General features: G+C 30.9%; 24 protein-coding genes, 2 long non-coding RNA genes and 2 other non-coding genes across 86 annotated transcripts; 16 read left to right on the top strand and 12 right to left on the bottom strand.

Annotated features, from left to right (window-relative positions):
• Window positions 1-5,920: 5,920 nt before the first annotated feature.
• LOC129918368 (uncharacterized) lies at window positions 5,921-30,721 on the top strand. The gene is made up of 2 exons (XR_008772948.1): window positions 5,921-6,307; window positions 30,492-30,721. It is a non-coding gene; the product is annotated as an uncharacterized LOC129918368 (long non-coding RNA).
• Window positions 30,722-30,754: 33 nt separating this feature from the next.
• Window positions 30,755-40,996, bottom strand: LOC129918369 (uncharacterized). Its single transcript, XR_008772949.1, has 3 exons — window positions 40,780-40,996; window positions 39,908-39,948; window positions 30,755-30,858 (listed from the first exon to the last, which is right to left on the bottom strand). It is a non-coding gene; the product is annotated as an uncharacterized LOC129918369 (long non-coding RNA).
• Window positions 40,997-98,242: 57,246 nt separating this feature from the next.
• LOC129918345 (integrator complex subunit 8) lies at window positions 98,243-113,846 on the top strand. Its single transcript, XM_055998819.1, has 14 exons — window positions 98,243-98,435; window positions 98,498-98,731; window positions 98,804-98,923; window positions 104,053-104,173; window positions 104,226-104,685; window positions 104,744-104,992; window positions 107,226-107,457; window positions 107,519-107,781; window positions 107,844-108,089; window positions 108,143-108,546; window positions 108,602-108,720; window positions 108,781-108,953; window positions 109,009-109,179; window positions 113,673-113,846. The coding sequence occupies exons 1-14, from the start codon at window positions 98,321-98,323 to the stop codon at window positions 113,790-113,792; spliced, it is 3,027 nt and encodes a 1,008-aa protein (XP_055854794.1). The 5' UTR covers window positions 98,243-98,320; the 3' UTR covers window positions 113,793-113,846.
• Window positions 113,513-113,585, top strand: Trnak-cuu (transfer RNA lysine (anticodon CUU)). Its single transcript has one exon. It is a non-coding gene; the product is annotated as a tRNA-Lys (tRNA).
• On the bottom strand, window positions 113,842-116,695 carry LOC129918347 (flap endonuclease 1). The gene is made up of 6 exons (XM_055998820.1): window positions 116,601-116,695; window positions 116,457-116,522; window positions 115,885-116,402; window positions 114,491-114,709; window positions 114,284-114,433; window positions 113,842-114,223 (listed from the first exon to the last, which is right to left on the bottom strand). The coding sequence occupies exons 1-6, from the start codon at window positions 116,680-116,682 to the stop codon at window positions 114,116-114,118; spliced, it is 1,143 nt and encodes a 380-aa protein (XP_055854795.1). The 5' UTR covers window positions 116,683-116,695; the 3' UTR covers window positions 113,842-114,115.
• Window positions 116,696-118,923: 2,228 nt separating this feature from the next.
• On the top strand, window positions 118,924-126,602 carry LOC129918497 (protein DEK). Its single transcript, XM_055999085.1, has 12 exons — window positions 118,924-119,055; window positions 119,487-119,655; window positions 123,427-123,896; window positions 123,962-124,136; window positions 124,199-124,438; window positions 124,505-124,608; window positions 124,671-124,826; window positions 124,888-125,052; window positions 125,131-125,230; window positions 125,291-125,406; window positions 126,166-126,318; window positions 126,390-126,602. The coding sequence occupies exons 1-12, from the start codon at window positions 119,014-119,016 to the stop codon at window positions 126,402-126,404; spliced, it is 1,905 nt and encodes a 634-aa protein (XP_055855060.1). The 5' UTR covers window positions 118,924-119,013; the 3' UTR covers window positions 126,405-126,602.
• Window positions 126,603-130,354: 3,752 nt separating this feature from the next.
• On the bottom strand, window positions 130,355-132,493 carry LOC129919194 (uncharacterized). The gene is made up of 3 exons (XM_056000044.1): window positions 131,553-132,493; window positions 130,684-131,463; window positions 130,355-130,613 (listed from the first exon to the last, which is right to left on the bottom strand). The coding sequence occupies exons 1-3, from the start codon at window positions 132,414-132,416 to the stop codon at window positions 130,362-130,364; spliced, it is 1,896 nt and encodes a 631-aa protein (XP_055856019.1). The 5' UTR covers window positions 132,417-132,493; the 3' UTR covers window positions 130,355-130,361.
• Window positions 132,494-136,960: 4,467 nt separating this feature from the next.
• On the top strand, window positions 136,961-137,641 carry LOC129919075 (NTF2-related export protein). The gene is made up of 3 exons (XM_055999905.1): window positions 136,961-137,082; window positions 137,143-137,229; window positions 137,289-137,641. The coding sequence occupies exons 1-3, from the start codon at window positions 137,074-137,076 to the stop codon at window positions 137,610-137,612; spliced, it is 420 nt and encodes a 139-aa protein (XP_055855880.1). The 5' UTR covers window positions 136,961-137,073; the 3' UTR covers window positions 137,613-137,641.
• On the bottom strand, window positions 137,631-139,882 carry LOC129919074 (gastrulation defective protein 1 homolog). The gene is made up of 3 exons (XM_055999904.1): window positions 139,626-139,882; window positions 139,383-139,519; window positions 137,631-139,312 (listed from the first exon to the last, which is right to left on the bottom strand). Exons 1-3 carry the CDS (start codon window positions 139,747-139,749, stop codon window positions 137,675-137,677), a joined length of 1,899 nt encoding a protein of 632 aa, XP_055855879.1. The 5' UTR covers window positions 139,750-139,882; the 3' UTR covers window positions 137,631-137,674.
• Window positions 139,883-147,449: 7,567 nt separating this feature from the next.
• Window positions 147,450-152,664, top strand: LOC129918746 (death-associated protein 1). The gene is made up of 3 exons (XM_055999458.1): window positions 147,450-147,668; window positions 151,981-152,069; window positions 152,141-152,664. Exons 1-3 carry the CDS (start codon window positions 147,623-147,625, stop codon window positions 152,294-152,296), a joined length of 291 nt encoding a protein of 96 aa, XP_055855433.1. The 5' UTR covers window positions 147,450-147,622; the 3' UTR covers window positions 152,297-152,664.
• Window positions 152,665-153,139: 475 nt separating this feature from the next.
• On the top strand, window positions 153,140-153,226 carry Trnastop-uca (transfer RNA opal suppressor (anticodon UCA)). The gene has a single exon. It is a non-coding gene; the product is annotated as a tRNA-Sec (tRNA).
• Window positions 153,227-153,645: 419 nt separating this feature from the next.
• LOC129918747 (coiled-coil domain-containing protein 103) lies at window positions 153,646-154,182 on the top strand. Its single transcript, XM_055999459.1, has 2 exons — window positions 153,646-153,931; window positions 154,008-154,182. Exons 1-2 carry the CDS (start codon window positions 153,783-153,785, stop codon window positions 154,108-154,110), a joined length of 252 nt encoding a protein of 83 aa, XP_055855434.1. The 5' UTR covers window positions 153,646-153,782; the 3' UTR covers window positions 154,111-154,182.
• A 4,490-nt stretch (window positions 154,183-158,672) lies between these two features.
• Window positions 158,673-202,951, top strand: LOC129917838 (sodium-dependent neutral amino acid transporter B(0)AT3). Of its 3 annotated transcripts, none has more exons than XR_008772885.1 (10): window positions 158,675-159,039; window positions 183,572-183,804; window positions 183,893-184,467; window positions 187,749-187,896; window positions 187,966-188,327; window positions 188,393-188,555; window positions 188,619-188,819; window positions 189,303-189,371; window positions 200,292-201,095; window positions 202,155-202,291. XR_008772885.1 is itself a non-coding variant. In XM_055998016.1 (8 exons), exons 1-8 carry the CDS (start codon window positions 158,763-158,765, stop codon window positions 202,341-202,343), a joined length of 2,148 nt encoding a protein of 715 aa, XP_055853991.1. In that variant the 5' UTR covers window positions 158,673-158,762; the 3' UTR covers window positions 202,344-202,951. The 3 variants fall into 3 exon arrangements, 1 of the variants encoding a protein (XP_055853991.1); XR_008772886.1 differs by having other exon boundaries at window positions 200,292-201,099; window positions 202,155-202,274; XM_055998016.1 differs by lacking the exons at window positions 189,303-189,371; window positions 200,292-201,095 and having other exon boundaries at window positions 158,673-159,039; window positions 202,155-202,951.
• Window positions 202,952-206,735: 3,784 nt separating this feature from the next.
• LOC129918680 (tubulin glycylase 3B) lies at window positions 206,736-208,757 on the bottom strand. Its single transcript, XM_055999361.1, has 2 exons — window positions 207,549-208,757; window positions 206,736-207,499 (listed from the first exon to the last, which is right to left on the bottom strand). The coding sequence occupies exons 1-2, from the start codon at window positions 208,657-208,659 to the stop codon at window positions 206,760-206,762; spliced, it is 1,851 nt and encodes a 616-aa protein (XP_055855336.1). The 5' UTR covers window positions 208,660-208,757; the 3' UTR covers window positions 206,736-206,759.
• A 1,219-nt stretch (window positions 208,758-209,976) lies between these two features.
• LOC129919475 (uncharacterized) lies at window positions 209,977-212,460 on the bottom strand. The gene is made up of 2 exons (XM_056000360.1): window positions 212,092-212,460; window positions 209,977-212,017 (listed from the first exon to the last, which is right to left on the bottom strand). Exons 1-2 carry the CDS (start codon window positions 212,239-212,241, stop codon window positions 210,146-210,148), a joined length of 2,022 nt encoding a protein of 673 aa, XP_055856335.1. The 5' UTR covers window positions 212,242-212,460; the 3' UTR covers window positions 209,977-210,145.
• Window positions 212,461-216,028: 3,568 nt separating this feature from the next.
• On the bottom strand, window positions 216,029-224,531 carry LOC129917950 (serine/threonine-protein kinase VRK1). 4 transcript variants are annotated; one of them, XM_055998201.1, is made up of 6 exons: window positions 224,434-224,531; window positions 223,152-223,624; window positions 219,177-219,332; window positions 218,554-219,113; window positions 216,535-218,488; window positions 216,029-216,189 (listed from the first exon to the last, which is right to left on the bottom strand). In XM_055998201.1, the coding sequence occupies exons 2-6, from the start codon at window positions 223,474-223,476 to the stop codon at window positions 216,116-216,118; spliced, it is 3,069 nt and encodes a 1,022-aa protein (XP_055854176.1). In that variant the 5' UTR covers window positions 223,477-223,624; window positions 224,434-224,531; the 3' UTR covers window positions 216,029-216,115. The 4 variants fall into 4 exon arrangements, with proteins under 4 accessions (XP_055854176.1, XP_055854178.1, XP_055854174.1 ...); XM_055998203.1 differs by lacking the exon at window positions 224,434-224,531 and adding an exon at window positions 224,066-224,264 and having other exon boundaries at window positions 216,029-216,377; XM_055998199.1 differs by lacking the exon at window positions 224,434-224,531 and adding an exon at window positions 224,066-224,264.
• Window positions 224,532-230,723: 6,192 nt separating this feature from the next.
• On the bottom strand, window positions 230,724-231,427 carry LOC129917949 (cytochrome b-c1 complex subunit 7). The gene is made up of 3 exons (XM_055998198.1): window positions 231,267-231,427; window positions 231,094-231,141; window positions 230,724-231,028 (listed from the first exon to the last, which is right to left on the bottom strand). The coding sequence occupies exons 1-3, from the start codon at window positions 231,304-231,306 to the stop codon at window positions 230,781-230,783; spliced, it is 336 nt and encodes a 111-aa protein (XP_055854173.1). The 5' UTR covers window positions 231,307-231,427; the 3' UTR covers window positions 230,724-230,780.
• A 16,030-nt stretch (window positions 231,428-247,457) lies between these two features.
• Window positions 247,458-255,567, top strand: LOC129918483 (lipoyltransferase 1, mitochondrial). The gene is made up of 4 exons (XM_055999065.1): window positions 247,458-248,889; window positions 254,649-254,756; window positions 254,923-255,276; window positions 255,340-255,567. The coding sequence occupies exons 1-4, from the start codon at window positions 248,281-248,283 to the stop codon at window positions 255,502-255,504; spliced, it is 1,236 nt and encodes a 411-aa protein (XP_055855040.1). The 5' UTR covers window positions 247,458-248,280; the 3' UTR covers window positions 255,505-255,567.
• Window positions 247,461-247,970, top strand: LOC129918484 (uncharacterized). The gene has a single exon (XM_055999066.1). The coding sequence runs from the start codon at window positions 247,461-247,463 to the stop codon at window positions 247,644-247,646; it is 186 nt and encodes a 61-aa protein (XP_055855041.1). The 3' UTR covers window positions 247,647-247,970.
• A 6,863-nt stretch (window positions 255,568-262,430) lies between the features above and the next one.
• On the top strand, window positions 262,431-283,685 carry LOC129918960 (uncharacterized). The gene is made up of 7 exons (XM_055999729.1): window positions 262,431-263,580; window positions 267,761-268,185; window positions 280,349-281,257; window positions 281,321-281,669; window positions 281,737-282,327; window positions 283,095-283,333; window positions 283,406-283,685. The coding sequence occupies exons 2-7, from the start codon at window positions 267,820-267,822 to the stop codon at window positions 283,478-283,480; spliced, it is 2,529 nt and encodes an 842-aa protein (XP_055855704.1). The 5' UTR covers window positions 262,431-263,580; window positions 267,761-267,819; the 3' UTR covers window positions 283,481-283,685.
• Window positions 283,686-286,165: 2,480 nt separating this feature from the next.
• On the bottom strand, window positions 286,166-295,962 carry LOC129918859 (tyrosine-protein kinase Shark). Its single transcript, XM_055999602.1, has 8 exons — window positions 295,612-295,962; window positions 295,462-295,541; window positions 294,994-295,404; window positions 290,508-291,068; window positions 289,667-290,448; window positions 288,980-289,605; window positions 287,121-287,292; window positions 286,166-287,059 (listed from the first exon to the last, which is right to left on the bottom strand). The coding sequence occupies exons 1-8, from the start codon at window positions 295,688-295,690 to the stop codon at window positions 286,735-286,737; spliced, it is 3,036 nt and encodes a 1,011-aa protein (XP_055855577.1). The 5' UTR covers window positions 295,691-295,962; the 3' UTR covers window positions 286,166-286,734.
• Window positions 295,963-298,876: 2,914 nt separating this feature from the next.
• LOC129918673 (very-long-chain enoyl-CoA reductase) lies at window positions 298,877-308,241 on the top strand. Its single transcript, XM_055999301.1, has 5 exons — window positions 298,877-299,009; window positions 299,076-299,437; window positions 307,320-307,536; window positions 307,617-307,732; window positions 307,798-308,241. The coding sequence occupies exons 1-5, from the start codon at window positions 299,004-299,006 to the stop codon at window positions 308,000-308,002; spliced, it is 906 nt and encodes a 301-aa protein (XP_055855276.1). The 5' UTR covers window positions 298,877-299,003; the 3' UTR covers window positions 308,003-308,241.
• Window positions 308,242-310,447: 2,206 nt separating this feature from the next.
• LOC129918675 (dystonin) lies at window positions 310,448-506,425 on the bottom strand. 50 transcript variants are annotated; one of them, XM_055999327.1, is made up of 38 exons: window positions 506,245-506,425; window positions 493,076-493,400; window positions 411,064-411,125; window positions 403,063-403,080; window positions 399,222-399,281; window positions 398,691-398,780; window positions 398,411-398,581; window positions 381,488-381,767; window positions 380,511-381,424; window positions 380,076-380,444; window positions 378,802-378,825; window positions 377,728-378,649; window positions 376,835-377,465; window positions 376,574-376,709; window positions 375,603-375,686; window positions 374,890-375,111; window positions 353,590-353,720; window positions 342,862-353,428; window positions 340,233-340,379; window positions 331,053-338,542; window positions 330,869-330,880; window positions 329,249-329,474; window positions 327,226-329,185; window positions 326,978-327,161; window positions 326,546-326,608; window positions 325,232-325,276; window positions 324,888-324,959; window positions 324,463-324,634; window positions 324,285-324,402; window positions 323,987-324,216; window positions 323,790-323,907; window positions 322,562-322,672; window positions 320,864-321,027; window positions 319,185-319,458; window positions 318,943-319,120; window positions 317,839-317,901; window positions 317,444-317,551; window positions 310,448-311,304 (listed from the first exon to the last, which is right to left on the bottom strand). In XM_055999327.1, the coding sequence occupies exons 2-38, from the start codon at window positions 493,170-493,172 to the stop codon at window positions 311,151-311,153; spliced, it is 26,667 nt and encodes an 8,888-aa protein (XP_055855302.1). In that variant the 5' UTR covers window positions 493,173-493,400; window positions 506,245-506,425; the 3' UTR covers window positions 310,448-311,150. The 50 variants fall into 50 exon arrangements, with proteins under 50 accessions (XP_055855302.1, XP_055855304.1, XP_055855278.1 ...); XM_055999329.1 differs by lacking the exon at window positions 403,063-403,080; XM_055999303.1 differs by lacking the exons at window positions 493,076-493,400; window positions 506,245-506,425 and adding an exon at window positions 423,380-423,859.
• A 4,024-nt stretch (window positions 506,426-510,449) lies between these two features.
• On the top strand, window positions 510,450-519,157 carry LOC129918560 (sorting nexin-17). Of its 4 annotated transcripts, XM_055999170.1 has the most exons (8): window positions 510,454-510,852; window positions 511,111-511,257; window positions 511,318-511,877; window positions 517,869-518,031; window positions 518,089-518,295; window positions 518,357-518,551; window positions 518,609-518,710; window positions 518,783-519,157. In XM_055999170.1, the coding sequence occupies exons 2-8, from the start codon at window positions 511,195-511,197 to the stop codon at window positions 518,936-518,938; spliced, it is 1,446 nt and encodes a 481-aa protein (XP_055855145.1). In that variant the 5' UTR covers window positions 510,454-510,852; window positions 511,111-511,194; the 3' UTR covers window positions 518,939-519,157. The 4 variants fall into 4 exon arrangements, with proteins under 4 accessions (XP_055855142.1, XP_055855143.1, XP_055855144.1 ...); XM_055999167.1 differs by having other exon boundaries at window positions 510,450-510,852; window positions 518,609-519,157; XM_055999168.1 differs by having other exon boundaries at window positions 510,450-510,852; window positions 510,958-511,257; window positions 518,609-519,157.
• An 80-nt stretch (window positions 519,158-519,237) lies between these two features.
• On the bottom strand, window positions 519,238-522,922 carry LOC129918559 (uncharacterized). The gene is made up of 6 exons (XM_055999166.1): window positions 521,727-522,922; window positions 521,489-521,659; window positions 520,325-521,431; window positions 520,132-520,258; window positions 519,957-520,071; window positions 519,238-519,783 (listed from the first exon to the last, which is right to left on the bottom strand). The coding sequence occupies exons 1-6, from the start codon at window positions 522,920-522,922 to the stop codon at window positions 519,359-519,361; spliced, it is 3,141 nt and encodes a 1,046-aa protein (XP_055855141.1). The 3' UTR covers window positions 519,238-519,358.
• Window positions 522,923-527,646: 4,724 nt separating this feature from the next.
• LOC129918695 (uncharacterized) lies at window positions 527,647-532,679 on the top strand. Its single transcript, XM_055999392.1, has 3 exons — window positions 527,647-527,737; window positions 527,816-528,896; window positions 530,814-532,679. The coding sequence occupies exons 2-3, from the start codon at window positions 527,822-527,824 to the stop codon at window positions 532,526-532,528; spliced, it is 2,790 nt and encodes a 929-aa protein (XP_055855367.1). The 5' UTR covers window positions 527,647-527,737; window positions 527,816-527,821; the 3' UTR covers window positions 532,529-532,679.
• Window positions 532,680-534,950: 2,271 nt separating this feature from the next.
• LOC129918384 (bromodomain-containing protein DDB_G0280777) lies at window positions 534,951-543,278 on the bottom strand. 2 transcript variants are annotated; one of them, XM_055998874.1, is made up of 5 exons: window positions 542,834-543,278; window positions 538,415-538,782; window positions 538,148-538,348; window positions 535,868-537,951; window positions 534,951-535,773 (listed from the first exon to the last, which is right to left on the bottom strand). In XM_055998874.1, the coding sequence occupies exons 1-5, from the start codon at window positions 542,963-542,965 to the stop codon at window positions 535,751-535,753; spliced, it is 2,808 nt and encodes a 935-aa protein (XP_055854849.1). In that variant the 5' UTR covers window positions 542,966-543,278; the 3' UTR covers window positions 534,951-535,750. The 2 variants fall into 2 exon arrangements, with proteins under 2 accessions (XP_055854849.1, XP_055854848.1); XM_055998873.1 differs by having other exon boundaries at window positions 535,872-537,951.
• Window positions 543,279-548,044: 4,766 nt separating this feature from the next.
• Window positions 548,045-556,837, top strand: LOC129919144 (glycosylphosphatidylinositol anchor attachment 1 protein). Its single transcript, XM_055999994.1, has 5 exons — window positions 548,045-548,317; window positions 548,381-548,731; window positions 548,789-548,980; window positions 555,501-556,597; window positions 556,665-556,837. The coding sequence occupies exons 1-5, from the start codon at window positions 548,140-548,142 to the stop codon at window positions 556,791-556,793; spliced, it is 1,947 nt and encodes a 648-aa protein (XP_055855969.1). The 5' UTR covers window positions 548,045-548,139; the 3' UTR covers window positions 556,794-556,837.
• Window positions 556,838-576,716: the final 19,879 nt, after the last annotated feature.

Below are 576,716 nucleotides of genomic sequence, written 5' to 3'. Positions count from 1 at the left end.
CAACTGATCTGATTTTTGGAGGAGTTTCCATTTTTTTAATTTGGATTGCATGAATACACTTTACTGGTTTATTTAGTTGAAAAAATCTATTATATTCAATAAAATATTTTGATAATCGTAAATTAAATTAACACAAAAATCTTAAAAGTAAAAATAAAATCCGATTGAATTAGTATGCAAAACTAAAACCCTTAACTAAAAAATTAAGTTATTTATAAAGTTATTATTCCATTAAAAAAAAACTTTCTGCAATATCATGAATCCTTATGATAGCAAAGTTCTTTTTCAATGCCGTTCAAGTTACATTTAAAAGGTCTGAGGTCAAATTTATTATGATTTGAATAATTCAAATTAATAATCAATTAAATTACAATAATAGTTGCCGAGTAACTATGAAACAATTTATTTATTTATATTGATATGAGGGAAAAAATATCTTAAGTAGGCATTACACTCTTACAATTGATTGATTTGCATTGAGGTATTTTAATTGATTATTTTTATATTAAAGTGGTTTTTTTTAATGGGTTTTATAAAGGGTCCGGCTGGTCAGTTTAACTTATTCAAGGAATTGCTGTTTTAATTAATTTAATACATTGATCACAAAATGTTCAATAAGTAATAGAACTAGTCCACTTCAGACAAGTCATCATTTTCAAATGATTGAATTTATGTTTTTCGGCGTTTATTGTTATATTTAAATTCTAAAATCGATCATATTGACATTTTTTTGGCTCTAATTTGTAAAAATGTGTCGGTTACTAAGAATTTATTAAATTCTGTCATACCGTAAGTTCTTTTTTTTTTAATCTAATTTGAGTTTGAAAAAGTTGTTGATGTATTAAGCTAACTTGTTCTTACGTTTTTTATCTCTGGTGTTGATTCAATAATACTTAAAGTATAAAAAAAAAAAAATTTTGGTGAATAACATTAAAACTAATATTTGATTAATATAATGCATCACGACAAAAGTCATACACAATTTCCTTTAACCCTTTCGAACCCAAGCTATGAAAATCAATATTAAAAAATGTTTTTTTCAGTATTATCATGTCAAACACATCACAACTAAGAAATATGAATAGCATATAGTTATGATCCAAAATAAAAAAAATAATGTGTTATTCTCATGTTACATGTAAGTAACATACACTGCCTATGACCACCAAAAAAAGTCGGACAACTGAGAAAATAACTTTTATAGAACAATAATATATGCTTCTTCTTCTAAGCCAAAAAGCAAAACACTTTCTGGATTAACATTTTTATATCTTTTTTTCAAAATTATAACCATATATAAAAAAAAATTTTTTGCAAAAAATAAAATAAAAAAAAATTTCGATAAAAAAAAATTAAAAGTATAATATTTGACTAACTTTTTGTATTAATCCAGTAACTAGGCATTATTATCTTACAATTAAGCCATCGAATCCTAAAAAATTATTTGATGGAATATTTTTTACGAATTTTTAAAGATATGTTACATGAGAGTAACGCTGGTACCGAAAGGGTTAATAGAAGCCTTTAACTAAATGGTTTCCAAAATATTGCATATCCAATATCGTCAAATTTTGATGCTCGAATTATTTTTCAATAATATACCTATATAATGAAATTTCTTTAGAAATTTAAAAAAATTGGTGCACAAAGTAATGGTGATCAAATAAAAAAAAATGTGTTTTTAAAGTTTTATTGGAAAATTGTACGTCAAATGTTATGTATTTCGGTTGAGTAAGTAAAATAAAAATACAAAATAAAAACTTATATATAAATTTGTATCAAGGATTTAAAAATAAAAAAAAAATAAAATGGGTCGCACGAACTTGCTCTTAGCGTTCAAGTTAGAAACATTTTTACAAGTAGGTATTGATATAAAAACTTATTTGAAAAAAAACTTTGAGTTCAAAACAAGTATGCAAAATCATTTTTTTTATAAGTAAGCATTTTTAGAAAAAAAAAATTCAAAATCGTTAGAGTCGTATAAATCATTTTTTGAAAAAAAAAAAAATAATAAAATTTGGATTCCATTTTGAAAAAATTACCAATTAACATCATAAACCAAAATTTCAAAGAAATTTATGTCCGGTTTTCGAAAATTTGATTTTTCAAAAAAAAAAAAAAAATTCTATGGCAGGTTAACGGTGTAATGTAAAAAAAAAAAATTCATGAAAAGATAGACCTTGTCTTAAAACTTACACTTGAATTTAACAAAATCGTTGGAGCCGTTTTCGAGAAGTTTAAACCAATTTCTCTCTTTTCAAAACTGAGCGAAATATTAAATGGCATTTCATTGTGTTGGATTTGTGATTTCGATTCTTTTGCGATCGAAATGCATAACATGGACGATGATTAGTTTTGTTGCCAGTTACTGATAAAAATACTCGGCAGATGACGACATCAAGACCGAAGGTACGTGGAAGTTCGATAGAAGTAAAAGTGAGTCCCATGTGTCTGTTCGTCTATCTCAATCTCGAGCTGCAGTCCAAACCACTTTAGCGATTTGATATAAATTAGTTAGGTAATAGTTTTGAAAACTTCTCTACACTGAATGGAAAACCACTTTGATTTCACTATTTTTCGGAATGATTTCGCGTTGAAGACGATAATTTTAAAACCAAAGTAGAACGACAAATTTTTTAAAAAGTTATACTATCAAATATGCGGGCTTCATGTAGACCTCCAACCATGAGTAATTTGTTGTTTTATCAAAAAAAAAGTCTTACAAAAAAATAATTACAAGTGATATAATTCGACTCAAAAGTACTCAAAGAAAGAAAATATCCATTTGTTTCAAATGGATATTTTATTTCAGAAATAATAATAACTAGCATTTGCCCAAGCTCATTGTCATTGCATTCTATTATTCCTTCAAATTTTTTGCAGACCTTACAACATGTGATATATAACTAATTTAATTTCGTGACTTAAATAAAAGAAGAGTCCACAAGAAAATAAAATGCACGACTGGGGTCGCACGTACTTGCTCTTGCAGTTCAAAGCACTTTTATGTTAGTCTACTTGTAGATTATAAGAGCTGCCTCTATATATGTATATTTTTAAGAAATTGGGTTTATGTAGAGGAAGAGCCGACATGGAAACTAAAATTTGTTAAATAAACATTTTTTTTTGTTATTTGACTTTTTTGAGAAAAACAAAAAATGCAGTTTTATTGCAATTGCTTTGAATATTACGTATGCATAAATTAATCAAAATCGTTAGAGCCGTTTTCGAGAAAATTGCAATAACTAATTAAAGATTTAAGGGAAGAGCCGACATTAGTGATTAAAAAAAAGGAAATACCATATTTCTATTATCCGTATTTTTAGAGAAAAACTAAAAACGCAGTTTTGTTGGAACTTTGTATAGCAATATGTGTGTTAAATTTAATCAAAATCGTTAGAGCCATTTTTGAGAAAAGTGCACTAACTCAAAAATTTTGTATGGAAGCTATACGTTCTAAGCGAGATATTAAAAAACAAAAAAAAACCAACCTTGGAAATTACGAAAAAAACATCTATACCAAATTTCAAGAAAATTCGTTCACCCGTTTAGGCTGTAGCTACTTGTACAGATGGACGCACCGACGCACAGACCGACGGACGTCATGACGAAACCCACTTTTTTGGACTTCTCCATCATCGTAATGTTAGTTTTGATTAAAACCTCGAAATTTTTTTTTGACACGAAACCAATAGGGCAAGTACCCTATTGAGCAAGTAAAAAATTATATGCATACTTAATTAAATAATGTTTGCTTAAAAGGAAAATTATTAAAAACACATATTATTTAATTCAAGGGCATATTGCCTAATAATAAATCTATTGTCTCAAAAAGGTAAGTTTTCATTTAATACAAATATCTTAGCTTAAAAAAAAAATAAAATTAATACTTAATGATACTTGTGTCATTCTTTTACAGATTTGTTGGACATGTCCCAAGCGTCTATTGCACTTCAAATTTCTGCTTCTCAAGAAATTCTTTTCAATAGGGTTTTTACTCGAACTCGAAAACCGATTTGCTTTAAACTTTTGTAATAGAGAATTTTGTCTGATAATAATGAAAATTCATTTTTTTCAAAGGAGCAAACTTGAGGGTATTTTTCATGTGGCCAAATTCTCAAAAAGCTGTTTACTGTCGCAAATAACCGGATACTCTTGAGATAACAAATATCTTTTTTTAATCTTCTTAACGGTAAACCCGATTTTGTTTTTGTATCTGATTTTCTAATAAACGACTAATTTCAAAAATCGTATTTTTGGATTTTTTAGAAAAATGTATTTTTTTATTTATTCACTGAAATGATGCAGAAATTAATATTTTAATAATTTTATTTTTGAAAGTTTTTATAATTAATAAAATTGCTATTTTGTTATATCAAATTTAAAATCAAATTTTATAGTTTTTCGCTTTTCTTATAAAATTAAATTAGAATTATTCTTTTATTAATTTAAAAAAAAAACCTTAGCAACTTTTATAATAAGAGCATTTATGATATTTTTTTCACTAAGTTAATGAACATTCTGCCAACGAAAAGAGCCAGCAGCGTAGCAAGTCCCAGATTCGTTAAAAATATTACAAATATGCAGCAAACGAGTTTTGATTGCATTTGGAAATTACTAGTTTGTGAATGAAACAATTAGTTTTGATTCCTAATGAAGTTTTGGCAATGAGCGATTAGATTTTTCAAAGGATATACAGATCGATAATAGAGGTTGATTCCTTTGGTTCGAAAGGGATAATGGAATACAGACTTAATTGTAAATGTAATAAAAAAAGCAATATAAAAGTATAAAAATATATTAGACAACTATCAACAACTTCTCAAAATTAAAAAAAAATGGTTTTCATAATCAAAATTCATTTGCAAAATATGTTTCGAAACTTGTTTTTTGATAAAATATAATTTAATTTACTTTAATAGTAAAAAAAACCTCTATTCGTATACAATTTTTATTTTACCTCCCAAAAGTCATATATTTCGATAAAAAACTCAAATGAACTTTAACCACTTATCTACCATTTTTTAAAGCATTTTAAACTTATGTATGTTTTCGAATACATAGTTCTTACTTTTTTTTAAATTTAATTAAAAAAAAAAATTTATTATGAAAAAAAGTAATCTGTCCCGATTTTATCTGCTTCTTTAAAACTTTTAAAACCCGAAATAAGTATTAAAATTTTTCATTGAATATATTTTTTATTTTACCTTTTAAAAAATCCTTTACCTGGAAATTAAATATATATTTAAAAAAATATCAAATAATGTTTGGCATGCAAAAAAACTCCGTCGGCAATGTTGTTTTGTTGAATTTGTATGTTTTTCGAAGAGATATATTATAAATGATGTATAAGAACTCGGACGACATCTTTACCTGACAGTATTAGAGTTTAATAAACACATCTAATGCTGCCCGGTAAGATGTGAACAGATGTCCTTTTTGTAAAAAAAAAAGTAAGCCAATATCTCATTCCGAAAAAAAAAACTGTTGATCGTCATCCGGTTAGAGAATCCATTTTTATTTCGAAATCCAAAAAATTTGAAATAATTTTTCACTAAAAATGTCACAGTGTCACAAATCAATCAAATAAATGTCACTTTTGATTTTGTTTGTTATTTAATTAAATTTCACTAAAAATGTATTTTTTTTTTTTATAAATAAAATTAAATTTAAGTTAAATAAAGTATATAAATGAGGTAGTCACTTTATATTGTTAATATGGCCGACAAAAGGTGACAGTTTGTACTTTTTTGTTTTATTTTTATAATTCGAACTCGAATCTAATTCAATTCGATTTAACCGTCACTACCGATTCGATTGATCGCATCAGGACAAATGATTTAAAAAAACCTACACAACTCTTGTCGATCTACATAATTTCCGTATGTGAATGCAAAGAACTTCTATATGTAGGTAATGAAAAATCAATTTTTTTTTTTTTGTATTTAACTATTATGTATATGTCTTCCGTTAACGGCTGCGCGAAGCCGAAAAACACTAACATCCGAGCGCGATGTTGTTCACACGTCGAGTCCCGGAATCCGTATAAAACCCGGCGCGATCCGACACTGCTGTGGCTGTCGTGTATTATAATTCTGCGCTAGCTGGCTCGAGGCAGCGCCACCGTCCAAATGAGCGAGTGGCATTTTTGTGGAGAAGATCGAAGTGCATGTTGCCTTCGTTCGTGCGCGTTCGAATCGAAACAGAAAAACTACAGCCATGCCAGAAGCAGCGGTGGCGGCCGGTTCGTTTCGATCGGGGATCGTGTATAAAATAGCTTCTGGTTCTGATGATGTTAAGTAGAGAGGTATGCATTCGCTCCCCTTTTTGGATGAATGCTGATGATGATAGTGTGTGGTGGTATATCAATATTCTTCTTTTTTTTTCCATTCACACACATGTATATAAATAATGTCTCGGCGAATGTGGAAGCGATAATCGATATCAAAAGTCAAAATCGCGGCCATCTATTGGTTAATAACAAATAACGAACGAAGACTTACGGAAACATTAGAAAAACACACTCATATACTGTTATACTGATATAATACAAATACATTTTCAATTAGAGTGAGTGTGTTTCTCTCAATATTCTCAAATGAGAATTTATTTTCTTTTAATGAAGACGAAAATGGGGATTGGGGAATTGGAGTTATTAGGTATACTCTCAGTGTTTCAATTCCATTTTATTTTACGAATATTGAGAAAGAGAGAGAGAGAGAATGCGAGAGCAAGTCAAAAGAGAGAATGTGTCTGTATTTGAAAATAGAATAATCACTTTCTATATTATAGATAGTCTATCGAAAAACCTTAGAAAAACCGCGACAGCAAGAAAAGTGAAACGAGAAAGTAGATTCTTTCTATTTTCGGTTTTGTATAGATGTTCGTAAATTCGAAAATCGATTTGTTGATCGATAAACTTTGAATATTCGAAAAAAATATGACACAAGTTAAAGTTTCGAACTCGAAAATTTCAAAAAAATAGAATTTTTGAATAAATTAAACTCTCATAAATTGATATTAACTATAATTTTAAGAAAATCGAAAATTGTTAGGTGCGTATAGTGTGACCATAGCTTTAATAATATCGGCACTAGATATTGGTTGACAAGCCAACTTGGAACGTCATGTTATCTACATACGTTTAAGATTAGGTACTAGTGAAAAATATTTACTAAATAGTGAGAAACCTATAAAAAAGAAGAATTTTTTGTCAGTTTAAGCAAATCTTTCATTGGATAATTTATAGATGATTGAAAATCGAGCATAACTAAATGTAAAAATTATAAAAACCCCAAAACAGAGTGTCCTCAATTCTTTCCATACTAATTAACTAATAAAATAGCCTCTAAAACAGTCTTGTTCAAATCAAGTTAATACCTACGAGGTAAATTTCGAAATTTCGAATTCTTTAATTTTTGAATAATTTATCTATTTAGATGAAGGGTTTTAAATTATTAATTTAATTTGCTTCTAAATGTGATATTTATACTTTACACAAATATTATTATTAACAGCAGGTGCTTAAACTATTTTTATTTCTTGGACTTTAGAAATAAATAGTCATTTGGAAGCATATTGTTTGATTAAAATTGATTTGACATCGAAATTAATAGAAGAATTAACAAAGCTTAGGCATGTTTTGTGGATCAATATTTTAGGTCATGATTTTTTATTTAAATATTGCTGATGAATATAATTTTAAAATGTTATTCATTAAGGAAGATTAAAATGCACCTATATCTTTTTACATCTTCGCTGTCACATGACTAGAAAATGAAGTGGTTTTTAAATATTTTGTCCGACCGTTAAAGTAAGTAATGCAAATTATAACATGTTTATATATAGAAGAGCTTTCATCATCATATAATTAAACGGCGAGCATAGTTTTTGTGGTACAAATTACCGGGCCCCCAAAAACCGAAGGGGCATAAATTATACACGGAACGAAAGAGAATGACGCGTAGATGTGCAGAATCACATTTTTTTTTACTTTTTATTAACCGAAATAACGAAATTAAACAAATTAAAATTCGACACAAAATAAAAAAAAAACAAAACAAAAACAACTGGAATTCTATTGGAAAATTTCCAATCGACTGGAATGAAATGTCATTCATGACTGAATGAATGAATGAAAGCATTCAGCGAAAATCAAAAAACATTAAGGTGGGTTCACATTGGTGCGTTGTTTTAAGATCGCACGTAAACTATGGTTAACTTTCATTGTTTTAGTTATCTAAGTTTAGAAAGTAAGATGTTTGTTTTATTACCATGAATTTTTTTGTTAAAATCGAATTCTATTAAAATCAAGTCTATTACTTTTGTAAACACTTTTGATACCAATGAAATCTATTTTCGTTCTTTTCTCTCTTGAAAGAACATAAGAATTTGTCAGCAATTACATGAAGCCTCAAGAGGCGCGACTCTTTTTAAACATAATGAGTGCAAAAGAGAAAAAAGATGAAAGAAAAAATTATCCGACCGGAGAGTCGTGGGTCGTGAGTCCGAGACTCTTTTTTGACGTTTCTTTTTCCACTTTTTCTTTTTTCAACATTCCCTCACATTTCTTTTTGCTTCTTGGTGCAATACAACAACAACAAATTTTATTTCAAAAGATAAATGTCAAATTTGAGTCCTTGACTCAAGAGGCATCGTGTAATAGTCCGCGCCTCACAGAATGATTACACACCCGACAAACAATTTTGGTTCTATAAAGCTTAACAGATGCAATTGTTGCTTCTTTAAAGCATCATAGAAGCAAAATTGTTAGTAGGGCAGCCACACAAAAAAATATAAAAGTTCTGACCTGGGATTGCGACTAAATTTTTCATATAGTTTTTGGGTCGCTGAAACCGAATCCTAATTCCGTTTTGCTCCATCACGTCAGGTTTTCGAGATAACCTCATTAAATGTCACGAAAACAAAAAATTTGTTTCTCTGATCTGGATGTGCGAATATGTTAATCATATAGTTTTTGGATCACTGAATCCAGATTCGAAGTCAATTTCGCCCTATCACGTCAGGTTTCTGGGATATCCTCAAAAAAAATGTCAAAACCAAAAAAACAAAAGTTTTTACCTTTGGTTGCGACTAAATTTTTCATATAGTTTTTGGGTCGCTGAAACCGAATCCCAAGTCTATTTTGGCGTATCACGTCAGGTTTTTGAAATATCCTCAAAAAATGTCTAAACTCAAAAAAAGTTCTTCTCTGACATTTTTTGAGGATATCTCAAAAACCTTACATGATACGGAAAAATAGAGTTCGAATTCGGTTTTAGCAACCCACTTAGACGCAACCCCAAATAAGAAATTTAGTTTTTTTGGTTTTGACATTTTTTGAGGATATCTCAGAAACCTGACGTGATAGGGCAAAATTGACTTTGAATCTGGATTCAGTGATCCAAAAACTATATGATTTACATATTCGCATATCCAGATCAGAGAAAAAAAAATTTTGTTTTCGTGACATTTTTTTAGGTTATCTCGAAAACTTAGTCGCAACCCCAGGTCAGAACTTTTTTTTTTTTTTTGTGGGTGTGTTATCAAAAGAAATTTCGAAAAAAGAGTCAAGCCTCTTGAGGCTTCATGTAATAGCTGACTTTGACAGTTCCTTTACCATTTTAATAAGTTTTCACTTTTAGACGTTTACATTTTTGCATAAAAGGCACTAATATTTTATCGCCGCATGGCAAAGCGTTTTTCATATGAGGTTCAGGGAAAACTAACAAAAACGTCTTTTTTGTTCCTTATCTACAATAACCTAAAAAGTGAAAAAAAAGGGAAATTTACAAAATTAATTTTTTTTTATTTCTTTCTAGCGCTATTTGTTTTTGTTTATTAAAGCAAAAAATAAGCTTTTTGCATCATTATTTTTGATTTTAAGGTAAGAAAAACTGTCAAAAAATGAATTTGAAAATTTTGTAAAAAGGAGTTAAGGTATAACTACAACGGCCACTTTTTGCAAAAAGTCAAAAAGTGATAAATTCAAACTCATTTTATGACAGTTTTTACGTTTCAAAAAAAATGTTTGGTAGTTTTTTCCAAAAATTAAAAAAAAAAACAAATATTGCTAGAAAGAAATAAAAAAAAAATTAATTTTGTAAATTTCCCACTTTTTCACTTTTTAGGTCATTGTAGTTATGGTTTTAACATAAAAAAAACGTTGTTGTGCGACGCAGTTGTCGTGGTAATGCCTTAAGAATTTATTTGTTTGATTAAAAAATGTCGCTTCTCACCACATAGTACCACGGATTACCTTTTTACTACTGTATATTATGAAGATCTACACCTGAACGCACCTTTAATAAATGTGAACATATCTTTAATCATTATTAAGTGTCTGAACGCATTCATTAAAATTTTCCTGGAAGATTTGACATTTCTCAAACGTCAAGCTGAAAGTTTTCTTCGTATTGTTAATTTGAGAACACCAACTTCAAATAAAGAGTAAATTCTAATTGAATATCGTTTTTTTATTGCGGAAAAATATAAAATAAATAAAAAAAAAACATTTGCGATCAAAATATATTTTTTCCTGGCATAGTTATTGTGAAAAAGTCAAATTACTGTGACTTTTCTTCCCGTGATTGTCTTCAGGATATTTTGTCTCTGTAAAACGACAGCATACGGCCAAAATAATTAACTTTCTACTTCATCTTCACTCAGATCTTAATAATATCTGCAATTTCCTATTGATTTTGATTTAATTGAAATTATATTACCGAAGAAAATAAACAAAATTATTGATCAAAGGAATCTCTGGTTTTATTTTGCAGAAGTTGTTTTGATTTCAGATTGACGTACGTGTTAAAATTGTTGTCAAAGGACACATACACAATCGCAAAAAGAACTCGGTCTGTTTTCATGTTCCTACAAGCTAAATGAAAAAAAAAATGGTGTGAATGACAAATTTGAGTGAAGTTGGTGGAGGTTGAATGATTGACGGATATAATTTGAACGAATGGAACATGAAACAGGTTGAATTGAATTGAAATGCAAGGTGCAAACACAATGCACTTAAGGAGATTACACTTTGCATTTTCTTTTTCGATACTTTTTTTAACGTAGTTGAGCGTAGTTAAAACTTAGTTCAACAATATCTAAATCAGGTTTAAAATATATCAAAAAGTAGGTATATTATATATTCCTGTGTAAAAAGTGAAGTTAATCGTAAGAAAACAACAACAAATACTATAAAAAATAAAGAAACTATTTTGGTATTATTGTGTTCAAAATTGTTGCAAATAAAAAAAAAATAAAGAAATTGGCACTCGAATTTCGAGGGCTGGGTCGGCTAGTATCTGTAATTTCAAAGAATTCACATTCCTCTCAATTTTGGGTATGGTTTATAGAATAGGTTCAGTTCAGTTTGGTTTAGTTTACTATATTATGGGGCCCAACATACAAATTTTAAAATTTCCCTTTTTTAATGGCGACTTTAAATTTAATGGAGTGTGAATAAATTGGACCTAAGTCTTTAAAGCATTTAGAAAACAATGCTAGAATATAAAATAACAGAAGAGATAAAAGTTTCATGAGAAACTTCAGAGTATGATATTTTATATTTAATGGTTTAACAATTTAAAGTTAATTAAGCAGACACGTTCCATAGAAATATAGAAAAACTTTAACATTGGAGTTTAAATTTTAATTTTCCAAAACATACCTACAATCTTATGTTTACGTTTTTGGAGAGTTTATAATTTAAAAATGTGCACTGGAAAACAAAACAGTAGTCAAGTTTTAAGTCCAAACCACAATGTTTATTAATGTACACCGATTTTTTTTTTTTCAGTTAAATTTAAAAAAAATTAAATTAGTTTATTTTTTGTATGCTACGTTATTTTCGAAAAACATTTGACAGTTAATCTGTCAAAAAAAAAAAAAAACTTGAAGCCGATAACACACAATATTGTTTATCCTATTATATTGTTACCGATTCCGCATACAACGGTATTGTTTCTTTTTATTTAACGAAAAAAAAAATCCGAACGCCAATGCCCGATCAACTGTAACGGAAAAGTGAAATCCGAAGACTGACTTAACTAATTTGAGCCAAGTCACAGTTAAGTCAGAACATAAGCCCGATTCGCCCGATTTTTTATGTCTGCATTCTCGTTCTTTTTCTTATCGTTTTTATTTTTTTCTATTGCTTTTTCAGTTTTCTCCTTATGTTGTGTTTTTATCTTCTTATAGTTTTTGTTTTATTATTTTTTCTTATTAGTTTGCGCAGGTTGATTATGATTTTTCAATTTTATGTTGTATTGGTTGGTTAAAATGTGTGAGTGGTTGGTTTGGTTAGTGTGGTGACTCTGGCTTGTCCGTTAACTGAGCTATAAAAAAAGGCATGCGTTTACCTTGCATTAGGTATGCTTTAACTATGTGACAGGTGAGAGAGGAAATAAACCAAAGGCATGTCCAGTTAGTTAATAAGTTTGATAGTGTACGATTGGACTGTTAAGTATTTTTGGAGCGACGCAAGTTGAAGCATTTTTCTTGAGTGAACATTAAACAACCATGATCGCAACGATCAGCGACGATGATCTCTCGACTCGACGACAACAACGGATGATGATGGTGGTGGCGGCATATCGTCCGTGTCGGTCGTCGATCGGTTAGGCTCTCGGGGATCGTTTCATTTTCGATTCATTGCCTTACCATTGAACCCCTCTCGGGCCCCCATCACACGAATACGAATGTCACACAATCATCATCAATTTCTGTCTGTCTCACTCCCTTGTTCTTGAGAAATGATTCTCTTTGCGCGCCCGATCGTTTCGGTTTCAGATCGGATCGGACGTACATATGTATGTAGAAAAATCTCTCTCGATCTCTATACTCGCGCCTCGATTGCTTGTCATTTTATTACTTCGAGTTCGAGTGTAGATAAAAATTCAAATTTTATTCAGGCGTTTTTTTTTTTTTTTTTGAATTTCGGTTCTTTCTTGATTCATTAAGAAGATAGCTGTCCGGTCTACCTATTCTATTCTCTGATTTTTCTTCCCTCTTATTTTATAAAATTTAATTCCACTGTCTGTCGTTTATATGCGCGATTGTGGTTGACAAACCAAAAAAAAAAAAAAAAAATTATTCACTGTGGGTATTTTAGATTCTTTTTCGTCTTTTTCAAATTTAGATTTAAATTTTTTTTCTCTAGATATATCTACTTATATATTGGTATTGGTTATTTTTTTTTTATTTTTATTTTTTTCGAGGAAGAAATTAATGAAATTTCGAAAATACCTGAATAACTTTGTGCCACTGGTTATAGAATGGGTTGGCATTCATTGTTATATAGAAGGCACACAATCCACATTTAGGCATGGAATGAGATAGAAAAACGAAGGTAGGAAGTAAGTGCCAATCACAATTTTTTTTTTTCTTCTCTTCTACCTATTTTTATTTTATATAAATTGATTTTGGTCTTAAGTGATAATTATATGTTTTATTAATTAATGATGTTGTTAATTATCTTGAGGGTTTTGAGATTTTCGTTTATCGGTTAATAAGATCGATTAGGTTAAGTTAAGTATGTTGTGTTTTAGAGCATTAACATTAAGATTTTTTTTTTTTTTTTTAGAATAATTATAATAAAAAAGATTATCTGGTTTTTGGTACAACACACTCATTTATTTTTAAAGAAGGTTAATTTAAATACATTTTTGGTAGATTCAACTTTAAAACTTGTTCTTATTTCTATCATTAAGTTTAGGTATGAACAGTTCTAAATAAGTAATAAATTAAAAAGAAAATACTTAAATAAATTTAAATTAAAGAACCAAATTGTTTTTTTTTTTATTTCTATATGAATCTGATGCACAATACAATCAAAACAGGTTTGGAAAGAGGTTCTTTATAAAACTAATCTACAATAAAATGTTTTAATGTTCACAGATAAGTTCGTTGCATGGTATAAAAAGAGAAGGTATGATCATTAGAAAAAAACTCAGTATCGAGAACTGTCAAAACTTATGGCTACTTAAGGCTTTGACAGCTCAGCCCATTGAAATTGTTGTTGTAAACAAATTTGTCTTGGAAATTGTTGTTGCTTTTGACTTTGCCAAATGCCAAACGTCAAAACCTTATTACCCCATTTTGTAAGATGGCGGCTCTAATGATCATACCTTGTCTTTTTATACCATGAGTTCGTTGTTCTGATCGAATCAATTGGAAAACTTCACTATTGTTAGCGTACTACAAGAAATGGAAGCTTGAGATCTGAGTACCAAAATAAAACGAAACTTCTAATCAAAATATTGAAAATTTCTAGAATTCTGATTTTAAAAAGTAACGAAATATAAAAACTACCAATATGCCAATCCAATCCTATAATAAGCAACCTAAACTATAAATCTGCTATTCCATGCAAAAATGGTGAGTATGAAACAAATAATTACACTCCCAAAACGACAGCGAATGCAATAATGTGCTGCTCTGCTCAGTTCAAGTTATTGGACACAAACGGTTTGAAGAAATAGCTTTTGAAATATTTTATAACCCTTTCGGGATTCAATTCAGGTAATGAAGCTACAGAATAAACTGTAATCGGTGAATAGAAACTTATCGCTCAGTGCTTCAACTGAACGAAAGTGAAGGGAACAGCGCCAGCGCTAGCACTCAGCTGAAGGAAACTTATTAAAGCGTCAAAACAGAATTGATTTGGATCCGTTTCGATTATTTCATTGTAGGTAACTTAGCTTTTTGACTTTTCTTAAAGAAATTTGACGTAGGATTTTGACATTAGCTTCGGACTGTTTTCTCTAATTAAAAAACCGCGAGAACTATTTACCATGGAGAAATAGAGGAATATTTCACTTTTTGAATTAATGATAATTTTACTAATTATTTGAACTAATAATGTTTAAGTTAAATCGGGCTTTTTTTGGTCACTTCCTTCTATATGCAAATACAAATTTTTATTTGACACTTTTTCCCTACATAAGTCGGGAAAAAGTATGATATTATGTCAGATTCGTTTCGTACAGAAACTTTGGTTAGATTGGTAGATATAATGATTTTAAAGAATGCGACAAAAAGTGGGGTCCATAATTCTGAATGTGTGTATGTCTTTGTTATGAGCCAAATTATAAACGGATGGACTGAATACCTCCTCTCATAATTTCTCCTAATAGCCTTTTTTAATTTTTTTGTTAATCAAAAACGAAAGTTTAATTTTCTCAAAAACGGCTTCAATGACTTTGTAAAAAAACAAATAAAATGTCAGTTTTAAGACATGGTCCATCCTTTGATGAATTTTTTTTTCGAAATTGTGTTTGGAACCTACCAAATTCCCTTTTTCCTATCAAAAACATTGCTTACCTATATAATGGCATTGATACATCTTCAATACAAAGCAAAAATAAAATTTTTGGATTAAAAAACATATTTTTTTTATCCAAATTTTCGAAAACGGGACATTGCTTAGCTTCTACAAAAAAGCATACCCATTTAGGGTAAAAGCGGGTGAGATGGCATACCTTTTTTGTTTTTGTCATATTTTACAAAGTAAACCACATTTCATATTTCTAACAATGCAAAAATGTTCTATATTCAATATCCAACGTATTATTTGGTTTACAGAATTTTATATTTTAAACTTATATTTTTAAATTAATATAGAAAAAAAGTTTAAAAAAAACCATCTCCCCCTATAGGGTGGGTGAGATGGCGCATGAGTTTGTTTTAGGTTTCTATTGCCAAATTCATTGCACAAATGGTTGAACGATGTGAAGGAGTCAAGCACCAATGCATGCCATATAATAGATTGCAACTAGTCGTGTTTTTCATAAAATTTGAGCTTGGCTGAATTACTTAAAAAAAATATTTTGAGGGTGATATGGCACATGCTAATACTATACTCAATTGAAAAATTCTTGTACGGAATGCGCCATTTCACCCGCAAAAAACTGCGCCATCTCACCTTTTTTCGCATAATTAATATTCGTAAGCACCCATAAAAAACAGATAGAACTAGAGCTCAGATTTTACGCGCAATCCATAACTTATACTCTCTTGTTTGTATTGGTGTATCAAGGGCATCTAAGATCCCAACGACTCACAAAATATCGGAACAAAAAAAAGAGTGAAAAAAAAAAATTCGAAAAAAATCATCACATGATTTGCTTTCAAATTTTTTTTATTTTTTGTATCAAAGACAAAGAAACGAATACTGGCTACTTCGATTTAAAATATTTAAAGAAAGCTAAAAATATTTTTCATACATTTTTAGAGCAATAAATGTAAAAGATATTTAAAGTGCGCCATCTTCCCCGCCGCGCCATCTCACCCGCTTTTACCCTAAAAAAAAAATTAAAGAATTATTTTTATAAAAATTCTTGATCTTGATCAATCTTGGCGATGTGTTAATTTAGGCTAATCACATTGATCGGAAAACTTTGTTGAACCCTCCGAAAACCATATAAAGACACGATTAAAAGCTGATGGATTTTTTAGTTCGTTATTAGAATGCATATGATGGCTATAAAACAGAATACTCACACATTTTGGTTATAACTAGTGATGGGAACTATCGAATAAAAACTATCAAACTATCGATAGTTGTAAAATATTCATTCATTCGATACCCGAGTCGAACTTTATGTACGAATTTAGTACTCAAAGTAATTAATATAATCTATTTAAGTACTTTTCGTTTTAAAACAGACCTAAATATGAACTTTGTACACTTAGTAAACTCAGTAACTCCTAAAAAACCTTCACGGCGGATAATTAGCGATTTTTAAAACTGAAAACACTTGTTTAGTCCTAAATAATCTATTTGTGTCCAGAATTTTTAGACCTTACTATGCACTTGTAAATCTCTTTAAGCTTGGTAGACACTATTAACACTATTTAAGCTAGGTTGAGACTCTTAAAACTCAAACATTTTGTAAGTGCTAAATGTTCTTCAGGTGTCTAGAATATTAACCCCTAAATATGTACTCTTTTACCTAGGTTGAGACTATCAAAACTCCAATTTCTAGTTAGGTCCTAAAAGTACAAGTTCAGACAGGAAACCACCTTGGTCATTGTCTCGTGCACTTGTCACTTTAAAAAGGGCATTCGAAGTGGGTCATTTGGCAAGTGCGGTTCGGTGCCGCGTGTTGACCAATTTCAATCTCGGTCTTAGTTGCAAATTTTATTTACAAGAAAAAATTTTTCGTGCGTTATTTTTTTTTTTTTTTATATATAAAAGAAAGAGATAAAGTGTTGATGATTGCGGCACTCGGTCAAAATGGCGAGTTGGTGCTTACAATAGTATCATTTCAGCAATATTAAAATCACTTGTTAGGTATTCTTTATTTTTCAAAAAGTAAATTTAGTGTTCAAAATTATTCGTGTCGCGTGTTCTTTTTAATTTCTCTGTACAGGACAATTATTAGTTTCGTACGAAACACGTGTTAAAAAAATTCGAGATTTTAAACAAAACTAAAAATACGATGATGGAGAAATCCAAAAAAGTGCTTTTTGTCATGACATCCGTCTGTGCGTGTCGGTGCGTTCCTCTGTCGGTGAGTCGGTCGTTGGTGCATCTGTACATGCTGCCTAAACGGGATTTTCTTAAAATTTAGTATGGATGATTTTTTCGTAATTTTGTAATTGTGTTTTTTTTTTTTTTTATTTTGTAATAGGTATGTGTATCTCTTATAAAAAGTATACCTACCAAAAAATTACATTATTAAGTGAATTTAATTCAACGGATAAGCCAATTTTATTCAGATGTTTCTTATCATTTTGTATTCTAAAATATGATAAAATTTTCAGAAAAATATTTAGTTTTTGTAAAAAGGATTAATTTTTGACCTAAACATTTTTTTTTTATTTTTCTTCGGAAAACTTAACCAAATCTTCAAATTCCGATAGTTATTTAGATACTTAGAACTACAACAGCAAGTAAGTGTGACCCAGTACTAGATTTTATTTTTTATATTAATAATATGTAGCTATGTGTAGCAACAAACAATAATTATTTTTATTCTATAGCTTAACAACATTAAAATCACATATCATTACGAATTAAATCTAAATTTGCACTTCAACGTTCCACGTTTAGTAAAATTTCAGCATAATTCATAATAATGCATTGTAAATTACTCATTTTATTTAACCTGAAAATATATTATGAATGAATTAGAATTTGTAGAACCATGTTAGAATATTTAGACCCTGATGAGATCAAAAAGACCTATAGAAGTCTTAAAATGTAGAACTAATAGGACTTAATGAGTTTATGTAGAATATTTAGGTTCTATAAAGTTTTTAACAATAATATTTTAGCTCCTAAATAACTACCCAAAATGGGATTTTTTCCGATAACCGACTATTTGAGGTCTTAAGTAGAGGTTATTTTCTTTAGAAATTAAGTGATATTTATGGTCTATTTAATCTTAATAGAGAATGTTTCGGATTAAAATATGTTTTAAATAGTACCAAATGTTCGACTCGGGTAGTTTTAAATCATTCATTTAGTTACTATTTTTATTCGATAGTTTTTTATTCGATAGTTTTTTCATTCGAATAGTTTTTTTTTATTCGATAGTTTATTAATTCAAATAGTTTTCTTATTCGATAGTTTATTCATTCGAATAGTTTTCTTAAACGATAGTTTTTTCATTTGAATAGTATTTTTATTCGATAGTTTTTTTCATTCGAATTGTTTTCTTAAACGATAGTTTTTTCATTTGAATAGTATTTTTATTCGATAGTTTTTTCATTCGAATTGTTTTCTTAAACGATAGTTTTTTCATTTAAATAGTATTTTTATTCTATAGTTTTTTCATTCGAATAGTTTTCTTAAACGATAGTTTTTTCATTTGAATAGTATTTTTATTCGATAGTTTTTTCATTTGAATAGTTTTTATCCGATACTTTATTCGATAGTTTATTCGATAGTTTTATTCGATAGTTTTTGTTCGAATGAATAAATGAATGAACTATTCGATAGTACAAATAATTCAGTTACTAACTATCGATGGTTGGAATCATACGATAGTTCCCATCACTAGTTATAACTCCACTCCCAAAATTTGATGTGGACTCTCCGTATACTAGATTTCTCACCTCAAAACCAAAAAAAAAACATCACCATATTGCGTTTATCTTAAAATCTATTTTCAAAGAGAGTACAACGTGTTTATGCGGAAGCAGGGACAAATGTTTTCAACTTAAGCCTAGTATGCATTTAAATTTTTCGATATTTGTATCGAAAAATATGTATCGTTGAAAAATTTTGTTTTGATTTAACTAAAAGAAATATTGTTCCTTAATTTTCATATAAAACATTTATAAATAATTCCAAAGAAAAAATTTTATAGCACTTTATTAATAAAATGGATTTTCAAACGTTTATTAGTTTCCGTATAATCTATTATTTCTGTTTAAAATAATCTGGTGACAATAGCCAGCGTGACCCTTAATTGATTTATTACACTAGAAAAAATACAATCTTATCCCTAATGCATTCTAGATTGGTGCTAACTACCACACCATCCCAAGACGAAAAGAATAAAAAAATATCAAAATAAAACATCTTTAAGTGACACTGAGCCCCCTAAATCTGTTTTTGGTGATGTCGATTTTTGAAAATACAAACATAAAATCTTTCAAAATGAAAGTTGAGATAAGAGCCTTTATATTCGTATTTACTTAATTATTGATTCATATATGGACATTATTATGAATATAATTTCCTATTTAAAATTCTTTTTTCTCCATGTGTGTTCGGCCATAATGTTTTGGTGTGGATTAAAGTTCAACTGATAGCGCACCAACAAACCGTCATTATTTTTTTTTTTTAAGAGTGTTTATTTAAATTGAAAATAATACTCATAAACATACCTATGTAGAGTGTGTATTGTATATATTTTTAATTATCAGGGAGTATTTTCTTTTTTTTCTGACAAGTGTTGCAGCAACACTGATAGCAAGCAGCAGTTTATCGAATGTCATAGGTCACTAAAAAAACTGAAAACATTTATGAGTGCTTATTTTAGTTAATTTATTTGGTGGCAACTTCATTTCATTTTATGTGTTAAGTAAGTTAAGAGATTAAAAAAGTAATAATTGTTGCTTATCAAAATCAAAAGATAACCTTTGAGGTTTTTTTCCAGTCAGAAATATATATTATTATTTTTTTTTTTTTTTTCTTTCAAATCACTGATAAAATTGAATTCGAATTTTAATGTATAGCCATAAATCTGTCATGAAAATTATTTACAGTTCATTACTATGAGTTCTTTTCAATTTGTTTTATCTTGGTAAAGTATTTTTGAATAGTCATCATCATGATTACTTTTATTTCTTTTTCATAGTTGCAGTTTAGTTTAAAATTTAAAATCATACAACTTCTATACCATATAATTGCCACTATTTTAAATAACTCATAATGAATTTTGTCAAACTTTATACGTTTTTGTTTTAATCTTCATCATATCATTTTGAAACTATGTCGACATTAAAACAACATTCTTAAAAATGAACGCATCTCCTGCTTCTATTTATAGCAAATTAATAAATCTTCTTTAAGTTTTGTATCACCGTGTTGTAAAACCAACATTATCGTTTAGTCTGAAACTCCAAATGTTGTTCCACCTACGCCTAGCACATATAATTTCAATCACCTGGAGAGTAACACCGTTTCACCAAGTCACTCAAAGACAATTAGCATTTATATCTGCTATTAGTATAGAAATGTAAATTCATTAAAAATTATATTTTAAATAAGAAAATACTCATAAAAATGCATTTTATTTTAATTTTCAACACAACATAGAATGAGAATGTGTGTTTTCGTTTTCAACAAGTTTGTTTCTTGTGTTTTTAGAATAACATGTTTAATGATTTTTGAAAACATCATTTGCCAAGTTATGACTTGAAGTCATCAATCATATTTTTGCGTCAAGTGTGTTGCTTCGTTGCAATATTATTGAAAAGTCGAGTGAGTGTAAATTAAAATATAATTTTTTCATAAAAAAAAAAAAAAACAAACAATATGGAAAATTATACTCTTTGATGATTGAAAAAGAAAAAATGTGCTAAATCATTTTGAAGATCAAGAGGTGATCTTCGGAAATTAAAAAAAATTAAATGCTCACGACTGGGTCGCATATACTTGATCTTATATAAAAAAAAACAGCTTGGTTAAATTTATTCATATCAAAAGATAATAACTGTAGGTAAATAAATGACTAAAATATATTCTTAAATTGATTCAATCTTCAAATAAAATTTATCAAGGATTTTTACAAAAAATAAATAAAAAATATATGTATGTATGTACCTAGGTATATTTCGTTTTGAAATAATTTAGCTTTTAAATTTGGAAAATATGTATTTACGTAACGTTTTTCGAAAAATAGATTTTCTTTTTCATCCATACTTTTTTTTAATACTTTAAAGCAACATACCTACATTTTGTTCTAATGTAAAAAAAAATTTATTGAAGTCGTTTAGCAGAAATTTAAAAATAAAACAGAATTAACAAAGATTTTTGAAAAAAAAATCATCAAAAGTAAGATGTCAAAAGGTTTTTAGTTTTTGGATTAAATGAAATGTTAGTAGGCACATATATCTTTGTTTTAATTTTTAATTTTTTTTAGCCATATAAAGTTATATGTTATTATTATGTTTATATAAAAAAAACTGTCTGTTACGTAAATTTTAAAAAAAGTTATTAAAAATGGCTTACCGATAGTTTGCGCGGCGAAGCAATTGCTGTAATTCGGCTTCCGCTATATGACTATCCAAAGTTTTGTAGTAAAATTGCCTGTAAACTTTGGTTTACCATTCTGTAGTAAATATTAGTTAACACCTGACACTGAAATTTTTAAAGAAAACAGTGTTTTACAAAGCAGATTATCAATAATAATAACACTGGTTAACAAAATTAAACTTTTTTTTTTGTTGCTGAAACAAAAAATTGACTTTTCTGAAGGTTTTCGGTGTGCTGAATTCAAATCCGAAGTAAAAAAAAAAAATTAATCAGCTCCCGTTTTTGAAAAATTACCGTTAGAAAATGCTGTACTTTGCACCTTATTTTTTATTTAAGGAAAATTGTTTGAGCATATTTAGTAACGGTTTCTCTAAGAACTATTTTTCATCTTTCAAGACCTGTTTAAATCTTTCCGATATCTTTTTTACAGCCAGAGATATGGTTAGTTGTTTGGCATTTACTATCTATAATAGAAATTTTATAACGCCATTATCTCTTTATTATAGCCGTGTTTTATTGGTACTCAGTATTTTACTGAGTAAACATTTTATGCTGTAAACAACAACAATTGATTAATTTTATTTATTAATGATTATTATTGTTGAAGGATAAAAAATGTTTAAGTTTAGAAAAAATTTGTGTCTATAAACCAACAAATAAAAAACTTTTGTTTATCCTTATCCTTGTTGTTGTTTCCCGTGTATAATTTTACTGAGTTAAGTACTGAGTTACCAATGAAACACGGCTTATATATGAAGCCAAACCCATTTACTTCATTTTAAGATATCTCGGGCAATAAAAAATACTAGCCGACCCCGCACTCAAAATTCGAGTGCCAATTGTAACTTTTATTTATGCTCAAATAAGCACACTATATAAATCACTTTATTTACTACTAAGAATATGCAACACTTAATTTTATTCGAAATTCGAGAATGTCTTCGAAGGTTCTCGTCTTTGCTTTTAGAAGTTTTCACTTCCAGAAGGGAGAGGGCGTGGTTCAGCACATTTGTTTTTTTTTTCCTCAATTTTAATTTATTGTTTTTATCTATTTCGGTAAAAAAAAATAAACAAAGTATACATTCTGCACATCTAGATAAAATTTTCTATCGTTCGGTATATAATTTATGACCCTTCGGTTTTTGTGGGCCGCGTATTTTGTACCACAAAATAAGTGTTTGCCGTTTTATTATATAATATTGAAAATATTTAAAAAGGTTTTGAAGGATGGAAAACAGTTTTTTTTAGAAATTGCTACTAAATATTCTAAAACAATTTTCCTTATATAAAGGAATAAGGTCCGAAGTACTCAAAATAACGTTTTTTTTTTTCTAACGGTAATATTTCAAAAACGGAAGTTTATTTTGTTTCTGCAACAAAACCCTTGTAAACCAGTGTAATGAATTGAAAATCGGGTGGGTGCAAAACGGAGACTTTTTGCATACCACACTCTGAAAAAAAATGGACTAACCGAGAGCTTTTTTCGGTGAGCTAAAAATAAATGTGTTAAAAATGAAATGGTAATGGAGTTACGAATAACAGAGTTACGCGCGATAGAGTTACGGCCGTCAAAGTTACGCTAAACCGAAGTTACGAAAAACTAGAGTTACGAATTCTAAAGTTATGTTAAGTTATGACATGTGATTTTCGGGTTGGCAACAATTGCGAGGAATTATGGAAACATAAATAAGAGAATATCGATACGTAGGTGCAATATTAGTTGGACAAAGAAGAAGTTAATTTCAATTATGTCCCCCAAACTTACATAAGTATACTTATGTTTTTTTTTCTATTTCAACGTTTTTGCGATTTTCTCACAAAAACAAAACCATATTTGTATATCTATACCTATCCAATCAAAATTTTACAAGATTAAATAACACCTATTTTCGCCTTACTCATTTAGTTCTGACCAATGAGAAAAATGTTAATCTCTTGTTTGTATTTCCATAATTCCAAATCATTCCTCGCAATTGTTGCCAACCCAAAAATCACATAACTTTAGAATTCGTAACTCTAGTTTTTCGTAACTTCGGTTTCGCGTAACTTTAACGCTCGTAACTCTGTCGCCCGTAACTCTGGTATTCGTAACTTCGTCGGTTTCCCGTTAAAAATAACATAGTCTTAGTTAAAAACTACATACATAGTTCTTGTTGCTTAAATAAGTTAAATTGCTTAAAATTACCATTTAAGAAGGTTATTTTAACCGATCAACTTGTTTATATTGATCAAGAAACTTTGTTAAAATTTGAGATTTTAGTAAAATTTTGACGAGACAGTGGGTAAGATTAAAAAATTTAGAATAACCAAGTAGACTCGTGTAATCTTAACCCTCTGTTAATTTTACACAAGTTTTACGTTGTTTTTAACAGATTTTTCTCCCTCCATGTCTTACTTTGTGTGCAGACTTGAATCTATAAAAATATTATTTTTAATGTAAAAATTTCGTAAAATGTTTTCTTTGAATAATATATACTCAAAGTTTAACCAAAAGTTTTGGAGTCGTTTTGATAGGTATGTCATTTTCAAGTGGGCAGGTACCTACATGATCATTCAACATCAACACCTAAAACTAAATTTTGAAAAAAAAATAATATTCTGTTTGATATTTTTTTGGAAAATATGTACCATGTAATTCCCCCGCACCACACCCTTGCATAGATCTGACGTCTATCCGTTTAAAGTTATGTTCCATATTTTTTTGCATTTGGTCTTGAATATTTTTTGAAGCGCCATGTCTAATGCAATGAACTTTCTTGTGACTTATTCTTTATTCAAAATAGAGATTATATTAATCTGGGACTTTTTGTTTGGATTGAAAAAAAAACTCCACCATCGATTGGTCTAAATGTGATTTTAATGAATTCGGTCACGTATACATTACGTTACGGATTTGAATTCTTGTGAACATAAATCGAACTGTGAATCTTCGATGACAGATTCTTGTAACGTGCTACTTGAATGCACATATATTATGTATCTACTAGTAACATCAGGCAAAAGATACAAATACAAATTGTATGCACTTATGGAATTCGTATGATACCTGCTTGGAATATCTAGTCAACTCATCTGACAAGTTCTATATATATACTCCTCATTAGAGCCATTCAAATAGCCTTAACTTGTGTGTCTCTCCACTATCACAATACCTTACCAGGATTCCATGAAGACGAGGAAGAAATTGAAGAAGAATTACACGGGGTAAAATAGAACTACTATGTACATTTTTCTTGATATCGAATTACACTCACTTCACTACCTACCTACTCGCGGTGGAATCGGTTGGCTATATTGACAAGTTGACTTGTCATAAAATAGTTTCGCGTCTTAGCGCACCTCCCTATGCATTCATTACTATATTCTTTTTTTTGTTGTTTTTCTTTAATACAAACCAGTAGCTAGTATGAAGAAGTTGCAAAAGCTAGAAGGACCGGAAAACTCCTTCTTTGAACATATTTTCTGTTCGAATTCTTTTTTTTTTTCTGAGATTTTGTAATAACTTTTTTTTTTCAAAAAGTCTATTTTAGTTTTGTATAACACACCCCGTGCTGCAACCTCTCGCCCTCTGCTGGATAATGAAGAACTATGACAAACAGTATCCGTTAAGAGTCCGCATTTGTGAAGTTATACAAACTCAAACGTGATGTGTATTTGCTTATGGACAGCAGCAGAACAAAGTTGACAGTTTTCTTCTTTTATTTTTACCTCATCACCATCATCGGTCTTCAGAAAGATGATACTTTTGAAGTAGTCTATTGATGAAAGTATATGCATATATGCAATCTATCGATGATAGGCTTTAATGGTGTGGTTTTTCTAGACCACACGGTTTATGATATATATATTTTCTGTTTTTGGTTATGTTTGCCTATAATTTAATACCTTTAACAGGAACAGTAGAGTAAAGCAACCAGTGCTGTCGTTTTGGGATTTTTTTTACACAAGTAATTTAATCAGCAATCAATAGGCTTTTCACCGATATGATGGCCAAAAAGGTTTGTACAGACACGTTTAATCATTTAAATAACTACAAAATTCTGTGACAGTGATTTTAAGATTAATAGTACCTTCGACAGCACTGATCAAATTCCTTTATTTGGGAATTTATCTACTGGTTTTGGGGTTAATAGGCACACTCACACAAGGTGAATTTAAAATAAACTAGATTGACAAGACTGTCTCAGCTAAATGTGACATTGATGACAACAACAAAAAAAAAAACTACTCCCTGCTATCGATAGTTGCTATACACGATTTGCCACTACAAAGTTAATACTTTTTTTTACAAACTATTCGGAATGGAAATTCAATTTCCTGACAGTTGTAGTTCATAATAATGCTATTCAATAATTACGAGTGCAACAGCTTACATGCCACACTGCAGCAAGTATTCAAATTATCGAAGAAAAATCATTTCCACTTTAAGTGGCCACCTGTTGCCTTAAATACTCACCTTCATCTCTATTAGATACAGGTAGTTACTTGAGATACATGTTTCTAAAATTTCCATATTTATTCACAACTTCTATATGTATAACAAAGTAAATCGATTTCAAATTAAAAAAAAAAAAAAATAGAAAAAAAAATATGGCGCCGTTTTGCAAAAGTATGTCATTTGCATATAAAATTTCCATTTATAGCGTGAATATTTAGTTACCATTTATACGGCAAAACTAAACACAAAGAATAAAAACTATATGGAAACTATACCTGGGCGAAGTCATATTAAATAAATTAATATAAAATAATGCTTCTGAAGTCTTGTGAGATGTGAGTTTTAATTAATTTGTTTGACTCATATGAACAGGTGTTTGGGGTTTGCAATATGTACGATATGTATCTGCAAACAACTATGGGCTCTCAGATAGTTGATAGTTGTAATTAATTGAGATAAATATAGTGTAGGTGTTATGTTAATTGCGCTTAATATCTATGCGTACAATTGCAGTAGGTATATTTGCTTATCGAGAACGAATCAAAAATTAAATGAATTGCTTATGTCAAGAGACTAGAGCATTGGAATTGTTTAATGGTGTGTGTTAAAATTAATATTTAATAATTGACAAATGTTGTGAATACAAAATTAACATGTTCTATAGTTTATTTGACTTCTGATCAATTAATATTTTTTTCCATTGTGAATAATTCTTATAGATGGTAACGGGTTTTCAATTAAATTGATTAATATTTGCAACAGGTGGTAGAAGTGGAAATTTAACATTACTGAACTCAGAGTATCCAGACCTTCTGGGACTTGGAGTTTTCATCATGTTGAAGAAAAAAATCTCATCAAAATTAATTATTAAACTAAGCTAATATTGAATTAAATTTTTAAAACGCTTGGTATAGCGCTTTTTTACTGAGATAAGTCAAGTTGGTAACACCTACCATACTGTTTGGTCATTTTAGACAACGAAAAAAAAAGAGGTGTGTTATGGATTTTCAAATAATTTCCCAATATGCTGAAAACTCTAAATATTTAACATAGGCAACCTTATAATGTACCTTCTTTCTATATTTTCTTTGCTTATGCCTGTTTATTATTGTTGTATTTTTATTTTTTTGGTTGGAGTTTTGAAAAAAAAAATGAATTTACTTTCGGATAAATTAGAAACTTGAGACTAACACCATGGTTCAGAATTGGGTAATAAATAGCAATGCTTTAAATTAGCTTCAATATTATGAATTGTATGGTCAAAATAACAAGAAATTCGACGAAATTCAAAAGGGAGCGGGTCATAATTCTGCTTGTCAAAATTCTGTACGACAAAATTCTGTAGGGTCAAAATACTGTAAGAACATAATTCTGTACGTCATTATTCTGTAAATACAAAATTCTGTACCTCAAAATACTGTATGGACAAAATACTGACTTGCAAAATTCTGTTTTGTAAAATTCTGTACGGCAAAATACTGTATTTTCAATACAGTATTTTTAAAGAAATTTCCTTTGATAAAAAAAAACACTAAAAAGTAACTTTAAATATAATTATTGACAGTAAAGTTGTAATTTTATACAAACATAATTATTAAAGTAAAAAAGTAAATCAACTCTAGGAACACAAATCAAACTTTTCTTAAACATACAAAATACATTTTACAAAAAAAAATGTCAAAATCAATATAAATTTAATTTTTTTTCAATCCGTTTTAGGTATGCAACGGGATTTAATTCAGATTGTTTTTTTTTTTTAATAAGTGTAGTTCTGTTTTCTCTCTCTTTTTTCCGTAGCTCCTAATAAAGTACCTAGATTAATCAGCATTAGAAGCTTGCCTCTTTATTAAGTTGATCTGTTAGAAATTCATAGTAAACCCTCTTTTAAATATATCTGTATTTCAAAATTCTGTAAAAATGCTGTAAAAAAAACTTTTTTACATTATCAAAACGATATTTTTTACAGCATTTTTTACAGTATTTTGATGTACAGAATTTTGATGTACAGAATTTTGAAATACAGTATTTTGACCAACCAGAATTTTGCTATTCAGAATTTTGACTTTCAGAATTTTGTTCGTACAGCATTTTGCACATAAAGAATTTTGACATACAGTATTTTGGCATACAGTATTTTGAATACAGAATTTTGCAACATACAGAATTTCGACCCCAACCCAATTCAAAAAAAAAAAAAACATATTTAATGTGAGCATTAAATTTGCATTGAATTTTTTTAATTGCAGACATTTATTTATTTGCAATAGCATTTTTTTAATGCAAAAAATTTGTATGTATTTGCAATAAAAAATTGTATTGCATTATTTTATTATATAGGTATTAATAAATCCGTTGAAAATAAAATGATTTTTCACAACTCTGTAGAGTGTAGAGGATATAAGCCCTTAAGCAAAAAAAAAAAGTTTAAAAGCCCGAAGATGGAATGTTAATTGCGAAACATGTTGCCATATTTTTAAATATAAGTTGTGTTAAAAAAGATTGAGTTATATTAAAATAACCATTTAAATATTTAATTTATTGTATTTTATTTTATTTTATTTTATTTTATTTTATTTTATTTTATTTTATTTTATTTTATTTTATTTTATTTTATTTTATTTTATTTTATTTTATTTTATTTTATTTTATTTTATTTATTTCATTAAAAAAAAAGAACAGCCTAAACTAGTAAATCGATTTTCTTAAAACTTTTTAATTAAAAGTTTTGAATGATTCCCTAGAAGGGACATTGATTTATATTAGTACTAATTGTACCTGCCATTATAACGAAAATAGAAAATTTAATTTAAATTTAAATTTAAAACGCCTGTAACGATTTTGATTAAAATTTTCGTTGTAATGTTACAAAAATAGGACCCAACTTTTAAAATAAAAAAACAAAGTTTGAACCGTTATTAACGGTACGGCTTCTGAATATTTCATACACGACAAACCTGATTTCATTTTTACACAAAAACGTTTGAGTGACAGTTATATTAAGATTTTAGAAAATTTAAAAAAAATACATTTTTGGACTTTTAAAAATATTTCAATTTTTTTTTTTTTTTTTAAATATCAATTTGCTGAAAACGGGTTAGAAAAATATTTCCAAAAAGTGTTATTAATTACACTGGTCAACAAAATTTAACTTTTTTTTTGCCACAAGAACCCAAATATACTTTTCTAGTAGTTTTTGGGGTGCTGAATCCGAATCTGAATTCAGAAAAATTTGATTGGCCTTCGTTTTTGAAATATTACCGTTAGAAAATGTCAAAAAACGTAATTTTGGCTGTTTTCGAGGTTCTGTTTTTATGTGGGGTAGTTCATTATAAACAAATTTGTAAAGATTATTATAAGAACAGATATTCTTCTTTCAAAAACTGTTTAAATTTTCCCGATATCTCTTTTATTGCTCGAGATATCTTTAGTTTCATTTAATAAGTCAAAGAGAAACTAAATTTAATCTAAAGTTTAAGTCACTGGCCACAGAATTTTTGCCACAAGAACCAAAATATACTTTTCTGAAGGTTTTTGAGTTGCTGAACTCAAATCCGCAATCGGAAAAATTCTATTATCCTCCGTTCTTGAAATATAACCGTTATAAAAAAACCCTTTTTTGCATTTTATAACGGTAATATTTTAAGAACGAAGGCTAATAAAATTTTTCTGATTGTGGATTCGAGTTCAGCAACCCAAAAACCTTCAGAAAAGTATATTTTGATTCTTGTGGCAAAAAAAAGTGTAATTTGGTTGGCCAGTGTTGTTTCTGATTCAAAGACCGCTACTTAAATTTTAAATATCTCGGGCAATAAAAGAGATATCGGAAAGATTTAAACATTTTTTGAATGAATAAAACTAGCTCTTATTGGCACCGTTACAAATTTATTCACAATTAATTACTCCACATAAAAACATAACCTCGAAAACAGCCAAAATTACGTTTTTTGACATTTTCTAACTGTAATATTTCAAAAACAAAGGCCAATCAAATTTTTCTGACTTCAGATTCGGATTCAGCACCCCAAAAACTACTAGGAAAGTATATTTTGGTTCTTGTGGCAAAAACCTTGTTGACCAGTGTTATTTCTTCAATTTTTTTTTTTTAATGATAGAAAACTTTTATTTTCAATTTTTTTTCTAAAAATTTCTTTGCATACAAGAAATCACATCGCATATTTCGTTTTGTGATCAAAATCATTAAAAACGTTGTTTCATTAATCATATTATCAAAATGCTTTAGTAAAATCAAATTATAATTTTCCCTAATTTTTTTTTTTTTTTCATAAAAAGCTTTAAGTTTTTTTTTTGTTTTATTTAAACAATTTCTTTTTTTTTATCTAGGTAGCATGATTCGCTTCACACAAAAAGTGCCGGAGAATCAAACCACCATCAATTCAATTCATAAGATTGGCTGAGATACAATTTTACTCAAATCAACATTGACTGGAGAGTCATCCAAGTGACCGCTCTATTTTGATTACTTGAGGAGATATTCCAGATATTTTTAAAATTAAAGTTGACACAAAAAGAACTATGAATTCTGTTCTTTTTTGGTATTTTAAGAATGAATATTTTTTTGTTTGTTTTCGAATTTGCATAAAAAAGAATATGTATTGTCTTTAATCTTGTATTTTGACAACTTACCCATTCTTTAAAATCCTTCAGCTATTGGATACAGCAACTTCGAAAACCATCAAAGAAATTAACTCTGAAATAAAAACATAGGTAAGCTCAAATTATTTTTGTAATAAAATCAAAACTTAACCTATGTATGTTATTAAAATGAGAAAATCGTTTAAAAAAATAAATACAACAAACTTGTCGTCTTCGTTTATAGTTGTGAACAGGAACTCACAACATAACATCACTAGCAACTAGCTAGAATCTAGCAAACAAAATAGCAATTCAAGTTTATAAATAACTCAAAGAAACCATTAAAATGTTAATCGTCATCGTCAGCCTCGCACACGCCTCCAAAGTAAATATAAAATAATATGTAAAAAAAACCTCAACTAACTTATACAAAACAATAATAATAAAAATATACACTTCGCGTCACTTGAATAGAAACAACAATTTTTCTTTAGAAAATACCGATTGGCGCTTCGGTGAGGTAACTTAGTAGATTTTTGGTTTTGCATTTTCAAAGAGGAACTTTTAATAAACAATGTTGTAAAAACAAAAAACCCAAAACAGAAACCGTATGGCTACTAGTTGCGTGTTTTCGCATTACTTCACAAAAAACAGTGTTTTTTTGCGTCACTTGAATAGAAACAAGCTCTTAAATTAGATAAAAATGATGAAAAATCATGGACAACACTAATTTTAGTAAAGCAGTCTTAAACTTTGACATTATTTGCACATTATAACCAATTATGGGCTACGAGCTACCATTAGGCATCACAGAAAATGCATAAATAGAATTAAACATTGAAAATGCACTTGTACTGTACACAATCGTGGACCTAATTGGAGAAAGTGACTATAGTGTTTGGTAACTTCTTACAAATTAACAAAATGACATTTTCTACAATAATTTAAGGTTTGAATAAGTGAAATAAACTTTCGTTTTCATCTGGAATGCATCTGTTTTGTTTCTATTGCGTTGTTTTTTTCTCGAACTCTCCTTGTGCAATCTCTAAGAGGGTTGTTTTTCCACGTTCCTAAACTTCCCAAGAGCTTCTTCCATTATTTCTTTGTAAAAGTTTGCATCTTTTTTCGAAGCGTGAAGCTTCAATTTTCCTATTGCACATCATAAAAACAAAGAGTATTACTATAACACATTTTATTGCCCTTTATTGGCGATGCGATAAAAGTTATTCTTTCATAAACCAATGAAATAGGACTAATATTAACGTGGTCCATCTGAGTTGGTATGTTTTCCTTTAAAAAACCACTCTTTACCTCACTTCTTTTCAGTTCGAATGCAACTATAAAATAGTTAACTTTTTTGTAATCTTAGTAGAACTTAAAATGTTGTTATTTTGCATTTTGAGTCTTTTTAAATGTTGTGCACCTTTTATAACTTCCATGATGGAACAAACCAACACATTACCATCGCACTAACACCACGTTTTTGACCGATTTTAGCGGCAAGGTGAAGGAAATTGCTGCTAGTTTTTAAATTATTTTTTTCTCTGCTCTTGATTTAGGTCTCACCTGTCTTATTTTTTTATTCAATCACTAGTTTACGATTTTTCAAAAATATTCTCATACAAATTTGGCAATTTTTTCAATATCTTTCGCGATTTTGCATAGTGCAAGTGCATTTCCAATGCTAGCTGCTATTTATGCATTTTCTGTGATGCCTAATGGTAGCTCGTAGCCCATAATTGGTTATAATGTGCAAATAATGTCAAAGTTTAAGACTGCTTTACTAAAATTAGTGTTGTCCATGATTTTTCATCATTTTTATCTAATTTAAGAGCTTGTTTCTATTCAAGTGACGCAAAAAAACACTGTTTTTTGTGAAGTAATGCGAAAACACGCAACTAGTAGCCATACGGTTTCTGTTTTGGGTTTTTTGTTTTTACAACATTGTTTATTAAAAGTTCCTCTTTGAAAATGCAAAACCAAAAATCTACTAAGTTACCTCACCGAAGCGCCAATCGGTATTTTCTAAAGAAAAATTGTTGTTTCTATTCAAGTGACGCGAAGTGTAAGAAGGTAAATTTCAACTTGAATTCAAAGTCTAACAAATATGTATACACGAATAAGATGACTGCATTTTTATTGATGATTCTATCTTTAAGATATTTATCATCATTATTGTAAAGGATCAATTTTATTGGTGGCAAGTTCTCAAGATCACCAAATATTATGGTTGCCACTATGTAAATTTTCTGAAAATTTGGAGTTACACACTTTTCTGGTTTCAATGACGATATTCAAATTAATGAGATAACGGTGAAAAATTTTTTAGCATATAGAACTTTGATTCAACATTAATACGCATGCTGATAATATTACCTTCCATTTGATGTATCACACATAACGGTGCGTGTTCTACAAGTTACACAATTAAAAATTGAAAAACTTTAAAAATACCTCAAAACACCTGTGTAGATGAATAGCCACCAGTGTAGGAAGTACCGTAATCTCAGTTTGAAATTTCGACACGGTTGGCTTTAAAAAATTCTTACTTTTTTTGTACGCATCGTAGAAACATGATTGAAGCGTCATATTAAAGGTGAAATAAAAAGCTTTCAGATGATGTAAAATTTATTATATGTTGTCATAAAAAAAAATGGATTTAATGGTGTTAGAAGAAAAATTGTTTTGAATAAATTATTTTTATACTTTTTGCGCATTGTAAAAATTTAAGTATACCTTTATTTCTTACGAAAATTTGTGAGCTTTTTAATGGTGTATTTTTTTAGGTTTCACTTTTACCACGTGTGAATTGCACACATGATTTTTTTTTTAGTGCACCTTAAATTATATTTTGAAAAATTCTTCTACGGAAACACTCCTTTATGAACATAGATACATACGAGTGTATTGATAATTTTGAACTTGGCGCCTTTTTCTTAGCAGCATAAATAGATACAAACTAATGCGTTCCATTTGATGGGACACACCCCTTCATCTTCTTTCAGAAAAAAAACGACTGGGCATTAACCACACAAAAAAAAAAAACAGAAACAAAAATTATATGTTAATCCGAAAATGACATAATGCGATGGCATTACTTGACACATTTTGAAAGATCTACCACATCGTGTAAACTGTGTAGTAAGCTATAAGGTAAGGTACACATAAGTGGTGTCTGTCTACTTACTCTATACAGCGAGACATAGAGCACGTTTTCGACCATGTGAGAGATCGTCATCATCAAGATCAGCACGACCATCATATTGCACCACAGAAGTAAAAGATCCAACACCGATAATAAATATAATACTACCACACAACGAACATCACCACAAGATACTCACTCATCTGTAATGAGTTTTTGAGTATTCTCAAGTATAAGCGCTAAGCGCCCATAAAAATAATGAAGTAACGACGACGACGACGAGAGTGGCGCGCAAAAAATATCTTTCTAGCGTATCTTTTCAAACATTTTGATGCCAAACGCATTTATTTATTTTTATATTTATTTTTATGTTTTTTTTTTTTAATTTTTTTTTTAGTGGATGTGGTTGAACAAAATGCTTTTTGTACTATTATTTTTTTTTTAAGAAAGAGAGATGGCGGGGAACTTTGCTTCCGGAATAATGTTTGGATATTGTTGATATTTCATGTTACAAAATAGACAGAATTGTTGTATTTTTTTTTAGTTCAGGAGTGAGTCAAGGGGGTCTCTTTTTCTTTCTAGAATTGAGGTTAAGTGTTTGTAGTGTAGACGACGTTTTATGTGAATATCTTCTTTATTTTTTGCACTGGGTTAAGTTTATTATGATTTTATTTTGTCTAGAAATTGTTCGAGTGGATAATTAAATATTGTTTGTGAATTCATAATAGTAGTCCAAGAGCTAGTGGCACATTTGACTAAAGTAGCTCTTGTAAGGCTGAAAATTCTTACAGTGGTCATTATTTTGGTCTGGCAGACCTCAGCGGTGCACATCATATATATATATGACCTTGAAAGTGTAAAAAAAAAAATTAAAAAAAAAGTTTCTCTTGTAAGGCTGAAATTTTTATAGAATTTAGTTTACCCATCGAGAAGATCAAAAAAAAAATTGCCAGACTTACAGTTATAAGTGATACTTTTTTTAAAAGCTTAAATTGTACACTTAATTTTAAATTTTAAATCAAAATATTTAAATTAATCGTTTTTGAAAAATCCAATTTTAAAGTTAAAATTAGGAAAAAAAAATGTAAAAAAACACATTGCATAATAATATTGCCAATACTGTGAATTAAGAGGACATTGCTCTAATAAATTTCCTATCAAACACTGAAAACTACATGTCTCTACGACTTCTAGTTTTTGAGTAAATTGTAAAATAAGAAACCCATTTTTGTATCAGATTTTTATTTTTTTATTTATATTTTTAATATTTTCTTATATTTTCTTATTTTTCAATTTACTCAAAAACTAGAAGTCGTAGAGACATGTAGTTTTCAGTGTTTGATAGGAAATTTATTAGAGCAATGTTTTGTATCACTCAATTTTGCTCTCAATTCACAGTCTTGGCAATATTATTATTATTCAATGTGTTTTTTTTTAATTTTTTTTTCCTAATTTTAACTTTAAAATTGGATATTTCAAAAACGATTAATTTAAATATTTTGATTTAAAATTTAAAATTAAGTGTACAATTTAAGCTTTTAAAAAAAGTATCACTTATAACTGTAAGTGTTACCGTTGTTTTTAAATATTTTTTTTTTTGATTTTAAGTCATTTCTTAGAAAGTTGCATCTTTCCACTCACCTAACTAGGACTTATACTGGTCAGAACCGACTGTAATTGCACAGTTCCTCTTAAAATCGCTTAGACAAACACATATATAAATTTCGACTTTACAGAATAAAGTTTCGTTTAATGCATGTAAACTGCACACCTTTAAGTTAGTCTGGCAGGCACTTGTGCACCTCAAAAAAGTCTGGCAATTTTTTTTTTTATCTTCTCGATGGGTAAACTAAATTCTATAAAAATTTCAGCCTTACAAGAGCAACTTTTTTTTAAAATTTTTTTTACACTTTCAAGGTCATATATATATATGATGTGCACCGCTGAGGTCTGCCAGACCAAAATATTTTTACTTAGCGTGCTAAAAATGACCACTGTAAGAATTTTCAGCCTTACAAGAGCTACCTTAGTCAAATGTGCCACTAGCTCTCCTACTAAGGTACCAAATTGCAGAAAAAGAACATATTTTTGCATTTAACTTTTTTAGATAACAAAATGATTAAATATGTACAATACATATTGATCTTTATGAATTTTACAAATTTTTGTACGGCCTCCAACTAAGAATAAATGAAGGCCTAAAACACTCCTGGCATTATAAAATACCGATGTGAACGCCAAAGTGCCACACTAGACTTTTATTAACACGAATCAATAAAATTGATCCTCAGAAACTATAGCTGTAATTAGAATATTAGAATCTAAAATTAGTTTAAGTTCTAAACTTATTTAAAAATAGACATGTTATTTAAATTTTCAAAAAAATATACGAATTTCAAAAGTTTAACTTAAAACAAAAGATATCGCAATTTGAATTCAACAAAACAGGTTTTTTCGAACTACGCCTTTCTTACCGACGGGCATTTTTCTACCTAGTGATAAAAAACAATTGCTCTTATGAATTCTCAGAACTTCGATAAAGATTAAGATTTTTTGTGAATTAAAACAAATGTTGTTTAAATTTTGTAAATTAAATGATGTCAAAAGACGGAAACAAAATGGGAATGAGAGACGGACTTTGAAGCGGTGTACCAATTTTCTCAAAAATTGACTTCAAATATTTAAAAAAAAGTATAATGATTAAACGGCAAGTGAAACGGAACTTATTCTTAAAATCAGAATTTTGAAAAAAAAAAACAAAAAAAAACTAGTAGGTAGTTGTTTTTTTTTTTTAATATGTAAAATTTTTTGCTTTGCACAAATTTTTTGGAAAAAATTGTTTTCTGGGCCGTACACACCATTGGGGCAAGCGGAACGAAGTCTCGGGCCCCCCGACCGACACCAGGATCCTGACTGAAGGCAAAAACGAATAACATCAGGCGCTCATAAAAAAAAGTACTATGGCGTATACGTAATTTTTCTCTTTTTCTTGATCTGATTCTTTTTGTTCACTAAAATCGTAGTTTTAATAATAAAAAATAATATAGTAGCTTTAATTATAAAACTATATTATAATAATTATAACTAAACTAGAAAACAAAACTATAAACAAGAATTTTTTAAATGAAAGTGAATAATGTCATTGAACTCAACACTTAATTAAAAAACAAAAAAAAAAAAAGAATTAGCATTGACGTGTTATTATGCCACATACACAACATATCTAATAACCCGCTAAACAAAAATATTCGTAGGTACCTAAATAATGTTAAGGTGTTCATTGTCAAATATCCAAACAATAGCATTCTGTCAATTTTGATAACAAATAATCCAATAATAATCTCTCACCTCGATACAAGTAGATACTAGGTAGGTACACTTATGCAATCAAACATAAATATCGACTTCCCAAACTTCTGTTACAGATAACTCAATTTTTTTTTTTACATAATTTTTATTCTCAATAATATAGCAGTCACGGCGCACCTGAAGGTAGTGTTTGTACAGTTCAGTTGTTAAAACATTGCTGCTTGGGATAAACCACCATAAAACACCATGTAGGTATGGTATACGTGCTACTAAACGGTAGACATGGTAACAAGAAAAATGTGGTAGAATTCTTCGAAAATTGTGTACGCGCCAAGTTCGTTGGAACAACATTTTTTTTTTGAATGTTCAACAAGCTGTTGAACATTTTTGAAGACTTGATGGTAGACACTGTTTTTTTTTTTTTGTTTTTTTTTTCTTTCTAGAGGGGTGAAAAAATATTATTATTGATTTAACACTTTTGATAAATGTGTGTCATTTGAATCAATAAAATAATGCAGACATCAACAAGATTTTTTTTTTCATTAGAATAAAAACAAACAAGTGAAATTGATAAATTTGGTGTTTGAAATAATTCAATTTTCATGTTACTTTATTTTATACATGGAATTCCTTTGACATTAAAGAGCTAGTTAGGTATATCACACATGAAATACATTAAGTTTTTTTAGGGAAAGTGAAATCCTGAACGGGAACGGGTCGTTATTCTGTATTCCAAAATTCTGTATGACCAAAATTCTGTATTTCAATAAAAAATTCTGTATGAACATAATTCTGTTTTCCATTATTCTGCTTTTCTATTATTCTGTATTTTAAAACTCTGTAAATCCAAAATTCTGTTTCAAAATTCTGGAAATCCATTATTCTGCTTATAAAATTAATTGGGGAGGTACTTAACTTCAAAGCATTTTCTGCAAAGAAAATACCAAAAATTTGTACTCCAAAATTCTGTAAATGATAAGAGAGTTTTTCATTATCAAAACAATTTTTCTTTTATCATTTACAGAATTTCTTAGTACAGAATTTTGAAATCCATTTTAAGAATACAGAATTTTGAATTTACAGAATTGTAATATACAGAATTTTGGAACACAGAATTTTGAAATCCGAATTTTGGCACATACAGAATTTCGACCGCAACCCATCCTGAACCCGGATCTCATACATAAAAAATCTGGTATAGGAACTGCGCTCACATACCTAAATAAATGCGTGAAAAACTGCAGTGTTTTAAGGCTGTGATTCTCAAAAGATTGTTGTGCATAGATGTCTGGTTTTACTAGGACCTTTTTTAGTCTCACTTTGAAGATATATTTCAAAATCTCTTGCTTTGTTCGGTAACGTAAACAAGGTTCTTCTTCAGCCTTCGATTTTTTAGTGATAAGGGGTTTACTTTACTATTCGAGCTGAAAAATTCCAGTTTTGTATATAAAACGAGAGCGGGTCAAAATTCTGACTTTAAAATTCTGTTTTTCAAAACTCTGCTTTTTTATATTCTGTCTTTCAAAATTCTGCTTTTTGAAAACTGTTTTTTTCATTTTGACAAATGAATTTTGACCCCCCGGCAGAATTTTGACACCAACCAATATAAAACTTATGTTTCGTCAAAAAAGTTTTTACAAACGTTTCTAAAAAGAAAAAATTTCGAATTTTTCACAAATGCAAAATTTGGTTAATAAATTTTTGAAAAAGGATCTAAAATTGCTTTGAAATTTTACTTGTAGGAGTTGACTCCTATATAAGAAAGAAAAATATATATTTTGTTTGTAATATTTGCATAGCAGGAGGAAATCTTTGGGATACAAACAAATTGTTCTTCAATGAGTATTGCAAATCGTTATGGTGACCATTTTATCTTTATTTTTAAAAGTTGTCTGTCAATTAAAAAATGTCTTAAAACAACTTCTAAAGGGTTGCAAAATATTTGCATGAATACCAAAAAGTACAATTAGGCTCTTATATTCGAAAGAAAAGATGTATTAAAATGTTATTAGAAAATCAAACCAATTCACTCGATACTCGTATCTCCTGTCATGAAAACGTAATTATTATAAAATCATCGTAGTCGGTAAATTTTTAAAATATATCAAGTATGGTCACCATACTACATCAATATGTACCTACATATAATTCAAAATCATAAATCGCACTACATTTGACGGTTGAACACATGAGTGTTGGATATGTACTATATCGTGCTAACTACACCACTTAATTCTCCAGCATCGAACGTGATCCGTTCCGACAACATGTTTTGCTAATTGAATGGGAATTCTTCATTTTTCGTTGCTCTTCCGATGATGGCAAAAGAAAACACACATGGCACTCTGTATGATGGCAGAGACACACAAATATCGCTCTTGAAGATATCACAGCAAAAAAAAAAAGAAGTATCTGCGAGATGAAATTAATGAATATTGTATATAAATTTTATATTGCTACTTCTTCTGGAAAATCAATTAAAATTTCCGGGTCTTAGCAATTTGTTCGTTTTTATTTCACTACATCAAAGTATCATGCTGTGTGAAAATTACTATGTAGATTGTAAGTACAAATATCTCATCTAATTGTATTAAAAACTATGAATGAATAATTTTTCCATTTCCCGCTACATTTATTTTGTCTTCGATGAAGTCGAGCCTTTAAATGTTTGCATACCAAAATTGTAGTTAATAAAAATGTTTCTACATACCTATGAAAACCCGAAAGGAAGATTCGTCAATCGATTGTACACTGAAAGAAAAATTATTTTTTGTTTAACAAAATTGTCTTCAAGTGTGAAAAATATCTTTTAAAATACATATTGTTAAATTTTTTTTATAATGCATTAAAACCTTAAAAACATTACACACAAAAATTTTTAACATATTTTGGAAAAATCTATAATCCAAAATTAAACCAGAGACCGTTTATTAAAATTATTAGGTATTCTAATAAGTAAATTTACTAATATTTTTTAGCTTCTTAAAAGAATATTAAGAAATTATTATTAAATTCGCTTTTATTATTAGACTAATAGTTTTATGAAACGGGGCCCAGAAATCTTTACATAATTTTGAAAACTAGAGTTATAGATCTCAAGAATTTTCAAATACAGAACTTTAGATTTAGATACATAGTTTTGTAATGCAGAATTCTGAATTTACATAATATTAAAATACAGAATAATAGAATAGCAGAGTAATGCAACACAGAATTATGTTCATACAGAAGTTTTTACGCAAATATTTACTAAATTTTACCCAAACAGAATTGTGTGATTCTGATATGGACCAATTTTCAATTAAATACTATAAATGTTATATCTCCCTTGTATAATATTTTAAAAACGATCACTGGCACAGATAAAATTATTTTGCATTCAAATCAGCAACAGATTTGAATTCAGAATACCAAAAACCTTAAGTAATATATAAAATTATCTTGAAAACGAAAACATTGTTGACCGTTAAGAATTTTTTGATACAGAAAACTTCCAACAGAATTTCGGAGACTAGAGGCTTTCAGAGCTAATCATTCATAAAATACGGAGAACTTCTTCCAAGAAAAAAAAAACTTACATACTTTTTGTTTTTCTTTCTAATTTTCATTTGTTTTGTCTGCCTCTCTTGTCCCTTCTTCCTTTTTCCTTCAACTTTGTGTCTTTTTTTAATATAGTTTTTAATTAGTCACTGTATGCGCATTTCCTTGTAACCAAGCGCATACATCAATAATAATTTTCTTTACAAATAGGGAAATTTTAAAATTAATGCCATTTTTAGTAGTTTTTTGATCAAGCAAAATTAAGCTAGAGCTACATCGAAACACAAAGTGAAAAAAAGTATAAAAAGTAAACAAAAGTACAAAAAAACAAAAACAAATTCATTGACGTGACATTTAAAAATTTAAATTATTTGAAAAATAATAAACTTTTTTTACTTTTTTTCACTTTGTGTTTCTATGTAGTTCAGGCTTTAAGAATTTTTCGACACAATTTTCAAATTAATAAATTTAGTTTTCGTACTTTTGCAGGCTTAATTCTATTCCAATTTTTCAGTTTTTTAGCAATATTTCACACGGAGGGTAAAAACAACTTAAAATCAACCTAAACCACTTTGGATTTTACTTATTTTGGTAATTATCTTGCGTTAAAAAAGAGAAATTTGAAAGTTGTTTTTAATGAAACCAAAAATATAGAATCAAAGTTTTTTAACTTGAAACAAAAATAACACATATAAAACTGGTAGCTAGTTAATTGATTCTGCGCTTTACCATGCACCCATAATGGCTTCATACTACATACCAAATAAAGTATGAATTATTATAAAAATGTTTATTTCAAAAACCTGACGAGTTAAGAAAATTTTTTTAATTTGATTTATTCTTCTTGGTCCATGAACGGACAGTTTGCCTAATATGAAAATACAATTTACTTGCAATTAAAGTTGAAAATTTAATGAATAAATATACTGAAATGACTTAGATTTTTTTAAGTGTATTTTTTTGTTATATCTTATTTCTTGCGCGCCCTTTTATTATGTTTTCTTTATTTTGAATATATTTATTTTTACGCCATTTTTTTACTCACTATCAGCATTTTCAAGATATTTTAGTTAAATTCAGATGACGACAACTCCGACGGCAATGTCTATAATATGGTCTGGGATTTGAAAAGAAACAAACCAAGTTCAACCACATAAACGATAAAATTTCGCATTGTGTGAGAAAATTTTGATTGCAGATATAAAATGTGTGTATTTTTTTTTTTATTTTTTTTTGAAGTGGAAATGCGGTATTGTATATTTATGTAGATACAATCTTTAAGTTCCTTGGACGTTCGTCCGTCCTAGTCGTGTCGTTGAGTGTTTGGACAAATGAACTCAATTGAAATATGATTTGAAATAGAAAACCATAATACCACAAAATCCACAAGCTTGTAAAATGCTGATAAAAAAAAATTTGTCAAAGAAAGCAAACACTTGCAAACAGTTACAGAATTTGTTTTGGTTTTGGAATAGATATGGAAATATAATCACTTACTTTGGGAAGCAAAAAGTGTGGGAATTCCTTCTTGGACAGGGAGTCTTTAAAGGAATTTAGGTTAGGAGGTATGTTTTCAACAACTGTGATGACGAATGATATTTAATAAAACTGGAAAAAGAAATACGACTTGATCTCTTTTTTTTTTAAGGAAGTGACTTGAAATGAAGAGAAGGCTTGTCACAGTTTGTGTGTAGATCAGAAAGTTGATGTTCCCTTTCAAGTAAAGGGTGATTAGACTCTAGCGTCTCTAAGCCATGGGTGCCGTCATGGTTTTTTTTTCTAAAGGACCTTTACCGTCTTCAATATATTTGTGTTTGTAGTGGAGATTGACTCTTAGATAAAACTATTATATTTCGGCATGCCTCAAAAGTATATTCTCTAAAATAAAGTACCTACAAATTACACATAAAAATTCGTTAAAACAAAAAATTTATTCCACGTCATTCTTTCAGTTTTTTTTTTAGAAACAAACGAAAAAAGTCCAAAACCGTTTCAGCTTCTATTTTATCGTAAATTACTCATCATCTGGTTTCCAAATTCCAATTCCTTATAATTCACTTTTTAATTAACTTCGACACATTAAGGATCATTGAACTCTTAAAGGTTGCCCTCTATACGTAAACTAGAGTACCAAACTATTTCCTACAGCATTTCTCCTTTTAATTCTTTTAAATTTGGATTTTGTTCAAAGATCATTGCCCGAAGTCTCCGCACCGATCACACAAACCGATTTCTATCGATTTGCTATATACGAATTCATTAACTCGTCCGTTGCTCATTATGTGTATAATGTTTTGTCAACAAAAACATATAGGAATCTCGACAAAACCTAGAATCTGTAACATCCAAATATGTTATTTGGGGTTATTGATCGTCGTCGTCGAAGAGGACGTTAAATAAAAATCACGAGTCTCTCACGAATGAAACAAAGCATTTTCTTACAACAATCAAGTGACAACCATTTCTGAACGTAAACTTAGAAATTATTTAAATGAAGAAAGTGTTTTTAAGAGACAACAACGCGTCAGTGTTTGTTGGTGCCGTTGTCGTTTTCGTCGTCAGTCCATTACGTATTTTGCTTCCTTTGTAGACGGATTAGTTGACATTCTAGCGAAAGAAAATTCTTTTAAACCGTAAATGTGACGGTAAACTAACAACACTATCGATGAAGGTTGCCAGATGTTAAAAAATTAAAAAAATTTCTTAGCGAACTAATATAAGGTGACCGTTTCTCGAGCTTGAAGAACAAAGTCAAAATTCTGAGTTTCGGCTCAAAATCAAAATTTTTGGATTCCTCTTGTTTTTGAGCGACTTGACATCTATTAAACTTTGAAAAGAAGTGATTCCGATCTTTAAAAGTAAAATCGAGTTAAAAGTCGCACATAAACAAGTCGATCATTAACGAAGTTTATTTCTGTACAAAAAGTCAAAAAATTCATTTCATTATGAGAGCCATTGGCAACCATGTTGTGTAATGCAAATCTTCATATAAATAAATGGAAGAAAAGAAAATCACTTTCCTTTCGTTACTTTTTTTTCAGTTTTTTTTTTGTAAAGTAAAAGCAAAAAAAAAACATCAACATCACGTCAGCCCCTCTTCGTCTAATTTGACATTCTCAGTCTATGAGTCTCTAAAGATTATACACACATCGACACCACAATTCTGTATTGACAGCATTTAAGTCAACCGAACGGACTAAAATAGATAAAAATAGTAAAAAAAAAAGCAAAACAAAAACTAAAGGGATTCTTTCTTATACTCGGGTCTGATTTTTTGAGATTTCAATTATTTGACATTTTGAAGACGACGACGGGACACGGTAGCGTCAATCTATTGGGATGCGACAAGCTTTTGGCTGCTTGTATAGTTCTTTAATTTGTTTTTTTTTTTTTACCAAGATTCAATCGACAAGCTTAGAAGTTGAAAGATTTTTTTCAAGTATGTATTTATTTACATTATAAGAGAGAAACCGGGAGAAGCCATGCTCTATTTTTTTTTTTTTTTTTTTTTTTTTTTTTTTTTTTAAGGAAATCGAATTTTCATAAAATAAATTAAAAAAAAATTGTTTTTTAAATTAAATTACATTTGTTGATGGATTACTAAATATTACTTTAGGAGCCCCAAAAAATATGACTTCGGGGCTCCAAAAATATTATATGAAGGGTCCCAAAAAATAATTTTTCAGGAACCCCGTTAATCTATTACTAAGGACCCCAAAAATATTCATTAAATTTTCTGATGGCATGACAAATATTATATGAGGATCCTCAAAAGCTATTACTTCAGTGGTTCAAAACAATCAAATGGAAAATTAAATATCAATTCAGGGGCCCCAATATAAATACATCAGAGCCCAAAATAAAAACATTATTTTATAGGTGGCATTTCGAATATTACTTCAGAACAGAGGCCCCAATACCTATTAATTCTTAGCTCCAAAAAAATTATATTATATTTTATGGGCCTCTAAGCACTCACTTTTGAGACCCCAAAAATAGTTTTTCAGGGACCCCAAAATAAAAAAAATTATGTCTGGTGACGGAAAATCAAATACCTAACCTATAGTATGTATTTATTACTTCAAAACAGAGGCCCCAAGAACTATCAATTCTAAGCTTCAAAAATTTTTTATTTTAGGGGACTCTAAATATTTAATTTTTGGGGCCCCAAAATTAATTTTTCAGGGGGCGCACAGTAAAAAAAAAATTATGTTTAATGATGTAAAATCAAATATGTACATGTTCATATTACTTCAGAATAGAGGCCCCAAGAACTATCAATTCTAAGCTAAAAAAAAAATTATTTTAGGGGTCTCTAAATATTCAATTTTGGGGGCCCCTAGTACAAGGATTTGCTACTTTTATGATAAAAATTTTAAGTAAGTAAAGCAAAGTGCATTACGAACATAATAAAACATTAAAATAAACCTAAAAATAAATAAGCCATACAAAAAAAAATGTATGGCGTATACGTACTTTTGTTTTTGTATCTAAGTGGCCCCCAAATATCAAAGGGGCCCCAAAATTTAGTCTTGCCCCGGGGCCCCGGCAACTCAACGTACGCCACTGCTTGAACATTTTTCGTTTCGCATCTTAGAGGATAAAATATATGGCTTGTGCTGTTAGTTCCGTGAAGCTTTTATAGAGGGCTCTAGTTTCTTTCAGTTTTTCGATGAGTGCATGCCTCCATTTTATTTTCATTTGATGGCTGTCATTAACAAGCGTGTTTATGAACAGCTGCGGAACCGAACTCTCATTAAAAAACGAAGGCAGCGACCCCTATCCATGCATATGGCGTTACAATGTATTAGGTATAGGAACAAGCACTCCATATATTATATCCTCTAAGTTTCGCATGAGCAACGTAATAGTCTTAAGGCTTAGTTCATCATGAATTCAGGTAATCACATTATCGCATCCCTTTCTTTAAAGACACTAGGTTCCTTACACTAGGTGTGTTTTTTGTTTATCTAAATAGATTTTGTGCAAAAAAACGACATCGAGATATTTGAAATCAAAACAATTTACGTGTTAAAAACAACAAAAACTTTAACTGTATAGATTTTTGAAAAATCCAGATAATTATTCAGATTTTACTTTCTCTAGATAAAAAAAGTAGTGCCAAGGTACTTTATTTGTTGTGTTATAGATATTTTATACAGAAATATGTAAAAATATTAACAAAAAAAGAGGAAAAATAGGATTTGAAAAAAGCTCTCAGAAAAAATAATCAAAAATTTGTTTGACATGGTTGCATTGAAATGGTAATATTTCGAGATATAAGCAATGCACTTTTCAGATAAAAGTCTTAAATGGATTCTCATAAGATTGTTGAACAAACACACATATAAAATTACCAAAGTTTTTTCGAAAAGTTAGAAATAAAAATAAAAAAGTTTCCACGTTTGATTTTAAAAAAATCGAAAAAAAAAATCAATATAACTACCTTCAAACGCTTATAACACAAGAATGACGCAACTTATGTTAATGGTAATGGTCTTAAAATGTAGATAAGAATATACAAATGAATTTTGGTTCTTTTGTTAAAATTTTTTTTTTTTAATTCAACATGGCTGCAATGGCCATACCACTACGGAGTTAAAAAAAAAAACATGAGCACGGCACAGTTTTGACAGACAGCTGCCAAACTGTATGTACTATGTACAGTGGTGCCAAACATTTGGACGGATTTCAAAAATCCCGATGTCGTTTTTTTGCACAAAATCTATATAGGATATACATATATGTAGATAAACAAAAACACACACCTACTACTACCTATGTAGTTCTGAGAACTACATAGGTAGTTCTCAGAACAGGCACGACTCACCCCCTTCTCACCTCCCGCATATAGTTATACATTAGCTGTGTTTTATTTTCCTCGAGATCATTGATTTATTTCCGAAACAATAACAAAACATTATCCTGCTTTTGTTGCAAAGCTAATAAAAACAATGATCTGATCCGGTTCACGAGGAAAATAAAACACAGCTATTGTTAGCAAGGAACCCTTCCAAGAAGTATTATAGATAATAATTGAAATTGTTATAACACTTCGTTGTAGACAATAATTTACAAACCAATTTAAGGAACGGAATTTATAGTATTGACAATGTATAGACATTATAATCAATAAATATTACAAAATAATAATACATTATGCGAAACGAAAATTTTATTAATTGACATAAACAATTAAGGGCCAGTTATAGCTTGTTGAAATATGCATTATTGAAATGTTTTTTTCCCGATTTGAAGACAATGTAGCAAGAAATAATTGCTATAAATGGATATCAAAATGACGATTATGAATGACTGATAGAAAATTTTAACTTAAAAAAAAAAAACTTTTCTTAAAATCCAATTTATCATTTTACTGATTGCAATTGATTTCAATTAACTGTTGTTTATTATTTCCAAAGGTGGAAAATAAATCGTTTCAATGAAAAAGTTCGATATATTAATAAAAATATTATATTATATTTGTTTTATTGTGACTATATAATAATATAACAAAAAATATGCACCCTTAAAACTAATTCAAAATAAATCTTGCTTTAAAAATACCTTTATTTTACAACTATCATATTTTTATCAAATAAATGTTAATTTAAAAATTTATAATGAGCATTAAAATTCATGACAAGCTTACGAATACAAAATTCCCATAAGCATTCCTCGAGACTGAAAATTTCAATAAAAACCACTAAATATTTTTTATTTACATATCTACCAATACCAACCATAGTTTTGTGAATTACGACAAAAATCTTTAAGCTTTCTCCCGTTTTTAAGTTCCAAAAGTTATAAAGAAACCTGTGTTATTTAAAATTCAAATATCTCGTATATATTTAGGCTCCCCTAAACTTAAAATAAGTAGATAGGTTTATGCTTGAGCATAAACTTCTGATTAATATCAAATTTCATCTCAATAAAATGGAATATGTTTTCAAAAAAAAAATTTTTATACTTGCTTTGTGGTCTCAAATCTCAATTTGCGGTTAACATTATTCAACAAAAAATTTAAAACAAAAAATTTAAAATGGAAACATTTTCATTTGTTCAAAAGAAATAAAATTCAAATTAAAAACTTAAAAAAAAAAAAACAACACAAAAATTATTTGTATTTTTATGAATCGATTTTTCATGTGACTTAAATTTAGTTTGTATTTTATGCAAATGGCATCGATTATCTACCGTTATTCTCTATCGAAGACCAACAACACACAAAAAAAAGGAATCTAGGTTTATTGGTTTATTCGATTTTTGACTTAATGAATATTTATTGATTTTTGTATGTCATTAGCTGGAGCTAGATAAACACAATGGAAAACATCAAACTGGTGATGGCTATGGTATATTTAATAGCCATTTTGATGGTTGACAGTTGGCACGTTCTCTTTTTTTTAAAGTGTGGTGTGTTTCTTGTCGTGCTATACCTTCCAAACAACGATATTAACTTGGGAAGTGCTTTTAAAATTTATATTCAAAAGTTATTTTCACTTGTCACGGAGTTGTTAAATTAGTTTATAGAAAAAAAAAATGGAATTTATAAATAATATACACTCTGTGCACTTTACCTGTGAGAGATAACAAATTTAATTTACATTTTTTTCCATCTCGAATCAATATAATTGAACTAAAGCACCTGCTATGATAAAATTAGATAGATATTTAAATTTTAATTATTGGTCAATATAGCACAGATTTGTTTTAATTAGCCTTGGGGTTTTGAAGTCACAGGTCAGAATACCCATCCACAAGTTAAGGTGGAGTGAAAAGGGAATGAAATCTAGAGTTGCTTGACTTGTTTTGCAAAAGAATAACCAATCGAAGAGTTATGAATTTGAATTGTACTTTTGCTGTAAAAATATGATTCTAATAAAGAATTCGCCTATTTTTTATTGGCTCTTACAATGCATTTAAATATTTGGAATGATAACACAAAAATTATACTTTTTTTTGATTGCCGAAACAAAAATACAATTTTCTGAAGGTTTTCGGTGTGCTGAACTCGAATCTGAAATTTTGAAATATTACCGTTAGAAAATGCAACAAAAAAAATGATTCATTTATATAAGGAAAATGGCTTGAACAAATTAAGTAACGGTTTCTACAAGAACTGTTTTCCCTGTTTAAATCTTTCCGATATATTTTTTACTGCCCGGGCATTAAAAGTAAAAAGTTACGAGGATTTTAAAACAAAAATTCGTCGCTTGAACAATTTTTGATTTTGATTTAACACTTTAAAATTCAGCCGACAATATGCACTTTCACCAATCAATTAGATAACAAAACCCACTTCTTATATTTTGTTTAAATGAAAGTAAAATAATTTTACCCCGAAACTAAGTTTAAGTCGTTTAAAATTAACAGTTTAGAATTTTCAATTAAAAAAAAAACACTCATACGCTACAGTGACCCTTCAAAAATTTAAAACTAATCATATCTGACTAAATAATAAAATAAATTGACTTTTGTTGACCATTTCTGTCAAAGTTTTATAGTTGTTCAGTAAATTATACTTGAGGGATTTTAAGATATCGGGGATCTTTAGTAGGTAGGTACTTACAGTGAGGAGGAAAAATAGAAAATTTTGTTTGCCTTTTTTTAAACTTAGGGCCGGTTTGTTCATACTCGATTATCTTTTAATCAAGGAATTACCTTGGAGTAATCCTTGATTAAAAAACAATCGAGTGTGAATAAACTGGCCCTTAGCCTAGTTCGCTTTTTATTTGTTTTAATTTTGTATATTATAATACCATTTGTGTTCTTAATTTAAATTAGAATAAATGTTACTCTCCACAAAAAAAAAGAGAGGGTTAAATTGATGCTATAGCTTTTACAAATTCTGTTTGTTTTGGAATAAAAGGTTATGTTTTCATATATTTGTAATGATGCATATATGTACTATCTATGAAATTGTGCATAAATTATTTGGAAAATTGATCGTATTTAAGCTTAATACAATCCAACCATTTTTTTTTTTTAAATTTTCAAGAGATTTTGCTGACCATTATCAAAAATTTCTAAGTTTCCAAAACAATAGTTCATAAAAGAATACATTTTCACAAGTTTTTTGGCTATATTATTTGATAGTTTGATATCATTTTAGATTAAATTGATATAAATTTATTTTGATACTTCTATCTTTTCCTCTATTTTTGCTGTCGTTAAGAATAATTTTTTTGCTATATTTTATGCCCTAATTTTTTGAAAATCAAAAATATTCCAGAAACCACTTAATAAATAAAACGTGCCACATTGTACAACTACCAAAATAGCTTAAAACTGAATCAACAGTCAAAACTTAAACTCATAACCTTGTTTCTATGTGTATTCTCAAAAACCAGGTTTGATACACAATAATATTTTATATTTACAAAGCTGCCATCTGACTATAATATTTTTTTTTTTTTTTTCCTATCAAATATGTATTCGATTTTAGGTTTTTAAGTTTATTTAAAAATATTAAAAACATTTACCCAAATAAAAAAAAAGTAAAAATGCTTACGTTTCAATTTTGTATATATTTCCTTAAAAATATGTTTCCCGTTTAACGACAATCGCAAACATCGCATATGATAATCGAATTTGTATATAAACAACAGTGGTTGTCGAATTGAAACAAGTGTCCCGTCCTGTGTGAGTTCCAAACCAAACGCACCTTAAAAAACCAGTGAAACTTGTTTGATCTTGAGGAACCAGAATCAGATTTAGTATCTTTGTTTTTGTATTAATTTTTTTTTTAGCTTTTTCCTCATCGAAGATATACACTTAATTCTTTAGATACACGTCAACGGAATAAATGTTTCATTTCCTTCATGTAATTTATTTGTAACCCTGCGCCGCCGCTGTCTTAGTCGACGACGACGTTACTCCGTTGTCACACAGCTCCGACCCAACCCTGTAGCTGACCGATGCTGTTGCTTGTGCAGGTTTTGTTGCAGCTCAGTCACTTTAACACGCAATCCATATAAACCGAAGCAGGGCTGTGACACGCCTTCAAAAGGCTCTCCGTGTCCGCTCAAGTTGGTTGTTTGTAGACGTCATTGCCAGCAATAAAGCCCAGATGCATGCATGACACTGACTCCCAAGTCCAACAATATTTGTATCTAGTTTGAGCGAGTATGTTGTGTGCACTTTTGGCGCATATCTATACTTTGTGCCTCGTGCAACAAAAAAAAAGGGGTTAAAATCGTAAATTTGTTGTACCTGGGTAGATTAATAACGAAAGAAGGACAAGCACCTGTTGATAATTACATTCGTATACTTGTTTTTAGTTTTTATTCTTATTAATTCTTTAACCCGCTGCCAGGGATGGACTCACTGACTTGAGGGCCTTTGACCATAAAATTTAATTCCTTAGAATGTTTTCCTCCTTCGATATTACGGAGCATGAAAAATTATCACAAATTCTCCTCCGAAAGTTTTTTGGGAGAGTCAGTAAATATTCCGTGAAAAAATGGGCCCTTCAGATTCTCAACAGGGCCCCTTTTTCAATTTCTTAAGGAAAAACTATTCAAATATTAAAAGCTACATAATTTTGTAACAGTTTGTAATAGTAACCCATGATGAACATAATGGGCCCCATATTTTAAAATTCCCCCCACAATCTTTATTAATAATCCAACCCTGTCAACTTAACACTCTTTTAGACTTGTTCTCGGGCCGGTCTCTCGCTTAGTCTCGACGGAGCTCATATGCAAATTAACTTTTTCCACTTCAGTTGGTTATGTAATGCACTGCATGGTCGCCGTGATAGTGTTAAAAGGGGTAAAGGGATTAAAAAGTTATTAATAAAAATTTGAAGCTCGCATGTATGTAATGGCATATCGTATAGTGCAGTTGTACGTATAGTTTTTTTCTAAATACAAAAACAATACAAAAAAAAAGAAGCTACACCAACCCATCTACCAGCCATCAGCCAACGATCAGCAGCATGCCTAGCAAAGAGAGAGGTGGTGAATCATAAAGTAATTAATTCTTGTCACTGTTTTTATCGTAGAGTTTTTCTTGCACACATATGGCAGCCGCCAACTTAGTGCATGCGCAGTTTTTATGTTAATTTAATTTTTTTTTTTGTATTTAAAGAAGAATAAATTTCAATTATTGTTTTTTTGTAGGGGGACAATTAAATTCGATTATAAATATGAGGCGTAGCCAAATGCGGTCAAGTGTACCAAACATGCCAGGTTTATATTTCCCAAAAAAAAAAAAAAAATTAAAAAAAGGTGAAGGAGGTTTGAGAAAGATTAAGTTTTTATTTATTTGAAATATATGAGGAATGATTTGGATAAATTTATTTATGATAAGGGAAGAATTTTTATTGGGTTGCAAATCCAGAGTTATATTGTTTTTTTTTTGCTTTTTTTTCTGAAAAGGGTCAGAAAAGCAAGGAAGTTTAAGTGTAGAAAACAAGTTTAGGATTCAAGTTTGACTCATACATAACTGTTAATAGCAGTCTGTTATAAGTAGTCTGTTATAAGTTGAATGTGGTTTTTTAAACTTTGTTATCTATTGGTATTTCAATTAAAATGTAATATAAATTCTCGACTGAAAAGGTAAAGTATCTTAAGTCGACTTAAGATGTTTCCCGTTTTTTTTGTTGAACCTCATTGCCACTTTTAAGGCCTATAAAACAATTTTATCTTATGTTCAAAAGACACATATTCAAAACCTTCAGTAGACTTAAGATTGTATTGGTTTTCGAGTTAAATCAAAAAAACTAAAAACGGACGACCAGTGTGGCCGTGAACGAATTTGTTCCATTCAAAATGGTCTATTCAACAGACTATAGTAAGAAATGGATTTTGAAAATAATGGTTGTATCCAAAATGAAATGCTCCTGGGCTCAACAAATTTAATCCAAAGTTCAATGAATTGTGTTAAAATAAAAAATTGAGAGTAAGATAAAATATCTGTCTGTTAATATTGTAATGTTTTGTTCCGGGTTCACAATAAAACTTATTTCGATTTATTTAATGTCCACTTATTTTCCTTTCAAATAAAAACACACTTTATTTCAACTCAATTTACTTTTATTATTCGCTCAAACTTCGAAGGTTCTCGTCTTTGCTTCTCGAAACTTCCTTTCCAGGAGGGGGCGCTTCATACTTCCAGTCTAGTGAGGTATTTTGGGATGTGTACCATTACTAATGGTACTGATCCTGGACCGAGCAGCAATGCTCGGGTCAGAGCTAGACGGATTCCGGGGGCTAGCAAAGTAATGCCGCAGATAAGACAGAATCTGAGAATTGCGAGTTGGAACGTTGGGACTATGACAGGTCGAAGCTTCGAGCTGGAAGAGATGATGATAAGAAGGCGAGTAGACATCTTGTGTGTCCAAGAAACGAAATGGCGTAACACGGGAAATAGGGCTCTTTTCTTGGATACAAGGACAAAAAATTACAAGATGTTCTACTATGGAACGGAAAAGGGTAAGAACGGAATCGGAATCATCCTTACAAAAGACCTCTTAGGCAGCATATTATCCATTTCGAAATCCAGTGACCGTTTGATGTCCCTTAAATTGGTGATTAAAGGAAAGTTGTGGAATATTGTCACTGCATATGCTCCCCAAATTGGATGTGAGCAGGTGGAAAAAGATGCATTTTGGCTTGATTTTCACAACCTACTTAAGGACATCCCAAAGGAAGAGTTTTTGTTCGTGGGCGGAGATTTAAATGGACATGTCGGGAAAACAAACGAAGACTATGAAGATTGCCATGGAGGCCTCGGATACGGCACTAGGAACTCTCCTGGTGAAGACATCCTGAGCTCGTGCAAAACATATGGTCTTATCGTACTAAATACCATGTTCATCAAACAAAGCCGACACCTGGTCACTTACAGCAGTGGTGGAAATGAGACCCAGATTGATTACCATTTGGTATCTAGTTTCATGAAACCTCGGGTCAAGGATTGTAAAGTGATACTGGGAGAAGCGATCGCCCACCAACACCGTCTCCTACTGACAGAATTTTTTATGGAGACAGTGAACGACAACAAACAGACAAAGACTTTTAGGAAGATCAAATGGTATAATCTGGATAAGGAAAAAGGCGAAGCTTTTATTTCGAATATGCAAAACTATCTGTATAACAACACCAACATTTTTCGAAATGAAGAGAGTACAGCACAAAGTATGTGGGACCTCCTACAGCGAACTTGCATAGAAAAAGCCAAAACACTGTTAGGGGTTTCAAAAGGACACAACCAACAAGGCAAAGAAACATGGTGGTGGAATGATGAAGCTAAAGTAAAAAGAAAATGGCTTTCAAAGCTTGGTCGAAGTGCCCCTCTAATAATACAGAGCAAAAGTCACGCCTCGAAGTGGAATACAGAAACTGCAAGAAAGAAGCGAAGAAGATATGTGCCCAAATTCAAGCCAAGAATACGGAAGACCTATATCGGGAGCTAGATGAAATTTCTACCCCGACTGCTGGTGCTATTCAAGAGCTACGACAAAACGTGAATAAGGGCGCAACCATTTTCAAAATAGCCGCTCAAAGAAGAAGAAATGCTCAGGAGATCTGTTCGCCGAAGTTTATTAACAATGCTCAAGGCCAACTACTTGTGGAAAACGACGAAATCCTCCACAGGTGGCGACAGTACTGTGACGAACTTCTAAATGAACAATTTCCAAGGCTACACTTTTACGCACACCACTAATTTTTTAACAATTATCGACAATTTTCCGAGAAGAAACACGAAGAAAATTTGTTATTTTTCAATATTATAATTTTTTCAAATGACATTTTATAAATTAAAACAAAAACAAATTTCCTGTTTACTGCGATTGAAATATAAAAATTAAAGAGGCGTACGTTGAGTTGCCGGGGCCCCGGGTGCAAGACTAAATTTTGGGACTCCTTTGATATTTGGGGGCCCATTTGATATAGAAAATAAGAACAAATAAAAAAGTACCTACGTTCTACTTTTTTTAGGGGTCCCTGATGTATCATTTGTTGGTCGCTAAGACTATTCAAGTAACATTTTTTGGGGCCCTAAGACAGTATATAACTTTTTTTTTTTTGGGCCCCTTAGGTAATATATTTTTTTTTTTTTTTTTGAGATGCTATATTATGTGCCGACAACCAATTCATTATGCATTACCAACACTGAATAATACAATTTGTCTCTCCGAAGGGATTCATGTCAAATATCTTATCTTTTTTGCTTTGTTACTTTTATAAGTATGGAACTTTCTGCATTGTCTCCAGCCCGGGCCCTGGCGTGTGGGGGGCCCCGGGACACAGCCCCGCTTGCCCCAATGGTTTGTACGCCCCTGTATGGTGCCTATTTTTAACAAACAATTTGACAACGGAAGATATTACCTTATTATGTGGACCTACATCCTACAGTGACAAGTAGGTACCTACCGTTAGTTTAAGTCCTAAAAAACAATTTAAATTTGTCCTCTAGGGAATCACCCAAAACTGTTAACTACCGAGTTTGAATAAAATCGCTTTATTAGCTTAGTCTGTAACTCGAGGTAAACATAGACAGACAGACAGAATTGCCGGACTCATGTTTGGCATTCTCCATCATCGTAATGTCATGTAAAATTGCTATCTCGAGTTCGATTTTTTTTCCGAATCCTAAACTTGTACGAATTCTATAGTATCTACCTATCTATATCGCAAGTAAGAAATTTAATTTGTTTTTTACTTTTTTTGTAGGCTAAAAAAATTAGTTTTCGTTTAAGTTCAATCAGCATTAACAATCTGTTTCTGAGCAAAAGCATTAAAAAGAGATTATTTGTCACCATTTTTTTCAATTATAAAATTAAAAACGGGACTTGATACGAAAATTATGTCTTGTTTCAAGATATAGATATACATAAGAAGAAGTTGAGTTGTTTCAATTTTAAATTATTTAAAACAGCCAGGAACCTTTCTGAACTGTTCCATTCAGGTTGATATTATGAAAAACATAATAATATTAGGTATACAAAGTTGTTCCGAATTGTAACATTTCTGTAAGAAACAAATTAACATGACATTATTATTTGTTTTTGACTATTTGTTGTTGTTTTGATTTTAAAAAATTAATCAAAGCAACAAACGTTTTAAGTAATAGTCATAATAAATAGCCAATTTAACTGAAGGCAAATATGCTTGCACCTGCAAAAGAGTCTAGAGTTCAAAAATAAATTAACACTTATTCCAGAGTAGTTAAAGATCAATTACCTTGTCGCTCTAATTGAGTCTATACGACGACGACGAGTATGTTATTTTTAAGCCACGTGCGTGCAGCAAAAACATTTACAAACTCAAGTCACTCCATCTTAGCGTTAGCACTCTTGAACATCCGAGTTGCTATGAAATCACGTTGACCAACTTTTCCGTTTTCTCTTATTTCAAAAATATTTTCTAATTAGCAGTCCCAGCTTGGTAGCAAAAAAAAAAAAAAAAAACAGCAAAATAACACAAACCTTCACGGAAACAAGTCAAAACCTTCAACTCACGTTTCGTTTCGTCTCTTGGTTGTTTAGTTTAGCTATAATGGTGGAACGATCTTTAGACCCTCTTCAGCAACTCATATTTCCTCGCAGAGTCAGCGCAATTTGCATTCACTGTCAAAGTGGGCTCTTGTGCAAAAATGCAAACGTTAAAAATAAGCGAAACAAACTTTAAACACACTGGAGTGCCTTTTCCACCAGGTAGGTAGTTATACAGTGGATATGAATATAACTCGTACAACGTCACATCTCTAAAGTAAATAAAAATGACCAAAGTACATACCCCACTTACAACAGGTGTAAAGTATGTGGACTGTGCGCGGCCAGTCTCCTGCACCCGACACGGCTTTCTGTCGAAACGAAGACATCAAGCCAGACCGGATGCAAATTATGAATACCTGTTGCTGGTTCCAAGCTCGAGGACCGGACTCAGCCCAGGACGAACCAAGTATATCCACCATTACGCTGCGTTGCGTCGGTCATGGTGAAGTAAATAATTCTGGAATAAACTTTTGCCTGCGAATTGGCAATAATTTGCGTGGATTTGTTACAGTCATCCTGTTACCGGTTGTCTGGCTGATGGGACTTGGCTGGCAGGCTTTACGGACTCAACTCAGCTTCAGCATTTAGTAGCGACCGCATTGCTAATGTATATACCCAACTATTAAACACAAATGTGTGTAAAGTTGCGTATATATTTATATTATTTGCATAAGACAGTAGCACATTTAACTTATTGGCCATATTAATTTTAATTTTCTGTTTGCCATTGGGCAGGAATAAGTAAGATAAAGTAACAGAATCAACATAAAAGTTCAGGTTGTTAATATTTAACTATAAATTTATTTTTAAATTTATTAAAGTGTATCAAAATTTGTTTGATTATGATTTTTATTGATCAGTGTGAGTGGAGAAGATTTATTTTATATCTTGTACAATTGTTGCTTAAACAGTAGCTACACATAAATTTGTATGAACTTTAAAGCAGATTAACTAATAAATGAAAATTAAAAATTTCACTTTACCAATTTTTAAGATAATACAAATTGAAATATAAATTTGAACTAAACCTTTTATGTGAGGAAATATTTTTCTAAAAGTTTTATTTTTTTGATTTTAGCAAAAATAAACTTTGTAGTAAACAAGATCAAGGGCAAGTATTAATTTCGAGTAAAAAGACTGGAAACTTATTTAGGTATTTTAAACAATTCCTAGTTGGTATTAAGTCACTGTATGACAATTTTTTAAAACCCGTTGCAAAAATTATTTTTCGGGTTTGCTAAAAAACTTCGGACCAATCTATTAATTGGGGGTTGCGGTCAAAATTCTGCTTTCAAAATTCTGCTTTACAAAATTCTGCTTTTCAAAATTCTGTTTTTCAAAATTCTGCTTTTCATAATTCTGTTTTTTAAAATTCTGCACAAAACTAAAAAAAGGGTTTGGAAAATGTTAAAAAAGCGCGCGCAGAATTCAGTAAAATCATCTTCTTGAAAAATGATCCCTAATTTTATTACCTACCTTTATAATTTCACATTCTTTGAAAGCATATTAATTTTTGTTTTATAAATGAATAAATTTGAAAAAATTAAAAAAAAGGTTTTTAATATTAAGCACTTACGAAAATGATTAAAAATTTATTAATTTATCAAATAAAAATGAATATTTCCAATTAGAATATATATTTTATTTGAGGAAATTCAGTATTTATGCATTTTAAAAAATATTTGCGACACTTAAACAAAAAAAATTTACGAAAGTACCAATGTTAAATTACATTAATGAATGTATTTTTCTTTAGCTTTATGCGCTATGCTATAAAAAAAAAACAGAATTGGCAGAATTTTTTTTGTTCAAATATAATGCTGGCAGAATTTTGAAAAGCTGAATTTAAAAAGCAGAATTTTTATAAAAACAGAATAGAAAAAAAGCCGAATTTTGATAAACAGAATTTTTGCCAAAAACATAAATTTAAAAAATACTCTAACATTTTTTTTTTATCTGTTCATGTTAGAAATATTTTTTTTAATAAATTTAATAAATGGTAATTACGGTCAAGAAACTCATTAGTCATAATTTTACCGATAGCACAAAATTGACTCAATTCGGAAAAAAAAAATTACTAAAAACCAAGGGTTACACAAACAATAACGTGCTGTACCTTTTTGGAAAGCCAAAAACTAGATATGCATTTTATTATGTTTTTATAAAGCGTTTAATAGACTAGTTTTTGAAAATTTAATTTTCAAAATCATGGTTTTGAAGAAAAAAAAAACGGAGACAAAATTCAAAATTTTACGCAATCAAACACAAATTTAGTTTTCAAAAATCAATGCTCTTATTTCTTACTTCAACGGTTAAACTTCATAACCTTTTAAGTCGTTTTTGCTAGTTTTTCAGAAATCGAAAAAAACTTGTTAATGGAAAACCTCGTAAGATTATTTTGTTTTTTTTTTTTTTAAAGTTACTTTTTCAAACTAAATCAGCTTTATTTAAAAACAAGATATACAAGAACAAGTTTCTGGCTTTACAAAAAGGTACATCACGTTATTGTTGCCAATAATTTTTTTCCAAATTGAGTACATTTTTTAGAACATCTTGTTTAGAACAGAAAACATATTCCACTATTTTAGCCGAAAGATAAGTTATAAAATAGGTTTATCAAAATACCAAAAGTCATTTATACAGAACCATCTATCCGAACTCTATTATTATATTTTTGGAGGTTTATTATTTTGAATAACCACCAACATGGAAAATACATAGTTTTCAACTTAAAGGCTTGGCCACACCGGAGGGTATGCGGTAGAGGTACGGGTAGCGGTAACGATATTTGTATGAAAAAAATTCCACATCTGAACGTTGATATGTCAGTTTGGAATTTTTTTCATACAAGTACCGTTACCTCTACCCGTACCGCTACCGCATACCCTCCGGTGTGGCCAAGCCTTAAATAAAACTGTATCAAAAGCTACATCTTTTAAAAAAATATAGGTATTTAATTAAAAATGTATTGCAAAACTATTATTATCTTTTAATGTTTCCAACCGCCACAATTTACAAAAGATCTTAAAACTAATAAAATGCACGACTGGGTCGCACGAACTTGCTCTTAGAGTTAAAGTTGCTTAAATTTTTAAGATTTCTTATATAGAAATTTGGAAAAAAAAAATAAAATTCGTTTTTTAAAACAATAAAATAAAATCTGAAATTAAATTGAACTCCAAAACAAGTATGCAGTTTTGATTGATATATTAAGATGCACTTTTAGAAAAAAAAATTTCAAAGTCGTTAGAGCCGTTTTTTAAAAAACAAATTTTTTTATAAATAATTTTTTGGAAAAAAAGTTTTAAAATAAAATTGGTATGCCATTCTGTAGAAATCACTAATCAACATCTAAAAACAAAATTTCAAAAAAATTCAATGTCCCGTTTTCAAAAATTTGATTTTTCAAAAAAAAATTTTCAAAATTTTTTTCAAAATTTTATTTTTGGCTTATATTTCAATTATATAAATGCTCCTTCACAAAAAGTTTCGTTTAAATCGAATAAGCAGTTTCGGAGATAATCGGATTTGAAAAAACGGTTCTATGGCAGGTACCGTTAATAATGATTTTCAAACAAAAAATTTTTCATTGGAAGATAGACCTTAGTTTAAAACTAACATTTGAATTTTTTAAACAAAATCGTTAGAGCCGTTTTTGAGATATTTCAATTTTACTAAAATCGGTATATGACAAGTACCGTTATTTTTGGTCCAAAAAAATTAATTCCAAAAACCCCTCTGGAGAGTCGCCAAATAACGCTACATACCAAGTTTGACATTAATCGGTTTATCCGTTTAGGCTGTAGCTCCTTATACAGACAGACAGACGGTCTTCCGGGACCCACTTTTTTGGCATTGTCTACCATCGTAATGTCATGGAAAAATGTTATCTCAACTTTTTTTTTTTGTACGAATGCATAACTTGATATATAGTACCTATATCGCAAGTAAAAATTGTAACCAACCCTGCCTGCTCTATTAATAATAGGCCTGATCAAACAATTAAATACCCACTGAATAATCTTTGCACAAGTTTGTTACACAAACAACTATAGGTACCTATATTTTTTTTAGAATTAAAAAAAAAAAAACATTAAGCCACACTAACTTCACATTATCTAACAAGATAATGGCGCAAAACAAATACAAGCGTGTCTCAGAACAGCTGTTCACATTCTAGTTAAAGTATAAGCAAGTTTAAGTCGAGTGCGTAAGTGTTTTTCCTTTCGACATGTGCCTGTCAATAAAAATACAAAACGGGTCATGGTGGTGTATACGCAACTTTTTTTTTTAATAAATGCAAATTCTTTCGAAGCAGTGTAATTTATGAAAATTTTTGATTATTAAATCTTCAGAAGCAACCTCACCCACCTAGTTAACATGAGCATTAGTACTGGTTATATATGTAGGTACAAAAATAAATGTTAAATGTGACATTTCTATGATTTCAGTGGCATTAATTTCATATAGATTTTCTTTTCTTTTTTTTTTATTCTATTTATTTATTTATTTTTTTTTATTTTTATTTGTGATTCTCTTCCATAATACCATCGTATTGCCAAAGCATTCATGCGTAAATTAGGTCGAACCTATAGACTTTGCATGTTTGACAATTTGTTCAACATTTGTTTTAAATCGTCGAAGGTGTAACACGAGAGGTAAATTCTTTTCTGCTTCTATTTTCTTATTAGATTCAAATGACTTGAAATGACGGCGGCGACGGGGTTGGTTGTAATAGAAAATATATATGACAAAACAACTTGTAATAATCTGATTACTTTGGATTGAGATTGACAAATGAATCCCTACACATAAATAACAAGTTAAAGTTAAAAGCTTGGCTAGGTTTCATAATAAGATACGAAATTATTTTAAAGACTATTGGTTTGTTTATTGGTTGAAATAAGGTTAATTGTTTAACGGTTTTAAAAGTTTGTTATGACTGAAATGTATGTTTGTACTTTAACTTATGATTCAAACTTTGTTGGCATCGATAGAAAAATTAATAGTTTTCTTAAGTGATTTGAAGAATTGGGAAACAACTTAAAGGCTTAATCTATACATTTTTGAGAAGAGTCTCATAGTGTATCATTGGTGAGGACTCGGTGACAAGTTGCACAGGGCATGAGACGTTTCGCAGCTTCCAAATTGGGTGTTAAACGATCTGAAATGAAGACAAATTGAAGTTTGTTAGGCGTGTGAATTAGTTCTTGTCCAAACACTGTCAAATGCCTTTTCAATGTCAAAAAACAATGTCAAAGAACAGTAACCTGGGGTCGAATTACGGCATACGTTCGTTAACGTATGGTTGCTATGTGTCCCTATCTTTTTCTACTAAATAAATAGAGACACAAATAGTAAAAACGTTAACGAATGATCGTAATCGTATGCTGTAATTCGACCCCTGGTGAAAGTTCAATAAGAAAGCCACGTTATGTTAAATGCAAACCAGTTTTCATTTAGGTAGAAGCAATCAATCTAAATAATTGCAATCAATTATTGAAGAATTTCCCGATTTAGACCGATTTTAACCGACTTCCAAAAAGGAGGAGGTATTCAATTCGTCTGCATTTTTTTTTCTTGATAAAAATAATTATTTTGTTAATGTTTGTTACATCATAGCTTTGGCCTGTGTGAACCAATTTTGATAATTCTTCTGCATTAGGGCTGTAAAAGTAACGACAAAATGAGTACCCGCATGTATACGTTACTTTTGATACTAGTACCCGCATCAATAATATCGTTACTCGTTACTTTCGTATGTTTCGCATTTTTCGCATATTTCGTATGTTTCGCATGTTTCGCACGTTTCGTTACTTTCGTTACTTTCGCATGCTTCGTGTGTTTCGTACATTTCGTATATTTTATGTATTTGATACGTTTCGTATGTTTGGTATTTTTAGTATGTTTCGTACATTGGTATAAGGGTGTAAAATTTTTTTTTTTTGAAAAAAACCAAAAACAATTTCTATAATCTAAGCTACATTTTAAGGTCATAAACATTAAAATTAGTTGCGGCATTCTCATGTAATAAGAGTTTAAAGGTAGCTACATTGAATTTTTTTCGTTTTTTTTTTAATCAAACGTGGAAACTTTTTTGATTTTTTTCCAAATTTTTCGACAAAACTTTGGTAATTTTTTGTTTATATTCGTTGAGTAATCTTATCACAATTCTTTAGAGACCTTTATTTCAAAAGTACAATGCGCAGATCTCGAAATATTAACTCTTCAATACAACCATGTCGAACAATTTTTCATTTATTTTTTCTATTGAGAGTGATTTTCAAACCTCGTTTTCTCTGCTTTTTTTGTGTTGAAAATTTTGCACCGAAAATAAACTAATTTTTTGAAAAACCAAAAAACTTTTGTACATTCTTTAGCTAAATATCAATACAATTAACACCATGGCCATAAACAGATTGGTTGCGTCGTGGATATACATATTTCGGCCAAATAGAGAAAATACAAAAACGTCTCTTTTGATATTTCTGCATAAATTATCGACAACACAATGATTATTGAACCTTGGCACTACTGTTTTAATAGAGACAAAAGTAAACTCCAGATAATTATCTGCAGTTAGCATTCTGACTATGGTTACGATACCGACACGAGATGCGAAATGCGACAAATTGAGTGTATCACTTCATTTCGTATCTCTTACATCGGATTTAGTATTGAAACTGGAATCGCGTCGTTACTCGTATGTTTCGTATCTCGCACGTTTCGTATGTTTCTTTACTTCAGTACCCAGTAACGAAACATACGAGTAACGATACTGTTTAGAAAGTAACGTTTCGTTACTCGTTACTGAAGTGAATACCCGCATTTTAGTAACGAATACATACGATTTGCTACAGCTCTATTCTGCATTCGAAAGCTGGTGCCTGCAGTTTGGTCCTATTTCAAATTCGTTCATTTTAGACCAAAAAAATAAAATTTTAATATAAAAACACCTCAAAGTAAGCGTTCTCGGGATAACTTTTAATTGATGTAAGCTACTTATAAATGACTAAACTAACTAAAACTAACTTTTAATATAGGTACATTTAATATATTTATATAACGTTGATATAACGTCAACTTTAAAAACGACTTCCAGCGCCATTTGTTAGATGATTAAAATTTTGACACTTTAAGATAATTTTTAAGATGCCGTAATTATTACTTAAAATTATGTTTTTAAGCCATTTGAACTACAGTTTTCGAGTTATGGACGTGTCCGGGAACGCTTTTTTGAGATGAAATAAAAATTAAATGGAAACTTTTCTAGCAAAAATATATATCGTCGCTGGTTTAGAAAACTGGCATAGTTCAAAAATCTTAATTCTTCAGAAAAGCTGTTTTAAATTTCCAGGTTTGTCAATTTTCCATACTATTTTCATAAATTGCAGAAAAAAAAATTAGCTGTGTGATAGGATGCAAATCCTTTTAATTTGTACCGAGTTTACAAAAAAGAAGAATGTATTGTTTCCAATATAATTGCATTAATAACTCAAAAACCAGGATTTTTGATTTATGCCGGTTTTCTTAAAGAGCGACGATATTTTCTTTAATGCGTGCCTATTATTTTAATCGGTAAATAAGAAAATTACTTAAATTAAATCTTGTTTTCATATTAAAATATGCCTGGACATATGCCTGGAAAATATGCCTGCACATCAAATTTTCCACCTCCATTACCTATGTATACAAAAAAGTTCCAGCTAAGTAGCATAAAATTGAACTTGGAACTTTTTCGGAAATAAATACATACATTCTGTTAACTTTTTAAAGAGCTCAAAGTACATAAGCAGTTGCGTATTGAGGGGGGATATTTTGACGTCGAGTTACATGACCGTAAATTTTGAAAAACTTCTTAAACAATCTAAAAACGCCATATTTGATCGTCTTGAGTATATTTACTTTTTTTTAAATAATATTTTTCTCATTGGAAATATAAATTTTTTGATATACCTCAAAATCTAGATAGTCAACAGGTTTCTTTAAGCAAATTCCAGTTTGCGATTTGGATTAAAAAAGCAACACATTACGAAAAAATATAAACATTTATTTCGGATTAAAAATCAAAAAGAATTTCATTAAAAATAAGTTTTTGAGACTTCCACGTTCTGCATTTCACTTTTTGCGCATTCACTTGCTGAAAGTGAAATAAGTTGTTCTGCATTTTTTCACTCATTTTGATTTTCTGATCGAATTCAATTCACTATGTTTCTATTCGTGAATTTTGTTTCTTTTTCAATGAATCTGCATTTGAAAAAGCAGCAGTAATTTCACTTTAGAAACAAAATAAAAATGGAATATCTTTCAGTTCTGACAGTTCGAAGCAATTTGGAAGTTCTCCAAATCGATCGAAACAAAGAATATTGATATTTCATTTCAAGTTAATTTGAAAAGATATTTGAATTCACTTTTGGTAGAATTGCGGAACATGGGCGTATGTATCGAAAATAGTGATGAGTTTAGCTCAGTTTTGGATTCAGCACATGACAAAGTTCGAACGAAATGAAGTGTTTTTTTAAGGATGACTCAACTCCTTGCTGTTTGTGTAATATGTTTGGGACACAAGAACTTTGAGAAAACACTAGGTACTACAGGAGGAGACAATAGTATGAATCCAATCTGTCGAGAGCAGTAAAATGCTACTATACCCCTTTCAGTGTCGCAGCACAGCGCTTCACTATCGATCAAAGATGAATAAAAATAGAGAACAATTTTTCGCACATTTACCCTCTAAAAAATTGTTAAAAAATTTTCCTGACCCTCCAACATTTTTTCTGGATACGCCACTGTGCATAAGTTATATATTTACTTTCAGACAGATAAAATGACAGATTATAAAAACTCAACAATAAATTAAAATAAACGATAAAACTCCCTAGATAAAAAGTTATGCTATTCAATGATATTTTTTAAATTTGGATAATTTGCATATCGCAGGTGTTTTTATTTTTTTCATTTTCCAAACCACTGCAGCAACCATAAATTTATGTCCTGAACACAATTATACCAAAACAAACTCCAAAAAGACCCTATGAAAAGCGTCTTCCTTGCACGATAGGTACCTTCATTTCCTTTCAAGATTCAACTAATTAACCCAGATAAACTTAAACCTAAGCACGAGTTCCGAATGTAATTAAAAAGTTTCCCAAAGAGGCACTCATAGTCTTCGTCGACGTCGTCGACGTCGTATCGGTCGTATATTAAAAATTCTCTGCCCCTACAAAACAAAATGTACAAACTTCCATCATTCGTTTATATACTTGGCGCATTTCTCTTTCTTTGGTCGCAGGGGCGGACTGGCCCACCGGGCATTCTGGATTTTTCCCGGTAGGCCCTCGGGCAAGAAAACATTTCTTAAAAGCACTTGAAATTCAATTTTTAAATTCACTCACGTCATGCTTCAAGTCGGTTTCTGGCCTTTTTAATCAGTATAAATCTATTGTGCCCCTTATGGATCTTTCGAGACCTAGAGACCTATAGAATTATGCTTGTGAGCCCCCTATGTATGTTTCGAGGCCCACAGAATTATGTTTGCGGCATTTAAGTCAACGTAGGCCTCCTGTGGATCTTAATGGGCCTACCGAATTCTGTTTGTGGCCCCCCTATGGATTTTCATGGGCCCCATATGGATATTTCGAGGCCCACTGAATCATGTTTATGGCGTTTAAGTCAATGAAGGCCTCCTATGGATCTTTAGGGGCCTACCGAATTCTGTTTGTGGGCCCCCTATGGATTTTCAGAGGGCCCCATATGGATCTTTCGAAGCCCACAGAATCATGTTTATGGCGTTTAAGTCAATGAAGGCCTCCTATGGATCTTTAGGGGCCTACCGAATTCTGTTTCTGGGCCCTTTATGGATTTTCAGGGGGCCCCATATGGATATTTCGAAGCCCACAGAATCATGTTTATGGCGTTTAAGTCAATGAAGGCCTCCTATGGATCTTTAGGGGCCTACCGAATTCTGTTTGTGGGCCCCCTATATATTTTCAGGGGGCCCCATATGGATCTTTCGAGGCCCACAGAATCATGTTTATAGAAGGCCTCCTATGGATCTTTAGGGGCCTACCTAATTCTGTTTGTGGGCCTCCTATGAATCTTTGGAGGCCTACCGAATTCTGTTTGGGGGCCCTATATGAATCTTTCGAGGCAAAAAACAACAAAAACTTTATCTGTATAGATTTTTGAAAAATCCAGATAATTATCCAGATTTTACTTTCTCTCGATAAAAACAGTGGTGCCAAGGTACTTTATTTGTTGTGTTAAGCCTGAACTATCAAAACACAAAGCCAAAAAAGTACAAAAAAGTAAACACGATGTTTTTTCTTCTTCCCCTTAGTAGCTTGTTTGTATATCTCTCTTTCATTTTAAAAAAGCTTGAACAAGACCAAGCTTTCGATTTTCACAATGTTTTCAAAACAAATACATACACTGAAACAATATTTCATACCCTTTCCGTAAGGTAGCTCTTCGATTTTGACAAACAATTGAAATTTCAAATACATTCGATTCCCTATAAGTCATACTGTATCACTAACGATTCTCGAGCTACTTGTATTGTTTCAACCGTCCTTTGCTTCAACAGTACCTAATCTCCCCTAATTAGAGATTTAGGTGACAAAATTTTGAAATAAAAGTAACAAATTGAGTTTTTAAAAAATATTGAACTCTTAATTGATTTGCAGCAAAAAATATTTTGATTTATTAATTATTTCTTATTATTAAGAAATGTTTTAGTGAAAGAATTGTAAAAAACAAAAATCTATTATGAGCGGAGGGAGCAAAATACAGTTGCAAAGTCGGGACTTTTCGAAATTACGCAAAAACTGCATTAAATCGAAAACCGTAAGAATTTGAGATGAACAAGTTACCAAATTCTGAGAGTCCTAAAGTTAGCCTATCAGCATATTTCGTTTGATCCATTACTTTTGGGACACCCTTTGTATACAAAATATTTAACAAATTTTTAGCAAACACGAGTTATGGTATAATTACGGTGAGTCACCGTCGGTGACCATATTTCTGGGAGCAAAATCCGGGACAAAAAACATTATAAAATCGTAATAGAATGCATAGATAAAGTTGCTTAGAATATCAAAGCTTTTTATGTACCTGATAACTCACAAAAATATTTTTAATTTAATTTTATAAGAATTTTAATATCAATTTAAAAAATGATATAAAATTTAATTAATTTGTCGAAGTACCTAATTTACCGGTTCAGTAAAAGGTACTGTTAGTAACTGTTAGAAATATTATTTTTTTTTTTGTAACATGTAATTAAAAGTTTTGAAATTTTAAAGGGTTCATTATTCAAAAAACTTTTTCTTGTGAAGCTTTAACATGACAAACAAAAGCACTGGATAAATTCACGAAAACTTTTAAAAATAAATGCTTTTATTTGAAAAAATAAATGATTTTTAGCATTTACATTTTCCAAACTTGGTCAATTAATTTAAAGTAGGTACAATTAATAAAAAGGACTATCACCGACTAATTTCTATAAGTCAGTTAATGTGGTTGCAGTCCTCGTAAATTGCCACATGTTCCAAAAAAATAGATAAAACGTCCTTAACAAATATTCCTGACAGACCAAACCCCTTATATTTTAGAAAAAGAAGGTGCAATAAAGACGAAATCGTTAATAAAACATCAAGCTCTTCAAATGTCTCTGTTAAAAAATAATTCTAATATTTTTTATTTATATTAAGAACATACATACATTTTGAAAAAAAAGAGCTTGTTTCTAATTATTTTTCGACCACTGTATATGTATAAAAAAACAATTTCTGCATATCAACTTTTATTTTTAAATATTTCGAGTAAGTAAATAATTATGTAAGTATTTTGTGGCCCTTTTCCTAAAAGTCCCGGAAGGCCCTTTGACTCCCAGTCCGCCCCTGTTTGGTCGTTCAACTAAAACCCAATTCAAACGTGAACGTCAACAAATTTCTTTAGCTTGGCTAAAAGGCTGGATAGGTATAAAATAGGGAAGGGTAAGGTAATAGGTAAAGTAGGTTTTCCATGCAATAAAATTAACAATTCGATGCCACAAGACCAGACCAGACGAGACCACGTTTGTGTGTTTTATCGTTAAATTTACATAAACGGAAACACGGCCTAAACTGCTTCTCTATAGAAATATCTTCACGTTACACAACGAAAAACGCAATTTTTGTCATCAAAGTGTATCGCGCTTTTCTTAGCTTAGACTTACAACTTACTTTGTACACGAAGAGGCTTCTAAAAAAAGGGTTGTTTCTGGAATCAGAACTTTCCTTTAGTTGCTCCTTTGACATCGTGTTATATGACCAATGCCCTTTTTGCGCGGTTGTTTCCATTTCAAATACATTTTTATATCCCTGCATTAGTCCTGTTCCTGTTTTCATCATGATGTCACATTGCAAAGCACAAAATGTGCTCTAATTGTTGGAAAACAGAGCCCCCAAAACGAGACCACATTTCCGTCGCAAAAAGGGAAGTCTGCTATGTCTTGGCTGTAGAAAGAAAAAAAAAAACAAACTGAAAACCACAAATCAACACGCTTTGTATGCAACACCACATTAAATTAAGTTGGCTTTATAAAGAAGCAAGACGACTGACGACACGACAACAACGACAACGACAACAACGACAACGACGACAAGAATCTTTGTTTTGTTAGGAAATTGTTAGAAAAGTTACAATTCCAATGGTTGCAAACTGAAATCGATACTTGAAATCTGATAGTTCTAACCTCAATGAAAGGGGTTTTTTTTTTCTTGTTGTTGTTATATCGAATATACCTTTCGCGATAGCTTCTTACTGAAGTTAATCATATTTTGTTGATTCAATAAAAATAAAAATAAATAAATAAAAAATATTGATACATATATGAATTTATGTGTAAAACGATAGGGGGTTGATGCTAAGTTAGGTAGAGGATGATGCACGAGCCATGATGCGGAGGAAACCTTAGTGGAATAGTGTGACTTGAGTTTCATGGTTGAAACTACTTACCACCGTTATAAATATATATAATTATGTCGACCTCACCCACTGCGATTTGATTACTTTTAATAAAATATAGGAAAGTTTTGTTGACATCGAGCAGAAGTGAGTTGAAAACTATATTGGAAGTTTACCAATATTTCAAAACTATTCTTACGCGTAAAGTATCGGATCCTGAATGATCTCCAACATTATAAATGGGCACGTTCAAACATCTATCGGATAGGCTATCTGGGATACCCGTATCTGGAATATCTTTTTGAATGAAGAGCTATCCAGATAGCTTGCCCAAGTAGCTACTAAAAAAATATGTAAATGTTGAGAAGAGGAAACTGTTTCTTTTGAGCAAATTACATTTTTTTTATTGTTGAATAGTACTTGCACAATCGCTTTGACTTTATTTCTTGCTAATTTGTATTTATTTTTAAGCTGAATAATCCCCCGAAAAGTAATCAAAATAAAAAACGCTAAATGTTTATCAGCTGATCACTCGGATACCTGAGGTATTACAGAAATTCTCGGATACCTTCAGATTATTTTTTGACAGAAAATGGTTCGTTTCCTTGCTAATTTTTAACATTGTTTACAACAACAAAAAGCTATCCGATAGCATTATCTTAGCTCTTTGAACGTGCCCAATGATCACAACAAAAGAGCCAAGTTATCATACCTATGCAAAAATTATGCTCGCACAAAAAGTACTGAGATTGAGATGTAAAATCAAAGTTGACGCCTATAGTTTGCGCCGTGCAATGTACAGGTCCAGGAAATCATCTTAAATCCGTTAGATGATATTAGTACGCATTGCATGAACCTAAATTTATTTTTTTTTTAAATGAAAAATAAAAATTAGAAATCAAAAAAACGAAAAAAAACATGTTTTTTTTACAAAGAAGTAGTTAAAAAAAATATTTACTGTACAAATTTTATTCAACTTTTAGGTTTATGTTGTGGCCAATGATTTAAGGAGTAATTTGCTTCAAATTTCAAGTCGATAGCTTCATTAGTTTTTGAGTTACATTATGCACGGCGCAAACTAGAGGCGTCAACTTTGAAAGGCTCCAGAGCCGCCATTTTGTTATTTTTTCATTTAAAAAAAAATTTTTTTCAATTCTTGATAATATCAGTAATATCTTGTCTTTTTCCAAATTTCAATAAGTGCTTTTAGTTTTTCATAAAAAAAATAGTGAAAAAGGTGTCGTCCGGAGGGATTTCCCCCCTTAAGAACTTGGTACACTTTTACTTAACTTAAGAACTTCTTAAGTTTGGTTTTTTGCATCAGTTATATTTTGATTGCTTACTTGACAATTTTTCTTTAAATTATCGATTTTTAAGGTTATTTGAAAAATTGCCAAGTAAACAATCAAAATTTTTATTTAATAAAAAATTAAAAACCAAACTTAAGAACTTGGTATTTTACATCTCAGTACTTCTTGTGCAAGCATAATTTTAGCATTTGAGAACTTGGCTCTTTTTTTTTACAGTTATGTTTTTGTTGTGATTTCACTATTTTTTGCAAGGTACATGCCTTGCAAAAAGGCAAAGGGTGTAAAATTCAAAATCTATATACATATTATTTGGTCTTTCCAGCACCTTTCGATAGAAAATCTTAAGCTTTAGATATTTGCTAATTCTTTTGTTGTGCAGTTGTTTAATTGTATGGAGTACCAGTCTTTTATATATTTCGAATGTCGAAGGGTTGGGACCACGCCCTCTGATTAGAGAATGTCTATTTCTTTTGCATCATATTCTTCCAAGGTATATAAGATTCTATCAGAAGTACCACGCCCCCTGGTTAGAATTCTCTAATTTTAAATTTTTTTATTTGTATAAAGTACCTACCAGTTTTACCTTTTTACCAAGTTTCAAGATTCTACGATAATTAGAAGTGCTCTAAAATATTTGATCAAAATTCCGCAAAAATGGGCGGTTACCACGCCCCCTTCAAATTTTCGATTTCTCCATAATTTTGATGATTTGTGAGTGAGTGAGTCAGTCAGTCAGTCAGTTACGGTTTTTGGGATTTTTGAAGCTCTATATCTCAGAAACTACTCATCCTAAGTAGCTGAAATTTTATAAGGAGTTTGTTTTTGACTAGTTTTACAAATAGAGCGAGTTTGAAATTTCTGGCACATTTGGTATAGAAGTTAGAGGGGAGCCGAAAATGGCCTAAGTTGTTTCCTATAAATAAGGGTGTAGTGCCAAAGTTGCTAGAGAACTTGGCTGGGCACTACCGTGCCACTTGATTTGTTCAGAGCCATATGCGGTTTCTGGTAGCAATCAATGTAATGTAAGTCGGAAGGGTATTTGGCAAATTTGTATGATAGACACATTTAATCAACGACAATGAGGTCTTTGTAATTTTCTTTTTCAATGGATTGCCCCTTCAAATAAGTCTAACAATACTTAAGGCCAATTTGATAGCATTGTGAAAGATTTTTTTTTAGTGAGCAATTTCAGCAGCCGCATACTTTGGAATAGCCGCACCTAATTTTAAAGTAGTTCTTGAGATCAAATTCGAAGGGGTGTTCTCTATTAAAAATCAGAAAAACGAAGAAGTCTTTGATAATATAAAAGTTAAAATTTAAGGGTAAAAAATCTTAGTTATGAAACGATACGACTTGGTAGCGTTACATTTAAAATAGTCTAGAATGTTGTATTCATTTTATACATATAAACACATCGTTAATTAATATAAAGGATATTAATATGAAAGCTACATTAGGATTTCTAATCAAATATCCGCATTAATTTTTATTTTTTTTAGATATACTTTTATAATGTTTGAACTGTTTACAGCATTGAGCTGTGCCAATAGGTTGTTTATTAATATAATTAATGTATCAAGTAGGTAAGCATAGCGAATAAGATAGTCTAAGAGCCTACAGCAATTTTTGGGAGTGAAGGTAAAACCAAAAATGTGAATATGCAGTTTTATAGCCTCATGCGTTCTTATTACGAATCGTATATTGTTTCCAGGGTGTTAAAAAATGTGTGTTTTCCAATTCATAGCTAAATTCACTTTTTTACCTAATTTTGCAAAAATATACTTCATCTTATTGACATTTCTAATAAGCTTCCATATATTAAATTTAAATATAACCGTTATTTTTTGCGTTTTATGGCACTGGGTAGTATTCCAATATTTTGGTTCTTGTGGCAAAGTTGACCAGTGTTATTTTTGAGCCAAATATTTATTTAAATTTAAAATATCTCGAGCAGTAAAAGAGTAATCGGAAAGATTTATTACTCAATATTATTATGTTCTATAACATTACCATCTATAAACTACAATTTGATTTATGTAACTGTACTGATAGATAAAAAGTTAGTGGTTATTTAATACATGTTTGAATCAAAAGATGGCACTACCGGATATTCGTAATCGTAATTTTTCTATACCCTAACTTCCCGATTAACAATTTTGCTTCTATAAAGCTTTACAGATGCTATTGTTGCTTCTGTAAAGCATTATAGGACCAAAATTGTCTGTAGGGTTGGGCTAGTAAAACGTTTTTTTGCACTTTTAGTCTCGTGTATTCGTTTTTCAGTTATAAATAATAATAGTTTCTTTCAATATGGCCCTCTAAATTTTTTTTAGAATGGCCCAAGGGGCAATAAAACAAGAGTATTGACTTAGCTCATTTCTGGAAATCATAAGATTCCGAAAAGGAAGCCCTAGAGAAGCTTTGTGAGAAGTAAAAGTATGAGATACAAAAAATTGTCAAGATGTTTCTAGTTCCCAGATTTTCATTGAAAAATGACTTAATTGATAACGGTATTTTGTAGAGGAGTTCAATACAATCATTTTTTTACTATGGGAGGGGTGCGTAATTTTTTTATTTTCAATTTTCTCAAAAACTAGAAGGCATAGAAGCATATAGTTTTCAGAATTTGATAAGAAATTAATTTAGGCAGTTTATTTCATCGATTGATTTCATATTTAAAGTCACACACAGTCTTGGTAAAAATAGTATTTAATGAGTTTTTTTTTTTAATTTTTTTTCCCAAATTTTGGCTTTGAAGTTGATTATTTTAAGAACAATTAATTGAAATAATTTGATTTAAAAATTGGAATCAAGTGTACAATTCTGGCTTTTGGAAAAGGTATCGTTCATAACTGTAAGTGTTGCCGTATTTTTCGTTCTATTTTAATAAATTGCCCGTCCCGCCTAAACGGGGGGAGATAGACCCCCCCACTCCCATAGTAAAAAATGATTGTATTGAACTCCTCTACAAAATACCGTTATCAATTCTTGTCGCCTAAGTTATCGTACTCTCCCCAAAAAATGTATTGTTTGTAAAGTCAGTATTATATGTAAGCAAAAAAAAGCATTGAGCTGTCTCAGGATTCGAACTCCAGACCTCTGGTTCAAAGACATATCGTTCAACGCTTTAGCATCATGGTCTGCTGATTCTATACACTTAGGTATAGCTCTCTTAAGTTGGACATGGAAAAACTCTGAAGAAACTTTAGCTGCACTTTTTGGGCCAACACCGAGAAAGAAAGTACTATATTAACGACTTATCTCGATGAGGCAATAATTCAGCAAAAATAAGGAGAACTCACAAAAAAGTGCTGCAAAATAAAGAAAGAGTGAGTATTGCTCTTAAAGATCGTAATGTTGCTGATGTTGATGTTGCTGCTAAAGATGTTGCCGAATTAATTGATGTTGCTAATGTCTCTGCTTCGGCTACAAATGCTGCAGATGCTGATGCTCTTGCTGCATTAAACACTAGAACACAAATGCATGATTCAAAACAACCAAAACGTAGACCTCAAGGACTTTACGGCAGTAAGGGGCAATGCGAAAACCTCAAGGTAATACGCAAAGTCAAATGTTTTCATTTATCTGGTTTTCATCCAAATACAACCGCCGGCGCAATTATTGATTACATTGCTTCTAATTTACGTATGCATACAAATCCTTCCGGTTTGTCTTGTTTTTTGATTAACCAAAAAAAGGAACATAAGCAAAGGTCCATAAACTTTAAAATCTGCGTTCCAATAGAGTACACAAACTTGGTTTATGATGCACAATTTTGGCCAAGTGGGGTTACAATACGCCCTTTTGTTTACATTCCAAAAAACGATTAAATATTTCACCAATGCCGTCCTCAAATTCATCAAACCAAACAACATCTTTACATTTTGAGAAAAAAAACTTATCTTTTTACTATCAAAATGTAGGTGGGTTGAGAACTAGGCTAGATCAAGTATTTCTTTCATTTTCTGAATCCAGTTATGATATAATTGTTCTTACTGAGACTTGGTTGTCCCAAGATTATTTAACATCAGAATTATTTTCTAATAACTATACTGTATTCAGAAAAGATAGATGCAAAATAAAAACAGGAATGGAAAGGGGGGGAGGAGTGTTGGTTGCGATTCGAAATTCTTTGTCATGCAAAGAAATAAAATTAGAATCATATTCCTCTTCTCCTAGCCAAGATATTGATCAACTAATTATTTGTGTAAATTTAAATGAATCTGAACTTTATGTTCTAGCAAGCTATATACCGCCTAAGAGCTCATTAGAGTTTTATAATTTACATTTGCTCAATTCTAAAATAATTTTAGATAATTTAAATAACTCCCAGCACATTGTTTTCGCTGGTGATTTTAATATTGGAAATGTTAAATGGATTTTAGACTCCGAGGAAAAATATTTAATTCCTTTTGATGTTACAACCGAAATTGAATCATCTATTGTTGATTTCTTGAGTCAATACGATTTAATACAAATTAACTCTCTAAAAAAATGATTTAAGTCGCATTCTTGATTTAATATTTGTGGATAAAGAATTTCATTTTTGTATAGAAAAATCTGAATTTCCTGTAGTAAATAATTCGGTTCATCATTTTGCAATTGAAGGAGAGTTATTGTTTTATAAATATTTAAAAATCAAAAATACTAGTGATATAACTGAATACAATTATAAAAATGCTAACTTTGATGCAATGGTAGATTATCTGTCATGTATTTCATGGCAAAATGTTTTAACCGTTTCTGATTTAAAAAATGATTACGCTATCTTTATATCAATTTTAAAAACCGCGATTGAAAAATATGTTCCAAAAAAAAATGTTAAAAAGAATTCTAATCCTATCTGGTTTAATAGAAGGTTAAGTAATTTGAAGAACCAAAAAAACAAAGCATATAAAGCTTACAAAAAAAATAAAGAAAATCTAAGTCTTCGTGCAATTTATTTGAACTGCCAACGTAATTTTAATTACTTGAATAAATTTTTGTATCAAAACTATATACTTTCAGTTGAAAGTGATCTTAAAACTAACAGTAAGCGTTTCTGGAGTTTTATTAATCTTAAACGAAAATCATATGGATTACCTAGTTGTATGAAGTACTTAAGCACTACATCTAGTAAAGTATCGGATATTTGCAATTTGTTTGCGAAATATTTTCAATCAGTGTATTCTTCAGAATCGCTGACAAATCAAGATTTGCCTAGGGTTAGTCAATGTGTTGATATTGGATCACTTATATTTAGCAAAGATGAAGTAGAAGAAGCTTTATTAATATAAGTCTAGATCTTAATAAAAGTGATGGGCCTGATAACATTCCTCCTATTCTTTTAAAAAAATGTGCTGTGGCGATAGCTCAACCACTAACAATGATATTCAATTTATCTTTGTCAAAAGGAATTTTTTTAGATGCGTGGAAAATGTCTTTCTTGTCTCCGATCTTTAAGTCTGGATCTAAGCAAGACATAACTAACTATAGACCAATTTGTAAAATCTCAGCTATACCAAAAATATTTGAAAAAATAGTTTATAAAAGAATATCGGGAACAATTCAAGAAAAAATATCAGTTTACCAGCATGGTTTTGTTGTGGGCAAATCAACTGCAACGAATTTAACGATTATGACGAATGCCATATTAACAAATATGGAAAAAGGTTTTCAAACAGATATTATCTTTACAGATTTTGCTAAAGCCTTTGACAGGGTAAATCATAAAATTCTTCTGTTTAAACTCAAATGCTTTGGCATTCACTCATCTTTGTTAATGTGGTTAGAGTCTTATCTCACTGAACGAGTGCAAGTTGTTAAAATTTTAAATTACCAATCTGATAATATATATGTTCCATCTGGCGTTCCACAAGGAAGTCACTTGGGACCATTGCTTTTCCTTATTTTCATTAATGATATCCCCAATTTTTTTCTTAGTTCGCAGTGTCTTCTTTTTGCCGATGATCTGAAACTTTATCGTAGAATTTCAAACAAAGATGATTGTAATCTTTTGTTAGCTGACTTGGAATGTTTGGTCAAGTGGTGCAAGACAAATTGCCTTGATCTCAATGTGGCCAAATGTCAAGTTTTATCATGTTACAGAAATCGTAGTCCAATTACTTTTGAATATAATGTTAATAACACTGAGCTAGAAAGAGTAATGCAGAAAAAAGATCTAGGAGTTATCTTTGATGTAAGTTTGTCATTTAATCCGCATTATGACTATATGGTTAATAAGGCAAACCAAATGCTAGGTTTTCTTAAAAGAAACACTAGGGAATTCAATAATACTTTTACATTGGTAAATTTATTCAATTCATTAGTGAGATCTGTGCTTGAGTATTGCTGTACAGTTTGGAATCCATATTATTTTAATTCTTCGGTAAGAATCGAAAGAGTTCAAAGACATTTTACGAGGTTTGCATTTTTTAAGTTAAATTGGAGAATTCCTAAACCTTCTTACGAAACCAGATGCTTATTATTTGGAATAAAAACTCTGGAAACAAGACGGAAATATTTTTCAGTCATGTTTGTTAGAGATATTTTAACCGGTCATATACAATGCCCTCCTTTAAAAAACCTATTTTTTGAAGGAAATGCACCATCTAGATTAACACGTGAACGTTTTGTAATATATGAACAGTATCATCGCAGGAACTATGGGCGCAATGAACCTATTTCCCGTTGCATCAGAGAGGCTAATACTCTATGCTCAAGAGTAGATTTTTTTATGATTTGTACAAGAGATACTTTTAAATCAATTGTGATATCTCTTATTTAATGTTATTTATATTTTTTACCTGTTTTACTTTGTTATTTATGTATATTCAATTTTAATTTGTATAAATTCCTATGTTCCTTTTTTGTTTTGCTTGTTACAAAAAAACTGTTATAATTGTTAAATAAAGTATAGCATTATTAATTTTTTTTATAACCCACCTACTAAAATATTTGTTAATATGTATATATTAGTCTGTAAGAGTTTATATCTCTGATTGATGAAAATAAATAAATAAATAAATAAATAAATATTGAATTGTTACTTAACAAATATAAGTTAAATTGTATGAAGAACACACGGAAATCTGTTAAGACTTAAGCCTAATACGTAAATCGAGCTAAACTTAAGCTCCAATACAAATCTCTCCCAAAATTAAGCCGCGCTTAAATTAAGTAGGTACCTACCTACACGGAAAAATGTAGGTAGGCTCGATGCTTTTGTGACATATTCTGTTCTCGTACTCCCATCTTGTTTTGTTATGAACAAATTGTTGTTCTTATTTTAATAACAAAAAAAATTAAAAAGCAAATTGTTCTCTACTGAAAAAAGCTATATTTCCCATTTAGTAACAAGTTAGTATTATTTTATATTCAAATTATTATTTTAAGGTCTATCTATGTTTCATAACTAATCTTCGTGATTTATAAAACCTTCACAAATTAACATCAAATACCTAGATTTCAACAAATTTCACAGACAATTAGTAACACTTGATGCCTACACACCAAAATTTTTTTGATTTTCCTAACAATTAAAAAAATAATTTTACCTCATAAATTATGCACTAAAACCATTAAACAAATCATTTTCTACAACAGCAACAACTACAGAAATTAGAATAAAAACTGAAACAACTTAAATCTTGTTCATTATAATGAAAAAAAAAAAAATAATATAACTCTATGATCTTAACAAACTCTTCATCTAATTTACACAAGAAAAAAGCATAATAACCAACGCCCACTTACCAAAAAAAAAAACCAAAATTTATATTGCATGCATAATTGTGTGTCCAAAGTATTTCTGACGTAGTTTTTGTCTAAACACCTGCAGCTTTGGATTGCTTTCGATGAAGATCGGATCCATTTGATGAGGGAAATTAAAAAATCTTGATCTCTCTTTATGTGATATTTTTTTTTCTCAAATAAAAAACAACGGAATGGCACACAAAAGTCATAGGTACACTTGGATATTTTTTTTTTTTTTCTAGATTTCTAGAAACCTTGAAGTTTTTATTTTTTGTTTTTAATTCTTAATTTATTGTTTTTATAGCAAAGAATAAAAAAAAAACAAAAATTTTTTCGTCAGTTGTTAAAATTTTTTTTTTATCACAACAATGTCATAAATATATCAACAAATATTTGACACTAACAAGCAAATTCAAAATTGTTGCATACAAAATGTTAAAATGGTGAAATTGACATTTTATTTGCACTTAAAAAATGGCGACGTGTATCGCTCGACAACCGGTAAATAACTGAAAGATAGTATTTTGAAATCCGGAAAAGACAAAGTGTATTTTTTTTTTTGTTGGTGAAAATAAGAAGTCTACCTTAGGGGTTTGTTTTCTAACAGTAAAAAAAGCACTGTACTACATTTCACTTCAAAAGTTTATATAAAAAGAAAAAACCTTTGTAACGGGGATAATTCAATTGGGGGTAGTTTTTTCAAACATTTTACACTTATTTTTTTGTATTCAAACTTTAACTAAAATTTAGGCTTTTACTAGTGAAGTTGACAGTAAATACAGTAATTCTGCATGTCCGTGGTGTACTTTTTAACGTGCCTTATCCATGCGGGATTGAAAGTCTAATGAATATATATTTTTTTTAGAACCTTTATAGTCAACTCGCACGCAATATTCAGTGTCGGCGGGAGAAGTCTTTGGTGTTTTTACAGTTATAACTATATTTGTATTTGTATATCCTTCAAAAGCATACAGAATGCAAAGTGTTCATATACATACCTTGGTAAAAAGAAAAGTGTGGTAAGGTTTTCGCTTTTCACCAAATGAGCTTTTACCATTCCTTCGAAAAGAATATAATTGTTGTTTTTTTTTTTTCTTTTTTATTTATTTTAACTTTTATCAACAATCATATTGATGTCACTGTCACCAGGTGCACTGCACTATTTTTTCTTTCACATGCTATTTTATACACTACTCATCAGTTGAATAGGCACATCTTGAAAAAAAGTCGTAATACTTTGATTGGAAGATAGATATTCAAACCATATGAAACTCGCATTACTTGTTGAACAAGTAAAAATAAAGAACCTTATAAGTTTTCAGGTACTTACATAGCATGAGAACTTTCGGTGATATAAGGACTTTCAAAATCACAAAAACCTTAACTCACTGAACTTACTTACAGTCTACAGATCATCAAAGCTGTGGACCACTTCCAGCTATCGTGGAAACTTTAAATTATATTAAAATTTGTAGAAAATATCGAAAACACCTACACTAGCGCCTCAATGTCAAAAAGTACAATTAATTAGAAGTTTTACGATTCCACGAAAATGGTCCATTTAGTTTCCACACCAACTTAGAATTTACAAGCAAATTTTCACAAAAATTTTAAAATTATTAACAAATTCTGTTGCACCAATTTTTAATTTCATACAAAAAGTTACAGCTAAAAAAAATTGCAAAACATATGTAAATAAAAATTCTTGGGCTGTCTTGGTTGGTATATTCGAAACCCAGAATTCTGGTGAAAAAGACAAATTATTGAACGTTTCAACCACCTTGATCTGCTGACTCCATAATCCATATACATACGTATGTATGTCTTTCTAAAGCTAGACTTGGCGAGATATGACTTGGCTTTTAAGATGAAATTGCAATCTGCTAACAGACTTAAGTGGAACGTAGGATGAGAATAAACATCACGTACAAATTTAAGATGAGAATATTTTCTTATTTTATACCTTTTAGAGTGTGGTTTTGAAGTAGGTAAGGTAGTCAGGTTTTAGGTTTGAAATTACTTTTTATTTTAGATTTAAAAAAGAACTTTGTATCAGCAGCACCCAGTATTTACCTTACAACCCTTTAAGACAATGCAGCCTGCAAAATAAAAGTTAACTGCAATATAGTAGTGATGAAACGCCCTTTACAAATCTGATTCTTGTACATATAGATCTTCGTATTTAAGGTTGAACTAAAGGGGACACACCGTACAGTGTATCGTATCCGTTATGTCAATGCTGAGACAACGTTTTGAACCCTTAGGTAAAGTTTTGATGTTGATGGTTAGTTATGTTGTACAGTTAAATATTAAACAGACTTAGAGACAGACAGAATTGCGAGGCCCCCTTTTTCACATTCATTATCATCGTTAAATAATTTCTTACAAACTTTCGCGTCTTTCTGCAAGATTGCGATGCAGTCACTTATTTTATTTGTTGAAGGTGTATATACTTATCAATTTGACATCTTGCTTTAAACTTGTTTAAATTTAGTTGATAACTATGCTTAAACTTAGGGGAAAATTTCCTAAAATGACCCCCCAAAGGAAAATGTCTCATTTCTAAAAAATTAACATTCAAATTTAAATGTTGTTACTTTTCAATGTTTAATCAATAACTACTGTCACATTTTTTTGTTTTACGAGTTAAAAAAGTTCCAAAAAGTATTTAATTTTTAAAACGTAAAATGACGGGTAAAATGACGTACTGGTACGCAAGTATCCGAGTATCCGAATATCCGTGTATGTGAGTCGAAACATACTTGACTCTAAAAGCAAAAAATAGTCAAGAGCTTCTTTTTCATTTCGTGAAAAAAGGGTGCTAAATCTTCCTAGACATTTCTGTGAGCCATTCAGAATTTTGTTTTTGTTGGTTGCTCGTCTTTTTAGAGTAGTTTTTGGAACTCCGAATGTTTTGGATGCTTTTTCTAGCTTATTTCTTTATTTTTATGACAGCATCAAAGGCTTTTGATAATGCATCCTCAGTTCAGGACTGCCTCTCTGTAGAGTGTAGATTATTTTTATTTACCAACCATTTTACCCGAATAATAAGTAGGCCATTTTACCCGTTTTGGGTTCTTTTTGTTAAGTTTTTTAATACCGAAAAAACTGAAATAGTAATATGCCAACTTATTTCAGTAAATTGATAAGAAATCCTTCATGCTACCATACATTAATTGCTTTCTCAGAAATTCAATGTTTTAGGAACATTTTAGTGGATCTACTTTTAGAGTTGGCTAGAGACGGATTGGCCAGGTAAATTTCAAACAATAGCTTGAAGTTGTTCAATTTCGTATATGTTGGTGCTGCCAGATAAAAACTTTCTAATTCTCTTCGATTCTAGGCATTCTAGCAAGTAAACTATTTTACATTCGGGGCCATTTAAAGCCACTTTCCCCTAACCAATTTTGAATTTACCTACATAAAATTATTTGGATTTTCAAAAACAAATGAGTTGGTATATGTAAATATTTCAGTACATAATCAATTGAAGAGGATTGTATTTATAAAAACAAAACCCAACGTTGAAGATAAAATCTAAGTAATAAAATAGCAACATAAAAAAAACAACACAACAGAAAAAAAATCATGAGGGGGCGTTGAAACAATAAGAATGTGGTTATATTTTCATGATAGTCTTCTTTTTTTTGTCTATTGTATGGTTTGTGTTATGGGGATGACTTTTTTTATATGCTTACCCCTAAATTATATCTAATTAATTATATGAATCCATATGTTGCAATATCTTGAGCTACATTTAGCCAAACTTTATTTTTTTTTTTGTATGTTCAAATACATAACACACGTGTCCAATATTTGTGTGTCACGCAAACCAGCATAAGAAAAGTGTATATCTAACTCCAAAATATTTGTGAAGGTTTGAAGATTATGACAAATGTTAAAATGCGTTAAATGAGGGTTAAATTTTTTTTCTATCATAGGTATACAAAATACATAGTTGATTGATTAAGATTTGAAACAATGCTATAGATGTCAATTTGTGAATGAATTGTCGAATTTATTTTTTTGTTGTATTTAGTTTTATTAATAGAGAGGGTTGGTTTTTGTTATCTTAATTGAAAGAGTTGAAATGAAAATTGAGATATATTCGATTATTATAAATCGATTTCGTTAAACTGTTATTAGGTTGAGGGTGGTTCTTCACAATAATAATCGTACATAACCAGTGGCGTATTGAGGGGGGGGCTCAGGGGGCTCAAGCCCCCCCCAAGCCTTCCAGATCATGTTATTTTTTACATAATTTCATTGTAATGTATATGCTTCACTGAAACTTGTTCGTAAATCTTATAGATTTAGAGGCAGCTCAGATGCTCGAGCCCCCTCCAAGTTCTGAAACGGCTATTTGTGTTTGTTTGAGTAAGAGCCTTAGCTGTAGCTGGGGGTTGGGTGGTTTTTTTCGGATTTAAGTCCAATTCGAAATTCTTCAGATCACTTTTTAATATAATACGTACGTCGAATATCATCACCGTGTAATCTTGCAAAAGTTCTTATGCAATCTCGATAAACACTTTTTTCAAAAATTATATACTTCTCAAAGCTATTGGAAATAGAAATATTTGATATCTCAAAATCTTAGTGGTCAACATATGTAACTAATGGTTTCTTTCAGCAAATGCCAGTTTGGACTTCGAATTCGGATTATAAAAGCAACATATTACGAAAAAATATATATTTCGAATTAAACATCTAAAATAATTTAATGGAAAATTAGTTTCTAGACTTTCACTTTCTGCATTTTTCACTCATTTAGATTTTCTGATCGAATTCAATTCACATTATTTCTGTTTGTAAATTTGGTGCCTTTTTCAATGAATCTATAATTTTTGGACAAAATATTATCATAACTTATTTGTGTCTCCTTATTTTTTCTCTTGAATTCTTCTTTTTTTTTCATTAAAATTGCCGATAAAATTGCATCCAGCAGTAATAATTTAACTTCAGAAACAAAATTAAAAAGGATGATCCTTCAGCTATGACAGTTCGAAGCAATTTCGAAGTTTTTGAAATTGATCCAAATGAAGAATATGATATTTTATTTCACGTGAAATCTAAAAGTGATTTCAATTCACTTTCGGTCGAATTGCGGAACAAGAACTTTAAAAACAGGAGACAGCAGTACGAAGCTGTCGACGTCGAGAGCAGTTAAATGCTACTATACCACTTTCAGTATCGCAGCACAGCGCTTCACTCTCGATCAAAGGTGAATAAAATAGAGAGAAAAATTTTTCGTACCCCTCTAAAAAATGTTTGCCTAGCCCCCTCCAAATTTTTTTCTGGATACGCCACTGTACATAACAATTTAGGCGTTTTTGTTTTCTTTTTTTATCAAGGTTTTGTGTCACCTGTTGTTAAATTATAGCTTTCGAAATTACTACAAATATCCTTAAATCACTCATTCCAAATGAAAACGACGAGGACGAAGGAAACAGTTAAGTTATAATTAAAAAAATAATTACGCTTTAAGGGTAAGTCCAGGGTATGTATGTTGGCGACAAGAGTGACAGGGTGATAAAAGCGACAAGATCGAAAAGAATGACAAGAGCGACAAAATCGATAAGAACGTCAAGAGTGACTAGAATGGTAAGATTCAAAACAATAAGAACGACAAGAATGACAAATGTGACAATGGTGACAAGAGCAACACTCTGTGACAGGCTATAGCACTTTTGATTTTTTAATGCCTTTTGTGGTTAAGTCTCTAAATGTATCCATGTCATAAAGAAGTGTATCATGCTTTAAGAAAAATTAAGGTCCCTTCCACTCACATAAAACACAACTTAACAGCTAACTTGGAGCGAACTTCAATGCACCAATATTATGGTCCTTAAATTTTCTCAAGACTTCAAATGATCATACAGGAAAGTAAGTAAAAAAGCAGGCATATTGTGGAACGAAATAAAGGAAGGCTGATTTTTTCAAATCTGAAAGAAGAGTAGAAAGCTTAAGTCCTAGTTTTCGGGACGCCACCCCCTGGCGAAATCCGTCATTTTGAAAAACGTGAATTAGTCTATATCTCCCAAACTAATGGCTTCACCGAATAAGTTACTTGACCAAAGTTGTAGGTAATATACATAAATATCTTTTCTTGTATAAATCCACTGTTTTTCAGCGCCAATAGTTTGGGAGATATAGAGCAATTTGCGTTTTTCAAATTCACAAATTCAATTTACTTTGTTTTCTTTCTTCCAGGATGTTCTTTTTGCTACTGGAGGATTATTATAAGTCTACAATGAAGTGCATCATACCTGCGTTGCTCAATTCTAAATACATAGACATTCTTATAAGGTATTCTGATCTCTGGACCAATTGACTACAAGTAATTGACTGCAAGTACTTGCCCTGTGCACTGTGCTGGTGTTTTATACACTCTGCAAACCCATTTCGCCATCGATAGCTGTCCATAAAGTCGAGGCACACGTAACGAAACTTTATGACATCTACAACAAACTCTGTACCCGGATCGAATCATCACTATTAGATATACCTTAAAGAAAGCCTAGTACGCAGATCGAACGAAATTTTAGCTCCCATACAAATTATAGAAAAAATTTAGCCGAGCTAAAAATTTAATCATGAATTTCAACGGAGTTGTGCGCAGCTCCATACATTAGTTATCTGTCACAATTTAGTGCATGCAAAAAAAAGTGAAGAAAAACGGAGATACTAAATGTCAGCTAAAATTTATCTAGATCTGCTTACCAGGCTTAAAAAACAAAAACGAACATAGAAACTCATCTCGGCGCTGAAATCGGAATAAATGTAAGGATTTTCACCAGGTTAGAATGGCTTAAATCTACACTTAGGAGCAAAAAAACGGAATCAAATAAATTATTTATATTAAAAACAAAAAATGCAATGGATAAAATAATGTTTCTTCAAGTCTCATGGTCTCATCTAAAAGCTTGAATTTTTTACTTTGAATTGTTGGTAAAAACATAAAAATGCGTACGATAGTATCATCGCTGTCTGTCAATAAATTGCACTTCATTTTTTTTAATGTTAAATTTTCTTGATACTCTCTGCTTCAACTTCAGTTTTTTTTGCTTACGTTACTATTGACGTTATCTGTCAATAAATTGCACGTAATTTTTCTTAAATGGTAAATTTTGCAGATACTCTCTGTTTCAATTTCAGTTTTTTTTTTCCTCACATACTTCATTTATGTTGATTGGAACTTTATAAAGTGAACGGGTTTTTAATTTCCTAGCATTGATTTAAAGCTTTTGTTTTAAGCTTTTTAATGGTGCAATTAACATTTATGTGTGTCAATTGCATCCTCACCAATTATCGTTTTTACAGAACGCAAAGTTTGATTCTTTTTTTTGCTCCTAAGTGTATATACTACGAGTATCACTTTTGATCTGTAAGAGCTATTACCTGGTGTTTAAGAGTGCCACCATGGACCAGGGCCTTAAAAGGATCTGCTTATCTGCCATTAGGGACCTCACTATAGTACCTACTGATCTGAAGAACCACCAGGAGCTTCAGTAGTACCTTCTCATCTATACCAAAACTTTGACATTTTATTCAAGTGCTAATGTATTTCCGACCTCAACGGTATCCAAAATCGTTTGAAAGACACCAGGACCATATACAAAAATAGATGTCAAAAAACACAGCACAACCTTCAGCGGTTTTGACTACAAAAATTTAAGTGTTAAGCAAAAAGTTCTTTTCAAATAAAGTAGATGTTTTCTTTTTTGATTTTGTATCAGGATGATTTTGTAGGATCGTGTATTAAAGTTATTTATATTATAAATAAAAAAAAGATCCAAACATTGTTCAGCAGGCTTACAGATAACCACCAAAGACCTATAACAAAATATACCTGCTCATGATTTATATTCTTCTACATTTTCGTAATAATGCACCTGCTGGTTAAATAAAATAAACAAAACTGTTTTTGTTTTTTTTTTTCGAGATCCATATAAATATAAAGCTATTTATTTAACCTACCTTAACCCTGTGTGTCACAAAATATAAGCTCAAACCCCTTTGAATTCATTAACCGCTCTGCCTAAATGCCATTAATATAATAACCAAACCCCCATTCCACTATGATAATACCTTTTCTTCAACTATGACTTCGCATAAACTTCACCACCATCTATAACCATTCTTATGAGTTATACTGCCGCAAATAACCTATAACTAGCTTCATAGCCGCCACAAAGTTCAAGGAAGTTCAAATTCTTTCTAAAATGCTTCCTAAGAGAAAAGAAATCGAAAACTAAATTATTAAACTGAAAGAAAAAAAAAAAAGTATGAAATTCCTAACGACCTTCAATCGTGAACATTTCTCACGAAACCTCCATTCAACCACCTCAAATCAAACGATTTACCTTTCAAAAGGCTTTGAATAACTATACAATTCCGACACGCTAAAAAGCGTCAATAATAGTGGTGTTTTAAAATTAAAACTTTTGTCCTGCTATAGGTTTTGTGTCTAAATTCTTAGACAAGTTTACAAAAATAAAGACTTTGCTGAAATTCTAAACCATTTCATAGCTTTGCAAAAAGATATACTGTATACATAAATGTATAAAGCATTGTACAGAGTTGAGTGACACACCCTTATTTTGAAGAGGAAGAGAGGTGTAACGGATGCGCTGTATATCATTTCCCTTTATGTCATTTTTATTGACCATTGTCGCGCAAATGGTGTATAGTATGGCTTAACATTACACCCACCACCCATATCACCAGGCACTAGCAACACCATCTTTTTCCGTATTTTCTTCGGTCTGTAAAGTCTAACAAATATGGCGCCGGCGCTTTTATGACCTAGTTGCTTTTCAATTTTCCAAAGGGTATGAAAATCTTTGTCGAAGAATGTATCATGCAGAAAAGTGGCGCCAAACTTTGTTCCAATCCACCGCACCGACATCGGGGATTGTGGTGAAAAGCTTAATTTACACTTATGTCTTTCACATTTTCATTTGATTTGGGGGTGAGAGATTCACCCTCATAAGTTTTTGGGTGGAGCCTTCTATGTAAATAGAAAAATAATAATTAAATGTAAGTACCAGCAAGAAGAAAAAAACAATATTCTAAAAGAAACAATGATAAGTAAACCTTAATCTCGTTAGTATTCAAATGTAAGAAGAAAGGCTTAATATTATTCAGCGTTTATGGGAAAGATATAGGGTCATATCCCACAGGCACAAAATTTACAATAATATTTTACCTTTGATCAATTTTGGTGAGCTTATTGCTCCTAAAAGTCTGAATCTCTATCTAAAGGTAGAAATACAATACTGTCACCCATAACTTTACTGAAGTAGATAAAAGAAAACGAAAAGATTGCTCAGTACAACAACAAGTTAGTTGCCGACAAGATCAATCAGAACCTAATTTGGGTGGCGCATAAGTCCCAGGGACACAAGTCTTGAATTTTTTTTCGAGGCTAATGTCCCACTTTACTGGGTCATAAGTTCCGAATCAAATTCGGGAATAAAATAAAAACTATTTTATAACATATTATTACTATAAATGTTCATATTAAATAATCCAAAAGATTATTTTTTGGTGTCAATAAATACGCTATACGCCCAAGTGAAATTAGGCAGCCTTTCGAAAATTGGCCTAATTTTAATTTTCAAAAAAAAAATAACGCCAATTTTCAACATTTGGCTTTATTTCTTTTCCACGAAAAGAAATAAAACCATCTTATTTTCAGAAAAAAAAAAAAAAACAACTGTGCCTCGTTTCGCTTTATTAGCGAAATATTACCAAGATGATTTTATATAATTCCAACTTTGTAAAGAATAAGTTTTATTTTAAATTTGTTTTATGTTTCATCTCACTTTGCCAACGAGTAAAAAAAGAACTCAAACTTCAAAGATATTTTGCCACTTTAATGTTTGTTCCAAAGATATATATAACTCGGTAGCGGAAAAAAATTTCTCACATTCGAATCACTTTAATTTTGCCCACTTGAAAATCCATTTTGAGGTATGTGAAAATAGTTTGGGTTGTGCAAATTAAGGAGATTCGCATGTGAAAAATTTTTTCCTCTTCATCCTGGTAAAAACTCATATCCGTTATCACAAATTTCAATTATTAAACTTTCACTTTTTTACTTTTGTTTATATTTTGCCACGATGCAATTTTGACTAACCAATAAATTTGCAAACTTTGCTTTTATTTTCCAACAGTTGTTACAAGCTGTACCGTACGTACTTTATATTGGAGTTGGTACTACGGAAAAAAAATCGAGGGAACAATATGGTTCTATTATTTCGTCAGCTGTGGTCTCTTTAAATAGTCTCTATAGATATACAATACTGGACAAAATAAAGTACGCACTATCCGAACTTTCACATTTATGCTGTTCTCGCTCCCCGAGACATCAATAAACTATCCCTAAGTAGTGACTAAGAAAGTCTATTACTATCCTTATGCTCCTTTCGAAATAATGTCAAAAATGCTTGAAACGAAAAAGAAAATAATTTAAGTTCTTAAAAGGGTCCATTTTAGGCTGGACAAAAAAGAGCACGCAATGCAATATTTACAAATAATGTATTTGAATCTCAAAGCTTCAATTCTTATTCTTTGGAGCTGAGAAGTTAGCCATTACCTTTATTAATGTCTCAAATGTTTTTTTCAATTAATCATTATTTTACTAAAAGACTATAGTCAAAAAAAGCACACAGTGACAAAAATGAAAAATCATTAAAGAGCATTAAATAAATCAAACTGCATTAAAATAAATTCCTAAGAAGTTTAAAAAAATTAAGTACAACTGGTTATAAGGTCGGTTTTGGGAGAAAACGAAAAACAAATCAATTTGATGATCGTCGAATTCTCAAAAAAAAATAAGAAAAATCCGATGATTAGTTGTCTCAAAGTAGTAGAGAATACAAGACTAAACATTTCTAACAAAAATATCTGTAAAAGACTTAAAGAAGCATGCTGAGAAAGCAGTTTCACACAATGACGCGCTTTGGTTTGAAAGTCCAATAAAATCAATCATCTCGAATTTCCAAAAAGTAAACCGCATATGTGTACCAGGCCTTAAAACCAAATTTTAAACGCCGATGAATAGTACAATTGTCATTTGTTCGAAGGTGAGTACAGATGAAATCACAGGCGCGAGCAAACGGGCGTGCGTTTTGTCCATTTTCAATTTTCTCATAATTATATGTGAAGTAGTTAAAAAACAACCATAACCAAAGAAACTAAATTAATATACTTTAAATTTGATGTGAAAACTTTTCCAAACTTGAAAATACATTTCAAACACTCTGAAATGCTTCTTAAACATTTTTTTCTGAAATTACAGAAAATAGACCAAAAAAGACGAACATTTCTTAATGCTACATTTTGAGACCTATTTCACGCAATATTTCTGTTTGACTTCTATGAATAAACTTTCTAGACTTACAAAATTAAAAGCATCAAGTTACTGTAGGTATGCTCATATTACTATATCTTTTATCATACAGCTCATCTTATAAAGTGTGTGCACTGTGCACATTATAAATGATTTCCTCAAGGATAAATGAATACTCCTTGTTCGTGTGATATGTTGTTCTTTTGTTATTTGTTCATAGCATAAAACTACCAACAAGGGCACCTAGTTTTCCCTTCCGCATTAAAGGGTGTGATAGAGTATAAAAACAATGGTGTCTCGATTAAATTTTGCGCCCTGGGGCAGGAATTGAATGTCCACGGATGATATGTTGTTACAAATTAATGAATTTAACACCCTTTTAATTATCAGGTTCTTTTACAAGCATCTTAATCAATTCTTTATCGTCATTTTAGTAAGTTAACGATATTATTTTATAAACCCTTCACAAAAAAAAAATGTAGACCCTTCATTTTACATATTGGGACGATTTAACTCTGTATCAATTGTACCTACTCTCCAAAAGTTCTAAGATTTTTTTTCATCGATTTTCTATTGAAAATTTGCTAAACTCGAGCCTAATTTAATTATAGACGAACTTATTCTAGTAAACTCTGAACTGAGAAACTGCCAAAAAGAATAGGTAAGACTTTTTTCGCCTACTTTTTTATATCAAAAAAGAGCCGCTCCTGAATATAAACACAATTTATATTGTATCTCTACACAATTAGTATAATGAAAGCCCTCAATATTGTTCTTCATACGTGTCTCATGTGTTCATGTCCTAGTTAAGTTTCTTTTTAACTTTTGTTTCCTAGATTCATTGTGACATATGACATAATCTAATTAGCGCCCAAAATTACGAAAAAAGGACCAAGCCATACGTAGGTAATGAGATCCTTGAATAATACAATACAATTTTAACTTCATGGGCGTGAGTAAAGTCCACTTAAAATTGGAACTGGGTGCAGTTTCAATGTTATATACTATTTGATATGTTTAAAAGATACCTATGTATGCCTTTTTAACTAATTTACATGTAAATTGTAAATATGTTATTTCTTTTTTTAACTATAAAATGTCAGTTATGTATGAATGGGGTTAAAACTAAGAACAACCTATATCAGTAACAGAAATATAGTTGTGAAACATTGCACTCAATTCCAAAATATTTTGGGAGATGGGGAAAATTAATTTTAAACTGGTCTTAATTATAAAATTCTAACTGATAATCTTAAAGCCGAAATTTATGATGCACTTCAACTCTTAACTAAGCCAAGTTCGATTTGATGTCGAAAGTTCATAAGAAAGAAAATATCAGCTTTTATTCTGTTTATATAAATTTGATATGTGCTCCCGTGGTTTTTAAAGAGTTAAAAAAATGTTTTAAAAAGTGAAAAGCGTTACTATTTTTTTTAACAAGCTTGGTTTTCTGTTCTCACTTGTACCTCAAAATCATGATACTACAAAACTTTATTATTTTTAACTCATCTCTTAAGTAATGAAAAAGCTCCCCAAACATCTCCCATTTGGTATTATGTTTTTTTTTTGCACGACTTATGATTTAACAAAAAGGGTCACTGTGACGTATGCGCAACTTTTTTTTATATTACATACAAATCTCATACTATATTCTTGATAAAGTGCGACGGTTCAAAACAAGAAAATTTTTGGAGAGCATCATATGTGTTTATTAGGGCGTTCGTTATTTTAGAATCAAGTTCCTAAGTGGAAAAACTGTTTCTAAATAATAAAAAAAATCCCCTAAATTTTTCGGATTTTGATTTTGACGCTAAAGTTTTATTTTCATTTGAAATAGGTATACGTTGACTTATGATGCCATTTTTTAAATAAAACCTTGAACCAAAAATTTTGATGAGGTTCCTGTCTTCATTAAACACCATTTTCAAAAAGGTATAAACCATTGTTCTAGGAATAGGGGTTTAATCAGGATATGCATGTTCGTTATTTTTGAATTAAGTTCTTTAGTAGAAAAACTGTTTCTAAATAATAAAGTAAAAATCCCCTATTTTTTCAGATTTGTATTTTGACGCTAGATGGCGATGGATGGCGCCCCAAGAGGGTTAAAATTTTTTTCTCATTTGAACTTGCTTAGGAGCTTGATTCTCGAAAAAACCTAAATAACGAACGCCCTAGTGTTTATACATCAAATATTTTGATTTATGCAGTAAAAAGGAATACACATTTTTCAACGCATTTATTTATTTTTTCCCTTTGAAACGACTTTATTGGAAACCCCTCTTAATTATTGCCCTGATAGTTCCCAGATAATGTAAAAATTCATGACAAAAATTAATTTAATGAAAAACAATGAATATCAGAAGCAGTCTCCTAACATTATTATTAACTAAATTATCCTCAATTTGTATGTTTATCGAGAAGGTGCATGAAAGAACAAAGAACTTATTCCAATCATAAAATAACCCTCACTCAAAAACTTCATTTGCCTGTAATGATTATAATCATAATAAATAAAAATTATTATTTGACAAAGCAAAAGTTTCAACGGAAACCTATAAGCTGATAAGCAATAGCAAAAAAAAAAACGTCAATTATATAGATATATCAAACTAAAGCTCACTTAAATTTATTAATCCTTAATTATAACCCTTATATAATGACACAAAACGGTTAATATGACGGTGGGTGACTTTAATAGCTAGTGTTTATTATTGTACCTTAGTGCGTATGAAAAGTAGGTACCACACCTTTCAAAAAATACCCAAGTGTCACTTTAGTCCATAAAGTTAGGTACTTAAAAAAAAAACCAACATATTTTAAGGACACAACTATTTAACACGCTTCAAATGATGTCGAAAAAACGAGTTGAGTAGAATTGTTAATAAGACTCAGAGGTAGTAAAAAAATACTAAAGGAACTAAAGAGTGAAATAAATTTTTTTTAACTAACTAAAACCGGTACTGTCGATAATGGATTCAATACCCTCGGGGTACCTTTTGACGTGTACTTGGGAAATAAATCGTCACTAGTTTAGGTAGGTACTATTACGAAATTTGTTGGCCAGGGAATTTCAAGAAAAGCTTTTATATATTTTTAACTCTATTCGAGTTAATAATAATAAGAAATAAAACAAAAAAGGCATACATACTTAACCTGGGGAACGCTAAAACTAAAACACCAAAAGGCACTAAAGTCATGATAGAAACTTCATCACCAGTCATCATAAATCTGAGTTTTATTTTTGCATTAAATTAATAATAACTTATGAAGAGCCAATACTCTTATACTAAAAAAAAAAAAAATGCCAACCACATCCTTATATAAAAATACATAATTTCATTGGTTGAAAATGAAAAAAGGTGATAAATAAGGGATTAACGCTTAAATTTGGCAGCATCCCTCATGTTGGTACATGAATCAGCCAATATAAACAATCCACTCCCTTTGTTGAAATCTGGTGGGATTTAGGGTGAATTTCTATCTAAGTTTTCATTGGATAAACAAACATAGATTTTCAAAATCTTCATTTTCTTTTGATGCCATTATTTAAATAAAGAGGGTAATCTTAAAATGATGGCTGATGATGGCGCTTCTTATAACAAATGGGAACCTCTACACTGAAAATAATAAATTTCGTAAAATTACGAAAATCGTTTCATACACTACATTTTCGTTGGCCCAACTATGTAATTTTTCGTAATATGAAAACCTTCATCACTTAATGAAAACGTTTCATACACTTTTTCTCCCTTTTTAGTGCCAAAAAATCCAATTTAATGAAAAGATTCATCATTTAACGAAAATATTCATACTCATTTTAAAGAATAAAAAGAAGAATTTTTTCCTTACTTTATCAAAACTTTAATGAACTAACGAAAATCTTCATCATTTTATGATAGTCGAAGTCACAAGCGGGGAGACTTATCACGCGTAATAAATAAAACAAATAGTGTGTGCTGAAAAAGTTGAAAGTAATAAGTAAAAATAATAAATTCATTAAAAAACAAAAGAAACTATTAAAGTGTTAAAAATCAATCAAAAGGCCAAGAAGTAAGAAAAATAAGTGATGATTATAATATTGCAAGCTCCCAGGAAGCTGATCCTAACCAAGAGGCGTTAAACGATGAGATATTGGAAAGTAAGTACCATTTGATTGTTATAGGAAATTTTATGAAAAATATTTTTGCTTTTTGAAGTATTCTGACTTTTTGTTTTGTTTTTCTATTTCTTTTTTTCTTTCAGATTCCAAAGATGTCATTCTAAGCCATGGTATAAAAAGACAAGGTATGATCATTAGAGCCGCCATCTTACAAAATGGGGTATAAGGTTTTGACGTTTAATATTTGGCAAATTCAAAAGCAACAACAATTTCCAAGACAAATTTGTTTACAACAACAATTTTAATGGGCAGCTGTCAAAACCTTAAGTAGCCATTTTTAAGTTTTGACAGTTCTCGATACTGAGTTTTTTCTAATGATCATACCTTCTCTTTTTATACCATGATCCTAAGCTACCTTATGGATGGGTATTTAATTCAAATTAAAGGACAATAACCATTCCTGATTAGCATAGGAGAGGAAAACAAATTGTTTGCTCCATGTTTTTAATATCCCCTCCCATTATTAAAAAAGAGTGTGTGTACAGTGTACACATGTACACGCGACTGAAGTTATACTTCTAATTCAGTATATGTAAATGAATTTCATTTGATATTTTTAATTTCTATTATTAAATTAATTAATCCACACTTCGTTTTTTTACATTTTTATCAAGTGAACAATAAATTAATTCTTTCATCCTCCTTGCGTCCATGTTGTTTTCAATTTATTCTGTGAAATTTACTTATGTTGTAATATGCAGGGTTGCTACAAAGCTCAAAAGTGAGCTGAGCTCAGCCCACAGCTCAGCTTAAATTTTGAGTACCATGTACCATAGCTCAGCTCATTTGAGCTGAAAGTGAGCTGAGCTGATGGTTGAGCTGAGCTGAGCTGTTGGGTGAGCTAAGGTAAAGTAATCTTATAGCTGTGATGGGTGAGAGGATACATTGATTTTTATTTGGAAAGTATAATGAAATATGAAGATATTTTAAACTTTTATAAAACACCATAGCTTAAGATGTTTGGTTCTAGTTATTAATGGAATTATTTTAACACATGGATATTTTTATAAATAAAACAGATAATTTTTCGTGATCTTTTCTCTTGGATTTTTTTATAGTAAATATATTTCTATTTTTTTAGTAAAATATTTCTTTTTTTATCATAAAAAAAATTTCGGTACAATCCGGTTTTTCGACTTTTTTCAAAATTCCGAGAAAATCGCGTTTGAAAGTTGGGGTAAAATTTTTTTTCGAAAAATCCCCGAATCTTTGAACGCTCCTGGAAGCTAAACCGCTTGAGAGCAATTTTTGGGAGTGATGCCAAATGATAGCTTGTGCCATGGGCCTACGCTTTGCACATTGTCAGATTTTTAAAAAATCGCCTTCCATGTTAAACCGCCACATCATGCCTATTTTTTCAGAATCGTGCCTATTTTTTTTTTACTTTTAAATTCTCCCGGTTTGAGAACGCGTGGACCTACAGGGATGGGAGTTGTACCCAAATGTAGGTTAGAGTCCCCGCTACCTAAAAAATTTTTTTTTCATTTTCTTCAAAATTCCGAGATATAGGCGTTGGAAGTTGGGGCGCTCACTTTCAGCTCAGCTCAAATGAGCTAAGCTATGGTACCTAGCTCAAATTTGAGCTGAGCTGAAATGTGAGCTTTTTGCAACCCTTGCAACTTGCCACATGGAAATTACCACATGCAACTTGCCACATGCAGCTTGCCACATGCAACTTGCCAAACGCAACTTGCCACATACAACTTGCCACATGCAACTTGCCACATGAAACATGTAACTTGCAACGTGTTGTGTGTTTTATGTTTGCCGTACTGCGGCGAACTGCATTTTTAAATACTAAAGTACTGCCTACTCTAAAGGTGAAACGACAGCCCTGCTACCCAGGGTGATCGCGTCATAATCCCTTTGACATTCTTGTCAAAAAGTAAATTTTCATACTCACCCTCCCATAAGAAGTATAACTTCAAAAATAAAAAGTTTATAAATGTTTTTGTCTTTAATAGTAAAAAATGTTCGATCCGCTCCACTTTTTTTTAATTTCAGGTTTTAATTCCAAATTTTTGGGAACAAAAATGAACGAAAAATTTCGTAGGCTTACGAAAAAATTGTAGGATTACAAAAATAAAGTAAGTATAATCTACAAAAAGAATAATTAATACAACGAAAAGTTTCGTTAGCTAACGAATATTTTTTCGTAATTTAATTAAAATATTCATAAAATTTACGAAAAAATTCGTTAGCTTACGAAAGTTTACGTTAGTTGATGAAAAAATTTCGTAAAGTGATGTAAAAATTCAATAATTCTTGATCAAAAATTTGTATGAAAAATTTCATTAAAATACGACAGTTTTCGTTAATTGATGAAGTTCTTCGTTAACGTATGAAAGCCATTTCGTTGAGCCAATTAAATTTTTCATCGACTGAAAATTAATTAAATTTTCGTTGCCTCAACGAATTTTTTCGTTGTATTTACGTAAGGATTTGGTTCAGTGATATCCATACGAGCAAACCGGAATGCAGTTTTTTAATTCAAAATTGAAATACAAAATTACCCAAAAGGTCTATAAAATTGTTTTTGTACCACTACAAATTATTATTTGGCTAGCTACAATTTATGAGATTAGTTTTTCTTCCGCCAAAGTGAGGGACGTTAGGTTAGGGGTTCGGTAGAAATGGCTGTCAGGAAAACAACTGACACACTTAGACCATTTATTGGTCCGTTGTGATACCATGATTTTGTAAGGAAATTCCTCACTAATTAAACCAGTTGGAGCTTTTAATGAAGCGGTGAAGGTTGAAGATGTCAGTATTGATTAGTTCACTAGTATCTTCTAAGAAATATTTTTCCAAGTATTTTTTACGTCTACTGGAAAGGGCAGGACATGAGCAGAGAAGATGTTGGATTGTTTCTTCTTCTTCCTCATCAAGGCAACTTCTACAGAAGTCGTTAGAGATTACGCCAAGTCTTATGGCGTGTCTACCTATGAGACAGTGTCCTGTTAAGACACCTATTACAGAGCTGATATGCAATCTACTTAGAGACAATAAATTTTTTGAACGTTTTGGATCTAGCCTAGGCCAGATCTGCTTGGTCGTTTGGCAAGTTATAATGTTTGACCATCGTATGTTTGTTGCCTCTATAGCTTCTTGCTTCAGCATGAGCTTGCACGTTGCGATTGGTATACCAATATTTGCCTTATTGGGTGAAATTGGTATTAGAGTTCCATTTCTGGCGAGTTCGTCTGCTTCACAGTTTCCCAGAATATCTCTGTGACCCGGCACCCAAAAGAGGTGATGTTAAACTGTTCTGACATCTCCATGAGAGATGATCGACAGTCGCGGGCAGTTACGGAGTTTGTGGAAACCGAAGCTAACGATTTAAGGGCGGACTGGCTATCAGAGAAGATGCGGATATCCGATGAAGATATCACGTTTTCTTTGAGCCAAGTCAATACTTCTTTAATCGCCATTATTTCCGCTTGGAACACGCTGCAGTGATTAGGGAGACGGAAGGAGAGACTAACAGTAAGTCTATCTGAGTAAACCCCGCCACCCACTCCGTCATTGGTTTTAGAACCATCTGTGTAGAAATGAGGGACGTTATAATTTTGAAAGTTCTGTTAAGGCTTGGCCACACCAGAGGGTATGCGGTAGAGGTACGGGTAGCGGTAACGATATTTGTATGAAAAAAATTCCACATCTGAACGTTGATATGTCAGTTTGAAATTTTGTTCATACAAGTACCGTTACCTCTACCCATACCGCTACCGCATACCCTCCGGTGTGGCCAAGCCTTTAAATAATTTTGTGGATCTTCGATTTTAAGCCACAGTTCATCTCGTTCTAAGGTTTCGAACATACTACTCAGACTATATTTTCTGTTCAAAAATAGTTATTCGCAACAAGCAATCTGTCTTTGTATTTTTCCTTTCTATCATAACTGTTTATTAAAGAAGTACAAGAAAAAACCAACCAATCAAATCAAAGCAATTCTGAGGAAAACAAAAGCGTACATGCATAATACACGGCACTTTTCCTCAGAATTGAAATGTCAAAAGTTTTTTTTCCGTTTTTTTTTTTTATTTTTTCTTCGACACTGACGTTTGGCTTAAAAACCCAATTGTAGTTATACTTTTTACTCACAGAAATTCACTCATTAGGTTCATACCATAACAAAACTATTTCAGAAGTATGAGCACTAGATGGTGCTACTAGCTACACTTGGTTATCCCTTTGACAATATCTTATCATAACGTAAATTTTCATACCTCAACGCCCCAAAAGAAGTACCCATAACTTCAATAAAACACGGCAAAATATGCACTTTTCCTTATTCCATACACAAAAATTTTGATGCCTACTTGATACATTTTCAAAAATCTATTATTCGATCTAGTGTAAACTGGGCATTAATAATTTCCATTTAACTTCAACGGCAACGCGAAACAAATTTTCAACCTGTCATAATGACAGCTCGACATCTGTCATTCAAATTTTGTTTAGCATTTTTTGTTTTCCTCTCCTCAACAAATTCAACAAATTTCTTTTCAGAAATACGAATTTTATTTTTAATTCAACTCAAAATATAAATAAACAAAATATAAAAAATGGATGATCCACTACGTCCAAAGGCAATTCCCCTAGCTGCAGAAACAGTTTTATGGTTTGAATTTCTCCTCGACCCTAATTTATTAACAAAACATCTTCACAAACCAAATGCCGGTATGAAAAATTAAAATCTAGACTATTTATATTTTTTTTAATAATTCAATCTTTTTTTCTAGAGCCAAGCCCAATAGAATTAATAAATCAATTTATTGCAATGTCACCTGAAATGCAACAAATTACCCAAATCGATCTCGTTGGTGATACTGCTGCAGATATTCTACGCGGTATTCCAGTTACACCAGGAACTGGGAGTATAATTCCATCAGGAGACACAATTCGATTGACCAGAAAACAATTTGCTTTAAAGATACTTACCTTGAAGGTTGCGACATTTCTTCGATGGGATTTGGGTAGGTTATGATAAGATTTAAAATATTTATCTTTTGTTATTGTTTTTATTTGGCGATGTTATTTTATTATAGATCTCTTTGAGAAACATCTAACTAATATCAGACAAGTTTCACTACTCAGAGATTTGTGTACTATTTGCTTTGGGAAGCCAGTTCCGATTCCAATTCCCTCAGATTTCAATACAACAGTCAGTAAGTTATTTCATATACACTCCTTTTCATCAGAATAGGTACCGTAGAACCGGGTGATTTTGGCCTGGCGGGTGACTTTGACATGGACACTTTTTTAAAAAATTGTTAATATATGAAGGACTTGTTTGATTTCTTACAAGTTTCTTTGTAAATTCGTATAATTTGATGAATTCAAAAGTGATCATACTAGCTTTATTTAATTAAAATTAGATAATAATTTATACTAAAATTTAGTTTTCTTAAAAATGCTAAAAAAAAAAAATCACCTGAAAATGTTGGATGGTTTGAACATGTTGAAGAAATAGGATTGCAAAATGACTTTAACTCCGATATGTGTATTGTTTTGCAAGTTGAATTACTTTTATTCTACCCTTGTAACTATTTCACAAAAATTAATTTTAATTTGTTTATAAAAAATGCCATATGGTAGGGTGACTTTGGCCGGCATATCGGGTGACTTTGGCCGGGTGGCCAAAGTCACCCTCTTAATTTTTGCACTAGACTTAGTTTTTATATATTGGTATATGATTTGTTGACAAAACTGATATTTGGCAATATAATTAAAATGTTATCAGATCATACATATCAACATTTGGTAGCTCAACCACTAGACGTAGCCTTCTTTCGGCCTCTTAAAATATTATGGATGAAGACCTTAACAGCGTATAAGATGGCAAACTCGAAAAAAAAACAGTGCCGAAAGATGTGTTTCCTAGGCTTCTAAAATAACATTTTACTTCGGCTGCATCTTAAATGTTGATATCGATGAGGTTACAGTGTCATTCCTGCGAAGAGGTGCTGGGTACAGCTTCAGAGAAAAAAGACGTTGCACAAGTCACCAAAAGTGATCTGGAGAAGAAACTTCCTATTCCAATGGTTGACCGCAGAGAGAGACTATTTTTTCCATATCCTTTGAAGGATATCAAAATTTATGCTAATTTTAATTTTTTGTTTTTTTTTTTAATCAAATAAAAACCGACAATTCTGTGCACGAAAATAAAAAAAATACCCACATGTTTTAAAAAATCTGCTCTTTCATTTGGGCTGGGTTAGAATGACGTGCTACTTGTAGTTGAACTGGAAATATAGCAAACGTCCTACCGGCCAAAGTCACCCGGAATGGAGGGTGACTTTGGCCACCCATATTTTGGCATTTATCTATAGAACTGTCGGACAGATTTCTTCAAGATTAATCATACCTATAGAATGAGCGAAGTAGGTAAATTGGTTGAAATCTTCATTAAAAAAAAAATTATTGCAGAAGTTATTCACATTTGAATTTGAAAACGTGCCAAAGTCACCCGGTTTTACGGTACACAAGCTTTTAAAAATGTTCATCAATCGTTTATCCCACTTAGTGCTGCGTAACCTTATAAGATTTTATTGTTTAGGATGTTGCAAAAAGCAACGGTGAAGATTATTTCAAAAAGGACCATAACTTTCCCATTAGCTTCCCTATAAAGTATTTTTTAGGGAAAAATTAATTTACATTTTGTACATCACAATAAGAATAGGTAGGTACACTAGGGTGGGTCAAAAAAATCGAAATTTTTTTTTTGATTTGGTACTCCGAAAAATCGATTGCTAGACCCCTCTAGAATATACACACCAAATATGAGCTCTTTATATTAATGGGAAGGTCCTCCGCTTTGCAATTTTCCATTTTTACATCAAGCTTCTACTAAAAAAAAATATTTTTTTTATTAATTGACTTTTTAGCAAATTTCTTTTCAGATTCTTGTAGGAAATTGAACGCTCTACAAAAAAGGCCTTATAAACTTTTTTCGTTTATCTAACCGTTGAATAGATATTTGAGGTAAAAAAATCGAGAAAATCTTTAAATAAATCGTTTCTTGGTCTTAATTTTGTAACAAACTGAAAAATTATAATCATCAAACGCGCAAGACATATTCTTGTTGGAAATTGACTGCTCCACAAAAAAGGTCTTGTTAACTTTTTTCATTAATCTAACCATTCTAAAGATATTAGAGGTCAAAATTAAAAAAAAATATAAAAACTTTTTATATTTAATAAAAAATTCCAATTCACTGAAACTTCTAAACGGTTAAAGCAATCAATTTGATGCCAAGGAATTTTTTGTAAAACGTTTAAGCTCCTACAAGATTACGTCTTGCTAAATTGAAAATATTAAATTTTCAGTGAACTGGAAAATTTTTAAAATATAAAATGTTTTCATAATTTTTTTAACTTTGACCTCGAATATCTTTAGAATGGTTAGATTAATGAAAAAAGTTATCAAGACCTTTTTTGTGGAGCAGTCAATTTCCAACAAGAATATGTCTTGCGCGTTTGATGATTATAATTTTTCAGTTTGTTACAAAATTAAGACCAAGAAACGATTTTTTAAAGATTTTCTCGATTTTTTTACCTCAAATATCTATTCAACGGTTAGATAAACGAAAAAAGTGTATAAGGCCTTTTTTGTAGAGCGTTCAATTTCCTACAAGAATCTGAAAAGAAATTTGCTAAAAAGTCAATTAATAAAAAAAATATTTTTTTTTAGTAGAAGCTTGATGTAAAAATGGAAAATTGCAAAGCGGAGGACCTTCCCATTAATATAAAGAGCTCATATTTGGTGTGTATATTCTAGAGGGGTCTAGCAATCGATTTTTCGGAGTACCAATTCAAAAAAAAGAATTTCGATTTTTTTGACCCACCCTAAGGTACACCCTTGTTATCTTTAATGTTTTTGTGGATTAAGGGAAAATCTATCGTTAAATCCATTACCTGGAGTTTTCTAAAAGTAATTAACAAATTAGATTAAAAATTTGAAAACTATTAGATTAATTCCATGAAAAAGTGGACACGAATTTTGAACAAATTATGCAGACTATTATTTTTCCCAATAGTAAATAACTATTTACGTATTTACAAACGGCAATTCTTAATGCAAGTTGCAAAAAAAGATTCTTTGCTATATACCCTTATTGCTGGAAATTAAATTTAGGGAGTATAATCTAAAGAAAACAAGATTAATCTAATAGTGACAATATCGCATTGCAACTACTAAAATAAATTAACATTAACGTTACACAATATTTGTTTGTAAAATTAATTTTATGAAAATGCATCCGCTGTTACCGTTTTGGTAGAATTCCACCAAATTTGGTAGATTTTAATTGTTCTGGTAGGTTGGTAGACTACAGTTCAATTTGGTAGATTTCTATCCTTTTGAACGAGAGCTCCTGAAAATGATTCAATTTTAAAGTTCAAGTGACATCCTAAAAATGTTTAGCTGAAATTCAAATTTGTTTGAATATTCCAAATTTGTATATTGAATATTTCGAGCTAACCCTGTTAAGATTTGATTTGGAGGATGATATAAGTCTAAAAAAAATTATCTCTGGTTACACCTTACACCACAAAAAGTTTTATCCAGTGCAGAAGTTGCAATCATAGATGTCTGCTTTTCAACATTTAATTTAATGTGATACTAAAACAATTTGAATACAATGGAAGCTACTTAGATTTTTTTTTAAACAGTTTGAGCTCTTGAATATAAATTAATACAAAAAAATTGTGATTCGCTTTTAACTGCATTAATTTGTATCAAATATTGAGTCCAATTAATTTTTTGTATATTTTAATATACAGCAATTGAAAATTATATCTTTGTTTTTAATAAATGTGATTTTTCTTTGAGTTGGCAGATTTTGAAATATTTCGAGGTAGAAATTTTTTTTGGAGAGCGGCAACCGTGAATGCATCTATTCTTTATTTTTGCAACAGTAAATGGCAGGTAGCATGAGTTACTTAATTAATGTTACGTGAGTTACCAAAATATTTTCAAATTTTTCCTCGAAGTATTGAACAAATTTTTAGTTTTGTCACTAATTTTAAAAGCTTGTAATTTTTTATGTATGGAATCTTCATTAAAAACAAGTTAAGATTCTTAATATCACAGAAAAACTTCATACTGCCGTACTCTTAAAACTCGTGTCCGATTTTCGTAACGTGAGTAACCAACATACTGACTTTTATTTTTTTTAAGCAAATGCTTAAAAGAAAGACAAATGTTTTACTTATTTATGAAAGTAATAGTTATGCTTCATTCATGGACAGTATTTTCGTATCAATTTATATTAAAATTGACAAAAAAATCTATTTATGTAATGGAAATTTTTGTGAATGTAACGTGAGTTACCATGGAATTGCCCATTAGTGGATTAAAATCGCTAAATTTGGGCAAAAACACAGTAATAATAAAATAAGGAATAAAGGATTCACCAGACATGGTATGGTTAAAAAAAATTAACGAAGTGTTACTGTGATCAATTCCCACTTCAGATACAAATACTCCGGGGGTAAAAAAGACATAAACATGGTAAAAAAAACTGCAAAAAACCACTCATAAACAAATAAATGCTTTCGTTTGCTACCAGTTTCGGTGGACAAACGACAAGATAAAGAGCGAAAAAAAGTTATTATTTAAAAAGCTAGGACAGTAAAATGTAAAGTAAAATGGCCAACAGTTCCAATTCTAAACCAAGAACAGAATTGTATGCGATTGAAGTTTTTGCAATCATATACCACATGGAAAGTTGAAGTGTATTTCTTGGTATTTTTGAATCAAATTACATTTTATTTTGATGTCCCTGATGAGTGAAACCATCACTTTTACGTTCTGAAAAAGTAGAAAACATTTTGAGCCGTACTTCATAGTTAAATAAAGAAGTGTTAAGGCATAGAAGAAGGTAGTCTTCTATGATGCTATTGAACTTGAATTTCAAATGTGAAAAATTCTCACCTCTACTTGTAAATGAATATTGAGGAAACTAAAAAGAAATGGCTAGCCCATACCAATAAAGTTTGTGATCGTCGATTTTAAGACAAAAATTCTTTCTAACCCACAATTTCAAAATTTAGGGAAGAGGTTCAGATAGATTGCATAAACAGGAAAATAACCACACGTTTTGAATCATTTTTTTTTTTTTTTTTTGATTCTGCTAACATCTTAAACAATGACTTGGCATCAAAAAATTATTATTGTTCCTACACTGTAAAGAAAAAACGAATACTGAGCATTTGAAAAGTTGTGTACCCATTCTTAAGAAAAAGAGTGTATGTTTGTCCTCCCCTTCAAGAATCATAGCCTTCTTTCCATTTAGCTGCAGAAGGAAATGAAAAAGCATCAAAATTTGCTTTGACAATCTACCACCGTTGGGTCCTGCGTTTGCAAATTATCAAAGATATTGCCAACAAAGCCTTACGACCACAACTTCATAATAAGTAAGTTCATATAATAAAAAAACAAACACAAAATATATAAATTATCTTTAAGCTTTGTTCCCATTGAGCCAATGCATCCTCCTTTCGGAGCCGACATTCCCACTGAAACCAGCATCGAATATCTCAAACAGCTCTGTCAATCTTCTGATCCCTTCTATGTGTGTGCCAATGACACCTTTGTTCTCATTCATCCCAACTCGGAAACCAATTCGCAAAACTTTGAGGGCATGAAGCAAATATCTCCAGCTGAATTAAGAACCCAAATCTTCTTCGATTTTGTCAATTTTTATCTATACACTAAGCAGTATCGCCATGCCCAAGAAGCTGTCATAGAGTGTCGGAAGAATCTTTTAGAAATGAAAACCGAATACAATAAAAGACCTAAGACAGAATTTATATTCTGTCATTTAGATGAAAATGAATTAGAGGGCTATTTAATGGCATGTGGAGTAAGTGATAGATTAGTATCGCTAATGGAAAAATTCAGTGCTTCTACATTGAACAACTATAAGGTAAAATTATATCATTTTATTGTGTTTCAGTATAAACAAGTACATTTTCTTTTGATAGGACATCCTTGAAATTCTAAAAGCTGATAATAAATTTCGAGAAATTCCTCTCGTTAATCGAAGAATTCTGGAATTAGACATTGAAGGAGCTATTTCGCAGGGACTTCTAAAAGAAAATCGAGAACTGGAGATGAAAGTTGCTGCTCTTAATGTCGTTCGTTGTATATTTGAAGAGGAAAATGTATTTGCCAGTGTAGATTTCTTTGAAAAATACAAGAACTTTAATAATTGCTTTGCTGCGATAGCTGATGTAAGTATACTTCACAAAAAACACATATAAAACATAAAAATTACCAATAAATCATAATCAGCTATTTTCATTTTATTCAAATATATTTTATCCATCGATGCTGCATTACCTTACTTTAAATATGTGCTTGTTTGGGGCAAAATGATAGAAAACTCTCACACCGGCTCTAGTCGATGTAGAAGGTTGGCAGACGAAACGAAATACTACTTTTGGCATTGCTCCATTATTGTTATGTTTTCATGCTTGGGCTAACTTAAATCCTGAGATAATTAACGTTCGTGGCGTTCACTACTACTCTTCAATTGACTTGTTTCATGTTCAACTGTTTTAAGACATCTGCAATTCCGTCATTTTTTTCCAAGTTTAGCCCAGTGTGCTGCTGAAGCGAAACGAAAATTTTCTTCCAAAACCAGCACAACTTAATCGTAAACGAGAATTTTGTTTCACAGTTCTCAGCTAGACCAACGAAATTCTTTACTGTGGTAAAAAATTTGGAGAGTTTTCAATCAATTGTCACTAACATTCAATTTTCCACGTCATTTTTTTTTTTTTTTAACATCATGGGTTATGAAGTAAATTTAAAATACAAATAAAGCGTTTATAAAGAGTGAAGTACGAAAAACCAACTATTTATTTGTTATTTTATAGCTTTAAGAAATAAAAACTGAATTATAATTTTCACATCCCTTGAAAATTTTTTCAATAATATTAAGACTGGTCTATTAAGGTTTGGGACAAAGTATCATATAGAAGTATGAATTTGCTCACTTTTATTAAATGTATGTAGCATTTTACATTCCACACATAAAAAAGCATTTAAAAAAAAAATGTTTAATAATATAAATAGCACGGTTGCTCAAACGTTCCTGTACCTAATTTTGCTTTGAAACCGGTTACGAGAAAGTAAGAAGTCAAAAAAACGGTAAACATGAGAGCGACCAACAAATGAGCGAATGGACGAACAAATGAAGTTTTAATGTATTTCTAAAGTAAATTTTTTAATAAAAACTCTATTAAACAGTAGCAAAGCAAAGTAACTAAAGTTCAAATTTTTCAACAAAAAAGATTACATTTTAATATCTAAAATAAGAAAAATATGAAAAACAAATTGGTCGTTACGAATTAAAGTTTGTTCGTACGTTATTGGTTTTCTCACATTTTTCTTATTTCAGAAATTGAAATGTTATAATTTTCTTTGAAAAAATTAAATAGTAGTTAGCTTACTTCAGTTTAACACAGTTTTTGTTAAGAAAAATACATTAAATTTCATTTGTTCGTTCATTCGCTCATTCGTTGTTTGCTCTCATGTAAACAGTGCTTAAAGGTTCGAAAATTTATTTTCATTATTTCAAACATGCATTATTAAAATCTTTAGATCCGTTTTTGACAAAAATATACTATTTACCTACAACATACGCGTAATTATCCTTAAGCATTAAGCACACCTATCTGGTGTGAGCTGGCCAGTTGTCGCTTCCTGGGTCCTAAAAGCTAAACGTTTTTTGACCTCATCACTTGATAGCTGCTGCTGAAAAAGTTGAACATTCGAAACTTGCCCAGCTGCTGATAAATACGTTCAATTTGTGACACATTTACAACTTTTTGAAGACGATGTCGCTAGTGTTAAAGGTTTTTTTATACTCCGTGTGCTTATTACCTTTACAAGTTTATAGGAGCTTATGAAGTCCTTCATGTTTTTTTTTTACGAAGATTGTCATGACCTCGACAAATGGGTCATATGGATAAAAAAATAGTAAATGCTTTTACTTGAAGAATTGTAAAGTTTGAAATGAAACCAATGCAATTCCCAAATATTTGGACAGAAGAGCGCGAGTAGATCTAGTAGTAAATGTACTAGCGTTTACCATTTGAAAAAGAACAGGACTGGTGCTGTGTTTTGTCCAAGGCGGTATATTTAACGAGGAGATTTTTTCGGATGTTTTTGCTTCTTATTTGACCAAACTGTGTGGGCTACTTTTCGATCACAATGTTTGATGTCGTCATCACAAGATGCTTTTATATTTAGTTTTTTGCAATTGGGAAGCACTGTTCTATTTAAATAAATGTCCGGAATAGGTCCGTGTTGATTTATAAAGCATTACCCTTTAAAAATTCACACATTTGATGATATTTATGTACATATATTAAGTAATCTTGATGTCAAAAGTTATTAAATACAAGGTTATTTTGAATAAACTAGTCACAATAAAACGTTCAAAATGTTTATTTTTAGGGAATTTTTGATGTCCTAAATCACTGTTCCCTAAGGGATCGTAATAAAGTGAAAGAATTTCTAGTTGATTGCATTTTAAAACATTCAAATGGAAAACAATTGCTTCAAATAATCGAGGTTATTGGGTTGTTCTCGAGTCTAGAACTTGAAGACCTAAAAAGACAAATAACCGAAGAAGAAATCTTTGTACCAACGTTGGCAATACAAACTGATTGGAAGATAACAGCAAGGAGTAAGTAGAATTAATTCAATTTATTATTCTTTATTAATATTTTATTTTGCTTAATTTTAAGATCGCATCGATCCATCTGCTGTAGATCGTATTGAAGTTGGTTCATTAGAAAGACAATTGATTTCATGTTCAAATGCCAATGCTGTTCGAAAGCTTTTGGTTAAACTTGCTGCTACAAATCCAACAAAGCCACTATTTACTGTAAATCCTAGCTGGCAAATACCAACTCCAATTAATTCCCTCCTTATGTCGATGCCCAGAGGATTTCTTCAAGATTTTGCTTATGTTCTTCTTGGAAAGGCTAGAGAAATGGCTGCAAAGAATGTAAGTTGGTCTAATTTTGTTATTATAGACTATTAATGAAATAATTAATTTTTCTTTAACAGGACTATGTGGGGGCTGTCTCCATGTTGAGTGTTCTTAAATCAGAAACTCAACGTCAGGAACTCTCCAATACGTCATCTGTCGCAAAGCTAGGCAAACTTGTGAATTGGGAAATCCTTCTGATACAAATTTGTCAGTGTCTCGAAGAGTGGAATAAAAAGACTCTTGATTTGCAATCACTTGGAAATCGGTGCAAACAGTGTTTGAGTTCTCTGCAGAGTGGTGACAATATTATACCAAGAATAGAGGTTTTTATTAAATAACCACTTTTTTACTCATCAATTCAATATCTATTTTATAGATCATTGACCATTGCACCATTATGCTGCTTAATCTTAGTGAATGGTCGACCCTGATGTTTTTAGACAAAAGACTGCCTCAGCTTGAGTTGTCTCTAGCATTTGCCACCACCTTCCTAGACATGGAAAAAATGAAAGGAACAAAAAAAGCATGTCGAGATGCATGGGATATTGTATTGCCAATGTTTAGTAATCAGACCAAAAGAGGAGGTGGTGGCAATTCTAGAAACTCACCCAGTTTAGCAGTTAATTCAGGATTGACACCTTTCTTGAAACGAATTCGTGATCAAGGGTTATTTTCTTTGGTTATTTCACTTCTTGGTAAAATTCACAACATTCTTAAGGATGATGCTAACTATGAACTGAATGGGGAATACATTCAATTGTGGCCAACAAGTATAAGCAAGTAGGTTATCCTCAAGTGATTATTCAGATTTTTGTATTGTATTTCTCTCTTGCAGTCCCTTAGGTTATAGTATTCGTTCAGTATCGGAAACACTCAATTGGCTCCTTAAAGAAGCCCTTAAATATTATCCACAGGCAATTACGTGGCTAAAGATGAAAGGTGATGTTGAATTAGGTAATTATTAATGTCTTTAATCGTATAGTTCCGAATTTTTGCAAAATTTTCTTCTTAAAGCAATTGGTAATAACGAGGCAGCAATGAGATGCTATGTAAATGCCTTAATCACTGGAACTGAATATTGTACAATCCCTCTGCAAAGAATGATTGCCGATGATTTTGTGATAAGAAAAATGATTAGATGTTGTTCGAATTTGGGATGTTATATGCAAGCTGCTGTTTTGTGTCAGGTATTTATAATTTATTGTTTGTATTCTTGAACAGTAATTCAGTATTGAATTTTAGTTCCTTGATGAAATCGATTATAGTTTGGCTTTTAAGAATCTTACTGAGAAGTCTTCGAACTTTACCGATGCTATGGATGCGTATTACGGATGCATATGGGATACAACGCTTTTGGAGTTTATTGTTAATTTACATGCTAAAAAGGGTGAAAATACAAGAAAACTTGAAGCGGTAAGTTATTATATTAAAAAGCTATGAAGGTTCATTTTTAAATAGAAAATGACTTCAGCGATTTTCTTTGTTTTAAGTGATTCCCTCGAGGAGAAATTGACATTTTTTTTACGACCAAAACTTCTTCTTCTTCCTTTTTCTCGGCGCTGTTATGATCTCGATGTCGAGGGGATCATAACCTTCCCACGTTACTGCTTCACACTAGTGATCCGCCTGTGGGGTTCGCCGGGTTGACCTCAGAAATCGGCGGCAAGCCTCCCGGTTTTGTATTGTTCCGTTTCTGAGGCCAACTGAATGCTGGTGTTTTTGCATTTGCTTGTACCAGGAGTTTTTAGGCCTACCTTTCTTTTTATTTCGTGTTGGAACGTTATATGATATTGCTTTTTTGACGGGGTTCTCAGGATCTCTCCTTTGAACATGGCAATACCAACTGAGTCGGTCGTGTTCAATTTTTTGGGAGATGGTATTTTTAACATGAAGGCTTCCTCGGATCTTTGTACTTCTAATTCTATCAAGCTTTGTTACTCCTGCTGTCATGCGAAGCATCTTCATCTCAGCTGCCGTTAACTTACTCTCATACTTTTTGTACATTGTCCAACATTGTGAACCGTATGTGAGTGCTGGACGCACAACTGCGGTGTAGAGCCTTCCTTTCAGCTTAGGGGGCATTTTTCGATCACAGTAGATAGCAGAATTTTCCCGCCACTTCATCCACCCTACGCTTACGCGATGATTGATATCGTCATCACAAGTACCTTCGTTATTTATCATAGACCCCAGATATTTAAACTTTTCACACTTGGGAAGCATAACACCATTCAAATAAATGTCAGGAATAGGCCTGTGTGGATCAGAAAATGGGCAGCAAAGGTATTCTGTCTTTTTCGCGCTTATGCGGTACCCACTACCTTCTAGAACATCCACCCATACATCAAGTGCTCGTTGCAGGGATATCGGGTCTTCACTTATGATGGCTCCATCGTCAGCAAAGAATAACTGATGCACTTTTGGGTCCGTCACTTTGCCTTCGAGCAGGTAATCAAGAACGGTAATAAAGAGCAGAGGACTCAAGACGCTTCCCTGGTGTACACCTACTGTGATTTCGAATTCTTCGGTGACTCCAGCTGCACATCTTACTTTAGTAACTGCTCCATCATACATGTCCATAATTATCCGCACATAGGTTTCCGGAACTCCTCGTTGTCTGAGGGCCACCCATATCAGATCTCGTGGTTGTCGATCGAATGCTTTTTCAAAATCAACCAATACCACATGCAAATCCTCCAAGGAATCTCGATGTTTTTCCATAATGATTCTGATACTCTGGATTGCATCTGTGGTTGATTTACCCGCACTGGTCATCAGATAGCCTTATTATTTTTCGCAGTCGGCTACCCAAGACTCGCTCAACGATCTTCATGGTGTGTGACATCAGCTTAATCGAACGGCAATTATCACAGCTTCGAGTATCACCCTTCCCTTTGTATATTGGAAGAAGATAACTTTCCCTCCATTGATTAGGCATTCGATCACCTCGTATAAGCTTGGAAACAAGAACCATGAGCCATCTAGACCCGATGTCTCCCATCTTTTTCCAAAACTCTGAGGGTATTTCGTCTGGCCCAACAGCTTTTCCCTTTTTGGAGTATTTTACAGCCTCACTAACTTCTTCGACTGTGACATCGGATACTTCGCTTAAGTTAGGTGAAGCTATTGGAAAGTGTAGCCTTGGAAATTGTTCATTTAGAAGTTCGTCACAATACTGTCGCCACCTGTGGAGGATTTCTTCGTTTTCCACAAGTAGTTGGCCTTGAGCATTGTTAATAAACTTTGGCGAACCAGCAGTCGGGGAAGAAATTTCATCTAGCTCCCGATACAGGTCTTCCGTATTCTTGGCTTGAATTAGGGCACATATCTTCTTCGCTTCTTTCTTGCAGTTTCTGTATTCCACTTCTAGGCGTGACTTTTGCTCTGTATTATTAGAGGGGCACTTCGACCAAGCTTTGAAAGCCATTTTCTTTTTACTTACAACTGCTTTAGCTTCATCATTCCACCACCATGTTTCTTTGCCTTGTTGGTTGTGTCCTTTTGAAACCCCTAACAGTGTTTTGGCTTTTTCTATGCAAGTTCGCTGTAGGAGGTCCCACATACTTTGTGCTGTACTCTCTTCATTTCGAAATATATTGGTGTTGTTATACAGATAGTTTTGCATATTCGAAATAAAAGCTTCGCCTTTTTCCTTATCCAGATTATACCATTTGATCTTCCCAAAAGTCTTTGTCTTTTTGTTGTCGTTCACTGTCTCCATAAAAAATTCTGTCAGTAGGAGACGGTGTTGGTGGGCGATCGCTTCTCGCAGTATCACTTTACAATCCTTGACCCGAGGTTTCATGAAACTAGATACCAAATGGTAATCAATCTGAGTCTCATTTCCACCACTGCTGTAAGTGACCAGGTGTCGGCTTTGTTTGATGAACATGGTATTAAGTACGATAAGACCATATGTTTTGCACGAGCTCAGGATGTCTTCACCAGGAGAGTTCCTGATGCCGTATCCGAGGCCTCCATGGCAATCTTCATAGTCTTCGTTTGTTTTCCCGACATGTCCATTTAAATCTCCGCCCACGAACAAAAACTCTTCCTTTGGGATGTCCTTAAGTAGGTTGTGAAAATCTAGCCAAAATGCATCTTTTTCCACCTGCTCACATCCAATGTGGGGAGCATATGCAGTGACAATATTCAACAACTTTCCTTTAATCACCAATTTAAGGGACATCAAACGGTCACTGGATTTCGAAATGGACAATATGCTGCCTAAGAGGTCTTTTGCAAGGATGATTCCGATTCCGTTCTTACCCTTTTCCGTTCCATAGTAGAACATCTTGTAATTTTTTGTCCTTGTATCCAAGAAACGGGCCCTATTTCCCGTGTTACGCCATTTCGTTTCTTGGACACACAAGATGTCTACTCGCCTTCTTATCATCATCTCTTCCAGCTCGAAGCTTCGACCTGTCATACTCCCAACGTTCCAACTCGCAACTCTCAGATTTTGTATAATCTGTGGCATTACTTTGCTAGCCCCCGGAATCCGTCTAGCTCTGACCCGAGCATTGCTACTCGGTCCAGGATCAGTACCATTAGTAATGGTAGTGCCTGGCGGGGTAGTGTCATTTCTTTGGACGAGTACTTCCATAATGCTTCAGTTCACAAAATCTTGCGAAACGTTGTTGTTGTTGTTTTGTTTCGACGCGTGCATACTCCAGTTTTGTATTTGATCTCTCTTTAACAGCACCGGTGATCTCCAGTCGTGCCAACCCAGGGACTGGCATGCACACTTTTGGGAAAGTTTACAGGTGTTAAGTGTCGCTAGGTTCACCTTGGTGTTTGTGACTTAGATAAATTTGCTCCTTTAGTCGCCTTTTACGACAAGCGGGGAGGCGCTGCAGGAATATTCTAACCCGTCCCTGCACAGGGTTTTTTACGACCAAAACTAAAATAAAAAAAATATAAAATAAAATAAAAGTTATTTTTTTTTTTTCAAAAACGGCTCTAACGATTTTGATTAATTTTTTGTATTTTTTTTTTTTTTTTTTTTTTTTTTTTGTATTACACACAATAGCAAACTTTTGAAATAAAAAAAATATTTTTTGTACTGTTATTAACGCTACCTGCCCTAGAACGGTTTTTTGATCTATGAATATCCGATTTCAGCCAAAATTTTTATTCAGAAACTTGAAAGTTAACAATTATAATTTTTTTTTTAATTTTGAAAAAAACACGTTTTTGGATTTATAAGAAATTTTTCATTTTTTTTTTTATTTTTGAAAACGGGTTGATGAATTTCATCAACATTTCAAAAATGGCATACCATTTTTTTTTTGAAAAAAATTAGAAAATATGTAGGTATACAGCATATACATTTATGCATAACGTAATTTGTGTATAAAAAAATATTTAAAAAAAAAAAAAAAAAACAAAATACTCTTTTTTATACTTGATTATACTTATGAAATTCCTTAAAAATATCAAATTTTAAATTTTATTCAATAAAAAGCTTTAACATTAGAGTTACTTTTACGATAAGAGCAAGTTACGTGCGAGCCCAGTCGTGAATTTTATTTTTTAATCAGTTCAGTCTTCCAAAAGCTAAAAATATTACCAAAAGAAAAATGAAAAAATTAAAAGTACCACAGGGTATCACGTACTTGCTCTTAGTTTAATGAATTTGAAAAAAAAGATAAAATTCGTTCTCCATAAAAAAAAACAACAACATTTTGTGCTTCAATTTTATTAATTTAACCAAGTAAGTATTTAGACAGATGTTGCAATAAGTGCCCGGCTAGCTCAGTCGGTAGAGCATGAGACTCTTAATCTCAGGGTCGTGGGTTCGAGCCCCACGTTGGGCGAATAAATTTTTTTTATTTTTCTTCTTTTTTTATATTATTGAATATTGATATAAGTTTTAATTATGTTATTTTGAATATCATTTTCAGATAGCTGTAATGAGTACCCTAGAACTTAATGCCAACAACAATGATGAAATAAAAAGAGAAGCAGCTGCAATAAGAAAATCAAAATTCCTGCGAGCACTTGCAAAGCAGTATTTACTTTAAATAATTTGTTTCGTATGTGACGTGTTTTTGTAAGAAATAAACAATCAAATATAATATTGAGTTAATTTATTTCTATTTCTTTGAGTCGCCCGTCAAACAAACAGGAATAAAAAAAAACATTTTATTTTGGTTTGTAGTTGTATTCTTAAAAAGGTTATAACAAAAAAAAAAAAAGATGATTTCTTGACTTATAATGGATTTCTTATGATTAGGAAATAAACTCGAAAAATAAAAATCTAGAATATACAAAATAAAGAACGATTACTCCTTGTTATTTAATTTTTCCAGATTGGGATTCCGAGACTATATGTTAAATGCAAAATTTACTTTGGTTTTCTTCCTCGTGGAGTTGATGTTTTGGCTTTCTTAGCAGAACCCTTTTTTATATCTTCAGCCTTACGTTTTGGTGTGGTCATTGTAGATGGAAGAACCTAAACATAAAACATTAAAATGTATCAAAGTTATTTAAAATTTATATTTGGTATCCTTACCTTAAAGAAACTATCCAACCTCCCTTGAGTAGATGTATTCTTTGATTTAAGAATCTTTTTTGCTCCTCCTCGTACACGATCCTCACTAAACTGTCGATCACCACACATGAACTTAACCAAACCTTCTTCATCAGGATCTGTCCATTTGAGCTAGAAGATAAATAAAAATTTTAACAACATTTTTACTAAATCTTTCTTTAATCTTACATCAATCTCATCTGGATTTGTGACATCTGGAGTAACAAACAACTGTCTGGCAACCTCATAGTTCCAATCTTCTGGAATTGTGTACTTTTTTCTATCAATGTTCTCCAAAATAGTCTCGATATCTCTATAAGTGTTAATCATCTCAATAGCACGTTTTGGTCCAACACCTTTAATACTGTCACAGTAATCACACCCAAGGAGGATACAAAGATCTATAAACTGTTGGAAACAAATCAAATTATCATTACTTTTTTGTTCAAAAATTTATTTTTTACTAAATGGAGGGTGCTGATTCCGAAAACAAAACTAGTTATTTTTCATAGCAGCTCTAGTTTTTTAAATTAGATATTCATACATGAAAAGACATGCAAATTCATACAATTTTTTTTTTGTTCATTTTTTTTTATTTAAAATTTTTTGTTTGTATTTTTATTATATGTAATAAAAATTTCGTTTTCGATTGGACTTCAGAAGCATTCTGAAACCATTTTATTGACATGAAAATGACAGCTAGAACTTTAAAAATTGTACACAAACACAAAAAAAGCAGAATAAGTAGAAGCGATTCCAACCGTTTTATTGGATTTCAGAATGAGTGAAACCAATCGGAAACGAAATTTCTGAACCGAAATAAATTTTTTCAGCAAAACTTTTAAAACACTTGTGATAATAAAAACTTAAAAAGAAACTCTAAAACAATAGAGCTCCTAGAAAAGAACCAGTTTGATTTTTAGGATTAGTGAACACAAGGTTCGATAGTAAATTTTCTGGAAAATGTTAACAAAAAGTTAAAATTTACATAAAATTAATACGAAATTACCCCCAAAATGTGGAAAACTAAAATATTTCAAAAAATAGAGCTCTAGAGATAAATGGATGTGATTTTTAGGCTCATTGATTTTGTTCACTAGAAGTCGAACAACTTGGGGATTTTTATCTACAGGCTTTTCTGTTTAATTTAATTTATATAAATATCCTAGGGATATTTTTTAAACTGAAAGTTGACCAACTTTTCTTTTACAAACTCGAGAGCTGAGAAAACAATAGTGAATAAAATCATTTCTCAGCTTCTGTTTTAACTCTCGAGTTGAAATTAACTCTCAAGTTCGTCAACTTGAGAGTTTGCTTCAAGTTGAGCAATAGTGAACAAAATGGCAATAAGTTTAATATACATTTTTCTGGAAAATTTTTATAAGCTCTCAAAATAAGGGAAACTTAAAAATTAATACGAACTTTCCCCCAAATATGAAAAAATATTTCAAAAACTAGAGCTGCTAGAAAAAAACCAATATGATTTTTGAGCTTACTGAACCCAAAATCTATGAAATTTGATAGACCTAAATCTTTCTGGGAGATTTAAAAAAGTCGAAACTGATTGACCAGTGTATCTTTACCTCTTTAGAAGACAATTCAAATCCTTTGAGAATCTTTTCATAATGATACTCTTTTACTGGCATTTTTCTTGCTTCACTGAAGGTTAAATGCCTCAACATTATAGTTGACCCAAAGGTCAGGGCATCCATATCTTCTGTAGCAGTAGCATAAACTTTTCCAGCTTTAACTAAAGCTGCACACTGAGCTTCTGCTTCACATGGTGCTTCAACATATGGAACACCCATCAGTTTCAAGAGCTCTTTTGCTTCGGCAGCATGTTCTTTAGTTACACGAACTAATCTACGATTGAATTTATCCATATCAGCTTCATCACCAGCTTCGGTAGCTTTATCAAGAGCTTTTTGAGCTTCTTCACGTCTTTCGGCACGTTTTGCCAGCTCCCCGGATTTTAAATCTGGTGGTTTGCCATCGAACACATAGACTGGCTTAATACCGTTTTCAAGTAGTCGGATGGTTCTGTAGAACATTCCCATTAAATGAGAAGTTGTTTCACCATCGACTGTGGTCAACTGGGCACCTATAAAAAATGTTGTCATAAACTTGTCTCAGGTTGATAGTTGCATTTTCCTACCTTCACTTCGCACAGCGATTAGAAATTGATACAAGCACATAGAAGCATCAATGGCGATTTTGCGACCTGTTTTAAATCATCATTAATTTATGTTTATCTTAACTTTTATTTATAATTGAACTATTTCTATTTATATAAACATACCAAAGAAATTTTTTATTTCTCCTTCTTTAATTGCGAATGGTGCAATGTCAGCGATAAGTTTTGATAAGCCTAGAATTCCCATAGTAGTGTTTATTATTCAAATTATTATTAAACAAATAACTAATAAAATAAACAAATTTATAAACAAATTAACACGTTTTAATGGAATAAAATAAACCGCCAATATCTGAAGAAAGATGCTTTTAAAAATTCTGTTCGAATTTTGACATTTCAAGTTGACAAATGAGAATTCGCATTCGAAATTCGCTAAGAAAAAATCCTTGAGGGAACAAATTTTGGCACAGCAATAAAATTCCCAATAATTAAACCCTCATTTACACTCGACGATTAATGCAGCACCGATTTTTGTTTGAACGAATTTAAAGGCTTGGCCACACCGAAAAATATATGCGGTAGCGGTACGGGTAATTGTATGAAATAGCCCTGTTCTATTTGGAATTTCGCTCATCTGTCAGTACCAAAAGAACAAAAGAAAATAGAAAAAAATATCTCCTAAACTGGGTGAAGATCAAAACAAACCAAATTTTTCAAGGACGCGCGCAATTTTAAAGAACTGTTGTTTGTGAAAAAAAAACTCATACAAATCGATTTCAAGTGTTTTTTTGGTAGTAACGTTCTACTATAACTTAATTTAGTGTCTAAAAATCGAAAAAATTACGGAATTTAAAATATATTTCTATGCTGTATTTTTTGCTTTTTTGTTTTGTTGGTTTGTTTTTGCTGGTTTGTTTTGATTTTCGCCGAGTTTAAAACGTCAAAATGGTAACTGTAAATAGAAAGAGAAGACAAGGACAAATGTTCGAACTTCCCTATTGGAGGTGGTAGTTTACTACAAGTTGATGTTTTGGTTTTAAACTAGTACTATCATCTACCCATGCTCTTCTTCCCGAGTAGATACGATTTGTATTGAATTCGTTAAAAGTGCGTTCCATTGAAAATCGCTAGTAAACTACTAGTAGTACTTTGCCACCTCCCAAAGGAACAGGACTAATATTCAACACCTAAACGTTGTTGTTTCAGATCCGGGACAAGTCCAGGACATGTCCGGGACAAGTCTGGGACATGTGCGGGACAAGTCGGGACATGTGCGGGAGAAGTCCGGGACATGTCTGGGTTAAGTCAAGGACATATCCGAGACAAGTCTATTACATGTCCGGTACATGGATATCACAGTACACATAAAAAGGTAATATATTCCGAACTGACATTGGTCGTCAGATTGTCAAAAAATGGCACTTTGGCGACCAATGTCAGCTACCGAATTCTTAATTGTTTAAAATACCGACGAAAAACGCACAAAAACCGATAAACCACGCACACCACTAATTTTTAAACAATTATTTACCATTTTCCGCGATGAAACACGAAGAAAATTTGTTATTTTTCAATTTATAATATTTTTAAATGACATTTTATAAATTAAAACAAAAACAAATTTCCTGTTTACTGCGATTGAAATATAAAAATTAAAGGCTGACCTGACAGATTGGTGCCCATTTTTGACAAACAAATTTTGACAACGTTCGGAATATATTACCTTATTATGTGTACTGTGCATGGATATCACCAGTTATTTCAAAAAATATAAAAATATTAAAAATAGAAATAAAAAAAAATTAAAACATCATCAGAAAATAAATTTAAAAAAAAATTAAATTTCTTTCAAGGTTTGGTGGTGTTAATTTGTATGCGCACTAGGCTTAAACATGAAGAGAAGCTTCTCAGGATCATTAAAGTAGCAAAATTGTTATTTGGGAAATCCGCAACAAAAAACAGGGACTCAAATCTGCTACACAAATATTCGACTCAAATCTGCGACTCAAAAATACGAAACAAATGTGCGAAAAAAAAATTTGACGTGACATAATCTCAACACGACGGGACAATTCGTAACAAACGTGACATATGATAAAGACACGACATATGTGTCTTTAAGATGCGAGAAGACGCGTCAATTAGCAAAAAGACGATACTTGGAATGCGGCGAGTAGACGATATAATTTCTACGGTGCTGAAGTGCTGATGCGAAACGATAAATCACATAAAACAACACGTCAGTGAAACCGTAGTCTAGACAAAAGTTTTTTGCATCTAAAAAAATTTGTCTCAAATTCGTTGTTTTTTTTTATATATAGCAAGTTATTTAGTTTTCATCTATTGTTTTTTATTTTTATATCCATGCAACAAATGTAGTTTCACCATTAAAAATAGAAATTTTGCAATAATGCAATCCACCCACAAAATATCCCTTTTCGACCAATCCAAACAGCCACCCTTCAAAAAAGGCATTGCCCACATTGAAAATTTCATTTTGCGTGTCAATTTTGGTCGCCATTACTGTTTTACTAGAAATTTCCCTGATACACTGGACAAATACAAGTTTTCCATAACCATGTCGGCTGACGGTGAAAAAGATAAATCCATTGAAAATATGGTATGTAAATTATTAAAAAGTGATAAAATATATTAATTAATATATATTGAGTGTTTGTGAATAAAAAAATTATAAAATATCAATCGATTTTTGGCAAAAAAAGAGAAAAATAATGTTCGAGCGCGTCACAGCAAAACCATAAACATGGCGTCAGTTTGTGTTGTCAAAAAAAGTTCACGTATATTTTCCGAGGCGACAAAAAATTCCCAACTATTCGATTGAGCGAGAGCGAAATATAACTGACGATTTCGGTTTTAACGCGGTTTTTTTTTTTTTATTTCATATAAAATTATTTTTTGTTATAATAAAATAAAATAATTTTTCATTGATTGGCATTGATTGCATTTTTTTTAAATTCATATTGGAAAAGTGCAACGTAGTAAAATTCTGACAAGTTTTTTTTTTTTCTTTATTTTTTTGTTGGTTTTTAGGAAAAAGAGAAAGCAGCAGGAGGAGAGGATACAGCAACGGATTCTGCAGAAGCATCAGCGGCCACCACAGCAACAGCCAAACCTGACGCCGATGACAAGTCCGAAATTGAGAAAAAGTCGACTGCAAGTGATTCCGCGGAAGATAAAAAACTCGATGGCGAAGAATCAGGTAACTAGAGCAATAGCAAATGAATTGCGTTAGAAACACACAAAAATGTGTTGTTTTTATTTGGTGTGAGTTTGTATTCGTATGTGGTATGTGCCGGCTTGGTGCTAAGCGTCTACAGCTTGGGTGATTTTTACTTTGTACTCCAGTGGTTTGGGGTTCGATTCCCAGCCGAGGTCGATTTAATATAATAATGATTTTTATAATTATTTGGTATACCCTTGATTTGTTCATACTGAATCCTGAATAATATGGTTTAGTTTAGTAATATTCAAGGGATAATAAAAGTAATCTCAAGTTTTTCATTGTTGAATTGTTATTTGTGTGACAATTCAACGTTCCAGACTTGTGAACAAAAAAAAAACATTTTATATTTTAAATTTGTAAAATAAACGAGTGTAGGTATTATTTGGCTTCTAGAAAATGATAAACGATTAAAAAGCTTTGCGATTAAGAATGAAATTATCGTTTTTAAACACGTTACTTGATAATTTACCTTCTGAAGGTAAAAATAAATTAACCCGTCATGCAATATTGTTATCTACGTTCGGGAATATTAAGAAAGTATGTAGCTTCAAATGTGTTTGAAATGTTGGTCTTATTTCAAATTAAGTATCTACTAAGTTCATAATAGGTATTTATCAAGAAAAAAACAACTTCATAAATGAATTTTAGCTCCCGAAAACTAAGTAGCTTGAAGCTTGATGTCTTCTATTAAGATGCATTTTTAATAGAAAAGTCGTGTTTTTTTAAATTCAATAGGTACTTTACTCAGTAAAATTTTTCGCGGCAAACACCAACAAATGGTTGCTAGGTATAAACAAAATTACAAAAAAAAGAAAAACATTTTTCTAAATTTATAAATTTTGATCCTTCAACACATGGATTATCAATAATCTTTATATTTTATCTATCTGTCTTAATTTAGAACCGTTATATTTTTTTTACCTATAAATTCCAGAATTGAACATGATATAGGTACTAGGCACATAATTTAAAAAAAGTTTAAAGGGCGAATTTCTTTGATGGCTTCGAGCTCTTAAAAATACTAAAACAATTTCTTAGTACCTAAAAAGCTTAAAATAAGCAAAGTTCTCTAAATCTTTAATAAGTATTAAAATTAGTTAAAATGAATGATTTTTACAAGTTAAAATTAATTATTTTTTTATTTGAGTTTTATTTTAATCAACAAAGTTTTTAAAACAAAATCATGTGAAAATATTCATAAAATGTCAAAATTATCAAGGTTTTTTTTTATTTGCGAGTGTATGCTTTTATAATAATTAAGATTTTCAGAGATTTGTACATACAGGGTGTCCGCTAAAGAATGAATAAGTCTAAAATAGCTGATAGCTTCACTCATGACTGTTATAAAAAAAAAAACAGTAGACAAAAATTCTCTCGCAACCAGTTGTAACTCAAAATTTTTTTTTGCTTAAGGTGACATCATATTTTACACAATAAGTTTATATTTATACATCTTATATTTTAAATAATTGCCAAATAGTAAATTGCATTATTTTTTTAAAGGAACTTGATAAAAAAAATATTTTTTTATAATTTGGAACAGTTTGTAAATAAACATTTTTTCACTGATTCAGCGAGAATTTGTTTGGGCTTTTTCGCCCAGTGTACTTTGTAATTCACATCTTACGTTTTCGTGCACCACAAGCACAAATTAATGAATTTTATGAATTGCTTCTTTTTATAATTTTCTACAATAATTGACTCATTAGAAAAGCAGTTAAAAATTTTCATAACTGTTGCTTCTTTTCCTTAAAAAAAAAATCATTTTTTTTTTCAATAATTCTTCTAATACATTACCGTTAAAAAAATATTATAACTTCGAACAATGGTTATACCAAAAACATAACTCTTTGGGCCAACGAGATCAAAAACCGCAATTTTGTATTAAACCGATATCATAAAGATGTGAAAATTTAGAACCAACTGTTCCGATGGACAATTTTATGCCCAACCTGAAAATAAGCAAAGAATTTTTTTTTCTACTTTGCGTTAAAAAAGTATTTTATTTTTATAACCAATGTTCAATTGTTATAATATTTTTATAATGTTAATGTATTAAAAGAATTATTGCAAAATAAAAAACGATAGAATTCATTTATTAAAAAAAAAAAACAAAAATAAGATTATACATTAAAATAATTTATTAATTTAATACGGCGAGTTTAAAGAAAACAGAGGTCGAACTACGGCATACGTTCGTTAACGTATGGTTGCTATGTGTCCCTATCTTTTTCTACTGATTAAATAGAGAGAGCAATTGTAAAAACGTTAACGTATGATCGTAATCGTATGCCATAATTCGACCCCAGGTCAGCAGCTTAATTTTGAATGAAAAATTTGTTTTATTCTTACATTTTATTTCTTAAATAATTTTTTAAATAATGTACACATTACTATCATATTCGTTGTATTTTCTCCCATTTAACTTATACATACAACACCCCGTATTTATAAACGTTGTATAAATTTATACAACTGTTTAAATTTGGAAAATGTGATCAAAATCCTTGTTTATTGTTTACTTAGAGCTGTCAGACTTATATACTTAAACGCGAACAATGTAATTATTATTTTTATTAAATAAAGCATATTTCCAACAATTAGAAAAAAGTTATACAGTGTATAAGTAGACAAACATGTAATAAATACGACTGACAATGTATACATATTTAAATGTAAAATGTATTAAATAACTCTCAAAAGTTCTGACTGTGGGCGAGTATCGCGAAATTGTTTCATTTTATTTCTCCTATCTATAGACGTATTTATAAAAGAAAAATTTTAAAATCGTTACACCGGCGCAGAAAAAAAAACAAGTCGCGTGTTCAACTAACCAAAAATAGGTCAAATAAAAACACAAAAAAAAAAAAAATATTTTAGGTTTTTTTTTTGTTTGACCTGTACGGACCTCAAATTGGGATTCAGATTCAGCGCATCCAAATACATAAATCTACAGCTGCGATAAAAAACAAAATAGCAGTACATCGAAAATATAAACATATAAACAATACAGAAAAACTCCACTCCAACCTAACTCCAAATATGCAAACAAATCAAAATCGAAAATTTTGTAGTTAGTATAGCCTTTACGAGATTATGGGCAGAATAACTTTCGAAAAGAACTCCTTTTTTTCTCAAGATAGACCTTGGCCGCACACTTGTTTTTTTTTTTTATCGTTATACCTAATTTTTTTTGAGAAAATTATTCTTTTTTAAAATTGGTAGGTATATCACAGGTTTCGTTAAATATGGTACAATCTCAAAAAACTGCTACACAACAGGTTTAGGCTGTTGTTTCTTATATAGTCAGAGATTTGAGTCACGCAGGGTCCTAGGTTCGATTCCTGTCGGGGCCAACTTATTTTTTTTTTTTTATTTTTTTTAATTTAAAAAAATTAAAAAAATTTCGCCATTTACCCATTTTTGTAGTTCTTTGCATTTCACTGAAACGGATTCAGGTTATTCAGGTGGAGAAAAACGTATAAAATTCGTATTCACTCGGAAGACGGGTATTCGAAAAACTGATTAAAAAATATACAATTTGCTTCAATCCAGAAAACATTTATCACAAAATTTGGTTTTTGAACAATTTTAAGACAATGATCAAAATTAAATTGAAATCTGTAAAGTTGTTCGCGAGAAATTTTCAAATAAAAACAATTAGGACTTAAAATAATATTTCCAGAGATTATATTATCTTTTATTTGATTTAGGAATGAAAGTGCTAATTTTTTTTTTTAATTTTAGCTGATGAGGAAAAGGCTGATGGTGCAAAGAAAGAAGCTGCCACTAACGACAAGGAGAAGAAAGACCCAGAAGACGATGCCGATGAGGATGAAGAAGCTGACGATGCTGTAGACGGTAAAGCCAAGAAAGAAGATGCACAAAAAGATAAGAGTGATGCAGAAGCTGAGGAAGATGAAAATGACGATGAGGACATGAATGATGATGAAGATAAAAAGGAAGACAAAAAGGACGCTAAAAAAGAAGTAGTCAAAAAAGAAGCAAAGAAAGATGCTAAAAAGGCAGATGCAAAAGAAGAAAACGGAACTGATGCAGCTTCCGATGATAAAAAGAAATCAAAGGACGATAAGAAAGATGACGAAGACAAAGAAGATAATGAAAATGACGAGAATTTGGTTTCATTGGCTGATTTTCCTAGAATCTTTGACAACATCAACAAAACTAGAGTTGATGGTCTTCAAACATTGCATATGGTTGGTATTTAATAATTCAATGGTAATTAGTTAAAAACTAATTAAATTCATTAAACCTTTTTTAGATTTGTTTTGGCAAACAAGGAAAAAACAATGTTGTCAAGAAAAACATTCGATCGTTTGCTGGTTTTGAATTCGAAACGGATACTAGTGAATATAAAAAGAAATTTGAAACGATTAAGAAAGTCGATACAAAGACTCTTAAGAGTATTTGTGACATTTTGTCGTTGGATCGTAAAGGTGGGTTATATTTTTAGAATGTCGAATACGATTGTTAATAAATGAACATTTTTAATTAAAAGGAACTAAGGATGAAATCGCAGAAAGGGTCTTGAAATTCCTATTGGAACCAAATGCCGATTTGATTGTTGAACCAGTTGAAGATGAGGAGGAGGAAGAAGAGGAAGAGGAGGAGGAAGAAGTTGCCGAAGAAGAGGAGGAAGAAGTTAGCGAGGAAGAAGATAAGCGCAAACGTAAACGACCAAACCAACGAGGTGCTAAAAATTCCACTGGACGTCCAAGACGTGCTACCGCTGGCAAAAGTATGAATCTATTTTTTTTTTTGTTTAACAGAATATCATGAATAAAACAAACTTTTCCTTTCCTAGAAACCTCGGCGTATGTAGACTTTTCCAGCTCCGAGGAGAGTGTTAAGAAAGCCCCTGTCTCAAAACGTCGACGAAGGAATGATGATTCCGAATCTGGTTCGGATGTAAGTTTTATCCACTTATAATGTTGTGATTGTATAATAGAAAACGTTCGTTTTTTTTTTAGTATAACCCATCTGGAGCTAATTCAGAATCCGAAGGTGGTCGTAAACGCCAAGCAGCTCGTCAAAGCGGACGAGGACGACCAGCTGCAACAAGAAAGGGTCGAAGAAGAGGTTCAGATTCGGAAGAAGAATCCGAACTTTCTGATGCAGATAGTGATGTAAGTTAATAATGACAAAGAAAAAGAAGACAAATTTAAGATTAAATCATTTCATCTTCAGGCGGCACCTAAAAAGAAACGTTCTGCACCAACTCCTAAAGCTGGTCGTGGCAGACCACCAGCAAGAGGAGGTAAACGTGGTTCCACAAAGAAGCGTAATGATTCCGAAAGTGAAGAAGAACCATCAGATGAAGAAATGTCTGATGCCGCTAGTGATAAAAGTGAGGTGAGTGAAACCCAAACAAAATTATTTTCCTAATGATTTCTTTAATATTACATTACATTTTTTTTATTTTTGCTTTAGGATGATTCAAAGAAAAAGAAGCAGGTAAAAAAACCATCAACACCTGTGGCAACACCGAAAAATAGCAAAACTAATAATAAATCAAAGACGCCCTCAAAACGTAAGTTTAAATAAAATAAGATAAAAGCTTTAATTGTTAACGTTTTTTCTCAATTTTTAGCTTCCTTGGCTGCAGCTAAGCCGAAGAAATCGAAGAAAACTTCATCTGGAGAAGATGAAAAAGATGAATCCGAAGATGAGCCGCTTACAAAGAAAGGAAAATCAGCTTTCCCAACGGTATGTGGTTTTCTTTAATAAAATAGATTTTATTAGCTTCAAGTTTGAACGGCTAGCGGCAGAATCCTGAGTGACAAGCGTTGAATTGTCCATATATCAGCAACTTTAAAACTACGAAAATTCGATAATATTCGACTCACACGCTGGGGACCTCGGTTCAATTCCTATCGGCATATTTTATTTACCAGTTATTGAAATAAAAAAAAAAATTGGCATCGAAAGGAATCGAACCCAGAACTTCAGTGTAAAATTTGAGTCATACTGGAGTCCTAGGTTCGATTCCTGTCGGTGCCAATTTGTTTTTTTTTTTGTTATTTTTTTTAATTAAATATTTATTAAATAATTTTTCTTCTCAAGAAACCATAATTTACGCCACAAATAAAAGTGTCCCGGTTAATTAAGAATATAATGTAGTTCGCCGCTCAGGATTTCAATAAAAATATAACAGAACTCAGCGGCGCCGATCAGTGTCTACGTGGTCGCTCCTATTCATGTTCATTTATGTTTTAATTTTATTTCACCGCTCAGGATTCACAACGTGGCTTTTACCTTATTAATCCCTAAAATAAATGTTTTTTTATGGTGCCTATTTTAAGCTCGTACCGGTTTGTAACAAAACAAAAACGTGTTGGTTTCTTTTTTCTAACAAATTGTTCCGTTTTTATGGTTGACTTCAATTAAAAAACATATATTTTTTTCATATAATGATTGCAAACAAAAATACAAATAAAAAATGTTTTTTTTTTTTTCTTTATTTAGGATGATCAAATTAAAAACTATGTGAAAGAAATTTTAGACAAAGCCAATTTGGAGGAAATCACAATGAAAACAGTATGCAAACAAGTTTATGCTAAGTACCCAGATTTCGATTTAACAGAAAAGAAAGATTTCATCAAGTCCACTGTCAAAGCGGTATGTTTTTCTTCCATTGTAAAAAATATATGACTTACTAAAAGTATCTTTCAATTTTAATTTTATTTTAGCTGATTGCGGCATAAAATCAAACGTAAAGTGTTTTATTAAAAAAAAAACTTCCTTTTTCTATGTTTTAATATATAAAAAAAAAACTGTTTCTTTGAACTGTACACACACACATTATTCAAAAAGCGACACACCAACATTATATTTAAAAAAAAATAATCTCGTTTCGAAAAACACAAAAAAAAAAAAAAACAAAAAAACCTATTATTTTTCTCTGGCTAGTACAAAAAAAAAATTTAACATAACGATAAAATATAACACAAAAATATATTTTTAATATTTCGACACGCGCCAGAGATAAAAAAGAAGCGTATGAGAGTAATTTTTTTTTTATAGTTTTGAAGAGTTTATAAATTATTATTGATAACAAGAAGAAGAAAAAACTTATCTTTGTTTAGTTTAAACAAAAAAATAAATCACATTTAATTAAATAAAAAAAAGAAAATTCAAATCTAATATAAAGATTAGATATTTATATAATATAATAAAAAATAATAAATAGACTTAATGTTAAAACAAGGAAAATGGTGTTTTAAAATAATGTAATATTAAATCTAAAAATCAATGTGTAAAATACATACGATGCGCGATAAATAAACAAAAAAAAAAAAAACAACTATTAATTAATTCACTAGACCACTAAATTAAAATTATTATAAACAATTAAGTATTTTCTATTTGTTCTCATTTATATTCTTCTGATTGAAATCATTTTCCTTGTTTGTAATTTTGGTTAAAGTATTTCTATATCATTTATTTAATTTGAGTATAAAACTAAACTAAAATATAAAACGCTTCTTGGTGGTGCTCCTCTCTTCAGTGTGTCAGCAGAGAAGTTTTGTTTTTCCTTTTTTTTTTTAATAGTCTTACAACTTAGGTTTAAATTTATAATTATTTTCTTAAATATTCTTTTTCAATTGCAATAGATTATTGTATAAAGAAATAAATATAAAATTCCCAAATGCGTGCATGCAATTTATCAATACATACACAAACACACACATTTGTAAAAGAAAAATAAAAAAAAAATAAACGTATTTTGAATGAGAATGGATCAATGTCCTATACAATACAAAGTGTTTTCTCGTTGATGATTCTTTGTTTAGTTGTAAAGAATGAAAATTTTTCGATAATGTCCGCGCCTGGACTCAAAATTTATATATATATATATACATAAAAAAAACATTACAATTAAATGAAAGAAAAGAAGTTTTTTTTTCATTAATTTTAAATTAGTGATGTAAACATCGGATAAATTTGTTTTTAAGTAATCCTATATGTTTCACTGAAATAAAATGGATATTATAATATAAAATTATAAAATTGCTTCCAGTATTCAATTGCAATAGATGTAGACTTGAAAATAGCTTATCTTGAAAACCCAGTTGGTATTGCCATGTTAAAAAAAGAGACGTTGAGAATCTAGCCAAACCCGTAATATCATACACTTTTGCGATACGACCACGAAAAAAAGGGAGGTTGGCTTTGAACCTCTTATTAAGAAAATGCGAAAACGCCAGCATTCAATTGGGCTCAGCAACAGAACACAAAAATCGGGAGGTTAGTCGTCGCATTCTGAGGTCAACCCGGACAAACCCCACGAGTGGATCACTTATGTGAAGCAGACACATAGAAGAATTATGATGATCTTTTCAACAACATAACATCGCCAAAGCAGTATTCTCAAATCCAAAATATGGTCTCGAAAGTTTTGCAGTGAGTATTTATGTATTATCAATCACAAAAAAAGAGGTCATTAAATACATATGAGGCATTCAGAATAATAATGGATCAAGTCCACTTCTCTATAGGTTGGAGGTTTTAACGTCTTAAAATTTAAGGATTTTGTTTTATATGTAATAAAATGAAATAAATAAATTCTTATTAGTAAGTTAAATACATGGGGAATGAAATTTACATTTCGTCGGCCTTATAAAGAAACCTCGTAAATCCCAAAATCAAAATTTTACAGAAGAGACGAAAGAGTAGACAGTCAACAGAGTAGTTGGGAGTAACGTGCTCGGAATAACTTCAATTTTTCTGAGTTGCTCCGCTGACATATTTTTTAAAAAATGGCTTCCAAAAGTCATTTTCGAAAAAAGGTGGAGTTACGAAGTTTCCTTGTGAGGCCGATGATTTGTTTTTTTTTTTCTCGAAGTGGACTTAAGTTATTTTTCCCTTGGACTCTTCATACGTGTTCTTATTACTTTATTCACAGAAAAATTGAAAACGAACAAGTTTGATTATTGCTTTAGCTTAGCATGTTTTATTTTATGCTCGTTGCTCTTGAAAACCTTTTTTTTTTGGTCCATCGAAACGGGTTCAAAATAATCCTTTTTTTATTAAAATACATTTCTAATGAAAACGTTTGAAGAAAAATAAATTGCACGACTGGGGTCGCTCGTACTTGCTCTTAGAGTTAAAGTTGCTTAAATTTTTAAGACTTTTTATATGTATAGAAATTTGGAAAAAAAAATTCGTTTTTTAAAAAAAATAAAATTAAATCTGAAATTAAATTGCCCTCCAAAACAAGTATGCAGTTTTGATTGATATATTAACATGCATTTTTAGACAAAAAATTTTCAAAATCGTTAGAACCGTTTTTTAAAAAACTAATTTTTTATAAATAATTTTTTGGAAAAAAAGTTTTAAAATAAAATTGGTATGCCATTTTGTAGAAATCACTAATCAACATCTAAAAACAAAATTTCAAAAAAGTTCAATGTCCCGTTTTCGAAAATTTGATTTTTCAAAAAAAATTTTCAAATTTTTTTTAAAAATCCAAAAATTATTTTTTTCAAAATTTTATTTTTGGCTTATATTTAAATTATAAAAATGCTCCTTCACAAAAAGTTTCGTTGAAATCGAACAAGAAGTTTCCGAAATAATCGGATTTGAAAAAAACGGTTCTATGGCAGGTACCGTTAATAATGATTTTCAAAAAAATTTTTTTTCATTAGAAGATAGACCTTAGCTTAAAACTAACATTTGAATTTTTTAAACAAAATCGTTGGAGCCGTTTTCGAGATATTTCAGTTTTACTAAAATCGGTATATGACAAGTACCGTTATTTTTTGTCCAAAAAAATTTATTCCAAAAACCCCTCTGGAGAATCGCCAAATAACACTACATACCAAGTTTGACATTAATCGGTCCATCCGTTTAGGCTGTAGCTCCTTATACAGACAGACAGACTGACAGACTGACAGACAGACAGACAGACGGACTTCCGGGACCCACTTTTTAGGCATTGTCTACCATCGTAATGTCATGGAAAAATGTTATCTCAACTTTTTTTTTTTTGTACGAATGCATAACTTGATATATTGTACCTATATCGCAAGTAATATATAGTACCTATATCGCAAGTAAAAAATATATTAATCCCTATTGCTCGAATTTCTCTTTAACTCGAACCATTTTTTGTGTCCCGTGAAAGTTCGACTTAGAAGGAGTCGACTTACCTCCCAAACGATTTAACCGATTCACATGAAATTTTTGTTATTAGCTATTGCGTTATGAGAAAAAAAAAATTATTAAAAATTTCGTCGCCGGGAATCGAACCCAGACCTCTCACGTGGCATTATTTGAACCTTGAACACTACCTCCTTGATCATCGCCATGTTTTTTTTTTAAACATAAAATTCATTTTATCCTTTGTACTAAAGTTTCCCTATTTAATAAATAAATACATTTTTTGATTACAATAATATACCCACTTTTGTATTTTTTTTTTGCATTTCGATAAAAGTGATTTGTAGAAAGACAGAGAGCGAAAAATGTAGAACCTAGCTGCATATAGATCTTTGAAAAAAAGCAGTTTTCGAGTTCATAAATGGAACTATTATCTTTTTTTTAAACAACAAAACAATGTGATTCAGTTTTTTGTCATTTGTTAAATATTCTTTCCAGATTTGGTTGCTTAAAAAATGATTAGAAGATGTATTGACAAAAAATGTATTTATTAAATTTATTCAATATGAAAATTCCATTTTTTGTTTTCTTTGCCTTCTATCCCATTCATCCTTAGCATGAATATACTCTCTAACTTTCCATGGTCTAAACATATGAACATCATTCTTTCTTGCTGGTAAATAAGCAAAAAATACATTCCTTGGTGGACCTTTCGAACATTGATATGGCCTAACAGCTGCCCAATAAATACGCGAATCTTCAAGAAGACTTTCTTTGAAATTATCTTGATAAATGTCTTTTAAGAAATTAGTCTAAAAAAAGACACCTTTATAGTTTATACCTATTTGAAACAAAAAAAATATATAATTTGAATGATCTTACCTTTTTAAGTAAATAATCTTTGCAGCCATAAGAAACTAAACGCTTTCTTGACAAATCATCCAAATGAGGAATTCTAACACGTAACGCATTATTTCGCAAAACTTGAAATACTTTTTTCGTCCGTTTAAAAGTTTTTATTTTCTCTTGCCTTGTATAAACCATCCCATAGCGTTTTCTTATCCATTCTTTCAGAATCGGAAATTTATGTGCATCAGGCAATGAAGCTAAAACAAATTTCTTATTTTTCTTTATTTCTTGAAGTGCTTTTAAGAGAAGCGATTGCATTAGTTTAGTGTCGCGAGGATCAAAGTTGCCCTGGTTCAATTCAAAAACATCTTGTTGCAACTGTGGACTCTCCTTTTCCTTGGATTTTTGTTCTTTCTTATAGTTTGAATTATAATTTTTAACTTCCTCAGCCCAAATTTTCTTGCAACATTTTCTAATTGCTCGGCTATTTTCGATTGACACATTCTCACTACTCTCTGCATTTAACACAAACGCTATGGCATCTTTTACTGGATTTTTAGCACCAAGATCAAATATTTTGTTATAATTGAATTTATATGGCTTGTTTGTTGTGGGGGCTTCAAAGTAGTTACATTTGGTATTAAGAACAGCGTCATGACCAAAATCATACAAGTTTAAGTTTTCTTCTTGGATCTTATGCGGAACTTCTTTATCAGCGGTGGTTCTTAAGTTCTTATTAGCAAATTGTGTTACATTTTCAGCAGCTTTTGTAATTTCAGAATTTAACTCATTCATGACACGTTTTAAAGATTTCTATTGAAAAAATATTAATAAATATTGAATTAAGTAGCAATGGATGATTTTTCTAACAAGATAAGCTCAAAAAAGGACTATAAACTTACATTTTTAAAATGTCCATTAATATCGAAATATTTTTCACATTCCTTCCTCTTCAAGACTTTAAGTTCATTTGCTATTGACTCTTTTAATTTCTGCATATTTTGATGATGAACACAAACTGTTAGACTTTCTTGTTCTTCGTTTTTATCTAACTCTTGGTTAAAAATTGTATCAATTTGCTCCTTAATAATTCCATTTGCAATCCGTTCAATCTTTCTTAATTTATAATTTGCAAACCAACGGCTAGCCTCATTAGGGACAATATAATTTGGATTGCGATACTTTTCGTATTCCGAAAAATTTGCTTTATTGTCAATTTCATTCATAGTTAAACTCTTGCCATACAAAATTGGTCTTGGTTGTTTTTGAAAATATGGAAAAGTAACAACTGACTTTATTACTTTTTTCTTCAATGTCTTCTTGGTTTTAATCTCTTCAGCTTTCTTGGGAAGCAACTTATCCAATTCCCTTAAAGTTGGAATCGTATCCAAATAAGCAATTACAGTAATAAAGATTTGTTCATTAACAGAATATTTCTTATTATGGCCGCCGACTTGAGAACTGTTGCGATAATACAACTCCATTAGAAACCACAAAAATGCCATGTCATTTCCACGGCTCAGCTGCATGACAAACTTAATTTTTGATGGATCAACTGGAGGTTCGATTCCGATTCGTCGGAGAGCATCCCTAACTCGATGGGAGGTAGCTTGTTCACAATCATCTCGAATGCAATTGAGCAGAGAATCAGCAGCTTCTCTTTGAAATGTTGATAAACCTCGAAACCAATCTGGAAGATCTCTTTCATTCATAAAATCATTTATTATTTTTTGTTCTTTCAAGATAACATTAATATCTTTCTTCATTTTGAATTTTGGAATTTATTTGAATTGGTTAATAATTTGGCATTAAATTTGTTAAACAAGTTAATTCTATAACAAAATTAATAAAAATAAAAAATGATTGAATCCTCTGATGTTATTAAAGATTTTTAAATTGTTGAGCCTACAGTTGTTTTAATGCGTCTAAGCTAGGGTGTATGTTGCAATTGTATCAACGGTTTATTAGATTCAAAGTGTTTTTAAGCCCCCTTGGACGTGTATTTAGCATGCACTTAAATCGCAGGCTGTTCTGAATAATATTCGTCCCCAGCAAAGTATCCGTCGGAACGGAAAATTCTCCGATTTTTGAAGAATCATGCTTCGATTTGTATGAAATCTGCCGAATTAACGCTCAGATGGCTAGCTCATTAGGGCCGATTATGTTATAGGCAGTCATTATGATTAACGAGTATCGTTGAAATAAAACTATTATCGTAAAACGAAGTCGCATTTGAACGAGAACGAAGTAGTTCAACGATACTCGTTAAACAAAATAGCGCCGATTTTCATAAGAAAAGAAAATAATTTCGCAAATTATGTCATGTGGAAGAAATTTACGATTTGACATTAGAAAGGAACTAATTTTGCGAAATTATCTCCTCGGTGCCTGGCTACACAGTGATTTTCCAATCGCCTAAACAGTGAGGTTATAGACGAGGGATAAGGATTGTTCTTCTATTTGTTCCTAAAAATGTAAAATTGGAGCGTGATTGGGCACAACACTGTGTAGCCCCAGCCTTGGGCTCTAGTGAAAACATTCTATTGGAACTAGAATCTCCATTCCAATTTTTTTTTAGAATGAATACCTGGGTTGGAATGATTAGTCTGTTTTTATCTATTCTATTGAATATTGATTAAAAATTCTAAGGGCTCTGATACTAGTACAGGAAAGATAGACTTTTTCGTGGAACGAAATACAGGACGGCTGAATTTTTCAAATCTGAAAGAGGGGTATTAGAAAAGCTTAAGTCCTGGTTTTCGGGACGCCACCCACCTGGCGAAATCCGCCATTTTGGAAAACGCGAATCACTCTATATCTCCAAAACTATGGGTCCTATACAAATGGTTATTAGACCAAAGTTATTGGAAATTTAATTATCTTTTTCTTTGTAGTACATTATTTTTCTGAGCGGACAATAGTTTTGAGGTTATGTTGTTTTAATTTATTTTTTTTTCGGTTTTTCAAAGATTTTATTGTTCCCGGGTATCAGCTACATGATTTTTTAAAAAGTAAAAGTTACAGACCATCAAATTTCCAATAATTTGGTATATTTTTGAAAGTCATGCGATGTATAAGTTGAAAGTTATTGATATGAAAACTATAATCTAAGTGCAGGAAAATTAGTAAAAAAAAAACAGGCATTTTGTGGAACAAAATACAGGACGGCTGATTTTAACAAACCTGAAAGAACGGTATTAGAAAAGCTTAAGTCTTGGTTTTCGGGACGCCAACCACCTGGCGAAATCCGCCATTTTGAAAAACGTGTATTGGTCCATATCTACTAAACTTTTATCTTGACCGAATAAGTTACTTAACCAAAGTTGTAGGTAGGTAATATAAATATCTATCCTTGCACATGCACTCTTTTTTAGCGAGGACAACGCTTTTGAGGTTATGTTGTTTTATTTTCTATTTTTTCGTTATTTTTTTAACTTTTCTCAGTCTCTATGATGAAACATAAGCACCATTAAAGTTGTAGAACATCAAATTTCTATTAATTTGGTATACTTTTGAAGATTATATGACTTTTAAAACCAAAGATAAGGAACTTTAAGAGCAATCTCTCTCAATATTTTCAAAAAATATACCCACTAATACCTATATTTTTGCATAAAGTATTTTTGCATAAGTATAAATCGTGTACGTTCTGTAAAAACAAGAAAAATATGATATGAGAGGGATTTATTAAGGTGGGTAATGGTAAGACTTATGTAAAATATTGTGGTACACATATTTTGTTTTAAGTCAAACATCCAACTTTTATATTTCTATCATAGAGACTGAGAAAAATTAAAAAAAAAACGAAAAAATAAAAAAATAAAACAACAAAACCTCAAATGTGTTGTCCTCGCTGAAAAACAGTGAATGCACAAGGAAAGATATTTATATTACCTACAACTTTGGTTAAGTAACTTATTCGCTCAAGCCAATAGTGTAGTAGATATAGACCAATTCACGTTTTTCAAAATGGTGGATTTCGTCAGGTGGTTTTCGTTCCGAAAACCAGGACTTAAGGTTTTTTAATACCCTTCTTTCAGATTTGAAAAAATCAGCCGTCCTGTATTTCGTTCCACAAAATGCTTGTTTTTTTTACTAACTTTCCTGCACTTAGATTATAGTTTTCAGATCAATAACTTTCGACTTATACATCGCATGACTTTCAAAAATATACCAAATTATTAGAAATTTGATGGTCTATAACTTTTACTGTTTAAAAAACTATGTAACTGATACCGGGAATGATAAAATCTTTAAAAAACCGAAAAAAAAATAAATTAAAACAACATAACCTCAAAACTATTGCCCGCTCAGAAAAATAATGTACTACAAAGAAAAAGATAATTAAATTTCCAATAACTTTGGTCTAATAACCATTTGTATAGAACCCATAGTTTTGGAGATATAGAGTGATTCGCGTTTTCCAAAATGGCGGATTTCGCCAGGGGGGTGGCGTCCCGAAAACCAGGACTTAAGCTTTTCTAATACCCCTCTTTCAGATTTGAAAAATTCAGCCGTCCTGTATTTCGTTCCACAAAATGCCTGTTTTTTTACTAACTTTCCTGTACTATACGTTTTACTTTCCGAGAGTGTAGATCACATTCGAAACTGTCCGTTTTGCTATTGAATTGATTTATTTGTAAACCTTGAAAGCTTTTACGTGTAAAAATCCAAGTAGAAAATGCAGCCCCATCGTGAGTGTCATGTGAAGAAGATTCCACCCTGAAAAATTAAATTTCACTTTTCCTTTATAGTAAGTTCCGAGCGATAAGTTGTTCACGCTTGTAGGTATTTTGTATTTTTTTAGGCACTATGCGAAGTAGTTGACAGCTCTTTTTTCTGACTTCAATTATGGTGGAGAACAAGAAAGCGTATATGAAAATCCAGTGGGTTCTAATCCGTTTTACTTTCCGAGATTCGAGCACTTTCGAAAGTACTCTCCGTTATGCAACTGTATGGGTAAACGAAAAACCACAACGGAAAGTTATGTGATAGCGGTAAGGATCGTTGTATGAAAAAAAAAAATTCCAAACAGGAACGTCAACGTTCATGTGTTAAATTGTGTTCATACAATTACACGTAGAATTCTAATTTTATGAAAACAATTCCACACCTGAACGTTGACGTTCCAGTTTGGAATTTGTTTGATATACGGTGTCCCATATCTTTAAACTAACAGCGTTCATATAAGTATCATACTTTATTACGGAGATCTATCGGGAACCGATGATAGATCAGAAGCAAGAAAGACCGACAGAGTGTGAACCATCCCTTATACTCACGAGTCGGTTTTTGCCGTGCGGTGAAGCTTTTCGACTCGTGTGAACGTAAGTCGCAGGCAACTAAAGTGACATTCCCCACAGAAAAATCCTAGTCGGCCGACATATCGTGCGGCTAAAATCGACTAATGAAAAGTTGGCATTAGTCTGATCTGAGTTGTTGGAACACCCTATACAACCATCTATATTGGGCACGTTCAAAGAGCTAACATAAAGCTATCGGATAGCTTTTTGTTGTTGTAAACAATGTTAAAAATTAGCAAGGAAACGAACCATTTTCTGTCAAAAAATAATCTGAAGGTATCCCAGAATTTCTGGTATACCTCAGGTATCCGAGTGATCAGCTGATATACATTTGGCTTTTTTTTTATTTTGATTACTTTTCGGGCGATTATTCAGCTTCAAAATAAAAAAAAATTGCAAGAAATAAAGTCAAAGCGATTGTGCAAGTACTATTCAACAATAAAAAAAATGTAATTTGCTCAAAAGAAAAAGTTTCCTCTTCTCAATATTTACATATTTTTTTAGTAGCTGCTTGGGCAAGCTATCTGGATACCTCTTTAGGGGGGTTCACATTGACTAACTTACCGGACAGACCAGCCGCCGTTTGGTCTGATCTGATGCTGTTTTGATAGTGTGAACACCCATCCGACGACCTGTCCGGTTTGCCGGATGGTTTTCAAAAAATTTTGATTTTTTGGTGGTCGGACGGACATGTTAGTCAATTGAACGACATGTCTGTCCGGCAGACAGTGATAATCCATTCTCTTGAATTTGAGAGCAGAATATGTGAAAGATACATTAAAAATAAGATGAAAAATGGGTTTTGATGAAAATTGTCTGATGAGTGTGAACGAAAAATATAATTCAGCCATCAGGCCAAATGACAATGGGTCTGTCCGGTAAGTTGGTCAATGTGAACCCCCCTTTTGTTCAAAAAGATATTCCAGATACGGGTATCTCAGATAGCCTATCCGATAGGTGTTTGAACGTGCCCATTTCAACTGAATGCATTCATTTAAATGACAGACACAAACAGCAAAACAGCTGTCATTTTGACAATTCAAGTCAACCAAAGTGTGAACAAACAAATTCTGCAGAATTTTTATTTCTTTTTCAAAATATCTCGAAATTACTTTAAAATATGGATGCTGTAAGTAAAAATAACATTATACTCATGCACTTAATTAATCATACAAAATATTTATTGAAGGAACTCCGCGGAAAAATCGAAGCATGCTGTCGTACAGCTGAAGAATTCACAAAACTTTACTACAAAAGTTTCGATAAAAGTCGACATGTGAGTGTTTTCTAAAAATTATAAACTCCTTTTAATAAAAAATTTTATTCAACTATCAGCAAATGAATCGTCTCTATCTTGACACTGGAGTCTTTGTTTGGAATGGCAGTGGTGCTCTCGGCAAAGACAATATACAAAAACTTCAAATTGAATTGCCATCATCCGAACACAATCTATACGCTTTGGATGCTCAGCCAATCATCGATGACGCTGTTGCCGGTCAATTAACTTATGCTATTCAAACAGGTGGAACAGTCAAATATATGGACAATCCAGTCAAACAATTCCAACAAACATTCATAATCACAGCACAAGGTGATAAATGGAAAATTGCCAGCGACAGTTATCGCCTTCAAGATGCTATTGCAACTGCAGATAAATGATTTACAAAAATACAATATGTTACATTTGTTTTTTTATTTTATTTCTAAAAATTATTTTTGTCTTAATCTGTTTTGGGCTTCTTAGCGTCTGGTTCTTCTGAGAAAATTGGTTTCGGCTGGGTTTTGTTATAAGCTGGAGCTACCCAGTATGGATTTTCTGCTGCATCCTTTGCATATTTTAATATAGCTTCACGTGGATCTTGGTCATCATCGACCCTTTTACTTAAACCTAAATTCCTAATAACATAAGAACTTAGAGTTCCACCCGAAGAAGCAACTCGACCACCTTGCCCAGAGGTAATTGGCAAATCGGGTCTCTTCGACTTTACCGGATCCAGTCGATCCTTTTCCAACTTTTTGCGACTTGACTTAGATTTTTCTTGTCTAAACATTGGGAGTGCATGTGGGGTAATAATTTGAGTAACACCAATCATTTCTGTATGCTTCTTCTTGCGATAGGTTTTTACTACACAGAGTTTAGCTCCTCGGAAGCTCCTTCTTTCATCGTAGAAACACTTGACAACCCCATTTCCGCATCCAACAAATATTTGATTCAGTTTTGGATGCCATAATGTTTTGATAATGTGTGACGTGGTCACGGGAATAGTTTTTACGCACTCAAACGTAACTGTGTCAAAGAAATGTAAGTTGGCTTCCTTCTGTCCTTTTGGCAGGGATTCACCTGTGACAAGCATGCGATCATCTGGACTAAAACAACAGTCTGTGGTGTCATAGCGAGAGAACAACCCATCCCAGGAATGCAAACATGTCTTAAGCGAACGCAAATCCCATAACTTCATAGTTTCATCACACGATCGAGTCGCAATCTGATGACCAAGATATGAGAAGACAATCGAAGAAATCTCGCTTCCTTTCTGATGAGCATTTCTGGCACAATGTGTAGTATTGACAAACATCTTCCTTGTATCCCAAGTCTGAATAGATCCATCCACACAACCAGCAGCAATCAATGTAGCATCTCGATTGTATGTACATGAAGAGGGAATTGTTCTGAGTCCTCCCAGAGCCCGAGTTTTAATAACAATCTTTTGTTCTTTAGATCGGAAGTTATTCCAAATTCTTAGAGTAGCATCCATAGAACTTGTAAGAAACTCTTCACGGGTAAATGGATGCCAGCAGCCAGCTGTCAATTGAGCTGTATGCCCTTTTGTCTTGGACATGTCTGTGATATATTGATCGCCTTTGACACATTCCATCTTTTCAAATCCATCACGGTCAAGGATTTTTGCCTGTGAGTTACCCGAGACTACTAAAATCATGTCTCCTGTAACAGAATAGTGAAGAGCACGAATCGGATAGTTTTCGCAAGGTTGAATTGTGCGAAAACTTCTCATTGAGGAATCCATTCCGGCAAAGTCCCAGAAACACATATCGTAGTCGATTGATCCAGATACAACACGGCCACCGGAGGGATCGCCAGCGAGAGCGAGAATGGCTTTGGTTCCGTGTTGCATTTGGACTTCATGGGTGTCTGGAATTTTATTCTCCAAGTTGTCATCCTCGTCCTCAGAGTCATTATCGTCATCTTCACCATCAGAAGAGGGTTTTTCTTTGTTACCATCGGTTTCAGGCAAAGGGCCAATAGTGTCACTTTCATCATCGTTTTGATCATCTTGACTTTTGTCATCGCTAACTTCTGGTTTTGCGGGAGCACTTTTACGTGCTCTCTCAATTTCTGCCTGGAAAGATTTATAAAAACGATGTATGACATATATATATACAGAGATTTGTGTGTAAATCGTCACTTACATTGATATCAAAGGTTTTAGCTTTCCTGCCAAAACCAGAAATACCCATGACATCTTTTAAATGCTGAGACTCAAGATCATCGGTCACATTTTCAATGTGACGTTGCATTTGATCTTTGCCAATTTTTTTGAAGCCACCTGGAAAGGGAGAAATGCAACAATGTTGGATCCATTTTTTGGGGTGTCGAGGTGGTCTTCCTTATGCAGAGAAACTTTTTTATTTGTAAAATTACTTTGTATGTACCTTGGATTGGTGGTGGTGATGTTGTTTGGGATGGTTCTACATTATTTTCGGTTTCACTTGTAATCGTTTGTGCTTTGTTAAGATTTAGATTGATTTTGCCAAAAGAAATTTTTGGACGATTCATGATATATTGTTTTTGTAGATTATTGAGTTGTAATTTGTTTATTATTCAGTTATATTTTATTTCGGATGATAAAAACATTTCCAAAATAATCCGGGATTAAATTTTTCATAGAAATCGTTTTGACAGTTTATTTTACCAAACAGCTGCATCAAATATTTGAGTTGCCGCTGTACAGAAGAACTTTTCCTAAGGGTTCTGTCACACTAGACAAAAGCTCTTTCCTTAAATTATCCCCACTTTCACAAGATATAAGACGGTGCACACACTAGCCCGTATGCATAATGATGAAAACATACGTACAGTTTTTTCCTGCAGCAAACACGGGCTCTTATGGGAGACAAATCTGCATTCAGCGCAGAGCTGCATCATGTCCCTATTTCTAAATTTCATTGCAGCCACAACAAGAAACAACAGAAATACAAAATACTTGCTATTTAACATTACTGATATTGGCAGTTGACACAACCTATCATTCAAAAATTCAAATAACGTTCGTTTTGATTTTCTTAAAATGGAAGTGTTAAAGTTCTTTCGATGACGTTTTATTGAAACAACCGTTTAGATTAATGGTTACAATCGGACTCTCTGCAGTTCCATAGACCAACCTGGAACTTCTTTAAGAACTTCCAAAATGCATTACTCAGCTTTGACCTACTGAGTTGCATTCTGGAAGTTGGCTTGGCCCACTGAGCGTTGCGTCACATTAAGTGTGACACACAACTGCCATTCTGCATAATTAGTATGCAGTAGGAACAGTGGGTTAGGTTGTAAGGTAATGTGGGCATAACATTCCTCCCCAGTTAGGAAGCTCAAGCCAGGTCTCTGGAACTGGAGTGTTTTTCTTTATTTAATTCTTACAGCTTAATTCTAACAACAATTTACAATTAATTCTTTTTTTTGTTTATTTAAAAAGGGTTAAATAAAATCTTTTTTTTTTTTAACAGTGCTTATTTGTATCTTTTTTTTATCTTTTAATTTCAATACAACTAACATGTTTGTATTTCTCTTTCTGTAAATTTCTTTTTTTTAATTTAATTAATTAGTTAATATTTTGAATTAATTTAAATTTATATTTTTGCTCGGTCAGTTTGTTCAAGTTTGGTGTTGTTTAACGGCTTGCTGCGGAGTCGATGATTGTCGTTTCCATGTAGGTACTGAATTATTAGCCTTGACTTCAGTCTGCTTAAGCTTCTAACACATTTTTATTATTGAAGTATAACAACAATTCTGGGTTGATGATGTTGAAGTATAAACATCTTCGAAGGGTATTGATTTATTTGATCGAAGTTGAATGTTTCCAGAAGGTATTTTAAGCAGGACCGGGATCGCCGACATCAGCACTGTTGCCTATTAGGTGACTGTTGTGCAGTTCGACATGTAATCTCGGCTTTGAGTCAAACTACATTTCAACTAATACGGCTGAGCTTGTCATCTAGTATGTTGATGCTTGTAACTACTTCAATTCGAGTAAAATATCCCTTAGATCTTACAGCTTCCTGGCATGGGTGAAACATCATTGTGGTTAAATGTGGTGAGCAATAGTGTGTGTTTGAGGCAGAGATAAAGATAGGCGGTTCCCCTCCCCACCTGGAACTCGATTTTGTATCTCTAGTACTGGCAGAACATTTTATGTACATTGTACAGTCCACAGCACCTTTCCCAAACATAAACTTGACCATTATTTTAAATTAGTTTTTATATAAAAATTTCACTTCAAATTTAGAACTAGTTTACGTACGTAATAGTTTTTTATTTAATATCTTTTTTTTATAAAATTTAATACGGAACTTTTATTTTTTTTTTTTTTTATTACACTATTTTCACATTTCATAATATTTTTGCTTTTTTTTTTTAATATTTTTTTTTTTAGTACTTATTACGTTATAGTTTCATAAAAATTTAATATTTGAATTTGATGTTTTTTTTTATAAAATTTAGTTAGTATATAATTATAAAAAAACATACATATGTATGTTTGTATTATGTAGATTTACATATGTTTATTAGAAATTAATATGTTGTATATTTTTGGGTAATTTTAAAATTCTTTGCTTTTTGGACTCTAATTGGTTTTTAATAATTTTTTTTTTTAGCTTATTTTTTTAATCGTTTTACAACATTATACGATTGATATATTTATAAGTCTTTTCATTTTTGTTACCAATTTTTTATTGAGCTAGCTGTCATCAGAGAAAAAAAACTTCTATGTTTCCTGAAATGAAAGAATTCATTATAATTTATTCCAAACCAAAAAGTTTTAAATGCAAATTTTGAAAATATAAGTATTTGAATAGAAATTACTTTTTTGGGTTTTTGTTAGCAACTTTGTGTTTACTTTTATTTACTCTTTTTGTTTTTCTATCAAATCTTATTTTATTAGTCAAATCTCCGCTGCCTGACAGTTTCGGTTTTGGTTGACCATATTTTGAACGTTTTGAATCTGCCCCTTTCTCGACAAGGATGAGTATCTTACTTGCCTTGACAAATGGCACCGGCAGTTCAATAAACACTTTGTACTTACGAGTGTTTTTAAAGTATTCTTTATTTGTTTTCTTCTTCTTGATAGAACGATAAAGAAGTTTAAACTTTTCTAGACATAAACGCCAGAGATACAAAAATTTTAACCCAATACACTCTATCAAAACAAAATAAATATTCATAATGAGTAACCATAGATCAAACTGACCTAGGTTAAATTTTGACCCATATGTTTTCTGTTTCATTTTTTGTTTTGATTTAGGAAACGAAAAGTAATTTGACACTATAGAATGAAGTTTTGCATTCTTTTTTTGTGTTTGCCGTTTCTCGTTGCCTGAGTTCAATGCTTTGCATTTATTAATTTCAAAAGTGTCTTCAGATTTAGTGTATGATATCATATGCGGTGCTTGACTGCATAATTTTGATGATATCATCATTTGTGAAGAGAGACTTTTTGGCGTTGTAATTTTGGAGGGCAAAGTTTTCGGGGCGCAGTTTAAAGGTTTTAACTGGCCATCTAATCGTTTAACTTTGAAATATTTTCTCTTAGAGAAACAATTTTCCTCCAAATGCCCCTTCCTAGAACACCACATGCACTTAACTTTAGGCACTTTAGTTGTTTGCGTCACTGTTTTTTGTGCGCCGGGACAACTATTCTGTGTATGCTCAAAAGTTCTGCAAGTGTAGCAGAATGATGTTCTGTAACGTATTTGACAATTAATATAGGTGTGGTTTTGTTTTCCACAGAACTCACATGTAATGAAATCCTTTGAGAACCTATTTAATTGTCTACTGGACTGGGGGGAGTCGTCATTCAACCGGTTGTATGTTTGTTTAAAATTTACAAACTTTGTTTGTTTGGATCGTTGATTCAATAAAGAAGATCCAACAACTTTAGCATTTTTTTTACAACTCATTTTAGTATTTTGTAGCAAAATTATAAAAGAGACAAAAAAAATACAATACTTACCTGCACACAATTTGAGTCTATCCTTTAAGTAGTGTATTCTGCTGATATAAATATATGTATAATTATTTTTATCTGTTCTTGCACACCACCTGATATTGATTTTATTTGTGCGTACTCTTCACGTAAGTATGAAACGTCATACAAAACACTTTATTTTTTTTATTATTTTTTTTACGAAGAAAAAAAAAACAAAAAACAAAAAAAAAATTTAGTTAGTTCGCGAGGTAAAATGATTAAAAACCGAGGTTCGCGGACCGGCTGCGCCAATGTTTAAGTATTCTTTCGATGACGTTTTATTGAAACAACCGTTTAGATTAATGGTTACAATCGGACTCTCTGCAGTTCCATAGACCAACCTGGAACTTCTTTAAGAACTTCCAAAATGCATTACTCAGCTTTGACCTACTGAGTTGCATTCTGGAAGTTGGCTTGGCCCACTGAGCGTTGCGTCACATTAAGTGTGACACACAACTGCCATTCTGCATAATTAGTATGCAGTAGGAACAGTGGGTTAGGTTGTAAGGTAATGTGGGCATAACAGAAGAACTAAATGAATTTATAAAAAAAAACAACCATAGGTATCTTGTTTTTTTTTTATAAATTAAATTATTTCTTCCATTTTAATTGCTTATAATCCATTTTTATAGTTAAATTACAAAAAAAAAATAATAAATGTCAAGGTTATCAATTTTTTTGACAGAAATCGGCATCAATAATTTAAAAAGTGATGCACATGTATTTTGAGTGCAGCGATGCGTGCAGATGCCGGGCTACACGGTGATTTTTCAATCGCCTAACCAGTCAGGTTGTAGGCAAGAGGCGTGAGGATTTTCCTCTTTTTGACGTTTGTTTCTAGAAAATGTGAATTGGAACGTGATTGGACACAACACTGTGTAGCCAGGCCCTTACAATTTTCCAAGTAAAAGCATTTACTATTTTTTATGCATAGCACCCACTGTCTGCTTTTACACGCAAGACGCAATCATTTTCTACGAAATTCTTTTTGATTCCGTGCGTCGCGTGATTTTTTTCAAGATTCACGCATACAAGCACACGCACTTCCTCACACACTCCCGTGTTTGACATTTCGCTGCCTCAAAACTATAATGTTCTATGTCGAAGAAATGGAAAAAATGACTTTTTTATATCAAAATTTTCGTCTTTTCAATGGCTACAAGACTGTGTCCACAAAAATTTTAGTTTTGGCTTAATACAATATTTATGGCCAAACCAAATATTCAATTTTCGGATATATATAAAGTTCTTAGTTGACATAGAACAATTTGCCTCATTTCAACCCCATACAAAAATGACTACTTTTAAGTTACATAGAACATTTTACATTTAAAAATTATCTGCCGGACTCCAAAATAAAATCCTTTAAAGCAATATTGAAAATTCATGCGGCAAGTCGATTATGGCTTTTTTGAAAAAGTTACTGACAGTAATCAGCAATAGTTTGTAAGTAAGGTTCACTTGAATGTTTATTTAAATAATTGCTGTGTAATTATATTTTTTTGCTAATTTCTTGGTAAATACTAATTTGAAATCTTTGAACTTGCTTGGGCATGATGCACTTCATTAAATTTATGGTTTTTAATAAAAAAAAAACAACAAAAAGCTTAAAAAGCAATATAATTACTCCAAAAATATTGTTTGTCTTGACTGTAAGTTGGTTATTTTCATATACCATACTCATTACTATAATGTTGTATGTCGAACATAGAACAAAAAAATCAACTCGAAATGCAAGGAAATGAAATAAATGTTCTATGTCAAAAGAGAAAAACGTTAATTAAACAGATTTCCAGCATCAAAAAAGAAATTTTAGCGTTTGAATTGATAGATTATCCAGCTACGGTAGTTAATTTTCTATTTTCATGCAAAAATACATACATAAAGCCTGGTACGCTGCTCGCGCTAAATTTTAGCTCCCATACAAATTATCGAAAATTTTTAGCCGAGATAAAATGGATCCCATACAAGTTATCGATAACTTGTATGGGAATTTTATCTCGGCTAAAATTTAGCGCGAGCAGCGTACCAGGCTTTAAAGGGTGAAATGTTGATACTCCAAACTTTGTAGTCGATTTTCTCGAAACATTTTTTTTAAACATAGAACATAGTCTGAACATTTTGTTGTTGTTTTATTTTAAAAGGGTATTTTTTTATACGCACAGATTTCGTACACAATTACAAAACTAGATTTCATATTAGGGGTATTCACGATCCGGTGCAACGAAAAGGTGTAAAATTGCTAAATTTTATTTTTCTACTACAACAACTACAAAAGACAAATTTTACACCATTGTATTTTATTTTTGCAATAGGGTTAAGCCTGGTACGCTGCTCGCGCTAAATTTTAGCTCCCATACAAATTATCGAAAATTTTTAGCCGAGATAAAATGGATCCCATACAAGTTATCGATAACTTGTATGGGAATTTTATATCGGATAAATTTAACGCGAGCAGCGTACCAGGCTTTAGGGTATAGCAAAAGTGTAAAAAAATGTTGGTCTGTATATTTGGCTGTTTAAATTAAAAAAAATGTTATACTTTTACAGCGATACAAGACCATTTGCATCGAATTGTGAATACACACCTATTCTATCTGAGATTTTTACACAAAAATCTCAAACCAAATATAAAACGACATAAATGAAAGTGCAGTGGTCCGTTCTTTTATTGAACAATGTTAACTATTGTTGTTATGTCAAAAAAATCGTTGTATTTGTTTTTGTTACATTTTGTTACAAAATGTCAACTTTGATTTAGGAACGACTAAATGTTACATTTAGAGATGCGCAAAACAGTTCCAAAGCCGGAACGAACATGGAACGGTTGTTTTTTCGGTCGGAACTAGTTCCTGGAACTAGTTCCGCGGAACTATCAAGGATTTGAGTTTTTTTCAGGAAAATGCATCGAAAAAAGAAATAGTATGATATTGAATATTTTTTCCTGGTGGCCGTTTAAAGCGACCAGAAAAACTTAATATGTCAGTTGACACAAACTTAATCTACCTACTAGTTCCTGGAACTAGTTCCGCGGAACTATCAAGAATTTGAGTTTTTTTAAAGGAAAATGCATCAAAAAAAGAAATAGTATAATATTGAATATTTTTTACTGATGGAAGACATGGAACTGGAACTATTAATGTAGTTCCATGTCCGTGAGCATGATTCATAAGAGTGTAGTTGTGGTTTTGGTTTGTGAATTTTTGGCGCTTAGCTCGTACGCATCCATGTGTATTGGCTTTGGATGAGAATTCTATGACATGCGTGTGTGTATTGTGTATTCCAAACAGAGACATGTTCGCTTTCGTTTTGTTTCTTGTTCCTCTTCTTCTTTCTTTCTTTCTTTCTTTCCTTTTTTCTTTCTTTCTTTCTTTCTTTCTTTTGTGTGTGGCTGTGTCGGAACGATGGAACTGTTTAAATTAATTTTGTGGAACGAGTGGAACTAGTTCCGAGTGAGGAACTAGTTCCAGGAACTATTTGGCTCTGGAACTACCCATCTCTAGTTACATTTTGTTGAACTGTCAAAAGAAAAATTTTTGAGATTAATTTTATGAATGAATAAACAAGAAAAAATTAATTTGGTACTGAAATAATTCTTTTTAATTGAATTCTAAGCAAATTGAAACAAAAATCTGTGGCCTCAATCAATAACCGCTCCGCATTTTTTAATTTGCCTCAAAAACAACTCAATCTTTTCTTAACTCGATCTAGATAGTTTTAATCTATCGTTTTTAATAGTTAAAAAATTAAAAAGATGTAGATTTAGCATTGGGTAGCATCATAAAACCTCTCAAAAAATTTTATCTTAACTCACTTAAGCGGTTATTGGTTGTGGCCACAGAAATATGCATTCAATAATTTCAAATATGGAAACAAACAAGAAATTCTCTTCTCACATCATCCCCTCTCTTCCCCATTTAGTTGTGTTTGACAGATTAACATTAAAACTCAAGTCCAGGAGCTGAGTTTGAAAATGTAACAAAATGTAACTATTTGACACTTCAACACTGGATTTAGGAACGATGTTGTGACGTCACGATGTTACACTTTGTAACTTTTTTCTCATTTAGGAACGATGAAAGTTAACTATTGTTAACAATAGTTAACATCGTCGAATAAAAGAACGCATCACAGGCCAAACCTAAGAATATTTTTTCTCAAAGCTTTTTTTCCAGTGGTCCTCAAACCTATTTTGTTTTACTTTTCCTTTTCGGCAAAAACGAAGAACCATGATAAACATTCCCAACAAAACGTAGCCAGACTTGAAATCGTGTAGTCGTGTCCAAAAACTTGTTTCCAAAAAGAATAAAAAAGAAGAAAAGAAAAATTTATTTTATTTTTTCTAATCACATTGAATATTATTAAGTTTTGATAAATAATAATAGGATTAATTGATAATCCAATAAAATAATGGCAGATGAACAGCCTAATCTCCTCGCCGGTCATCCTCCAGCAGGTAAAAAAAATAATATTGAAAAAAATGTGTTTTTCCTTTTTTTTTGTAATCAAGAATAATCGCTACTTAATCTATTAAACTTGAATATTTTGTATTAATTTTACAAAAAATACAAAGCAATGCATTTTTTTCTGGTGCATTGCCCAGCCTTTTTTTTCCAATAAGAGACATTGAACTGATAAGAATTTTAACTTGCATGGAAACGAAAGACGATATTACAACGATATAGAACGTCGCAATAAATTGGTCAATTTGTATGCAGGTGTGAGGATTCCATAACAAAAAAAGTTGGCGTCATCGAAGTTCTTACCTTGAATTTATTTTTGTTTTTTTCTATTTAAAAGTTACACCTTTTTACTTTGTTAGCTGATATTGCCTATTTTTTACTTTATAATCTGTATAATTTTTTTTTTGAGATTCATAAAGAGCAATCTTCCACTTTGATCATCTCATTTTCCTCATTCTCTCAAGTTACCTTTCCAAAAATAATGCTCAGCAGGTTTTGTTTTATTTTGGTTTTCTTTTAGGGGGCTAGGGATAGGGATTTTTTTTTGTGGATCATACTTTCTTCCGGTTTTTGTTATACCTAATCTATTCTTGATGGCTTGCATTCACTTCGACCCTCCCCCTCTCTTCAATAAAAACTTGAACTGAATTTGAACATTCCATTAGACATCACAGATATACCTAACTACTCAACCGGTTAGAGATGTGTTGAAGGTAGAACAGCAAGAATAGAAAACAATTTGAAGAAATTCAATGACCGATGCCACCCAATCTAAAGCAATTCTTTTCAGAATTACTTATTTTTTTTTAAACCAACATAATTGTATTCAACTTTTTATCTGGCATCGAAAAAAATATAATAATAATATAATCATATCGAATTATTAATCTTTGGAATATTATTTATTTTTTTTTATTTTGTTGGTTCCCAACACCTAACTCATAAAATTATCTTTAATTTTTTGTGAACAACACAATTTGATGTGTGCTAGATTGTTGATTCTATTTCTGTTATTAAAAAAAAATTTGTTGTCGCAGCTTTGTAAACAAGATAAAAAAAAAACGACAATCTCTTTTTGTTTGTTCTTTTCTCATTAAATAATGAGTGTTTTTTGTTTTGTTAACTAGATTCGTTGGTTTCTATACTATCTGTTTGGAAAAGATTCCATTAGTTGTGAAGTAATTTTTAATTAAATTGATTATGATATTCGATGCTTTTCAATTTCTTCTTTAAGGCTAATTCCTGTTCGTAAAAAATGCAAAGCCAAGATAATAAATAAATATGACTTTTCGATAATAGAGAACTGGGTAATTTTGGTAAAATAAATTACAAGTTGTTACTTGTGTACATGGACAATGCATTATACAGATAGGCATAGTTTTGAACTGAAAGCCTATTTGTATAATGCATTGTTCATGTAGTCAAGTAACAACTTTTCAGTAATTTTGCCAAACATTTTTCATTTTATGTAATTTCATTAAAGAGGAAAATGGCTTGAGTTTGAAAAAATTAGTGGGTCATTTATTAAACATTTTGGAATTCTTTGAAAGTTTCTGAAAATGTGTCTTTCGCGGCTGTTCTGATTTCCGTTCGAATTCTAATTTAGAGTTTTCAAATTTTAGCTGTTCCGATTTCCGTATTCGAACACATTTTGCGAATTCATAGGTGTTCCGAAAAATGAACGGACCTACAATTGGACAAACTTTTGTCGCTTTGAATCCGGGTAGCAAAAAAAAAAAACGAACGGAAATCACAACATTTTCAATCCGTTTATGAATTCAATTAGTTAATGAAAATGGGTCGAAAAAGTTGCCCGTGGAAAGACAACTTTATTTCTTCAGCAGCAAAGGGATCTTAGTTTAAAAAACGAATAATGTCTGATATTAGATGGGAGATTTAATGACGCGAATAATACTCCAATATAGACCTACTAGACTTTTGGCTTCTTTGTCGGTTGTGTACCACACAGTCTAAAGTGTCATTCATATGGAGATGCGAATTGCGAAAGGTGGCTAAATTTGACATTTCATTCATATGAATGGTCACAGAGAGCTGCGAACTGTAATACTAATAGCGTTTTCGTTTGGTCGTCCGGGACTGTCCGGAATTCTCCCGAACGATTCTGAAACTGATCGTTTGGCACTCAATGACAGTTCTAATTCTGAAAAGAAGAGAAAATCGATTCCGAATTTTGAGGCAGAATCAAAACCAGAATCACGCACACATGTTAACACTTAAGACCTCAAAGTAATGAAATGTCATTCTTTGTTATTCATTTCTCAATTTCAAGATTTTTAACTATGCACAAACTTTAAACTATATTAAAATAATGTGAAGAAAGAAAACAAAAAAAGATAACTTAATGATAATAAAAAAAAAAAATAAACAAAACAAAACTTTCATCAGACGTTCGCATTTGATGTTTCACAAATACAAAGAAACCCAAACTTCAGAATAAAAAAAAAGTATCTAACTCTGATCGTTTGGCATTCCGGATCGGACAGTCCCGGACGCTTCTAAGAATTCCCAAACGAAAACGCTATAAAAGTCAAGTTAAATTAAGATATTCTATATGTAAAGATATTCTATATTAAAATTTGTAAATATGATAACTTATTCACTTTATTAAACCATTAAAATAAGCATAAGTTGATGTTTGCTTTAGAAAAATCGCAAAGACGAAGGTCACAGCTCATGTGAATGACATTTGAGAGGTGATCCTGTTTCGTTAGCTGAGCGTTCGCTTTTTCGTCTTTCTGATCTTATGTAGTAAAAAAACTGGACTGCAACGAAAAAAGAGTTTGAAGTTTGCTAAATCCGAATCGGAAGCCAAAATTTCACAAATTTTCACTTCACGTTTTTGAAATACATTCAACTCCTTCTAAGTGAAATTTCGCTGACACATTTTTTTTTACAATTTTTAATGAAAACATTTGAAGGAAAAAGATTAAATTAGTTCCTAGAACTCGAACCAATTTTCGGGTCCTGTGAAAAAGTGGATTCTACGAGTACTTGAATACAAATAGAACGAAAAGGGTTTTTTGGGTACTTTTAACATCACCGTTAATTTTTTTTTCGCCAACTACTTCTGTAATCGGTAAAAACCATATTTTGTGTTTTAAAAAATGTTTTCTTAAAAAATTTTCCATACAAAATTTCGTTGACGAAATCTTGAACGAAATTAAATTTGTTTTGTTTATGCTTTTAAACTTATTTTCTGATGTTTTTTCTTGAATTTTATTTGTATTTTTATTATTTTTACTTTGCTATTATAATCGATGGTATTTTTTTTGTTAACATGTTCGCTATTGACTTTGGAGACTTCAAAATTTTTCGTTTCGCTTCAACAGCTTACTGGGCTTAAAGATACTGAAAATAGAAATTAATGATTTATTTCAAAATCTTATTGGTTAATATTATAACCAATGGTTTTTTGAGTTTTTGAGTCTTTATAGCAAAAAAAAAGTGATAGTGTAAAAGCTCAAAAACTAGACGTGATAGAATAAATCTGTAATCAGTTGTAAATACAGAACACTGATGTACCTGAAATTTTTTAAACTATCATTTGAGTATTAGAACCTCTACCCAAATTAATTCAAATGTTTTTTCCATACTGACTTTTATAAATTTGTAACATCATTTAGTGGTTTTACTAAAACCAGTTATTAGGTCTGTTTAATAAATCTGATCCGCTTTGAAAAGAACAGAAAAGATCCGAAAAGTAACAGGTTTGTGAGTTTCAAGGAAGAAAACCTTGCCCCACACTTTTCTACAATCTGTTCCATGAAATTGTCCAGCACAGTTAAGTAAGTAGTAGTTTTTATTTTAATCCGTCAAAAAGCTGATTTTGACAACTTTTGCGTTTCATTGAACAGTTATCTTGATTGAGTATAATCAATTTTGCAACACAGTGCAACAACACCAATACAATTTTCATCCATCAGTTTGATAAATGTAGTTTATAAATTCTTTATTTTATTTCGATTGTGCATTTATTGTGCTTAAAATAAAGTAAATAATTCTTCTTAAAATAAAAAAAAAAAATTTCTTGGCTTCAATTTTTATTTATAAATCTCTATTTACCAATGAGAAACCCCATAACTCAAAAATCAAGTTTATTGAGATAGTACGTTGTAGTTTGTATTTTGCTAATAAAAAAAATTTCTAAACCTTCAACTAAATGATTTGTTTGACTGAATATTCAACACGAAAGAACAGTTTTTGATACTATAGTTTTGTTTGAATACCAATTTTATTAAGATATTAATTTTTTTAAACTTATAATAAACCTTATATAATTTTTAGTCAAAGCTGGCGGTATGAGAATTGTGCAGCATAAGGCGCCCAATTCAGAGCGCCCACCAAAGGATGCTGAAGATTGCACAGGATTGACTGTAAATATTTATAAATAAATCATTTTAAACATTATTATAAACTAAAAAAATATATATTTGTTTACTTATAGCAACCCGTTAGTGTTAACAGTATGTCAGTAAGTGGTGCCCCTGTTAAGGGTAACTCTGATTACTCACCCCAAGCGGCTCAAGTTGCTCATTCACCAAAGCCCCCAGACAATTTCGCTGTTAAGCACACAATAAACATTCAACAACCAAGGAAGTAGAATTAAATAACAACTATGTTATTTTCAATTTTAAACTATATCAACACCAACAACAACAACAAACACAACCAATAACCAAACGGTTAAAATATTTTTGTACATCGCACAATAGGACTTTTATCAACTTGTTATAAACTCTCTTTATTCTATGGTTCTATTGTTGACAACAACTAATTATTTGCATTCCTTTAAAACTGTATTTACTTTGAAAAAAAAAAAAAAAAAATAATTGTTACTTTGTATTCCACAGCAAAAAAAAAAAATGAATTAAATTGTTTTAATTAAACAAAAAATAGCTACAATGAATTAATGAATATATGCAGAGCTTAACTTAAAATTAAATACATTTTTTTTAATATAAAATTAAATTTTAGTTTTTTTTAAGTTGTTATTTTATACAAAGTTCTGAAAGGAATCTATTTAAGTCGACTTTACTTTCTTTGGTGTTCGGATTCGGAAGTTCAAGGCAATGTTCCTTTCTACAATACACTGCGAATCGAATATGTACTAGTTCCGCTTCTTTGAGTCTTTCTTATAACGACAAAAAATCCGTTTTACGAGAAGAGCTATTCGATCTTTGTATGATAAAGAAGTACTCAATGACAGTTCTAATATTTGTATCGATGGAGCCCGCAGTTAGCAATAGAAATCATAATCAAGACCTTTTTAAATTCCAAATAAACATCAACTTTACAATGCCTTCTCTATTACGATCGGCTATAGAAATCGTTGCTAGTTTAACTTTAATGTAAACTGCACTATTTATGACTTTTAATTCAATATAATTCACAGTATTTTTTTCGTCATTATTCTGATAACATCAAAGTCTTAGAATAATATGTTGCCCTACTGAGCTTCGGTGGTCCGGGGTGCAAGCTTCAAACTTGTAGTCGATTAACGTCGAAGTGGTTCGATTCCACCTGGAGGGCGAACTTTTTTTGCTAGATTCTTTTTGGAAGGAAATAATATGGTTTTAAATGTTTTTTTATTCAGTATTTAGCTTCTTGAAGTGCAAACCCAGGTAAACTTGTACCGCTGACGCTGAGCTGCTAGATGAAAGGGTGAATATTCATCAACCACATATTCCATCATGGTTCGAAGTTGATAATGAGAACAAACTATGTAAATGTGGGTGGATTTCTAACTTAAATTTGAGATTTAATTCATTTCTATCAAAATCACACTACAACTTCTGTTTCCGATTACATAGATTTCGATAAGACACAAATGTATAGATGAGACTTCTTCCAATCTTATCTATTTTATCTCTTTGGAATAGATAATTGTTTCGATTTTGTATGAGTATGCGCACAGAAAATACAAATTCACTGTGCAAAACGAAAGTCAAACAAAACTTTGAATCAGTCTATCGACCAAACAAAACAACAAAAAAATAATAATAAAATTATATCTACATAGGTACCTCATAATTTCTTCGAGTGCGAGTACCTGAAGATAATCTTGTTTTATTGTTCTTTTCGAAATAATGTCAAGTTCTTTGCCAATAAGCGTGGAAGATTTAAATAATCTCCAGGAGGAGTGTCTCGGTCGTTTGAAGAATGATGAACTACATCATTTACGGAATGATGCAAAGCTGCGTGCAGTATATACTAGCAAGTCTTATGATGAGTTTAAGTAAGAATCATAATTAATTTTAATTTGGACATGAAAGTTGTTTTTCAAAATTTAAATAAACTATTTCTATTTATAGAGACATAGTGGACGCAGCACATTTAAAACCTATCACTCGGAAAGATAAATCTGATGCAACAACTCGTTCTCGGTTATGGAACTCAGCTGCAAAAGAAGATTAACAAGTTCAGATTGAGTGTTATTTTGTAACATTCCCTACGCATAGTAAAAACAAATAAAAAATTTTGAAAAAATTGGACTAAAAAAACTTTATTACAAAACTATAGGCAATCAAAAAAAAAGACTCCAGAAAATAGATGGATGTTTTAACAATCGAGTGAAATGAAATCGAAAAAAAAAATTCGAGTGAAATTGATTTCAGTTTTATGTATCTTCCGATCAATTGTAATTTTTATATTTCATTAATAATAATTGAGGAGTGAATAAACAAGGGGCCTTATTTCCATCTAAACAAATTATTCAGAAATCGCAAAAAAACTGACAAAAATAGGTGTGTCCGGTTTGCATAAAATTCAGTTTTTTGAAGAAATGAGGCGTTTAAGCAGTTTCAATTGAAGCCAATTGTTTAGTTTTGCCTTAAAAGCCGATTTTATTAAAAAAAATGGAAAACACGAAAGTGGAAAACGGCATTTGTATTCACTCATCAATTGCAATAAATTCCTCACTTTTTTTTTGTTTTATTTTTTTTTAATAATTACCTATGAAATGAAATGAAATCGATAAATGTGAATAATTGAAGAACTTCAGATTTCATGTTAGATCGATTTAACTCAATTTCGTAGAACCGAACTCAGCTGCATTAATTAGTAATGATTCTGGAAAATATTAACCCCTATTACGATTGTCAACTATCAATTGAGTTGATAAATATTGAATTTTAGTGCATATTTTAAAACCTTATTTGTTTCTAAATCAGTCAATAATATTTTTCAATTTTATTCCAATTCTAGATGGTTAGAATTAATAGGAATGTCAAAATTGAGACATCGAATTTCAGTATTTATCAATCATCAATTAATAGTTTACAATCGCAATAAGGGTGATTCTGATTATTAGAAAATTCGATAAACTGAGAGATTATATTAAGTTCCTTAACATGGAACTATGTGATTTGTTTCTCCATGTTTAGCACTTTTTTTTACTTGCAATATGTATATATGTAGGTAAAATAGGGCAAGTTTGTTATTCTTAAAAAAAATCGAACTCAAGATAAAAATCAGGCATGGCTTTTATAATAGAGAATGCAAAGAAAGTGGTTCTTGTGATTCCCTAGATGGAAATTTGAAATAATTTTTTTGGATAAAATTTGACGGTAGGTACCTACTTTGCCATATGACAAATATGGAAAAGTTACATGTAATTTGTCAAATAAAGGCGTAGGAACTTTTAAATATAAAAAATATTTTTTTTTTTACTTTATTCAAGTTACCTGATATAGAACCGATTTCTTGATGTCTGATTTTCTAGTAAACTACGTAACCAATCTCAACGAAAACTTTTGTACAAGAAGGGTTTAGTAACTTTAATATTAAAATTAATGCAAATTAAAAAAATTTTTTTTTTTGTTGAAAAATCAATTTCTCAAAACGGATCAATGAATTTTTGTCAAAATTTTTTTTCTCAGTTTTCGCAAAAATTGGCGAAATTTTTGAGAGAAACTAAAAATGCCGTTTTGTTACTTTGTTACTCGCGACCTAGACGCAACCGCAACGGGACGAAGACACGTCCTAGATGCGACCTAGACGCGACCAAGACGTTACCTAGACGCGACTTAGATCCGACCTAAACGTGACCTAAATGCGGCCTAGACGTGACCCAGACGCGACTTAAACGCAACCAAGACGTGACCAAGATGCGATTAAGACGCGGACTAGTCATAATTTACTTTGTATTTATTAATTTCTATTTATTCATTTGTTTTTTTTTTTTAATTGAATCAAAATCTGAACAATAATTGATTCACTGTACATTCGATTACATTCCCAGTGCAGAATGGTAGGTACCTATCATTTAAAAATAAATTTGCCACAACCCACATCTTTTTCTGACTGGAGCCTGTTGTTATACTCATTTTTGACATTTACATTTAAGGTTGATTTTTTTTTTGTTTAAATTTAAATTTCTTTTTATTGTTAAATGAACTCAGCATGAGAAATCGATTTTTCAAAAAAAAAAAAAAACAAAAATAATTATGAAACTTAAAATTTATAAGGAAAACCACCCAAATTAAATTTTAACCATTTCCTAAAATACTTATACCATCCCTTATTGTTCACCATCACATCATCCCTTTAAAAAAAACTTGTGTTCAACAAAAAGTTTAACCTAACCACCCTCTCCTACTCCAAACCTCGTCTCTAAAATGTTTCATGCTAGGTGTTTTTTTCTACTTTACCCCAAAAATAGTCTCATTCAAACATAAAATCTATTGCGTATCAAAATCAAAGGGCACACAACAAAATGCTCTCACAAAACTGCCGGCAACACTAAATTCAAATGTAACATAGGTAGGTAGTTAAGTAAAAGATAGGGTAGGTAATACACACAATACCTCCTATTCGTATTGTCGAGCTTGAGCTCTGGCTATGTTAAAAGGTATAAATTCTCTCTTTTATTATTTGCAACTATGTATAGCGATTTCTTAGGTGCATTTTAGGTTCGTTTTCAACCAAATAATACTCTGCGAGAGAAAACTTTTTCAACTGACATATAAAAAAAAGGAATACAAAAACTACAACAACAACTTTCTGTTTTCTTCTTCGCAAACGCAAACTTTTAACAACCCTTAGAAAATTAAAAAAAAAAAAAAAAATATATACCACAAAGCGCCACAGATGGGTACAATTGCGCTTGTCACAAGAGAAAATTGGAACTTCATGAGAAAAACTTAGCAATTCATATTTTAGTCCACTACGGAATGTTCTAAAAAACGGTCGTGAAAAAGAGTATTCATACGCATACGATAGTTTGAACTGAATAAAAAAAAAAAACAGTGTGTTTTTTTCTACTATTACTTTTTTTCTCTCCTCATGTATATAAGGAAAACCCCATTTCCATTTGTGTATCAATTTTTTTCCCTCCTCTTCAATTCAATTTCTTTTGATGAATTTATATTACAAAAATAAATATTATTTATTGATAAAATAAATCATTTTCCATTGACGCAAATTCAATGTTCAATTGAGTACTAATAGTGAATAGTGCACTACCTATAATCTGCATATTTCATAATGTGAATTACTTTACTATACCTTCCTAGCCTAGAATATCCTTGAGAGATTATAGAATCTTATATGAAAATTTTCTTTTTTTCCTGTTGAAAATTCAGGCTAATTCATTTTTGGGTGGATGGGACAGGACATGAGAATATAACCTATGTGTACCTCTATGTACTAGCTTCTTATATAGTATGTACTTGAGCTTCACATTCAAACTTTGTTTATCGATCCAACTTTTAAAGGATAACATTTTCTGTCTTTCTTTCTTTTTTTTTATATATTTTTGGGGGAGGTTTATCATGATAAAGGTAAAACAAAAAAAAAAGATTCAATCGGAAATTTAAAGGAAATGATTTTGATTAAACTTTAACAAACTTAAACTTAATAACGGATATTAGTTTAAATTTTAAAAATTAAATTTAAACAAAACAAAAAAAAAAGTGATAGACAATGTATGCTCAATATAATTTGGTCACAACATCATTTCTCTTTTGAATGATACTATCTACATATATGTGTTGTTGTTGTGTTTTCTATGTAAAACATGATTTGCGCAAGGAATATAATGGTAAAGTGTTTTTGAAAATCGGTCGAATTGGCTTATATAACCGACATAAGATTTTTTTGTTGTCCATAAAAGGTGGCTCTTTTCATAAGTTCAAATTATATCCAAGAATAATAAAATTCAAGTGTATAATTTTTCGGGATTTTGCCAAAAACAAAATTCCTTGAATTTAACGGTTTTGCAAAGACGTACAAAAAAAAATTTAAATTTCAATGTGACTGAACCGCTACTGTTGTAGATAAATAATTTACGTCACGAAAATATATTTATACCTAAAATAGGTAGATAGGTATCTTTTGCACATAGAAAAGCCGTGAGAATATTAAAATACCTACAAAGAAATAAACACAAAAAATGATTATGTATGACGCAAGTATAAGAAGAAAGTGATTCCTTAAGTTTAAAAAAAAAAAATTGTACAAATGAATCATTCATTCACATTTTTCTTTTTGGTTGCATTTGAGGAAGATACATTTGTATCTTTGTGAGCCAAATATTTCGACAAGTTTTTTTTGGTGAAAGATTACATGAGTCGTGTGCGGTAATTTGTTTAAATTATAAACAAATATTGATCAAACAAAAAAAAAAAAAAACTATATGCACATAGATTTGTTTATAGAGTACTTAATGTGCAAGGAAGTCATTAAGTTCAAATGCAATTGAAGAATTAAAAGCTTTTAACAATTTACGTAGGAAATTTAATTTTTTTTCTTTTGTTTGTAAATAGTTTTGTTTTAGGGTAAAAGACATGAACGGAGAATAAGGAAATAGTAAAAAATAAAATAAAACAAAAAAAAAAAAAAAAAAATAAAATACGGTGTAACCACGTTACGCGGTTTGTGCCGAGTATTTTGTATTTTTTTTTTGAATAAAAAAAAACAATTAATTATACATCAAAAAATATTTATTTAATTTAAATAGAGAGCTCAACTAAAAGTGAATATTAAAAAAAATTAAAGTTTTAATTAATATTAATTAAACATAAATTAATAAAAAAAAAAACAAAAAAATAATATAAAAAAAACTTTTGATGGCCGCAACGAAAATTATAGACGTCCCTAGTGGGCCTAGAAATGGCCATGAAATGGCACCTCTTAATACCAGAGCACGAGGTGATGGTACCCATGGTGTAACTATTGTCCTAACTGCTCCCCAAAGAAACTCTGTTAGTTCAGTGGATATACCAGGTGAACCAGAGAGGGCGGCATGGTCTGGAAAAATGCAATTCTTTCTCAGCATTATTGGATATTCGGTAGGATTGGGAAACATATGGAGATTTCCGTATTTGTGCCAACAGAATGGTGGTGGTAAGTTATACCCTCCTCTTATATCTTTTATACCTTTTGTTGTATATTCTTTGTACATACCCCTTACTACTTACATTACATACATACATTTATATAAATTTACCTCCCTCTCAATATAGGTACATTATATTGACATTGAATTGAAATAATGTAAATAAATAAATAAAAAAAAATAATCAAAAATAAAAAGAAGAAAGAAGAATAATTTTTACCTTTTAGATACTCTTAATAAAACGCATGACTGATTTCGTAGAAGCAGAGAAAATCTATTTCTAACTTTTTTTTTGTGTTTTCTTTTTTTTTGTACATTGAATTGAAATAGTTTTACTATACAAAGAACTTTTCAAAAATAAATTTCTATTAAAGCACGTGATTGGCGCCTGTAAGCTTAAAATGGAATTTCTAATTGCAATAAAAATATCTTACAAACAAAAAAATAAATAAATAAATAAAATTGAAAAAAAAAAATAAATTCCAAGATGCTTTGCTTAATGTTATGAAATCCTTTTGTACATATATGGTTTGGCGCGGTATATGTGATGTCAACGTTATATACAAATATACTACCTAAATGTGTATCTTTGTTTTCTTTTTTTTTTTATAAGGCATATATGAAGTTTTGATGCGATTGATCTTCATTGACTTATCGTCATTGCACTTGATTGTCGTTCTCAATGTTCTATTCACTTAATGCATTGATTGCGCTCCAGTAGGGTAATGTACAGGGGCGGATTTGTGTTTTTGTTGGTTTAAGGGCCGAGTTCGTTAATGATAAGGAAGTTACTATTAAATAGTTCTTGAAGAAAGTAGAAATACAAATTGTCAGATTTTCCAGGTTATGCTACAGTCATATCTTCCTCAGCTACTTAAAATTAGGGCCCCTTTGAATAAGTTTTAATTCCTGTGTTCTTTAGTTTCTCAAATTATAGTAACAATAAGAATTTTGTTTAGCAGGTCTTTGCATATTTTTATAAGAAAAAGGTAAATAAATAGACTAACAAAACATTAAGTTTTGACACCATGCTGTCCGGAGGGAAATTTATGTTTAAGAACGTCAATATCTCGAACAGTTGTAATTTATAAACCTATGTAACGAAAAGATTTTGGTGTCATTCGAATCATCTTGAGTGCGGATTTATAAATTACAATGTCACAATGGCCGGTAGGCCATCGTGCATTCGCTATCAAAGCTTCTTTTATGAGTGAGAATTCTTCCGTGAACGCGCGACCAAGTATTTGGTGCATAAAGGTTTAAACAAATTGCTTTTTAGCATCCACATCCAGGGCCAAAAGAACATCAAGGATCCACGAAAACATAGGTAATGAATGCGGAACAAACGGAATTATCGGGACCTTTTTTTTAATTCCAGAGAACAGCTGATAAATGTGAACTGCTTTGGAGATCGTCCGGGGCCACCAAGGTCTCTGGACTTAATTTTTTATGGATTTTATTTCAAAAGTAAAGTGTACAACAATAATCCGCAAACTGTAATGGAGCTGAAAGAAAATATCCAACGTGCAATTAGCGGGCCAAGCCTGCTAAAGCGCGTTGCACGAAACACAATGGACCGCTTTCAATAGTGTGTGCGACTAAAGCCAGAACTATAATTGTCAGATCGCCGTATGAAAACGGAGGGGAACAGCGCTCGCAACCGCACTCGACGGAAGAAAACTTGTCGAAAATACAAAGAAAACAACAACAATTGACAGTAGCTTCCGACTCCATCCGCCAATTATGGTTCTGCCTTAAATGGACAGCATTTGGATGATTGAATTTTCAAAACATAAAATCCGCATTCTTCATCGAAATAATTTATAAAATATAACAGCACCTTTCATAGTTTTTTTTTTTAATTTACGTTTGAAAACATTAATTTTGCACCGGACACCCTTTACAAACAAATAACTGCACAAGAAAATAACGCCCTATATAGAGTCCATCGCACAGTTAAAAGATAGGATCATAAAAAATTAATTCATGATGTTGTATGATTTTTATCGATGCAGGATTTTATAGATCTAGACTCCCCTATTGTAAGCTGAGTTAAAAAAAAAAATGCAAGAAAAATGAGTTGCATGGACTTGCTCTAAGTGTAAAAGATCTTTGGAATGTGTACATGTGTAAATAAATTGAATTTCAAAATATAAATAAAAAAATAAATTTTGGATGTCAATATGACTAAAAATATATACATAATATGTATAACAATTTGAAATATTTTTCACGTAAAACGAATAATGCATTCTTATTTCTTAAATAATAAACACTTAAATAATTGTACAGAGCCAGAAGTCCTAGCTACTTGAGCTCTTTTTTTTTTGTTGCACTTAATTCAACTTTGAGAACGTTTAAATCTTTCTGTAAGCTGCAATTGTAGGGTACGTTTTAAAATAATAAACCAGTGTCAAACCATGTGACAGTACACAGGACCGTAAATAAATATATCTTTTAACCCTAAACTTGCCTTTTAGTACCTATATCGTAATATCGTAAGAAAAAACGTAAACAAATGCTTTTATGTAGGTAGTTGCGCACAGAAATACACCCTAATCATATATGTATAATATACTTCTTTTGCTCCGAAATAAAGTTTGAATTATGACACATATCTAATTTTTCATTTCCCCGAAAAAAAAACACCCTATTGTGTGTATTTATGAATGCTTTTGATTGTATAGATTCTCATGAAACAAGCAACAATTTTGCCATATTTCATAGGCATTTTACTCACAGGGTATCGGTATATCAATGATATCTAGAAAAGCACGGCGCTCAAATAATAGGTCATTTCAAACATCGTAACAGAGTACAAATTTTACAAAAGCCAAAAGAACAGTTTCATTCTCAAATAAAATGAATTGTTATGATTTTTTGTAGAGCTTAATGCAATAGGTATAGGAGAAAGATTCCAATTCCAATACTATTACAAGCTCAAAAATACTATTTAAAAACCATTTAGTTTGTGAACAAAAAAGTATTCCTATAAAATATTACGACTTATGAGGTTTTTGAATTGGCCGACTCACTTTATACAACAGATATTTATGTGTCAATGGCCCTGTTTTTCATTTGCAACGGGTGGCAATTTTCTTTGATACCAAATTACCAATAGCTAATCAAATTTCAGCAATTTATTGTTGACATGAATTTATCCAACAGACTGCTTTGAAATTAATTTCTAAGCACGAGAGTGAGAAACTTGTAAATTAAACTTAGCGCTGAAAAATTGCAACGTCATACATTCCATACGGTTACAGTATAATGGATTAGTTTATACAAAATAAATTAAAAAAAAAAACTATTGATGGATCGTAAAAAAAATATTACTTGGTAGAGTCAATGATAAACATTTTTGTTCGTAAACAAAATCAATTGTTTATTTTTTGAAAACCAAACAGCCGTCATAGACCAATTTCATTATTTGTTTACAAAAGTCCAAAGAGCAGACAGATATCAGTTCATATAGCTATGCTTTTCTTAGTAATATTAAACTCAGCCATTGACCTTTTTCTGGATGGAAATAAATAAAAAGTCCAATATTTATGAATCTAATGATGACATAATAAGGAATTTTTTTGTGGCTAAAAGCAAATTGTTTAATTCGTTTCTTCTTTATTTTTCACTTATTAAAAGTGATTTTTGAAAGTTTTTCCTATAATCTATTGCATGTAAATACACCCCTGATTTTAGTACACAGCAATTAAATGCAAAAAAAAAAACTGTATCTTTGAAAAATATCAAAGAGGAACATTATTTGACGCGTGCTCAATGATTTGTATGGTATGTCGGTAGCTTATAAATCAAATCAATGTAAGTATAGGTAAATATCTGCGTTCTAACAAATTGAAATAAATTGTTTAATAGATTTTCTACCAAACAAATTAGTTTCACAGGTTTGTTCTTATATGAGATTTATGAACGTTATTTATAGTTAAATAAGATTCATTACTGGGTCGCATGTAGTAGCTCTTAGAAAAAAAAATTAATTAAATAACACTATGACTAAAACTAGTAGTTATATTTTAATTTTGTAAACTTATTTCCGATGAATTTATATGAAGCAATTTGTTTTTTAATATTAGCTCAGGGAAATTAGTCAAAATATGGACATGAAATCGCATTTTTCGCGGGACAAAATTTTTTTCATGAAATGTGTTCGGGTGGTTGTCCTTATCATAAAAGTCAATTTGTTGGGATAATTGGAGGTTGGAAACAGCCGCCATCTTGGAAAAGAGATCGGTATCGTTTTTATTGAATAGCTCCATTGTTATTGATTTTAACAAAAAATGACAAAGGTAAGACTTATTAACAATAAAATTATCTAAGAAATGATATACAAAACAATTCCGTGAGTTGATTAAATAAAATTTTATAGTTGGTCAAAGTGCGGGTTTGTATCGCAAGGTTGGGACAAAATGACATTTTTTCATATATCTGACGAACTTTTGATTTGTTTGGATAATTCTTCAAGAATGAATTGTAGTACTTATAATTACCTATATAATGAGCCCACAATCGTTATTGTCACCATCGTATTGTAGAAGTAATCTAACTCCGAATCTCTCCATGTACTAGTCAAAAGTAAGAAAAAAGCTGTTTTTTTGCTAGTAGGTCGAGAAAATTTTGGGAGTAGAGGTATAACCAAAATATAAGTACGCAGTTTTGCAGCCATACGCGTGTTAATGTCGATTTCAAAGGTCTGACAACTCTAATTTTGTGCTTTATACGGTTTTTGGGGGGTTAAATAATGTAAGTTTTCCAGTTAATGTGAATGGGCTTAATTTATACTATTTGAAATTATAAATATACAAGCTGATGCTCTATTATTTTTCCTAAATCTGAACACCCCAATCTTGAGGATGTAACCAATAGAACTATATATAAGCCGTTTATACGATTATGTTTTAGAAGCTTTTTTTGTTTAGATTTTTGTTTGTTTATTTGAATTGAAAAGCCTGATATGGTTAGTTAAAAAATCTTATATCGTGAGTTCTATTAACCCCATAGCCGAAATTGAGGTGTCCAGATTTAGGAAAAATAATAGAGCATCAGCTTGTATATTTATAATTTCAAATAGTATAAATTTAGCCCATTCACATTAACTGGAAAACTTACGTTATTTAACCCCCCAAAAACCGTATAAAGCACAAAATTAGAGTTGTCAGACCTTTGAAATCGACATTAACACGCGTATGGCTGCAAAACTGCGTACTTATATTTTGGTTATACCTCTACTCCCAAAATTTTCTCGACCTACTAGCAAAAAAACAGCTTTTTTCTTACTTTTGACTAGTACATGGAGAGATTCGGAGTTAGATTACTTCTACAATACGATGGTGACAATAACGATTGTGGGCTCATTTTATAGGTAATTATAAGTACTACAATTCATTCTTGAAGAATTATCCAAACAAATCAAAAGTTCGTCAGATATATGAAAAAATGTCATTTTGTCCCAACCTTGCGATACAAACCCGCACTTTGACCAACTATAAAATTGTATTTAATCAACTCACGGAATTGTTTTGTATATCATTTCTTAGATAATTTTATTGTTAATAAGTCTTACCTTTGTCATTTTTTGTTAAAATCAATAACAATGGAGCTATTCAATAAAAACGATACCAATCTCTTTTCCAAGATGGCGGCTGTTTCCAACCTCCAATTATCCCAACAAATTGACTTTTATGATAAGGACAACCACCCAAACACATTTCATGAAAAAAAATTTGTCCCGCGAAAAATGCGATTTAAATTACTAATTTCCCTGGGCTATATTTTTTTTTTCATTAAAAATATTTATTTATTTAAATCCTAGTCAGAATTTTCCAATTTAACATTATTGAAAACCTTCTCTGAAGTTTCAAAGATGTTAATAGACGTTCAGGTTTATTTATTTATGCATCTTGAAAAATAGTCTCAGAGAAATAATTCACGGTGTTACAAAAATGAGGTTTTAAAATAGGTATACGCGGGCGGAGACCTATCACGTTTTGTAGAGCTAGTCGCACTGATTACGAAACGGTATTTAAAAAGTCCCTAACACCCCCAAAATCTGTTTTTTGACATTCACCCATTGAACAAAATCTAGCTTCGTCAAATTTTTACCCATTTTCGATTTTTTTAACAGTTTCTGATAGGAGATAAATATACCTTCTCAACAATGTATAAAACATGTAGGTTAAACCACATAGAATTTATAAGCTGTCAAAGTTAAAAAATTCCATTTTTTTGTCATTTACCCAACTTCGACATCAAATTAAAGTATAAATTTTCACGAAAACATGCTGCTTGAAAAATATTTTCTAAATCAAACGAGGTTTTTATATGAAAATGAGTTTAAAATTGGCTTAGAAAAAAAAATTTTACGATTTCAACCCAGATACAGAAATTCAAACTTTTAGGTATAGAACAAAAATGTTGTTTTGGCACATTATAGGATAACTTGGGCGCCAGGATTTGATAACGGGTTTTTTGTAGAGGAGTTCAATAAAAACATTTTTTTCTTTGGGAGTTGGGTCTATCTCCCTCCGTTTAGGTGGGAGGGGCAGTTTTCTAAAAAAAATTATTAAATACAACGGCAACACTTACAGTAATAAATGATACCATTTACGAAAGGCAAAATTGTACATTTAATTTTAATATTTAAATCAATATATTATAACCAATAGTTTTTGAAATAATCGATTTCAATGTTAAAAATAGGCGAAATGGGGAAAAATTTGACGAAGCCAGATTTTTTTCAATGGGTGAAGATCAAAAAAACTGTTTTTTGCCCATAACTCCAGATTTTGGGGGTGTTAGGGACTTTTTAAATACCGTTTCGTAATCAGTGCGACTAGCTCTACAAAACGTGATAAGTCTCCGCTCGCGTATATTTTGAGTGTTACACCGTGATAATTTTTTTTTTTTGAATGCATAGTTGCCTTTAAGGTATGTCTGTTAGTAGTAAAATTGCAAATTTATGTTTTGTAGCAGTTTTTTTTTTTTGTTTTTTGATAAATGACACTAAAAATAAAGGTAGCACATTCTGTTATCAACTTGTAAATAATTTGTTTATAGCTCACGTTTTTTTAATACGTGTGAACTGCATATATGACTCTTTCTATTTTAGTATAGTGTAAGGTTAGGTTAATAGACCATTAAATTAAAACCAGAACAAATATCTTTACAAATCTCTGAGAAAACAAAGTTCGAACACATTAAAACAAACAATATGAGCAAAGTTTTGCTTCTGTATATTTTAATTGCATTTTTCACCAGGAATTGCATTTTAATAATAAAGTGTTTCGTTACCAGTTCCAAACTCTCACATTTGACTCATGAATGTGTTTAAGACACGAATTTAGACAGCGAATTCCATTTTCTTAATTTAGAGACAATCTACCATTAAACTTGGTTTCTATTTTACAATAATGCTGTCACCACCCTTTTAATTGTATATATTTTAAATTATGACACAAACTTTGCACATTTTTGGCACACTTCCCGTTTAAATTGAGAGACCATCTGCGCACTATTTGATTTGTCAATTGATTATATTTTTCAGTTTCGTGATAGTAAATTTGTAAGTATGTCAGTCTTATTATACCCAATGATACTGTCAAAAGTAAGAAAACGACAATATTCTTTAAAATGAGTCAAACAGCAAGAACGAACAATATACAAAGGTTCTAGAGTAAATATCGATTTAAATAAAATGCATAATGCAGTACGACTGAGTCTGTCGTTCATATTTGCAATTCAAGTTCAAGTTGTTGAGAATCTTAAAGGTTTATACAGTGCATTTCGCTTATTGGAAAATATTTATTTTAAAGAAATAAACATTGCAGAAGCCTTTGTAAACAGCAGTACCAACCAATTCAATAAAATCAAGCATTCCTTAAAAAAAAATATTTTAGCAGTAAACTAATTAAAATCTATTCAAATGTTTCTATAGAATATAATTTTCCATTTGAATTTGTCTGGCTTAAAACGCTGAATAAAAGAATACAAAATTAAGGAAGTATAGGTTGCTACCTTCAATAAAAGAAACAAAGGTCAGTTTGTTTCAATATTTGGTTTAAATTTTATCGTTCACCATGGTGTATGCGTAACATTTTCTTGCATTGACAAAACTTAAGTGTTAATAAATATATTTCTATCGCTGACCTAATAATGAAACCAATTCACCTTTAATATCCATTTATTGACCTTTTAAAATTACATTGTTGGTTATTCGAAATGTCATTTTTGGGATACTATCATCCTAAATCAATAGCTTTCGCAGAAAAGACGTTGTGTTCTTTTTGTAATTTTTTTTTAATAATAAATCAAATGAAGTAACTTAGTCCTTAAATTTTGCATAAATATTTCTTTTAGAAAGTCATTATTTCTTACATAAGTTAAACACAAATGTAAAAATATGTTTGAACTAAATTAAAAAAAAAAAATAATCCCATTTTTGAGATAAATAATAATTTCATAATTATTTATTTTTAGAATTTCACATTTTTGAAAAGCTTTCGCTCCAAAAATATTACATCGTGTATCATCTGCGCATTTAATAAATATTTAAAAACACTTCAAATTTGCGTTAAGGAATGTTAACCTTTGATTTCAAATTCTATATTTAAAACTATACTTTTTTGGATAGCATAATAGCTAATAGAAGGTCAACTTTTTATTTGTTAGAAAAAGAATATCAACAAAGTTCTTCTATTAACTGTTTAATTGCATTACACAGTATTTCATTTTGATCAGAAAAAGGGTGATTGTGAAAATTGTATGACGACAGCATAAACTTTTGTGTCGTTGGTTGAACTGTAACACAAGTACATATATATTTACAAATTCAAATGTAAACATAAATAAGTTTTTCCTATATGCTCTTTGTACTATATACGTTTGTCAATAAAAGATTTTTTGAATGAGTAAGGGTGCATTGGTACCTACACCTACACCTACAACTACCTACTTTTTAAAAAGTTGACATAAATGAAATTCATATGCTTTTAGAACTTTTGCTAATGGGTCTAAAAATAAACAATTAGTCTTAATGTTTGTGCATTTTACACCCCCAACAATAAGTTAATGTTTCTAATGGATGACTAAACTTGACTATATGCTTAGTTTGACATTATGTATTTTTGTGATACAAAATGGTACCCTCAGTTTTAGCTGTTTTATTTTTTATATGAGGGTTGTCTTCTGTGCCTGTGGTATATAACAATGGAAATTGAAATTCAAAAGTTTGTTGATTAACAGCTGTTTGTTTAATTCGATGTCACACTTATTTGTAAAAATTGAAAACTTAAATCAAATACCCATGATTAAATTTGTATGAACCTTTCTATATTTAATACAAAAATTGTGTACGAATGTTGTCTTCTTCAAATTTGACTTTCTTAAGGTTGTGCTCAATGTCCACGATAAATCTAGGCCTAAACCTATAAGCTTCTCCAACCGTTCTTTTTATAACTGATATCAGTACAAATTCCTTATTTCCGACAGTACTTTTCTAGTCAAATTTTTACCAAAACTTGAAACAGTTTGTTTCCAAACCAAACTTAGTTCTTGTTTTTAAAGTACTATTCGTATGTTATCAGTATATTAAATGCAATGGTTTATTGATTAAATTTTGCATGAATATTTTATTGATAATCCCAAACAGGAAATGAATTAGGATGTGTGTTTTTCTTTATATTGCAAGAACGGTGGTAGCATAACATTTTAAGGCCTAATTTATTCACACTCCATTAAATTAAAAGTCTCCATTAAAAACAGGATATTTTAAAGTTTGTATGTGATTTGACAGATTTATTATTTTTAATGGGGTCTTTAAATACAATGGAGAGTGAATAAATTGGGCCTAAGTATTAAGTATATTATATTAGACATATACTTAAGCCCTGGGAAATTGAAATTGAAAATTTAATCAGAAGAAAATTATAGAGACATAAAACGTCAATACGTTAACGTACGTATGCCGTAGTTCGACCCTTGATTTTTCAATCGTCAGTTAGACTACCAAAAGAATAAATGTCAATACAAAAAAACTTGGGTTTATCTGGCTATTGAAAAATTGGCTCTAAGGGCCAATTTGTTCGCAGTTGATTATCTTTTAATCAAGGATTATTCCATAGAAAAATCCTTGATTAAAAGATAATTGAGTGTGAACAAACCGGGCCTAAGTGAAATAAAAACATCTTAAAAATGAAAAACAGACTGTACCGGAAACTTAAATCGATAATCAGTTCTTATTGATACAAATTAGTCCAGTTTTTTTTTTTTTTTTTGAACTTGATTTAGAAAAAAATTTCCTCGAGCTAAGATTTTACCAAACTCAAATGATCGTTTTATTTTCAAATTATGAATAAGGACTTCGTTTGGGCAAATGCTTAATATTTCTCAACTTACTAAAAGTTGTACTCCATCAAAGAATATAAATTTCAACTTAAGAGTTTACGTTCATCTTAAATATCTGTGGTGTTTGGTATGAACATGATAACTGCCATAATGGGTATTTTTTATTAAAGGTTCTCAAACGTTTATTAAAATTTTGCTAAACCACTTTTTAGAATTCTTTGTTATATTTCAGGTAATTTTTGAATTTTTTTTTAAATTTATTTTTATATCGGCTCTCCGGAAGCGTCCGGAATTATTCAGAAACTGTTTTATTCACACGAACATGACAGAAAGAATGATTCTCAGAATAAAAAAAAACGTCAAACCAAATTTCCTAGTAGAAAAGCAAAAAATTTTTATTTGATTTATTCACCAATACCAATACATAATTTCAGAATTGAGTGGAAGCGATTTAGATTGTTTTATTGGATTTCAGAATGAATGAATCTTTGAGTGAAACCAATCGAAAACGACATTATAAAGTTTTAGTAACTCCATAGTTTTTTTGAATACCACAATTTGCAAGAATTAAAAAAGAATGGAAATGTGGAACACTTCTTTTTTGAGAAAGAAAGTATTTTTATTAATATTCCCACGCCTCTTCCCCCCCCAGATACCGCACGCGCTAGGGTCCATTTTCACAGAGTACGAAGTCATTTGCGGATGATTATCGTATCGGCACTTTTTAGTGTTTTTTAAGGTAAAAACAAGTATTGCTTTTAGTAGGAGAGCTAGTGGCACATTTGACTAAGGTAGCTCTTGTAAGTCTAAAAATTCGTACAGTGGTAGTTTTTAGCATGCTTAGTAAAATAATCTTGGTCTGGCAGGCCTCAGCGGTGCACATCATATATATATATGACCTTGAAAGTGTAACTTTCAACTGTTTTTGCCCAAAATTTGACTTTGAAATCGATTATTTCAAAAAGTATTGATTAAAATAACTTGATTTAAAAATTAATATAAAGTGTAATTTGAAAAATGTATCATTCATAACTGTGTTGCCGTTGTTTTTAAATATTTTTTTTTTATTTTGAGTTACTTTTCTTTCTTTCTCAAACGGGGGGAGATAGACCCGCCCTCCCATTGTAAAAAATGCTTGTATTTAACTCTTCTACAAGAATCCGTTACTAATTTTCCCCGCCTTAGAAAACCATTTTTGGTTCAGATTTTTATTTTTTTATTTATATTTTTTGGCGATATTAAGATAACTACCGTAGAACCGGGTGATTTTGGCCTGGCGGGTGACTTTGACTTTGACATGGACAGTTTTTTAAAAAATTGTTAATATATGAAGGACTTGTTTGATTTTTTACAAGTTTCTTTGTAAATTCGTATAATTTGATGAATTCAAAAGTGATCATACTAGCTTTATTTAATTAAAATTAGATATTAATTTATACTAAAATTTAGTTTTCTTAAAAATGCTAAAAAAAAATCACCTAAAAATGTTGGATGGTTTGAACATGTTGAAGAAATAGGATTGCAAAATGACTTTAACTCCGATATGTGTATTGTTTTGCAAGTTGAATTACTTTTATTCTACCCTTGTAACTATTTCACAAAAATTAATTTTAATTTGTTTATAAAAAATGCCATATGGTAGGGTGACTTTGGCCGGCATATCGGGTGACTTTGGCCGGGTGGCCAAAGTCACCCTCTTAATTTTTGCACTAGACTTAGTTTTTATATATTGGTATATGATTTGTTGACAAAACTGATATTTGGCAATATAATTAAAATGTTATCAGATCATACATATCAACATTTGGCAGCTCAACCACTAGACGTAGCCTTCTTTCGTCCTCTTAAAATATTATGGATGAAGACCTTAACAGCGTATAAGATGGCAAACTCGAAAACAAAACAGTGCCGAAAGATGTGTTTTCTAGGCTTCTAGAATAACATTTTACTTCGGCTGCATCTTAAATGTTGATATCGATGAGGTTACAGTGTCATTCCTGCGAAGAGGTGCTGGGTACAGCTTCAGAGAAAAAAGACGTTGCACAAGTCACCAAAACTGATCTGGAGAAGAAACTTTCTGTTCCAATGGTTGACCTCAGAGAGAGACTATTTTTTTCCATATCCTTTGAAGGGGAAACCGACGAAGTTACGAATACCAGAGTTACGGGCGACAGAGTTACGAGCATCAAAGTTACGCGAAACCGAAGTTACGAAAAACTAGAGTTACGAATTCTAAAGTTATGTTAAGCTATGACATGTGATTTTTGGGTTGGCAACAATTGCGAGGAACGATATGGAATTATGGAAATACAAACAAGAGATGAACATTTTTCTCATTGGTCAGAACTAAATGAGTAAAGTGAAAATGGGTGTTATTTAATCTTGTTAAATTTTGATTGGATAGGTATAGATATACATATGGTTTTGTTTTTGTGAGAAGATCGCGAAAACTTCTTATTTGTCCAACTAATATTGCACCTACGTTTCGATATTCTCTTATTTATGTTTCCATAATTCCATATCGTTCCTCGCAATTGTTGCCAACCCAAAAATCACATGTCATAGCTTAACATAACTTTAGAATTCGTAACTCTAGTTTTTCGTAACTTCGGTTTCACGTAACTTTGACGGCCGTAACTCTATAGCGCGTAACTCTGTTATTCGTAACTCTGTTACCATTTCCCTTTGAAGGATATCAAAATTTATGCTAATTTTAATTTTTTGTTTTTTTTTTTTTAATCAAATAAAAACCGACAATTCTGTGTACGAAAATAAAAAAAATACCCACATGTTTTAAAAAATCTGCTCTTTCATTTGGGCTGGGTTAGAATGACGTGCTACTTGTAGTTGAACTGGAAATATAGCAAACGTCCTACCGGCCAAAGTCAACCGGAATGGAGGGTGACTTTGGACACCCATATTTTGGCATTTATCTATAGAACTGTCGGACAGATTTCTTCAAGATTAATCACACCTATAGAATGAGCGAAGTAGGTAAATTGGTTGAAATCTTTATTAAAAAAAAATTATTACAGAAGTTATTCACATTTGAATTTGAAAACGTGCCAAAGTCACCCGGTTTTACGGTAACTAACAGAAACATCTGGCTTTCAAAAATATAAGTACCTACATAATTATATGTATTTATTTCCGTTCTGCTAATAATTTTTTTTTATGTTTGAAGACAATTTATAATAAAAAAAAACTGGATGTAGAACTGTCCCTCACTTCCATAAGATTTAAAAAAAAAAACGAATAATTTTTCAAAAGTTTAGATATTTTTTACTTTTTGGTATTTTTGTCAGGAGTATTTTCCGGCATATATAGATTCCACACTCCCCCTCAGCTAATATCATAAATACATGCCTTAGAGCCGAACTGTATACGTATTTTAGGTCAAATCAAATATATTTAAATAAAATACATAACTAAGAAACTGCCTGCTACACAACATTATGTAAAAATCTCTTCCACTTCTTCTTCTGCAATAGAATTTTTTATAACCTGCCCCTTGATCCTTTATTTGTTCACATTTCAATAACACGCCAAAAATCTATTGTATTCTCTGCCAAAAAGTGTTTGATTCAAATGATTAAAAAAAAAACCTGCCACACTGCCAGCAGTGGAAAGTTTTTAAAAAATTACATAGGCACGCAGAAAAAAACATCTGCTCTATTATGTATTGCAGAATATCAACGCACTTATTGCGGAACAACGTGGTTTTCTTTTATGATACCGGAATTTACCTTCCATCAAAGGGTGGATCCTGTATCTATGTATAGTATATATTCCTTAAACCTTACCAAAAATTATATACATGTACAAAAATTGATGAAAAAAATCGTTCTACTTTTTGCTTACAAAAAGAACTTTACTTAAGGGTAGAATTACATAATGTCCCTTTTCCTTTAGTTTTTTTGTTCGCTTACATTGAAAAAAAAACTTTCATTTTAAGGGAAATGGGGTTGAGTAGCAACATGCAGACAATCAGACATTATTTGCTCATGATTGTACCTACTTGTAAGTGGAATAAGGAAACTAAGGTTATATTTTTTGTTTTGAAGAGTGTTCTTGGGTATATAAAATAAAAAAAAAAAACATTATTGTATTGCTGTCCTTGAAATAAATTGAAGAAAAAAATATATTTTCGCCGAGGATTTGTTGGTTTGCCAGTTAGGTACTTGGTTATTATTATTATTATCATCATCCTGACCTAAGTTTCTTTGTTACATTTTGTAGGAACGCATAAAGGATAATAGTACCTATGAATATGAAAGTCACTTATAGAAAGTATTTTATCTTGTTTTAAGGTTCTTGACCTTTGATGTTACAATATAAAAGTGAGAAATGTAACTTAAGATCCTTGATTGTGTAGTAATGTTTTACAAAATGAAAGACTTTTTGTAAGTATCAATATATTTGACCTAGTTCATGTATAGAACTTGGACTTTATGAAAAAGTAAAACTTTTACGCAACACTGTTTTCAGGATGTGTGGGAAAATATATTGAACAAAAGAAAAACATTTTTAGAGCTTCTGATTTAGGCGCCTAAAGTTTTTCATTCTATAAAGAGGATATTCAAAAGAAAGAACGGTTTTGTTTCTTTTTTTTTTTGTTTTAGAAACAAAGAAAAAATTATTTACAAAGGTTTTTGTTTTTGTTGAAAAAAAAAAAAAATGACTTAAAACAAAATTAATGTGAAGGAAAGATCCTACGAAAAAAAATGTTGAAGTAAAAGTTCAAAATTTAATAATCCATTGCGTAGAATTCTTAAAGTAAGGTTTAAAAAGTTATTGTCTTTGTCAGGATAAGCTATTTTTTTTTAGCAAAGAAATTGAAATTAAAATAGGCCTTCACTTTGATGAATCGGTATGAAAAATTAAAAAATAGAAACCAAATGGCTCTGCCTAAGGTTGACTGATCCGTTAAATTACTCAAAGAAGATATCAGTAATCAGTTTCTTCATTTTTTATGAAGCAGTTCTTGGATCGTGTACAGAGGGGTTTTTCATTTTTTTTTCTTTCTAAAAATGCATTTCAATAAAAGAAATCAAATTGCATACTTTTTTTAGAGCTCAATTTCATAAAAAGAGTTGTTTTTCTCATTTGGAAATTTTTATTTTCCTTATATTAATTTTTACTTTCATATATGTAAGTATGTATGCAAATTTACCAAATACTGGCACGTGAGAAAATCAGACCAAGGACATGAAATTTTTACAACTCTTACAGCTGATTTCTGGACAAAGTTCTAGCTCTTTAAATTCGGTTTATGGAAAAATTAAAACTCAATTTGAATTATGTAATTTAATTTTTTCACCTTTTTTACCTGAAGTATGGTGCACAAGATACGTGCATCACGCAGTTTGTACTACCTGTAAAGGGAACACGGGGCTCAGTTGACCGAGTGCCAACTCTACTCTCAACTCTAGAAATTAGATTCTAAGAGCGGAATTCAGAGTCGTCACTCAAGTAAAAATTTTGCTCAAGTGAGCATTTGCTCTTGAGTTAAGCTACTCGTTACGTTTAGAAAACCTAAGAGTTTTCTTGATTTTAGGTTATGTTCTACAAAATTGTAGCTGAGGATATTTTAATAAAAATTGTCATATAAAGTTTTTTGTATCACTTACCGTTACGATATTAAAACATTTCAAACTATCCTACGCAATTTGATTAAAATAACAAATAGGTACCTATAAAAATATTAAGAAAAACATATGCGATTTTGAAGTGATATAATTTCTAAACGGTGCATGATAAAAGAAAAACTTTGTTGGTCAATTTTTATTAAAATAACCTCAGCTATAATAGCTATAATATAGAACATAATTTTTGTCTAAAACCTATCGTTTTTAAAATAAATAATATTGTGACCTTTGACCCCTTATAATGGGACTGGCGGACAGAGGAAACTTCAGGACCTCACACAGATTGTAAACCAACCTAACACCAAGCTGTATACCAAAAATCAGCCTGTTAAACATTTTTTTCTTCAAAAATCAATTTTTTTAACCATACCTGATAATAATTTTGGAAGTTATGATGAAATAAATGATTAAATGCAAATATTCATATACAGATAGATGCATATATACATAAGTATGAATTCGGGTACACAAAAATACTGTATTCAGTGCCTACGTTCTATAACTCAGTCGAGAACTTCTCGCATCGAAAAATTTTGAAACAAAAATTCCAAACGTTTCTCTATTTGGAAAAATAACCTGTTAGAGCGGGCGGCCACTGCAGAAACGCTCAACTCATCGAGCTAAAGAAAATTTCAAATGGGAAGTGAAAGAGGGCTATTAGTAGTTACGAAAACCACAGGTCTTCCCGTTCGCATCCTGGCACGATTGGTGTGGTAAAGTGCATCGTGCATCTCATAGAGTTAAAAGACAATATTGGTGTCAAATTAAAGGTGCTATTGTCAGCTATCAAAATTCAGAGGTCTTCCGGGCGAAAGTCTGGCAGTTTTGTCATGCAGCCCGTTTTAAGGTTAGAAGCGATAAAAGTGAGTTTTTTCATAAAGTCTTGTTTTTTGGTATTTTGGTGGATGAGTTAAGGAGTTTTTTCACTATAAAATAAAAATAAGAGTTATTAGCATTTAAATATAAAACGATGTTTTGGAAAAAGCTTGATAGTTTATTAACAATGACCCAAAGTATATGCAAAACTACGAACAATTCACGAAAAAGTCTCAAATAATACGCTGCGCCCCTTACAACTTACCGAATTAAAAGGCGAATTTAATTTCAAATTAAAGCTAATAATGTCTTTTTTTGAAAACCAGAGGTCTTCCAAGCCACATCTTGTCATTTCACCCCCCAGCCTGCTTGAACGTTTTAAGTGAAAAACGCTCCTAACCTTAAAACAAGCTGCGTGACCTAACTTCCAATTTTTGGCTTGGAGGACCTCTGGTTTTCAAAAAAAGACATTATTAGCTTTAATTTGAAATTAAATTCGCCTTTTAATTCGGTAAGTTGTAAGGGGCGCAGCGTATTATTTGAGACTTTTTCGTGAATTGTTCGTAGTTTTGCATATACTTTGGGTCATTGTTAATAAACTATCAAGCTTTTTCCAAAACATCGTTTTATATTTAAATGCTAATAACTCTTATTTTTATTTTATAGTGAAAAAACTCCTTAACTCATCCACCAAAATACCAAAAAACAAGACTTTATGAAAAAACTCACTTTTATCGCTTCTAACCTTAAAACGGGCTGCATGACAAAACTGCCAGACTTTCGCCCGGAAGACCTCTGAATTTTGATAGCTGACAATAGCACCTTTAATTTGACACCAATATTGTCTTTTAACTCTATGAGATGCACGATGCACTTTACCACACCAATCGTGCCAGGATGCGAACGGGAAGACCTGTGGTTTTCGTAACTACTAATAGCCCTCTTTCACTTCCCATTTGAAATTTTCTTTAGCTCGATGAGTTGAGCGTTTCTGCAGTGGCCGCCTGGACTATGTGTCTGTATCTCGATGTGAGAAGCAGCCCTGTAAGTTTTGTATTCCATTGGAATATATTGGAAACTGTCAAAAAAAGGGAAAATATTTTTACCTTTGGCCATAAAAGGTCATATGGACATAGTTTTACATTAAATATCCCAAGGCTCGGTAGTCCGAAGGAAGAGCATTCGGTCGGCGAGTGGAGGGTACCGAGTTCAAGTCACGTTTAGGACATGAAAATTTTTCATTTTTTTTCTTTAATATTCTTTTTTTTATTTTGAAAATTTAAGTGACACAAAAATAAATTAACGTGAACACATTTTCAGTAGTAACATCTCACATTTAATGCAAGATTATCAATTTTTTTTTCAAATATCTTACTTTCTCGCATCCTTTTTGCTTGTGAGAAATTTTGGCAGTTCAATCGAGAAATTTTCTCGATTATTTTCTTACAGACACAGTTTTATTCACATTTTTCCAGTCTGTCAAGCATTTTCATTCAGAAATGTTTCAAGGCGAGAAAAATTTTGTTTATAGAAACAAACGAATGTGAGAAAATGATTTTTGTGTCGATTCACATTATTATTGTTCCGATTTGCGTGTTTCATGCGAGAAATTTCTCGATGCGAGAGTTACAGAACGTAGGCACAGGTATAAACTAATAACTCGATTACCCTAGTTTCTATTCTTATTAGTTAATAGGCATATTTCAGCGTGTTTTTGTGTATTTGTATTATTTATAGAACTGTGTTATATATAGAATTAAAGGTAGCACATGTAATAATTACAAAAAAGAGTACATGTCACCACTGAATACTTTGATATTTCGAAGTTCCAAAGGCCTCGCTTAAAAAAATCACCTAATATGTATAATTTTTTTTAATATAGAAAAAGATTTTTAATACAGATTTATAGACAAGAGAAATACATTTCATTTGATACCAATATTAATTTTGTACATCCATTTTTACGCATTCTACGTAATTGTTTGAAAAAATAGCTGAAATCTTGGTTTTTAAATCCGAAACTTCAAACTCCAATATCTCCAAAACCCCACCAACGATTTTGAAAATATTTTACTCAATGTGCTTTACTAATGTGCTTATCACCACCTTTCATTTGATACCACTTTCGATAGTGTATACACACTGGGCCCAAGCTCTATAGAAAAATGTGCCATCTCCTTTGGAAGTAAATGCGTGAAAACTCATCTCAGATTTGAGCTTTAGACAAAATTTTACTTGAGTGATGACTCTGAATTTCGCCCTAAAAAATTGACAAAATAAACAAAATAAAATAAAGTGTTTTTTAATCTCTGTATCCCTTCGTTTCATTGGAGTACAGAAAAGCCTTAAATAGAAAACATACTGAATTGTATGTTATTTTTTTTTTTTATAAGATTTGCTTAAAAAAAAAACAACACATTTTAATATATTTCTATGCATAGCCCCGTGCAAACATTTGACAGTAACAAAACAAGGTGATGAATTTACAAGTCTGTTATTGCATTTAACTTTCTTGTTTCTTGTTTCTTGTTTTTTATTAAAAAAAAAAAAGCCTTATGTACTCCGGTAGTTTATTATTCATACCCTTAATGCCATTGAAAGTGAGTAAATAGTTCTTAAACGTCGCTTCCTTACTCTGGAATATAAATTAAAACTAAAACGGCTCGTTACCTCCAAACCTACTACAAAGCAACTTTGCGGGATACATTTATTTTTAATTTTGTTTGTGTTTTATCATTTTCAAAACATTTTCTGCAGGTTACGTATAATGTCCAACTAGTCTACTGTAAAAATCGCCAATCGTAAATTAAAAAAAAAAAGTTACTCATACACCTCAGTATCCACGTAAAATTCTAGTTTTCGTTTTATAGCTTATAGATGATTTAACCGAAAAATTTTAGAATTACAATATAAATAAAATTTAAAGTCCTAAGCTTGGCGAAAAATGAACAACTCGCCTAATCACCCTTATAACAAACTTAGTTAAAAAAAACGCATTAAAATTAAAAAAAATAATAAGTGCTTAAATGAAATCGATACTGTTCACAATTTTTTTTTTCTACACTCTACCACACAACTCCCCAAACCTAAGTAGTCTTCCTTGGTCTGGATAATTATAATTTCTATACCACTTAAGTTACAACCTCTTAAAATGACATAAAAGTTTAACCTTTAAGTTGTTAGCTTAGCTACATAATGCTTTCGCCTCAAAGGACACACTTAAGTTCTTTTCTTTTTTGTTGTTTATTTTTAAAGTACATAGGTACATAATGGTAATTTAATATCATATAGAAGGGCGTATATTACGCAGAATGAAGGATATAAATCTATGCTAATTTACATCATATGCAGCAGAAAATATTTTTGCATGAAATGAAGACATTTACAAAAATTGCTTCCGAGATTTGAAGCAAATTGAAATTTTATACTTTTCATAATATTTCATATAAATGTACATAGTTTTCTCGTTCTCCCACTTCAATTTCAACCAGCTTTCAACTGAATAGAAGAATGCATCAAATATATTATCCCAGATACTCAGAATAAGTAATATGAGTAATAACTGTCATAAATTGAATAAGTTTCCACTTGAAAGTGAAAAAAAAAATTAATTCACAACTACTGGCAACTGGGAGGAATTTACTTTTATCTTTTATGTTTGATATGGCTATGTGATGGATAGTCGTTTGAAATTGCGATTAAAGAATTTGATTTCCCATGTTACATGCGTTTCGTTCATTGGTTCTTAATATTTTCAAAGGATTAAGTGAAATTATGTGCTGTTATTACAAATCAACGTTAAGATTTTATTTTCAATTGAATTGCAAGTACTTCATTTGTGCACTCAATTTTTAAAATAAAAATAAAAAATAGTTCAGAAAAATAGTTCAAAATTAAAAGAGGCTAGATGGAACCCACACCGGTAACATGGGTGTCCTTGGAAACTGGATACTCGGTGACGTTTATGTTATTACTTGCGAAGTAGGTAGTATAGGTACGGTCACCATATTTCCAGAAGCAAAACCCGGGATACATACAAAATTTTTCGGATCATTTTAAAAATATTGATTCTTCAAAAAAATAAAAATAAATAAAAATTGAAATTTCTTAAAATGCGTTTTCATAATTTTTCTTCATTTTGATATAAAGATTTCTTATACGATTTTATAGGAGCATTTTCGTTGAAATCATTTAAGTCGTATACAAAATAAAGAAAGCGTTTTTATACTTAACAAGTACTGTTAATCACTTCTAATAAATATTTTTTCGATCAAAATCGTGAGAGCTATTTTTGAACATTTTAAATTTATTTAAAATGATTTTGAAATTGTATAATCATTAAATAAACTTCTAACATGTCCTTAAAATTTTTGAAATTTAGCTGGGTTCTTAACTCTTCTGTTTTTTATTCGAAAAAACTTTCCCTGATGGAGGTTTTCAACCTGGCAAATATAAACGAAATTCTTACCTGTGCAAGAATAATTGGAGAGTTTTCAATCGTTTGTCACTCATATTTAACGGTGCAGGTAATTTTTCTTGCTCCAAAAGAGTTTTTTTTGACTTTGGGAGACTCAGAAAAATTTTCGTTTTGCTCTTCGGCAGCAAACTAGGCTTGACGCTTTTATACGAACAAATTAGAAAAACTTTTAATTTGCAACCTCTGTTTATCTTGTTTTTCGTACAAAGTTTTTAAAATTTTGAATGAAAAAATCAGAGAATTTGCAAATACGGGACAATCACGGGACAAATTACAAAATACGGGACACTTACACGTCCCGGGTTTCTTAAATAAAAACTTGGGAGAAGCTGTAGAAATACGGGGCAGTCCCGGGTAAACCGGGACGGATGGTCACCGTAAGTATAGGGCAAGTTAATAGGATTCGTTAAATATATATTGAACTCGAGATCACAATAAGACATGACATTTTGAATATGGAGAATGCCAAAAAAGTGGGTCCCGCAATTTTGTCTGTCTGTGAACCTCCATCTCAAGCTATAGCTCAAACCAGGCAGCTGATTTGCTTCAAACCTGGTACATAGTTATGAGTTTTGGATGATTCCTTAGAGCCAAATTGAAATTTCGGAACGAAAATTAACGGTATACTTGCCATATGAAAAAAATTAAAATATATATTTTTTTCTCAGTTGTCGAATCACGGCAAACGATTGCCTACAATCATACATTAACGTTTTGACTATTGCTATCTTTATTTAATCAGTAAAAAAAGTAAGGGACATATTATAGTGTCCCTACGTTATGGAACGTATACCGTAATACGGCCCCTGTTTTAACGACTTTAATTTTTTTAAAATACGTGTTGCACATAGGGTCCTACTTTTGAACCAAAAAAAAATATTTTTTCAATCGTTATTAACTGTACCTGGCATAGAACCCTTTTCTTGATTTTTTAATTTTTCTTAAGAGATTTAATTGATTTAAATTTTTTGTGCAACACAATTTTTTTCATTCGATTTGTTTGGGTGAATTTCTTTTATCATAAAAGCCAATTTGTTGGGATGATAGGATGTCGGGAGCAGCCGCTATCTTGGAAAAGAGGTTGGTACCGTTTTTATTTAATAGCTCCGTTTTTACTCATTTTAACCAAAAATGTCGAACGACAGACTTGTTCACAATAAAATTATAAAAAAAAATGATATGCAAACAAATTTTGTGAGTTAATTCAATTCAATTTCATAGTTGGCCAAAGTCTGGGTTTGTCTCGCAAGGTGAGGACAAAATGAAATTCTTTCAAATATCTGACGAACTTTCGACTTGTAATTTTTAAAGAATGAGTTATGGCATTTTTAATTATCTGTACCATGAAAAAAAAATTTGTCCCGCAAAAAAGCGATTTGATCAATAAATAATGCAGATCGAGCTTAAGGAGAATGGGCATTTTGGACGTTGAGCGGCCATTAATGAAATTGGTATCAAATGAAAGAATAATACCATAGGAAAAACTTTTACTATGGACGTTTTGCTGTATTGCATTAAGAATGCAAGATAATGCAGTATTAGTATTGTTAATGCATTGTTCAATGTATGAAGGACAAAGTAATTTATATTTTTATTTGGAACATAAAATATGATGCTCTGTCATTTTTCCTGAGTCTGAACATATAAATCTTGCAAATCCGACCAATAGAACTTATAATATAAGATTTTTAAGACAACCACTTCAAGATTTTGTTCGAAAGTTTTCAAACAATTGAAACTAACAAAAAATTGAACAACGAAACTCTCATAATAGGCTTAAAATTGTTGTTTTAAAATGCTTATAGTTCAGGTTCTAGTGGTTGGATATTCAAGATAAAGGTCTTCAGAATCAGGGAAAAATGGCAGAGTATCATATTTTGCACTTAAAATACACGATTAAGTTATAACAATGAGACAATCTATATAAAGTGTTAAATGCAAAAATGCATTTTATCCGTATTTGAAGTACGTCACAAGGATAAAACTTCTGCACAATATATGTGCAATCCTGGCCGCGTAACGTCCACGTTCCATACAAACTTGCCCATTCTCCTTTAGCTGAGTTAAAACGAAGAAAGAAAATGTCAGTTTAAATTAAATGTGATCTGTATAAAGAAAAGTCGAAAAAACAAATAATACCAATTTTCACGTTTTGCCTTTTTTTGATAAAAAAAAAAACATTCAAAACATGAATGGACTAACATGTAAACGATTCCTTTCACAAAAGGAAAAAAAAAACATCCAACAATTTATTAGATTCCTTAACTTGAGTTTAAATTTAATTCAAACAACAATTTTGTTGCTTTAAAAGGCGAAGTACCAAGATGCAATAAAAGCTTCTCAAGGAAATCATGTCCAAATTAAATTGCTTTCATATAATAATTGCTCAAAGACAACACTCATACAAAAAAAAAGATGAACAAATATCTATATATTTTCTTTGAGCAGTTTACATTTGAAATACATTATATTTGATTTTAATTTGGTTACTGTGAGTTCAAGAATTTTACTCATTTTTAGGAAAATTAATATTCATACATTTATTTATAAAAATTGCAATGTCAAGGTGAATATAAAGTCGCTTACATGTATATAATAAAGAAAGAACAACTGGAAGTTATATTTGTCTTGTATCTAATCACTATTTCTATAGTCAATATATATGCTGCCTACATATTTTCTGCTAAACTGCAATTACTAATTTTTGGTAAGTTGCCAAAATTCAAGCATTTGTCTTCTGATTCACTGACAATAGCAAAACATGCATATAGAAATATATAAATGGGGTGGCCTGAAAATAATAGTTAAGTGATATGTAAATTTAAATTACTTTCAACAGAACTTAAAAAAAAAAAATTAGTCAAAGAATCTTCTTGCAAGGTCAAGTTTTGGTCCATTTAATACATTTTTTGGAAATAAAATAGCAACTTAGTTACCTGATTTTAACAGACTTTTGAGGATTTACTTCATAAGGGATGTTTTACACGGGTATATTTCATTGGGGGGTTATTTCTTTAAGTTCCTCGTCAGATTCTCCAACAGAAAATTTCTTTTACTTAAGAAAAACCTATAAATATGAGATTGTTAAAAAAAAACTGTGATTTAGAGCAGTTTTTGTAAAATTCAAAAAAACTAAAAATTTTCAAAACCTATACCCCGAAAATCTTAGATTTCTTTAATTTTTGTTCTTTATTTATTTTTAAATGCAATGTTAAAAATTTTCTTTTTTGTTTCTTATTTCAGGTGCTTTTCTAATTCCCTTCATGATAATGTTGATATTAGAGGGTGTGCCGCTGTTTCTGATTGAATTAGGAATTGGACAGAGAATGAGACTTGGTGCACTTGGTGTTTGGAATACTATCCATCCGTGGTTGGGTGGAATTGGAATATCTTCCTGTATTGTAACGTTGTTTGTCGCATTATATTACAATGTTATAATAACATGGGTTTTCTTTTATTTATTTAACAGCTTTCGTGTAAGTTCAAAATTAAACATTTTAAATACAAAAATTTTATCATATTGAATTCAATATATATCCCTTGTTATCTTTGAAAATATTATAGTATCCATTGCCTTGGGCATCATGTCCTGGAAATGCAACATACGAAGTAGAAGAATGTGCTCGTTCATCCGAAACAGCATACTTCTGGTATCGTACAACACTTGATGCAGCCCCGTCCATGGATGAACCCGGAGGTCTTAAATGGTGGATTGTCTTATGCCTGATGTTGTCATGGACAATTGTCTTTTTCATCGTAATGAAGGGTATTCAGAGTTCTGGAAAAGTTGTCTATTTCACATCATTATTTCCATATATTGTTTTGACAATTTTCTTCATTCGTGGAATAACTCTACGTGGTGCCAGTGCCGGACTGATGCATATGTATACGCCCAAAGTTGAGAAACTTGCTGATCCAACTGTTTGGTTAGATGCTGCCACACAAGTTTTTTATTCATTTGGGTTGGCATTTGGATCGTTGATTGCATTTGGAAGTTATAATACTCCCAAGAATAATTGTGTTCGAGATGTGATATTGGTGTCGGTTTGCAATGCTATAACTGCAATTTATGCTAGCGTTGTGATATTTGCCATTCTTGGTTTCAAAGCGACTGTTAATGTTGATCGATGTATTGAAGTGTAAGTAATATGATATAATTATATTCATTTAAGTTTATAGAAATGATGGGAAATGAACGCGATAGATTCCATAATAAAATTTGGACTTTTCGAAATATTAATAATTTTTAAGGCCTTTCAAAATTGTTAGCAATCCATATTTATAATACTTTACATCACTCTCTTAATTTTAAAAGTGAAATAAGTTAGGGCTACTGGGGCGTATGTGTTACATTTTTTTATTATTAAAACAAAAAAAATTATACGTAATACAAATGTTTTTGTCACTTCACTCCGTTTTTTCTAAAGTCATGAAAATACTTAATCGCCAACTGAAGAAATGTCTTGGGAACCGAAATCTTAACAATTGCCGTCAAAAACGTCTACTGGTAATTGGATGGCATTGGTATATAACCGAAAAATAAAATGAATTATTGCATCGTTTTGGTGGAAGTAAAGTTATCTAACTCGATATTTCTATAGTTTTGGGTAGAGTGTGGCATAAAAGTTGCAAGCATTCGGTACACATCAATTACTTATTGAGTGGATTAGCGATTTGATTTCTGTCAATTTCATTCAAGAATTGTTTAACACGGTTTTATATCCGATGTTCAGAAAATATAAGCTGGTGTCGGTGTGTTCCAACTTCCAAGTCTCTATTTTCTCTCAGTTTCTCTTTTTTTATTAACGACCTTTATCTGATACTGCTTACCTCTTTAATTGATTTTTTGATAAACTCGTCTTAGAATTTTTTTTTGTTTATCACGATTTTCTGGGAAATTTTTGTAAAAAAAAAAATATAATCATCTCTGATTTGAGATTCTTAAAACCAAAAACAGCTCGGTCGTTAATTATTAGAAAAGATCATTTAATCTTTCTTAGCCCTGATTATTCAATCGTCGTCAGTTAGACTATCAAAAGAATAAATGTCAATATAAAAAACTTTTATTCCTAGAAATAAGCCTTAACAGAGGTTTATTTGGATATTGAAAAATTGGCTCTTAATCAGAAGAAGTAAAAGCTACTCAATAAGGCATTCTTTTGAATAAAATGATGTCAAAGAAAAAAAAAACTGAAAGACGATTAAAATCTGTTTTGACAAAAAATCCAGGAAAAACTTTAAACAAACAGAAAAAAAGTTTAAATGGTAATTAATAATTAAAATTCTTGAATAAAGCTAACATTTTTAAAATCAGTAGAAATTTGGCAACACCTAAAAACAATTAAAGACGTTATAACTCGATAACGAAACGAACAAGAGAATATTACTTCATAATGTTTTTCGACTAAGAATTACCTCAGGAACCATATAGTTTTTGTCTGCAGCATTGACTATGTAGTCTGTTAGGACACTGTGTATATTTTTATTTGAATTCATTTACAAAGAAAAGGTTAGGTTAGGTTAAAAAAAAACACCACTCAACACACTTTTAAAAAATTAATACATTCAACCTTCACATACGACATATTTTCCTTTAAGGTTGGCCTTTTTTAAAGAACTCACAAAGTTTTCCACAAACAATAAACTTTTCTGTTTTTGTATTCTACAACTTACTTAATGGGGTGTTCTCAAAGTTGTTACATCTGTTTAAAGCTTGAAAATTAAATTGCTCTTTATTTATTATTTCTCTACATACTTGAAGTTCAAGAGTTAACTTTGTGTGTTATTTATTTCAAAAATTGAATAAAACTTTTAAAAGTCAGAATATTTCCATAGAAACAAAAAATAAATGAGCCTTTCTTTACCTACATATACATACCAAATAACAATTTATTTGTATGAACTTGAAGGTATCTTTGTTTGTGAATATATCTACAATGTATATACGAAAATAATTTAACCTATTAGGTATGGTGCCTTTGACATATTTCTTAGAATATAATCCTCAAACTTTTCTTTTTACCCATACCTACATACATTATACTTATGCAAAAGGTATATCTAATATATTGTATGTTTAAAGAGTTCACCAGGGATTTCTACAAATTTGATCCTTTAATCTTTTATGTTTTCGTTACAAAGTATTAATATGTATAAAAAAAAGTCCTTCTCATTGAAAACTCTGTCTGCAAAAAGATTCTCACAAACTTTGCTTGAAGAAGCAATAAAATATTATGTACTCCTAAAGCTCATATCAGACGATTGCAAATCAAACAAAAATATCATTGGTGTATGTACCCCAAATATTTGTGGCTCAGACGATTTGTGTATGCTATTTGCAAAACCAATTTTAGTGGTTCTAATTACACTGGTCTGCAAGGAAATCATCCTTTTAATAAAACTATACTTTCCTAAAGGATTTTTGTATTCTGATTCTGAATCCGAGGTCAGAATTGGCCTAGAACGTCACGTTTTTTAGATATTCCCATTAGAAAATCTAAAAAACCCAGTTTGTTGCTGTTTTTTCGAAGCATTATTTTGACATAAGGTAATCTTTTTCTACTAAATTTGTTGTTTATTTCTTTTAAATTCAGTTTCAATCTCCTCAATATAGGTATATTTTCTTCTCCGATACATCTAAATTTAAGTAAGTTTAGTAGGTTTGGCTTGTCTTACCATATAGAAACTGATCTTTAAAAATTCGTATTTCTTTCTCCCAAGAACAAAAGTATACTTTTCTAATGGATTTTAGTGTGCTGATTTTGAGTCCGAGTTCAAAAAATTTCTTTCAACTCTCATTTTTGAGATATAGTAGTTTTTTTTTTTGAGATTTTCTTTGGTGTCATATGATCATGTTATGAGCAATAAGATCTCCAAATTTGAGATGAATACGAATAATAGTTTAAATTTTGTACTAGGTCCACCGAATCTAAAAGGGTTATTTTCTAAAAAATACTCATATTTTTTCAAAAATCAATTTTATAAAAATGGTACGTCCTAGAATTTTTCTGAAACCATATTTAGATTCAGGAAAATCAAATCTTTCAGAATTTCAAAATTATTTGAAGAAAAAAAAAAATTAATATTTTAGACACTGTAAATAAGCAAAAAGGTTTTAGGCATAAGAGTGTAAGGCTGCCTAGTTTGAGTAAGTAAGTTAAAGTATATAGGCTTTTCATTCCTTAAAATTCACCTATCTCAGTAAGTTAAGCTCATATTTTTGTTTTCGTTAACCAATTTTGCGTCTAAAATGGGCCTATAACTAGCGTACGAGCAAGATGCTTTCAAAAATATGTCACTTGTCAAATTATTATCAATAGTTTAGAAGTTATGTGGGAACATACATTGGCACATTACTAAATTACTTTTTAAAACAAAAAAACAGCAATTCTAATATTGGTGTTTTCTTTTTAATTTTTAGGAACAAAGAAATTCTCTACAAACATTCATACTTGCCATTTAGAAACGTCTCCATGGAAGAGTACGAAGCAGCTATGCATAAAATCAATGGCAGTGATTCAAAGATTCTAGAATTAGAAGAATGCAGCTTATCAACTATGTTGGACAATGTAAGACCGTTTTTCATTAAAAAAAACCTATAAAGTATTTATTACTTTTCTGTAATTTTATAATTTCAGGCAGCTGAAGGTACTGGATTAGCATTTATTGTCTTCACACAGGCAATTGTTGAATTACCAGGTGCTCCATTCTGGGCGGTTCTATTCTTTACGATGTTACTCTCACTTGGTCTAGGCTCACAAATTGGTATTCTCGAAGGAATGCTTTGTACACTGTTTGATATTGATATAGTTAAAAGGGTCAAGAAACAGCATGTTACCGGTGTGGTTTGCCTATTCTGCTTCTTAGTAGGATTTGTTTTCTGTACAGGAGCTGGCGAATACTGGCTGAAAATGTTTGACTCATTTGCCGGAACAATTGGATTGGTCGTTGTGGCGTTAATGGAAATGATATCTGTTGTTTATATTTATGGACATGCAAGGTAAATTATTTGTAGGGAATTGTCTAAAGACCAAATAAATTGAAAAATTCTATTTGTTCAAAAAGGTTCACAGAAGACATTTATCAAATGACTGGATATCGACCTGGATTATACTGGCAAGTGACGTGGCGATACATAGGACCAGCTATTATGGGTTGCATTCTAGTGTCATCGGTGATTTTCATGGTCATTAAGAATCCCACATATGGAGCGTGGAATAAAGAATTGGTTAGTGATATATTTTTTTTTTTTAATAAATGAACTCTTAATGTAATTTTTAATAAAATTCAGGGAATGGTTGAACAGACAAGCTATCCAAATTGGGTAATGGGTATAGCGCTAGCCATGATCTTGGCTGGTATTCTGCCTATGCCAGTTGTATTTCTTATGAGAAGCTTCCAATGCCTTAAGGTTGACTTCGATATTCATCAAGGCTCAATTCGACGAAATGAGACCACAGCATCAACTAAGGAAATGATCGATGATGATGACGTAAGTCGAAATAATTTTACTTCAATTTTTCAATCTCTTTGGTTTTGTATTTTTATTTTTATATATAAATTTGATTTTTTTTATTTAAAAGAATATTGTTTTATTTATTTTTATAATAAAAAAAAAATCATTGCTGTTTGATGGTTTAAAATTGTGTATTCGAATTGTATTTATTTACTAAAAAACAAAATTTGTTTTTAACATAACATAAAACTATAAATAACATTTTTATTTTCTTGTGTAAAATAAAAAAAAATCTATTTTATTTATTATTCTATGTTTTATATTGTAAAGAAACACTTATTTATTTTTGTAGAAACAATTAATATTGTAGAGCACATTTGTGTTATTTTTCTTTAAATTTTTTTTTGCAATTTAATCCATATTTACAAAATTATATATAATTAACTTGTATATTTATCTAACAAACAACAATCGACAATGCTAACATCTTGTTTTAACAAAAATATAAAATTAAATAAGGCTATGAGCCCGGATTTACCACCACAAGATTCACTAGCAGCAACACGCTTTACAATTGGAGATTTCGATGTAAGTTAATTTTTCGCTTTTTTCGATGTTAACTGTTAGCACATTAATTTTATTATTAACTTTTAGTTTTTTTATTAAATACAAAAAAAAAACAAAATTTTAATACAAATTCTAAAAAACGAATCATATACTAAGGTTTGAAGTTTGCCAAATTTGGAAAAGTTTATTATCCTCAACAACGGCTTTTTACAAAGTATATTTTATAATAAATTTTTGTTTAAATCATTATTAACGGTATCTGCCATAGAGACATTTATAAACAAATCTTATAAAAAATTTGTTCTTTAAAAAAACGGCTCGAAGATTTTTAATTGTTTCAATTTAATTTAAAAACAACATTTTTTTCTTTTGAAGAACGAATTTGATGTTGTTTATCTTAAACATTTACTAAATTTTTAAATAAAATGTTTTAAAATGTATTTTGCTCTTAGGGTTACTTAGAGTAAGTTTTTGGCACTCAGTCGTGCATTTTATTATAATGATTTTAAGAAGAAAAACTCAATTTTAATGCTTAACATTAGCATTTTTTTTGGGTTTTGAATTGAAATTAACTAATCCTCAAATTAAACGGAACGTCTTCAAATATACTAATTTCAAATGCAAAGGATTCATTTTTCGTATAGATTTCTTAATCATAGTATCTCGAATTCGAATTATGTAAGGTATATGTATGTCTTCCCCCTCAGACCAGAAGCATGATTGTTTGCAAATTTCGAGTTGATTGGTTGGTTGTATTAACCTTTACCTACGTCCCTACTAACAATTTTGCTTCTATAATGCTTTACAGAAGCAAAAATTGCATCTGTAAAGCTTTATAGAACCAAAATTGTTTGTCGGGGTGATCTATGATTTGCCAAAATTTAGAATTCGCATACAACAAGGAATGTACCTAATTGTATAGCACCTTCAAACCTTTAGTCTATAGTAAAGATCTTTAAAAATAACACAATTATGTCTGACAATCTTTTTTATCTAAAAAAAAAGTAATGGTCATAAGTGATTAAAATGTTCCACATACGCCACAGTGACTCATTAATATTATTTGTTTTATCTGTCACATTACACGGTGTAACACTCAAAATATACGCGGGCGGAGACCTATCAGGTTTTGTAGAGCTAGTCGCACTGAATACGAAACGGTATTTGAAAATCCCCTAACACCCCCAAAATCTGGAGTTACGGGCAAAAAACGGTTTTTTGGACCTTCACCCATTGAAAAAATTCTAGCTTCGACATATTTTTACCCATTTTCGATTTTTTTACAGTTTCTGATAGAAGATAAATATACCTTTTTAACAATGTATAAAACATGTAACTCGGTTAAACCACTTAGAATTTATAAGATGTCAAAGTTCAAAAATTCAATTTTTTTTGTCATTTGCCGAACTTCGGCATCAATTTAAAGTATATGTTTTCAAAACAACATGCTATTTAAAAAATATATTCTAAAACTATATCTATTTCCCAATTGATCGAGGTATTTTTTATGAAAATCACTTCAAAATTGGCTTAGAAAAAAAAATTTTTCGATTTCAACCCAGATACAGAAATTCGAACTTTTAGGTATAGAACAAAAACCTTGTTTCGGCACGTAGTAGGATAAGTTGGGCGCCAGGATTTGGTGAAGGGTTTTTGTAGAGGAGCTCAATACAAACATTTTTTTCTTTGGGAGGGGGGTCTATCTCCCCCCGTTTAGGTGGGAGGGGCATTTTTCTAAAAAAAAATTATCAAAATAAAAAAAAAATATTAAAAAACAACGGCAACACTTACAGTAATAAATGATACCATTTCCAAAAGGCAAAATTGTGCATTTGATTCTAATTTTTAAATCAATATAATATTACCAATAGTTTTTGAAATAATCGATTTCAAAGTTAAAAATAGGGGAACAAAATTTTTTAAAACTCATTTTATACTATTTTTGTCCAGACTGTGAATTTTAGTAAATAAATTACTTAGACAGAAAACTGCCTTAATTAATTCCTTATCGAACAGTGAAAACTATATGTTTCTATGTCTTCTAGTTTTTGATAAAATTGAAAAATAAAAACAAATAAAAACAAAAAATATTTTGAAAAAAGAAAAATCTGATAAAATAATTTTTCAATTTTTCCAAAAACTAGAAGACATAGAAACATATAGTTTTCACGGTTCGATAAGGAATCAATTGGGGCAGTTTTCTGTGTGAGAAATTTTTTTTACTAAAATTCACAGTCTGGACAAAAGTAGTATAAAATGAGTTTTAAAAAATTTGTTTCCCCTATTTTTAACTTTGAAATCGATTATTTCAAAAACTATTAGTTATATTATATTGATTTAAAAATTAGAATCAAATACACAATTTTGCCTTTTGAAAATGGTATCATTTATTACTGTAAGTGTTGCCATTGTTTTTTAATAATTTTTTTTATTTTGATAATTTTTTTTTAGAAAAATGCCCCTCCCACCTAAACGGGGGGAGATAGACCCCCCTCCCAAAGAAAAAAATGTTTGTATTGAGCTCCTCTACAAAAACCTTTCACCAAATCCTGGCGCCCAACTTATCCTACTACGTGCCAAAACAACATTTTTGTTCTATACCTAAAAGTTCGAATTTCTGTATCTGGGTTGAAATCGAAAAAATTTTTTTTCTAAGCCAATTTTGAAGTGATTTTCATAAAAAATACCTCTATCAATTGGGAAATAGATATAGTTTTAGAATATATTTTTTAAATAGCATGTTGTTTTGAAAACATATACTTTAAATTGATGCCGAAGTTCGGCAAATGACAAAAAAAATTGAATTTTTGAACTTTGACATCTTAAAAATTCTAAGTGGTTTAACCGAGTTACATGTTTTATACATTGTTAAAAAGGTATATTTATCTTCTATCAGAAACTGTAAAAAAATCGAAAATGGGTAAAAAATTGTCGAAGCTAGAATTTTTTCAATGGGTGAAGGTCCAAAAAACCGTTTTTTGCCCGTAACTCCAGATTTTGGGGGTGTTAGGGGATTTTCAAATACCGTTTCGTATTCAGTGCGACTAGCTCTACAAAACCTGATAGGTCTCCGCCCGCGTATATTTTAAAACCTCATTTTTGTAACACCGTGTTATATATTGTTGTATTTGATTTCATTTGATTCTTTATTAAAAAAAAAACTCAATGTTTGTTAAAGATAGGGTTTGTGTCTAATAGTCTAAGAGCCGGGAGCAGATTTTTTGCGTGAGAGGTAACCGATTCATATTAATATTAGAATAAGTCCCAGTCATGGTGATGACGAAAACGAACGTCTGCCAGCATGTGTCTGCGCCTTTGCTGAGAAAAAGTGCATCAAAAGTACATTTTTTCTGAAAATTGATTTAGTGAGGGTAACCACCTGGAAACAATTGGAACCTGACGCCCTCGTCGCCCTGATTACAAAAACACCCATGACAGACGTTTTAACCGCGCCCAAATACCCGACAGACGAGTCCGAAAACGCGTTTTTTTTACACGTTTTTAGGGATTGGGGTAACCACCTAAAAACATTTGGAACCTGACGCCCTCGTCGCGCTGATTACAAAAATACCCATGACAGACATTTTAACCGCGCCCAAACACCCGACAGACGAGCCTAAAAACGCGCATTTTTACGCGTTTTTAGGGATTAGGGTAACCACCTAAAAACAATTGGATCCTGTAGCCCTTAACTCCCTGAATGCAAAAATACCCACGACAGACATTTTATCCGCGCCCAAACACCCGACAGACGAACTTGAAAACGCGATCTTTTACGCGAACGCAAGGGCTTGGGGCAACCACTTGAAATTAGTCTCATTCTGTTGGTCTTGACTCTCTGGTTTCAAAAATACCCATGACAGACGTTTTAGCTGCGCCCAAACCCCCAACAGACGAGTCCTAAATCGCGATCTTTTCGCGAAATAAGAAACCAAGGACTTGAGGTCACCACTTGAAATTAGTCTCATCCTGTAGCCCTTGATTCCCTGATTGCAAACATACCCATGACAGACGTTTAACCTCCACCCAAACCCCCAACAGACGAGTCATAAATCGCGATCTTTTTCGCGAAATAAAAAAGCAAGGACTTGGGGTAACCACTTGAAATTAGTCTCATCCTGTAGCCCTTGACTCCCTGATTGCAAAAATACCCATGACAGACGTTTTATCCGCGCCCAAACACCCGACAGACGAACCCAAAAACGCGATTAAACTTAATTGAAGATTTTTGTGAACAAAAATCTTATTTTCAAAAATTTTGCTTAAGTTTCATACATTTACTAATGCCAAAAGATTGGCTAGGCAATTAAAGGAAAACAACTATATGAGTGAAGGACAATCTTCCATGGCTTAGGCGATAAATGCAATATGTAGAAATGAGATTCTGGCTTTTTAAAAACGTGTATGCAAATATTGTAGGTGCTGACCATTGTGTTCAAAATATTTTGTGTTTGAAGTCAATTTGTGAGAAAATTACATTTATCGCCTAAACGATGGAAGATTGTCCATGACTCTCAAATAGTTGTTTTCCTTTAATTGCCTAGCCAATCTTTTGGCATTAGTAAATGTATGAAACTTAAGCAAAATTTTTGAAAAAAATTTTTTGTTATTGCTTATAAATATTGAGAGACGGAGTTCAAAGATGCAAAGAACTCCCCCAAATAAATTAACTTCAGGGGTTACATCATCGACAACCTCAAACAATACTACAGATGTTAAAAACATCAGCGAAAAAGGAACCAAGATCAATGAAGAGATCGACATCACAGATCAACAGAGTTCCATCGAAGAAAAAGAGAAAGACCAATCAAAAAACTACTTTGATGAATGGCAAATTGAAATAGCGGCAAGAAAACAACTTGAAGTTCTAGTCCAAAGTCTTCAGCTACAAGTGAAAAAACTCGAAGAGAAAGTTTCTTTGCTTAGCAAGAAAGATGCAGAGTCCACGCTTCAGTTAAGTCCAAGATATATGGAACCTGAATATCAAACTGATGAAGAAGAACTCTTGTTCGAAACTGAGAAAAAGAAAAATAAGCGTATCACAAAGAAACGTAAAGCAACAGGTAGTCCCGAGATTTGTTTAAGAAATCAGAAAAGCTCTGAAGCTGTAAATAATAAAGAGTTGATTACAGAAACTAAAAAAGTGAATAATGCAGTAGCTGATGCTAAATCAAAATCTCACGCTAAAGGCAGCAAAAAAATTACACCACCACCAATTATGATCTCAGGATTTCCAATTTTTGGAGATCTCAAGAAAATAATAGAAAAATGTACTAAAAAAGCTTGCAAATACACATCGTACAACAAAGACAACTGGAAAGTCATAGTCGAAGAAGCCGATGAGTATAGATCTGTCACTGAAGAACTGAGCAAACACAAAATTCAATGGCACTCATACGAGAACAAAGCTACAAGGCCAATAAAAGTAATAGCCAGAGGTCTTCATTCCTCGTGCTCTCCCGAGGAAGTAGTGGAAGATCTTGTACAAAAAGGCTTCCAAGCCCTAGATGCAGTCAATCTATTTAAGAATGAGACAATAAAAAACTCCTCTGAAGAATCGACGACAAGTAAGAGGTTACTACCTTTATTCATGCTAACTTTTGATAGTAAACAAAGTGTCGAGGAGATTTATAAAGTAAGATCAATCTTGGGCATAGCTGTTAAAATTGAACCACTCCGAAAATCTAAAGTTGTTCCGCAGTGCAAACGTTGCCAAGCTTTTGGTCATACCCAAAAATACTGCAACCGCGAGTTTGCTTGTGTAAAGTGCGAAGGAAAACATGCAACTAAAAATTGTCCGATGAGCAAAGATCAGAAAGCAAAATGTGTGAACTGCCAGGGTAATCACCCGGCGAGCTATAGAGGCTGCCCAGTTGCCAAAAAATTCCAAGAGTTCAGAAGCAAAAATACATCTGCTAGAGACAAAACCAGAAACACAGTAAATACCGTTTTAACTGCTGAAAACAATACTAAGAATGAACCGCCTAAAAAAGCTGTTCAAAGTAAAAGCGATGAAAATAAAGCCTATTCTCAGATTCTAAAAAATGTGCGGAAGAATGAAGAGACTTCCATAAAAGAAATGCTACACCTCATTCTTCAAAGAATTGATAAACAGGATTTGAATATCAAACAGTTAAGCGAAAAAGTCGCTATTAACAAACAATGATGGACAGAACACTTAAAATCGCTACATGGAATGCAAACGGTCTTTTACAACACTTATCCGAATTAAAAATCTTTTTAGATCTAGAACATATAGATATTTGCCTGGTGTCCGAAACTCACTTCTCCAATGGGCAAAGTCTAGATAATGTAATAGAAAACTATTCATGTTACCACGCTCCACATCCAGCTGACAAGGCAAGAGGTGGATCGGCGATTCTTATAAAAGAAAGCTTAAAACATTATGAAGAAACCAAGCTTACTAATGAGAATATGCAAGTAACAACTATTAGTATTGGTATGAAAAAGAAAGAGTTTAAGATAGCAGCTATATACTGCCCACCAAGGCGCTCCCCGACAGAAGATGACTATACAGATCTATTAAATCTTCTTGGGCATAACTTTCTTGTTGGTGGAGACTTCAATGCGAAACACACCCATTGGGGTTCAAGACTTATATCAACAAAAGGCAAAAGACTTTTCCAAGCAGGCCGTAAATACAATTGCGAATTCTATTCCTCCAGGTCGCCTACTTACTGGCCTTCCGATACTAACAAAATACCAGACCTTATTGACTTTTTCGTAGCTAAAGGAATCAAACGAAATCACATTAGTGTCGAAGGTAATTATGACTTGTCATCAGATCATACTCCAGTGATTCTAACACTAAGTGAATCGGAAGTAATAGAAAAAAGTAATCCAAAGCTTGTAAATAAGAAAACAAACTGGAGTGACTTTAGAGAAAGGCTTTTAAGTTTTATAAATTTAAGATCTCCCATGAATACAATCGAGCAAATTGACCATGAAGTGGAACAATTTATTGCTGATGTGCAACAGGCCGCTGAAGAAAGTACTCCAACATTTTCTAATAGAAGACAAAATGAAATAAAATATCCTTTAGAGATAAGAGAGTTGATAATAGAGAAAAGAAGAGCTCGAAGAAAATGGCAAAATACTAGATTTCCAGATGATAAAACAACGTTTAACCGTATAAGCAACAATCTTAAAAAACAAATTTATAAATTCAAAAATGATTCACTCAGTACATTCCTAAAGAATTTAACGACTGATGCTTCAACCGATTTTTCGCTATGGAAAGCAGCCAAGCGCCTGAAAAGACCGCAGTTACTAAACTCTCCCTTGAAATCTCAAGATGGGAAATGGATCGGTAACCCAAAAGAAAAAGCTAACCTTTTCGCGGAGCATCTTGCGAATGTTTTTAAGCCATACCCAACAAACGCGGCTGAAAATAGCTTACAGTTAGTTGATAAGATAGATGAAAGTGAAATACCAATTGTAAGATTAAAAGAAATAAAAAGTATGTGTTTACATCAACTATCAAATAAAAAATCACCAGGTTACGATCTAATTACTGCTCAGGTTATGAAAGAAATGCCTTTGAAAGCCTTCATAAAACTCCAATATATAATAAATGCATGCCTTAAGCAACGGTATGTCCCACACCATTGGAAAATTGCTGAAGTTATTGTCATACCCAAGCAAGGTAAGCCACCTACAGAAGTGACGTCTTACAGACCAATATCGCTTATACCAATTATGGCAAAAGTTTTTGAAAAACTGCTTCTGAAGAGACTTAGCAAAATTATAGAAGAAAGAAGGTTAATCCCAAATCATCAGTTTGGCTTTAGAAATAAACATTCCACGATAGACCAAGTTCATAGAATAACGGATGTAATAGAAAAAGCATTAGAAGAAAAACAAGTATGTTCAGCTATTTTCTTAGATGTTGCTCAAGCCTTTGACAAGGTTTGGCATGAGGGACTTGAGTACAAACTGCAAAGGGATCTTCCCAGACAGTACTATGAAATATTAAAATCGTACATCTCAGACCGATTGTTTAGAGTAAGGTACGATCAAGAATATTCGGAATTGAAGAAAATAGAAGCCGGTGTACCACAAGGAAGTGTCCTAGGTCCTACCCTGTATTTACTATACACAAGGGATATCCCAGTTGGGAATCACACCATAATGGCTACTTTTGCAGATGATACCGCAATTTTGGTACCCGACAAATGTGTCTCTAGGGGAGCAGTAAAGCTGCAATATGCCGTCGACACAGTCAGAGATTGGACCGAAAAATGGCGTATCAAACTCAATGAAACAAAATCTTCACATATAAACTTTACAAATAAAAAGATAAACAATATTCCAATATTCATTAATAATCAAGCTGTACCTTACGCCAATACGGCCAAATACCTTGGAATGACTTTGGATGCAAAGCTAAAGTGGAAAGAGCACATCAAAAAGAAAAGAGAAGAACTAAACTTGAAATATAGAAAAATGTACTGGTTACTTGGTAACAACTCTGATTTATCAACCCAAAACAAAATAATGCTGTATAATCAAGTACTAAAGCCTGTTTGGACCTATGGTATCCAATTATGGGGCTGTACAAAGAAAACAAATACCGAAATCATCCAAAAATTCCAAAACAAAGTCCTTCGTGGAATAGTTAATGCACCTTGGTACATAAGAAATAGCGATCTACATCGTGACCTACAAATAGAAACGGTTACAGAAGTTGTTAAAAAATACGCTGTATCGCATAATCAGAGACTGCAAAGTCATACCAATTCTGAAATGGTGTCCGTCTTGAATACAAGAAACCATGTTCGGAGATTAAGAAGAACCAAGCCTCATGAGCTTATGGTCTAAAAAAACATGGGAAAGTATTAAAAGTTTAAACTTCCCCCAAAGTGATTTTACAAAGTTAAGAAAGAAAAATCTGATGTCGATCTCTCAAGATTGGTCCTGATAAAGAGGTGGTTTTAGTGGTTAAGAGTCCCACACTACTTGGTGTCGAATACTGCCAAGTGTCTTTTGAAGATTTCCTCCCGTCAAAAAAAAAAAAAAAAAAAAAAAAATCTTCAATTAAGTTTAATCGCGTTTTTGGGTTCGTCGGTCGGGTGTTTGGGCGGATAAAACGTCTGTCATGGGTATTTTTGCAATCAGGGAGTCAAGGGCTACAGGATGAGACTAATTTCAAGTGGTTACCCCAAGTCCTTGCTTTTTTATTTCGCGAAAAAGATCGCGATTTATGACTCGTCTGTTGGGGGTTTGGGTGGAGGTAAAACGTCTGTCATGGGTATTTTTGCAATCAGGGAGTCAAGGGCTACAGGATGAGACTAATTTCAAGTGGTGACCTTAAGTCCTTGGTTTCTTATTTCGCGAAAAGATCGCGATTTAGGACTCGTCTGTTGGGGGTTTTGGGCGCAGCTAAAACGTCTGTCATGGGTATTTTTGAAGCCAGAGAGTCAAGACCAACAGAATGAGACAAATTTCAAATGGTTGCCCCAAGCCCTTGCGTTCGCGTAAAAGATCGCGTTTTCAAGTTCGTCTGTCGGGTGTTTGGGCGCGGATAAAATGTCTGTCGTGGGTATTTTTGCATTCAGGGAGTAAAGGGCTACAGGATCCAATTGTTTTTAGGTGGTTACCCTAATCCCTAAAAACGCGTAAAAATGCGCGTTTTTAGGCTCGTCTGTCGGGTGTTTGGGCGCGGTTAAAATGTCTGTCATGGGTATTTTTGTAATCAGCGCGACGAGGGCGTCAGGTTCCAATTGTTTTTAGGTGGTTACCCCAATCCCTAAAAACGTGTAAAAAAACGCGTTTTCGGACTCGTCTGTCGGGTATTTGGGCGCGGTTAAAACGTCTGTCATGGGTGTTTTTGTAATCAGGGCGACGAGGGCGTCAGGTTCCAATTGTTTCCAGGTGGTTACCCTCACTAAATCAATTTTCAGAAAAAATGTACTTTTGATGCACTTTTTCTCAGCAAAGGCGCAGGCACATGCTGGCAGACGTTCGTTTTCGTCATCACCATGACTGGGACTTATTCTAATATTAATATGAATCGGTTACCTCTCACGCAAAAAATATGCTCCCAGCTCTCGGTCTATAATAATAATGAATTCATAAATAAGTGTCATGGTGGTGTACATATGAGCAATATTTTTTTTTATAAAAACAGTTGCTTAGACTTTTTTTTATTTTTTGAAATTAATTTACCAAATTTAAAACAAAGGTGGAATACGATGAGTGTTTTTTGTATGAAACAATTGTAAAAAAGTTTACATATACAGGGTGTCCGGTAGAAAATGGATAAGCCTGAAATGGCTGATAGGTGCACTTTTGACTGTTCTGAAACCGAATAGAAAAAGTTTCTATCGCAACCAGTTTAGAAAATATTAGATTTTTTTCGTTCAGTGTACTTTAAATTTCATCATCTTACCTTTTCAAATTTTTACAAACAGAGGGCGACACATGAATTAATTTTAAAAATAACTAAACAAATGTTTTTCACACGTTTCGCATGAAATTCAATTGAAAACGTTTATGTAATGACTTAAAATTTTAGAGCCTTAATTGCAGCCAGGATCAAAATGTCATATCAAGGATGATAAATTGGCTTTAAATTTACATTCATAGCTGGTAAAAATACAAACTCTAAAAATAATACTGGAACTCGACACAGCTGTTTAAATAGTTCAATTTTAACAGCTAACAAATCGGGAAACTATGAGTTCATTGCCTTGAAAACTTAGGGCATTTTGCAGGGTTTTTATTTTATAAGATCAAATGAAAATTTTAGTAGGTACAACGTTTATTATTTATTTCAACATGAATTATTTTTCTTGTGCTACGTTTAACGTCATTTTCGAAAATAATATTTTTAGATAATTATATAAAATAAATTTTCTTCCATGGCCCTTGGCCTTTGGTTTTGTTCTTTTTTCCCTTTTTATCTCAACATTTCTGCAGAATTAATATAAACTCAAAAAACCTGGACAAAATATTGAACTAAGTAATCAAAGAAAATCAACGAAAAACAAAAAAATTAATAAAAACTCAAAATGAGTTTAAACAAAGTCAATATATAAAAATAACAATTTAATTTTGCGTTCTTTTTTTTTAAGTAAGAAAATTAAAACAAAAACAAAAATAAACTAAAGTGCAAGTTGAAGAATATCAACGATCAGATAATTCACCTAAGCACAAACATCATAAATATTTATGAACGAAAAACAAAAAATTATCCAAAAATTAAAATTGCAATCAACATCTTATTCATTGTAATTAGAGAAAGAAAAAAAAATACATATAAATCAAAAAAATTAAAATCATGAATGAGATTGCAAACACCAAAGCGAGCCTTCCTCAAAGAAAAAACATTATAAAAAAATAAAATTAAAATAAAAAACAAGAAAATAGAACTCATCCATATTTTAGATAAAATTAAATCGAAAACAAAATGCTTCAGTAAATATAAGAAATTATATAAAAAATTATGTATAACAAAGGCTCTTCAATTAAAAAAAAAAATTAAAAACCAAAAAAGTTACTTATACAGGTTGACATATAAAAGTAAAAACATAAAAATAACAACAACAACTTAAACCAAATATGTTGAAACTACATAATAATTGCTTAAAAAAGAACGTTTATGTCAGTGTCTTACGCATTTAACGATCATTATATGTATATCTAAATGGAAAAAATACTCTCCGATTTTGTAATGGGATCTAACTAATCATACAACAACATAATATTAACACACATTTAATAGTAGGTAAATATATTAATACTTACCTGTAAATTATTTAGATTTGCACCTTTTTTGTTGGTTTGGCTTATGTTTTAATAATATTCTGTTTATTTAAGACTTAAAATTGTATCTAAACATAAACCTACACGATTATTTGATTGTTAAAAATTCAATAGCATGTATGTAGCTTTGCGTTTGTTAAAATTATTCTAACGCATGTAATTATTGCCAATTAATGTTTTCTTAACCAAATACAAATACTCTTAAAAAATGAAGAAATGACAGTTAAAAAATCATTATTAATTGTTTTAAAAATCTTCATTGTCATCAGCAATTATGCATGAGATAATGGCATTTATATAACTAAAATGAATTTTAAAAAAATGGTCCTAGGTGGCTTCCCTGAGGAATCCTTGAGTTGCCAATGACAGGATCTGAAAGAAAGTTTCAAAATTTTACAGTTTTTAATTTCTCGAAAAAATTGTCTGCTATTTTTGCAAAAATTTGCTGTACTGGAATATCTTCAGTGGTAAAATTTATCAAATATCTTAGAGTTGAAAAGTTTCGAAAATGACTTTGGATAATTGGCCTATTTTTAAAAGGCCCGTTTTCAAATAATTTATTTTTTTCTCTTGCAATATATACATTTGTAGGTACATTAAGTTATGTAAATTTTATTTTTTTGGAATAAGTCATTCCATGTTATATTGATGAAAGTTTTAATATTTAGTTTTTTTAAGGACCTATGCAACTTAACCTAAGCTTTTCTTGTAATTAGTATAAATTTAAGCTAACGCATTATGTATTTTTATTGAATTTATCGCTTTCCAGTTAATAGTTTTTATTGCTTCTAATTCAATATTAACACATATTGTTGGTTTTCTATTTTATATCACTTTAAAAAAATTTAATTTTATCTTTATTTAAATTCATAGAATGTTGTAAATAGTGTAATTTAATCGTGGTTTTTAGTCAGTAGAAATATTTTATTTACTGCTATAAATTAGATACAAAAAATCACAAATCATACCTACAAAATAAATTAATTTCTCAATTTTATAATATTAAAAAATCTATAGGACGATGAAGATTACAGCGGACCAGCAATGGGTGGCCGCGTTAGTACCCGCAGTGATGATACAGACGATGACGAAGATCAGCCAGTTACTATGCGAAATATATCGTTATTGAAGTCACCCGCAACAGGGAATAATTTAGCAGTGCCAACAAGTAAGAAGCCATTTAAAATGGAAATTGTTGATTATTAAATAGATATATATATTACGTATATAACATTACATTACATAGATTAGAAAGAAAAGTGTAAAAATAAAAATTGAATTTATTAAAATTCTTAAAAATTACAAAAAAGAAACAAAATCGAAAAAAAATAATAAACAAATTTCAAAATCAGCCATGCTGAACCAAAACAGCTTTTATTTGTTTAATTTTTATTTCTTTACTACAATTTTTAAATTATTTTATTTTTTTTTTAAACCTTGTTACAAAGTTACTTTGTATCATAGTTAAACAATTTATAAATATTTTAAATATATAAACCGTATTTATAAAATTAACAAAAATAAAAAATCATTCAAACTTAAATATATGTTCCTCTTTTGTTATAGAAATATGTACCTAAAGGAACCATTTCCAATAGAATAGTTAAAATAATAATTTAGCGTTTGTTTTAAAAAAAAAGTATAAATATGGGCGGTCATTTTTAAATTTTAGTTTTAAAATCAAAAATACTTGTTCAAAAAGCTTAGAAAGCTTCACATTATACACTAAGAAAAAGTTGAAAAATAAAAACATGTAGAAAGTTGGTGCGATACAAAAATAATAAACAAAGTTACATTACAAAAACAAAAAAAAACAGTTTGGCATAGTAAATTTCTTATATTTTGAAATATTGATATTAATTAAAAAAAAAAAAAAAAGAAAACATAAATGGAAGGACAAGTGCGGGTACTTACGTGTACAGGTACATGAATTCATTTATTTTGAACACAAAACAAAAAAAATTAAAAACATGTTATCCACAGATTTTAAAATATGTGAAATCAAAATGCTGTGAATAGTTAATAGAATTGTATATGTAAAATGTAATATATATATATTATTATGTAATTTATGTTTTCATCTTATTATTTTCTCAGCACCATTAAAAAAAAAAAATTAAAAAAAAAAAACAGAAATAAATATTTAAGAATATGTGCGTATATTATAACACTAAAAAGTTATATGTTTGTGCAAATGTTGTTAAATAAAGAAAAAAAAAATTAATTAAATCAGGAAACGTATATAGTTAAGTAGATATTAAGCAGACCGAGTTGAAATAAAAAAAAATTATTAATTAAGAAAAAAATTATAAAGTATTATAGCAGATAAGTATAAATTAATTAATTTAAAAAAAAAATACAACATAGCATTTGTTTGATATATCGTTACTACCAACAATTGAAGTAACTTCAATTTTTAAAAACCAACGCTTTTATTAAAGAAAAATATTTTTATTTGCAATAACCTTCAATTATATTTATAAAAATTACAATTAAAATTAAAAATAAAAGAAAACGGTACAAGACAATAACTCTGAAAATGGTAACATTTGTTAAGACAAAATTAAACCAAAGAAAAACAAAAATAAATACATGATAATGGGAAAATTATTTCAACTGCATAAAACACAAAAACTATGCCTGATTACTTTTTTTTACCTCTAATTTATGTTTTATAAATTAATAAGAAAATAAAAGAAAACACTATTTTAAAACATTTCTCTTTTAAAAAGAAACCTTGTAATACAGTTATTTCAAACTGTAGGAATTATGTAAATAAATATATAAAAACTGCATAGATAAAAAGTGTACCTATTTAAAAAAAAACTGAAAACCCATGGATTTTTCGGATTCGCAATATTGTCTTCAAAGTTGGTATAATATCTCTTTAAATGTATGATTAAAATCTTTTATTTTTTACTCAACTTAAAATGGTGTCATATTGAATAAATAAAAATTAAATTAAATTAAAAAACAAAATATAAAATAAAGTAAAGTATATACATAATAACACATTTAACGTTGTATTTTCAAATACCTGAGCTGTTTTAATGAAACTTTTAACAAATGTATGCAAACTTAAAAGAAAAACAAAACCAAAAAAAAAATAGTTCTAAGATAAGTTTATGAATTAAAAAACAAAAATTATTGAAAACAAAAAAATATTACTTAAAACTCAATTAAATTGAAAAATAAAATGTGTTAATATCGACTACCTACAAACCTAAAATTGATTTCTGATCTTCATTTAAACAAAAAAAAAAATATAGTTGAAAAAAATTAACAAAAAAATGCAAAAAAAAAAATAAATGAGGTTTTATAGAAGTTGTTGAATTTTGTTGATATGACTTGACTTTTCATCCTGATTTGTTTTTGAAAAAGTTATGTATGTATGCGGTATTTGAAGGTAAGTAAGTAATAGCTGAAAATGTGTTTTGCCGATTGAAAGAAAATGTAATCGCAAGTATACAATTGCATGCACTACAGGAAGAATTAAGCTTTTCATATATATTTGTTAGGACCTTCCGCATTTATCCTTCATTGAAAATTTGCTTTTTGAGTCAGTTGGAAATTGGAATTAAATGAATTTGCAGAATAAATTAAATCTGAAAAATTGGCAACCGTGTATTGCGATATTTTCCTCAAACTTTTACCATCACCAGTAAGTATTATTTTTTATTTTTCCTGAATTTTTGCAGAGCCTGTTCACTGTGATTTCATATCTGTAAACCAAAACATGTTTCGAGACTTTGATCCGAAAATATCTGATTCCGACTTAAAAAAAAAACAAATATTTCGATTCCAAATAATTCAGCAACCCGACCTCCTACAAAATTTTAAGTTTTTAGTTATGAATAGAGTCTAAATAGCACAGTACACATAATAAGGTAATATATTCCGAACGTTGTCAAAATTTGTTTGTCAAAAATGGGCACCAATCTGTCAGGTCGGCCTTTAATTTTTATATTTCAATCGCAGTAAACAGGAAATTTGTTTTTGTTTTAATTTATAAAATGTCATTTAATAATATTATAAATTAAAAAATAACAAATTTTCTTCGTGTTTCATCGCGGAAAATGGTAAATAATTGTTTAAAAATTAGTGGTGTGCGTGGTTTATCGGTTTTTGTGCATTTTTCGTCGGTATTTTAAACAATTAAGAATTCGGTAGCTGACATTGGTCGCCAAAGTGTCATGTTTTGACAATCTGGCGACCAATGTCAGTTCGGAATATATTACCTTTTTATATGTACTGTGTCCTTTTGATGTTTCATTCGATGGATTTTGAGAAAATTTTTGAAAATTCCGAATTTTTAGACAAGGGATAATTTTTGAAAATCTGAAAAAAATAGCTGAATGCATAGGCCTGTTCACTGTGATCTCATATCTGTAAATCAAAACTTGTTTCGAGACTTTGATCCGCAAATATCTGATTCCGAATGAAAAAAAAAAAAAACAAATATTTCGATTCCAAATAATTCAGCAACCCGAACTCCTACAAACTTTTGGTTTTCAGTTATGAATAGAGTCTAAATAGCACTTTTTTTTGATTTTTCATTCGATGGATTTTGAGAAAAGTTGGATAATTTTCGAAAATCTTAAAAAAATAATTTTTTAATTTTTTTAGCTGAGTGCATAGGCCTTTTCACTGTGATGTCATATCTGTGAACCAAAACTTGTTTCGAGACTTTGATCCGAAAATATCTGATTCCGAATGAAAAAAAAAAAAAAAACAAATATTTCGATTGCAAATAATTCAGCAACTCGAATTCCTACAAACTTTTGGTTTTCAGTTATGAATAAAGTCTAAATAGTCCTTTCTTTTGATTTTTCATTCGATGGATTTTGAGAAATTTTTTGAAAATTCCGAGTTTTTAGACCAAAACATGTTTCGAGACTTTGATCCGAAAATATCTGATTCCGAATGAAAAAAAAAAAACAAATATTTCGATTGCAAATAATTCAGCAACTTGAATTCCTACAAACTTTTGGTTTTCAGTTATGAATAGTGTCTGAAGAGTCCTTTCTTTTGATGTCTCATTCGATAAATTTGGAGAAAGATTTTGAAAATTCCCTTGGATAATTTTCGAAAATCTTAAAAAAATTAATTTGAAATTTTTTTAGCGAATGCATAGGCCTGTTCACTCTGATCTCATATCTGTAAACCAAAACTTGTTTCGAGACTTTGATCCGAAAATATCTGATTCCGAATGAAAAAAAAAATAACAACAGATATTTCGATTGCAAATAATTCAGCAACCCGAACTCCTCTAAACTTTTGGTTTTCAGTTATGAATAGAGTCTAAATAGTTCTTTCTTTTGATGTTTCATTCGATGGATTTTGAGAAAATTTTTTAAAATTCCTAATTTTTAGACAATTTTCACTGTGATCTCATATCTGTAAACTTGTTTCGAATGAAAAAAAAAGCTTTTGGTTTTTAGTTATGAATAGAATTTTTAACAATTCCGAATTTTAAGACAAGGGGTACCTACCCCGTCGATCCAGGATTGTTTTGTTCTACATCAAAGAATCTGAAGTGAAAATACGCCTTTGGAACTTTTTCGAGAAAAAGGCATTTAACAAAAAAAAGAAGTAAAATAAGGTCAAAAAGTTCACTGCACTTTATTTAGCTTTCATATTCTGGCTTCGTTTCCTGAGTACCTTTCTTTTTAGAAATTTCTTTATTTTCGACTTTTTGCTTTGAATCACCGGGGGAATATGCAATATCTTTGTTTGACCAACAACTACCATATCCGTTGGGTTTTGATGTTTCCTTGGACAATCAATTTGATAAACCAATTCAAAATTCCCAGTCGATGTTTTTGGATTTTTTGGATGATCAACAACTACTTTCATAAGATCCTCCAAAGTAGCTGGACATATTTTTGCTGTTACAGTTGTAGAAGGAGACAAATCAGGTGTAGAATTAATTTCTATCAAAAATGGATCAAGTTTCTCGTCCAACATAAAATCACATCCATATAATTCGAAAGAATTCTTTGTAAATTCTGTTTCTTCTAAACTTGCCAACACAATCGCTATAAGGGTTTTCTTAAATCCAGGATAGATTTTGTCATCCCAAGCTTCACTTTGATGTTGTTCGGAAAGATATGACTTGAATTCAGATAAATGCCACATGTTATGCAATGGGAGTCTCGAATCTCGTTCTCCGTTTTTGTACTTTTTCTGAATGCTGTTATTGGTTATATGAATGGCTTCCCTTAAATCGCCTAAGCTGAATTCACGGGAACTAAAACGCAAATAACAGTCTTTGTACATCCAAATTGAGATTCGGTCAAAAATGGCCACAACCATATATTGGCGTATATCGAATTTAGTTTTATAAATAAGCAAAGGTTTTTCTAGGAATGCAAAAAGTTAGACAAATAAGGAATGGTTTAAGAGCCTTACCGATATATTTCTGAACGATATAATTTGACTTGGGTCTTGAAGCAGCATAGTTGACTATATTGTAGAAATTACACATAATGACAATTCCCTGACCGCGGCATTGGAAACCAGGTTTAAGGATCCATAGATTCTTAGACCCATATGAATGCAGAAACGGCTTATATTTTTTAACTTTTTTAACAGTTTCTTCAATTTTGTTCAGTATTTTCGAACATTCCTCTTCAGAGCAATTAATTTTCTGATCCTTTTGCATAAAAAGCTGTGCGTTTGCAGTAAAGACTTCCCATTTGGAAAAGTCATCTATCTGTTCAGGAGTTTCCAAAAAGTCAGCCTCCTGTGACTTACAGAAATCTTTAACTACATTTGTTGGAAACTCAAGAACACTCAATGGAAGTTCTCCATTCTTTTCGAATAAATTCTTTGGCTTAATGGATTCAATTAGAAACACCAAAACACTGATACACTGAGTTAGTCGAAAGTCTTGAAGAAAACACAATTCATCCTCTTTAGTACTAAGCTTATAAGAAGGCAAACAAGTTGTTTCAGCAACATTCTCAATTGTATTCCAGTGAGAATTCTCAAAACATCCAATGAGTCCAACCTTTGTTGAAAAATCCAAACACCTTGCCCGACGAACTCTATTTCTCAAGGGATTCACTGCTGAATATTGATCTTTAAAATATTTTGGTTGCCAAATGAAATTAGCTTGAAAGGGCTGTACAATTTTCGAAAGCATTGCAACTTCAAAATCATTGCCTTTTCGTGCACCCTTAACAAGTCTCATAAATGATAGATTTTCGAGCTTTTGTAATCTTCCTGGGGATAGTTTTTCAACCCATCCACGACGAATTAGGGCTTTGCGAACAGATGTATAGTTGCCATGAACTGTGAAGATTTTATTCTGCTTGTGAGCTTTGATTGCACGTTGTCTGTAAGCATTGCTAAGTTCGATATCTTTTGCATTAGGTTCACTGGATTTAGTGCTGTTAATGCTAGAATTTTTGCTAACTTTGTTTTGTTTTTCAGGAATTTTCTTAACGTTGGACAATTCAGTTTCAATTTGGTTCATTATGAGGCGAATTCTTTCTTGATGATCAAAAGCCAGTTTCATTTTTTTTTATTTTAATTTTTTGTTTTGCGTGGAATTTAGAAAATATGAATTTTGAATAAGAAATGAGAATTTCGAAAACTTTTTAAGTAACGACTTGTTTTTTTTTTTTTTTGTAAAAGATAAAACTTGTTTTGTTCAAAGTGATATATATAAAAATGGTTACTAAAATACCATTTTTGGTCAATTGTGAGGTTTCCTTTATTATTTAAGTGCTGGCACATTTGCATTCTTAATAATTTTAGCAATTTTTAAATTTGAATGCAAGTTTCTTTTGCCCTTGTGGAACCAATTGAAAAATAAACTTTTCTAATTTATTGCCCAAAAATAATTCAAAATACCTTCAAAATATTTCAATAGCTGTGCTGGCATATATTCAAAGATACCGTAACATGGGGTTACTTTGCTCCGTTTTTGGCACTATTTTTAGAAAACCTCTTAAAAATGGTAGAGACATTTTTTTATCTATTTGTTTTTTTTTTTTTATTCATTGATAACACATGAAATAATGCATACATTCTAAAAAAAACCATTCAAATAACAGTAAAAATATTTTGTTTTTTAAGTTGAAAAGTGGGGCAAAGTAGTCCAAGGGACGGATTTACTTTGCTCCACCTGAAATTTTTAACTATACTGCCTGTGTTTTCCAGTTTCACATGGCAAGTTTATAGAGGTCCCCTTGCAGACCCTACATTCCTCTTCTCCGCCACCGTCTGCAGTATAGAATGTTTACTAAACTAAGTACTGAGCTACCAATAAAACACAGCTATTTAAACATTTTAAAGGTACAAAATAGGTACTAATTTTGGCCAGTAAATAAAAATTTTCTCTTATTTTGCGAAGTTACGGTCAAATCTTCCGATGGAATGTAGGTCACACTAATCATCCCTATGCAACATATATAATACTTTCCCATATCATGAATTTCATTCCTATAATTAACTCCTATTACGAATGTCGTTTGTTCTAAAACGACTTGCTCTTGCCCTAGGAGTAAAAATTTGTAAACAGGTAGAAATTTCTCTTCACAATTCTCTCCGTTATTCGCCCTTCTTCCCTATGAAACAATATTTGCTTTACTTAATACCTTAATTTTGGCTTCCGAGCGAAGTTTTGTTTTATTTTAGTAAAAACGACTTACGTAATAGATGTGATTATATTTGTTACAAATCATGACAAAAAAACAATCGTAGACCAATTGAAATTTGTATAAACTTTTCCTTTACAATGGATTTCGTGATAGCTTTTTTATCGAGATTCGTAGAATTAATGGTGGCGTTTTAGTACAAACGACTTCGGAAATGAATATTAACACAATGATTTGTATATTTATAACTTTTTAAAATAATATTTATTGCTTTATAGTATTAGTAAGTATAATTACTAAAAAGCATTTTATTTTTTTATATAATTTTATATTACTACGAGTATACATCTACAATACATACACACATAATTTATGTATAATATTTATAATTTCGTTTTAATTTTAAAAATGATTCTTGCTGCTACCGCCACTTATTCCCACATCAACATCATCCTCATCATCATCGTTATCATCTTCAAACAATGAAATAATTTTCTTATGTTCATCATAAACCTTGGCTGTTTGATTATTATGAAAATTGGCATTGTGCTCTTCTAATGAAGCTACCGATTCAAATACTGTATTACAAGTGTTGCATCTTGCACTAAATTTCATTGTCATTAATGGAAATATATCGTTAGTTTGCTGTTGCAAAGGTTTCTTTTTAGGAGGTGTTTGTTGTTGCTGTTGTTGAAATTGGAGTAACGATGCATTTTTAAGCTTTTCAAAAAAATCTGATTTTTCATCTCGTACAATACTGTGGTCGTCTCCTAAACCCCCCACCTGCGAATCATCTAGTTGATCTTTTTCTATATTATGCAAAAGATAACTGAAATTTGAATTTGAATTACCAATCGAAGGGCCATCAATTAGATTGAGTATATTTTCAAATTGGGAAATTTTACGAACTGATTTATTCAGACTATCACTCTCATCGGTTGTCGTCGTGGTTGTTGCAACTCCTATATTTTGCCCAAGAGGACCCGGTTTCTCATTCGTTGTACTCCTTTTCTCCGGAGTACTCTTACTAAATGCACTATTCTTAAAAAACTGCAAATAAGCATCAGTTGCTTTAGTATCATCTCCTGGAACTATAAGAGATTCTGCATCCTGTTTAAGAATATCAGTTAGAGATTTTTTCCTTTCGATTACCGTTTTATTGCCCTCTTGGGCAAATTTCTCTGTAGTCTCATCAGAATTACCTCCCGATGATATCTCAGCGGTGGAATTCTTCCCATCACTATCTAGACGCTTTTTAGCTTCCCCATTTACTAATAAATCAGGAAGAAGTATCTCCCCACACGACGACTTCAACCATTGACATGTCTTACGAAGACAAAATATCATCCTCCGAATGAATTCATGAGGAGACACTGCTTTACTTCTACGAATATCTAACAAACGATTGATTTCTTCGATAAAGAGCAAAAACTTGTACTCAATGCACATGTCCATGTGCTCTTTGTACGACTCTTCAAACATAAACCGTCGAAAGCATGCTCTACACTTTCGCTCTTTGCATGTTTCTGGAATATTTATTGTTATATTGGCTTCTTTGAGTTCATCCAAATCCATTACATCGTCTTCTTCGAAATTCTTCTCTTTGTAAGAAAAGAAATTCTTTTTTTGTTCGAATGCTTCATTCTCATCGCTCGAGGCGGTTTGGAATTCTTCCCCCAATGGATCGCTAGTATTGTTCAATTCGTCAAAGATTGCGGCTAGATTATTCTCACCGACTGGTCGTCGGTGGAGGGGTTTCTGATGATGAGCTAAACGCTTCATCTTTCGTGCCGAAGAGTTAGTATCTTTTTCAAAGAGAAGATTCAAATAAGTCATGGCTATAACGTCGTCGTCATTATCATCCCCACCAGGGACTAAGTCATCCGAATGATTACCCCGATTATTAGTTCTTTTAGTTCCCAGTTTATTGTCGTTAATTTGTAAAAGTTTCTTCATGCAATCGTCGTTTTTAGTTAATTTGGAACTTTGGTTGTTTAATATGTTCACGAGAGTGTTCGTGTCAGTCTTTCGTTCTTCGCTATAAATAAGGTCATTGGCAGTGATTAAAACACTTGCTTTATCATCGTAAGAATCTATGTGGGCCATATTTGCTGCCCGTTTGCGAATGGAATTCTTGCAACGTCCGTTTATTGTTGCAACAGCTTTCAAGCTGATGGCATTGTTAATGGCTTGATGACGAAATGTTGCAGCATGTTTGAGATATGATATGCATAGAGCACACATCTTTTGGGGTAAGCCATCATCTTCGTTGACCTAGATTACAAATTTAGTTGATGTAGATACAGAATTGTCTTAATCAATAATTAAATAAAAAATTAACAAATTACCGATAAACCAGTAGTCTCTTCGAGAAGTTTATTTATTGGTTGTTGCCAGAGAAGGAACTCATTTGGACTAGCATGCAGATATGAAGGAATAATTGTGAAGATGTCGTAGTCTCCACGACTTGAGCATAAACGACAGATGTTATCCCACATAATTGAAGAATTATATTTTCTTTCTTGTGGTAATTTGTTATTAACTTTACAAGTTAGATAGTCATTGTACAAAAAATAATACAATTTAAAAATATATATATAAAAACTATAATAAAACAAATAAATTTAAATACAAAGACGACTTGAAGACGGATAAAATACGGAGAGAAATTTTTTTTGCAGCCAGTCAGCTGTGCTGTGGCTTTGTCGCTGTAGTACGTAGGGGTGGAAAAAAAGAACATGACAGATGGTTTAGTATTAGAAAGAATGAGTGTATTAGGAGGTTTGTATAGTTGTTTCAGTATCAGTATTTGCGGTGAGTAAAAGAGAAAATTAGTTGAAGTGAAAAAGTATTGCTATTTCACCAAAAATGAACGAATTCAGTTGGTAAAAAAAATTCATGAAAAAATATTTAGCATAATTCAGCATGATTGTATGGGAGCCATATGAAATACCCAAAAATAAAAATATTCATTTGACAAAATCACCAATTAGTCGAGTCAAGTTAGACTTTCGCTGAGATATAGGTTAACGGTTGATTTCCGTTCGAATTCTATTTTCTCCCGTTTTAAAATTTTAGCTGATCGGAATTCCGTATTCGAACACATTTTGCAAATTCATTGGTGTTTCGAAAAAGGAACGGACCTACAATCCGGGTAGCAATTTGCTACCGGAAAACAATATTTTACATCAACAAAGTCGAATGGAAATCAGAACAACCGTTTTCAATGCCTGCGGATTTAATTTTCGTTCTCAAATTCGAACGAATATAAGAACAGCCGTGATAATTCGCAACTGCTATTCGGATTCAAAATAAAAGAGCATTAGTACAGAAACGAAACCCCTACTTTCCACAAAAATAACGGTACAACTTTGGCCTCCATTTAGTTTTAAACCGGTTTTACAACTTTTGCTTGTAGTTTAGCTTGATTTGGTGTTAAGCCTGGTACTGGTACGCTGCTCGCGCTAAATTTTAGCTCCCATACAAATTTATTGAAAAATTTTAGCTGAGCTAAAATGATTGCCATACAAATTATCTATAACTTGTATGGGAATTTTATCTTGGCTAAAATTTAGCGCGAGCAGCGTACCAGGCTTTAGAGTAAAATTTGAAGAGGTTTTTGTATGGCTTTTCATACTTCAAAACCTTCAATGTTAGAGAAAAATATTATGTTCCCCCGTTTATTTAAAATCAACGGTTATACCAAAGGGTCCCATCGGTCCTGTATTTTACAGGATACTCCTTTTTTAAAGAATAATCGTGTATCCTGTAATTTAGTTTTAAAACGTGTATTATCCTGTAATTTTGGGCAGCCAAAGTTTATGGAAAGTAAACTCCAATTCATTGTAATTTTTCGAAAAATAAAATGCACGACTGGAGTCGCACGTACTTGCTCTTGCAGTTCAAAGCAATGTTATTTTAGTTTACTTGTAGATTTTAAGAGCCGGCTCTATCTTAATTTAAAAAAAATTGATATTGGGGAAGAGCCGACATTTAGGGCAAAATTTTATTAATGAAAAACAAATTTTTTCTTATTTGACTTTCTTGGAAAGAATAAAAATGCAGTTTTATTGCAATTGCTTTAAATATTACGTCTGCAAAGTTTAACCAATTCGGTAGAGCCGTTTTCGAGATATTTGGTTTAAATTGAAAAATTTGTATGGGAGGTACACTTTTTAAGCGAGATTCCATAAAAATCAGCTGTACCAAATTTGAAGAAAATCCGTCCACGCGTTTAGGCTGTGGAAATGTGTACAGATGCACACAACCGCACAGACGCACGAACGGAATTGCGAGACCCACTTTTTCGGACTCCTCCATCATCGTAATGTTTGTTTTGATTAAAACCTCAATTTTTTTTTGACACGAAACCAATACTTGCCCTATAGAGCAAGTAAAAATATGTTTTAGTGAAGTATATCAAAATATATGTTTCTAACTTCACTGTCTAATATGCAAATCATGATAGATTTAGCTCCCATACAAAATTACCAGCTATCAAAAATCTTAGTTCAAGCTCGATGTTGAAAATTTGCAGTTTTCGTAAGTGTTAATATCCAAATAACCTTCACCTCCTGAAAGTCAAATCTCCACAAACTGCACCACTAGTGTTAAAAACAATTTTCAATTTCGAAAAAATTGACTGTTCGAAAAGCAATGTCTGGGAAACTATTTTTTTAAAAGAGATAGTTTTTCGCTCCTATTATTATAAATTTTATAAGCTTTATTTCGCACGTTCTGGGATATAAAAAGATTTTTTTTTAAATTAAAAAGGTAGAAATATAGAACCCTGGGGTGACATTCTGTATCGCATAAGCGAACAAACGTTTTCGCATGTGCGAAAAGATTTGCTTCATGGCATGAAGCAAATCTTTCGCACACGCGAAAACGTTTGTTCATTGTTGTCATCCCTAAAAACAATTTCACTTGATTTTTAATTTCGGGTTGATTTCAAGAATCTTGTTGTAATGAGAATATAAAAAACATTAGAAAATTCTTTTTCAGTTTTTAAAAACAATTTAAAAAAAATAAAATCAAAAATAAGGTTTTTTCCATGTTATTGGTAAAAGCGAAAAATCCTGGGATGACATTCTGTATGGCATAAGCGAACAAACGTTTTAGCGTGTGCGAAAAGATTTACTTCATGGCCTGAGGCAAATCTTTGGCATACGCGAAAACGTTTGTTCGCTTATGCGAAACAGAATGTCACCCCTTTAAAAATACTGTTTTAAGAAAAAATGTATCCTGCAAATTGTAATGGTAAATTTTTGTTCATTTTTTCCTGTATTTTTAACAAAATAAGATGGGATGGGATGTTATAGCTTTTTGACTGTCTCTGTTTAATCAGTAGAAAAAGAAAGTGACATAATTGCCACGCTCCTGAACGTATGCCGTAATTCGACTCCTGCTTATGTAAGTAAGTACTAATTAAGTTTTAAAATTTCAATGCTCTTATTTGTTATTAAACAAAAAATAGAAAACCGGTGCGAAAATGTCTTGTCGTTTTGGAGAAATTAAAAAAAAATTCAAAACTACTTTTGTTTTTACTATGTCTGGGGTACCCGCCGAGCCGATGGAGTCTAGCTGTAAGGGCCTTAAGGTAATAAAATAGTGTTTTATAAATTAATTTTCCAACAAGCCCAGTGACATAAAAGCAAAAATTAATAATGAGTATATTTCTACATAGAAATTCCAAATCTTAAGAATACTAAACATTTTTTCCGACTCTTTTCTCACCTCTCATCCATGAAAACACTTGTAAGGTATAAAATTACTTACCTTTGAGTTCTCCAATTTAGTTTAAAAATTAACTGTCTAAAAAAAGAAAAAAGCATCCACCTACGCACGCCTGTAATTCCAAAATTCAAATAAATAAAAAAAAAAATGTTTTTTGTTTTACAGTTTTTGAATTATTTTGTTTTTAATTCATATGTATCATTTTTTTATAATATTTTATTTCTAACCACTATAATAATAATAATAATTTTTAATAGGCTTCCTTAAATGATCGGCAACTTAAATTTGGATAGACCGATTTGAAAAGGGATTTAATATTTAATTTTGTATTTAATTTTATTATATTAAATTTTTATTTTATTTTTGTATTTGTTTATATGTGTAATACCTAACAGCATAAAGTATAATAAATTTTACCAATGAATTTTGCGCACTTACACACAATAATGTTGTGTTTTTTTATGATGTGCCACGAAATACAAATATTATTTATTTATTTTATTTTCTTTAATTATCACTAGTACGTAGAAACAGTTTAGTTGTTTATGATTTTGTTTTTTTTTTTTTTTTTATTATAAGCAAGATATTTTATATAGAATATAATATATATTTTTATGTAGATGTTTGAATTCGATTTCATCCCCGGCAAGCCCGTTTCTTGAATGTTCGCAAATCTCTTTCGTCTAACATCTCGCCATCCAAGCAATCGTCTGCAAGCAATCAAGCGAGGAAAATGGTTTCATTTAAAAAAAAAAATAATTTACATTTGTGTAATACACCTAACCCAAAGAGACTTTCTCTTTTTTTTTACTTTTCTGCTTAATCCTAAACTGCGATTCATTCAAAAACTACACCGCTTGGCCTAAGGATATCGAACTTTTTCTTTTTTCTTATTTAACTTGTCAAAAAATTCAAAACAAAAAAAAAACATTAAAAAAACAAACAAAAAAAATTACAAAACAACAAAATAATACATAAAAAGTTCATTTTTTTTTTCTGATTTCAAATTACAACATCATAAACACGAATGATTTACCTAGCAATTATTAACTCACCTTTAGTAGAGCTTTTTCGTTTTTTCGGTATGCTACGCTTTCGCCTCTTCGCCCCAACAACATCATCTTCGTTGCTGGCCGCTAAACACGGTGGCGAAGAAACCTCCTTAGCCGAATGAATTATTTTATTGTTTTGCTTTTTGGCTGTGCCACGTTTCTTTTTGGGACTAAATAGATTTGCATGATCACTGAAATTGCTTGTGTCATCTTCGCTATTTACATTGGAAGAATTATTTGAACTGCGATCGGTGCTCGAGCAACGATCGCTACGATTCGCCTTTCTTCTTCTGCCTTTGACAACTCTAGGCATAGTTTGTTTTGTTATTCCTTTTATCTTAACAACTGCAGTTTGATGATTATTAGTATTGATGGAGATGGTGTTTGAATTAATGCTACTACATGACGATTCATCTGTTGTTGTGAAATCGCCAGTGCTTCCAGTCTTAATGAGGCAACGCCTAGTTCGACGTTGTCTCTTGTTCTCGGTAGTTATGGGTGTGTTGTTAGTTGTATTATGTGTAACGTTGGTGTCTGTTCCACGCTTTGTACTAGTTGTATTTGCTATTGATGGTGTTGTTGTTGTTGCGATTACCGTTTTGAGGCCAGCTTTTGTTCGAGTAGACCGGGCGGACGGCGCTCCTGCACCGCCAGCAGCCTTATTATTACTTTCGGTAACACTCGTACCTACTCGCGTTGCTGTCACTTCATTTATGACAGGTAATGCGGAGCTACGTTGTTTTTTAACAGAATAGGCTTTAGTCGGTACGACAGGAGGCGGCTCATCATCATTATCAGAATCACCATCTTCGGCTACGTATGCGGCAATGCGATCTTTGAGTTTCAGTCGATTTTGTATTTCCAGAATCGCATAAGTAGGTTTGCCTTCATATCGTATCAATGGAGTCTCGACAATTGGCTCGCGGTCAAACTCTTTTTCAGCCCGATCTCTGGCTATTTGATCGGGATCCTGCGAAAGAATCTCAGTCCATGAGAATTTCTTTCGTGATGTCTTTTTCTTGGCAGATTTCGAACGCAGATTCTTCGGTGATACTCGATTGGATAATGTGCTCTCATGGAATGGCATGATAACGTTTAAATTCTTCATAATACTCTTAATGTTCTTCATTTCGATAACATTATTGTTTTCGATTTCCTCTTTGACCTTAACGGATGTTTTGATGAGCTCTTCGGTACTCAAACGCATTTCATTAGGCTTATAGCCTAATGCAATGTATTCTCGTAGAAAAATACGACGGCATTTATCATAGTCTGGTCGTTCGTGGTATGCTAATTGTCCTACATATTGCAAATAATCGCCCAAATACTTAGGAACTTGTTTGCCATAGATGTGCTTCATCATTTCCTTGACATCCTTCATTAGATACTCCTTGACCCAGTGGACTTTTTCGTTTTGATGCTGGGCAGCGGCATCTCGCCAGGGTAGATATCCTTGTGACCAATATACTAAATTATATCCTAAGCACTCTAAATCGCTGCGTCGAGAATGGGCACCCATATGAGCATCGCGTGATGTGAATTCCAAAGTTCCATCGTGTGCTCGACGTTGATCCATAACGAATGGTCGATGGACATCTTTGTCGATAAACTTCGATGCTAGACCAAAATCGATTAGATGCACGCGTTCTTCTGTAATAATTTCATCGTCATCGTCTGCTGCACCCTTTTCGGAAACCTCTTCATCGTCGTCTTCGTTTTCCTCCTCACTCGATTCTGATACAAATCTTTTGCGATTTTGTTTCATTGCCGAAGCGGTTTTGCGGGCAGAAGATCGTATTTGCTGGCGTTTTGATGTGCTTTCTGCATCTGTGGCATCTTTGGAATTGTCTTCGTTGAAGAACTCAGAATAACAGATTCGTTTGGCTGGCCTTAGATAGTGTGACTTTACCATTTCCTCATAAATTGAGTTACGTTTGTCTCGTCTACATGAACGCACCTAGATAGACACAAATTTATTTTAAGTATTTTAAAAGAAATATTGATTGAAAAGTTACAACTTACAGGATTCGATCCACTATATTGAACAACAGCTTTAGCGCGATTCCTTTTGTTAACTGGTGTCTTGTACATATCTTGTTCTTCCTCTTCTTCATCATCATCATCATCTTCGTCTTCTTCATCCTCCTCCTGATCGTTACCTTCTTCGTCACTTTTCTGCTCTTCATATTCCTCATCATTCGAGCTATTACCACTATCGGCGTCACTCAATTCGCTTCCACTTGAAGTCTTTACTTTTTTCTCAACTTTATCGATAATTTCGTCATCGATATGAGTGCTTCCGTATATTAACTGACTTTTGCGATAGGTGCAATTTGATATCATTAGATTTTGTGCTTTGATATCATTATGACAATATCCTTTGTCATGTAAATGCTGGAGAACATCTAGGATTTGAAGAGCTAATGTTAGAACAGACTTTTGGGTAATACGTCGATTCTTGATTAGCGAATGCAAGTCACGATCAAAACGTTTAATAACCAGGAAACGATAGCGAGTATCTCCGAAATAGTGCGAACCAGATGCTATGTACTCTGGCATTCCGGGTGGCAGTGGATTGTCGCCTTTAAATTGAAATGAAAAATATTAGAAAATGAAAATTTGTCTTCTTGTGACAATTTTCTTACCATTTTTCTTTCCTGCATTCAGAAGACAGTGAATTTCTACAAACAAAGGGCCATTGGAGTGTGGTTCAATTTTAACAACATACTCAGCATTATCGCTTGTCACAGGCACCGAAATATTATCTGATGCTAAAAATATTTCTCCAAAGTTGCCTTTGCCTACAAAAATTAAATAAAAAAAATTGTTATATTTTCTTTTTATAAAATAAAAGATTGTATGAAGCTTTCTTAATAGAATTCATCCATTTCGAAGACAGTGTACATCTTTAGTAGAGCAGTACTATGTTCCCATACCAGAAAACCTTGGCTCATGATATAGCTCTCAAGATTTAAAAAATTGGTAAACAAAACTGGCCGATGTCACGATTAATAATAGTATGTTGCAAACAAACAAACTAAATGTCGGACTTCTGGCATTTTTCTTCGGCATGGTATTTAAAAGCAAAAAGATATCAAACAATTATCAACTTAGTTCATTTCATTGTACTAAATAGTGTTTTTGTGGTTTGTGATGTAAGGTTTTTATCAGAAAGAAACATTGACAAGGGCACTTCTACCGGGAGTGGGATTTTAGTCTACTGCAGCTTAAAGTCGATTTACGCTGCAAGTCAAAAATCCACTTGTGAACTTATGGCATTATTATTTAGTCGTCGATCTACATTATTGCGAGTAGTTTTGTACATTACTGCTTTAAAGAGAATGCACATGAAGTAGTTCAGTGTTAAAACGGGAACAAATATACTGGTTAAAAATAGTGGCTTTACGAAATTTCATTAGAACAGCATTTTATCAAAATCTGAAAGCCTATTAGACGATTTTTCACTATCTTCAGTTTCGGCCAGTACTAGCCGTGTTTTCGTGAAACAAAGTAAAGTCAATTAAAAATTAACATAGAGTTGGTTGTTACCTAAACTTACTGCGAAAAACTTCACCTTTAACGACAGCCAAAAGTAGAGGAATATTCTACATACTTCGTTTTATTATTGAGTGCTTTTATTAAAGAAAAAAGTGATTATTAAAACAATTTCATTATACAAGTAGTTACAAAAACAAATTAAACAAATATGTATTTATTTTTTTGCAATTTCAGTCGAAAAATAAGAGATTCTGAATTGTAGAACAAACTGGGCTCAGTTGTCTCATCATCATTATCAGAATCACCGTCTTCGGTATATGGCAATATGATCTTTGAGTTTCAGTCGATTTTGTATTTCTAGAAATGCATTAGTATAGCATCAATCGATCCTCGATAATTGGGTAGCGGTTTTCTTTCACATGAGAAATCTACATTGCCTTTATGTTCGTAAAATAATTCAACATAAACTAATATCATGCCACGGAATAAGAACAAGTGGTCAATTCTTAAGTCATAAAATAATCGACAAAAGATTTTTTAAGTGTAAAAAAAATATATTTTTCACCACACTAACATACAGGTAGAGCTACAATTAAAAGTGATCTATCAAGGGCAATTTACAGTTTAAAAGAAACGTAAAAAAAAGAAAGTGAGATAAATTATACTTTGTCATTAAACAAAACTTTCCTAACTTGATCCTGAATTTTGGAGAAAATTCTATTAAAAGTCGACTAAAACCAATCAAAACCATTTATAGTATTAAATCATCATAGAACAACTTAAATCTATTGAAAAAATTATTTTAATTTAAGTTGCATTACTATGCACATATTTTTTTGCTGGAAGTTTTGGACAGGGAAGAAAGGATTATGCAAGATTTTAGTGTATTAAAACTATGACTTGTATTTGTATCATTACCGTTATCTTGGTGGCAACCTTTTCGGTCTTTAACGCCAATACAAATATGTATAAATTAAATAAACTTTCAATTTTAGTAGGGTCCTCTTGAATTGCCAGTGTGCTCACACTCGGTCCGGTTTGTTGATAGCCAGTTAGTAGTTGTGGGGAATCGTCCAGCATATTAAGAATCCAGAGACTTTAAACCTTAGGCAATAGAAGATATTTGTTGACCAATTATAATACCATATAGTTTTAATTTTATGATTCCAGTTTCGGAAAATGTTCGACTCCAACTCAAAAGGACGCACGGCAAAGCAGTAGAGAAATAACTCGTCTAAGGTGGCGCTCGAAAGTGGAAATTAATGAAAACTGGATAAAAGCTAGTTGAAAAAGCTTGTTAATGGACACCCAAATCTACAATTGATTTAAGCGCCATCTAAAGCGCTGGTCACCTACTAAGTTAAGTAAGCTCTTCAGGTTTTCGTCCCCAAACTGTAAGTTGCGCATCTGCTAAGCTTTGGTTAAAAAACCATAATTTTAAAACGAATCATCAAAAAGGTTAATTTTTACCCCCAAATACAATTGAGTAGATGAGAAGCAAAACTCGCAATATCCGCTTTTACAAAAATTGAAATTTTGATGTACATTTATAGAGCATGTACAATTGAAAAAAATTGCAAACTAATATTATAAAAAAAGTATTCAAATCCCTTTAAAAGTTCAAGTTAAAGTATCAAGTTTACCTACCGTTTTTCTCAAAATGAATGATCATGGACATAGCGAGTTTTGATTCTCGTCTACTCAATTGAGTAACTGTAACGTATAACTTTTACCACAGCTGCAAGCTACTTTTTTCAGCGCTCTTGTATTGAATATTAAGGGTGTAAGATGCACTGCATCCTGCTGATCTATTGTTCCTTTTTTTGTGGTGGTTTTTCCACTTTTACATTTTGATAGCAGTACAAGCTTCAGTTACATTTATCTTATTGTATTTAGACAGTTAGGGTGTATAGAATAACAGAATTGCAGACTATTGCCCTGTAGGGCTGTTTACTTTCGTTTTTTTTTTTAACCTGACTTCTATTGTATTCAACTTATTTTTTTCATTTTCAATGTTGCAGAGTTGATGCAACTATCAACTATAGCTGATACCTATACATATTTCATACAACTTTCACAAAACATTTGGAGATATTCTTTACTGAAAAACATAAACAGAACTATTGAAATTATTAGGCGTGTTTTTTCTATTACTCAGTAGCTACTCACTTTTCATTTTATTCGCAAAACAATAATAAAAAATACAAAAGTAAGTATTTGTTTTTATTGTGTTTCGAATAAAATAAAAAAATGAGTAGTTACTGAGTTGTAGAAAAAACACGCCTATTGTCATAAACAATTAGGACTGTTTAAAGAATCTGATCCGCACAGAAAATATTCGAAAAGTACAAGTTTTTGCGTTTCATGAAAAAAAAAAACTCGCCCCAACTAGTTCTACAAATAAAGTTCCATAAAAATGTTCAGCACGGAAAAGTTCAAGTTTTTCTGCTTCTACTTTTGAAGTAGAGCAAGTGAGTCAAAAGTGTCAATTGTCAGCTGTTTTTTGTGATAAAAATAAGAAAAAATAAGATCTTAAAAAGTGAATTTCTTAAGAGTTTTTGATTATTAAAAAAAAAAAATTACGGGAATATATTAAAAATGCTAGTAAATCATTTATTTTAGTAAAAAACCAACTAAGAAATGATTTTTGAATTAAAAATTTTGCAACTGATATAGACAACTGTCAATCTTGTTAAATACGAAGTTGAACTTTTCTGTTCTTTCTTCTGACAGTATTTTCAAACATGAGTACAAATCTATTATTGATTTAGTCCAAACAAAAATTTGGCGTTTCGTCCCGGATGAGCTCACTAACTTATACTCATCAGTTTACTTATCGTGAGACATCGCTTGTCAATAAGCAAATTTTGTTTATATTCAGTTCAACTTACATAGATTTTTTTTAAACAAAATTTGCCAATTGACAAGCGCTGTCTCACGATAAGTCAACTGACGAGTCCAAGTGAACTCCTATAGGTATTTCATACAACTTTCCAACCTTTTTTTGAGTTCATGCAAAAAAACATAAAATTTACAACTGCGTGAAAAAAATAAACAGAACTTTTCCAATTATTGTCATAAGTAATTATTTCAATATGCATAAATTTAAAGAAATAAATTACCTATTGGCTTTCCAATTCTCCACTTTTTTTCAGTTATATCCTCAAGTAGAATTCCATTCACTACACTTGGCCTCAAATGATACACTGGCTTAGGAGAGTTATCATCCAATGATGCATTCAAAATAGCCAATTGTTTAGTCTTAGTTTCTGGCGGCGGCGGAGATTTGGGTGACGACGATGTCGTCGTCGTCTCCTGCTCATCCCACTTTTGTCGATCATTCTTAGTATCTGGCTGCTGAAAGTCATTGCAAACTCGTTTGCGTTTCCTGATGCTGCTACCAGCAGCGGCAGCAGCTTGTTGTTCGGGAGCTAAACGTTTACCCATGATTTTTGATGAAGGTTTTTCTTTTTTTTTTCTTTCTCGATTCTTCTTCTTCTCCGATCTGGATCTCTGAACGTCTACTATTATTTTCCAAAAGAAAACATTAACTTTATTGCAAATGTTATTCTCATTCGGCGGATTAAGACAGACACTGCAAGAAAAAAAAAAACAAACAAAACAAAGAAACAAGAATTAAATACGGAAGCAAGCGCAATTAATTAAATTTTCCCCCATTTTAAGAAACAGAGATTTTTTCGAGTTGCTTTTTTTTTTGTCATTTTCAAGGTGTAGACATCGTTTAAGGGTTCTTCGAGCATTTTTTTTGTTTTCAATATAAAAAAAATTTCCACCACTCAAAAGTTTTTTGTGATTAATTGAAACTTTTTTTTATAAAAGAGTTTATTTATTTAAATGGGAATATTTTTTCATTTCTTAGAAATTGTATCTATAGATTTATTGGTTTTTTCTTCTTTATTTCGAATAGGTACACATTTTATACAGCAGAAAGTTTTTTCGTTTTTTTTTCTACACTCACTGTGCAAACGATTGATCGGAGGATGGATGAACTTAAAATTTTTTGTATATATTTTACCTGCTATATTTATAACTTTATGAATAAAGAAATTTATGATTCACATGATTAAATAAATAAATTTATAATTTATATTGTTGAAATTGATGAATTTTCATTAAATAACTTGAAAATTGCAAAAAAAAAAATAAAACTTGTCTTCGCGGAGCAGCCGAAAATTTTGGCTTTCTTTTCACACAGAGCTCGAACAAGCAGTGTAGTAGTAGAGAGATGTCGGTGAATTTCATTTCATATATGGAAAATGGAACATATTTTTCATTGGAATTGTGAAATTAGAACATGGTAGCCATTAAAAATTTAGCTAGTTGTCTCTGTTGTTTGTTTAGGTTTTGTCAGATAAAAACATGTATAGTTGTTGCATATCTTACCTGTTTTTTGTTTTCGAATGAGATAGAATGATTTTTTTTTCTAAGGTTGGTAGTAATTCTTTTTTTTTTATTGTATATAGTTGTTGAAAATTGAAATATATATCTAGCCTTGTCTGGCTCTCAACGATGAGTGTTAATAGATTTTGTAAACAGATTTTTGTTGATTGCGAACAAAAACATTGTTTATAAATTAATAAAAATAATGATAATTATTTTAATTAAATGAGGAAAATAGTTTGTGGAAATTTAAATAACTGTAGTTTAATAAAACAAAATTCACAAATTTCTTGCTGCTGAGAACAATCAAGAGTTGAAGGTAGGTTTATTGATTTTTTTGTGTACTCGTTTCGTTTTCAGTTGATTTCTCCAATGCAAAAAGGACTGTTTGTTTTTGATGCATTTCAGTCGTTATCAAAGTAATGTGGAAAAATTGGAACAAGTAAAGTTTTAAGGTAGTGCTTGCATTGAAGATATAATTTTATCGCAGGTTAAAAAAACTCACAGCATGAAAATACTGTGAATTTTAATATTCTAAGGGAATTTGTTTAAATTCCGACACTTAGAAAAAGTATGCCCGTGGTCAGGCTGATATAATAACGAAGAAAAAATAACAAAAATAATAAAAAATTAAAATTATTTTTATTTTAAGCGGAGCGATTGAATATAATTCAATTTTAAAGTTCAAAGTGACCTCAACTCCAAATTTATAAAGCGTTTCGCCCAGGTGTGAGTTTTATATAGTGTCGGTAAACATCGACCAAAATAAGGCATCTTAGTTAGGGTACGACAGATCTAGCAGGTTAAAAAAGTTTAACCAGAGCAGCTTTTTGCAAAATTTGAAAAATAAATATTTTGTCTTATTAGTTTGCCGAAAAGAGTATACTTTTTTTCATACATAAATCTAATTGCCTTCTCAGCCTGCTTTTAGTACTTCTTTTTGCATTTTTCTTGATTTTCCGTTGCTTCACTTCACAAAAGAGTAATTATTTACTCCGGAGTAATTTTAGTACTGCGGGGTACTCCGGATTCAATCCAGATGTCGTTTTTGTAAGTTTTCCAGTGAGAAAAACCATCACAAAATAAGTTAGAAAATTTTCAAGTTTCATTTAGGCCAATGTGATTATAAGACTTACTTTTTTTAAAGCCTGGTACGCAGATCGCGCTTAATTTTAGCTCCCATACAAATTATCGAAAATTTTTGGCCGAGCTAAAATGAATCCTATACAAATTATATGGGATTTTTATCTCGGCTAAAATTTAGCGTGATCTGGCTTAAAGAAGAAAGTAAACAACTTAAGTGAATGTTTTTAAGTCCAACCTAGCGCATTAACCAAATTGAACAGTTAAATACTTAAGAGCGCTAATTCTTAAAAAAGCCTAACCTAGGCTTGATTTATTCACTCTCAATTAAATTTTAAGTTGCCATTTAAAACGGGAAATTTTAAAATTTGTATGCGATTTTGAAAGATTTCTCACTTTTAGCTAAGAACATATAAAGCTAATCTGGACTCTATTTCACTAGACAACATCAAAAATGTGTCGAAACTATTTTAAATGTAATTGATCCTTTTTAATTATTTGGTAGAGCTGAAAAATGGTTAGTGGTTAGTGCCAGTGTTGTACAAACGTGGATCAGCCTTGGTTCAGGAATTTAGCTCGCCGATATTGGTGAATTAGCTGCGGATCAACTTCGGTTCAAGCATGGATGTGGCTATTTTTATATATACGGACCTTGAACCAGTGCTAATCCTCAGCTTTGCTACCAATTTCAGAAGATAAAAGTTGATGATTCACGGATTAAACATTTGTGCAACTGGCCCTTAGACACAATTTTTCCCACACACATTCCTTGCAAGTCCTCAGGCAAAAATTTATTACTTTTTGCCAGGCTTACAATTTTTCTTCTGAAAAAATACTAAAAAACGACTGCCAGGTTGTTCTTTTTTTCCTAGTTTTAAGACGGAATTCATAGTCCTCACTCAAGTTTAAGCATTCAATCGAATTAATCATTCATAATCATCACTCAAGTCGAGATAAATAAATTTGAGATAAATCTCAACTTGAGTATAACAACTAGGAATTCCCCCCTTATGTCCACTTGTCTAACATGGAATCAAGAAAAAAAACAACTAGGAATTCCCTCCTTATGTCCACTTGTCTAACATGGAATCAAGAAAAAAAACCTGTTGTCCAGTCTAAACGGCCGAGTCTGAACATTTAAGTTTCGTGGAAGGCAGATTTTTAAAAATTAAAATAGCTGTTTTTTTTATATTACTATTCGCTTGAGATCTACCTGTATTACAAAAACAACACGCAGCTGACGATAAGAATAGAAGATGAATTCAGCTGCGGATAGAATTTTTACAAAGTATAAGTTCCAATTTCTCCTAAATCTTGGTGCGTGCATATTAATTTTTATTCAATGTTGATGTTTGAGAATTTCTACTGCGGATAGCTTTGCAAAAAAAAACATACCTAATATTTTTGTTTAGAATACCGATCAATTACAAAGAAAACTTTTAATAAAAATAAATTTTTAATTTTTATCCATTTTTGACTAAAGCAAAAAAACACATTTTTCAAAGGTTTTACTGGTGCAGGCAGGGGCGTACACTCCCTTGGGGCAAGCGGGGCGGCGCCCCGGGGCCCCCGACCGAATCCAGGGCCCCCACTGGAGACAATGCAGATAATATAATATATTGATTTAAAAAAAAGGTTACCCCAACAAAATAAACTGCTTTTTTCAAAGAAAAATTATAATAATCTTAGGGCCCCAAAAAATATTACTTGAAAAATCTTTGCAACCACAAATAATACATTAGAGGCCCTAAAAAAGCAAAAAAAAGTTTTGTTAATGGCAAACCAAATATTACTCAAGTCAATACATTATGGGCCCCAAAAAAGCAAACAACTTCAGGCCAGGGGCCCCAAAAGCCTTTACTTCAGGGCCCCCAAAAAATTAAATTTAAAAAAAAAAATAGTTTTTTAAATTAAATTACATTTGTTGATGGATTACTAAATATTACTTTAGGAGCCCCAAAAAAATATGAATTCGGGGCTCCAAAAATATTATATGAAGGGTCCCAAAAAATAATTTTTCAGGAGCCCCGTTAGTTGAAAGGCAATCAAATATTAATTGGGGGCCCCAAACTCTATTACTAAGGAGTCCAAAAATATTCATCAAATTTTTTGATGGCATGACAAATAATATTATTTGAGGAACATCAAAACCTTTTACTTCAGTGGTTCAAAACAATCAAATGTAAAATTAAATATCAATTCAGGGGCCCCAACACAAATACATCAGGGCCCAAAATAAAAACATTACGTTATTGGTTGCATTCCGAATATTACTTCGGAACAGAGGCCCCAATACCAATAATATTTTAGGGGCCTCTAAGCACTTAATTTTGAGGCCCCAAAAATAATTTTTCAGGGGCCCCAAAAGAAATAAACTATGTTTGATGATAGAAAATCAGATGTGTACATATTACTTCAGAACAGAGGCCCCAAGAACTATTAATTCTAAGCTAAACAAATTTTTATTTTAGAGGTCTCTAAATATTTAATTTTTGGGGCCCCTATTTCAAGTATTTACTACTTTTATGATAGACATTTTAAGTAAGTATAGCAAAGTGCATAACGAACATATTAAAACATTAAAATAAACCTAAAAATAAATAAGCCATACAAAAAAAATGTATGGAGTATACTTACTTTTTTTTGTATCTAAGGGGCCCCCAAATATCAAAGGGGCCCAAACTTTAGTCTTGCCTCGGGGCCCCGGCGACTCAACGTACGCCACTGGGTGCAGGTTTCTCTAATTTTCATAAAATCTATGATAGTCTATTTAATAAACCGGAGCTCCAGAGCAAAAATAGAACAAATTCGTTCAAGAGTTTTTATTGCTGATTATGATTCCTTGGCATAAAAGAATGCTCCAGCCAAAAGTGCTACTAAATCCATTGGTGCATTTCTGAGAAAACGGCAATACTGGTCGGGTTTCAAATAAATTTTCTTGTTTGTCATAATTAGTTTATATTAAATCAATCCCTCGAAGTCCGTTTACTTTAAAAGTCTAAAAGTTACCAATTAATACGATTTTATCGAGTTTTGAAAACTTGCTTTTAACTAAAAAAGTAAAAAATATAGAAAAAGTGCTAATTTTTGAAAAGGTACATTTAAGTCGTTTGCATATTATCAAAGGATTTTACCTCTACTTTATTTTATTAGTACAAAGTTTGGACGTACCGGCTACATATATAAAATGCCCCTTGATTTAGTAAAAAAAATTAAAATCGTCAATTTTTTAACTTTTTTTTCTTTGATTTTAGGTTAGAATTTTAGTCAAAAATAATTTTTAAATTTTTTGAACCATCTTAAATTGACAGAAAATTTAATTTGCTATGAATAGCGTCTTTGAACCATTTCAAAGTTAGGCTTGGTTTTCGAGTTAAATCAAAAAAACAGAAACCCGGCCAGTGTTGCCGTTTTCTCAGAAATGCACCAATGGATTTAGTAGCACTTTTGGCTGGAGCATTCTATTATGCCAAGGAATCATAATCAGCAATAAAAACTCTTGAACGAATTTGTTCCATTCAAAAGGGTCTATTCAATAGACTATGAGTTTTCTGGCAAACTTGTAAATGACTTTTTTGTTCATTATTGTTTTCTTCATATTATGAATAAATTTATAAAACACTATGTTTATAATACATTTATCAAAAAAAAAAATCGGCCCCAAAGTAAAAAATTATCATGGGTAAGAAAAAATGAATACCTTTTAAAAATTAATATCATATCTGAGCAATAAAAAAAAAAAGATATTAACATTTTTTAAATGCAGTTACAAAAAATAGCATTTCTTCTAAAAATTAAGACATTAATGAAGTTTCTATAATTAACGGAGAAATTAACATTAACATGAGTAAAGCAGGCATACCAAAGTAAGCGTTTTCTTAAATCATCGCTAAAGCGTATCAATTTTGCAGATATAGAGTTTCTGTAGAACAATTTTTTTCAAAGAATTTACCCAAGAATCATTCCCCAAAATGCCCTTATCTCATTCAGGGACACCCTGTATACTGGAGCTTAAACGATTGAAGAAGAAATCCCTTATTGAATGAGATTTCTCGAAAATTGTTTTTAACAATGTAAACCGAAAATTTCATACAAACAAGAAAATGTTTGAGTGCGGTGTAATTCTACATCAACTACACTACTTTAAACTTCAATATTTCCGTCCCACCGGACCTCACGGGTAAAATTTTACTATTTTGGAACAAACAATATTTCCCTAAATTAAATGGAGCTTTACTATTGGTTTTTAGGGTAATCGATGTAGTAAATGTAGCTTGTCGAGAAACAGTCCCCTGGACTCAACTTACAATCTTAACTTGATGATTTTGTGGAATTATTTTCTAGCGTTAATGTAAACGATGTTCGTCTCATATATGCATGAACTTCGACGGACAAGCTAGGTTAATCACATATTAAACATAACATCGGGTCTCTAGATGATGTTTTGGATAAAACAACTTGTCTAAAGGCCCCAAGTTTATATGCTGGAGTTTTCACTTCAGATTCTTTGATGTAGTAAGCTTAGAACAAGCTATTATATATGATCAGAGGCTCATCATAAGTGCATGTTAGTGGTTAGTAAACAAAAAATACAACCTCCCACATGCACAATATAAAACAAAATAATTACGAACAAATTTACAAGTTATAAAATTATAAGTACAGAAAATCCAACATATATGTATAATTTATTTAAAACATTGATTAACAGTTACGATTGTGGAGCACTTGTTCGAAACAATGTTTTTAAACCCATTTTCGTCAAGTTAAAATCTAAGGATGAATGGTTCAAGTTAAAAAGTTTACTCATGCGACTAAGAGGCTCATTAATACCAGTTTGTTCTATGAAAGTCGATATGCAGAGGTTCAAATCTTCGTAGGAGGTGAGATCCACCCGGATAATTTATACCAATACAAATTAATAGATCAAATTAATAGATCTCTGTGCTAAAGTTTGCATCTGAAGAAGTTGAATAAAGTTTTAGTTATTTCCCGGGTACCAAGACAAAACCAATCATCAGCCTGATTTAGTGGTGCATTGGGATGATTTACATACGTATTTTATATAAATGAAAAAACTGAACTTCCCAATAAATCTTATCATTTCGGTCTCACAAAACATTTTTATTAGAAAACAACAACAGGATATTGTTAAAACATAGCGAATGAATTATCTAAGTAAATCTTTGAATTAAGAAGCATATACATAATAGATTGTTAGTTATTTAATTTATTTATCGGACTTGTAGTTTTTATTTTAATCTAATTTAATGATTCTTAATCCATTCTTCACGTTCCTCTCGTTCCCTGATGACTTCCTTGAGGTAAGGTTCCAAGTATTTGGTATCTTCTTCGTACTTGGTCCATTGTTCTTTGGGAAGAATGGTCTTGGTGAGTGATAAGTTCAATGCTCTAACGATGCGATAATTACGCTCGTCATAGAGTGAACGAGGCAAACGCCTGATTGCCTCCTTAACATCTTCATTCTCATATAATAGATCATCGCGGTGGAGACCTAAGGACATTCAAAAAGAGCAATTGAATTAAATTTCATAAAATTGTGAAATTTATTCCACATACCATATTGGTTAAATCCAGATAGATTATAGGCCCATTTTCCAAGGTTTGCTGCAACACAAAGATGTTATGTAATTAAGTGTTTTTTTTTCATCGATAAATTTTGTAATAATTTTTTAGGTTGGCTTTTATTTTTTACTTTAATTAGTTAAAAATAAGTTTAATTAAATACTTACAAAAAACCATAGGACCTTTCCTTGCGATATATCCCGACATTTTTGCAAAATTTAGCTCCGAAAAATATTTAATCGAAACGTAAAATGCAGGTAGGGCTGAAAAAGAACTCTGTCAATTTGACTGTCACCTGTCACTTTTGGTTATGTTCCAGCTTGTGTTCAGCTCGTGGTTGTCAAACGGTAGGTATGTTTCCTTTTAAAATTTTACAAAACCAGAATTACTGGTGGGTGTACTAAAAATTGTTCTAAAACATTTTGAGTAGGAGTGTTCGAGTTTGATTGCTTTTTTCTCAACAAATAATCTGGTACAGCTAAGTAGTGGAGTAACTAAAGCTCAAAAATTGGCAATATTAGGGAACCCGGCCGAACGGCTTAGATTTTGATGATCTTTTTTTTCAAACGTCGGTAATTAAAAATACTTTAAAGTCTATAGATTAAAAATTGCCGGTGTTGCCGTTTTGATTTTTTAAATTTAATTGAAGATTTTTGTGAACAAAAACAAATTTTTTTCAAAATTTTTTTTTAAATTTTATAAATTAATTGATGCCAAAAGATTGTCTAGAAAATTCAAGGAAAAAAAATATATGGGAGTGAGGGACAATCTTCCAAAGTTCAAGCGATAGATGCAATTTTCTTATTAATTGACTTCAAACGCAAAAAAAAATATTTGAACACAACGGCAACACCTACAATATTCAAATATACATTTTTTAAAAGCTAGAAGCCTAGTCATATTTGTAAAATTAAAATTAAGTTAATTGAATTAAGGGCTTTTGAAAGAATGGTATCTGAACTCAGATTTTTGAAAAAAAAAATTATTATTATTATATAAGTTCATCCTTAAACGGGCGCCACACAGTGGTTCCCTTCTATGGAGTAAGTGGAAAAAACCTATAAAAACCGAACGGGTGGACTGATTTGATTGAAATTTGGTATATAAATTAAATGAAACGAGTTCTCGTCGTGGTTAAAAAATTGTGTGTCGTGCTTTAAAATTACTCATTTTTTTAAAAGTTGTATTGATTAATATATTTATTCTTTTTATTTCCTTTTTTTGTTCTTTTTTTTTTTCTTAAAAATGTAAATGTCTCTTACACTTTAAGGCAAATTAAAACTGAATACAGAGAAGGTTTTTCAGAAAGCAAAAAATTAAAAAGTTTCATAAGTATTATAGCACCTTAAATTTATACTTACTAAACTAGCCCAAAAAATTAAGGGAACAAAAAAAAAAATTGTGATTTTTTTAGTGATTTTCGATAGATAATATAAAAATGATCGTATCATGACAAAACAAAAACCATTAAAAGCTACATTCCTCTATTTTTAAACTTAATATTTTATTTCTAATGGTAAAATAGCTAAATCTTTGGAATTATTCAAATACCAAAATTTTCCAATTTTTTTTTTGTTTTTACTTTTCTCTAAAAAAAGCGAAAAAATGATTTTTATTTTTAGAACTATTTGGCCTTAAGATTCTTTTTGTTTCAAACTTCTACGATTTACGATTTAGATTGCAATATCAGTCATCACACCAAAAACCATACTTTTGACTTTGACTATCAATACAACTGATCTTTTTAAAGAGAATTTAAGGATACATTTGAAAATTTCATTTAATTCTCTACAAATAAATTAAGTTTAATTTGTTAAAAAAATGTTTTCTTGCATTTGAGATCATTTTAGAAAAGCTATCAAAAAAGGCCTTTTTATGGGTTTTTAGAAAATGTGCCGCTGTTTTATAACTATGGGTGATTATGAGCAAAATCAAATTCTTTTGAGTTTATTTGAACATTTTATTATTGAACACCGTTTAAATTTTAGATAAACCAAAGAAAATTACAATTTTTCAAAAAAAAGTTAAATTTTGAAAAAAAAAAAATTCATATCGTTTTTGGATATTTTTCCTTTTTTGGAAAATTTTTTATTTTTCTTTATTTTTTGGCTTATCAGTGATGACTACATAGACCTCTTATAATGTAAAAAAATTTATTTTATCAAAAAAGCCGTTAAATTAGAAACGATAATACCGATTTCAAGTGCTGTTTAAGTGACACGCATTGCTACACTCAAGAAGCTCTTACGGGAGAATGGGTCAAAATGGGTCATTTGTTTTAACACCATAAATAGTATATATCATAAGCTTTAAATTAATACTAAAATGAACGTGGAGCATCGTGGAGCTTTTTTTTTATAGGCTGACAAAGAGTAAAAACTACTCGCTCTAGAGGTGTCTTTATATAATATTCTGGTTTTTCTGATTCAAAAGCAAATTCAACAAACGGTAAATGTAGACTTAAGGACAAATATACCATTAACAACACTACATACTTTTTTTTTTTTTTAAAAAGCTCTATTCTTTAAAAAAAAATCGTCAAAAGTTGCAGAAAAAAAGAACGAAATTTCGAAAATCTTAAAGAATCTAGTTTGAGCTAAGTATACTCGGGACCAGGGCTATGTAAAAAATTAAAATTGATTGCATTCTGTATTTAAATATATTGTTAATCGAAAAACCAAATCAAAAAAATTGAGAAAATTGTTTCACTTTTTTGGGTTTTTTCCATGAGGGAACCACTGTGCGCCAGTTGTGGAAGAACTTAAAGGAGATAGGCATTGGTAAAAATAAAAGTGACGCGGTTGACAACATCGATAGTAACGCCTTAAATCGTAAATTTGTTTCATTGCCTTCCGTACCCGTTTCCAACAGCATAAATAGCTCAAATGATTTAAGACTGAGAGAGAGGACAGTAACCTCATCGCTAAGTTTTGGTTTTAACGCCATAAGCAGTACGACTATAGTAGAGAGCTTTTTGTCTATAAAATCTAATGCTTCTGGTGTTGATGAGGTACATCCCTTATTTTTAAAAGTTATTTTGCCGATACTCTTACCATACATAACTCATATATTTAATTTCATTCTGACAACAAGTGAATATCCTAATCAATGGAAACTTGCTAAAGTCATTCCTATCCCGAAAAATTCTAAAATGAATGATTTTAGACCCGTATCCATTTTGCCTTACCTCTCAAAAGTTTTTGAAAGAGTATTACAAAAACAAATGAATGCGTATTTAAATCAAACGAATCTATTAACACCAAAGCAATCTGGTTTCCGTAAGAGACATAGCTGTATTACATCGCTCATAAATGTAATAGAAGATTTGCGACAGTCGATGGATGAGGACAAAGTCTCGTTTCTAGTTCTACTAGACTTTTCCAAAGCCTTCGATTGCGTAGATTTTTCTGTTATGTGCAACAAACTTCTCAATGAGTTTAGTTTCTCAAGCAGTGCTGTAAAACTAATGAAATCATATTTAAGTGGAAGAAAGCAAGCAGTTGATATAAATAATAATTTATCTGACTTTTTGTCAACTACAAGGGGAGTCCCGCAAGGGTCAATTTTGGGCCCTCTTTTGTTTTCATTATACATCAACGAACTTCCTAACATTGTAAGGTATTGTAATATCTGTATGTACGCTGACGATGTGCAGTTGTACCTTAGCTGTCCAGTTGGTCTCATTGAACATCACGTTGCTTGTATAAACGAAGACTTGGAGAGCATTTCACGTTGGTCTCAATATCATGGCCTCTTATTAAACCCTTTAAAATCAAATTGTCTTGTCGTTTCACGAAAACCATTAGATTTATCTTACTTTCCTTTGATTGTACTAAACAATATTCCAATTCCATACGCCGAGACAGCTAGAAATCTGGGTATTCTCTTTAATCGCAGTCTAACATGGGATAATCATATAAATGCAGTTATTGGTAAAACATATGGTGCTTTACGATCCCTTAGGGCGACTCAGTCTTTTACCCCTATCAAAACTCGAATTATGCTGGTGAAAACATTGATAGTGCCAATTCTTACTTATGGGTGTGAAATATATAGTTCGTGCAGTTTTGAAAGCAAGCGTCGATTAAATGTTGCTTTCAACAGCTCAATTCGTTATATATATGGTAAACGTAGATATGAACATATTTCAGCATTATCATTTGGGCTATTCAACATGACATTTAACAGTTTCCTGGAGCTTCGTACCCTCTTTCTGTTTTCTGATATCTTGCTGACGCATGAACCCCACTATCTGTATGAAAGACTACAAATGGCCTCGTCGAGTAGAACCCATCAACTCATTCATCTACGATACTCATCCTTAACATCGGAACGTCATTTTTTTATAAATAGTGTTCGTCTATGGAATAATCTTCCACGCGATATCAGAAGAATCGAAGATGTGCGAAAAGTGAAGAAAGAAATTAAAAATTATCTATCATCTTAAACCGTTTGAACAGACAAGTAACCTACAAACAAGTAATGTTTAATCTTTATTTAAAATGAACTTAATTTACTTTTGAAAAATTTTTTTTAACTATTTTGTATTATCCTTATATATTTGTAATAATAGCTTCTCACTAGCTTATAAGATATTATATCTTACAGTGTTAAGTAAACGAAATAAAATTGAATTGAATTGAATTGAATTGAAAAAATTTTAAGATGTCGTTTTTTAAACTTCTTCGTAATATAAAATGCATTTATTTTCAAATTTGTTTGGCCGCATTTATTATGATTTGAAATTCTAAAATGAAATGTCAATATGTATTACGGTTTATGACAAAAATTAAAAAGTATTTCATTTTCGAAAAACTTTTTTTAATATAAAATTTTGAAAAAAAATGTAACTTATTTTTTTTTTTAAAGTTCAACATCTAAACATAAAATTATTTTTTATTCATTTAATAACCCTTACTGTTGAAAGTTAAATAGCAAAAATTTAAAGTTCCTATTTACCACAGTCTTTGAGAAAATTTATTATTTCAATGCAAAAATTCAGCTTTAATAAAAAAAAAACCATTGAAATTGAAGTAATTTTTCATTTTTTTTTTCAAAAGTGTGATATATTTTACCTTTTTTGCTTCGAAATTCAACTGATAATATTTATGGCCAAAAATTTTTTTTAAATAAATTCATATTTTATTAGAAAAAGTTTGGAAAAAAGTCATTTAAAATTTTTCTAATAACATTTTTTTTTTTTTAATTCTGAGTTTGAGGACCATTTTTTCAAAAAGTCTTGATTAAATTTAGTGGATTTAAATTTAAGAGATAAGAATGAGCTTCTGGCTTTTTAAAAATGTATTTTAAAATATTGTAGGTGTTGCCGTTGTTTTCAAAATATTTTTTTTGTGTTTGAGGTCAGAATGTTAGAAAATTGCATTTATCGCTTAAACGATGGAAGATTGTCCCTTACTGCCTTTTATATATTTTCCTTAAATTACCTACAGAATCTTTTGCTATCATTTGTTTTATGAAATTTAAACAAAAAAAAATGGTTTTGTTAAAAAAAAATTAATTTTAATTTTAAAAAACAATACGGCAACACCGGCAATTTTTAATCTATAGACTTTAAAGTATTTTTAATTACCTACGTTTGAAAAAAAAATCGTCAAAATCAGAGCTGTTCGGCCGGGTTCCCTAATAATTTGGTGTAGTTACTCCACTAAAGGATTTCGTTTGGTGAGATGTGTTCTATGAAACAAAAGTCTTGTTCCATTATAGGTGGTAGTCTACTAATAGTAGATGTTTTGGTTAATCTGTACTATCATCTACTCATGCTCTTCTTCCCGAGTAGATACGATTTGTATTGAATTCGATGAAAGTGCGTTCCTCCCAAAGGAACAGGGCTAATACTATGTTGCCACCTACGCTAAATCCGAGATTTAGCTAAGTAGATTTAGAATAAATCTCAAGATTTATTTTAAATCTACTTCGTTAAATCTTAGATTTGGGTTCAGCCACCCTAAATCTATGATTTTCACCTACTTTCAATCCGAGATTTAGAATAAAACTCGAGATTTATGCTAAATCTACTTAGCTAAATCTCGGATTTAGGGTAGGTGAAAACTTAGTATAAAACTGTTTCTTTTTTCATTTCGTTATGCTTTCGTTTTACCTCAGCTAGTACTAGATTTCTACTCATGGGTAGTTTCATACCACATGATAGCAAATATTCAACAAATTTGAGAAACAGAAATCACTTTTAAAATCGTAAAATACATCATAGTAACGGAGTTATGAATAACGAAGTTATGCGCGTCAATTGCAAAACCAAAGATATGAAAAACCGAAGTTATGAAAATCCGAAATTATGAAAAAATAGAGCTATGAACACCAAAGCAATGAAACGTGGGTTTTGGGTTGGCAACCATTGAGTGGAGGAAAGTACAAAAAAGCTAGAGCGTGTAGGTTGAGTCACGACAAGAAAAAAATTCTATGGAACGGGGGTGTCTATTCCTCCCCCTCGTTTAGCCGGGAGGGGCAATTTTCTAAAAAAATGACTTCATTTGGAAAAAAAAATCATAAAAAATCAACGGTTAAACCAACAATAACGTACTGTACATTTTTATAAAGCCAAAGACTTGTTCTTGTGTCTTGTTTTAAATAAAGCTGTTTAACCCTCTGTCGGCACACGGGTGCGAATTTGGCAGGACAAAAATAAAAAAAATTACGATTTTTCAAAAAAGTGGTCACAAAAAAATCTCTTTATAAGGGTGAAAATATATTTTTTTGAAATTTTGAATGCAATATTCGAATTCCTCGGAAAATTCTACATCGACTTCATATATTATTCTCTATAAAATATTGAGACCGAAAAAAGTTCTAGCGACATGAAAAAAGTATAAACCAAATTCGCACCCGTGTGCTTATCACGTCACAAAAAAGAGGTGTGTCTACAGAGGGTTAATGGACTAGTTTTTGAAAAAAATTAATTTTTAAAAAAATATATGGCTTTTTTAAAAAAAGTAGTTTTGTTTTTTAATTTGTCGAAAACAACAAAACATTTTTGGATTCAATATTATTTGTTAAAGGACCCCGCACATTTTGTATGGGAAGTGGCCCTCGGTGAAATTGTCTGAAATTTTAGTATGTTGTTCTCTTGAAGCTCTTGATCAAAAGTCGATATGGGCAGAAAGTAAAAAAATGGACAGTTTTTAAGATAACGGATTTTTTTCGATGACTATCTCAAACTTTTTAAAAGGGATAGTTACTCTATATATTGTGTTTTGCGTCATTTTTTAGTAGAATTCATAGGTTTTTAGGGTCACTGAATCCAAATCCGAAGTCCAATTTGCCTCATCAGGTAAGGTTTTCAAGATAACCTCAAAAAATTTCACAGTCTCAAAAAATTTTTTTCTTTGATATGGAAGTGCGACTATGTTTGATACATGTTTTTTGGGTCGCTGAAACCAGATTCGAAGGCTGTTTTGGTCCACATAAAGAAAATGCGAATAAAAACAAGTTCTATCCTATTATTTTCCCAACGTTTAATTGATTAAAGTAGGTACCTGATACCCAGCTGTGATGTAAGTGTCATATTTGAGTTTTGTCGTCTCCGGGATTTATGCACACGGAGAAAAATAGACCACATAAAATAGAACAAAAACAATAAGATTTCTCTATGGTTTTCATCCAAGAAGGAAGCCTTATTAAAACAATCGGGTTTTCCTTATTGTTTTAAAATCTGCACTTGTAGGGTTTTGAAAAGAAAAAAAAAAAAACCACGACCAGGCCGGGAATCGAACTGAAGACTTCAAATCATTAGTCGCCCACCTTACCACCTGAACCAAGCTGCCATGAAAATATTGATCGCGATTTTTGTTCTAGTGCTAAGTTGCAAAAAAAATCAACTTTTCAGTCAAATCTTAATAAGATTTTCTTTATAAAAATAATAAGAAATCTCCTTAAAAAACCTTATTAATGGTTGATTTCCTTATTAAATGTATGGACGGTAAAACAATATGGCAATCTATTAGTTTTTAGCGGGTCATATTTTTCTCTGTGCAATAGGAGCAGAAGGGAAGCAAATTATGTATTATGTTTTGAGTAATTAAATTGAATAAATACTCCTGATGAAGTAAGGGAGCACTTACGAAACGTTGGAAAAATAATGGGAATGAACTTGTTTTTATTCGCATTTTCTTTATGTGGACCAAAACAGCCTAACAACAGTGTAATTTTTGGATTCATTTTTCTGTTTTTGTTTAAAAACAAATAAGAGCGTTGAATTTCGAAAACTAAATTAGTACTTAAATACATACCTACAGTTTTGAAAAAAATTAGTTCGAATTTGTTTTTCACTTTTTTTCAAAATTCTGGGGTCGAATTACGGCACACGATTACGATCATACGTTAACGTTTTGACTATTTCTGTCTCTATTTAATTATTAGAAAACGATAGGGACACATAGCAACCATTCGTTAACGAACGTATGCCGTAATTCGACCCCTGATTTTAAAAATTAATTTTTCAAAATGCTAGTCCATTAAACTGCTTTTATTGAAAACACATTAAGATGCATTACAAAAAGATACAGCACGTTATTGTTAGTGTAACCGTTGATTTTTAATATTTTTTTTTCCACGTTAAGTCAATTTTTTAGAAAATTGTCCCTCCCGGCTAAACGGGGATGACACCCCCCGACATACAATTTTGTTCTTGCCTTGACTCAACCTACACGCTCAATTTTGTGGTACTTACCTCCCGTATATCGTTCCTCTCAATATGGTTGTAAACCCAAAAACCACGTTGCATAGCTCTAGTTTTTCATTTTTGCATAACTTCTGCTTTTCTGCATAACTCTGTCGCGCATAACTCTGGTATTCATAACTCCGTTACTATTTCAATTTTTTTTATTAACTTATCATTAGTATAAGCCGTGTTATCGAAAAAAATGACCCTTACTCATAATAGTAGGTTGTCGTAGTAAAGAGTTGGTGTCTTACTAACGGTTTTTTTTTGTTCTAAAATCATCTGGTTTTCAGCTTTTGACTTTAAATTGATTACAGAAAGTTTTAAAAAAAAATTTTTTGTTTTTTTTTTTTTAATTACAAGTTTGAAAATTAATTTGTTCAAAATTAGTTCGTGACAAAAAACATAAAATACAGAAAGAGTTTTTGACTTTACAAAAAGATTTTTTTTTTGTTCTAAAAAAAACATTTTATATAAAAAAAATTATAATTTTATTTTTCCTTCATTTATTATTTATTTCATATCTTCTTTAATAAGTGTTAAATTTAAACAAATATAATCTTAAAAGTTTTGTCTTGGAATTATCTTTCACATGAAAGCCTAAACATATTTAATACATTTTTTTTATACAAATGGCGCAAATAAAAACAACATTATACATATTTCAAAAATTTATAAAAATCCAAATTTCTTTGATTTCTTCCTATATTTTGAGCGAGCGAAAGATATTATTAAAAATGAAAATTGTCAACGCAGAATTTAACTTGGATAAGAAATGCAACTTTTAAAACCTATTACATTTCAAAATGTATATGTAGTTGAGTACTTTGACACACCCTACTGTGCAATGTGATCTCATATCTGTAAACCAAAACTTGTTTCGGGACTTTTGATCCGAAAATATCTGATTCGGAATGAAAAAAAAAATACATTTTCGATTGCAAATTATTCAGTAACCCGAACTTCTACAAACTTTTGGTTTTCAGTTATGAATAGAGTCTAAATAGTCCTTTCTTTTGATGTTTCATTCGATGGATTTGTAGAAATTTTTTGAAAATTCCGAATTTTTATCCAAGGGGTATCTACCCCTTCTATCCTTTTTGAAAAGCTAAAATATACTCCTTGAATTTGATGTTTATAATGAAGTTGATTGAGTAAATAGTTTTTGAGAAATTTAATTTTAAAGTTATTATTTTAGAAAAAAATATTTCAGTTTATTTTATTCAATTGATTTTAAAAAAGGGTACATTTTTTTTTATACAAATTAATGCTCTCATTGATTTTAAGTCAAAAACCGCATGTTTAAAAGTATGTTAGTTTTCGAGATTTAAGAAAAAATGTATCTTTTCTCCAATTTTTTTTTTGGCTTTTTTAATTTTTTTTTTCAAATAAAAAAAAATTAGCCTCAAATCAAATAAAAAAAGGTCACTGTAACACGATGCTGATCAGGACGTCTTCTTTTTTTTAAATTAACGCGAAAAGTCAACATGGATTCATGAAAAATGGCTCTAACGATGAAAATCGAGAAAAGGTTTTGTGGTCCCTGAGAACCTTAGCTGTCCTGAAATCTATGTAATGTGGGATATTTTTCTGTTATACGTAACATTATAAGTCTTACATTTCAAAAATAGTCCTGAAATACTCAGAACGTTATAAAAATAACTTGCAAAAATGAACAAAAAACCTCAAGAAAGGAGCCAAAATACCACTTCGTTCTTGGGGTTGATTCTGAGTTACACTAAGTGTGATTAGAACTTACAAATTTGTTCATTAAATAACCATTATACAAATTTTTCCTTAGGAACAAATAAAACCAATAAAAAAGTGACTATCTTTTTTCCCATTTTTGAAAAACTAGAATAGTTTTTTGCATCTATTTTTATGTATTTGACTAAGAACTAAATAGAATATTCAATTTTGAAAAAAAACTTGTACCTTGTAATTCAAATTTAAAAAAGAATTAACTTAAATACAAAAAAATTATTTGTTTTTAATTTTGACTTTGAAATTAAATTTCTCAAAAACTATTTACTCAATCAACTTAATCATCAAATTCAAGGAGTATATTTTAGCTTTCCAAGGAGGTATAGGACATTTTAATGTGCTTTTGTTTTTTGTTTAAATTTTTTTTCCCAAATGCCCTCCCACGTGTATATATGTAAAATGCCTGTAACTCAAAAAAGGGATTAGGTACGATTTTGAAATTTACAAATTTCGAATCCTGAGATCATTTCGAACAAATCTGCATCATTACTTTTGGGGTCCATTTTTTATTAAACCTGCCGCGTTTTCAAGACCACCGTGAACTGTAAACCAAAACATGTTTCGGGACTTTGAACCGAAAATATCTGATTCGGAATGAAAAAAAATATACATTTTCGATTGCAAATAATTCAGTAACCTGAACTCCTACAAACTTTAGGTTTTCAGTTATGAATAGAGTCTAAATAGTTCTTTCTTTTGATGTTTCATTCGATGGATTTTGAGAAAATTTTTAAAAATTCCGATTAATTTTCGAAAATCTTAAAAAAATAAATTTGTAATTTTTTTTAGCTGAATGCATAAGCCTGTTCACTGTGATCTCATATCTGTAAACCAAAACATGTTTCGGGACTTTGATCCGAAAATATCTGATTCCGAATGCAAAATAATAACAACAGATATTTCGATTGCAAATAATTCAACAACCCGAGCTCCTCCAAACTTTTGGTTTTCAGTTATGAATAGAGTCTAAAGAGTCTTTTCTTTTGATGTCTCATTTGATGGATTTGGAGAATTTCGAATTTTTAGACAAGAGTATCCCTTGGATAGTTTTCAAAATTCCTAAAAATAAATAAATTTGTATTTTTTTTAACTGAATGCTTAGGACTGTTAACTGTGATCTCATAACTGCAAACCAAAACTTGTGCAATTGAGCGCACAGTCAGCTGTCTAAATAGTCGACTTGGTAGGAAAAATTTTGGTTTCAAGGTAATTTTGTTGTACAACAAACTTTTTTCGATCGTGCAATCTTTTTGATCGGCTATTTTCGAAGATTTTTTTTTTTTCAATCATAACTTAATTAATCAGAGTTATCTTCTAGAAAAATTTAATTTATGATACCTACATGTCTTGTAAAATTTTATTCTATTTTTTTAAGGATCCAAGGGAGAGGTTCAATAACAAAAAATTCAGGTTCTCTCTGCCTTTAAACTTTATAACTTAAAACTCTATAGGACTCGAACATCGAACATTATTTTAGAAAAAATTAATTACAACAAGCTTTCTGATAACAATTCAATTTCATCAAATTTGAAATATTTTTCCTGTACAAAGTAAGTGATTAACTAAAAAATTATACTTATTACATTTTTTACAATTGTACTCTCCTGACTTTTTTCAATAAATAAGCGAAACAAAAATTCATAAAATTTTCCATTCATTAAAGTTTGCCCTCTCATCTATATAAGTCTTGATCTTCATCCAACCCCTTTAGCATTTAATTCGAATTAAATTAAATCAAAGCACAGTTTTGTTTGAATGTTAATTTTGTTGTCAACAGGGAGTCAACACTCAGCAGATACACTACAGACTCCACTCTCTCAATAATAAGCTTCTCGAATGTACCTTTTAATCGCAGATTCTCCTATTACTACGTGTATATTTCCTATATACACATGAATTTACTTACACAAGATAAATTGGGATTTGAAATAAATCTATTTTTGGAATAAAATATTTCAGCTTGAGAAAATCAACAGGTCAAATAAAAAATAAACTTATAGCTGGTTGTCCTTCAGAGAAAGCAATCGGTCATTAACTGTTCTGGGCCGGGTGTTTTGCCATGAATCTAGGCTTGTATGTTAGGCACTAAGGGTCTCTATAGGCTACGCATACATAAAAACATTTTTCTCAATTAGAAATACAATTACATAAATTTATTTTTAAAGCCATAAAAATTGTTTTGAATAAAGATAGATTATTTTAATTGACTAGACAAACAATTCATGAAAATCACATGCCTTAAATTCACAAATGAAAATACAAAAATAACATACATAATATGGCAAACCTAAAGGTACATAGTACAAGTTTCTATTCCAAGACTTTTTGAACCAAACATGCTTTTAAAGCTTAGAGAACTATACTATAAGCACGCGATAATTCTATTTTGCCAAATTGAAACAAACAAGTTTTTTTTTTATTATGTTTTTGTTTTTAAATTCTCGACATGGTTTATAAAGAAGCGGCTTTATGATAACTGAATAGATTATACTTTGCGGTGTAGCATTTTTTTTTTTGCTAAATAAAATAATTTAAATATTAATGTAAATAAAGAATCAAATACGGGAAAGCTACAAATTGGAGATCATAACACAAGAAAAGTCCGCAGGGAAATCCTTTTGATTTTAATCTTTTAGCTTTTTTTTGACATAAGTATGCATAAAAGAAGAAGTTAAATTTTATTACTTCATAAGATTAATTATTTTTTGCGAACGGAGCATGTAAATTTTTTTTAACCAGAATCTAAGTTTTCTCTATAATTTCATCACAATTTGCGTTTGAAAATGTTCACTTTTGTAGTTTTTTACTTATAAAGCATTTAAAGAAAAAATATGAAAAATAAAAAAAAAATTCATCGTATAAAAAAAATATATTTAAAAAAAAAAATTAATTCAAAAATAATGTGTTTTTAAAAATTTTGCAATCTTTTAACTTCTTCTGCACCCAAATTTTCGATGAAATTGGTTGATTCGATTACGAAAAAGTATGATTTAAATAAAGTATTCTTTTGAATTTCAATTGATTGATTTCAATCCACTTGATTTAATTTATAACAATGAACTTTCAGGAAAAAAAAATATAATTTTGTATGCAATGGCCTAGAATGAAAATAAATTTCTTATTAAAAAATAGAATTCCCAAAAAAGATGTAAGGGGAAATTTTAAGTCAGGGGAATATTTGGTGGATATGTGGAGAAATTCTGGCAACTTCTTTAGGTAAATCCAAAAGATCTAAAAAAAAAAATATAAATTGTAAAAAATTCTATTAGTATTAAAAACAAAATATTTATTGCACACATTTTGCATTGATTTTTTTTTAATGCAGAAAATTTTTTTTTGCAATAAAGTTTTTTTTTTAAATTTAATACCTACCTATATATTTTTATTTGCAATAAAAATTTTATTTTCAATGCAAATATTTTTCAGTTGCAATAACATGATGGATGTATTCAGAACTGGAAAATGTTTTTGCGAAGAAAAAATATTGCTCTGAAATAAAAATAAATTACAAATGCTTTAAAAAAGGAGACATTGGTTCCCCCTTTAACATTTTCAGTTATAGGGGACAAATTTGTTCTTGAGATGTAAATGGAGGATAGAGCCTCCAAAAGGGGAACGAATGGTAACCCTATCTGAAAACCGATGAAAACTGAAAATCGTATTAAAATCAAAATTTTGCTTTTAATTTTTTCGAGAAATGAAAAGAATTGTTTTTATTCACAGTACACATAAAAAGGTAATATATTCCGAACTGACATTGGTCGCCAAATTGTCAAAACATGACAATTTGGCGACCAATGTCAACTACCGTAATTCTTAATTGTTTAAATTACCGACGAAAAACGCACAAAAACCGAAAAACCACGAACACAGCTAATTTTTTAACAGTTATTTACTATTTTCGGAAACGAAACACGCAGAAAATTTGTTATTTTTCTATTTTTAATTTTTTCAAATGACATTTTATAAATTAAAACAAAAACAAATTTCCTGTTTACTGCGATTGAAATATAAAAATTAAAGGCCGGCCTGACAGATTGGTGCCCATTTTTTGACAAACAAATTTTGACATTTTTCGGAATATATTACCTTATTATGTGTACTGTGGTTTTTATTACCTTTTGAACTTTTTACTCCTCAATTATGATTAGATTAAAAAAAATCATAAAATATAAAAAAAAAAAATAAAATAAAAATTTGTTTTTAAAAGCACAAACATAATTCTAAATAGTTTTAAGCACTAAATGATTTATGGCATTTGATTTCAAAGAATTCTAAGAAAAAAAAATTATATTGTAAGACCGGTTAGTTTTTTAACATATATGTAAAAGAAAAAAAAATGCAATTAAGAAAAAAATAACTCATTCACACTTATTAACAAAGTTACAAACCATTTCATGGACCCGTTTTTAAAAACTTAAAAACTTTTTTTTGAAAAAAACCCGAAGATATGTTTCTGAAAATGTTCACAGTTCAAAACTCATAGAAACTAAAAAAAAAGGATCAGTACTTTAGGATGAAGTTCAAGAATCAAGATACAGACTGACAGACAGAACCGGACAGACAGAACTACGGGACCTACTTGCCCTTTACCTACACCTACATTCATACATCACACGGGCTGAGTTGAAAAGAAAACGTTTTTTTTTTCGAAAATGCCAAAAATGAATTCCTAATTTAAAGTTATATTATAAATTTTATAGATTAATTTTTTTTAAATAATTTAATAAATTTATAGTAAATTTAATAAATAATTAATTTAATAATTTAATTTTAAGCAGAAGATTTTTCTTTTCATAACACCACATTTCGTGTAATAAAAGACATAAAAGCCAAGATTTTTTTCTAGTTCTTTACCCTACATTAATTTACTTATTAGTTTCAAATTAAATAATAAATTTAGAACATGTTGATGCGTTTGATTTAATGCCTGGGCTCAGCAAAACTTTTTATTTTTTTTTTACATTGCATTTTTGAATGTTTTTGTTTAAATTTTTTACAAGAATGTAATGCAAACTAAAAATTTAAATATGTTTCAACTTATGTTTCCGGTTCCTTTTATAAAATTAAATGAAATTTAAATTTGATTAAGAAAATATTGTGAGCCGTTAAATTTGTATTTTGTTTTTGTAACTGGCGCCCAACGTAGTCAATAAATAGAAAAATGTTATTTATTTATTAAACAAAATCAAGTTTTTGAACCTGAAATCGAAATGTTTAGAATACCTTAAATAAAGTGTTGCAGTCGCTAAAGCTTCTGAAAACTCTACAGGTCACTTCCAAAACCACTTTGGCACAGTCTTTTTTGCATTTTATAGTTTATTTTAATTTTATCTAAAACTAACCTTACGTTGTTTGGCCAATAAAATCTCACAGTACATTATATTAAAATTTTAATTCTCTTCTATGTGGTTCTAGGTTCAGAACATTGCTGCCAACACCCTTATTTAAAGTAAACTCAACAAAAACAAAGTCAAAGACGGCAAACAAATAAAAAAATATAATAAAACAGCTTGTTGTCTTGTCTGCCTGAAAAACTCCAATTTTTTTTTTTCAGGTCTAATCATTTCATGTTGTGTATATTTTCAACTTGTACTCGTCCACAACCGCTCAGTAGCAATCTGTTCACCTTGGTGGAAGTGTATACTCTCGCAGCTTGTCGTAATCTACGTCTTAGTTCGTTTTTGGTCTGGAAATCGTGTTATTGTTTTTCTTGAATTTGGATTTCTCCTTCGACTTTTAAATCCCTATTACATTTGTCCGTCGTTTTGTCTTGTGGTGGATGATTATTATTGTCACGTAGCATTTATATAGCTCACAAAAACCCTTGGATTTTGGATATAATTGGAAGAATAATATAAAATAGGCAACTATTTTATATGAATTATTTTATACTCGTTGGATGGGTATCAAAGGAATGAATAATAAAAATATAAGCAAAGATTGCTTAGGTCTTCGTTTGCGAGTCAACGGCCTGCATCAAACCTGGAAGTGGCTGCACCAAACCATTGCCCTCCACGAATACCTTATCTCTGTTACTTCGGCAGATTCTGCAAGAACAAAGCAGCAATCTTTTGCAAATTTTTAGATTAGAAAGTACTATATTATACTACACCAAATAAAAAATAGTACTAAAAAACCCTCAAATAGAAAAACTTATTATATTTTTTTTATTGAATGCCTGGCATTGCTCTGAATTTTGTTACAAAGTAAACCCATACACTTAAGAAATTGCTTTATAGATACTATACGCAAACAAACGAGTTGTGCGCCGTTGTATTAGTGAGTGTTCATTTATTATAGACTTCAAAGTGATAAAAAAAGATACAAAAACAAACGAAAAAACAATAAAAAACGAACCTAACCCTTAAATAAAAAAGTTAAACCAATTCAAACTAATTACATAAAATAATAAACAAGTTTAAAAGTTCTATAATACCCCAATAACAGTAAATCACTGCCATTTTGAAAGTGTTTTTGTATGATATTTGCATATATAGATATTTTGTAGTAGAGTGAGAGAGAAAAAACTAATCTAAAAGATACAGCAATACTTAGGGAAAATCGCGCAAGAAAATAATAGAACAACAAAAGACGAAAGAAACGAGCACACAAAGCAACAGCAAAGAAGAAATTCAATAAAAAAAAAATATATACAAAATTGCAAATTGCATTTGATTTGTGTGATAAGAGAATAAGGAAATCAAAACTATCACTTCACCATGCTAATGCAGGTTGGTGGAAGGGTTGCCAACCCGATAAGATGTTTTTTGAATTTCAGACGACAAAGCGATAATGTTGTGCGCAAGTGCTTGATGTCATCGTCGTCATCAGCAGGCGGCACAACAACAACAACTTCGAACACTGATAACAACAACCAACAACAACAATCAGATGGAAGCAATGTCAATAAGGTTAAAAAGATAACCGACTCAGAGATAAAGAAATCTGTCTTCATATCTCAATCATCTGACATATTTACGAATTTGGCACTAGAAGATTGGTTGTATAAGAATTTCGATTTTAGCCATCATCATGTGTTGTTGTTGTGGGCCAATAATCCGTGTGTTGTTATTGGACGTCATCAGAATCCATTTACTGAATCTAATGTTTCTAAATTGTTGGATAAGGGAATTGTTTTGGCAAGGCGGAATAGTGGTGGTGGTGCAGTCTATCATGACAAAGGGAATCTGAATTGTACATTCTTTACGCCACGAGAGCGTTATAATCGAAAGTATAATTTGAATATTTTAACAAGGGCTCTGTTTCGTGAATGGGCGATTAAATCGGAAATAAACAATAGGGATGACATTGTTATAAGTGGGAAAAAGGTAAATTGAATACATTTATTGTAGGTATATGCAAACAGGTGCGAATGTGTCTTGTTTAGAAATATTTTATTATTATTCTTTGTTTAGTCATAGCCGTTGTTCATTTTAAAACAATGTTAAAAGTGTCAACTGTCAACAAAATTTACTGTTGCTGAGGTTACCTAGATTGCGTTCTTTTATTCGCCGATCCCGACAAACAATTATGATTCTATAAAGCTTTACAGATGCAATTGTTGCTTCTGTAAAGCATTTTAGAAGCAAAATTGTTAGTAGGGATGTTAACTATTGTTAACAATAGTTAACTTTCATCGTTCCTAAATGAGATAAAAGTTACAAAATGTAACATTGTGAACAGCATCGTTCCCGAATGCAATGTTAAAGTGTCAAATAGTTACATTTTGTTACTTTTTCTTCTGTTACTCCAGCTTCTGGAATTGAGTTTCAATGTTAATCTGTCAAACACAATTAAATGGATAAGTGAAGGGAAGAGGTGAGAAGTGAATTTTTTGCTTGTTTTCATATTTGATATTATTTTTCCAATTTACTTATAGATTTGAAGTGAAAGAATTATTTTAGTACCAAATTAATTCTTTCTCGTTTATTTATTCATAAAATTGATCTCAAGCAATTTTGTTTTGACAGATCAACAATATCTAACGCTGGTCGTTCTTTTATGAAAGTTAACATTTTCTTACATTTAACAAAAACAACAACATCAACGATTTTTTGACACAACAACCAAAGTTAACTTAATTTTATAAAAGAACGGGACCCTACTTATTATTTGAAAATATTAATTTTAATTAATGGATATTGTTAAAAAATGCTACTTTCTGACTATTTATTATTGCATTTACATAGGTTGTTGAGTCATAATGTTACATTTTGAAATTCAAGTAAAGTTAACAGTTAAGTAACTCATACAAGAATATACCTATATTCTGGTGGACAGTGGAGTACGTTGAGTCCCCGGGGCCCCGGGGCCCCGGGGTAAGACTAAATTTTATGGCCCCTTTGATATTTGGGGGCCCCTTAGTTACAAAGAAAAATACGTATACGCCATACGTTTTTTTTTGTATGGCTTATTTTTTAGGTTTATTTTAATGTTTTAATATGTTCGTAGTGCACTTTGCTATTCTTACTTAAAATGTCTCTCATAAAAGTAGTTAACACTTGTACTAGGGGCCCTTAAAATTAAATATTTAGAGACCCCTAAAATAAAAATTTTTTTAGCTTAGAATTGATAGTTCTTGGGGCCTCTGTTCTGAAGTATTAAATACATATTTTATTTTCCATCATCAGATATAATTTTTTTTATTTTGGGGCCCCTGAAAAATTATTTTTAGAGCCTCAAAATTAAGTGCTTAGAGGCCCTTAAATATAATATAATTTTTTTGCAGCCAAGAATTAATAGGTATTGGGGCCTCTGTTCTGAAGTAATATTCGGAATGCCACCAATAACGTAATGTTTTTATTTTGGGCCCTGATGTATTTATGTTGGGGCCCCTGAATTTATATTTAATTTTCCATTTGATTGTTTTGAACCACTTTTGAAAATCCTCAAATAATATTTTTTTGCTTTTTTGGGGCCCCCAATGTATTATTTGTGGTGGCAAAGATTTTTCAAGTAATATTTTTTGGGGCCCTAAGATAAAATTAAAATTTTTCTTTTAAAAAAGCAGTTTATTTTTTTTTTGGGGCCCCTGGGGTAACTTTTTTAAAAATCAATATACATATATTGTGTGGCTGCCAATGCATTATACATTACACTGAATGACATAATTTGTCTCCTTGGTTACTTCGTAACTCAATTTATGTTTCCTTCTCTGCATTGTCTCCAGTGGGGGCCCTGGGGTCGGTCGGGGGCCCCGGAGCACCGCACAGTGCGTCGAGTGTATGGGGGATGACAAAAATCAGAATATAAAAAATTTGTGTTTCTTTGAATAAGAAAACCTTCAGAAACACATATTTATGGTATATTTCATCAAAGTAATGATAAATTTCACAAAAAAATAATAAACAATTAAATAATATCGAATGAGAGCTAACTCTGCAGGCAAAATGAGAAAATTGTCCAAAAAATGACAAAAGTGCAATTAAATTCCCCGATATTTTGAAACAAAATATTTTGAAAGGCGCTTTAGTATCCACAGCTTTTTGTTTTCTTAAAACAAACTCATAAAGCACCTTTATGTTTGAAAATTTTACAATTTAAGCCAATTTTTCGAAAAAGTTCTTATTTTTTAGTACTGAAAATGAGTCTACAAAAATGTAAATATTTTGAAGATGAGCCAGTATGAGCAAAAAAGGTGAGCATGATAAGAAAGAAGAAATATAAGGGAACCTTGTGGCATACAAGATTCTGCTACAGCTTGCTACAGTCTGATATAAATTTAGTTTTTGAGTCACAAAAAACAGACTTTTTTTTGGTTATATTTTTTAAATACTAATTTCACTTTACAAAAACAAATTGACATACACACCTAATCTTCAGATAATCATTTTGATAATTAACAAAAAAAAAAGTCAAGAACATTTGTTTTAACTTAAAAAAAAATGATAAACATCAATTTGAATCTTAGCTTGAATAATCAAAATATCATGAAAAACACCACTAATCTTTTTGAATCTTATATATAAGCAGTGAAAAACTGTGTTTTATTAATGTTGAATATAAGCCCTACATGTGAAGCACCGGTTTTTCATCATATAATAGACTTGATTTTTTTATTTTTGTCCACTGGTCAACGCACTGTGCACCGCCCCGCTTGCCCCAAGGGAGTGTACGCCCCTGCTGGTGGACAGAACTATCAGTTGCCAAATAACAGACTTTGTAAAATCTTTATTGTTTAGGTATATCTGATGAAAAATTTTAAGTATTAATATCTCTCATAGCAGTTTGTTCAAACCAATCTTAAGAATTTGAATTCTACATAAAACCTAACGTGACAGTTTACGCAGGGAATGAAGTAGAGAATAAGAGTTAATGTTCAACATTAATAATTTTAGTTTCGTTAACGTAGACAAATAACACTGGTTTACAAGGGTTTTGTTGCCGAAACAAAAATATACTTTTCTGAAGGTTTTCGGTGTGCTGAACTCGAATCCGAAGTCAGAACAAACTAGTCAGCTCCCGTTTTTGAGATATTACCGTTAGAAAATGCAAAAAAACGTTCTTTTGAGTTCTTCGGACCTTATTCTTTTGTATAAGGAAAATTGTTTGAGCATATTTAGTAACGGTTTCTATAAGAACTGTTTTCCATCTTTCGATACCTGTTTAAATCTTTGCAATATCTTTTGTATTGCCCGAGATATCTTAAAATGAAGTAAGTGGGTTTGGCTCCATATATCATAAAGGAGATAATGACGTTATACAATTTATAAAAATACCAAACAACTGAGGATATCTCGGGCAGTAAAAAAGATATCGGAAAGATTTAAACAGATTTAAAAAGGTGGAAAATAGTTCTTATAAAAACCGTTACTAAATATGATCAAACAATTTTCCTTATATAAAAGAATAAGGTCCGAAGTACTGCATTTTCTAACGGTAATATTTCAAAAACGGGAGCTGATCAATTATTTTTGACTTCGGATTCGAGTTCAGCACACCGAAAACCTTCAGAAAAGTATATTTTTTGTTCGGCAACAAAAAAAAAGGTTAATTTTGTTAACCAGTGTAATAATTAATATTGACACACAACGACAGTAACGGAAAAATAGTAGGTAAATTCGATTTTTTAACGAAAAATCATGGGTCAAATTGACCTGACATCGTTGACAACGGATGGTTAAAGTTCTAGTTAATGATGTCCGGTTGCTTTTCAGATTATAAAACTCAAAAAATATTTGAGATATTCGCTTGAAATTTTAGTATTCTTTTTTTCTTTGACAACAACAACAACAAGGCCCATATGGCATAGATTTCCTAATAATTGTTTTTAATATTTTGTACTTTTAACCATTTTTTTTTTCGATTAGCACAAAAAACGTTCAACATTTTTAGTCAATTAATAGTTAGCACTAATTTAACAATAATTTTTCCAAAATTTATGTCAGAGTACTGTTTTCAAAATAAAAGCTGGTGTTTTCGTTTGGTAAAAAAATCCATTTATTTTTTGATCTAAATCTGTCAAAAAAAAAAAAACAATTTTTGATCTGTTCAACTACAATAAAGTAGTCGCAAAAACAGTTTTTTGACAGATTTAGATCAAAAAATAAATTGATTTTTTTACCAAACGAAAACACCATGAGTTCCATTAAAAACTCGGGCAGTAAATTGATTCGTAACAAAATGGCGTACGAAATAAAAAAAATATTCTGATGAACTTTTTTTTTTAACTATTTAACAATGTTTTAGTAAAAGAATTGTAAAAAAAAAAAAAAAAACAATTATAGACTCGGGGAAGTAAAATACTAGTTCAAAGTAGTGTTATTTTATAAATTTCATAAGAACTACATTTAATCGAAAACCGTTAAGATTTGGAAAAAGCAAGGTACCAAATTCTGAAAACTTCTTAGTTCTTCTTTTCACTCTATATTGTTGTTTTTATTCGTTCAAAACCTTTAGGGAAATTTGGCTTTCAGCTTTTTTCGCGATTTCTGAAAAATAACGCTACCTTTCATACACCAATTTAATAAAAGTATAATTTTATAAATCGCTCGAAGAAATAAAACTATATTTTTTGGGAGCTTAAATTCATTTAAGATGGTGTCTTTCTCTTTTTCCTTTGAAGAATGAACAGTCTTTTTTTTGTCATATCTAATATCTACATATTTACTAAATTTGCATATAAAAAGTTTTAAAAATCTAAACAACTTAAAACCTGAAATCAAGTTCGTGAGACCCAGTGGTGAATTTTATTTTAAAGACAAATGAAATTTAGTCTCAAGGCTTCATGAAAAAAAAAAAAAAAAATGAATATAATGCACCTACCCAGGTGTCGAAGCTAAGCATTGCCTTTAATAGTATCTAACAGAAGTGTCTGTCGTGAAAGGGCAATAAGCAAAAATCAAGTCAGACACAATTCTTAATCCGATTTTTAAAGCGCTAGAGTTTTTTCTCTAACCTGAGTTTAAGACCTCGGTTTTTGTCAAGAAATACCCAGTTAGTGCGTAAAAGCTGTAAGTAATATTTTACAAGTAAAGAGAAAAATATTAATTTTGTTCATAAAATGATTTAAATTAAACAATTTCTAAGACAGTCTCCACTCCAAACGAAATATGCCTCTTTTTTTTAATCAATACAACATTTTAGAAAAAAAATATTATAAAATCCCTAGTTCTGCTTTCTTTTTATACCTATTATTAAACTTAAAAAAATGATACTTATTTGTGAAACATTGTATCATTTCAATTTCAAAAGTTTGCGTAAAATTGTTTTTTCCAAATAAAATAAAAATCAAATATTATCATAAAAATTCAATTTAAAAAATTTTTTTTTTTTGGAATTTTTTTAAGTTGGTTTAAACCTTTTTTGAAAAAAATACCCCAGAAGGTAAATTATTATTTTTTGCTCTGACTCAAAAGCAAGTTCAATCAATTCTGTTCTTGGCTGTTACTAAAAGACTACTACGCCTATATATTTATTTTAATAACTACTCATATGTTGCATTTGTAAGTTCAAAAGAGTCTCATTTAAGAAAGCTTAACTGAAGAATATCTGTATACCATCACAAGACACATTCGCAAACACCTGTTAAATATTCAAAGCTTATCTTCAACATCGCATTTAATCATTAACTTGTTTTCTTTCTTAGATATCAGGTACTGCTGCCAAACTAGGCCATCCAAATGCCTATCATCATTGTACTCTATTGGTTAATTCAAATAAACTACACCTTAGCGAAGCTTTAGTTCGCGAAGAGGTAACTACTACTAAATTAACATGAATGAATTATTTTTAAAAATATATTATGCATGCAATTCTAAACAATTGTTTTGTCTGCCTTTTTTAAAAAATCACTTGTTGCTTACTAATTAATTAATTTTATAAAATTTAATTTATTTATTCACTTTTGCGGCTACAAAAAGGCCAATTACATAAGCAAAGCAACTGCATCTGTCCGATCGCCAATTAAAAACCTGAATGATGTTAATCGCGCTGTTAATGTACCCCAACTCTTATCAGCAGTTGGTTATGAATTTCTTCGCACCAATGCAACTGAATTAACCGATGGAGGACAAGAACAAACACAGAAACAACAAGGTTTTCAACTTGTTAATCCAACTGAAAAATGGTTCCCAGGAATAAATGAGATTCGTGATTTGTTTGGATCATGGGAATGGGTATATGGAAATACACCTAAATTTCAAGTTGAAAAGGAAATCAATTTGAAAGCTGATGAAAAGGAACATAAGATGATTTTACGCATTGATGTTGAAAAGGTTTGTTTTGAATATGGAATCTATTGGAGATTATTTTGTTTTGAAATGTGAAATTTGTTACAGGGACTTATGTCGGATATAACCATTACTATGCCCACTAATGAAGTTGTGCCAATTGTTTCTGAGCTCAAGGACAAACCATATAATGAAGACAATCTCCAGGGTATCATTGGAGCTTTGAAAATGGTATCAACTGATAATGTGAAACAGGCAATGAATGGATTTTGACGTTTAGAGATTTAAAAAATATCGTTTTCATTTTTCTTAATTTTGGTTCTTAATTTTTTTTTTTGATGTGTGCCTTTAATTACTTTGGATTTGTTTATTTTTTTTCAAAATTATTTTTTTTTTTAAACTAACCATAAAACCTAAAAACCTTTGGTGCCTTATAACTAACAAAAGAATTTTTCTAATGCGAAAAATATTTGTTTGTGTGAATTATATGCATTTAATGAATTTTTTAATTTTCTTAATTTCCTTGCACTCAAAATTACGCGGCCACACACGTTTTAGAATATTAATTTAATTTTTTTTTTCTTAATTAATTAAATACTATTAAAAAATAAAAGTTTTTGAAATAAAAAATAAATATTTTATCAAAAAAATAAATAATTGCACGTATTTGATTTGCTTTCCTTTTGTTTCTAATCTCGCCTTCCTTCAACATCAACATACAAATATTTTATTTTATGACATCAGTATGCCAATGGTGTAGCATCATTTCTGGGAAGTAAAAAATTATTACACAAGCCAACAAAATAATCCACTTCCATTTCAGTTCCAGATGCAGAGTAATTGATAAAAATATAAAAAAAAAAAATAAAGTGGGAATGGGTACGTGTGATGAGAAATTTAACATCAGCTGGATGATTGTGTTAGTTAATAGTTGGTACAAACCTACTCTATTATTACAATACATTTCTATTGAACATTTCTCACTAGTACCTTAATGTACCACCTTTTTTCATTTCCAAAAGAAGATACAGTAAAACCTGCTAATTGGGACACTCTATAATCGGACCACCTCCTATTCGGACCGCACTTAATGCTTTCCCTGCTATTTTTCATACAAATTTTCCTCTACAATCGGGACAACTACTAATCGGACCATGGACCACCTTTATAACATTCTTTGCTTATTGTTTTACCTATTTAATTGGACCAAAAGTCAAAAATATGAAACAATGTTCTTATACATATGCATCCCATTTTTTTTTTTCTTGGCCAATTTTGAAAAGTTACATTTGTTATAGGCGGGGATTACTCAAAATGCTTAATTTTATTTTTCGTTTCTTGGCAAAGGAAACAATTTGACAGTGCAATAGAGTTTTTGAAGTTGATTGTTTTGTGAAATTGATTTGAAAAAGAATGTTAAAGTTAAAGTTAAAAGCGTTTTGAAAATTGTTGGTACCTATATTTGTTGTCATTTTTACGTGGGTTAGAAAATTTCAAAAAAAAAAATGTTTAAAAAATTAAAAAAAAAATTTTTTTGTAATTTTTTTCTCTTGAAAAGTTTAAGAGAAAAAAATTTTATTTTTTGAATTTTTTTTTTTTAATTTTTTTTTTTTTTTTGAATTTTATTTTTTGTTTTAAATTTAAGCTTTTTCTGGAGCAAAAATGTGGAAAAAGCTAGAAAAAACAATTTTTTTCTCATTAAAAAATGAGAAAAAAAATTGAGCTTTTCAGAGCAAAAAACGTGATCCTTTAATTTTTTCAAAAATTCGATCGAGTGAAACAAAAAAACGGCTGGCTGGATTAATTTGATTTTTTGTAGGATTTTTGTGCCCATATTTAACTGTAAAAGGCACACTTAACATTAGTGGTTCCCTCAATATTTTCGATCTAGCGCTCGATTTTCCAAAAAACCACCAAAAGCCCTTTTTTTGTTGCATTTTCAAATTCATGTGACAATAAGAAAAAAATTTTTTTCGGAAAAGCAATGGCTAGTCGTTAAGTAAAATTCATTGAAGTTCTTGAAACCCACCTTTAACTTTCTGTGCGATCATTGGTTGCTGAGATATCAATAATCAAAGACAAAAGGATCCTTTTCCATTTGAAGACCGATATCTCGGCGAGAAGTGGACGTATCGAGGTTTTCAAAAAACCAAATTAAAGCTAAATGAAGAAAGTATCCGATCCTTATAGTTGTTAAGCTAAAAAACGCTCGTAGACCAAAAAAAAAACTAAAAAAATTTTGAAAATTTTTTTGTTGCTGGTTTTTCTGCGATCACTCAAAAACCGCAGAGGTTAAAAAATTTTAAAGTTCTAATCCAAAAACTCTACAATCGGGACAACTGCTAATCGGACCATGGACCACCTTTATAACATTCTTTGCTTATTGTTTTACCTATTTAATTGGACCAAAAGTCAAAAATATGAAACAATGTTCTTATACATATGCATCCCATTTTTTTTTTTCTTGGCCAATTTTGAAAAGTTACATTTGTTATAGGCGGGGATTACTCAAAATGCTTAATTTTATTTTTCGTTTCTTGGCAAAGGAAACAATTTGACAGTGCAATAGAGTTTTTGAAGTTGATTGTTTTGTGAAATTGATTTGAAAAAGAATGTTAAAGTTAAAGTTAAAAGCGTTTTGAAAATTGTTGGTACCTATATTTGTTGTCATTTTTACGTGGGTTAGAAAATTTCAAAAAAAAAAATGTTTAAAAAATTAAAAAAAAAATTTTTTTGTAATTTTTTTCTCTTGAAAAGTTTAAGAGAAAAAAATTTTATTTTTTGAATTTTTTTTTTTTAATTTTTTTTTTTTTTTTGAATTTTATTTTTTGTTTTAAATTTAAGCTTTTTCTGGAGCAAAAATGTGGAAAAAGCTAGAAAAAACAATTTTTTTCTCATTAAAAAATGAGAAAAAAAATTGAGCTTTTCAGAGCAAAAAACGTGATCCTTTAATTTTTTCAAAAATTCGATCGAGTGAAACAAAAAAACGGCTGGCTGGATTAATTTGATTTTTTGTAGGATTTTTGTGCCCATATTTAACTGTAAAAGGCACACTTAACATTAGTGGTTCCCTCAATATTTTCGATCTAGCGCTCGATTTTCCAAAAAACCACCAAAAGCCCTTTTTTTGTTGCATTTTCAAATTCATGTGACAATAAGAAAAAAATTTTTTTCGGAAAAGCAATGGCTAGTCGTTAAGTAAAATTCATTGAAGTTCTTGAAACCCACCTTTAACTTTCTGTGCGATCATTGGTTGCTGAGATATCAATAATCAAAGACAAAAGGATCCTTTTCCATTTGAAGACCGATATCTCGGCGAGAAGTGGACGTATCGAGGTTTTCAAAAAACCAAATTAAAGCTAAATGAAGAAAGTATCCGATCCTTATAGTTGTTAAGCTAAAAAACGCTCGTAGACCAAAAAAAAAACTAAAAAAATTTTGAAAATTTTTTTGTTGCTGGTTTTTCTGCGATCACTCAAAAACCGCAGAGGTTAAAAAATTTTAAAGTTCTAATCCAAAAACTAGACACTTGGACATACAATTTCCTTCTTTATCGATTTCTTGTACGACCATTTCTTTCGAAGTTACGGCCAGTTGAAAATTGCCCAAAAATTTGGAATTTTTTTTTTGATCCCTTAATTTTTTCCAGTAGTGTATGAATGAGAGAAAATTTTTTCTAAATGGACCGGTCCGATTAAAAAGGAACCTCTATAAGTGGACCACCTCCTAATCGGACCACTTTTCTTCGGTCCCAAGGGTGGTCCAATTAAACAGGTTTTACTGTATACAGTCCCATCAAAAACACTCCTCCTCTACTTACTACCTTTGCTAACTTGCTGAGGTAATCAAAATACAATTTACCCACAAGAAAAAAATATCTGACATTTTCCAAAATGTCTGATTTAATTACGACAAATTCCAATCTTGCACAATACCAAGTATATCGCGTCTCGCGAGTAAATGGCACTCTGATATGGCATCAAGTAAATTATTCCAAGGAATCTCCTTAAGCCATCGCGTATCATATTATGGGTTGTGGCACACCTTACTTATGCTATACAAACGAAAGACGAAGACATTCCAATAATTGCAATTTAGTTATAGTCTGGCAGATGGAAAAGTTCATAGGTGCCATCTTATCTCGTGCATCTTCTTTCATTTATTTTTTTTTTGTTTCCATTATGAGTATTGGCTTCTTGAAATTTTAAGCTATTTAAAGGTGAATCTTTAAAGATGTGACTTGAGTCTCTGGTTACTTTTATTATTTGTCAAACAAATACAAAGACTATAATATAGCATTGATCTTTTAATGACCTGATTACCTATAAATTTTATTTATAGCACCTCTGCTCTATTCACAACATGAGCTTATTATTTTTCTTGTTAGAATTCCTTAATTCAACTTCGATATTTACTCATGATTTTTTTGTGATTGTCTCTAATGTAATTTTATTGAAATCAATAAAACGATGAGCTTGAATAAGTACAAAAAAACTAAATTCCATTTTTGTTGTCCAATTACTGCGTTAAGTATCTTGAACTATAATAAATAATGACCTTTGCATATTTTTATTTACAAGTAGTTATTTTAGAAAAAAAGAAGCTTTTTCTATACTAGCATTCATTTATTGACTTTATGCTGTACGGTAGAGAGAATTAAAGATAGTTTTCATGTTTCGGTGTTATTTTTTATTGAGAGAGCTTATAGCTTAGCACCCACCATTGAAATTTAAAGAAAAACAAGTTTAACCACCAATACACTTACTAACCTACAGACTTCTTCAGTTCGATTATTGCTTTGAACCATGCAGATGATATTATGGTTGCCAACTGATTTTTCATTAATTTTGTTAAAAAAAATTTGTGTTGACGAATAAAAAAAATATATTAGAAAATTGAAGCAAGTTAAGTAAATTTACGGTCAGAAAAACAGATTGTGCGCTTTCTTGTAAAAAAATTTATAAAATAAACGGCCATAGCGAAGTATCCATTGGAGCGGAAAGTCCGATTTAGTATGAATCGGAGAGTTTTTGCTTGTCGGAAGCTCATCTCGAAGCATGATTCGAATGAAATCGGAAAGGTTACGTTCCGGCAAATACCTCGTTGGGCCGAATAATACGATCTCTTAGTATATATTACTCAAGCAAAAGATGAAGACTTTACAAATATTTATTCTGTTTATTTTGTAAAAAAAACGGAATAATTTCTTGAAGCCAATCATAATTTATTCGAAAGAGCATTACCTACCTTTTATTTCTTTATTCATTTTGTCAATTTTTTGATATTAAAAGTTAACAACAAAATTATGCCATCTTAAAGGCTAAAGAATAAATCTGTATTTATGTCTATATGTTTCGTAAAAAATCACAACTTTTTCATGGAAAAGCAAAGCGCATTAACTTTTTTCCTATAACCTTTGGTTAATATTTTTGCCGAGAACTCACTTCAAATTTCATACTATCTGAAAGTTTTTTATTTCAGCTTAAAATGTTCACCTGTCTGTACGACATCTATAAAAAGGGCTAGAATTTTTTGAATACAATCAGTTTTCATAAAAATCAACATAAAAAACTAACTTTTTTTTTAAAGTTCTGTAAGCTTAAAAACTCTAAAAATGTATGTATTAAAAAAAAAAATACTTCGAAATTAACGGCCTTTAAACTGATCCGTAGTAGACGCCTAATTTTTGCTTTCCAGTGGAATATTTCAAATTGTCGAAAAAAAATCTACTCTACATACATTATATTTAAAACTTTGTCAAAGGTCTTTTTCATTAATTCAGGAATTCCTAGGAAATTTGTCCAGTAAATTAGCACACACCTCACCTATACTTTTGTTTTTGAAAAATCACTGCCACTTATCTATTGTATTTGTATCAATAAGTCATTAAAGTTTATGTTAGAGACCGACTCAAGGACAATAAATAAGCAGTTTGAAAAGGTTTTAGTAGATTCGAGATTTTAGAAGATCTCTTCTTCTTTAAAAGTACTACCGTCCGAAAAATAATCAAGTAGATACAGCTAAAATAAAAACAAAAGCAAGTAGACGCCACAGTGATTCACAAAAATAAACATTTTTATACTATCTGGAAAATATATCAAACGGGAAATGTTTGTTCCTCATATGTATGGTTGTCGGTTTCAATTTACTTCGTATAACTTTTGATATTCCGGAATGAATACAATATCGGTGTATTTTGTTTTTGCTGAAAATTCCTCGAGGAAATAGTAGTCTTTGTGGGTATGTCGTTTAATGGAATGTTTTTTTTTCAGCAGCGCATATACAGACATTTTAAGCGAACGGTTTTTTCTTTACTGCCGATTGCTTGAAAAACAAATTCTATATAATTTTATATAATATCAAAAAAAAAAATTAGTAAATCAAAAGCATAAATGGTTACCTTCGAAACCCTGGTTTAGAGAAATCAAGCCAGTAATGTAAAGATATAACGTCTTCAAAGCTTAAATTTTTAAACAATTTAAAAAAGTATGAAAAACATACAGCGAAAAAAAAAAAAACAAGTATACGCTACAGTAAACGTTTATTTGAAATTATGTATATTGTCTTTTTAAAATAGTCACTTAAAAGTTTAAGTTTTGAAACAATTAAAAAAAAAAGAAATAAAAACATACAACGAGAAAAAAAAACAAGTATACGCCACAGTGACCAATAAAATTAAAACATTTATTTGGAATTATATTCGGTCTTTTTCTATATAAAAGCTTAAATTTTGAAACAAAAGAAATAAAAACATACAGCGAAAAAAAAAAACAAGTATACACCACAGTGACCAATACAATTTTAAACTTTTATTTGGAGTTATATTCTGTCTTTTTCCAATCGTCGCTTAAAAGCTTGATTTTTTAAAAATATTTAAAAAAGAAATAAAAACATACATAAAAAAAAACAAGTATACGCCACAGTGATCAAAAAATTTTAAATATTTATTTGGAATAATAATCTGTCTTTTTACACGTTCTAGCCGATAAATATGCCATTAAAAATTTATTTGTTCCCCATTGTACCTTTAAGCCATTACGGTATCACCTCTGAATAGCATGTCACTTTGAATCAAAGATTATATTGCCAAACGATATTAAGCTTCTTCCGCAAAACAAGTTAAGAAAAGTTGTTGTTAGACTCTTGTTAACCATCGTTGGCAATAATAATATAAATGTATGTTAAAGTTTCCTCCAAGTCATATATACTTTTTTTCATCTCTTTGTACCACCAGTCACTTAGTCACTGCTGCTGCCTGGCTTCATCAGCTGTATAACTTTTAATGCTGCGTTATAAAGCTTCAAATTCAATGGATAGTTTTTGTTAGCTATACACAAAAATTTTGCACCACACAACACACTGAGATGGAAGTGTATACAACACCACTTGATGATGCACTTTGCACGAGTCAACCATTCCGAACGGCAGCAGCAGCAGCAGTGTGATCGCCAGTCTTTGGCTCTAGATCCAAAGATCTTGTTGGATTAACGTATACGAATTCCGATTTACTCTTGCATAGTATTCCAAAGTAGTTGGGTGTTTTTTGTTTCTGCATTGTTGTTGTATTTTTGTGTCGTGTGTTATGTTTTGTTTGTTATATTTTTTGTCCTATACGCACGGAAAATAATAAAATATCAACATTTTTGTACTCTCGGATTGAAATAAATATGCAAGACGCCCGCTTGCTTTCATTTATACAAAAAATTGAAATAAAAAATTAATTTTATTTTCTAATCGTTGAAAAAAAAATTATTTTGAGTTTTTAATTCCAAGATAGTTATGTAGCTGCTATGCGGAGTGGATACAAAAATATAAAATAAAAACCAAAATAAAAAATAGTAAAATGCAGCTTGGCTGGAAATGAATAAAGACAATTATTTCCCCAAGTAGCCAGCCAGCCATACCATAGTACGAAAGGATACGTTTTTTGTTCGTTTTTTGTTAAAACTACATCTTATGTGCGCTCACGTAATACCATGAAAAGGTCACTTTGAATCTTTGTGTGTTCTTTTTTTTATCTGATATTAATTTGTCTGCGAGTGTTGTATAAAAAAGTTCGGTTGAGTTTAAGAGGCAGCAGTTATTAACAGTTGGAATTTTTAAAATACCAAAACGTCAACGCTAAGTTAGTGAACAATTAATCAAAAGTTTGTTACGCCCATAAACACCCAACTCTTAACGAACCCGAACATTTCATGGTTTGATTTGATCCTTGGTTTTGGTTATAAAATATAGTGTGTTACACCTTTAGTATTAATTTGATTGGATAGTGCATTTGAAATAAAGTTGAATCATCATCATCATCAGCAACATATGCAGACACAGATCTTATTTTTCGGTTTATAAGAGGTGGGTGCAAAGTTATTGCATAATTTATTCACATCGTTACCGACTTTATTTTTTTTTTAAATTAAAGTAAAGACATTAAGCCTATGAAAATGTAGAAAAAAAAACATATCAAACTGCATACGAGAGGCGTAGTTTTAGTTTGTATATAGTATTGCACAAGTTTCAATTGCGCTAAGTTTTATTTGATTGCCATAATATACACCTTGAGGATCATTAAGGCATACATGAATTGAATAGTATGCTAAATTAACTTCTTTAAATAATAATTTGGATTAAAAAATTTTAAGCCAACACTTAAATGACAGTCGGAAAACTTGTTTTTAACGGTGATTGATGGGTTGCATTTGAATTCAAATGGAATTCCACCGAAAAGTGTCCCAGATTTTTCATTTTTTGTCTTTTGGTGTGGCTTATAATATGACAAAGATCAAATAATTTGATTTAATTTTTTTTTTCGAGTGATGAATTTACTAATTTTTTTTTAGTTTTTTGTATTTGTTTGCATGGTAATTTTTAAAAAGTTTGATGAGACCTTTGAAATTGATTTAATCTGGCATCTAAAATATCGGTTCTATTATGTTAATCTAAGAACATTGTAATGCACCTTTTGTATTGAAAATAGGAAAGTTTTTTTTTTAACCACTAATTTATTTTTCAACGTCTGAAGACTGAAATGAGGTTTTTTTTTATTCAAATTTCATAAAAAAAAGCAGTTCCAGGTAATTTTTTTTTGAAAATTACAAATATAAAACGTAACCAGAAAGTTTCCTACGCCTAAAGATTATGATAAAAAAAAAACATTCTTCAACATTTTTTGTTTTTCGTCGACTTTGATTAAATACAAAACGGATCTGATGATTTTGATATTTGTTTTTCTCTTGTTTTTTTTTTTTTAATTTGTATTTTTTTTTTTTTAATCATTATAAACGGTACCTTCCATAGAATCCTGTTTTCTAACTTTCTTCTAATCGACTTTTTCAATGTAATCTCGTTTTCTTTATAATTTTAATATACCTACATACATATGTACAAAAAAAAACAAAAACTTTTTCAAAAAAGTGAATTTTTAGAAAATTTTATTTTTTTTTCTCTTAAAATACAACTTAGATAATAAAAGAAGTCAAGCTGTTTACTGTTTTTGGAGCTCGAATTCGTTTAAGAAATTTATTTTTTATCCAAGAACATATTTTGAAGATTGAAGTGCGACCTAGCTTCAGGAATTTCTGCAACCACTCTATACATGGAGTATTAATAGCCATTTAGTATCATTTTCCGAACATTTTTTTTCATTTTCACTTTGGAGGCCTTACCGCCATACTTTGTCAAAAAAATTTTAATGAACTTTTACATTTTCGACTACCAGCACACTAAATGGCTTAACATACCCTGACTCCTCACCCTTAAATCAAATAACAGTTTTTTCGACAATCTATTCAAAATACATACCAAACATGGTGAATTTGATTATTTAACACTCAAATATCATACTCTGTTAATTCTCCCATTGATTTACCAGGTTCGTCTTTTGTTTTGCCAAGAATTATTCGTTGGTTTATGCTTTGTCCACCAGTTGATTTGGCAGGTTCGTAAATTTGTCAGGTTCGTCTATTGATTTGCCTGGTATATCCGTTGATTTGCTGAGTTCGTCCGTTGATTTTCCTAGCAGGAATATAAAAGATGATATCCGAAAAAAAAAAAAACAAAAAATATAACGAAGAATCCTTAATAAAGGACTTTACAACAACGTTCTAGAAGAAACCAGCATGAGCTGAGCACCTCTTATAAAAATATCAGATTTGTGACGTAGTATAACATTCAAGAATAAGATAAAACAAGAAAATGCTTTTAATTTAAGTTTCTTTAATAACCAAAGCACACCACAATACTCAAAAAGAGCTATCTCAATGGCGTCTGAGATTCTATGCACTTGTCCAATCTTCAATTACTTGCTTCTAAACCCGAACTGGTGTTCAGGCATTTTCCTCTAATATTGAAGACTATTTTTTTAATACTAGAGAATTAAGGATTTATTTTATTCTGTAAGAGCCTTTCATCAACTTTTTTGTTTGTAAAATGTACTAGAACATTTAGAAGGAAAAAATTTCTTCAATGATTGAACTACTTCTACCGAAAAAAATAGTTGATAATATTGAACAAATTATTCGATTTTTAGCAAAAATTGTTTGTAATAGTGCCTTTAAGAACTGATTTTATTTTTCCAGATATTTTATTATTTTTTGAGATAATTTAAATTAAAGTAAGTATTTGGCTCAAAAACAGCACTGGTCATTAGGGTGTGCGTTATTTCCCAAAGTGATGTTTTCGGGGGAGACACCCCCCAGATCGAAAGTTTAGGGCCTAAATAAGGGGAAATTAACAAAAAAACATTTTTTGGAGGTCATTAACCCGTGCCTCTAAGGTCATATTTTCCCCATACAAATTTGTATGGGAAATTTTTAACTCATACATAAAATTTTGTTTCTCTCGAGTTAAATCATCTATTTTTAAAATGTTTGTTGATTCTGGTTGGAAAATAGTTCCTTTAAAAGATTACATTCAAAATTTCCCGTTAAAATTTTTTTTTTATATTTTATTTCGGTTTTTGAAATTATTAGCTGTTTTCGTAGTTTTTGCTTTCACCTATCACATAATTTTAAATGCAGTTTTATTGGTTTTTAATTCTTTTCAAATATTGCATTCAAAAATTTGTGTATAAATTTTAATTTTTTTTAATTTTTTTTGAAATTTTTGCCGTTTTTATACGTTTAAATTTATTTTTTTCGAACTACAAAAGATATGTTTACAATATTTTTATTGAATTTTGTTTAAAAATTCACCTAAAAATGACATCAAAAAAGTTGCAAACAAGAAAGGGTAAAGTATTTAATAATATTTATTTAATATAAAAACGGCAAAAATTTCAAATAGAAATTTAAAAAAATTAAAATTTTTGATTTATACACAAATTTTTGAATGCAATATTTGAAAAGAATTAAAAACCAATAAAACTGCATTTAAAATTATGTGATAGGTGAAAGCAAAAACTACGAAAACAGCTAATAATTTCAAAAACCGAAATAAAATATAAAAATTTTTTTTTAACGGGAAATTTTGAATGTAATCTTTTAATGGAACTATTTTCCAACCAGAATCAACAATTATTTTAAAAATAGATGATTTAACTCGAGAGAAAACAAATTTTATGTATGAGTTAAAAATTTCCCATACAAATTTGTATGGGAAAAATATGACCTTAGAGGCACGGGTTAATGACCTCCAAAAAATTTTTTTTTGCTAAATTCCCCGTATTTAGGCCCTAAACTTTCGATCTGGGGGGTGTCACCCCCTAAAACATCACTTTGGGAAATAACGGACACCCTACTTGTCATGGTCAACCAAATTAAACTTTATTTTACCAAAAGAACCAAAACATTCCTTTCTGAAGGTTTTAAGGATGTTGAACTCAAATCCGGAGTCAAAAAATAAAAAAAAAAAAAACAAAAATTGGTTCAAAAATTTTGTGACCAGTGACTTATTATGCTTTGGCTTAATAACTGAAACTTAAGATATCACAGACAATAAAAAAGATATCGGAAAGATTTAAACAGTTTTTGTAAGAAGAAAATTAGTGTTTATAGGCACGGTTATAAATTTGTTTATAAAGAATTACTCCATATTAAAACATAACCTCGAAAACAGCTAAAATGACGTTTTTTGGCATATTATCTTGGTTCTGTGGGAGAAAAAAAGTTCAATTTTGTTGAGCAGTGTTATTGGTATTTCTGCAAAAGTCTTCTGATTGCAAGTGGACTCGAGATGTCCGCCTGCTCAATTCTGTTATCGAATATACAATGAACTTGTCAAGGAAACGAAATGAATGATTATATTGAATAGATTTTCTATTTGCGACACCTTTTTTTACATTATTATAATGTCTCAAGCATTGATGTGGCAGTAGTTGCGAAATAGTACCTATAGGTACCTAAAAGAAACAAAAGACTAAATACAAATCCAGCCCTTCTATTTGAAATCACTTACCATTGCGCTAATTTTTTTTGTTGGTTAAATCTAATAGTCTAATTCTGTTTAATATTAATAAATATACTTCATCAACTTATAAGTAACACGCTTTAAATTAATAATATTTAAATTTAAATTGCATTATTTGTTTCTTTAATAGGCTTGACAATCAATTAAGAAAACCAACTATTAAACCCATAGCATTAAGGATATAAAGTCATGAGTGATAAAATTCACTCTTATTCAGTTGATTCTCATGAATTAAAATTAACAATGTCAGTACCACCACAACAACAACAACAATCTCATCATGAATATGGACGTAACCTCAACCAAGATATTCAACTACAAGTAATCATTAAAGAAAATGAGAGTAGTTTACGTAGAACAAAGGCTAGTAAGACAACATCACCTGCATCTGCAGCAGCGGCAGCAGCGGCATCTATGATTAAAAAACCTGTAACAAGAGCACAAGACTTACAAGACAATGACAACACAACAATAAACGGCAACGGCCAATATGGAAAAATAAATCTAAATCATTGCAGAGACTTCCGTATGGCTCAGCCGAGGAATGATGAAAACGTGAGTAGAATTATATTGTTTATTTCTTTTTTCGTATTTTTTTTATTTTCCGTACCTATGTACTCCTAACCTAACTATAATATTTTTTAATAACGTGAAGTGATGTTCATACGAACATTACACACTATAAAAAAAATTATGTAAGTACGTACAATTATTATATTGTACAAACTGCTCAAAACTGGGACATTTTGCTTAGTGGGGTATTATAGGTGTGCTTAGGAAGTTGGTTACAAAAAAAGTAGTTAGGACTTTCAAAATGATTTAACCAACTTAAATGAATGAAAAAAATGTAAAGAATTTGATAATGGTTTGTGACTAAGTTTTAGCATTCAGGAAACCCAGAGTTCGAATAGTTGAATCAATTAGAACTGCACATATTGTTGATTACGTTATTAGCCACTACCTACTTTTTGCTCTGCCTTTGGTTGAATAAATTAAAGTACTCAAGGCCAAGGCCAAGGAACTTAAACGAGATAAATTACTTTTAATTTTGACATAAAAGTAGGTAGGTAATGTGGAAATGAAAACAAAACAAAAGAGCATTTTGTTTGCGGAATAGTTTTAAGAAAAAAAAGGCTTGCTTCATTCATAACACCTTCATCATCTCTTTCATTAAACATTGTATGCATTACTTGTATGTACTGTACCTAATTCAATATTTTATGTATACGTGAAACATTCATATTAGAAAAACTCGCTTATGTGGTGTCACATTAAGATCGAAAATAAATAAAATTAATATATAAATCTACAATTATGTATGTATATTAGGGTGGGTCAAAAAAATCGAAATTCTTTTTTTTGATTTGGTACTCCGAAAAATCGATTGCTAGACACCTCTAGAATATACACACCAAATAGGTATGAGCTCTTTATATTAATTGGAAGGTCCTCCGCTTTGCAATTTTCCATTTTTACATCAAGCTTCTACTAAAAAAAAATATTTTTTTTATTAATTGACTTTTTAGCAAATTTCTTTTCAGATTCTTGTAGGAAATTGAACGCTCTACAAAAAAGGCCTTATACCAGTTCACTGAAAATTCATTATTTTCAATTTAGCAAGACGTATTCTTGTAGGGGCTTAAACGTTCTACAAAAAATTCCGTGGCATCAAATTGATTGCTTAAACCGTTTAGAAGGTATTCGTATCCAAACCAATGCTCACTGATTTCAATAGTTTTCTTATGACCCGTATGCATTGCGATTTGGATACGAATATCTTCTAAACGGTTAAAGCAATCAATTTGATGCCAAGGAATTTTTTGTAGAACGTTTAAGCCCCTACAAGAATACGTCTTGCTAAATTGAAAATAATGAATTTTCAGTGAACTGGAAAATTTTTTAAAATATAAAATGTTTTCATAATTTTTTTTAACTTTGACCTCGAATATCTTTAGAATGGTTAGATTAATGAAAAAAGTTTACAAGACCTTTTTTGTGGAGCAATTAATTTCCAACAAGAATATTACTTGCGCGTTTGATGATTATAATTTTTCAGTTTGTTACAAAATTAAGACCAAAAAACGAATTTTTAAAGATTTTCTCGATTTTTTTACCTCAAATATCTATTCAACGGTTAGATAAACGAAAAAAGTGTATAAGGCCTTTTTTGTAGAGCGTTCAATTTCCTACAAGAATCTGAAAAGAAATTTGCTAAAAAGTCAATTAATAAAAAAAATATTTTTTTTTAGTAGAAGCTTGATGTAAAAATGGAAAATTGCAAAGCGGAGGACCTTCCCATTAATATAAAGAGCTCATATTTGGTGTGTATATTCTAGAGGGGGGATCGGGTCAAAATTCTGGCTTCAAAATTCTGCTTTTCAAAATTCTGCTTTTTCAGCGAAAATTCTGTTTTTCAAAATTCTGCTTTTTTTCTATTCTGTTTTTCAAAATTCTGCCTTTTAAAATTCTGCTTTTCAAAATTCTGCCAGCATTATATTTGAACAAAAAAAATTCTGCTAATTCTGTTTTTTTTTTTTATTGAATATGCGCTGGCTAAAGAAAAATACACCTCATCAATGTAATTCAACATTGGTACTTTCCTAAATTTTTTTATTTAAGTGTCGCAAATATTTTTTGAAATGCATATACTGACTTTCTTTCAAATAAAATATGTATACTAATTGGAACCGATGTTGTATATTCCTTTTCTTATTCAAATTTTTGAATATTCATCTTTATTTGATAAATTAATAAATTTTTAGTAATACAGTAAAATAAGGAGAAAAAAGGGGTAAATCTCGGAATGAATGTTAGTAGAAATTTTTTTTGCTCAATATCTTCCTTTTGCCATTCTATAACATATCTCAAAAGTCTAGAAAAATCTCATGTCCGCTTGTCGCGATTTCAAGGTCAAATCGTGAAATGGAGATTTTCAAAATTAGCAAAAGTAGGCTATGGTATTATATACACATATGATACATGATTTCAAGGTATGTTTTAATGCTGATTCCAAAAAATCTAAAATCAAGACAATCTGACGTCTCTGGAAAAAGTTATACCTGTTTTTCATCTGTCAACTCATATTATTATAACAGTTGCAAACTTACTGCCGAAAAACCCTTAAAAGTTATGGTAGATGAACCAAATTTTGCATGAAGATTTTAGAATCCATCATTATTAAAAATCAAAACAATCCATTACAAAAAATATATATACCTACGAAATAATGGTATTTTTTTATGGAGGGGCAAATTTTAGGATATGCACTAAAGAAGATTCTTGTTCATCTTAGGAATAAGTGCTAATAGGCTAATTTTTTCATTTTAATCTTTGTTTGGATATTCTTTAACTACCCTCAAAAATCTAAAAAAATCTCATGTCCGCAAGTCCTAATTTTCTTGGTTTGAAGATAAGGTGCAGATTTGAAAAAATTGAAAAACTACTCTTCAGATATTTGTGTCAGATCAACATGAATAAGGTACATTACTTTTCAGGGATGGTCATATTGATTTGTTTGTGGGTCTTGTTGGAATCAGCGTTAAAAAATACCTTGAAATGATATGGGTTATGTTGGTATACATATAATAATCTAAAGTTTTCTTATTATTTTTTAAAAATCTGCACCTAACTTAGTTTAACCTGGAAAATTAGAACTTGCGGACATGATATTTTTTTAGATTTTTGACATAAGTTATAGAATATCCAAACAAAGATAGAAACAAAAAAATTAGCCTATTAGCACTAATTCCAAGATTGTACCAGGATGTTTTTTAGTGCACATCCCAAAATTTCCCCTTTTCTCAAAAAATACCATTTTGTCATAGATATAAATGTTTTTTTGCATTGCATTGTTTTGATTCCTAATAATAATGGATATGAAAACCTTCATGCAAAATTTGGTTCCGCTACCATTACTTTTAAGGGTTTTTCGGCAGTAAGTTTGCAACTGTTATAATAATATGAGTTGACAGATGAAAAACAGGTATAACTTTTTCCAGAGACGTCAGATTGTCTTGATTTTAGATTTTTTGGAATCAGCATTAAAAAATACCTTGAAATCATGTATCATATGTGTATATAATACCATAGCCTATTTTTGCTAATTTTGAAAATCTCCATTTCGCGATTTGACCTTGAAATCGCGACAAGCGGACATGAGATTTTTCTAGACTTTTGAGATATGTTATAGAATGGCAAAAGGAAGATACTGAGCAAAAAAAATGTCTACTAACATTCATTCCGAGGTTAAACCCTTATTTGACTGGATTATAGTTATTTTTGGAAATGTTTAATATTAAAAACCTTTTCTTAATATTTTCAAATTTATTCATTTATAAAACAAAAATTAATTCGCATTTAAAAAATGTGTGTAAGTAATCAAATAAGCAGATAATTTTTCAAAAAGATGATTTTACAGAATTCTGCAAAAAATTAAAAAAGGGTTTGGAAAATGTTTAAAAGCGAGCGCTTTTTAACATTTTCCAAACCCTTTTTTAATTTTTTGCAGAATTTTGAAAAGCAGAATTATGAAAAGCAGAATTTTGAAAAACAGAATTTTGAAAAACAGAATTTTGAAAAGCAGAATTTTGAAAGCAGAATTTTGACAAAAGAATTTTGACCCCAGCAGAATTTTGACCCCAACCCTCTAGAGGGGTCTAGCAATTGATTTTTCGGAGTACCAAATCAAAAAAAATAATTTCGATTTTTTTGACCCACCCTAATGTATATTGTATATAAAATTGATAATTTTTAATTAAAATGCAAATAAGAGTCCTATAGCAGATCATTAATTGAAAATGTAGTTTTGTACTGTACGTACATACTTAAAAATATGTTGTCTTTAATTTTAATAGCTGCTTGTTAATGACGTCATTGAAATTAATATCTTCAATCTTGTATGACCTAGTGGTCTATCGTTTTTATATCCTAAGGTTATTGAGCCGCATTCCGATCATTGCGACTGCGAAATGCTGGTATTTTTTTAGTTTATTTTCCTAATTGAAACTCCTTTAATGCCACTGATACACAAATATTCTCATAAATGGCTTAAGTGCGACTATAAAATTTCGGAATAGATTCTAATAAATTCAATTCTTTTACAAATCTTAAAAAGTCAAGAGATAAGACTTTTTAACTTTGGTATCTTTTTAAATAGTTTTGTCTGATACTTCATTTAATGAAAACAAACCAATGTAATTTAGGTACATAACGTTCAATTTATCCGTTCGCGGTTCTGTACTTGTGTGAGCCTTGCATTATTGACCAATTCACCAATTCAAAGGCAGAGGTGCCGAGCCAAGTAAGTTTTCAAAAAAAAAATTACAACTTTGGGACATTCTGCCAACCTTTTTCCGTCCACTTAGCCTTTTGCCATTTTGGAATAATTGTCTCTTTAACAGTTTCTTCAACAACCTGCACCAATCCATAGCTTTACGGGAGAGAACTTCAATCAAAAAATTGCTAATTTGTCCGTCACCCTCGAATATTCAGAGTAGACTGCCTTCTGCCAATTTGAAATTAGCTTATCATCCCACCCTATCCAACAATTCCCCGAAAAAAAAATTCCATGCCGCGAGTGAAAAGAACATTTCTTAACAAAATATACAAAAACTTATGTGCAATTGATTCACCACTGAGTGGTAGTATTTTCCTTTTTTTAACTCAGAATATTTTTTCAGAATCTAACCCCAACACCCAACAATCAACATCTTTTCTTGAAATTAAAAAATTGTCGTTTAGATCATTAAATCGCTTCAATTGTGGTGTTTAGTATGTTTTTTAAAGAAAAGAATAAAATAATATCCGTTTATAAAGTCGAAAGTTAAAAATCTAGGTCTAAATATGGCAACTATCTTATATTTTTTGTTTTGTAAGTTCTTAATTAGCTATATTATTATAAATGTTTTATTCACTCTTCAAAGGCTAGATATTTTTTTTTTAAATATAAATATCAATCAATAAGTTTGATGAGTATAAGCCTCCTCTTTCATCTTCCACATTTGTCGGTCTAAACTCTAAAGCATCCCTCTAGTAGTTTGAACAAAAAGATTGTATTTCGTCTCTCCACCTCTTGAGTTGTCTTCCTACACTTCCTTTTTTGTCCCTCGGAATCCACTCTGTAGTTAATTTGGTCCATCGATCATCTGAGGTTCGGAATATATGTCTAGCCCAATCCCAATTAAGTTTTCTTGTTTTTTGAAGATAATTTTCAAATTTCGTTTGGGTTCTTAAATTGTTGTGCTTAATCCGTTGAGATAACTTCACCTTCAGAATTGACCTTTCCATCGCTCTTTGACAGTATTGAAGCTTATTTTCGAGGGCTCTCGTAAATTGCCATGTTTGGCAGCTATATGTTAAGATCGGAAGAACTACTGTTGAGTCAAAATGGCATTTTCTTGTTTTTATTGAGATGTTTAGATCCAGCAGATTCTTTACGTTCCAAAATTGTTTCCAAGTGTTTGCTATTCTTTGGTTCACATTTTTCTATCTTTATCGGTGAATGATATTAATATAATTATAGTCTTCTACGTTGTGTGCTATATTAAATATGTACAACTTTGAAACCACTTTGTAACCATTGGAAAATTGGAATCATTTTTTAAGAATAATACAACTTACATTAACCTTTCATTAATGAAAAAAAGAACGTATACGCCTCAGTGACCCATGAGAGTAGTAATAAAAAGAAGCGTATCGCTTGGTTAATGTTAAAACTAGAAAATTATATAATTGTTCGTTCGAAATTTCACATGTAGAGGTTTAAAATCACGGGGTCCTTAGGTTAGGTACTGATGAATGTTAGGTCATCCTTTGTGGTACACCATTAATCTGTAGAATCTTCCCAACAATGAAACCTTTAAGAGCTTTCATTAAAATGGAATAGAATTTTTGTGTCGGTATTGGTTAAATTCTGCTTAATTGGAAACATTTTCAGAGATACAATTTTGTAAATTTCATGATTGGAAAACTATGAAGCCATTACTTGTCTTAATAAGCGTTATTTTTCGAACCTTACCTAATGTAGTATACACTGGAGTGTATAATGAAAAGTTTATTGAACACATTTTTAACTAAGCAGACTCTAATGTACTTAAAAATCTCGAATAGTCTAGACTTAATGTTTTAATTAGTGTTTCATATGCGACATACTTAAAATTTTTTTCGACTTTTAATTGACCATACATAACTTTTTAATTTTCAAATCAAACGACAAAAACTTACGAGTTAAAAAAAAAAAATATTTTCGTTAATCTCATAATCAACATTCAACACCTTCGCTGATTTTGTAAAAATTCTCCCTGAGGGGGAGATGTGATTAAGCGAACATAAAACCAACGACATATTTCATCTAAAATATAACCATGGTGTGAGATAGGTGACAGATATTAGTTCGTGGTGTTTACTCGTATATCTTAATCGCCACCTCCAATCAGATATTCCGATAAACAAAAATCAAAAAAAAATTTTAGAAAATACCGACATCGACACTTCATGGTATCAACTTGAGACCATTAGTGGGATCATAAAGCTCTCAACTTTATCTACCTTCATTTGCATATTTTTTTTTTTCAAGAAAAACAAAAATAAAAAACTATAACAATATATTTATCTATAAGGTTTACATATTCATTATAATATATTTAAAACTACTCGTATTATTGATACAAATATAATAGTTTGATTTGGTGGACTTAATTTGTAATCGTAACCACAAAAAAAAAAATTATTTTTATAAAGAGAAATTGATTGAGTTTCATTCGATTTTTGGAAAATAAATTTGTCAAAATGAAATACATGTAGATAATTATTATCTTTATTATGATGTGAAAACAAAAGAATTCAAAGAATGTTAATTTCTTTGATAGCGAAGCGTATACAAGTGAGAGCGATGACAAATGGAAAACTAGCGGATAATAGGTTTCATTAGCATCACTTTTTTCGGCGCCGCCACCAATGTTGTTTTTTAAATGGGATATAAGATAATTATCATATTTTTTCATGGGCTTAATAATGATTTAAAATTTAAGATTGATTTGAAAAAACATATAAGCAAAAATTCTTACAATTCGTGTTACAGTGAAATTGTATATAAAATGCAAAGTTCTGGTGGTTAACTTAATGTAGGTATGTATTTTGGAATGCTGAACAATGTGTGCTTTTCTACTTATTGGCTTAGTACATGAAAAATGGTAATTTTTGTTCAAATCAATTTGGCCGGAATAAGATCATAAAATTTATTATATATTTTTTTAACTTCTGAGTGTACTCGTAGGTAGGTAATTGGCGATTGGTAAAGTTGAAATGCGCTACCGGTGGTCAACATTTGCAACTAAATAAACAGGACGGAAGGAGCTAGCATCCGACATTTTACTTTTTTTTTTAGGACTTTTGACATGGACGCCATTTTTAGAATAACAAAATGTAAACATCCGTCTTGTTTATTTTTAGTTCAAAAGTTGAAACTACGGCGCTAGTAGTATATCCTCCAATCGCCAATAGGACAATTAAGGATTCCGACTCCGAAAAAAAAATCGAACTCGAGGTAAGAATTAGGCGTGAAATTAGGATGATGGAGAATGCAAACAAAAATGGGTCCCACAATTGTGTCTGTCTGTCTTTATCTCGAGCCACAGTCTAAACCACTGAAGCGATTTGTTCCAAGCTTGGTAGTTAAATGATTTTTGTGATTGAATTTTTTTTTTAAGACCAAAATTAACTGTACTTGCTATATGACCAAAATCTAAAGGTTGTTTTTATAAAAAAAGGCTCCAACGAGTTTGATTTACCAAAATAGATAGATGTAATGTGCCAAACAACCATGCTTTTGACATAAAAAACAAATAATTTTTGGACCGTTATTAAAGGCAGGTTCTTGCCATAGAAACGTTTTCTTCATGTCTGATGTTCTCCTAAGCGACACGACCGATTTCAATAAAAATAAATTGCACGAATGGAGTCGTACGAACTTGCTGTTAGAGTTCAAGTTGCTTAAATTTTCAATACTTTTTTATATAGAAAAAGAGCAAAAAAAAATTTAAAAAAAAACATAAAATTGGTTCTTTAAAAAATTAAAACAAAATCTGAAATCAAATTATTCTCCAAAAAAAAGTATGCAGTTTTATTTGATATATTAATGTGCATTTTTAGAAAAAAAATTTTCAAAATCGTTGGAGCCGTTTTTTAAAAAACTAATTTTTTATGAATAATTTTTTGGAAAAAAAGTTTTAAAATGAAATTGGTATGCCATTTTGTAGAAATTACTAATCAACATCTAAAAATCAAATTTCAAAAAATTCAATGTCCCGTTTTGGAAAATTTGATTTTTCAAAAAAAAATTTTCAAAATTTTTTTAAAAATCCAAAAATTATTTTTTTCAAAATTTTATTTTTGGCTTATATTAAAGGAGAATGGGCAATTTTGTATGGAACTTGGACGTTCCGCGGCCAAGAACGATTTTGTTATTTTTTGATGTAGTGAAGTCTCACATACATTGTGCAGAAGTTTTATCCTTCTAACGTTCTTCACAAACCGATAAAATGCATTTTTGCATTTAAAAGTTAATGCAAATTGTCTCAATGTTTAAAATTGAACGTGTATTTTAAGTGCAAGATATGATAATCTGTCATTTTCCTTGATCCTGAAGACCTTTATCTTGGATATCCATTATATCCAACCAATAGAACCCAAAATATTGGCTTTTTAAAACATTAATTTCGAGTCTATTTTAAGATTTTTTTTCTCAATTTTTTATTTGTTTTTTTCCTTTTGAAAACTCAAAAACAAAATCTTGAAGTGGTTGGCTTAAAAAGCTTATATTTTGAGTTCCATTGGTCGGATATTCAAGATTGAGGTTTTAAATCATAGAAAAAATGACATAAAATCATATTTCATAACTTAATTAAAATAGGAATTCAATTTGCCCTTCGCATATTGCTCGATGCTTTAACTACACTTATATTGCAATATCTTCCTTTCCAAATGCAATACAACGAAACGGTCATAGTAAAAATTCTTCCTACGTTATAGTTCTTTCATTTGATACCAATTTCATTACTGGCCGCCAAACGTCCAATATGCCCATTCTCCTTTATATAAATGCTTCTTCAAAAAAAGTTTCGTTGAAATCGAATAGATTTGCAAAATAAATTGTTTTTGTTCAAAGATAGATCTTGTCTTAAAACTTATTTTTGAATTTTTTTAACAAAATCGTTGAAGCCGTTTTCGATAAATTTCAATTTTACTAAAATCGGTATATGACAAGTACCGTTTTTTTTGGTCCAAAAAAATTAATTCCAAAAACCCGTCTGGAGAGTCGTCAAATAACGCTACATACCAAGTTTGACAGCAATTGGTCCATCCGTTTAGGCTGTAGCTTTTACAGACAGACAGACAGACGGACTTCCGGGACCCATTTTTGTGGCATTCTCTATAATCGTAACGTCTTGGAAAAACGTTATCGCAACTTTTTTTTTGTACGAATGCATAAGTTGATACATACATATATGTATAGTACCTACATATATCGCAAGTAAAAATTGTACAATAGGTTTTAGTACTGAAGGAAAATTAAAAAAAAATGTTTTTGGACTTTTAACAATTTTTTTTTTCAAAAATCAATTTTTTTGAAATGGACCAATGAATTTTATTGAAGTTTTTTTTATGTGACGGTTATAATTATTTCCTTTTTATTGACTTACCAAATTTTATAAAAATTTTTATGGAAAAAAAACTTGTTTTTAAAAAAAACGGCTGTAACGATTTTCAAATCTTTTTTTCTAACCCTGTTCAGATTGGGAAGTATATAACGTCCAGGTAATCAAATTGACTTGAGGCCGGACTCGATCACCCCAATTTTAATTAGCTCATAGGTATACCTTGCTCAAAGTCCGCACAACTTAGGGTGAGGATGAGTCTAGGGGGAGGTTGATGGTTACTTCTTTTCGTAAATCATATTAATATTGCTATTAATTCGAACAGTAATATTTGAGCATTTTTTTTTTGGAAAATAAAAAAAAAAAAAAATCTTAAAATAAAAATTTAAACATGATCGTCATACTTCAGCTTTAATTGCAATTTATCATAGGTACTTACATATTTCCAACAGTGAGATAGGCTATTGGTAAAGCATTCGCCTAGTGACCTAACAGTTTTGGGATCGATCCCCAGTGGCTGCCCAGTTGTCTATTTTTAATCAAAAATGTTTGAACATAAAAATAAGATGATTTTCTTCTTTGTTTGCACATCCAAGAAAAAGATTAATTTAAGACGGAAGTCATCTTGACAAAATCCCATACAAAAATCCGCTTAATTTAATGTGGAATTCGCTTGTTTGTAGTGGTCTTTTTTTCAATTACAACTTATTTAAAAGAAATTATTTTTTTTTTCAAGTTTAATATGTTTTGCATTAAAAAAAATTAGTTCATTGAAAAATGAAAAAAAAAAGTTTAAAAATAAAATCGCAATGCCCAAATGTCTGCATTAGGTACTCTGAAAAGGTCTAGATTTAGATACTAAAATAAATTATACCATTTTTCTATAATTTTTACTTGCGATATAGGTACTATAGGGCAAGTTTAGGATTCGTAAAAAAAATCGAACTCGAGATAACAATTTTACATGACATTACGATGATGGAGAATGCCAAAAAAGTGGGTCTGGCAATTCTGTCTGTCTGTCTGTCTGTCTGTCTGTGTGTCTGTCTCTATCTGGAGCTGCAGCCTAAACGAGTGAAGTGATTTTCTTCAAACTTGGTAGTTAGCAGTTTTTGGTGATTCCCTAGAGGGGAAATTGAAATTTTTTTTTTATGACCAAAACTAACGGTACCTGTCATATAACGGAAATAGAAAAGTTAATTTTTTTCAAAAACGGCTCTAACGATTTTGATTAAAATTTTTGTGTATAGTACAACACATAAGAGCCAACTTTTGAAATAAAAAAAATATTTTTTGTACCGTTATTAACGGTACCTGTCATAGAACGGTTTTTTTCGTTTCTGAATATCTCGTACAAAATTAACCCGATTTAAATGAAAATTTTTATACAAAAGTGTGTAAGTAAAGATAATAATAAAATTTTAGAAAATTTTCAAAAAACGCATTTTTGGTTTTTTTAAAAATATTTCAAAATTTTTTTTTGAAAAATCAATTTTTTGAAAACGGATCAATGAAAAATTTTGAAATTTAGCTTTTATGTGTAAATTAATTATTTCTTCAAAATGGCATACCAACTTTTTTTTTAAAAAATGTTTATATATAAAAAATAATTTTTTTAAAAAACGGCTCCTACAATTTTCGAAATTTTTTTTCTAAAAATACCTTTTTATACAAGAAATAAAATGGCATATTTTTTTTTTTTTTAAGATAATATAAAACGGAGTTTAATTAATTATAAAAACAGATTTAATTTTTGTATACTACTTATGAAATTTTAAATTTCTTGAATAAAAAGCTTTAACATTATTGTTACTTTAAGCATAAGAGCAAGTACGTGCGACCCCAGTCGTGCAATTTATTTTTATAAAAATTGTGACAAAGCTTTAAGAGAATATAATTTATCTCTTTTGTCAGTGAAAGATGTTGGAAATCCTCTAGATTTCTCATTTTTATTAAAATTTAAACGCCAAATCTCACAACAACATGTTTTAAATTTGAAAAAAATTTACCACTATTGATTTTATTATCTACAAACGTTTTCAAAGTTTTTGTCCACTTCTTTTTAGCCTTACGGATATGTCCCTGAAGTATTTCATCATCATCCAACAAGTTTTCTAGCTTCCGAAAAACCAGAAACGAAAATTAATTGCTGGGATTCAATATATTTCAGTAAAATTACTGGCAATTTAATATCAGACAAAATTTTAGAACGTACATGGAAATATCTAAAATGGCCATTGTTATTATTTCTGGTCTGTGCATTTTTGGGTCTCATCACATACACCTGCATGAATAGTCGAAATACAAGATCTATAAAAACAAATTGTTTAAATTTTACTACAAATTCGAATTGTCTACTAATGGATGCTACTGAAATTGATAATGAAATTAAAAACAATTCAAATACCATCTTAAACGATGAAAAAATCTCTGATGTAGATACATATTCACAAACTGAAATAGCTTTTGAAGATGATGAAATAGAAAATGAAGAAAAAAAAGATGAAAGAGTAAAAAAAGAAAAATACGAAGAAAAGGATGTGTTGGAAAAGGATGTGGAAGCATCTGAGGCTGTCTTAACAGGATCAACAACACTTTTAAGACCGATTATTGTGCCACAATTAACTCATACTGGCTATAGGGAGAAGAATCATATAGATAAGGGATCCAAGAATGACTATACTTTTATCGAAAGAAAGTCAAATCAAAAGTACGAAGAACTTATTCCATCTACCAAGATTCAGAGTCCTTATGGACAAGGAAGTACTGGAGAATCAAAGCCAATTACAAGAGTTCAAATCCCTTATGGTCAAGAGAGTGGAAGAGAAAAAGAAACAACAAATAACCAAACAGAAGGTATTAAAGTTATAGGATTCACTTCAGGCCATCAAAATAATTTCGGAATTCCAATTGAAGAAGATGAAAGAATCTTAAGGCTTCTTAATGATGAACTAAGTAAGCTTGAAAGACAAACGGTGAGTTTAAGACAACTCTTAACCTAATAAACTTTGATTAATATTTGTTTTTTGTATTTATAGGAGCATTCTAATGCTGTAAGTCGAACTGAGAGTTCTTTGATAGTATCACCTACAGTTCCTCAAATTATACACGAAGTCCAGGAATACGTTACTCCCAGCAGTAGACCATTTGAAGACATCCAATGTCAGTCAACATCACTTCCCATGTGTCGAGGAATTTTGCAATATGATCTGACATCTTCGAATGCGAAAAGTTTGTACTTGAGTCCAACGGAGTTAGATGTTTTCGAAACTCTCATTACGTCCAACTGTTCAACAAGGGCTATTGAATTTGTTTGTGCCAGTCTTGAACCTGAATGTCGTCCCACACAAATTGGCATTCTTCAACCATGTAAAAGGATTTGCAAATGTATTTGAAAAATAACTTTTTTGTATTTAAGCAATTTTTAACTTTTTTATTTGTTCTTTCATTGAAGCAATTTTAGAGGCATGTTCTAGCTTAATTGCAAGCTCAGATATTTTAACCTACACTTTTGACTGTGATAAATACCCAGACTCGTATGATCGTAATGTCTGTGAAGATCCAACCCGAAGAAGTGAATGCTATGACAATGAATTCAAATGTGAAGATTTTTCGTGTATTCCTAGCCAATGGCAATGCGATAATATTAAGGATTGTAGTGAGGGTGAAGACGAATTAGGTTGCTTAGTTTGTAGTCCGGAAGAGTTTCGTTGTAGATCGAACGAGAAATGCTTAACGGACGAATACAGATGTGATAGGAATGAAGATTGCGATGATGGTTCTGATGAACATGATTGTTTTACGGAACATGAAGAAAATGACGAAGACCCACAATTGTATCCGAGAATCTTTTCGTTTGCTAGTTTTCTTTTGCCAAATTACACAAGTGAGAACAGTTTTACTGCTATCGCTGATGAAGATCGTTTAGCTGCTGGAAGTGAATTAAATGAAACATTGGCATCGGCAAGCACAAGCAATATTTTGCATGGAATCAGTACTTTGGAGGAAATCAAAAAGGCTGCAGGGAATATTTCGAGAGCTTTAGGTAACAGGTTCATAGTTTATCAAGAGCTTGTTATTCACATTCGAGATTTTTGCTGAAACGAACTTTTTTTCTGCTTTTTTACCCTATTTCACCCTAAAAACAACTTTTTTTTTCATTTATTTTTCATTCAATTGATTCTATTTCAATCCATTCATTTAAATCATTCAATTCATTTAATTCATTCAATTAATTCAATTCATTAAAATCATTTAATTCATTCAATTTCATTCAATTTCATTCAATTCATTCAATTCATTCAATTTATTCAATTCAATCAAGTCATTCAAATATTTCAATTCATTCAATTCAATCAATTCATTCATTTCATTCAATTCATTCAATCCATTCAATTCATTAAATTCAATCAATTCATTCAATTCAAATAATTCATTCAATTCATTAAATTCAACCAATTCATTTAATTCATTCAATTCATTCAACTCATTCAATTCATTTAATTGATTCAATTCATTCAATTCATTCAAATCATTCAATTCATTCAATTTATTTAATTCATTAAATACATTCATTCATAGATTCATAGCTCATCAAGAACTTGTAATTCACATTCACATTCGAGTTTAAGCTTTCTTAAACCAACGAGTTTTTGCTGTTTTAACCCATTTCACCCTAAAAATAGCAAAAACGTTTTTGTTTTCATTTCTATATTTCATTCAATTCATGGCACTCCTTCCCTCAAAACAAACCTTTCCAATTGAAAATAGATTCCATAGAAACGGATTTAATTTAACCTTTCCAATTTATAGCCAACTTTCAGGACAGCAAAGAAATAATGATGACAAGTGATTCCGAAAACAAAATGAAAATTTCCCATAACAATAGTAGCATTAGCAGTAACAGTACCAGTACCAGCAACAATATGACCGAAGTGAATAAAAATGAAAGTAAAATTGAATTAACAACACCTTCTTCAACCTCATGTTCAGGAAATGAGCTCAGGTGTGTTAGTGGAAAATGTATCACAGTTGATCAACTATGTGATAAGGTAAGTAAAAGTTTACCTACATGCAAATTTAACAGTGGAAAGATAAAATGAAATTTCTGCATTAATTAAAAGGTAATGGATTGCCCTGATGGTGAAGATGAACTTATGTGTAACTATGAAGAACGTCCGAAATCTAAAAAGCCTTAACAACAACAACAACGAAGACGAAAAACAACATAATATCAATTGGTTCTGATAAATTAGAAATGAGAGTGTTAATTTTTAATTCAAAATAGATATGTATTTATGTAAATAGTTAGGAAGGTTTTTTTATATTGTTATTATTATGTTAAATAATTATATTATTGAATCATTTATGTAAATAGAAAGAAACACATCTTTGCATTTGAATACATTTTTTTATTAAAGTTATTTGAAAAAAAAAAAAATTAAAACAAAACTCATGTTCTTCAAATTTCCGTGAAACATTTATCACTTTTAGCTTTCATGATTTTGTTTTGTGACTATTAGTCCAGTGCATTTATGCATTTATGAAATTGTGCTCTGAATTCGTCTGAGTATCTCGTATAAAGTGTTCACCTGTTCACCAAGTAGTTCGGACTTACTGGAATTGGTGACGCTACCGCTGATTCTTCAAAAATAATTCTTCCGCAATACTTACGGTGACCATCCGTCCCGGTTTACCCGGGACTGTCCCGTATTTCTACAGCTTGTCCCGGGTTTTTATTTAAGAAACCCGGGACGTATAAGTGTCCCGTATTTTGTAATTTGTCCCGTGATTGTCCCGTATTTGGACATTCTCTGATTTTTGTATTCAATATTTTAAATACTTTGTACGGAAAACAAGAAAACTGTGGCTGGAAATTAAAATTAAATACGCTGCTGAAGTAAAACGAAAATTTTCGTTCAAAAAACTTTTGCCGCAAGAAAAATTACCTGGACAAATAAATGGGAGTGACAAACGATTGAAAAATCTCCATATATTCCAGCACAGGTAAGAATTTCGTTATCTAAGCTACGTATTGTGCAACGAAAAGCAAAATTTTCGTTTGCGATTTCGTTGTGCTGGTTTTGTACGAAAATTTTCGTTTCGCCTCTAGACTAGCCATTAGTTTTTTTAAATGTTCGTCAATTATTTAGTTCCAGCGTCTGTTTGTAAGGTTGCTACACCAGGGACCAGGGGTCGAACTACGGCATACGTTCGTTAACGTATGGTTGCTATGCGTCCTTATTTTTTTCTACTAATTAAATAGAGAGCAATAGTCAAAACGTTAAATCGTGTGCCGTAATTCGACCCCAGGTTAAATGTTTTCGAATAAGGAACAACATATGGAAGAGTAAAGAACCCAGATTAGTTATCAAAATAATTAAAAAATTATGGAAACTCATTTAAAAAAATTAAAGTTTTATTGACAAATCAATATTTTCAAAACGATCCAACGAATTTTTTATCTGTCCCGGGTTTCGCTTTCAGAAATATGGTCACCGTAGCTATACTGTTATTTGTTGGAAGTGCTTAAATGGGGATGAGGTAAGTAAGTAAGTAAGTATTCTTAGAAGTCGTGTCAGTCTAGGTGGCTTAGTGGTTACTTTTTACTCCGGTGGCCAAAACTGGAATTATTTTTTGTTTTGCTTTCTGTAAGCCAATAATAGGTAGTTAGTAAATAAATGATAGCTAAATACATCTCGTTTTGCAAAATCTATTCGTTTTTGTATGCAATGAATAAATTTGTTTCGATTTAACCCAAGTTCTTAGGAATTTATTTCAATCACCGATAACATTGTGAACGACACAAAACAAAAAATGGTTCAAATGTCTGTTACAAATTAAAAAAAAAAAAACAATTTTCTCATCAAATTCGTGAGTTTCTCACAATTTTGACTATATTTAACATTATAATAGCTTTAATATGGTTGTTGAAATAGCTAATGATAGGCCGAATAGTTTTATTAATTTGCTCGTGTACTATCCCAATTTTGTTTTTCTTGATTTTTTGCACTTAGGAAATTTGCTTTTTGGCCACCATCTCAGATATCTCGGTTACTGTTCATTTTACTTTGCTAATGTAACTGTTTTCACTTTTCTAGGTGCTCATATTATGGCAAACCAAAAAACTCAATGATTTTTACACTTGAAAAAATATTCCTATTTTTTAGTTTTTAAGGTGAAATAAAACAAATGAACTCAGCCTTCCTAACAGGAATGTGAACAACTTTCAATGATTCAATCAAGTAAGAATTTTTAGTCAAATAAATAACATTTAAGGCGCAATGCCTACACCAGTTTTATAAATTAAAAAGGTCACTGTGGTGTATACGTACTATTTTTTTTTTTTTTTTTGTGATGTGAATATAAAATAATTCTTCTATAATTTTTAAACTAAGGAACATATCGAACATAAAAGTTGGGCTATTCTGGGTTAACCTTGGGCAAACCAACAACGGTTTTAAACTAACGATTTTTTTAACAGACAAAAAAAACACACAATTTTTTCGGTTTCTGATATGCAAGTCTGGAAAAATATGAGGTTTTGAAAAAATAGTGGAATAAAGAAAAAAAATCTAAGGCTATCCTTGGATATTTGAACCAGGCAGGTTTGAAAAAAAAATTACCATTTGGGAGTGCCAACTTCACTAATAGCCGATAACAGATGTAAAAAAACAAACAAAAGTTCTACAGTTTTCTACAGTTCTCCTACGTTGCTTTGACAGAGTATATTGCTTAGTCTAACATTAATGAAATAGCTATAACTCCAGCCTATGAACTTGAAATTAATTATCTTCGCAAATAAAAAAAAACATTTTTAATACAAATATTTATTTAATTGTTTCTTACAAAATAAATTTATACATTTTATAAAATCTACTATCCATCCGTATTAAATAGAAATGGCTTTGTTTTGTGCGTCTTGTTAGTATAAAAAAAACATACAAAATTTTGTAAATATCAATAAGGCACTTTTTCGATTTGTAAAAAAATGGCATATAAATTAAATATGTATACAAAAATTACAAATTAATCAAGTGCTATCTTAAATATGCATATAAATATCCAATTTTGTGTTTTTTTTTCTATTCTCAACAGCCAGTGCTAAAATATCAAATGTAATTTTTTTTATTTTTTGTTATATAAATCGGTCTAGCACCAAATTTGATTGCAAAAATAAATTAAAATATCTAAAAATGCTCAAAATACAATTGCGGAATGAGAATGATCATTTAATAAAATTGAAATAACACACACAAACAAAAATTAAAACACTTATTTTATAAATAGTATATTTTTTTATAAAAAATTTGGCACTTTTATGTGCAGTTTAAAAAATGCATGTCTCTAAAACTCGATACACAAATATAGACACGAGAGCATAATACCACCATGGCATATAAAAACAAAACAAACAAAAAAATATAATTATCATAAAAAAAAAACATTTATCTTAACTAATGTGCGTTGATTTAATCAATTCGACAAGATTCTGATAATCAGGATCATTGGCAAAGAAATCAGTTAAATAGCGAAATGTTGGACGATCCTTGGGCTTATAATTCCAACAATTTTCCATTATTTTATAAACATTATCTGGACATTTAAGTGGCTTTTGTAAGCGCTGACCACTTTCTATTAATTCAATTGCATCGACTCCCCTTATATCACCGTATGGTGGTTCTCCCAAAGAAAACATTTCCCACAATGTTACACCGAACGACCAAACATCACTAGCATGTGAAAAATAACCGTTATTATAGCTTTCTGGTGCGTACCTAAAAATAAAAGGCAAACTCATTATTGAAAATATTAGATAGAAAGTGTTGAAATATTTACCATTTAATTGGCCATTTTCCACCTTGAGTTGCCTGATAGCAATCTTTATCTGTACCCATTGCTCGTGAAAGTCCAAAATCGCTTATTTTAGCTTGATTTCTTGATGCAAGCAATATGTTTCTAGCAGCCAAATCTCTATGGACAAAGTGTTGCGATTCTAAATAATTCATTCCTGGAAATATTAAATGTATACAAAGTTTAACATAGCAAATTCATACTTCTAATTATAATAAGAAATGATTTATAAAACAATAAAGGTTGCGCATACACCACAGTAAACCATACAATGAGCAGAAATATAAAACAATCAATAGTTAAAACGTATCGACAGTGAAAAAGTATGTTTTCCGTGATAAAGAAGAACTGGATGTTGGGATTGGATTCGCGGTCTGATGAAAACTTAGACCAGATAAAAAGTCTTGACCCTTCGCGTATTAGCGAATGTTTATGTGCCAAAAAAGAATGTAAATACTGCGAGTAGGTTGGGAAAATAATCAAGAGATGACGCTTCTGAAATGCTGCGATTAATTAAACCAATACCAAGAAATCACTCGTTTGACGATGAATGCTGTCAATCACACACAGCTTGACAAAAAGCAACAGAGTGAGATTGCAAAGCAGGACCAGAGCTGCAAATGAGCTCTTCAAGCAATAAAAGATCGTTGGAGGATCGGCTTCTCAGAATAAAAGAGGAACATGATCAGAAATCATCGAGGAAATTGGGGGATGCAATTGCAGGAATGAGGTTCGAAGAATTTTCTGGGGGGTAATAAGGACAACCTAAGTGGAACCACAAACAATGTTGGGGTTTTGGAAAAAAAACTTCTCCAAGCTGTGCAATGCCAATGAAAAAACCCAACGCAACACAATTCAGACTGCATTAGGGGCTTTCTATGAAAAATGGTAATTTTGTATTCAAATGAAAAAGAGTAATCGATGGGATTTATTGCAATGCAAAACTTCTTTAGAGGCAGACTCTTTGTCAAGACTTAACAAGTGTTTGCGAATTTAACTTTCAAATTTAAAGTTTTAACTAAAAAAATAAACGCATAAACTTGGTTGATTAAATGTCGTTTACGTTACGAAACATATACAGGGTGTCCCGGAATGAAATAAGGGCATTTTTGGGGATGATTCTTAAGTATGTTCTAAGAAAAAATTTTGTTTTACAGTAACTCCCTTCCTGCAAAGTTGATACCCCTTAGCGATGATTTAAGAAAACGCTTACTTTGGTATGTCTTTACTCATGATAATGTTAATTTCTCCGTTTTTAAAAGAAATGCAGATAGAGAGTTACTGTAGAACATTTTTTTTTTGATATACCCAAGAATCATCCCCCAAAATGAGTAGTGATTGGAAATGAAGATATAAGGATACAAACCAAAGGAGTAAGGACGCAGCGACTTAGATGGCTAAGTCATGAGGAGCCCATTAAAAACAATGCTTCGGGCCGTAAAGTTTTTAACTCCACCGCAGAAAAACGCATTAGATGAAAACCTCGTTTTAGGTGTAAAAGAATATCAGTTCAGGTAGGTCGATCTAGCTGTAGATGCAGGTCACCCTAAGTAAGTAGGAATCTCAAAAAGATGCAACTTGTATTTAATAATGGTTAAAAAATAATCAGCAACTGTAGTTCTCCCCGAACTATTTTTTTTAAACATCGTCAATAATAGACAAAGAATACATCTCATCCCCAAGGTCTTCACCGGGTCAAAGGAAATTGACTCGAGGTGTGAAATTGGATACAGTTAGGGATAGAGATAGTTGAAAAAAGAAAGGAAAGTTTTAAGAAGGAACAGTAGCTCAGACATAATCTACCATGTAAGATCACATATTATACAAACATATCACACACTTACCGCAAGCAATCTGGGATGCCCATATTTTCAGTTCACAATTGGGATTAATCTTTGTAGAATTTTCAATAATAAAATGCAACATTGACCCCAATGGCACCATCTCTTGCACCATCATTAAGCTCTTTCCTTTAGATATTCCAATTAATTGAACAATACAATGATGTTTGAGTCTTATCATTACAGATGCTTCACGTAAAAATTCTTGTTTATTACTTCGACAGTGTTCATCACGTAGTGTTTTTATTGCAATCGGACAGCGAACATCTGTTTTAGAATTCGGATCTTTGCGGATTAAAAAGCCTTTATAAACAGAACCGAATTCGCCTTCGCCAATTATATGTTCGAGCTCTAAACAGTCTTTTGGTATGAAATAATTCAATTTAGCTCGGCTATTTTCCGACAATGCCGATACTGAACTTATTTGACGATTGAGGAAATTGTGGAATTCACTATCATTACTCGCTGTCGACATAACCGAGTCTAATCTTTCTGGGTGTTTGGAAAATTCACGCAACTCAGCAGCTGATTCTTCGAGAAGTTTTGTAGTTTCTTCAGACGATGGCATATCTATGAATTTTCGAATGTCTTCAGTTGGTATATATCCATCGGAATTCAATGGGAAAGTTCTAAAAACAAATCAAAATATTAATCATATAGAAGTCAATGTATTTAAAGAAAGCTTTTTACTTCATATTTATTGGCGGAGGAGCATCAACAAAATAATCACTTTCCTCCTCTCCACGTTCCCGATCGATGAGTACATCGTTCTTTGTGAAATACTCCACCTCTTCTTCAGTCTTCGAATCGACATTTGCTAATGGAGTTTCATGGACATCCTGATGTCCATTTGGTTCTATGTTTGGCACAACCGAATTATTTTGTGGTACATTATAGAGAGAATCGTTAGGTGTTGCTGGTGCAGCAGGTGCTGCATTGGGTGGATGTAGAAAGTCAGTAGAAAAGGACAAATTGTTTATTATAGCTCCAGCTTTTTGTAAATCATCTGCAACATTATTTTTCTTCTTTGCTTCCATGTCCAATTTTTCTTGATCAACTTTCGATGGTGAACGAATTTTGACTTTGCGCAAACTTTTCATTCCATCGATAATGACATTTCTCTTGGCGGGTTTAAGACTTCTGAATATTAACATGTCTCGCTTTTCTTTGGGCTTTTTTGGACTAGCACCCAACATAATACAATCATCATTTTCAAAAAGTCCAACACGATTCATGGCATCATCTCCGGGATGGCTAACGTTTGGCGTACAAAGTGATAGTTGTTGTTGCATTATGTTTTTCTTTGACATGGCTTTCGGCATTGTGGAGAAAAGCGGAAGCGGGGGTTTGGGTTTAGGTGGCACAGGCTGTTTTAGATTTATGGGTAATCCATCAGAGAATAAACTAAAGTGTTCAACCAAATGCTCTAATGAAGGCAAGTATGGTCCTTCATCAATATACAAGAAGTTTTGCTAAAAATAAAGAAATTGGCTTTTAGAATGTAGTTTACAGGCAAATAAAGTACACAAACCGATTGTTTTATAAGAAAGTTTTTGGGTGTGTTATTTTGGCACAACATTGTCAATACATATCCATGCCGAGTTGAACTTCGAATTAAAAATATTCCCGATTTGTCTTTTGCGGGTAAAACTTCTGAGCTTACACCAGCATTTAATTCATTACCACCAGCACTTGAGGATGGTTCGTCTGGGTATTTTTTGTCATTGTCATTGGGAGAATCAAAATTTGCAGCATAATCCATTAAAACCTTTATGGCCTCTTGTCGTTCTAAAGTCCCATGATACCACTGATGCTTGAATGTGGATGCTGCTGGTGGTTTATAGTTGGATAAAAATTCAACAACTTCAGTTCGGTTCATTTCTTTTGCTAAATCTATGGGAAATTCGCCAGATTCTGTGCGAGGCAAATGAGGTGCATGTGCGGCTATTAATTCTTTTACAGCCTCCAAGTTGCCATTGGCTGCTGCATCATGAAGGGGAACATATCCCGTTGTAATATTGCGCACTTGAATGTTCGCCTTGGCTGCAATTAATGTTCGTACGAAGGATGCTGATTTTGTACGACAGGCATACTGGAATTTAGAATTAGAATTTATAAAAGTTCTAACTGTGCTTAAATATTTAAAAAAGGATATTGGAATATGGTAATTCTAGACTGAAGTTTGTGTCATTAGATTAGAGACCCGGTAACTTATCGAAGAACTAATATCGATTTCAAATTTGAGATACCATTACTTTCCGGTATTTTTTGACAATAAATCAAAAATAATTGATTTTTTGTGGAAATTCAGATTAGAACATGGAATTTCTTCTAAATGTTGCTGGAATGTTTTTCCAATCATGCCTCATAGCTGTTTTATATAAAGATAAAAAGAGCCACCCAAGATTTATTGTGAAATGTGCCTAAGAATTACTTAATTTTTGAATATTCTCAAAGCGAAGCAATGCATTCTAGAGCTTACTTTTGTGTATGCGCACTTATCACTGCTTTAAAGTTTGAACAACGATTTACAGTACATGCATGCACATTAGGGTGTCCGTTATTTCCCAAAGTGATGTTTTCGGGGGTGACACCCCCCAGATCGAAAGTTTAGGGCCTAAATACGGGGAATTTAGCAAAAACAAATTTTTTGGAGGTCATTAACCCGTGCCTCTAAGGTCATACTTTCCCCATACAAATTTGTATGGGAAATTTTTAACTCATACATAAAATTTTTTTTCTCTCGAGTTAAATCATCTATTTTAAAAATGTTTGTTGTTTCTGGTTGGAAAATAGTTCCTTTAAAAGATTACATTCAAAATTTTCCGTTAAAAATTTGCGGGGGTGACACCCCCCAGATCGAAAGTTTAGGGCCTAAATACGGGGAATTTAGCAAAAACAAATTTTTTGAAGGTCATTAACCCGTGCCTCTAAGGTCATACAAATTTGTATGGGAAATTTTTAACTCATACATAATTTTTTTTTTCTCTCGAGTTAAATCATCTATTTTTAAAATGTTTGTTGATTCTGGTTGGAAAATAGTTCCTTTAAAAGATTACATTCAAAATTTTCCGTTAAAAATTTGCGGGGGTGACACCCCCCAGATCGAAAGTTTAGGGCCTAAATACGGGGAATTTAGCAAAAACAAATTTTTTGAAGGTCATTAACCCGTGCCTCTAAGGTCATACTTTCCCCATACAAATTTGTATGGGAAATTTTTAACTCATACATAAATTTTTTTTTTTCTCGAGTTAAATCATCTATTTTTAAAATGTTTGTTGATTCTGGTTGGAAAATAGTTCCTTTAAAAGATTACATTCAAAATTTCCCGTTAAAAATTTTTTTTATATTTTATTTCGGTTTTTGAAATTATGAGCTGTTTTCGTAGTTTTTGCTTTCACCTATCACATAATTTTAAATGCAGTTTTATTGGTTTTTAATTCTTTTCAAATATTGCATTCAAAAATTTGTGTATAAATAAAAAATTTTATTTTTTTTTTATTTTTTTTGAAATTTTTGCCGTTTTGGCAAATTTTGAATGTAATCTTTTAAAGGAACTATTTTCCAACCAGAATCAACAAACATTTTAAAAATAGATGATTTAACTCGAGAGGAAAAAATTTTTATGTATGAGTTAAAAATTTTCCATACAAATTTGTATGGGGAAAGTATGACCTTAGAGGCACGGGTTAATGACCTCCAAAAAATTTGTTTTTGCTAAATTCCCCGTATTTAGGCCCTAAACTTTCGATCTGGGGGGTGTCACCCCCGAAAACATCACTTTGGGAAATAACGGACACCCTAATGCACATGTAAGCCATACAATGCATTAATTCGCTTTGAAAATGTTAACCTATTAAATAATTTTTAGGAAAATTTCAAAACAAATATTGGGTAGTTTATATTGTGCATGGGGCAAATTTAATATTTTTTAGATTTTTTTTGCGCATTTTGCCGTAAGAGATTCTGAGGAATATAAACATGTTGTAGTAGGAAAAAGATGAACCTTCCTAATTTACGAAACAGGTGCAAATGAAAATATACTTAGTAATTTCTAAGTGCAGTAGGTACGCGGAGAAAATTTCACTGTGCAGATTTTTGATTGCTCATTCAAGAATGTGTAGTAAATGGGCTATATAAAGCTCGTCTCGTCTATTTGCACTAAAAATTATTATTAAGAAATTCTAAGAATGTTATGGAAAATTAAACTTAATGCACTCATTTTGCATCGATTTTTTGTAATGGAATTTTTTTCAATAGTTACATTTGTTTTAAGTGCAAAATATTTTTTTAAATATTTTAATTGATATTTTTAGGTATAGTACTTTTTATCTGGTAATCTTCGTTAGGTTGGAACTATGTAGTTCAATTTTTTCTTGAGAAAGAAAAACACTTTATTAAGTAAAATTCACGATATGGTTGCTTGTACTTGTTGTTATGTTAAGAGTTGCATAGAGTGCTTAAGGTTTTAGGAAACAAATGATTAAAGAATTAGATATATTGGCACCTGATAAGTTATTTTTCACGCCATCTAGTATTTGGCGCGGAAAAACATTTATTTTACGAATTAATTTTGTATGAACGGTTACCAATATTATGATTGTAAAATGATATTAATATGTGTTTATATCTAAATCAAATCTAAAATACATATTATATCAAAAAATATAATTATTCCTGTGTAATTTGTCTTCAAAAAGTGTAGGCATATCGTAAGAAAACAACAACAAATACCATAAAAAAGAAATTATTTGTTGTTATTTTCTTGCGATCTGCTTATTACCCGTTTAAAAAAATTGTTTTTTGATCTAAAAAAAAATTCTTGAAATTAATATGATTTGTTTTCGACATCAAGAAAACTGTTCAGGAACCAATCTTAATGGAAATGTTTCAAAAATACTTTTATTTTAAAAGTAGGTCTGTTTAATGAATCTGATCCGCACAGAAAAGAACAGAAAAGATTCAAAAAGTACAAGTTTTTGTGTTTCATGAAAAAAAAACTCGACCCAACTTGTTCTACATTCTGTCATTTTATGTTCCATGAATTTTTTCAGCACAGAAAAGTTCAAGTTTTTCTGCTCCTACTTTTATGATAGAGCAAGTGAGTGAAAAGTGTCAATTTTGTCAGCTGTTTGTTTGATTGTGATAAAAATAAGAGAAAATAAGATTTTAAAAAGTGAGTTTCTTAACAGATTTTGAATAATAACAAACAAAAATTACGGGAATATTAAAAGTGCTAGTAAATCATTTATTTTAGTAAAAACTCATTTCAAGAAATGATTTGTGCTGCTCTGATCTGTTCTGTCCTAGACTTTTTTCATTAAACAGATTTAGTAGGACCTTACATGTGACAGTAAACATATATTTTTTAAATCAAAATCGTTGAGTTAAATATACGATTGTAAGGTCTTATCTTTTGAGATCTGCCATCGAAAAAATGTGTCCCAAATGACTTAATTGATAAGGTATCTTACAATAATTTGAATACCTAACTTGAGTTATTGTCAGCGGATTAGCCAATTTTTTTTAAAGAGAATTATGGAAGTTTTGAGATTTTAAAGTGTACAACATTTTTGACAGAAATTTCTGACACAAATCATTATACATTTTATTCAACCTTATTACGGTTGGCGTTTGTCATAAAACGACATGCTCTAGAAGAACCAAAAAAAAATTTAACTTCAAAGTTTTTTACGCTATTGCTTTACTTAAGACTCAATTTTGGCTTCCAGAGCGAGTAGTTTTTGTGTCGCTTTATGACAAATGCAAACCGTAAAGAGGTAATTATGATAATACCTCACTCGAAAATTGTTCAGTTTCTCATTTTTTATTTGCTGTGTAGTTCGGTTTATTTTTTACAAAAGTATGCAAAAAAGAAGAGGATGATTTGCAAAATTATCTCATATAGGCTTTGGTCGAAACAGGCTTTTATTCAAGTAAAATACCTAATTAATTTTTCTTACAAATTTGACTTAAAAATCAACCTCAATTTTCCTTCAAATTAATGTGATACTTACATGCAAAGGAGTATTTCCATTACTATCCATACAATTAACATTAACATTTGCATTTAGCAACAATTTCAAAATCTCCTCGCTACTATGCAGAGCAGCCAAATGAACTGCCGTCTGACCATCCTGATTCTTAGCATCAACATTTCTATAGCCACATTTTAACAATTCCGACACAACTGTCTGATTTGTTTCTTTTGTTGCACGATGCAACAAATTAGTAGTTCCATGACTTCTCGAATCATTTGGCGGTAAATCTTTTTTAACCAATTGAGTGAGTTTAGTTACCAAACCATTGGCAGCTTCTCTATAATAGTCGACAAGTGAGTCTAAACCATGCATTATTTTAATTTTATCATCAATAGAAAAGAAGGCATCTTCTCCATGTCGACGAATTTGATAATGACAGACATCGTTCTATAAGATTGATAAGAAAATGAACAAAGTTTTTGGAAGATTGTGAATCGAACTTACATTAAACAAAACTGATAAAACAAAATCTCCGAGAGCCGTGTTACTTTCACGAACTAGAAATGATCCATCTTCTCGATTTTCTATAAGACAAAAATTAAGTTAGGGTTGGGTTTGATTTAAGGAGGAATAATAAAAGAAAAGAACACACACCTTCTTTTAAGATTTCTTCAGCTCGTTCTCTTGTAATTTTTCCATGGAACCAGAATAAATTTTCGTCTCTACTACTCATGTCAATTAAAATAACTTATAGCATTTGGTTTAATAATTTAATTTTAAACAAATACGTTTCAGACAACAAATACAAGTTTTTTTTCTTTTGTTTTGAAATATTTCACAATAAACAAATAATAGTACAATTTTCAGGGAATCAATTCAACACAACACAAAGGAATAATAAATAAGATGTAGGGGTTTTTGTTGTAAAATAATTTAAAGAAAATATTTTATTTAAGTGCACGATTACAATAATTTACACACATAAAAACTGTCAACAATCAAGAGAGTAAAATGACAAAAAAAATATGAAGAGGATTTTTTTATAATTTACCAATTTATAAATTTTTTTTGTTCATCAATTTTATTATTTTGGCTGTGACGTAGTGACAAGTGTTCATAATAAGAGAAAAAGAGAAAGTTATATAGGTTGATCCTTGTTTTGCTTAATTTATAAGATATCTCACTCTGTTCGATATATATATGTTTCGTTTTTATTTGTCATAACTTTTGACAGGAAGAAAAGTGTTATACAAAAAAAGGTTTGTTCCAGTTTTTGAGATTTTGATAGGCAGTGGTACCACTTTACTTGAATTGAAGTAGATCTACTTCTTAAAATAAAATTTTTGGTTGTAGTTGTTGTAATTGTTATTTCTATATAATTAAAATAAATTTGATAGCATTATTTCTTTTAGATATAGATTTTTGTAAAAAAGGATATTTTTTTAATGTATTTCGATTTTTTTCAATCTACCTACTTCCATTTGTTTTTCAAATCTACTTTAACTTTTTTTCTGGAAGTGGTAACGCTGTTGGTACGTTTTTCGCAATTGTTGCCACTTTATTTGTTCCTTACCATATTTTGGTAAAGTTTTTTCATACAAATTTTGACAGCTCATTTACCACATTTACCATTTTACCACGCAGGGTTGTAAAAAAATGCATGTGAAATTAAAAAAAAATATTTATTGCAATAATAAAATTTGCATTGAAAAAAAATCATGTGAAACTTTTAAAAATCATTTTTCTTACAAAAAAAGAATCGAAAAAATCTATCTACCTTTTTTTATTTCAATCACCTTTAAATCTATTTTTATAGGACAACCTACAATAATCTGAAAGCTTATTATTTCACCTTTTATATGACGCTTTAATCATATTTCTACTATGCTTACAAAAAAAGTAATATTTGATTACCTGTCAAATTTCATTCATAGGTATATCAACAAAGTTATAATCAATTGATTTTTCCTGTCGCTTTTTCGTTTCATCTTGTTTTAAATCACTAATATACTAAAGAAGTTTTCACTTCAAAAAAAATTATCGCAAATAAAAAATTAAAAAAAAATTTTTAATGCACACATTTTGAAAAAAATCTTTTTTCAATGCAGAATTTTTTTATTTGCAATAAAATTTTTATTTTCAGTGCAAATTTCTTCTTAATGCAAAATATTTTTTCGTCAATGCACATATTTGTCATTTGCAATAAAATTTTTTTTGATTTTTCAGTTGCAAAAAATATTTTTTTTTTTTGAACCCAAATTTGTTTTATTTGCAATAAATATTTTTTTTTTTAAATTTGTAGTGGATAGCAAATGCATTAAAAATAAAACGATTTTTTACAACCCTGTTACCACGTTTTGCACATTGACGCGGTTTCTTGAATACCCATATTACCAAAAATAGACACTGTGCACATACATCGCTCTCATTTTCCCACTTGCAAGTGAATAAGTGTTTATTTTTTTTTCGAAGGGGAAGTCGTTGTTAAATTATAAAACACACATAAGGTCTGTTTGGGTTCTTTTTGCACAAAAATATGAAACCTGTCAAATTTCAAGGAGTGGGGATGAAATTCTCTCAGAGAAAGAAAAATTGTGTAAAAGTACCCAAACGCTTTTGGCACAAAAAAATTTTCTGCTACTTTTTCTACAACAACAAAAATGTAAACAACAACACCAATTGAAAAAAAAAATAAAGAAAGGAAAAATATCAAAACATTTGTTTTGTTTTACAAACACTTTTTTTTTCATTTTTTCATATAAATCAATTATAAAATAAAGCACTTCTTAACCATTAAAACACAAAAAATAAAAATAAAAACACAAAACATAGCCACATCGCCATGTTTGTACTTTGTTTTGTTCATTAAAAAATGTAAACACAAATTAAAAAAAAAAAGAAATGAATAATATTAAAAACACTTTGTTTTATTTTTGAAACACTTTTTTTAGTATTTTGTTCATAAAATATTATACTACGTTTCCACCTACGCTAAATCCGAGATTTAGCTAAGTAGATTTAGAATAAATCTCGAGATTTATTCTAAATCTACTTCGCTAAATGGTGGATTTAGGTTCACTTAGCCTAAAACCAAGATTTTCAGCTACCCTCAAACCGAGATTTAGAATAAATCTCGAGATTTAAGCTAAATCTACTTAGCTAAATCTCGGATTTAGCGTAGGTGGAAACATAGTATTATACTATGTTTCCACCTACGCTAAATCCGAGATTTAGCTAAGTAGATTTAGAATAAATCTCGAGATTTATTTCAAATCTACTTTGCTCAATCTCAGATTTGGGTTCAGCTACCCTAAATCTAAGATTTTCACCTACTCTCAATACGAGATTTAGAATAAAACTCGAGATTTATGCTAAATCTACTTAGCTAAATCTCGGATTTAGGGTAGGTGGAAACGTAGTATTAATTTGTTTTGAGCATTACATCACTAAAACGAAATAAATAAAAAAAAAAAAACAAGAAAAAAAATCCACGCCACCATGTTTGTAGTTTGTTTACTTTATGTTGTGCGACAAGAACAAATAAAGAAAAACAGAGAAAGCACTACCTTTTGACAGATTTCAGATTTTTGTTCGATGAAATTCTTTGGGCAGAAATTCGCAAGAAGGGGAAATTTTTTTCTCTCTCGCGGCCATCTTTTTTGTGAAAAAATGTACAATTTCAGAGTACCCAAACAGGAATTGGGTAAAAAAAGTTGAAAAAAGTTGAAATATTTCTGTTTTAGGCAGTACCCAAACAGACCTATAGTTACACAATATTTTTTGTTTGTGGTTGTGTTTTCAAACAAACTCCTGAGTTTTGGTTTGTATAGGGATCAAAGCGAATTGTGGACCATCATAATACGTACTAGATTGTAATAAAGTGGCATCTCTTATTCCGTATAACACTTTCCACTTTAATATATATATTTATGTATATTTTTTTTACCGGCCATTACTGAACATTTTTTCTAACTGGAAAGAAGTGGTGATCTTTTTCTAGTCTCAATTTCTATTTAATTCAATTATTGAATAAAAATTATTTAATAATGGAGGTAGTTATTTAAAATAAATAATAATTTACACAAACTATTATATAAGTAAAAAACATTTTATTTAAGATTGAAGTTTTAAGTGCTAGCAATTCGAAATCGTATGGATTTTGCCGAGTCAATCCAACCACAACCATCCACGACTTGCGATCATCCATTCACGAGCAACTACCTAAAACACCCGATGTCGACCGCCAATCACTTCGACTCGATTCAAGGGGCAAAGGTCTAAAGGACACTGATACTTTACAAGGTCTTGGACTACGAACTGCAGACAAGATCTACATTAAAGATTTGGGCCCACAAATTGGCTGGAAGACAGTATTTTTGGCAGAATATGCTGGTCCACTATTTGTGTATTTAATCTTTTATACTAGGCCAGCAATTATTTATGGAAGTGCTAATAGTAACCCAATTAGTTTGACAACACAGTAAGTTTCTCAAAAGTATTATTTTTTATAAGAGTCTACTTTCCCTTTGGATTTGGTTTAAGATACCTACTTTACCTAAGTTTGACCTTTTCTTCGTCGTCGTCACTTTGTGTGGTTATGGCCCAGCAGAAATGTGAATACTTAACTTGAATTTTTGAATAAAATTAACTCGACTTTGTGGTTCATTAATGTAAATAAGTAAATTTCAAATGAATACATTATGGAACCAATACGACTAGTGACGATGACGACGAAGACGATTTTGTTCAAATATTTGATTAAGTTGTGAGTATCGATATCGATACATACAAAGTTTTGGTCAAATATTTATCTAATTTAATATCTACTCTATCCGCTACATCATTTTCTAAGATATTAATATAAAGATTAGATACCTATGATTTGATTATATAGATTTTTATTGATTAGTCTTGAAGTTTTCAACGTTTATGAAACAAAAGTCAAAAAGTATATGGCTTTCCTGACGTCTCACAGTGTGTCGAGCCCATACAAAAGTTTATCATAAATACTTGCAGCTAAGTTTTTGGAGTTTTAATATCTTTTTTTGTGTTTTTATGGCAGGAATAGAAAAAAAAATTACAAATTAACAAATTAAACAACCTCTTACTTTTTTTTTAGTTTTTCATATATATACTATTTGAAGAGGTCACTACAAAAATTCCTGTAATTACTTTTTTTTTAGTATAATTTATGAAATTAACATTTATTGAAGAAGCCACTTGTGAGCAAAATTAATTTTTTTTTATATATAAACAAAAATATACTTTTCGTAAGGTTTTTGGTGTGCTGAACTCGAATCCGAAGTCAGAAAAATTCTATCATATCACGTTTTTGAAATATTCCCGTTAGAAAATCTGAAATTTCGTTTTTTAACAGTTTTTGAGGTTACGTTCTTGAACGTGGTGATTTATTTTAAATAAATTTGTGACAGTTTCTAAAAGAACTAAATGTTTTCTTTTAAAGCCCGTTTAAATCTTTTCAATATCTTTTTTCTACCTTGAGAAATGTTAAGTTGAAGTCAACTTGTTTTGTTTATCTTCTCTATACAAAAAAATCGTATGTTTATTTGCGTTTCATAGCAAATCTCGAATAGTTTTTTGTCAATCGCTTTCAAATTTTGAAATAACGTTTAATTTGCATTTTCCTAAATTCTTATATCGGCGAGGTTGGTAAATACGCTATAATAAAGAGTAGAGCGTGGCCGGGTCAAGTAATTATATTAAAAATTTAGTATGCAGAAAAATATAATTTTTTTCTTGTTGAAAACAATATTTAAAATATTTTAAATTACATAAACAGCTTTTTGTTACTTGTGTATGGCTAAAAATTATTAAAAACATCGATTTTTTCATTTTTGTGATCCCCTTGAAGATGTTTCTCAAAAAATGAATTATTTTGAGTACTTGACTCGTAGCACATAAATGTGAATATCTCTGGTAATCGCAAACAGAAGCAGACCAAACTTTGCCAATATTAAGAATAGGCCTAAGGCAAAATAATATAAAAAAATTATCGATATGATTTTATATGTTTTTTTTAAATTAAGTTTAAAAATTAAATTTTTTTTTTTTGGCCATTTATCAAAGAAATTTTAATAACTCATATATAATTTTATAAATTTAATTTTTTTTTGTTATACGTTTTACAACAACACTCAAATAAACAAAATAACATTAACAAAATTTTTCAAACAATTACCAAACGTGAAATATACACTCTCAAAGATTCCCATAAATTCCTCAAAATATTTTCGATTTCCGAGGTACTCATGTTTCGGAGCTTATTTTGAATACATAACCTGGGTTATTTTGTAAGATAAATATGTTTTCATATGAGTTGACACTTCTAAATTATATTTTAATAGCAAAAATATTAATTTTTAACAAAAAAAAAAGTGATTATCATAAGGGGACGACACACTATGCGTGTGCCTAGTTCACAAAACATATATCAAATACCAATGGTCCCGTGCAAAAACATACTAAGTGTACATAGTTAAGTTCAGTTGTATACCATTCGAATGTTCGTATCTTTTTTTTATTTTTCATAATATTTTCATGCGAATCTTACAAATACATGTAGGCTAAAAAATACATAGTATGCTGGCCTATTCTTATTCCAAACTTATTCTACCCAAACAAAAAAACACATTCATACTAGGGTGATGGCACCAGTGTTGCCACAAGCTGAAATGAAAAGTCGCTAGGCCAACCCCTAAAAGTCGCTAGATTGGCTGAAATTCTGGAGACAAAAAGTCGCTACAAGTCGCTAGAAAAAAATTTTGAGATAAGGCTCAACAAAAATTTATTTTTGAATAACTTTATTTTTTTTTTCAAAATTTCAAACAAACTTAGGGCTAGAGTAACAATAAACAAATAAAAGTAAAACAAAAAATAATTCAGTCTCATTGTTAATAGGTATTTAGATATCTAGATAATTCTTAAATCTTTTGGAATATAGGTCGTTTCAAATCAAAAGTCCTGACTCAGAGTTTATTTTCTCCCTTCCAATAAAATTGAGAACAAATAAACAAAAAACTCAATTTTATTGGCTCATTGCGACAAATCAACTCAAAAATAACAACAAATCATGCTTGTTTGAATGAAAGACATGCTAGAGAAAAAAATAAGCAAACGAAAAATCTGAATTTGTTTATTAATGATTTCTATGGTGACGACTCCAAAATAATTGAAAAATAAAAATAAGATATTTACTGCCCAATTATACAAATGAAAAGATGTGAATAGTATTTTAAGTTATGAATTGCTATCATATAAACTGGCCATTTCTGGTCCATCTTCACCTAGTCCTATAACAATATCTTCGGCAAAGTTATCAAAACTGCCTTCAAATGATAAATAAATTAAATAATTGTATTTTTTTTTGTATTGTCCGCGGATATGGAGTGATGCAAGCCCGGGAGACTTGCCTCCGCTTTCTGAGGCTAACCCAGTGAATCTCACAGACGGATCAATTAATTAAAACAGGGATATCAAGAACTGTTCTTCATTATTTTATCGTAATTTTAGGAAAAGTTGAGCTGCCTCATAAATGCTTCCTTCCAGTAAGCGAATGAGTTTTTTTTATTTTTGCTCAATTTTCCATGGGACTTTTGATTTGAAACGACCTATAAAATACTTATCTGAATCACATACAAAAAGATCACTATCGATTTCTTCAATATTCTCGTTTGCAAGAACTTCAACAGCATTATTTTTAAATACATTTGTTTTTAAAACGATTTCTGGTAGTTCATAGGTATGACAGTTTTTGTTAAGTAATTTAAGCTGATTTCGAATAAGAATAATAGAATTTAAAGTTTTTGTTGACAATTTATTTCTGGTTTAATTTTTCACAAGTTTCATCGTACTAAAAATGCGCTTCAGCATTAGAATGGGGAAGTGACATCACAGTTCCAGCAAGCTCAAATAATTCTTGATAAGTATTGTCACCCGCTGCATCTTTTTACTTTGAAACTTCTCCCCAAAATTTAACACAATCATGCAGTTCTTTCCATTGCACAAAGTTAATATTTGTCCACTTTTTTAAGATCTTTTATATGTCTTCATCAAGAAAACCTAAGCTTTTAGCCAAATCAGTTAATGATCGATCTTTTACAGCTCTTAACGCATTTTGAACTGACAGCAATTGCATTTTTTCTAAAGCAATGTAATTGCTTGGAACCCTTTTTTGTATCTCTTTTATCAACTTAATTGTAAAAGAAATACAATTACTTTTTGCTTTGTACAATTACTAGTGCTGTTATATAATAAAAAATAGTATTTACGTTTCACAACTCAGAAATGGTTGGCTTCAAAAGTCGCTAGAAAAGTCGCTAGAAATAATCTAGCGACATCAAAATATTTTTTGTCGCGAAAGAAGTTGAAATGTCGCTAGATCTAGCGACAAAGTCATCCCTGGATGGCACCAAAGGTCGGCCGTCACCAGTAGTCAGAAACTAAAGGCCCATTTGCTGGAACGAGTCTTAAACATTTATGTGAAACATAAACCCTTAAGTTCTACATAGCGGTTTGCACGAATTTCAAATTGTATCATAAATTCCTCTAAGTTTAACATAATTTAGGGGGAAGAAATAGTAGAACTTAAGGATTTTGCGTTCTACTTAAAGTATTTTATTGACCAAAAAAGAAACATCGCGGCTTCAAAAATGGGTGTATGTGGTAAAAAATGAAATTAATTATCAATTTAATATAAATTTACTCACATTCATTAGCATTAACCATCTACAGATGGTAAAATTTACAACCACACATTTTTAAACACTGTTCGCTTTTTGTTTTTATATCTGTCATATAAATTTTTGACAAACAAAAATATTTACAAAAATAATTCTGTCAAATGAATAATTTGTTTTATTAAATTAAACACACTTTTTTTTGCCACTTCCACCATTTTTCACTTTTTTTCTGCAATAAAAATTGGCAAAATAATAATTTTGTTGTATTATTCCCTCTAAATTCCTCAAAAACAATTCAAATTAACTGACGTTTGTGTCGTTTGACATTTTAATTTGAAGTTCTCAGCGATTTCTCGCATGAAAGTAAATCGTTGCTAGGTTGAACATATATATTTTTTAGAAACTTAGAATAAAATAAGTAAAACATTACAGCTATGTTCAACCTATCTAAGATTAGAATTTATGACTAGTATGAGCAAATGGGCCTAAGTCGTAAAGTACAGCATAATGATAAAGGAGGATCCAGACTTTATCCAGAACGACAAAAATCTCCAAAAATATCAAAAGTAAAAATTAAACCTCGAATGCAAAAATCTAGAATGACTAAAATCTCGAACGTACAAAAATCTCGAATTACATAATCTCGAAAACATAAAATAAAATCTCGAAAATTTTGTTTTCATAGTTTCGGTATGTTAAGCTTTCAGAAGTGATATGAAAATACAGCCGTATTCTGCTATTCGATTCACGTTAATCGTAAGATTTCCTTCCTTTATCACGTCAAACTGGGTTTGAAATAGTTCTAACTTTGAAAAGCAAAACATTGTTTTTGCCTGTTTTAGTAATTCTTAAGAAAAAAAAAAAATAGCTTAGGTTTAATTTTAACCCGCTTCATATTTTTGACTTTCACGTGAATCGAATAGCAGAATAGGGTCGATATTGTTTGATTACCAGTAAAGTGTAATAAATTATGCATATAGATCATGATAATAAAATAAAATAGATCATGATACTAAAATATTCCTTAATGCATCTCGCTCATATTTATTTATTTTCCAACTCATCTCTGTTTTTCCTCTCTTCCGATGACGTATAAAAGCCATGTATTCATTAAAGGGGATTTTTGAATATTGTTTTTCTAATAAGAGTTTAAATAAGCGGACCAATTTTCTTAATTTCTTGTAACTAAACAAAGCATGTACGGTGCAAAATTTTACCAAATTTAAATTAAGATGAACATCCTTTTATTTTTACTAATCACTTCAGTTTTAGCAGATACACTTAAATTATTTAAAAAGAAAATTCTTATTTTTAAAGATTTTATTTATATTTATAAGAAATCTTATTATTTAAAAAAACGTAAATTTAAGAAGAGCATCACCTTAATTATTTTTCTTTGTGTAAAGAAATTGAAATGTCAAAAATAAATCCAAATCCATAATATTCACTATCACACAGAGAAAAAAAATAGTCATTTTTAACTATTTTTTAACTATTTTCATAGTTAAAATCGGGACAACTATTTTGGATTTGGATTTATTTTTAACATTTGACAATTTTTACATCCAGATGTATTTTTTAAACTAGTGAATAATAGGCTGTAAGCTTTGAGAATTTGATTCATGTATATTTTACTTCTTAAATGCCATAAGCAAAATAATTTTCGAAAAAAAATTGTACTTTAAATTGTTTTTTGAGATTTTGGCTGTTCGAGATTTTATCTTTCGAGATTTTGGCTTTTGAGATAACGGGATAGACCCAGTAAAAAACCTTCGTTCAACTACCAAACAAAAATTGTTGTCTAATAGGTTAACGGTTTTTCTTCCTTTGTGCAAAATTTCATTCAATTGCAGCTGCTGGTTTTCTTGTAGAAAATGCCAGTTTGTGTCGAGATTTGGTTTGTAGCAATATTTGTGCTTTTTTGAACAAAAAAAAAAAGTGGAAAAGGTTTTATTTATATTTGAGTATTTTCACTAAAAACTTAAAAAATATTTTTTGGTAATTAATTACAATGAGGGGTCCACCTCAAAAAACATTTTTTTTTTCTATTCTTCGATTCGATTCTTTTGTTTCTTTTTTTTTCAACTCAGTATGCAAAGTGGAGCAAAATTATTCTCTTTTTATTGCCTCCACCACAAATATTGCATGGTTTCAATATACGACCGCCTGTTTGTTAAGGAAAATGTGTGGCCGATTATAAAAAAAAAGTATTTTTATATCGGCCTATTATCTTTTGTAAGTAAGGCTATGATTGCACACGTAAGATTTACTTAAATAACTTACTAGTGTTATTAAATTTGGAACGAAAAATATCGAATTAATAGTTTTTAAGTTATTAAAAGTATTTTTAACCACCTAAAATACGAGAATGTGGGTACTCGACAAACCTATTCAGATTCTTAAAAAAATATCTTATTATTCAACCAAAATGTATGATATTTGACAGAGTTAAATGTTAACATATTTAATAGGAGTCGAGTATGCTATCTTTAAAACTACTTGGAAACCTTAAGCATATTGGGTCGTATGCAATAAGCTATTATATCACTTTTCAGTACATTTTCCTGAGATCTATCTCATTTTTTTAAGATAGATCTCTAAAAAATATACTGAAAAGTGAGATAGATCTTAAGCTCATTCTTTTTGCATAAGAGCCAATTTGCTAAAAAAATAATAATTTTTCAGCCAAAATGTATGATATTTGATAGAGTTAAAGACTAAAACTTATATTAGATTTAAGGTGAGACTCTCATATATTTTAAAAATTTCAGGTTCCATTCTTAACTAGGATAAATAAATAGTGTATTGTACTTTGTTTTAATTTAAAAACACGAAGTACAAGTACTCTGGTTCTTTAGTACTTTTAGTATTTTTTTTGTAGCATTTGCGTAGGGTCGCCAAATATAGTTTGTAAAATAGAGATGACATACTCAACATTTTTAAGATAGAAGAGGGTTTCACCTAAAAGCTGATGTATGTTCTAGCTTTTAACTCTTTGAAGTATCGTATATTTTGGCTGAAAAATAATATTGTTTCTGGTTTTGAGAATTTGAGTAGGGTAACCGTTAGCGATCGCACCTGACATTTTTCATATAGAAGAGTGTGTCGCCTTAAGTATGGTGTTATGCTAGCTATTAAGTGTATAAAAAAATATACCTTTTCTTATTCAAGTGTTTTTGTTTTTCTCTTGATTATTGTTACCATTATTTGTAAGCCTACATTCTTTATATTATTTCATTAATTTTTTATTACTATTTTACGCTTTTGTTAGGCATTTTAAAATGTCTTATTTGATCAAAGTTAATTATGCGATAATTTTTTCCTTTAAAATAGAGTTGCCAAGAGAAGTTTCTATTTTAAAAGTGGCAAAACTATTTTTTCATTTTCAGTATGAACTTATCTTTTGTTTAACATACATTTTACCTCATGAGCTAAATAACTCGACGGTCATCGCTCCAAACAATAGGTTCTGAAATTGATTGTTTTGTTAAGTTAAAAGCAATATTTAAAACATTTTGACTTAAACACATGGACCTATTTTATTAAATATTTTATCGCCAGTGAAAAAAGTTCAGAACATGGGCACTGGTGCCATCACCCTATCTACTTTATCCGCTAGATCATTTTCTAAAGAATTAATACAATATTTTTTTTATTTTGTAGCATTGCAGCTGGTTGTTACACCTTGCACTATGCCAAGCGAATTCTGGAAACCATCTTTGTTCATCGCTTCTCCCACAACACCATGCCGATGAGAAATTTATTCAAAAATTGCTCATACTACTGGGGCTTTACTGCCTATGTTGCTTATCACATTAATCACCCACTCTTCACTTCACCATGCATGTGTCAAGTTTATGGTGCTCTAGCCGCATTTATGGTAAGAAATCATACGACTTTTTTTTTATTTTTATTTTTTAGATAAGAGTAATCAATCAATTTATCAATATTTTATATTAGCTTTGTGAATATGGAAACTTTTCGATTCATATTGCTTTGAGGAATCTCCGTCCTCCGGGTTCAAGGGTTCGTAAGATTCCTGTTGCTGATGGCAATCCATTGACAAAACTATTCAAGTGAGTTTTTTTTTATATTTGAACTTTGAACAAATAAATATTGCTTTGTTTTTGTTTATTTTCAGTCTTGTTTCATGCCCGAACTACACATATGAGATTGGTTCATGGGTGTCATTTTCTATTATGACGTCATGTCTGCCGGCAATGTTATTTGCCATTGCTGGAGCATATCAAATGACAATGTGGGCTCTTGGCAAGCACCGCAACTATAAAAAAGAATTCAAAGACTATCCCAAGAAGCGTAGGGCAATTTTCCCATTTTTGTTGTAAAACAAAACAAGTCATATTGAAACATTGGAGCGCGTGCTGAATCTTTTAAGTTTTAAAATGGTGTTCATAGAAATGATAAAATAGCACATATTCATAACATTCTGGTTTTTAAATGGTTTTTTTTTTGTTTGTTTATTTGTAAATCTTCAAATTTTAGAAAGTTAAGCTTTGAAAATTATAACTTATAAGCCTTTTGATGGGAATCAATAAAAAATAAAAATACATACAATCTACGTTAATTATTATTTTTGGTTGTTCTAAATTCTAGAAAAAAAAAAAAAACGGAGAGCTACGTTACTTGGAAGCTAGGTGAAATGGAAACCTCTGGTTTGATGAGAAAAAAGTAATTCGATTGCAACCAGACCCCAAAGAAACTTTTCGGTTTCAATTACATATTGAGCTTACAGAGACCTTTCTTTTGATGTCTCAGTCGAGGGATTTAGAAGAAATTTTTGAAAATAATTTTTTGGAGGCAAGGGGTTAAAATCTTAAAAAAATAGATTTGTAATTTTTGTACTTAAATGGATGCGAGTGTTCATTACAAGCTCATATCTCCAAACCAAAACCTGTTTCGAGACCTAGGTCCGAAGATATGCCCGCTTACGCATTTTAGAAAAACGAGAACGAGAACTCAAAAAATGTTTTGGTTTTCATTAAATAATAGAGTTTGAAGAGACCTTTCTTTTGATACCTCACTCGATGGATTTGGAAGAAATTTTTGAAAATCATTTTTTTGGAGGCAAGGGGTTAACCTTGATTTTTTTCCGAAAATCTTAAAAAAATAGATTTGTAATTTTTGTACTTAAATAGATGCGCGTTGCCATTACAAGCTTATATCTCCAAACGAAAACCTGTTTCGAGACCTAGGTCCGAAGATATCTGCTGCCGCATTTCACAAAGGTACCCGCAGTCCCGCAGCCGCATTTGAGAAAAAAAAATTTGAAGTGAACTTCTACCATAAAAATGCAGCCTCGAAATGTAATACCACCAATTAGACTGACTTTGGACGTCTGTAAGAATATTTCCACACAAAAAAAAATGTGGCACACTACGGCGTATACATAATATTAATTTTGTAGGTATGTATTGAGAATTTATTACGATTGAATTGATTATTATTGTCAAAACATTTCATATAATACAAGAATTCAAACATCATTTTTCGTGTACTTAACTTGTCATGATTTTATAATATTCGATTAAGTTGGTCGGCTGTCGACAATCTGAGTTATCGGTTTATCGGCATTGCGATTGTGGATTCTGACCGACAGTTGGTGTCCGATGGCTTTTTCTTTATCACATTTTCGATCTCGATAAAATTTTGCCATATCTGTTTGAGGATGGAAGTAGAGTGTTTACTTTTTTAAACAACATTAGATGAATGTTTTATGAAATTATTAACTCTCCACAGTCAGACTAATATTTTTTAATCAACGTTATCTCAAAAAGATCTTGACCTAGGGCAAAATTTTTTTTTCTCTCAAAATAATTGCACGTCTATTTACTTATACACCTAACATTTTGCAACTCTAAACGTAATTATTTTTTGATAATGTATTTTTTTGTTGTATTGTTTACACAAAACAAGCTTCTATATGGTACACTACGGTGTATACGTGATATTTTATATAATTGGAATTTACATATTATTATTACATAAAAATATTGTTAGTAAAATGTATATCCCCATTTAAAATTAATTTACATACTTAGGAACGCAATGTTATAAAATAATTTCCTAATGTTGCGACTATTATCTGCAAGACTTGAAAATCTCTAACACACAATGTAATGATTTTTCCAATCAATCAGGTGTGAGCTGAACTGAAATTTGACCTTCAAGTTTCTTTGCTTTTTACCAATTATTCTATTTTTGCTAATTTCACAGGATTAACTGTTAAATTATTTAACATAACTGAGTTGTGTGATGTGCATTTTTAACCTTTGAAAGGAAATATACATTTTATTCAAAGGTTTTATGGAAATATTACTATTTGCCTGAAACAAGGACTTTGTTTCTGATTTATTAAATCAGCTTAGATGATACAGAAAATTCCTTGGGGAATTCATGTTGCTTTCCTCGTTCATAAAAAAAAAAACAAAACACATTTTATTAAATTTTTTATTAAGCAAAATGTTATAACTTTTTTTATTTTGCATAAATTTATTGTTTCAGTATGTTTCTTTTTTTTTTTCATCAAACAAATAGGTAAGGGTATAACAACTGGTTAGGGAAGTTAATTACAACGTTATACATAACATAATAATTTAGTACTGGTAATAATAATATATTTCATTATAAATGAATTAAAAAAAAAAATTAAACAAAAAATAAAAAATTGAACTCTAATATAATAATAACTTAAAATTATGACTTTTAGTAGGGCTTAAATTAAAATTATTTAAATAATAATAATAAAAAAAAAGTAACTTTTAAATCTTATCTGATTAGTAAATTTGTTATTCATTTTTTTTTTTTGTTTTTTGTTTTGTTTATAATTTTCTTTCGAATATTTCGGCGGACAACACATTTATTTCCATCGCACAAACAAACTGGCGATTTCATTCATGCAAGGGAAATACAATGTGCGACTCTCTTTCTTTCTTTTTTTTCTCTCTACTTTAAATATTACATATACAATAATTATATGTAAGAAAATGTATAAAAAACGATTACAATGTTTAACCTTAATAAGTTTTAAAGTATTTTTTTTTTATGCAATGGAATTATCTAATTATTATATACAACAGAGGCATATTTTTTTTTGTTTTTTTTAATTCATGAATGTTTTTTTGCTTTGTCTTTTCTTAGTTTTTTTTTTGTTTTTTTTTTGTGTATTTTCAATCTTATGTAGTTTCGTTAGTTAATTATTTAGATAAATTAGCGTAAGCTTGGAATTTTTCCAGATGTATTTTTTGTTTTTGTTATAAATGTGTTTTTGTAAACAAAAATTAATGTAGCGGTACTTAAATTCAAATCAAAACCAATTTGAATAAGATACTGAGAGTATAAATTAAGTCGGCGAACGGTGAATTGTAATTTTGAAAACTTAAATATGCAATATTTTTTTTTGCATTGAGTTATTTGAGCTTTTTTTTTGTTTTTTATTTTTTTTTTTTAAGTAGTTGATTAATTTGTTAACTACATTCAAAGTCTAAATGGTTCTCGCTGATTTATTGGGGTTGTACCACGTGATTTTCTTGCTTCGGCAGCTGCTCTTGCACTTGCAGATGCTGGATCTGTTGATCCTTTTCTTGGGGTCTGCATTCCCGATGGCGTTGAACTGCCACTGAGATTTCTCCTAAAGTATCAGAAATATTTATTAGATTTTATTATGTAAAAGTAAAAATATTATTAAAAAAAAATATATATAAAACATTAAAACACTCGAAAGGCATTCAATTTGCTTTTGTTATTATTTTATAAATAAATTCATATTAAAACTCGAATAAGAAAATAAAATTGGAAAATTTTGTGATAAGTATTAAATTTGTGACATGCAAATTTTATATAGTTTGGTTAAGAAAAAATGCAAAGTAACGATTTAGTTGGTAAATTTTATTTTGTTTTGTTTTAATTAAATATTAATGAAAAAAAAAAATAATTTAAAATGCTTTAACAATAAAATAAAATAAATAAAGTGTGAATATAAAAGGGTAAAATAACGCAACTGCCAAAAAACTTTTATTATGAAGACTAGACACTAGAGTGACACCCTGATAAAAACTAAATAAAAAAAGGGGTAAGAAAATGCTAACACAACTATTAGGTATGGGTATTGAAGTCTCGGCAGCCGCTGTTCCTTTGCACTAATCAAAGAATTGAGTTTTTAGATGAATTAAAGACTCGTTTGATAAAACATTACCCATTCCGTTGAACAAATTCAATGTAAGCGTAATTTAAAATTTGAGTAAGCAACCACTCAATAAGCAACCACACATACATATAAAACAATTGATTCGCCTTCGATTTTTAATAAGCTAAAACACTTGCATCAACATTTAAAATAAGTTTAAAGGCTAAGTATAACCATATAGGTTCTTTCCACAAGGTTTTTTCTTTTTTGCTAAAGCTATAAACAATTCGGAAGTAGTAAAGAAACTTTTTTCTTTTTTAAATTCTCAAATAAGATTCTTCAGATTCAAGTTCAGCACGTTATTAACCTTCTGAAAAACACATTTACGTTTTTTTAAATTTTGCGCTCCATAGACAAAATTGACAAGTCCAATAATTATGTCTGTCCCTTAAAAATTTTAAGATTATTTAAAAATGTTTTGCTTTTGCTGTTGTTGCTACCGAAAACGACAGAAATAGTTCTAAGAAAAGCGAAGTAGGCCCACATTGAGACAGTGACCGAAATTTTCCTGATAAACAAAAAAAAATTAAATTTATTTCTTAAAATAAAACTGAAATCAAATGGTCTATAATTTACTGAAAAGCAAAGAAAAAACATTTGAAAATAACAAAAGTTTAATGTCGTTTTCGATTGGTTTCACTCAAGGATTCACTCATTCTGAAATCCAATAAAACAGTTTCAATCTTTTTCACTCAATTCTGGAATTTTATATCTGTATTGGTGAATAATCAAATAAAAATGGTTTGCTTTTCTATAGGTCGTTTCAAATCAAAAGTCCTGACTCAGAGTTTATTTTCTCCCTTCCAATAAAATTGAGAACAAATAAACAAAAAACTCAATTTAATTGGCTCATTGCGACAAATCAACTCAAAAATAACAACAAATCATGCTTGTTTGAATGAAAGAAATGCTAGAGAAAAAAATAAACAAACGAAAAATCTGAATTTGTTTATTAATGATTTCTATGGTGACGACTCCAAAATAATTGAAAAATAAAAATAAAATATATTTCGTTTTTTTGTATTGCTGGATTAAATATTAAGAATTCTTATTTTACCTTTTTGTTTTGCTTCTTTAATATATCGATACAATAAAAATAAAAATTGCGTTTTTAATGGAATTAAAGAAGCAAAACAAAAAGGTAAAATAAAAATAAAATATTTACTGCCCAATTTAGTAGAGTAACTGAAGCAAATTATTAGGGAACCCGGCCGAACAGCTCTGATTTTGACGATTTTTTTTTCAAACGTAGGTAATTAAAAATACCTTAAAGTCTATAGATTAAAAATTGCCGATGTTGCCGTATTGTTTTTTAAAATTAAAATTAAATTTTTTTGAACAAAACCATTTTTTTTGCTTAAATTTCATAAAATAAATGACAGCAAAACATTCTCTAGGTAATTTAAGGAAAAAAAGTATAAAGGAGTAAGGGACAATCTTCCATCGTTTAAGCGATAAATGCAATTTTCTCACAATCTGACTTCAAACACGAAAAAAAATATTTTTAAAACAACGGCAACACCTATAATATTTTAAAATACATTTTTAAAAAGCCAGAAGCTCATTCTTATCTCTTAAATTTAAATCCACTAAATTTAATCAAGGCTTTTTGAAAAAATGGTCCTCAAACTCAGAATTAAAAAAAAAAATGTTATTAGAAAAATTTAAAATTACTTTTTTCCAAGCTTTTTCTAATAAAATATGAATTTATTTAAAAAAAATTTTTGGCCATAAATATTATCAGTTGAATTTCGAAGCAAAAAAGGTAAAATATATCACACTTTTGAAAAAAAAAAAAATGAAAAATTACTTCAATTTCAATGGTTTTTTTTTATTAAAACTGAATTTTTGCATTGAAATAATTAATTTTCTCAAAGACTGTGGTAAATAGGAACTTTAAATTTTTGCTATTTAACTTTCAACAGTAAGGGTTATTAAATGAATAAAAAATAATTTTATGTTTAGATGTTGAACTTAAAAAAAAAAATAAGTTACATTTTTTTTCAAAACTTTTATTAAAAAAAGTTCTTCGAAAATGAAATACTTTTTAATTTTTTTCATAAACCGTAGTACATATTGACATTTCCTTTTATAATTTGAAATCATAATAAATGCGGCCAAAAAAATTTGAAAATAAATGCATTTTATATTACGACCAAGTTTAAAAAACGACATGTTAAAATTTTTTCAATAATTTTTTTTTTCAAAAATCTGAGTTCAATTACCATTCCTTCAAAAGCCGTTCATTCAATTAACTTTATTTTAATTTTATATATATGACTAAGCTTCTAGCTTTTAAAAAATGTATATTTGAATATTGTAGGTGTTGCCGTTGTGTTCAAAAAATTTTTTTTTGTGTTTGAAGTCAATTAATAAGAAAATTGCATCTATCGCTTGAACTATGGAAGATTGTCCCTCACTCCCATATATTTTTTTTCCTTGAATTTCCTAGACAATCTTTTGGCATCAATTAATTTATGAAATTTAAGAAAAATTTTTGAAAAAAATTTGTTTTTGTTCACAAAAATCTTCAATAAAATTTAAAAAATCAAAACGGCAACACCGGCAATTTTTAATCTATAGACTTTAAAGTATTTTTAATTACCGACGTTTGAAAAAAAAGATCATCAAAATCTAAGCTGTTCGGCCGGGTTCCCTAATATTGCCAATTTTTGAGCTTTAGTTACTCCACTAATTATACAAATGAAAAAATGTGAATAGAATTTTAAGTTATGAATTGCTATCATATAAACTGGACATTTCTGGTCCATCTTCACCTAGTCCTATAACAATATCTTCGGCAAAGTTATCCCAACTGCCTTCAAATGATAAATAATTAAATAATTGTATGTTTTTTTGTATTGTTCGCGGATATGGAGTGATGCAAGCCCGGGAGACTTGCCTCCGCTTTCTGAGGCTTACCCAGTGAATCTCACAGAGAGATCAATTAATTAAAATAGGGATATCAAGAACTGTTCTTCATTATTTTATCGTAATTTTAGAAAAAGTTCAGCTGCCTCATAAATGCTTCCTTCCAGTAAGCGAATGAGTTTTTTTTATTTTTGCTCAATTTTCCATGGGACTTTTGATTTGAAACGACCTATACTAGGAAATTTTGTTTGACATTTAATTATTTAAATATTATGTCGTTTTCAATTGGCTCTCCGGAAGCGTCCGGAATCATTCAGAAGCCTTCTGAAAGCGTTTTATTTGCACGAATATGACAGGCAGAACGCTTCTCGGAAGAGAAATTCTCTTCTCGATTTAAAATCGGAATTCACTCGAGAAGCACTAATACACGAATATTTAAAAGTCAAATTAATCACTCAATCAATATTTTTTTTTTTTTTTTTAATATATTAATTTTTTTCCGAAAGAAATTTTTTAATTAATTTTCAAACTTGCCTAAAATATTTTGGAAACCAACTTCCCTATTAATTTCTTCAACATTACCAATTTTTAAAAAATTTAAAACATTTCATTTGAAAGAAAAATAAATTAATATAAATATTTGACATTTGAAATTTAAAAGAAAAACACACAAACAAAAAAAAAATACAGAATTGAGTGGAAGCGATTTGACCTGTTCCATTCGATTTCAGAATGAGTGAATCCTTGAGTGAAACCAATCGAAAACGACATTAATGATTTTGAGTGAATTCTGTTTTAAAATCAAGAAGAGAATTTTAATTCTGAGAAGCGTTCTGCCTGTCATATTTGGACGAAAAACACTTTCAGAAGGCTTCTGAATGATTCCGGACGCTTCGGGAGAGCCAATTTAAAACGACATAAGTTTTTCTGCTTCAAGAATTCGAACATTTATCTAGGTACTACTCAGACTATAGAGAGTCTGAAATCCTTCTGGAGTTTGAGTAATAAAATATGAAATTTTCTCGGTTTTAAAGCTTGAAAAAAGCGCTTTATTAATTTCCCAATATTTTTTATGACTATCCGAATCAATGACCAGGAACACTCTTTACTTTCGTCTTTTTCGAGTTTAAGTTCAATTAAGTAGATCTTAATAAAAATATTTGAAAACAGGTGATGTTCAGTATATTTTCGGGGGTCCCTATATCGCAGGGCCTTGTGTTGTAGGTATCATTGACATTTTGTTTTTTTTTTTTTTACTTCATTTTGTAAACTTAAAACGACAAGGATCATGAAGTTCCACATTTATGACTACCTAAAAACTATTTTATGCATTCTTGTTCGAAAATGGTTTTTAAGAAAATTAAAAAAAATTGTTCTACCTCAAAGCTGTTAGTCTATCTATCAATAATTAAAATTGGAGTTTTCAAGCCAAATGACTAGATAATTGTCCACCACCAAGGCTGTAGACTGGAGTTATAAGAAATCAACGTAAAGCCTACATGACTTTAAGGTCCATTTTCTTCACTCGGAGTTGAACAAAACTTGAGAATTTTTATATTAAAAATTCTCAAGTTATGTTCAACTCCGAGTGAAGAAAATGGACCTAAATTAATTTTCAAATTGTCAGAAAACATTAAAAATAACTTGCAAACAAATTTATAAAGCCAAAAAAATATATGTATATAAAGTGAAGCAAGGCTGATAGTTATTTTCCCAAAAACACAAGACACGTGTCTTGAATTCAATGGTGCCAAATTTCCAATACATTTGTCCTTTAGGTTTCTGAATGTGTCCGAAATCGGGCCGGCACTTTTTGACTATTTGATGCATTCCACGAAGAAATAGAAGTTTTTTTTTTTTTATCACACGAAAAAACTTACTTACTAAAAAACTTACTTACTAAGCTATAGTAAATGCTAACGATAACAACAAATTACTATTTAACTTTGCACGTCTCTACGTGACGTCTCTTTGTTTTTTATTCAATCTCATAATTAATAAAGAAACCTAAGGAGTTGAATTTTTTAGGTCGTTAAATACAAATAAAATAAGTGATTTAAAGGAGCCAGTCTAAGAATATGAACAATTATAAGGCATAATTATTGTCTGTACGTGACGGTGGAAAGCACCAATTGTCATTTTGCTAAGAAAATAAATTTGCAATTTGCTATGCGACATAAGTTTTAGGGTCAGAAAAATGTTGTTTGTGCGAATTTGTATATTGGAATAAAAGTTATATGTATATTAAGTTATGTATGTTAGTGCTTCGATATAATAATCAAATCATTGTGAGAACAAACGGTGTCCTTTTTCAAAAACCCTATAAACTTAAACAAAAGTGATGTTATGAGTATATATCAATGAAATATGAAGGAACTGCACACAGTTTCTGTTTTTATAAAAAAAATACATATATATTTATACATAACTGTCTTTTTTTGTACTATATGTACATAATATTTGGAATATAAATAAGGCATTTTGTTAATGCACATAAACATAAATATACATAATAATATATGTATGCAAACACAATAAACAATATATATTTAAGCAAAAACAACCCATTCATTGATAAAAAGGGTACAAAATTATATTTATATGTGGAAAAATAAGGGAAAAACCATAAAAAATAAACAACAAACAGAAAAAAAAAAACAAAAACATCGATTTTCACACTTTTTTCGAATTAAGTACTTGCGTTAATCTTTACCCCAAACTGCTTAAATTATAACTGTTTGTTGTCGAACTAGAATTACTGGATGGCGAGGGAAATGACTTGTCTGTCGATACCTGCCTTATTGGAATCCTTGAGGGGCGGCTTTAAAAATGTTATAGAATAATGATTTATAAATAATATTAATAATTTGATTTTTTTTTTCTAAATGAGAATTACATATAAATAGAATTATGAATGGATACAATATGTTGCTATTTATTTTTTTTAACTTAAGAATTAAATATATTAAAAATTAATTTTTAGAAAAAATGTTAAACTAAAAAATAATGAACAAAAGCAAAAATAATGTAAATTAAGTATTAATTATGATTTAAAAAAATTAAATAAGAAAAAGTTAACACTAAATGCACTTTTTGTTTTTGTTTTACCTATATCGGAAGCCAAAGCCGGTTAATGTTGGTATGCTAGAGGATCTACTCATTCCACCATTGCTGTGATCGTGTATTTTTTTTTAATTCATTTGTTAGAATTGTTTAGTATATTTTGTTTTTTTTTTCATTATTTATTTGGTTGTTTTTTTTTTTTTAATAAATTGTTATTTTGTGTATAAGATTATTATTTGTTAAATTCAGTTGATCAATTATCGCAATGAAATCGTTGTTAATTCGTGCATTAATATTAGAAATGCGGAGATGCATAACATAAAATAAAATAAAAAAAATAAATATTAAAGTAAATAATTCATAATACATTTTATCTTTTTTTTTTAAATTAATTAAAATAATTGAAAAAATTAAACAAAACCGTGATGGTATGTCGAAAATAAATTTAAATTTATGAGAAAAAGAAGTTTTTTTGCTTTTAATTAAATTAGTAAGTAGTACAGTCAAATTGGGCGGAAATTCAAGTTTACGTCTCAAAAATTATTAACAGGACTTTCTTTGGATTATAAATCCTTGAGTAATAAAAATAGAATTGGAAGGTAAGAAGTGAATAAAAATTAAGTTTAACATAACAAAAGTCAAGTTCCAGAAATATGTAAGTCTCTAGAATTCGAAAGTCTGTTATTTCACTGCGCTTTTAATTTAGGGAGATCAGCTCTAGTGTCCAGAGGCTGTCCTATATCAACTTTGTTGAGTTGAAGAATGAAATAAAGTCTTTGGTCTTTAATTCTGAGAGCTACTCTGAGTCGCTAAAAGATTCACTTTTCCACTTTCGACAATCGATTGTATTTTTCGAAGGCCAACAATTTATTTATATTTTTTTTTATATTTATATAATGACCTGTTCATTTTTAGATTTAAGTAAATTTCATTAATAAAGAATAATCGGTAGTCGACCCGAGAAGAAATTGTTTTATTTTTTGGAATTAATCTTGAACCCAACTTAAATGTTTAGCTTCAGCTCAATTGAATTTAGTCAATAAAATGCAAAGAATTTCCTGTTTATACATTTTTATGATATCAAAGCCCAATTTGACTGTACTAAAGGTGTATCTCAAAAAGAATAATTTAAGTTTTGTTAAAAATTACCTTGTAGGAGCGGGACTTGCTGAACCAGATGCAGTTTTACGAGTTAAAGTGGATGTACCATTCGTTCTCGATGTTGCTGGCGTAACTGATAATCTTGATGGACGTTGTGCGGTTGAAGTAGGTGTAGATGAAGCTACGGGCTGTCTGCGTTGTGGAATGCGTGATGGGGTTGCTTCGTCTAAAAGAAAACATTTAAAATAAGTTTAAAAAATTGAAATTGATATTAATTTAAAAAATTATACCTGTGCTATCTAATGATAGAGTTGATCCATGCCTTGATGGTGGTTTCGATCCCTGCCGACTTGCAGGTCTAGAATTAGGCTTCGATCCAGCTCTTGATCCGCCCGGTGTCATACCCGTTCGAGGTGCATAAGATACTTTTCTTTGTGGTGTATATCTTCCAGATGGTCCTGTCAGACCGCCCTCATTGTCACTAAGTGAGTCGGGAGTTGAGGCTGACAGTGATGATCGTGAAGGTCTTGACATTGGTATTGAACGTATAGATCGTTCTCGTACCTAAATTTTTGGCCATAATGAAATTTCATTAATTTGTTTTTAATTTGGTTTTTTTTTTCAAATCTCAATGTTAAAAAAAGAGAATTTATGATAAAAAAAATATGAGATGGAATCGATGACAAAACAAACTATAGTTCTTTGTTTGTTGTTTTTTTTTTTTTGTAATTTTTTTTTTAAGAATCGCAAACTTACCCAATGCGTGGAGGGATGACAATGTGGTGCATGTGGACTTAAAGGCACAGAACGACTATTGTTACTGCGCACAAAAACTGTGCCACCAGCTCCCATGTGCAAGGGGAATGCACACGGTATTTGCTCTTGGGCACGTAGTCGTTCAAAGATTGGCATTAGTTCGGCCAAATGTTCGTCGGCTATATCATTATAATAATAATCACGAAATACAACAACATTTAAAATAAACCGTTTTTTTAGATACAAAATTTTATCACACAAAGTCTATGATCATTTAATTTTGTTTTTTTTTTTTTTCTATTTAAAAAAAATTGATTTGCGATATTTTTTGGGGAAATTTCTTAAAAAAAAAAAAATAAATGAAACGAAAATAATGCGAAGATTCCTTCATTTTTTTAAGCAAATTAATGCAAGACAAAAAATGCTTTGTTTTTTGGTTTTATTATTAAATACAACACATTTTAGGCGATATTTGTGATTTCTTTCAATTCCACATGAGAAAAACGCAACAAAAAAAATATATTTATATGACAAAAAACCTGCAATTTTGAAAAACCCGTTATGAATAAACACTGAACAAGGTGCTTTGTACAACTTAAAAAATACCAAATGATTTTTGAATATAGTATGATACAGCTTGAGAGTTTGTTTAATTTAATGTCGATTTTTCATTAATTTAAAAAAAAAACTTAAACAAAAAAATGCATCTAGCAGAAATAAATTTTCAAAAATTCAAAAAAAAACCTTTACATCATGCTTTAAATATATATAAAATTAAAATTAAGAAACGATATGTATTTATAAATAACAACATCACACCACACATCATCATCAAAACATCAGTAGTTATTGCTTAGTCTTTTTCAGAGCGAAGCAGTCAAGACCGAAGGGGATTTATGTTTTATGCAGCTAACACAATATACTTACCAGAAATCTGTTGGACAAAACGTATTGCCATGGGATCAAACATTTTTAGAGCCAATCCTTTGTAGTATCAAAAAAACTACAAAAGATTGACGCAATATAGTTTTTGGGAGCAAAGTAAAAAAAAAAAATTGGTCCAAATTGTATAAATGAAAATGAAATGATAAAATCAAAAACCAGCAACAAAATTGGTTTTGAAGAAATTATGATAATTTTTTTTTTGTTGTTGTATGAGAGAGAGAAAAAAATGTGTAATTAGGAGGACTTAATTGTGGTTTATTTTGTTTACCTTCATGATGGGACCTTGGCCGCTCATGTATGCGGGTGTACCAGATCCATTCGGGGTGGTAGAAGTTGGCGTTGATCGGCGCGGTGTAAATGCCGCCATACTTTGTGATACTCCATCGGCCAAAATAAATTGTTCTCGCAGCTCAATGTTAGTGCGTCCCTTAGCTATTTTTTCAATCGATTTTTTTTTTTAATTGATTTTTGTTATTTTTTTTAAATGGGTGGCAGTTTTGTTTTTTTGTTTTAATATTTTTTTTTTTTGATTTTGTTTGAAGATGGATGGCACACATTTAAGTGAAATTTGCATTTTTGGCAAAGCAGTCGATATCAGCAAAAAGAGGCGATTACGGTTTTTTGGGTACCGTTTTATAAATTGTTGCCGAAGGAAGCGTGGGAATGGATAAAATTGTAATTTAAGAAAAAATACAAAAAAAAAATTAACAAAAAAAAAAAAATTGGTAACAACAATATTAAAAAAAAAAAATAGCAATCCAAAGTTATTTTGAACAAAAAAGCAAAAAAAGTGTAATCATCATAAAAGCAAAAAAAGTCAAAAATTATGCATTCGAAAGTTTTAATTTTTGCATAAATTAAATAATTTTTTAAATAAAGCTAATCAAGCAAGCAAAACCAACCAAAAATTTTGGTTAAACAAAATAATAAAGCAAAAATGTTATAAATATAAATGAGAAGCAAAGTTCAACAAGAAAAATAAAGCAATGGAATATTGTAAAAGCTAAAATGGGTTTATGAAGTTTTTTTTTTTTTAATGAATTATGTTGTAACATTGAGTTCGATGTATTGATGGAGTATGAGTTTGAGCTGAAATTTGAATAATTTCCTTCCTTATACAAACAAAATTCTATATGATTTTCTTTGATAAACGAAGGCAGAACAAATTGGTGTTGACTGGTGATTTAGGAAATAGTACAACGAAGAGCTTATAAAAGAGCACTTTTCATAAGACTTGTTGATGCAGGCGAATCGTTTACGCTATTGTATAAAGGCTTTAAGGCAGGATTGACATTTTACATTTCTTGAGAATTTTGGTCAAAGAGTGATACTTATTTCTAAGATATTTTCTGTGGGACCTCCACATTTTAAGATTATTATACAAGAATCAAATTTTTGGACATAGACGGTTTAATACCAAGAATCGAACTAATAACATTAGAGTTTTTGACTTGGGGTTAATTTTAAAAAAAAAAAAAAAATAAAACATCATGACTGAAATCTAACGAGAATCCGAGGTTTTGCATTTATGTTAAATAAATCATTGAAAATGAAAGATAGAAGCTTGTTCTTTATTAAAATCTGTAGGAACAACCTTTTTTTTAAGGTCAAAAAAGGAAAAATGGCGTTTTAAAAAAAATTATTTTAGCCAAGAAGTTTTTTAAAAAAGTAAGGTTATGAAAACATCATCAAAAAACCAATATCCTCTTAAGACTTGAAATATTTTTTTCTTTTGTTTTGCGAAAATGAAATATCAGACACGGAGTCTTCGACGAAGGAGACCATGGTCGCGAATGGAACAAATAAACATTATGAAAGTTGTAATGCTTAAATACAATGATAAACAAAATGACTTTAAGTTGAAACCAATACAAAAAAAAAGATTACAGCATTAAAGATTGAAACCATTTGTAGATTAAATTAAATTATCGAAATAATGTGTTATAAAAATTATTTACACACTGACCATTTTGTTGTTGAATGGCCATAATTTGATCGTAAGTAAATTTATGTAAAACACAACACGCTTCATGTTGTTTAGGATCATTTGGATTTGGAATTGGTAAAACTAACGCCACTTTTATAATACAATTTTATAATCAATCCAAGTCATATACCATGATGAATGATGATAATGATTTATGATAGTGATAAATTACACAACATGCATAATTATTTTTTTTATGATAATTTTACAGAAAAATCAATTTATAATAAAATACACGACAGTCGATCAGAGTATTTATAATTTTTGTTTGGTTTTTTTAGTTATATGGTAAAAAAACACAAAATAAAATATTAATTTCGAATTTGGAAAAAACAAAAAATAATTAAAGAGGAAAAATATGGATAAAAAATATCAAAATTTTGAAATGGAATAAAAACGATATTTTATTTATATTCAAATTTAATTTGAGACGAACCGTTCGTTGGAGCGTGAAAATAGAAATGTTAAAAATTTTATTATAAAATAGATTAAAAATTATATATCGTTTTTAATTTTTATTTATTTATTTTTTTTTTTTAATTTAAAATAATAAACTATCATATTTCTCTGTAAAATTCGTATACACATTAATAGTTGATTCATATTTTTTTTTTAAAATAATTTTAAGTGAGTAGTAAAGCACCTATTTTTTTGTTTTCATTATGTGCAAGCACCTACTTTGAAATAATGTTTTTTTTTAATATTATGTTTTATTAATATGAAATTAAGTTTTTTTTTTATATACTGGCACACCTTCCTACACAGAATGTTTTGAATCTGATTTATTTTTATGATATAAAGCATGAGTGTGAAATGAATTCTTTTGTTGATCGAATTTAATTTCGAAACTAAATTTTTTACTTGTACCCCACAAAAAGTAGCTCGACAAAAATGTTAATTGCATTAGAATAATAAAATGAAATAACGCATTTGTGATGAATATTAAAATCTATGCATGTGTTTTTAATTTTTGTAAGAAATTAATTTTTGTTTTTTTTTTTGTTTTGTTTTTAAATTTCGTTAGAACAATATAAATTATTATTATTAGAATAATATGCTAGATATATTATTATATTAAAAAAAATTATTGTTTTAAATTTATTGTATTAAATGACCATTTCCTTTGGTTGATTAATATTTTTTAACTATGTATTTTTAATAGACTAATTTTGTTTGAAATTTTTTGTTTTTTTTGATGAAAACTTACCTCGACAAGGATCATTCTTTTGTAAGAACTCATCCAATGCTACCCAACCACCTCCAACGCGCACCATCACAGTGCTACGAAGGATGCGGACGAGTCGTAGTTTCTGCGAATCGCCAAACTAGAGATAATGAAATGAAAGTATTTAATATCGAGTTTTTTTTGTTAAAAAAACACAAATAAAAAACTATTCGACTTACCCTGTACTTGCCTTCGCCGACTTGGAAAACACGGAATTTTTGTCGACACGTGCAAAGCATAACCAATCGTTTAACTTCGTCATGAATCTTATCAGAGTCATTTGCTGGTTTACGCTCTTGCCAGTCTGGTCGAAGTGCCGCAATAAATTCCTGCCAATCGATGAGTCCTTCTCCATTGCGATCGAATAAATCTGCTACAGCACCCATTTCCATTCGAGATGTGTCAAATTCTATTGGAACAAAAAAATGTATTTTCAAAACTGGGTAAAAAGGATTTTGAGAAATTCCAAAAACTTACTGGTGCTAAGAATTCCATCAATAAACACCTCACGTGGTATCAAACCATTGTTGTCCTTGTCCATTTTTCTGAAGAGATCTGTTAACCTTGATTTCTTGTGGTTCATGTACTTAAGGAACTGCAAAGATGTAAAAATTAGATTTCATAAAATAACAATAATTTCTTGTTTATGATTTACCCTCTTCCTCCAATCATCCCAGCTGAAGCGGCGAACTCGTTCAACATCTTGTAGATAAACGAGATGTTCGTGTAGACGACGTTGACGTTCCCACGCCAACAACCACACGTGACGCCACTTGTCCCATAGAAGTTTTGCTCTTGGCGAACGGAATTCTGCTTCAGGCACATGACTAAATGGATAATTATATTTTTATTAAAAATTAAGAAAAATAAATAATAATTTTTATAGCAAAATAAAAATTATGAAAAAATAAAAATAAAGCAAGATTATTGTTGGATGTAAGTATAAAAAATATTCTACAGCAAAAATGATAAGAACAAACTCGACATTGACTTAAAATTTTAGAGAGATTTATTGGATTTTCTGTTTTTTTTTAATCTTTTTTAATTTTCATACCATACACTTTATGGACATGCCCTTACCTTGGTGAAAATCTTGGACCGTAGTGAGGCAAGCGATCTCTATCGGGTGTCTCACGACTTGGTGTCACACGACTAATGGTAAATCGAATTCAAAGCACACAACACACAAATTTTTACATGAAACAAAATAGAAAAAAAACAATATGAAACAGAAATTATGAAAAATCAAATCAAAAACTAAGAAAAAAGGAGATAGTATTAGGAAAAATCTGCTTCCATAAAATCATTATTATTATGGAAGCTTATTTTCATGCATTTATATTCTTTTTTTGCATTATTTGGTTGGTAGTTAAGCAGCCGATTGCAAAAATGTATTTTAGTGTTTAAACTTGAAATGTACTAACCTTTGCTTGCGCATGTTTAAGCCTTGATCACGAGAGCCCTTGAAGCTATTGAAAAAATAAAAATGTTTGATTAGTAAAACTTCATACAACAAACAATTCAAAAACAAATAAACAAAATGAGAATTAGAGGAAATTATGAGTGGAAATAGAGAAGCAGAAAAGCAGTTTTGTAGAAGGTTTCATAAAGACTATAAGTCTTGTTAGATTGAAAGAGTTTAGTTTGCTTATACTAGAAAATAAATATATATACAGAACATCTATATTAAAGATACAACACAAACATGTTAGAAGTTAAAAACATTAGACACAATAAATTTGTACATTATTTTCACAGTGTCAAGTCATCACGAGACAAGATGCATTAGTTTCATTATTGTTTTAAATTTTCTGATGACAAAACATTAAATAGAACACCGTCATAACTATAAAAATCGTCCATTTGGACTGATTGAAACTATCAAACTTTTGAGTAATATGCAAAGATTACAATGGAATCCAAATCTTGTGATAACGGTGTTCAGTTTAATCAATAATATTACTATGTCCCTAAGTAAAAGTGATGAGTTTGGATTTTTTAACGCGAGACCCTTTTGGATCCCATTTATTTATAGATATGTACATTAGGGTGAAGGAAACACACTTCCTTGTAAATTCAATCCTATTCAAATATGCAATATCAGTTGCCTTATAGCCTTAAAGAGCAGTAAGTAAAAAGAATGGATTTCAAAGGTAAAGGTGGCTATGATACGATTGATAGAATGGTCCTTATTATTTAGACCAGTCGGAGTTTTTAATAAAGTGATGGAGACTGTAAAGGTAGATGTCTGTTTTGAAGAGATAACATTAGGCTCTATAGAAATTTTTTATATGACTGAATTTTTAAAATATTAAGGTTTCAAATGGCACCAGCGCAGAGCTAAATCACTCCACCCAAATGTTAGTTTTAAAGTTTAATTTTTTTAAAATAATTTTCTAAATAAATTAGAAAATATTTTAAAAACAAATTTTTAATACTTGTTAAATTATTTAATTCAATACTATATAATGTTAATACAAATCTAAACTCATCATTTGTATGGTTTTACCTTATCGTCACTGAAAAATGACATACAAAATGAAAAAGTTGTTAAATAGTTAAATACCATTAACAACATGTATGATTTTATTGACACTGGTTAGACAATTAAATATGTTATATGCTTTGCGGATGTTATAAAAAAGGTAATATTTAAACATTAAATTAGTGATAAATGGGCAGTCGTTTAGTAAATTATACAATTTTTTTTTGGTTTGTGTGTTTTAGTTAAAACGAACCTTTGCCGTCTCATTGCGCCGGCATCTGGAGATTGTTCGCGTAGATCGTGCGTTGATCCTCGACTGTATTATATTTAACCCATGTTTTTCAATTTTTTTTTTATTTTTTAATATACAAACATTTATAAACAAAGAATAAAAAAATATTTTCAATTTTTTTGATTTGTGTGAATTGATAATATATATCCAGGTTGATTGTGTTCGTGGTAGAAAAGAGTGCAGTGAAACACAATATAATGTCGACAGTAGAATTCACAAAGACAAGAAATAATAAAAAAACAAAATAGTAAATGAAAATAATAACCAATATACAAAAGAAATAAAAAATTAAAAAAATAAAAACGATTCAATATTTCAAAAATAAAATAATTGATGTATCAATTTTTCAATATAGAATCCCATTTTTGAGTTTGATAAAGATTTTGTACTTACACTGGTGTCTTTGCATTGCGTGACATTTTGCGAACGTCTCGGCTTCCAGGAGGCAGTTGTTTAGGTTTGCATGCTCTGTCCACCTCAAGCTGACGACGTGCAGTATTTTCCATGAATTCTTTGTGATCTTCGATGAGTTTTTCCAATGGTGGAATTTCTTCTGGTAATGGTTCTCGTTCCAGATCTAAACAAACAAAAAAAATCATTAATTGTAATTCCACAATTCAAATAAGAGATAGAACAATTACTAAGCAATGTAGACTCGAGACCATTCAACCATGCCAAGAGATCTTCAATATTCTCATCCAGATCCTTGAGCGATTGCAAATGTTGTTCAAGTTTTGCTTCGCGATTAACCGCCCATTGGGAGATTTCATCCCAGCGGGTTTGAATAATTTGCAACCAATTCTTAATGATTGGAATGGCATCTGGATAGGCTTTGTCAATAATCTCTTGGGCAAGTGTGAATGTCTCTTCCTTCTGAACAACACGTTTTCGCAAGTCTTTCATGAAGTCTGTGTGAATTTCGAGCAAATCTCTTGCAATCTTCTCATCATCGGGTGGATTTTTGGCATAACGAAGTTTGTTCTCAGCATGATCCAACCAATCGAAGAGTGCTTGCACACCAGTATTAAGACGTTCGGCATCTTTCAATGCTTGTCTCAATCGATCACCACGTTTGGATGTTGATTCTTTAACATCATCCCAAAGAGATTGTAATTCATCAAGAGATTTGGCAATATCGGCATTGCTAGGTGATTTTTCCAAATCACGTCCGGACTTCATAACACCTTGCATTTGAGCTTGTCTCTTGAGAAGATCTTGCTCAAGATGTTTGTGATGATCACACAATCCACTAACAGTCTCAAAGTCTCCATGAACAGGTCCATTGTCGGATAGGCGAGATTTTGTCTTCTTCAACCAGTCCAAAAGTTCTTGCAAAGCTTCAGAGAACTGTCCAGACAGCAAGAGGGCTTCTTCCAATTTCCTCTGACGATCGACACTCTTTGACCAAACTCGAGTCCATGTCTCTTTAAGTTCAATAAGCATCTTATTCAAAACTGGTTCATCTGATTTTGGTGCTCTATCCATGAGATTCTTTCCAGCACGCATTGTTCCATCATACTGTTGTTGTTTGCCATTCAATTGACGATGTGTTTCTTTCAATTTTAGAATGTGTTTCTTTATTTTTTGAGGATCCTTGGATGCAGCTGCTTCTTCGGTAAGTCGATCGAGTATTTCTTCGACTTCTTGTAGCCATTGAAGCATACCAGCCCAGGCGTCATTGAATTCACGAGCCTCCTTATAGCCGTGATCAAGGGCACGAGTGCGTTCAGCTGCTTTGCTAACAACGCGCTCCCACCGATGTTGAACAGAAACTAGGAGATTCTTGATTAAAATGACGTCTTGTTTTTGACTAAAGTACTTGAGGTGTGTTCCCTTTTTGTCTAGCAGAAGCATAGCTTCACGATGAGTACTGACGTCTTTCTGGAGTATTTTGTGCTCTTCAATTTGGGCTTGAATGGTTTCCAGAACTCTTGATACAGCTGTCGAAGTACTCAGTTGTTTCTCAGCTTGAGTTAGCCATTCGACAAATGCCTGCAGTGTATCATGGAACTCAGTAGCTTCTTTGAGAGCGATTTCGAGTTTGATTTTCTTATCAGAAGCTCGCGATAGTACTGCATCCCAGCGTTGTTTGAGTGTTCGTAATGTGTGTTGAAGATTGCTCGAAGGTACTTTCATTTGATTCTGACGCTTGATATAATCTTGGCCTTGAGCTTGTATCGTTTCGACCTTGGCACGATTTTCTTCCAATTCATTGTAGATTTCCATAAACCTTTCAAGTTGTTCGGTAGCGGTTTCTGGGAGTCCACCAACTGGTTTACTCATTCCAATGACACCATCTACATCACCCAACCATCCTAAGATGTCTTGAACTTCGGCAATGTAGCCTTGAGCTTCACGTAAAGCTTCCTCAAGCTCATGCTGGCGATCTGAAGATTTTTGAATCAATGAACGCCATTCATCGTTAAGCTTGCGCAGTTTCTCTTGTGTCGCAGAAGCTTCAACAGAACCCTTTTCGGATTCAATGAGCCGTCGTCCGGCATCAATTAAGGTATCTACAGAACTTTGATGAGCTTGAATATCATTGGCAAGAACCTTTAGCTTAGCAAGTTCAACTTCAAGTAATTGTGGATCACCAGGGATCTGGAAAAAAAATTGAATGGTTGAAGTTTTTGTTTCGTTAAGTTTTTTTTTTTATAAAATTACCGGTTTGAGTTGATCCAAAGTTTTGTCGGTTTTATCAATCCATACAAGCAATTCATTCAGTGCATGTTGGAATTGTCCAAGATGAAGAAGTGCATGTTCTAATTGCTTCTGGCGCTCAACCATGCCACGCAATAGATTTTCCCATCGGCGATTGACTGTTGCCAATGGCTCTTTGATCGATGCTGCTTGTTCTGGAGATGTTCTTTCTGTCAATTCGGATGCTTGTCTGTTGAAATATATTTGTAAAAGTTAGTTTTGGTTTGCTCTTAAAAAAAATAGTTTAGTTTAATGATTTTCAAAAGAAAAATATTTCTCAAAACATCACAATAATTAGAAACACATACAAAAACGGTACAAAATTTTCAAAATACATGCAAAAACCGTTAATTTAATTTTATAAAATAAGCTTTCAAAAAGGGAACAACTTTTATTTTTTTTTTTTAATAAAAGCTTTAAAGCAATTACATAATTTAAAAGCTTAATTTGATACATAAGCTTTAAAAATGTTGTTACAGTGAGGCTCTAATATGGGAATTTATTTTTACATCGTTGCATCTGTCTAAGGAAAAAGAACTGAATATCAAAATGAGTCGGAAAAGCATGTGACATTCTTGAAGCGCGGCTGAAGATAGATTCTCTGTACTTAAAAGTATTTTCGAAATTGAAATCAAGGGTATACTAATAAGCATTCCCGAGTCACGACACTATTGGGAATAGCCGCAAACTGCATCACGAGAAGGTTAGCCTTTCGACAAAACTAACAAAAGGATTATCTTTGGAAGCGAACGCCATCAAAAAAAGTTGAGATTTATAAAATGGCTCAAAACGAAAGTTATGACCATACAAAAGTTAAAAACTAGTGTAGTGAATTCTGTCTGTACTGTTAATATGAAAAATCAGTTATGCGTTGGGCGCCAATAAAAGACAAAAAAAAATATTCAAAATCAAAAAGTGTTCGATGAAATTGTTGTAAATCAGGAGCGATTAAAAACATTAAATACGCATACAACAATAGTCAGGAACATATAATTAGAATACAAGTAACATTTTTACAAAATAATATTTTAAAATTTAAAATGAAGTAAGTTTATTATTTAATCTTAATATTGGGTCCTGCAAAAAGTGTACTTAAAAGAAGACGCAAACTTAACGAAACACTGTTTTTTTTTTTTAAGTAGATCCTACGTTGGGCGCCATTAAACAAAAAATGCTGCTGCTTTGTATTTTTAATGCACTGTAAAATTCATTTAAGCAACAAGTCAAGCATTTACAATGTGGTACTCGTTGAATTTATTTAAATGATATGACAAATGTTTTTTTTTTTGACATCTTGAACTGAAGCTTGTGTCATGTTGCGTGATAGTTCAAGCCTGAACAAGGTACTAATGATTTTTGTTTAACAAAATGAATTTTTTACGACGAAGACAACATAATGTTTAAAGATGATGTCCTTTAGCTGCTTGCTTGCACACAAATTACTTAATTAGGAAAAAAATCTTATGTATAAAAGCACTTGGTAAAAAATATCATGCAACCAAGTACGAGTAACACAATCAACAAAACTATGAGTATCAATGAATAAATTTTGTTTCTTTTGTATAAATTAGTAATTAATCTTGCCTTTCCAGAGATCTGTTGCAGGTGAATATATTTTGATTTGATTGATTGATTGATTGAAATTATTTGTGAATCGTTTCGAGAGCAAAATAAAGAATATATAAAAATAAATATGTGTTTTGTATAATGGAAACAAAAGTATATAAATAAAATTTGCAAATTAATTTGAAAAAATAAATCACATTACCTATTTAGTGCTTCTACTTCGACCATATGCGGATCTACTTCGTCCTTGAAACGCTTCAATTGTTCAATTTGTTTCTTAACGGCATCAATATCAGAACCCACAGGTCCCAAGCCACCAAAACGTTCTTCGGCTTTAGTTAAGAATTTCAATAGATTTTGAAGAGTCTCATGGAATTCCATTGCTTTCTCCATGGCATCGATAAGATTTTCTTCACGTCTGGCATATAGGGCAGTAATGTTATCCCAAGCATTGTCAAGGTCCTCAATGTGTTTCTTGACCTCAGGTTTGTCTGGCTCACCACATAATGACATCAAATTATTACCAGTTCGACGAACTTCTTCGACTTCTGGCTTAGTCTGGTCAATTTCATGACGAATTTCTTGAAGTGCAACTTGTTGTTTCTTAATATCTTGTGGCTGAGCAGCTGCAGGTTCTTGAGAAGAAAGAGTTTCTTCCAAATCCTTCAGCGTTTTCATGATTGCATTCAACTGCTTCCAGAATTTTTCAGCAACTTTAAGCACATCTTCAAGAGAATTGCCACGTTTCTTGGTAGCTTGTTGAACATCATTCCACAAGCTATTGAGTTTCTCCAGCTTTTTCTTGATATCACGCACCGCAGGGTCAGATTTGTTACCAGCTTTTGCAATGACATCATTTGCTGCCCGTTGGACGGCGGCAAATGCTTCGGTACGTTTGTCCAAATCATCAGCTATTGCTGAATTATCATCAATTTGCTCTCGAATCTTAACTGGCAAAGCTGAAACAGCATCAAGATGATTAACTTGCTCGACTGTGTTGGCCAATGCACGGAGCATACCCTCAAGCTTGTCAGAGAACTGACTTGATTCTTGAAGGGCATTCTCCAGAGCCTGTTGACGTTCACGCAGCTCAGTTCGAAGTGCAGCATAACGAGAATTGTCTGAATCCAAGATTTCATTAATTTTCGAGCCATCATCTTCGGAAACAATTGCTCCCAGAGCTTCACCAGTCTTGTTTAGTTTATCCAAAAGTGGTTTATGTTCGGCAATAGATTGAACAAGACGTTCGTTCTTGTCTTGTTGAGCTGTGATTTGATCTGGTCTCAGAGCAGGCATACTCAACATTGAAATCTGTTGTTCCATGTCATCTAGCCACACTACCAAGCCATTGTGAGAGTCAGCAAAGTGCTCGGATAGAGGTAGAGCTTGTTCCAAGACACTCAAACGTTCTCCGCACAATTGTACAACAGTATCAACAACTTCTTTGAGATCTTCCAACTTCTCACGCAATGCTGAAGTGTTTTCGTTTTGTGGCGATTCTCGGAGAACTTTCTTTGCTCCAGCTGTTACATCACGAACGCGACCCTTTTGACTGGAAATATCATCGTTAATTGATCTGTGCTCTTGAAGTTGTGTGCGAACAAGTTTTGGTTCCATTCCAGGTAGTTCAGCTTCTCGTAAACTGGCATCCATATCTCTGAACCATTCAAGTAGTTCATCAATATCTCCGGTGACTTCCTTAGCACGCTGGTTGCTAAGATGAAGACGTTCGGCCTTTCGTTGGATTTGTTCAACAATCGAGTCAAATCGACGGTTGTCTCTTGTCACTAAGCTTTCAATAGTGGCAGCGCCTTCTCCAGGAGAAATTTGACACAATTGTGGCCCAACAAGATTGACTGTATCCAAAACAGGACGCATATCAGCTAACTCAGCCTCCAGCCTCAAGATATCATTTTGGCGAGGTTCACTTGTTGATAGTGCACTTTCAGCACCTTGCATCCAGTCAATAAGACGGTTGTGTGAGTCATGGAATTGCTGCACAAGTGGCAAGGCATTTTGGGCATTCTTAAGATGATCTCCACCCTTGTTAGTTAGTTCACCGTAACGACGTTGAAGTGAATCTAGTTTGTCCTTAAGTTGCAATGCTTCATCGTTGGAAATGTGTTTCATGAGTTCGGAACCAGCATCAACAGTCGATTCAACATTTGGAGCATGATTTGCAATGCTCTCATTCAATTCCAACAAATGATCCATTTGTTCAAGAAGTTTTTCTGTATGAACAGGCACCACCCTGAATCGCTGAAGTTGTTTCTCCATATTTTCCATCCATGCAACCAGATCTTGATAGGTTAACACAAGATGTCTCAAACCTTGTCTTGATTCAGCCAAAAGCTGTCCAACATTATCACTAGCATCAACCAAAGTTGTATACCTTTCGGTGATAACGCGAACTTTCTCACCCAATCCAACAGCTTCTTCATCACTGACCAAGTGCATAAGTTGACCAGCAACATCAGCCAATTCGGAAAAGTCTGGCTTCTTTGTTATGATCTCATCATGCAAATTAGCATGCTCACGGATTCTTTGTTGAATTTTTTCTTCATCTGTAGGAATTAATTCCATGTTCTTAATAGCTCGTTCTGAATTATCTAACCATTGATTAAGTGGAGTAAATTTGTCATGGAAATGTTTGGCAACTTCCATTGCTTGTTCGAGGTCTTCTTCACGTTGTTGAGCAGAATCGGTTAATGCATCGAAACGATTCATAAGTTCCTTCAATTGTCGTTCGATTCCAGCCTTTTCCGATGAATCACAATTGCCAGCAACTTCTTGTCCCAAATTGAATAAGGACGACATGGAATTTTGACGATCCAAAAGCATTTTCTTGAGGAACTTTTGTTCTTGCAGTTGTGCTTTCACAACCTTATAATCAGCACTTGGTGGTTTTTGATTGGCAACCATTTCTTCTGTATCACCCAGCCATTTGGAAAGTCCATCCAAAGCTTCTTGGAATTTTCCAGATTGCAACAGAGCCACATCCAAACGTCGATCACGTTCATTCAAACGTTCCTTCAAATCATTCCAACGATCATTCAATTTTTCCAAATCTTTCTCAATGGCATTTGTAGAAACACCACTTAAAGCAGATCGAACCAAATCTCGGCCACATTGATTGACTTCGTCAACATTGTGACTTAATGGCTCGACATTTCGATCACGGAAACGTCTAAAATCTTCTTGTTGAACTCTGATTTGTTCAAGTTCGGAGCTGACTGGCTTCATTCTCTTAAGTTCGTCGCTGATATCCTTGATGTCTTCCAAAACACCCGATTGAAGGTCATAGAATTTGGTAAGATCTTTAAGTGCAACTTGCAAGGCATCTTCGTGATCTCGGGTACGATTCTCCAAGCGACCTAAAGTCTTCTTCAAAGAAGCAACTTGTTCTCTTGTCTGGACAGTGTCTGGAGAAAATCCAGAATCAACTAAGACCTCACTTGAACGTTCAACTGCTCCCAACTGATCGGCCATTCGATCCAATTTGTCTTGGATGCTAGCTACTTCATCGATTTGTGCTTGCACAACCTTGATTTCGCGTGCTGGTGGTGAGAGATTCTCAACCACATTCTCTAGCTCAGTCAAATCGACGCCCAAATTTTTAACTTGTTCATTGAATTGGGATACAGCTGTAGCTGCCGATTGTAGCTCTCCACAACGATCATTCAAACGTGACAAAAGCTCTGAGATTCTATCATCAACACCGTCAACTTCGTCGGTTAAGTGATCAGCATCACCACCAGCGGCTCGGGCTTCGGATGAAATGTCCTTAGCCATAGCACGTAGTGATTGCAATGGTTTTTTGAGGTAAGTAACTTCTTCTTTGATGGCCTTGACACGATCAAGAAGCTTGGCATCTTTGGCGGCACCTCCCAAAGCATCATGGGCAGCTAAACGGTCTTCACAGCGACCCACAGAGTGATCGAGATTTCTTAGTTCATCATTGAAATCTCCCAGACGACGAGAGCATGTCTCGATTTCTTGAGCTCGTGAAAGCAAATCGTTGTTGAGTTTCTCCCATCGTTCTTTCATGTCTTGCAGCTCTGCCTTGATTGGATCTTTATCGACATCACAATTGGCAAGGAATGTATCACCCAAGCCTTTGGTGTTTTCGTATTCTCCAGTTTTCTTCCATACTTCACTTCGGAATGCTTGTAAGTCACGAAGTCTAAGCTCCAATTGAGCCTTATTAAGAACTCCAGGTCTCAGATCGGCGAGTTTGTCTTCAGCGCCACGTAACCAAGATAAAAAGGTTTCTGAGCTCTGTGAATACTTCTTGCAGTGTTCCATACAAGTCTGCAGGCGAGTGTGACGATCAACAGCATCACGACGCAACTTATCCCATTGTTGTTGAATACGTTCCAAATCACGTTGAACACCACGGTCTTGGGTTGCTCCAGGGCGGCTGTTCAAATCCTTACCCTTATTGATCAGCATAATAACTTCATGTTCACGAGCCATTACCTCACGGTAAATTGGTTCGTGAGTATCGATTTGATGTTGTAATGTTGGCTTGTGAGCTGAGACCAAAAGACGATCTGTAAGATTGGCCAATTCCCCTGACAACCATCCGAGTGTCTTCGAACAACTTTCGGCAAATTGACGGCCGTCTCTAAGTGACGATTCGGTTTCAGCCTTCTTGGTGTCCAATTTCTTTTGCAAAGCTTGATATTGTTTTTCCAAAGCAGCCACTCGGCCGTTGACATCAGCTCGTGAAGCTGGATCTCCCAAGATATTGCACAAAGCTGCAGCTGATTGTTCAGCATCGGCCAAGAGTGGTCTTTGACCTTCAAGCTGTCTTTCGAGGTTTTCGATTTTACGTAGATTCTCTTGTGAATCTCCATCGACTGGTAGAGCATCTAAATTATCACTGATGTTTACCAAGGCGTCACGCAAACGACCAATTGCTGCATCAAACTCCTTGCTACTGTCTGCTGCACCACCCAAGCTATTTGCACGTTCATCTAAACGTCCAACCAGATCATCCCATTTGCTTTGAACTTCATGGAGTTTCTTTGCAACGGCTTGTCCTTCAGGTGATGATTCTTTAAGGTGATCGAGGACTTCATGTCCGATTTCTTGCAAATGGCTTAGTTGTGGTTGTTGAGAACGGAATTCTTCACGAAGCACCTGAACTTGTTGTACTTGGCTTTGAACCATTCTGGGATCGGATGAAATTGGTCCCAGAACTGTTAACATACGTTCCTTGCTGTTGAGCCAATTCTTCAAGTTATCGTGTGTGTCTAAGAAATCACGCAATTGTTCGGAGAAGTTAATGCGACTCTTGCAAAGGTCATTGATATTCCTCCACTTTTCAACAATATTATCGTGTTCTTGACGCAATTGCTCAGCACCAGGAACATCAGGTTTGCGACGTAATAGATCTTTAATTTGAGCCTTAGTTGAATCCAATAAACTCTGTTTTTCATACATATCCTCGAGAATCTTCCTGGCTTGTTTAGTACTTCTTTCAGCTTCTTCTTTGTTGGCAATTGAATCCTTGGGCACTTGCCTTTGAATTCTATCCAAGAATGATGATAGATTCTTTAGACTATCATTGTGTTTTCTAATTTCATCAGTTAAACTGTCCAGTTCATTTTGACGATCATTCAAACGAACCCCAATAAGACTGTAACGGTTATTGATTTCACTCAATTGTTGTTGAATCGGTGACAATTCGGAAAGCTGGAATCCATCCTGAGAAGATCTGCGGCTACCAAATCCACTGGATCCAGGTGATAGTGGCGACAGAACACCTCCCTTAGTTGGACTTGGACTCCTGGCATCTCCAGACATTCGTCGAAGTGGACTTACGCGTTTAATGGGGCTGTAAGCGGAACGTTTACGTCCTGGGCTTTCTGGACGAATTAGTGCATCGTATTGGGCACCCAAATCGTTGACTTTATCAATAGTTGATGCATAGTCTTTGTAGTCCTTGACAATGGGTTTGAGTTCTTCAGCTTGCTGACGGATGATATCCAAATCAACAGCAACTGGAGCCAATGAGTTTGTTCTGGCTTCAATGCTTGCCAACCACGAAAGTACTTGATCCTTAAGGCTTTCATAAGCAATTTGTTGTTCAGCTTTTTGCTTAGAAAGCTTGGCTTTTTCTTCCAAAGTAATGTCTAAGTTTCGCCATTGTGATTCAAGTGCCTTGACACGATCTCTTACAACTCCAGTGTCAGTTACGTCACGAAGACTAACCAATTCTTTGCCATCACTGACACAGTTTTCAAATAGAGGAGCTATCTTATCCTTTCTACGTGATAGTTCAATCATTCTGCGAGCTAAATCTTCAGTACCAAGCTGGCTCAATTCCCTACTATCAAGAGACTCCTGCAGTGTGACCACCTCTTGTTCGACATTTGTGGTTTCTTCACTGAATTTGTTGAGTTGTTGGAAAGTATCATCAAGGAATTCTCCACGTTTAACGACCTTATCAAGTAATTTCTCAAATTTAACCGTTACATCGTTAAGTTTGATTTCAACCTTCTTGGCAATTCGTGCATTCGATGCAGTATTCATTAAATGATGTGCAGAAGAAGCTACACTATCAATGCTAGTTTGATGTGATTGAAGATCGGATAGGAGCGATCTGTGTTCACGAACTTGTTCTTGCAGACGTTCTTTGATCAGAGATGCTGGACGGAATTGTAATTTGAATTTGTCTTCGGCTTGATTGACCCATCCAACTAGGCTATCTAAAGCATCTTGAACACCTTGTGATTGGACTAAAGCAGTGTCAAGAAGTTTGCAATGATCACCTAGAGCTTGTAGAAGTTGGTTATATTTGTCGACAACTTCTTCAACTGGCATCTCTAAAGCATTCACTTCTGTTGGACTCAATTGGCCTCCAAGTGAGCGCAACAAAGCTGACAATGATTGTTGAGCATTCTCTACCAATCTTCCTTGTGACATGAATTCATTGTGCAAGGCCTTTGCCTCGTTCATCTGCTCTTGAACGGTTTGTGGATCAGCACCAACTGGGTCGTTGAGAATTTGCGATGCACGTGGTTGAACACTACGCAACCAATCATTAACCTTCTCCAAAGCATCTTGGTATTCGCGTTGTCGTCCACCCAAACCGGATAGACGATCTGACAAGGCATTAACACGATGCATAAGATCCTTATATTGAGCCGAAACATATGATACTTCCTCACGAATTGGGCTCTCTGCAGTTGATAGTGGAATTACATGTGGCAATCTTTCTGGCAATGTTGTACGGAAATCATTCAATACAACCAAAAACTCCTTGCTTTCATCGACGAATTTCTGAGCTGCCATGGTGATGAATCTCAAATCGGCTTGATGGCCAATTACATCGCTAACAAATTCTCGAATAGAGTCTGATTGACTTGAGAGTCGTGCCAAATCAGACAAGGATCTTTCTTTGTCTTCCAGTGTCCTTCTGGCTGTTTGTAACCAACTTGAAAAGACATCTAGTTCAGATCGGAGTTTGTGCAACTCGTCACGGCCAGATTCCAAACGTTTTAATAGACGTTGAGTACGATCACTGGCACGATCAACACGTGATCTAAGTTCTCGACCAGAATTTTCTAGAGTTGTAACTTCTGGTGCTGAAAGTACATCACCACCGGTGAGTACAATTTGGCGAATTTGCTCAAGGCATGATGATACTGGTCTTGATTGACTTTCAATTTCGTCTTTGATTTGCTGTAAATAAAAACAAAATTATAAGTTTAGGAGCATTAATTTATAGGACTAATCGAAGGAAATGTTTATTTGAACAAATATGCCTGAAGTTGCCAAATTCTGTGAAAATTTTATAAAAATTTAAGAGTTCTGAATTTGAGTCACGAAAGGGAAAATTGTCGGTTAATGACGAAAAGGAACGTTCCAAAAATCGATCAGCGATTTCACATCTGATTTATTTTAAGTACTAGGCGACCTATGCGCTATGCTGGGTTTGGAATTTGAAGATAGCCTTTCCCAAACCAACGACCGACGACAGAACGACAAAAAACACTGAAACATAGTTTTTATATGAAAAACTTTCTCGGTAGCGTCTTTTTGGTGCGTGGTTTTTCAAAAGAAATTTTATCGGTAAATTTTGATTTCTGAACGTGACATTTTCGAGAATACAAGAACGTATTTGGTTTGCGAGGGCTTTAATTATTATAAGTAATAATTTTGTCGCCTGCGCCCTGTAATAAATTGCACGAACTTGCTTTTAGAGTTTAAGTGGCTCACAATTTTAAGACTTTCATTACATATATAAAAACAACATTTTAAGTGTTTTTGAGCTCCAAGAAAACTATGCAATTTCATTTCTTTTATTAATGGGTTTTAAAAATTTTAGTTTTTTATAAATAGTTATTTGAAATGTCCCATTTTCGAAAATTTGATTTTTGAAAATTTTGATTTTGATTTTTATTCAGGGAATATAAATGCTTTTGCATTAGAAAATTCAATAAAATTGAAACAGAAAATTTCGGAGATAGTCAGAAATTAAAAAAACCGGTTATTATGGGTGCTACGAGTTTTGGAAAAAAAAAACTTTTTCATTAAAAGACTTACACTTTTTATCAAATTCGAAGAAACTGTTTTTGAGAAAATTAAACTTTTCTAAAATAGGTTCATGACAAGTACTGTTATTTTATGTAAAAATTGGTTTGGTGAGACCAATATGAACATCGTTACGACAAATCTATGAGCTAAACTGAGCACATAGTTTTTCAATCAACGATTTTAAATTGGATCAAAATCTTTGAAAAGGTAAAGAAATGGGTAAAAATTACTCATACATAACAATTGATTGATCAATTTACAAAAAGTTAAGTCAAAATCGAAACAACAAAAAAAGGGACGTCTCATTTAATGCTTCTTTTATCCACTCCTGTAATTCTTTTTTATTCAAAAGTCAAAATGACCTAAGAAGAAATTTGATCATTAGACAAAAAATGTTACAGTGGAATACTGGAATCAAATTGAATTATTTGCTTACACTGTGTTTCCATTATAGTGCTGCAAAGTTTATTTTGTAGCTTAGTATTTGAAATAAAAAAGAAGTAAAACCATTTTTCTATAGAAACTCTTATTTGACAAAAGTAAATGAAATAAAGTTCCTTATTTACTATTCATTTCTCATATCTGACAAAAGTTGGGTAGATATATTTCTTTGTAGTTCAAGGTTTGCCGAAAATCAATAACAAAACACAATACTCGTATTAACGATTTACCAGACAGAAAATATTGCGTGCTTTTAATTAGATTCATTCTAACAATCTGTGTTATTTTGCAGGACATAAAAAAAAGGTAAATAATAAATTAGGCAATTCAAATAAATATTTCCACTAAAGAACAAATTATTTCCATTTATAGACAAGAATAAAAAAAAACTAACCTTGAGTGAATTGATTTGATTACGTAGTTCATCGATTTTTTCCTTAGGTCCTCCGACATTGGCAATTTTTCCTTCCACAGAGGCAACCCACTTAAGAAGCTCATTGACATTCTCTTCGCACAAATTGAATTTCTCAAATACAGCTTGCTAGATTTTTTTGTAAAAAACAATTACCAAGAAAAAATAAAGTTAATCATAAATTAAATATTAATTATAATTTTTAAAATATATATCAAAAATACAAAAAGGATCTGAGGGGTATACATTTTTTTTTGGGGGGAGAGTAAAGGATAATATTGGGACTAAATGTATGTACAGGAAAATATAATTCGATTAAAATATAAATATTTGATGAATTCTGTTTTGATGTAGAAAAAATATATGTTTTTTTATTTTTTAATTTTATAAAAAAAACACAAAATATAAACCAAATAAACATGCAAAAATTAAAACGGATAATTTTCAAAATTAAAAAATAAACATGCAAAACAAAAAAAGCAAAAAGCAGTTAAAATTAAATTAAAGCACCAAAACCCCATTTGCAAAGTTTTTTTTTTTTATTTAATTACAACAAAATCATTCAACATTCTCTAGAAATCAACAAACAAAAAAAAATATAGAAAACAAAACCTGAAAACAAGATCAAGATATAAAATGATAGTTATAGCTGGAAAAATATAAAAATAAAAAATAAAATTGCATAACAAAAGGGGAAGTCAAAAGAGAAAGAGAGAGAAACTAAAACTTAAACAAAAAAAAAAAAATATTATTTAAACTGAGGAAGAAAATAAAATAAATTCTCACATTTACCTTTTCCATTGAAATGTATTTTGTAATTTAATTTTTTTTTTCATTTTTTTTAATAAATCTTAAAAAATATAAATTCCATTTCAATCAATATTAAAACAAAATAAATAGGAAATTAATTAAAATCACACACAAAAATATACGCACGCGCCATTTCCTTGATGATCATAATAACTTGCAACAGCATAAGAGAGGAATATGATCGCATGCGTTTTTTTTTTTTATATCAAACTAAAAACTAAAAGTATAAATGAAAATGATGAACATAATGATGAATGAGGATAAGGGGATAGGGATGATTTTTCTTTTTTAGGGGAAAACATTAATTTATTTGGATATAATGAAAATGAAATTTGAAGAAAGCCATTCTGATTCATTTTGATTGCAATAAAATGCATGCCGAAGCCATTAGTGATGAAAATGCACACGACATATAAAACCCAATGAAATATCGTGAACGGCTTAACCGATATTGACTGAGTAAAATGTATGCATGAGAGAGGTAATTTTTGCCTTCACAAATTCTTTATGTGGCGTAGGTTTGAATTTAGGTTTTTTATTTTGATTAATGGATCACACAATGTCACGTTGATTTATTTTTTCTCTAACGCGTAGAAGAAAAGAAGTTAATTAAAAATAGGGGAAAGTTTTTTGTTTTGTTTTACTGAGTATTCTCATAAAGGGTGGTTCATTTATATTGAGCATATTTTTAACCTATCCAAAAAAAAACAAGTACGAAAAATTGACAAAAATTTGTCGTTTCTTTCACAGAAAAGTTTAGCTTATTCTTGTTAAATGACGTTTCCTGTTTCATAAAATTGGAACATTATTTTATGTTCAAAAGAGTAAAAAACAGACCAGAAAATTTTCGTGAGAACTGTCAAATGTGTTTGTTTTCGTTTTCTTATCTGACGATTCTCACATAACTGTTCTGTGCTTTCAAGGTTTTTGGTGACCAGAGTAGGCTATACTTTTCTATAGGTTTTTGATGTGCTGAACTCGAATCCGAAGGCAGAAATATCCTATCAGCTCCCGTTTTTGAAATATTACAGTTAGAAAATTCAAAAAATCGTTTTTCACTACTAATTTTTCAAAAAACGGGAGCTGATAGGATATATTTGAGTTCAGCACTTCAAAAACCTATAGAAAAGTATGGTTTAGTGTCGGCACAAAAAAATTTAATTTTGTAGACCAGTATAATTGTCTCAAGTTGTCAAATTTAGACATAAGGTCGTTTTTATTGGTTACACTCGGGAATTTCCACGTTTCCTCATTTTTAATGCATTAAATGCATTTAACCATTTAAAGATTTAAATCATGCAATTATTTTAAGCTTAAAACACGCTTTATAAAAAAGACCACCCTGTATAATGAGTTACTAGTAAATTCACGTTACTTTTTTTGTTAGAAAACAATAATGTATAACAAACAATATTCCGATTTTATATTAGGATTTAAAAAAATGCAAAAACAATTTTGAAATAAAGTTTTCAAATAGCAAAAGAAAGTTAATTGAAAAAGAAAAAACAAAGAAAAGAAAAAGTTTCAATTCAAAAAACAACACGAAACATGCTTTTTTTTTTGTTATTATTTGTCTTTTTGTTGTATAAAACACTGGCGAAACATTCGCAAAAAAATTTCATTCATTTGAAAAACAATTTTTTTGTTATATTTTCATAACAATTTTTTTTTTTATAATGAAAGAGAAAAAATATTGTATTTATAGTAAGTTTAGTGTTTTTTTTGTATGAAAAAACAAAATCAAAATAGAAACTTAAAAAATGAGGAAGATGTGTGACATTGTGATGCAGTAATGACTTACCCTTTGTTCGGCTGGCAGAAGATAGCCTTTTTCATTGGCCTTAACAAGATCGTAGGTTATTTTAGGGTCATTTCGATCGATAAGACGACCAGCAACGGGATCAATGAGGCCGCTACTTATACTAGCGATGAGTGGAACAATTTCACTTGTACTTGGATCACGTACAACTGTCGATGTAGGATCAATCAATCCAACTGTGATAGCTTCAGCTATTGTTTGTTTCTTTCTATTTATTATGTCAGGATTTGATTGGAAAGGATCAACAATACATCCAGTAACTGGGTTGTATAGATTAAAGTTGATAGCTTCGATAAGTCCAAATGCACGTTTAGGTGTAACAATAAGGCCATTGTCATAGGCCTGTTGCAGAGGACACAATTTCGAGGTCTTTGTATCTAGAACACTAGCTTTGTTTGCATCCATAAGACCTTTACGGAAAGCTTCTGGCAATCGGACTAACTTGCCTTTAAGTATATCTTTAACAAGCGCCGAATCAGGATCAATAATTCCCTTGCTCGAAGCATCTCTCAATGTCAAAACAGCAATTTCTTCTGTAGAGCTCAACTCTGCATCGGCGTTTTGTGTAGGTGGTGGTGTATAGGTCAGCATTCCGGTAGATAAATCAAGACTTTTATTATTGACAGCTTGATCAAATGATATTGGTTCTCGTTGATAAACAGTTAATGATTGATCGAATACAAAGAATAATGCCTTCGGATCGACTAAAGTCTTTTTGAACACATCAACTGTTCCATTTTCGATTGCAAGTTTCAACGGGACAAATTTAAATATCTGATAATCACGAATAACTGCTGTTTCAGAATCGATAATGCCATACCGTATTGCTTCGTCAAGTGTCATTTCACGTGGTTTTGTTATCACCACACTTACTGGAGAATGTCCCAACATTTCAATGCTATCATGGCGTTTAACTATAGCCCTTTCAGTGATTGGTTTGTTTACGGTAAGTAAAAGTCCTCGTGTAAATGCTACATCAAAGTTATAAGATGTCTTTGATTTTGGGTCTAAAACACGTCCTTTTGTAATGTCTATGTCACCATTTTCGATGGCAATATTTAAGGGTACATCTACACCGGTAACTAGATTTTTGAAGACCGTAGTAGATGGATCAATAAGACCGTTTTGAATAGCTCCTACCAAATCATAGTATTCTCCACTAATTGGATCTGTGAAACGCCCTGTTTCTTGTTTAAACAATTTCATACGAATTGCCAACTCTAAGCTAAGAAGTTTCCTATTTGTCACTATCAAACCCAAAGCTCTAGCTTCTTGAAGGTCAATTTTCTTATCGGGCAAATTGTAACTACCATCTAGGTCATCAATAATTTGTTCGCTAATAGCACTGTTCAAACGAACGTACTTTCCTGACGAAGGATGTTTAACTAAACTGGATGATAAACTAACAATATCTTCTACGCAAGCTTCACGAAGACTCAACTGTCTACCTGTAACTGGATGAATAATTTGTTTTGACTGAACACTATAGAAACCCATTGAAAGAGTTTCGTACAAACCGAAACCTGCACTTTCAATATCAACCAACAAACCTAAGCTCATGGCCTCACCTAGAGATACGAAAACATTGCTACCTGGCTCACGGAAAACTCCCTCACGTCTGTCAACAAGGCCAGCTCGGCATGTTTCAGACAAGGTTAGCATTTGCTCATTTTGTTCATCGAAATAACAAGGCAATTGGGGATTTACTATGAATTTCCTCATTGCTTCGAGCAAGGTTATTCTACGCTCGGTTTTTGGTTCCAGAAGCTTACCGGTTCTATCGTCAAATAAGCCCTGATGAATGGCTCTTTGTACACTGATGGGAGCCTGGCTATCAGTCAATATTCCCACACTAAATGCATGTTTCAGAGTTATCTTCTGGCTATTGTACGTAAGTCTACCAGTCTTACCATCAATCACACCTGACATAGTAGCCTGAACCAAATCTAATGGTTTATAAATACCCGTCTTGGAATCTCGTATTTCTACACTTTCGTTATCAATGAATTTATCCTCAATTACTTCAGCAAAACAAAGCTTATCTCCAGTCTTAGGGTCCACAAACTTTCCATCTAATTCATCATAAACATTCTTAACTACAGCTTCAAACAATCTCAATGGCTTTTTCACTTCTAACAAAATACCTCGATCGAAAGCTTCTTTAAAATCAACAAGATTACCCTGAGCATCAAGAACTTGACCTCGCTTACCATCAACAGTACCTGATTCGACAGCTTTCTCAAATGGTACAACACTGCTACCAACACTAACAACAGTCGATTCAGGGTCAAGTATTCCCCTACGAATAGCACCTTCAGTAGAGAGTTTTTCACGTGTTATTGTATTGCTAAACTGTCCGGATTTCGGATCGTATAGTCCACGATAAACAGCATCAGGAAGACTGCGTTTACGTTTTTGTGGAATAAGTATTCGATTGTCGAGAGCTTCAAGCAAAGTTTGTTTAGTTCCTGAGAATGGATCTACAATCATTCCAGCTATAGGATCAACTAGCTTTATTTGAATAGCATCAGCTGTGGAAATAATGGAATTGGTTTTTGGATCTAGAATAACTAATTCGTTCGGGTTGATCAATTTAGCACCAATGGTTTCTTCAAGATTTAAGGGCTTCTCTTCGATATGGAAGAGGCCGGTTTGTGGGTCGTAGAGACCTCTTAATAAGCTGTCAACCAACGATAAAGGTTTTTCTGTACTGATTAGGTAACCCTTGACAAAGGCTTGATCGAGAGTCATATCAGGCTTGGTAATCTTACCCTTCACTGTATCAAGAAGACCGTCTTTAGCTGCAAGAGTTGCAGAAACAAGAATATCTTTATCACTGTCTTTAATAAGACATGAATCAAGTTCAACAAACTTCTTATCAACAGCCTTTTGCAAAGTCATTTCTTCAGCTGTAGCAGGGTTTAGAACTTTTCCAGTCTTTGGAGAGTAATATTCTCTTTGTAAAACATCAATCAAACTCCATGTTACCTCATCGGTTTGAACTAAATTCTTCTCAATACCAACATCAAACGAAACAAGTTCATTCGATTTAGTATCTTTAATTTGTCCAGTCTCTTTGATTACCAACTGATCTTCAATAGCATTATCAAGTGAGAATGTCTTATTATTGAAAGTATCAACAATGAGAGAAATTTTCGGATCAACCAAACCAATTTCAATAGATTTCTGTACATCAACTTGATTCTGTGACTCACTGTCATAGAGTTTTCCCGATTTCGGATCGTACAGACCTTTACGAACTGCTGCTTCTAGCGAAATGGGTTTCCTTGAACCAGGCACTAAGAAACCACGCTTGAATGCTTCTTCCATGGAAATTTCTTGTAACGTTTGTATGTCTATAACTGTGCCAGTCCTCAAGTCTACAACTCCCAACTCAATTGCCATACGCAAGGGAATTACTTCACCACTAACTGGATCACGTACCGATATCGACTGTATATCAATTCTACCATTATTGATGGCTTCTGCAATTGAACATTGTTGACCATCTTCAAGGAATACCATACCGGTTTCGGGATCAATGACATTTTCAATAGGTTCAATTTTTTCGACTTTAGGCTCAACTCGAATTATCCATTCGCGAGCAATGCATTCAAAGAAGGGAATTTTCTTACCAGTTTTTGGATCAACCATATGACCGGTGTGTTTATCTAATAGAGGTCGTTCAAGGGCAACGCTGAGGGTTTCATATTCATTTTTATTGAAATTCTTTACTAAAATTGTTTCAGGATTGAAGATATTCATTTCGAAGACAAGAGTTTGGAAGGAGATCTTTTGTCCCGTTGTTGGATCAACAAAGTATTCGTTTTCTGTATCGTAAACACCAAGTTCGCTAAGTCTTTCGCGGGTTAATGGATCATTGACATCAATTAGATATTTCATCTTTTGCAAGACTACCAAATTTTCATCTATAACCTTGATTTCATCCAAGGGGCTTAATTGTTCATCGTCTAATAGTTCTTGGACATTTTGGGCTTGTGCTTCTCCATCAACAATAATTCTACATTCACTGGGAGAAATGATCTTTTGGGAAATAGCATCACCAATTGGTAGAGTTTTTGGAATTACAGGGCGGTCTTGTTTGACTTCTTCCAATTCAACAACCTTTTCTGATATTTCGACAGGTGTTTTCGAATCACTTTTATCGGTTAAATTACCAGCAATTTTCTTACATGCATCTGCTACAACCATTCCAGCTAAAATTGGTGCACCTACCATGGCCATTAAACCGGTTTTGGCAGCTCCACCAACTGCTTCCAAGATTTTGCCATCGCTAGACTTGGTGGGGTCTTGAGGTTCTTGAACAATTGTGATTGGTTCTGCTCTTTGGATTGAAGAAGCTGAATCAATACTGTCATAAGCAAGTTTTTCTGCAGGTTTTTCAGTTGGAACAGGATCAATGATGTGAGTTGTTGTGACCACAGTCACTTGACCAATTTTAGCTGATTCTGTAACAGACACTTGGGCAGTTCCTTTTTCTTGTACCAAAAATTCTTCAATTTTAGATTGGATAACGGGTTTATCAGCAGGTTTTCCAAGTAGGGTTTCTTCTACAGATGTTGGAAGTGAGGCTTCCTTAGAAATTGGTTTTTCTTCTGGAGACTTTGGCAGTGAGACTTCCTTGGGGACAAGTTTTTCTGTCAACTTTTCAAGAAGTATATCTTCATTTGAAGATGGGGATGAGTTGTCTTTATCAACGGGTTTTTCTATAACTTTACCTTCTATTGATTTTGGTGGGGAGGCTTCCTTGGAGGCAGGCTTTTCAGAAACTTTTAATTCCGTTGATATTGGTAACGAAATTTCTTCTGTTGGAATTTGTGGAGGACCTTCTTTAGGCAAAGGTGGAGGAACTTCTTTGTCCAATTTGGAAACAAATTCTTTAGGACTATCAGGAGTGGCTTCTTTTATCGTCACAGTAACGGTTTCTTTCTTTTCTGATTCCTGACTCATTGGTTCAGTCTCATCAATCACTTGCAATGAACTGCTTTGAGATGTTGCCGATGTCATTTTTTCCGTACGGACGGATGTTACAGTAGTTATAACACTGCTCGTTGAAGATGTAGGAGATATTTCTACAAACTCTGTAATACCATTTGAAGATACCGAATCTGTTACATGTTCGGGTTTTTCATTTGGTAATGTTACCGATGAAATATTAATAGTAACTCTTTGAGGATCAGATGATGGAACATCAGAAACGGGAACAGATGAAATAGGAACATTAGTTGTACTAATTGAGACGGTTTCTTCAGTTAGATTAACAGTTTTTGGTTTGTCTTCAGGCTTTTCTGAAGCAGCTGATATTGGAATTTCGACATCTTCAATTGTTACCGATCCAGTTGGTGAACTTTCTTCAATGACCACTCTGGAAACAGTTTCATTTGTAACTTTCATATGTGATTTTTGTACAGTTGTCGATGTAACGTAAGTTGTTTCTGAGCTTTCAGTGACAAAAGAAGATGTTTCAGATTTCGATATAGTTATGTCTTCGGAACCGTTTTTAATAAGTTTTTCTTCAACACGCGGTGCAGGAGTTGGAGGTGTTTGTTCTCTTCTTATTGCAGCTTGTGGGGGGGTTTTCAAAGGTTCAGATGGCTTTTCGTCAACTGGAGTTTTTTGTTTAGTATCTTGTTTTGGTATTGCACCAGTTTGAATAGGTTTTTCAGGACTTTGTCTAATAGTTGTTGGTGGTTCTTTCTTAGTCGGTGATGGTGGTAAGAAAGTAGTAACTTCAGTTTTTTGTTGAGTTTTAGTAGATTTCTCGGTGACTTTCTTAATGGTATTGGCTATTGCCATTCCAGCTAAAACTGGTGCCCCTACAACAGCTAAAAGACCCATCTTAGCAGCATTTGTAATACTAATCGAAGAACCAGATTGTTGTTTAACTGCACCGGTGTCTGGATCGATATAACCAGCTTTAATACCATCTTCAAGAGTCTGTACTTTCCCTGATGGAATATCATAAACCAATGCTTTGGGATCAACAATACCTTCTTGCATGGCAACATTCAAACTAACCAATCGACTTGGATTTTTAGGATCACGGAATTTTTGTGATTTTTCATCATAAATCGCTTGGAAATCTGCTACGGTTGTTTCGCTAACTTCTTCAGTTGGTTCACAAGCTTCTACTTCTAATATACCTTCACTGATAGCTTGTTGAAGGGGAATCTTAGTTCCAGAATTAGGATCCATGTAGGTTCCTTCAGCTACATCGACTAAACCTTGTTTAACTGCTTCCAAGAAGTTCTGTTTAATTTGCTTGGTAGCCAACACATTCTTCGATTCTGATTCTTCCCGCAGAATTCCTTGTTCTTTAGCCTGTTCGACAGTCATAATTTCTCCAGTCAGGATATTTTGAACTTCGTTATTTGAAATCAAAGCATAACCTTGCATCAATTCGATGGTCTTAGTGGTAACAGTGTGTACCGATGTAACGGTTTCGGTAACAGAAGTTATTGGTCCTGTTGAATGGGATACAACAAATTCTGGAATTGGTTTAACAATCAGAATACCCTTTTCAACGGCTTCCTTGATTGATATAACTTCACCAGTTTTTGGATGCGTCATTGTTTCTTTCTCCGAATCGATTAAGCCTCTTTCAATAGCTTCTTCGATTTGAATGGCATCTGCATGTGGTGGATACGGTATCGACATAATGAAATTATCATCGATAGCTTTTTTAATTGGCATCACTTGTAAAGTAGTAGGATGACGAATTTCCTTATTCTTTATATCAACTAAACCACGTTTAACGGCAATTGGGAAAGTCATACCAGCTGGTGGAATATCTTCTATAAATTTATCATTTTCTTTCCTATCGAAAACTTCCTGATCCAATGCTTGATGAAGATTCATTGGTTTGTCTTTTGTAAGAATCAAAGATCTATCATCATCAATTAGACCCTTTTCTATAGCTTTTTCAACTGTAACATCATTTGGTTTGGCTAATTTTGATTGAGCATCTAAAACTTCGCAAATAATTGCTTCTTTCATTGATAATTGAGCTCCAGTTTCTGGATGAACTATACCAACTCCATTTTGATCGATAAGACCTTGTTCTTCAAGTTTTGGAACTGATAAACTTGCAGCAAGAGGAATAAGAAGTTGATTTGTACCTTCTGGGTCTAGGACTCCACTTTGAACTGCCTGTTCTAGATTCATAACAGTTCCACGTTGTGGGTCTAAAATTTTTCCTTGGCTACCATCGATTAGTCCTAATTCTAAAGCTTCAGAAATCGTTACAATTTCACCGTCGGTATTGGTAAAGTTGGACTTATTTTCTAGGATATTACAAGTGAGTTCATCAATAAGACCCTTTTGAAGAGCATCTTTAGGTTTTATGATCCTCTTTCGCATTTTTTGTAGTAAGACAACTTTTGATTCCTTCTCAGGGGAAGAAGATTTATCTCGACTAGCCTGACGTTGGGCGCCAAATGGAATTACATTTTCTCTTTGTGGACTCTTTGTACTTGGAGTTGAAGTTTTCGAATCAAATGACAATTGATCTCTTGAAACTATACCCCGCTCGTAGGCAACTTCAACTGGAATTTGTTCACCAGTTCGAGGATCAACAACAAAACGTACAGTATGCAAAGCACCTTCTGAAGCTACCAAAGGTGCACCCAAAACTATCAATAAACCTTGCCTTGCTGCAGAAATTGGATCAACATATTGACCTGAGGAATCGAGTATCGATCCAGTTGCAGGATCTAGAATTCTTCTTTCGATTGCTTGGAACACCGAAATGGGTTCACGTGTTTCAGGATCAACAATCTTCACAAGATTCTCATCAACAAGTCCTTGAGTGATTGCAGTTAAGATATTTTCTGTTTGACCATTTTGGGTAAATATAACAAGCAAAGTTGATGGATCATAAATGGCGCCCGGGGCAATTTGCAATGGTTCCGGACTAAGAACTTCACGTTTTAACGTCTTCAATTCAACAAATTGTGGTGTAGTTCCACCCAAACGAGAAGAAACCTCAACTAAATCAGGAAGACCGGTCTTCTTGGTAATTTTAATTAATCTCTGATTAGATTGATCAACACTCATTGCATATTCTAGTACAATTTTACCAGCAGCAATTGCAGTTTTCATATTCACACTCTTATTACCATCAATGTAATTTCCTGTACCGTCTAGAACTTTCTTTTCAAAAGCACGATTCGGTGTGATCTTCCTGCCATTCTTCGGATCGATAATGTAGAGAGAACTTTTATTTATTATTTGCATTTCAATGCATTCTTGGAAGCTAACAAGCCTATCAGTGCCTGGAATAAGGAACAAACCCGTTTCTGGATCGAAATGTTTTTGTGCAATGGCTTCGGAGAGTAACCAACCATCAGGAGGTAATTCCAACAACTGCTTTTCCGTGGAATGTTGGTGTTCAATACCACCACGCCTTTCGGCATTTATAAAGTCTGAAACCACATTTTTCGAAGACGATGTGGTGCTAGTGTACATTTTATTATCAACTACTGGAATATCAATAGTCTTTTCGTACAACTCCTGAGTCTTCAGATTTATCGGATCTGGCTCGGGAACAACTTGTTTCGTTACAATTGTGATTGTAGATTTTGACTTCTTTCGACTCGATTGTTCTGGAATTATTTCAGCATCATTATCTGGTGCAAGAAGACCATAAATCAAAGCTTGTTGCACAGAATAGACCTTATCAGTTGTTGGATCTTTGAATAGCTGACGATCTTCATCGATGTACCCAAGTCGAACAGCTTCGGTGAATGTCAATGGAATTTGTTGTGAGGGTTCTTGCGAACCAGCCCTAACGGTAACATATCGCTTAATAGTCTTGGTAACCGTTTCTGTGGTCAAAGTGATATTCAAAAGACTACTTAGAAGTAAGGCCCCTTCTGGTGTTATGAATTTACGTTGTATAGCTGTGTCAAGCGCTACAGCAGCTCCTGTCTTTCCATCTAATAAATAACCTGTTTTAGGATCGATAAGTTCATGATAAACTAAATCTAAAACCGACAACTCTTTTCCTGAGGCATCATGAACCCCTACACCACGATTAAACATTTCATACACTTCTGGTCGAACTAGCCCCTCCCGGATGCCTATCTCAAGTGTACAGAAATTACCTTTGCCCGAATCTAAAAGGAACTCACCGTTTTTTCGCCGCAATATATCTTTACTTAAGGCCTCATTAAAACTAACAAAATCCCCACTATATGGATCTTTAAATCCGTCAATATTAAATATAGATTTTTGAGCAACTGAACTTATAAGGCCACGTTCTACCGCCTCCGGTATATTTATCACTTCACTAGTAACGAAATCACGATATCTTGATTCCGATGGTAATATCACACCATCGGCAATAGCTTCAGACAAGGTGATCAGTTCACCTTTCTGTTTGGTCACACATTTTAGGTTATTTTCGTCAAGAACACCTGAGCTCATTGCCTGCATTATACTTAGCTTTTCCCTACGCATTGGACTTGTTATACGTCCGTCTTTGTCAAGTAAATTAAAATCACAGACATCTTTCAGTGTAAACGGTTTCACTATCAACTGTCTATTCTTTGCTCCGGCAAAGGTTATTTTCTCCTTGGTCACTTGGTTGACATATCGACCTGTTTTGGCATTTAAAATCTCTAATTTTAACGCGTCATTTAGCGTCACCTTTGTATCATTCTTTGCGTCGACAATTTCGCGAACATTTGGATCAATCAACTGATTAGCTATAGCCGAATCAAGCCTAAACTTATCACCGGAATTTCTGTCCGATATCCAGCCACTTGTATCGACTAGTCCATGAGATATTGCATCCGATAGACATAATGCATTTGATTTGATCGTTACCGATTCGTGACGTATTAGATAGCCTCTTTCGTAGGCTTCAGCAATACTTATAGTTTTGCCCGATTTCGAATGATATAGACCGGTTTTAGCATCGACACTTCCAGCAGAAATGGCATCGGCAATGTTTCTTGGACTTTCATCAAGCTCATCATCATCATCTACACTAGCATCATTACGAGTTACCTTTATACGTTTTTCGGCCTTTTCATAGCCATTCTCGGCTTCAAGAATTTCCCTTTGTATCACTTCCAATAGTGATAGATCACGGCCGTTATAGTCCTTTGCGGCACCGGGCTTAAGGAGATTGCCAGCCAAATTGCGGTCGATAGCACCTCTTCGTGCAGCTTCTTCCAAACTAACATGGCTACCATCTGTTAGGAGAATTTCTCCAGTTCGAACATCAAGAATGCGCAGATGAATTGCTTCGCCGACTGTCAAAATTTTACCAGTATGTGGTTCAACAATGCCGGGCATATCGAGTAGTTGTCTCGAATCAGTTGTACCGACATTTTCATTGTTGCGTTGAACTCGTTTAAGGCTGCGTATTTCACTAAATTGCATTGGAGTTTGGCCAATATTTGTTTTTGTTGGGCTATTCTCATGACTAGTTGTTGAATAGACGTGGTCTGTGCTGTCGTAAACATTTGTCGAAGACGACGTTGTGTTGCGTGTCGTTGTGACTTTGGACGTTGAGCTGAATCTAATTTTTTTTTTCATTTGTAACAATTTTGTGTTCAAAGTTGTGTCAAAGTTAGTAAAAATTATAAAAAAGAAGAAAAAAACAAATTTGAACAGTGTTAGAGGTGTGCTTATTCAATAAAGAGAGAGAGTGAGAGAAATCTTAAAATTTAAAAAACTCACTTTGTTGCACTGTATGATGTTGTGTAGAAGGATTCATCATCCTGGGTTGTCAGACCATCGCCAGCTGGTCCGCCCAAGTTGAATTCCACTCTAAATGTTCGCAGCGGTCTTTGTAGACTTTCGGCATAACGCTGTAAAAAGTTTAGAAAAATTTTAAGTTTAAAAAATGTTTGTAAAATGTATTGAGTTAGATACAACAGAACACTTTGTCACGAGTTGGGAAAAACAATTGCTAGTTTCAACGTTTAGATAAATTTTTACAAATATGGACCGTTAAAGAAGTCTTATAGCATCATCTAGTACAATTTCAGCAAATTTTTTTTCGGGTGGAATCTTGCTCAAATGAAACTCACAATTGGGCTGATTGTGTTTTGTAATTATCAGATAAAGTCACTTTTTCTATAAAGTAAACAAACAGAACCCTAAATCATTTGACAGAAGTTTTGTGTACATATTGTACGTGCATGTATTGCAGGCATGTCAAACTTGCGGCCCGCGGGCCGCATGCGGCCCACATTCTATATTTGTGCGGCCCAAGCTTAATTTAGGTACAACTTGCATTTTCAATTTTTTTACATTCAATTTCTGTTTAAAAAAATAAAATTTAAATGTCTATAATGAACACAAATTTCTCCATTTCAAAACGATGTTGTCCGTTTGGTGAAAAGGTAAGCAAACATTTTTTGTGTTGAAAAAAAGCTTTTTTTTGCTGAAATTAGCATTGGAGAAAATAATTGTTTATCTTTTCTCCAGTGCAGATGGGAAAGCAGCGAAAAAGCCCCACACGGTTTGTTTCAACCTAGGTGAATTTTTGGGAAAAAGCTCTTAATTTGTTTATTTGTAAAAAATGATTTATGTCGAATTCCAAACATCCAAAAATTCGATCTGCAATCGACTTATTGTCGCTACTTTTTCTGAAATGAATTCCAATGAAAAGAATTCGCTTTTTAAATATCTTTTTTGAGACGGATTTATAAATATAGAGTTAGTACCTAATCATTTGCAAATGGAGGTAATCGAAATCCAGTGTGACTCCGTTTTAAGATCTAAAATCGATGAATTTGGGATGCCTGAATTTTTACCAACTTCCAAAAAGGAGGAGGTATTCAATTCGCCTTTAATTTTTATTTATGCTTGTTACCACTTAACTTTGGACTGAGTTAACCAATTTTGATAATTCTTTTTGTATTGGAAAACTGGGCCTTGCAGTGTGGTTCCATTTAAATTTTGTCCAGTTATGGCTATGGAAACTATGAGAAAAACCATAAAACCCAGTTTTAGTTTTTTTGATAAAAATTATTATAAAAATATCTACCAATCAGATTGGAGAACACTCGAAAATTGGCATATGAAATAATTTGTATATTTAGAAGCACTTTTCGATGCGAGCAGCTGTTTTCACTAATGAATGGAATTAAGTCACCTGTTAGATCCAGAATTACAGATCTAAACCTGGGGTGTTTTAAAAGTAATAACTTCTAATAAATTTTCCCCACAAGTAGAGAAGATGGTAGCAGAAAAGAAATGCCAAGTGTCAGGCAGAAAACATTAATATTACTACATAATTGTTCTTTTATAAAAATAAATCTGTTTCATAAAAATTCTAATTGTTTCTTTTTTTGCGGCCCATAGAAATTTATACCCTGTTATTTTGGCCCGCGAAAGCCATTGAGTTTGATATGCCTGATGTATTGTATTTTAAATTTCTATTTGTGGTAGGTTGTGTTGAACAGCTTACAAATTCACATTTTCTAATGGGTTTGTTTGATTTGACTGAAGCTGTCAAAATATTTACTTCTCTTCATGTGTTTCTTATGTCGTTTTCGATTGGCTCTCCGGAATCGTCCGGAATCATTCAGAAGCCTTCTGATAGTGTTTTATTCGCACGAATTTGAGAGCTAGAACGCTTCTGAGAAGAGAAATTCTCTTCTCGATTTCAAATCAGAATTCAAATCAGAATTCAAATCACATGTCAAAAAAACACTCAATCAATGTTTTTTGTTTTTGATTCAACAATTTATTGTTTTCTGAAATTTAAATTAATTACAAATCAAAAATTGATACAATAATGGATAAATTACCACTTTCTTTGAACATTAGTTTATAATTTTTCAACTCTAACGCCATGATTTTGATTTGCAAGAAAAAAAAAAAAATATTTGACATTTGAAATTTCACAGAAATAAAATAAAAATAGAATTGAGTGGAAGCGATTTGACCTGTTCTATTCGATTTTAGAATGTGTCAATTCTTGAGTGAAACCAATCGAAAACGACATTATTGTAACCCTATTGGCTTTAAATTTAGCATGTCAGTTAACTTGCAAGTAGCTAAAGTATGAAGGTGGCAATAAGAAAGTTCGATTGTATTGCAACTTACATGCCAAAACTTACACTTGCGTTTATAATAAATAATGTCTTTCTTATATACAGTAAACAGCAGTAAACAAACAGAACGAAACTGTGATTGCTCATTCAACCATGCAAGTTCTGGAATTCAAGCACCTATATATTTGTGTATTTGATGTGTAGAAGCAAACTTGCTTGCAAGTTCATATTTACCAATTCTAAAGAATTTGTTTAAATTACTAGAAGCTGTCAAAATATTTTCTTCTTTTTTTTTTACAATTTTTTTTGTATATCTACAGGCCTAAAATTTTGCATGATAACTTGCAAGTATTAATGTGTAAATAAAGACTGTTTTGGAACTTGCATGCTACGTGCCGCTGCTGGGCATGTGTTATTCTTGAAGGTAACAAAGGAAATCATTTCAACCTGGCTAATTTGTTGACATTTCAAAAATGGAGATGCAATAGATGTTTGATTTTACGAATCTTTGACAGTTGTAGTTAATGATTGCAAGTTTTTAAAATTGCCTATTGTAAGGATGCAATTATAAAAAAGCATATTTAAAATTGACCTCTAAATAAAGTGACAGATTGACAGACCATTTAGATATTACTATCAACAAGTGAAAGGTTATTGTGACTCCTTGTGCAAATTAAATTAAATTGCATTGAATCTATAAGTAGTGTGCTTATTTTAAAACGATCGATGATGCAAACTGCCCTCCAGTTATATTCGTTTATAATTTTTCAAAATTAATAAATAAACTTATGCCTGTAAGGTAAATAGGTTTTGTTGACATTGACATTTAACAAATTAAAAGATTAATGGTACATTAATGATATCGCATCAACCTGAATTCTTTTTTTTTTCTAACAAAACCGCAAACAGAACTTCCTTCAAAATAAACATTAATCTTTTTTTTACAGAAAAAGACAAGGTTCAAGTGCAAACGATTTGTTAAATAGAATTTAAAAATCAATTTGCAAAACATAGAAGAAAAAAACAGATGACGGTTAAATTAATAGCATATTAGCATATTTGATAAATTGGATATTAATTGCGCTTAGAAAATATACCACGCAAATTTTTATTTATTTGTAAGAATGACATACGTGTATTGTTTGCTAAAAAAAGGTGTTTTTTGGGTGCTTACCTAATGCAAATAGATTTTGTTTATATAAACGATTTTTAAACGAACAAATAAATCACCGAAAATATTTTACGTTCGAAGGTTACTCTTATAAGGTTTGTGAAAAATGGTAACCCTAGTTTGGTATTGCCGGATGCAATGAATTTCAGAGGTCATTGTGTTAGAATTGATAATCACAATTATACATTTTCCTCTATTACATGATTACACATAAAAACAAACGTGCAAACTGTTTAACTATAGAATTCCAGATTTTACATAATTACACTGGTCAACAAAATTTGACTTTTTTTTTGGCACAAGAACTAAAATATTCTATTCTAGTAGTTTTTGGGATGCTTAATCCGAATCTGAAGTCAGAAAAATTTGATTGGCCTCCGTTTTTGAAATATTACGGTTAGAAAATGTCAAAAAATGTCATTTTGGCTGTTTTCGAGGTTCTGTTTTTATGTGGGGTAATTCATTATAAACAAATTTGTAGCGGTGATTATAAGAATCTTTTAAAAACTATTCTAATTTTCCCCATATCTCTTTTATTGCACGAGATATCTTAAGTTTCAGTTAATAAGCCAAAGAGAAACTAAACTTAATCTAAAGATTAAGTCACTGGTCACAGAATTTTTGCCACAAGAATCAAAATATACTTTTCTGAAAGTTTCTGGGTAACTAAAAAAAAACCTTTTTTTGATTTTATAACGTTAATATTTCAAGAACTAAGGCTAATAAATTTTTCTGATTGCGGATTCGAGCTCAGCAACCCAAAAACCTCCAGAAAAGTATATTTTGGTTCTTGTGGAAAAAAAAGTTTAATTTGGTTGGCCAGTGTTGTTTCTGATTCAAAGACCGCTGCTTAAATTTTTAATATCTCGGGCAGTAAAAGAGGTATCGGAAAGATTTATAAATTTTTTAAAATTTTTTTTATAGCCACCTTTACAAATTTATTTATAATGAAGTACCCCACATAAAAACATAACCTCGAAAGCAGCCAAATGACGGAGGCCAATAACAATTTTCTGATTTCAGATTTGAGTTCAGCACATCAAAAACTACTAGAAAAGTATATTTTAGTTGTTGTGGAAAAAACCTCGTTGACCAGTGTTATTAATCAGTCTTCTTATGTATAATTACTATTTGAAAATGTTTTGTTTATAAAATTGTCCAATAAACAAGTGAATATATTTTTTTTCTATGATCTTTGACGTGTACTAACTCAAAGAATTAAACTTTTAGTTTACAAAAAGTAGCTTGGATCACGTTTGATTTTTATGGGCAATTGAATGTTGATTAATTTTTTAGCACTCGGGGATTGTATTAAAGCTTTTTTTTTTGTTTTGGTGAGATAACCTATCATTGGGTTGTGTTATAGACAACAATTAGTCATTTTTTCCTCAGATCATGATTATTGTAGTTAGATGAGTGACAAACGGAAAGTATACGTCATAACCTGTAAAACTCTAGGTCATCTCTTTAGACAGGGGGTTTGTTATTTAGGGTATAAATTGAAGTCACCATTTACTATACTAAACTTAAATAAACAAGGTTCAGTTGGACTTAACTATTAATTTTTGAGGTCGCTGATACAGTAAGCTCCATGGACACAGCTTTGTATTGATTGAAATTTTGGGTTCATAAGGAACAATCGACTTCAAGGTAACAATTAATTTTCTTCTATAAAGCTTTACCAGCTTTTAAGCCTCATTAGAACCAAGTTCAGCAATTCTGTATGTCTATATCTCAAGCAAAAAAAAAAAAAAAAACTCAAGCCACACGATTTGCTTCAAATTAAGTATTTAACGGTTTGCAGCAATTTAGCGATGAGGTGAAATTGAAATTTAATTTTTAGAATCAAAATTGACAGCACACATGCTATATAAGCAGATGAGGTAAGTAAAAAAAAAATGTTTAAACTTTTACTACGGGTCATGTCATAACACAGTTTTCTTGATTTCTGACTTTCTCGTAAATGAATTAACGTTTAAATAATCTGAGTATTAAATAAAAATATTTTAAAAACTTTGAAGAAAACACATTTTTAGATTAAAATTTATAATGTATGTATTTTTTTTTTTTAAATTAATTTTTTAAAAATTGAAAATTTAATTTGGTTTAGATGTTCATTATTTTTCAAAATCAGCACACCAATTTTTTTTTTTTTAGTTTTGGAAATGTATTCAATTACTTTTCTTTTAAATAATGGGTTTGACAATTTCAATTTTTTGTCTCAAAATTTTTGGTTGTACAAGAAATAATGTTACTTCGCTTAAAGACCAAAACCAATTAACAAGAACTGTATGCAAAGGACATTTGTTCTTTAATTTAGATTATAAAGCTATTTTCTCATGCCAATTATTAAATCGTGTGTTTAACAGTGTGTTTAACACTCGAACCGAACCCCAATTTCTAGCTTTGCTGAGACGAACTATCTTCGGTTCAGAATCACTCCAATTCAGTTTGAGAAATAATTAAAATAAAAATTTTATCAATCAATTTGGGAATCTAATGACTTTGACAGTCACGCATGATATGATAGAAACGATTCCAGAGATTTTTTGTGCGAAACAAAAATATTTTACATAAAAAAATGTTATCAACTGAAAAATATTTGCATTGAAAGTAAAATTTTTTTTGCAAACAAAAACATTTTTATATTAAAAAACAAATTTAATATAGGTAGTATTTTTTTTTAGAATCAATTAGTTGAAATAGCTTATTTATGGCCAAATAATGAAAATTGTAAGAAATTCGGCAAATATTAAAAAAAAAATTACTTAATGCACACTTTTGCATTGATATTTTTTTCAATGCAGAATATTTTTTATTTGCAATATTTTTTTTAATACAAAATATTTGTATTTGCAATAAAAATTTTACTTTCAATGCAAATATTTTTCAGTTGCAATAACATTTTTTTTTATGCAATTTTTTTTATTTTCAATAGTTTTTTTTTAAATTTGTAATAGAAAACGAATGCATTAAAAAAAAATGATTTTTTCTACCCTGTTTTTTAATCATTTTAACTTTGCACTCTACAAGACAAAAACCCACTTCTATTCCCAGAAATGAGACATGTCTAATGTCTATAGACATGACTAAATTTGTAATTCACGCACAGTTTTGTCGTGTTGTTATTATGTGCCTCTGCTTAAGTAGCAAAAGCAACATGTATTGTATGGTGAAAAAATATTGCAGGGTCATGTTTGCATTTTTTTTATTGATATTAATGGGCTATTTTTAGATTTCTTCCGCTGTTAAGTTACTTATTTTGTTAAGTAAAGGCTTCTTCGTAACATGTACCTTAATTAACCTTCTAATTAAAATCAAATTAAACTCCATATAGAAGACTAGCGAGTCTAATAAAATTCGTACCTACTACATGTTAAAACCTAACCAAGTAATCAACCGGCCCTTAAAACATAAAAACCGGTATAGGTACCTCTAAAACATGTCTCTAAATTTATGGATTAAAATAATAAAAAATTTAAATACTCACGACTACGTGACAAAAGTATTCTGTTAACTACAATATAAAATGAAATAAACAACAACAAAACAAAAATTATATTTTGGATACATTACCTGAAATTCGTAGGCAAAATCATAGTCGTCTGAATTCATTATGTAAAAAAAAAAAAATTAAAACGAATACCACGATCCGATTACGAACACAATAGATCACAAAATTAATAAAATTAAACCCAATTTAAGATTTTTTGTGTTTACAACGAAAAAAAATCACAATTTTTACAAAATTATTTTTTTTGTTATTTTGCTTTAAATCCAAAACAATGCCATATTTTTTTTTATTCACAAATTAAATGTTTCTTGTTTGTTGATTTGTATTTTTTAATTATTTCTTTATTTTTTTTTTTGTATATTTCTTTTAACCATGTGCTGGGGAGAGATTAAACCCGATAGAATGTGCTGATAAATATTTATAATTTTTTTGTTTTTTCTAAAAATATACAAAAAAGACGGAAACACTTTTTTTTTCTACTGAATTTTTTTTTTTTTTTTCAAATCTATGATGTCAAAACCGTGATGACAAACTACACGCGCTTCGGGGAATTTGCTACATAAAATTCATAAAAAAGCCTTCATGGGATTGTGTAGCCCGACGACGGACGACGCGGGGCATTAAAAAAGAAAGAACAAGTTCTGGTAAAATTTATGTAGGTAGGTATACTATAGTTGCTGTTAGACTTGACTACTTGACTATGCGGTGGTGATCTAATGTATACCTATTTATTTCTAACCAACAAAAAAACATGTTTTTTCAATTTTTTTTTTAAATTAACTTGTGATAAACTATCTTAATGGTTAATGTAATTAGTCCGTATATGTATAAAGTAAGAGAATGCTAATCAAACTATAATTGGTTTAAATCAATTTAATTGAGATGCGGGATTTTTTAGCCAATAAAGCAGATGTTTTTTAGTGGAATTCCATTGTTTTCTTTGAAGACTCGAAATTTTGTAAAGAGCAAAAAAAACCCAAAGAAAAAATTATATCGATACCGGCATCAGACAGAAATAAACAAAAATATAAATAATGTAATTATAAATCATTATGGATTGTCTTTTATATAGTTGATATGATATAAAAAAAAGCATTCACTGATTAGATAGAGTCAACATTCTTGAGTTTGTGTTCATACATGTACATTTCAAACAAAAAAATGAAATCATTTCTGTTTTAAAATCAAACTCAGGTAAATCGTTATTTAAATAAGAAATAACAATAATTTCCGATTTAAAATAAAAACAAATTACAATGTCACACCATTTAGTTTGAAATATAAAAACATATTGTATAAAGGGTGTTTCAGTTTATTATTTTAGTTGTTTATTGTGAATTTTCAACTGTGAATTATATGATTTTGAATTACGTTTTCAGTCAACTAATTTTTTTTTTTTGATAAAAGAGAACCCTGGACAGGCAAATAAAAAACACGGAAGCAAACAGATCCTTATGTCAAAAATTTCTGTTCTGTCAAATTAAAGAGTGATACATACAGTCACCTGTCATATTTATGTCCGTAAATCACAATAGGGATCGAAATTCACGTCCGAAAACAAGACTGAAAGAAACAGAGCCATTCACCATTATGGGTGTGCCATAATATTAGCTTGAATTCGGTTACTTTCATAAGGTGTTTAACATCACATTGACAAAGTTACCAGACAGACTAGTTGTCAATTGGTCGGATCGACCGCGATTTTGATAATTTAAACACTTAAAGGAAGGTCTGTTCGTTAAGCCGGATGGTTTTTAAAACAATTTGATATTTCCATTTCTGATAAGCTGTCATTTGGTGGGTCCGGTAAGTAAATCAATGTGAACTATTGATTGTCATATACCTATTCATCATTATTGTATATCTAACTATTGATTGAAAACCGAAACATTGACTACAGACAGACAGCTAGTAATTTGCCAAATATCAAGAAGTTGTCTATTCACAATATAACAGTTATAAAGGAGTGACATTCAAAATGTCATAAACTTTTTGAATCACAATAAAACAACTCACTTTGACACAAGTAGTATATTGTATTGTTTATATGAGACGTGTTCAATTCACAATCAAAATATAAAAAAATCATTTGGCAAATTTGTTTAAGATTTCTTCCAGCCAAGTTAACGTTTCTTCAAACACTAATATGCACAATTTTCACGTAGTGGGGAAAGTATGTCAATTCAGAAAAATGTATAGTGGGCGTCAGTATTTTAAATTATTCATTAATGCGTAGGTTTTATGCTACGTGATGGTTTTTACCATTTGAATGAAAATGGGAGTTCAATCACAGTTCATGTATTCAAAATGCATAATAACGGCAAATTTTATACACCATACATATTTTGTTTATAAGAAGTGACAGAGCTTGGGAGAATTTTGTGCAAATAATATTCAACATTTATTTATGTATTTATGATCGATTAAAATAAAAGCAAACAAACAAACCTACTATGTATCGCAAAAATAAGAAATTTTTGACAAATGATGGCAGTTGAATGACATTTAATACGTTCATTGATACTCTATATACAGAATAAATAAACAATACATCCGTTGAAAATCAAACAATGGTAAGTAAATTTAAGAAATAAAACAAAATTAAGGTGTGAATGAAATGATTCAATTCAGCAAACAGACACTTAGGTTTACGTCAACAAAGCACAGTCTGATGATTTTCAGTCGCGAATTGAATTACTTCTTGAAGAAGAGAATACAAAATCGTTGTTGCAGTGAAAATCGGTGCATCAGAAGCTTTCATGGATGTTGCTCACAAAAAATGTAACAAAAAAAGACATTTACAATAGTTATAGCGTTCCATTTGGTCTACTATGACGTAGTTTGAAATACTTTAGGTTTTTTTTTTAAACAGAAGAATGCGAGTTCTTCAAGTTTCTATATTTACAGTTAAAATAGATCCACTTTTCGGTGTTACAACGAGAGATACAAATTATACCAATGTATAATGTATAAGAACAAAGAACCTAAATGCATTCTTCTTTTGAAAATACATAAAATGCTTTAAAACACACCTTTTGTGAAATTTTTGACTCAGAGAGTTCCCTAAACATACACACCGCAAACTAACCGCAATATATGACACAAAACAACTTAGAGTTAATTCACTGCCCCAAGCGCAAACATCAAACGAACCTTGACATATTTTTGACACTTCGTCAATTTATAATCAATTACCTACTGTCAAAAAAAGTAAATCATTATAAAACAATAGCGGAAGGGGTATGAAACTTTCGAATTGGTCAGTTTTATGCAGATGGTGTTACATTAAGAGACTAATAATCTGTACGACGATTTTATTTAACTATCATAATTTTGTAAGGTTATTTTGACAGTTTTGTTTCTCTACGAGAAAATATTTTTACTTTGTTATTTCACAAAATCTGAAATGTTGTGGAACAGACCTAATATTTATCTATGAATGTTTAGGAATGGGAATGACATAATCTTTTTCACTTTTAATAACGCAATAACGATCGTAGAGACAAAACTATATTTTCTATTGTCACATTTTATCAGTATTTGACATTAAACCAGCGTATATCTTAAAAGGGTCATCATTAGTGTGAAACAGACAGATGAAATAGACGCGTTCAATTCACTCACATAAATAAAATCCGATTATTGACTTGCTTGTTTGGTTTCATTTACAATGGAATTTTTATAAATGAATCCATGCTCGGAACATTTTGACATGGAAAGTGACAAGATGTCATACAGTTTTCTTTACTGAGCAAATGTTAGAACAGGAAATGAAAGCATTTCGGTAGTTTTTAACCAAAGTTTTATGATTTGTTCCACTTGCGTTCAGACAATAATTGGTCCTAACTTATTATCAAATTTAGTGATAAGGTTTAAGGATATACATATTTTGGAAAATCCGCCAATTTTATCCTTATAATGGACCCACTTCTTAATCTTCTACTTGGATGAAATATTTCAGTAGAATATAGAATTTGTATAATAAAAACAATATTCATTTAAAACGAGAAGAGCCGGTAACTGAACACCCGAAGTGATCCATATAATAAAAACTTGACCGTCCTAGGTATAGTCGACAGTAACCTTAGAAGCCAGCCTGTGATAAAAAAGTGGGACTTGAAAAAGTGAGAATTGAAAAATCCTTCGAGGCAAATGTTCAATCAGACTTCCACCAAAAAATTGAGGGACCAGTTGAACTGTCGAAAACAGCTATGCTCCAATAAAATATCATACAAAATTGACAGTTCATTCAATTTGTTCTCGTTTGTAGTAGATTTTGTAATAGATTTAAGGAAAGCCTGGCGACAAGTTAGTAAAAGGGTTAAATAGTTTACTACTAACATTTTCTTAAAGCCCAGAACTTTTTTATATTCATTTTGTTAACTGATAAATCGGTACTAGCTTTTGATTAGTAAAGTCCATTGTAACACATCACTGAATATTTAATGTTTTTGTCTGAGTTCAAAAAAATCTAATTGAACAAACTTGTCCCACTTGTCAAAGTTCGTCATATTGATTAACGAAAACTGAATTTAAACAGCTTGCACCATGACGACAAAAACTCCAACATTTTTGTTTTTTAATCTAAACAAAATAATGTCATGTTTTCTATGAATTGAAACACCCTTTAAAATTATCAGACTAATAAATAATAAACAAATGCCGTCATAATTAAGCGATGATGTAATAAAATTGCATTTTTTTTATGTCTATTTAGAACTTGTTTATAAAAAAAAAAAAAAAAAAAACAGAAACACTACATTAACAAAATTAACACACGAGAAGAACGATGAACATCACGAAGAATAACAAGACAAATAAAAGAGAAAGGAAAAAAAGATTTTTTAAATTTTAAGACAAAAAATTCAATTCGGAAATGCTCTTTGCATAAATTTCGCAAGCCACTATACAACAAAAAAAATTTAAGTAAAATAGGCTTTCTAAAAATAGACATCGCGTAGGGCAGGAATTGGAACACCACTGGGTCACTCACAATATAACTATACAAAATCTCATTTACTACATAGACATTATATTTGCATATATTTAAATATTTAAAAAGGAAAGGAAGCACTTTTAGATGCTTATCTTCTTGAATTAAATGAAACCAGATGTTTAAGTGCTCCTCGACAGAAAAAGCTTTCAAGGATTCTCATGCATAAAAATGCACACACAAAAAAAATAAAAGCTCTTTCCCATATCGATTGGAAAGGACGAATGTCAGGACAGCTGATTGCCATAAGGGAGTTTCCAAATAAAAATTTAAATTGATGTGTTTGTTTCAATTTAATGAAGATGCCGAAATTTTTTAACCGTCAAGCGGCATAGTCGAAAATTCTAATTCAAGGCTACAGTCGAGTAGACAAGTTTTCCAACACCTTCGAACATTAATTTGTTGTTAATTTAATTTTTTTCCAATTAAATTAAATAAACTTTAACTTTATTGTGTTGTTTTTTTTACATTTTAACACGCACTCGATTATTTCCCACATCAATCGCCACCGTCGTCGTCGGTTGCCGCCGCATCAGATTGATAACAAAATCAATAGGTACAAAAAATAAAAAATTAATAAAAAAAATTCAATTTTCGAGTGTATAGGTTATGACATCATAAGTAATTTTACTTCGGCACACACAATGTGGTTTTGATATGAAAATTAATATTTTTTTTTTTTAACGCTCGCCCTTCAACCGAATTATTGTATTTTATTAATACAATTCAAGGTCGGAAAAAAATTCATTAACATTTTTTGCATATTCATAAAAAATAATTCACGTCGATTAGACATTGTTTCCATTTTTTTAAATATTTTTTAAAAGAATACTTATAAAAATTTACTTTAAGAAATAACGAAAAAAATGAACCAACGTTAAGGGAGTGCTGCTGGAAAAAAGCTCATCCCACAGCGACGACCAATTCAAAACTAAACGAATGCCGAAACTTGAATAAACTTTCAAGTCGCAAACAGCTCTAGCTCTATATTATTTTTTGTGATGGTGCGGTAATGGGGGAATATATTGTGCTTTTAGTCATGGTTACTCACTCATCATTTCAATTTCACCAGGCCAGGCCAGCAGCAGCCCTCCCACCCAGTCTTCTTGTTTCTTAGACAAACTAAGCAGAAGCAGTGTGATGTGTTTTGTTTAACGTTATGGGAATTAAGTGTATAGCGCCATTGTTAACAGTCTTGGGGGTTAAAGGAGAGGTTTTCGTTTTTTGGTACAAAAGCTTATTTGCTTCGTTGCATGCATAAATATATAGCTACTATCTACATATTGCCGCCGAGACCGATTGAGATACATTTATTTTTTTTTTGTGTATTGTATTTGTAATTTTGTTGAGCTTTTTTTTCTTCCTTCAAATTTGCCGGTTAGATTGTAAATATACATTTAGCCAACAATATGTTATACCTAATAAAAAGAGAGACAACATGGCAATAATTCTTTTGTATATTTATCTCTCTGAGATGTTAAAGTGTTTCTTTTTTTAAGAGTATGAAATACTTTAAAAGCCTCCAAAAGCGATATGAAACTGAATGTCAACAAAAAAAATACAAAAAATTAACAACAAGGCCAAGACAATATTATACTTATATACACAATTGTACGTAGGTTGTAAGTACTTGAGAACTTGATGAACTGATGTCATAGCACGATAAAAAAGAAAACCACTAGACTTGGTTTTAATTTTTTTTTGTATTGCTTTTTAAATTGAATTATCGATTATCAGAGAAAATGTTATCTTGAAAATGTAAAAAATGTTAATATTTTAATTGACATGTGAAAAACATGTTAACATGTTTTATTAGTGTTTTTTTTTAACTTAATTTCTGTGACCGAAATAAATAAAAAATTTTTAATGATTAAAGACAAAAAATGTAGAATTAAGCATGAAAAAATGGGTATAGTTGGATTTTTCATAGTATTGCTCTTCGCTAGCTGAATTTTTTCCACTAAGGGAAGCCGTGTGTTCTAAAACGTATAAAATGTGAAGTAATCAATCGGAATTTCTCGATTTGTATACCTTTGCAGATTACTGCACATACTACGAACTTGCCCAAATAAAAAAAAAATACTCATACGCCATAGTGAACCACTTCCATAAAATTTATAAATGGTGATTGTGGTAGATCTTGAATACGGGTTTTTAAAAGTGCGAATTTTTGAGGCTTTTTTTTCAAGCTATACTTTAATGTCTTCATTTGATCGGATTTATTGATCAGCAAGACCATGTGGTATGACGGTGGTATTAACCAAATTGTGTGTAAATGTGATGGTTGGTGCAATAGGACTTCCCATTTGAGCTCTAACAGGTAGGATTTAACAGGTTTAGAAGTTGTAATGCTTTAAATCATTCCCAAATCTTAAAATACTGAAAAAGACTCTTCTTTTCATCTGAAATATGCCTTCTATTCATCGACTTCCGATATGTTTGGCCTTGCTTATCAGTAATGGTCGTCAAATCATCTTCTTGAAAGGTAAGGATCCAATTAAAAAGTGTTGTTTCACTAAAAGTATCTTCATAAACTATTTAAATCTTTCGATGCACATCACCTGCCTTTTTCTTTGAATGGGAGCAAAACGTATATTAAGCTAATGTCTAAGATAACGGTTTGGATATTACAAGACCACTACTGTTTCCATCTATTGACAAACAACCCAAATTTAGCTATGCCGGTACGGTGTTTTAACCTATTGTGTTCGTAAGCGAATAAAAATGTGAAATCATAAGTCGGAAATTCCCAATTTGTGAAAACAAGACGGATATATCGTCGGACTTCTGGAGAACACGAACTTCATCCAAAGGCCAAAAATATGTAAGTCACAAATTCAGTTCAACAGTATTGTAGATAAAACTGATTCAAGATTCCCAAATGGGTTTTCTGTTTACAAAAAATGTTACGCATACACCGCAGTGACCTAATTCGATATGCATGCTGATTTGCAAACATAAACTAAATCGCGAATGTAAGAAAGGGGAATCAGTCACTAAACAATTAAAAGATCTTTTCTTATCTACTGTCCATTTTGTTTGTCTTCACAATACTAAGACGGTTTTTTTTCAACTTTAATACCAGAAATTCTGAACCGAATCTACGAAATACTTGAAATCAATTATTAAAAAATGAGTTTTTCTCACCGTTGCGTCACTTTTTGTCACAAATGAAAATATGAACAAAAAAAAATTACTGAATAGGATGTGGCAACGTTGTTGCATTCCAAAAAACCAGAGTTTTTTTTCCTTGAGTAACAGTTTTTGAAATTTGTTTCTATGTTACTCAAAAAATGTGCCAAAAAAAAAGAACCCGAAAACACCAAGATTTAAAGTTCGCTTTAAAGTTTAGTGCTGAACACAACCAAATTGTTGAAATAATTTTGTTCAGGACTAACTGCTAAAAAGATTTAAAGGTTTTACAACTGTTTTTTTTTTGTGTTGCATGCTTTCAGAACTTAGTCTTAAACGGAATAATTTAGTATTCTTCTAAAATTATGCTTGGTTTTTCGAAATAAAAATTGTACCTACTAAATTTAAGGAAGTTGAACTGCGATATGAAAAACTTTTAGATACAATAAGCTAAAAGTGCTAAAAGAATATAATTATCTACAATGTGTTTTTAAACAAAAATATCGACATTTTAAAGTGTGGTTGCGATATGTTTTCATCCTACAAAGTTTCGCAAGTTTGGCTAGTTTTCCAAATTTATTTCCAAAATTTCGGAATCCACCCTCACAAAGACGGAATTCTATAAAGTCATGTTAAATCAAAGAAAAAATCTCGGATATATCAAACCGAAATATCCTTAATTTTTAACATTCTTGCTGACAACTTTATCGATTTTTATATATGTATTATTCTCTTTTTTATTGAGCCATTTTTATTGATTATTCGTACATATTGCACAAATATCCTTTGAATTAGAAGTGACCTATTTTAAGAAAAGTCAGAGGTTCAAATTCAAATGTACCTACTTTAAATTAATTTTTTTTTATTTTCGGCAATCTTAAATTAAAATTTAAAAAATTCTTAAAGCAAAAGGTTAATTTTGTTTTTTTTTTCTGAAATACAAATTTCTATTGATGATTTCAATTTTGATTTATTGAAATTTATCTAAAATTAATCAAAACTGTCACGAAAAGAATAATTTCAAAAAAAAAACTAAAATAAAAGTTTCAATTGAATAAAGTGCATGACAAAAGACTAAATTCATGTCACGCGATAAAATTATTCAAAAAAAAAAATAATAAAAAAAAGAAACAATTTGACATTGAATGAGCTTTATTTTTATTTTTTTTTGTTGATGATATTTGAATAAAAACGAAGTCACCACTTTCATATTCTACTCGCCAAATGATATCATTCATAATCAAGTTAATTCAACCATTAAGTTCGTTTCTATTCAATATATAAGTTTATGCCTAATGCCTATATTAACTATTTTTAGGAGTCAACACTATTGAAATATTTTAAAAACATAAAATCTAGATAGACTTTTTATTTTTCAACAACAGTAGTTATAGTAGGAATAGGTATTACGTCATTAGTTAGATCTCAAGCGATTATCGTGAAGTGAGAGAGCATAGTTAAAAATTCATTACCGGGGTCACGCTCACGATACAAAAAAACCACAAATTAATGCAAAGGAGTGGGTAAACTGGTTCTTTGCTTTGAAGTTTTTTAAAAAAATGTATCTCAAATGAAGACAATACAATACGAAAAAAAAACAGTAGGTATGAAATATATTTCATTCTCCAAATAAAATAAAAAAAAAAACAAGACAAGAACAAGAATTCTATATATGAAAGGTCTACAAATGAAATGACTATAATTGAGTTATGTTTTATTTTCTCACACGTTTTTGTCTTTTTTGTCGGATTTCTTGTATAGTCGCTTCAATGACTATAGATAGAGATACAAAAACAAAATAACGTACATAAATTTGGGTGGGCATTAAAAAAGTCTAAACGAATAAAGGCAATTATATGAGTTCGTGTGGACTAATCTGACATGAAAACAAGTTTAGAAGTCTTTGATTCCAGCTAAGACGATTTTTGTTTGCTTTTTTTAATCCTATTCTATACGTACTGAAGTGTAGCACATTTTTTTAATAGGTATATGACGAGGATGTGACATTTATGATCGAAAAAAAAGACAAAAAAGAAAGACACGTTTGTTTTGTGGTGGCACATTTTTTGAATGAGATGAGTTCACAGGAAAAAAGTTTCGAAATCACTTTTCAAAACTTGTATTTTTTGAAAGTTTACAGCAATAAAATTTTTGAACCATTTAAATTAATGGTTGAGTGGATGCCATGGGCCATTGCAAATAGATATTGAGGTCGATGTTAATAGAGGAAGTGCTGGCGATTTATCTTCATCCATTTTTTAAGCTCTCTGATAAAGTGACAAGTGACTATTTAAAATACACATACTTGAAAATACAAAAAGCAGATGTGAAAGAAATTTTGGGCACTCTGAAGTTGAAACTCATATTAAGGGTGACTTTTTAGATGGATGACACGTAATCAGTGCTATTATTCAAAGTCAGCTACCATTGCTATTTCATCACAAAAAAAAAAAAAAAATACGTTGGGTATCTACCAAGGCGTTAAGTCTTAGATACGCAGGAGGAAACCCCGTTTCTTGTCGAAAATCGTTGTTAACCGATTTTGTCTACGCCGATAAGAAAGCGTTAATTGTAATAACATTACATGTGTTATTAATAAGGTACCAGACAATAAACTTGAAAAAGTGAATCAAACTTGGGCTTATCGTATCGACCACTTAATACAATTAACTTCAAGGTGGAAAAAAAGTTCATGCTGAACACATACATATGTACATCAACTGCAAGCATTTTTTTTTATACATTTCTGAATTATACAGGGTGTCCCAAAAGTAATGGATCAAACGAAATATGCAGATAGGCCAACTTTAGGGCTCTCAGAATTTGGTAACTTGTTCATCCCAAATCCTTACGGTTTTCAATTTAATGCAGTTTTTGTGAATTATCGAAAAATCTCGACTTTGCAACAGTATTTTGCTTCCTCCGCTCATAATTGATTTTTGTTTTTTACAATTCTTTCACTAAAACATTGCCTAATAATAAGAAATAATTATTTAATCAAAATATTTTTTATTTCATACGCCATTTTGCTGCAAATTATGTAACAGTTCCATGTTTTATAAAAACTCAATTTCTTACTTTTATTTGAGAGGAACATCCCGAAAAAAAATTGTATGGTGTGATACTGGTTTATTATTTTAAAAACTTGCCGTGTTATTGCACTTTTCAAAAATGTATAAAAATTTCCAAAGTTCAAATTAGAACGAAAGATATTACAATTTTAATGCAAAAAAACAGGGGTTTTCCGAGCAAAATAACAAACAAAAATCGAGGCTTTTATTCAAAAAGAAATAAACAAACAACAGTCGAGGAAATGTGTTTATTTTTCTTTGTTATTTTTCTCTGAAAAGGCCTGTTTTGTTGCATTAAAATTGTAATATCTTTTGTTCTAACTTCAAGTTTGGAAACTTTTATACATTTTTGAAAAGTGCAATAACACGGCAAGTTTTTAAAATAATTAACCTGTGTCACACCATACAAATTTTTTGCAGTGTGTTGCTCTGAAAAAAAATTAAGTAATTGAGTTTTTATAAAACATGGAACTGTTAATTAATTTGCAGCAAAATGGCGTATGAAATAAAAAATATTTTGATTAAATAATTATTTATTCTTATTAACCAATGTTTTAGTGAAAGAATTGTAAAAAACAAAAATCAATTATGACCGGAGGAAGCAAAATACTGTTGCAAAGCCGAGATTTTTCGATAATTCACAAAAACTGCATTAAATTGAAAACCGTAAGGATTTGGGATGAACAAGTTACTAAATTCTGAGAGCCCTAAAGTTGGCCTATCTGCATATTTCGTTTGATCCATTACTTTTGGGACACCCTGTATATAAAACAATTGTAAAATAAAGTGAGAAAATCGGTTTCAAAATAACGCGATTTCAACCTTTTATAATTTTTTCATTTTGATTTTAAAGGTTTCTTACACCAAATTTAATCGAAATAGCTATAGCCGTTTTTCGGTAAAAATTGCAATAACTTTAATACGTTATATAGGAGGTATCGGAGATACTTAAAAAAGATTTTTCTGGATTTTTGCAAAAAAAAAAAAAAAATCAATGTTTTTTTTTTCAAAAAGGAACAAAGATTAATATACATTTTTGTATGTACTCGTATTAATATATTAATTGATAATGTTTAAAAAGGCATACAAATAGTTTTCTTGAAAAATGTTTGAACATTTGTATTTATAAAAAAAATATTTTTTTAACGGCTCTTACGATTTTTAAATATTTAAAAAAAAATTTAATACCAGGCCTTAAGAAACAATTCTTTGCCGCCGGGTACAAAGGGGTTAAGTCACTAAATTGCACTTTGCGGGTTTCGATGAAATAAGAATAACCTCTTTTTTCTCTTCTATTTGGTATCAAAAACATAAATTTAGAACAACTCTTTTCTATAAAAATAAGAGGATCCATGCTCAAAAGTTCATCGATCAGCTCAACTTCACATTTTCAGGCAAACTATCAATTATGACTTAACCCCTTTGTACCCGGCGGCAAAGATTTCATTTAATTAGGTTGATTTTTAATTAAAAGATAAAAAAATCTTCGTATTCTACTTTTAATTCCTTCCTACATAAAAAATATTTAAAAAAAAATCATCAAAGAAGGTGAATTGTTCGACCGGATTCTAAAACAATTTTTTGTGGCGATTACAAAAAAATGTTATTAAACGATCAGTCCTACATATTATATCCTTTTTTTCTATGTACCCATTATTTTTAACCATTAAAGCTTTACCAACTTCAGAAATTAATGTAATGGTGTGGTTTCCATGCTTCCATGCTTAGGTGAAGGTAAAGCCAAATAAAAGTCATCCCCAAACACTGGAAGCTTTTATAGAGTAAATTATAGTACGCTAAGGAACTTCTACCAAGCTATTGAAAAGTAAACCAATTCCAAAACTGTCCAATTTTTTCAAATTGAAATTGAAAACAATGAAAACTTAAATTCAAAGCAAATTTTTTGGCCTTTATTCCAAGAAAAAAAAGTTGCGAGATTTATTTTTTCTGAAAAACATATGGAATTGATCAAACTATAAGTTCTCATCCAAAAAGTCTGGTTAAAATTAAAATAACACCAACAAATTTGGTTATTTTTATAGCCAGGGCGTATAATAAGTTGTCATGAAATAAGTAACGAAAAACTATATAACATGTCATAAGCATCTTATAAATCCAAATGCGAAAACCATCACGTTGTTAATGTTTCTTCCTTACGTTGATACCTACCCATATTCCTTGTACGTAGAATTAAGGTTTTAATAAGGTTTCCACCTGAGCACAACTGAATAGAAACATTAATTGCTTTGGGACACCCTTTACTGAAAGAAATCCAGAAACTTGCACTTAAACTTTCAACGTGATAAAAATCACAGTAAATCAAAGAATGCAATTCTTGGAATTCCACTTGCCCTTAGGAATGTGCTTACATAAACAACTCTTGACGTAAGTTAACAGTTATTGCTTTTCAAATTAATTTTCAATTTCCAAGACATCCGTGATATAACTTCAAGTTTTCTAAAGAAACAATCTGACAATTGCAGCAATATGCATAGCTTTTACCTTCATATGAGCAGAATGACGTCGAAGTCTTAGATAATAATGTAAGGAAAACAACAGAGAAGAAAAGTCAATGTCAATCCAACTTATATACATTAAAACCAACTGACTTAATAAAAAACTGACCATATAATCTCTATTTAATAATATTTTTAGCATTCAATTTTATAAGGGACTACCAATAGATTTAATTTTCATTTATCACAAGCCTAGTTATAAAAAATGATAACTATTCAACAAATATTCTCTAAATATTAGTCGCCCCCTTCTTCGTTAGTTAAATAAAAAAAAAAAACTAATCAAATGAATATTTCATTAATAAAAAATATTTTTGAATTTTTCAATAATAAACCAGTAAAAGGTTTGAAAAAACACGATTTTACTCAAAAGCATTCTTTATAAATGAATGGAATTACTTTTTTCACCCAACACGAAAAATATTTTTATTTTCAATTTAATTTCAAGTCGTCGTCGTATATATTTCGACCCACTTAACTCCTTAATAATGAATTCAGACGACAAAAACGCCAACGTATCCAAAACAATTCAATAAATTAAAAATAAATAAAAAACAACAACAAAAAAAAACTTACCAATCCATCGGCTCCATTAACTTCAATTGCAGTTTTAAGTCTCTGTGATAAAGCTTCAAGCAGTCTTTCATATTTATTATTTAGATTGTCCAATGATTGTGTATAATATACAGTTGCTCCTGGATCAGCATCTGTAGGTCGTAAATCACGTCGTGGTGGCGAAAACGATGGTCTAGCTTCAACAAGCCAGTCGATAAAATGCAAGCATTTTCCATCGTATATCTTTTATAGTTGATTTTTGTTGATTGTTTTTATTGTTGATTGTTTGTTGAAATATGGTTGGTTATTTTTTGGTTTAAGGGTTAAATAGTTAGTGATTAGGATATTATTTAATTTTTTTATTCTAATTTCTAAACATAATTAAAAAAATAAACTAAAAAAATGATTTGACAAAATGAATTTTTATTAAATTTTGTTGGTTAATTTTTTTAAATTTTTATTTATTAAAATTATATTTAGTGCTTTTGTTTGTTTTGTTTTTATTAATTAATCATCGTTAAGATTAAGCATTGTTATACTTTATTGTTTAATCTTGTTGAAAAAAGCAATAAATATATTATTTAACACATTCATCATCATCAGTCATTATAACATTCATTCAATCATACAAAATTTTGCCAAATTGATGTATAGTAAAGGAGTTTTTCATTGAAAGTATAAAATAAAAATTGAAAAAAATGTGTAAATGTTTAAATTTAGAAACAAAAAATTACCTTCGCTTCTCGAATAAACCGTCCTCCGGTTACATTAACATTTTCGATTTTTGGTTTTCGTTCGATTGCAGCACCAAGAAGGTTCTATTTCATTTTTATTTATATTTTAATTTTTTTTGAAAAATTTGTTTGTTTTTTTTTGTTGTTGAATTGATTTTGATTTACATTTTTGTATTTTTTTATTTGTTTATTGGTGATGTTTTTGTTTGTTTGTTGGGTGTGTAGTGTTTTTGTTTGTTTTGGTTGGTGAAAATACAAAAAAGGATTAGATAAAATATTTTTGATTAGTATACTAATTAATGTAATACAAATGGGGGTTTTAATTTATATATAATAAACAAGGATTTTGGACAAAAAATATAAATAAATTTACAACGAATTACTACTATAAAACAATTACTACGACAATGGAATTGGACATTTTTTTGTTTACTCTAATTTTTTAACTTAAAAATGGTGAAATTAGGAGGGGAAATGTGCGTTAAATTAATTTTTATAAACTATACAAATTTTTAATATACAAATTGTTTTTTCTTATTTTTTTTTTAACTAGTAGCGACAAAAATACAGCTACAGCCATTTCACCAATATTTTTTTTTCTTTTTTTCCCAGCAAATTGACAAAATTAATTTTTATTTAACATTTTTTACGAGTACGATTTTTAAGACATTTATAATAGCAATAAGCTAAATTATAAAAAAAAATATACAACCAGCACCCGAACAACTTTTATATTTTGTGTTTTATTTAAAATTTAAACTTAAATTAATATTTAATTCTTAAAAGCAATTTGAAAAATAAAAACAAAATCTGGTGAAATTTTTTTTCAATATGAGTCGACTATACAAAAAGAAACAAAAAATTTTGAAAAAGAATTCCCGGGAGAAAAATAATATCACTCGAAGGGGGTGTTGGAGGCAGAGAGACATAAAACCTGAAGATGTGGGGGAGAAGAACAGAAAAATACTTACGTCTAGTTCAAGTGCAGAAGCAGCCGTTGGCATTGCTGAAAGCTTTTCAGTGGTGCCATCGACCCATGTTTCTTCAACTTGAATGCCAGCCTGAAGATTCTTCAAAAGGCCAATTGCCGTTTCGCATGATCGCAGTCTAGTTTACAAATAGAAAGAAAAAACAAAACCATCAAAAAGAAACGCATGAATAAGGTGTTTAATTAGATTGAAGAAGATCGATAATAAATATAAAAATTTAATCAACCATAACGAATTTCTCACCTTTCAGCTAATTGCGTACACACTGTTATCCACCTGGTATTTAATCGTTCAACATTTGATGTCAATCGTTTCAAATCACCCAACACTCTTGTCGGCACACCCATGCGTCCTAATTGATCAGCAGCATCATTCATTTTATCCATGGCGGGTTGTTGTTGTGATATAACATCTTGCATATTAGTCAATTGCTTAAATACAATATGCAAGCCTTCAGCTGATGATGGCAAGTCCAGATGTTTGGCAAGTGCATTTTCTAATTCCGATATCACATGTTCGTTGTCTTCTAGACCAGCTAGAGAGCCTTCGAGCAGTTTCAATCGATCACCATGTAAATTACTTTGTGTATTTAATTCTTTCCACAATTCTAGTAGATTATCCAGACTCTTTTTGAGTGCGGGTGTTTTGAGAGCAATTGTTCGGAATGTTTCTTGCAAATGCTTAAGTTCTGGATCGAGAACACGCAGACGACGTTGATAGTCTTCGTGTGTTTGGACAGCATGTTCCAATGAATCCAGATCTCTTGGCAATGGAGATGAAAGGATGTGATCTAGCTCACGGGCCATATCTTCAAGTTTGCCTTTGATGGATATGCATTCTTCAGTGAAGATGCGACTGGCTTGTTTGCTTTCCTCTGAAAAATAGAAAAAAAAAATACAATTAATTTGTGATCAAAAGGAATAAAAATATATGTACAAAAAAAAGTACCCCGAGTTTTTCGACTGACAAATAGTTTCTTCATAATTGAGTTGCTTCTTCGAATGATTCCAAATGATATCTGACTAAATGTGACATTTTTTTCAAACACCCAGTCACAAAAGAAACTATTTCTCAATTGAAAAACTCTTGACAACATTAAATTGAATAATTGCTCTCCTTTATAAACTCCCACTTACCTTCAGCTCTAGCGCGCTTCTCAAATTCATCAAAAAGACGATTAACTTCATCCATTTCACGTCTTAATCGCCTCAATTGTGGATCATTTGGATCACCTTCGCTGAGTAATTTATCTGCGTCATCATTCAATGCCCGCCGAATGGCTGTTCTTTGTTCTGGTCCCATTGCCAAAAATTGATCAAAGTCCCAGCCCTTGACTACTTTAATTGTGGCAAATATCATATTCTGACGTAGACGGAGATGTTTCTTTTGCCATAGTGCAACCGAACGATCGAATAGTCTCTTCAAACGATCTGCAGCCTCAATGGCTTCTGGATCAGGTGGTGGCAATAGCAAACAAGCACTTGGAATAGAACCTTCTACACTACGACTATTCCTTACGCGCCATTTAACACGACCTGAATTGTCAATTAGAGTACATGTCTCACCCTTATCCACATTCACTTGCTGACCTTGGTGTTTGTAGGCGCATATTGCTTGCACTTGAGATTGCCTATTCACAGGTTGTTTGCGTTTATTCAACGGCACAATAGTTTGTGCGCGATTTTGTAGTGTTTGCACTGTTTCACCAAAGGCATTCAACTCCTCACGCAGATCTTGCATTCCACGCAGCAGTGCCTCACCTTGATCTAGACCAAAGTCAGATTGTGAATATGTGGTGTTGAGTACTTCATCACGCTTCGCCAACCATTGTTCGGCGTCTTTGATTTCAGCAAAGAAATGATGATATTCAGTTGCATGTTTGAGGTGGACTTCCAAACACAAAGTCAATTGGAGCAACCATGCCCATTGCTGTTGTAATACACTCAAATGTGCTTCGATGCATTTCAATGCGGGGTGCTGTTGATTGAGTAATGCTTCGCCACGATCTAAGATCGTTCCAAAGTGTAATTCACGTTTCTCTAGTTCGGACATTAGGTTCTGGAAAAAAAAAATGAATTCAATTCAATTAAAAATAAAGAAAACAAATTCCAGACATGGTAGAGATAGAGATACTGTTTTCTATTGGAGTTAAAAAAAAAAAGAAAAGCAAAAGTGCAAACATAAAGCTTAATGGCGGGCATTGTACTTACTTCTTCTCCATTTCCAAATGTACGCTTGAAAGAAGACTTGAATGTAAATAATTGTTTTCAATTGAAGAGTTCCCAGTTTTCAGGTGAAAGACCAGGAACCCTCTTAAGGATTTTTTTTATTTAATTTTGTTTAGGGATTATCATTAGAGTGGATCGATATTTTATTTAAAATTAATTAGAGTGGACAGCAAGAAGAAACAAGAAAAACAGTTTCTCAGAGATATGAGGTGTTCAGAATAATAATGGGTCAAGTCGATTTGAAATTTGGGCATTATACAGAGAAGCTCTTTCTCAGGAACTAAAGAAAGTTTTGTGTAAGTAGCTGAAGGCTGTATGATTGGATCACTAACATTTGAGAATGTGATGTCACATGAATCTTAAGAATCTTCCTACACGTTGAACCATGTCGTTTTTCGCTAAATCATTGGGGTCATATAATAGAATAAATAGCAGGATATTTACAGAAAAGTGGATTGCCTCGATAGCGGCCATGATAGCGGCTTGACTATGTTGATATCACGTTTTTTCAAAGAAGAGAAAACTTCCTAAATCGCCAAATCCACCTGAAATACACTACAAATGATTAGGTAGACGCAATCAGTGCCATACATTAAAATACATTCATGCACCAAGACGTCCTTCAGTTTTGGATTCGTCTGTTTCTGTGGAAGTTGAAGACCCCATCTTCAACCATCTTTGCATGAGAAGATAGCTTTTCTTACTCTTTACTGTTTGGGTTTCCAGCTTAGTTTTTTGACTAGACTTAAAAATAGGAACTTGGACTTGGAACTGACCAAAGCCTATGGAACACCCTTGACTGTGGGAGGGACCAAAACTAGATCTTTTTTTTTTTTAGATTTAATATTAATACTGAATCAACAGTGATCAGCCCATTATACTCATCTTCCTCCACCGAAATAAAATTCCACAGAAAGAGAGATAGAACTCCAACTTTGCGCCTGCTTTTACTAAAAGATCTTCGTATTAGTTAAAAGAGATAACCAGTTTAGATAGATAGAGAAGACAAAAGAAGCAATGAATGCAGTCTCTTCGATGGATATCAGTCGCATTGTTGTATGACCCGTGAGATCAAATCACTATTTTTTTACTTTAACAAAGATGGAGAAAAAAATACCTACACAATCGATCCACTCTAACCTACACTCACAGAAGCAATGCTTATAAGCAAATGATTTTAGACATGATCATGCTGTTATCCGATTTTATTTTTCTTTGCTTGCTGAAAAAAACAATTGTGCTTCAGTTAAACTCACCTCATAATACCGATGAACTGATGGCAAATCCAGATTCTTATCAGCCCAATCGCGAGTAATCTCAACCTGTTCTTTTTCATTCAACCATTGGAGTTCGGCTGAAGCTTGAGCCAAAAAGTGTTGCAATGAATCCAAATCAGAAAGACGTTTAGTTGATGTACTCAACAAATCAGCATAAAGCTTCTGTAACTGATTCAAACGTTGTTGATATAGATTGAGTTCATCACCAGTGAACTTGGTTTGTTGGCGTTCAGCTTGAAGAATCTTTGAATGGAATTGATCGATTGTCTTGTGATCTTGTTGATGGCGCTCAAGTTCTTCTTTAACCGATGCTAGATCAGATCCATAGTCGGCAGTGTGGAGTTGTTTCTAAGATAAGAATAAAGATATATTAAATTTCATTTTGTATCGAAAGTATATAAAAGTAATACTTACCAACTTATTTTGGCACCATTCAGTATATTCTTGCAGGTCTCGGAAGTAGGGATTTGTGTCTATTTGTCTAGATTCAACAACCATACGCGTTTGACGCGTCACAGTTGTTTCATGGACGGGATACTTTAGTCCAGATAACTTCTGAACCAAAGTGGAATGGAACGTTGAACGCAACTGCGACCATCGTTGGTGTAATTTCTGAACTTTCTTATGCAAATCAGCCACTTGTGGATACCGACCCTCTTTCAAAACCAAACAATCTTGATTCATATCTTGAATTGGTTCTTCCAAATGTCGAATTTCCGTTTCTAGGGCTTCAACAATATTCTTTGCATCGACTGGATGTAATCTCTCAATGCGGCGACTTTCTTCGCTAATTCGAGTTTCCAAATCTGTCAACTTCATATCAACATGTTTGATTTCACGCTGAACTTTATCGCCAAGTCTTTGCAGACGTTCCAATCGTTCAACTTCTTGTTGTAATATATGATCACGATCGGCTAAGGCAGTTTGCAAGCGATACCATACTTTTTCAATAGAGTCCGGTCTCAATTCCGGTTCAACTTCTATCTCACCAATACTTTCGAAATAACGTTCCAATTCTTTGTAGATTTGAACTAATTTTGTCTTTTCACGCTTTCGTGGGGCAACTTCGTCGGTGCGGAAACGATTTAGATCGCTTAGCAAACGTTTCATTTCGATTAGAGTGGAGGGGAACGAACGCTCCTGCAAGTAGGCAGTCTTCTCGCGGCACCAATAGATGAATTGTTGGGCCAAGTCACGGTATTCGTGGACTCGGCGCTGTGATTCCATGTCGAAAAGTGGATGAATTGATGGTGGCTCTGGGAATACATCGTACAATGAAGATATGTACGTGATCAGAGACTTTTCATCAGGTTCGTTTGTGTCAACATCTAAAAATGGTTTAAAATTTTAGTAAATTTGTTTGATGGAGAGTTGGGGTATACAAAAATTACCTTCAGGATCAAGCAGACGTGTAACACCATATTCCTTTTCGACAATACTGAATGCGGATTCGAGACGTTCCCTTGGTCGGTCGGTTCGTGCTTTTCGCCAGTCAAGCAGATCCGGCCGATTCCGGTGCACCAAGGCAGAGAACGCCAGCCCATCACGCCACGAGCCAGTAAAATCATTTACTCGAACGCCTGGATACCGTGCTGTTGAACGTCGCGCCCATCTTAATAGAGCTTCTCTAGCAGATACGTTATCCTCTTTCCCAACAACGATATCGGAGATCTAAAATAAATAAAAATTGTTATTGCAAATGTTTTCTAAATTGTTTAAATATTATTAGTTTATTATTTATTTCATCTAGATCCGCCTACATTTGAAGTTCACCTTCGATTCAACTGTTTATAGACATAAAAATGATACCCCTACGTGTCGTTTTTTAACGATTGTTCCAGTTTATCAACCTTGATTCTTCCTACTTAATGGCGTCAAATTGGTGGACAAGAGTAATTGCGATATCTTTCAGACAGTTTCACTGCCTTGAAGTTTTTTTTTTTTGTTTTTTCTTTAGTTCTTAACCATCTTTTGTATGAAATCAACCAAGTTGACGTCATTTGAAATTCCTATCCAAAAACAAAACCTTCCATAAATGAGGAACATGTGGTAGCTATTTCACATTCACATCATTGATTGCAACCGAATCGAGTCTTAGCCAGCCTACACAATACGTAATTATTGTTTTTTTTTTTTCATTTCGAAATACACAATGAACGCATTTTTATTGATTTATTTCCATTTTCTTCTCTGATGGAGTAGACGACACAGTAGAAGAACAATGAAGCTGGGTATCAAAAGAGTTTAAAACAGGTAATTGCAAAAAGATTGATGGAGTTGGAGAGTGTATGATATTTATGTAGTTCTTGTGTGTCCTTGCGGCATAATTTCACGCGTATTTTTATAGTCGATTCTAGCCTAGAGGGAAGTGGTCAATTTGTATGTTGTGTGGTCCAATAAAAGGGAGTACAATTTAACATGGTTAAATGAATATATTGTTATAAGTGTGTCTTAAAGGCATTATAATGGTTATGATGATGATGTCATTATGTGGTGAAATAAAAATGCTTTCAAATCTGGTCAAAATACCTACTTTTTGATGCGGTTTGACTTTTGATATTAAAATGAAACTTGTTCTAAAGACTTTTTAAAGTACTGGATTTATGCATAATAACGTACGTTTAGTTCAGTAATGAAGCCATTCGCACTATTAGTATTGGAAAATTAGAATGAAGACAGCAACAACCTGAGTATCGTAGAGAAAATGGTCAGTTGTTTTTTTTTTTTTTGCATCGCTTTTCAAGTGCAAATTGTTTAATTGAAATGAGTTAAACAAAAATTTTGATTAAATTGGTAAATGGGAAATTTTTTTCTCTGTATGAAACTGAATTTAGTTATAATCGGTACATTTTTGTTGTGGGTACCTTTTTAAAGAACCAAAAGTTAACCCACCCTTGCAAATTTCTTCCCAAGAATTTATTTGAGAAGAAATATAAATTCTCCTTAATGAGAGGTGAAAGTATGTCGGATAGTTCGAAAAATTGGTATAAATGTACTTAGGAGAAATAATTCTGGGTCCGAATAACGTTAATTTTTTAGATAGTTGTATGCTTGCTCTTTATCATATAGGTCTTTTGGTATGATAAAGTGATTTCACTTCTGACAAAGTATCATCTTACATATGAACTCTATACTGGCGGATTAAATATTGTATAATATTTTATTTTGTTCACTTTCAACATGCAGACATACTCGTAATGTAGCGTTTGTTTCTAAATGACAACTCAGAGCAATTTGATATTTTTTTAATCTTATAAATATAGAATTTCTTTACATTGAGTTTGAGTATGAGATCAAAATCTTGGTTCCCTAGATCGTCTAAACCAATTTTTCAAGTTTAAAAAATTATGGATACAAAAAATTAAATCGAAAACTTATGATGTTTCTTGCCATTGCAACACTTATCAATAGGTACAAATTTTCTTTGCCAAAGAATTCTTGTATGATTTTCTATCGATTATTTTGGCATTTGTGCTCAAAATATCATAAATTACTGGTTTAAATATGTAAATTTTTAATCGCCACAACCGACACCTTTGCTAAGAAATCTGTTTATATTTTAACAACCCCTAGTTTCACACTAAAAGTATAAAAGTTGGAAGTTTAAAATGTTAAACGACGCTTTTCTATTGTTTACATTGAAATAGTATCAATTTTCTGTTTTCAAAGCGTTTTGGTACTTTTGCACAATGTTTCTTTCTCTTAAAAAATTTGTTCTTGAAAAGTTTAAAAAGTTTCAGTTGAACTTGTTAAACCGCCAATTTGGAATTGGGAGTAAATATAAATATTTACATATAGAAAATCATATGAAAATAAACGGAATACATTTTTGAGTAATTGTTTCAGTTAAGAATAATATACTTTTACGTTGACTTTATTTCTTTAAAATTATACGACCTTGTTATTCTCAGCTGAAAACTTTGATAAACAAACAGCTGTGTGCAATTTATTTGATCAAAGTTCACATCAGAACTTAAAAAAAAGGAAACAGAAACTGATTACCATTGATCGATTTGAGTAATGACAGGTACTTTGAAGCGACATTATTAAATTGAAATTAAAGATAAAGAAATTTAATAAAAAATGCATTTTGAAAAAATAATGTTAGAAATGTATGTACCATAATATTTCAAACTTTTTTTATAAATATCTAATCGATCAAATGATTTGTAGAAATGTTTATACATTTAATTCAATTTTTTTGTCATATCTTAAAATTAAAACTAAGCGATTATTTTTCTGTAACACAGAAGAAACATGAAATGCATTAAACATGATTCTACACGGAGAAAAAAGACCAAATAAAAACAAGTGAATTCCACATTAAACTAAGGGGATTACCAAATGGTTTTTAATTAAAAAATTGGCAGCCACTGGGGATCGAACCTACAACTGTTGGGTCACTAGGCAAGTGGCTTCAGCCTATCTCACTGTTGGAAATAAGTATGATAAACTACACCTAAAGCTAAAGTATGACTATAATAATTATTCTAAATTTTTTATTTTTGTCGGTTTTTTTAAGATGAAAATTCACATTAAAATGAAATGTAGTTCACCTTTCAAATTCAACAGAGTTTAAGCGGAATCCACTTATTTTTAGCGGACATTGTGTTGTTTTAAGGTAGTGGAATTAAAGGTCTACATCATTTTATTTTAATGTGCCCTTTTTTCTCCGTGTAAGATTTTGTCACAAAATATTCTCTGAATAATTTTGTTGTATGCCTTCTTCAAATCGATGAATCGATTTTATCAAAATCGATTCAGCGCCAACGAGATACCAAGAGAGAATTTTTTTTTAAATGATAAGGTGTGTTCGTCTACTTTTTTGAAATTACAGCAACTGTCAAATTAAAAAAAAAAAAAAAAAGAGACCATCTCTCTAATATTTTGACACTTCGTAAAAGCACAGTGCAACAGAACACAAAGTATTTCTTAAATATCTTATTTCAATTGCTCAGATAAAATCTACGAAAGTAGATCGTAAGAGTCTTGAGAAGTCGAACACATTTACAGAAATTAAAAAACAGGCAACCTTTTTTTTAACTTAACGCCTACATTGGTAATACTATAATTTTTATCTTACTCAATAAACACCCCCACAAATTGACGGATTCTTATATGTCTATAAAATACATTTTCAAAGTTTGACATTTGACGCCATTTGCAAATTTAAGACATATTCACATTACTACATTCTACTACTACTTGTTTTCAGTTATCAGTTTTGTTTGTTATAAAAATGTGGGCCTTTATTTTTTTGTTTAACCTTAAGTTGACTTAGCTAAATGAACCTAATAATGAACATAAATGTATGTGATACAGAATTTGGCAAAGTTCATGAAGTTCCAAAATTATAAAAAAAAAAATCTGACTTAATCCTTTTTCGTTAAATTAGACAAAATACCTTTGGACGCTTCGGTTCAATTGCTTGCGGTGCATTATAGTATCCAATTTCAGTAGTTTTAACACTCTTTCCCGACGAATGTAACAAATTCTGAGCTTGTTCCTTTTCCTCAGCTCGACTTAATGTTGTCACTTTTCTAACAATATGCGTTGTTATTCGTCGATGTCCATCAGGAGCACGTTGTGACAACTTTGTTCTTTCCATACTCGATCCCAATACTTCCGTTGACATTCGTTTATTTTTCTTAATCGAATGAAAAGAATTAACATCACTCCCAACATTTGGTATATCACCAGGAAAACGATCAGCTCCATTATTGAAATTCTTCAAAACTAAAGTTCGATCAATTGATGAACTTGACGAAGGAGGTGGATAATTTTTTGATCCAGTTCCATTGCCAGCACCAACATCCGGATAATCTCGGATAACAGCTTCAATTGTTTTTTCGTGTTTAACTTCATGTTTGAAACGAATATTTCTATCGTCAATGTTCGTTGTAATCGCAGGTCCTTTGCGAAGGCTTGATTTTCTTATTGATGTACTTCCGGCACTTGAACTTCGTTGTTCGGAATTTTCTTGAGTTGCTCGCATAAAAACTCGACCACCTCCGGGTCGAAATTCATCATCAATTTTGTACATTTTTTTAAAATTTTGTTGTATTTCCCAAACAGAACTTTTCAGAATTTGCATAAAAAAGGAACAAACCTTATTTGTGATATAAAATGTGCACCGTCAAGTTCTGTTCCTCTACTCAATTTTTATAATAATTCCAACAAACCACACCGCGCGCAATCGTTTTGCGTGTCAATTCCGTAAATATTCTCTTGTCTAATTTTTCTATATACCGTGGTGGATGCCAATTATGGTTCGGTTTGATGTCGCTTCATGAATAAAAAGAAACAAATTAATGAGTCTCTCTGTTTTCTGTTTCTAGTATTTGAACCGCAATGAACTCTGTCCGACCGGATACGTCTTTAAAACTTCTTAGCTTGGCTTATTTAGATTAAGAATGATGATCTATTGTTTAGGTTATTTATGTATAACTTGGCTCCAACTTAGCGGAAACAAATTTATACAAGAAAACTAACCAAAATGATCTATGTTCGAAAGAATGTTATTAGTAACAAAACATTCGAAATCGAATTACGAATTTATTCGATATCAGTTTATTATTATTGATTAGGGTTTTGTTTTTCTATTTTACTCGTATTTTATCAAATTCTTGACCTCAAGATAAGAATGACCACCATTCACTTAATTTCACACACATGCGAATTTATTTTTCATAAATTTTTTAATTATCATTCACACGAATAGGTATGTTCGAACACAATTTTGATATATCTATGAAGATAAAAAAAAAAAAAAACACCATTAATTCTCCTCCATGGAGAACAAGTTTTCAAATGAATTTTCCAACCATTAATCAAGTGTTTTCAAGCGTAAACTTCGAAACGGGCAAAAAAAACTAAATGCCATCCACAATATTGTGTCAGGTTGAGATAGGGGCGAGGGACCTTTAAGCACTTTCGAACAACCAACAGAACAGAATCATCCAGTGACAGTGCAGATTCAATATAGGAAACTTATCTTTCCCACATCTGGCTTTTCCAGAGCACTTTAAATTACATTCGATGGATTTTAAAGGAATATATCTTTGTCTATAGAACCATTTAATTTACAAGATAAAATCGGATAATAGTCGCCAATAAGCGAATTCGAAAAATTTTTAAATTAATTAATAAATAAATAAAACAAAAATACAAAAAACAAACGACACCCAGATTAACTAGGAGAAACGGAACGTATTCTCGGCGTCTCACCAACGACGACTAACATATGATCGGAACTTTGAATTCGCTTAAAGTCTACCAGGTGTGTCGTTCTCGTTGTTGTTGTGTGTTGTGTGTTGTGTCGAGTTCATTCATTCGTCGGTGGAGTATAGAAACAACAACTAAATACAAAAAAAGAAATAGTGTGGTGGCGGTAACAAAAAAAATAATATTACCATCAACATCATACTCTAGCCGGCTTGGCTCTTTTGGAAAATTATAAAATAAAAAAAAAAATAAAGAGTTATAAATTCCATTGCGCATGGACTTTCCACTTAAAAGTTATAAAGCTTTTGTTAGGCTACTTCCAGTCTCAAGTTAAAAAAAGCAAAGAGAATGCCCTTAATTATATTTTAAATCTAATCGTATCGGTCAGGTGAATTTTGCTACTACTACCTACAACTATCTTTTATTTTATATATTATAAATTAACCACCTTTGCACAATACAAACACTATGATGTGGGCTTTTGGCATTTTGTGTTTTAACTCACCACCAACTCAGTTTTCATATGTTATTGTCACGGATGGATTTGAGTTAAGAGAAAACCTGAGTTTTCTTAGGCGCCTCGCAGTTTTCATTACTATATTCGCTGATATTCATGTTTGGCCTGAGTAGATTGTTTAATTTTAGCATTTTTTTTTTTCGAAATTGTACAATTTCCTATAAAAATAAGAAATTTTAAAACATCTTTTAGAAATTAAACAGTAAACAAACAGATTTGACTGGTTTTATAAAAAAGTGAACGAACAGAACCAACTCTGTTTGTCTTCTAAAAAATCTATTACAATGAACAGAGCCAAAAAATCAATAATATTTTGGATCTGTTTAATTACTTAATAGAAACAAATAAAACTACTTTAACCTGTTTTAAAATTAAATTTTGTGGAAAATAAGAAAATGTTGAAATTGCAAATTTATGTAGAAAACTTATTTTCTAAGGTTACCATATTTTGATAGTAACGACGTCAAAAATGTCACAAACGTCAACAAGATAATTTAAAGAATTGACCTCTTAATATTAAAAACCGTCAGAATGCAGTTTTGACATTTATTGGTTATAAAAAAGTTCTGTTTGTTTTCTTTCCTGGTTTAATATAAACACGATAATGGATACATAATATCTCAAGAAATTACTTTATTTGTTTATATCTGCAAATCCAACCCTTGAATACAGTAGGCATGCACCAAACAGAGCGGCAGGTGGTGGGAGTACCTGTTACAATAACAACAAGAAGAAAAACAAAAAACGAACAACAACAACAATGCTGTTTTGTATTGTTATGGTATCAGATGTCTAAAAAAAGAGTTATTACGCTACACTGACGTTACACTGGCGACACACACTGAGTTGACAAGTAAAGCAGATTAGTGCTGTGGCTGTCTCTGAATTGTCAATGTTTGTGTGTTAACCTTAATATGATGATGTGTTGATGAAGATGACGATAACGAACAGAGCTAGAATAAGCTTTTTGTTACTATTTTAAATTATTTTGTTGTATTTGTTTCGTTTCCAACTTAATTAATGCATATTTAATAAACAACGCTTTGGCTTAAGTACACGAGTAGATACAAAAAATATATATATATATTTTTTTTAAGCGCGGATTTAACGACGACAACAACGGCATATGACGACGATTGTCAGTGTCATAAACGGGGGAACAAGTTTTTCTTTATTTTTTTTTTTATTTTTCTTTTTTTGTTAGTTTGGTTTGTCTTTTTTTGGTAGCCATATTGTGTGAAGTCTTTTGTTTATGCGTCTGATGTCATACCGCAGCAACAGCAGCAGCAGCAGCCAGCCGCCGCGCAAGTTGTTGAATTGACCATCTGCTTTTATATGTTGGTTATAGTTCTTTTTCTTGCCTTTATTTTAACTAAATTGCTTGCCAAGGGAAATAATAGTCGAAGAGTTAGAGTTACAAATGAAAAAACTATTTGAGTCTGAACATTCTTTTCCAATGGCAATTTTATGTCTTCATTATTACCCACATAGATGTTTTCAGTGGGTACAGGTTTTTTTTTAATAAAGTTGAACGCCCACGTTTAAATTATGAATTAATATTTTTGGCAAGATATTAACAGCTTTGTTCAGTGAGTCTGTTCTGGAATTTTCTGTCAAAATCAATGATTTTCTACGACGCGATCAACAGGTAGAATTCCAAAAGGTGAATTATGACGCGTTTCCGTTATCTGCTCTGACTTAACAACGAACAAAGTTAAAAAAAATTGAATAGTTTGTTTGACAGCTGTCAGTCAATCACAATACACTAAAACCTAATGAAATAAGTAACACATAATATTGTTTCGTTGATTATTTAGAGATCAACTAATTTATGCAATATTTGACCTAAACCTTTTTTCATGGAGAAAATTAATTTTTTTTTAACTTTTTGACATTGATTAACGTAAGAGAATGATCATGATCGCACTTCTTGAACTATATCTACATTTTATTTTTTCCACGAAATAACGATATATTGTCTTAAGCATAACTTCTTCCTGGATTAGTTTGTTTTTGTTTTGTTTATTAGTTTGGAGAATATTCTTGGAAATTGTGTGTTTGCGTAAGAAAGTCGAAATACAATATTAAGACACAAGATATAGTCCGGTCAAATTAGACTAAAATAAGGGGGTGAGGTTACATTAATTCCCAGCAAGCTGAAAGTTGGTAGGATTGTTGGAAACACCATCATAAATTAAATCTAAAAAGTCCTCATCGATCCGAGGTGTGGAAAAAAATTTACGGGGGGTCAAAGGTCACAAAAACTGGTTTTTCACGATTTTCAGCAAAACGGTAAGTCTTATCAAAAAAATTTCAATGCAAAAATTGTAGACCAGATTATTATATATAAAAAGTGTCATGACACTTTTTTTCCTAAGACCCACCGTTTCTCAGGTATAACGATTCAAAAAATTGAAGTTGAGTCGAAATCGTCATAATCAGGTCTATTCTGAAAAAAATCTCCCAACTGAATAGTTCCTAAAATTTGATTATTTTTTATCTTGGATTTCGTTCTTCAATGGTTAAAAATATGGGGAAAGCAAAAAAAAATGGAAATTTTCACCATTTTTCCGATAGGGGCCCTTCTCCCGAAACCATTTCCTTGAGAATTTTTGTTTAGAATAGGTCTGAATATATACAGGGTGTACGATAGAGAATGGACAGCCCTAAAACGGTTGATAGCTACACTTATGACTGTTCTAAAAACAGATAGAAAAAAGTTCTATCGCAACCAGTTCATAAAATATTGGCTTTTTTTCGTTCAGTGTATTTTAAATTTTATCATCTTATGTTTTCGTTCACTACAACCACGAATGAATGAATTTTATTTATTTCTTTTTTTTTATCATTTTCTACAATAATTGTATGAGTACATAAACGCTTTAAAAACTGCATTGCTATTGCACATTTTCGTAAAAAAAATTTTGAAATCTATTTTTTGATGCAAAATGTAAAAAAAGTATTTTATGAAAAATTTTAAACACCTGTGGTATAAAATAAATCCATAGAAACCTAGGTGGCCAACTTTCTTAAAAACATTCTCGTTTAAGGGGAATATTTTTAAGAAAGTTGGCCACCTAGGTTTCTATGGATTTATTTTATACCACAGGTGTTTAAAATTTTTCATAAAATACTTTTTTTACATTTTGCATCAAAAAATAGATTTCAAAATTTTTTTTACGAAAATGTGCAATAGCAATGCAGTTTTTAAAGCGTTTATGTACTCATACAATTATTGTAGAAAATGATAAAAAAAAAGAAATAAATAAAATTCATTCATTCGTGGTTGTAGTGAACGAAAACATAAAATGATAAAATTTAAAATACACTGAACGAAAAAAAGCCAATATTTTATGAACTGGTTGCGATAGAACTTTTTTCTATCTGTTATTAGAACAGTCATAAGTGTAGCTATCAACCGTTTTAGGGCTGTCCATTCTCTATCGTACACCCTGTATATATTCAGACCTATTCTAAACAAAAATTCTCAAGGAAATGGTTTCGGGAGAAGGGCCCCTATCGGAAAAATGGTGAAAATTTCCATTTTTTTTTGCTTTCCCTATATTCTTAACCATTGAAGAACGAAATCCAAGCTAAAAAATAATGAAATTTTAGGAACTTTTCAGTTGGGAGATTTTTTTCAGAATAGGCCTGATTATGACGATTTCGACTCAACTTCAATTTTTTGAATCGTTATACCTAAGAAACGGTGGGTCTTAGGAAAAAAAGTGTCATGACACTTTTTATATATAATAATCTGGTCTACAATTCTTGCATTGAAATTTTTTTGATAAGACTTACCGTTTTGCTGAAAATCGTGAAAAACCAGTTTTTGTGACCTTTGACCCCCCGTAAATTTTTTTCCACACCTCGGATCGATGAGGACTTTTTAGATTTAATTTATGATGGTGTTTCCAACAATCCTACCAACTTTCAGCTTGCTGGGAATTAATGTAACCTCGGATGTCTAAATTGACCGGACTAATAAACTTGTAAAATATGACTTAATACTATAAAATTGCTCATGTAATGCCTTAATGTACATGTACATAAGTATTTTATGTGGTTTATGAAAGATTTGAAATAAAAAAACCTACCTCAAGAAGAAGACCTAGTGAAATTGTATCGAAAGACGCCTAAAAGCGACGCCCTAAAATCATTACATTAATTTTAAGTTGGAAACAAAATGAAATATGAGGAAATAGTTTCTAAAATTTATGAAGCATGCTACATAAGCCTTGTTTTGCCAAAAATTAAGCATATCTACATTAAAAAAGAGGTCAAAACTATAAGATTTATTTCATCAATCATTCATTTTTTAATACGAAACACTTTCTTGAACTTCTCCATGACCCATTTATTCATATGAGTAATAATATTTAAGCACAAGTTTGACTCAACATTTCTTGTGAACTATAAATTATGTTAAACTAATATTTGTTCCCAAATAAATTTTTGGCTAGTTTTTGATTTATAAGTTTTTTGCACTTTTGTACAACTTTTGTTGAAATATAAATCTTAACAACTCTTATAGCTAATTCAATCAATCACCAATTTTAATTATATGCAGTTCACGTCCAACTTAATTTTTTTGTTATTTTAAAGTTATTTTCCAAACGTTTGCGCGTGTATAACATGACTTGATTGTTAAAACGCAAACAAAAACATAAAGATCATGATTCATAAAAACAAGTGTTGAAAGTTTATGTGATTTCATTCATAATTTTTTCAGGTAAATTAACCTTATTCCCATTCACATGTGCAGGTGCACTGACTTAATGACTGTTTTGAGAATGAAAAATTTCAGTAGTATGAACAGCTCCAAATTTGCTGTAAAATACTGTAGTTCTTCCAATGGGAAAAATATTGAAAATAGTTGAGCGGTCAGTTTTGGATGCAACATTGAGGGTTTTATTTCAGTTTGCTTATTGTTTAGTCTCCTTTTTAACAATTCGCACTCATCCCTGGTGAACGGAGTACTAATTTATTTTAAAATTTAAAACGTACCTCTGTATAAATGTGTCTTAAACATGAAGAAAAATAAATCTTGTATTATCTTCATAAAGCTAATCTTATCATAATCTGTTTGGCGGTTTTCCAAACACTCAATGATATAAATCAAGATATGAACTTATATTTAAAAAAAAAAAACAGCTGGGTAATAAAAACAATCTACAAATCTGATACCAATTTTTAAACTTATTTTGACATTAAGGCACAATTTATTCACTCTCCATTAAATTTAAAGCCGTCAATAAAAAGGGAGTCAGTCAAACAAATATGCGAACAGATCTCGTTTCCTTGTACAAAAACAATGAACGTGACATTTTGCAATTTTTAAGAATGGTAGAGTAAAAAAAAAATCAAAGATTTTTGTGTTGCGAAATCTGCCAGTTTATAAAAGTCATAAGTTATTTTTTAGTAAAAAAAAATGCACACATTAACAGTGAACATCCATACACGGAGAAAAAAATAAGATCATTCCCACACTACATCACACCGTTTTAAGGCGTTATATCTAGTTGTAATTTTGAAAAAAAATCAAAAAAATTTTTTGCATATTTTTAATGTACATCTACATTTATACATAAGAATGTTTACCGCAAATTTCACATTGATACGGTAATTAGTTTCGGAGTTATAAGCGCATTTGTGAAGACTTTGAACGCGTTTTTCTCGAAACGGTGTTTTCAAAGCCGGTGAGGAAAATTTCTCCTAAAACTGGACCGATCGGCTTAAAATTTTCACACGATCTTCTTAGAACGAAGGAATAATTTTTCTGACAATAATTCGATTTTTTATGCCACTTTAAAGTGTAAATTTTCTTGGTAAAAAAACGATTTTTTTTTTTAGGAAGTCGCCGTTTTGTCAAAAACCAAAATTTTTAATATTCCTTCGTTCATTACCTGTATTCATCTATTCTAAAAACGAACCTTTTTGTTTTTCTTATTTTAAACAATTTGGATCAGAGATATCTTACTCACCGCCCGACACCTTTTTGTGGAAGTCCTCTTTTACAAAAATAACGGAACTCAATATTTTTGTAAATACATCGCGAATTCTTAAAATACATTAAATTCGCTATATGTACATTTGTTGTATGTATTTATTTAATAGAAATCCTCTCCACAAAAAATTCACGAAAAAGCACAATTTATCGTACTTACAACTAGATATAGATATAACCCCTTGAAACAATACGATTTCTGCTTAAAATAAGTGGAATCCACTTAAAAAATGTCGGTGCAGTTTATGACACTTATTTCAACAGTGAGATAGGCTAGTGGTAAGGCGAAATTCCGTATTTTTAACGAATGACAACTTGTCAGTTTTTTGAAAGAATTTTCCATTGTACTTTTCGTCTTACAAATGCACTGCCATTTTTTTAATGATAAGCCGCCATAACAAAATGAACTTGCTTATGGCTGCTTCAGCTTTGTTCCTGAACTGTGAATTTTTGCAACTTCAAACTTCATTTTAATGCACCTGAAATGGTAGAAATTCTCAGTTTGTGGAACGAATCTAAGTTTTGACAGCTGTTCAAAAACAAAACTAAACTCCAATCAGAATTAAAGTAAAAGAACATTACAGATGAGTGACAAATTTAATGCAAGTTGTCAGCTGTATGAATCACCATACTATTCGTAAATTTTATGAATGAAATAGTGGCGTAAACCATAAAATTCAGTTTTGAGCTACGAGAGATTTAAGAAACAGGGTTTTTTAAAACAATATTTTTTTAAGTGCCGTCTAGTTTTAAGTTTAGCTAGCTGCTTTAATCTATTTTTGTATTAAAATAGATAAATTATTAAGAAGATACCCATTTTTATGAAAAACTAATTTTTGAAAAAAAGTGGGTTACGCCACTACCTATTGTACTCATAGCCTCAATTTATGATTACTAACTTCGAAAAAAATCCGAAAACGTATAAGCCTCTATAGGGATCAGCGCAAACGGATAAAAACAACGAAAATGGCTCTAACGTTATCAAACATGACAGCAATATCGATAATTAAAAATTATGTTATACCGCTACAAACATTTAGACTTAAGTTGCTAAAGAAAAAAAAAAGTTTAAGAAAAATGTATTTGGCCATAAAACATTTAACACTTAACGTCATTCAACTGTAATTATATTAAATAAACCCACTTCCCTTTCACAACATGCCTCCAGACATGAACTCCTTCGTCAATTTTATGTTAAAACACGCCCCAAAAAACTACTGTTTTAATTTAAGGCTTCAATTAAAAATAAAAACAAAAACGCGCTTAATCTGTCAACAAGTTAACAATTTACAAAAGCCACCAACCAACAAAAAACAAAAAAAATTCCATTCCATGTAAACGGTGATTTCCTATTCTTTAAATGGCAGGAGTGCCAAACCAATAATAAATTGTGTGGTGTTGTAAAAATTAATAATCATTGCCTTAACTAAATATATAACTTAATGTTTGCATTATGTGTAGGTTATTAGATATAGTTCTCTCTTTCAATGCCTATACCGAATTTGTGACAAGCTATGGTGGGTTGTATTTTGCGTGTTTATTTTGTAACGATTGGTATTTTATGAGTAGGTTGTTGGTTAAGTGTTGGCTGTTGTATGCCTAGAAGTAAATCCTCCGCTATTTTTATTTTTATAATATTCATTCAATCAATGGATAAAAACTCGTATTTTAGCTTAAAGAGTTGAGTTTAAATAAAGATACAAGGCATTATAATGCAAATGAGTTGTAGGCGTTTAACAAAAAATTTGCAAGCTAGTTTTAATTAGATAGAAAATATTCTGGGTCAGGTTATTTTACTTTGGGCTATTGAAATTTTGATTTTCTTCTATATTCAATTGAACATATGTTTAAACAAATTATAGTAAATGATGATTAGAAAACCCTTTTTATTTTCATTTCAACATCGAAATAAATGTTTGCCCTTGAAAAACCATTACTTTTTGAATAGTTATTTGTCAGCTTATTAGTAGGTACATTTTTTTTGTGTTAGAATTGTATTAGATCACAATCATGATATTCAACCATATGGTCGCAAATTTTAATTTTTTTTCTACCATTTTCGTTAGACAGTAATTTTTGTTGTAAGGTGAATTAATTCATAAGTTTTGCATATTATTGATTCAACGAACGTGTGTCAGTCAAATTGTCACATAAATTAGAAATATTATAACTTTTGTTGTTAGATTGAGATTATTGGAGCCATTGCGTGTCTTGTGCAAATAGTTTTTTCTTTTTACAAACAAACTAAAATAGAACAAGGCTGATAAATTTTGTATTTTAATGCAAAGTATGGTTTATTTTTTATTGGCAACACTTGTTTGAAAATAAAAGTGTTAATAGATATGAGCCCTAAACCATATGACAATATTTTTACACACATACCAGGATTGTAAAAAATAATTTGTTGTACCTAATGCATTTTTTTCCATTACAAATTAAAAAAAAATATTTATTGGAAATAAAAAAAAAAATTTCATTGAAATAAAAATATTTATTGGAAATGAAAAAAAAAATCATTAAAGTACATTTTTTATTGCAACTGAAAAATATATGAATAATATATTTAAAAAAAAAAATATTTATTGCAAATAAAAACATTTTGCATTAAAACATTTTTTAATGCAAATAAAAATTTTTCTAAATTGAAAAAAAAAAAAAAATCAATGCAAAATGTATGCATTAAATATTTTTTTTTTAATATTCGTCGAATTTCTTACAATTTTGACTATTTGACCATAAATAAGCTATTTTAACTATAATATTGAACCTAATGTACATATGGCCAAAAAGCCAAAATTGTAAGAAATTCGACGAACATTAAAAAAAAAATATTAAATGCACACATTTTGCATTAATTTTTTTTTTAATGCAGAAAATTTTTTATTTGCAATAAAATTTTTTTTTAATGCAAAATATTTTTATTTTCAATGCAAATATTTTTCAGTTGCAATACAAATTTTTTTTAATTCAATTTTTTCCAGTTGCATATTTCTTTTAATTTCAAATACATTTTTTGTTTCAATTGATATTTTTTACGACCCTAATACATATGCACAATGTACTTATCTCAGATATGGAAATTAGTATTAAATATATTTTCGAAGATTGTGAGTCGTATTTTTGAAAATTTTTAAAGAAGATAAAGGGCTTAATTGCAATAGTAAACACATGCTAATGTCAAAAAAGATGAGAGAATAGATTCCAGCTGAACAACTCTCAAATAAAATGCTTTTAGACCCAAATCAAATTAGGAATATCCTAATTGACCCTCAGATGGACTCTTAAAAATTGTAAGATAGTAGGTTCTAAAAATGAATATTTCAAAGCTACTTTTTTAAAATAATTTCTCCCGTGAATAAGGTAGTGGCAAAAAAAATTAAGAATGTATAAATAAAAGTTTGTTCTGTTAAAACGTAAGTATTAAAAGCAAATCGCAAATACTTGTTACACAAAAGCTTCGTACATACGAAATAAATATTTACCTAAACTAAAAAAAATAAAAACAATGCTCCTATTTCCAATCTATTTATTTGCCTTTTAAAACTTAAAATATTTGAAAATCTTGTAATCTCATCGTTCTGTTGTTCGTATTGATTTCATTCGATTGGCTTTTTATTCGGTTCAGAGCATTGTTAGAAATCTTTAAACTTGAAAATGGAAAACTGTCACAGGCAAGATTGGCGGGATATACCGTTATTTTGTTTGCACTTTAGGGATGCTGTTTTCTTTATAGATCTTCATTCACCAAAATCAATAGCACCAAAAATGTATTGTTTATTACACAGCCACACAACAACAAAAAAGTTCTGACCTGGGGTTGCGACTATGTTTGTCATATAGTTTTTGTCACTGAAACGGAATCCGAAGTGCGTTTTACCCTATCACGTCAGGTTTTCAAGATAACCTCAAAAAATCTGGATGTGCGAATATGTTTTTGGGTCGCTGAAGATTCGAAGTCAATTTTACCCTATCACGTCAGGTTTCTGAGATATCCTCAAAAAAAAAATGTCAAAACCAATTATTTTAATTTTTTTTTAACAATGTTTACCCAGTTAAAAAACAACCTGCAATTTCGTTGTTTTCATGACATTGACGGTAATTTTTCAATGGCTTAAGATTTTTTTAAAATTTTTAAAGTAAAGCACTTAAAAACTACCTGTACCTAATGTATCGATTTTTGGAGCCGTGTTAAATAAATTAGGGGGCATACATGTATAAAAGTTAAGCAAGAATATCGAACTGATCTTACTATTTTGTTCCGGATATCTTAGTTTTGCACACAGATTATGTGTTTGGCCCCTATTTTTGTAAAACACCGAACTCCTCTTAAAATGTTTTCTATTTCTAGGTGATTGTTAAATAATACTGACAAATGAATTTGTGTTTCCTTTTTTCTGCGTCTTTTCTCTAAGTCTGTTTCTTTAATAGGAAGTTATTTTTATAACCATTACATACCGCTAGACTGACAAACTATTATCATTTTCATCATTAACAGATGCTAATCTCAAAATAATTTAACCCTTTTACCCGCATATTATAAGACAACAGTACAAAAAAAAAACTCACCTGGAAGTGTAAAATTATTGTCCAGATTAAACCAAGAGTTAACTTAGGGTTGCCATCAACAATATCTTCTGCGCGTATATTGACCAATTTAATTTTTTTAAATCTTAGAAAGTCGAGTGCCATTTGAGCATTTTGGAGCATATGGAAGCGCATTTTACCCTTTTCTCTTGGCTAAAAATTAAAAAAAAAAAGAAAAAGAAAAGAAAATGAAAAAATTAAATTTCATTCATAAAAATCGACAAACTTAAAAAAAAAAAACAATACAAAAGATAACACTTACCAGGTGTTCGCCAGATAGCACCTCCAAGAGAGAAAGCAAATTGTGACCATCACGCAAGTCTTCAAAAAGATCTACAACCCGACGATTGGCCTATAATGCGGGAAGAAAGTGAACAGAATAGAAAAAAAAAACAATTGTTAATTCATTTCATGTTTCAAAAAATCTTTAAACTCAAGTAGTTTTTTCTTTTTTGCTTTTAAACAACAAACTGTGCAAAAAATTCAAACAAAATAATAAAAAAAAACATAAAAAATGATATATCTAAATGTATGAACATGCAAGATTTGTTTAATTTAGAGGTAATTGTCAAAAAATCTAAGCTCATTATTTTTCAAGTGCTTATTGTAATTTTTTAGCAAGCAGGGCTATAAAAAAAAAAAATCTAATGAGTAAAATGATCACACTTTTTTTTATGGGAGAAATGGTTTCTAATTTTTTTTTAATCTGAAAAACAACAACGAAAAAAATTAACACACACTTAACAAAAAAAAATTCGAAACACAACAACACTTTATTTTTCTACGGACTTACGGACTGCGGACAACAGGGTGATCCATTTACATAAACACAAACATGTAACATTGTGTAAGTCTGTAATGTATAATTTTTTCAGTTTGCATCTTTTTGTTATAGTTTTTTTTTTTTTTAAGTTTAAATTTTAAACAAATCTTACTAGATACTGGTCTTGGCATAAAATATTCTCATCTGTTATTTAAATAATGACCCATTTACACGAGTGACAACTTGACAAGAATGTTGGCAGAATTTTGCCATTCATTTGCATGATAAAATATGACAAGTCCTAAAAATTTACTAGCAAGTTATCAGTCGTGTCAAAGGCACATAAAACGTCATACAATTAAGAGCAAAATATATTTAAGGTAAAGTAACATTTACGTTGGCTTATTACTCCTACCTACTTTGACATTTGGTTTTAACTATAAACTTTTATAAAGTAATAAAACAAATGGATGTGTTTTATGTCACAAAATGACACACATTTTTAACATGTCATAGTACATTGACCTTTTGAAAGCTTTCAGATAAATGTTGCATTTCCGCTGTAAGAGTAGCATTTTCGTTTTTCAAGGCCATCGCGTCAAAATCAGATGAATGTATATTCTCTCGTTTGCATAAGCAAAATATATAAACAAAAAAATGTGATTCCTGAGGATTTTGAAAAACTGGAAGGTGTTATGTGTACATTTAAATAGCTTGAAGGTGGATAACGCATTCTACATTCGCGTAGTACCACTTGAGAAAGAATCTCTGTACTTAATGGTGCGATCCAAATTGAGCTCTACATGAATTACCTACAGATATTATGATAATTGTATGATGCATCGCAAAATGCTATTCATATCAGAATTCAAGGAGCTTATTATTTGCCGAAATGAATATGAAAAGCTGAAAAATAATTAAGGGGAATACAAGTTTCAGAAATTAGTCGATAGTTTAAAACTAGGAAAAGAGTCGGGCACATAGCAGAACCCTGGGGAACACAATCATTATTTTTAAGGCTTTCAGGCTTGAATCCTTTTATTACGACTTTTATTGAATGTTCCCAGCAAAGTAATTTTGTATTTCAATAATAGAGCTAAATGTCAAACTATTTAATGTTTCAGAAATTTTAACTTAGGCCTTTGTTGCGAGTGTCGTTCAACTTTCGATGCGATAAAAGTCGATCAAATCGATAAATATCTGTTTTTGTATTCTGCCGTGCTAAGCAAAAAGGGCGCACATCCATTTTTGTAGTTTTAAGATAAATGCATTTTAATGACAATTGAAAAGGTTGAGAATTGTAAATGTCCTCACTTTCAAAAATGATTTTAAGCAACTTGTAGTAGGAAAATTATAATTTATAGTTTACACAATAATTATATATTGTTCAAGCTTCCCAAATGCGCATCTAATTTATTTTTTTTTTATTTTTAGAGTTAGTAATAAATGAATTTTTCTATTGAGGAATACAGCGGTGTAATAGCGTTGTGCTCATCTTCATTGACTTTTTTGAGTCACTTGGAATTAAAAATGCGCTGTTTTTAGTTAACATATAAATGAAGAATTGTTTCAGGATGTCAAATCTGTGGCAACAAGGAAAAACAACATAAGTCAGTTTTTACAACTTTTCAGGAGAGCGTTTTGAAAATTTGGCTTCCCATAAGAAGTCAATGCTAATGTCATTTTTCTTTTACCTGTAATTCAAAAACCGCTTAAGATAAAAATACGAAAAAAATATGGTAGATAGAATCGCTTATTGTGCATCAGATTTTGTGAAAATCTCAATTTCGACATAAGTTGACTTATGTTGTTATTCCTTGTTGCCACAGAAATATGCATTTAACTCAATTTTGGATTTTTGGCTCATGTGCCCTTGCTTAGTACGGCAGTATTGTGTATCTCTTTCGACAAAGATATTTATATATTGTGAACTTTAAACTTGATTTGAGTCGAAAGCAAAATTGTAAAAGAAAGATCGAACGATAAAAAAGAAAATTTTCGTTCACAATAGAATTTCACAACACGAACATTTATTTCCACATCGATTTTCGACAAAATCGTCTATCGATAGACAAACGACACTCGAAATAAGTGCCTTAGTTACTGCAAAACGATTGTTTCACCAGCGGACTATTTTACCCACATTAGAGTGGATCTATTATTACGAACGACATTCTGGAGTTCGTCAAGAAGTCTATGTTCTTCGAACTACGAACGGACGTTGGCCTATAGTTGCATGCTGTGCAAATGCTGTTTTCCATCATTTGTGAAAGAAATCTGACGAGTAAGATAGATGGAAAAGCTTCTTTCAGCGGACTTGTGTTTGTCAAAATCTTTTAGTACTTTTGCAACTGTACGATTACAAAAAAAAATTCACAATCTCTCAAGAGAAGAAACATGGTTTTATTACCAGAAGTTTTTACAACCGTTATTTTTTGGTCATGTAAAAATCGCATGAAAGTCTCCAATGCTACAATTATTATTACCAAAGCATTCAGGCAATAGTAATATTTTTTGATCGACCAGAATTTTAAAAGCTGTTGCAAAATTCGCTGGACAGGAATAACAGTGGTTTATTTTTCGCCAGCAATATTTAAGAAAAAAGCGAGCTATCGACTTACTTCCATTTCTCCTGAAATCAGAACAAGAGGATTTTTTTAACATGAACATGAACACCTTTTCGGTCTTGATTCAGAATAATAATTAAATTTTTCCGCTACGAATCAAATCACGTGAAAATCAAAATAGCACTGACTATGAATTCTATAAAGTACCAACCTTTTTAAGGAAGTCTCCAAAAATTTCATGCCAATTATTTTATTTTTTCACAAGTAACAGGTGTTTACGTAAGAGTTTTTAATATTCGGAGGCAATAAAAAATACCGTTTTGAAGCAAAAACATGGTCTGGTACTCTATCGAACTCTCTGGAAAATAAATAATTGTAAGCTGGTATGCAGACTTTAGAAGTACAAGCACCGAAGATGCACCTCTTCAACAATAACTCGTTTTAAAGATTTTAAAGTAAAATTGCTGGGATTAATCGGAGCTGAAACTGGAACTAGAGTCGGAAAAGCTGTCACCTTGGTATTTGGTATATTGTTAGTTTAGATCAAATTTCTCAGATAAACTGAATTGGCTCCAAGAATAGAGGCCTATTTTAAAGCTTAAGGTGGATTGTATCATTCTAGCAGCTACGAGGAGGGGGATCGAATAGTTGGCGGAATGGAGGGGTTGGAAAAGTTGTGGGGGGATTCTTTTTACCTCGCATTGTTTGGAAGTTCATTAGGAAAATTTAGCTGAGCTAAGATTGATTCAAGAATTGCAGCAGAGTTGTGCGCAGCTCCAGTTAGAAAATCACATTTTCGTTTCCAACGGTTTATTTTTTATATGTCATATCATAATTAATCGCTAACAATAAAAGATTTATAATTTTCTGTCAAATCCAAAAACATTAGGTAAATGAGATGAATTGAATTATAACTGCACATATTCAGGAAGACTGTAGCTTCTTGCAATGAATCTAGTGGACAGCTAAAAATCCCATGTAATTTTTTTTGGAAATAAGATATCAAAAAAAGCACCAAATGATAAAGAAACAAACTGTTTTTCATCTTTTTTTTCAACAACTGTGTTTTAACTGCTAAACTTTGACTGTCTTTTGGGAAGAATTCATAAAAAAAAAACAAATAATAAAGTACCTATAAACCAACATAAATGTTAATTATTTGCAGAAAAAAAAATGTTTACAATAAAAATTGATAGATGAGAACATTTTAACGCTTCTTTAAGAACGAATAGTTTTCTATACAGTAACAGAAGAAGAAAATATATTATGTAGATTAAAGTTTAAAAGGAACTCTATTTCAATACCTTTGCATATTTCCAGTGCTGCATGAAAATTATATAAAAAAAATTGAGGTATACAACAGAAGTAAGTAAAAATATTCTTCGACAAAAAGAGTTAATTACATTATATTATATTTACAATTTTATCAATCAAAATAACAAAAAAAAAAAAAGATTGAATCATCATCATTGATGATAAAATAACCCTAACATAACCTTTTTTGTGTTTGTATGTAATCTATCTAATAAGACATATCGCAATATTATTCAAGTTTGTGGTAAATGTCGTGGGATGTTAAAAGTTTGACAGCAACTAAAAAATAAATAACTACACGAAAAAGCATAAAAGGTGATGACATCATTTGACAAGATTCTTGCAAAAGAAACAAGGCCATTTAAGTTTTTTACCTTTACAACTCTAAACTAACGCTACTGATATGTACGTAGGTATAATGATTGAAATGAAAATGTTAATAGTTAACATGTTTGTCTGATGAAATCACTTAAAATAGTAAATTAAAATTGTTTGAAATCACAATTGACAGACATTAGTTTTTTTTTTGACAGAAAGAAAATGGTTGAAATGAGGATTTTGGAACTGATAAGTAGGACAAACTTGCAACTTTTAATCAATCTTCTTCAAATTTTATGATAAACGTTATTAATAGCGTTGTTTTTTGAGACTTGAGATATTCATAAAATCATTAAATATTTTATCTTTTTTGAAGTATAAACATAAAAAAAAGACATTATTCTATGGAAATTCTGAAATAGGCACAAGAATTCAAGGTAAGCAAATTATAATTATTGTCAAGCATAAGAGCAGATAAAGCAAATAGAATTCAAGAAAAGATAATCAAATAAAAATAGTCTTATGTACTTAACATTAATTAACTTATCTACACAATTATTATCTTTACAAGCACTTCGAAGAGATTGCTTGCAAGAGTTTAAATTAAGCATGATAATTCCAAGACTCGTGGATTCTTGGTTTCATGATAAATTCATAGAAAAGAATAATGCTAAATGCAAAAAACTGATACTTTTGACAATTAAATTTTTTTTTTTAGTTTTTTTTTTTTTTTAATAACTTTTTTTAATTAATATCTTCTAAACGATTTGTTGGAGGAATAATTTTCGGACTTTTGAGTCCACATTCCTTTAAACCTTCATTTACATTTATTCCACCAGTTTGGCCTAGACTATTATACCGAAGTTTTTTTTTTTCAAAAATAAAATTAATTAATTTGTTTTTTAAAATCAACAATTCCCAGCAGGTGTGAACAAATTCCAACTAAGTAAATTGATATGCCATGAAAGCATCCCATATGGAGATAAGTCTCTATAGATTACTATTAGCCATCAAAAGTTGTCTGGCTCATCATTATATCCAACAGATCCGACCTCTTATTATAGAGATAACCACTCAAAGCTGTTTATTAATTATTATTATTTTTTTTCTCTGTCTCTGTCTTAATAAAAAAACCGATTTTATACAGAAAAACACACAACATTAAAAAAATATATATCGACTGTGAGGAATATATTAATTCACTCTAAGTATAGTCTTTTATCAATTGATCTGGTATTTAATAATGTTAATTATTTAAAACACTCCGCATGTCTATACTGTCTGGGCAATCTGACATACGAGGTTGGCATTAATGAGTTGAAGTTAAAAAATTCAAATCGAACAGAAAAAAAAAGAAATACAAAACACTTTCAAATGAAAGGTAGTAAATGTATTTTTAAAAAATAAATTCAAAAAACAACATTCCTTAAATAGAAAATCAGTTCAGACCAGGAAGATGTTTTTTGAACAACAATACCTAATAATAATATTGAAAACATCTTATGAATATTTGTGAAAGGTAACCTGAAATAGATCTTTTGATTTATAAATGCAATCAACAAATAAAGATTGATTTTAAAATCCACTGACAAATAGGAATTTATTTTTTTTGCATTGATTTATCATTATTTGTCATTATAAATGTCATAATAGTCAACATGTTATAAATATGTCTTAACATGAAAAATAGGTAATGCAAAATGAAACAATTATTGATATTCAGACAGTTCTTTGAAAATATATTCTTTTTTATTGAAGATGAAATGCTTTTCCAAAAACTATCAAATTGTTTTAAAATGTTACAAATGCTTTGTAATCGAAAAATAAACCCTCTAAATTCGTCGAATTTGACAGTTGCAGAGGTGGACTTTTATAGTCATATTTTTGCGAACGACTCTTTAATAATGATCTATTCGGTGTGTATTGGTGGAGAGTGGAGTATTAGACAAGAAGATTAGAGGATGAGCTATACGTGATGGCTTTTGCTGAAAATGATCCACAACAATTTTTTTTTTTTGGAATTTGACTTATTTTTAATGTTTCATTTGATTATGTGATTTTTTTGACATCGGTTAAGTCGTTTACTAGAAAGTCAGAAATGAGGAAAACGGTTCTATGAAAGTTATCATTAACAACACTGGTTTACAGCCAAGATTGACACTCAATACCACCATTTTTTTCTTACGTATTTTTTTTAACGACAAAGTCTGGGAAATCACATTTAAAATAAACTATATTAGGATAAACAACAGCAAAATTAATTGCAAAATCATATTTCGAAAAATATACACACTTTTTTAAATATGATTTTAAAGTTTTCTGAAATAAAATTTATACGAAATTATAACGGGGATTAGTGTTCAATATTTTTTGAATTTTTTAAGCTGAGTGGCTCAAACAAGTATTGGTTTCGTGTAGAAAAAAAAATCGAGGTTTTAAACAAAACCAACATTACGATTATGGAGAAGATCAAAAAAGTGGTTTTCGTCATGCCGTCCGTCGGTCTATGCGTGTGTACGTCTGTGCGTCCATCTGTACATCGAGCTAGGGCCTAGACGGATAGATGAATTTGCTTGAAACTTGGTATAGATGACTTTTGCGTATTATTTTTTCAATATCTCCTTTTTAACACATATCTCCCATATACCGTTTTCGAGGTATTGCAATTTTCTCGAAAACGGCTCTAACGATTTCGATTAAATTTCGTGTACGCAATACTCTTATTGATTCTAAGAAAACTGCGTTTTTAGTTTTTCTCAAAAAATTCGGTGAACGGAAATATGGCGTTGCCGTTTTTCAAAAATTGACATATTTTTTAAGTTCATATATTTCTTTAAAGTATAAGTCAATTTTATCCAAATTTTACAGACATCTATTATAAAATGTAAAAAAAAAAAATTTTAAAAAAGTTTTTCAAAAAAAAAAAAATTTTAATTTATTTTTTTTAACTTTTTTTTTTTTTTTTTCTTGACACTAAACAAAATCTTTAATTTCCAATAGATATTTAAGATACAGATACTTTGAACTATAAGAGCAAGTACGTGCGACGCAGTCGTGCATTTTATTTCTATTCGTTTAGGAGACGTTATTTAAAAAAATAAGTTCTTCCATTTTGGTTAAAAGCAGTAGGGTGTGTCACTTTTATATGGCCGAAAAAAAAGTACTCTAATTTTGCAATGTATTAGTGGTCTGAGGTTAATGAGGTTATGTTAAATAAAATTATAATATCGTCCGTCTTTGGCTCGCTCAAATCGGTTAAAGTTGTTCGGAAAAAACCGAGTTTATATGAAAAAATGATTTTTTTTCCTTCGCTTATTATTTCGCAGCTTCTTTACTAAGTGTTCAATTCCAACAAATATAAGCTTACAATTTTTTTCTTGAAATCATCTTTCACGTGAAAGCCTAAAAATATTTAATATATTTGTTTTTGTATTCAAACGGCGCTGAAAAAAAAACATATACAGTTGAAACTCGATTAACCGGCATGATTGCGACCGAGTCCATTACGGTTAATCGAAAATCCCGGATAATAGAACTTTATTTTTCAAGAAAAAAATTATATGTTTTTAAGTTTTTATTAAAAAATTTATTGAAAGAAAAAGAAAACAATTAAAAAATTATTCCATAAATGTAACAATTCATATTTTTGTTTGAACATATGAACATTACAAAATTACGAGATTAATTGTGCCCATGATTATGAAAGTGGGCTAAGTCACTTTTTGCATTGTTTAAAGAAAAACTTACATAATAATTTTCTTATAACGATTTAATTATATTTCTTTTATGAAATCACTAGAGGAGCAATAAAGAACTTTATTTACTGCAATTTCGCTTTTAAATAAACTTTACACCTGAAATAATAATTATTTTAAGGCTAGATTTGAGGCCATTTTTGGGAGTGACTTAGTCCACTTTCATAATTAAGGGCACAATTACGAGTATTATGAACTTTAAGGAAAATTAAAAAATTGTTGCATTATAAGGTGTGTTTTTATAACCACCAGGCTAACTGGACAAAAAAAGCGCAGAAATTTACATGTTAAATGCAGCAACACCTTAGCTTACCCCTTGGCCTTAGTTGTTAAGCCCGAAGATATCCCTGGGCTTAAAGGTAGAACTATAATTGACTGAAGCGTCGGATGAAACGGAGGGGAACAGCGCTACCAATCGCACTCGACGGATGAAAACTTATCAAAAAGTCAAAGAAAACAACAACAAAAACGTAGGATTTGACATAAGCTTTCGACTGCTGCCTCCAATTGTAATTTTGGATTAACTTTTTGAACAGTTTTAAATCTGTAGTACCAAACTATTTTTTTCATAAATTCTTTAGAATTGGTTTACAAACGGGAAAACTGACGTTTGTAATGACAAAATTTATTAAACTAGTTTTGCTAGAACACATTTTTGTATCTCTTTGTAAAACATACAAGAAAAATACAAGAAAACCGGAAGCGATAAATTTGAAAACTCTAAATTTTCTTTGTTTCTGCTGATTTCGGAACATTTAATAAGCAGTGCTGCCAAGATTTGCAGTTAAGTTTCGAGGCGTTTTTTTTTGTCCAGATAAGCCCGGTGTTAATAAAAAAAAACTTATTGTGTGACAGGGGATTTTACTCGTTGCTTTTCTTCGATTGAATTAATGTGAATGCGGTCAACTAGCAGTAAATCGTTATATGTTGTTCCAGGATAATTCTACTTTTCAAAAAAAAAAAAAAAAAAAAATAAATAAAAAAAAGTTTAAATATTTTCTTTATTTTTGAGTGCCGATTTTGTATTTTTTAGTTAAATTTTCTTCTTTTCGTTCTCATATTACGGATAGTAGAGTTTATTACGGATAATAGAGTTTAAATAAATAAATTTTGTTTATTGTAGAGAAAGAATTTCAAATACTTTCATCACGGATAATAGAGCGTCCCGGTTAATCGAATCCTGGATAATCGAGTTTCAACTGTATTTCAATCTCTAAAAATCCAAATTTCTTCGATTTCTTCCTATTGAGCGAGCAAAAGATATTAATTAAAATGAAAATTGTAAATGCAGGATTTAATTTTGATAAGCAATGCAGCTTTTAAAGCTATTACATTTGAAAATTTCATAGTTGAGCACTTTGACACACCCTAATGGCAGGTACCGTAAATTTTGGTCATTTTCCTTTAGAGCATCTTTCAAAGCTCGTAGTTAGCTATCATGTTGACATTATTCTCATTTTTATCTCATGTTGTTTTTTTTTTACGAATTATAGAAAGTGTCTATATCACAAGCAAAAAAGAAGTGGGAAGGGGTATGGTTGACTTCAAGGAATTAAATAACGTTAAAAAATTGTTGCAGTCAAAACATAATTTGACTATATGGAGGCGCTCTTGTTTTTTGTAGTTAAAATAATTATTTAGCATCCTCGTTTTATCCCTGGTTCGAGTCAGTCACCTTGTATGCTTTTTTTATTTAAATATTTAGGAAAACAAAAGTAAAAGTAGGTAACTAATAAATAAAAAAAAAACAGCAAAAACGAAACGAACATTGTCATCATTAGCGCAAATGATGTATTTTAAAACTTTTAGCGCATAAATAGGTACGTATGATGATTTACCACTTGAGTAATCTTAGCAATAAATGCTTTCAAAAAAAAAAAAAAGGTTGTTATTTTTTAACATAGTTGTCGGCAATGAATTGCAATAATTAAAATTTTTGTAAAATATGTACATATAGACCAGTGCCGATGCTTTCAAAAACATTAAAAAGTACAAAAAAATCATAGTAGAATGAAACCCATTGGAAAAGGAGGTGAATATGATGAAAATTAAAGGAAAAATAAATTACGGGCGAGCCGAGTTCGGGAAGTGGGTGGGTTGAGTTTTCAGTGGTAAAAAATGGTATATCTCGATTTCCGGCAAAACTACAAGTCCTATAGAAAAAAGTTGTATGGCAAAGTTGTAGGTAATAAAAAGATCTACAACATTTGAATCAACAATTTTTTCACATAAGCTCAAAATTTATGTGAAAAATTAAAAAAAAGGAGTTTTTGGTTTTTTATTTTTATCTTTTTCAAAAACAAAAATTTTTCTACGAAATTTGGTGAAAACTTACCTTATTATGTCCCAGATACACTGTAATTTATTTGATTTCAAATATTAATTTGTTCACCTTATTTTGACCTAATACCAAAAAAACACCCTAATTTTCAATCGAAAATTCACGTGTCAAAATATTAGCTTTTTTCAAAAAATCGGTGGGTATTTCGTTTGTTAAAATGTCTATTTTCTGATGGTGTAAGAAAAAAATTTACATTAGTATACTATAGAACATGTTCTCGTAAAATGCAAAAAATGAAAAAGCTTGAATTCGAAAAATTTTTTTTATCATTGGTTACAATTTTGGCCTTTTTATTCAAATTTACACCTAAATTACTCAAAAAACGTAAGATTTCATGTTACATTGATTAATGTTACGGTTTTTGAGTAATTTAAGTGTAAATTTTAATAAATAGTCTAAAATTTTAAATAATGATAAAAAAATTTTCGAATTCAAGCTTTTTGCTTTTACCGAGAACATGTACTATGGTATACTAATGTAAATTTTTGTTTACAGTATTGGAAAGTAGAGATTTTAACAAACAAACTACCCACCGATTTTTTGAAAAAAGCTAATATTTTGACACGTGAATTTTCGATTGAAAATTAGGGTGTTTTTTTGGTATTAGGTCCAAATAAGGTGAACAAATTAATATTTGAAATCAAATAAATTACAGTGTATCTGGGACATAATAAGGTAAGTTTTCACCAAATTTCGTAGAAAAACTTTTGTTTTTGAAAAAGATAAAAATAAAAAACTAAAAACTCGGTTTTTTTTAATTTTTCACATAAATTTTGAGGTTATGTGAAAAAATTGTTGATACAAAAGTTGTAGATCTTTTTATTACCTACAACTTTGCCATACAACTTTTTTCTCTAGGACTTGTAGTTTTGCCGGAAATCGAGATATACCATTTTTTACCACTAAAAACTCAACCCACCCACTTCCCGAACTCGGCTCGCCCGTAATTTATTTTTCCTTTAATTTTCATCATATTCACCTCCTTTTCCAATTGGTTTCATTCTACTATGATTTTTTTTGGTTTCAAAAATTATCGACCCTGGTCTAATAGGTTTATGTATGTACGAACATAATGTGTTTTACTTAATTGATTTCAAGTCGTTAAATGATACGAGCTGTCAAAATAATTAATATAGGACATACCATTCCTATATAAACTATAGAAAAATCTCAACGTTTAAATAATAACTAAAGTATATTATATAATATTGATTTCATTTAAATTTAAAAATTTTTATATCTGCGACTAATTTAATAAAAATTGTAGCAAAGCTGTGTTTACGCTTAATTGATAAAATTGTTTTTTTTTTTTTTCAAGTCCAACTTTACACATATTATATCGAAAAATAACGTGTTCAAATGCAAACCATAAGCTTCCTGATAGATATAGCTTATTGCATATTTCATGCTTAATAGGTAATAATAACAAATAACTGATAACAATTTAACATTTTTTTTGTGTTTCTTTCTTTTTTTTTTACAATGAGAATGATTTACATGAATCAACTTTAAATGGTTATGGTTACCAACATTTCTATTTTATTATAAAAAAATAAAAATAAATAAAAAAAAATTACCTTTTTAAGATGTTTGTTGACCCATTTTGTAAAAGTCTTCTTTTGTATAGCATCGCGTTCATCTATTTAAAAAATAAAACAAAAATAGTAGAAAAATATTAATAATAAATTGCAATAAATAGTTCATTTTTCATCTTTTCTAAACACTTTGCAAGAAAAAAAAAAATAAAAAACAATTACTAAAATGTCAAATCAAGTGTCAATTTTATAATTCAATCAAAAAAGCACAATGAAAAAAAACTGCCTTTCATTGTTATTATTATTAATCGTAGATTTGTCACGTACAAATCTAAAAGCGTCACATCGATTCACCAAGTTACGACGACGAGTATAAATGTTAGTTCAAAACAATTGTTCTAACTGAAAAGCGTATGGCATTTTACATTAGTAAATTGCCAAGTAATTGCACTTATTAAGTTAGAAAATTTGTGTAATTGCTTAGCGTTTACCCCTCACATCTTATACCATCCCACATTCTGTGGTCAAGACAAATGTTCTATGTCTGTATGAGAGAATGTAAGTGTAGGAGCCGCTTGTCAATCAAAAAAGCAGTTACACGTCGTGCATTTCAAAAAAAAATAAATAAATATAAATATGGTGGATAAATGAACGCATCCCACGCTCAAACTATAAGCAATTGTTGTTTTTCTTGCAAAAAAAAAAAATAAATATTTTAAATTATTGTTTTTCATTTTAGTATGTAAGCCAAACTCATTCCATTTATTATTATTTTATTACCTAAAAAAATTGAATAAAAAATAAAAAAAAATCAGAGCATGGAATTGCCTTAACAAATCTTAATTGGTTTCAATTTAAAAAAATAAAAATAATCAAATCATATAATCAATATGGCCGACGACATTTCGCCGCAAATCTCTATTAAGAAATGGCAGAGTTCAGCAAAAGTTAAGGGATTCCAAATTATGTGTAATTTTTCTTCTGTATACGTCAAATATATGTAGAATTCTATTTTTGGACAAATTAATAAATTGCATCAAATGACATCATCAACTTGTTGTTTCTTCGTGCAATGATTTTTTTTTTATAGAGCATCGAATGGAGTTTCAGTCACACACAACAACAATACAATACTCTTCATTGTGTGTTGATTCGAGTTTTTGAATTCTGAAGCCAGTGGCTTGGTTTGTAAGTACGTTCTGTATATATGCCTTGGGGTGATGATTTAGGAGAAATATAGCAGACCGCAGCAGCATTAAATTGTGACATTATTCAATTTAAATCTTTCCGAATATAAAGAAAGAAGTCTGTGTGATGAATAACATCAAGACACACCAGATCATAAAAAAAAAACCGAGATTTTTATCTAAATTTCAAATTAAATTAAGTCATCTGATATTCTGATTTATGTGATTATCCGGTTTTTTTTTTTGATAATTTTTTTTTTTATTTAAATAAATCATGATTATAAACCAGATGGCTTCACACTAGCACGTTTGAAAGTCTCCCACTTATCAAACAGTTCTCTAGAGTTGCAATTTATGTTTGTTGATGGAGACTGCATAAGCAATTTAAAACAAAGCAAAAAAAGTTAGCATTTAATTTGTAAAATGACATTGAAAATCAGCATTGTTGATGGAGCCAGTTAAGAATAAATTTTAAAGGTAGATTTATTAGAGTAATCATGGAAAAACAAATAAACTAGAATAAATTATATTGAGAAAAAAACTAATTTTTAATTAAGAATTTTTAACCTTATTCTAACATATTCCCATCTCAGAAAAAAATCTGTAAGTTATTAAATTTGTCGAAAATGTGTTAATTAGAAATTCACAGTACTATCGAGATCATGTACGAACTAATAAGAACCAATATTGTTCTTAATTGTATCAATATTTGCTGAGAAAAACATACATTATGTACAAATTAACATAAAAACTTACGATAAAACGGTGGAACAAACGGCAACAAGACGCATCCCAAATGCATCTTGGACACTTCCTAACCGCGTCCAAACGCGCCCAAAACGGGACCCAAATGCGCCCAAAACGCGTCCCAAAAGCGTTCAAGACGCGCCCAAAACGCTTCCCTAACGGGTCCCAAACGCGTTCAAAACGCTTCCTGAACGCGTACAAAACGCGTCCTAAACGCCTCCACGCGTCCTAAACGCGTCCAAAGGCGTCCAAAACACGTCCAAAACGCATCACAAACGCATCAAAGACACGTCCAAAACGCGTCCAAAACGTGTCACAAACGCGTCCAAAACGCGTCCCAAACGCGTCTAAAACGCGTTCCAAACGCGTCCAAAACGCGTTCAAAACGCATCCAAAACGCGTCCACAACGCGTCCCAAACGCATCCAAAACGCGTCCAGGTCTAGTTTTTTTTAATCATTGTTTTCAGTTTAAGACAAGAGTTAAATAAGTACGAGTACGACCCAATCGGGCATTTATTTCTTTTAATTGTGAGAAAGCCATTAACACTTTTTAATATGTTTCTCTTTCTTTTTTGTATCCCCAGGCAATTATAAATCCAACACACAGTAAAAAAAAAAAACATATAAACACAACTGTTTATATTTTGAGCTCATAAAAATATAATTGAATGATATAAATTTGTTGATGCATTTTTACAAACAGATTGTTTTCAATAAAAACGAAATAAAAATTTTTAAAATAGATACGAAATGTTCGTTTTTATTTTAATGAATTCTTAATTTTTAATTATTGTTTGCTTTCATGCCTTCGAAAAAAGTACTTAAGTTTTTTTTTTGTTCTTGTAACACCAACAAAAATTCAAGACATCACAAAAGCCACTGTTCGAAATGAATTCCGGGATGACTAACATTATAATTCTCAAGAACACAATGGAGAAGAATGGAGAATCCTCTATGGAGATGATGATGGCAAGCATTTTTGATGCATATCGTCATCATGGTTTTAAAATTAAATTTTCTCAGGCATTTCATGCCACTTTGACAAATGGATGATTTGTTATATGTGATACATCATACGAAGAAAAAAAAAATTATCATCAGATAACATTTCATTATTTAGCATATCAATTGATTAGTAATGTAATTCTGAAGAAATTTAATACTTCAGAAGGCACGTTAACAAAAGCTTATAGCAATTCAAATAAATTGATTTGATCTCTTATGACATCAAAATGTATTTAAAGGATATCGTTATTTCTATGGAAATGTGTATAGGAATTGACTAGAGCTGATAATAAGTTGGCAACAATGTTATAACTTGTAACTTTTATCTAGATTGGCAAAAGCAATTTCCTTTTCACAAGATGAATATTAATGTAAGCGGCTTACTTTAATAAACACTATATGAACAAAATGTTCCACTATTTTCTTTTACTATTTTTTTTTTTTTTGCTCCAGGAAATCAGGCACATTATTATGCCTTTCGGGTTACACAATTATGCTTTAATTGCTATCTTGGTCAGAAAGCTATTGAGATTTTAAGACTAAAGTTAATGTGTAAATAGAGAGAAAATGAAAAAAAAAAAAAACAGTTTTTACGAGAATCAATGTTTTTGCTTTTTTATGAAATATTTTACGGATACATAATTTAAAATGTTACTTTAAAAAATAGTTTGGTGTTTCTTTATTTGTTAGGTAGATACTTTATTTACGAAAAATTATGATTTATATCTATTGATTGACTATTCATTAAACATCATTCAAAAGTACATTTTTTAGATAAAGTAAAAGCGCGAAGTATAGGTTGGGTGTTGCACGCATTTGCTTTAATGCGTGCAAATTACTGTTAATAATTGATTGATTTTGAGTTATTTTGATAATGAGCTTATTTTCTCAAATGGGGATTTTATTTCTTACTTAAATCAATGCAAGAAGATTTGGTTTCTATTGAGCTAAACGAAATTATTAGGCCAAATGATTTTTCCACTTTAATGAAAATACAAAAAAAAAAAACACTCATACGCCATACACGTCTTTTTATATAAAAACTTCAAACAATATTATTTATTCCCATGTTCTTCAAAAATTTGACTTTTGTGGAGAAAAAAAAAGTAAAAAGGTGCTATATTTTAGGGAAGTAATATAAACAGGAATGAGGTTGAAAGGGAAGCGGGCCACCAAACATATCAACGTGTTATTTTTATTGTTTTTTAACAGTTCAAATTTTGATAATTCGTTTTTTTATAGCATCATTAAATGTGAGCGTAACAATTAAAAATTATTTGTTTGTTTCTACCTGATCCTATCCCGCTTAATTGTGGCCGACAGCGGGAACGTTATGTCAAAATTAGAGCGATTAAGCATAAAAGAATTGTATATACATATACAGATTTTTGGAAGAAAATGTAAGAGGGTAATGCAAAAACTAGCATGTACACGTAAAATATGAAGTTAAAAAATTAAAAACAAAAACAAAATTAAAAATAAAAAACAAAAAAATAAAAAATTTAAAAAAAATAAAAACAAAAAAAAAATGTTTTTATGTTTGTTACCGCATAACTTTGGACAAAGTGAATCAATTTTGATAATTCTTTTTGTATTGGAAAGCTGGTGGCTGCAATGTGGTCCCATTTCAATTTCGTTCAGTTTAAGCCATAGGAACTATTAGAAAAACCATAAAACCCCGTTTTGAATCATAGAAGTCGGTTTTGTTTTTTTGATAAAAATGATTATTTCATCTCAAAAGTTCAAACCCTCACAACAGAAAAACAGTTTTATGAATAAGTCTGTAGTTTTGCAGATTAATTTCAGGTGTCTTAAGCTTCAATAATTAAGCCTCAGTTTAATCTTATCACCCATAAATATAAAATATAGGTACATTAAAAAAAAAAAACGTAAAAGTGCCTTTTTTGAATAGCTTTTCTAAATTAATATAAAAAATAGGAAAACATTTTTTTTACAAATCAAACTTTATTTCTTTGTAGAGAATTTAATGAAGTTTATATGCTTGAATTTTCTGTAAGGTGATCCGTTGTTGAGATATTGATAGTCAAAGTCAAAAGTATGGTTCTTGGTTTGATGACTGATAATGCGGTCTAAGAAAAATTGTACATGTTTGAAACAAAAAGAATCTTGAAGCCAAATAAGTAGCTTTTCTAACAATAAGAGCCCCCGCACACTACAGACTTTCTATCTGCCGATAGTTTAGTCGGGTTGGGCTCCTAGTGTGAGCACAGGCAGCCGACTAAACAGTCGGGTCGCTAGGAAACATTTTAGTTTGAAGGCAATTGTGTAGCAAAACAAACTTTTTTTTCGATCAAACAAACTTTTTGATCGGCCGATACTTAATCGTCGTAGTGTGCGCACTCTCATACATTTTCATTCTGATTAAGAGACTGACTAAACTGTCGGCCGATAGAAAGTTTGTAGTGTGCGGGGGCTCTAATAATTATTTTATAAGAAAACAATTTCAAGCTTTCTTAAGAGAAAAGTAAAAACAAACAAAAAACTTGAAAAATTTTGGTTTTTGAACAGTTCCAATGATTTAGCTTTTTTACCATTAGAAATAAAATATTCAGCCATAAAATAATAAAACTAAAAGAATGAAGCTTTCACATGCTTTTTGTTTTGGCATGATACGATCATTTTTTACTGAGATATCGAAAATCACTAAAAAAAAATCACGATTTTTGTATGTTTCCTTAATTTTTTGGGATAGTGTATTTGGTACCGTACAATTAATGGTACGCAATGCCATCCCGGCCCTTCCCAATATGAAGAGTAAAAAATATGTTTCTAAAAAATTCTTTGCTTAATAAGCTATATAAGCTCTTCCGAAATGTTTGTTATGTTTGTCGAATCAGCTGTCCCTTCGATATTTTTTTTTTCAACTTAAGTATGTAAATACATAGTATACCAATACTAAGAGATATTGATGTTTTCTTGTACTATTGATATAAATTCGCAACGATATTTAAAAATTACGATAGATCTAATATTTATCGATTACATTTTTTTTTATTAACCGATCACTATGAGGCTGTTCGATTTGTGATTTCAACACATGTCTACCCAATTTCAATGTCGATATTCAACCAATTTCTAACAGAAAACAAAAGTCTTATTCCAAAACAGTCACCATTTTTTTTTTCCAAATTAAGAAAGGGGTTTCTGATTTTCAAGTTTAACACTTCCAAGTAATTCCATCTGAGAAAACCACAAAACAACAAATGCGGTTTTTACTTCTTACTTCATATACGTCACTCACATAATTCCTACAAGATATGAATTTAAATTCAAATTATTATTTGAAGCTTTACCTTCTATAGAAAATTACTTAATAATTAAAATTTTTGGTTTCCCATTTGTGGAGTGAATAATATACTGATTATAAAATCGTTCTAAAATTCCTTTTAAGAACCGAAAATATTGTATCTATACACAAGGTCACCGCCACTTGACTACCTCAATTAATAAATCCACAGGTATAGTTAATAGGTAAGTAAGATTGTGTTAGGTTAAGGTTAACAGGAAACCGGATGTGAAACCTCAAAATAAATGGACAAAAAAATTCACAATGAAGCTATTAGGAAGAAAATTAAAAAGACATTATTTACGAGTAAGTCAAATGGGATCCTCGCATTGAATATACGAAAAAACGAACATCTATAAGGGATAACTTTCTCCCCATAAAGCGCCTTCTTTGGTCTTTATCGTGAGTCTTCAATTCTTAATTAAAACAAGAATACAACAAGTAACAAAAAAAAAAACAAGTGTTTCCATTTCAATGATGCGGTGATTGTATTCAGTATAAAGTAGGTAGATAGGTAAAGAGAAAGAAAGGCCATATAAGTCTGAAAACTAAACAAACAAGAAAGGGAAAGAAATTTCTCCTTTTTTTTGTCTTAAAGAAATAATTGAGCTCTCTATACGTTCAAGCACTCCATATCTACGTGTAACTTGAGTTAAAACTAAACTAAATACAGAAGACAACTAAAAAGAAAAAAAAAAAGTAAAATTGCCGTGTGAAACATGTCACTCGGTCGCATTCCTTGCGCCAAGCACTAGCGCACTGAGGTACTGATACTGAGGATGAGAAGATGATGATTTGCTGGGGAAGATTGATCACTACTTTGTACCGCGACAGCACGATCTACATTTGAATCACGTGCTACGTGCTGGTTGCATCCATTTCATTTTCCATCTCGTCCGACAGAGAGTAAAAATGTGTCGTTGTTGATAGACAAGAGAGATATAGAAATAGAAATACTATTTTGTGTATTGTTGTTTTAACGTTTTTTGTATTTTTTGTTTTGTTTTAAGCCGATCTATGACATATGGTGCATGTAAAGTATCGAATGGATGAGATGTGAAATCAATCGGTAATTTGGGTGTAGGTAAAGTGACAGGTTTTTTGATAAAAAGAAAATTGAAACAAAAACATAAAAAAAAACAAAAACAGTGAATGCTATTCGTAAATGAACGAATTGTTTTATACTCTATCATTTTTAGTTGGAGAGAAAAATATAAAAAAAGTTTTTAAAAAGAGAAAATTGTGACCTTCACTCAAATTGTCAATTGTTTTTAATATAATATTGTCTGCATTAAGTAACCTCCATCAAATAAACAACTACTTAATTAACAAATAAAATCAATAATTACATCTAAACATTACATGTTTATAAAACGTGTTTACAATATTTCTAGGAACTGCACCTAAACACTTAAATTTGCCACTTAACAAGTTTCGAGTGATAAAAATTAATTGGACTTATGAGTGCAGATCGAGACGTCAAAAATATAATTTATCAACATTTAATTAATTTTATTTTTTCATAATTTTTAAGTATTCCGACGTTAAAATAAATTTTGAGGGCTAAATTTAAGAGCGTCGACTGTCAAAAAAATTATCGAAAAAAATATGTATGTAATATGTTATGTAATAAATTTTTTTTGTCTAGTTCATTTGTGAATCGTCACCAGACGGGAAGTAAATTTTGTTCCCTGCCTTTTCAAAATCAACTCAAAATTATTCAACCGGGGACCTCCAGGTGACTACCAATCATTGGAACTGAAACTTCTATAACTTTTAGGTAAAAACGTTAAATCTTTCCTCACCTAATTTGTAGCAGTTCGAGTTTTCGAGACATTCGTTTCTGAAAACCGTTTTTCGCACATTTCACATTCATTAGCACTTATTTTCAAAACTATTTTAAACTTAAATTTTTTTTGTTGTTATTTGAAAACTGCCTGATAAATCTCAAATTTTTCAAAGAAGGACCAGCTGCTGACGAAGTAGGAAAAATAATTTTTTTTTTAAAGAAAGGTCACAACTTTTCTTAACTCAAAGCAATTTTGTGTCCTTGATAATAAATTGGGTCTCAGAGCTGATTTATTAAATTGAGTTTTCGAGTTGTTTTTATCCATTTATAAGTAAACTCAAATATCTAAATAAAATCCATGCTGAATGCTCAAGGAAGTAGTCGAAACAACTGAAAATTAACTCAGGAAAAAAAACTGAGGAAAAGGTTGTAAAATGTACAATTATAAAAATTTTTTTGATCAAAATAAGGAAATTAACTGAAGGATATCGAGAAAGATTGATAGAAGATTAGCTCAAATTGATGGAAAAGTCTTTTTATAAAAACAATATTCAAAACGCTTTCTTCAAACAACTGAATTTTGGTTAAAAAAAACGGAACGAAACATCTTTGAAAAAGCAAAAGTAACTAAGTAAGCGATAGAAAATTTTATGTATTGAAATAGTCTTTTTTTTTATTTTGATCCAATATGCTTTCAATATGCTTTCATTCTAGTTATTAGAATGAGAAATATTAAACCATAAGAAAGTTTTTTTTTTTTTTATAAATACAAAAAACAATGCTGTCACAATTCTGACCGATAATGAAAGGCTTAACAAGAAAGTTTTTTTTTTTTATATAAATACAAAAAACAATGCTGTCACAATTCTGACCGATAATGAAAGGCTTAACATATTTATGTTCTGACAGCAGAGGTAACAATAATGAGGAAACCATCTTAAAAAGTACCAATACTAAAAATGATTACATATTTCTTCATCAAATTAGAATGTATAGCAACTCATCAATTTTTGTATTTCAAATGCTGTTGATTAAGAATGCAACAGAGCTTTTCATTGTGCCATGTCCATGACCACAGTGCAGATCAAAGGGTTTTTGTACTTTTAATTAAACATTTAGGCAGCAACAGATCATTATAAACAGAAATAAAGAGTGTGGGGGCAAAAGCGGAACCTTGTGGTACGCTAGAATTTATTTTAAGATTCAAACGTTTTTGAAGAATGATTTATCGAAACCAAATCATTTTTTTTTTTTTTTCGTTGGAAAACTTGATATCAAACTTTATCAAATGCTTTTAAAAATCAACTTGAATAATAATTTACTGAATGAAATATTTAAAAAACAAACAGTATCCTATTTTTTACAAAATCCGTTCTAGCTGGAACTTTTTCGTTCCGGAGTATTTTTGAAAAGAAAACTAAACAGCATTTCCAAAACCTTGCAATATATTACAAAAATGAAATAACACTGAAATTTTTCATTACAGTGTTTTTTAGTTCAACTTGCGCACAAAAGTTGTAAGCGATTTTAGTTTAATATCCGGGTTCGTGAATAAAAAATTAACATATATCCTTCTTCGAGAATGAGCATATCCAAAAAAGAAAGTTTTTAAACAAGGATTTAAATCAGAGACCAGAAATAACAGTCAACCTTTATTTTCAATCGGTTTCTCTCTGAGAGTTACCACATTACTTTAAATAGTTTCGGTTAAGGTTTGAGATTTATTTAAAAAAATCAAAAATAAAGGTTATCGGTTGAGATTTATTTTTTTATTTTTTTAAATATCTCTCAATGGTTGAGATTTTTACAAAAAAATAAATGGAAAAGGTCAACCTTTAACCGTTTTCACTGAAAATAAATCAAAAATGGTCAATTCAAAGGAAAATGTCGAATATGTCAAGAATGTCTTTATATTGCAAAAATAAATATGAAAAGGATGTTTTTTCTAAATTTATGTATTAAATAATGTATGAACTAAATAGATTTTCAAAGTTCTTTAGACCCAAGATTATATCTCTTTTCGTTTAAAGTAAAATCTAAAGACGAAAATGTGTTTTCCACTGTGATTTGAGTCGCTTGGACGACAAGCACAACCAATGCAATTTCGAATATTTCAGGAGACCGATGTTCTAATATCTAGGTCAAGAACGTTCAGCTTCCAGAAGCGTTTTCGCCCGCCCAACTATCCAATATCTCGGAATTTTGAAAAAAATGAAAAAAAAATTGTAACGCCAAAAGGTAGCGGGGACTCTAACCAACATCTGGATACAACTCCCATGCCTGTAGGTGCACGCGTTCTCAAACCGGGAGAACTTAAAGGTAAAAAAAAGTTTAGCCCGATTCTGAAAAAATAGGCATGATGTGGCGGTTTTACATGGAAGATGATTTTTTTTTAAATCTGACAATGTGCAAAGCGAAGATATCATTTGGCATCACTCCCAAAAATTGTTCTCAAGTAGTTTAGCTTCCAGGAGCGTTCAAAGATTCGGGTATTTTTCGAAAAAAAAATTTCCCCCAACTTTCAAACGCGATTTTCTCGGAATTTTGAAAAAAAAAAATCCAAAAACCCGATTATACCACTATCGGGTAGCTGAGAATATAAGCTTTCATATGGCACCACTCCCATGTCTCTAGGAATTGATACATTTGCAGATGAGATTTATTTTTTTCTCTCAGCGATAAATCTCACTGGTTGACCGAAACATAAAAAAATACAAAATAAAGGTTTCTCTCAGACCTTGACCGAAATTTTTTTTTTTTAAATAAAGGTTATTTTATGACCTTTATTGAAAATGGCGAAAAATAAGAGTTATTATGGAACCTTTTTAAAAGGTTGAGATTTATTTCCGATCTATGATTTAAATTCTTTAAAGGAATCTTTTGCGGTCCTGTTATGAAAGGAATCTCAGAAACAATTACATTAAAATTAAAGAACTTTCAAAGAGTTTTTAAAATGGAAAAAATGTCAAATTTTGAAGGTACCAATTTCGACAAATTACACTGGTCGGCAAAAAAACAAAAAAAATCGGGAGCAAGAACTCTGTAGGGTGATTTTAATGAACTTGAGTGTGCTGAATTCAAAACAGTTTACAGATTTTTTCCATCACGTCTAGTTTTTGAGCTCTGCTCATTACAATTTAAGCTTTAAAGTCCCAAAAACTAATTTTAAATGAAATGTTTTTTGCCATTGAACTAAAAATATTATTTTTCCGTAATATTTTGCTATTTGTTCAACCGAATCAGAAGTCGAAAACTGAAATTTACTTCAAATCTGCTTCAAAAACCATAAGTTAACTTAACCACCAAGATATTGAGATATCATACCTTTCAATACCAAATATCTTTTAGAAAAAAATAATTTTGAAAATAAAAATAAAGTTATTTAAGACGATAAAATATGGCTTTTGAATATTGCATATCGTCGGTGAAACCAGAAAAGTGTGTAACTCCAAATTTTCTGAAAATTAGATTTGAATGCCATCTGTTAGACAAACCTGATATCGACTGTTCCTTAAACTGAGAATCCCCTTAAAGTTCATAGTTTTTATTTTATTAGCAAATTAGAAAATGAAAACTCATACAAATGACTTCAAAACGATTTTGTTTTTTTGCTCTCCTATAAAATTTGAAAAAATGGAGTTACACCCTTTTCTGGTTTCACCGACGATATGTAGTTTTGCGAAAAAAAATTTAACGGTGTTGAAATTCAACGCCAAAATTACCACAAAAACGCGTTTTTGACCTGTTAATATTTAAATATTTCGAAAATTTGACGTGCCAGTGAAATTTTGACTTCAGATTCGGAATTAGCACACAATAGTCCTATAGTAAAGTATGGTTTGGTTCAAGCTCCATTTTCGTTGCCGACCAGTGTTATCTTATTTTGTTTTTGAGAAACAAACATTTACCTCTTACAACATAAAAATAACAAATCTACCACTAAAAACAGATGCATCTTATTTTTACAACCACTGTAAAAATGCAGTAGCAACTATCAGAAAAATCAATTTCACTCCTTTTACAGCTCATATTTTTTTTTTACTTTCTTCTGCACATGGCAGTGAAAGTAAAATACATCAGTTAAATCTTTCACTATTGTTAAAAAATTAATCAAACCAAATAAAAAAATAAAAAAAAAAAAACAATTCCATGCTTCTGTTAATATAAAAAAAAATACACCAAATCTTACACAAAAAAAACACACTTGCATCTTCTAGTATGTTATCCAGCAACACAAAGAATTCATCAAATGAAATGAGTTTGAACAAACTTACATACAATATCCCAATTTTCGACAAAATATTCCCAAATTGACATGGTACCTTTAAATTGTGTCAAGGCATCTTCATAGCCACCTTGTGGTGCTATTGCTGATGCTACAGATACTGATGATGATGATGTTGCTCCTTGTTGTTTTGCCTTTTTTGCAGGACTTGTTTCATACAATTGTTGATCATTATTATAATGATGATTATTATGATTATGATGATTATTATTATTTATTCCAGGTGAAACAGAGATTCGTTGTGATTGTTGTTGTTGATGATGATGATTATATCGACTGCTAACACCACCAACACCTATACCACCATTATTACTACTGCTGCCTTTTGTTGGTGGCGATGATGATGGTTCATAGAGTGCTTCTCTTGGATCAAAACCAAGACGATCTTTATAATATGACTGAGTTGTCATTGTGATTTAAAAACACTTTGAACAGACACACTTTTTTTTTGATGATGATAAGTTACAATGGCACTCTAGTACAATTTTTTTTTTTTTTTTGTAAACTCTCGATAAATATTATTTTTTTTTTTTTGTGTTTTATAATACTTTGTCAGCAAAAAAAACTATCACAATTTTTTTAAGTGTTTTATAAATTTTTTTTACTTCGTGTGATCAGAAAATGGCACCTTTTTTTTTATTTATCTCTCATAAATACATTTTTATCTTTTTCTTTGTATCTTTCTGTTCTCACTCATGATATTTTTTCACTCAAAATCAACACAAATGCAAAAATCGTTTGGCACTATAATAATAAATATAATTCTTCTATGTTAGAACAAAAAAAAAATATAGAAAAAAAGAAATTCGTAGTCATAAGGGTTATGGTTGGTTATGTAAAAAAAAAAAAAATTCTACAAGGGTTGTGTATCATTATAAGCTTAGTAGTTACATCAGGTTAACAAGTTTTAAACACAGCAAATTTGAAGAGAACTCAACAGAAAACAAAAAATAAACAAATCATTTGAAGAGTGATAATAATAGTGTAAATGAAAAGAAAAAAAATATTCAAGGAATGTTTGTTTTTTTTTACATTCAAAACAAAACTTGGCATAGTGCCATATTATACGTCTACGGCGTCGTATAAGTGCCATCTATCTATGAAATTAGGTAGATAGGTATTTTACACAAAAAATGCAAATTTATTCGTCATGAATATATAAATATACAAAAATAAAACTTTTAACAACAACAAAAATGGAATTTTTATGACGAAAAAAACGGTCTATCTACTAAACACCTTCTCTCTTCATCCGAGCTACTTTGAAGGGTTATTGAACTATCTCTCTGCGGTGTGTGGAATGATGTTGTTGATGATGATCAAGACAAAGTCAACCAGAAGCGCATTTTCCGTCTGTCATAAAGGCAAATTTTATGTGCAGCACCGCAGCAGTCAACAACGGTCTACGATATTTTTGGATCTAAATTTATATTTAATGCAACAGAGCTCAGTTGCAAGTAGCAGAAGCAGAAGCAACAACAACCCACTCGACAAATAAACTATACACACAAAAATAATATACAAAAAAGTCACCAAGTGTGCTTCTTCTGCATCGTTCGTTGTTGTGTGTCGGTCGATTGGGGATCGTGTCGTCGTTGGTCTTTTATTGCAGCAACAGCACTCCTACTCCTTCGCAATTGGTATTTTTTTTTTCTTCTTGTTCTTGAAAATTTTTAACTACTTGGATGTCTTTTTCAATTACCAACCATTAAGGCATTAAATTCAATCAAGAAATAAGAAATAAGCCAGACGCATAAATCACACCCAGTTAAATTATAATCAATTTACATTGAGGCATGTATAAACTACACAATTGGATTTTGTTGTAAAGGAAATAAACCTTTAAATTGACACTGAGGACTGTTTCATTTTTTCTTCGAATTTGTTTTTTTTTTTTTTTTTTTTTCCACTACAAAAAAACACAACAATCAATTATCGTATGAATGGCATATCACAGACCGCAGCCAGTATGTTTATTTATTTTCAATTCCGATAAAGAATCCAACAATAAAAAAAAAAAAGTCTGACTAAGCTTTTTATTTCGTTTCTAACCTAATAAAAATGGCAGGAAAAAAAGATACACAATTCAATATTAGATACAATTTTTTTTCTGTCGATCTAACTACTTTATCGTATTTTTATTATTTTTTTTTATAAATCCTAATCAAGGCCAAAGTTTTGATTATGACTTTTCAAATGACTGTTAGTCTAGTTAATTATTGCTATTTGGATATGTAAATTCCGACAAAAAATGTCGTCTAGGTAGGTTAGGTTATCACGAGAATTACTTCAAAAAAAAAAAAAAAAAAACTAGAAGAAGAATATATCTACATTCTTATTGAGAGTTCTCCATTCAGATACACATGTGGCACAATAAATATACACACAGAAGAGAAGATATAACAATTTTTACGTTGTTTTATGCCAACCAAACAGGTTGCTGAATGCGTTTTCACTGGATTCTTTAATTTTTTTTTTCAAAAAAAAAAAATTTTTTTTTTCTTTTCTTTCTAAATTTTTCTGATCGAAATTTCTAAACACTTATTATTATTAAAAATGTATAAAAGTATCTTTATTCAATAGCTATTTGTATCGAGAAATAGTTATTGAAAAGAATTTTTAAAAATTACAATTACAAATAGTGCAAGAAGTTGAACAAAAAATAGAGGACCGCTCGGTATCGAATTTATAATGGGACTAAACATAACAAAGTGTCTTAATTCAAGAAAACCCAAGTCTATACAGTCTAAATGTATCTGAACAGAAAAAAAAATATACACACTCATACACATAATACAAAAACCAGTACTAAAGATACAGATACATTGAAAAAGGGGCCTAAGTCTCACACTACAAGTTGAATTAGCAGAGCACAAGTGTGTTTTTTTTTTTTGACGACGACGACCACGACTGACGAACGAGAGTATCTGTGTTTATTTTGTTGTTGTTGTTAGTTTTTAATGGTGGAGAAACCATAAGAAACCAAATGTGAATGAATGGCCTAAGGTTGTATACAGTTTGGAGCAGCTAGTAGAAGCAGAGGTGTAGTATCTAGTAGTCTAGAGCTCTAGAGCTAAAGCTAATCCGAATCAAATTGAATAGGCGAGATAGTTGTGTGAGAAGTAGCAGTGAGTGTGTTTTTTTTTCCTAGCAGCGAAGGTTGTTTCGATGAAAAAAAAAAAAAAAAAAAAAAACAACAACAATGATTGTAGATTTTTTTCTTATTTTTCAGATACGATCTTATTGCAGAGCGAAAAATTGATCACAGAAACAGGTATCTGTGTATATGCAAAAGGTAAACTCAACTACAATCTTAAAAACATTCTCAAACATATACAAACACCTGGAGAACCTTTTTTATTCACATACCTGTCTACCTACCTTTTCATCTACACAGATAGAATATATTTATACAAAAACAAACGAAAAAAAAATTTTTTGTATCTTTTGAATGGGTCCGCCGCCGCGCGGGTAGAGTGTATATCTTTTTCGAACTTGGTCACTCTATTTGATTTCGGGAAATTCAACTTCCAACAACGACGTTGCTTGTTTGGAAATCAGCACGAATTTTTGCAGAAATTGAAAAGAAAGACCCATAACAGTGTTGTTTGGTCTTGGTCGAAAGGTATTATAGAGTTTGAGGATGTTTGTCTTTTTGAGGGGTGGGGGGTAAATTTTATAATTTTGGTAGTGTGTTGTATTGGTATAAAAAGGTAGTAGGTGGGTTTTTTGTTGCTTTTTTTTAACAACAACAACAAGATTGCAATACTAAAAGTGACGTCACATCGGCATAAGCTTGAACTGTGAAAAAAATGATGTCATTTTTTGAATTTTTTATTAAGAGTGAGTGTATACACATAGAAATCAGAAGCAAAGTACAAGTTCTAATTAGGTTGTTACTGATATCGAGCGGCAAAAATAACAAAACAACAAACAACAAACATAAAATGAAAACAAAAAATCAGAAAACAGTTGGTTGTGGTAAATTAAAAAAAGAAAAACAGTAAATTAATTGATTTTTAATCAATTTTTTGGAATCTAAATTTAAAAAATGTTTAACATGTAAAATGGGTTTACAGTTGAAGCAGTATCAGTACAATTAAGAGATTGAAATTAAGATATGTTTTGACAAAACAGACTTTGTTTTGTTTGCTCTATCAGTAAAAAGGGTAGTTTTTGTTTGAAAAAAAAGTAAAATGCAAAACTGCTAAAATTGTTAGCCTGTAGAAAAATCTTGCACACGCCGGAGAAAATCGCATTGAAAACCCGAATAAAAGTCGTTGATCAACCTGTTGAGTCGCTGCGGAAAACTTGAATATTAACAACGTTGATAGTACCTAAAAAAAAAAATTGCAGCTCAAAATTTTAGCAAAATGCAATATAAGCTAATAGAAATGTTGTTCAATATGCGGCTAAAAATGCTTGATATGGAAAAATTTCTGCTGGTAACCAGTAGAAATATTGGTAATAAGTCGTTTAAGAACACAAAAGAAACACTTTGACAAACAAATGGTGGAGTGACAAAATTTCAGCCATTGATAAATACATATCACTTAGAACTTATTACTTATTACTTTCAGGCGAAAATGATAGTTTTCTGAAAGAAACTGTTAAAATCTTAGCTGAAATTATTAAATTTTACCCAAAAACTTTAAAATAGTTATTTTCAGAAAACAACAAAATTCGTAAATTTAAGCGAAAAACAAAAATTTTTTACTTTTATGACGAAAACTGATCAAATTTCAGCCCTAATTATAAATTTCACCTTAAAACTATATCTAAAAAAAAAAAAAAAAATGGTTAGTTTCACAAAAAAAAAAAAATGTACAGTTTAACTGAAATTCGTAAATTCCAGGAAAAAACAGGTAAAATATCAATAATTTTTCCGAAAACCAGTGAAACCAAACGGTAATAGTTATTTTCAGTCAAAAACTGCTAAAATTTCAATTGAAAACTAGTAAAATGTCAACGAAAATTGTTGAAATTAAAACGAAACGGTAAAATTTCAGTCAAAACTATTTAATGCTGAACGGAAATTGATAAATCTAAGACAAAAATGGTTAATTTCATACGGAAACTGGTTGTTGTAACAAACTGGTAGAATCATTGTTGAAAAAGTCGTTTATAGGATGTGGAGAAACATTGTTGATAAATTTGGTTAAAAGTCCATATTAAGATAAATTAATCAAAGGCAAACGTCATTGGAAAAACTATTGAAAATCCTGATAGACAATCTTGGTTGGATTGAAATATGCTACTGATAAATCAAATAACATAATTTAAAAAGTCGCTGATACCAAGTGCAGACATTGGTAGTCAGTGGAAACAATGTAAATAAGCCGGTATATGTAGGTGCGTTAATACCAATGGAAATAATGTTGATTGCTGGTAACAAACCGCTAGAAAGCCAGTAGAATCAGTGCCGGTTGAAAGTCGTTGATAGAAGGTTGAAGTATTGCCACCATTTGTTGATATTTCGGTTAAGAGCCGTTTATTACACAGTGGAAAAAGTCTTGTTAACCCGATTAAAACCCGCTAATAAGAAGGTAAGACGCTGTCTAAAAGGCTAATTAACAACTATTTAATACAGTGGAGGAAAAATTAAGATCTAGGGTTTCATTCTTCTGCACATAATTAAAAAAAAAAACTGATAACCTGAAATTAATACAATATAAGCCATCTCTAATAGACGTAAATTTATATACGATATTAATGCCAAAAAAAATATCATAAATATACACCAACGAAGGTATAAAACAACAGACAATTGTTCCCATCATTTTTCTATTACGATCAACTAAGACCAACAGTACAGCCTTCTTCTAAACAAACCTTGGCAGGTGCTCCTAAACCCAATTCTTATAAACATGTATCTTATGAGCAATGAACTTCAATACTTTAATATAATAACTGTTCTAAATGCAAACACAGAATTGATTTCTTATTAGCAGGTGCTTCGAATGTTCGCATTCTGATTCTTTGTTTACATGGGCAATTTATGTGTCGTTCACACTGTGCAACTTGATTTATTTTCATTTTTTAAATAAAACGTTTTATATTTATTTTTGTCATTTTGAATTAAAAAAATTTGTAAGAGCAAATACTTACACAAAATCGTTTGTCAGAAATAAGGTCAAATTAATCAAATCTCTAAAAAAAATTTAATGCATTTTTTTTAAATTAAAAGCATTAAATTGGGTAAAAATATGATTTTGCAAATGGATCATGCTCAAAAATAGATTAGAAAGCAGCTATTAAGATCTCATATACCTAACAATATTTTTTGAGATTGAGTCTAGACACATACCATTATTTGGCAATTAAAAGCAAAGAATATTCATACATTTAAGGGACAACTAGAAATAATGCTTTATTAATTATGTCAACGATTCAATGACAGAGAAACCTCGTGTAGTAATAATTACTTGAACTTGTAATTGATCTCCTATGACACCTGTTTTAATACCAAATATTTTGTTCTGTGAGTAAATCTATTGATTTTGTTTACCCATAAACTTTTTGATAACAAAATATTTATTTGTTTTTTAATTGTACCTTGTTTATTTGCATAAAAAAACAGAATTTCCACCCTGCTGATCTTGTACTTATCAACCAGTCAAATGTCAAAAAAAAAAAAACAAATTATTTAATGCGTAGATTTTAAGAGCATCTTATAGGGTAAGATTTTTTTGTTTGCTTATGTCATTTTTTATGTTTTACCTTTTAAGGGATGATAAACATACAAAATATCAAATAAATCTTATACGAATATGATGACATTTCTCATGCTTCTGAGTCAATGTTTTTCTACTTTTCTACTCAAACGACAGATGGTGGGTTTTTTTTTTCTCCATTTACACTTGAACAATCGTTTCCTTGAAGGTTACTACTAGGGTTTTGGTTACCATAAAGGTACCAAAAATTTACCACAACAATTTACAAATACATAAACATATACACATTTCCACAAAAATTAATAATAAATATTCAAGTAAGAACCTACGAATATCAGTTACTTTTTTTTTTTTAACGAAACTTGTTTTCTGATCTAATTGAATATTCTAAAATGTGTGCCCTATAAAAACAACCCTAGGTGTTCCCTTGTTGTTGTTTGAATATATTTTTTGATTAATTTAACACTTTTAATGAGTTTACTAATGCGTATCTGTCCATAACTAAATAAAACGCTTTGAGTTGAATGAAAAATTCAAGATCAAGGAAATATTGTTCCTCTGGGTTTGACTGACAAAATTCTTTGCTTATAAAATTCTTTCAAGTTGATTTTTATTTGATTGAAAACACTGGTTAGCAAGGGTTCTGTTGCCGAAACAAAAATATACTTTTCTGAAGGTTTTTGGTATGCTGAATTCGAATCCAAAGTCAGAAAAAATTAATCAGCTCATGTTTTTGAAATATTACCGTTAGAAAATGCAAAAAAACGTTTTTTTGACTATTTCGGACCTTATTCTTTAAAATAAGGAAAATTGTTAGAAAATATTTAGTAACGGTTCCTCTAAAAACTATTTTCCTTCTTTCAAGAACTTTTTTAATCTTTCCGATATCTTTGTTATTGTCCGAGATATCTTAAAATGAAGAAAGTGGCTTTGGCTTCATATACCATAAAGGAGATAATGACGTTATAAAATTTATGAAATATGCAAATAACTGAGGATATCTCGCGAAGTAAAAAAGATATCGAAAAGATTTAAACAGATTTAAAAAGGTGGAAAATAGTTCTTATAAAAACCGTTACTAAATGTGCACAAACAATTTACCTTATATAAAAGAATAAGGCCCGAAGTTTCTGACTACGGATTCGAGTTCAGCACACCGAAAACCTTCAGAAAATTATTTTTTTGTTCCGGCAACAACAAAAAAGTTTAATTTTGTTAACCAGTGAAATAGATGAATATTTCATATCTGTGCTCAACTTGCATTTCCTTACAAGATCCAAGTTTTTTTCAACAATTTGCCATACAATTTTATACGGTCAAAAGTGAGGAATTAAGCATATTTTTCCAATGATTCGTACGGAATCTTACAATATTTACTTTAAAATAACTATCTTTTGGCTTTGGGCAAAAATATCGATACATTGATATTTTTTATTTTTTTCAGACATCGCTACCGTTTTTTAATATTTACCTATTCGTTAGTTAATTCGCAGCTAAGTAAAAATCAGATCAACAGCAGAGAAAATATCCTTACATAAATGCAATAACTGGATAACTCGATATTTGTTTTCTTTTTATTAAAAACATAAGAGCGAGGAATAAAAGTCGTCATTCAATTAAACGTCCATAGATACAAAATGCAAAAATCGAATTTAACCAGTTCTTGCATATGCAAGTGACGGCATAGTTGTTATATGTATCACGATGATGTCAGTTGGACGAAAAATAAAATTGGTATCGTATTAGTTTTATGACTTGCATCACTATAATTTGTGGTTTCCGCACTAACTTCTGAGACTAGTCATTCAATTTATTTGAATTCAAATCGAAATAAGCATTTGTTTGACCTTAGTCACACTCGTCATTATTTTCTTTTTTTCATTTTAAACATATTATACTTGACATTTCTCCCACGACTAATGTTTTTATTGTTTGTATTCAACAAACTGATAAAATAAACACAAACAACATTCATTTGCAATTAAAGTGTTAATTTCAGGGCGACTTGTGATTTCAAGTGCGAACTTTAAAATATGTAATTCGTCCATTCCTAGGGTGTTTTTTTCTCTACAGTCATTAACAGCTGGCGATTGTTGATAAAACCATATGGTTTGTTCACCAAGATGACTTAATTTATAAACATTTCTTATTCATTGTTACAAATTCCAATACCAGGTTCACAGCCAAAACCCCCTATTTAATGCATTTACTTGGCCTTAGACATGAAACAATTCAAACCAGACTTGCCAATGTTTTCTGAGAAGAAAACAGTAAAACCCATAGTTGGAATATGAACAAGTGAACTGAAAAAATTCTGGTCCTAGTCGCCTGTAATTTTTTTAAAGACTATTCGCCAGTTAACCTCAAAATGGCGAATGATCAAATTTTGTACCGCTCGGTCAGAAAATAATGCTGGGATAGTTTAACTTCTGGTACATTTAACATTATTTCTGGTACATTTAACATTATTTCTGGTATATTTTCTGGTACATTTTGACCCACTTGTGACAACGTTAATTGAAAAAATAGGTGTTACAACGGAGGCACATATTATTAAAACCGATAGATCGATTTAAAACAGAAATAGCTCATTGCGATTTGATAATTGGATAATTTTGATCGCTTATAAATTTTAAGTACTGAAGAAATGTTAGTTAAATGGTAAAAATAAGTAAAATTCGGTCTTATTTGTGTCAATATTGTTTCCAACGCAATTTTTTTCGGAATTTATAATCAAAAGGCTCCTTTTTTAAGATTCGAGTTTTTGGACTTGCAACATGACCTTCAGTTAGCCTACTTTCAACAATACGCCATTATTATATGATCAATCAAAACAAATTGATCCTGTCACTTCATGTCAAAAATATCAGATGTAGTTTCTTTTTCTGATCCATATAAAGAGTAGGTATAGAAACTTTATACCTTCATTTGTGTTTGATGATCTATATCAACTTTTTTTTTATTCAAGATGTAAAATAATAGAATTGACAAAATACCTCCGACGCAATGTTATCTAAAATTAGCGTTCAACCGTTTATAATTTTGATTGAAAGCTTGTCAAGTTAACATATTTGATTGCATTTCAACTAATTGTCAACAGAGTCTCTGTCATATTCATATAAGTACGATGTACATAATAATGTCATGATTTATAGTTGCAAAAATATAAAAAAAAAATATAGGATTACGCCTACAAAGTCTGGTGGAACTATTTTTTTTTTTTTTTACCTGAAAAAGCGTTTGGGCGTTCATTCAAGTAAATTTCTTCAACTTGACAGAGCAAAAAACTACGCATAGTCAGTCTTAAGCTTCAATAGCTAGCTATTCATTTGTTAAACTATTTCATTACTACCCCCTTTTTTAGACTTGTGTGTTATAAATACATATTATTTTTTTCTGCAAATGGAGATCAATTTCATCAGATACAAATTTATAATGTAAAAGACAACTTTTTAAGCGACTCATTTTTAAGTGACCGGATTCGGCAACAATATTACATTTTTATACTTGGGCGTACAAGTTGGATTTGAAAAACTCAAATAAAAACAACAAGAAATGAATGTAGGTAGACTAACGCCGACGATGTTTTAACGCCTACGAACTAGCAAAAAAAAATAAATATCGTGCAACTATATGTTACCTAATAAGACCGACACCGACAATAAACGACGAATATGATCATTACACTTTCCATTTGCTTCATCGATTGATGATGGCTCATCATGCATTGTTCTTGCGTGACTTGTTGTTTCGAGTAAATGTTATTTAATGAATGACATGATTCGAAACGGAAAACGATGCGTAACGACGACGATAGGTTTAAATCTAAAGTAATGCATAACTTGGTCTCGTAAATATTTTAAATCGCTGGCTGCTCTGACCTTATACAACTTTTGCTTAGTGCTGAGTCATAATGAATCCACCTTAATCCGATTTAAAACAAAAAATACAAACTTAAAAAAACAACAAAAAAGTCCTTGAAAATCATAAAATAATACAACAACTTAAATGCGTGCTTGAGCACTGTCAAAGTTAACGTACGTAGGTACTCTTTCGTCTAATTACACAATTCATTTAAATAGTGTGTCTTTAATCCGAGTTATTATAGTAAAAAATACTTAAACAACAACAACAACAACAAAATATTAAGGTTGGTTTTTTAAGATTACTTAAGCTTAAGTGGATTTTTGTCTCTTTGATGGATCAACATTGACAATGGTATACATTTAACTTGTTGCTCTTGTGTTGTTTGTCTTTGCAAAGAGACACCTCATTATGGTCCATTAAAATTGATCAAATAATTTGTGTCTTTTTTTTTGTTATTCTCGTTGAGGTGGATTGATTGTTATCTTTGTTGAAATTTTGACTGACCTCAGTGTCAGTGTGCATGTCATTGTATAATATTATAATTTTTATAAATATATTCGCATGTTTACTATGCATCTTTTGGTTTTGATAATGTTTGACTTTGGGATACAAGAATTTGAGAATAAAAACTGTTATTATGATTTGCTTTTCACTCGTTAATTGACATTTGATTATGTTGTCAAAAGATATAAATGATACTTCATGTCAATGAAGTTTAAATGTCAAAGAGTTTGGTTTTGGGTTCATTGTCAAAAAGTGTGTATTCAAGTCGAATATACTTTCAAGAATGATGATATGTAGTTTGGATTGACATTTTTGACACCTAGAATTATTTTAATTACATACCTTTGCAAAACTATTATTATGGAATGTCAGAATCAATGCTAGACAATAATGAATGTCATTTGAGATTTTAATAGCTATAAACTTAGTGAATCAATTTTATAGCGAAAAAGTAGTAAAAGTAGATGTTTTTACAGAAACTTTCAATATTTGCATAGATAATGTTTGAAAAGAAAAAAGAACTTTTTATAAGATAAGAACGTTGAAGAATTTTTTAATTTTCAAAAGGTATCAATCGAAAAAATGTCATATAAGTTTAACAATTTTTGCAACAGCAAATAACACGAAGAATGCGTTGAGGGCAGTAAAATCTAATTAACATTGTTTAGGTCCAAATCAACACACATTTTTAACGTGTTTTTGTGTTAAAATAATTTTCTTAAACGATAAAATAATTTTCTTAAACAACAAAGTTTTAGCTTAAATTTTCCTTTTTTAGTGAAGCGGCTTAGCATCTTAATCGTGCACTTTGCGAAAAAAGCATGAAATTTATATCATTGGTAGTACTCAATATAAGAGTTATTTCGAGATATTGGGCCACCTTGTATCCCCTCCGGAAGGGTAGATACAAGACTTTTTCTGTGTTGCACTCGATTTGTTGCGTATCATAGTATAGGCAATGAAACATTTGTATCAATATGATACATGATTTCGAGGCATTTTCTAACGTCCCACAGTGCGGCACTCCTTGGACAAAAAGAAAAAAAAATATGTGCAATTTTTACAAAAGTAACGGTTACATCATATAGTCTAATAACCAAACCATTGGAAAACAAAACTTTTTTCCCATTGGGCAGAATAGTTTTTTGGCAAAGTCTGCTGCAACTATGCATTGGTAACAAGAAAAAATTAATTTTAGACAGCCTGGTTTGGTAAATCAACGATTATTCTTCCTAACAAGTACGTGTAACAGTTAAGCAAAAATTTTTTTTGGGTTATCAAGAAGGTATAATGTTTTATTATATACAATATTTTGGAAACCAATTGGAGGTTTTTAATTTTTTTTTTAATTTTGAAAATAACCATTTAATTTCCTTTTTTTGGAAAAGTTCAGGAACTTTGAATAGACGTACAAAATTAACGGCTCAAAATATCCTGTAATTTGTACAGAAACGCATAGACTATATCGTCCCGTTTCTACTTGAACCTCGTAAGTACATTTTTTTAAAAGATTTAATTTTCTGTTAAACATTGCTCTAAAACTTACAGAAAGAATAGATACAAAGGTTTAAGTGTAGAAACAACTCAATCAATATGTCATAAACATAACTTGATTTCCCTTTGTTCAATTCATATTTTTAACTTTGAGAAAATGTATATTAATTTTAAGAATTGAACAAAATTTGCTGTGTAGATACGTGGTTCAGGCAGAAACGGGACGATATGTTTGGCTATATGCCACTGTATAAATTTACTGCTACAACTTGCTACACTATTTTTAATGATTTTTTAACAGCTTAGATCAAACCATAACAAAACATTTTTGTGTAAATAAAAGTTTTTTAAATTTTTGTTTATATTGAATTTTTGGACAACTGTCCCATATAAGATAAGGACAATTTAAGGGGTGATTCTTGGGTTTATTCTAAGAAAAAATTATTTTACAGTAACGCTCTATCTGCAAAGTTGATAAAACGTTACGATGATTTAAGAAAATGCTTACTTTTGTATACATTTACTCATGTTAATGATGATTTCTCTGTTAAAACAATTGGCAGAGACAAAGTTGAGATTTTTGTTTTTAGAAAATATGTTGTTCTTATTATCTTTTTTGGTTGCTCGGATATTAATTTTTAAAGTCTGTTCATTTTTTCTTGCCCATGATAATTTTTGACTTAGGCCAATTTTCTTCGAGAAATGTGTTTTAAACGTAGCGTTTTATTAATTTATTTTTATGAAGGAAGTATTAATAAACAAAAATGTTATGCACAAGTTTACCAAAAAACTTATATGTACATTAGACTGATTCAAAAAAAATTTTTTTTTCTTTTGTTCAAAGCATTGTTGAAAATATTGTTGGAAATGACGACAAAAAAATACTGTAAAAGTTTCAGCCCTTAATGTTAACATTTAGTACCGCCGCATCGCAATTTTCTATTTCCCATACGATTTGTATGGGAAAGATTGTGTATTTGTGTTTAGAATTTTGTATTTTTTTAATGGTTCATCAAAAAGGCTAGATTTAATCATTTTCTTGTATAAAATTGAACGCTCTACAAGATTGCATTTATGAAATTAAAAAAAAACGGACGCGAAAAATTAATTAAAATAATTTTTAGTTGAAAAAATGAATAATTCGAATTTATTGAAAAAATCTAATATGATAGTTTTAGGGGTTTGTGAGTTATATAAAAGGATCTGTGAAACCAAAACACAACATAGAATACAAATATTCGAAAATTTTGCCAAATTTTTTGAAAAACATAATAATTTCGTCAAAAAATCGGAAAAAAATGAGAAAAAATTACTTTTTATATTTTAAAAACTTCGAAACGCGGGGGTAAATCAAAAAAATTAATAAGAGCTTTTTTGTAGAGCGGACAATTTTATAAAAGAAAATGATTTTGTCAAGCCTTTTGGATGAACCATTAAAAAGATACAAAATTCTAAACACAAATACACAATCTTTCCCATACAAATCGTATGGGAAATAGAAAATTGCGATGCGGCGGTACTAAATGTTAACATTAAGGGCTGAAACTTTTACAGTATTTTTTTTTTCGTCATTTCCAACAATATTTTCAACAATGCTTTGAACAAAAAAAAAAAAATTTTTTTTTGAATCAGTCTAATGTACATACATTTTATGATACTTAGGAAAACCTGCTCCACGAAAAATCTTAAAAAGATTTGTTTTTTTACAAAAAATATTTAAAGTCCCTTACTTGATTTGGAAAAAGTTAGATCAAAGCATTGCATTTATAAGTTGCCATTAGAGTTTTCAAATTCTGGGAGCCTTATTTATAACTACTCTTTGAATATAATACTTCAGGGTAAAAGTATAGACTATATAACCACACGAGTTTTGAGGTATGTAGATGTGCAGCATTATGTTATTCTATATAGTAAAAACTTGAGTCAGTATACATTTTTAAAGATATTCAATAAATCAAGGAACATGATTTTTTTGCGGCATCCTTTGGTCAAAAGTAGCGGCTTTTTTTGCTCTAGCAACCAAACCAAAAAAGAAAAAAAAGACTTTTTAGCAATGAACCACCTACTGGCATAAGCCAAACAAAAGGAAAATAATAACTTAGGTTATACCTGATCAAAAAAGAATTTCCGTATTTTAAAAATATTTATGAAATCAAAAATTGTGTTTTACCTTAAGAAATTCTATGTTAAGCTAATTTTGTACAAATAAATAGGAAAATGTACATAAATTCAAGAAAATGATTTTTGTCCAAATTTTGTTCAAACGGCCGCACTGTGCGCCCGATCGAATAAAATCAATACCAAAATGTCTCGACCACCATGTAAAAAGTTATTGGACTCTTTATGAATTGTCTTTTACTCAAAGTTGAAAAAAAGTGGTAGGTTGATAAAATTTTGTGTGGACGTTTCATATACCATAGAAAAAAATAATAAAATGTGTCCATCAAAATATTTCATTTTAAAGGATGTTTTTTTTAGTGAGAAAAAACACATTTGAAATGGTACCATTGCACCACATTTAAAATTTTTGCATTTTTTTGAACCGCATATATATTTTATACATCGTATCAGAATCAAAAATAATCAAAAAATGAATTATATTTACCATGAAATATAAAATTTTCATGCAAGACTTAAATTGAAGTAAAAGTATGAAAAATAATTGTGCAGTTTGTGATAAAAGGATTAAATTTATAGCATTGTTAGTACAATATGTAACCCTCATTTTAAGATATTGGGCCACTTAAAATTTCACCTATGCTAAGCCGCCTCACTATTTTGGAATTGTAAGGAATACCTTAATCTAAAGAGTTATATCCCATATCTTCGACAAAGTCAAATGCCTTAATTTGGGGACTTTGTACTTTACACTTTCCCAGAATATACTTTTCAATACTTGTACCTAACTGCGAAAAAGATCCTAAAAGCGCATTGTAGGGAAGGAAGTAAATGTGTAATGAAAAACTCAAAGAAAGAAAAGGGTACTCGTGTTCAAACTTGTCAACTTTGGCCTTTTGCAAGAAGAAAAAGTTACCGTCTCTCAGTCTACAATTTTAAGGGTGAATTTGGTGTTAGGAACAATGAAGATCGTTGAGGGGATATAGTCTGACGTAGGAATATACATACCTACGAATCGATAGACAAACACGAAATCTGATACGTGATCTCGTTCACGTTCATGTTCAAGCAAGTCAAATGTAAGATATTCCGAAAAAAGATTTTAAGGTTTTCAACAAAAAATTTCTTCAAAAAAAAATGTTACTCATACACCGCATTGACCTTTGTAATTTTCTATAAGGGAATATGGGCACTTTTATATGCGTAGCAACCTATTGGTAAAGGTTGGATGAAGGTTCATTTCTTTTATACGTTGTTTGGCTTTTGGACTATATGATAACAGAATGTGGAATTCTCACTCTGGCATTTTATATAATTGATGCATAAAACTGCATTTTGAGATGTTAACAGGATTTTTATTCAAAAAAAAATTAAGGACAAGAAATAATCAAAACTTCAACTTAATAAGTTCGCTCATAAACGAACTAAACAGCAAACAACAAAATCTGGGAATGCAATTATGTTCATCGTTCTCAATAGTTGAAAAATTGATCTTCAAATTTACTTCAAATTCATTAAGTTATCAAACGTATAAATCTTGAAAGCATCAGTAACAGTACAATAAATGTTGGGACAGATCAAAATAAATTTGAACAAGCTTAACTCGACCCTCATCAAAAATGTGTTTTGACATAGATAGCGACACAAATTATCAAATTTTAAGCTTCAACAACTTGTCGAATTTCATTTTATTTCAAGTTTTTTGCACCCTCATTCATAACGAATGCTAAAAATAAATCAATTGGTAGACGACATAATAATTTGTTAATTTTTGGTAACAGGTAGGTCAAATGAACAGAATTTTATATGGGACCATCTGTGGAGTGCAGCAAATGGGTAGTATATCAAATGATAAAAAATATTATTCACCTTATTGATTCTGTGGAGGAAAACCATGCGTTGAAACGGGTAGTTTTAGTAAAAATGTCTAGATGGTGTAAGCTGGATTTAAAATCAGAACCTTTAGCCTGACAGCCCTTCACACAAATTAATAACAAAAATAATAATTTTGACGTGAACAAAAACCATTGGGCAAACAAAAATCACATTTAACGCAGAAACACCCATAAATTCGATGAGCTTATTAAAACTTGTCAAAAACCCCCCTCTTTTCGTGGTGTTATCATAATTCAAAATAAATTAATGAGCTATCCCGTTTTTTCGAACTTATAAAAATTAACCGTTTAGAAATGCCTTTAAAATAATGGAAACCACACAATAATGGAGATTTTATTAAAACCATTAATTTATCAAAATACGGAAAGATACAATTATTATTATTTTTTTTATCCATCATATTAAACAATCAAACAAGTTTATGAATTATTTTTTATTATGAGCTTAAACATTGCCAAAAAAGTTAAAATTAATATTCATATAACTTACTCGAAACAAACGAAACCAGAGTTGATATAATTTTGGCATTTTTTATGAGAATTATGAGAATTATGACAAAATTACTAGGATTTTGTAAGAAACTTTTAGAGATATTTTAAAGCTTTCTCAATCGTCGAATAAATTAAAAATGTAAGTCATGATATTACTGGCACACTATGCCCAGAACCATCATCAATAATCTTAAATTTTAATTTATTTTTGCCAAAAGCATCAACTTATCTAAAAAAAAAAAAAAAAAAAAACTTAAAATGGGTTTCTTGAACGTCGTTTCACTCTCAAAATTGGCATTTCGGCCGAAAGTTTGGTGTGGGAAGAAGTTATACATTGCCCACACATGCATTTCCTTTCGTAGAATATTCAAGTTTTCGTTTTTTTTTTTTTTTCATTTCAATTCGATTGAAATCGAATTTAAATAAATTCCACCAATATGTGCAATTTATTAATTATATTTATTGACTGTCTAAAAGAATAATAATAAACTATTAAAAGAAATTACTATAAAAATAATTATTGTTGCAACTTTAACTTTGGCCTTATACATTCGAGGTTAATCGCAAGCAATCAAACAAATACAAACAAAATCAACTGATTTCTAATTATTGTTCTTAAACAACGACAATAATAAAATATTAAAAAAAAAAACTCGTTAGTAACAATATTTGTATTTATTATAAAACATTATTTGTATCTACAAGAGTGTAAATTTGTATTTATGAGTAAATTCAATATTTATAGAATTGCATTCACTTATATTGTTGAGTGTATTTAAGCCCATATAAAGCTGACGGTTCAAAGTACTTCTTAATGACCTCATAACCTAACGTCTACCCCATAATTTTTTTTTTTTCTGTACATTCATAAACTAAAGCCCCAGTGCAGCTAATTGGTGCGATGGGGAGGAAGAAGAAAACAAAGTAAGGAAAAAAAAAAGTGAAAAAAAAAGTTGCAGAAAAAATCAATTTCACACCCTACATTGATACTGATACTGCATGAATGCATGTACGAGTACGTACTTGCCCTGTTCTGTCATAAAAATATATATAGAAACAAGAATTCATAACATTTTAAGAGAAGAAGAAGAGAGGAAGGAAAAAAAAATAAAGTAAAAGCTCAACGACATTCCATCAGGCAAAAGCCTGATTCTGATTCACAAGATGCAGCACCAATGACAGCCAAGACCAGCAGCAGTAGCTCGGAAACAGTTTGAACATAATATTTGCATAACGTTAAGCTTAATAGTCTGAGAGATGGTGTTGTGTTCCAGCATAAGTCATACATATTTCCTACTACAAGTTGCTCAAAAAACTTTTGAAACTGAGCACATATGCAACTCTCAACTCTTTCCTTTTTCAGTACCTAAAATGCATTTATCTCAAAACTACAAAAATGGTTATGCGCCCTTTTTGCTTAGCACGGCAGCTAGCTACAGACGCATTTAAAAACCTTTAAAATATAAACTTTTTTTCAAGTCTTAGATGGTTTTTAAGCCTTACTTTACTAAACTAAACTAATTTTTTTTTTTTTTGTAAAACTTTTGTTTTTATCTAGCTATAACTTTTGAACCCTGCTTCTGATTTTAATGAATAAAACAGCAGTAGATAGAGTAAATCTTTATCTTTTTTTGATGTATAACTCTTGCTTGTCATGATGGCTGCCAAAATAATTTAAAACTGGTAAAATGCCATATATTCAACAGTTGAAAACGCTGCCAACGCGTGAAACGAACAAGCAAATTGTTTTTGTTCTCAGCCTTTGGAGGCTTTTACTTTTGCAGGTTTTCAGTTTAAAATTTACGACTTTAATATCTGAGTAACAACAAAGGATATGAACATTTGTGAAACGCTACCATACCAATACCATTAGTATTAACAGAAATATAGCGTTAACAAGATTTGTTTTAGTGGTTTTGGTAATAAAGGGTTGTGAGATCTTAAAACTCGACTTGCAAAATTTTGACTTTACGACCATTTAATTTAAACAGCCAGTGAATGCTCAATAAATGTGCACTTATTTCACTATTTTAATTCAGAAATTAAATTAGAATCTGAAAGGGTCACTATGGCTTATGTGTAACTCTTTTTTCAATAACTTTTTTGTGTATCTTTTTCTTAATGAAAATTACTTTACTCTCAGACGATATGATCGTTGCTAACCATATTATTGTAAGCCCTTTCAAATTATATAATTTGATTTGCCATGATTTGCGAATAAGATGCTGCATTAAGGGGCAACTTTAAACTTATGATAGTTGTATTAATTATAAATTGAATTAACCTTTCAGAATACAAAAACTTAAATAATATGGAAAAATTACCTAAAAAAAAAAGTCGGATTTCTTAAGAAAAAAAATTTTATCTCGGTTATTTATGAAATATTCCCAACAATGTTATACCATTTTGAAAAGAGAATTGAACACACCGACTTTTAAGGCAACTTGCCGAAACATCGTAGTGTATTTTTTTTTACACTACGGCTCATTGAATTAGATTCATGTAGATTTTTTTAGTACTAAGTTGGGTAAAAAAGTAATATTTTCTTTAAAACTGATGCAGCTGAGATAAAACAAAAGAAAAAAATGAGAAAAATTAAGAGTTGTAGTCACGGCACATGAAAAACCTTCACAGGGTGACCATTTTTTCGACTTTTTTTCAAATGCCCATAACTCCCAAAATATATGGCTGCGATTTTTTTTTATTATTTTTCTGATAACTATCACCACCTACCCTATCTACCGTTTTCGTTTCGACGTTAACTTTTGGGACACCCTGTATAAGACGTGTTGTATTGGTACTAAGTATTTTATTGAGTAAACATTTTATTCTGTAAACAACAACAAACAATTACTTTTATTTATTATTAATAATCTTTTATTATTGAAGGGTCGAAAATGTTTAAGTTTAGAAAAAAAAAATGTCTCTGTAAACCAACAAATAAAAAACTTTTGTTTATCCTTAGCAATGATTTGTTGTTGTTTCACGTACAAAATTTTACTGAGCTTAAGTACTGAGTTTTCAATAAAACAAGGCTACCTACAGATACATATATAAATATTTGAGACTCTGATTCCTTTAGAGACTGATATTTTTTTTATTATTTGCAAACATCACTACGCAAACTATATAACCATATGCAGAGCTCCCTTTGTGGATTATGTGGATGACGTTATATTGATTTGCCGAGAATTAAATATGACATCAACAACAAACCAGCAGCTGCTGCTGGGCTCTCTATAAATTTTGCACGAATTTCATAAACTTAAATTGAATTAAAGCTCAAGACGACGACGACGACGACAACGATATCAGATTGCTAACCCAACCGTTTAGATGTTAATTGATTCCAAGGACCTGGCGACTTGTATCTAAGCACGATTTAAAATTGAATTGAATATTCAATTTATTTTTCGTCTTACAACCGATACACATCAGAATTTAAAAATTTTTTGCTGTTGCATCTAGTTTTTGATGACAAATTATGATTATTATTTTTTTTGTTTTGTTGTTAAATTAAGTAATAAAATAATTTATACATTTGTATGTTAACCAAAAACCGAACCGAATTATTTTTATTTTGCAGTCATAAGGTAATACACTTGACTTCGCGTAGGTTGACCAAATTATAACTGAGATTTAATACGAGTATGAATATAGGTATTTTTTCTGCGTCATTCGCAAAAAGCCAACAACTATAACAACACTTCTACCGCCCATGTACAAACCAGTTTCGTTACTAAACATTTTCAACTAAACAAAAAAATTCCAATCCAATCCAACATCCACCGGAGCAGCGCGCCCAACAAACCCACTCTGACGGTGTTCCACTCTTCTATAATGGTATTTTATTTTCGTATTTATTTTATGATTTTATAGGTAAGAGAACTTTAAGGGTAAGTTATAGGTTCAAACAAAATGTACTTTTTGGGTTGCGATTAAACCATTAATAGTTAAAAATTTTATAATAACATTAAATTAAGTATTTTCTTTTCTAACCTATTCCCAAAGGTCTTTTGCATCGATTACAAATATAGGTTTTTAGAAGATAGTAAAAAGTATTGAATGTAAATAAAAGATCCAAAGCAAATGAAACGTGAAACTATTGGCATTCAGTCATAAAAACGTTTGTAATATAATAAGTGAAAGCATGATAAAAAAAAAGCAGACTATTGAAAATGATTTCAGTTTATATTCAACAAAGTGGGATTTCGGTTTGTTTGAACTTTGCCGAACTTATATACATAGGCATAAACTATTGTCAGATAATAAAGCACAGAAAATGCAATTCTCACGATACGCCCACTCATTAAAAAAGTATAATCCAAGGGTTAAACCAAATAAAATGAAAATTCTTCTACACAAAGTCTAACACCAAGACTAAAAAAATATATTTCTTACTAAAACATGGTTTTCGATTGAAAAGTTGTTTTTTATTTAAAAATTGGTTTTATACAAAAGTTTTTTTTCTTTAAAAGGTTGTTTTCGACAAAAACAAATATTGGTTGGCTTAAAAGTAGTTTTAGCCATAAAAATTGATTTTATGATAATGGTTGATTTTTGACAAAAAAAAAGTAAGTTTTGACTAAAAAGTCGTGTTTTTCTTATAAAAAAAACAACAGATTTTGCTTTTTATATCGAAGTTAACGTTTGACTAAAATATTGTTTTCATATAAATGCTCGTTTTGGTAAAAGATAAATTTTGGATAAAAGGTTGTGTTTGACTAAAAAGTTGTTTCTGACTTAATTGTCGTTTTATGCTAAAAGGTGGATTATTTCTTTAAGGGGAGAAATCCCTCTGGACGACGGGTTTTTCAAGAATTTTTTTTGGAAAACTGAAAGCATTAATTAATATTTGGAAAAATACATGATATTATTGACATCACGAAGTGTTAACACAATTTTTTTGAAGTAATAAAAAAACAAAATGGCGGCTCTACATCCGTTTAAAGTTGATGCCTCGTGTTTGCGCCGTGCAATGCCCAGGTCCAGTAAATTATTTATAATCAAAAGAGACATTTTTTTCCATTAAAAGATATTTATACGCATTGCATGAACCTAAATTTAGCAAAAAAAAGTGTAAAATAAAAATTAGAGACCAAAAAAAACGAAAAAACACAATGTTTTTTATAAACAAATTGTTAAAAAAAATATTTATTGTGAAAATTGTATTGAACTTTTAGGTTCATGCAATGACCAATGAGTTAACGAGTAATTTGCACTTTATTTCAAGTCGATAGCTTCATTAGTTAATGAGTTACGTTGCACGGCGCAGAAAAAACGTGTTTCGAGAAAAATTCGTTTAGTTTTCATTTTTGTACTGTGGTAGGCTTGGAACGCATGGGTTTCATCACTACCTGGGGAATTTTGAGGCTTCATTTAAGGCTTAGACCACTAAAATAGTTTCTTCGGTTGATAAATCATTTTTTTAGGCCAGAAATTAATAATGCAGAAATAAAAAATTACAGAGGGTTTTTCCACCTTAAGTCGTTTTTGGATAAAAAGATGTCTCTGATTGAAAAGTTGTATTCATGATGATTTTGATAAAAAGTTGTTTTAAGATAAAAGGTTATTTTTGACTCAATGTTTACTTTTAATGTTAACTTTTGTTTTTGGCACTACAGGGTTTTTTTTTTTTTTTTTTTGTAAGAAACGGTGGTTTTTGTCTTAAAGGTCATTTTTGGCTAAAATAATGTTTTAAATCTTGATTGTGAACTGTGTTTAATTTAATGGTTGTTTTTTTTTTTGGCTTAAATGTTGAACTAAAAATTTATGTGTGTGTCTCCGAGGTAGTTTTTGCTTAAAAGGAGTATTTTTTTTATTTAAAAGGTTAAATTTTACTGAAAAATTGTGTTTGACTCGAAGTTTTTAACTTGAAAGTCTAATTTGGATCAAATGTTTTTTTTTCCTAAATGTTTCTTTTTTTTATCTTAAAGGATATTTGTGTAACGATTGATTTTGATATAAACGTTGTTTTTGACCTGAAGGTAGATTTTAACTATGATAATGTATTTGTCGTTTTTAACTAAAATGTTGCATTAACTCGAACTTTTTCATTTACTTCGTCTTCGAAGGTTTATGATATTGCGTTTTTGAAGGAGTTCTGAGGATCTCATGCCAATACAATAAAATATTGTTAAAAGCATGTTTTTGACTTCAATGTATCTTTTGGGTCCAAAGTTTTTTTTTATCATGCCATTTTTTGGCTATACCTAAAGTAGTTTTTTTTTATAAAATTTTGTTTTTACTCGAAGTTTACTTTTGACAAAAATATTGTTTTCAACAAAACGCTTGTATTTTTCTAAAAAAGTTTTTTTGCTCTAAGATGTTGTCTTTTATCTTAAACGTCGTTTTTGAAGTAAAAGGTTGTTTACTGTGAAAGCGGCATATATTGACTTGGAGTTTTTGGCTTAATGCTTGTTTTTTTTTTTTTTGTATAAAAGGTTTGGCTTAAAGGAATGTTTTTTGTGGAAAATATTAATTTTAACTAACTCATATTATTTTAATTTACAGGTTAAAATTGAGTTGAATCTTATTCATCATCAAATAGCCTTCAAATAGTCAATCTCAAATTTTTACAGCAATAAACCTTTTTAACCAAACAGTTTAGTTGAATGCGAACTTTTTTGTAAAATTGAAAAGTGACTTTGCAAGTTTGTTTCTTACAAAAACTAAGTGGGTTCTGTTTGATTATGATTCTACTTCTTTTTGAGAGCAAGTTCTTGAAGCTAAGTGGAAGGCCTAATTTTCTTAACAAGACTACGTCCACACACCACGACGAAAAGAAAAACAGTTTTATTTCATTCTTTTTTGTTTTAAAAATTAGAAACAACTACCAACAGACGTGTGTTGGCGCAAGTCGCCGACGATCGACGTACTAGTCTTGCGACGTGCAATGACGACTTCGAGCTACGACTACGACGACGAAGACTAAGCTAAGACATTTTTTTTTTTTTTGTTTATATTCGTACCTATATAGTTTTTCTTTTAACCAAAGATACTTAGCTATTCTGGCGCTGGCCATACTTTGAGAAGAAAAATAAAAACAAAAAAAACTTGGTGGTATTTCCATTGACTGACCAGTGAGTGTGCCGGGAGATAAATACTTAACTTACCTACAACTACTATGCCCACTGATAGTTTGTTATGTTTGTGCGCTGTTTATTCTGTTGTTGTTTTTGTTATTGTAGTTATTGATAGTCTTGCTGTCGTGGTCAATGCTTCAAATAGAAAGTACAATATCTTTGAAGTGTAAGATTGTGGACGACAACTGAGTAGGTCATCCCCCTTTTAAATGCAACCTGCTTAGCGCAAAATAATGGCAAACTATTTTAATTTGTTCTACTTATTGGAATTCATTAGTAAGTCTTTGTAGCTAAATAATAATTAGTTTGTAATATTTGTTTCTACCAGGTAGGTAGGTAAGTAATTAATTAGATTTGTTTAAAACTGACATTGGAACTTTTTAAATATTTAATTTTTATGGTGCGTTTTGGTTTAATTTTTCTGATAGAGGATAAAATATTTGCTCCCAAATGGTTTCAAACAACGATTTTTGACAACGTGCAAAAAAAAAAAAAAACAAAGTCGGATTTTAGCAAGGTCTGGAAAATTGCCCCAAACAGGCAATTTAGGACTCAAATTGAATAAATTGGACTTCCAAAACAAAATTGTTCCAGTTGTTGTTTTTGTCAAAATGATTTTTGAATCATTCTTTCCAAAAATTTTATTGAAAAAATTTAATAAGAGTTCAGACTAACAAAAGTGAAAATGCAAGCTTTTATTCCTAAGCTCCTCAATTTTAAGTTTGGTTTGCAAACATAGCAAAAAAAAATTCACTTCACTTACACTAAAATGAACTTACTTCGTTTTCATCCAATAAAATCGAATACATTTTAACATTTTTCTTGTTTACCTTGGGTTTCGGACTTCTTAAAGATTTCCTACTATGGTCAACGCACACATCATAGGGTAAACATTCGACAACAAATAATAAAACTCCCAGTTAAGTGGGCTTAAAATATCCGTATGACACATTAACCTGTCACGTCATAACAGTAACCAAAAAAAATGCCAACTTTGAGTAAGCACCATCATCATACTAACCACAGCGCAAAGCTATAATATCACCATTGTGTGAATTTCGTGGTAACCTAATTTGACGGATGTGTGAAATTAATACAAAAATTAAAAAAAAAACCTTTTTTTTATTTCTTATTGTTTCTTTTAAGTCGTTTCCTTTGAATCTTCATTTTTCTCTCTTTTTTTGATTTGTGTGTTTAATAAGATATTTTAGTATATTCTTGCAAAGACAAAATTTTTATACAGCGATGTGAAAAAATATGTTTGTTATTTAAAAAATAAAAATATCATCACTATCATAGAGAAAGAGTCTTTAGGTCTGGCTGTATCTATCTTGAGTTACAGGCTGAAAAACTGAAACCATTTCCTTTAAACTTGGTATTATAAACGGTACCTGCCACATAACCAAAATGGAAATTAATTTTTCTTAAAAAAATTTTGTAGCGATTAGATACCTAATATCTTAAAACTTTAAAATTTAATTTTCGAAAAAATCATTCTAAAAGTTTTAAAATTCTTTTTTTAAATCGATTTCTCAAAAATAGGTTAATTAATACTTTTCAAATTTGTTTTTTTTTTTTTAACGCTGGAACATTTTTATAACTTAAAAATATGTTTTTATTTTTTTAACTCTCGACGACTTTCAAAAACAAAAATTTTAAAATTCTTCTTCATAGAAAATCAAATTGCATAAATTTTAAAAACTAACTTCAAGTTTTTGTTTTTTTTTTTTTTAATTTATTTTATAAATTGTATTCTTTTATTTTTTTAGCTTAGCTTTAAATCTGCTCGAATATGAACATTTTTTTAATTTTAACTCGCACAACGGGATCAAAAATTTAACTTTTGTTTGAGAATTATGAAAAGTAAAACAAAAGATTTTTTACAAAAAATGGTCGGTTCTGCAAAAAAAAAATCCTTCAGATCGGTTGATTCGTTTACGAGAAAGGCAAAAAATATTTTTTTTATTTCTGAATCATGATTTGTTTTGCTACCAAACAAACAAGAGTTTTATTCAAAATCTTAAAGAGACATTATTGATAAAAATAAGTTTGTCCATAGGTTAGGTAGGTAACGTTTATTTTAGTCTTGAGGAAAAATCAAAATTTCTCGTCTAGTGAATCATTCAAAAAGAAAATCGGTGATTTTGAAGTCAGACAGATGTCTTATTTCTACAGTAAATTGCAAGTAAAAATCGAAGACAAAAATAAAATTTTTAATATTAAAAAATGGATTTGAAAATATTGGATTTGAAATACATAAACAATTTTTTTTTGTATCTCAGATGTTTGAATTTATCATTTAAAATAAATCGCAAAATTTGCCAACAATCTGACACCTGTCAAAAAGATATTCAACTCTTAAAATAAGAAATCAATTGCAATGTGGTCTTTGTAAAGTATGCAGGTCAAGTAATTCTTCTTTACCTAGTAAAAGATTTTGAGTGTTGAAGTTTTTTAGTAACGCTTTGAAGGTTTTGTGCATTTCTCCAAAAAATTTAAAAAAAAATGGCTTTTTTAAACAATTTTGAATTTGTCCGAAATACAAAAAAAAATTTAAATATTTTCAATCCGATCTGTAGAATATGATGTTTTATGTAAATTAACATAAAAAAAAACTTTTTAGCTTCAAGTAACTTTAATAACAGTGTTTTGCCTGTTACACTGGTTGACTGCAATCGGATTTTGACAGTTTTTAAAACAGCAATCATGAAATGATAAAAAAGGTGTTTACATATTTCACATTGCAGGAGGTTTGGAAATACTAAAGAATTAATTTAGTGAGTTCAAAACCAAATTACACACATTTTTTTCTCCGTTCGACTACAATTTTATTTTGACATTTTGTGAAACATGCTTTTTTATTTTATAAAATTTTTTTTTTACTCTAAAAATTTAGTTTTTAAATAATTGTATTTATTTGGTAACTAGCTCATTTTTTTCACTTAAATTCCAAACGGCAGATCGAACGCTTGTTGAAAAATTTTAAAAATGTCACCTTTTATCAGCCAAAACTTTCCAATGACTGGGCTACTTGTATACTTACACTAGTAGGTACTGAAAAAATATTCGATTTCGACAAAGTTGACTGTTCTGAAAATCATATTCTTGTATCATATTCTTCTTTTCCCCCAACATTATTTCCACGTTACTGTAGTATGCCAACATGTAAAACAACTCAACCCATACATGTGCATATAAAAAAAATTTTGCAAATGCGATTAAAAAACACCTATACTTTAGTCCTAGGTCAGTTTTATTTGGAATTAATAAAATACGAATAACGAAAAATCATATTAAAAGAGAATTTGAAAGTACAACGCTCTTATGGTGTTTTCCTGTTGATTATGATGAAGTTTCCAAAATTAGATTCATGATATGTATTTCAACGTGTTTGAGTAATAACTCAGTGAGTGAGTTAATGTACATCTATACATTTTTACATTTGGAATACACATAGTTCTTTGGTATTCTATTTTCAAGTTGTTTCTTTTTTGACAAGTAAAATGTTTTAAAAACATAGATATACTCTCAAAATAAACAAACCAAAACATAATTAGATACAAGATACAAAGGAACAGAACACAAAAAACGACTAAAAATGAAAAATGAAAATGAAAAACCGGCCGGCATCCCGTTTATGTTGAAATTATTTATATTGGGTGGCACAGGCAAAGTGTGCGGCAGGCCAATGCGCTGAATACAGCGTGCGCCTTCTGCGACGATCTGGAAAATTATGATTGGGGTGACCGTATTTTTCGAAAAATGCCAAAATGAATTTGTTCTTAAAAGTCAGAAAATATTCAAAACCTACGTTTGTAGCCTAAGAAATGTAAGTTGAAGAATTTGGTTGTCTTTTTAGAACCAGTTAAGCTAGAAGTATGAAATAAATCCATTTTAATATTAAAGGCTTTTGGAAGATCGGTTTATATAAATCCATTTTCTGTTACAAGGCTTGGTGTTCTGCAAGAAAAATTGGAAAACGAATCAAGATTGAGAATTAAGCGGTTACTAAAGAATTTTAAAACTCATTTTTTTTTTAATAAATAGCAGATGGTCACCATAACAAAAATAGACAAATGGATGAAGCATAGTTGCAGTTGCACAGATAGAACAGAATATGCAACTTAGATCGAGAATAGAAATGTAAACCATCATATGCACTCATACAAATACACACAACAAGAAATATACACTTTTGTAAAAAAAAAATTCATCAAGTCTAGGCGCATATAATGAACATTTGGTACGATTACTTCCTGGTTTTTTGCAAATTCAGCATGTTTATAATACACACACACACATACAGTACCATCATCAACATTGGAGACGATGACGGACGGCGAAGTCAGAAAATTAATTTTATTTAAGTTGAGTATTTAAGTAAATGAAACATCATCAATAACCATATTTTTGCAATTGATTGAGGATAAATTTGAACTAATCGTCTGGAGTTTCAATTGAAGTACTTTTGATCGATTTGATTATTGATTTTTATTGAAAGTTTCAATTAAAGACATCAACAAAACAAAATTAAATTTAAATGAAATATAATAAATATAAAATCAAAAAATTAAATATAAAATATTAATAAATTACAATAAAATACCTGATAATTTTAATATGACTTATAGTTAAGATGAAGGATTCAATTTCGGAATGGGTTACGGGTGTGACATAAGAAAACTTTTTACTTCCGCATACTTGGGATTTCAATTTTTTATGAAATGTAAAATTTAATATAGATACTACATAAAATAGGGCCACAGTAGTGCCAAATCAAGTTATTTATCAATTTTATTAACAAATACATACATATAAACAAATCAAAGAATCTCCGACTCATCCTTAACTTTCGCACTACTAAATCTGAAAACTTCACTTTCGCATTATTTTTTAACCGTGTCAAGAGCAAACACAGTCAATAAGCATGTGTAGTTTCTAAGATAAAGAGCTTACAAGAATACAAAAAAAGATTTCACACAGATTTTCAAAATTAAACAATATCTTAAAAAGTTTCAAAATCGAATGCAAGATATTTTTTCAAAAAAAAAAAAAAAAAAAAAAAAGGAAAGGAAAGGAAAGGAAAGGAAAGGAAAATAAAATCTTATAAGAGATTAAATCTATAATAGTTTTAAATAAGAGTTAATCCAGCTTCGTGTGAGTCTTTTGTAAGCATTATATTTCATTATGAATAAATTTAAAAGAAAGTTAAAAATAATTTTTCTCAAATGATTTTAACATTTTATTGGTATTATTGGGATTAATGTGACTGAAAAAATAAACTTTCCCATTCTAATGAAATTATAAGAGCATTTTTGTTTGAAGTTAAGATGAACGATTTTGGTTGCACTATGATACAAAACATGTCGTTGACAAAAATTAGCATAAATTATCCGTTCGATTAATCTACTTGTAGTGGATATTCTTGAAGATATTACCTCATTTCATCGACTGAAAGACTGTAAGATGAGTTTTCATTTTAATGACTTTATATTTCCGATGCACATATTATAGGTAAGGTAAGTTTAGCATTCGTAAAATAAATTAAACTCGAGATAGCAAACAGACAGACATAGCGATCTCTGTCTTTGTCAGCCTGTATCTATATTGAACTACAACCTAATTTACTGAAGCAAATTTCTTCAAACTTGGTGGCTATGATTTTTGTGAGATTACTTTACTCAAAAATTACTCTCACGATTTTGATTACATTTTGTGTGTACTGTCACAAGTACCTAAGATCGAACTTCTAAATTAAGAAAACAAATATTTTTTAACCCTTTGTATTGATGTTGCCTGTCATAGAACTATTTTCTTAATTTCTTAATTTTAATAATAATTAAAACACAAAGTGAAAAAAGTATAAAAAAGTTTCTAATTTTTCAAATAATTTAAATTTTTAAATGTCACATCAATAAATTTGTTTTTGTTACTTTGTACTTTTTATACTTTTGTGTTTCGATGTAGTTCTAGCTTTAAACGATTAAACGAAAATTTGTATACAAACAGCTTTTAGTTAAGCGCAAAATTAAAAATGTGTTAAAATTTGGAAAAACATTTTTTTTTTATTTTTACCAAATTTAACCCTTTCGAACCCAAGCTATGAAAATCAATATTAAAAAATGTTTTTTCGGTATTATCGGGTCAAAAACATCACAACTAAGAAATATGAATAGCAAAAAGTTATTTTCCAAAATAATAAATAGCAAAACTAATGTGTTTTTCTCATGTTACATGTAAGTAACATGCACTGCCTATGATCACCAAAAAAAGTAGGAGAACTGAAAAAATAACTTTTTATGAAACTATAATGTATGCTACTTCTTCTAAGCAAAAAAAGAAAACACTTTCTTTTTTATATCTTTTTTTCAAAATTATGACCATATAAAAAAAATTTTTTTTTTGCAAAAAAAAAAAAAATGTGAATTTCAGTCCCTTTCTCGATAAAAAAAATATTAAAGGTATGATATTTGACTAACTTTTTGTAATAATCTAGTAACTAGGCATTATTATCTTTCAATTAAGCCATCGTAACCTAAAAAATTGTTTAATTTAATATTTTTTACGAATTTTTTAAAAAATGTTACATGAGAGTAACGCTGGGTCCGAAAGGGTTAAAAAAAGCTATCTTCGAAACGGTTTGATAATATATTTTGAAATTCTGTTTTTATTCAATTTGGAAAAAAAAAATTACATAGCTTATAGTTTTTTTTTAACAAATTCTAATTTGCGACTTATGATTTGGATTTTAAAAAAGCAACATATTAGCGAAAAATATTTAATTAAATTAAACTTAAAAAAAAAAAAATTATAAAAAAACAGTTTTTCAAACTTTATAACGAAAATTTATTATTTTATGTGTAAAACTCAAAACCTAGATCCGATAAAAGGAGTCTGTAAACAGTTTTAAATTCAGCACACTAAAGTTGTTTTTGTTATATAATTTTTGTGTTTTAAATTTTTTGAATATTTTTTTAAATTTAGTTAACATTTTCTATAGGTATAAAATAAACGGAACTATGTACTTGTAAAATACAAAAAAAAAAATTAAAGCATTCGCTTACATATTTCTATTATGTGCACAGCACAACACAGTGAGCCTGAACAAGTTTAAGGTTGACCTAAAATGACGACAAAAACTAAAAATGAGGCTTTGTTCCTGAAGGCCTCAGCAATAATAATCCGTTTTTACCCAAATCGGATTAGCTTCCTTTTTCGAGATACCCCCCGTAAACGTTTTTTTCGCAAGGCTCGAGTACGATAACTTAGGCCCCGAGTATTGAAAACGTTTTTTTGTAGAGGTATTCAATACAATAATTTTTTGTTATGGGAGGGAGGGTCTCTGCCCCCTTTTAGGAGGGAGGGGCAATTTTTAAAAAATATTTCTAAAAAAATTATTAAATAACAACGGCAACACTTACAGTTATCAGTGATACCTTTTTTTAAAGCTAGGATTGTACACTTAATTTGAGTTTTTAAATCAAGATATTTTAATCAGTAGTTTTCGAAATAATCAACATTTGTGAAAAATAAGAATGAAAAAATACATTGAATACTATTTTTGTCAAAACTATGGATTTCAATACGGGATAAATCGATAAAATAAATTACCTCAATGAATTCCTTATCAAATACTGAAAACGACATTTTTCTATGCCTTCTAGTTTTTGAGAAAATTGAAAAAATAGGAAAACTGATAACTGTAAGTGTTGCCGTTGTTTTTTTTTTAATATTTTTTAGTAATTTTTTATAAAATTGCCCCTCCTTCCTAAAAGGGGGGGCATAGACCCTCCCTCCCATAACAAAAAATTAATGTATTGAATACCTCTACAAAAAAACGTTTTCAATTCTCTGCGCCTAAGTTATCGTACTCGAGCATTGCGTTGAGATGATTTTTTTTTTCGAAAATAAAAAAAACGTTTACGGGGGGTATCTCGAAAAAGGAAGCTAATTTTGGTAAAAACGGATTATTATTGCTGAGGCCTTCATTAACAAAGCCTCATTTTTAGTTTTTGTCGTCATTTTAGGTCAACCTTAAACTTGTTCAGGCTCACTGTGACAAGTTTCCGAGTTCGATATGTTTTAAATTTTCTAAATTGTCATTGTATATTTACGTAAGTATTTTAGTTATACAAATATTTTAAGTCAATATAAATTCAATCTTATTCCATTATAACTAATTCCGGAACCAAATTATTAAGCTTCAATTCAAGTTTCACAAAAATAACACTGTGCTACAAAATAAAAAAAAAAAAATACACCCGAGAAATAACATAGTGTAGGCTGTTCGTATGGTCGAATAATGCATAAAAATATTTTTGTTATATTTTTGGAACCCTCCATTTTTTTTTTTATTTACAAAAAACCATTTTTACAGACCTTACGATGTAATCTATCAATATTTCAGTCATTTTTCTAACAACTCTCAATATGTTATATGTTTTTGGAAAGAGGATTTCCAGACCTTTTGAATGATGTATATAAGTCTATTGTTTAAACAAATTAAGTGTAGGTTTTTATCCCACAAATCTTGAAAAAGTGATTTTTCCCCAATTTTTTCAACTTTACCCAATTTTTTTTGCAAAATAAAACAAACAAAAAAATAAAGTAAGAATATATTCTGAAAGAATATATATTTAGGCACAAATTGGCGTATTTTTTTTATTGAATTTGACCAAAACTGCGGAATCTATGCTATTTTTTCGTAAATAGAAAATGTGGCTTTTCATGATGTGAATTGCAAGGTGCACAATAGGGTGTTCATTATTTTAAAATAATAAGAATTTCTATGCTCCTAGGATCTTATATGGTTGGAAATAAACTAAAAAAAATATTTTCCAAGTTTCAAGTCTCTAACTTAATTTTAACCTGTGCCGGCAAGCGGTTGAAGTTTCTTATGGGAATAACATGGGGTTTCTTGGACCTTGTTCGATCAATTTTAAATTCCAGCCAAACCATTCGTTCAAAAAATTTAAAACTTTACAGACTCAAATTTAATAAGTGTAGCTATCATGTGAAAATTTTTAAGATTTTTAATTGTTATAATTTTAGAGATTTAGCTTGGTAAAAAAAGTCATTTTTTCAGACTTTTTCAAAAATCGCTTTTTACCCGTTTAATGTCAAAAAATTAAAAAACATACATTTTTAAACACAAATAAGCGTAGTATTTATATTTAAAATTTATATTCAATTCAAAGTTATATAATTAATTAGTTTTTTGTTTATTTACTACAGTACTTTTTCTTAAATCGGGAACACGTTTTTTGAATATCGATGTGACTTGAAGAATGAATACAAAACTAATTTTTTATATAACTATGAATTGAATTTGCATTTTAAATATACATGCTATGCTTATTTGTGAATGAAAATGTATGTTTTTTAAATTTTTGGCATTAAACGTGTAAAAAGCGATTTTTGAAAAAGTCTGAAAAAATGACTTTTTTTACCAAGCTAAATCTCCAAAATTATAACAATTAAAAATCTGAAAAATTTTCACATGATAGCTACACTTATTAAATTTGAGTCTGTAAAGTTTTAAATTTTTTGAACGAATGGTTTGGCTGGAATTTAAAATTGATCGAACAAGGTCCAAGAAACCCCAAGTTATTCCCATAAGAAACTTCAACCGCTTGGCGGCACAGGTTAGAATTAAGTTAGAGACTTGAAACTTGGAAAATATTTTTTTTAGTTTATTTCCAACCATATAAGATCCTAGGAGCATAGAAATTCTTATTATTTTAAAATAATGAACACCCTATTGTGCACCTTGCAATTCACATCATGAAAAGCCACATTTTCTATTTACGAAAAAATAGCATAGATTCCGCAGTTTTGGTCAAATTCAATAAAAAAAATACGCCAATTTGTGCCTAAATATATATTCTTTCAGAATATATTCTTACTTTATTTTTTTGTTTGTTTTATTTTGCAAAAAAAATTGGGTAAAGTTGAAAAAATTGGGGAAAAAATCACTTTTTCAAGATTTGTGGGATAAAAACCTACACTTAATTTGTTTAAACAATAGACTTATATACATCATTCAAAAGGTCTGGAAATCCTCTTTCCAAAAACATATAACATATTGAGAGTTGTTAGAAAAATAACTGAAATATTGATAGATTACATCGTAAGGTCTGTAAAAATGGTTTTTTGTAAATAAAAAAAAAATGGAGGGTTCCAAAAATATAACAAAAATATTTTTATGCATTATTCGACCATACGAACAGCCTACACTATGTTATTTCTCGGGTGTATTTTCAGTGTCGCACCGTGTAATTTACCATCATTAAAGCCATGAGCAATGATAAATTAAAGCTCGACTTAAAATAATTTAATCTTCTTATTATAAAAAAAATTTTCCATACAGCTTAGACTTAGACAAACAAAAAAATAAAAAATACAACAAATCATTGTCTACTAAGTTGGAATTTCATCATAAGTTTATTAAAATTCTGAACCCTATAAGACGCCTAATTCATATCTTAATATGGACTTAACACATCGTTTTATACTAATACAAGTTTGAAAAAAAAAAATTAAATTGAAACTCGAATAATGAACCTATGAGCTATTAATATTCCCAACAGTCATTTAGATGTTGGCGCCCGCAATGATGTGCTGCAAAGTGTATTACTCATCGTTCATTCATCAAAAAAATTTATTTCATTCATTAATTATTTTTTTGTTTTGTATATATTTTTATTGAACAATTTATATACGGCAAGGCGTGGAGGAAATAATAAGCCGTTAACAGAAGCATTGCTTGCAATGCCTGTCAAGCAGAACCCCCCTCTTCAAGGTCAAGGTTATATCAGCCACAGCAACAGGTTAATAATATTGTACAATAGTTTGGGGGCGTGCGTCAATGATTCACGTACATAAAAGTGTATGCGTGTATTTAAGTATAAATCGTTATAATTAAGGTTCAAAACAAACCATAAACAAATAAAAATACAAAAAATCCGCCCACAAGGCAACGTGCACCATAAATGGTCTTGCACCTATAATTCGTTCAAAAAATCAAAGTGTGTTTTCTATCGACTCTTTTATACTGCATATCAAAAAAACACGATTAGACTTTTGCCCCCAAATTACCTCCTATCTAAACAAAGCTTCGAAAAACTCCAAACTCGGTTAATTAGTTCTGATTTTATTATTTTCTTTTTAAGATAAGAGAAACTTACCATCGAATAAAAAACACTACCGAACCCCTTTCCGAACTCAAACATCAATTTAAACGATGATGGGCGATAAAAAGTCAATCTTCGACCATGTAAAGTGATTGGCAACACGCTAAAAAGCCACAACAAACCATCAAACTAAAGGCATTTAAAAAATATTGTTTATTGCAATCGTGCTGCCACCTTGTGTAATTACATGAAAACTAATCTAAACTGAAAAAAAAAAAACTACATTACCGATAACAAAAGTTTGAAAACAATGAACGAGCGTGCACATAAACTGGTTGTGATATTGAATAAGTGAAGTTTTATCCACATTGTGTGTGTCTGCATTTATCCAGCTCGATGTGGTGATTTCTAATTGGGGTGAATTGTGTGGTGGTGTCAATTGGGGTCGATCTTTGCACAAAACAAATTTATTTACTGTCAAGTCCGATTGGAAAGTATATGGAGCTTGTTATCAAGAAACATTAATTTTTATGCTTGATATGGAACTCTATTTGTCTGATTAGACAAGTAGAAAGTATTTTAATGGAATATTAGAAGTAAAATTGCTTCGTAATCGTGTTTATATATTTTTTGTTTTTTGGAATATTGTACATCACATGGTGCATTAATTACTTTATTTTTATTTATGAAGGTATTTGGGTTACATTGACTTATTTTTGGAGGCGTTCCTTCTTAATGATTTTAATATTAATAATATGTTAGGGTAGATTTAAAAGTGGATAGGCACGAATGTAGTGGAGTAAAGGAGATTTAGAGCTGAGCACTTGATACTAAATTTTTTGATTCTCTTGAGGGGTTATAATTTAGGGTGGGTAAAAAAAATCGAAATTTTTTTTTTTGATTTGGTACTCCGAAAAATCGATTTCTAGACCCCTCTAGAATATACACACCAAATATGAGCTCTTTATATTAATGGGAAGGCCCTCCGCTTTGCAATTTTCCATTTTTACATCAAGCTTCTACTAAAAAAAAATAATTTTTTTATTAATTGACTTTTTAGCAAATTTCTTTTCATATTCTTGTAGGAAATTGAACGCTCTACAAAAAAAGCCTTATACACTTTTTTCGTTTATCTAACCGTTGAATAGATATTTGAGGTCCAAAAATCGAGAAAATCTTTAAAAATTCGTTTTTTTGTTTTTAATTTTGTAACAAATTGAAAAATTATAATAATCAAACGCGCAAGACATATTCTTATTGGAAATTGATTGTTCCACAAAAAAGGTCTTATTAACTTTTTTCATTAATCTAACCATTCTAAAGATATTCGAGGTCAAAGTTAAAAAAAATTATAAAAACATTTTATATTTTTAAAAAATTTCCAATTCACTGAAACTTCATTATTTTCAAATTAGCAAGATATATTCTTGTAGGGGCTTAAACGTTCTACAAAAACTTTCTTGGAATCAAATTGGTTGCTTTAACCCTTTAGAAGATATTCGTATCCAAATCGCAATGCATACGGGTCATAAGAAAACTATTGAAATCAGTGAGCATTGGTTTGGATACGAATATCTTCTAAACGGTTAAAGCAATCACTTTGATTCCAAGGAATTTTTTGTAGAACGTTTAAGCCCCTACAAGAATATATCTTGATAATTTGAAAATAATGAAGTTTCAGTGAATTGGAAATTTTTTAAAAATATAAAATGTTTTTATAATTTTTTTTAACTTTGACCTCGAATATCTTTAGAATGGTTGGATTAATGAAAAAAGTTAATAAGACCTTTTTTTTTGGAACAATCAATTTCCAATAAGAATATGTCTTGCGCGTTTGATTATTATAATTTTTCAATTTGTTACAAAATTAAGAACAAAAAACGAATTTTTAAAGATTTTCTCGATTTTTGGACCTCAAATATCTATTCAACGGTTAGATAAACGAAAAAAGTGTATAAGGCCTTTTTTGTAGAGCGTTCAATTTCCTACAAGAATATGAAAAGAAATTTAATAAAAAGTCAATTAATAAAAAAATTAGTTTTTTTTAGTAGAAGCTTGATGTAAAAATGGACAATTGAAAAGCGGAGGACCTTCCCATTAAGATAAAGAGCTCATATTTGGTGTGTATATTCTAGAGGGGTCTAGCAATCGATTTTTCGGAGTACCAAATCAAAACAAAGAATTTCGATTTTTTTGACCCACCCTAGGTCATATTATGAATATTATCCGTGAGACCAAATTAAAAGTTTTAAAATATTTCGTAAAAAATAATAGTTTCTCAAATACTTTTTCGAGAAAATCTACGATAAACGAGATTGAAGAATGTTTCCATCAAAAATTAAAATATAATTTCGGTGTTTAAAAAGTAAGTTTATTTTTAATCGAATCGCAACTCTTTTATGAGTATTAATTGTTTGATTTCAAGTCATTTTTTAGAAAAATTTAATTCTACTTTTTGGAACATTAGTCCATCATTTTCTGTTAAAAATCTAATTGAAGAATTTAAATGCAATCATTTTTTTTTTTGTCATAAAGAATAAATATTCGCAAGTCCATGATCAAATCGTGAGCGCGTCATATGTTATTTGCTAAAAATTAGCTGAACGCTGAAAAAGTGAATTTTTTGTTATTTGTATCAATTTAACTGCATATTTTGGATGATGGCTTATAGTTAGATTAGACCAAAACGTAGATTAGACGTAGAGGACATGTCCCCATTAGCCTCCAGGGAAAAAAATTCTAAGGTTTAAAGATGAATGCAATCAATTTCTTACTTAGGGTGTTTCTTAACTGGTGTACCATACATGGTGTCCCAAAATAATGGATCAAACGAAATATGCTGATAGGCCAACTTAAGAGCTTTCAGAATTTGGCAACTTGTTCATCCTAAATCCTTACGGTTTTTTATTAAATGCAGTTCTTGTGAAATTTCGAAAAAATCGATAATTTGCAACATTTTTTTGCTTCCTCCGCCCATAATAATTGATTTTTTTTCACAATTCTTTCTCTAAAACATTGTCTAATAATAAGAAACAATTAATTGATCAAAATATTTTTTATTTTATACGCCATTTTGCTGCAAATTAATTAACAGTTCCATGTTTTATAAAAACTCAATTTCTTACTTTTATTTGAGAAAAACACCCCGAAAAATATTTGTAAAGCGTGACAAAAGTTTTCAAAAAATGTATAAAAGTTTCCAAAGTTGAAGTTAGATCGAAAAAATAAACAACCAAAATTCTCCGTGTGAAAATTTCAAGGTTTATAGTGACCCTTCATAACAACCTTCAATGGGTCGTATCCAAAATAAAATGCACGACTGGGTCGCACGAACTTGCTCTTAGAGTTCAAGTTCTTTTTATATAGAAATTTGGGAAATGTAGGTACATAAAAACAAAAACAAAAACAAAAAAAATTGAAACAAAAATATAAAATTCGTTTTTTAAAATAATAAAACAAAATCTGAAATTAAATTGCCCTCCAAAAAAAGTATACAGTTTTATTTGATATATTAAAATGCATTTTTAGAAAAAAAATTTTCAAAATCGTTAAAGCCGTTTTTTAAAAACTAATTTTTTATAAATGATTTTTTGGAAAAAAAGTTTTAAAATAAAATTGGTATGGCAATTTGTAGAAACCACAAAAAAAACGGTTCTATGGCAGGTACCGTTAATAATGATTTTCAAAAAAAAAATTTTCATTAGACGATAGACCTTGTCTTAAAACTAACATTTGAATTTTTTAAACAAAATCGTTGGAGCCGTTTTTGAGCAATTTCAACTTTACTAAAATCGGTATATGACAAGTTACGTTATTTTTGGTCCAAAAAAATTAATTCCAAAAACCCCTCTGGGGAGTCGCCAAATAACGCTACATACCAAGTTTTCATTAATCGGTTCATCCGTTTAGGCTGTAGCTTCGTATACAGACTGACAGACTGATAGACTGACAGACAGACGGACTTCCGGGACCCACTTTTTTGGCATTTTCTAATGTCATGGAAAAATGTTTTTTTTTGTACGAATGCATAACTTGATATATCGTAAGTAAAAATTAGCGTAAGCTTTTTCTCACATTTCAGTACATTTTCTTGAGATCTATGTCATTTTCTTGAAATAGGTCTCAAAAAAATGTAGGTATTGAAAAGTGATAAAGAAGCTCATTCTTTTTGCATAATATGACCCAATAGATTTATGACATTTTCATGGTGAGTAAGTGTTACGCAAATGTATGTAGGCCGAGTTCATATATTTCAAACAATTGAAAGTACAGCGTCCAACAGGGTGTATACGTAATTATAAAAACAGATTTCATATTTTGGACCATAATTATGAAATTCCTTAAATAATTCAATGTATAATTCTTCCTCATTTTTTTTAATAAAAACCTTTAACACAAAAACAATTTTGACATAAGAGCAAATACGTGGGACCTAGTCGGGCATTTAATTTTAATAAAAAAAAGATTAGGGAATATTTTTTCAAAATTGTAAGTTTATAAATAATTTCTCAAATATAAAATCCCAGATTATTTTTTGAAAATTTTTTTTAGAAAAAATTGTTTTAAAAAAATAAGGATTTTGATGAGATTACATTGCAAATTTCTTTATTCTTGACTAGTTTAAATATTTACGTTACGTTTAATACTTCCATTTTTTCTGATAGTAAACCAAATTTCTATAAATTACAAAATGTCCCATGTTTAGATGCAATTATGAATGTTTTTATTCGGTATTTCTTTTCTTAAAAAGACACAAAACGGGTGTGACAAATGAATAAAACGGATGTGACAAATAAATGTTACGGGTGTGACATTTTATATTTTATCTTGAATTTTGTGTATTATAAACGTTTAGAAAAAAAAAAACTTTAATATATAGTACCTTCTATTACAAAAACCGTCTAATAAAAAAAAAACTAAAGGGTCTTAATTTAGCAAATCACAAATCAAACAAAATTTCAAACCTGTACCTCTGTTCACTAATAAATAGCAGAAGTTTTCAAGTATATATTTTGTAACGTCAAGTTTGAATCTCGAACTTCCAAAATTTCTTTGTTGTTCATTTTATTATACAATTATTGTATTTTGTCCTGAAAATGACAAAAAAGAACGTGAGTAATTTTATAAGAAAAACAAATCCAATTCATTTTCAAGGGAATTCCTCGAAAGCTAATTTTTGTGTTCTTTTTTTTCTCTATCATCATTCATCTTACAAAGCCAAAAACATTTTTTCCTCTCATGCTTTTGAAAATGTGCCAAAAAAAAAGCACGTTGTATATTTCTTGACATCTACTGTATATTTCCATCACGTGCCTTAAAAAAAACACGTTAGTTTTGATGATTGATATATACATAAAATGCCGATGCCGACGCAACGTTGCAATTTTGAATTTCTCTCTTCATACACAAAAATTAAAACTTTCTTATCAACAATACTCATTTTTTTCATAAAACAAAATAAAAAGCTTTTATATATTTCTCTTTTCTATATCTCTGAGCGCGCGCAAGCGGCAAATGCACTTCCAAAGAGAAAACCATAAAAAAGAGAATCATTGTTTGTGAATGAGTGTTGAAAAATTGATTAGGTATTTAATAGGTTTGTTTGTTTGCTTATGTTATCGGTCGGGAAAAGACCGACAAAAATAGTGGTATCGGCAACTTGTCAAAGCTCTTAGGATGATTTTGCGCAAAACATGGGAAATGGAATAGAATGAGTATGAGTATACCGCATGTACCTAAACATGTTTCCCAACTATACTCATACGGAATAGGTACACTTCCTTCTCTATTTCTATGTATACCAACCTAATTGGGAATCACGCTGATAGATACATCAACTTAAAGCTGGTGTCTCGAGCTCAACAGCCGCGCCGCAGCCATTGTACCTTTTTTGTGTTTTCTAACTGGATCAGGTGGTAGAAACCGAAAGACAACAAAAAAAAAACAACAACATAATGATGGTTGTTGCAGTGGGTAAAATCGTGGAAATAGTTGCAGAGTTGTACTGCGTGTTACACCAACCATGGAGAAAAAGATATTTTTTGTTTTTTTTTTTTTTCTTTCTGTTTTGTTTTTTATTTCTACATTACATTTATTGCGTTTGACCCCTCTTTTTTCTAAGCAACGAACGGCTTCGTAACGCATGCACCGGCAACTTTAGCAAACTAGATATTATAGTAGATATACTTAACTCGCAAGTCGTAAGTATCTATTAGATATCCCCAAAGCTATATGATGCATGCACCCAGTTTAGTGTTGGGAGATTTGTTGTAACAAACTACTCGTACACATCGCCCAAACAAAACTTGCATCTGTTACTACTTCGCGACTTCACTATATTAACGTGTATTTTAACCGTTCACGTTGCTTCAAACCCGGGGCAATGAACTTTTTTTTTCCTCTGCATCGCTGTTCAATTTTTTTTTTTTTTTTTTATTCCATTGGACGGAATATTGCAAGTTGAACTGGCTTTCCATCTCTCTTTCCTCTTCTCGTGTTGTGTATTTTTGTTTTCCTTTTTATTGTTGTTGTATATTTGTATACTAGTACGAATCTTGAGCGCATGATTCACTTTGGCACTCTCATCGTGTAAGATTGTACAGAATAATATAAAAGGAACTTGTTAAATTGGGATAGGTTCAGGGACAATGCCACATTTAAAAAGTTAAAGTGAAAAGAATGAAAAAAACAAAAAAAAAAAAAAAAAACAGAAACAACAACTATATTAAAAAATGAGATCATGTCTTTTACTACCCTTGTTCATTAAAAAATATATATGTAACAAAATTTAAATGGACATAGTACATAAGAATGCACACACATATCAATGGTACATAATGTAAGATGATGTCACTTGTGAAATAGAAGGTACCTACACACGTTGGCATAGTAGAGTACTCGTATCTATCTAAAAGGACAGAGAGAAGAACAAAAAAAAAAACTGAATGAATTAATGAATTTAAAGCTCTCACATGTGTAGTTGGTAGGTACAATTATTTTATTATTCTTGGCACGAATATTTAAAATAGAAGCAAGACAAAAAAATATAAATTAATTAAACTAAATTGCTAATGAATTAAAAAAATCGAAAGACCAAAGAACAAAACGAGTCACAGCCAAAAGATTTGTTTATCTTTAGACTAAGTTTAGAGTTTAGACTTTGGATAGTTGGATATCAGAGTGCAATTATGTAGGAAAATATTTCGGTCGAGATCAAGGTACGATTAGGGTATGTAATGGTTTGGTAAAAAAAAAATTTTTATTTTCACATTAAAATCAAATTGGCTTAATAAACTTAATATTTATGTGGTTGAGGTATCTTAAAATTCTTCAAATCTTTAGGTTATTTGACGAGGTCATATTTTTGAATAGATGCTACAAAATAAAAAAAATCGAAAAATTTTTTTAGTATTTTTCGCTAGCATAAAAATAGTGCAATCAAAAAAAAAAGTGTCTCGTTCCTAATAAATACAGAAGAAAAGTCATTCCTCCAAGTTGATACCAGAAACTGAAAGAAGTAACGAAGAGGAAATGCATCCAACTTCTACTAACTGAAATAAACTCGATAAATGGCAAAACTTCCTTCAAATTACCAGCTCAAAAAAGGAGTTAAGGACTAAGAAAATTGCCCAGTGATAGCTTCTTGTGAAAAACGAAGAAATTCTTTACAGATGACGAACAACGAAATCAACAGTTTACACGAATTTGTTTTGCAAAAGCTTAACCTTAATAAATTGAAATATCAGAGTCACCATGGAAGATAAATTTGAAGCGTTAAAATACTCCAAAAAAATTAAAAAAGCCTTGGAGAAAATAAAATATCCTCAAAAATTGGGAGCCGTGACTCAGATGATCCATGTTTCTTGTCTCGAATCTTATAGAAGATGGTCGAATGACTAATCAGGGAAAGGTATAGCTGGACTCAAGACAACATGACTCAAGATAGCCTCAGTCATCGCATCTTTCTTCAGATAGCCGTGTATTTTTTCGGGTTTAATTTTTTTTATTATTATTATTTTATTTCGATAAATACTAACGGTACATATTTTTTAAATTTATAACAAATCCGTCAAAATTCTTGAAAAAAAAAAATAAACCCGAAAAATACACGCCTACTTGAGTCGAGTTGTCGTGAGTCGGGCTATCTGAGTGGGGATGTACAGAATCGTGTTGCCTAGGAATCCATTGAGTACAATTTAAATAAATAAAATGCACGACTGGGTCGCGAGTATTTGATGTTATGAAAAAAAAATATAGCTCAAATTTTAAGCTTTTTGTGAAAAAAAAAAAATTAGGAATACTTATAATTTATTTTTTAAGCAATTTTATAAAAAGGAAATGAAAAATGTATAAACATTTTTATATTTACTTAAGAAACCTTTTAAATAATTTTGACCACAAATCGAAGTATGCCGCATTTGATTTCTTGTACAAATAGAAATTCTTAGAAAGAAGAAAATTGAAAAATGTTTGAGCCATTTTCTTAAAAACTTATTTTTTTATAAAAACCTTTTTGAAGTGAAAAGTTGTCATGTCACTTTTAAGAACACTCAACAACTAAATTTCGAAAAATTAATCAACTCATTTCATCACATCGTTATTTTGCTATAAGTGTAAACATAATTTCAACCAATTTTAGTGGAAATTTGTGGTAAAAATCTTATCTGCAATCAGAGAAAAAAAATATTTTTTATTTTTTTAATTTCAAACACTGAAGCGTACAGAAAATATAAGATTCCCAAAAGTTTTCGAGTATAAAATTATGTAAAATCGTTTTATATATAAATAATATTTGTGAGATATTTTGAAGGTATTCTAAGGATGGTAACATCGTAGGTTCTATGTTTCTATATTTGCAAAATGGGAATTTGGATCTTAATTTACTATTAATCTTAAGCAGTTACAGAAATAATTTTTTCTCATAAAATCTTGAAAGTTCAGCCCTTCGAAAACCACATATTTTTTTAAGGATGAACGATGAGGTGTAAAATGTCTGAGACATGCTGTTTAAATAAACTTTCACTGAAATCAAATCACTCGTAAAACATTGATTCTTTTGCCTTCTGAAGCCAGAACTGCGACCTCAAAATTTTTGAACCAAATTTGTCTAATTCGTTTGTCCACCGTTTGTCCATGTTTGTCCACCCAAAATTTTCGTTTGTCCACCCTTCAAAAAAATTTTAGAGCAAATTCTTTTTTTTTATAGGAAGTCTGAAAAATGAAAAATCGTCTAAAACGGTCAAATTTTGAGATAGGCGTATAAAACCAACTGCAATCGTTTGTCCACCTCGAGTTCTATATACATACCAAATATTATCGTTTTTCCACCCCCCGTTTAGGAGCAATTTAAAAAACAAATTTTGCACTGAAAAATTAAAACTCCCCTAAAATCCCCAAAAATCAATTTTCATCAAAAATTCAAACTGCTGTCGTTTGTCCACCTCGAGTTCTTTACGTATACCAAAAATCATCGTTTGTCCACCCTCTGTTTAGGAGATATTCCAAAAAGAATTTTTTTATAGCAACTTAAAAAAAAGTACGCATACACCACAGTGTACCTCTACTGAAAATAATTAAAAAGTCCTCAAAAATTATTATTTTTCAAAAATTCAAACGGCAATCGTTTGTCCACCTCGAGAAATGGATACAAACAAAAAATCGTCGTTTGTCCACCCTACGTTTAGGAGATATTCAAAAAACAAATTTTGTACTGAAAATTTCAAAGTCCCATAAAATCTCCAAAAATTGACTTTTTTCAAAATTTCAAATTTCTGTCGTTTGTCCACCTCGAGTTCTACACGTATGCCAAAAATCGTCGTTTGTCCACCCTACGTTTAAAAGATATTCAAAAAACAAATTTTGTACTGAAAATTTCAAAGTCCCATAAAATCTCCAAAATTTGACTTTTTTCAAAATTTTAAATTTCTGTCGTTTGTCCACCTTGAGTTCTATACGTATACCAAAAATCGTCGTTTGTCCACCCTACGTTTAAAAGATATTCAAAAAACAAAATTTGTACTGAAAATTTCAAAGTCCCATAAAATCTCCAAAAATTTACTTTTTTCAAAATTTCAAATTTCTGTCGTTTGTCCACCTCGAGTTCTACACGTATACCAAAAATCGTCGTTTGTCCACAATACGTTTAAAAGATATTCAAAAAACAAATTTTGTACTGAAAATTTCAAAGTCCCATAAAATCTCCAAAAATTTACTTTTTTCAAAATTTCAAATTTCTGTCGTTTGTCCACCTTGAGTTCTATACGTATACCAAAAATCGTCGTTTGTCCACCCTACGTTTAAAAGATATTCAAAAAACAAAATTTGTACTGAAAATTTCAAAGTCCCATAAAATCTCCAAAAATTTACTTTTTTCAAAATTTCAAATTTCTGTCGTTTGTCCACCTCGAGTTCTATACGTATACCAAAAATCGTCGTTTGTCCACCCTACGTTTAAAAGATATTCAAAAAACAAAATTTGTACTGAAAATTTCAAAGTCCCATAAAATCTCCAAAAATTTACTTTTTTCAAAATTTCAAATTTCTGTCGTTTGTCCACCTCGAGTTCTACACGTATACCAAAAATCGTCGTTTGTCCACCCTACGTTTAAAAGATATTCAAAAAACAAATTTTGTACTGAAAATTTCAAAGTCCCATAAAATCTCCAAAATTTGACTTTTTTCAAAATTTCAAATTTCTGTCGTTTGTCCACCACGAGTTCTACACGTATGCCAAAAATCGTTGTTTGTCCACCCTACGTTTAAAAGATACTCAAAAAACAAATTTTGTACTGAAAATTTCAAAGTCCCATAAAATCTCCAAAATTTGACTTTTTTCAAAATTTAAATTTCTGTCGTTTGTCCACCACGAGTTCTACACGTATGCCAAAAATCTTCGTTTGTCCACCCTACGTTTAAAAGATATTCAAAAAACAAAATTTGTACTGAAAATTTCAAAGTCCCATAAAATCTCCAAAATTTGACTTTTTTCAAAATTTTAAATTTCTGTCGTTTGTCCACCACGAGTTCTACACGTATGCCAAAAATCGTCGTTTGTCCACCCTCCGTTTAGAAGATATTCAAAAAACAAATTTTGTACTGAGAAATCGAAAAAAAATATTACGCATACACCAGAGTGAAAATTTCAAAATCCTCAAAAATTACTTTTTTTCAAAAATTCAAACGGCAATCGTTTGTCCACCTCGAGAAATGGATACAAACAAAAAATCGTCGTTTGTCCACCCTACGTTTAGGAGATATTCAAAAAACAAATTTTGTACTGAAAATTTCAAAGTCCCATAAAATCTCCAAAAATTTACTTTTTTCAAAATTTCAAATTTCTGTCGTTTGTCCACCTCGAGTTCTACACGTATACCAAAAATCGTCGTTTGTCCACCCTACGTTTAAAAGATATTCAAAAAACAAATTTTGTACTGAAAATTTCAAAGTCCCATAAAATCTCCAAAAATTGACTTTTTTCAAAATTTTAAATTTCTGTCGTTTGTCCACCTCGAGTTCTACATGTATGCCAAAAATCGTCGTTTGTCCACCCTACGTTTAAAAGATATTCAAAAAACAAAATTTGTACTGAAAATTTTTAGGGGATTTTATGGGACCTTGAATTTTTTGTTTTTTTTAAATATCTTCTGAAAGTAAGGTGGACAAACGACAATTTTTGGTATACGTATAGAACTCGAGGTGGACAAACGACAGAAATTTGAAATTTTGAAAAAAGTCAATTTTTGGAGATTTTATGGGACTTTGAAATTTTCAGTACAAAATTTGTTTTTTGAATATCTCCTAAACGTAGGGTGGACAAACGACGATTTTTTGTTTGTATCCATTTCTCGAGGTGGACAAACGATTGCCGTTTGAATTTTTGAAAAAAAGTAATTTTTGAGGATTTTGAAATTTTCACTCTGGTGTATGCGTAATATTTTTTTTCGATTTCTCAGTACAAAATTTGTTTTTTGAATATCTTCTAAACGGAGGGTGGACAAACGACGATTTTTGGCATACGTGTAGAACTCGTGGTGGACAAACGACAGAAATTTAAAATTTTGAAAAAAGTCAAATTTTGGAGATTTTATGGGACTTTGAAATTTTCAGTACAAATTTTGTTTTTTGAATATCTTTTAAACGTAGGGTGGACAAACGACGATTTTTGGCATACATGTAGAACTCGAGGTGGACAAACGACAGAAATTTGAAATTTTGAAAAAAGTCAATTTTTGGAGATTTTATGGGACTTTGAAATTTTCAGTACAAAATTTGTTTTTTGAATATCTCCTAAACGTAGGGTGGACAAACGACGATTTTTTGTTTGTATCCATTTCTCGAGGTGGACAAACGATTGCCGTTTGAATTTTTGAAAAAAAGTAATTTTTGAGGATTTTGAAATTTTCACTCTGGTGTATGCGTAATATTTTTTTTCGATTTCTCAGTACAAAATTTGTTTTTTGAATATCTTCTAAACGGAGGGTGGACAAACGACGATTTTTGGCATACGTGTAGAACTCGTGGTGGACAAACGACAGAAATTTAAAATTTTGAAAAAAGTCAAATTTTGGAGATTTTATGGGACTTTGAAATTTTCAGTACAAATTTTGTTTTTTGAATATCTTTTAAACGTAGGGTGGACAAACGACGATTTTTGGCATACGTGTAGAACTCGTGGTGGACAAACGACAGAAATTTAAATTTTGAAAAAAGTCAAATTTTGGAGATTTTATGGGACTTTGAAATTTTCAGTACAAAATTTGTTTTTTGAATATCTTTTAAACGTAGGGTGGACAAACGACGATTTTTGGCATACGTGTAGAACTCGTGGTGGACAAACGACAGAAATTTAAAATTTTGAAAAAAGTCAAATTTTGGAGATTTTATGGGACTTTGAAATTTTCAGTACAAATTTTGTTTTTTGAATATCTTTTAAACGTAGGGTGGACAAACGACGATTTTTGGCATACATGTAGAACTCGAGGTGGACAAACGACAGAAATTTGAAATTTTGAAAAAAGTCAATTTTTGGAGATTTTATGGGACTTTGAAATTTTCAGTACAAAATTTGTTTTTTGAATATCTCCTAAACGTAGGGTGGACAAACGACGATTTTTTGTTTGTATCCATTTCTCGAGGTGGACAAACGATTGCCGTTTGAATTTTTGAAAAATAATAATTTTTGAGGACTTTTTAATTTTCAGTAGAGGTACACTGTGGTGTATGCGTACTTTTTTTTAAGTTGCTATAAAAAAATTCTTTTTGGAATATCTCCTAAACAGAGGGTGGACAAACGATGATTTTTGGTATACGTAAAGAACTCGAGGTGGACAAACGACAGCAGTTTGAATTTTTGATGAAAATTGATTTTTGGGGATTTTAGGGGAGTTTTAATTTTTCAGTGCAAAATTTGTTTTTTAAATTGCTCCTAAACGGGGGGTGGAAAAACGATAATATTTGGTATGTATATAGAACTCGAGGTGGACAAACGATTGCAGTTGGTTTTATACGCCTATCTCAAAATTTGACCGTTTTAGACGATTTTTCATTTTTCAGACTTCCTATAAAAAAAAAGAATTTGCTCTAAAATTTTTTTGAAGGGTGGACAAACGAAAATTTTGGGTGGACAAACATGGACAAACGGTGGACAAACGAATTAGACAAATTTGGTTCAAAAATTTTGAGGTCGCAGTTCTGGCTTCACGGAGCCAAATAATACCTGGTTACTGAATTTATAAACATAGATGAGGAAAATTCTTTGTATTACTTTTTTGTTCAAACTCGATCATCTAAGACTTCTTTTTACATTTTTGTTAAGGTTATTATTGGACATATTTCAAAGCTATTTAAGGTAAGTATTCGAGCAGCATTTACTCTGCTCTCAAGATTTCTCTTTTTCACCGAGCCAAATAATAGAATTTATTCTTTAAAATACAATAATTCTCCAGATCAGTTAAGGTAGAATTAACTTAACGAACTGGTTACATTGTGTTTAAAAAGCCTTACAGACATTTTGTAACTTTTACTATTATTATTAACCCATTATACTGAACTATTCCATCAAAAACCCTTGAGCTTTAAAGCAATTTCATACAACCAAGTGGTCGAATTTATTATTCATTTTTTCTATTAAACTGAATTGATCAATGACGATATACAGAGGCTGTGTGAACGTCATGTTTTTTTTTCTAGCCTTTAATTGTGGCAATTTAAGTTATGACTTGATATTTATGAGTTCATATTTGAATGTACATATTTACGGTGTCGCATGTCAATACAATTTATCTACTCTTATATTCTACAACACAAATTTCTCAACAATGTAACTCAAATAAAAATAAAATAAAATATTTTTTCGAAGAGAATTTAAATCATTTTTAAGTAAGTTACAAAATCTAAAAGAGTGCTGGATGCAAAAGACGGAAATCGAAGAACATTAGGTATGTTAAAGAAAAAATAAAAACACATCATAAAAATATCTAAAAATAAGTTTTTGTTTAAATGGAACTTTTTACTCTTGCATGAGTTTTATGTTGCTGTGGCCCCATCAAATATGAGCCATCTATCACCAAAATCTGTTTAGTTTCGATGCCGGGCACAATAACGAAATTGAATTTTTTTTCCTGGATTTTTTTTTTTGATGAAATTAATTTTCTATTTACAGTATTTGAATGAGTGATAAAATTAATGATTCATGAGATAGTAAAGTTTAGGTAAAAGAATTTCTATGTACCTGATTTAATTTATTTTTTAAAGTGATGACATAAAGTTAACAAAATATTTGTGTCTGGAAAATTAACAGATGGAGCGTTCAAGCATGGAAAATATAATTATTTTAAATTATTGGTTTACTCAGAGAATGATTTTGGAGATTCTTTCATCTATTCGGACAGGTGAAGAAGAAAAGAAAAAACAAAAACATCTTCTCAGAAACAGAATGGAGTCAGACCGATTTCAAAAAATAGGTACCAGGAAATGACATAATTCAAATAACTGACTTAAATATTTATTCTAATTCTAACGATTTTTACCGGATAACTGGAATTTTTCAAAAAAAAAATAATAATAATAATTCTGAACATGAGGTGCGAAATTCAAATTATTAAACTAAAAATGGAACTTTGCTAAAAACATGATTTTTTTTTTGTGTTTTTTTTTTTATAATAAACAATTGTTTTTCATTTGGAATAGGCAGAGCACTTGATAATAATCTAATTATAAATAAGACTACACCCAGATTTTGTATTAGTCTGTGTGTTTTAGTTAGTGGAACATTTCAGTTTTTTGGGAACTTAATTATGTGCTGCTAATATTGTGCGGATAGATTTAAGATCAATACATGCAGGGCAACCCTAGAACAAAAAATTAGAGATATTTCTGTAATATCTGTGTGGCTTACGATGAAGTCGCTTACTATAAAATTAAGGAAAAAGCTCAATTTTATAAGAAACTCAACAGTCCCAATTTCGAGCACTTTAAAAAAAAGGTTTTGAAACCACACAAAATATTAATAGACAGGTTACGAACGTTTTGGTTCCTGGTTGGACTGGAATCCTTTGGCTTAGAACTGGAAAAAAAGGTTTATAAATAATTTGAATGAAGTTTTTTCATAAACGTTGCATTCCAAGTTTTCACATTTTATTACTCCAAAACAAGTTCACGATGCTCTTATGGTAGAATAGTGCTTACAATATTAAATAAAATTTTAAAATACTAAAAGAATACATATTTTTAATTTATTTTACAAAAAAATTACTAAAACTTTTAAAAAATATAAAAATTTAAGCACCTACATTGAATTCCTTGAATAGCAAAGATTTTTTAGAAACCAAATTTTGAAAATCTTATGAGCCTTTAAAAAAAAGTTTTTTTTTTAAGATTCAAGTATGCCCTTTAAAAAAGAAATATTGAGTGACACATAAAACCAAAGTTTCAAAAATATTTGTCGGTACGTTTCAAAAGAAGTTGATTTTTCAAAAAAAAAAAAATAAATAAATAAATTTTTCTGAAAAATTTCAGAAAACCATTTTTAAAAATTTTTGTCTTAATTAAAATTTTGTTCAAAGTAAATGGGACATTCCATCGTTACATGTGGGACCTTATTTTAAAAAGTAAAGGGAGCCTTTCATCGTCACGGGTGGGACACTTGTACAATTAATTTACCGTTTGACTTTCGAATTTTACCAAAATTTGACAAAATTTACATTGACTTTCTTAATACCAAGAGTAGAATTTGATTATTTATTCAACTATGCAAAAAAATATAAATCAACATAATTATTTTTGAAAATATGTAGATGTCATGTCTGGTTAATTTTGTGTACAAATATTTTTGCAATATAGCAGTTTCTCCCAGCTAACGTAAAATGCCAGTTTATTTACTAATTTTTATGTAATGCAAAAAAATTTAAATTTTAAAAGTGTCCCAGCAACGATGAGCATTTCAGATAACTTGGAATAAATTTATTGCAAAGAAATACCGCACACCGTTCAGAAGCTTCATTAAAATAATTAAATTTTATTTCTAAAATAGCTAATCTTGTAAAGAAGCCGCCAATAAAAGTTCAACATAGATCAAATTTAAAAAATGATTATATTAAAAGATAAGATTAGTTCAAATCAATAATAAAAATACAAATTGCAAATCAATAATAAATAAAAATAGCACTCCTATAATCTTTATTCAGAAAATATTGTTACCTAAATTCATTCTACTATTTTATAATAGTTTTTTACCTCAAAAAGACGCATGTTTTTTTATAATTAACTATTTTCCACAAAAAAAAAAGAAATAATAATTTAACAATTAATTAAACGTGTAAAACATTAGCAAAAATCAGACAGACGCCAGATTATTATATAAATAAAATCCTCATCAATTGTATTTAATCAAAAATTTACATTAAATTAACATTTAAAACTGTACACATTCTGATAAAATTAATATATTATTTCTTTTGTGATGTTCTCAATGATACAAATATTAAATTTGTTATAAACAATAATTTTGTAAATGTATAGATAACCCAGTCTAAGTGGTCTAAAGTAGGTATGAATAATTTATTAAGCCCTCAAACTGGTTGGTTAGGCAGATTATCTTAAAATTTGTGACAAATCTTTTATCATTTTAAAGCCAGAAGCATTGTTGTGTCCTTTAATTTCACAACGACCTTGGTGGTTTTTTATTTTTTTTTTGTTTGACACAGAATAGATTTAATGAGAGGGAAGTGTTATAAATTCGGATTAAAGAATTTGGCACATTCCCTGTGGATTAAATATCTCAATATTTTTGTTTGTTTAAATTAATAGCTAAGTCAGTAAATTATTATCATTAAGAGATTTAAAATAAAAGTGATCAAGCAAGAAGGTTAGCAGCACTCTTATATTTAAAGAAAAATTATCATTTTTGAACAAACAATGAGTAAACGTTTAATTTAAAAAAAATTACAGCAGCTGGGCTCAAGTAATTAACAACGTCTATATTGTTGTAAGAGCATACACTTAGTCACAAAGAATTTGGTACACCTTTTTTAACTCAGTTTCTATACTCCGCTAAGATTTTAGGGTCTCAACATTTTTTCTTCAAATTGAGAAGGTGAGGTGGTAGCGTCAAATAAATGAATCTTTCTAATTTACTTCTCAACTAATTAAATGTAAAAATCTGATAATCTATTTCAAATGACATGGGTACCAAAGTTGAGTTTGATTTATTGAGTAATAGCAATAGAATGTTCTAACGTGAGTAATTATCATTATAATTATTACAACCTGTGATGGTGATAATATAAATTCTATACACCGTTAATTAATACGACATTGACATTGAACTATTTCGTCATACTTCAAAAATTGTTTATCAAAGTGGAAAAATAACGCATTTACATTTTCATTACACAAACAATATAAAAAAAATAACTCAATTGAATTCCCTTTTTATTTTCTTGTATTTTACATGACCAGACCACACATAGCAACAAATTGAATAAAGTCATAAAATGAAGCAACTATATAAATAACAACAAATCACAGAGAGTGCAATATACCCAACAGTGATGAATGATGATGATGAATAGGTATATAGGGGGACAAAGTGTGCCACTGCCCCAATAGCCCATTGAGGGCAAACCGTTTATCGTATTATTTAAATATACAGTAGGTATTTATTTTTATTTTTCTTCAATTGTTTCTTTATTTTTTACACTAGAGTGGACGCCTATGGTGTATTATCAACATTGTAACACGTCCTCATTCTATAGGGTGCGTATATTTTTGAAATACAGTGTAGGATTTGTTAAAATAATTAACAAGTGACAAAATAAAATGTTTTCAATTTTTAGATTCTTTCTCTGATTATAATAATTTTTGTGAATCTGTCGTAATGTCCATCTCAACAAAATAAAAAACGACCGACTGGAAAAAAATTTAAATTTGTTTTTTCGTCATAGAAACTTTAACTTTTTTACTATAGCTAAAGACTTGTTTGATTGCATGTATTTATGTTCGGGTTAAACTCAGCAACCACTGATCCGATTTCAAAGATTATTTTTCTGTTCGAAGATTTAAAATTACAGGTGTGCTAAAAGGGAGCATATACATATTTAAAAACTTTGCTACTTAAATGGGATGAAACCATAAGAAGTATCTGAATTGTTCAAAAAATGAAAAATCCCTTATGATAGGATGACTGGGTATGTCGGACGACAACCAACAAAAATTGATCATGAAAATTCAACAATATCAAAATTAAAATTTCGTTGCAAACTTCTTTCTCGTTGTGTAGAATGGATGCAAATTATTTAAAGTGATTGTTGAATTTTTTAAATAAAAGTTTAATAAAAATCAAAATTATTTTTGGATTATTTTTTTTTGCAATCGTTCTTGTTTCCAGATATTCGGAATTATTACACTGTGCAAGTGTTTTGAAAAAAATTTTTGAGACAGGCGCGCGATTAACTGTTTCGCCCTATTTCGGACCCAAGAAATCCATTGGCATCATTAGTTTTTCGATTTATCGGTACGACTTCGAACAAAATTTTTTTTGAAAGTTTTTTTCAATTATTTTGAGATTTTTCCACTGTTTTTAGGCATTTTTCAATCAAAAACAATGTTTATATTGCTAATAATTCTGCTCAAACGTTATTTGCTACATTGTAAACAATTTTGAACAATTTATTTGAAAGTTTAGTGATTTTTTTTGAAATTTTTTTAAAAAAATCGAAATTTTTTACATTGTTACCGATAATATCGGTAGCATTGCGGTATAATAATTTGGAAGTATTGAAACTATCGATAGTTTTGTGAAGTATCGATATACTCGATATTTTTTTGTTATCGATGCTATCGATAGTATGTCAAAGTTTAACCAACACTAAATTAACAGTTAAATTAATTTTTAATGGAAAACATGCTATGTATTTGTGCAAAAGAGAACAAAAACAGCGAAAAAACGATAACAATGTAAAAAATTTCGATTTTTTTTAAATTTTTTCAAAAAAAATCACTAAACTTTCAAATAAATTGTTCAAAATTGTTTACAATGTCTTTCTACTGGTAGCAAATAACGTTTGAGCAGAATTATTAGCAATATAAACAATGTTTTTGATTGAAAAATGACTAAAAACAGTGGAAAATTCTCAAAATAATTGAAAAAACTTTCAAAAAAAAATTTATTCGAAGTCGTACCGATAAATCGAAAAACTAATGATGCCAATGGATTTCTCGGGTCCGAAATATGGCGAAACAGTTATTCGCGCGCCTGTCAAGAATTTCGACTTGCACAGTGTTATTATTTTTTTTTTTTTTGACATACTTGCAGTAACCTCAAAATTCACCAATCATTTTATAATATTCTCAAGGTTCCGATCCATCCAACAAATTTTCTATACTGTATTTGATGTTTTGAAAAGTTACTTTTAATTAGTCTTTGTATGGATACAATTTTCAAAATTTTAGTTATCTTTAATGATTTATTGTCATAGAAAATATAGCTAGTACCTACAAATATTGATTTCCAAATACTTCAAGTCCCCGATATGGGCAAAATCGATCAATATATATTTTAAAATTTGTTACAAATAAAATGAAACACTTGTTATCTCCACATTAAAAAAATTGTTTTATAAATAAATTTTTATTTAATTATTTAAAAATAAGCCTACGCGTTTCGTCTTCTTAGGACATCATCAGGATGTCTTTTAAATAATTTAATAAAAATTTATTTATAAAACAATTTTTTTTTAAAGTGGCAACAACAAGTGTTTTATTTTATTTTTAAAAATGTTAAAAACGATTAATTTCCATCAAGTGGCTAACTATCGCTCGAGCATATAAAACATATTTTAATTTATATAAATAAACATAATAAAATTTAAATTTTTTTTCAAATTTTCATTTTATTCGAAAAGATCTCAAACGAAAAAGGATTAAGAAAGAGAATATCATGAAAGGGTTTCAAATAAATTTAATTTTTTTTTTAAATGTAATTTTTTTACATTATAGTTTTGGAAAGTTGCTATACAAAAACTGTTTTGCGAGATATATTGATTGAAGGATTGACAAATTATAATTTTGGTTTGTCAAGAACTCGAGGTGCACAAACGATTGCAATTTGTTTGATAGTTTGTCTAAATTTGAGCATTTTAAACAGTTTTTCATTTTTTTAACCGACTTCAAAAAAGTCCATTTGACTGTATTACCGGTAGAACCGGGTGATTTTGGCCTGGCGGGTGACTTTGACATGGACACTTTTTTAAAAAATTGTTAATATATGAAGGACTTGTTTGATTTTTTCCAAGTTTCTTTGTAAATTCGTATAATTTGATGAATTCAAAAGTGATTATACTAGCTTTATTTAATTAAAATAAGATATTAATTTATACTAAAATTTAGTTTTCTTAAAAATGCTAAAAAAAAAAATCACCTGAAAATGTTGGATGGTTTGAACATGTTGAAGAAATAGGATTGCAAAATGACTTTAACTCCGATATGTGTATTGTTTTGCAAGTTACTTTTATTCTACCCTTGTAATTATTTCATAAAAATTAATTTTAATTTGTTTATAAAAAATGCCATATGGTAGGGCGACTTTGGCCGGCATATCGGGTGACTTTGGCCGGGTGGCCAAGGTCACCCTCTTAATTTTTGCACTAGATTTTTTTTTTATATATTGGTATATGTTGACAAAACTGATATTTGGCAATATAATTAAAATGTTATCAGATCATACATATCAACATTTGGCAGCTCAACCACTAGACGTAGCCTTCTTTCGGCCTCTAAAAATATTATGGATGAAGACCTTAACAGCGTATAAGATGGCAAACTCGAAAACAAAACAGTGTGTTTTCTAGGCTTCTAAAATAACATTTTACTTCGGCTGCATCTTAAATGTTGATAACGATGAGGTTACAGTGTCATTCCTGCGAAGATGTGCTGGGTACAGCTTCAGAGAAAAAAGACGTTGCACAAGTCACCAAAAGTGATCTGGAGAAGAAACTTCCTGTTCCAATGGTTGACCGCAGAGAGAGACTATTTTTTTCCATATCCTTTGAAGGATATCAAAATTTATGCTAATTTTAATTTTTTGTTTTTTTTTTTTTTATCAAATAAAAACCGACAATTCTGTGTACGAAAATAAAAAAATACCCACATGTTTTAAAAAATCTGCTCTTTCATTTGGGCTGGGTTAGAATGACGTGCTACTTGTAGTTGAACTGGAAATATAGCAAACGTCCTACCGGCCAAAGTCACCCGGAATAGAGGGTGACTTTGGCCACCCATATTTTGGCATTTATCTATAGAACTGTTGGACAGATTTCTTAAAGATTAATCATACCTATAGAATGAGCGAAGTAGGTAAATTAGTTGAAATCTTCATTAAAAAAAAAAATTATTGCAGAAGTTATTCACATTTGAATTTGAAAACGTGCCAAAGTCACCCGGTTTTACGGTACTATATTAAAATAATATGTTTGTTTCCTCAGAACTTTCGACTGGATGAACTAATTTTGATGATTCTTTTTAAATTTGAAAGCTGGTATCTCCAGTGCACACTGGGGCCTGCTATATTGGAGGGATGCCCATAAGTCCATTTCTTAAATTATAACTTTTACTTTTTTTTTTGTTTTATTTCATGAGTATATGTGCTTCCCTATCTATTTCTAAGCTTTATATCATGAATTAAGCACAACAGCCTAAGAAGTGAAGCATCAAAGTGCAAAGTTTGATACCATTGATTTCATCCAGTTTTAGTGGTTAATCATGGATATAATTTTTTTCTTCGTATTAAGTGAAAATAAAAATAACTAAAAATTATCAGCTATGGGCCAAGGTAAGTAGAGTTCACTGAAGTGTTTTTTAAGAATTTACTTTTTAAAATATCTGAGATATTTGAGGCTAAAGTCGGAGGTGCAGGAGGCTTTTACTTTTGAGTTCAGTTTTATGTTAAGAGTACCTATATGCATTATAAACAGGCAATAGTTTCAAAAGAACCTTGCGCATTTCCATGAAAATCGATAATTTCTCGAAAAAAGACCTCCGACTTTAGCCTCAAATATCTCTGATATTTTAAAAAGTATAATTCTAAAAAACACTTCAGTGAACTCTACTTACCTTGGCCCATAGCTGATAATTTTTAGTTATTTTTATTTTCACTTAATACGAAGAAAAAAATTATATCCATGATTAACCACTAAAAGTGGATGAAATCAATGGTATCAAACTTTGCACTTTGATGCTTCACTTCTTAGGCTGTTGTGCTTAATTCATGATATAAAGCTTAGAAAAAGATAGGGAAGCACATATACTCATGAAATAAAACACAAAAAAACGTAAAAGTTATAATTTAAGAAATGGACTTATGGGCATCCCTCCCATATAGTAGGCCCCAGTGTGCAGTGTTCCCATTCCGTTTCTGACTTTAACATCAAAGAGAAAGAAGTTGGTTTTTGTTAAAAATATATTACTCAGAAATATTGTAAAATCTAAACTCTAAAACTTTTTGAAGGGTAGATATATAAACGAAATTTGTTGGTGTAAAAACAAGGACAAACCAAAAACACTAATCGAAGCCTTAGTCCTAAATTCATGGAGCTTAAAGAGTTGGTTTCCACTTCTGAATACTAATATATTCGATTAAGTCATGGGCGAATATGATTAACAGTAGATCACCAAAATAACTTGGATTAAACGGAAACTCGACAACTTTATGTCAAAACGACAAAAGTCATTCGAGCAACACCAGAACACAAATAACAAAAAAAAGTCCCAAACAGCAGCCTTACGAGGATCTATAGCTCTCTTAAAGACATCATTTAAAGTCCCCGCCTGAGCAAGAATCGATCACAGAACAAAAGTCAATCATTCCAAAATATAGCACTCGAAAAAGCATTTGTTGATGTCCTAGCTTACATCCAATAATTCTATTTATAAAACGATTATTCTATGAAAAAACAAAATTTGCAAAAGTCTTAACTTTTGATTTTACTGCATAACTTCTCATTTCTTTAGCGGTTATTATGTTTTTTTTTCCAATGTCTAAAGTTCTGACAATCATTTCCCAAATTTTAAACCTTTTTTCAAATTCCTTTATTCTTTCTTCATTTTTCCTACAATTATCTCAAGTCCATTGAACTATCCATTAAAACAACGGAAAAAATCTAAAAAAAAAAGGTCATCGACATTGCAGCATCACATCCTTGAGGCCTGTCGCATTTAAACATTTAAAGATCCGGATCTGTTCCAAAACAATAAAACAAAAAAATAAAAGGCAGGGCACCACAACACGAAACACGATCAGACCTTCGTCAAAAATAAAGTTAAAAAAAAAAATTATTTCGAAACAAAGCAAATATACGACGAACGTTGTGTCTCTCGTGCATTTTAAAATGTGTGAATAAGATTTCTTAAATTAGTACCTGCCTGCTTCGTTCTTGATGGTTGCCGATTGGAACTTCTCAGAGCGAGCGCCCTGTTTCCGTCTAACAAAACACACTCACTGACGATGTGTATAGGCATTTTTTTATTTTTATTTTCTTTTCCTCAATAATATGAAAAAAAAAATTGGATACTATTTTCTCGAATTAGCACTAAAAAGAGCACAGCATCATTTCCATTTTCATTTGGATTACTCAAAATCAAAACCATTTGCAATTGGATTTGAAATTGGAAAATAAAAAATACCGGCCGGCATCGACATAGGCATCGACTGCGGCTTCGTCTTCATGCATACCGCATTCCTTGTCATGGTACTTAAAATGGAAAATTGAATACCACTTTATCTGCATTTATGAACAAATTTTCCAGATAAAGCAATCGAAAATCCAAGAACCAAACCAAACCGAGAGACAGAGAAGATAAAATAAAATGGCTTGTTTAAGAGATTGTTAATGAACTGATGCTGCCGGCAGCGCTAGCCGCTGCAGCAGCAGTCGAGTCATGCCATCATATACATGAGATACATTTTTACAATTATCTGTTGCACTTGTCTTTTTAAGTGAGAATTTTCAAATCAGATAAACGCCGGTCGCCAACCCGTTACATTATATAGACTTTGCAATATCATGGCCGGCAATTAGACATTGAGCACTTGAAAAAAGGCTGTTGCTTGCTTGCAAGCTGTTGCTGCTTTCTGCTATGCAAGTTGGCTATAATAGAGAATTATTTATATCAATGACGTTACTTAAATCCGTCACCTATATGGACTAGACGTGACTGCTGCCCATAGAAGCTAATTAAAGTCGAGATAAATAAATTAGCATATAATGAGGCTTTTACGATATAGGATACTAACCAAGGGCGTATAAGTACACCGAGTATCCATTAAAATTTTAATGCAAATGAACTTTAACAAAAAAAAAAAAACAAAATTCACCCACCCACTTTGAAAAGATAGGGCTTAAAGAATTTTGTTTTAAATACGAATGATTTACAAACAACAACAAAAAATTACAAAAACTGTTGAACAACATTTCATTCGGTTTCAGGGTGGTTCGTGACAAAAGACTAGTGCAGGTTGATTGGGTCTAGACATGATAAAAAGCGGTAAGGCTACTAACCCTAATTAAAGGGGCAAGGAAAATGGACAAAAATAATATATTACGTACTAGTGCAATCATTTACTTTATATACAAGTTTTTACATATTGTACACATGCATTATGCACATACATACATTATAGTACTTCACTACCTTTTGTATTTTTGATTTAAGCAAATTTGCTATCTCACGGAAATTGTCAATTAAGGAAGTCATTCATATGCAAAGAAAGGTAACCGTTACCAAAAAGAAAAAAATGGCATTTCTTAATTTTTCTTTCGTCAACTCAGTTAGTAGTTGTAAACTAGAAGCATAGTTGTAGCTTTTAAAAAGTATTAAAACATAGGTATCTACGCTTATTTATATCCGATACACGTGAAAGGGATCCGTGATAAATAAATTGCGTGTTTAACTAAACTTTAAGGAAGCAGAGACAATATCAAAATTATAAAAAAAAACACATACAAATCGTTTTCAAACGAATAAAACAACATCTGAAATCAAAATTTCCCTTCGAAACAAATATGCAATTTCATTTGTTTTATTAAGATGCATTTTTAGAAAAAAAAATTCAAAATTTAAAAAAAAATCTTTATTTTTATAAATCGTCGCCGTTCAATGAAAACTCCCTTTTTTCACTAAGTCCTTTTTTCACTTTTGGAGAAATCGCATTAGAAATTGGTTATCCAATACTAAAAATTCAAAAATGGTCTTATCTACGTGTTCGTTAACATTTCGGTAAAATAATTGCTTCGTTACAATTGAAAAATAAAGCTTTGGTTATTGGGTAACTGCGAAAATGTAACTGAAGTCGAAATGGACTTAGGGAGTTTTCATTGAACGGCGACGAAATAATATGCCATTTTGTAGAAATCACTAATCATTATCTAAAACAAAATTTCAAAAAAATCAATGTCCGGTTTTCGAAAATTTGATTTTTCAAAATGAAAAACATTCAAATTTTTTTTAAAAATTAATTTTTTCAAAATTTTATTTTTGGCTTATATTTAAATTATACATAGTATAAATGCTTTTTTACAAAAAAATTTCGTTGAAATTGAATTAGTAGCTTCGGAGAAAATCGGATTAAAAAAAAAAAAACCGTTCTATGGCAGTAGGTAATGATTTTCAAAAAAAAAATTCATCGAAAGATAGACCTTGTCTTAAAACTTGCATTTGAATTTTTTTAACAAAATCGTTGGAGTCGTTTTCGAGAAATTTCAACTTTACTAAACTTGGTATATGGAAAGCACCGTTATTTTTAGAAAAAAAAAAATAATTCCTAAAACCCTTTTGGAGAGTCGCCAAATAAGGCTTATACCAAGTTTGACATTAATCGGTCCATTCGTCTAGGCTGTAGCTTCATTTACAGACTGACAGACAGACGGACTTCCAGGACCCACTTTTTTGGCATTCTCTATCATCGTAATGTCATGGAAAATTGTTATCTCAACTTTTTTTGTACGAATGCATAATAACTTGATATACATATATGTAGTATAGTACCTATATTGCAAGTAAAAAATGTAGGTATGGCTTCACTTTTATTTTTTACATTTTCTTACGCTAGATTTCTAAATGCAAATATTGTACAGCCAGCTCTTAGATTCAAAAAAATTTCTTGGAATTCTTTACGCTAAGAAGGCAACTAATTAGCAAAGCTCTGTATGGGAACCTGGTATGTTGTGCACAAGGTCCAACTTCATTAAGGTCCGTAATAATGAATTCAAAGGATACCTACTGACTCTTTGCAGAAAGTGACAGATATTCCAATGATAAGATCAAATAATGATAAAGTTGCACTCAATTTACAATTTTGAATATGGCTATATACAATCTATTCACAATCAAATTCACAAAAAAAAAATTAATGATACTGACAGCGAAAATTTCCCTAATAATCAAATAACTGTTTATGATAAGTGTGTTGGCACTAAAAATTTAATTTAATCTATAAACTTGCTTTAACCAGACCCACGCAACCGCAATATAGCAAAAAGAAGACAATAAAAAGTTGAATTTCAAGGTTTATGTTGCAATTTTATTATCAAAAACAAACATTTGGACATCTTTAGAACTTAAAGAGGAGACATACATATTTTATTGTCATTATTTCCGCTTGGAACACTCTGCATTGAGAGGGAAGATGAACTAATATCATTTTGAGTAGGTACCCAGTTGTCTTATTAATCTGGACTTTACACTCTTTTCTACATAAATTTATAAAAGAAACGAAATTCAATTGCATATAAACCGGAAACCACTTAACAACCAGGAATAATAAAAATAAATAAAAAAAAGTAAAAAAATATAAAATATAAAAAAATACAACTTCGTTAGAATATGCTGTGGTCATGTGAGTAATTTGTGGCCAAGTCCAATTACATGAATTTGCCTTTGAAGAATGTTTTTTTTTTTATTTTATTCCTACCACAAGATAGTTCTGTTTATGAGTGTGTTCGTTTGTGACTTTTGAGAATTTCTGTCTCATGCAATTTCTCATAAAACTAAGGAGAACTAGAAAATATATATCTTTTATAGATTCTTCGAATGTCAATTCCATAACCTGGAAGCAAAAGCAGGTATCACACAACAAAAACTTTATTTCAATATGAGCCACGTGTTTTCTTCATTTGCTTCCTCAAGAGTACCAAGTACCTACCAAGTCATCGACTGCTAAAGTGGCTACCGTATAGGATATGAATCAGTTCTTTTATAAAGTTTTTTTCAAAGCCGTGAATTAAATATGAAATTCATTCAAGTCACGAAAAGTCTGTATTGAACGTTGTCGCTGTCATCGTTGTCGGCTTCGTCACCTTATTTAAATTTTCTAGCGGTGTGTTTCGTATTTGTTTTTGTTGTTGTTTTTTTTTTGTATTTCTTTTTAAGCCAATAAAAGGCAACAATTATGTGCGTAATCTGTAAAGGTAACATTTGTTTCAATAGATCGATCCAACATTTTATTTGTTTATTTTGTTATATTTGAGTTGGCATTGTGAAGCAATTTAGTGATAATAGGGTGTATCATTTTGAATAGGTCAATATACGGTTGTTTAAAAGCTGTTTATGATCTGCTGCAACGTTGAGAGTTCCCGTTTTGAAAAAAAAATTCTTTAGCTAATTATTTATTCAGTAGGAGATTCCCGGCTATTTAGCTTACATAATTGTTTGACTTTGAGATAATGGAATGAAGTACGTGTAGTGTGGGAGTTTAATAAAGAATAGGTACAGAAGCCGACAGTAGATTGGAATTCTTTAGAATGAATATCTTTCCCAGCTTAGCTTCTGGCATAAATTCAGAGAGAGGAAGGCATTGCACTTAAGAAATTTATGCACTCAATTGAAATTCAAAAATTCAAGTAGTTTTGCCTTTTGAGATATTTTCTATACTATGGAGAAAGTAGTATAACTCAAGATATTTAAACATCCATTCTAAAAGCAAACAAGAAACGAATTACTGTGTAGCGCCAAAAATAGAAAATACAAATAAAATAAAATTGACTTTAAGCCTATAATAAAATAATTATTTTAAATATAAGAAAAGTAACCTAATTTGTTAAAGAATTTAAAAGAATTATATCAATTCATGTGTGGAAAAGACTATCAAAATGTGAGCTTTTTAACCAAAGAGCAGATAAATCTTTCAGTTCCATCATGATACACGTGTCACTTCTTAAGGACAGTGGTGGATTAAGTAACTAAAAACCGTTCTTTTATTGAAGCATCAAAACTTGCCGAATACTACTTCGAATATTTTTCAAATGTTTCCTGTCGATCTATAAAAAATTGAAATACCGCCGAATTCTTCAAAATTAGTACATGAAATCATACAATACGTAACGTTAATTTATGTGGCTACGGAACATAAATTAAAATCGCTTAGTTATGTTAGAAGCGGTTCAACTAGAAATTTATCTTAATAGTTTATTTATTTTCAGTCGCCGAGCAGCAACATTTTTTTTAAATCAATACTTAGTTACCAAAAGTCTGTATAACTATTTCACCATGAATCAGTAATTTGATCTGGCCAGCGGATTTTGTATTGTAGGCATATGATAATTTTTAACAGTATGGTATTAGTAACTGCCTTGAAAGAAAAACAGCTGTCTTTCCAAAATAGTGAAGTGTTCCTTCGATATATAGTAAAAAAGTATCTTTTTCATACATTTTTTATATGGCCGTTGCTGATCTTTACATTTTTTTTTTATCTTTTCCAAGTTGTACAATGATACATGATTTTTCAGAAGTCCGCCGTCATAAGTACTTGATAAGTTAGCCAATATTGCTAACAATCATCTTCTAAGCACTTCAACACTTATTTTTCTTTAAAAAAATCTTTATACTTTGTAAATACTTTGTTTTAATGAAGAAGCCAATAACACAAAATAAACTAGGACAAATTTGATTGAAATCAGTTTGAAGAACAAGTTAGTGATGATAAAATAAAACATTACACAACTTCATTATTGCAGAAGTTGTGTTAAGATAAAAAGTTTTTTTTTTAAATGTCATGTTGAAACGTTATCAGTTAATAAAAAATTTAATGTCTACTGTATTTCAGCAAAACAAAGGAACTATATCAAACCAAACGATTGATTTTTCTGTTGTATATTTTTTCTGTTCATTTAAAGATGCTGAGTCATGATAAATAACACCAACAAGATTTCCTCAATTTCCAAAAAAGCAGAGTTGGTAACACTCACTCAAATGAATTTTATGATTGAAGTTATTTTGTGGTTTTCATGTGAAAAAGAACCTTATAACCAAAAGAAGATTTGAAACTACTTTACCTGAGGTTAAGAGAAGTTTTACAAAATTCTTTTATACTTAACTTAATTAAAAATACTTCCAAAAGCAGGTGAGTTTTTTAAGGAAATGGATTCACATTGCAGCAGAACCAACAGATTTTATTGGAACTCCCAGACGTATTCAAAATAACAGATTATAGCAGCGTGAAGTTCCACGGGACTCACTGAGAAATTCCCAACAGAACTAACTTCAATATTCATGAAAAGTGCTTTAAGCCAAAAACCACGATCCATATTCTGGATTCTTTTTACATCTCCAAAACGTTCGTACATCACAATTTCTTTTCGTGTAAATTCCATTGGATCTAAAGTCACCATCACCACTAGATAACCGAATCAGAGTTATATAAAAAAATATATGTAGTTACATAAGACACTAAACCCAAAATATCGCTTAAAAAAATATATAACTTTTCTTCGCAAAAAAAAAAACCTGTTACAAGATTCTTGAATTTGATTGGTCTTAGGCTGATTTCATAATAAATGTAATGTACGTGAGTGTACACTGTACATTGTTCAATTCTACTCGACTTGAAATGCCATAACCATAAGGGCGACTTTTGGTAATAAAAAAAAATTATATTCAACAAGTTCACTTCTATTAAGTATGATTAATTACACATTGTTCCAGTTTGTGACACCTATTTTTCCTTCAAAAGAAAAAAAAAAACACTTTTCCATTTATAAAGTACGTAGTGTGTAGGAGAAAAATGATTTTATAAGCTATCCTTATCTATTCAAAAAATTCTAATTCATTTCCTTTTATGGAAGATAATGCAATAACACATACATATATGTACTTGATATAGAAAGATATATATCTATTTCTATATCAAGATTCTATAAAAAAAATATACTGCATAAGAAAGCAAACTATATAAATATATTCCATTGGCAAGCAGCTCTATTTTTCTATATTATAAAAGCTGAGTCAAAAGAAGTTCCAATTATGAATGATGCATTGAGGTATCCTCCTTTATCATGTATGGAAGAACATTTAAAATAAATAAATAACATTTGCAACAACACACATACAGATATACTATACAACTCATATTTTTATGAGTCATTGTTCCACACGACATCACAATCTATTTTTAAGGTCAAAGGATTGGAAAATCGTATCGTTTTAACTGAGGGCTCTTAGAATTCTGAGTTTATATTTTTTATATGAGTGAATGAATTCTTTACTCAAGAGACAGAAGCAATTTTGAAAACAGAAACCATTAATTCAAAATATTGTGGAAAGTGTATATTTAACGAATACGCCTTGTGAACTTGGTATTTTTGTAAACGATATGAATTGCAAATATTGGAGTATAATTATTTTACTTTGCAAAACAAAAATCCACCTTATAATTATTTTCTTTGAGAAAGAAAAATTTAATATTCTTGTCTTCATATGACTTTGAATGACACGCTTTAAATTTCATTGAAAATACACATGTTATTAAAAATTTACATATTCATACTCCTATCTTTTTTCCTAGATCCAACTTCCAAATAAATAAATTTTTGTTTTGTATTCATTCTTTTGGGATGTTTTTGTTTTTTTTTTTATTTTATTTTATTTGTTTATGATTTTAAAACAGTAAAGTCATAAAAAGTATAATTGCAGAATTTAATTGTTTTAACTTTTAAATGCTCATCACTTTAAACGATATGAATTTCGTGTTATATCTGTAAGTGTTCATCTTTTAATAAAAGATAAAAAAAAATTATAACTGAGATTTGGGACATGCAATTATAGAACGAAATGAATTAGTGTGCAATATAATTAAACAATAATGAGATGTTTAATTTTCGTTCAATTAAAAGTAGGTACCTATAAATTTAAAATTTGTTGAATATAGGTTGAAATGTTTTATTAAAGGGGAATTCCATTACAAATGCTACAATTTACAACGAACAAATTACAATTTTTAATTTTGTATCGATAAATAGGCTAAATATTACAATATGTAACACTTAAAAAACAGTCCGCCGGTGACATATCACGTTTTGACGCCGTTATAACGAAAGGTAATTTCACTACCTTCATTCCCTAAATTAAAGGGCAAAAGACGGTTCAATAATTTATTAACAAATTTTATCTATTTTAGAAAGAAGACATCCAGACCATAGCCAATGCCGTGTTTCGAAATCCAATCCAATCGATTTTCACCAAAGACGCAATACTTGCGGGATAAATCACTGTATACACGGATTTGGGGTCCGGCTTCACCAGATTGCACTTCTATATACAACAATTGATGTATGTAGTACCAACAGGATACAAAAAGGATACAGGTTGCAAAACAAAAACTTTAGACTGACCACTGACTATAAAACACTTTAAATTCAAAATTGAGCTTAAAAATGTTGTTACAAGCCTTGGTTTTAAAATTAAACGTTTCATTTCATTCTCTATTGGCCGCATCTACGGTGGTCTTCGAAAATTGAATATGTTTTCATACCTAACACCTACTGAAACCAAATTGAAAATCAGCAAATCATTGCTTTTGCCCATCATAGAGTATGCTTCAGTGGTTTACGCTGAGCTCGATTCTCGTTCCTTTTAGTCTGCGTAGGTTTGACCATGTCTCTCAATACCATCAACTAGTCCTTGGCTGTACTTTTGAACAGTTTTTGGATACGAGATGTTGTATATTCTTATTTATTTATTTATTAATTATTATTTATTTGAAAAGTTACAGTTTTCACAATCTGCCCGAACTCTGAATCTTATTACACCTTTATGCACTTATTTGAACTCTTCTAGACTATGTATATACCAGCAAACTCTGGAACTCCTTGCCAGTAAGTTTAAAACAAATAGTAGGAATCTTACAGTTTAAAAAAGCAATATTTAACTATTTTAATTCATTAAACATGCAAACAGTAAATTGAAAATAAAATATTTAATCTTAGCCCTGATTTTTCAATCGTCAGTTAGACTATCATAGGAATAAATGTCAATATAAAAAAAACTTTTATTCCTAGGAATAAGCTCTAACTGAGGTTTATCTGTCTATTGAAAAATTGGCCCTTAGTCTAATAAAATTCTTCTTACCTAAAATTAAAATTATTTTGTAAATGCCTATTATCTAACTTTTGTTTTTTTTTTTTTGTTTTTGTTAAAATATTGTGTGTACTATTATTGTTACTTATCTAAATAATTTAACTTGTACTTGCTAGTCCTGTCTTAAGGTACTATAAAAGACTCAGTCTTATTTGTACACCAATATGAAATCAATTGAATTGAAATTGAACCAGTCAGTAATTAAGGTCAGATTTAAAGTTCTAGTTGCTAGTTATACTTTTTCCGCAGTGCACTTAATAAAAAGGAGTAATGTAACTGACTAATGTTCAATTTTTCAAACAATTTGTTTCACTTCACCTTGTTTAGACCTCATAGTGAATGAATTTCACTTCAGTGAACCCAAGAAACGGGTTTTCAGTAGAGAGGGAATGATTACATAAAAGTTCAACTAAGTCATATAATTAAATTTGAAACAATTTTTTTTTCAATTAATCCAGATTTAGCTCAGTTCAAGGTTTAAAAGAAACTCTGATACCGAATAAATTGTTCAATTTATAATAATCCTTTTTATCAAAGAAAAAATAACCGACTTCTATGGATCGAAACTAAAATTTATTAAGGTTTTCTCATGTATTCCATAGTCAAAACTGGACCGTATTGAAATGGGACCACACTACTATTACCTGATTTTATATATAAAAAGAATCATCAAAATCGGTTCACTCAGTCGGATGGAGAACCTTCTCCGTTTTGAAAGTCTGTTACAAATTTAAACTGCTAATATAAACGTTAGGTTATGTTAAAAAGACTTCTAGGTAAAGGCTGACAAACTAAGACTCATAACAGGTCCAGTTGGAGCTTTTGATAAAATGGTAAGGATTGAAGATAAATATTATGGTGTTAGTCGCTTTCCTGGTGAGTTCATCAGCTCCTCAGTTCCTAAGAACGTCTCTTTGTCAAGGCATCCAAAAAAAGTGAATGTTGAACTGTTCTGCCATCTCTACAAAAGATAATCCATAGTCGCGGGCAGTCTTGATATCCCCACTTTGATTGTATACATTGTTGAAATTTGATTTCCATGGAAAATGAAGGACCTGACTCAAACATTTAATTAAAATAAGGCTTTATTTTTATAAAAACTAATCTGAACGCCCATGTTTATACCTATGCTTTGCGGCTTTTCATAGTTTTTGCTTCAATACCTCATGAGCTTAACAATGAAAACTATAATTGTATACTGGATGTCCCAAAACTTCTTAAAAGAAAGCTTACCGTTAAGTCTACATGAATAAATTCTAATATAATTCAATTTTTTCTTCGTTAAATTCTTATATAATAATAATTTTTTTTTTTATATTTTCTTTCAAAATTAAAACAATACTTGGTAATTTTTTTACTTCGTGGGAGTTTTACTTTTAGCCTCTTTTCATTTTTTAATAAAATCCTCCCACTCAGTTAATATCTTTGTCCTGAAAATGTAATTACTTTTAGGAAATTCGCTTTTTGAAACAATTTTATTTAATTTTTAAATTATCCTTTTTTTCTTGCAAAGTGTAAATAAAAATTGATGAATAATAACAATCAAATATATAGTAAAATAGAAAAAAACTCACCTGCTATTCGTAAAACAGCTCGATCAGCTGGGTCCAATTGCAAAATACTTAAGGGTTTGTCCTTAGCCCATTCGCTAAGGCTCTCCCGATCCATCATAATGTTTGATGTGCTGCTAGTGGATGCATAAATTCTTCTTTTTTTATTTCGATAATATTGCGGTGTGGACGCCGTGGTTAAAGGTTAATTGGTATACACACTTTAGGGCCCTTCAAACCTCTTCTCGATTATATACGTATTAACTACGTATTTTTAAGGTTGTTTTGGATGCCGCTGCTGCTGCCGCCTCTGCCGACAACACGCCAATAAGGCGAAGTGTTGTATATTCTATTTATTTAAATATTTTTTTTAAAATTTAATTATACACTTTTTTTTAATTTTTACTAAAATCACTACTCATATAGTATTTGTAGACATTTTATTATAATTATTAAAATGTATAAGCATGCTTAAGCACTATACTACTGCACAATCAAAATAATAAATTAAAAAATAATAATCTGTAGTTTTAATATTCAAGTTTAAGATTTAACTTTTCACTGATATCCATGTTTTTGTTTTATAATAATAATACAAAAAATAAATATAAACGAAAAGAGCAGCTTTATGGTATTTTTTTTTTTTTTTCTTTTCATTTATTTAAAAACAATTTTCAATGGAGTGTATTTGTTAATGTGAAAAATAGATTTCCCTCTTTTCCAAAAAAAAAAAAGCATTTCTAGAACCAGTTTTTTTATTTTGGACCTTTTTATCGACATAATTTACTTGTAATGTTCTATCGGCCAACAACAAATGGGATTAAGCTCCACACAAAATCTTGTCTTACTCGTGTTTAAAATTTACTTCATCACTTAAAGTTAAAATCTAGATCTTCACAAAATTGAACGAAAAGGGAAATAAAATTTTACTTTGCAACTCAGTGCTCAGGTCAGGTTTTAAAACGGATGCCACTATCATCCATACATTTGTTCATCTATCAGTATCATGGGCTGATAATTGATTCTATAGGGCTGTACTGCACTCCTCTGGACTGGACTCGTTAAAGAGAATGCTAAATTTTGTGAACAGAACAAGCAGCCAATTGTTTCGATTAATCTCACCACAAATCCAATCCAAATCCAGAGTATAAAAATCAAATTGGAAAACATGGTAATTTTCCAAGAAATTTGTTACAACGGAAAAAGCATGTCCAACAAGAGTCACGAAGAGTTCCTTAGTGTTAGTGGGAAACGTTTTTGGCTCTTAATTATTATCCTTGACTTTCTGGTAAGTTCAAGGCCATAAATATAAAACAATTATTCATTCCAGACGATGGAGCTACAATAAATTAAGATCCTGGGTGTATATCCTGAAAGAAAATCTATATATTTAGCATTAGCGCAAAACGATACCGTATCTATCTCAATTTACTTATTCTCGACGCTCCAGTTTGTTCTGATTATTATTTATTTGAATGGAACCGCGTTCTTTTTGTTTTAAGTTTAAAAAGGTTAAATGACTTGCATCAATTATGAGTGATACCTTTCGAAAGAACAATTATTTCAGTCGCATGGAGGCAAAAACAAAAAATCATTCTATGTGCTGTTGAGAGATTTTAAAGTATCAAAAAGCTTAACCACGTTAAATACCGTGACTTAGACCCCTTCAGCGAATAACGTCTCAATAACCCCTGGTACGGCTTTTGAAGCTAGATATTTCAAAATTTTTTGGCATCAAGTTCTCCTTGAAAATGCCTGAATTCTACGTTTATGAATTTCGTTGAATTAGAAGGAATTCTTTCGAATCAGTCAAATCAACTCATATCAGACGGATCTACAAAATATTTGGTGATGTCTTCAGGGATTTCTGGACATTTTTGTATTACCACTTGTATTGAGGAAACCAAACAACTTTCTGCTCACGGTTTGTGTATTCCTTAGCACACTGTGTAGAAAACTTAGAAGCTAGGTACTTTTTCTTCTTAAAAATACTGAAGATTTTAAGCTTCTTTTGACGATGCTAAGTTTTTACCTTTGCGGTATTTGATTATTTGGAGTATTCCAAAAAATTGTAGTTCATTGACGATATCCTGGTGTTGGTGTACTAATGCTTCGCAGTTACCCAGTATGTGTTCTGGTGTTTCTTCATGTTCGTTACAGAATCTGCTGTTAGCACTGTCTGCCAGGCCAAAATTGTTAAAGTGTTTTCTCATTTTGCAGATGTTATTCCCAAGTTATAATTTTACCTGCCTGAGCTTAGAAGTATCATTCCATATTATTTGTCTTTTGACTCGAATACAATTTGAATATTTAAACTGGTGTTGTTTCAACTCATTTAAGTCTTTCAACTTATTTTCGACACAATGGAAATGCCAGTGAAATACCTATATATTTTGGATTCCTCCTTTAGCATAAATAACTTGATTGCGTTTTTAGGAATTGTTATCAGTTTACCCTGGACTTTAATTCAGCCGCACTTTACCCGACGAAACCAGTTAAGTATGTAAAATCATAAATATGTATATAAGCATTGAATAATTATATATAGAAGTGACACCGATAGTTTCTAGCGCCACAGAATTTTATTTTTTTCGGCAATCAGATGTACTAAAAAATGTCCAGAGAGAATGGGGCTTGTCCTAGAAAATTATATTTCCAAAAATTTGTTTTTAAAAAAGGAAATTTCACTAATACAAACATTAGAAAACAAATATCAAATAAAAATAAAACGTATCGACATGTCGACATCCTAAATTAGAAAAAAAAATAAGGAAATTTTACTCACACATAAAACATAAAACAAATATCAAACAAAAATAAATCTTATCGACACATCGACATCCTATAAATGAAAAAAGAAAATATGGAAATTTTACTCATACATACATAATTACACAAATATCAAACAAAAATATTGAAAAGTTATTTGACATTATAAATGTATCCATAGTAACTCGAAACTAAAAACAAAACATTTTTATTAACGACGAGAATTTGAACAAAATTAAATAATTATTGTTGTATATCCTAGGCACGTTATAGCTTATAGGGCATGAAAGTTACACTTATTTCAATAGTCCTATTAGCGTAGGTGACAAGGTGATTGCTCTTTACTTTTGCTCTTTGAGTTCGTATCCCCACAGAGATTGCTATTTTTTTATATTATATTTTTTTGGCAATATTATAAAATGCGTAACAACTAGCGCCTTTTTTTGCTGAATCGAAACTCCACCTGATAACTTTACTTCATGACAAATAAATTTGTGCCAAAGAAATCTGAATAAGAAGTTTTATTCACCAAAACTTATAATTAGTAAATTTTATTTTCTACGGGCCTTACCAATAATCAAATTTAAGGCTGACTTAAATATTTAACTGAATTATATATATTTCACCCTACCAATAAACAATTTAATACTCAGGTACAAGGCTAACGCTCGGCTAAATTTAATAGTTGAGTTTCATAACGAGTGCAGCTTTTAACCTGAGTTGTTTGTATACACTAGTCCAAAAAGTTAAAGGAACAAAGCAGAATTCGTGATAGCTCCAACAAGTACCTATTCAATTTGATTTCTTCTACTAAGAAAGATTTGTGGAAACAAAATTTCAAAATCGTTGGAACCTTATAAATAAACTAAAACAAAAAAAAAATCAAAAATAAAATTGGTATGCAATTTCGTAGAAATCACTATTCAACATTCAAAACTAAAATGTCAAAAAAATTAATTTCCGGTTTTCGAAAATTTGATTTTTCAAAAAAAAGTGTTCAATTTTTTGTATCCAAAAACTATTATTTTTCCAAATTGTCTTACTGTTTTATATTTAAACTATATAAATATTTAAACTATATAAAAATTCTTTAAAATTGAATTGGCAGTTTGGCAGAAAATCATATTTGAAAAAAAAAACGGTTCTACGGTAGGTTAATAATAATTTTAAAAAATTTCCATGATTGCCCAAAAACTATTTTATAATTTTTTTAAACAAAATTACTGGTACCGTTTTCGAGAAAATAAAACATTTCCGAAATTGGTATATGGCAGGTATCGTTATTTCTGGTAAACAAAATTAGTTCTAAAAACCCCTCTGGAGAGTCTCCAAAAAATACTTCATACCAAGTTTGATGTTAATCGGTAGATCCGTTTAGCTATAGACAGACAGACTGACAGATGAACAAAAAATCTACTATTAGTATTCTCCAATGGAACAGGGCTATAGTAATGCAATGTCTGATTGTTATCTCAACTTTTTTTTTGTGAGAATGCATAGCTTGACTATATAGTATCATGACAAAATAAAGAGCATGTAAAAGCTACATTCTTCTAGTTTTAGGATATTAGAACCAGATATTTTATTTCAAATGGTGAAATAAGAAAATCATTGGAACTATCCAAAACCACATTTTCATACATTTGCGATCAAAATAGACCTTTTTACAGTTTTTTTTTTCAAATAAACTCAAATTCTTGTGAGTTTATTTCAACAATTTATTATTTATTATCGTTTAAATTTTAGATTAAAAAAAATTAAAAACAGAGAAAAGTATCCAAAAATGGTACGAAAAGATTTTTTTTCCAAAATTTAACATTTTGTAAAAACTGCAAATTTGAACAAAGCCGTAAATCCAAAGTTCTTGTTCGCATACACAAATCATTTTAAGCAAATAATCGAGATAGTTTCGTATTATATTAAAATATTTGAAATATGCATTAAAATACTTTAAAATAATGTGTAATATGGCCATATTGTATGAACTTGATCCTTACCTACTCTTGCATATGGGGTTTAAGAAAATAGTAAGTATATGCTACAGTGCATGCAGACAACATTTAAATAATGTGAACTACAGCTAGATATTATTACAAAAAGCACCCTAGTCAAAATTAAATAAACTCTCTAAGTTGAAGAAAAATCTTCTTGTCGTTAATAAAAACAGAAAAACAATATCCTTTCAAATATACATAAGAATCAAACATTCAAAAATAAATGTTCAATTCAAAATATTACAAAAATTAAAAATAAATTCAATTTGAATATTACAGAAACAAAAATAAACAAACACACTTCTAACACAAAACAAAACTAATACAAATACACCAAATATAAATAATATAGTAGTTGTGGTTACTTAGTAACCAAAAGTCCTTTTAAGGAATTTTTCGGCCATCGAATACACAATCCTAGAACGATTGTGGCGCCACTCTTGTAACGATTGTAGCGCCACCACTCAAACAAAGCGGATGTTTTTTCCGGTGTCACTTCTATATATAATTATTCAATGATATAAGATTAAAGACTAAGTTTAACCTTCACCTGTTATGATTCTGTGACAATATCCATGATATTGACGGATAAAATTAAAGAAAAAAAAAATAGACCCCACATCGTCCACCAATATGACCTTGAAAACTTGTTTCCTTTTCAAAAATAAACTAAACACAAACTAGAGAGAGAGAAAAATATTAAATGACACTAGGTACCTCCATCATGGTAAGGATGGATCTCCTTACATAAAAAAAAAATCACACAAAGAACTTCCTTCAACGCGACTTAGCCTGACATTGCATTAGAAACAACAATAAAAAAAAAGAAAAAAAAAGCTCTTTAGACACAACACTAAACTAAACCTACATAGGAGGTAAAAGATGTCTTCACTGTCCTGTCCTGCCTCACATACTCATCATACATACTCTTTCTACTCATATATATGAAGGTAGTTAGGTACACTTTGATGATGAGAACAAAAGAACAAAGAAACTATCTACCTACAGGGAAGGTTCCCAATTCCATATGCAAGTAAGAAGTTTGTTGCACAGGCACAGGAATGAAGAAGAAAAAAAAAAAAACAAATCTTTCTTACACGATAAATCACACTCACTGTGAGATTTGAGATCATAAGAAAAAATGTTGATATCTTCAAACAAAACACCATTTTATGAATAGAGAAAAAGTGTAACAAGGTCTGAGAAGAATCAGTTTTTTTCTTATCAGACAAGAGAGTGGCAAATTATGTAAATAAAGTTTGTTTGTTTTTTTTTTTTTGAAACAAACGAATCTCAGATAAAAAACAGAAAAAATATCCCAACTTTGTGACATCAATTATTATTATTGCTTCAGAGGAGGAGGAATTTTTATGTAGAAATGACTATTTGCTGTTTAGTGGAGCTGGTGGCGATGGGGAAGGAAGGAAAACATTAAATGACTCAAACTGCGGACAGTGCATGGATGACAACAAAATGACGATGCCATCAAGGTTCCCCCACGTTCTTCCCTTGTTGTGCAGAGAGATCTACGCCCCATTTTTTCTGGTTTCTATCCTCCTCCTCCTTCTCATCATCTCTGTTTGGAACTTTGTGTTTCTCTTTATTATTCTGCAGTTTATTCATTCAATTACTTTCACCATGTTGTCACATTTCGCAGCTTTTTTTTACGAAAGTACCTACATGCACGGTTGCCACTCGCATAAAAAATTTCCTACCAAAGTTTCCAAAAAAACCTACCAATTCAAAGAAAAACCTACCCAACGAAAATTTTCGATTTTAAAAGAATAAATTTTTGTTTAAAAAAATAAAATGCACGACTGGGTCGCACGAACTTGCTCTTGGCGTTATAGTTGCTTAAATTTTTAAGACTTTTTATATAGAAATTTAGAAAAAAAAATAAAATTCGTTTAACAAAATAAAATAAAATCTGAAATTAAATTGCCCTCCAAAACAAGTATGCAGTTTTGATTGATATATTAAGATGCATTTTTAGAAAAAAAATTTTCAAAATCGTTAGAGCCGTTTTTTAAAAAACTAATTTTTTATAAAAAATTTTTTGGAAAAAAAGTTTTAAAATAAAATTGGTATGCCATTTTGTAGAAATCACTAATCAAGAATGTGAAGTTAGTGTCAACACAAAACATGAAAATGGATGAGTTCAGACACCAACAATGAGGATACTGCGTTTACATACACTACTTAATATTATTACTCTCGGTTTAGATGGGCACATTTGTTTGGCACAAATATTTTGGGTAGATTTGACATAATTACAATTTTTTTTGTCAATTATTAAAAATTAAATTATTTTAGAGAAAGAACTTGGAAAAACCTACCAAATTGACTTCAAACCTACCAACCTACCCAAGGTAAAAAAACCTACCCAGTTTGGTAGGATCCTACCCACTCCGGCAACCGTGCCTACATGGCGAAATAATAATGATTGTGAATCCTGAATAGGGTGCTGGCACGTGAAGTCGACCACCCTCAGGAGTCGGCCATCACGTGTTTAATTGATTGTTAATAGAAAAAATATAAAGGGATCTCATAGAATTTATTGTTTTGTTTAAAACATATCAGTTCTTCTAATGATATTTAAATTTGATAATTTATGATAATTAAAAATTGAGATCTTTGACTCGTTTGTTAAATAGATTTTTGTACTGTTTATGGTTTGTCTATAATGTTTATTTGCATAAAAATTCAAAAAATTTTAAACTTTTCAATAAATCGAAAGGGCCGACCTTAGCCAATATTTTTTGTACACTTGTCTTTATTTACCAGGGGGGCGACTACTGAAGAATATGTTTTTTTTTTTTAATTTCCAGTATTTTTAAATGGAAATCATCTTTAAACTTATAGCTTCATTAATATTTTAAATGATGATCGATTGTTTTTTCTTAAATTCAGTAGCCGGCCTCCTATTTTACTTAAAGTTTTGTAGAAATGGGCCTTCATTTTATCGATTTCCAAAAAGGAGGAGGTATTTAATTCGTCTGCATTTTATGTTTGGTACTCATAACTTTGGACTGAGTGAACCAATTTTGAAAAATTGGTTTTTTGTATTGGAAAGCTGGTGCCTGCAGTGTGGTCCCATTTCAATCTCGTTCAGTTCTGGCTATAGAAACGGTGAGAAAAACCATAAAACTCAGTTTTTATCCATGGAAGTCGGTTTTGTTTTTTTGATAAAAATTATTATTAAACCTAATAGGTATAACAAGACCTCGTCATATACTGATCTTGAAATCTTATTGTTTTTGTGCTATTTAATACACGTGGTCTATTTTTCTATGTGAAGAAAATGGGGTAGCAACCTCATCACAATTTACAATATTTAGACCAAAAAAATTATTTGAGCGTGTAACTCGATGAGAGAAGGTCGTTGTAGCAGAATTCCCAATTTATAGAATTTTCATTTCTTGCATTTACCATAAAAAATTTTACATTACTTTTTTAAAGCATCAGAAAGTAGAGATTTCAATGAACAAAATGCCCACCGATTGTTTAATAGGTATTTTGAAACGAGAATTTTCCATTAAAAACTGAAAAAGGTGAAAAATAATAATAAGGTAAGTTTTCACCCAATTTCGTACAAAGTTGTAGATCTTATTATTACCTACAACTTTGCATTACAACTTTTTTTCATAAGACTTGTAGTTTTGCCGGAAATCGAAATACCATTTTTTACCATTAAAAACTCAACCCACCCACTTCGGGAACTCAGCTTGCCCGTAATTTATTTTTCCTTTCATTTTTATCATATTCACCTCTTTTTCCACTGGGTTTCACCCTGTTATTTTTTTTTTACTTTTCAATGTTTTTTGAAGGCTTTGGCCCTGGTCTATAGTGGCTTCAATTTTTTTTTTAATTTTTTCAAAATTAAAATGTCTTTAGGTACATAAAAATAAAAAGATTTACGAATAAAATTAAATGGAATCTTTTTAATCAAAACATTCAAGAAATTAAGAAGATTTGTTCCCTTAAGTTAAGACGGATGTCTTCTTTTGAAGAAACCATACAGAAATCTTCTTAATTTTATACAGATTCTAATTGATTTTAGAATGTGTTTTTGCTCCGTGTAGGGTAACCATGTTAACAGATAGAATTATGGCCGACTACTAGCGACTCATGTGGCCGACCTCAGGAGATGGGCCGGCCAACTACACAGGATTCATACTACAGTAGACGTCCAGTATAACGAATACCCGATATAGTGAATTTTCCATATAACGAACACTCTTTAAATTTACATTGGTATTTGCTGTGTGATACCAATAACGAACGCATGGATAAATTCACATTAAATGTGTTCTTGTTTTCATTGTTTTTTTTTTTAAGTTTCAAAAATGACTTTTCTTTTCAGCTTTATATGTACGTACTAAAATCGCAGAATCGAAAGCTTAAAATAATAGAAAAACCAATTAAAAAGAACAAATTGATTCCAACACTGTGGAAAAAAATATTAGCAGCATAATGTGTGCTGGGAAAATTTAAGGTAAATGGTATATGAAAGGGAAAAAATAAATTGCCCACAAACAAATCGGGGGAATGAGGGTGGGTGGGCGAAAAAGTTGAATGCAAAAGTTGTAGATATGTAGTGAAAATGTCTACAACTTTTACTTGAACCATTTTTTTATAAGACCCCAAAAATATTGAGAAAAATGCTAAAATGCAATTTTTTTATTTTTATCTTTTACGAAAAATGGTTAGATTTTAACAAAACCTTGTTAAAAACTTTTTTGTTATGTTTTTTACCTATTTTAAATGTTTTTTTGAGCAAAAAGTAAATTTTTGGATTTTTGACGAATTTAATTTGAAAAAATATCCTATTTTCAATCAAAAAAGTTACCGAAAAAAATTTAAAATAAAGTTATTTAGATTAAAACCATTTATTTAAGATTATGTAGAAAGACTTTACTTTTGTTTTAAAAAATTGAGAAAAATTGAAAAAAAAAATGATTTTTAAGATCGATTTTTCCGTAAATGACCGTAGTATTGGTGAGAAATATTTTTCCATAGAAACCAAATTATACTTTTCTAATGGCCTTAGACCTTCTTAATTCGATTCTAGCATTAGAATGTCTTTAACGTGCAAAGTTTTTGAGATATCGAATTTTGAACTTTCAAAAATAGTATTTTTGTGATGCTTTGATTTTTTGTGATAATTCTTTCAACTTTTGCTCTCTAAATATTTTAATTTTTATTGTAAATATTAATTAAAAGATTTAAAGGGCTATTAGCACCGTAGTTTGATCTACTGTAAATGTTAGAAATTGGCAACTGCCTTCTCAAACTATACTGACTAGCAATGAAATTTAATCGACAGAGGATCGATGGAGCTGAAATCGATCCATTGATTATCCCGACAATAAAACAAAATTGTAGATACGCTCTGTGACTAGTTAGAAATGGAAGATTTATAAGTTTAATACGTTGAGCGTAAGGTGGCAAGTTAATTCGATTTGACCATGGTAGAAATCTTAAGCAAAATCTCATAAATCTTCTTTGATCTCAACTTAATGAAGTTAGACAGTACAGTGCTGCTAAAAACATTCCGAATTTTTTTGTCATTTTTATCAAATAAAATTTTATAATACAAAACTGGAAAAAAATATTGTTTAAATATTTTTTCTAGGTCGTTCATATATCAGTTAAGCAATTTCAATAGAAAATAATGATCTTTAACACATGCAAAAAATTTCAAAAATGAATAAATGAAACAAAGCCAGAATTTCGGCTGTGAAATACTAACCGGATTTTTTAATGTTAATGTTCAAAGTTAATATTTTGTTCAGAAACCTTTGTTTTCGAAAACTGCTTGGCACCAACGAGGCTTGGACTCGGCCAAATTGAATAAAATAGAACTAGGAATATGCTCCTAGTCATTTTTCAAAGCTACAAGTACGTTAGTTGCTGAGGTTTGCTTTTTCTTCTCTACTTAAAGATGACCCACAACACCCAACATCTCTCCATTCAGGAAACGATCCATAAATCCCTTCATTTTTGTAACGGGGTAGAGCCTGCAGCTGAAAAAAACTCAATCCATCACTGATACTCTACTGTGCTTCACGGTAGGGAGCATATTTTTTTGGTTTCAAACATGTCCATGTTTGAGCGCCTTTCTGCCATTTTACAATCGGAATAAAACAAGTTAAAATTGCTTTTAACATTGAAAAACATATTTTTCCGTTTCAGATGATTTTTTGTAAATACAGCTATGATGAAGTATTTTTATTTTAAAATTTAAAGTGTTTCTTAAGACCCTTTCATTGTCTACCTTTTTAGGCAATGCTTAGTATTAAAGAATGGTTTTTTTCCAAGTAGAAAGAGCGATTAAGACCAAATCTCTCAAAGCCTTCCTTACTGTACATGATGTGGAATGCAGATTAAGCTCCTCACAATTCGTTTAAGAAGTCGCAAAAGGATCTTTTATCAAAAGATTCTCTATTTGCCTATCAGTTTTTAGGGATATTTTGTTATGGCATCCACCCAAGTGATCTGTTTGAACTGATTTTTCTCTTTTTTTACTTTTTGATGATATCATACTCACTTGACGTGGCAATTTACAACATCGCAAAGGGATAACATTTTGTTTTATTTCGGCTTGAAAGTGTTCTGCGACTCATAAAGAATTGTATGACTATAATGCGTTTTTTCCGTTATTCCATTAAATAACTTATACAATTCACAAAGCTAAACGATTTGTTTGTCACTGCTAACAAAAATCTTACAGAAATGACGCCTAAACCCGTTACCCCAACACCAAGAATCGAAATCCTTGAAAAATCCGGTTAGTTTTGCACAGACGAAATTCTGACTTTCCTTCATTTTTCAATTTTTAAAATTTTTAAATGCATTAAAGAACATTATTTTGTGTTCAAATTACTTAACTGATATATTAACGATCTAGAAAAAATATTAAAACGATATTTTGTTCCAGTTTTGTGTTATAAAATTTCAATTGATGAAAATCACAAAAAAATCCGGAATGTTTTTAGCAGCACTGTAAGTAACTGATTTGTTTTCTTTATATATTTTTAAAATTTGTGTGTTAAAATGGCAGGATTATTAAATTAAGTATTAACAGTATAAATACATAGCTACTCATAAATAAATTTATAAATCAGTTAGGTATTCAACTTTTTTAAATGAAAAATTGATCGATATAGCGAATGTTCTCGATACAGTAAGTTTGCCAACTACTGGCTGCACCACCCTATGCACCTAGGCACTCAATATTATCCTGCTCTAACCTACTCACCATTGAGAAAATATTAGAAAACAAAAACTGGGATTGTTCTTAAAATGGAAATGGAAAATTCATTAACTATTCATAGTATTGAACCAACCGTAACGTCATGTGCGCTTACTACCCAACTACACATCCCTTAAGTTAGTCAGAGTTCTTTTTTTTTTTTTTGTTTAAATATGTAATTTATTAAATTGCTCAAGAGTTAACAGATTCAGGGTATTCAATGTGGGAGTATTAGGTATACCTTTTTCTTAGTTTAAAATCCAAATTTAAAACCCGTTCACTTCCCAAAAACCAATCCAATATTTCATCAAATTTAATCACAAAAAATATAAACAAACCATAGTCCATTTGAAAAGACAACTTTAATCACAGTTTATATCAACCCCCTTCTTTTTTATTATAGTTATATGACGCCGACTTCACTTTTGATTATTTTATTAATAAAAATAAAATAATTCAAGTCACTATCATCATCCTTCCTTTCCTACACCGGTCGATATCATCTTTCTGTGTTTTCTCTCTTTTACACCCAAAAGGAAAAATCGATAAAGTAAAAACAGTGGAACAGGGAGTGAAAATGAAAAACCGGAAAACCCTTCCTGGGAAAAGCCAACAACCAAAAAAATAGAAAAAAAAAAGTAAAAAAAAAAGACAGTCAGCCCTCTTTCTCAGGTAAATCAACCAAAAAAAACTAGCGTTAACCTATCCAAGTGACCACGATACGATAGCAAAATCACTTGTTTTCTTTGCTTATCAATGAAAATAAGGAAAAAAAACTGTGAAAGAATAAATAAAAAAAAAAAAAACAACTTAAAACGTGTACAAAATGCTTATCAGAATAATAATTAGAATTACGCTACGATGAGCTGTAAATTTGTATATTTTTTTTATGTAACGCGAAAGAAAAAGAAGTGTTTTTTTTCTGTATTTTCTTTCTATTCTCCTGGCACGAAAATGCACTCTGCAATTTTAAGAAAAAAAAAAAATACCAAGAAGCTGCGCCGCACTACGAATACAAAAAAAAAAGGAAAAAATATAATTTGCACATTTTTTCATTCGACTATACCGACACTGGCTGTGTGCTTTTGTTGTTGTTTTTTTTTAGTTTAAACTTAACTTTATTTCAATTTTACTTTTGTATAATTTAAAACTTATAAGACACAAATTGCACTTACTAAAATACACTTTTTTTTTCTTATTGGTTTTCTTTCTTTTTTTGTTGTTTTATTTTTCTCACTAAAAACACTCAGCGCGACCGCAATCGATAATTATTTTTTTTGTCGAATTTTTTTTTTTGTAAAAAGGAGACACGACCCCAACACAAAACAACTCAAGATGGATGATTGAATTGAACTGAAATTTAATGCACTGTTATCTTTTTCTTTTGTGGTGTTTTTCCTTTGATTCGTATGAATAAAAATACTGGTTTAAGGGAGAAAGATCTCTTTGTTTTTTGATACAAAATGTGAAATTGTGAATGTCAAAAATAGTGGGTTATTTTATTTAGGAGGTGTTTGGTTTCAAAATGTCAGAATGCAATGGAAAAGGTTTGTTTGTGTACTATGAATTTGTGAGCATTTTCAAATTTTATTATGAAAGATTTTTAGAGATGATACCACTTATTTTAATAGCAGAAATCTCACTAACTGCTATTGAAATCGTATGAAATTAGTGGATTTTCCTTTGGATGGATGATTTATTGTGAGTTCAGTGTTGAATTTCTTTCAACTAATAGCTGCGTTCCTGTGAAAATATTTATCTACTGCTTAGTACTTAAAGCTGCTTTGAACTACTTTTTAAAGCAAAAGTTGTATTCAAAGTAGTTTTAAGTACTAAGCAGTAGATAAATATTCCCAAAGGAACGCAGCTTATATGTCCCGTTTAGAACACAAGTCAAAATATAATAACAAAAAAAAAAAAAACAAAAATAAGCAAGTTATATAAGCTAAAGGGCAAAACTGGATCAAATTACGGTAGGTATATCGATTACGATCATATGTTACGGCCATATTATTAACTAATTTAAAAAATACATCTGGATGTAAAATTGTCAAATCTCAAAAATAAATCCAAATCCAAAATAGTTATCGCATTTAACTATGAAAATAGTTAAAAAAAATAGTTAAAAATGACTATTTTTTTCTCTGTGCGAAAGTGAATATTATAGATTTTGATTTATTTTTGACATTTCAATTTCTTTACATCCAGATGTATTTTTTAAACTAGAGAATGATATGGCCGTTAAAGTTTGAATATTGGTGTCTCTATATTTTGTAAGTAGAAAAATATAGAGAACAATTTTGAGTGAAATAAACTGATAACAATCACAAATAATTTGAAAATCAAAGCAAAGCAAAAGTCAAGGTGTCAAAGAGTTCATTTGTTTATAAGAATACATCTAACAATTAAATACAAATAAAATTTGTGTAAACTACAAATAATGAAATCTGTTCATGTATACAAACTCTACCTATCTTTAGCGTTGTAATTCTCGTGTGCAATTGAAGAAAAAATTTCCAAATGGGATAATTTTGCAAATGTAAGTGGGAAGCTGCCCGACAAACAATTTTGGTTCTATAAAGCTTTACAGATGCAATTGTTGCTTCTGTAAAGCATTATAGAAGCAAAATTGTTAGTAGGGTGGTTCAGGTCCATATCCCAACTAACATTTCAGTTTATTTAAAGGTATTACAGAAGATACATTTCAGCTTCTTTTTAACTTTATTTATGTTCCCTACTAACAACTTTGCTTCTATAATGGTTTACAGAAGCAACAATTGCATCTGCAAGGCTTTAGTACCAAAATTGTTTGTAGGGTTGTTGGACATGGAAAAAGGAGAACGTTACACAAATTTGACCCTTTATAAGAATGTACTTATAGATCTATAAGAAGCTTAAAAGAAGCTCTGAGATTTCACAGATAGCTTCGAAAGAGCTTGTATAGCTCTTAAATACATGTCTCATAGAAATTAAAAAACAACTACAAAAACAAAAAAGAAATTTTCTTTTTCAATTGGTTTTGATTTGATTTAAATCATGAATTTATCTTCTAAGCCTAGTACACAGCTGAAGCGAAAAGAAATTTTCCATACTAAGTTCGATAACGAAAAAATTTCGTTTTGCTTTTCGTTTTTCAGTACGAAAAAAATGCGAAACGAAAAATGTTCAAGTCTTCAAAAGGCTTAACTACATACACCACTTTTTGAAAAAGTACAAAAGTGAAAATATTTTTTTTCTGGCTAGCGCAATTGTTGTGTGAAAATGAGTATACAAATTGTTTTTTAGACCAAAAAATAAGCTTTCTGCATCATTTGTTTTAATTTTCCAGCCCGGAAAACTATATAAAAATGCATTTGAAAATTTTCACTTTTTGAGCCAATGTAGTTAACCCTTTCGAACCCAAGCTATGAAAATCAATATTAAAAAATGTTTTTTCGGTATTATCGGGTCAAAAACATCACAACTAAGAAATATGAATAGCAAACATTTTTTTTCCAAAATAATAAATAGCAAAACTAATGTGTTTTTTTCATGTTACATGTAAGTAACATGCACTGCCTATGACCACTAAAAAAATTAAAGGTATACTAGGCATTATTATCTTTCAATTAAGCCATCGTTACCTAAAAAAATGTTTAATTTAATATTTTTTACGAATTTTTAAAAAAATGTTACATGAGAGTAACGCTGGGTCCGAAAGGGTTAAGGCTAAAGTCGACAATGAAAATGCTAACAAAAAATATCATCGAGTATTCTGTCAAAGTTAAAATAAAAAAAATTCAAAATTAATTTAAAATCAAGAAAAATCAACAGAAAATAATTTTTAAATCAAGAAATAAATGAATTTAAATTGGAAAAAAACGTCAACACTGCTCTTAGACTCAAGAAAAATGCACAGGTCAGTAAAAAATAAGTGACAAATGAGTGAAAACTCTTCAATTTTTCGCTAGAGCTTCGTACTGAAAAACGAAAAGCAAAACAAAATTTTGCGTTCAGGATTTCGTTAACGAAATTTTGTATGGAAAATTTCTTTTCGCTTCAGCAACGTACTATCCCTAAATAGTAAAATTTGTGTAAACTTCAAATAATGAAATCTATGCAATATATAAAATAATTTATCTTCAGCGTTGTAATTTTCGTTTGCGATTGAAGCGAACATTTCCAACAGTCTGTTTTGACTAGAGTCCAAAGAGGAATTTTATAGTTGAAAAAGTTAATGTATGGTCAAATATCCAAAGTCATAAGAAATTCGGGGAGTATTAAAAAAAAAAAATATTTTATGAACACATTTTGCATAGAATTTTTTTTTTTTTTTCAGTGCAGAAAATTTTTTTATCAACGCAAAATATTTTTATTTGCAATAAATATTTTATTTTCAATGCAATTTTCTTTCATTTGCAGTAAATTTTGTATTAATGCAAAATATTTTTAGTTTCAATAGCAAATATTTTTCAGTCGCAATAAGTCAGCTATTACATGAAGCCTCAAGAGGCGCGCCTCTTTTCAAAACTAATGAGTGCAAGAGAGAAAGAAGATAAACAAAAAATTATCCGACCGGAGAGTCGTGGGCCAAAATTCTGAGACTCTTTTTTAATGTTTCTTTTTCCACTCTTTATTTTTTCAACATTCCCTTCCATTTCTTTTTGCTTTTTGGTGGAATACAACAACAACAATACTTAAATTAAAGGATAAATAATGTCAAATTTGAGTCTTTGACTCTTTGACTCAAGAGGCATCGTGTAATAGTACGCGCCTCACAGAATGATTATCAAAAGAAAATTCGAAAAAAGAGTCAAGCCTCTTGAGGCTTCATGTAATAGCCGACTAAATATTTTTTTTTTAATGCAAATTTTCTTAAGCCAGAACTATAATTGTCGGATCGTCGGATGAAAACGGAGGGGAACAGCGCTCGCAACCGCACTCGACCGATGAAAACTTGTCGTAAATACAAAGAAAACAACAACAATTGACAGTAGCTTCCGACTCCATCCGCCAATTATGGTTCTGGCTTTAATTTGCAATAAATATTTTTTTTTAATTTGTAATGGAAATCAAATGCATAAAAAATAAAATGTTTTTTTTACAACCCTGCTCGTATCATAATATTAAAGCCAAGTACGCAGCTGAAGCGAACGAAATTTTCCATACGAAAATTCGATAACGAAATCTTGAACGAAATTAAATTTGTTTTGTTTTCGAAATATTACTTTTAAACCAAACCAATTAAAAATAAGAAAAAAGTAACACCCTGTATAACAACTTAAATCAAACACACCTTTCCAATTCTGTCAAATAAACTCAATGCGTTGACATACGTCGCCGCACATCTACTATTTCTCGTAAATAAAAAAAAAAACTATACACCTCTCATCTTTCTCTCTCTCACACGCTACTCTCCTGATTAAAATATAAATTTTTTTGCTTATTTGTTGTTTTAAAACAAAAATGAAACAAATCAATCAATCAGTCGATGTGTAATCAATAGGTATCCATTCAATTTCATTAAAACCTATTCATAAATAGAAGTAGCTTATTAGTATATGTGTCAATTTTTGCCAATATTCAAAACAAATAATTAAAAAAAAAATCCATTGATTGTGTCTACACTGAAAGTGAATTGAAGAAAATTAAAAAGAAGAAAAGCAAGCATATAAAGAAAAGACAAAAAAAAAAACGTCTCCATCTCCAGCCACAAGAAGAACACAGTGAAGTAGTATATTTTCTCCTCTGCACACCACCTCCATGGCTTGAACAACAAAAAGAAAAAAGATCAAATCAAAAAAGTAAGTACTTGTATGTATTAAATTCAATTGAAAAAGATGATTTATGATTATACTGATGGGCTGTTTCTCTCTGTTTTTTTGCTTCTGTTTTCATTTTCAATCAAGTCAAGGGATCATTGTCAGTCAGCATTGTCTTCTTCTTTCTTGTCTTCTTTGCCTTTCTTGCACTTGCACTCTTGCCCACCCCACAACCAGCAAAAAATAGAAAATACAAATTTCCAACTTGTAAAACACGATTTATTATCCGTCTTCTTGCAGCAACACAACGAACCTGTGTTAATTGATAAATTCATCAATTAGTTTTTTTCTTAAATCAACTTGCAACTTAAATAAACCAAAAATATGCACTTTTCAATTCCGGACACACAGGAATTCTTCAATGACACAACTGGTTCCACCTACACAGTAAGTATAAACGCAAAACCCACTTGGTTGCGATTTCACAATCTCTAAAATCCTCCACAGGGTTTTAATATACACATAAATGGCAGTTTCCATTGCTGTTTGCGTTTCAAACAACTGCACAGCCTTCACGAACAATTGAAACGCTCTCTAGCAGCATCCAGCAGCACTTCCAATGTCACTCTTCCATCATTTCCCCCCAAAAAGTTGCTTCCTTTGACAAACAATCAAATCGAAGCACGAAGAATTGCTCTAGAACATTATGTACAGATTGTCGGGCAGGACCCGATCATATCCAAATCAGAGCTATTGCGTACATTCCTCTTAAGCGCACAACAAGAATCTGCATCGATTGATACCCGCGAGACTACCATCGATGTACATTTAATGAATGGATTTCGAATATCGGTGAATTGTTATACAAATGAGTACTCACTGAAGGTGCTGTCGAAGGCGTGCCAAAATATAGACTTGCCATGTAGCTATATAAATTATTTTTCATTATTTTTGATGCGAAAAGATAAGGATGGGGGCGTCATTCTTATAAGGAAATTAATGGACTTTGAATCACCTTACATATCACAACGGATAGCTGAGGATTGCCAAATTGTTATAAGAAAAAGGTAAATTCATGGTCTTCTTTTATTTTTATTTTTTGTGTAAATTATATTGAATGGTAAATAATCACGGAAATGTAGATTTTGTTAAAGATATAAAGAAGGTCAAGTCTAGCATATTTTTGAAGGTAGATTCAACACAACACATTTACAAGTAGGTTTGGTCAAGGTTATTGCGTACCGTCAAAATGCTAAAAAGAGTCGTGTCGATGCGTTTATATAAATTTTAATAATCCCGGATGTATCGCCTGGATCACCAATAAGTCTTTTAGGAAAGACCGATCTTTGGCAAAATATGTCCAATTGTCGACAGGTTTGCCATACATGGGGTTTGGACATCATTCCAAACACACTCAGTTTTTTTTGATACTTCACAGATTTTCCAAGCTGATAGTACAATTTTTACACTTTAATAGGACTTATGGGGAAGCTTTTTTCATGTCGCTTGTCCAAAATGCCCCAGAAATACACAATCACCATTGATAAGCATCCTTTAAACCACTCCTTTTTATATGTGTTTTTGTGAAAAAGCTTCCTGAATGAATGCTTTTTTAAAGCTTTTAGAAACAAAAAGCATAAGTGTGAGTTAAGATATTTAGTTTTTTTGAGTGGCTGGGAAAGCTGAACATGTAATTTTACCGCTATTGACTTTGAGGAATAATTTGTAACTCGGGTTGTACCGTGAAATTATAAAGTGAACTTAAATTATAATCTTAGCATTATTGCTTTCACAAAGTTCTGCACGATCTATTTAGAATTAATTTAATATTTTTGGGACAGCTTAACCAGTTGAAGGGACTATTATAACAACCAATCATCTATCAGTGAATCGATTATAGTTAATTGGTGGTTCAGAAACGTCAGTGGCTATTCATTGAAGAGCAGTGGCGTAACTAGCCCTTTGGGGGCCCTGTATACACATTTTCTTGGAGGCCCCCTTCATATCCTAGACTTGAATACAAGCCTTAACAACATTGCTTTGTATGGGTACCATCCCATACAAAGTGCGATCAAAAATATAATGACCATTTTTTTTTAATGAAACGCCTGTATTATCATTTTATATGATTTATTATTGCAAAAAAATGCATTAAGTCAGTTTTTTTTAAAGTTTTGTTATTTTGAAGAAAAATAAAAAAAGGTAAAACAAAAAAAAAAATGGTTAATACCGGACATGGAACCTGACTGTCAGTCGAGCACCTTACCCTTACCCTCTAGTTCAGTCTTTTATAAAAATAATAGTTCCAAAAAGTAAATTTTTTAGTTTTACGTTGTAATTTTTTTTCTCCGTGTATCGTCATTTTAACTCGTATTACTCGGAAAGGGGAAAAAACTGCGATATTATTTCGAAAGGCAGGACAGTATTTTTCATTTGAGAACTTAAATTGTAGAAGGCACTCGTAGGCAAAACAACTTAATCTCCAATTTACTGACAATTAAGCTAAATAAAAATGATTAAAATTGCTTCGCTAACGAGCCCCATTACAATTAGCCTTAATGTTATTTATTTAATTTAATACTGTTAACAATTTTTTGACACCTGCTATCACTATCACAAGTTCACACCTTATAACTGCAGCGATAAGAAAACTGTACCTTTTTTTATATACCGACTTTGAATGGCTATTAAGAAATGAAAAAAGGGGTAACCGTAAAACTTTTTTTGGTTTTGGTTCGATGGGAGATTGTAGAACGTTGTTTAATCATTGGATTTTAAAAAAAAACTGACATTTGCTTTTTTTATTTTGGACCTATGGCGGTACCCACTGTGCATTGGTTCGAAAAGTGAAAATTTGCAAACGCATTTTTGTATAGTTTTCCGGACTGTTTTGCAGAAATTTGAAGTAACCCAGACCGAAATGCAATGCTGAAACCTAGATTTTGCAGCTGGATTAGTTTTCTACAAAATCGGGAATGTGAGCGATTCATTTCGGTCTAGGTTACTTCAAAATCTGAAAAAAAATTTTAATTTGGCAAAACGCTAAAATCCTTGTTTAAATTAACCCATCGAAATATGTAAACTTTGACTTTAAAGTAAGATTCTGGATTTGAAATTCTTATTTAATTACTTCTGTCAACTCATCAAAAGAGCGCTTCGTTATGTTCCTGCTTTTATTTCTGAAAACATGTCTCACTTCCATGAGACATGTATCATGAGAAATTTCTAATGAGACATTTCTCATGAGACATGTCCAATGACAAATGTCTTATGAGAAATGTCTCATGAGAAATGTCTCTTGAGAAATGTCTCATGGGACATGTCCCATGATAAATGTCTCATGAGAAATGTCTCATTAGAAATGTCTCATGATAAATGTCTCATGATAAATGTCTCATGATAAATGTCCCATGATAAATGTCTCATGATAAATGTCTCATGATAAATGTCTCGAGATAAATGTCTCATGATAAATGTCTCAAGATAAATGTCTCATGATAAATGTCTCATGGTAAATGTCTCATGAGACATTTATCGTGAGACATTTACCTGAAATGCACTAATACACCAAAGATTCAAACACCTGGGAAACAGTTACACTTTATGCTGGAGGAGTTGCTTTAATATTAGGAACCAGCTCAGACAGCTTCAAATGGGCAAAATATGTCTTATAGGTCTTAGTGCATCTTACATCCCAAATTTTAATCAATCAATCATACATAACTTCATAAAAACTGAAAGCAAAGTGCTCAGGAAAACAAACGAACGATCTTACTTTCCACCTCTAACAATCCTAAAAAATATGGCCTAGCTTCGATAATTAGAATTTTTTTATGAAAGGACTAGTCCATTAGCTAGACCAAACATCCACAAAGAACGAGGCGCTATATTAAAATACAGACACGAATAAATCCAGCTCCCTCACTTCCATATACTTGCATAAGAGTATGTCTGAATGAATTTTAATATTTCGCTTTATTAGATCAAAATAAAAGAACAAATAAACAGTAAAATAAACAGTTAAATATTTTAGATTATTCTCATTCAATTAAAAAATTACATTAATAAACCGCAAAACAGAGTGGTGAATCATACTTTTTTACTCTGAGCGTAAATTAGACGTGACTTGGTTAAAGAAGCATAGGATAAATTTGTTTGCATTTAAACAAAAATATTGCAATTCGAGCATTTTTTGCATTTTTTAATACAAATCGAATGTGAATGTTTTTAATAAAATTAAAATTAATTCAGAAAAACAATCTTTAAATTTTAAGCAACCGTTCCTATAAGAGAAAGAAAGTTCGAACAAGTCGTGCATTATATTGTGTATGTAGTCAAAAACCATTTAAATAAAAGACATTGATTGAGATCTAACTGATGAGCCCACTGTCGTACCTGGGCGAAACGCTTTATAAATTTTTGGAGTTGAGGTCACTTGAACTTATAAATTGGACATTGATTGAGTTTTAGTTTATTTTCAAGACTTATAATTCACTTTGTTTTCTCGGTATGTGTGTCACTAACCAACTTTAGTGTAATGATCACATAATTATTTTTGTAACTATCTCTCAAACACAATCGTTTTGTTCATAACGCTATGATAACATTCGAGTTATGACCATAGGATAATAATTATCGAAGTTAAGAAATTCACCAACATCTTCAGAAGGCTATTTTTGTAGATCAAGGGGCACGGTAGTGCCCAGCCAAGTTCTCTAGCAACTTTGGCACTACACCCTTATTTACAGGAAACAACTCAGGCCATTTTCGACCCCCCTCTAACTTCCACACCAAAGATGCTAGAAATTTCAAACTCACTACATTTGTTGAGCTCGTAAAAACCAAACTCCTCACAAAATTTCAGCCTCCTACGATGAGTAGTTTCTGAGATATAGGGCTTCAAAAATCGCAAAAACCGTAACTGACTCACTGACTCACTGACTCACTGACAGATCATCAAAATTATGGAGAACTTCCCGATATCGTAGAATCTTGAAATTTTACACGGTGATAGGACTTGTGGTGTATATAAAGGAAAAAATCGAAAATTTGAGATTTTCAATTCAGGGGGCGTGGCATCCGCCCATTTCCGCTGAATTTTCATCATATATTATAGAGCACTTCTGATTATCGTAGAATCTTGAAATTTGGTAGAATAGTAGAGCTGGGAGTTAATACAAAGGAAAAAATTTAAAACTTGAGAATTTCAGCCAGGGGGCGTGGCAACCGCCCATTTCCGCTGAATTTTCATAAATTATTATAGAGCACTTCTGAATGTCGTAGAATCTTGAAATTTGGTAGAATAGTAGAGCTGGTAGTTAATACAAAGGAAAAAATTTAAAACTTGAGAATTTCAGCCAGGGGGCGTGGCAACCGCCCATTTCCGCTGAATTTTCATAAATTATTATAGAGCACTTCTGATTGTCGTAGAATCTTGAAATTTGGTAGAATAGTAGAGCTGGGAGTTAATACAAAGGAAAAAATTTAAAACTTGAGAATTTCAGCCAGGGGGCGTGGCAACCGCCCATTTCCGCTGAATTTTCATAAATTATTATAGAGCACTTCTGATTGTCGTAGAATCTTGAAATTTGGTAGAATGGTAGAGCTGGTAGTTTTTACAAAGGAAAAAATTTTAAATTTGAGAATTTCAGCCAGGGGGCGTGGCAACCGCCCATTTCCGCTGAATTTTCATAAATTATTATAGAGCACTTCTGATTGTCGTAGAATCTTGAAATTTGGTAGAATGGTAGAGCTGGTAGTTTATACAAAGGAAAAAATTTAAAATTTGAGAATTTCAGCCAGGGGGCGTGGCAACCGCCCATTTCCGCTGAATTTTCATAAATTATTATAGAGCACTTCTGATTGTCGTAGAATCTTGAAATTTGGTAGAATGGTAGAGCTGGTAGTTTATACAAAGGAAAAAATTTAAAATTTGAGAATTTCAGCCAGGGGGCGTGGCAACCGCCCATTTCCGCTGAATTTTCATAAATTATTATAGAGCACTTCTGATTGTCGTAGAATCTTGAAATTTGGTAGAATAGTAGAGCTAATAGTTTATACAAAGGAATAAATTTAAAATTTGAGAATTTCAGCCAGGGGGCGTGGCAACCGCCCATTTCCGCTGAATTTTCATAAATTATTATAGAGCACTTCTGATTGTCGTAGAATCTTGAAATTTGGTAGAATGGTGGAGCTGGTAGTTTACACAAAGGAAAAAATTTAAAGTTTGAGAATTTCAGGCAGGGGGCGTGGCAACCACCCTTTTTCACTGAATTTTCATCAAATATAGAGATTTTATATTCTAGAGCAATACCTTGCAAAAAGTAGTGAAATCACAACAAAAACATTACTGTTAAAAAAAGAGCCAAGTTCTCCTATGTTGAAATTATGCTGGCACAAAAAGTACTGAGATGTAAAAGTGTACCAAGTTCTAAAGTTTGGGTTCAAATTCGTATCAATAAAATTTTGATTGTTTACTTGGCAATTTTTGAAATAACTTTAAAAATCGATAATTAAGAAAAATTGTCAAGAGAACAATCAAAATTTTATTGATACGAATTTGAACCCAAACTTTAGAACTTGGTACACTTTTACATCTCAGTACTTTTTGTGCCAGCATAATTTCAACATAGGAGAACTTGGCTCTTTTTTTAACAGTAATGTTTTTGTTGTGATCTTCTTTACCCGGTCTTATATGTTCAATTTCAAGTTCAATTTAAGATCAAGGATTACGCCTTTATATCTTGCACTAAAAGACGATGATCAAAACAATACACCTGGTGTAAAGTGAACAGTGGTATTTTAAGTGATAACGCGGAACGCATAAGTTTAAATGTTTATAAAAAAAGAATAATTTTATAAGATCCAAAACAATTTGGTGATGATCATAGAATTTAAGATTGATTTAAAAGTGTAAATAATGAATTGTTTTCATTCACAATAATTCATGTTCTATTGGATCAGATATAGCTAGAACAATTCTCTCTTCTTTCTTTAACGACGGCATGCAATTGTTGATTTTAATATAATTTTTTATTTAATATAACAATTTTTTTCAGTTACTGGGATCCGTGCTATGATATACAACTGATGCAAGATAAAATTGCTTTAAACTTACTTTTTATACAAACCATAAGTGATATCGAAAGAGACTGGATAATTGTTGGACCTGATGTTAAAAAAGAACTCCGAAACCTACAAGAGCGAGGAAATAAAAAAGAAGTATTATACATATATTTAGCATCATACTTTAAACTAAATAAAATAAAACATTTTCAGTACATCGAAATAGCAAGAAATCTTCCTTCATACGGATGTGTGCAGTTTTCCAGCGCTGTAGTTGACTATCCCGAACCTAATAATATAGCAGTTATAACAGTTGGTAATCGCGAACTAAGTATTCGATCTCATTTAGGTCAAAAAATTCATGAAACCAAATTCCGTGTTACTCGAATGCGTTGCTGGCGAGTAACAACTATTCATAATGTAAGTAAATATAACTTTAAAGAATTAAAAAAAAAGTTATATGTGTGTCCTAATTTTTTAGAACGAAGAAGAAAACACTTCATCATTAGATAACTCAACGCAAAGTCTCGAATTGTCTTTCGAGTATCTCATGTCCAAAAATTGCCTAAAATGGATAACAATTGCTAGTGATCAAGCAATGCTTATATCTGTTTGCCTCCAAGGCATGGTAGACGAACTAATTCATCAAAAAGATGGAAATCAATATATTTATAAAGTAAGTCAAAGTATTGTTATTAAAAATTTAATCTTCAAATAAAATGTTTCTTTTCAGTCCGATACTGTGCCCTACCAACCAATGTGCTATATTCGACGAGATGGTAGCTCAGCTAATCAAATATGCGATTCTAGCTCATCGGATACGCTCTCTAGTTTGGTATGCCATAAAATATTTCTTAAAAATTTAAAGAATTTCTTTCTCAAACTTGTTTGCTATTTTTATTCGCAGAATAACGACATCGATATGCCAATTCAATCGCAATCAAACTTCCTATCAATGAGACGTAAGATTAAAAATAAAATGTCTACAACGGTGTTCTTCCGCAATGGTCGCGAATCAGTGCATAATGAAGCATTTGAGGGTATCGGCGATGATGATCTTTAAGCAATAAAACTGCAAAGTAGATGGGAATTCCCTTGCAACCGGATGGCAATGAAATGATGATGATGACAGAGCAGCCATAAAAATTATTTATAAGACAAAATAACAAAACAAAAACAAAAAAATTACTGAGGGACATTTTTAATATTACTTTTATTATTGTTATTAATATAATCAATGGAAAATTATATATATAAGTATATACAACATGCAATGTTTAAAGTACATTTTGTTACATTATTTCTTCACATTATAAAAAAAATATAAATACTTTTTTCTAATCTAGACGATTTACAGAGCAAAAAAAAAAAATAATAATATCAAACAAAAGAATATAACAAGTATTTTATATAAATAACAGTAAAACTGATGAGAGGAACAGATCGAAGAGGAAGTAATATAGGATATAATTATTATTTGTGTTTAGAGCTTCGTCTCATGCCGACAATATGGCAAATGAGTTGCTGTACTCTTTGATAGACCATAAGTCCTTACTCGAGGCCGATTTGAAAACTGACTAAAATGTCCAACGTCACTAACACCACTAATTAAATCTAAATTATTTACAGCTATTGATGGCCCTTCGTTGAGTGGTGATGCAGTTTTACTATTACTACTTCCAATTTGAAGTGTTTTCTTAACAATAGGTTGTGGCGGCAGTTGATGATGTTGAATTGGGGCAGTGCTGGCGGCAGTTAATATTCGATTTTGGCTACGATTATGGCCATTGTGGTTGTGGAAGTTATTCGAAGCTATTCTGGAATTTGGAGGAGGAACTGCTTTGCATTGTGAATCATCTGAGTGAGAGTTGCCTTCGGATTCATTTTCATCGCCACTATCAACGTCACCTATATGAATGAATGGAAAAATCATCATAAATGTTCAAAAACAAAAGAATATCCATTTATTTCACAGAATTCATCAAGATTTTAAGAACTTCATTTGAATGTAAAGTTAATGTCCATCATAAGACAAATTCTGTGCAAGTTAATGGTGAGTATATATTTTTGTTCCTTCTTACCGTCACTGCTATTGGTGCTTGTTATGAAAGTTTCTGTTTTAATAATTTTTCGTGGTTTATTTCTGCGATAGTATTTGAATTCTCTTGGAAGGGTATATGATCGTGGAAGAGAAACCTTTTAGACGAAACAATTACTTCCAAATCGATTCATTTTTTTTAAATAAAAGAAATTTACCTGACTATCTATATCAGATGAAGCTCTATGTCCGACAGGTTCATTCAAACCAAGTACACTATCGTCTGCTGCTGATACATCTAGATTTTCGTCTCCACTGCTTACCCGATCCGGATTATGATGGGACCTTAAAACACACACATTTTTTAATCAAAAAGTCTAAAAGTTAGAGAAAAGGTTGTTTCATTTTTACCTATAGGGATGTTCTCTTCCAACCCAGTCGTAGTAAACCCTCGAATTGTCAAGATAGTGTGGTGCTAAGAGGACTTCGGGGGTCTTTGCCCTTTGATATTGACGCTGCGATAACTTGGACAGAAAATCAGCGGCAGCTAATTTTTGGGGTGATTGTTGTTGCTGCTGTTGCTGTTTTTGCTGTTGCTGTGTGATTGTAATAGATGGTGTTGGTGGTGTTGACCGACTATCTAATTTCGACCTTGGTGGAGGCAAAACGTTATAAGGAAATGGTAATCCTCCCTCTAAACCTCCTTTAGGGTTTTCAGCAGTATTACTACTATAAGTCCCTGAAATTTGTCTTGGATGATTGATTTCATGGAAAATGTTTTGTCGATTTAAGTGATCGAAGTTTCCATTGGCACTTCCATGCTGATTGCTGCAGTAATTTTCAAATAGGATTGGATTTAGGGGTACATTGTGTGGAATTTTTGTTCTAGCGTGCACTGCATGTCTTGTGAGCGAATTACTTTCGGCTGCCGAGAGTTGTGATGAGGAGGGAATCGATGACGCGACTGGTTTTGGCAGTGGACTTTGTTGTTCCAATGCTGGAATATTAATACCACTCAAGCCAAAAGAAGAATACAACTCATCGGCGCAGTATTTATTGAGATTATTCATCTCATCAAAATCACTGAAACTTTTTTCTAACATTCCCGGATTGGCTGTGCACCATTCCATGGCATCGAGTAAATTTGTATGTTTTTTGGTTCTTGGAATCGGTTGTCTAGGCAAGGATGTTCGTCCATCATCTCCCGAGCTCAGAGTATTTGTTGTTGGTCCACCAAGTTTACCTTGTTTGATTTCTTCTTCGATAATTTTCAATTCGGCAAGTTGCTTTTGTTTTTTCTCTTGGAGTTTTTGATGGATATTAACACGTGAACCAGCACTACTACCTTCGTTTTCACTCGAACCAGCCTGGGAACGTGATAAGGGTCTGCGCCAGAAAGGCATTGCCATAGCTCCGTTTGTGATAATAGAGCTTACCGAACCTAGTTGTGGAGTATATCGTAAATTGGGCGGAGGAATGAATGTTGTTGGTTTCTTCTTCTTTCTTTTTGTTGCAGCGCTTTAAAAAAATATGATAAAATACTGTTTTTTTCTTTGTTAAAAAGCCGTAACTTACTTTCCAACTGGATTTGTGAACCTACAGTTGAAGACTCCTGCAATAGCTGGCTGACCTGTCGAACCATCAATTTTGCCGGTCCCTTTTCGATTGTTATTTGATCTGAATTCATTTTCGTTAGAAGGATAACGACCTCCAGATTCCCAATTCAGTCTTCGAACATGGAAGAATCTGAAATTTCACAAAAGAAAAAAAAAGTGTTTAAATTTGACAAGTACACGATGAAGGGAGTACCTACCTATAATATAAAAGCATGAAGAAAATTCCAATAACAAAGGTTCCCAGAATCAACAACGGTGTCACATGCCATTGCTCAGTTCTTCTGTCCCAAATTCCAGCCAACCAAAGTGACACCAACAGTGCATTCTCAAGAAACATCACAATATAGAATGTAAACATTTTCTGTCTATGATTAACTTCTTGAAGATTAATATAAGCAAAGATATAAACGAAAGCTATCAAAGCTGAGAGCAAGGTTTTGCGAACTTTGGAAATCCTTTCGCCATGGAAAACATTTTTCGGCGAAATCAGCCACAAAAGCATTGAAAACCAATGCAATATGATCACCAAAAACACCCAATATTTATATACCGAGGCGTATACAGTAAGTGATGCTATTCGTGATGTTACAGTACCCAATCGCCATATAAATTGAAATATAACTCCCAGCCATGTAAGAACCAAACGATGGACTTTTTGCAAACGAACATTCTTGCTAAAACTGGCAAGAGCCCAACAAACGCTAAACAATGATAAAGATGCTGAAACAACATTGAGATCCTTGAATGTTTTCTCAGTTTGTTGTTGGGCCAAACTCGATTGTTGTGTGATTGTCAATCCGGGTGAGTAGGTCTTCCCACTTAATGTTTTCAATTTCACTTCAGATCCTTCCGAAAGAAATTTGCTATCACTTTGGATTGTTATGAGCAGGTACAGTTGCAGTAGGAGCATAGGAGCAGCTTCACAGAAACCATGAACCAAACGAAGCATACATAGATCGCGAACTTCATGCTTGACACGTCTCAAATTGACTGGAACAAATAGTTTCGCATATCGCCAGAGAACTCCACATTGTATAGCGTGAACAGCAATAATAGAATAAGTCTTAAATCGCATTGCTTGTGAGTCCCCACAATCTCCGAAAACATCTTTCTTTTCGGGAACTGCCAGCTCTCCATTGTCATTGGCTTGAGCTGAATTTGCTGCTAAGTCAGCTCTCTTGCGCTTCATATTGTTCCAATACCATCGAAATGATACAATTTGAGACACAATGAGTGATAACAGGACAAGAGAAATCACAATAGTAAAATAGCCAACACGACCACGTTCCAGTAGAGCGTATCCCAGTACAACATCGAAGACAACATCACAAAAGTATCCAGCTAATGATATAACGTTGAAGAGGACGTCACATAGTGGTAAGAATTCAGACATTTTTTCGTCTTGTAGATTTATTAATTTTATATTTATTTAAATCAAATCAGTCTCAGAGTCTCTCTCTCTCTCTTTTTATTATTAATATTATTAGAATAACGGGAAAGAAGATAATGGGAGTCTTAAATGTAAGATAATCCCACATGATTCACAATTATAATGGATTCCGAAATTGTTCTTCGATGACCCATTCTATATTTTCATTTGATTTTGCAAAATCGAGTTCGTACCTTTGTTGAACTCTTTTGTTTAGGGTTATCTTGTACTATGTTCTTAATGGAAAAGGTTATTTGTTTTACGAGTTTTTTCTCAAGATTTATATATAGCTCGAAGGTAGCACGAGGAAATTGTTACATTGGAATGTGATCTCCAGTGAAAATTTGTTGGACTTTTTTCTTGTTATTGTGGTGCCAATGCTGATGTGTGGGTTTTATTGATAGTGGTACCCAAAAAAAAAAAAAAAAAAAAAAAAAAACTACTCTAAAGGGACCCAATGGAATTTGTTCATTTTCTCGTTTAAATTAAAGCATTTTTGGAAAACTAATCACTTGATTCGATGAATGGGTTATTTATGTACTCGGAATAATAAAAATAAAATTTTATTTTAGAAAATTTATTCACTTTTAGATTAAAAATAAAATTGCATCTGACACTTTGCGACACACTCAAATTGAAGAATGGTAAACTGCTGCAGCATATATGGTACATAAGTGCAGGTATGTATTCGGTTAGTGGTCAGTGGTTTCACATTCCTTAGGCGTGCTTCGCATCGACATGGAATGGTTGCATTCAGGTAGTTACAGGTGATCATTTCTTTATAAGAACATTTGGTAATACACGATCGGAAAATACAGTAGATTATTTTTTGTAAAACTGGTTTGAATTGGGATAAAACTGGAAAGAGGGATAATGATGATGAAAACTAATATAAGTGATTGTTGTCATCCATGGTCTGAGTTTTTTTTGGGTTTGAATTTGTAAAATAATTTGAATACCTTTTTACTATTTTGAGTTTTTCAATTTTGGACTCTAACGATTACCATTATACTTAACCAGTGAGTATTTGCCATCCATTGATGTATTATCCTCAATGCATAAATTATTATTTATCTAATTTTATATGAAGAAACTGCTTTTATTTTATTTTAGTTAAATTTGACGAAAGTTTTAAGCTTACATAATTTATAAAGATAAAAAATATTATAAGCTCAAGAAAGATAAAATGTTGGGAATGCTTCGAAATATTATTTCTTGAATTATTATGATATTGGTATCGATTCGGAATTTCTAGAGTATTTTTCAAAGTAATCCCAAAATTATTTTTGTTTGGCTCTCCGACAGAAAAAATATTTCGCCCCATGATGGAGTAATATTTCGAAACGCACGCAATCATTTAATTTAACAAATTTTAAAAGTAAGTTTATTAAAAATAAAATTAAAATTAAAACCCACGTAAAGCTTTTTTTTTGTATTTTATTTTAAAATTCACAAAACTATGGTAATAATAAGATATAAGAACTAATGTAACATTCTTATTATTATCATAGTTTTGTGAATTTTATGAAATTAAAAATACATATGTAGGTATTTGTTCTTATGGTAAAAGTAAAAGAGAATATCTTTAATTTTTATCTTTTTAAAAACCATAAAAGGAAAGTTATAATTTATTTTTTTAAGGTCAAAATTAAATTATCAACACATTTTTTGAACGCAGGCGAAGGAGTTGCAGCTGTTTCACGGATACAAATCCGATCATTAGACTCCTTTATGCCATTTATTTGTGGTGCTAAGTGTAGCAATTTTTCATTTTATTTGAAAAATTTTTTCCGTCCCACTTGAGCATTGAACCAAGGTAAGGTACACTACATACTACGATTCCTCACCCACTTAATTTGTTTCAACGAAATCTCTGGGTTTTTGGCTTATCAATGAATAGACTAGCATTTTTACAAGCTCCTTCAAGTATTCTACTGTTATAGGTTTCTTTCAGGTTTTTCTCCATTATCTTTTGAATACCAACAATTCGTTGCATATTCAAAGAGGGAAATTAATTAAAAATTTTATTTAGACAGAATGCCTTACAGATGTCGACAGTGGCCCAAAGTAACCCAAAATCCAAGATAACTTTGTGCCACACTTTCAAAGTTACGAAAAAAAATTCTCTTATTTTTTTTTAAATTGATAATACATTCTCATTCTTGTTTTCTTTTTTTACGAATGTGTGATTTTCTATCTAAATATGGACAGAACTCGACTCGATCTTTGTACTGGGCTTAAGGGAAACAGAGTATGTTGCTAAAAATATCAAAATCTGTCACCCCAGTTTACGGTATCTTATTTATAAGCGAGATGATTGTGACGTCATGTCAGAATTGAGGACGGCTTTTTCACTTAAAATTTTAACAAAAAAAAGCAATCTTTTGGTGCATAACCGACGCACATGCGACTAAAAATGAAGTTCTGCCACTTCATCCACAGTGATCCTGAAAAAAAAGTAAAAATGAGGCTTTGTTCCTGAAGATCTCAGCAATAATTGCTGCATTAATTTAGAAATATTTATATGATGTTTACTGCTTTGAACTACTTTTTCAATATAGCAAAATTAGTTCAAAGTAGTTTTAAGTACTAAGCTGGAGATAAATGTTCCCAAAGGAACGGAGCTAATAATCTGATTTTACCAAAATCGAATTAGATTTTTTTTCAAGATATCCCTGTAAACGTGTTTTTTCTTCAAAAATCATATCAACGCAACACAAGAGTGCGATAACTTGGGAGCGAAGGATTGATAACGGTTTTTTTTATATTTTACTATTGGAGAAGGTGTCTATCTCTATTTAAAATCTGTGGTTCTTAAATAATACTGGTCAATAAAATTGACATTTTTTTGCCACAAGAACCAAGATTGGCTTTCGTTTTTGAAATATTACCGTTATAAAAAAAATGATTCATTTTGGCTGTTTTCGAGGTTCTGTTTTTTTTTTAAACAGTTTTTATGTGGGATAATTCGTTATACAGGGTGTCCCAAAAGTTAACGTCGAAACGAAAACGGTAGATAGGGTAGGTGGTGACAGTTATTAGAAAAATAATTTTAAAAAATCGCAGCCATATATTTTGTGAGTTATGGGCATTTGAAAAAAAGTCGAAAAAATGGTCACCCTGTGACGGTTTTTCATGTGCCGTGACTACAAATCTTAATTTTTCTCATTTTTTTCTTTTGTTACGGAACCTTGAATAATCCTGCTACCAAATGCATTCAAAAATTTTAACTCAGCTGTGCAAAAAAAATGCACTACGCTGTTTCGGCAAGTTACCTTAAAAGTTGGTGTGTTCAATTCTCTTTTTAAAATGGCATTGTTGAGAATATTCCATAAATAACCGGGATAAAATTTATTTTCTTAAGAAATCCGACTCTTTTATTAGGCTATTTTTCCATATTATTAAAGTTTTGTACCCTTTCAGAACCTTTCAGAATATTATTTTTCTGATAACTGTCACCACCTACCCTATCCACTGTTTTCGTTTCGACTTTAACTATAAGAACAAATATTCTTCTTTCAAAAACTGTTTAAATTTACCCAATATCTTTTTTGTTGCTCGAGATATCTTAAGTTCCAAACAGAGTTTGAGTCACTGGTCACAGAATTTTTGCCACAAGAACCAAAATATACTTCTTGAAATATAACCGTTATAAAAAAACCTTTTTTTTGCATTCTATAACGGTAATATTTCAAGAACGAATGATAATAGAATTTTTCTGATTGCGGATTCAAGTTCAGCAATCCAAAAACCTCTAGAAAAGTATATTTTGTTCTTGTGGCAAAAAAAGTTTAATATGGTTGGCCAGTACCTACTGTTTCTGAGTCAAAGACTGCTAATTAAATTTTAAATATCTCAGTCAGTAAAAGAGATATCGGAAAGATTTAAACGTTTTTTGGAGGAATAAAGCCAGTTCTTGTAGGCACCCTTAGGGCCAGTTTTACAAATATTTAATCCGTGGTTCGGCAACTTTTATCTTCTGAATTCGGTGGTAAAATGGATTTTTAGCACTGGACCTAGAACCAGTGCTAATCAATTTTACCACCGAATTCAGAAGATAAAATTTGCTGAACCACGGATTAAATATTTGTACAACTAGTCCTTACAAATGTATTCATAATGAATTATCCTACATAGAAACATAACTCCGAAAACAGCCAAAATGGAGGTGGCAAAGTACTCCCTTTCAACGAATTCAATACAAATCGTATCTACTCGGTAAGAATAATAATAATATGTAATTATTTCCAGATTTGGAAATGCAGACGTATGTAAATCCACCATAAGTAACCCCATGCTGAAATTGTAAACCAAGCATGTTAAATTGGAGGGCCGCATGCGGGGCCCATAATTACAAACTTTGCAGCCTAGCCCATTAAACTAAAAACATTAATTTTCTATTGTTATTGGCCTTTTTGTTCTTATAAATGAGTTGTTTTAAAATTCTAAAAACCGTTTAGTTTGGCATACCTAATGTAAACCGTACAGAAAAAACTGGGAAATTTCCCTCACTACATATCCCACTAATAAAATCAAAACCTCATGAACACACCCAACAAGCGGATTTGTGCGCCCGTCAAAAATGTCAAAAACGCGACATACATCTTTTTGTTTTGTTGGTATGTTTGAAAAAAAAAAATGCACTAAATTTTTGACACTAGAACTTGTTTTTTTTTTTTTTTTGATAGAATATTTTTAATCTACAAATTGTCAAAAAAAAAATCCATTTTATTTTTATTGCACTAAAGATTTATAAGATTTATTCAAAGGCAACAAGTTGTAAGTATTCAAAAACAAATTTCTTAAAAAGAGACCATATAACATAAATTCAATATTTTGCATCGATTTTACCACAAGGTAATCATGGACGACGATGTTATCGTAATTTACGATGAAATTGAAGAAGAGCCCGAACAATTCACTGCTCAAAACTATGAATACATGCTGGCACAATCACTTTTAACTAAAGAAGCTATCCAAGAGAAACTAGCCGATCCCAGCGAGAATGCAAATTTTCAATTTATCAGCAGCTCCTCTCACAACAGTTCGATTTGGGATAACTTTCAAGCTATTTCATATGGCGGAGTAGAGCAGAACTTTTTTAAGTGCCGCAATTGCAATGATATATTTGACAAAGATCCACAAAAGTCTCTTGGACAGTTAAGGAATCACAAATGCAAAAAAATTGTTCCTAAACGAGAACGAGAAATATTGGATTATCAAGAAATACTACCAAAAACAACAACAACAACAACAACACCGAAAAATAATTCCAATCGGAAAATTGCAAACAAAAACAATGACAAATCCAAACCACTTACTCGCGAACAACTTGAGGAATTGTATAGCAATCCCAAGGAAAGACCTAATTTCATTACCAAACAAAAGAACAATTTCAGATGTTTTGCTTGGCAATGGATGGATTTGGTTTTTTATAAAAAACAAAGGCAACCTTTTGCACGGTGTAGATTTTGTGAGATGTTGGTAACATATTCAAACAAAAATGGGACATCTTCAATTCGAAAACATGCCCTCCGTTGTTCGGCTATTTTGGCAGCAAAGCATAATTTGGGGAAGCAAGGTATACAAGCTCCAAATCTTCAAATTAAAGGTTCGAATAATGCGAAATTTGAAGATGAGGATAGTTTCTCTGAAGATAGCAACAGTCAATTAGAATGTTCACTGATACCAGATGTGGAAATGTATGAAGAAGAAGAAATGCCATTGAATTCGCTAATGACGACCATGACAACAAATAAGCAGTCTCAACCACAACCAAAAACTCAGGCTTCAAAAAGACAAGGCGCACTTTCTTTGGCCCAGTTGAGATCGTTGTATAATTCTGATAAAAACTCAAAGGCTTTTCATTTTAGCAAGCACAAAGTTGGAGGAGTGAAGAATACAATATATAACTGGCTCGAAATGGTTTTCTATAAAGGTGGGTTTATTTTTTTAAGCAACTATACATTTTCTTAATTTTTATACTGTTGGAAAGAAATGGCTTTCTCCTGACTATTAACACGGAACAGACTTTGTTTATTATGTTCACTTTGTTTTTTTATGGACAAGAAATTAGTTTTATCTAAGGTGGCGCTTACAATTCTGGGTGAATCTCGACTTCAACTAACAAGTTTTTCCAGCCAGCTCGGTCCTTAGCTCATTTTCTAAAGTTGAACACGTCAAGTTGTTAGAGGTTCTTCTGCACCTGACCACGCCACTTTAAATAAGATTTTCTTTTGTTACGTTGTCCATCAGGCTTGGTTAAAAACGAAGACTCGTAGGCCTTGTGTGTCGGTGTTTAAACGCTTCACATGTCCCCTGTCGCTTAGCCGCTGTATCCAGATCGATGTCGTCTACACTCTCCACCGATGGTTACTGGACCTTCGTGGAATCTTTTTCTCAAAGCAACCCAGAAAGTTTTGATCGGCTCTTTTCAATGTCCATTTTTCCGCTCCATACAGCATGGTTAAGGTTTAGGGCTTCCTTGGTTCTAAGATTTTGCTGCTACATCGGTGTCATTGTCGGGGTTATACTGGAGCCCAAAGTCTCTATCTAGTTCAAAATTCTGTCCGAGTGAACTGTTTCATTTACGGCGGAATCCATTTTTGCCGATCCGTTTCAAGACCAGTAAAGGCACTATGAGCAGGGTTAAACGGGGTTTTAAAAAATTAGCCCAACTTTCTGCTCTCTTTTACACATTGGCTTGTCTAAGAAGTAAACCTTTCTCGATATCAAGGCTTTGGTGAATGCTCGCTACTCCGTTAAAGAAGCCCAGACCACTTTAACAGAGTAACAAGAATTCTGCATAGTCATCCTGCACAAACGAAAGACATGGTACTCCTGACCTAGTCTTCTCTAGATGTTGATGTTGAGTTTTAATATCGCTGTTTTCACTTCTTCTAGGTCATCGCCCAATAGGAATGGATTATTCTGCCTCAAAACGGGATATTAGGAAACTTAGCCGAATTTAGGAAAAACGTTTCTTAAACCATTCACGTATTTCCAACCATATTCCCGTTCTCAACACTTAAACTTCTTATCTGGGTCGATACACTTTTGTCCCTCAATTCCCCCACATAAACGAGGGATGCGTTCCAAAAAAATACCTCGTATGTTGAGATTAGAAGCTGATCCGCATAATAACTTAAAAATAAATGCAAAACCTAAGTTTTTTTCGTGTTGAGCCGCTTAGGAGCACCGTATCTTCAACATTTGAAAGAATGTTCGAATGTTAGACCTGTCATAACCATCCCTCAATAACATAAGCCTTCATTTTTTTCAAATTGCTTCTCCTTTCGTCTTAGGACAACGGTTTCTCTATAATCTTTTGGATGTAGAACTCACGAGCTGTACTGTCAGCAGTTCTTGGGCTGCAGATCGCCAAGTCCCCATAATGAATATTGAGGTCTGGGAATAGAGTGCTTGCGATGATGACATTTTGCCCTGCTGCGAAGTCGATCAGCCTACGGCGCTCGCCCATAACTCGATACAATGATCGATTGATACGAATTAAGTGCTGACACTGCTCGATTGTATCGAGTTAACCCGATTGTTGAAAGTACCCTCTTTTCCGATATGGCGTAAAATTGAATAAAAAAAGAATTATCTCGACGTAGAATTTCGAGCACTTATCATATCTTCCCAAAAACATCCTATAATTTCTCCTGTACTGGATGCGGATTGTGACAAGGCACTTCCTAACATAATTTTAGGAAATGTAAGCCCACGATTTTTAATCGTAGGTGATGAGTGGAACTAAATATTTTTTCACATTCTTTTATATGATTTCAGACCTGCGCAATTAAAAATGTAAGCCCTTGCATAAAAAAACGTTTTTTTTTTCTTGTCATTTCAGATATGCGACAAAATTGCTACCGATGTACTGTTTGTGATAATTTTCTAAATAGCGCGAATGAAAATGAACTAGCTTACCATGTTCAAAGCCACAACATTAAAAACAATCATAATTCCAAAAAAATGCCAGTTATCAAAAAGGAAAAACTAATTGAAACAATAACAGAACCAAAATCAAAAGCATCTTTAAAAAGACATAGTATGCCTTGTCCAAAAACAGAACCAATTGAAGAAATAATTGAAGATCAACCGGAAACTTATGTTGAAACGGAACATGATGCAACAAATACTGCAACGCAAAATCTCATAGATTGTGTTATAAGTAGTGGTGGTCAGTCATTAAGTTTTATGGATGATCCAAATTTTCGATTATTTGCCCAGAGTCTAATAAATTTAGGTGCCAAGTATGGCGAAAGAAATTCCAACGATTTCTTACCGAGTATTGAAACAATACTCAAATACAGCATACCACATAGGATGAGAACACTTAAAACGGAAATCAAAGAAATTATTGCCAATGAATCGCACCTGAGCATCAGTGTAGACCTAGTGAAAGATAGTGCGCCGCATTCGAAACCTGTGTCTTACTTTACAGTTAAAACGCACATAATATCCGAGAGTTTTACAAGCAAAACATACGTCGTAGGAATTCAGGATTTTCAAAGTGACAAAGCTACTGACGAAGTAATTCGGGAAGCTTTTTTGGAAATTATGAAAGAGTATTTAAATACCGATGAATTGAAAAAGCGATGTATTATTGTGCTGAACGAACATAATGAGGCTTTAACAAAGGCTTTTGCAGATTACACTTGTCTGCCAAGCATTACCCATAGCTTGGAATCAATAATAAACAAAGTTCTCGTGGTTCAAGATCCGGAATTGAAAATTTCTGATCTTGTTGTAAAAGTACAAGAACTCTTCGAACATATAATTAAAGAACACAACTATTTTCTTAGCAAAGGAGAATGCCTGTTAGATCTGTTGGAAGAGTTCTATGAAATGAATAAACCAATTGAAAAATTATTAAAAAGTACCAGACCGTGCCAAAGAGATCACAGTGTGTTATCGGATATTCCAAAAAACAAAGTTAAAACCATTCTAAATGGATTCGAAGTTATAAAGCTGTGTATAGATACAATAAGACAAAACCAAATAACTATCAATGGCATACTGCTGTGGAAGAAAAAAATGGTGGAACAATATTCACCGGTTCTGTTCGAACACCAAATGAATGCTCGTTTAAAATTTCACACTCTCGAGCTGATTCAAACGCAACTTTGTGTTGATGATCCCATCTATAAAATTGCCTTATTTCTTAATCCGAATTTCAAAAATCTTAAATTCTTATCAGAATCTGAACGGAAGGAGGTTTTCAGTTCAATCAAAGAAATGTATTTTTCAAAAATACGCCATATCGAAAAAGAAAAAGCTTCTGAAGATGACGCAGATATAATAGACAAAGAAATCCATAATTATTATGTAACAAAGAGTTTTGATAGTTCTAGTGAGGATTTGTTAAAATTCTGGAAAAGAACAACTAATTTTCCAAATCTTAGAACTTTGGCTCGGTATGTATTAAGTTTGCCAAGTACCTCGGATGGTGTTCATGAGGATATATTCCACAAAGCACAAAGATCACTTGCAAATGGTATTGGAACGAGTGCTGATTTTAACAGCATTATATTTTTAAACAGTAATTTTGTTGAGGTTTCATAGATGATTAAACTTTTTTGTTTTGTTAATAATTATAAAAGAAAGAAAAAAATCAACAATTATTATTATATACATTTTATGAAATGTTTTTGTTTTAGTTACAGTTAAATTTGTTTCATTTGCATTGGAAATAAAATGTTATGAATTTTTTAAACTGTGTTTTTCTTGTAAAATTATGTTACTTTTAGTTTTTGGAATTTTTCCACTTATATATGTAGGTACAAAACCATTTTCTGAATCAAGATCTTTAACTAAAATTAACTGGGGGTCTATCACGTAATACGAAACGAGAGGCAAGTCAACGATACTGAAGTAAACGATAGTAACGACAAAGAGCGATTATGTAAAACGAAAAAGTCGTTTGGCCAAACTAAACCGAAAAAAATATTTTTTTAGGTTCACCTTGATTTTACCAGCATTTATGCAATAATATTATGACAGCTAAACGAAAACGAAAGTCAAACGATAGGTAAAAGGCAGTCGTAAAGATTAACGAGTATCGTTGAAGTAAAACGATTATCGTAATACGTAGTCGCATTTCAACGAGAACGAAGTAGTTTCAACGATAATCGTTTTACAAAATAGGGCCCCTGTAGTTAAGTTGCACTCAAATTTTAATAAAAATGAGTGAGAAAGTTTTTGAGAATTAAAAAAAAATTGTTTATAAAATCTTAAAGCCGATAAATAAGTTAAAAATAATTCAGTAACCCTTTTTCGAAAAATTGATTTTAACAAAATCAAACGTTTGTAATTTTCCATTTTCATTTATATCTGTGCTGTTTGGTATACTGGGTACTTTTTATTTAAGGCTCTCATGGGTTAATTGAAATATTGTCAAAAAGCTTTTGAAAGTGTTACACTTAAAAGTACCAGTCACCTCAAGTACATTCAGTTTTCATGGTTGAAATTGTGAAAATATGGAAAAATAAGTATGTAGTAAGTAGTCTTTTAATGACTTTTTTTTTAATACAGTTATCATGTTTAAAAACCAATTTGCATTTAATAGTTTGGGTTGAAAAATCTATTTGCTGTCGGCCAAACATCACAGATATGTTTAATGGGTACACGATTTCATACGAAGTATGCTTCCAGGTGCATTTCCGACAGATAAAAACTGTCCGATTAGGATGAATTCGGACAAAATCCGCTCCGTCGCGACGGAATACATCGCTAGGGCCGACTAACAGCATATTACGTTTTTAAATTTATGTGTTGCAAATCGTTACGAAAACGTTTGTTCTTTATGCGATACAGCACGTAACTTCATACAATCGAATGTGGTGACACTATCGATTATAGACATCTAATTTGGTTCAATCGAAGGTTTTCAATGGAAAATGATCCGAAATTGGTGCTGCCACTGCTCGATTGTACACTCCAGATTCACAATCCAGAAATTGACCCCTGAATTGTACTTTAAAAGCTGCCTTTGAAGAAGAGGGGCTGTCGTTACTAAAAATTTAGCTGCGAATGATCCTCAAAAATTTCCCAATAGTATATGGGCCTTATGGGCACACCTTGAAGAATTATTCGTATCAAATCGGAGAATTTTGCGCTCCGACGACTGTAGCGAGAGCCGATTAATCTAGTCAAATAAGAATTCAACTTTGGAATGAATGCTAATTCGTTAATTTTTTCTCTTCGAATTTCTAATAAAAAAGTATCTTGAATTCATGTATCACATGTTGAAAACAGCCAAAATATCTTTTTTAAGTTTTTGAACCTGCACCTCCCAGACGACCTTAAACATTTTTTGCCGACATTTTTCTAAATATTTTAGGTAACTTAAAGAAACTTATAGAAATCTTTATCTACAGAGCGTTTAGCCTATGAGCATTCATTCCGAGGTTTAACCTTGTTTTGGGCTAATTTGACTGTACTACATTACATGTAGATAATGCTTTTCAAAAATCCACAATTTTGTTAAAATCAAATCATGTTTTTCAATATCGTTTTTAGCTTTTATTTCGTTTTCGTTTTGAAACTGTTCGTTTGGCACTCTATGACAGTTCTAATTCTGAAAAGAGAAAATCGATTCCCGATTTAAAGACATACATACAATTGCAAATCGCTCTCTTGAAATAGGTTGAATTCATAAATGCATCACTGCTCTTGCATCAGAACATTTTGTATGTAAAGAAAACACTTTCTTACATCTTACCTACAAACCATCAAGTTTGCACCAGAAATATTTTTGATGCGTCAATGAATCGAAATTTAACTGTAGCATTTAATTTGCGAAAGTTACACTTTCTTACATCTTACCTACAAACCATCAAGTTTGCACCAGAAATATTTTTGATGCGTCAATGAATCGAAATTTAACTGTAGCATTTAATTTGCGAAAGTTACAGATTCCGCATCAAAACGTGCTAGAACGATCAATTTCCTTTTTCTTACTTCAAAATAACTTATTCAAAGAGCATTCAGTTTTTATTTTATTCCATGATAAAAATAAATTATATTTTAAAATTAAAAAAAAAGAATAGATGATAACATTAAATGCTTTTTCGCAAATATCCAATTTTTTTTTTCATTCGTTTTTTTTTTTGTTTTTTGTTAAATACATAATTTGTATCTAATTTCTATTTAAAATTCTAATAAGTATTTTTTGTTATTACATATTTTCATGATTTATGTGTTTTTTTTTTCTTCAAAGATTTAAAAGTTTTTTCTTGTTTAAAATTGTATATTAAACAGTTATATTATAATATGTTCCTAAATTCTATAATTCATATATATATTTATAATTTTTTGTTTTTTTTTTGTTCAATTTTTAAATATAAAAAAAAAATAAAATAATAGTTATTGCATGATTTTTACATGCTTAACGCATTTAAATGATTTTGCTTTATAGTTTGCTCTAAAATTCAACAATAAAATACTAGTCCAAAGAATTCAAACTATAAATAGCAAATAGGGAGGGATGGTGTATAGGAGTGGAAAACGAAAACAAAGAGAAAAAAAGAAATATATCAAAAATGTTAACCATGATTGTTGTTGAAATAATCCAAACAAAAACGTTTCATAATAATTAACTCCTACTGCGGCGGTACAATGGCTGACTGCTTTCCAATAGATTCACCGGCGCCGCCGCCGTACATGGGATGAGTTTCAGCAAGGCCAGCACCAGATTCGGAATTACTTGTAACTGAGCCCATTACAACCATATTCTGAGTATTGGCATCTGGCACTGCTGATGATTGTTTAGAAGTTGATGACGATTCATTGTCCAACAGAGATGCATTCTAGATTTGTGGAAATAATGGAATTAGAAAAGATTCAAAAGAGAGGATTCTATGTTAAATTCTGTGTTATTCTATAAAAATGTGCTTGGGATACCTACAGCAGATGATTCATGTGTCCGGGATTTACCAACAGAGGACGGATCGGCTACACCTGCGGCAGCTGCTGCTGTTGTGGAGTTGGTGTTGGAACCTTTGTTCGGGTCATCACTGGGTGGAGAAGCACTCTTGCGAGTTTGAGGTTGGTATGGCGCTCGCTGTACAAACATGTTGTCCAAAATATGATCAATGTTCTCAGCACTTCCAATTGGAGCATTTGCTGATGTAGCAGATGCAGTTGAACTGTTTGTTTTTGAGTCTTCTTCTTGCTTAGTCTCTCCGGTTCGCTTCTTTTCGGATGGCGGTAGAATTGGTATAGCATTTGTGGGTCTTCTTTGTGGCAGAGCTGTTGGACGAGCTGTCGGCTGCGGTGTAGGAACGAAGTATGTTGTACCCCCAACTGTATTGAAGTTGGGGGTGTAATTGGTATAGTTCGGATAAGCAGCTGAAGGTGCGGTCGCCGGATTTGGAGGAGCCGCTTGGACATAGTTGACACTGCCTGGGGGTACCTGAGCTGGGGCAGAAGCGGCTATTGGAGGTGCCATGGCGTTCTGGCTGATCGGCTGTTGCGTTGCGGTCGGATTAAAGGCAAGTGGAGCTGCTGCGGACTGAGACTGCATAAATGCAGTAGGTTGCGGTGTGTATTGTAGTTGTTGGGGTGGAACAGCTGCTGGTGGTGGCGTGCTGTAATCAGGCGTTGATGCCGCGTAATATGTGGCAGCTGGTGGCCCAGAAGATCCAGCAGCGTACTGCTGAGGGAGTGTAGCATAAGGCTGTTTAGGAGCAGCTGGTGGCTGTGGAGCAGCTGCCGGAGGCAAGCTAGATACTTGTAGAGCTTGCATCTGAGCTTGAAGATTCTCTTGATGATAAAGCTGCATCAAGTTAGCTTGTATCAATTGTTGCTCTTGCATCATCAATTGCTGTGGTGGTGGATGGACGTTCGATGATATTTGTTGTTGATGTTGCTGCTGCTGCTGCTGTTGCTGCACTTCGTGTTGCATTTGCAACTGCTGAAGAGTATGCTGATCCAAGTGTGGATTGCTAGGCACGGATCCGGCAGTATCATGTTGCGTTCTCTGTCTTAGACTGGAATATCTCTTTGATCGAGCTTGTTCTTGTTGATTTACAACCTGTTGCATTTGTTGTTGTTGCTGCTGTTGTTGGTGCTGAATTTCAACCATAGCATTTTGCATAACATTCTGGTTTGGAACTTGTGGACTGTGTTGATTGGCCAATGTATGCATTTGAACACTACCAACATGACTGGGATCGTTGCGATTCTGAGCTTGTTGCAAACGAGCAGACAAGTTCGAGGTTGGAGCCGTCACCGGCCTGGGACTCTGATTACTATGATTGTTTGTAAATTTGTCATTTATATCTCGTGGATTATATCCACTCGCACTAGCATTATTGACTTGTTGCTGTTGAGACTTATGCATGGCTTGGCCTTGTTGCTGCTCATAACCATTAAATGGCTGCTGATTAATAACTTTGACTGTTTGTTGCATATTCATAGATTTGTTATTTGGATTCGAGGATATTTTTTGGAAATTCGATGACTCTACAATGGACGATTGTTCAATAGCTTGATTATTGACAATTGATCGAGTTATATTGACTCCATCTCGGTCAATGTTATTATTACCACGATTTGAGTTCATATGGCCAGAATTGTTGGAACGATTCTTGTTCTTAAATTCCATACCATGTTGTCGACCGCCTGAACGAACATGCTTTGGGTTACCCGTGCTTCGTCTAATTGGTTCTTTATTTTCGCGATTGGGTATTTGCTGTCCGCCGCCGCCGCCACCTCCGCCTCCTGCAGCCGCAACTCGGTTTCGATCGGTTTGTTGGCGATCGAAACGATTTTCTTTTTCATCACGATAACTACGAGATTTTCGGGCTTTTTGTCTTTCTTCCAAGGCCGGAAAGTCTTCGGGCCGTGGTGGCTTTCTTTGGGCATTGCTAGCCTTGATGTAGGCTGTTTCATCTTCCCAATTTCTAGAGTACTTACTCGGACCACGGGCATATCGACGGCGCCTACGTGCTCGTGGCGGACCATCTTCATCCCTTATATCGTATCTGAAAATGTGTTTTTAACGTGTATTTTTGTATCTCAAAATTATAAACAAAACTTGTCCAAAATGGCAATTTTTGGTGTTGATTAGATTCCAAAAAGAATTTAAAATTATTGCATTTTTTGAAGTTGAAAGTTAATTAGTTTACAATAAGCAAAAGATTAAGTTATTATCTTCCAAAAAATTGGAAATTATCTTACCCATAAGCAGATACAAGTTCAGTTCGAGATTTAGGTGCTTGTTCACCAGCAACAAAACGATCATGAGACCAACGATCAACTCCTGAAGCAGGTTGCCATTTTTTCATAGTCTTTGAAGCCTGAGAAATTGTAGTCGGTGAAGCAGACTTATTTTCTCCTCCAGCTTCACTTGTCTCAGTTACTTGAGAGGCTTGGACCTCCCTAAAATGCACATAACAAATAAAATACATTTTGAAAGCCAAAACTAAGATTAATTTTCTTTCTTACGGTTCATCAGCAGTACGATCATCGTGCTCGTAGAAGGTTCCTTTCTTTGGAATATACTGTGGATTGCTTCGATCCTCATCTACTTTCTTCGTATAGTCTGCCTGCTCTTGGCCATCGCCACGTTGTCTTTCAGCATCAAATTCAACACTATCGGTGTCACTATTTCCGACTTCTTCAACACTATCATCATCGTCATCATCTTCTTCGTCGCCTTCTTCGTCATTATCATCGTCATCCTCATAATCGTCGTGAGTGCCACCTTCAAGATCACTAGCTGTATCATATTCCGAATCATGGTGATGAGAGTTACTCGATTTTTCCTGATTGGGCGAAGTTCCCAATTGAGCGGCCGATGATAAATCATTTATCTTTTTTTGCCAACGAAAGGAATTTTATTAGATATATTATTAAAATTAATAAAGATAGAATAAGTGGTGAATATGTTAATATGAAGTTACGCATTTATTTCTTATTTAGTGTTTTAAAAGGGTATCCTTCAAGGTTCTTTTTGGTAAAAACGTAAACGCACAGAACCAAGAAGGCAAAGAATAAAACAGCTGAATGTTGCAGACGCATTGACTCTGCTCAGAGTGGCGAAAGCTCTCTTATTTCATTGGAAAGGATGGTTTAAAGTATTGTAAAGAGCCATTACACACTTAAGACTTTGAGTGTATAAATATCAGGCGAAGATTATTAAAATCGACGAAATGAATGGTGTTCGTTTGATCAGTTGTGTTAATTGAGGTTGTTCCATTATGGTGATGAATTAAAAATACTTATTTTGTTTTACCGAAGTTATTTTGTTTATTGGGGATTGCCACAGTAAGAGACTTTACTTAGCATCGGATGTAAAACAATATGTGAATATGTCGCATAAAATCGGTTACGTACAAAAATCTAGCCAATTGGAAAAAAAAATTATTCTGATATGCAGCAAAATATTGCAATTGAGATTCAGAAGAAATCATGGTAATTTATGGTTTGTTAGATTTTTCAGCAAATATTTGTAATACATTTTTTAGGTGATAACTAAGTAAGGTTTCATGGAATGGCGAACATTCTGCCACAGTATTGGTTATCACGTCAATTATTGCCGATATTTCAAGCAAATAAAAGTAAAAAAAAAAAACAAAGATTTCTTTCAAAACTTAATCTGAATTAATTTCTTGTATGAACCCTAACTAACTTACACCTTCTTTTCCGGATTACTCTAATTTAGTTCTCTAAATTAATTCTAATTATATTTTTGAAATGAGTAGAAGGAGCTTTTTAAAACTGCATGGACAAAGAAATAGCAAGCACACACTCATTTCAAAAATTGAATTTATTCGATCTTGAATATTATAATTTTTTTTCAGGACACGAATTAGCTTTTAAAAATTAATCATTTTTTTTTTTCAATTTTGAAAAATAAAAACTTGTAAAGATTAATTTTTTCTTGTGAACTATTTCCACACAATCCTAAAATCTTAAAAAATTATTTCTCAGCAAATTCTAACAATTTTCAATAAATTCAGTATTAACAAGTTACATATTACCTTGTAAGTTGACCGCGATTTTTTAAAGAAGCTTGGCACCTCTTTGGTAAACTTTCAACTATAGTCTAGTATCTGCTTTGTGAAGTAAGGTACCACGCTTCTTTGAATCCGGCCCAAAGATCTTTTAAATTCTTGCATTGTTTTGCGCAAACTTAAATTTGACATCTTTCCAAATGTTCTATAGAGTTAAGATGTTGAATTGCTAGCCAGGTGCAAACATAGATTTTTTTTGTCCCAACACCACTATTTTTAATGCATGTTTGGGGTTATTATCATGTGTGATTTACTGGCAAGAAATATGGTTCTATGGTATTTTTAAGTCCACAATCCACCTAACCAAAGAGCCCTACCCATGGCCATGCCAGGAAAATGTGCCCCAGATTATAATACCGTAACTTCCTTGTTTCATCGTTTTGAGAGTGTACTATGGGTTGCATTCTTCACACTTAGCGCGTTCGGGTCCACTGCCATAAAAGATTGAAAATAATTCTCCTTTTTCCCGATTTTAATGAACTTTTATTTCCATTTTTCAAAAACACTTGTTAATTAAATACACTGGTCGGCAAAAAAAAACAAAACAAAAAAGTCGGGGCAATAACATTGTTAGGTGATTTTAATTGATTGTAGTGTGCTGAATTCAAAACTTTTTTACAGATTTAAGCTACCACGTCCTTTGTATATAAAAAATATAGTACTATCTTGAAGTGAGATTTTTTAGTTTGTTCGTTACCTGAGTGGCCGCGAGGGTGCTTAGATCAATTCAATTATGGGAGCAAGGAGATGAGATATATGTATGTACATTTCTGTTTGAAATTTGACATATTTTTTAGTTCGTTCGTTAGCTTACTATTTTGGTGGCGCTGTTTTTCTTCATGATAGTACTATAGATTTCATATACAAAGACCGCGTCTAGTTTTTGAGCTACACTCATCACTATTTTCGCTATAAACAACCAAAAACTAATTTTCAATTAAGTTTTTTTTGTGATTTTTAGTCATATTTTGTCCAAATTTGAGGAAGCAAACTGGAATTTGGTTCAAAAAACCATTCATTACTTTGAAAAAAAACAAGCAAGATTTTGAGATATTTTTCATAAATTTCTTTTTTCAATATCTTTGAGAAAAAAAAAAAATAATTTTGAAAAACAAAAAATAAATACCTTAAGGAAGTTTTAATATGGCGTTTTGAGATTCCATAACTTAACGGTGATGTAATTCGACATCAAGCATGTCCAAAAAACGCGTGTGTTTGAACTGTTCATATTAAAGTACATATTTCAAAAACGTAACTTGCCATTAAAATTTTGACCAGCGATATTAGCAACAAAACTTCTAAAACTTTTAAAGGCAGAATACAAAATTAACGGTTAAAAAATATATGTACTTTTCTGTGCCCCTAGTAGACATGAGTCAGGAAAAGCAATATTATGCAAATGCAAATAAATATCGATACTTTCCCGTAAGAATGTATTAAGCGACATTTCTAAAATTGTTCAGGAAACGCAAAAAAACAAAATTATTCTGTGAGGAAATTTATGGGCTGCACAATTTTATTTTCTGTCTAGTTTCATTTTTATACAATATGATAGAACAACCAAAATGGTACTAAAACGTTATGCTCAACTTATAGTATATTTCCACATCAAAAAGTCATTTTCGAAAAAAATGTCGCTTAATACATTCTTACGGGAAGGTATCGATATAAAAAAGACAATAGATGTGTCTTATTTTCCTCGTGATCCAGATCAGATCATTGTTTTTATTAGCTTTACAAAATAAGCTGGATTTTGTTTTGTTATTGTTTCGCAAATAAATACAATGATCTGATGGATGATGAGGAAAATAAATCACAGCTAATATACCTTCGCAAGGAAAAAGTTGAAGTTTGCAACTTAAGCCGACTTATCATTTATAGAAAAGAATAACGTAGGTGTCCGCTAGCATTTCTAAAAAGTTGAATTTCTAAGTTCGTTTACCTTTGCATCTAAAATCTTATCCGAGCTTTCGATCTTACATGAATATTTATGTTTTTTAACATAATGACCAAAAGTTTTGAATTACATATTATCAACATCTTACATTACTTTGCAAAATATAAGAAACATCTACCCTTGCTCATGACACCAGATAAACTGCATAAATATCTACCTCTTGTAGTAAACAAAACTTTCCAGTTTATTTGCCCTTCCTCCTTTTTTTTTCAGGTTATTATGAACCCTCATTTATCGTTTTTATAATTTTCAACTAACGAAGAATAAAATGACCAAAAATATGCTAAGCATGTCTACCATTCCACTCCAGCACTGCATTAGAATGTTAATAGAGTGTGCTCTCACTAAGGCAAGTTTAGTTGACGACGTAGAAAACAAAAATAGAGATAAGCAGCAAAAATGCAACCCGATACACATCCGATTCAAAATCCATTTTCAATCCCAAACCAATATGAAAAAAAAAATCCATTCTTTCACCTCACGAAATTTATTTAACAAAAAAAAAATCAAAAAAGAAAAGAAGTCATCATCTGCCACTGCCACAATCGAGTGCCGCGTATTTATAAGGCAATTGGAATCGAGGTCATAATAAAGCAAAAGCAGCCTATAATGATTAAACGAGACAGCCACCGCCAAACTTTCATTTTAATTGTGCAGCCACTCTCTCGACTCGACTTCTCCTCGAGTGCTGCTCTAGCTCTAATATATTTATTATATAGGTACCTTTTTTCTTTTCTTTTTTATTTAACCTACGTTTTTTTTCGTGAATATGTGATAAAATGATTTTCACATTCATTGACGACTAATCGGACAATTATTTTTTTATAATTATTATATACAAGAGAATAATGATTATGAACAGAACAAAAAAAAAAAAAAGTATACAATTACCTCATTTTTAAGATTTTCATTATTTGGTATATCAGCAGGGAGAGCAGCAGAAGCTACAGCTACAACCGAAGCCGCAGAATGCTCCGTTGAAGTTGGTGGCGCCTGCGATGGCAAATTAGCAACTTCAGCCATTTAATTTTATTATTTGTTTGTTACACTTTAATTTAGTGTAGCTATTGTTTGATTATGGTGAAATTGCTTTATTATTTCTTATAATATTTTCCTTTTTTTTTTTTTTTGGTATTTGGAAAATTTTCTTCCTTCTTTTTAAAACAAACGCAACCAATTGCGAACTATCACCAAAAAAATTTTACCGTGAAATGAATTTTTTGCTACACTTTCTTGAGAGAGAGAAGGGAACAAATAGATTTACACAAAAAAAAAAATTATATTTTTGTGTGTGTATGCAAATAACAGGAAATTTTTTTTTCTTTTTCCACTGAGTGTTGTCCATAAACAAAAAATACCAAGACTGGAAAATTTCGTACGTCTTTCCCCGCAAAACCCTTTTGTGTACAGTGCTGTCTGTGAATATATGTGAAAGCCACCACGTTGGTAAATGACGTTAACACGCACACATTTATAGATTCACGACATTCACCACACAGCGCACACGAACACAACGATAGGTTCACGACATTCACCATACCTCGCAGCTTGTAGGCAAACGTCAGTTGACCGCCGAGTTTCCAGTCTTGGTATTTTTTGTTTATGGTGTTGTCTTTCTCTGAATGTCAGAATTTGCGGAATTGGTGAAAAACTTAAGAGAAAAGGCACGAGAAATGGAAAAAAAAGTAAACTGTAAAAAAAAAAACGCAAGGTGGATTTTAAAATACGTAATTTGAAGAAAATTGGGATATAGTAATTGGAATTATAAACAAAGTTCTTGTTCAAATTTGTATTTGATATATTTATTAACTTTTTTTTAAGGTTTAAAAGGTTCTTTTTTTTTTCACTATAAAAAAAAGATCTGAAATTGTGAATGAAGTTCACACAAATGAACTTCTTAACTTCTTTGATGAAATCTTTTCACTCACTCTTCTTTTGGAAGAATCAATTTACACACAAACATATATACAACAAAAACAAGTTTAAAAAAGAGAAGTATTTTTTTATTATCTCTCTTTTTTTCTTTGATTTGACAGTTTCTCACAATGTCCTATGTGAAGAAAATAAAGGGATTTTTTTTCATGTTAATACTGCCATCTGGCTGTGAGACAGTAGTTTATGTTAGACCCACACCACACTTAGTACCTATGCGTATTATAAAGGCTTGGCGGTACGGGTAGAGGTAACGGTACTTGTATGAAAAAAATTCCAAACTGACATATCAACGTTCAGATGTGGAATTTTTTTCATACAAATATCGTTACCGCTACCCGTACCTCTACCGCATACCCTCCGGTGTGGCCAAGCCTTAAAGGCTGCGTTCCTTTGGAAATATTTATCTACTGCTTAGTCAGCTATTACATGAAGCCTCAAGAGGCGCGCCTCTTTTCAAAACCAATGAGTGCAAAAGAGAAAGAAGATAAAACAAAAAATTATCCGACCGGAGAGTCGTGGGCCAAAATTCCGAGACTCTTTTTTGACGTTTCTTTTTCCACTCTTTCTTTTTTCAACATTCCCTTTCATTTCTTTTTGCTTCTTGGTGCAATACAACAACAACAATACTGAAATCAAAAAAGAAATGTCAAATTTGAGTCTTTGACTCAAGAGGCATCGTGTAATAGTACGCGCCTCACAGAATGATTATCAAAAGAAAATTCGAAAAAAGAGTCAAGCCTCTTGAGGCTTCATGTAATAGCTGACTTAGTACTTAAAACTACTTTTGCTATACTGAAAAAGTAGTTCAAAGCAGCTTTAAGTACTAAGCAGTAGATAAATATTTCCAAAGGAACGCAGCTAAAGAAGGTCGATACATGGCGTATGGAAATAATAACAGAAGATTCTGGTCATAAAAAAGCGACCTCCTATAAGAGTGCTATGGAATACTTATAGGACAATTCAATTCTATTTACGAGGAACTTGTACTTTCAGTTTAAAAGGAAAAAAGCTTTTCAACAAATGGAATCAACCCCGCGAAAAACAAATGTGTAGTGTATGCCAAATTTCAGTTTCGTTAAAAGTATTACAGAAGCTAAATTTCATCTTCTTTAAAACTTTAGTAAGGTTGTTGGGCATGGGAAAAGTAGATAGTTATACAAGTTTGACCCTTAAAAAGAATGTACTTATAAGGTTTATAAGAAGCTTAAACGAAGCCTTACCGAAGCTCTACCCAAGCCTTGAAATTTGACAGATAGCTTCGGAAGAGCTTGTGTAGCTCTTTAATACCATGTCTTATAGAAATAAAAAAAAAAAAACAACTACAAAAACAAAAAAGAACTTTCTTTTTTAATTTGTTTTGATTTGATTTTAAATCATGAATTTTATCTTTTAAAGGCTTGGCCACACTGGAGGGTATACGGTAGCGGTACGGGTAGCGGTGAGGGTACTTGTATGAAAAAAATTAAAAACTGACACATCAACGTTCAGGTGTGGAATTTTTTTAGTACAAATATCGTTACCGCTATACCGCATACCCTCCGGTGTGGCCAAGCCTTAAGGCTTGGCCACACCGAAGGGTACATGCGGTAGCGGCACGGGTAATTGTATGACAAAAATTCCACATCTGAACGTTGATGTGTCAGTTTGGAATTTTTTCATACAAGTACCCGTACCGCTACCGTATGTACCCTTCAATGTGGCCAAGCCTTTAAAGGCTTGGCCACACCGGAGGGTATGCGGTAGCGGTACGGGTAGAGGTAACGGTACTTGTATGAAAAAAATTCCAAACTGACATATCAACGTTCAGATGTGGAATTTTTTTCATACAAATATCGTTACCTCTACCCGTACCGCTACCGCATACCCTCCGGTGTGGCCAAGCCTTAAGGCTTGGCCACACCGAAGGGTACATGCGGTAGCGGTACGGGTAATTGTATGAAAAAAATTCCACATCTGAACGTTGATGTGTCAGTTTGGAATTTTTTTCATACAATTACCCGTACCGCTACCGCATGTACCCTCCGGTGTGGCCAAGCCTTTAAGTCTAAAATTATATACAAATTCCATTAGTTTTTAGTATATCTATTAATAATAATTTTAAAAGTATATAACTTTTTTACCACACCCCCCTACTAACAATTTTGCTTCTATAATGCTTTACAGAAGCAACAATTGCATCTGTAAAGCTTTATATAGAACCAAAATTGTTTGTCGGGCCCAGGAATCGAACTTCGTACCTGTTTGGTGGCAGTCCACCACTCTACCCACTCGGCTATCCTAGTATATATTCATTAATGAAATCAAAAACTTATGGCGTTTTCGATTGGCAGTCCGGAAGCGTCCGGAATCATTCTGAAAGCGTTTTATTCGTACAAAACTGACAGTTTTGTGTGAATAAAATTTTTTCAGAATGATTCCGGACGCTTCCGGACTGCCAATCGAAAACGCCATTAATCAGAACAAATAGCAGAAATGTCAAAACAAAACAAAATGTTTGAGCTAAATTATTCAATGTCAAAACCAAAAAGTGTCCGAGCTAGATTATTTAATATCAAAACTAAAAATCAAATACAAAACTTGGTAATTTCTGTAAAGCTTCTATAAATTCATTAAACAAACTTATCCGAAAAAACAGGATTTCTTCGGTTCAGTTTCTTTAACAGTATTTAAGATGTTAAACAAGTTCAAAGCAATTATAGCCTTTTCCCACCAGAACCAAAACGCCGTTTTCGGCAAAAAAAAAATCAAAAACCTAAAATGTGTTCCCACCGGAAATTTTCAGGTTTTCGTTTGAGGTTTTAAGGCTTGGCCACACCGGAGGGTATGCGGTAGCGGTACGGGTAGAGGTAACGGTACTTGTATGAAAAAAATTCCAAACTGACATATCAACGTTCAGATGTTGAATTTTTTTCATACAAATATCGTTACCTCTACCCGTACCGCTACCGCATACCCTCCGGTGTGGCCAAGCCTTTAATTATTTTAATTATGCAACACCCCAGACCCCTTCAAATTAATGGCAAACAAAGAACTCTCTTGAACGGTGTTCTATTATTTTTTATTAAACAAGTAAAAAGAAAACATCTAGTAGCACATAAATAGTAAATAAAATTTTATGAATACATTTTTTTTTCGTTTAATTTGATGACCATTTCTTCCAAATGCCATAGATCAAGTCATCAGACAACATCTTATTCTTGTTTCGTGTTTTCTTTAAAGACAGAGAAAGACAAAGATAGTTTTAGTTCACCCAAATTCATTTTTAGTACACCTCCATAGAGAGCTGAATTGTTTCACTTTTCAGGTTTTGAGTGGTTTTATATAAAACTTAGAACAAATCTGCTGAGCATAAATGTATGGTAAAACCTGAGTTTTGGTGCAGGTTTTGGATTTTTTTTATTGCGAAAACCGCGTTTTAGCTCAGTGGGAAAAGGCTATTTAATTCTAAAGCAATTCTCAATACAAGCTGTATAAAAAGTAGTACCTGCTAGATTTCAATTTATAGAAGCTGTTGTGTTAGTTGGGTGTGTAGCTGATTTCATCCAAACGAATAAAAAATTATCTCACTTAAGCCTTAACTACAATGACCTAAAAACTGAAAAAGTGCCGTTGTAGTTATACCTTTAGGGCCAGTTGTACAAATATTTAATCCGTGGTTCAGCAACCTTTATCTTCTGAATTCGGAGGGAATATTGAGTTTTAACATTAGTTCCAGGTCCATATATAGCTGCGTTCCTTTGGAAATATTTATCTACTTTTTAGTACTTAAAGCTGCTTTGAACTACTTTCTCAGTATAGCAAAGTAGTTCAAAGTAGTTTTAAGTACTAAAAAGTAGATAAATATTTCCAAAGGAACGCAGCTTATGTAAAAATAGCCACATCCATGCTTGAACCAAGGTTGACCCGCAGCTAATCCACCGAAATCGGCGGCTTAAATTCCTGACCCGAGGCTGAACCACATTTGTACAACTGGCCATTGAAATTATTAACGAAACTGTGTCATGCCCTAGTCGAAAAAAAAAACAACTCATAAAAATAATATTTACTGCACACCTGCCCTTAAACTTAAAAAAATCCCACTATTCATAAACTTCCTATTTTTTTTGACATAAGCATACCACGCCATTTAACACTAGCGGTATAAACAAAACTTCATATTTTTTTCAACAAATAAAAAATATTCGGCAAAAATTTTCAGAAATATTCGCTCGCAGACTTGAGGGTGTATCCCGAATAAAATTTTGTCTTAAAACCTATACAAAATGGGTCTCCTAACTAATCCATCTTTAAATCAAAGAAGCAAATTTGGTCGTACTTTAATCAAACACAACCGAAAATTATGTTTTGTTCTTTACATCGCCGGATTGGTGTGGTTTGTCTGCTTGGGTCATCCAGATTTTAATCATTCAACTTATTTATCAGAAAATGCTTTATCACCTGGTTTGTATAACTTAATATTGGTCACATAAATGATTTAATCAATATTTTATCGACGAAAAAAAGGTTTAGTTTATTCCGAACTGAAACCCGATTCCGGTCGATTGGCACAGACTTATTTGGAAGAATTGAAAAAAGAACGAGAAGATCATCGAGCTAATATGCCTTATGCCTGGATTCAAGCTAAAATGAAACAAATCGGTTTGGAAACTCATGTTCATAATTTCACATTGAATTATCCTTTTGGTGGAGGAAAAGTCTTTCAGGGGAAGAATGTTTATGGAATACTCCGAGCACCTAGAATCGGTTCAACTGAAGGAATTGTCTTTTCAGCTCCATATCGACCACCAAATTCGGTTCATGCTGATATAACCGCAAGTGTTCCATTACTTTTGGCCTTTGCAGATTTTGCACGCAGTAAGTTTGGTTTCAAGTTAGATTTTGATAGTTTTTGAGAAACATGTTTATTGACAGGAAAGAACTATTGGGCCAAGGATTTGATATTCCTTGTAACTGAACAAGAGCAATTGGGTGTTCACGCGTGGTTGGAAGCTTACTACGGTGGAGGTATGGGTGACAAATCAGTACTAAACAGTGGCAACTTGCCTGCCAGAGCTGGAGCTCTACAAGCAGCATTGAATTTAGAAATTCAAGATTTTGATGCTGGTATGAAAACTTTTACAAAAAACATGGTGTCCGCTAAACTGAAAAGTCAGGGAACACAATTTTGATCAGGAAAAGTTAGGGATTTTGGGAAGAGGTCATAAGGATTTGTTCTATATCACTTTTTTTTGAATATTTGCTAGGAAAAAAATGTATAGTTACAGGCAGCGAACGTATTTTTCTAACTTCGTTATCGTAAGAAAGTATAGAATTTTTACATACATAATTCATGTCTCCCTGATTCTAAATTTCAATTTAGTTTTTTTTTACTCGTTAGTCGTTAGTTCCTTTTCTGCCTTTTTTACTCATCAGTGACTTTTTTTTTTGTATATTTTTGGCAATTTGGTTTGCTTTTTTTAAATCGAAAGAATCTAAATTTCTATGTACCATAATAGCATGAAATTTAGTTCACTTCAATTGAGATTATTTCGCTTTGAAATATGGCCGTAACATAATCTTAAGAAAACAAAATAGCTTGAACTGAACACATTAGAAAAAGGAAGATTGAGTGTTTACTTTTCTTTTCTAAATTAAATTTCTTATTTTTTTTCTCAATTTTTGAATTTTGTTTGACTTCAAAACCCAAATTTTCGAAACCTTGCGTAAATCAGGTAGTTTTGAGAGACTGTAAATGTATATGTATATATTATGTATTTACTTTTATGTTTAAATCTTGTAGTAGAGTAACTAAAGCAAATTATTAGGGAACCCGGCCGAACAGCTCTGATTTTGACGATTTTTTTTTTCAAACGTAGGTAATTAAAAATACTTTAAAAACTATAGATTAAAAATTGCCGGTGTTGCCGTATTGTTTTTTAAAATTAAAATTAATTTTTTTTTAACAAAACCATTTTTTTGCTTAAATTTCATAAAACAAATGATAGCAAAAGATTCTCTAGGTAATTTAAGGAAAATATATAAAAGGCAGTAAGGGACAATCTTCCATCGTTTAAGCGATAAATGCAATTTTCTAACATTCTGACCTCAAACACAAAAAAAATATTTTGAAAACAACGGCAACACCTACAATATTTTAAAATACATTTTTAAAAAGCCAGAAGCTCATTCTTATCTCTTAAATTTAAATCCACTAAATTTAGCTAAGACTTTTTGAAAAAATGGTCCTCAAACTCAGAATTAAAAAAAAAAATGTTATTAGAAAAATTTAAAATGACTTTTTTCCAAACTTTTTCTAATAAAATATGAATTTATTTTAAAAAAAATTTTTGGCCATAAATATTATCAGTTGAATTTCGAAGCAAAAAAGGTAAAATATATCACACTTTTGAAAAAAAATGAAAAATTACTTCAATTTCAATGGTTTTTTTTTATTAAAACTGAATTTTTGCATTGAAATAATTAATTTTCTCAAAGTCTGTGGTAAATAGGAACTTTAAATTTTTGCTATTTAACTTTCAACAGTAAGGGTTATTAAATGAATAAAAAATAATTTTATGTTTAGATGTTGAACTTTAAAAAAAAATAAGTTACATTTTTTTTCAAAACTTTTATTAAAAAAAGTTCTTCGAAAATGAAATACTTTTTAATTTTTTTCATAAACCGTAATACATATTGACATTTCCTTTTATAATTTGAAATCATAATAAATGCGGCCAAAAAAATTTGAAAATAAATGCATTTTATATTACGACCAAGTTTAAAAAACGACATGTTAAAATTTTTTCAATAATTTTTTTTTCAAAAATCTGAGTTCAATTACCATTCTTTCAAAAGCCGTTCATTCAATTAACTCAATTTTAATTTTACATATATGACTAAGCTTCTAGCTTTTAAAAAATGTATATTTGAATATTGTAGGTGTTGCCGTTGTGTTTGAATCAATTAATAAGAAAATTGCATTTATCGCTTGAACTATGGAAGATAGTCCCTCACTCCCATATATTTTTTTTCCTTGAATTTCCTAGACAATCTTTTGGCATCAATTAATTTATGAAATTTAAGAAAAATTTTTGAAAAAAATTTGTTTTTGTTCACAAAAATCTTCAATTAAATTTAAAAAATCAAAACGGCAACACCGGCAATTTTTAATCTATAGACTTTAAAGTATTTTTAATTACCGACGTTTGAAAAAAAAGATCATCAAAATCTAAGCTGTTCGGCCGGGTTCCCTAATATTGCCAATTTTTGAGCTTTAGTTACTCCACTATTGGCAAGTGTTCCCCTTTTTGAAGAATATCAAAGAAAATGAACTATTGAAAATTCACTACTTTGTTAAACTTCATTTAGAGACTGAAAATAGTTGAACAAATAAATTCTGTAATTAATGGCCATATCAACTCCAGACTTCCCGAAAACATTGAAGTGAATAACTTCGACAGTTTCAAATTGGGGTTACTCGTTTCTGCTCAAGTAAAGAGGTCTTTCAGCTCATTTAAGAAGATTCTTGGAGAAAATCGCTGGAGGCTGTTTCCTTTGAACTTTTTTCTTTTTATTTAATAAATGCCTTTTTCGCCTTTATTTTATTTTTATAAGTTTTTTTTTTTTTTAATTTCTTAGGTCATAAAAATTCTTTCCCTGATTATACATACGTTATCAATCACGGCATCGTGCTTTACTTTCACGATAAACTCCTTGAAGCTGTAAAGTGTAAATAAATCTGTAAAGTAGCTCAAAAAGGACAAATGAATTTCGTTACTTCGATGAAACGAAAGGCATAACCTGTTAAAGAGATATATTTCATGGGATTATTTCTTCACTTTGCAAAAAGATTTTCCGAAAACGCAACCTTTCGAAAACCTCAATTTTTTTTTAAAGACGAGTTCTTGGAGCCTAAGCTTATACACTATTACATCGGAATTTGAACCTTACTTAACAAAAATATCAAGAAAAACCATTAGTTTTTTACTGATATGAAGACTTATGTACTTATATTTATAAAAGCTAACTATTACGTTTATTCAAAAAAAATCACTTACTATTTTACAAAAAAGTTGGGAGCAAGAGCTCTAGTTTTTGAGCTCAACTCATCACTTATTTCGCTATAAAGTCTCAAAAACTTATTTTGAATGAAATTCTTTTTGATGTTTGATCTAAAATATAAATATATTTTTCAGTAATATTTTGCTTTATTTTATCCAAATCAGTAGTCGAAAAATGGAATTAACTTCAAATCTGCTTCATTAATAAGTTACGTTAACCACTAAGATTTTGAGATATCATAAATTTCTATTTCAAATACTATTATTTTGAAAAAAAGAAAAAAATAAATACATTTAAGACGATAAAATATGAGTATTTTTGTCAAAAAAAAAAAAAAAAAAATTGAACGGCATTGTGATTCGACACCAAAATTTTAAAAAGAAATAACCTTTACACAAAGAAATTTCAAAATCTGCTTCATAGTCTCTATAATTCTAATCGTAGAGGCGATGAACTGAACGTAAATGCGTGTACAGTTGCAACTGCGATTTTTAATAAGCAATACACAAACTTTGTTTGTTTTTAATGAAACAACATATAAACTATAAAGTTTATAATTTTTATTTCAATATATAGATAGATAGATCTTTAAAAAATACAAAGTATGTTCTTTTTGACTGACATTTAATAAACTCCATTCAAGAATGTACATTTCTTATAATATATCATACATATACAGGGTGATTCAGGAGTAATGTGCCAAAAAGCTAGAGCGTGTAGGTTAGGTCGAGACAAGAAAAAAATCGTATCGGAGGGGGGGGGGGGTCTATTCCCCCCCGTTTAGCGGGGAGGGGCACTTTAAGAAAAAATTGACTTATTTTGGAAAAAAAATTATTTAAAATCAACGGTTATACTTACAATAACGTGTTACACCTTTTTGTAAAGCCAAAACCCTAGTCTTTTACAAACATTTTAAACAAAGCCATTTTATGGCACAGTTTTTGAAAAATTAATTTTTAAAATCAAAATTTTGAAAAAAAAAAATTTCAAAGTAATTTTTTTCAAAATTTCATGTAATTAAGTACTAATTTAGTTTTTAAAATTCGATGCTTTTCTTCATTTTTAAACAAAAACAGAAAACCAGATTGAAAAATATCAAAAAACCAAAACTACTTTTTTCTAAAAAACCTCTTTATTTTTGTTTTTACATGGCTGGACTTATTGATAAATTAATTTATAAAAAAAATAACCATTCGTCAACTATTTTTTAAACATTCAGACTTAAGTAAGGATACATTAAAGTGATACCGTATTGGATTAACCCTGAATTGATCAACTTTTTTCATTGATAACACCTGAAAACTTACCTGAGCATTTTTCTTACTATGGCTGGGGTGCTCGCCGCCCATGGATTCTAGCTTTAAGGGCTTTCAGGCAATAAAATCGCAATTTCTTCATGGAAATTGAATAACAAATAATAATGTACATCCAAAAGATTAATCGAGGACAAGAAATGGCAAATACGAAGGAAAAGAACTCAAATGTTATCTAGGGAAAAAATGATTCTCTTGAAACCTTTAAAAATCAAAGAATATGATTTAAATAGTCCTTTTTTTTATTTTGAACTGCTTGGGCATGTACTATTTCATTGTTTTTCATTAAAATAAAACAATTATACTGCCTTAAGACGCTTACAGCTAGAATCCATGGGCAGCGAGCACCCCAGCCATAGTAAGAAAAATGCTCAGGTAAGTTTTCAGGTGTTATCAATGAAAAAAGTTGATCAATTCAGGGTTAATCCAATACGGTATCACTTTAATGTATCCTTACTTAAGTCTGAATGTTTAAAAAATAGTTGACGAATGGTTAATGTTTTATAAATTAATTTATCAATAAGTCCAGCCATGTAAAAACAAAAATAAAGAGGTTTTTTAGAAAAAAGTAGTTTTGGTTTTTTGTTAATTTCTCGAAAATCACAAGATATTTTTCAATCTGGTTTTCTGTTTTTGTTTAAAAATGAAGAAAAGCATCGAATTTTAAAAACTAAATTAGTACTTAATTACATGAAATTTTGAAAAAAATTACTTTGAAATTTTTTGTTTTCAATTTTTTTTTCAAAATTTTGATTTTAAAAATTAATTTTTCAAAAACTGTGCCATAAAATGGCTTTGTTTAAAATGTTTGTAAAAGACTAGGGTTTTGGCTTTACAAAAAGGTGTAACACGTTATTGTAAGTATAACCGTTGATTTTTAATAATTTTTTTTCCAAAATAAGTCAATTTTTTCTTAAAGTGCCCCTCCCCGCTAAACGGGGGGGAATAGACCCCCCCTCCTCCCATACGATTTTTTTCTTGTCACATTACTCCTGAATCACCCTGTATACAATATACAGGGTGTCCCAAAAGTAATGGATGAAACGAAATATGCTGATAGGCCAACCTTAGGGCTCTCAGAATTTGGTAACTTGTTCATCCCAAATCCTTACGGTTTTCGATTTAATGCAGTTTTTGTGAAATTTCGAAAAATCCCGACTTGGCAACAGTATTTTGCTTCCTCCGCTCATAATTGATTTTTGTTTTTTACAATTCTTTCACTAAAACATTGCCTAATAATAAGAAATAACTAATTAATCAAAATATTTTTTATTTGATACGCCATTTTGCTGCAAGTTAATTAACAGTTCCATGTTTTATAAAAACTCAATTTCTTACTTTTATTTCAGAGCATCATCCCGAAAAAAATTTGTATGGTGTGACACTGGTTTATTATTTTAAAAACTTGCCGTGTTATTGCAGTTTTCAAAAATGTATAAAAGTTTCCAAAGTTGAAATTAGAACGAAAGATATTACAATTTGAATGCAAAAAAACAGGGCTTTTCAGAGAAAAATAACAAACAAAAATCGAGGCTTTTTTTCAAAAAGAAATAAACAAACAACAATCGAGAAAATGTGTTTATTTTTCTTTGTTATTTTTCTCTGAAAAGCCCTGTTTTTTTGCATTCAAATTGTAATATCTTTCGTTCTAATTTCAACTTTGGAAACTTTTATACATTTTTGAAAACTGCAATAACACGGCAAGTTTTTAAAATAATAAACCAGTATCACACCATACAAATTTTTTTCGGGATGCTGCTCTGAAATAAAAGAAAGAAATTGAGTTTTTATAAAGCATGGAACTGTTAATTAATTTGCAGCAAAATGGGGTATGAAATTAAAAATATTTTGATTAATTAGTTATTTCTTATTATTAGGCAATGTTTTAGTGAAAGAATTGTAAAAAACAAAAATCAATTATGAGCGGAGGAAGCAAAATACTGTTGCCAAGTCGGGATTTTTCGAAATTTCACAAAAACTGCATTAAATCGAAAACCGTAAGGATTTGGGACGAACAAGTTACCAAATTCTGAGAGCCCTAAGGTTGGCCTATCAGCATATTTCGTTTCATCCATTACTTTTGGGACACCCTGTACATACATAAACGTACCTACTAATGAAATGGTATTTCAAAACAATGTTTTTAAATTTTTTGGTCAGGAAAAATTTTGAAATCGGTACTAGGGAAAATTAGAGAATTTTATTTTGTCAAATAGTGGACACCATGCAAACGAAAAAATCCTTTTTAGTTTAACTTTATCTTTCCACAGAGTACATCGACGTCAAGATTGAAGGTCTGAATGGACAACTACCAAATCTGGATATGTTCAATTTAGTTCAACGCTTGGCCGTTCGCGAGGGTATATCATCGGGTTACAAACAGATTCCAAGAAAGAAGCGCAAAGCATCCCAGACTACTGTCAAAGAAAATCTTAAAAACATTCTCGCTATGATTGCTAGTCAGGCAAATGGTGTCCCAACTGGAAATCATGGACTCTTTCATCGACATCGCATTGAATCACTTACTCTAGAGGCTGTAAAAGGAACTTCCTCAACTAACTCGAACAGCAGGAACATAGCTGCTGCTGTAATTCTCTTGAAAACCGTCGAAGGAATTTCTAGAAGTTTAAATAATCTTCTCGAGCGATTCCATCAAAGTTACTTCTTTTACATTCTAGTCCAAAATGACAGATTCATATCGATTGGTGACTTTATGCCATGTCTAGCTCTAATGGCTGGTCCATTATACATCAAAGCCTTCCTGCTTTGGCTGAATTTGAATAGCGTTGACGAAGAAGATTCCGATTCTGAGAAAAAGACAAAGGCAAAAGAGCAAGAAAAAGAACTACCATACATAAAAGTCTTGATTTTCATGGGAATGATAGCACTTCTTGGAACTATAGCCAATCTTCTGCCACTAAATAAATTTCTAGGCAATTTCTTTGCCGAAAATGATATAACCACACCGATTGGTGTGACATTCTTCCTTTCGTTTATCACAGTTCTTGGACTCTTTATGCCATTCTTCATTCACTTGGATCCTGCTGGTTTGGAATTACTCCATGTTGGATCACTTTTAGCTTTAGGATCGGCATTGCTTGTTATTGGCTTGCTTAATTTTGCTCTAGGATTTTTCATAGCTGTGGCAAGTTGTCCTTTAGCCATTCTCATCAATACGAAACATGGAAATTCTTTTAAATTCTTCACAACAATTTATACATTCCTACTGAATCCTTTGGTTGTTATTTATTTGCAAGTTTTAATTCTGACAATGTCGACATTCAACGAACTTTCGTTGGGTAGTGTGTGTCTTAAAGCTTTTAATGCATCAATGGACGCCATAACTTATGGACTAGTTGATTCTATTGTGAGTTTATTTTAACATACTCGTAACGTAACTATTTTTGAAAATTGAAAATTACTTTTATTTTTAGATTTACGGAAATTGGCTGTTTACAACATTGACCAGTGTTTGTTTTCCTATTTGGGTGCTGTTTTGGTCTCTTAACTTAATTTCCGATGATGTCAGTCATTCCAAGTCTAAGAAACTTAAAATGAAGTGATGTATTTTGTATTCACATTCGTTATTTTATTTTTGTAATTATTTATTTAAAAAAATATGATAAAAAAAAAATAAATAGTTAAACACAAAATATGTATTGAATCTGTGTAGGGATTGAAATATTTATTGTTTTTTGAAATTTTCCTAGTTTATCACAAATCCTTCGTTTGTTATTTATGAAGAGGTTATCTAAAGGCTTTGTTTGAGTACTTTTGTTTAAGATTCTGGGATTGCAATCACTTTGTATGAAGGTAAAAAAAATTAAACAGCTGACGCGCGTCTTTTTTGAAAAGTGGCAAGCGTCATTTTACAAAATCGATTTAAATCCAATATTAATAACGTTTTCGTCTAATTTATCCTCGTATTTTGATAATTTTTAAAATACTTTGTATGGTTAAAAAATAAACTATCAAGTACATATCAACAAATATATTAAAAAAAACTTGTATGCCAGGAAGATGGTTAGTGTTACCTTTGCCTTGAAACCAAAAAAAATTCTTTAACTTGCTGACCAACACACCAACGAAGAGGACTTTAGGAAAATATCACGTCTAGCGCTTCTAACTGTCAATATTTGACCCGGAAGACCTACATAAATATATTTTGAATGTTAACGATTCTACATTTAAATTCTACTGTTTATACAGAAAAGACCTACACTGCCGCTCATCTGAATAAGTTCACATTTTAGTTCATCTTACTTTTAGCCTGTCTTGGTATTTAATGCAATGGCACATCTTTTTTATATATGACACGAGAGAACATCTTTATGCGCTTAGTTTAGGAGAAAAAAAAAATGTCCTAGGGCCTACCGTTCTTCTCACACGGTAGCTAGACCAAATCTAGTCATAAAATCAAGCATATTTTTTGGCTCATCTGAATAGGTTCAAAAGCAAAAATGATAATAAATTATGAGTTGCATGGGTCAGTTGGACTCAAAATTGTGTCTATCAATAAATCTGATTGTGTATTACGTGTAAGGATGAAAACTGGTCTTGAAAAAGCCTTAGGCGCGAAAAAAATGAAGAAAATAAAAGAAGTCTTTGAATTAGGCCGAAACTAACGATGCATTATGACACAAGTTAAAATTTAGTAAGCAGTTATTTGCGCAATATCCAAGGGTATAGAAACAACATTAAAAGTCGATGTAACTCAGTCACAACATGGGCCGATGGATGTGCAATGGTCAGAACAGCATGACTTCGCGCTAAAAATTAAGCTAAAAACCGGTATAAAATGCAGTTTAACGACGGCAAAACGGGTTGTCAGAAATGGTAAACAATTGAGAAGAATAAAACTTCTCAAAAATTACCACTTTACAAACCACGAAAAGAAACCAACTGACCCATGCAACTCATAATTTATTATCATTTTTGCTTTTGAACCTATTCAGATGAGCCAAAAAATATGCTTGATTTTATGACTAGATTTGGTCTCCTAAACTAAGCGCATAAAGATGTTCTCTCGTTACATATATAAAAAAGATGTGCCATTGCATTAAATATCAAGACAAGCTAAAAGTATGATGAACTAAAATGTGAACCTATTCAGATGAGCGGCAGTGTATGTATATAGCTACAACCCACAAAACAGTAGAATTTATTTTACATAAGAAGGTCACGATAAAAGTAATAGAGTTACTTTTGATTTGACACCAATATCGTTTTTTAGATCTATGAGATACACAATGCACTTTGCCCCACCAATCATGCTAGGATGCGGACGGGAAGAACTGTGATTTTCGTACCTACTAATAGCCACCTTTCACTTCCAGTTCAAAATTTATTTTCGTTAGCTCGATGAGTACCTAAAGCATTTCTGTTTCTGCAGTGCAGTCTGTAAGGTTTTAAATACAAACAAATTATTTAAAAACTGTGTAATAAAATTGGATATTAGAACCTAATTTTTTTTGTATTGAAAAAGGCCTGATTAAAAAAAACCTACGACAGAATTTTTAACTGTGTAGGATAGGAGCCCATCCAGACTAAACTATAGGCCTATAGAAAGTCTGTAAAGTGAGGGAGCTCTTACGTTTCTGAAAAAAAAACTAAATTTCTTAGCTGGTTTTAATTTCTTAAAGGTCATAGTGCGAATGTATGTCTTCAGATTTGATTGGAGATTGGACATGTTTGTTGTACTTCTTTGGCCCAGGTGTCATATAATTTTGAATGTACAATGTACAATTTGAGGGTGATTTATTTTGTTAAATTATTAAGTTGCGGTTACGCTTAAATTAATGAATTTTTGTTGGGTATGCAAAAAAAAGGCCAAAACTCGCTTAAGAAATTGACTAAAAATTTTCTTTAGAAGTACATACCTACATAATTCAGCAACCCGAACTCCTAAAAACGTATGGTTTCCAGTTATGAATAGGGTCTAAAAAGTCCTTTCTTTGTCTCATTTGATGGATTTGGAGAAAATTTTTGAAAATTCCGTATTTTTAGACAAGGGATAATTTGCGAAAATCTTAAAAAAATAGATTTGTAATTTTTTCACTAGAATGCATAGGCCAGTTCACTGTGATCTCATATCTGTAAAGCAAAGAGTATTTCGGGACTTTGATCCGAAAATATCTGCTTCCGAATGAAAAAAAAAATATTTCGATTGCAAATAATTCAGCAATCCGAACTAATACAAACTTTTGGTTTTCAGTTATGAATAGAGTCTAAAGAGTCCTTTCTTTGGATGTCTCATTCCATGGATTTGGAGAAAATTTTTAAAAATTACGAATTTTTAGACAAGATCATTTTCGAAAATCTTAAAAAAATAAATTTGCATGAAATCAACCGATTTAAACTTCCAAGACTTTCCCCAAAAACGTAGGTACATAGCCTCTTTGTTAGTTTATGTGATTTGCAAGCCAAGTTTTTTCCTGTTTTGATTGCAAACTTCAAAAAAACACCTTGGTGCACGTACCTACACACACATAGTCATATAGTCAATACAAAACTTATACATTTATACGTTTGAAGATAAATGTACATGTTTGCGCAATGCATATAAATTTCATGCCTCAAAATTCTTGTTTTGCTTGATGAAAAATTAATCAAGGCACCGAATGCAGTGCAAAGGGATGTGATGGACTTCGGCGACGTTGATGAGTTTTATACCCCCTCCCTACTACCTTACCTACTGCATTCTCTTGGCAAAGAGGCCATCGTCATAGTTTTCACTCCTTTAGACTCAATTTTTTTTTTAATTTTTATTTTTCACAGAAATAGTTTTTCTATTTTGTTGTTGTTTTTGTTGTTTTATTTTTTTATATTCCTTTGTGAATGTGAATGCACTTCCATTTTAGTCATCATCCTCTTTGAGTTTGTTATTTTTCTTGTTTTTTTTTTTTTTTAATATTTATTTTTTTTAAAGCTTAAAGCCAGGTCATTAATGGAACACCCCATTTTTTTTTTTGATTTGTTGGTTTCATCAGACGTCCTGTTTTTCCCGATTTTTGTTTTGCTATTCCTCTAGATATTTTGTTTCATAGATTTGCACTTTTTTTCTTGTTTTTGAATCATTTAAATTAATTGAAGATTCAAAGAGAAAATAGAAAAGTGCAATTTGTTTTTTTTTTTTTTTTTAACGGAAAGAAACAAAAACAGATGAATCTTACTTTTGGTTTTGCTTTATGCATAAATTAAAAACAAAAATAAGTCTTAGGTATAGATACTAAACTTTAATTTTAATATTTAAAATTTTTCATCAGTTTCGAGGATCATTCCTTTTTATTTAGGTTATGTAGAATACAAAAGATACTTAGAAATATGATTTTAAATCGCATCATTCGAAAGTAAAAATTTAAGTTATAAGTTCGTTCGATTTTTACAATGCCTGATTGCTTTACCAAAGAATCTTATTCAATTTTGTTTGCAAAATGATCATCTGGCTTTGGAAATTGCTTCAACAGACCTTCTGTGATCAGACTATCGTAAACAAAGGTATATGAAAGGTATAAAATATTTATTGATTCGAGAAAGCTTGAAGACTTGGCCTTCCTATCCTTCATGGGTTGCTGCGTCACAAACTATTATAAAATGGTCACTTGGTTTAAATAATAATATTGCGAGAGGAGAATTTTTAATATTCAGTTGATTTTTGTCAAATGAAAAAAAAAGTTACGTATACACCACAGTGACCCACTTGAACTATAGTTTACAAATACTGTATCTTTGACAATCAGGGAATATAATCAGATAATTTTGTTAATTATTGTACATTTGTGTTAAATTAATGATTAAGTTTGTTTCAAGTGCTCATTTAACGATATATTATATAGTTATATGGACCATTAAAAAAGCCTTTCATCCCAGTCATTCTGACCGTCGCGAAATACGAAATTCGTTTTATGTTAAGCTTTACTTACAACGACTTTTCGGTTTCAAAAATATAGAGTCGGATATTAATATTAGAATCCCGATGCGATTTGGTTGAGTTCAAAATGGCCAATTCTTTAGCTGGTTGAGATGTTCTTAGTTCAGTTGAACTGAGTTCAGTCGAAATTTAAGCTAGCCAAACTGAAAAGTTTACATAAATATGTACTAACTAAAGTACTTAAATTTTGATGTAAAACTGAATATTGAAAATGGGCAAAGTTCTTCCTAAGGAATTTCATTAAATTCAGAAATGGTTTTTTTTATAACAAAACGAATTTCCTTTTATTCAAAAATAGAAACAAAATTTTTTTGCTCCCCATCAAATCATACAAAACCAATTTCATCATGGTCTTTTTTCTTCTATTCAATTAACAAAAAAAAATCATATCATATTACTTTCAGTCATTTAACACATGGAATCTACTCAAAGCTTTTATTCTTTCAAAAAAAAAAAAAAAAAAAAACAAATACAAATACAAAACTGTTGTTGTAATCATAAATGAAATGAACAGATACAATATTCATCAATCTTCATAGCTCCATTTTGTTTTGGTTTGACAAAAAGCAACCTAATGATACCAAAAAGGTAATATAAATGTTGGCAGCATCATAACTCATATAGTCACTCACTCATACCTATTATATAACCCAGACCAACAGCACCACCACCACCCCTAGTCAAGTAGTCAAGGTTGACAAATTTCGATGATGTGAATTGTGAATTCTTCCACAATCTGTATGCGAGTAGAAACCTATTTTATACAATAAACCAACAAGTGTATACGAGAGAGTCAATGTACTCTTCCAGGTATAAGGAAATAAGAACAACTCAGAATTAGGTATGGAATAAGAAGTCTCCAAGAATACAATTTGTTTTTTGGTTTTCTATAAAGGAGGGCTTTTGAGGATTTCTTGAGATTTGCTAAATTTAATTAATTACCTACAGAGTTTGAGGGGGGCTTTACAAGAACTTTATTTGCGTAATTTGACTTAATCTTATATCCTATTCGGCAGGGATTTCTTTTTTGTAAGAGAATAGCGATCAAAATTTATGATTGAAATTTGTGTTTGGCGGGTATATGCTTTTTAATGTGTACAAAGAAAAACGGTGAAGGCGGTATGAACATTAATTTTTTCATTGTTTTAGCTACAAACGATAAACCTATTGAAAAAGAAACACTTATTCATAGAGTTTTTTATTTGCATATGAGGCTACAGTTTTCCATGACTTGAGTCCTTAAAGTGTACCTACAACAAGAAGGAAAGTAAAATAAGCAGGTCTTACATAAAATGAAACTTTTTGTGAAAAGGGTTTCAAGATTTGCCATGGACAAAGCGTTTTATTGCAATATTGTTGGAGTGTCCAACGCTCGGCATGTCTGGGCATACATGCACTAAAACACCATTGGCAGTAGTAGATATAGTATTCCATCTGACCTAACCTAACCTAACCTAACCTAACCTAACCTAACCTAACCTAACCTAACCTAACCTAACCTAACCTAACCTAACCTAACCTAACCTAACCTAACCTAACCTAACCTAACCTAACCTAACCTAACCTAACCTAACCTAACCTAACCTAACCTAACCTAACCTAACCTAACCTAACCTAACCTAACCTAACCTAACCTAACCTAACCTAACCTAACCTAACCTAACCTAACCTAACCTAACCTAACCTAACCTAACCTAACCTAACCTAACCTAACCTAACCTAACCTAACCTAACCTAACCTAACCTAACCTAACCTAACCTAACCTAACCTAACCTAACCTAACCTAACCTAACCTAACCTAACCTAACCTAACCTAACCTAACCTAACCTAACCTAACCTAACCTAACCTAACCTAACCTAACCTAACCTAACCTAACCTAACCTAACCTAACCTAACCTAACCTAACCTAACCTAACCTAACCTAACCTAACCTAACCTAACCTAACCTAACCTAACCTAACCTAACCTAACCTAACCTAACCTAACCTAACCTAACCTAACCTAACCTAACCTAACCTAACCTAACCTAACCTAACCTAACCTAACCTAACCTAACCTAACCTAACCTAACCTAACCTAACCTAACCTAACCTAACCTAACCTAACCTAACCTAACCTAACCTAACCTAACCTAACCTAACCTAACCTAACCTAACCTAACCTAACCTAACCTAACCTAACCTAACCTAACCTAACCTAACCTAACCTAACCTAACCTAACCTAACCTAACCTAACCTAATGATTAAGTTTGTTTCAAGTGCTCATTTAACGATATATTATATAGTTATATGGACCATTAAAAAAGCCTTTCATCCCAGTCATTCTGACCGTCGCGAAATACGAAATTCGTTTTATGTTAAGCTTTACTTACAACGACTTTTCGGTTTCAAAAATATAGAGTCGGATATTAATATTAGAATCCCGATGCGATTTGGTTGAGTTCAAAATGGCCAATTCTTTAGCTGGTTGAGATGTTCTTAGTTCAGTTGAACTGAGTTCAGTCGAAATTTAAGCTAGCCAAACTGAAAAGTTTACATAAATATGTACTAACTAAAGTACTTAAATTTTGATGTAAAACTGAATATTGAAAATGGGCAAAGTTCTTCCTAAGGAATTTCATTAAATTCAGAAATGGTTTTTTTTATAACAAAACGAATTTCCTTTTATTCAAAAATAGAAACAAAATTTTTTTGCTCCCCATCAAATCATACAAAACCAATTTCATCATGGTCTTTTTTCTTCTATTCAATTAACAAAAAAAAATCATATCATATTACTTTCAGTCATTTAACACATGGAATCTACTCAAAGCTTTTATTCTTTCAAAAAAAAAAAAAAAAAAAAACAAATACAAATACAAAACTGTTGTTGTAATCATAAATGAAATGAACAGATACAATATTCATCAATCTTCATAGCTCCATTTTGTTTTGGTTTGACAAAAAGCAACCTAATGATACCAAAAAGGTAATATAAATGTTGGCAGCATCATAACTCATATAGTCACTCACTCATACCTATTATATAACCCAGACCAACAGCACCACCACCACCCCTAGTCAAGTAGTCAAGGTTGACAAATTTCGATGATGTGAATTGTGAATTCTTCCACAATCTGTATGCGAGTAGAAACCTATTTTATACAATAAACCAACAAGTGTATACGAGAGAGTCAATGTACTCTTCCAGGTATAAGGAAATAAGAACAACTCAGAATTAGGTATGGAATAAGAAGTCTCCAAGAATACAATTTGTTTTTTGGTTTTCTATAAAGGAGGGCTTTTGAGGATTTCTTGAGATTTGCTAAATTTAATTAATTACCTACAGAGTTTGAGGGGGGCTTTACAAGAACTTTATTTGCGTAATTTGACTTAATCTTATATCCTATTCGGCAGGGATTTCTTTTTTGTAAGAGAATAGCGATCAAAATTTATGATTGAAATTTGTGTTTGGCGGGTATATGCTTTTTAATGTGTACAAAGAAAAACGGTGAAGGCGGTATGAACATTAATTTTTTCATTGTTTTAGCTACAAACGATAAACCTATTGAAAAAGAAACACTTATTCATAGAGTTTTTTATTTGCATATGAGGCTACAGTTTTCCATGACTTGAGTCCTTAAAGTGTACCTACAACAAGAAGGAAAGTAAAATAAGCAGGTCTTACATAAAATGAAACTTTTTGTGAAAAGGGTTTCAAGATTTGCCATGGACAAAGCGTTTTATTGCAATATTGTTGGAAACTTTTTGTGAAAAGGGTTTCAAGATTTGCCATGGACAAAGCGTTTTATTGCAATATTGTTGGAGTGTCCAACGCTCGGCATGTCTGGGCATACATGCACTAAAACACCATTGGCAGTAGTAGATATAGTATTCCATCTGACCTAACCTAACCTAACCTAACCTAACCTAACCTAACCTAACCTAACCTAACCTAACCTAACCTAACCTAACCTAACCTAACCTAACCTAACCTAACCTAACCTAACCTAACCTAACCTAACCTAACCTAACCTAACCTAACCTAACCTAACCTAACCTAACCTAACCTAACCTAACCTAACCTAACCTAACCTAACCTAACCTAACCTAACCTAACCTAACCTAACCTAACCTAACCTAACCTAACCTAACCTAACCTAACCTAACCTAACCTAACCTAACCTAACCTAACCTAACCTAACCTAACCTAACCTAACCTAACCTAACCTAACCTAACCTAACCTAACCTAACCTAACCTAACCTAACCTAACCTAACCTAACCTAACCTAACCTAACCTAACCTAACCTAACCTAACCTAACCTAACCTAACCTAACCTAACCTAACCTAACCTAACCTAACCTAACCTAACCTAACCTAACCTAACCTAACCTAACCTAACCTAACCTAACCTAACCTAACCTAACCTAACCTAACCTAACCTAACCTAACCTAACCTAACCTAACCTAACCTAACCTAACCTAACCTAACCTAACCTAACCTAACCTAACCTAACCTAACCTAACCTAACCTAACCTAACCTAACCTAACCTAACCTAACCTAACCTAACCTAACCTAACCTAACCTAACCTAACCTAACCTAACCTAACCTAACCTAACCTAACCTAACCTAACCTAACCTAACCTAACCTAACCTAACCTAACCTAACCTAACCTAACCTAACCTAACCTAACCTAACCTAACCTAACCTAACCTAACCTAACCTAACCTAACCTAACCTAACCTAACCTAACCTAACCTAACCTAACCTAACCTAACCTAACCTAACCTAACCTAACCTAACCTAACCTAACCTAACTTGTTTGAAACCCTTATAGTTTGCAATGAGAAGGAAAAGTGACGAAGAGAAAGAATGAATTTCGGGAGGCTTGTTATGCCTTGAATATTGAACCGGGCTTCGAAGGGTTCAAATTTTTTGTTGGAGCAACGTTGAGAAAAACCTATGGTCTGACCATTTTATAAAAACATCAGTAAAAAGCAGCTACATATTAATTGGAGTATCGTTTCAAATGAGAATTGGAATAAATGACTTGGTGCTGAAATTAAGGTACATATGTACCTACATATTTTATGAAATTATGTGTTTGAAATTTTGTTTTAATTGAACCACTATTCCTTAATTTACGCTACTTCAGGTAATTAGATTCAGACCGGCCGGCCTTAAAAAGCTTAATGTAATCAAATATGAAAACATTGAAGAGGAATTGAATGAACTTAATCCAAATAAAGAATGTTTGATTTCGTTCTCAGAAAGCATTGCTTTCTATTTGTTAATGCTCTCAAAAATTTTCTAGCTCAACGAGTAGTTCCTGGAAAATTCCAGTCATAACATTCTTTTGAGAGACCCAATTTTATTTCACCCTGACTAGGCCAGGATACTCGAAAACGAAAGCATAAATTGAAAAGTTTTTCTGCGAAAAAATATACCAGAATGAAAACGAATAAAAAAAATATTGACGTAGAGAGTAAGAGAAAATCGGGATACGTATAAAGCGCCCAAGTCAAAGTGAAATTAATTTATTTGTACAATCTATTTATGAAGTCCTTTTCCAAACAACTCAAACCGAACCGAACGAACCCCACAAGCCCACAACCCCGCAGCTCAACCAGAGTGCCAGCATCATCATCATTGACCAAACACCAGCGTTCACCAAGCCAAGTAGTGCCAATGCACTGGATAGCGTTGTGGCTAACTATTACAGGCTATGGCGGTGGATGCTAACTTAACTCACAGTCACAACTCTAAATTATTCCTGTCACCCAAAAACAGTATGCACCACACTTTAACGGTATGTAGTTTTAGCAACATACATATCAACTTACAGTGATGTTTAGACATTTTTTTTAATCAAACTATGAGGATGTCTGTCGAAACCAAATGACAGTTTTCGTACTATACTTAAAACGTCTTTATAGGCTATTGATTATGTCATTTAGAAAGGAACTAAGACGTTCACGGGTTTTTATTGCAGGAATCGTTCAATGGGTTATAAGAGAATATAAAACCGCGGAGTGCTATTAAATGAGAGGGTGGATACTGAAGATTGATTAAAATAACTTCATTTTAAAATTAATATTAAGTTTATAATTCTAGCTTTCGAAAAAAGTATCAATCAAAACTGTAAGTGTTGCCGTTGTTTTTTTAATAATAATTTTTTTTATTTTAAGTATTTTTTTTAGAAAATTGCCCCTCCCGCCAAAACGAGGGAACATAGACCCCCCTCCCATAGTAAACAATGATTGTATTTAACCCCTCTACAAAATCTCATTATCAGTTCTTGGTGCTTAAGTTATCGCACTTTCCCCTCAAATGTTTCTGTTTTACTTGAGTAAAACTAAAAATGCGAAAAAAGATAGATTAAAATGGCCATACTTCGGTAAATTTTCAATGAAAAAATTTAGTGAGCACAGCATTTTAAAGGAAATTTAATCTTCTTTTTTCTTTGGAGCAATGTTTATGCCTATCTCAACCCAAAAAAAAATGTACAACTAAAAAAGCAAAAAAAAAACTCAAAAAAATCAATTTTTTTGATATTTTTTTCATGATTGTTTCGACTATTTTGGTATGGAATTTTTTTTTCAATTTTTAAAAAAACATTATTCCAATAGAAAATTTAATTCTCTACAAAAAGTTTTATGTGCAATACATCAAAACTTTGCTTGGTTTACGAGGTATATTGAAAAAAACCCAAAAAGGGGGCTTTTGCACCCCTATCTTCAGTTTCCACCCTCTCATTTAATAACACTCCGCGGTTTTATCTTCTCTTTTATAACCCATTGAACGATTCCTGCAATAAAAACCCGTGAACGTCTTAGTTCCTTATTGCCATGTTTTTTTTCGACATAATCAATATCCTATTAAATTTTAGCTAAAAATCGCATAAAATAAAAAAAAAAACACATTTTAATCGGATGCAGCAGACTTTGATTTTGAATATAATTATTCGACTTAATTGTTCGACATTTAAAAAAAAAAAACAAGTTTTAGAGAAAACTCCTGCAAACTTTTACATTCTTTTACTTTTACAATTTTTATTTTTAAGAAAAAATGTTTTGATAATGAAAAAAAGTGCGTACAGAATTTTTAATTTACAGAATTTTAAAATACAGAATTTTGAATGTACAGAAAATACAGAATTCTGGAATCCGAATTTTGGCACATACAGAATTTTGACCCTAACCCAAAATACTTACGCGGAACGTGGTAGTGTATTTTTAAAGGACCTAACTGGAACACAAAAAATTTGGATAAAAGACTAAATCCATGTGGTATGGTTTATAGTTTAAATTCATAATACCTACCAGGGGCGGACTGGGAGTCAAAGGGCCTTCCGGGACTTTTAGGAAAAGGGCCACAAAATACTTACATAATTATTTACTTACTCGAAATATTTAAAAATAAAAGTTGATATGCAGAAATTGTTTTTTTATATACAGTGGTCGAAAAATAATTAGAAACAAGCTCTTTTTTTTTCAAAATGTATGTATGTTCTTAATATAAATAAAAAATATTAGAAATATTTTTTAACAGAGACATTTGAAGAGCTTGATGTTTTATTAACGATCTCGTCTTTATTGCACCTTCTTTTTCTAAAATATAAGGGGTTGGTCTGTCAGGAATATTTGTTAAGGACGTTTTATCTATTTTTTTGGAACATGTGGCAATTTACGAGGACTGCAACCACATTAACTGACTTATAGAAATTAGTCGGTGATAGTCCTTTTTATTAATTGTACCTACTTAAAATTAATTGACCAAGTTTGGAAAATGTAAATGCTAAAAATCATTTATTTTTTCAAATAAAAGCATTTATTTTTAAAAGTTTTCGTGAATTTATCCAGTGCTTTTGTTTGTCATGTTAAAGCTTCACAAGAAAAAGTTTTTTGAATAATGAACCCTTTAAAATTTCAAAACTTTTAATTACATGTTACAAAAAAAAAAATAATATTTTTAACAGTTACTAACAGTACCTTTTACTGAACCGGTAAATTAGGTACTTCGACATATTAATTAAATTTTATATCATTTTTTAAATTGATATTAAAATTCTTATAAAATTAAATTAAAAATATTTTTGTGAGTTATCAGGTACATAAAAAGCTTTGATATTCTAAGCAACTTTATCTATGCATTCTATTACGATTTTATAATGTTTTTTGTCCCGGATTTTGCTCCCAGAAATATGGTCACCGACGGTGACTCACCGTAATTATACCATAACTCGTGTTTGCTAAAAATTTGTTAAATATTTTGTATACAAAGGGTGTCCCAAAAGTAATGGATCAAACGAAATATGCTGATAGGCTAACTTTAGGACTCTCAGAATTTGGTAACTTGTTCATCTCAAATTCTTTTTTTCGATTCGATTTTCGATTTAATGCAGTTTTTGCGTAATTTCGAAAAGTCCCGACTTTGCAACTGTATTTTGCTCCCTCCACTCATAATAGATTTTTGTTTTTTACAATTCTTTCACTAAAACATTTCTTAATAATAAGAAATAATTAATAAATCAAAATATTTTTTGCTGCAAATCAATTAAGAGTTCAATATTTTTTAAAAACTCAATTTGTTACTTTTATTTCAAAATTTTGTCACCTAAATCTCTAATTAGGGGAGATTAGGTACTGTTGAAGCAAAGGACGGTTGAAACAATACAAGTAGCTCGAGAATCGTTAGTGATACAGTATGACTTATAGGGAATCGAATGTATTTGAAATTTCAATTGTTTGTCAAAAGAGCTTTTTTTTCGGAAAATGAGAGGAACTATGTGATCGAAGAGCTACCTTACGGAAAGGGTATGAAATATTGTTTCAGTGTATGTATTTGTTTTTAAAACATTGTGAAAATCGAAAGCTTGGTCTTGTTCAAGCTTTTTTAAAATGAAAGAGAGATATACAAACAAGCTACTAGGGGGAAGAAGAAAAAACATCGTGTTTACTTTTTTGTACTTTTTTGACTTTGTGTTTTGATAGTTCAGGCTTAACACAACAAATAAAGTACCTTGGCACCACTGTTTTTATCGAGAGAAAGTAAAATCTGGATAATTATCTGGATTTTTCAAAAATCTATACAGATAAAGTTTTTGTTGTTTTTTGCCTCGAAAGATTTATATAGGGCCCCCAAACAGAATTCGGTAGGAGTGTGTGAAGTTAGCCCCCCTTTTTTTGAAATTGTTATTTTTGAAAGTTGTTCCAGGTTGTTCCCGATTTGTTCCGGATTGTTCCAAATTTTTTTTGAAAAATTTTCAAAAATGGAGGTTTTAGAGCAAAAAAACCGTTTTTGACCTAGCCCCCCTTTTTTCGAAAATTGAAATTTTGAAAGTTGTTCCGGGTTTAAAAAGTTGTTCCGAACATTGTTCCAAATTTTTGGACCTCTAAGTTCAATATTTCGAAAGTTAGGGGCCAAAAACCAAAAAATTCTAGCCCCCCTTTTTTCGATTTTTTAGGTTTTTATATTTTTTTTAGCTTTAAAAAGTTGTTCTAAACATTGTTCCAAGAAATTGAGGTCCTAAAGTTTGTATTTTTAAAGATATGGCTTTGGAAACTTTTTTTCAAAAAACTAAAAAAACGACTTTTCCAATTATTATTTTCCAAATTTTTTTTCTGAAATCGAATATTTAACCATACATTCATATTTGGAGTGAGTTTCAGTCTTCTACAGTAAGAGTATCAACTCGAAAATGCACTTTCAAAATAAATCGTGATGTTTTCACATTTTCAAAAATTTCCATAGGCCCCCCTTTTTCGAAAAATAAAATTCCAAAAGTTGTTCCAAGTTGAACATTAATATTTCTAAAGCCAAACCAAAAATCGTTAAGAAAAACAAACAACTAGCCATTTAAACTAAAAAAAAAACGATTTTAGTAAACTCTTGCCCCAATTTTGCTCCCCTTTTGAAAATTTTAAGATCCAAAAATTAAAACAAATTAGTCTTCTGATTTTCTTTAACGTGTTAAAATATAATATGTTTCAAAGATATATCAACCCCCCAAAAAAATAAAAAACCCCCCACCACCCCCCAAATTCGAAAACCGAAAATCCAAAAACACACACATATGTATTATTATGAAAACCAAAATGTTCCCAAATTTTATCAAAAAATAATGAAAAATATGGATTTTAGAGCAAAAAAACTATTTTTACGATATTAGAAAAAACTTCTTATTGAACATCACAAATTTTCAAAAATTAAATTTTAAAAAACAATATTGTGATAATATAGTCCTTACAAATTAATTCCAGTTAAAACATAAGAAAAAAAAAATGTATATAAGTTTTTTTCGAAAACGTGCTCCCCCGACCCCCTTTTGACCAAAACTGAGAATATCAAATCGAGAATATCACTATACGAGTTTCATACCATAAAACTTAGACTTAGATACTTTAAAAAATAAAAAAAAAATTTACGATATAACAAAAAAAAAAAATTCTGGCTCCCCCTTTTCGAATTTCAAAAATCCAAAACTTGTTCCAGGTTGTTCTAGGGCTCTTCTAAATTGTTCCAGACTTTCGCTTCTTAATATTGATTTTTAGTATGAAAAATTTCAAAAAAATGCTCCCCCATCCCCCCTTTTGACAAATCCAAAATCTAAAAGTTGTTCCAAGTGCACAATCACTCAAATCCAATTGTTCCAAAGTTTCATTCAAAAATATTCAAAACTGAGCATTTTAAGCCAAAATTTCATTTAATATGGGAAAATCATGTTAAACTTGTTCTGGCTCCCCTTTTTCGAATTTCAAAAATCCAAAACTTGTTCCAGGTTGTTCTAGGGCTCTTCTAAATTGTTCCAGACTTTCGCTTCTTAATATTGATTTTTAGTATGAAAAATTTCAAAAAAATGCTCCCCCATCCCCCCTTTTGACAAATCCAAAATCTAAAAGTTGTTCCAAGTGCACAATCACTCAAATCCAATTGTTCCAAAGTTTCATTCAAAAATATTCAAAACTGAGCATTTTAAGCCAAAATTTCATTTAATATGGGAAAATCATGTTAAACTTGTTCTGGCTCCCCTTTTTCGAATTTCAAAAATCCAAAACTTGTTCCAGGTTGTTCTAGGGCTCTTCTAAATTGTTCCAGACTTTCGCTTCTTAATATTGATTTTTAGTATGAAAAATTTCAAAAAAATGCTCCCCCATCCCCCCTTTTGACAAATCCAAAATCTAAAAGTTGTTCCAAGTGCACAATCACTCAAATCCAATTGTTCCAAAGTTTCATTCAAAAATATTCAAAACTGAGCATTTTAAGCCAAAATTTCATTTAATATGGGAAAATCATGTTAAACTTGTTCTGGCTCCCCTTTTTCGAATTTCAAAAATCCAAAACTTGTTCCAGGTTGTTCTAGGGCTCTTCTAAATTGTTCCAGACTTTCGCTTCTTAATATTGATTTTTAGTATGAAAAATTTCAAAAAAATGCTCCCCCATCCCCCCTTTTGACAAATCCAAAATCTAAAAGTTGTTCCAAGTGCACAATCACTCAAATCCAATTGTTCCAAAGTTTCATTCAAAAATATTCAAAACTGAGCATTTTAAGCCAAAATTTCATTTAATATGGGAAAATCATGTTAAACTTGTTCTGGCTCCCCTTTTTCGAATTTCAAAAATCCAAAACTTGTTCCAGGTTGTTCTAGGGCTCTTCTAAATTGTTCCAGACTTTCGCTTCTTAATATTGATTTTTAGTATGAAAAATTTCAAAAAAATGCTCCCCCATCCCCCCTTTTGACAAATCCAAAATCTAAAAGTTGTTCCAAGTGCACAATCACTCAAATCCAATTGTTCCAAAGTTTCATTCAAAAATATTCAAAACTGAGCATTTTAAGCCAAAATTTCATTTAATATGGGAAAATCATGTTAAACTTGTTCTGGCTCCCCTTTTTCGAATTTCAAAAATCCAAAACTTGTTCCAGGTTGTTCTAGGGCTCTTCTAAATTGTTCCAGACTTTCGCTTCTTAATATTGATTTTTAGTATGAAAAATTTCAAAAAAATGCTCCCCCATCCCCCCTTTTGACAAATCCAAAATCTAAAAGTTGTTCCAAGTGCACAATCACTCAAATCCAATTGTTCCAAAGTTTCATTCAAAAATATTCAAAACTGAGCATTTTAAGCCAAAATTTCATTTAATATGGGAAAATCATGTTAAACTTGTTCTGGCTCCCCTTTTTCGAATTTCAAAAATCCAAAACTTGTTCCAGGTTGTTCTAGGGCTCTTCTAAATTGTTCCAGACTTTCGCTTCTTAATATTGATTTTTAGTATGAAAAATTTCAAAAAAATGCTCCCCCATCCCCCCTTTTGACAAATCCAAAATCTAAAAGTTGTTCCAAGTGCACAATCACTCAAATCCAATTGTTCCAAAGTTTCATTCAAAAATATTCAAAACTGAGCATTTTAAGCCAAAATTTCATTTAATATGGGAAAATCATGTTAAACTTGTTCTGGCTCCCCTTTTTCGAATTTCAAAAATCCAAAACTTGTTCCAGGTTGTTCTAGGGCTCTTCTAAATTGTTCCAGACTTTCGCTTCTTAATATTGATTTTTAGTATGAAAAATTTCAAAAAAATGCTCCCCCATCCCCCCTTTTGACAAATCCAAAATCTAAAAGTTGTTCCAAGTGCACAATCACTCAAATCCAATTGTTCCAAAGTTTCATTCAAAAATATTCAAAACTGAGCATTTTAAGCCAAAATTTCATTTAATATGGGAAAATCATGTTAAACTTGTTCTGGCTCCCCTTTTTCGAATTTCAAAAATCCAAAACTTGTTCCAGGTTGTTCTAGGGCTCTTCTAAATTGTTCCAGACTTTCGCTTCTTAATATTGATTTTTAGTATCAAAAATTTCAAAAAAAAAATGCTCAAAAAAAAGTATGGCGTATACGTACTTTTTTTTATATCAAAGAGGCCGCCAAATATCAAAAGGGCCGCAAAATTCAGTCTTGCCCAGAGGCCCTAGCAACTAACGAGCGCCATTGATCCCCTCCCCCTTTTTTACAAATGCAAAAGTTGTTCCTAACGCAAAAAAACTTCAACTAATGAAATAAAAATATCTTATGTTTCAAAGTTTTAAAAGTGCTAAATTAGTTTGTCATTTTAGAAATTAAAATACATATCAATTTCATCAGCTTGTCCTTTTAATTCTGTATTAACAATACAAATTATAATTTTAGCTTAGTCTTTTCTAAAATGTAAAAAATTAATATATTAAATATACAGGGTGTCCCACAGTCACCGCCCCAAATAAAAACCATCGATTCCTGAGGTCATTTTAAGTCCAAAAACTTAAGAGGTAATTTTCTCGTTTTCGTCCCGTTTTCGAGTTAGCAAGGTTTTTATGATTTTTGCTCTCTTGTTCTTTAACTGGCCTTATCTTTGCCAAACTAAGTTTGATTTGAAGGATTTTTTTTACGACCAATCAAGAATTTATTACAGTTTTAGTTTGTCTCAAAACTTTTTTCCTGCGGACAACCGTTTCTCCACAATTTTGCATCAAACACAATTTTCTTCGTTTTTTAAGTTGTTTTTTACACTTTCATATCATATAAGTCAAAAAAACACGTTAACGAGTATTAATTTTTTGTGCTTTTTATTAAAGCCCCGTTTATTTTCATAAAAAATAAATAAGTTTTATTTCATAAAAAAGGCTACTGAAAGTAATTTAAAAAAAATAAACAAACTGAGTGAATTAAAAAAAATAATGATTTTTAAATAAAAAATTAATTTAAATGAATTAAAAACTTTCTCTGAGCTATTGTGGTTAAGAAAAGAACAAATAGATAAAGCTCAGAAAAAGTTTTAGTTCATTTAAATTAACTTTGTTTTTAAATATTATTTATTTTTTAATTCACTCAGTTTGTTTATTTTTTTTAAATTACTTTCAGTAGCCTTTTTTATGAAATAAAACTTATTTATTTTTTATGAAAATAAACGGGGCTTTAATAAAAAGCACAAAAAATTAATACGTTAACGTGTTTTTTTTGACTTATATGATATGAAAGTGTAAAAAACAACTTAAAAAACGAAGAAAATTGTGTTTGATGCAAAATTGTGGAGAAACGGTTGTCCGCAGGAAAAAAAGTTTTGAGACAAACTAAAACTGTAATAAATTCTTGATTGGTCGTAAAAAAAATCCTTCAAATCAAACTTAGTTTGGCAAAGATAAGGCCAGTTAAAGAACAAGAGAGCAAAAATCATAAAAACCTTGCTAACTCGAAAACGGGACGAAAACGAGAAAATTACCTCTTAAGTTTTTGGACTTAAAATGACCTCAGGAATCCATGGTTTTTATTTGGGGCGGTGACTGTGGGACACCCTGTATATTTAATATATTAATTTTTTACATTTTAGAAAAGACTAAGCTAAAATTATAATTTGTATTGTTAATACAGAATTAAAAGGACAAGCTGATGAAATTGATATGTATTTTAATTTCTAAAATGACAAACTAATTTAGCACTTTTAAAACTTTGAAACATAAGATATTTTTATTTCATTAGTTGAAGTTTTTTTGCGTTAGGAACAACTTTTGCATTTGTAAAAAAGGGGGAGGGCAAGACTGAATTTTGCGGCCCTTTTGATATTTGGCGGCCTCTTTGATATAAAAAAAAGTACGTATACGCCATACTTTTTTTTGAGCATTTTTTTTTGAAATTTTTGATACTAAAAATCAATATTAAGAAGCGAAAGTCTGGAACAATTTAGAAGAGCCCTAGAACAACCTGGAACAAGTTTTGGATTTTTGAAATTCGAAAAAGGGGAGCCAGAACAAGTTTAACATGATTTTCCCATATTAAATGAAATTTTGGCTTAAAATGCTCAGTTTTGAATATTTTTGAATGAAACTTTGGAACAATTGGATTTGAGTGATTGTGCACTTGGAACAACTTTTAGATTTTGGATTTGTCAAAAGGGGGGATGGGGGAGCATTTTTTTGAAATTTTTCATACTAAAAATCAATATTAAGAAGCGAAAGTCTGGAACAATTTAGAAGAGCCCTAGAACAACCTGGAACAAGTTTTGGATTTTTGAAATTCGAAAAAGGGGAGCCAGAACAAGTTTAACATGATTTTCCCATATTAAATGAAATTTTGGCTTAAAATGCTCAGTTTTGAATATTTTTGAATGAAACTTTGGAACAATTGGATTTGAGTGATTGTGCACTTGGAACAACTTTTAGATTTTGGATTTGTCAAAAGGGGGGATGGGGGAGCATTTTTTTGAAATTTTTCATACTAAAAATCAATATTAAGAAGCGAAAGTCTGGAACAATTTAGAAGAGCCCTAGAACAACCTGGAACAAGTTTTGGATTTTTGAAATTCGAAAAAGGGGAGCCAGAACAAGTTTAACATGATTTTCCCATATTAAATGAAATTTTGGCTTAAAATGCTCAGTTTTGAATATTTTTGAATGAAACTTTGGAACAATTGGATTTGAGTGATTGTGCACTTGGAACAACTTTTAGATTTTGGATTTGTCAAAAGGGGGGATGGGGGAGCATTTTTTTGAAATTTTTCATACTAAAAATCAATATTAAGAAGCGAAAGTCTGGAACAATTTA

Source organism: Episyrphus balteatus, chromosome 4 (assembly GCF_945859705.1).
Source record: "Episyrphus balteatus chromosome 4, idEpiBalt1.1, whole genome shotgun sequence".
In the NCBI taxonomy this organism is placed as follows: domain Eukaryota; kingdom Metazoa; phylum Arthropoda; class Insecta; order Diptera; family Syrphidae; genus Episyrphus; species Episyrphus balteatus.
Note: the sequence above shows the minus strand (reverse complement) of the source record. Positions and strands in the feature narration are given on the sequence as shown.

What these genes read in the sequence shown, in the direction of transcription:
- LOC129918345 (XM_055998819.1), top strand. Translation starts at nt 98,321, where the DNA reads ATGGATGATCCACTACGTCCAAAGGCAATTCCCCTAGCTGCAGAAACA. An exon ending in CGACCACAACTTCATAATAA is followed by an intron (nt 104,174 to 104,225) that starts GTAAGTTCATAT and finishes ATTATCTTTAAG; the next exon opens with CTTTGTTCCCATTGAGCCAA. An exon ending in GAGAAATGGCTGCAAAGAAT is followed by an intron (nt 107,782 to 107,843) that starts GTAAGTTGGTCT and finishes TTTCTTTAACAG; the next exon opens with GACTATGTGGGGGCTGTCTC.
- LOC129918347 (XM_055998820.1), bottom strand. Translation starts at nt 116,682, where the DNA reads ATGGGAATTCTAGGCTTATCAAAACTTATCGCTGACATTGCACCATTC. An exon ending in AGAAATAAAAAATTTCTTTG is followed by an intron (nt 116,523 to 116,600) that starts GTATGTTTATAT and finishes GATTTAAAACAG; the next exon opens with GTCGCAAAATCGCCATTGAT. An exon ending in GGTTGGATAGTTTCTTTAAG is followed by an intron (nt 114,224 to 114,283) that starts GTAAGGATACCA and finishes TTTTATGTTTAG; the next exon opens with GTTCTTCCATCTACAATGAC.
- LOC129918497 (XM_055999085.1), top strand. Translation starts at nt 119,014, where the DNA reads ATGTCGGCTGACGGTGAAAAAGATAAATCCATTGAAAATATG. An exon ending in TTTGTCGTTGGATCGTAAAG is followed by an intron (nt 124,137 to 124,198) that starts GTGGGTTATATT and finishes TTTAATTAAAAG; the next exon opens with GAACTAAGGATGAAATCGCA. An exon ending in ATCAAAGACGCCCTCAAAAC is followed by an intron (nt 125,231 to 125,290) that starts GTAAGTTTAAAT and finishes CTCAATTTTTAG; the next exon opens with CTTCCTTGGCTGCAGCTAAG.
- LOC129919194 (XM_056000044.1), bottom strand. Translation starts at nt 132,416, where the DNA reads ATGAAGAAAGATATTAATGTTATCTTGAAAGAACAAAAAATAATAAAT. An exon ending in TTAATGGACATTTTAAAAAT is followed by an intron (nt 131,464 to 131,552) that starts GTAAGTTTATAG and finishes TTTTTTCAATAG; the next exon opens with AAATCTTTAAAACGTGTCAT. An exon ending in AAGATTATTTACTTAAAAAG is followed by an intron (nt 130,614 to 130,683) that starts GTAAGATCATTC and finishes GTCTTTTTTTAG; the next exon opens with ACTAATTTCTTAAAAGACAT.
- LOC129919075 (XM_055999905.1), top strand. An exon ending in GTTTCGATAAAAGTCGACAT is followed by an intron (nt 137,230 to 137,288) that starts GTGAGTGTTTTC and finishes TTCAACTATCAG; the next exon opens with CAAATGAATCGTCTCTATCT.
- LOC129919074 (XM_055999904.1), bottom strand. Translation starts at nt 139,749, where the DNA reads ATGAATCGTCCAAAAATTTCTTTTGGCAAAATCAATCTAAATCTTAAC. An exon ending in ATCACCACCACCAATCCAAG is followed by an intron (nt 139,520 to 139,625) that starts GTACATACAAAG and finishes CTCCCTTTCCAG; the next exon opens with GTGGCTTCAAAAAAATTGGC. An exon ending in CTAAAACCTTTGATATCAAT is followed by an intron (nt 139,313 to 139,382) that starts GTAAGTGACGAT and finishes AAATCTTTCCAG; the next exon opens with GCAGAAATTGAGAGAGCACG.
- LOC129918746 (XM_055999458.1), top strand. Translation starts at nt 147,623, where the DNA reads ATGGCAGATGAACAGCCTAATCTCCTCGCCGGTCATCCTCCAGCAG. An exon ending in CGCCGGTCATCCTCCAGCAG is followed by an intron (nt 147,669 to 151,980) that starts GTAAAAAAAATA and finishes TATAATTTTTAG; the next exon opens with TCAAAGCTGGCGGTATGAGA. An exon ending in AAGATTGCACAGGATTGACT is followed by an intron (nt 152,070 to 152,140) that starts GTAAATATTTAT and finishes GTTTACTTATAG; the next exon opens with CAACCCGTTAGTGTTAACAG.
- LOC129918747 (XM_055999459.1), top strand. Translation starts at nt 153,783, where the DNA reads ATGTCAAGTTCTTTGCCAATAAGCGTGGAAGATTTAAATAATCTCCAG. An exon ending in AAGTCTTATGATGAGTTTAA is followed by an intron (nt 153,932 to 154,007) that starts GTAAGAATCATA and finishes TTCTATTTATAG; the next exon opens with AGACATAGTGGACGCAGCAC.
- LOC129917838 (XM_055998016.1), top strand. Translation starts at nt 158,763, where the DNA reads ATGGCCGCAACGAAAATTATAGACGTCCCTAGTGGGCCTAGAAATGGC. An exon ending in GTGCCAACAGAATGGTGGTG is followed by an intron (nt 159,040 to 183,571) that starts GTAAGTTATACC and finishes TTCTTATTTCAG; the next exon opens with GTGCTTTTCTAATTCCCTTC. An exon ending in TATATTTATGGACATGCAAG is followed by an intron (nt 188,328 to 188,392) that starts GTAAATTATTTG and finishes TTGTTCAAAAAG; the next exon opens with GTTCACAGAAGACATTTATC.
- LOC129918680 (XM_055999361.1), bottom strand. Translation starts at nt 208,659, where the DNA reads ATGAAACTGGCTTTTGATCATCAAGAAAGAATTCGCCTCATAATGAAC. An exon ending in TATCGTTCAGAAATATATCG is followed by an intron (nt 207,500 to 207,548) that starts GTAAGGCTCTTA and finishes TTGCATTCCTAG; the next exon opens with AAAAACCTTTGCTTATTTAT.
- LOC129919475 (XM_056000360.1), bottom strand. Translation starts at nt 212,241, where the DNA reads ATGTGGGATAACATCTGTCGTTTATGCTCAAGTCGTGGAGACTACGAC. An exon ending in AAGAGACTACTGGTTTATCG is followed by an intron (nt 212,018 to 212,091) that starts GTAATTTGTTAA and finishes TTTGTAATCTAG; the next exon opens with GTCAACGAAGATGATGGCTT.
- LOC129917950 (XM_055998201.1), bottom strand. Translation starts at nt 223,476, where the DNA reads ATGGGTAAACGTTTAGCTCCCGAACAACAAGCTGCTGCCGCTGCTGGT. An exon ending in GAATGCAGGAAAGAAAAATG is followed by an intron (nt 219,114 to 219,176) that starts GTAAGAAAATTG and finishes TTCAATTTAAAG; the next exon opens with GCGACAATCCACTGCCACCC. An exon ending in AATATAGTGGATCGAATCCT is followed by an intron (nt 218,489 to 218,553) that starts GTAAGTTGTAAC and finishes GTGTCTATCTAG; the next exon opens with GTGCGTTCATGTAGACGAGA.
- LOC129917949 (XM_055998198.1), bottom strand. Translation starts at nt 231,306, where the DNA reads ATGTCGGGATATATCGCAAGGAAAGGTCCTATGGTTTTTT. An exon ending in GAAAGGTCCTATGGTTTTTT is followed by an intron (nt 231,142 to 231,266) that starts GTAAGTATTTAA and finishes TTTGTGTTGCAG; the next exon opens with CAAACCTTGGAAAATGGGCC. An exon ending in ATCTGGATTTAACCAATATG is followed by an intron (nt 231,029 to 231,093) that starts GTATGTGGAATA and finishes GAATGTCCTTAG; the next exon opens with GTCTCCACCGCGATGATCTA.
- LOC129918484 (XM_055999066.1), top strand. Translation starts at nt 247,461, where the DNA reads ATGGGTATCAAAGGAATGAATAATAAAAATATAAGCAAAGATTGCTTA.
- LOC129918483 (XM_055999065.1), top strand. Translation starts at nt 248,281, where the DNA reads ATGCTAATGCAGGTTGGTGGAAGGGTTGCCAACCCGATAAGATGTTTT. An exon ending in TTGTTATAAGTGGGAAAAAG is followed by an intron (nt 248,890 to 254,648) that starts GTAAATTGAATA and finishes TTTCTTTCTTAG; the next exon opens with ATATCAGGTACTGCTGCCAA. An exon ending in TACGCATTGATGTTGAAAAG is followed by an intron (nt 255,277 to 255,339) that starts GTTTGTTTTGAA and finishes AATTTGTTACAG; the next exon opens with GGACTTATGTCGGATATAAC.
- LOC129918960 (XM_055999729.1), top strand. Translation starts at nt 267,820, where the DNA reads ATGAGTGATAAAATTCACTCTTATTCAGTTGATTCTCATGAATTAAAA. An exon ending in ATGTAAAAGGATTTGCAAAT is followed by an intron (nt 281,670 to 281,736) that starts GTATTTGAAAAA and finishes CTTTCATTGAAG; the next exon opens with CAATTTTAGAGGCATGTTCT. An exon ending in TTGATCAACTATGTGATAAG is followed by an intron (nt 283,334 to 283,405) that starts GTAAGTAAAAGT and finishes ATTAATTAAAAG; the next exon opens with GTAATGGATTGCCCTGATGG.
- LOC129918859 (XM_055999602.1), bottom strand. Translation starts at nt 295,690, where the DNA reads ATGAGTAGTAGAGACGAAAATTTATTCTGGTTCCATGGAAAAATTACA. An exon ending in TGAAGAAATCTTAAAAGAAG is followed by an intron (nt 295,542 to 295,611) that starts GTGTGTGTTCTT and finishes TTTGTCTTATAG; the next exon opens with AAAATCGAGAAGATGGATCA. An exon ending in GGCATCCCAGATTGCTTGCG is followed by an intron (nt 287,293 to 288,979) that starts GTAAGTGTGTGA and finishes TAATATTTCCAG; the next exon opens with GAATGAATTATTTAGAATCG.
- LOC129918673 (XM_055999301.1), top strand. An exon ending in GTGCTCTAGCCGCATTTATG is followed by an intron (nt 307,537 to 307,616) that starts GTAAGAAATCAT and finishes ATTTTATATTAG; the next exon opens with CTTTGTGAATATGGAAACTT. An exon ending in CCATTGACAAAACTATTCAA is followed by an intron (nt 307,733 to 307,797) that starts GTGAGTTTTTTT and finishes GTTTATTTTCAG; the next exon opens with TCTTGTTTCATGCCCGAACT.
- LOC129918675 (XM_055999303.1), bottom strand. Translation starts at nt 423,752, where the DNA reads ATGACAACTCAGTCATATTATAAAGATCGTCTTGGTTTTGATCCAAGA. An exon ending in CGCAATGCAAAGACACCAGT is followed by an intron (nt 326,609 to 326,977) that starts GTAAGTACAAAA and finishes AATATAATACAG; the next exon opens with TCGAGGATCAACGCACGATC. An exon ending in TGATGGAATTCTTAGCACCA is followed by an intron (nt 324,217 to 324,284) that starts GTAAGTTTTTGG and finishes TTGTTCCAATAG; the next exon opens with AATTTGACACATCTCGAATG.
- LOC129918560 (XM_055999167.1), top strand. Translation starts at nt 511,195, where the DNA reads ATGCACTTTTCAATTCCGGACACACAGGAATTCTTCAATGACACAACT. An exon ending in CAACTGGTTCCACCTACACA is followed by an intron (nt 511,258 to 511,317) that starts GTAAGTATAAAC and finishes AATCCTCCACAG; the next exon opens with GGTTTTAATATACACATAAA. An exon ending in GAGTAACAACTATTCATAAT is followed by an intron (nt 518,296 to 518,356) that starts GTAAGTAAATAT and finishes CTAATTTTTTAG; the next exon opens with AACGAAGAAGAAAACACTTC.
- LOC129918559 (XM_055999166.1), bottom strand. Translation starts at nt 522,922, where the DNA reads ATGTCTGAATTCTTACCACTATGTGACGTCCTCTTCAACGTTATATCA. An exon ending in TTCATGCTTTTATATTATAG is followed by an intron (nt 521,660 to 521,726) that starts GTAGGTACTCCC and finishes GTGAAATTTCAG; the next exon opens with ATTCTTCCATGTTCGAAGAC. An exon ending in TTCACAAATCCAGTTGGAAA is followed by an intron (nt 521,432 to 521,488) that starts GTAAGTTACGGC and finishes ATTTTTTTAAAG; the next exon opens with CGCTGCAACAAAAAGAAAGA.
- LOC129918695 (XM_055999392.1), top strand. Translation starts at nt 527,822, where the DNA reads ATGGACGACGATGTTATCGTAATTTACGATGAAATTGAAGAAGAGCCC. An exon ending in CGAAATGGTTTTCTATAAAG is followed by an intron (nt 528,897 to 530,813) that starts GTGGGTTTATTT and finishes TTGTCATTTCAG; the next exon opens with ATATGCGACAAAATTGCTAC.
- LOC129918384 (XM_055998873.1), bottom strand. Translation starts at nt 542,965, where the DNA reads ATGGCTGAAGTTGCTAATTTGCCATCGCAGGCGCCACCAACTTCAACG. An exon ending in ATGAAAATCTTAAAAATGAG is followed by an intron (nt 538,783 to 542,833) that starts GTAATTGTATAC and finishes TGGCAAAAAAAG; the next exon opens with ATAAATGATTTATCATCGGC. An exon ending in GGACACATGAATCATCTGCT is followed by an intron (nt 535,774 to 535,871) that starts GTAGGTATCCCA and finishes CCACAAATCTAG; the next exon opens with AATGCATCTCTGTTGGACAA.
- LOC129919144 (XM_055999994.1), top strand. Translation starts at nt 548,140, where the DNA reads ATGGGTCTCCTAACTAATCCATCTTTAAATCAAAGAAGCAAATTTGGT. An exon ending in AGAAAATGCTTTATCACCTG is followed by an intron (nt 548,318 to 548,380) that starts GTTTGTATAACT and finishes GACGAAAAAAAG; the next exon opens with GTTTAGTTTATTCCGAACTG. An exon ending in CTTTGCAGATTTTGCACGCA is followed by an intron (nt 548,732 to 548,788) that starts GTAAGTTTGGTT and finishes GTTTATTGACAG; the next exon opens with GAAAGAACTATTGGGCCAAG.